Consider the following 501,040-nt stretch of genomic DNA (forward strand, 5'->3'; position numbering starts at 1 on the left):
TCACGAATGAATGTGAAATGTCAACTTTTTTGTTAGACATTTCCAAACAATATGGTGTTATTTTATTTTGTACTGAGAATGACACTGTTCCCGCTTGAACTCGAGCCCACAGTCTTTATATCAAAAGGAGTTTAATTTCCCAGTTTTAAACCGTCATATTTCTAATATTTCTAATAATAATATATACGAGAACGACTATTTAAGTGGGCTGTATCTGCATTGTCTTGGGAGTTTGAGTCATTTTATATATTTAAATTAAACAGAGTTATTTTTAAATCAGCATGGCGCGTAAACGTGGTGCAATTAAATCAACAAGAAACAACGTATTTAAATGCCAATGAAGCATAATCAAAATCCACTCAAAATGATTATAATACTATGAAGACACTGTAAAATGCAAGAAAAATTGTTTTGCAATTTGCATTTTTTACCGCGTTTGTTGTGATTATGCTGATCATTCATTTACTATTTAGTTCGGGTAGATGGTCGCTTATTTGAAGACAAATTACAGTGTGAGTATACAGTTAAATCCACTCCGACTTTATTACCCGGCTTCAGCTGAAAAGCCGATAAACTGTAATTGTCGCAGATTGCTGTGACCGTCAGGGTACAATACGGACATGCTCACTTCAATGAAAAATGTGATTAAACACTCCATCAAATAAATTTGTTTTCAAAATCCTACAAATAAATTCAAAGTGCGTCTCTGACATATTTAAAGATACAACTTGTGGATTAATGTCACTGCCACAGAAATATACATTTTTTTCATTTGTTCTTGACAAAAAAAGAAAAGAAAATACACTCCCATATATTTTCAGATATTTACTAGAAGCAATATACAACTAGAAAATACTATACAAAACGTGTTTAGAACAAATACCGTACTCACCTTTACATAGGCATTGGGTAATGATATGCTATGCTACTCTACTACATTTTCCAATTTCCGGCTTTGCAGCAACAGGTTTAATACGAATAGTTAGAAATGGGCTCTTTCGCACCAGTAGTTCGCATTAAATATATGGCCAGACTGTAATGTAGTTTTTCCTCAATAAAGACAATAACCATCATCTTTTCCACAATTCATGAGCGTGGATGACAACAGAACAAAAACAATGTAATATCACTGCGATGTGTCCGACTAAAACAGACAGTATTAAAACGACGAAACTATCAGTGTTCAAGAATAAAGTGCCACAGTTTTTTTTTTTTATTAAATATATACATTGGAAATTGTAGAGAATTGCTGGCCACGATTTCTTTAAGAGACGCTCATTTGTCAGTGTAGTTTTAATGTTTTGTATAATAGATGCTTCCCCAGCAATTATTATTATTATTATTGTTATTATTATTATTATTATTACCACCATGAAAATGCGGTGTATAATTAAAACTATATCTTAGTTGAATGTCCTTACCAACAATTAAGATTGCACCAATTAACTTAAACTGGATTTAACGTTCAGTTCCAACTGGGGCAAAATAAATATAGATGTTGATCAGTGTCTACATTTTCGAGTCTTTTCGCCTACAGCCTCTGTAGTTCTCCTGCAGTGAGCGATGTCCTGCTCATTCAATGACATTAGTGTGGCCATTTATACCCGTGGTTTGTACGGAGTCCGGAGGTTGCAACAGGTCTGGGGAGTTGCACGGGGGGCTACCAGGTGCACTGTGTTCGCTGTCTGTATCGCTTCCTCTCTTGCCTCCGCTGCCGCTGGAGCCTGACCCTGCAGATCCCCCGGCACTGTGAGTTTTTACGTGTTTACTAAGGTGATCGCTGCGCATAAACCGCTTATTGCACACCGGACATGCAAATCTTTTCTCACCGGTATGCGTACGTAAATGTCGCTGCAGCTCATCGGATCGCGTGAACCTCTTGCCACAAAACAGCCAATTGCAAACGAAAGGTCTCTCTCCAGTATGCCATCGCAGGTGTGCCTTGAGATGCGAAGTTTTACCGTACACTTTTCCGCAGCCCGGGATATGACAGCTGTGAAGCCCTTTCCTACGCAGACTGGCTCCGGCTGGTCCTAGTCTCTCTGCCTCCTGGCAGTTAGGGCAGTCGCAAGTGGCTCTGCCTGAATACCGCCGGGACGACGACCGAGGAGATCCTGCTAAAGATGCTGCTGGCCCTCCGGTCAGCATGGTCCCGCCCGCTCCTGCTAAAGGCGAAGGGCTAGAGTCTGGGTAGGATGATAACACGGGCTTGAACCCGTCCATCAAGTGTTGACCGGCGGTCAGAAGGTGAGGAGAAGCGCTAGAACTAAAAGCCGAGTGGCTCAGACCGGAATAATCTGAACTGTAGCCTCCCAAAGGAGAGTGCAACGAAGTCTGAAGTCCCCCGGAATGCAACGATGTCTGCAACGCGGCTCCGTTTGGGTTCTGGACATCAATCCAGCCAGCTCCCACGTCCCACCACGCAGGAGTGGCGGTGGTACCAACATCTCCTGTAGGTATGCCAGGGTGAGAAGATTTAAACCACGACTCATAGGGATGTGCGACACTCATTCTCGGATAGATACCCTGTAAACTGTCCACTGATGTATGCACTTTGGAAATGAACACCGGTTGGTGGCTGGGATCTTGGGACGTGTTGGAAACAGAAGCTTGGAAAACCGAGTAGTCGTTTCCGAAGTGTGAATTCGAAGAATTGCCAGACGTCAGGGAAAAGGCACTTGATCCCGTGGAGCCGTTTGTCCCAAAGGATTCCGATAGTCCTGTCCCGTTTCTGGAAACTCCAGATACGCCGAAACTCGTCAGGCTGGACCCGACGTTGCAGCTACTAGCGGTGGCTCTTTTCCAAGGGTGGAAACCTTTACCAAAAGATGATGTATTATCCGATATAGAAGAAGGTGAGGGACTCGGGCTTCCGATCTTGTTGCAGGTAGCCGCTAGCATGGCTAAAGGAGTCGATCCTAATCTCGGCTCCTCCTAAAAAGAGATTTTAAAAAGAATTACTAAATGAGGAAGCACGATAACCCGCCTTCTCGTTTTAAAATAAATCCATATATAGAGTTTTAAATATGCAATTGTTCTATCCCATCAGCCTACAATTAGTGCCTTCGTACCGTTTAAGATCAGCATAGAACAATTCACTGAGTATATTTCGTAAAACTAACATGTTCACTCGCTTTACATCACAGTATACATTTTTGCATGCGAATGACGTACCTTTAGATCGCGATGAACAAGAAACGCAAAAGTTAAAATACGGCGAAATGGTACAGGTTTAAGAGGATTCTATAATGGAATAACATAAACGTCCTGGGTGCATCTGCAGATAGATGACAGAAAGTGCAAATCCCGTTTCTTTCTGATGGAAGTACTTTCCTTGACCAATTTGCTAAAAACATAACCAACGGACTGACTTTCCCACTCGTACCAAAGCAATTTCAATCCTTTCCGCAGGACAATTACACAACTAATTAAACCGGCAAGAAAATCCTTAGACTCACCCCTAGAAGTGAAGTTGCCATCACAAAAAAGCGCCCTCCTCAGAGGATCTTTTTATATTTATAAATCAGAGCACTGTTTTTTTAGAGGTGTGCAATACAATGATGTATTCCGCCCATTTCACCACAATTGTAGGTCCTCTCCGACTTTGAAGTGCCGCTGGGACGCAGCCGGCCAATCAGAGCACCGGCACCTCCAGCTTTCCACATTCTAACGTGAGGTCATCAATAGACTTCAGGCACCACCCCCCCCCTCACCCGCGCTTCCGCAGTGAAAGAACAAAACGGACACGATAACGTTATAATGTGGACGTAGTAATAAAAAGATTATAACTACGAGAGAATAAACCCGAGCAATTAAGGTCATATTGACCATAGTATTTGTTTTATATCCACCCGCGACACTCGGGGCAGGAATTTAAGTTTCCAATAGCTGAAGAAATAGTATGCAGGTCTGTGATTTGTGTTCCACAAATCAAATGAGTAAAATGAGTATGAAAAGTTAAAAAGGTAAAAGTACATTAAAGGAATGTACATATTCACATATTATTATTCAGCTATTTTAAAACGTTTTCAGCCGACTAGTTTGACTGCTCTTTTAAAATAATTCTTAAGGAAAAATGCCATAACCAACGAATATAAAAATAAGTTTTGTTTTCAGGAACTACTATTAAAAGATTAAAGGCTATGTTTGGATAAAAAAAATTCTAATTCTAATATTTATTAGAAGCTGACTGTGCTGCATATTCACAAATTTGAGCAACTTATGTATAGTTAATGTAGGCCTGCAGCCTATATTGTATATAAACTGAGCTGTAGCAACTAGTGCGTGTTTATTTGCACTCGCTGCTGAGTGATTTCGGCATGTTGAGAGGGCGTATCTGCCCGACCCTGGGGTGTAGGGAGGGTTAGGGTTAGAACGAGCAGCGTGTCCCGAATATAACCGTTTGTTTCATACGGAACATTATCTCTGACAGCTTTGTATTATGAATTAAATTATTAAAATAAATGTAATTTAAACATACATTTCTGAGTTAAACCCCCCACGCACTTGGATTTTGTTTAATGTGAATGCAGAGTTCTTATAAATGCAAAATGATATGCGAGCGTGTTTGTATACGTTTGACATAGTCCGCCCTATATTTTACTTGAGCGCTGGCATGTTGCTCCAGTAATGTTTAATTCCATTAGCATGCAGTGTGCACAAACTGCATGAATTTAATTTGAATTTCAAATTTAATAAAGCCCGTGGTTTTAATCATTTGCAGTTTTATTTGTTTGGTATTAATATGCTTATTGACCGAGTCTGTTGACCAGCTTGGCCATCGCAGGACAAGGAAAAGTTAATTAAAGCGACCGCGGAATATTCATCATATCATCTGCATAGCCTGTACCTTCTATACTTTATTACGCACTGTGATGGATGGCCAGTCAGGTTATTCTCCTTGTTTCTTCAATTTCGACAATAGATCTTGGGAAAATACGCGATGAAAGGTCAATCCACGCCGTGCTCAAATTTCGCAAAATAAAGAAGTCGAGATAATGACAGCGACTCTCAAGAACTTGATACATACAAACATGTATTGCTTGTTTAGTTATGTAGTAGTAGTAATAATAATAATAATAATTGTCATTATTATTATTATTATTATTATTCATGATTTTCTTTCTTTTCATAATGTATAACTTACAATACCAGTAAAATATATTTCGCACGAGTATTGCATATTTCACTATCATTTCTGTACTCATAGTTTGCCATTATTATATCAACCAACTTATATTTTGACAGTATTATTGTATATATTAGTAACAGATATTTGACAGTCTATAACACCCCCGAAAGTCACGTCACCGCAAACCTATGGAGTTGTAAATCGGAATGCTCTCGTCTTCGAAATCTGTCATGGAAATATCACGTTTGTTTACATAAACTTTTCATAGCATATGCCATTCAGAAAGCATAATACGATTTTTATATTCAAAATTGTGAGACGTTAAGTCTCTCCGTTGATCTACAATTTCTTGATAATGTAGCTTAAAGCAGTTATATTAAAGTGCACCTAACTTCTTTAAAGTTTACCCCTGCATCAGAAGATTATTAACGGCAAAAGAAAAAAACTTAACTGGTAACAGGCGGTCGGTATAAATATGTGTAGTGGCTGTTTTCGTGATTATTTCATGCATATACGTACCGTATTGTCCGATAAGCATTACCGGTAAAGTTTCACCATGTCCAGAAGAGAAAGTAGATTGCTTCAACAATCTTTCAAAAATGCACGAGAGACTTCTAAGACACCAAAATAAGAAAAAGAGAAATAAATACGGGAGTACGGATATTACAATGGGAAATGGGAGTAACCGAGAAGACAGTCATTCAGTACCGTCTTAATCAGATTATATGTTCCGCACAGGTTTGGCAACGCGCGAAGTGAAGGAGGTGGTTATTTACCTATAAATCCACCGGTCCGTGGTCATCGTACCGTGCGCTTAGAGAGACCCTTGCCGCTACATTCTTCTGTTTGTTAAACATGCATCTTATTCCACTATAGAAGCTGCGGGGATTCTATATGTAAAATATATACGGCAGAAATAGTCTTAAACGTGTCTGACATAGTTACCTTTGAGGTTTACCTGGAGACAAGCCTATACACTTTAATGCCTAATGTCGCTGAAGTACTCAATTCCCTATTGCAAATATATTACACAATTTCAACTGACGCAATTTATTTCAAAGATCGGTTTCGCGACACAAATATATGTGTATATGTATACATATCCCTCATTTTTGTTTGCATTTTGAAATTTGAGCAAACTCCCACTGTAATAAATATTCCATATTCAAAAGGTGGCGCCCGGGTCGAGCTTTTCATTCTGGCCTAACTGTAAAGCGCAGAACAGATGTCACAATTTAAATCTGTCTTCTCATACGCATGAAATTGCCGTCGCGAAATCAATCTTAAAACCTCTTCTACTTGTTACAATAAATAAAAGAGTTATTCAGCACCACTAAGTAGGAACAAAATGAGTTTAATATCGCGTGCTTTCGAGTAATCCTCCCTAGAGTAAAGAGAAGAAACTGCACCATGAAATTGATCGGGAAGACATAAGCTACGTGTGTCCGTGCGTGCGTGTTTGCGTGTGTCTGCGCGTGAATTTTATGTAATTTAGCATCAAAATGCCTTCTGCAACGTAAACTGCGTGTAATTAACTGCCACCACAATTAGCCGAGTAACGTATAGAAATCAGAATGCCCACTGTACCATGAAATAATGCACATCGCTGTAAAAGAACAGAAACGAGTACTTCTGCGTTCCCACCGTACGGCACGTCACATACACAGGCGTAAAATTCCGCAGGCGGGGATATATCTGCTGTCATATATTGAGCAGAAAAAATCATGGAAGGCATTTATTGTAACACAGAGTGTTACATCAGACATTTTGCGAGATTAATTTTAAAATATTACAGATCACAGTGTGTAACATTCAGTATTTAGGCCTAGAATTTAACAGATTAATCTGAAATACAGTGCATCTAATGTAGAGTTGCGGAAAATGTGAGTTATTTTATGTATGTTTCATTTACTTAAGCACATAAGTTAATATGCTGGACTTAATGACACAATAACCCATTTAAGTGCGCATTTTTTTTTAAATGTCTAGGACCTTCTAGAGCACAGCATTTACATGTGACCGAGTTTATCTGTAACAAACGCTTCGTCATTTCTACACTTAATCGGAAAGTGCCATGTCACGTGTTTGTATTCAGACTACCATAAGGTAAGGGAGGGTAAGAGCTTTTATATAATAAGTTTTATAAAATACGTTTTTGGAGGAACTGGGATAAATTAATTGTAGAATTTAAATGAGCTATTTTCTCGTATATTGAAAATTCATAGTTATTTGTTTCACAAAATACTTATAAAATCTTGATGCACAGCTAGTTCATTAAGTTCCCCTCACAGCCAAAAAAAATATAAATTGAGCAAAGGAGGCTATTTGGACGTTTATGAAATAATTTCATATAACAGTAATTTATTGCTTCATAGTTATTTGTACAGTGACTTACCTGATAACATTTTGTTTGTTTCTGCTATTATTACTTAACAGATGTCCAGTCGCTCCCTGGGGTCAATGCTATCTGTCAGCCTAAATGACTGACCTATAGTCTCTATTGTACAAATGTTTCTCCATGTGCAAGCTGGTCAGGAATCAGCCCCGAAACATTGAAGGACTGGTCTTACAGTTGATCATCCGTGAGCCAAACAGTCTGTCACATTATAAAAAATATCATGTCCTTTCTAATAATTCCAACTAATCATCGGAGCACGTAATATGAAAGACAGCGCGTGAGCAACAATTCTAAATCATAGTTAAACTTAATGCATCTTCTCCTTTAGTCACACCCATCCAGCTGGATAAGACTCTGAACAGCGATTCATTGTTGTTGCTTTCATTTTCTCCCCAAAATGGAGAGTTAAATTTGTATAGTTTATAGAATAGGATTAATTACTTTACAAGCGATACATTCCTAAGAAAGATCATCAGTTCCGGGGATTTGCTTCTATCGGAACTAACTTTGATCTGATGGACAGTCAATCCTTGATTTATTTGGTTGTCATTTTTGTGAATTATGTCTATACTATTGCGTATAAAGAAGACTTTTATGTTTTCTATGGAGGAAAAAACATGGTTTGATTTTTTATTATGGTTTATAATAACACAACTGCCACGTGACAGTGACAATTTTTACTTTCACGATCAATATGTCGTATGGACAAATTCCCCAAAGTTTACTAGCCCATTGGTAAGAAAAGCAAAATTTTCCAGACTCCAACCAAAATTTTGCGCTGTGAAACGCTTCATGTCGGTAGAGCAGGTGCTCACTGCCCTACGCATATCACAGGGTCATTCACTGGTAGAGGTGGTGTATGTTATTTTTAAAATTATACAGGCTGAGTGACGTTTGGTCCAGGAAGGTTAATTTAGCTGCTTGGGTTTTACTGCGCCAGAGTGCAGCACTTCCAGCACAGCAAGCGGGGCGGTTGGATGCGGCGGTGCGCTCGTGCCGCAGTTCTGTCCGTTCACCGGGAGGTCGGAGGTAGCAGATGTCCGTCTGTGGGGCGAAGTGTGAGCGGAGCCAGTAGAGGTAGCACTACAGACACGGGGGCCCAAATGGTGTGACAAAGGATGTGCAGGAAGCGTCTCTCTGCCTGGCTGAGCCCCGCGAGGGCTGCTGGTCTGCCAGCGTGGGGGGGGTGGGGGCTGGGGTGGTTGCGGGGGGGGGGGGGAGGGGGGGGGGGTGAAGGATGACCAGTGGCTACATTTGTGATCACTGATGTACGCCAAATGCAAACATGAGCGGATATATATACACAAATGCAGTACAAATTGACTACTAATATTAACTGTCTTAAGAAGCAGCACTCAGAGGATGTAAAGAAGTTAATATTCTGTGTTTTATATATATAATACTTTTTTTTTCATCGTAATCAGCAGCACTCTTCTGACCAAGGAAATTAAACATGTTTGATTCAACAATTACACTAACACATATTTGCACCAGTTATGCCTCTTTACGTTTCAAAGTTCGCAAATGTAGGAAAATACACATTATAAATGATATTATACATGCTTCAATAGAACTTTATTAATTATGTTCAAATCAAATAATCATTCTTGTTAAGTTAGGCCAAGAGCATTGTGACTTGTTAAGCTAAGGGCTTAGTTATTTACTTTACTCTAAAATGTCTGGAACATGGCGTTTAGATGTATGAGGAATAAAGTTCCTAAAAGTTTCAGAAAAACACAAAGTAAATGTAGGTGACTGTAATAAATGTTTGTAACAGGCTGGTATTATAACAGAACCGAGTCAAAGAAAGACCTTCACGTCATTTTCAGTGGTGTTCTGACTTGATAACCAAAGGCATTGTCAGTATTTGAACCATATATAAGCGAGCCGATTAACAGGACACATCATTTGACCAATTTGAATTTAGAAAAGTCCTCTTGACATGTCAAACTGCTGGAGTGTTTTTTTTTAGTATAGTTTTTATACGAGCCAAATGTTGGCCCCTTCTTGGGGTTTTTGAAGTACAATGTGAGAATGCCCGAGGATGGGTGTGCGCCATGACTTACAATGAAGCAAAGCGTCAGACCATAAACACTGACATAAATGTCTGTTTAGAAAAAATGGCCAGTTAACAATCTTTTGACTGCCCACTCCTCTGAGCCTTTGTTGGGGATCGATCAGGCAGCTGCTACCGGGGTTGTCAGACTGGAGGGCTGCCCTTCTGGCTTGTAAATCAACCTTCTCTTAGAAGACCTATCCCCCCACCCCCACTCATCAACAAAAACACTGAGAAAAGTTTCGATAACATGAATACGTGGATAATCAGTATTCACTGTACAACAAGTATCAAATTGCAAATTGTTCTTGAGAACTACCGATTACTTGTGAATGGTGAAATGTTACTAGGGGTGCTAGATAACCAATTGTATTTTTAAAAATTCAACTAGACTTAGTCTTTTCCAGTGTTCAGTAGTAAAATATTTAAATGCTTGTCAGAGTTAACAATCAAAGACCTCGTTGTGACTGTACTTACACGTTAACTGCAGCCTTTGTTTGACGAAATCATTCTTACACACCGCAGGCATCACTCTTTCATTATTTTTCAAAATCTAGATTTTGTGGTTTCTTAAAAAAACTAAAAAGACTTATTGTTTGTGCAGACTGAAGGAACTATGCCAAAACAGCACAATGGGGGAAATCTCGAACTACATTTTGAACTTCTGAACATAAATGCAATGTAAAGATGATATTGGTATTATTACTGTCATACAGCAATTCAAATATCGTTAAATACAGTTAAGTAATAAATACTCACTTTGTAGTAATATGCTTTATTGGACGTTTTGTATAGTTTTTCTTTGTCAAAAAGGGAAAAATGAAAATATATTTTAATATCTTTTACCAGCGATGATTATGTTTTGTTTTAAAGGTACATAGGAAGTCCTAAATGAATGAATACATTCGTAGGCTATGCGCACAAAAAGCTAAACTACTATAGATGAAATGAAGTAAACTGGTAATGATAATGTGAAGTCTGTTTTTTATTCGCATAAAATGCAAACTGAGTGTGTGTTATTAGCACATTTATTATAACATTGAATTTATTTCGGGTATGGGACCCTGGATCGGCGAATTTTTCCACACTACACAGCCTCGCGCGCTTGCGTGAGTGCGTGCGTGCGCGCGCTTGTATGTATGCGCACTATTTTTTCTGCTTCGGTAAGTTAAAACGATGACGGCTGCTGTGTCCGTTCCTGTGCATTTACGTGGGCGTCAGTCTGAAGGTTAACGGCGAGCTCAAACACGTCCGCCGCGGCTTTACTCCTGCGCCTCCTGTCTCGTGCTTTTCATCGACACGCGCGCACACAGCCGTTAAGCCCCGCAGTCTGCCAGAATGGCAGGTTCTAAGGCAAATAAATGAAGCGACCACATAAAGTTAAGTACTCGGGATTACTCTGTTTTTTGAACCTCTTGTAATTATCCTCTTGAAGGCATTTTGTCCGTCCAGGATAATAGTGGAAGTTGGTGTCCGCCTGTCAGCACTAAAGTGTCGGTGGAGGGAGTTAACGGGAGGAGAATGAGTACTGAATGGTGGCTTTCATTGTTATTCAGACTGTACACAGGCAATGGAAGGAAAATGTTATAACACCTTAGATGATAACAATCTTGACTTTATTTTGCACGTTATAGTGCTTTTGTATAAAGGAAGACCTGTAATAATTATATTCCCAACGATGCATTAATGCTCGCTCTTTTGTTTTCTGGATTTCAACCTAAAATACTTACCTTTCTTCAAGCTATCTTGTTGATGATGTACACGGGTAGCAACCTCCTGGAAACTGTAAATGAAAAATCTGCAACAGAAAAAAAAGCAATTAAACTTTTAATCTACAATTTCCCAGGGGGGAAGGTTATCTTCTTCAGTGATACTTTTAAAAATGATTTAATCATAGAATGGATAGTTGTCCTTGTCCTTTACATCATCTGACAACTGTTTTTAATCAGACGGCATCCTTTTTCTAGAAGAATATTTATGCAGAATTGTTAGAAGGAGCTGGCTGCTATCGGAATAAATCATGCCGACAGTGTCTGGGTCTGCAGCCATTGATGCCGTCATACTAATGCCACAAGAGCCTTGCATTTGTACCCGTAATTACATTCAGTCATTAGCATGGTACCTATTACATCAATAGGTTCTTACAAATGCTTAATTAACGTTGGACTGTTACTGTTGATGTTTTATATACGCAGAAATCAGGCGATGTTCTCTACGGCACTTTGATCGACATCAAACTTTTATCCAAAGCCTTCAGTGTTCATTGAAAGCGTAAGTCCCACGTTTGTGGCAGAGTGCGGAGGCTTTCTGCTCTTTTCTAGGTGAGAATACAGGTGCAGCACAAAGCCAGCTTCGCAGTTTAATCACCGCATCCCCAGCAAAGTATTGACAGTTGTCCTGCGGAGGCCATTAGAGTTCTTGTCCAAGGTTAAATGAAATTGCAGTTTATCAGCAAAGCATTGAGAAAATAAGGCAACATGCTCAGGACCGTTGATTAATGTGGAGCGCGATCATCACCGGGGGGGTTCATTAAGCTATACATCAACATGGTAATTTAACATGTCATCATGCCTGCTGTCTCCTGTTCCTGCTCGTCGTGGGGGTGTGTGTGACACCCCTCCGTGGTCACTCTCATCACCCCCACATGGAGATGGTGTCAGAAGTAGCATCAACATTCACTCCAATCCCCATGTATCTACATCCTGCCCTATATCTAGACCTTTGTTTAGTCATTCATGAAATGTGATAAAAGAGATCAAATGAAATTGTTTGAACTTTACCCTGCAAACATGCCAGGTTTATATTATTGTAGGTTTTTGTTCTACTTTTAATTTTTGAGATATGACAGATATACATCATCATGCAGTGTATTGAACACATAGATAGATAGATAGATAGATAGATAGATAGATAGATAGATAGATAGATAGATAGATAGATAGATAGATAGATAGACAAACAGACAAAATATAGCACTTAGTTTATTGACCATTTAAATGTAATATATAACTGCTATTTTGTCTGACATGTTCTGATCTGGATGTGTATTGAGTTTTGCAGATTAAATATGCTAGTAAATTTTTTCTTTTTTGCTTCCTGTGGGAATCACAAAGAAATAATTCTGCTTCCTCATCTCTTTGGTCTTTAACCTTCTGCCAGTTTTTCCTGATTGATTTCCTGTTTCTTTTTATCTCCTTCCCAATCGCCGCCGACATCCGGCCTCCTAATCACGCTGCCTTTTGATCACTCGCGGCTCTGCGGAATCAGACCTGCATAAATTAAGGCATGCAAATAACGGCCAGCTACTGGTGTCGTTTATTATCAAGGATTTGTTTACTGAAGGATAATTGATAGTGCCTGGGGGGCTGGGGGACACTGTGGGGGGGGGGGGGGGGCAGTGAGGAGCGAGGGATGAATCACAGCCAGAGAGTCACTTGATAAGGAGCTGAAAGTCGCCCGTAATTAAGCTGGGCACTGGAGACCAATTGTTTATGGAATGATTTTGCTGTAGCTAATTGACACTAATTGTTTAATCTGATTTTCGTCCTCTCCACATGATGGCCGGCGTGTGAACAGCGCACCGCATTTCAGAAGTGACGTACAGTTAATGGGATGCAATCTCACGTTTTCACATTCACTTAACCCTTTGTGTAATGCAGTTAAACACGTTCAGGAGGAGCTGGTGGACCTGAAAAAAATGACGGCCTGTTAGTGCAATCAGTCTTCAGTAAATGACATAGAAGGCCACCCTGTTACATATATGTAAACAAATATTTTCAAAGGAGTAGCTGAAGGGTTTCAGATGATCCAAAATAGGATGTAAGTTAATCATTCAAAGACATAATAGTCTTCATTGTAATTACCTAGTTAACAACCTGTGACCAAAGGAATGTCACATTAATTATGTCAGCGTTTTAATTACATAGCCAAGAAACTTCCATTCATTTGTTAGAATTAAGTGATCAGTGTTAACACACCACAGCACGCAACAACGAAACGTGTCCTTCGCATTTAACCCATGTGTGACATCGTGACACAGCATGGGGCAGCTAATTCAGCGCCCGGGGAGCAGGGCTTGGGGGCGCTACCTTGCTCAGGGTACCTCAGTGGCACCTTGCTGGTCGGGATTCGAATCTGCAGTCTTTCAATTACAAGTGCGCTTCCCTAGCCATCAAGCTGCCACTACCCACGTTATATTATATGCCCACATTATAGGTATAGACAAGCTTTTTGGAGTATGAATATATGACCATTTTTACAAATCACGATTGATATTGATCAACAATGAGTAATTAAAAGTAATTACAAACGAATTCTGCACTACATATTATTTAAAACGCGTAGGTGTCACTGGCCCACTGATAATCACGGCTCACTGATGATGGTGATAAGAATGATGCAGGCAGATGCTGATTTTTGTCAACTGGAGATTTATTCACTATTTTAGGCTAAACTGTTGACATTGGTCACCATGTTATTTATGTAAATGTGAATGTGGGAGAGAAAGGAGTGGCTGTTTTGGGGGAGAGGGACCAGGGACAAACCAGAAGCTCACCTCTGTGAAGTTCATCGAAAGTTAATTGCTTAAAGGTTAATTATTCACTTGCTGTCATTTAGTGTGTGTGAGTGGGATGAAACGGGCTCTCGTCAGTTATTATGGACGGAGAGCTTTTCAGCTGTGATTGGAGATCGGCATTCCTGTTACAAGCCAAGCTTGTAATAAACTCCCAACGATGTCTCCTGTGCTGTGTGGATCCACTGTTCAGGTACAAACCCAGCATTTCTTCTCTTGCTTGAGTCCTTCGGGTTTTGCATGGTTTGCTGCCACCACCAACTTGGCCCCAGTTGCACAATAGAAAAAAAAATAAGATGTGTACAGCAAGTAAGCAAAGCACACATCTGTCTGTGAAAGCGAATTAGACGACTGTGAGGATTGGGTTGTGCCGTCGTAAGTAAGAAACAGAGGAGGATTTTAACCTGCACTGAACAGAGATGAATAACCTCTGCAATGCTTTCTATTTGTTCCCTTAAAATAAGGCAATGAGTTTAAAAAATCATCTCTTTTCCCAGAGCCGCCTTATTCCTTGTATTGTGGCATTAAACCAACAGAGTGACTTATTGCACAAGCCATCGATCTGACCCCGCCCTCCGGAGCCGGTTGATTTTCAGATGTTGCCACATTTATATGGGATAGTCCAAGGAGGAGCTACCTGGCGCTCCATATGGGTTTCTTTCCATAGTGTAAAGACAGGTGTGCCCTGTGCAAAACAGCATCCTTTCTTTTTCCTGGTACCATGTGCTTCCTGGCATAAGCCTTTCTGGAAAATGGATGGATTCACATGGGATTAAATAAGGACAAAAACATTCAATGCTCAGATTGCCTGATAACTCAGTTCGTGGTAAAAGAGCTTGTCTGAGTTTTGTCCTCATAAAGTAACTGGCTACCTTTACAAAGACAATCGATATTGTGTTTCAAACATTTTGTCTGACGGTCCACAAAACTTCAGCTTCATCTCAGTGTCGAGTGCCTCTGGTCGGCCTGTGTCACTGAGACTGTACTAGCCCTTGATATAATTTCAGTCGGCATTTATTTTCTCATGTCTGTTTTGAGTGAAGTTTTCTGATTTATGATAGAAAGCTGTCTTCACTTTGTACTGATAATTGGATGCTATTGAAAGGATGAGTTTTATTGATTTTATTGTCGGGCATCATTGAACCATGCCTTCCACAGTGAGTAGGTTTCTGCAGGGACGGGATCAATGCATTTGAGTTTTCTCTACTGGTTTTTATTTACTAGATTCATCATTGATCGAAACAAACAATCACTTAGGGCATTTTTGTCAGTTTGTTACAACGTTTCATTAGCTCAATGCAACGCACTTCAGTACGTTCAATGCTTTGGGTAATGTGATTCCCATAATAACACAATGAAACTAAGGTGTCGACCCAGGGGTAGCTAAAGCCGTGATTGGAAGAAAAAAAAATCCAGAATAGCATGTGTCTGAGATGGAACAAATCAATGGTAAATGATCAGAAAAGCAAAATACTGTATGCAAATACTGAATTGGGCATCGATATCTGTGGGCTGGGAACAGTGACCCCACATGTAGTCCTGAAGACCACTCCATGCCTGGGCAGAGAGCACCAAATAGACAGAGGTGCTGGGTAGGTATCTACCTACCAACTATAACTCCTTACCCAGGGCAGCAGTGAGTTTGGAACCTTTTGATTTGCTCAAAATAAATGAGTAAATTCTACCTGTTCACTCAAAAGGGTTCATATGTTGGCTAATTCATTTTAGTATATTTTAATGATATCTTGGTATTTTCAATTATCAACCACTGACTCAAAGAAATCAAGATACGATTCTTGCTAAGCAAATTAAAATGCTGTACCCTAAGCTGTGATACGACCAGGAAGAAGAACATATCTCCTCTTCCCTATTTTTGTTTGTGCTTTCAGCAAAAGTTCACACACCCAATTTGGAATTCTGATTTGGACTTTTAATCTTAACTAAAGATACCAGTTTTACTCCCGTTAAGGCAATACTTCACCTTCAGATGGATAACCTGAGGAATGTGCCTTGGGGAGGCTGCCTGCCTTTTACTATTAATATTACAATCTAACACGAGTGCTTCAGATGCTGTGGGTTAGCCAACCTTTGTCTGGGTTATTTCTTTCTGTGTTGGGAGAAAGGTCAGTGTCCTATCCTACTGGGAGGCTCTTGATTGAATTTAATCAGGATATACTTGTTATTCTGGGTGGTGAGTTTTTTTTTTTATTTGCTGGACGATAAGTTAATTTCCCTAGTGACCTTTGTGCAATAAAATACTATTATCTGTTCCGGGAGGAACTGAAAGGAAGCAAATTAGCTTTCTCAGCTATGTGTTGTCACTAAGGTGATCAGTGTGTATACATTTATTTTCTTTAATTAGATTAACAGTTCAGGGCAGAGATTGTCTGAGGAAGGTAAGGTGGCAGAAATGTCCTCTTTTGTGTTTTTAACATTCAACGAAACTTAGCACTGGACTCAATTTCGCACAATTTAGATAAGAAATTTAATTTACAAAAAGTCCTTATAAAAAGCACACAGCTACACACAGAAAACCCACGCATGAGTAGGTTGAGCATGTGAGGCTAGTATATTTCGATTTTTCTTATTTTTAAATATATTAACTATAGCCATGTTTTAACGTAGGTTAATTTTCAAGCTATCTAACCTCCACGGCACTTGTGGGAAATACCTCCATTAAATAAGTTCCAAAGGCCTCCCAAGCTCATGCTATTTTGTCCAAACTGAAAGGGAAGCTAATAGCTAAAGTGGTCGACTTGGACATTTCTCAAATCTAGGCACGAACATCTGCCATCCAATACTCTGGAATGTGTGACTGCACTTACACCTGCGTAATCCTTCCTGTTGACGATGAAATTAATTTGTCAGCAGAGCTGCAGATAACTTCGGTGTTCAGTTTCGAACCAAACGCAGAACACTGCTGAGAGTTCCTTTTTCACGTTTTATGTTCCAATGCTACATGCTTCCCCCAAGTGCCTCTCACGTTCTCCTCAATGAGAGACAGACCGAAATGTGTGTGTAAATTAAGACTACGCAAAGGAGCCGAGGAAACAGCTCGAATGAAAGCGTGACGGCTACCGATCGACAGCGCGGGCCCCCTTCTTCGTTATCCTCCTGGTGCTGGTGATTAATAGAGCTCTGACTCACCATTTACAAAATCGTATCCACCTGCCGTACCTTGTGGGGTCTGCATTTCGGGTTCCCTGTGGGGCTACCCCGACTGCGAGGTCAGTGCTTGGAGGAACGCGCTGAATGCGATGCACTGCTGCCCACAGGAATCTCCTTTATCATTAGCCCATTGTCCGTTTGCTCCTCGACTGGTCCGTCAGCCCATTCAGGCATTGTCACGGCCACCTATATTATATCCTGTGTAGGCAGGACATTCATGTATTTTTTTTTTTAATCCATTGTCATTCACATGCTGCTGAGAGCCCGGCTCGGGATGTGAGAGCACCGGCCCCTTTCTGCTCCTCACAGGCTCAGCAGGGAACTTCCTTTTTTATGTCACTGAAACTCCTGTATGTGTAATCCGTGGGGCTGGGGGAGAGCAGGCTGGCGAGGGGCTCGGGGCCTTCCCAGTGAGTCGGCTCCCTCTTCCCTCTCAGTCTGCACACATGGCACAGACGACGACAGGCAAACACAGAACATTGACAACACCAATCTGAAGTCTGCCTGCCTGTGCTGTCTAACCATTAGCCTGAATTTACCTCAGTACTTTATGTAAAGCTGTACTGCCCAGTTATGTCCTGAGGAGGGTTCCCCCTTGAATATAGTTCCTCCCAGGGGATATCCCTACCTTCCCTTGTGGCCATAGCCTCAGTCTTTCTCCCTGGAGACCTGGAGCCCGAGTGCTTTGTGACAATGCTACATGCTAAAGCCGCTACTGAAATGACTAACTGAAACGAGTGTTTCATTTGTTATTGGAATTCTCAGTAGCATCAGGTGTAGTTTAGTCTAAAACGAAGGTTCTTAAAGGTTGCCTTCAAATTTAACGGTTAACTGGCTTTTATTTGTTTAATACGTCAGATCAGGCTGCCACTCGACATCATTCAGCAGGCAGGTAAACACACTTCATCCACGTGACGCTCGGTAGGTGCCACAGCGCTGCACTCGGAATGTCAGGAGGTGGACACAGAGGTGTAGGGACAGGACAGGCAAGGCAGGCAATAGCCTGGGGCTCAGTGAGCTGGGGGGGGTCCCTGAGGGCAGCAATTACATGGTACATTACAGCAAAATCTGCTTTATTTGTGTACCCTGTTTTTCACAGTAAACTGAAAATAAAGGAACTGTATTTATTAAATACTATTTGTTGATATTATTAATTTAGACTTCATGCTAAAATAGTAGTCATACATTTTACCGTGTTTTGCGAACTTGACCTGATATCAGACGTATCTTTTGAGTTATTATTATTTTTTCCCCAGAATTCTCAAGGCACAAATGCTATATAATGTATGGTGGGTCTGTCCAACTGCACCGTGTGCGAGGCACGCTGGTCAGTCAGGTGATCAGTGAATGTCTGCCGTGGAGGAGGAAGGTTGGCGCTGTGATACCAACGCGGATGGTACCGGTCAGGCTGGCGGCTGATGTTAGGAATGTCGGAGGCCTGCTGCGATAATCTCATTAAGCGTGACTCTGCTGGCCTCCTTGCTGGGGCAACAGGGATGGACAGTTACGGTGTCCCACAGAAACCATCGCTCTGCCCCGAAAAGCAGCCCGAACAAGAGCAGCAGCATTATAAGGCTGTTTTAGTGACAGAACAATCCGCAGGTGCCTCTGAATCCGAAGCCACTCCTTTTAACCTTGAAGTAACCAATTTAAAAATGCACACTTACAGAAAATAATACTCAAAAGGGATTTAAATCTCAATAAAAAAACTATGTTGGCTTTTGATACAAAAAGACATGATAATTAGATGAGCAGTGCACAGTGAAGCACTGCACAGTGAAGCACTACACAGTGAAGCACTACACAATGAAGTACTGCACAGTGAAGCACTACACAGTGAAGTGGTGCACAGCTTAACTCTTCATTAAAAATGGAAAATATTGTAAAACAAAGTTGCACATCCAGATCAACACTCATCATTTTGACCACTGGATTGCTTAAAAAATGGGTTAATTTTTATAACTGGATCATACCCCATGGTTGCATGAAATTGTCTTGACTAAAATGATATTTGGCACTTAGGTTCTGGTATTTGGTTTGGTTTAAGTAAAAAATGCTGCTATTTCACAGTTTGTTTGCAAAGAGCGCTTTTTGACGTCTTTGTTGGTGAATCGACGCAAGCCTGAAGAGAGAATTGTCGATGGAGCAATTTTCCATCCATCCATCCATTTTCCAAACCGCTTATCCTACTGGATCGCGGGGGGTCCGGAGCCTATCCCGAATTTACATTTATTCAAGGTCTTGAAATCTGATTTCATAAACTTAGTTGTCAGTCATTGGTTGCTAGGTGTGGCAGTGGAAATTAATAATCTATTATGAAAGACAATCCTCTGTCAAGTGTGTTCAAGTGTGCTCAGACCTCTCTTCAGATAAGAGCTTGTTAAAGTTCTTAATACTCCAGCCGAGTGGAATTTCATGCAGAACTCGGTACAGCTAGCGATGAGTTATTCGTAACACCTAGACACTCCAGAAGTATAAACCCCATCGGGCTGTGCCCCCAGGGTTTTCTGCGTCGAAACAAGAAACGTTTGCAGTAACTTAATAACAGAGTGGGGAAGGTCCTGGCAGAGGCCAGCCACTTCGTGCCTGGGGGGCACATCCTGGGTCATTATCTTCATCCTGTAGTGGAGCTTGTCATTTTGAGAATTTTCAGACAAATGTTGCCGTAACGTCTGTTCTGATTATAATGTATGACGGGTCGTTTTCCTTTTTTTCCCCAAGGACAGCACTCAAGATTTACAAGATTTATTGCGGTGTTTGTGCCAGTCAGGCTCAAATTTAAACCTTTACACACGTGCTGTGAGATGCTTTTTGCCAGAAGCATTTGGTCCTAGCAAAAGCATTTGGGCCTAACAGGACAAGGTCTTAGTATGCATACTTTCGACAGACATCAAAAATGTACATATTGTTTGTTCATTTGACTTTAATTTGGGTTTTGGTTTTGCCGTGCAATACTTTTCTTGCCGCCTGTTTTTCATTCCCTGGCTCAGAAAAGATGATGCATCTAAATGAAAGTGTCTGAACGAACGTGTTCAAAAGAAAAGCAGCTAGATGGTATTTAAATTGCTGTCCGGACCACCCCTCTTCCCAGCTTATTCACTTTCCTCTCCGTTTTATCTCCCAGTTCATCGAGGGCTGGACAGTCTTCTAGGGATTCCCGATCTTGAGGAAAAGTCATATTGGGTGGAAAAATCATCCGGGGCAAAGTGTGACATGTCATGAAAGGTGAAGACTAGCCGGCTATCAGCCATGTATCTGTTTGTCTGATAAAGTCTTCACTGGGCTCTCCATGCAGCAACATCCCATCATAAATAAAAAGAAGAGACAGAGGCCTTTGTCACTGTTTATCTGGCCAGCTTTTCTTCCTCGCCCTTGATTTCCTCTTCAGAAAATTGATGCACCCTTAAATGGAAGCGGGCGACTTGACAGGTAATGGTTAGCGTGATAACTGCTCAGATTTCATCACACACCACTTCTTTTCTTTCTTTTTTTTTATCTGCGGGTGCAATTGAAGGAACTTTCAGCCAGATTACCTGTCATCCAGAGCATCAGATAAAAGCGGCAAGCCGGAGAGAGCCGCTGCTACTCCCGGTGGCGATGCGGAGTAAAAGGGGTCTGGCGAGAGGCTCGGAACGCGTGAGGTACATGGGGAGCTGGGTTTTCATCTTGCCTGATACTGCTGAGAAATGTCATCATCCTTCAGCCATGTTTATGCATGTGGGTGCCGATCGCATCAAATTAAATAAAACGCAAATGAACAGAGTACGCTGCCTGTTCCTTTTGCTAACCCCAGTGAGACCTTCCAGATTAACTTTACCTGCCTGACTGCATTGTACCAACTATAAAGTTTGGTGGAGGAGGCCTAATGGTATGGGGTTGTTTTTCAGCGGCTGGGCTCGGCCCCATAGTTCCAGCGAAGGAAACTCTTAATGCTTCGACATGCCAAGATACTGGGGACAATTCTAGGATTCAAACTTTGTGGGTACATTTTGGGGAAGGCGTTTTTCTGTTCAGCTTGCTGTTCAAGCAAGGTACATAAAGACAAAGTTGGGTGAGTTTGGTGTGGATAAACTTGACTGGCCCACATAGATCCCTGACCTCATCCCAATCAAACACCTTTAGAATGAACTAGAATAGAGATTGTGAGCCAGGCCTTCACATCTAACATCACTGCCTGACCTCACAAATGCTTTTCTGGATGAATAAGCAAAAATTCCCACAGCCACACTCCAGAATCTTGTGTAAAGCGCCCAGAAGAGTGGTAGCTGTTATAGCTGCAAAGTGGGGACCAACTTCGCATTCATGCCTATGGATATAGAATAGGATGTCATAAAAGTTCCTGTGGGTGTAATGGCCTGGTGTCCCAATACTTTTGTCTATATAGGGTATATAGTCACATGCCATATAAAGACGTTTCGTTCAACAACTGATGACGGTTTTGCCATAAGATTATAATAGGACTCAAAAATTCCTCTTGCCTAGCAACATCATAACGTCACAGCACTGCACATTCCTCATGTTTTTGCAGTGATGCTGCTGTAAACAAACCCACTGTGCTGCCGATCGTATATACAGTATAGTACAGTATATACAATTATGTACTATACATAATGCATGATAATAAACATGTTACTTGTTTATGCATTTACTATACTGGGTTTTTTATCATCATTTAAGAAAGTACTTCTTCTACTCTAAAAATAGTTTACCGTGTCCTAGTTGTGTAGTAGCTATACCATCTACTGTAGGTTTGTGTAAGCACACTATGCTGTAGCTACTTGTAGGTTAGCACACTATGCTGTAGGCACTTGTAGGTAAGCAGACTATGCTGTAGGTACTTGTAGGTAAGCAGACTATGCTGTAGCTACTTGTAGGTTAGCACACTATGCTGTAGCTACTTGTAGGTTAGCACACTATGCTGTAGGTACTTGTAGGTAAGCAGACTATGCTGTAGGTACTTGTAGGTAAGCAGACTATGCTGTAGGTACTTGTAGGTAAGCAGACTATGCTGTAGGTACTTGTAGGTTAATACACTATGCTGTAGGTACTTGTAGGTTAGCACACTATGCTGTAGGTACTTGTAGGTAAGCAGACTATGCTGTAGGTACTTGTAGGTAAGCAGACTATGCTGTAGGTACTTGTAGGTTAATACACTATGCTGTAGGTACTTGTAGGTTAGCACACTATGCTGTAGGTACTTGTAGGTTAGCACACTATGCTGTAGGTACTTGTAGGTTAGCACACTATGCTGTAGGTACTTGTAGGTAAGCACACTATGCTGTAGGCACTTGTAGGTTAGCACACTATGCTGTAGGTAAGCACACTAACAGCGGAATCACCTAACAACGCATTTCTCAGTACACATCATTGTTGTTATGCGATGCATGACTGTATTGATTCTGGTAAGTAAAACTGAACTGTACATACTGTATATACACACACACACACACACACACACACACACATACACATTTCCACTTCATTATTGTTACAACCAAGGTATGCAGGAGGTCGTCATCTTGGGATTAGTTTTCCCCATAGAAATGAATGGAGAGCCCCGACAAAGATATAATTACTTGTGTGTGTGTGTGTGTGTGTGTGTGTGTGTGTGTGTGTATAGCACATTTAAAACATCTGTTGTGCCAAATTACTGTATGAACCATAAGAAAGTGAAATCCTTATACTAGCTGCAGTAAAGATCACAAATCGAAAGCTTAAACATTAAGGAAATGGCACTTTGCCCAAATGATCAGAGCGCAGGAATGACTGAGGGTCTTTGTTTGATTATTTGCTTTATGTTAACATTATTATTATACATGTTGAAGGGGAGTGTTTGAAAACAGGGGCTTCTATTCAGGCACATTTTCGAGACACCAGAGTGCCGGGTGTTTCCTTCCCGTCTGAGAACCGCGTGACCACATCTAACAGGGCACAGTTTTCTTGCAAATGTGTGGCCTTTTTTTACAGCTATTAATGTATTATAGACACTCTGTTAGCGTTACATAAAACGTCACATTTCAGACGGCGAGCGTCTCAGCTGAGGGAAACAGCTGCAGGGGCCTGACAATGCATTAAGTATCTGCTCCTTTTAGATAGTTAAATTGTGCATGAAATGTTGCTGGCACTGCGTCCTCCCAGGCTGCACTGATTAGGGAACATCTGTTACATTGGGAGGAATCCGTGTCGTTCCTAATTAGCTGTCAGGCGGAGGCGCGTCCTGCCTGATGGCACCGCGATCTGCCACAGGTTCCTCTCCCCGTCCTGTCACCTGTCTGTCCCCCTCCCCCAAGCCCCCCCCCCCCCCCCCCCAAACTCCCTCTCCCAGCAATCAGTTGTAATTAAAGGCCAAGCTGCATGTGGAAGGCTGGTGTCATCACTGCACCCATCTGTATAGCCCCTCATCCTCGTTGCCCCTTACCCTGGGACAGCGGCTGCTCCCTGAACGAGCCCCGAAATTGCTCAGTACTGCCACCATGTGCCCCTTGACCCATACCTGCTCTAATATTCAAGCCCCAAACATTCGCACCTCTGAAAGAAAGGGAGAATGTCCTTGATACCTTACACTCCCAAAATAACCTGCCTTCCATAAGTATAATTTACTGTGCTTTTCCCACAAGATGGACTGTCAAAAACCATCCTTCCCAGGGCGTATTGCTGCCTTGTGCCATATTCTGCCTGGGATGCTGCCCCCCCACTTTCCATATCCTTCAGAAATATGGAAGCTGGAAGATGAATGGATAGATAGATTGTCAGAAGCTACCATTTTCTGATGTACTTGTATGGAATGTGCAGTTGTTTGTTTACTGTTGTGTTCAGTGAATCTCCATCAGGGTTAAAGGAAGGAAGTATAATGAGCTGTGATACAGTGAGATAAATTACTGGTCATCATTAGTAATTTTTAGGCAGGAAATTGTCCATGCAGTATGAGGACTGTTTTTTTAAACAGGTTACATAAATCTAAATTAAATTGAGCAAATGCAGGGAGTGGAAGTGATTGTCCGCTTTATGTTCTCAGAGGGTGACCATATTTTGGTTTGCAAAAAGAGAGGAGTGGGGCAGGACAAAGAAAGAAGCCCCATGTGTGCCCCCAGAAAGTATTCTGACTGTAGAAAGCAAATGTCAACATGAAACACTGAAATCCTGGACATTTCAGGCAATTCTAGGTCCCAAAAGTAAGGACACGTCCGGGAAAAACAGAGCGTATGCTCACGCTAATTTCTCAAGTCTTGCAACAAATTAGCATTGTGATGAATTAGCAGTTAGCACTGCGCAATCTTAGTGTGGCGAGTGGTGGTGAGAGAAATACTGCCAAATAGTACCAAACAATGGTACCAATAGCCATACGTTAGTCCGACTACGCCACCCCAGGTATTACACCCAGAGAAAGTTAAATCGCCCTATCCCCGGGCAAAGGCACACTGGTCCGTTCACCAGAAACAGCGGAGAGACGTTGTTCCAAACACACACACTTTTATTACACAATAAAACCATAAAAAGAGTAATCAGTCGATCCCAGCACCGTAAGCTTGGAACACCGCCGCGTACCAGCAGCCACTTCCTGCCGATCTAAGGCTGGGCACCGGGACCTAGAACAGCCAGAGTCGGGCGGGCACAAGCGAGGAGGGAAAAAGATGTAACCACAAACCAAACAAAATCACGCAAAACCCAAAGGAAACACTGCAGTCTAAAAGAAACAAATAAAATACAAAACCATTACATTAATACACAATAAAAATCCCATTCAAAACAGAACAAATGTAACACAAACATAATACAATCAAAACAAAAACACAAACCCTTAGGAAGCGGGGGACCAGTCAGACTCTCCAACCCCCGCTCGCACTCATGTGGGCACGCACACCCCCCTGCCCCCAGCTATGGACCCGCTTGCGACTCACCCTGCTATAGGCTAGACAGAGTATGGACAAACCGGAAGCGCAAAGCGCGAAACGGTGCAAATGTCACTAGGCAGCAGCAATAAGGCAAAATAAAGCTGAGTCGCCGCTAGGCAGAGCAGGGCGCAGTCGCCGCTAGGCAGAGCAGGGCGCAGTCGCCGCTAGGCAGAGCAGGGCGCAGTCGCCGCTAGGCAGAGCAGGGCACAGCCGCCGCTAGGCAGAGCAGCAGTAGTTCCACGCGAGATGAAGCAGCTGTCAACCCCACGCCACAACACACGGGACCCGGGCTGAACACACCAAGGTAAAATGTCCGCAGACGAACAGGAGATCCAGCAATTAAGGTGACCGCCGCCAAGGAGCCTAGAACATTGGTGCCAGGGTAACCCTTATAGTCTGAGCGCCCTCTCCGATTGGCCACTCCCCTCCAGAACTTAATTAGGCACACACCTCATTTCCTTCTCCTGCTACAGTCTACCCCCCATCTCTTTATCGTCGCCCCGACGATAACACAAGCCAACAAAAGAACCCACTACATCCAGGGCCTAAACAAAGCAATCATGGCATTAGATGCAGTATCTGCAGAGCGCACAGCCCCGTGTACCTCCCCCAAAGACCTAGGCAAGCGATGGATATTAGAATGCCGGCCAGCAGTAGATCGTACTGTCCGCCGAAGGGCCACCCCACCAAGATCTACATTACCAACTAGTGGGTCCACTGAGGAAGCGGATGGTTGCCTGGTTAGGGTCGAATCCACTGGACGAGCGTGAACAGGCTCCACCTCACCCGGTATCCGAGTCACCTGTGGAATAGCTACCGAACCCAAAGCTGGAACTGACGAGATCACAGTTGGACTGTGATCTTCCAGCCCTAAACACAACAGATCACCAGCCACTGAATCCTCCTCCTCTGACTGTGGCGAGTCCATTGGTGGTGGAAAACTAACCACCACACCCGTAGGAAGGTCCCTTCCAACCACCGCCTTCAGTAGATTGCGATGAACTCGCCTTACCTTAGACTGACCATGCAGGGGGGCCACAGTATACACGGAGCCGCCAGAATCAGGTACCTGTAAGATTTTGTACATTACCGAACCCCACAAATCCTGAATTTTATGCCGACCCTTGGCACTGGTCTCCCGCAACAGCACGCACTGACCCTCAGCCAGAGGAACCTCCCGGACATGCTGATCGTAATTCCTTTTCCGACGGGCTGCAGCCACCCTTAACCGTTCTCTCACACCGTCAACCACAACCTGTAATCGGGCCTGATGTTCCTTGACCCACTCATGAACACATCCCCTACCGGGATCCTGAACTCTACCAAGCAGAAAATCCACTGGGAGCCGAGGCTCCTGGCCAAACATCAAGAAAAAGGGGGACTCACCGGTGGCCTGATGGGGAGTTGTATTATAGCAGTACACTAACTGCGGCAAACAGGAATGCCAGTCCCGCTTGCGAGACACCGGCAGCGCGCGAAGTAAATTATGAAGCGTCCTATTGAACCTTTCACACTGTCCATTCCCCGCCGGATGGTATGGGGTAGTGCGAGAACGTTCAATGCCATAAAGATCACAAAGCTGCCGGATCAACAAGCTCTCAAAATTTCGGCCTTGGTCGGAATGAATCCGAGCTGGAACCTCATTCTTGTAAAACCATTCCGAAACCAAAACCTGCGCTACGGTCGAGGCACGTTGATCTCGAGTGGGAATGGCCAGGGTGTACTTACTAAAGATGTCTGTCATCACCAAAACATTTTCTAGGCCATTACAAGCAGGCTCCAATACGGTATAATCTATTGCCAAGATTTCGTTAGGCTTTGATGCCAAAAGATGCCCCATGTAGCTATGAGCCACCGGCTGATTGTCCTTCGCAACTTGGCATCTCTCACACATCTGACACCAACCAGCCACCTCTGAAGACATACTGGGCCAATAACACCGTGAACGCAAAAGCCCCAAGGTCCGCTCTACCCCCTGGTGGCCATGCTCCTGATGGAGCTGTGTCAAGACCTCCTCCTTCAATGCAGCTGGTAGCAGCAGCTGAAATTCAACCTCTCCCCCATCAGGGTGAAAGATCTGCCGATACAAAATTCCGTCCCTCTCCACCAACCGACCCCATTGCCGCAACACCACCAATACACGCTGGGAAAGCTGTTTCCGCTCCTCAAAATTGGGGCGCTGCTTCCGCCTCCAAAACACCAAGACCTCCTTCAAAGTGGGGTCAGCTTGCTGAAGAGCACGGATGTCAGCCAGAGAATGCCCTGGCAAGACTGTAATTGCCGCTTGAGTCCCTGGAACCTGATGGGACTGCAAAGCGTGCCGTAAGGGCCCAGGGAGTAAAGTGCCAGGGACCATACCTTCCATTCCCTGAGCACTAGATGGATGCTGACGTGACAAAGCATCTGCATTTGTATTACTCTTCCCTGACCGATACTTGATCTCGAAGTCAAAAACCGCAAGCTGAGCAGCCCACCGTTGCTCCGTCGCTCCAAGTTTTGCAGTGGACAAATGACTCAATGGGTTGTTATCGGTGTAGACAACACACTTCTGCCCCAACAGGTACTCCCGAAACTTTTCGGTCATAGCCCATTTCAATGCCAAAAACTCCAGTTTCATAGAACTGTAGTTTTGCATGTTACGCTCAGTCGGCCTCAACCCTCGACTGGCAAAAGCTATAGGTCTGACCCTATTGTCCTGTTCCTGTGAAAGTACTGCTCCCAGGCCGCCATAACTGGCATCAACCTCCAGAATAAATGGCTGTGAAAAATCTGCATAAGCAAGCACCGGCGCGGTAGTGAGCTTGGTCTTAAGAGCTTCAAAGCTATCACGACATTCTGCAGTCCAGCTCTCAATCAGACCCTGTCCTCCCTTCCCCTTGGTCTTTGAGCCACTAAGCTCTCCAACCAGCCTATGTAGGGGGGCAGCCAACTTGGCAAAACCCTCTACAAAACGCCTATAGTAACTAGCAAAACCCAGGAAAGAGCGCAGCCCTGATACAGTACTGGGAAGCGGCCACCTAGCCACTACTTCTACCTTGGCTGGATCCGTAGAGACCCCCTCCTTAGAGATCACATGGCCAAGGTAGCGTGCCTCAGACTGAAGGAAAGCACATTTGCTCAGTTTGACCTTGAGACCCTCCTGCTGGAGACGGTTCAACACTACCTCCAACCTCTCCAGATGCTGCTCTACGGTGGAGGAAAACACCACGATATCGTCCAGATATAGCAATAAAGACTGGCCCTGTTGGTCACCAAACATCCTCTGCATCAACCGCTGAAACGTGCTCGGAGCATTACATAAACCAAATGGCATACGATTGAATTCAAACAGCCCAAAGGGCGTACAGAATGCTGTCTTTGGACGATCCTGCTCTGCCACCATTACTTGATTATAGCCACTAGCCAGATCTAGAGTAGAAAACCAGCGGGCCCCAGTAAGGGCATCAAGAGACTCCTCAATCCGAGGCAGGGGAAAAGCATCCTTTCTGGTCTTACTATTCAACTGCCTATAGTCTACGCACAAGCGCAAACTGCCATCCTTTTTCCGGACCAGAACAATAGGGGAAGCATAGGGACTACTGCTTTCCGTAATCACCTGAGCTTCCAAAAGCTGATTAATATGCCCTTTCACCAGCTCGTACTCTGAAGGTGGTATGCGCCTATAGCGCTGCCTAACTGGGACCTCATCCAGTAGTGGAATCTCATGCATAATCAGATCTGTACAACCCAAATCCCCCTCGTCAACTGAAAACACTGACACGAATTTTCTTAGCAGGGTTTTTACTAGGATCTGTGTCTCAACCGGGAGCGAGGACAGGTCCAGAGCCTCCACTGGATCCATAGTGGCTGTGGTCGCAGCCTGAAATGCCGTAGTGGGTACCCCCGGAGGCACCTCCGTGACTCCAGCAGGGAGGCTCACCACGCTAACTGCACCTAATGTACCTAAAAAGGTACGAGGGTAAAGAAGCACATCAGTGGCCCCTACATTGATGACAGAAATGTACACTGTGCCCCGCAGCACCTGAACCAATGCCGGGGAAGCAAGAAGCCCAGCAGGCAAACCAGCCTCTGGAGGTTCAAACATTACAGTGCTACCAGAAAGCTGCTCCGAGCATGTTGCGGCCACCAACTTCATGGTCCCACCTGGAACGCGACAGGCCCTCCCACCCCGGACCTTGGCCCTACCCGAAACCGGAGGAGCCAACTCCTGAGCATGACACTGACATAATGCCTGCACCACTGGTTCAGGGACCTGAAACGAGCCAGGTTGTTCAAACAACAACGCACCATGCTGGGAAAACAACTCTCGATAACACCTCCTAATCACATTCATACCCAGTATACCTGGAAATTGAGATGGTAAACTGCCAGGGGGATCCCTGACCACAAGTATCCCACAGCCCAGCATCCACTTTCCACACAGGTTAACATCTAGCTCCAGATAACCAATATATGGAATAGCTAGTCCATTGGCAGCTCGAAGCTCCAACCAACGGCAATCCTGTAGTCGCTCATGACCCAAAGGCACAAAATATTGCTGAAAGAAGCTCTGAGTGATAGTAGACACCATTGATCCAGTGTCAACCAAACAGGGCACCCTTACGCCACTCATGTCTACCTCCAAGTGGGGGCAGGATGACATTAACCGGGAGGCATTCCCCAAATTACTTGAGCCAGAAACAATCCCCACAGAACTTTGGCCCCCCAGTTCAGTGGGCACTAGTTTTCCGACGGCTGCACCGGATGGGGCTGACTATTGGGCTGTGAGGATATCCTCTGCCGGGGCAAGTTACCAGAGCGAATGCGCAAACCATCACACTCCCTAGCGAAGTGACCGGGCTGCTGACAACGCCGACATATTACTGGATCCTTCTGGGGTGCACGATCACGCTGACTGGAATTCTGCAACCGAGCCACACTCTGGGTGAGCTGAGACAACTGCTTCTGCTGACACGTCAGTAACGCTCTCACTTCCTCCATTGCAGTCAAATGGGATGAATTACCAGCACCCTGGGGACCACCATGAACCCCATACTGAACACCAAGCACTGCTGGCACGGAACTACTCCGTCCGTGTGCAGCACGGGACAAACCCTCACGCTCCCACCTGATAGCCTCCCCTCGGACATCCAACAACGTAGCCATAGGCTGCCGGCGCACTAATTGTTTCAATTCACGGCGCAAAGCACCATCTAGTACGTGTTCAATAAATTGATCCCGCAGCAACAAATCTGCATTCTCCATATCGGCCGGTGCACGCTGTTTTACAGCCTCCATAAGGCCCATTAAAGCCAAGGAAAACTCCTGAAGAGACTCCCCGTCCTCTTGCCTTCTAGCAAAGAAAGCTTGCTGTAAAGACACATAGGATTCAGTACACCCGTACAGTTCCTTTAGAACTGCTATTATCTTTACTGGGTCTGTTCTGTCCTGAGGACGGTACTTTATCTCCTCCTTTGCCTCGCCCTCCAAATGGTCAAACAAGAAGAATGCCTGATCTGCCATGGACAAATGACGTGCCCTCATACTGGCCTCCACTTCCTCCAGCCACTCCATTAACCCTATTCCTGTTCTCCCTCTAAAAATGGGGCATTTCCTATCCCTAGGGACGAGAACCAAACGTTCGACTACAGGGGTACCCCTACTGGGTACAGTAAAGTGACTGGGGTTAACACTAGCACTAGGCCCTGGGGCAACAGAAACCGGCTCCTGGCGCAGCCTATCATTCTCAGCTTGCAGTTGTAAAACAAGCTCCCTCAATTCCTGTAACTCCTCCGCCATACCTATAATTTAACCAAGGCTGGGCTAATCCAGTATGATGGTAGCGCTCAAATTATTACAGCTACGCGAACCCGTATCTTGGGCAAACCTTCACCAAGCCACCCAAAACGATCCACAAGGAACAAACTGCTGCTCTGCCTCTCCAAACTGACGACACCCTAAAAAAACAAAAATTACAGAAACTCAATTAAAAGGAACACACGTCTCCGCTGAAAGATGATCCTGCCGACTACGCCAAGATGTGGCGAGTGGTGGTGAGAGAAATACTGCCAAATAGTACCAAACAATGGTACCAATAGCCATACGTTAGTCCGACTACGCCACCCCAGGTATTACACCCAGAGAAAGTTAAATCGCCCTATCCCCGGGCAAAGGCACACTGGTCCGTTCACCAGAAACAGCGGAGAGACGTTGTTCCAAACACACACACTTTTATTACACAATAAAACCATAAAAAGAGTAATCAGTCGATCCCAGCACCGTAAGCTTGGAGCACCGCCGCGTACCAGCAGCCACTTCCTGCCGATCTAAGGCTGGGCACCGGGACCTAGAACAGCCAGAGTCGGGCGGGCACAAGCGAGGAGGGAAAAAGATGTAACCGCAAACCAAACAAAATCACGCAAAACCCAAAGGAAACACTGCAGTCTAAAAGAAACAAATAAAATACAAAACCATTACATTAATACACAATAAAAATCCCATTCAAAACAGAACAAATGTAACAACACAAACATAATACAATCAAAACAAAAACACAAACCCTTAGGAAGCGGGGGACCAGTCAGACTCTCCAACCCCCGCTCGCACTCATGTGGGCACGCACACCCCCCTGCCCCCAGCTATGGACCCGCTTGCGACTCACCCTGCTATAGGCTAGACAGAGTATGGACAAACCGGAAGCGCAAAGCGCGAAACGGTGCAAATGTCACTAGGCAGCAGCAATAAGGCAAAATAAAGCTGAGCCGCCGCTAGGCAGAGCAGGGCGCAGTCGCCGCTAGGCAGAGCAGGGCGCAGTTGCCGCTAGGCAGAGCAGCAGTAGTTCCACGCGAGATGAAGCAGCTGTCAACCCCACGCCACAACACACGGGACCCGGGCTGAACACACCAAGGTAAAATGTCCGCAGACGAACAGGAGATCCAGCAATTAAGGTGACCGCCGCCAAGGAGCCTAGAACATTGGTGCCAGGGTAACCCTTATAGTCTGAGCGCCCTCTCCGATTGGCCACTCCCCTCCAGAACTTAATTAGGCACACACCTCATTTCCTTCTCCTGCTACATTAGGTAGCAGCCGCACGGTGCATACAGCATCAGAAGCAAGCATATGACTCAAAGCCATCATGACAGATCTGCTAGTTGGCACTGTCAGCCTGTTCTCACTCCCTCCGCTAACCATGCTACTGCTCACTGGAGGCGAAGCACTGCTCATCGCTACTCTGCTATCGGCTACTGCTCACTGGAGGCGAAGCACTGCTCATCGCTACTCTGCTATCGGCTACTGCTCACTGGAGGTGAAGCACTGCTCATCGCTACTCTGCTATCGGCTACTGCTCACTGGAGGCGAAGCACAGCTCAACGCTACTCTGCTATCGGCTACTGCTCACTGGAGGCGAAGCACTGCTCATCGCTACTCTGCTATCGGCTACTGCTCACTGGAGGCGAAGCACAGCTCATCGCTACTCTGCTATCTGCTACTGCTCACTGGAGGCAAAGCACATCTCATCGCTACTCTGCTATCGGCTACTGCTCACTGGAGGCGAAGCACAGCTCATCGCTACTCTGCTATCGGCTACTGCCGAGGCCAAAACTGCTTATTTTGCATGCAGCTTGATGCTCACGCATTCAAAAGAGAAAATCTCTTATATAGAAACATGTTTTGATATTGTTTGCATACATGTTCACTTGGATTTTTTTCGTTAAACTCTTTTTCAGTTTGGGATATTATGAACGTAGATTCAGTGGGGGTTTGTATGGCTGGGCCTATTTCACAAACTTTGTTTGGTGTAATTTTTAAGCACCGAAATTATAAATTCATGGTTTTTAGCATACAATTAGATCATTTCACATCCATGAAGGAAAATTGGCGGAGAAGGAATGGAAATGATCACACTCCTGAAAATGATAACGCTTGGAATTTGTGTCTTCCTCTTCTGTTCATGGATTTAATGCATCCGCATGTCCAGACTGGACATAGGTATCTTGATATTTTGATGTCACGGTCAATGTACTAAATGCATTTAATTTCTCCGCCCGCCATTCGATTTACTGCAGAGGCGTCTGGTGCTGCAGCATGACCACATCTGGTGCCCGCTTAAGACAGACCAGAGACATGAAAGTAAAACGTATTTCTTGATTGTAGGGAATGTCATGATTCTACGGAGAGAAAATCACGAGCAGGAGGGGGAAAAAATACTTTTGCGGGAGAGAATGACAGGTCTGCGACTCAGAGAATGTCACAGCAATTGTGGACCCATCAGCCACTGCGGATGGAGGGTGATTGCCTCGGGTCTCGCAAGGAGTCCGTCTGCGAGGACATTTCCCGTCCGCATCCATCGCTGGCTGAACCTTTGCCGCTGACATTTAGTGTTGTTTTTTTTCAGCACTTATGCTAATTGTTGTAATTTTCCTGATGAAGCACCATTCTGGTACCTTCATGCAGCCAAGATAGTTTTACATTTTCTATGTGGTCCTTGGTGCCATTTGGTCTGTATAGTGTCAGCTCAGTGTGCTACTGAAAGCCGGCAAAATTGCGGGCAAATTGCATCAGATTGCCAACATTGTGAAAAGGTAAATTGCTTGCAAATCTATTTAAACCACTGGCCTGTTTTCATCAGCCGCGGTACTTGGTATTCACGATGCCTTAATTGGCGACCTTTTCTTTTGTTTAGAGCTTTATGGTGTGATGGAAAGCGATCCTTACCAAACCAATTACCCCCTTTTTACCCACCGCTACATTATTGCTGTGATTGCAAAGGCAAGTCCTTTGTAAATGAGCTTTCTGATTTTAATGATTTAAAAAAGAAAACAACAGATTAAAAAAAGTGTAACATATCTAGTATGATGTTAAGTGTTGTATTAGGTTGTCAGAAAGGCCACTGTTTTGAAGCCATTCTATGCCTGTCTGCTACTACTGTCAGTATTTGCATTAGCTGCCTTTATCATGTGAGTGACCAATTAGGGATGGACTGAGAAAATATTATGTCACCTGGTCAATAGCAAAGAACAAGAGGTATCAATATTGACAATAATATTCAATCATTATTATTAGGATGTCCTTGTAGAAGACCCACCGACTCATTGTTGGTTGTTAAAATGCCTTTTTATGGGAACAAACCCTGCATATAAGTACATAAGAGTAAAAACAAATTTTGTTAACCATCAGTGCAAAAAAGTGACCTAAAATTGCATGGAAAGTTATATTACGGAAAATAACCGATGGTTTATTATGAAACATGTGTCAGTGTTCAGATAAAAAATGACGTGATAGAAGCAACAACAAGCCCATAATCATTACTAGTTTAAACTTAAATAGAATCCATTGTTAGGTATGACAGTGTATTGAATAGCTTGTCAAACATGCTGGACACATGAATCCATTGGGTTCAGTTGCCTAAGTATTTATCTTAGACAAAAGCTAATTATGTATTAACATACCAATAATCAATAACGGATTACTAGAGGAAAATACAAAAGCGTTTGTTCTTGTTGCAAACTTTATAAAACTTTCTGTTCCTTTTCCACCAAAAATGAAGTGAATTGAAAATGCTCACATGTAGTTGGATGCTGCAGTGGCTTAGAGGTTGGGCATGTGGTCCCCGATCCATGGGGTTCTGTGTGTTTATCCATCGGTGTGTTTGCGAGTGCAGGGATATGCCCATTACTGACTATGGAAGATGAATAATATGCTTAATTCTCCGTATGCAAAATGCTGTCTTGTACAATGAAATAAAATGAATGAAATGAAATTAAATGAAAATGGTAGAGAGAGATGATTGTAATACAATCAACACACCTGTATTACAATGGTAGCCTGAATGTGAAAATGGTCCAAAACCACACTGAATAAATGCTAATTATTCCCTCTCTACTTACAGTTTTTGCCCGTTGCTTGAACACGTTTTGCAAAACTTGGCTCATCATGTCAAAACTCTACACACAAGCAAATAAGACACGACACTGGGAAATAAACCATTCACATCTATGTCAAATTGAAACTCTGCTATCAAAACCTAACAATCCTTTGTCAAAATGTCGCTCTAATGACAAAATGAAACCCACTTGCATCATATGAATACACTTACAAATCAGCAGCAACACACTACTCTACTTTATATAAAACACGGCAGGCTTTTGTTTGCACTGTTTTTATTCAGTTCCACAGAAGGCACGTTTTCAGAACACCCAAAAAATGAAATACTAAATACTGTACATTACAGTTGTGTACTTTACAGTACAGTAAATTCAGTTAAAGCAACAATAAAACAAATAATACACTATTGTAAACACAGAGAAACGCAATTGTGCATAAGTGGACTTATGGATCCTGCCGTCTGTTGGGGTCTGGCCACAGGATCTCATCAACATCACAAGCAATGTCTTCTCTTGCTAAGCATCGGGGAAAATATCCCCTTGTGTGCCGAATCCATCCATGGATTGACCTTACCTCAATGTCTCCGCAGGCCTGTTCCATTGCCTGCAGAAGAGGCGTGCGGGCATGTGGTTGGCGGTCATATACGCGCCATCTCCAAGCAGAAAAAAACTCTTCTATAGGGTTGAGAAATGGCGAGTAAGGGGGCAAATACACAACTTCAAATTGATCATGGTTGGTGAACCAGTTCCGGACGATAGCAGCCTAATGGAAACTGACATTATCCCAGACAACAACAAACCTGAGCTGCTCTGGTCTGTCTTGTACAACTGCATCATGAAGTGCATCTAGAAATGTGATTATGTGTTGCGCATTATATGGACCCAGTTTGGAATGATGGTGCAGTAGCCCTCGGAGGCTTATGGCGGCACACAATGTGATATTTCCCCCGCGCTGCCCCGGGACGTGCACAATCGCCCTTTGGCCAAGTATATTACGTCCCCGTCGTCTACTTTTGCTAAGGTTGAATCCAGCCTCGTCAACGTAAATAAATTCATGAGGCTCAGCAGCTCCATCCATGTCCAAGATTCTCTGCAACAAAAAATACATATTGTGGATGGCATTACTCAAAACACACAACTACACTACTACACATACAGAACCGCCCCACCCCACAGGTACCTGTGAGGCTTTCCGAATATATCTATGTGGTACTGATCAAATGGTACATATTCAGCTGTTACTGGACTGCACCCATTCTGTATTGTAAATGTAAAGGACTGTTACACTTACCTGTACATATTCATGTCGAAGTCCTTTGACCCTGACACTGTTCCTCTCAATTGGGACCCTGTACAGTTGCTTCATGGTCATGTTGTGCTTTACCAGGATGCGTCTGATAGTGGTAATGCTTACTCGATTTATGTTGTTGAATACCTGCCTATCTTGAAGTATTTGTTGCTGTAGCTGATGGAGACGGATTGCATTGTTTGCTCTCACTAGGTTCATAATGGCGAGTTCCTGCTGTTGTGTGAACAGGTGCTGCCATCCACCCCCAGTAGGTCTTCTAGCCATTCTGTAGAAAAATGCAACCACAATTTGTTATTGGTTTGCTTTTACAGTACTGTATATACTGTACTTTACTGTGTATACCATACATAGTACTGTATATACTGTACTTTACTGTGTATACCATACATAGTACTGTATATGCTGTACTTTACTGTGTATACCATACATAGTACTGTATATACTGTACTTTACTGTGTATACCATACAAAGTACTGTATATACTGTACTTTACTGTGTATACCATACATAGTACTGTATATACTGTACTTTACTGTGTATACCATACATAGTACTGAAACATCTCAACACGTTATCGTCGTATGTTTCACAAAACTACTACTTTTGTTCAAAAAGGAGCATTAGTCACCCCGAAATACAGTACATGTGATACAGCAATGTGATATGGTACAGTATTGTAAATACTCTAGATACAGTCTGCGTAGAGTAGAGAGTTGAAGACATACCTGTTTTCCAGTCGGAATGTCCTTATTATAGATGAAACTGTGAAACGGCTTAGATTAGGGTGGACTCTCTGCCCAGCTTCCCTCATAGTAAGGCCATGGTTTATAACATGGTCTACCAAAGTTGCTCTTATGTCATCAGAAATAATGGTCCTTGCATGGCCTCTTCGACCACTTCCTCCTCTCTCTCTCTCTCTGTCTTCCTCTTCCTCTACTTCTGCCTCTAGCTCTGCCTCTGCCTCTAGCTCTCCCTGCTTCCATGCTTGCAAACTTCTCAAAATGGCTTAAGTGAGGTGTTTTTGTAGCTGGCTGATTGGTATTCCATTTTGTAAGTCAGTATTTTCAGGTGTGTGTCTAAGTATTTTCAATTGCTCAATGTGTTTTGTATTTTGAATAGATGTGTTTTCCCATTGGTACCCTGAGATTTCATTTTTGAATGAAGTGTCTTATGTATGACATAGTGTGTAGTGTGCAGGAGTAAGTGTGTTGTAGAAGGGAGTGAGTGTGTTGCAGAATTGCAACTAAAGTGCTAAGCAGCACTTTTGTTTAAGGTATGGTTACACTTTGTTTAAGGTATAGTAACAACAACTTCAAGTTACGTTACTTTGGTTTAAGCATTTGTCTATAGTGTTCAAGCACCTGATTCTGAAACCAGGCTCAGAATACCAAACGAGAAGCATTCGCATCACCGTCCTCCTCCTCCAGCATCACGGATGTAAGCAGCATCCGAAGCTCCTGACGGAACAAACCCATAATTAGGGTAGACGGCCTGGGCGCAAGGTAATGGGGTGGGATAATGTGCCTGACTGCTGCCAGGTAGCCCCCTGTGCCCTGACATTCCCCGCCTGGGGGGAGGTTCTGAGGGCAGCTTGGCCCCGCCATTTCCTGGGCGACACAAGCCGGCCCACGATGCCTTGCTGTGGCTGTACAGGGATACAGATCTCCACCCCTGTTTATCACCTGGTACTTTTGACACAGGGCTTCGGTTCTGTGTGCCGTGTTCTGTGTGCTGTATGCTGTGTTCTGTGTGCTGAATGCCGTGTTCTGTGTGCTGTGTTCTGTATGTTGTGTTCTGTGTGCTGTGTTCTGTGTGCTGTGTTCTGTATGCTGTGTTCTGTGTGCTGTGTTCTGTGTGCTGTATGCTGTGTGCTGTGTGCTGTGTTCTGTATGCTGTGTTCTGTGTGCTGTGTGCTGTGTTCTGTATGCTGTGTTCTGTGTCCTGTGTTCTGTGTTCTGTGTGCTGTGTGCTGCGTTCTGTGTGCTGTGTGCTGTATGCTGTGTTCTGTGTGCTGTATGCTGTGTTCTGTATGTTTTGTTCTGTGTTCTGTGTGCTGTATGCTGTGTTCTGTGTGCTGTGTGCTGTATGCTGTGTTCTGTATGTTTTGTTCTGTGTTCTGTGTGCTGTGTGTTCCTTCTCGAGGCTTTCAGAGACACCTCATGTAAGTCATTAGCGTAGCTCATAAATGCAGCACATCGTTACTACGCAGGCCAACGCAGCGGGGCTCAGAGAATCCAGGGTGTTCCCTTGTGTCATGATCTATGTTTCCTGCAATAGGGTCCAGACTAACTGTGATCTTCGACTGCATTCATGGATGGGTCATTATTACGGGAGTGTATCTCTTAACGAGGCCTCTCCGTGCATTAAATCGAACCCAGTCTGCTTTTATTCCGTGTCTGGAAGCGGGAGTGACTGATTTGTGCTTTTGTATAGTGTAGGGTTTGGTAAGTCATCATCTACGGCCTGGGGTGACTCAGGCCTATACCTGTTCAGACTAGCTGTGCAGGAAGGTGTTACCAAGGCTAACAACACTATAATTAAAAGTAAAGTAATATAAAATAAGGAATATGCCGTCTTTCAGTTACTTGTGGTTCTAGTCTGTGTTATGTGCCAGGTATGTCATGTTTGTAGCAACTCTAGAGATTGATATCGGTGCTTTTGGGCCAATTGTAAACCCAACTACTCCCCTCATTTCCTATGACTGACTAATATTATCGGATAATATTGACAGAATCTATGTTGTTTTAGATGTACGACATCATATGAGCTATAATCATCGCAGCGATCACTGTTCCGATGCATGGCCTGTGCAGGGTCCCAGAGACAAACTTTCTCATCCCATCCACTGTCCTCGACTGGCTGACGTGTGAATCTGGAGACGAGGCAGGATGACCTGCTCTTAGGAGCCGAAACAGTTCTGGCCTCTGTGCTTTTTCAACCAGGGGTTAACTAAGCATCCTGGAACAGAAATCCATCACAAAGAAGACAAGGGTCCCTGTATGCCTGCGAATCCCCCCCCCCCCCCCCCCCCGACAGATTAGTTTATTTTTGCTTGCGCTTGAATTGGTGCCTGAGTGATGTGTCCCGCACATTAACCCCTTAGTTCCCGCGCTACCAGTGGCATCCGGGGATGCCCTGAATATGGCCTGAGTCAGGAGCCTGGGGCTGATTGATCTCCGCGTGTGAAATCGATAAGGGGGTGCTGTCATTTTCCTAAAGGATGAGCCATGCAAGGCAAATAAAATGAGAGTCCCTGGACCAGGCGGGGGCCCCGTTAATTCAATGTGGTGCAGGATCTCTGATGGACTCGCGGCCGGTTTGTGTTACAGCACGTGCTTCATCTGCAGCCAGTCTTCATTCCTGACTGATCTGCTTCATCGTTTGCAGAAATATATCACACTGATGGTGAATGAGCTTCTCACCCATGGTCTCATAATATAAAGCAACTGTTCTCATTTGCCCCAAGTTGTTAAAGACTGACATGCTTTTGCCCTGCAGTGAGATATTACACTAGGATTCATTCCCCTTTATTCTCCTTCCGTGTCTATTTGTCTTCCTTGAATGTATTGTTTTCCCAGTTAAACACTCCCATTTAGCCTTGTAATTTTTATACATCACAGATTGCTCTGCTTATGAAAAGAGCAAAACCCGCCCCCTGGGCTATATTGGATCGGCATGTAGGAATATGATGTAACTATCTTCACTCCATTGGATGGTTTTATACCATGTGATTGTAACATGAGCCGGCAGCAATTCATTGGCTGATTCTTCATCATGTGATCTCCAGCCATAGTGAGGTGTGGGGTGCACACACAGGTGAATATGTCTACATGTTCATGCCGGCCTGCATTCGGCCTTAATGACCTCCACCGTCATTTGGGTGACATCAGGGCTCTCTGAAGGAAGCTCTTAGAGCCTTTCCTTGGAAAATTACTTTTTCCTTTTTGCCTCAAGCCACCAAGGGGAAGCTGGGTGATTGTTATCTCAATGGCGGTCATTAGGTGGTTTGGCTGTGAGCGACTCCCGAGTCCGGCCAAGCCTCGCCCTGTCTCGCTGCTTCCTGAGGTGATCGGCGAAGCTGAAGAGAGCCCTTCACCCAGGCTCCGTCAGCTGATACAGACGGTCCCATTCAGATGGTAGTTTTTATACACCTGAGGTCAGGTCAGGTCACAGGAAACATGAGCAGGACTCTACTGTTGCTTTACGTCTGTCCCCGAAGATCAAAGAAGCTCTCTGGCTAAGTAACGTGTAGGAGCCATGGCAGCATCCCAAGAGGACTTACATGAGTGATGCCACTGCAGCACATCTCGCCTGCTGTGAAAGTACAGCGGCACCGGGTCACCACTACGGAAGACGAGTTATTCAACGCGACACCTCCATGACCATCCATCTCCCAGCCATTTAACTGCTACTGGGCCCCAAGGTACTCTTATGATTTCATGAGCAGTTGTTATTAAACCAGCCTTTAACATGTAAATGTTAAAATAAAAGTTTTCCTAAGCTATGATACTAAACAGCATTAATCCATTTACAGCTTCAATAAATCCCTGTTAATTAGTACACGGTCCATCGACACACACACACACACACGTTGGAATACCTATCTAAATGGGAACCTTCCATTCATTTCTACGACAAAAACCCTCATCCCAATCACGACGCACTGAACCTCTACCCATCCGTAACCTTAACCATAAGTAACCAACCAAAATACAGACTTTTGGCATTTTTACTTTTTTTTTTACTGATTTTTATAAAATTGAGCTTATCCAAGCTTAACGTTTCAGTGTTTCAGGATTTACCGCACTTTGGGGACATTCTGATGCACAAATGTGATCTTTGGACACCCCCCCCACCCCCAACATAGTTCTCTTTTTATTTTTATTGTGCTTTTGATGTTTATTCCCAGAATGCAATGCTCAGTCCAAACGCCTTACCGCAGGGAGGCGCCCAGCATGGCCAATCTGCTTGGACATGCACTTCTAATGTTCTTTGTCTGTGTCTCCTTAAACCCACAATAAATTTGCAGGTTTATATAATCTTTCTTTGGAAATCAATGGCAATTTAATTATGGAATATTGATGAGAATTTATTGAAGCCAAAGCGATGACTCTGGTAATGACTTCTGCGTTTCTGCAGCAGCCTCCAGGAATGTATCTATAATTAAAATACTTCGATACTAATACTAATAGTTCTCAAAATGCTTTTCTTGGGTGGCCTGTGTTTTGGAGCATCAGTGAGATCACCCCCCCCAGCGAAAGCAGGTCAGCTACAGACCTCAACTGTAAACTTACAGCACAATCCTGCCGCATTGGTCACTGAAACCACTCACACAGCATTTCACTGCAAAGGGCTTCATCATTCATGACAATTAATAACATTAACTGAAAAAAAATACTTTAAGTATTAATAATACCAGCCCTTTAGCGCTTAATGGTAGTAATTTGTTTGCTATTATAAGTTAACATGAATTTGTTTTATGGACTGCACATTTTAATAATCGGTAAATTGTTGCTAGTGGAACAGGACTATTTTACCAAAACACAGGACTGGGTATTTTCAGTAGCTGGGGGACGGGGGGAGGGTCATTTGTAAGTAAAATACTCTTTTAATTCCTTTTGAATACACAGGATATCAAATGAAATCAGTGGAGTGACAGGACCGCCACTCAGCTATTGGGCCAGGCGTGATGTGTAAAATTGGCCAACAAGAGATCTGGGCTGGCACCCAGAGAGCCCTTGTGACATAACCCCCCTCACCACCCGCCCTCACCCAGCGTGCCGCTCTGGGGTCACTGTTCCCAGCGGGGGCGGCTGTAAGGACTGCCGCAGGGTGACAGGGCTCCAGCTGGGCGATTTATTGCCCCTCCAAAATCACCTGCCCCGTCTATTCATAATAACATCCCACCACCAAATATTCATGAAGCCGCCCGTCGGGGGGGGGTATTGCAGGGGGGCTTCTGCAGGTGGCTATCACATCCGTAATTGCCCCGTACTTCCCTCTGCAGCATAAAATTGTTTTCATTATGTGTCATGAACACAGAGCCAAGCGAAGTCCCCTTGGATGCTCTCCCAAGGGTGGGACATAGGAGGCGCACTCCACTTAACCAGGCGCTCGGCTGGTTAAAAGGAGAAAGATAAAAGAGAGGAGCGCAGGAGGAGGCGGAGGAGGTAAGGCAGAAGGGGGAAAAAAGAGAGGAAGCTCGTCATTAACTGTGTTTTAACGACGCTGCACAAGCTCAAGCAAGGAACGAGGAGGAAGACCAGGGAAGATTATGTGAAACGTCTCAGTTACGAGGGGGGATTTCGGCCGCCTTTAGCCGCCCCCACTCTGCTCGGGGGGCTTCCGCCGTCACAGGAGGCAGGGAGGCAGCAAGTGAGAGAGAAAGAGAGACGTTTCCACCTGAGTGCAGTTCCCATGGTGTGCCGTGCAGGAGAGTAAGCAGGTCTTAGCAATAAACTCTGCCATTGTCAGGCAATAATGGTCAGTCAGGCCCCCCCATTTGGATTCAAGGGTGTCTTTTTCTCTCCTTTCCCCCCCCCACACTGCACTAATCACAGCCCTACTTTGTTTAATTGCAGCAAAAGGAAGAAAATGTGTTTAAAAGTCACCCTGCACCCCCTCCCCCGAGCCACGTTAAACTCCTCCCCTGCTCCCGCCATCCCCCCTCCCCATTCCTTTTTCTTAATGAATTGCAGAGTTACAAAGACACAACAAACAGGGCCTTATAATAAATAAGGGCAGAGGGGCGGAGACAAGACGGTACGGTCTGTGGTTATTGGTGCATAGTGCGCTGAGAGATGCTTCCATTGGCCAGTGGCATCAAGCGGGGACATAAGCAACACAAGTGGGGACCCAGAAGTGTTTTGATGCCGCACAGGCTGTTGATGCATGGTGGGTGTGTGGGGGGGGGGACCCAGGTCAATGGGAGAATAAAAACTTTTTTACAAGCACAGTTAGCGGCCAGTAGCCTGCTGGGCCTCTAGCTCGTTATAACACCCCTGTTAAATGCACGTCAAATCCGCCATAATGGCCACAAATTCGCTCGCTCTGTTTTTCTGGAACGTTAAGGTGAGATGCTTTGTATGCAGTGACTCCGGGGTCACAGGCTCGGAGGGGGGCCGTGGCGGGCTGCGGTTCATCAATCACTTCAGCTCATTTCGAAGGTTGAATGACTCGGCCTACGTACCCACGGGCCGGTCTTGTTTTTTTGAACGGGAGCTTTTCTTATTCATTAGATTGGATACCGGGGCTTCTACAGATCGCCCTCCTCCGTGAACGGGGGTGGCTGCTGTGGTCTGGTCCCATTTCCCCTGGATTCTGCACTGGGCAACAACATTAAGTCTGTCATTTTTCTGGAAGTGAATATCGTCCCTGTTAGAAAATCACTGGCTGCACTGTGGGTCTTGAAATTCCCACTCTGCGGTCCATCAGCCGGTGTTGTCAGGGTGGGAGCCCTCTGGTCCCACCTCCCGGGTCCTTTCCCCTTTGACCTCCAGGCACTGCTGATCGCCCTGCCTTTCCCCCTCTCTGTCCTTCACCCTTGTGTGTTTGCCTTCCTTCCTGGGCCACTGCATAGCTTATGGGGTTGAGTGTGAGGCTTAGACGTCATGGGGTCTGTGGGCCTGGGTTTGAGGCTGGCTTAGGCCAGACTCCTCTGTCATTTTGTGTTTATTGTTTTGTTCCCTTAGCCCTTTCTCTTTTCCATGTAGAGTTTTCCTGTTCTAGGTTTGTCTTCCTTCTGCTTTGGTTGTACTTTTGCTTTCTCGCTTCTTTTTCCAGTGGAGTATGTCTCTCAGTTCTCAGGTTTAGGTCTTGTTGCTTGGTTTCTGTGCCTATTAGTTGTTATTCGTTCCACCTCTTGCCCTTTGTGTCAGTGTTTGTTGATTGGTTAGGGTTAGGGTTAGGATTAGGATTAGGGTTAGGGTTAGGGTTAGGATTAGGGTTAGGGTAAGAATTAGGGTTAGGATTAGGATTAGGGTTAGGGTTAGGATTGGGGTTAGGGTTAGAATTAGGGTTAGGATTAGGATTAGGGTTAGGGTTACAGTTAGGGTTAGGATTAGGGTTAGGGTTAGAATTAGGGTTAGGATTAGGATTAGGGTTGATTGCCTTACACCTGTTCCTTGTTTGCCCCAGTTACAACAAAATTAAGCATTTAAGCATTATATAACAAACACTTGAATATTACTGTATTTCTACAAAAAGGATTACTGGAAGTGTCATCAAATAGATAATATAAACTGCTATGATGGTATAGTACAAAAAGAGTAATACTATTTCAAAATAATTTTACATCATTGAAACAAAGACTGTAACATAAAATTGTTAGACTGAAGAGTTTCATTCCCCAGGTGACCAGCATGTTGAACCTGCGGTTTTTCTGCCTTGTATCCAGTGAATTAAATCAGTTTTTAATTGACTTGACATATTTTCTGCACTTCCCATATTTAGACAGCATATAATACACAACAACTACACAGCAGTCCTCGAGGAGCACGTTAAGAAAGACTGCTTTACAATATACAGTATCTACCAAGGTCAGAACGAAAAGGCATTTAGTTTATGATTTCCTTCCCAAGTATATATACTGTAGATGTAAACAAGCACTGTAAAATCTGAAGTGGGTTGGTTATTCCCTGCCTTGCACCCATAACTTCTGGGATAGATTTCGGGAACTAGAAAATATATGATATCTATGCAAATAGACAGACAGACGGACACCGACAGAAAGCACAGCTTTTGGGGTTGAGGGTCACATTTAAATGGTTCACACAAACTTTTTGGTTTCCACATTCCACTGTTCAAACTTTGGCGTGCACTGGTGCTGTCATGAAACTGAAGATACGATATTTAAGTTTTTCGAAGCTCACATTATTGACAATGAATTCTGACAAATTAGTCTGAGCCCAGTCTGGTGTCTCAGTTAACAGCAAACAGATTAGTGGGGGTTACCTGCAGTACAGAAGGTGTGGCTGAAGGGGCAGGTTAGGGACGCCCTCAAGGGGATGCGAGGGGAGGGGCGGGGAGGGCGCTGTGACTCTGGGGAGGGTTTAGGAGTGTCGGTATACAAATCCCCCCCCTCTAAATGTCATTCCACCTGACCCAGGCAGGCCACTTAACCTTGGTGTGCAAACTGGTCACCCACTTTTAAATAAAGGCTCTACATAAGTCTGAATATGCGTGATTACGCCTGATGCCATCCAATCAACTTCTGACTTAAAAACAAATCACCCCGAATTCTCCATTCAATCACATGCCAGTCGGAACGAAAAATATCACTGCTGTTCAAATGATTTTTGAAACGTGTTTTAATCAGCATTATCACACAAAATAAACATATCATTTAAATACCATTTAAACACGTAAACCATTTGCAGTTTCCTTGTATTGCACCGCCAGGGTTTTTGCCAGCAGAAGAAATTTCCAACATCAGTAATGTAAAGGTTAAGCTGGTTACTTTACACACATTTATTAGAAAATAAGAGTTGAAACATGTCTGAATATGGCGTCCGTGTCCCACACTGTCCCCAGACTTCCTGGCCCCGCTGACAGGGTGGTGGCGAGCCCCTGAATGTCGCATTATACCCCTGGTGCTTGCTTCGCCCTCCCCCGAAAGACTGTTTAAATGGTTTGGTTTATTATTGGCAGAAGAGGCTAAAGGCTTCTGTCAGCCTCTTTCGGGGAGAGACAGGGGCCTTTTCGCGAGGCCTTTAGCGGACAGCTGTCCGCGGCGCTGCCCGACTTTTCATATGGATATGTATGGTAATGGAGGGTGATGGAGTGGAGATGAAGCCCCCAGCCCCCTGAACGTGGGTGCCGCGTCTCCTCGCCGCACTTGCAAAGGGCCCCCCCCACAAAAGGAGCAGTAAAAGGGGGCCAGAGTGCCGCGTCCCTTCGCACTTTTGTGTCCCTGAATTAGTTCTGCAAGCAATGAAAGTGATCTTTTCTGTGCGACAGGGGACGTCTGCCGATGGTAGGGGGAGCTCATTAGTACAGGCACTGTTAGGGCCCATAATTGACTGATGCAGAACCCCCCCCCCCCCCCCCCCCCCAGTCTGTCACAACATGCCGGGCACCACTGGCTGCACAGAAAACACTTTTCCTTAAAACAGATCCTTATACTTTTATCTGCACTGGTGCTACCTCTCTCCTTTCACACCACCCTCGCCCCCCCCCCCCCCCCTACCGCCCCCAGGAGCTTGTAAATTGCACATCTCTGTGTTTTTCTTCCCTTTTTTTCACCTTTTGAGCTGCATTTCCTGTTTTATTGAGACCGGGGCCTGGAGGGGAGAAAAGATCGGAGGGCTTTCATTCATGACCCTTAAAGAGTGATTCTAGGGTTTAAATAATTTAATTAACACATAGTTAATATGACTGACGGCTCTTTTGTCGCCCCTGAGTAGAAAGCGGGCTTTATTGGCACATTTCACAGGGCCGCCGTCGTGTTCCACTTGGCGTTGAGCGGCGCATGTAATAAACACCATACGTATTAAATATGTGACTCAATACTGCTGCTGTGTGTCACAGTCTCTCTGAACAGTAGCGAATTCACACACATGTCAAGGAATTACAGCACAGGTCCTAAGCCCTGCACTTAGCATGACGTGCCGCTTCAAGCCTGAGGAACATTAGCTTACTAAATGTTCACTTCATACAGGTATATACACAGATTAACCATGATCCAGATGCAAGATAAATGTATGAGTGGATACATGGATTCACACCTACATTTACACATACACACACAAATATGTATACACAAATATAAACAGAGCAGTGTCATGTCTTTACAGCCATGTGTATAAACAGTAAGATATACAGGAAAGAACACACGTGACGTGCATGTGTGCATGTGCATATACATACGAAGCCTACATATAAACATTTTCCGTACCTGCTCTACATCTAGAGGAGCTTCAGAAATCTGCTGCACCTCATCGTTACCTCTGCGATCGTTGTGTCCATCCGATTCGCGCATGTACCTGAGGACTGTTCCCAAGCAAGAGGGCAGCCTAACTGCCTCATTGTTCAATTGGCTGGAAAATGCTGCTTTAATTCTTATGTTAATTGAAACGGACTGATATATTCCGCGTGCGCACTGGCGAAATGACTGCAAAATAATTTCAATTTATGTCTGATCAGTTACTTCTAAAATTGACACCGCGTTTTATTTTGAATAACTTTCAAATGCAGATAATCGGGTAATTAAATATTACTCGAATAAGCATATCTCAATAGTCTGATCATTTTATCTACAGTAATTACTACAGTCCCGTGCAGTGTGGATTCTTGCATGTTCCCATAATATATGAGATATAAATCACAATCGCTCTATTAAAAATTCTGCTTAACATTTTTGCAAGGTGTTATTGCTAGACTCCGCAGTTATGCAACAAAAGTAATGTAAAACTGAGTGACGATAAAAATGATCTTCGGGGCGCGGAAGCAGAAGGGGGTTAGCGCGCCAATTCGCCGCACATTTGATTTTGTCAAGCAGCTAAATGGGCTATTCTCCATGGTCCCGTCGCTCACTCACAACTATAGAAATTAGCCCTGCGTTTCTGCGCTCTCACACATGGATGCACACACTTGCATGGACACAAGGAAGGAAAAAAATCCTTTCTTCTGTCAGCATTCCTGGCCAACAATGGCTAGATTAGTGGACGTGAGGGCCTCCTCTGGGGCATGCATTGAGGCACAGAATGCCCACGGCAGGAACAGCTGGTTGGGGTTAATGGCCACTGAACTCCTCAGTCGGGCTCTTTCTCTATTGTGTGTTCCACTCATGGGAAGGAGGGAGGCCAGTGACAGCCTGTGGGATGCAGGGGACCCCCCCGTACAGCTTTTTTTTTTTTTTTGGGTGGGGGGGGTCATCTATGAGAGTCACACCAAATGCCCCTGCTGTGGGACAGGGGCAATCTGTACTGTCACCAGTAAATATTCACCTCCCACTAAGAACGTGTAGAAAGTGGCAGGGGACACACTGTACATGACCCCCCCCTGCCGGGAGGTCAGACGCTAGCGATGGATGGGGGTGCGGCGCAGATCGCGTAATTACTCGGTGGTTATTGCGTGGCGTTGCATTGCAGGTGAGTGGTGGCATTTAAAAAAAAAAAAAAAAAAACATTTTCTCCTTTAACTTGCATTATTAGCATTATTTTCTTTATTTTAATTTAAATCTTTGTTGTGGATCCATGCTCTCACATCCGTTTAATGGAAAACATTTCACAAGGCTGTGTGGGTGAATGAACACACACATTAGCGAATGGTTTAACCGGTATCCCATGATATTTACGAATATTTACACACAGATACTGTATACAGTCACAGGACACGTGATATTCTGGAAAGACACAGCTAATTACATGTATGTTTAAAGACATATAATAGTGACTGAGCACTGGAGAGTGTAGGGTCAGATTGGAAAGGCCCACTGAAACCTGTTTCACGATGCGTGTTACATGTCTGGCCCAGTCTCACATAGGCACGTGATCAATGGGGGCCGTCATTTGGCCTTGTGGGTTATGAATCTGGGCCGTTTCCACATTGTTATCGATTCAAACCCTGTGGTCAGCAGAGTAATCGTATCACCGTTAGACCCCAACTCCTCCCGGTGCCCAGACTAACCCTGGGCTTTGACTCCAAAAATGTCTCTCAAGGAGATCGGATGTTTGCGAACCAACAAATATCCTTTACAAATGGTAACGGACAAAGTTACCTTATCAAGAGAGGCATCCCTTACCATGGGGGGAGCCTCCCCTCCTATGGTCATGCCTGGTGGGGAGGGGCCGGTCCCTTTACTCTGCCGTGATTGGGTGCCAGCAGGGCATCAGCACCACACCGCTAAGGCGAGCTGAGCTCCGATCGTCCCTCACCCACCCTACCCTGGCTCCCCCTCCCCACTGCAGCCCACCCCCCGTGGCCCTTGATACCCACGCTCATTAGACGCTTGATTATGATGCTGCTCCGGTGTAATGTTTAATCGAGTCTGACACCTGATTTGCCCCGTTACAAATCCCGTCATGCAAATGGGGCCATTTGTGCGGCGTGATATGGAGAGATGGGCTCCGAAATGAAAGATTAGCTGAGAGACGAGGCTCCGGGGACGGCTGCCCTGTGCCCCGCGCTGTGATTACAGAGAGGAGGACAGGCATGTTTACACTGCTCTCCCGCACACGGGAGGAGAAGGTTAAATGAATGTGCGCCCACCCGCCCCCTCTCAGATTAGGGGTGGAAGGGAAGCGTGCATCTGAGTAAATATCTAATTTCCCCCCCAGAAATCAGAAAGATTATTTAAAACATGCAGACTCCAGACAAATCAAAAGATTTGTAGCCTTATGCTGTCATTTGTCCAGTGAATTTGGATGTTTGTCACTCATTGTCCAGGTCTGTGATGTACCTGCAATGTATTAAATGTCTAGAGAATACATAATACATAATAGCACATCGCACTTATATTAAAATGATTAGAACATTTTTAACAAGACAATTGCAACAGTGTGAATCAAGACATTTTAAAATACATTTGTTATCATTGCGGGAAGTACACGTATCCATTTTTTATATTTCGCTGTCGCGCTTAGTTAAGTTTCCTTCGTTCCAGCAGGACTTTAACAGGCTCAGGCACCAAAGGAGCTCGTTTCCCATGTCCTGCTTCCTTATCCCTCCATTTTGCCGGCTCCCCTTACCGGTGCTGATAACCACAGTGTATCTTCCCGGTTTGCTTTCGCCTGCCTGTGTTGACTCTCTGGCGAGAGAGAATTCGACTCGCATTGTCCCTGTCCTCCCAAACACGCTTACAGTATACTTTTCATTTCCTCTTCCTGGCCAGGTCGCCTTTGTCTTCCACTTACAGGAGGCTCCGGTCAGCTGGGTTAATCTGAAACACAAACTCACTGAGGTCCACCACATCCCTGTCTTTTCATCACCTCCGTGGGCCTCTTCTCTTTGTTAACAATCACATCCTACCACCTGTCAACGTTTGACTGCCACTATTGCCCCTCTGATGCCTCCCTTCTACTGCCTCCCTTTGATTGTTTCACTTACTAAGTGCCCCAGCGTACATTTTTCCTTCCATTTATCAAGGATTCTCATTTTCTTGTTCTGTCTGAACATATTTTCTGTAGTTTATTTAATCTTTCCCTTAATGGAATCTGTCCCATATTGTCTTTCTGGAGTTTCACCTGTGCCGATGATACCCGATGCGTCATCTGATATCCTATAAATTTGTCCAGGGGAAGGTGAACTTTTTTAGAATGATGACATCATCATTTGCATCGTCGCCGCTCACGAGCCCAAGTATCTGCGGACAGCCATACTGCACCTGAGAGGGACGTCTGGGCGAAACCTGCCTGTTAACCTGTCACACCTGAGGAAAAAACACCGGTACTCAACCAGTGAATCATTCTTCTGTTTTTTTCCCAACCCCTCCCTCCATCCTGTAAAGAGAGGGGGATGACAGAGACAGGGACCGGAGGATGGGCAGAGTAATTTCGGAGAAGTGTCTTAGTCCTACTGGCGCCAGTCCTCTGCTTGTAATGTTCCTGGAGCAAACATCCTGGCCGTGTCGTGCTTGGGATTCCGGATTCCGCAGAACTGCCTATAAATTATGCCCGAATCACCACAGGGGCAAGTATGGAAAGTCCACCGACAGAAAGTCAGAGCTATGAATGCGGGGAATCCTTAACTAGTGCCATGTCAGGCATGGAGTGAGCAATGAAGCTGGAATGCTGAGGGAAAATGCAACACTGAAGGCCTGATCATTTAAAAGGTCTGTTTATTATCTGTGAATGGGATCATTTTAATGGAATGGGATCAGTTTAATAGTTTGCTTCGCATGATAAGAAAGCAAAATGTGTTTTCTGTCACAGATCACATTTGGAAATCCTTTCAGTGTGAACATTGCCAATCAAAGAATGCATTTTCGTTTGACTTTAACTGAAGTTTCTCCCAAGTCAGCTTCTAAAATTCAAATAAAAACGATAGTTAGTAAGAATCCCTACCTGAGCTGGATGCTACACACATCCCAGCATGCACATGCACAGACGTTTCTGATGAGCTTTACCACATAATAGTTACATTTTAATACCTGTCTTCAGCACACTGTCTACTTCCCTAGGAGCTGGTTTATCCCACAGCCAGCAGTCAGGAAAGTAGAGGTTGACCATGGATATAAAATGATTTAATTTTGCTTATTTGACAGTAGTGTTTCTGGTAATATGTAAGAAACCATAGCAACTGAAAGCGAGTTCCTTTTATGTTAAATTTAAATGTAACAGTTTCCCAAAATCACTTGGAGAAATGTAAAATTATGGATTAGTTGTCAGGTGTGGCAGCCATTATTGATGGCAGAAGAATGTCAAAGTGGCCCAAGACCTGGATCTAAAGATCAGAATTTATTACCCAGAATCTCCCAAACAATTTTATCAAAAGCTTACTCCAGTGCGACATTTTTTCTGCCATAAATCATTGAGCGAGGATCTATCAGCGGACAGTAGTCTGAGATAAATGACCAAGTGGAGGAGAGGTCAGCGTGAGTTTTTTCGCTCCCCGCACCCATGCGCTTGGCAGACCTATTTGTTTAAGTGTATGGATGGTCCTTTTACTGACCTGCGGTGTTTTTAATTTCTGTGACACGCCTTAGAGAGGAGAGACAAACAAGCAAAAAAAAACTCAACGTTTAAGCTTTTCTGGCAAAAGGGAAGCTAGAGGTAATGTATTGATTGTTAAAACACTCTAGATGCTGCCTGGCAATATATTAAAGTCAGTGAAGGAAACGTATAAAATTATTAAGGGAAACATAGCAGTGATCCACTGAATGCTGTGTTTCATGATGACAGAAAGTATTCAGATTGTATAAGATTAAGGATTATATGGTCCGTGCTAAAGATAAGAATTGGTTCCGGGCGGATGTTCACACCTGTAATTTAAACTGTAATTCAAATTAATTGCAATTACTTTAATTAATTGTAATTGAACAATAAATTATAATTTGAACTGCAATTTAAATTGCTTTTAATTGTAATTTGAATTTGCCGTATAACAAGCGGGTTGAGCCCTTTGATTAATATTACAGTACCTATAGCGTGTATAGCGACATAGAAGGTAAGGATTAAGTAGTAGGATTAAGAAGTACCAGGTGATGAAGCATAAACTAATAATTATTGTAATTAAAATTTGTTTGTTTGTTTGCCCACTTTAAGCCCGACGTTCGTTTTGATGTGAGATTTGCTGCTAAAAGGCACAACCACACATGCTACGGAACATGGACTGATGATGAATGAAATCGTCAGCATGGTTATTGCCTGCTGGTGGCAGACAGCACAGACTCCCACCTGGAGCCTTATTCCCTTCCTGCACATGGAACCGGGCTGCAGATATATAAATGCTAAGCCACACTTGTTTGAATCTGTCAGGCACATGGAAGGTGCCCATCCACCATCTTGTCATTGCATTCGGCACTAAGGTCTGGGGCCTTTTAAACAACAGGGGTCCTGGATTAACGCTGAAATGACACAATCTGGGAGATCTGTATTTCCCCCTGACACGTCACCTATGTTTAATCAGGACGGGGGGGGGGGGGGATCATTCATCAGGTGCTGTGGCACAGGAAGCCACCGGATTGTAAATGATTCTCAGCCGTAAAGAGCAGGCGGGAAGGAGCATGAACCAAACTCGCGGCACGTTTGTGACACTGAGCTAAACAAAGGGATCCTCGCTGTCGATCTACTCCGGCACTTCATTCGTCCAGTCGTTCATTTCTTCATCTGTTTATTAATCCGCTTGGAGTTTCCTTGCATGAATTGCACTGGCGTGAAGCCACACATACGCTCACACAGCCCAGTATGCCACTGTCATGGTGGATTTTATTCCCCCATTCTATTCATATTTGACACCTTCTGGACTAAAGGAGATTTTGAATATGCTCAATCCCTGCAATGTCCTGGAGTCTCATGTTCTACATTTGATTACGTCACAGAGAAATGCCACCACAGGTACCACTACACTGTATATATAAATATCATAAGATCAATATGATATGATATGATAAGATCACAATATCAATAACAAGCCTGTAAAATAAATAAATTACATAGCCGTGCGATGAACACCATGTGCACTTTCTGACGATTGTGACTTTTTACTAAAGATGAAATACTGCCATTCTTCTTTGCCTACTGACAGCATTTGACATCTAATTGTCCAATTAAAGATGTTTTATGAGTCATCTCTCATTCTCAATAGAAGATCTTTGCAAGAGTAAATGTATAGTAGGATCGGGCACTTATTCTGTGCGAGCATTGGGACTATCTGTCGATTTCCCATCCTGTTCTTGTAATACAGGGAGATGAGGCTCGAACTAACCATGTGCCATTGGATTGTATGACAAGAAAATCAACCAAGTTCACATTCACTGACAATAATCCACTTAAGTCCTTTTAAAACATTAACCATTCCATTGACGGTGGAGTACATATATCTTCCTATTTGAGGTGCTGAGGGTCTCGCTATTTTGCTTTAGGTTTATTTTGTAAAGCAGTTTCTGAGAAAAAGTATTTTTTCATGCTCCTGAAATAATCGATTTTTCGATGTTTTTCATTGGACAGCAACAATATATTATTATGGTATATTATAGCTATACTATAAAATGATATTGTCATCATCATTATAACTTGTAAAGAAGCTATATCATGTGCTACATTGTAGCCACACTATAGAGGTTCTACAGATGACATTTTCTATATTAAAGGAAGTTCTCGTGTTGACCAATGAATACCCTCATTGTCCAGGAATTGTAATTGTCATACCGTTTAAGTGAAGTGTTATGAAAAAGTTTTTTGTAAAATTGTACTTTGGTGCTTTTTTTCACTCCAAGCACTTTCCTTAACACCAATTAAAATTATATTAAAGAGCTACTGGCACGCTTGAAGTTACGATGACTGTCGTTTATAACTCCGGCAGAGGATAAAGGGTAAACTGCCCTCGGTTAAGCACTACAGCAAACATCGGAGTCAGAGATACTCGACGATAAAGCCAGACAGATGCATCCACAGACGTCAGGGACGCTCCCTCCACGGACCTGCCGGGTGCCGAAGCTACAAGCCAATTCTTGTCCTAGCTATAAGATTTTTACGGCTTCAGCTACGCAGTGCTTAGGGCTCCGTAAATTTCCCTTTGTAAAGTTCCCTGAGGAACACTGAACAGTGTTGTCTTTATAGTTCCTGTTTAGGCCAAGTAATAGAGACCCTGTGTTTATTTATCTATTTTAATTATGTCTGATATCTCACTATATCACTATATTAGCACAATAAGCTGAGTCACACATGGACATATTACGCTTATGTGCGGGACGCTATGGTGCCCTGGTTCCAAGCATGTTCTTCACTGGCCCATTGGCGTCTCTGGGAAAGACTGTTTTCACACAGATATTATGTTTTAATGATGAGGTGCTTGTGCAGCCGTGCCTGCTGATGCAATGCATGGTTAGAGCACAAGTGGCTCTTCCCAGTTTACGATAATCCTGCTGCGGTAATTTGGATCACAACTATGAGCTTCCATTAAAAGTGCTTTCAGCTCACTAACATGGAGCTAGAATACTTTAAGGCTTATATAGGAGTGCACTGCCCCTGAGTGGACGCAGAACTCTCACAATAAAGGCCTCTTCCCCTCATATACAGATATCCGTCGACTTATATCTGGCCTACATTCAGGAAATGAGGATCTAAGTCAATCTGGACATCTAGCAATCATAGGGGAGAGGTCAAATATACTGTACGTACTGTGTGCTTTTATCTCAGGAAAAAATTAACATTAACAAGAGTACCCATCTGTTTATCATTGCTGTCAACTACATATATGTATTATAAGTATCAAAGGTTATATATGTACTGTGTTCCATTATGCAGATGGCAGTGTAATTGCTTTGTTTCGGTTCTTGATGCCACTCTGCCTGCTTCGGACCAATCGCAGTAAATTTTACTAATGCTTTTATGGTACCTTGGCCGTAAGTACAATCGGATGTCACTCAGTTGGACATAAGTCGATGGATATCTGTATATAGAGGAATTCTTCTTCTCTTGCTGGTGCCTTGTTGGATGGCTAGAACATACCCTTGGTTCCCGATGTTCTCCTCATTGGCATCACAGCCAATCTTTCTCTTTGTCAAATGTCACCACCAGTTCAATTAATTAATTAACTTAATTAGTTAAATAATTCAATGAGGTATTGATTAGTCAAATGTGCTGCTGGTTGTCGAGTCAACAATTACAGGAGTATATTGGATGGTCAGTACACATACCGGGGAGACTTTGGAAGAGCTTTTCAATGGTCAGATATAATATCATAGTTTTGTAAAGATAATTTAAATATAATTTTCTTTGGCAGCCTAAGACATTTCCACGGTACTGTAAATGTATTGCATTTTTGACCCAGCAGAAATTGCCTACCTCACATTTGTTATCCTACTGTTGCCCATTTCATACAGCACAGCAAGTGTCTGGGTCCCTGAGCTACGGAGTCATATCAAGCTCAGCCCAATGGTAGTAAAATGAGTCCCTGGTGTGCACCAGGCAGATGTGACATTGTAAATGGTCAAGGTTAAACATTTGGAATTAAAAAAAAATGACTGCAAGATTGATTAAGCACACAAGGCCTCTAGGAAAGATTGTGGGGGTGACATGACTTATCGGTGATGGGATTCGCAGGTTTGCCTTGATACTCATGTGGAGGTCAGCTTCATTGAGCATGCGGACACACAATTGGGCATCTCCTAGCCCAGCTAACAAAATCAAATAGCAGGATTTATCATTATTTTAGTAAAATGATCTGGTTTTGCACATTTTTCTCTTACCATTCATTTGTGCATATCTTTTTATTAGCACAGGCTAATAACCATTTAGCATTCACCATTTCATGCCATTACGAAGGGCCATCGAATCAGAAAACTAAGAAATTCTTCTTGTTGTTAGATCAGGTTTCCAATCATGGACACAAGAAAACACTGATTACTCAAAGTACGGCAGACATATTGGAGAGTGCATCAGTGTGACGTAGCTGAGCTGTGAAGTATGTAAAACACAAGGTTTCGTTTCACCGGGTCTCGCTTTCTTTTCATTGAAATATTATTTCAGTGTTTCTCGAGTCCCCTTGTAGCTGCCGAATGTTAACTTTTGTGTCTGTTCCCATTTAAGAAGAATCACAGACGAGCATACTTATATGTAGACATTCCCGATTGCCAGCCATGTTGTTATTCACCACAAAGCGTTAAATTACAAGCTACTGCTGTTTATATGCAGGACTTTTTGGTGCAAGTTGCTAAGCAACTAGGAATTTGATCTTTCTGTGTATTGTGTGTTTTTTCTCTCTTTTGAACATGCAGTCGTGCGTCTGCCTCCCTGGTTATTATGGTGGTGGGGCAGTGTTGTTAAAAGAGCTTGTGCTCCGGAGTTAAGGGACAAGAATCTGAAGTGCTACTGATTGGACCTCAACACACCTGTCAGAAACAGTCCCTGTGGTCCAGGCTAATTTCTACTCCATGGCATCCTTGTAGCACCATATAAGGTCATTTGGGAGGAAGATGTTTGAAAGTGCATAAATAAGTTAATAGTTCGTTTGAAAGAGAGACTGCTGAAATGTAGTTCATTGTTGTCTTGCCATAGTTGAAAAGTAGTTTCCAAAAAGTTGGGTTGGGTTTCATTTTCAGACGATTTATAATGTTGTCATATGTCAAACAAAAGCCCAGAGAATGTTGCTCACGATGCATATTATTTAAGGTACCTGAAAGCTCTTCCTTTCCATAAAGGCTTTAAATTCCCACTGTCAGATTTGTGCTGGGCTTTTATTTACATCTGTACCTCCGCCCGTTCAGTTTCAAGACGGCATTTTAAGTCAACATAATGGGCCCTCAATTACCTGCTCATGAGTAATTATCCCATTGTTTCCACTGGCATGGTACTAATTGCTACTAATTATGTCTAGTAATTTAAAGAATAGCGAACCCGTTCAAACAATTTTCAGCTCAGTTTAAACGTAAGTTGTTGCGAAAATTTGTCTTACAAAGAAATACAAAGAAATGACTCAAGCAGGAAAAGTGTATCATGGAGTTATGAGAACAGAACATGTTCTGTGATGTTTCAAAGCAGAATTACCTGATCGTAATAAATTACTGTAAAAATCCTGCCCTTTGCTTTTTGTCATGAAACTGACAAGCAATTGCTGTGGTAACCTCAATAATGCGTTTATTTAAAGAATAATGAAAAAAGACGCTTTTTTATGGTATCGGAGATGTTCCATCAAGAACAAATCTGTTCATGCACAGCGGATACTATTAATGTTGTTTGCTCCAATTTCTAAAGTCTCAAAATCTGCAAAGCCTTTTCAACGGGATTATAATGCTAAATGGGCTAACAAAATGTAGGCTTGTATCTGCTGGATGGCAGTGAAAGGATTTCAAACCAGTCCTACTAAGGTTATGAAAGTGATGGTATTTGACCTGCCAGTGGCACTGTGGCCAACGGGAATCAGATTGTGCTGTAACTCCTGAGACTTGAGTCAGACTTCTATAGGATTCAAGGAGACGCTTCAAGGAGAAACTTCCCTCAAAGCTTAATAACTGCGATTTTTCAGAAATAGAGAAACGCTGCATGATTCTGAACAGAAATGAGGTCAGTATTACTAGTTCAGTAAAGTGGATTCTTTTCAAACACAGGTTGGCCAAACCTTTAGAAAAAATGTGTGTGTTCGTGTGTGTGTGTCTGTGCATATATATATATATATATATATATATATATATATATATATATATATATATATATATATATATATATGTAAATATAAATGTGCTATAAATAGGCTCTGATGTTTTTATGGATTATTAATGTGAAACAACTATGAAACACAGTTTATAGGTCCACATATTACAATGGTAACACTGAGGAAATAAGGAATTGAACATGAAACCTAAAAGCCCATTAACTTACCATGGTTTGCACTGTCCTTTGTTTTAGGTACTTTGACAAGGTAATACTGTTTTAAAGGCCATCATTTTTCACCTCTTGTTGCAGATCCATAATTCTCTCCCCTCCTGCCATCTCTGGCAATTTTTGTCTTTTTCAAAACTGCACAGATCTGAGTGGAATTTGGCACCCAAACTTGAAAGATTAGAACCTTTGACATTGGTATCTGTAAGAATAAAGTTTGTCACGTAAACTTTACGGTCTGCAGCAGTCAAAGAAATCACACTGCTAACCAGATAACCAAGATGACTCCAAATATCATGCAATTGCACATCAACCAGTGGTCCAGTAATTCATTGCTGGCATTGTGTAGTCATTAAAACGATGTCAATTGCCTTACGACAATGACAATCACAATTCAACCATGTTTTAGGTTCCGAAAAACCCGCCTTAACTTCAGTGTTAAATTCACACTCATTCCTTCATGCAAAACACACAGATAAAGTTTCTTTCAGATCAGCCATAAGGCAGCTTTGTTTGTCCCAAAAGCTGTTAAAGGTTTGCTTTTTTGTTATTGTTTTTTTGTGATATTTTTTATCAAAAGTGAATTTGGCATAGTTAAAGAACTGCATATTTTATGGGTGTGATTCAGGTGAAATACTGTTTCTTGGACTGGTAGCCCATTCCGGGTGTCCCTTGCTTGTTGCCCACTTGTCTTATGGTGTGGGGTGACCAAAACATGTATCGATAAGTGGGTGATTATGGATGTAAATCAGCCGAGACACAACGATGGTTCGGTAAAACCCAGCTGGCATTTACCACACTGTCAGGATCACAGACTTCAAAATGTCAGACGACCTGCATCATCCTGCTAAAGCTGGCCTTAGCGTGTCTGAGTACTCTGACGAACTAGAAGCTGAAAGTATATTTGACTGCCATGTCACTCCGGTGCAAAATGTATTTTCAGTATAGAATAAATTAACCTGTCGTTTCTGGCAGTAAGTGCAGACCAGTGCTTTCCTTGTACTGTAACATTTGAAGTGACAATTTCCTGGCTCAGGCCTGGTTGACAGTTTAGTGTGACATATTTTCACAGAGTTTACGTTAGCTTCAGAAAGGACAATTGCCCTTTAGTCACACAGCAACTAGAGCCTTTCCTGCCCAGAGTGGCGGTGTGCATCCAAATGTATTCTGTGCACATATGGTGATGAGAGACGGACACTGCGCAGTCACTCACCAAGACGGACACTGCGCATTCACTCACCCAGACGGACACTGCGCATTCACTCACCAAGACGGCCACTGCGCATTCACTCACCAAGACGGACACTGTCTATTCACTCACCAAGACGGACACTGCGCATTCACTCACCAAGACGGACACTGCGCAGTCACTCACCAAGACGGCTGCTGTGCATTTCACTCGCCCATTATGACACTGGCTGGATTTGAAAGAAAGGGGAAAAAACTGATACCTTTGTGTCTGAAGGAAGAGGAAATGAGAGAATGGTCGCTACAACGTCAAAATAACGTTTTTATGACGTTGTGTGGGACATTTGGTCCCCATAATGTAATATAAACCTAATCCACACACACACTCATTTGTGTGTGTGTGTGTGTGTGTGTGTGTGTGTATATATATATATATAAACTTTCATAATTTCCCCATAGTATTAAGCAGCTGGGTATGAAGAATATGGAAATCACCTGTAACTGGTGTTATGCTGGCAATGAGAAAATTACATACAACTAACTGGTAGCACCTTCCTGCAGTAAAAAAGGAAGCGGAGGATGAAAGTTTAAATCTTCGTGCCTGGAGGGATGCGTTCCGGGGGCGTGTTCAAACACGCCTGAGCGGAACATTTCCTGAGATTTATAACCCCGTAATGGAAGTTACTGCATTTTTCCCCCCAAAGGTAAAACAAAAAAACACCATGTCAGTCAAACATAATTTGTTGCTGTGTTTTATAGCTTTATGTTATATTGTCAGTCATTCGGCTCTCAAATCAATTTTCAGTGCAGTTCAGCGGCTGCTGCCCCAAATGGTATTTACACACACGGAGAGGCGAACAAGCACTAAGGGGATTTTTCCCCGAATCTTACAGCTCATCCACAGGCTGCCTTTCTTACGGCTCCCTCTCTAGGACAGATGGTCTCCCTGAAGTGTGATCACAGCAACTTGGCATTTTACATTACAGCGATTCAGAGGAGACTCCCCCAACATTTTATCAGTGCTGTGTAATTAGCCATTTTTTTTGCATCTCAATGGACACTTAACTTTTCTTGTGTCCACTTATCCTGATACATGTGAAGTGTCGCACTGATAAGGGAATCAGAGGTGGGGCATATTAATTTGGAGAGGGAGGCCCTGTCATTGTGTACCCTCAAACACATCTTAGTCCGCTAATTTCCAGGTTTGTTAGGCGTGGTTGAGCAGGCAAATCTGCAAACTGTTTTGGATTCTGGCCCCCAGGACTGGACCTGGGCAAATCTGCGGTACTTACTGTGCCTGTAGGAAGCCTCAAATTACCACTAATATGCTGAATACAAATGAAATCAAAGGCATCTTTTGCTGGGAAATAATCATGTCAGTCCCAGTTACCAAGTCAGATATAGTCAGGTGGCTTTCTTTGAAGTGTTTTTGGTGAAACTGAGCATGTTTCTACATTAGACATGCAGAATATCCTGCGAAACTGCAGGGATCCTAACAGTGCATCCATGCATTTTGTAGGTAGTGTGTATCACTGCCTGACACGTGGGCTCAAAAATTTATTAAAAATGTTCAGCCCTGCAAATCAGCCAGACCTTAATCCCAAGCAATTTTAAATGCAATAATTACTAAAGCTTCCACAGATGTTCCTCAGAAGGTTAAGCATCTGAAACTTGCAGTTTTAAATATGATCGCCACGTCAGTGCTGCATTCTCTCAGCGTTGGCAGAATGACGAATGGTTCAGAGAGCATTTCAGACAGGAAAAGGGTAAGGAGAAGTACGGAAAGCATACAATTGAGTGTCAAATTAATAATCACAATAAAGGTCAACAATTATAATCCATTTCGCATTAGAAATCGAAGTATTCGCAACGATTTACAAAGGTCACTGATGGCTTAAATGAAGGCGATGCATCACTATAATCTGGTGCCTTGAATAAAGTCAATGGATGAACAGTCAATGCATCAGACTGGAGCCGTTCAAGGACCCACTTTTCATAGTTTTCAATTTATGCAAAAGCATTCTGGGAAAAAAGTTTCAAAACACAACGTTGCAGCTGATGAGTTTCGGGTTGTTATATTTGTCCTTAACAAAGACAAATTACGTGTGTGTTTAGTATGTTAATGTTCAGTGAATTTTGTTATTAAATTGCCCCTTTTCTACATGTTGCAGCATTTGCTAAGATTTGTTTGAGTCATAAGCAGAACTAGGAGGGACATAATATCTGAACGGTGTGAAACTATTCTTTTACAATATAGCTTCAGGCTTCTGCCAGGAACTCTGCGGAACCTCGTAGCCCGATAGAGACTGAGGCCACTGGAGCAGACGTCGCTCTCTTCTCTTGTTCACAGCACACATTAGACCAGAGCACCGTTGTCCTAAAAGCCTCCCTTCTGCGAGCCAGAAATCCGTAGGATGCAGATGACCGAAACATTAAGTCTGTCTTCTAATGCAGCAAGTGGGACCAGGCCAGGCCCACGAAAATGCCAGCACTATTAGGGAGCTGCCAAAGGCTTTTACGTTTGGAACCAGTCACCCAGAAAAATATCAGCGGTCAGTGTTCCTTGGCCTGTCGTTTTACATGCATCTATTTGTTGAGGAAATGAGGGCGAATCGGCAGACTCCTGTGCATAGATGTCCATTTCCTGTTCCCGGCAGGGATCAGCAACCCAGACAATGTGCACCATCCAATGACGGTACCTCTGTTCATTTTTATTGATTAATGGTGTTTACAGTCAACTTCGAACCCTTAGTTTGTCCAGCATTTTACAGCCCCCTTTGCCTCAGAATACAGAACAGATCATACGATCTGAAGAATTGTCTTCCAAATGGTGTCTTCTTAATGCTGATGAATATTCTGTTTTAAAACCTTTAAATCTTTAAAACAGTCCATTCTGAGATATGACAGCAATTTTTCCAGTTGTTGGAATTAAGCTGTCCTCCAAGAACAACAGAGATGTTGAAGGACATCACATATAATCCTGAATCAGAACGTTTGTGTATGTGCGTGTGTGTGTGTGTAATATATATATATATATATATATATATATATATATATATATATAGAGAGAGAGAGAGAGAGAGAGAGAAATTTATTTAAAAATGTCCATTCACCCAACCATTTTCCAAATACTTATCTTGTGGAGGGTGTGTGTGTGTGTGTATATATATATATATATATATATATATATATATATATATGAAAGGATGAAAGGACATTTTTGTAGAATTTTTTACATTTAAATTTGAAATTTCAAAAAAATACACTGTCGGCTGGCAGAGGGTGACAGTGTACCAAAATGCATACAGTGCATTGCTTATTTGCTTATTTGCTTAGTTGCTTATTTCATGTTTGTTTGAATCTAAGGTTCAGTACTTATAAGTCCTATGTTTGCTGTTTGTGTTAAGTTGCGGCATACATTTTACATGCTGTCATTTTCACTGGACCTCGCATGAAGCGACGAGCTTTGAAAGCCAGCAGCCCTGAGCGGCGAGCTGTGTGTAATCACCGTCTAATAGCTTCTGAGCTGACCTGCTGGCCTAGACATCACCGAAGCTCCATCTCACTTACTCCCTGTACCTGCTGCTTTCTCCCTAATTGCAGGCATGTTCCTCTGACCCTCCTCTGTCTCGCGGGCGTCAAAGCAGGCTACAGACGTTAAGCTATTAGGGCAAGACAGGACCACTTCAAATCGCTTTCTGATAGCGATTTGGGAAAATGGAAATCAGAGAAGTGCTTTGCAAAAGTCATACATCTGAATGGCAAATTATGTCTTATTGTGAACTATTCAAATGCAGTTTTGTTTGCGTTAACCCCTGTATTTTTCAGGATCGATCTGTTTCTTACTCAGTAGTCTAAACAATAAATCATGAATACTGTCCCGGTGTGATTTTACCTGAGTAAGCCTTGTAGATAAGTCATGCTTCATTAAACTACACGGGTTTGACCCTAAAGCTTGGGAATGCATTACAATTTTAAAAGGAAAAGGACCAAGCACATCCTGCTTTCCACATGACACTTAATACCGCAGAGAAATGTGCAATGCTGCTCGGGTCCACCTGCCTACTGTACACCAGCACACCATAGTCTCCTCCAAAACCTTCTCCAGACCCACCACCCAAAAATCTATTCTTCAACTCTTCACGACTATCTAGGCTCAAAGGAGAAGGGAGAAGGCACAGGCATGGGAAAGGATGGCAGAGCTGGGAGATCATTCTGTGTGTACTTTATTCTAAGTGCTGCACAGCCACAAATTCACCACATGTAATGACCGGCGGCCAAAATGGCTTCTAACATCTCTGAGTCTTTAGCCCTCTCTATTTTCTTTCTCTTTAAGCTCCATGCAGGTCTGATCCTGCCAGGGGCCAATTAACAAGCCGTGCCTTCGCCTGCAGCTTAAAGACGCCTAATGGTCCGGCATCTACCTGAGAGGTGCAGAGAGCTATCCGTCCGACTTTAATTTGAGAGAAGGGACCCTTTGAAGCTTTTACCATTAAACGGGGCTTCATTGTGGCCAATGGTCGTTTGATCTTAAAATAATTTACTTAATGATCTCACCGCGGGAGCGAGCGGTGCTGCTCGATTAGTCTGCGCCGTTTAATGGACCCAGGAAGAAAAGAGCGGAGATGGAGAGCGAGGGAGCATGATGTGGAGGCGACATGCCGCCGCTATACGAAGCCGGTAAAATTTCACACCATAATCCAGGATCGTGATTGCAGCGAATACCTGTGGAGACCATTACGACCTAAAAAACATAAAAGCATTATATTACTATTGAAAATAAATAAATAAAATCAATAACCAATTTAGGCTTTTCACCAACTCGTGTTTTACGGACTGTTTTCTCAGGAGTGCCCGCAAGTGAAATACCTGCGTGAACAGGAACCCGGGTCAAGGTCCGACTCGGTAACTGTCCGACGATAAATGTCTAATCTTGGTAAATACAGAGCGAAGTGAATCAGTGACTGCAGCTTGTCTGCTTTCTTGTTACAGCCCCCCCCCCCCCCCCCCATCACACACACACACACACACACACACACACACATCGGAATCTCTCCCGGCTGGCTTCTGTAATCCTGTAAATTTATTACTATAATGAGAGAGGGGAATAGCAAGCATGCCGCTTAAATAATGCTCCCGAAAAGGGTCAAAGAGTTAAGGGAGCGGAATTTACGGGCAGGATTCCCCTTGATTATTTTGCATTGTACAGGCGTCAATGAAAAGCAATTTGGTTTAGCGGAGAAGTTTATACTTCATTTCGTTTAACATGTCAAATGGAATGTTAAGAGCGATTTAAAAAAATGTGTTAAAGGCGAATGGGGCGTAAAACCTGCTGTTTAAAACTCTGCCAACAGCAAAAATAAAATCACTCCTTCAGCCTGGGACCATGTCCAGTAATATGTTGCTTTCTGGTTTTCTGCCTCGCATCTATGCAGTGTGACGGAGGTGAGGCCGTTGAACAAGGGGAGAGATATCACGCTCCAATATATTTGGCTCATAAGCTCACAATATAGCATGTCCGCCTTTTCTTTACATGTAGCTATCATTCCTCCATTTCCCCATAGAAACTCTCTCACCACAGCAACCTAAACCCCTTCAACAAATCTGTTGTTGTCTAAACAATGAAACTGATTCAAATAAGATAAGGTGAAATAAGATAAAAAATAAATATTACTTTGAAAAAAGGAAAAACATGTTTGTTGTTATTTATTATCAGTTAGTTGTAGAAATGCAATGAAACACGTGCTCGCGTACCTCTCTGCAGACGTTAACAACATATAACGCGGCAGAACACTAAACAGCAATAACAGCGAACAGTAACAAACGAACATACAATAAATACAATATACAAATTATATGTCATTATCATCCATCCATTTTCCAAACCGCTTATCCTACCGGGCTGCGGGTATCATTATCATATATAAATAAAATATTTAACTACTTTAACTTTAGAATCATACAAAAATAAAATCTAAATTATGTGTGCGATATGACATTAAAAATGTAAATCTACATTCTAATTCTAAACTGAAGGAAAAAGGTAGGTAGATAGGAGGGGCCGCGTGGTTTCAGATGATATGTATCTACAACGATTCAGGCTCTTCAGATGAGACAAACCAGCAGTACTAGCCGGGGGCCATGCAGAACTACAGTGACCAGTGCTGTTAAAGGCAGGAGGGGAGAGCAGTAATGCATCTATTACTGCGTCGTCAGACAGGTGTGCTGCATTTTGCAGCCTGGCCTCTACGACGGCAATCTATCACTACAGAGGAGACGGAGCTGAGGCGTCCTGAGAAAAGTGAGGAACTGAGAGAATGCTGTCAATATCCTTAATGGCACAAGCACATATCTGCCATTGATCTGAATATCAAAATGAAAACAAAGCAGTGTATTCCCTATAGCCATAAAACTCCAGACAGGAAAGAAACCCATTTTGTATGAAAGGCCACATATATAATGCCATTATATTAAACCGTCCAACTTTTTTGTGTAGAAAATCTCTATAGAAATCTCAGTGGCTCTATTAGGGCCCCATTGACGGGGTCCCCATCTTAAAGACCATGTGAAACTGCAAAATCTACCATGATCCACCCATTCTATTGTGCTGGTGCAGAAAGGCCAATTGAAGGTGAAAGGTTACCGATCACAGTGACTTTTCTGGGGGAAATTCAAGACAATACCCCTAAAATCTAGTCTATTGTATGCACCTGCCTTTAAAGAAATTATATGTATGTATGTATGTGTATGATGTGTTTGTGTATATATATATATATATATATATATATATATATATATATATGTATATTTATACATGCATACATTATACATTTAAAGGAACATAAGCAACAGTATTTCCTCAGAAATTAGGCGTCCTGTCATTGTTGCCTGCTGACAAAGTTTGATCAAGCGAGACACTGAGAGAGGTCCTGTTTTGTTTCAGGTAAAACATTTCCTTGATTAATTCACTAGACTTGGCTGTAAAAGTTTTTTTTATTATTATTAAAAAATAGTCTTAATACCAGGTTTGTAATAACCGTTTTGTTACACAACAACAAAAGTTTGAGTTCCTGCGTTGTGACTCATGAAAAACTCATTATGATTGGAATGCCTGTCATATAATAACTTTCATTGTTAGTCTGTAATTACTGAAAATTGTCATCATGCATTGTACTATGGTTTGTATTTCTGTAGTGCTACAAGCTCAGAATAACCATGTATTTGTAGACGGTTTCCTAGTTTTGTCATTATACAGTTAGAAACAAAGAGAGGATTTTAATCTTTCATTCAGAAAGCACATCTGCCTTTTTTTCCAGAGGAAAATTACTTTGTCTTTGACCTTCAGAGAAGATCTACCACCACCCAACAACAAACCTTTCTTTCTGGTTTAAATCGTGTGTGTGAGTGTGTGTGTGTATGTGTGTGTTCATCTTCCTAAATTCACCACGTTTCCTCTCTGTTTTGAGAGATTTCTTTTCCATTGGTTGGATTCAGATAAATATGAATGTAAACCTAGATAATTACTTATATATAATATTAAATGTAATAATTTGTTGTAATAAATATTAGAATAAACTGCCATAATGTAATAAAATACTAAAGATGGATAAGAAATAATTCTTACAATACTTTGACAAACACTGCCACACAAAGCAGTCTCTTTAATAAACATAATTTAGTAATTGCGTTACAGATCTCACGTGTCATTCTGAAGTTTTATTTCGGCTTTGGCAGGAATAACAGTTTTTATGCATCATCTTTTTCTAAGATATGTTTTTACATAGGAAAAATACTCTGTAACACTAAGCTAACACTTAACGAAACACCATTTTTGATGGTCAATTAAATATAATAATTGACTTATGTAAAATGGAAGCCTTTGTACTATGTTCTTTGTTACAGAAATCCAGATACCCAGCGGGGTAGCCAGTACAGAACTGGCTCTATTCAGCAGTGAATTTGTACAAAACTGCTCCCATTTGAACCTGACCCGACACGCTGCTGGGAGCGCAGTCATACAGCGGGTCGGCGTTGCGCTGCGCCGCCTTCACCTGGAGGAACACGCCGCGGAATGTTTACTGCACTTCGTCACTGACATTCCAAGACATTATGATCTATGGCGAAAGATTATTTAATTTAGACAATTCAGAGCTCTCCATTATCATCCTACCGTTACTTGATGCGATACAAGCAAAAGATTTATTTCTAAACTTACTAAAGCAACACTTTGAATATAACACATTTTGTCCTTTGTAGTTCACATGCTAGTTCGGCTATATTTTCTTCATCTTAACTTGCAGTAGAGCAGTGAATAACCGGAAATACGATGATCATGTTTTAAAATCAACATGTTAAATTCTTTGAAATGAAGCTGAACTGGCGTAAAAAATACATTATTCATTGTGCAGTAAACGTCATTGAATATTTTCAGAATTCCTTATATTGAGCAATACTGAACAATATTAAAATGTGCAAGACCATACTGTATATAAAAAAATACCATGCTATGAAAACACAAGATGCGAGATTGTAGTGATTCAATGTAGTGATTCGACTCAAACGTATTAGAGCCCTGTGGGCGTTTATAAATCGGCAGACGGATCTCTAGTGTCCAGCAATCTACATGCATAATTCCGCACATAACCATGTACGTATTAAGACCTCTACACGTCTCGTCGACACTTTCAATCTCCCACAGCACTGAGCTATAGACCGCAGAGATATAAATCACTGTCTGTGAGCAGAATGTCCCGATGAGCGCGAGGACTACAGTGCTGATGCTGTTACTAAATCACAACAGTACACTCACAGGCATAACATGCACTGTCCCAAATCTCACAAAACACACTCCAGTGTGATTATTAAGTTACTGTAGCCTGTTAATTGCTGACTTCTCTTAATAAACTATTACACAAATCCAGACTGTTTGCACACCAGTGTGATCTGAATGCAGCTTCATATAATCTAATGGCAACATAACTCACAGAAAGTCCAGAAATTTTTCATTAATACGACAGACGCAATGTCGATAACTTGTTATATTTCACCGCTATATAATAAATTACTTTATTCATTAACGGACATGCATCCAAATATATTTACTGCATTTCTTTCACTTGCATTTGTTAACAAATTTCAGGTCAACATTGATTGTCTTTCATAGATACCTTATTGATATGCCTCAGGTATATAATGGTGATTACAAACGGGAGCTGATGAATGGTGCTTACGGGGACCCCTTAAGGAGCACAGCTGAAATGCAGCTGGACATTGGCGAGGCTCTTACTGGGAGTTTTAAACATTGACACCGCTAAAGCCAGACTGAGCTACTGAATGCGGTTTTACGGTCATGTCTGGAATACTGTGAATTCTAGTGTGTATATATGAACACCACTGTACAGGAAATGACGCTCATTTCTATCTATTTACCGTTTTCCCTTTGAATTTCTGAATAACAAAAAACGTTAATTTTCTTTTTCCTTAATGGGCCGAATTTAACCGGTGTATGTGTGCGCGGGGCTAATTTAAAAAACAGTTAAAATACTTCGTAGATTTATTGTCACATTATAATGTAGAATAAGCTGAAGAGCATATATGCATGTATGGTCTTCATCAATGCTGTGTCTCCTTCGTTACTCCCCAGTCATGCTCTTCCCTCCGCTTCACCAGCTTCCTAACGCACCGGTGAGAAAGATGGAAAAAACTGCCGCAGACACACGGAGAAAACTTTCATACTAAACCAGGAATGCTGTTTTACGTCTTTTTTTATTTCATGAACTTTAAAAACTCTTCCATGGCATTAACCTTGGAGTTTTTAAAAGTCAGATTAAACCAGACAAAATTACTTAGAGCAGGACTATTGGACTATTGGAAGTGCCTTTTTAGACCTTTTGTAGACAACGTCGTGCAGAGGTGGAACAAACAATTCATGATATAGGACGTAACAAACATGAGCCTATGTTATACCTATCTTTGTTCAACAACATTTGACTACAAACATTCGACTGGTTGACGGCCAAGGGTTTGTTCACCCAGATGATTGTTGGAAACGACTACTTCCGTACTAAAGGACGGTTTGCCCTCTTTAGATAATCGGTGGCTTTTTTAATAAAAATTCGTGAGAAACTCTTGAAATCACCTACGCGATGCATATATTTCAATTTTTTTTTATTAAACATAGAAAGATCAAAGATGTGTACGAAGGACATTTACTGGTTTGACAAGTAACAAGCATTCACGTCCGCACACTACTGACGATGCTTTGTACTCGAAAAGGAAACTGAGGGCCACAAACCGAACATTAATGTGTTTTTATCATAACTAAATATAAGATTTAGGGCTTAAGAAAAAACATAAGAAAATGTGATCAAAGTATTACGGTAACAACCTCTACTGTGGTTTTAGCAGTAACTCGATTACAAAATTAATTCATGTTGAATTAATTGTTATGAGATCCGGAGTAAAGAATTTTAATATAATTCAGGTACGTTTTTTGGAATTGAGCACATATCTGCGTTATAGCACTAGAGGGCAGTGTTGCCGCACCTTTACCCCCCACTTATCGGTCTTATTTATAATTTAGGCATATAAATGCCTTTCCTACTTCCCAAGACGAAATCCTTTTACACCATAGCATTTAAAGTTACATTTAGGCGACGCTACATCACATTTCTTTGACAATACAACATGACACACTTCTATTGCAGGATTTAATGAAAACTTGTAAAGCTTATGTAATAAAGCAGAAACCGTTCTAATATCCCCGGAATACAGAGGCCTTTTTTACACCTCTGTGCGATTTATATAAACATTTTATTATAAACTGTAATAGTAAATATAATAGACTTTTCCGGCATCACCAATTTATTGTCGTCATTACATGAAACGCTGTGTCGCTGCCCGGAGCCGTTCGGCAGTTCAGTGGGTACAGCCTCCCCATAACCCCACCAGGAACGGGGGCTCGAATCCTGCTCTCGCCAGGACCCCCGATCGCGCCCGCGCCTTTTCTCTGTAGAGTTTTCCTACTCCCGTCCTGTGCGTTACCGCCAGTAATCCAAAAATATGCGTATGTGTCTGTGCAGCATAGCGTACGGTAAGCCATAGAAAAGGAGGCGATGCATTATTAATACGAGTATACAATATAAACAGAATGAGACATAGGCCATAATTATATTTTGAGGAGACTCGTCCCCCCAGTATTCGGATGTGCGGGATGCATAGGCACAAGAGCTATAAAACCCATCTCCTCATTTTCTAAATAAGGTTGATACTCCAACCCCAGGTGGAAAGATATCAGGTATTACATGTCTGGCTTCTCCCTTACCATCCTTTACTTCTGCTAGGCTGCAGAAAACCGAGTATTTCTATTGAGGTGTCAGACGAACATTGATTTCCTTACATTGATCCAGGGTTATTGTTCTTCAAATAAAGAAAACTTTGTGGTGGATTGAAAAAGGAGTATATAAGCAAACTATATAAACAAAGTAGATATAAAAATACACAGTTACTGACAGTCTTGCAGGTCAAGGTATATATACATATATGTATATATGTTTAAATACAGACACACTCACACACACACAGAGGGTTCATTTCATCAGGTACTCCAGGGTAGTACCAGGCAGGCCCCCCTTAGCCTCCTGAGCCACTTCAGACCATGAGGAGTTCTGCATGTAGATAAGCCTTTCATCACATCACTGTTGTATGAGCTGTTATCTTTGCACTTGTGGCCTTCCTGTCGGCTTCTACTAACTAACTTCCCTGGGGGTGCTGAGAGAGAAACAAGGGGGAACATCAGTAATATGCTAATCAAGGTGCAAGTTGTCAGTGGTAAAAGGGTGGGGGTGGGAGTGTTATTGGTAAAATTCACTGATTGTGGATTGGGGGTCAGGCAGCCAGATTTATGATGTGTTATTATAGATCATAGTATCTTAACCAAAACGGCGATATAAATGGTTTGGAGTGGACATTTGCTCTGTGTGTTTTATTATTAAAATACAGTTTAGATTAGCTGGCCGACCCCTGCAGTGTAGGGCCCAGGGTTCTCTCAATTAATAGGTGTTTTCATCCAGAAACTGCATAACTGGAAATTATTTTTTTATTGCTCCACTCCCTGTAAACTAAAATAAATTGCAGTGCATGAAAATCCCGGGAGGGTGGCTATTGCCGGCATCAGCAATCACGCCATGCTGAAATTCACTGACCTGCGTCGAGGCTTAGCTGCACGGTAAGCCGGCCTCCTGGTCATGTTTGTGTTCAGTCACAGCCACACGATTCACATCAGGTACAATGGCTATTGGATGTATATACAGCCATGGAAGAAATTAAGAGAAAACAGCACAAGTTTTTGTTTCACGCATTTCTCAATTTACGCATTCTGTGTATATATATATATATATATATATACACACACAGACTTTGTTTGCCAACTGCAGCCTGGCTCTTCCCAGTTTCTCATATTAATGAAGGGCTTTTTCCTTGCTTTATGGGACTGCAGTCCTGCTTCTAACAATCCGAAACAATCTGATACGAACTGTCCTAGCAGTGCACTTCACACCTGCACTTAATGACTCCCGTTCCATTTGAAGGTCACTTTATGTCATTCTACGATTCATGAGGAACTGCCGGGTAAGTTATCGGTCACCTCTGGCATTACAGAGTTGCTTCTGCCCTCTACCTGGCTGGTTTCTGGTCACTGCCAGTGTCTCCTGCTTCACCTTATTCTTGTTTATTGTTGTCTTAGAAAGCAGTTCTCCTCTCAGTGTGACCTTCTGCCAGCAGAACCAGGAACAAACCAGGATTTAAAAACGCAGATTTGTTTGAAAATATAGAGTGAGTGGTATTATAATTTTTTCCAGAGGTATGCATGTCTCATCTAAGTTTGACAATTTTCTATCGTTTTCTCCAAACCAAGGACAGATTACGGAGGTCTAGATCCTATACAGTGACTTGTCAAGTAGTTTTTATTTTCATTTGCATCCCATTAAAGGTTGCAAAGCCATTTCTATTCATAGCCCATATTTTCCGTTTAATGCTGGATCCAGGCCAGGACTGCAGGTTTTCCTGTAATATTGAGTTGGAGGTGTGGTGGCTCTGCAGGAAGTGACATCACTGCACGCCTCCATGATGTGCAATGGATGGATGGAACTGAAACGTACCAGAGAACCAGCAACGTGGCACATCAGCCTCGGCGCGAGGACTTCCCACGTTTTTAAGAAGTTTTAGAATGACATAAAGACAGAATGCTTGTCAGTTTCTAATGCAGCATGTTCAGGTTGTATTAATAATTGGAAATATATCATATTAATTAATAGGTTGGTTTTGTAAAGAACTGGGATTATTAGGTGAATTAAAAATAGTTCATTTATGAAATTGTTTAGATATAACTGACCTCTAAATTGTACTAAATTGAAAAGAATATGTATTTTTATTAAAATTACGATACTAATTGTTCCACTAATTATAGTTACTATAGTCTTACCACTAAATTGAAAATGGGTAAAATGCGGATAAGAACAATGACATAGAGGGTGATTTACAGAGTATGTCAAAAAGGTTTATGGGCACACAGGATAATAGTAATGTGAGAGTCCAGACTGAAATGGCACGGAAAAAGCGCCCGGTGCATATTTTACCGGTGCGGTATGGTGGCTCAGGGTGTCGCCTGATACCGCCTGGATTTGGGTTTAAATCCTACTTCTGCTCGGTGTGCAGGGAGTTTGCATGGCTTTTGTCCCACAGGCTAAAGACGTGCAGGTAGGACAACTGCTATCTCTAAATTGTTCGTGGTCTGTCGGCATGTGCACTCCCCCCCCCCCCCCCCAGCCAGGCTGAGAGGCTGGAAGATGGATGGATGGATGGCACTAGCTGCACAAATTTTGCACTAGCTGGATATAGTATAGTGCTTGGTGACCGAGAGTGTAACTCTGTGGGTTACACCTCTGTGACTGGAAGGTCACCACTTTCAGTCCTGTAGCTGTCAGAGTGACTATATCACTGTTGGGTCCTTGAGCAAGGCCCGTAACTCTGAGAACTGCTGCAGGCTAGCCAAACACATGGTTTCACTCTTACCCTTGTGTCTGTCTCATACGTACTTGCAAAAAGGCAAATAAAGTATCATTACTATTATTTTTATGAAATGTTTGGTATAATATGTTCACTAAATTCTTCTATCCATGAAACTGCTATCTGCCAGAAATGTCTCTTTAGGATAGATACAAATATTATTAATGTACTTGACACAGTTCACAGTGAAATCTAGAAGGTCAAAAGAATTTTTTTTAGAATGGAACATCCGTTTGTCCTCATATGCTCCAATCTAGAATAACCCACCACTTCCTGTTTAATAATTACGAAACATTGTGTTCGGAAGGATATTTAAGAATATCTGATATGTGTTGGAATTCAAATATTAGGTTAAATGACATTCCCTGGACTCAAGTCACGGAACTTCAAGTATTCGATTTCCATTGGAAATGAACTGCACCAGCTGCAACAAATATCTAAAGATATATTTTCTCTGTGGTGCCCAAACATGGATAATTTAGGGTAATCGAGTAAATCACGTTATGCACAAAATGGATTGAAAATACCTGAAGTGAAACCCAAAGAAAGCATGTAGACTCTCCACGTGATACAGATGAAGTCAAATCTAACAATGAAAAATACAAACGACATGTTCACGTCTCCACTAGGGCTCCACATGTGTGCATTTGGTATGTTCTCCCCGTATCATTGTGGAGTTTCCTCTGATTCAGAGTCTAAGAACACGGTACGGCTACTCAGAGTTACCAAATCGCCACTATGACTGGCGTGAGTGAATGGTGCAGGAGTGAATGTCGTGTGAGTGAATGATGCGTGAGTGACTGGGATGTGACTGGCGTGTGAGTGAATGATGCGTGAGTGAATGTCGTGTGAGTGAATGATGCGTGAGTGAATGTCGTGTGAGTGAATGGTGTGTGAGTGACTGGCGTGTGAGTGACTGGTGCGTGAGTGACTGGGATGTGACTGGCGTGTGAGTGAATGGTGCGTAAGTGAATGGCGTGCGAGTGAATGGTGCGTAAGTGAATGGCGTGTGAGTGAATGATGCATGAGTGACTGGCGTGTGAGTGACTGGTGCGTGAGTGACTGACATGTGAGTGAATGGTGCGTGAGTGACTGACATGTGAGTGAATGGTGCGTGAGTGACTGGGATGTGACTGGCGTGTGAGTGAATGGTGCGTAAGTGAATGGCGTGTGAGTGAATGATGTGTGAGTGAATGTCGTGTGAGTGACTGGTGCGCGAGTGATTGGAGTGTGAGTGACTGACATGTGATTGACTGGCGCGTGAGTGACTGGCGTGTGAGTGACTGGTGCATGAGTGACTGGTGTGTGAGTGACTGGTGCGTGAGTGATTGGCGTGTGAGTGAATGGTGCGTGAGTGACTGGTGCGTGAGTGATTGGCGTGTGAGTGACTGGCGTGTGAGTGAATGGTGCGTGAGTGTGCCCAGTGACCCTGAATAGGACAAAAGGTGACAGAAAATAGATTTATGGATATTAAAAATAAATTAATAAACTCCTTAACGTCTACTAACTTTTTAAAAAGTCATATATACAAAATCAGATTTCATCTCATAATTTCCCTTAGTAATGTAATTGAGCTGTTATTATTGCACAAAAGTCTGGGGTAAATTGTTCTTAAATATTATTTATTCCTAAAAGCTTTAGGATGAACCTTTCGTTTAACTTAAGATCATAGTCTAACCGCATACCTTGCATTTGACAAATAAACAAGGTACTAATGGTCAAGTGTAATATTTCAGTTATCATAACAGCTTATGCGCACATAATTACAGTCAGAAGGTTTTTTTCCGCGCTAAAGCGTTGTGCAGCGACAAGGCTGAACTTAAAACGAAAAAGAAACACCGCCCTTGCTCCCTTACTTCACATTTGCCCAGCCCTCAGGACATAGAAATGCCGCCCTTTCTTTACTCCTCAACCTAACCTGACTGCCAATCTCCGCCCACTCTTTGCGTTGCATCACGGGAACAGAAGTCCTTTGTAGTCCGTGCTCATCCAGAATTCGAAACCTCACCAAATACAACTCCCATATCAACGTTCGCAGATAAAAACGCCCTTTTATCCAATCTGAATATGGGGGAGGGACGTCCGACTGACACAACTGTAGGGGCTTTTCTGTTTTTATACAGATTACTTTAAATTCAGTGACATCTGTGTGTCCGCGGAGCTGTGTATTGCTCATACCGTTAATTGTACGGATGAGACAGTAACCGTAGAAATTATACGTGTAAAGTCGACATTTTATTATTTTCTATTCTTATAGCGGGCCTTTTAGTGGGTGTCCATGCATAAAGCCAGCCTGCGATGCTGTTGTAGCTGGGTCTGCACGCGAAGGCACTAGCTATCTGAGATGACATTCGCTCGTGCAGTACACCCGCGTGCGAGGATTAGCCGCGAGTAACTGGACCGTGCAGGAGGCGCGCGCCAGCTGGGATGCGACGGGGTCGCGCAGAGTTTTCGGCAGCATCACTCCGGGGTTTGACTGCACCGCGTTTGGTACCGCCCTTCCTGACAGGAGGGACCTTCGGCAGAAAGAGGAATCTGATTATAGCGGCCGAAGGAGCTACGCCACAGCCCGGCAGCAGCCATTCGTGGAAAAATAGGCCGTCCTTCTCCTGGCTTCAGCCAGCCTCTGATTCCATATCGTCCGGCCTTTTTTTCTTGAACAACTCCTCTCCGTTTTTTTCTCATTAATGCGGGATGAGTGGTACGTTAGCGATCTAGCTACCCTCCTCCCATCCGTCTCCACCCCTCCATCTTTCTGCATACCCACTATTTACTATTGTCATATATAATCGTGCTTGAGTTTATTTCTTTAGATGCACTTGTTGGTTTTTGGGGGCTCGAAAGGCACACCACCTTTCGGTGCGCTAGCTTGGCACTTGGTAGAATCTTAGGCTATTTTTGCTCAGCTGGCTGGTCTTTAAGCGATAATTCCAGGAGTGATATTGATTTCTGGCTAAGTTTTCAATTTTTTCCCTTTTACGACTTTGACAGTTAGATGTTGTAACTATTAATGTAGATGAAACATTATTTCTTTTCCAGATCAAAAGAAGGAAACGATGGCGACAGAGGGAGGGAAAGCATCTGGTGGTGATTATGGTAATAAAGGCAAAACTTCTGGATCACAGGTAGTTAACGCGGAGTATCAGAGATTGCACTTCTTTCACCCATGCAGCTGAAACACTTCCTGCTTTTATGTTACGAACGATAATGGCAGCACGATTGTGGCCAGAATGAAGAAATAAAGCATTAATGGCTGGAGTTCCTTTTGTTAACACTAGAAACCTGTTACAGATAAGAGCGAATCATACCCAAAGTCCATGTGTTATATTGCATATAGAATAACTGCTGCCATAACCTCAATAAACGTCACCGATTACTTTTAACAGCGTTCTCTATGCAAGTTATCTAGAGCACTGAGACTTACTCTGATAAATATATGAATATTTATCCAGGTCGAGTTTTATACGTGACATATGTTTCATCATACCCAGTTATTTAAAGTGAAGACTGTCATTCTCGCACAGAAATTTTATTCACGCCCACTCCTGAACCAGAAAGCCCGCCCACATTTGTTTTCTGTTTCTCTTGCCTCGATAGGACGCGCAGCCGTCTCCCTTAGCGCTGCTTGCCGCCACATGCAGCAAAATAGGCGGCGTGCCCGGTGACGGCCAGGCCGCGAGCCAGCAGCAGATAATCATCGACCCGAGCCAGGGATTTGTGCAGTTTCAGAACCAGCCTCAGCCACTTGAGTTGGTCACCTCTCCGATTGTGGGGAATGGGTGGCAGATAGTCGCGGCGGCGCCTAAAGATAATAGCGCCCAGTCTGGACTGGTAGGTGCGACCGTCACCGATAACAGCAATGACGGCGCCTCGACCCGGAAGGCTAAACCAGTCGGACCGAATAATGCGACCATCGGACAGCAGCAGCAACTGCAGGTCATCCAGATGCAAAACGTGTCCAATCCTTCAGGAAGCATCCAGTATCAGGTGATTCCGCAGATTCAGACTGTAGACGGCCAGATGCAGATAAATCCGGTGAGCACCGCTGCCCTCAGCGTGCAGTCTGATCAGATTCAGCTCATTCCCGGCGCAAGTAACCAGGCAATAATTGCCACAGCGAACCGGGCAGGTTCAGCTAACTTTGTTTCTCAGAATGTGCCAAACCAGGTGATCCCTGTACAAATTCGGCCGGGCGTTTCTTTCCCTCTTCAGCTTCAGACAATCCCGGGTGCCCAAGCTCAACTGATGACCACGTTGCCGATTAACATCGGTGGGGTTACCCTGGCTTTGCCGGTTATCAACAACGTGGCCACAGGAGGAGGGCCAGTCCAACTAATCCAGCCTGCCGACTCTGGGATCTCTAACGGGAGCCAGCTGATTTCCACACCTATATCCACATCTGGGTCCACAGTAGCGGAATCCCCCACCACATCCAGTTCTACTGCAGGCTTATCCAGAGGTGATTCCCTGGCTGGGACCATGACCGATGGAGGGCAGCTAAACTTGACACCGTCCTCTATGGATAGTGCTGCAGAGTCGCTGGATGCGCAGGCATCTGAGTGTGAAACCTCAAGTTTGAATCAAATCCAGACAAATGGGCTGCCTCCTGTACCGGACCAGACGGGCCAGATACAGCAGGTACAGATTGTGGGGCAGCCCGTCCTGCAGCAGATCCAGATCCACCAGCCCCTCCAGGGGCTCCAGCAGCAGGCGATACAGTTGCAGCCAGGGCAGACCATACAGACACTGCAGCAGCAGCCCTTGCAGAATGTCCAGCTGCAGGCTGTGCAGAGTCCGGCACAGGTGTTCATCCGGGCGCCGACCCTGACTGCCTCAGGGCAAATAAGCTGGCAGACGGTGCAGGTACAGAACCTGCAGGGCCTGCACAATATTCAGGTGCAGAATGCTGGCGTGCCACAGCAGCTGACCCTGGCCCCAGTGACGACCAACACGGGCGGTACGGCGTTCGCCCAGATTGCGCCGCTCACCCTTGGCGGGGCGCCCATCACCTTAAACACGGCGCAGCTTACCTCCGTGCCAAACATCCCCTTGAACATCGCTAATCTTGGAGCGGCTGGAGTGCAAGTTCAGGGAGTCCCGGTAACGATTACGGGCTTGCCAGGTAAGTTTATCGTTTATGTCCGCTTCATGTGCTCTTTGCAAATGATATTTAAATATCATATAATGCAAAGTCAGTCATAGTGAAAGTAAAGTTTTACTCACTGCAGACTACATAGAACTGCCAGATATTTGGTTTACTTTTACCTGAGTTATTTGAAAATGCAGTATTCACAGGTAGGATGCATAATTTCATGCATGCCTATTGATATAGTAACTTATTATAGAATGTAATGCAGTTTATATGTTTCTGTTATGGTGCAAGTTATTTATACCAGTCTTAGAACGGCCTTTGAGAGCATGACATACAGGAGCCTCAGAAAGTCGTCAGGGTTTCCAGGTTCTGAAACCAGGTTCCATCCATCCTGAGGAGGTGCGGAATCCTGCACAGTGCTTTTGCTTTCCTTTTGCTGCCACTGCTGCCGTTCACTGAGTAATGAATGGCATCACATTGAATTATTAGGTCTTTAATGCTTCACACATCCGGACCATCAAGGCCATTTCAACGCTTGTCATGCCAGTCAGGAATTATGACTTTTTTCAGTCTAAAAATTATCTCTGCAATGTGCAGTTCTAGAAAAAACTGTACAGCAGCAACATGGTAAATTATACTTTTTTTTTTGTAAACTGCCACCTGGTTCTTCCCTGTTTCTCATTACTGAAGGGCTCCTTCCTTTCTTTATGGGACTTCAGTCCTGCTTCTAGGAGCCTGATATGAACTGCACCAGCAGTGCACTTCACACTTAATGTTTCCCATTCCTTTCGAAGGTCACTTGAGGTCATCCTCTGATTTATGACATGCTGTCAGATAAGTTGTCAGTCACCTCTGGCATTATAAAGTTGCTTCTGCCCTCTACCTGGCTGGTTTTTGGTTATTGCCAGTGTCTCCTGCTTCACCTTATTCTTGTTTACTGTTGTCTTGGAAGCTTTGAGCCTGGAAGCAGCCTGCCTCCCAGTGTAGACGTCTGCCAGCAGAACCAGGGTTAAACCAGAATTGAACAGTGCAGATTCCCAAAAAATATGGAATGGTCTCTTAATTTTTTCCAGAGCTGTATTTTCAGCCAATATTAAGCCCATGTTGTGATGATTTACCAGTTAGATTGCAGTAGACAGTGCTGTGTTTAAGGTTTGGCATTCAAAGGAAATGATGTTTGAATGATCTTCAGTTTTGATATTATTTTTGTATAAGTACGTTAGCTTAACCACTTCAGCATCTCTCCTAAATTAATCCCAATATTTGCAACCAACCATTTTTTGACTCGACCACTAGCCCACCTCACATGGCTAATCAGTAGCTCACTAAGTTTTTACACTAATTAAATTAATTAAATAAATGAGCTTCAGATACATTGAATGGCTGAGGTGCCCCTGAGGAGGTGATTGGGAGCTGATATAATGTCGGTAACATTTTTTGTGTTTTTTGTTCTAAGCAAATATATACTTAGTACCCAGATAAACAGCTTTAAGCATTTCCTTGTTTTAATAAAATGTGAACATTTGAACCTGCGAGGGTGCGCCCAGCTTTCAGAATTAGTGTGATGTTGTACTCGCAGCCACGCCTTCAGCTGTTTGGTGGTTGTGGTTAGGTGCTATTAGGTGTGATGTTGTACAAAAATGCAACAAAGAGTGATAGTAAAGCTTCTGTTTGTTACAGAGGTGACAAAGTTCAAAACACAAAAAAAGAAAGAAAATCACAAAATTAAAGAAAATGAAGAAAAAACGCAAGTTATTGAAAAATCGCAAAAAAGATCTCACAGCTAGTGATTTAAATAATTTAAAAAGTCATACTAAACCAATTTTGCCAACATGTCAAGTGTTGGGTAGCTTAACGACTCATTTTGTGATGAAGTGGTTGAGTTTGCCCCCCATTTATAGTCTGTATCAGTTTATCCTGGAGAAATCAGAATCCCACAAAGCTGCCCAGCACGTTATTTTCTTCCTTTTAACTTGCTAGCCGGATATAGTTATTGCCTCCTGTTACCCCTCCCATGCATAGCACTGCTAGCTGAACTCTATTCATCATAAAAGTTAAGGTTAACTGTCCTGCATGATAAGCAAACAAGGTAAACTAGGGGATCCCCCCCCCCCCCCCACAAACCACGACCTGAAGCATGTCTGTTTTGAACTAGTCAGCTGGATTTAAAGTGCAAGACACAACACACCAGGAAAACGTAAAAGCATCAGGGAAAACCCTAAGTGGAACGTCAAGGAAATCCAAAAACACAATCAGTTCTCCCATCAAACACTTCGGTCAACAAAGTGCTTAAAGAATGACTCACTTTTGAGTTACACGTATGGAGCGAAGATGTTAGTTTGCTCCTGACAGTCAGTCACAGTGGCCCTGCGTGTAGCAGAGCTGTTTCTTCCTCTCTGTCGTAAGATCCAGTCTCTTTTATCCCAGCGTGTTTTTTACCTCAGTGCTGATGCATTGCCATTCAGCACACTTTTTAAGATCGACTTTTTAAGATCTTTGCACAAAGAGAGAGTGTGTGTGTGTGTGTGTATATGTGTAGATTATGTTTATATGGCATTGCAGGGACTAAATGTCCCCAACAGTGTAATAAAAACCTCTTATATTAGACCTTGTGGGGACAATTTTTCAGGTCCCTACAAAGGTATGTGAATGCAATCAAAAAACTAAAAATGCCAAAAGTCTCATATTTTGTTTGGTTACTTATGGTTACGGTTAGGGCTGGGTAGGGCTTAAGGTCGCCATGTTGGGATTAGAGTTTTCCCCATAGAAATGAATGGAGAGTCCCCACAATGATATAATTACAAACCTCTGTGTATATTTATAAATAGCACACACTGTGCCTCTACCTCACACTGTTCAAAATTCCTCTTCTTGGTTTTCCAGTTACAGTTGCAACCAAAAAAACCTGATTTGATTATTATATAAGCACACAGCTCATTTGCATTGACCATTTATGGTTATTTGTGGGCGGCAACTGGGCAGGATGTCAGACTTATGCACATTTACCAGATGGTTCTTGATAAATGATGCGCAGGACTGGTATTTTATTATTATGCTTTGGTATTTTTGACAGATTTAAATGTTTTTAAGTCGTATTCATTTATTCTCTTTTTTGTTTTGGGAGGCTTCCTATTTTAAATGGAGCCTCAATTATAAATATATAAATCGTATTATATATATTGAAATAGATGGGTAGTTTTTACATGGTTTTTGTATCGTGTTTGAATTGGCAATTTGGATGCATGACAGTTGGACATGCGACACTTTTGTGTGCTCATACACAAATGGCGGAAATGTGTAGATACAAACTGAAAATTACATAGCTTTCATGTGTAGGATAATACTCTGGTATGATTGTCCTCTTCGTGGCTGAGAGATGTTGTAGTTGTTGAACTTTAAGATGCAACAGCTGATTTTTGACCCTTTGCATTCCAGGTCAACAGCAAGGTCAGGATGGTATGAAAGTGCAGCCCACCCCAGTGACTGTTGCCATGGGAAACCTTGCTAATGCAGCCTTGAGCGGCGTCAGTCCCGACCAGATAGCCCAAGTGCAGCTGCAACAGAACCAGAGCATCTCGGATCAGGAGGGCCAGCCCAGCAAGAGGCTCCGACGGGTGGCTTGCTCGTGCCCGAACTGCCGGGATGGAGAGGGGAGGCAAGTGCAGCCCACTTTCACCTTAGCTTCTGAAACATGTGTAGGGTTCTGCGGGAGGAGGGCTAAGTTACAGACAAGGCAACGTAGTACTGAATGTGTCTTTTCAAGCAAACAGGCTCTATCTTCAATTTCAGTCCTCCGAAATTAATTATAGGTACATATGTGGGTTTATGATGTTGATTATGTTATTCTAAGCAGTGGTTTGAATATGGTTTAGCATTAAGCTATTTACCCTAGTAAACCTGCCTTCACAACGTCGATCTCTGTGCTGAGACACTAGCTTATAAATCTGCAGGAAATGTGGCTTCTCTCAGTGGTTAGACGCCCAGGGCGTGGGGAGCCCTGCTGGAATGTCGGTGTCGGGCTTCACTCACCACGGTGTCCCTCGTCAGGAACAGCAGCGAGCCGGGCAAGAAGAAGCAGCACGTGTGTCACATCGAGGGCTGTGGGAAGGTCTACGGCAAGACGTCGCACCTCCGGGCGCACCTGCGCTGGCACACGGGCGAGCGGCCCTTCGTCTGCAACTGGATCTTCTGCGGGAAGAGGTTCACCAGGAGCGACGAGCTGCAGCGACATCGGCGGACGCACACGGGTACGAGAAGCGGACACACCAGCTTCCCTATGACCAGTCGCTCCTGGTAAATTGAATGTTGACACTGTCGTCTTCCACTCTTGCTCGCAGGTGAGAAAAGGTTTGAATGTCCGGAATGTTCCAAGAGGTTCATGAGGAGCGATCACCTGTCTAAGCACATCAAGACCCACCAGAACAAGAAAGGGGGTGCAGCGCTGGCCATCGTCACCACCGAGGACATGGAGGAGACCGTCAATGAGGTGCTGGGGTCCCCGACGATGGTGGCCTCCGTGTCCCTCTCCCAGGATTCCGACCCCGCCACGCCGAACACTGCCAATAACGTGGAGGATTTTTAGCCACCTTCGCCACCCCAGAAGCGGGTCCTGCTTCACCATTTTGCACGTAGTTGTCACGAGCCTTTCAGGATTTGGAAGTGAACGGAAGGAAAAAGACACCAATGCACATTAGAGAAGATAAATTATTAAACTTAAAAGTATGAAAATAATATACAATAGCAAAAAAAGAGATGTTTATATGATGCGCTGGATAAGCACAAAGAGAATGGTTAAGTGTACAGAGCTACCCTGCTAAGAAAAGTCATTTTGTAGGTAAACGGAACCTTTTTCTATGCACCGAATGTATTTCTGCGTTTCACTACAAATGTTAAAACATGAGATATATTATGTAGGGGTCATATTATGAGATGGATCTCGCCATTAATCAGGTAAAATGCTACAGGTGCAGAGTGAGTGTTTGATCGATACGGGACAGTTGAAGGCCTGAAAGGTGCTAAACATGGTTTGTGGGTAAATGGGGTTTTGACCATAATTTTGGGGCCTGAGGCAAGACTCTGACCAACCCTCTGCAGGTTCTAGAAATGACTGCATTGTGCCACATGCAGGGGGGGCCCCTCCAGATGCACATATACCACCTGCGTCGTCTGCCTAGGGCCGGCCCTGCGGGTAGCGACATGGGCGTTTGGTGCATCTGTCCTTTCTGTTTTCACACAGTCATCAGGAACCTTACGTTAGTGTTCAGAAAGTGTACATAACAACGGATCTTGGAGAATTATGATTTTACGGTAAACCTATGATTTTCCTTATGGCACATCAGCTAGTATGATAAATTTACGACGGGAATTGAGAAAACTCTTCGGGCGAGAGTTGAGGAGAACTTGTTTCATTTTATAGAAAGTAAAAATTTTGAGTTTTAAGTTCATTAAAAGCACACATTACCTTGTTAGATGTGTGGAGAGAAGGCATCTCACAAATACTGTTTTTTTTTCCATATCATTGTACTACTTGATGCATTTTGTGGGTGATATAAAGACAATCTTGAAAACATGTTTACATTAGTAGAAATTATGTTCTTTTGTTATATGAAAATAAGCATTGCTCTGTTGAGCCGAATAAAAGGTGTGTGCAACTTATGTAACATATCTGGGCACTTCCATATACATACGTATATGTAATTATTTACGTCTATTGTGAACTTTTTGATGACGTCATATGTACTACAATGCCTTAATATATACCGCATACAGATATCAATCATGCCCCCTTACATGTAGGAGGGAGCCTTTCATAGCTAATTATACACCTGCGAAGTAGCTGCTGTATCTCCTAAGCCATGGTAATCAGCGTCCGGTTCGACAGAAGCTGCAGTTACATCTGAGGGAATAGGTGTGCAATAACGTACTGTATGTCGAACTCAGCCTTTTGTATGTCCTTCTCATTCCTTTTAATTCCCATTGCAATATGGATGCCACTTGTCTTGCTTGGTTGTAGAGCAGACCATTCAGCCACTTTGATATCGCGATAAATCACTCCTGTATTGATCTTGGCCGACAGGTTTTCTTTCAGTCTTGTTGATAACTGGGAAGCAGTAGATGACTGTATGTTGCTAATTTATTGTTTACGATTAACCTTTTTTAATCTGGTCCTTTGCCTTGACATTTTAGTGTGTGATAAACATGGAATTTACGAGACTGCAGCATGTTTCATTTCTTATTGTAATTTATCGGTTTTAAATCTCGTGGTACTTTTGTACGTGTGGCCACAGCATCCCAATTTATCAGGCTTTTTCTTACACATGTTGGAACTTTAATAATAATTGAAACCAAAATAATTCAGATGGCTTTGGTAACATTTTGTGTGACAGTTAATATTTTCTAGTGACATCTCATTTGTAAATCTTTTTCTAAAAACAAACAACAAAAAACTTTTCTTTTCCACCACGATGTTTAATATGTATCTTTTGCTAAAAAGCCTCAAAGGCTTCAATTTATTGACGTTTTTAAAACAAAAAATTTGTACAAAAGTGTTTTGTGAATGAAAAAATAAAAACGTTTCCTGCATCACTTGCAAGTGACTAAATTAATAAATACTGGATTGTTTTGTCTTCTCTTTTGTTTGGTGATATATTTTAATAGTAGTGTAAACACACAATTCCATTCCCCCATTTCCCAGTCAGTTCTCTTGCTTAGGGTTGCTGTGTCGTGATGGGGGGGCTTAACCCAAAATCACATATAAAAAAACTGTCAGTCATTGTTCCCTTCTGTAGAGAAAATTTAAAAAACACTTTTACGCATAATTTTTGGGAGGAATTATACATTTTTTGTGCATATTCTTGGAACATTTAGGACATTTTGATTTGCACTTGTTTACAGTTTTAAACCCCAGGTTTTAAATACTTTGCTCACAATCGAAACCCTGCTGAAAACACATTTTAAGTACCGAACGAATTTCACTGGCGTTGAAGAAGCACGGTACTGTGAGCGGCGAATTATGGTATCATTATTATAATTTTCGCTGCAACTCAAACTAATATTATAAAAGAGATTTATTGCTCCAGATGTTACTTCAAATCAAGTGAAACACTTTGTAGGGCATTTAAAAATACATCTTATATTTGTGTTGTGTTTTCATTTATCTGTTTTTAAAAAGTATAAAATAAATATTGCCGTATATAAATTCCTGTCGCATATTAAGATAGATCATTGATTAAAACTAGTGTTGAAGAGGGTTATAAGCCTTATTCGGTTTGAAGGAGACTCCCTAGTGTGGACTAGCGGGCTGTTCTGGCTGGTGCGGGCGCGCGGCCCCCCAGTACGCCAACATCAAGATTTACGAGTTACTGTCGTTGCCCTGGTAACCAGACGCTGCACCGCCCCCAATTTTTTAAAACAAGTTAAATTTTGCTTCTTTCCAAGGAAACGCGTTGTCCGTGCATATCCTTTAACGGGGTCAACGTCAACGCCAAATAACGGGACTCCGCTGCAATAGTGCTTTGCATGCAGGGTAGATTTAAATCTGAACTATAGCATACATGAATACGGAGGAGTGTTTCAAGAAACGTAAGCAACAAATGTCCGACGAGGAGGAAAGCGTTCCTTCGTTTGCCGAAGACGAAAGAGTCCGCTTTATTGGAAATAAAATATGCCAGTTTCTAAGGATAAAACCGGAAACGTGGGATAATTACCTAGCCTTGGAGAACAGTCAAAAAGTTCTTCAAGACTTTTTTGAGAAGAACTCAAAGATTTTGATTTTCAGCATCCAGTCGAGTGGTGTTTTAACTTCATGTGAACAGGTAAGTTAGACATCACTCAGTATCGGCTTTGTATATATATATATATATACTTTTTTAAGTCCTTAAGGTTTTTTTTCTGTTTATTTCAGAATTTAAATCAGACACGTTGCAGTCGCGCCATGTTTTGTCATTTGACTTCCATCCATCCATCATCTTCCGCTTAATCCGAGGTTGTTGACTTGTTGCTTGTTAATAGCTGCGCTTTCAGACCAAAGTACTACGATGTATGATCTTTTAGGCATCTGCTGCTGTCAACGGGGTTTATGTACAGAAGAAGGAAGACGTCACCCTTCTTCCTGTGAAATACAGAGAACACTTGTCGTTTGGTGTAGTGTCACTGTACTTGCTGGAACAGTTGTTGCATGCGGTGGATCAGGTAATTAAATTCGCAATATCGCGTTTGTACGTTTAGTGTAACGACATTGTGAAAACTCATTTGCCATTAACAACGTAGGCAACCAAGTAATACAACCCCAGTTCCAAAAAAGTTGGGATGTTGTGCAAATTATAAATAAAAACAGATTGCAATGATATTGAAATCTCATATACCCATATTTAATTCAAAATAGAACATAGAAAACGTATTAAATGTTTAAACTGAGAAAAGGAAAAAATAAGGCAATTTTGAATGTCATGGCAGCTACACGTCTCAAAAAAGTTGGGACAAGGTCATGTTTACCACTGTGTGGCAATCCGTCTTCTTTTAACAACAGTCTGCAAACGTCTGGGGACTGAGGAGATCAGTTGCTCGAGTTTTGTGCCAGGAATGTTGTTCCATTCTTATCCAATACAAAGTTTTAGTTGCTGATAATTTTCATATTATGATGCGCCAGATGTTCTCAATGGCTGGAAGATCTGGACCGCTGGCGGGTCAGTTCAGTACCCGGACCCTTCCTCTACGAAGCCATGATGTTGTAATCGATGCAGTGTGTGGTTTGGCATTGTCATGTTGGAAAATGCAAGGTCTTCTCTGAAAGAGACGGTGTCTGGATGGGAGCACATGTCACTGTAGAACCTGGATATACCTTTCAGCATTGATGGTGCCTTTCCAGATATACAGGCTGCCCCTGCCGTATGTACTAATGCACCCCCACACCATCAGAGATGCTGACCTTTGAACTGAACGATGACGACATGCCGGGAGGCCCTTCTCCTCTTCAGTCCGGATGACACGGCATCCCCGGTCTCCAAAAAGAATTTCAAATTTAGATTCGTCTGACAACAGAACAATTCTCCACTTAGCCATAGTCCATTTAAAATGAGCTTTGGTCCAGAGAAGATGTTAGTGATTCTGGATCATGTTCAAATACAGCTTCTTCTTTGAATGATGGAGTTTTAACTGCGGATGGTACGGTGAACTGTGTTCACTGACAGTGTTTTCTGGAAATATTCCTGAGCCCATTTAGTGATTCCGTTAGAGAATCGTGCCTATCTGTGAGGCAGTGCCACCAAAGGGCCCGAAGATCACGGGCATCCAGTACGGTTTTTCTGCCTTGTCCCTCACGCACAGAGATTTCTCCAGATTCTTGGAATCTTTTGATTATATTATGTACTGTAGATGTTTTTGTACCACTAACTTTTACGCCTCTTATTGGCCCCAATGTGTTGCTTTTATGAAATTCAATATGAGTCAATATTTTTCACGAAATAGAAAAATGTCTCACTTTCAACATTCGATATGTTTTATTGTGAATTAAATATGGGTTTATGAGGTTTTCATGTCATTGCATTCTGTTTATATTTACAATTTGCACAACGTCCCAACTTTGTATTAGATTTTGCATTTGCTACAATATTTATTTGATAACAGCAGTATCACTATTGCACATAGTCTTGTTTGATGACAAAAAGGAATCAGCCTACTCTAAAATAATTTCTTTTGAAGTAATAATGGCAATCTCAAAAACTAAACTAATTAACAAATTTTGATACTAAAATTGTTCCCCAAAAGCTTAATTTTGGGTGAAAGCATAAACCACAGATTTAGCTCACTGAAGGACGATTCATGCTAGCAGGAGCGTTTTGATGATTTTTCTCCGTTGCAAATCTGGCTTCTGCTTTATCCAAGGTTTTTGTACCAGTGCTGACAAACAAGAAGAATCACAGGACATGGCCGCGTGTCGTATCTCAAGATATCAGTCAGCATGCGGAGAGCTTGCAGAGCAAGGTGTCCATCTTGAGGGGCCTGTGCTCAGGAAAAACCCACCTTCCGATTCCCACGGTGACAACCGAGATTGAAAGTCATTCATATTCTGGATTCAATGCGTAAGAACATCAGCTGACTGACGTATGTTGTTTACATTCAGCGCAAGGTGTCCTTCTTAATAACAAGGTACCGTTAAAAGAATCTCTATTTTAAAACATATCGCAGGCAAGATGGACATAACAGGACAGTGATGTATGTCATTGAGTCCATGGTCATCGACTGGACCCATCAGATCCGAGATGTTTTGAAAGAAGATTCCGGGACACTTCTCCAGAAGGGTTCTGACCTGGGGCCGAATGCTGAATATGAATTCTGGAAATCTAGGAAGGAAAATATGCAAAGTATTTATGAACAGGTGCGTCAATCTGTGCACAAAATTATAGACGATATATCAATTACAACTTTGTCAGGTGAGTTGAACCTATTTTCTGCGTTAGCTTCAGAGCCCCGTTGTCCAGAAGATGGTGGAGATTTTGGAAGCATCTGAGAGCAGTTACCTTCCAACTTTCAAAACAACATTAATGGATGTATTTAATGGTAAGTAAGCAATTAATGGCTCAGTTTCACTCTTACAACAAAACATGGTTGATTAGCAGTTCTGATACTGATTGAGGCACAGTGGGAAAGTGAGAGGCATTCTGATGTCACACCTACCTGAACCTGCTGGATGAATAAGGCAGGACGTTTCCCAAGGAGGCACCTATCATAGATATAACGACAGCAACATTTCGAGAAACGGATCTCTCTCACTTTTGTTTTTTTTTTTTTACTTTTTTAATGGCAAATGTTATTGGGCCGACTAAAGCTCAACATACTTATTTAAAGGTGTTTCAGCTTCATTTAGTTGATGTTCAGTTACTCAGCTATTTTTACTACGTTGTCCGTTTTGTCTTAACTTGTACGAATTTGTGACATATATGAATTCCTTCGCTTTCTCAAGCATGGTTTTGGACAGTGACCGAATAAACGCAGAGGCTAAATGTCGAGTTCAGCTGAATCTCTGAGTCATTCCACGCTCCTGCTTTATCTTCAAGCTCTTCAGGAGGCCAGAGACGTAGAGCTGCACCTGCGCCCTCTGGTCCGGCTGCTGTCTCAGCTGCAGGAGAAGCAGTTCCCTCAGAAGCAGCGACTTGTTGGCCCTCTCCTCCATGTGCTTGGCCTGGTCTGGTCTCACTGCAAGGCCCTGCGATCGCCGCCTCGCATTGTGCTGCTGCTGCAGGAGCTCTGCAGCCTCTTCATCGAGCAGGTGACTCAGGCTCGTCCCTACAGCCACTTCAGTGAGAAGGATCCTCTTATAGGTCGAAGTGCAGGATCAGATACCATGCATCATTTTCTATAAACACTTATTTGGTGTGGGTTCATGGTGAGCCTGGAGTCTGTCCCAGAAACAGTGGGCGGGGGACACTTAAAATTAAAAAAATATAAGTGTTCCATTAGCAGGATTTTTGTTTTGGGGGGTGGGGTGAAATGTAAAATTTTGATATAAACAGTCCTTGAATCGTTCCTCCCCCAAGGCTACTGAGTACCTCTCACCAAGGGACCTTCTGAAGGTGGACACTGAGGAAGCCCTGGAGAAGATCCATGTGGTGGTGGCTTGCTTCACGCACTTTAAGGAGACCTTCCGGACACAGAGGGAGAAGGTTTGCCAGCCCTGGGATTTTCCCTGCACTCTGGTGTTCCTGCGTTTTAACCCTTTCCTTCTCCGCCTGCGGCAGCTGCAGGTGAGGGAGCTGGCTCTTGGAAATCGATTTACTCTGAAATTTTTTTGCTCTGTCCTCAGAACATTTTTGTGTAAATAAAACTCCCACAAGCGCCATAATTGCATTTTCTACAGAAGGATATTTTTATAATTAACATTCGGGTGCAAAACATCATGCTTTTTTTTTTTTTTCCAGGACCTATTTATCACCATGTTAGAGTTTGAGAAGCTGGAGAAGCTGGAGTTTGGGGGCACCGGGGGCAAAGGCTACAGTGAGCAGGTTGCTTCCATTTACGTCGAATTCCAGGAGCATTGCAAGGTGTTGAAGAACAGTGAATGCAGCCCCCAATGTCTCAGTGCTAAGGTAATGACACATATGGCAGGCATTATGAATATGTTTGCTTTACAGTAAATTATCTAGCTATTGGTTCACCATCAGATTTATATAGAACTCACAACTCAGCAATGAGGTAAGCTGGTCTGCACTGCCACTAAACCATAGCTGCTGTCCTATTGTGCGCAGTCCTGTTTTTTTCATAATCCATATGACCTAAAGTTACCTCTCCTTTACTCATATTATTCTCTTGAGAAAACAAAAAACAGGAGACAGACTTATAATGTCCTGAAAATTAACGTGCAATTGAAGAGTAAGGACTGGCATGTCACTGAAAGCCCCACCCTGGCTTAAAGCTGTAGAGCTCTTAAATTCTTGTCATCCGTTGAATTGTGTTTCACTTTTCATTGCTGATTTTAAGGCACCAATAGTCTTTGAGCACTGACTGTGCTGGTCTTCGTCAAAGGAAATACATGGCAAACTATGATCTGCATGCACAGATAGGATGTCTCTGTGACAGGGAGGGCAGTTTGTAGCCAGTAGAGGAAAACATCTTGTTGTAGGCAACTTGTTACTCAGTACGTAAGTCTGAAACTGAGATACTGTTAATGTTTATCATATCCCCAAACATTTCTGATGAGAAATGTCACAAAACAGGGACCTTCACGGTTTAGTAACTTAAGATCTTTCTGTTTAAAACTGATGATAAGCTCAGTCACTCCGAAAAAAGCCATCCAAGAATGTCGGCAAGTGGTCTAACCAGAAGAGAGATGCTGTATGAGTTTTTTTTTTCATATTGTACTCAAAGTAGATTCAGTGTTGAAAAATATTTTTTTCTGTAGCAGCTCAGCTGAGTGAAACTTAAACTTGGAAAAAAAGCCCTTTCTCAGTGTGTCAGTGAGCTGGCAGGGGCATCAGAGTGTACATGAAGTCAGGTAGAAGTTTTTCTGCAGTGACGGTGTCTAATCGACGTTTGAGTGAAACGTTTGAAGGCTCTGGAGCTGTTCTTGGATTCCATACTTGCAAGGCGATTGGACTTTGGATTTTGATAAATTCAGTGTAAAATTGCCAGTTTCTGTGTCCTTCAGTAGCTAGAGTGTGTTTTCCATTCCGCCAGGAATTTGAAGGTCGTTATGATGATTTCAAAGAAAAAGTCTTGGACTTTGAATCTCGTCTTGCCACAGTCATGTGTCTGGCATTTAATGATTGTTCTGGTTTGGAATCAGCTTTGAAGGTAAGAAATTGGTCTTTTTCATAATTATTTAATCATTTTATTCCATTCTCTCGCCGGTAAAGCAATTTATTTTAACTGCATATAAATGTCACTATTCATCTGACTATAGTCCATTTTTTATGATATGTAATATTCTATATACTAATGTACCCTTATTAAAAAGTCATATACATATTTTTTTGTCTGTGATAGCATGCAGATGCTGTTTTGCTAAGACAATTTGTCACTAAATAGATACACCATCTTTCAGCAAGATCTGAACAAATGCAAAGTTTCAATTTTTGATATATTTTTGTAAGTATATTAACCATCACTCACAGGTTCTACAGCAATATCCTGGGCCTGGAAATGCCAATGTGTGCTCATCAACACGAAATAACCCTTATTGTGGCAAATTATTAATGTCACTTATGAATTATAGACAATGATGGAGTTAATAAGTGTGGTTTTTCATTTGCATTAAGTTACTGGCCGCGTGTGGCCCCTTCCTGGAAAGACCAGTTATAAAGGAAATCTTCCGTCCCAATCTCTCACTGGTGCTTCAGCTGTTTGGCCAGGAGTTAGAGAAATGTCGGCAGCTGCATGTCACACACCTTCATCAGGTAACCAAGTACAAAGGATCATCTGATCTGTCATTAAATACGGGCAATAAGACTTGATAAGATATGCATTCTCCTGTACAAGAGTTAAGAAAAAACACAGACAGGTTAAGGAGGAGAAATATATAAATATAATAGACTGAGTTTTTTTGACTCTAAAATTTCATTTTAATTCTCTGTGTTCCTAATAATAAATAACTACGTTTTCATTTGTGTTTCTTTGTTTGCCGCAAGTTACTATTAAAAACGTGTTTGCAACTTGAAGGGAAAATGTGCTGTTTTTGTTCTGCAGATGAGGAGTGGAATGGGGTCAGTGAGTAAGAACATGCCTTTGATGTCAGGATCCTTAAAATGGGCGAAGATGCTGAGAGAGAGACTGGAGACGCCTTGGGCTGCGATCATGTTTATCCAGGAATTGTGAGTTCTGCTGCTGATGGGGACTGTGTACTTTATAATGGTCTAATTTCAAAGTCATCACGTGATATCTAGTTAATAAAACTTCCATGCTTGAAGCAACTCATTAGTGGGGAAATACTCTTTTCACTTTTTAGCTTGCATGATATAAAGAGTCTGCTGTTGGTGTAGTGTTTAAATGTTGAAACATCAAGGATAGTGTCATGACCTGAGAGACGAAGTACTCAAAGGCAGGCGTCTGGCGAACAAAGCGGGATTTATTCTGGGGGGTCGAAAGAGGGACAGGGAAATCAGCAGGAGCACAGGGGGTTAAAATGGGAAGACTAGTATCGGGAAGTATACAGTCAAGAAGGGGACTGACTTCAGTGACTGGGTCGGGGCACACGAGACAAACAGGTACTTAAATACAAAGAGTAATGAGAGGTAACAAGCAGCAGGCTCATGAGGGCCGCGTCAGAGAGGAGACAGGGGGGTCAGGCAGACATGACTGGCAGGACCACAGTGCACGTCGATTAATGAGCACCTGAGACCCCGTACTGTTTGGTAGGCAAGTGCTTGAATGATTAATGCGGCTTTTTCTTTAGCGCCATGGATGATGCTGACATGAAGGCGATCTGCCAGAGATACTCTGAGCTGCAGGCTGTGTTAGATCAGTATGAAGGGGATGTCCACACTGATTGGTGCCGCGGTCTGGATCAAGTCTGCCGCTTCAGCTTAGACCAGAATCTCATCAGGAGACATAAAACCACTGGCCTGCTTTCTGTCAACTTCAGTTCAAAGGTATATTTATATTTAAATCCATACTTTCTTTAGTTGTGCTTATGTATAAAATTTACTGTAATGTTACACATGCATAATTAATCTGAATCCTTTAAGGCTCATTAAAATATTAGTGCACTGTTATGTGCTCTCAGGTTATTACATCATATTCACCTTTTTTCATTCTAGCTGTTAGCAGTCCTGAGAGATGTGAAGTTCCTGCTACTGCAGGAATATGCCAAAGTTCCCAGTGTTGCACTGGCCATCTTCAAGAAGAAAGACACCTTAATTACAGTAAGTCTTTCAGTAGCACCTAGCAAACATTGTTTTTGAATTAAATCCCCATGTCCTACGATAAGAAGCTCAAAATCATATGTCAGTGCTAGTATTTCTTTTTATTTGCATTTCCTGTCTTGTATGTAATGTTTATTGATTATAGTTTATTTCTGTTATTATTGCTGTCTTGTGGTACAGCTGGTGCTAACTCTGTTCCAGCATGTCAGAGGCAGGTTACATTGATCCCTATTGAAACATCAGGCTTTCTTTGCTATTAACGCTCTGAAAAGGAAACAGCGTCAGGCTTTTTAAAGCTGTGTGTAGTAGTTTAAAACGTCTGCTTGTTGCAGTCTGTAAGTGGATAGCTTGCTGCACGTTTTATTGCACATTTATCGCATCTTTTCAGCACATCGGTACTCTGAAGCTTCTTGTCCAGGCTTACAACAACATAAAGCAGATTGCGCTGGAGGTGGAGGTGCCCCTAGTGGCTGCGCAGCTCCCGCGCATCGACGCGCAGCTGCTCAGGCTGCAGACGGAGTTCACCTGGCAGCACCACAACTGTTGGGATTATGTCTCTGCTCTGAAAGACACCGTTCAAAACCTGGAGCTCCGGATTCAGAAGACCAAGGAAAATGTGGAATTCATCCAGACAGTGATAAAGGGATGGAGTGAGCATCCCCTTTTCTGCAGGAAGGACAACAAGAAAGATGCACTGCTTCAGCTGGAGGACAGAGCTGAACGACTGGCTAAGCGTTACGGTGGCATTCAGAGAGATGGACAACTTATCCACAAGCTTATAGATGTAACAGCACCTTTCACTACGCAGCTGTCATGTTACTGATACAAATATGTGCTTTAATACCAAGATCATTCTATAAAATATTTAGAAAGATTTTAATTGACAAAATAAAACAAAATTCTAAATTCTACACACTATCATTCTCATTGCAAAGTTATAATGCTGACTGGTAAAGTTTCCTTCGTTGGATTTTGCAGGAAAACTGTTCCCTGTTCCATGCTGATCCTGCGTCGGATGCATGGCATGCGTATCTCGAATACCTAGATGCGATGGTGATGGACGGTTTCTTCAGCGCCATCATGCACTCACTGGAGTTCTTTGTGGACAGCACCAATAGCCAGTCCAGGGAGGCTCCTCTTTTAGAGGCACACATGTCACTCAATGCCCCCCTGATCATCTGCAGACCTTCTCTTGACCGAGAAGAGAGGGATGGCTTGCATAACCTGATGGAGGACCTGATTGGGGACATTTTCAAGATGTCTGCTCAGGTGGAGAGAGTTGCATCTCACCTTCATTTGGAGAACTATCAGGTATGATCAGAGATTCCGTTTATGCAGAGAACTTTGAGTTAATGATGGTAGAAAGATGGGTGAAAGTATTCCATCCATGAAATTGAGACCATCAACATGCCATACCTTACTATTATTTGAAATGCATCCACTTTTCATTTTCTCGTTTTAAGGAGGAGAGAATAAGATATGCAGTGAACAGATATTGTTGTGTCCCATTTTTCATGCATATAACTGCTCTTTCACATTTTCCGGCCCTCAAAGTGTGACATGGACAGCATGTTCAACCTCACAGAGCTACAGCAGGAAATCATGGCGCGAGTCGATGCTGCCACTGGGAAAGCCCTGCGGTACCAGCGTGCCTTTGACTCTTACGCCCACCTGTGGCTGAATGACAAGGCCACCTTCATGAGGCACTTCCTGCTGTATGGCAACATCTGCACCACAGAAGGTGTCGAGGCTTGTAGGCCAAGCCCACCAACCACTGAGCAGTTCAAGGAGCAGGTGAATAACGAGCAATATTTTGGTTCTGAATCATCTCTTTTGTTTTTCGGCCGGCAGATTTATGCATTTAATTCTGGATTTTCATCTTTTAAGAAAGCTGCCCTAAACTGAGAATATTGTCAAAAATGACAGTCATGTTTAATGAAACGTTTGCTCTTTTTTAGATTGACATTTTTGAAAACATGTATGTGCACATAAGCCAAATTGAAGACTTTAAAGTATTTGACAGATGGTTTAAAGTGGACATCAAGCCTTTCAAGATTAGCCTCTTAAACACCATTAAACAGTGGAGCTGGATGCTGAAGGAACACCTCTTGGCACAGGTCACTGACAGGTGAAGTCCATGCTATCAATTGCTGCTTTTTCAACAAACGTCACAAGGCTTCAGGTTTTATTATATAAATTCTTTTGAGTTGGGTACTATTATAAACACTATTATAATGTCCCCGCAACCCAGGAGGATAAGCGGTTTCCAAAATGGATGGATGGATGTTATAATGTTCATCTGCAAAGAATTTTGCTGTGCTTGTATCACACATTAGCTGGTGTATATAACTCTATGAAATCTACACTGTCATCCTCCAAAACGAGCTTAAGCATTAATGTAGTGTGACATTTGTCTGTTTTTTCTCAGCCTGAATGAGCTGGATGAGTTTGTCAGGATGACTGAGAAGGGGCTTAAGTGTCCCCTGACTGAGGGTGACTACAGTCATCTGGTAGAGGTGACTGGCTTGCTGCTCTCTGTGAAGGAACGTCAGGTGACGACCGACCGTCTCTTTGAGCCTCTGAAGGACATCGTTACCCTACTGGAAGGGTATGACCAGACGGTCCCTGGTCATGTTTATACACACCTGGAGGTGAGATGCAAACGATGAGAAGGCTAAGCTGTAATTAAGTAGAGGAAAGGGGGAACCTATCACTGAATTGTTCTGTTGCCCTTAAACATCCTACATTTATTCAGTTTGGCATCCAATTATACTCGAAAAAGTGTTACAGACCTGTCAAATTAATAGCATATATTGTTTTGATCCGCAAAGACGATTCAGTTTTATGGCCATGCAAAAAGAGAGTGCTGAGTAATACATTCAGTGAAATGTCCAAGGCACAAGATGACATGAAGTACAATTTAAATTCAACGTGGATTTACTGTCAAGTGAAGCACATAAACATAAAGAAATGCAAGCGGTTATAGTGAAGGCGGGCAGCCAATGAAGCACCGTCACGCTGTGTTTTAATAGGAGCTTCCGGAAAGGTGGAACCACACCAAGAAGCTGGCAGTGCTGGTGAAGCACAAGGTTGCTCCTCTCCAGACAGTCGAGGTGTCCGTCATACGCAGGAAATATGTCGCGTTTGAGGTGAGACCTCCAGCATTTCTTCTGAAGTGGACACTGTTAATTCAGCGGTAATAATAAGGAATTTTTCTTACCCATCAGATGAAGCAGAAGGAGTTCACAGTGATTTTCAGGAAAGAAGCCCCATTTCACTATAACACAATAAAACCATATGCTAAGCTCGACACAGTAAGATGAAGCGATTTTCTGTTATCCTCTATGCTGTATTTATTCCGCTCATTACTCTGCTTTAATGTAAATGATAAATGATTAAATCGACTCATTAAAATTTAAAATGAAGAGATTCTTTACACTTGTTATACAATACTTCTGTACTACTTCTTATAATACTACTATGTATGTGTGTCACTATTGTAGGTGCGTGTGACAATATTACATAACTACGAGTGTTATGCTTTATTAGCATCAATAGAAATATGTTATGAGCCATATAATAATCTTGTCTGCAGACAGTAGATTTCAGAAGAATTTTAATGGTGCATAAATGCTTTATAGTGGCTCAAAGAAGCATAATAATGATCTATTTGGCTGGGAAAAGGTGCCTAAGGTTCTTGTGGAAATCATGCCCTCAGGCTCAGCAGCAAATCAGCGCACTGGAGGGCGAGCTGACAGCCCTACGGGACTCCGGCAAACTGTTCGAAGCGAGTATCCCGGAGAATCGGCAACTCAGGCTCTTCCGGAGAGACGTCACGCTGCTCAAATTGCTGTGGGACATCGTGATCTATGTTCAGGTGAGCGCCTAGCGTGAGCCAGCTAGCTTCTCACCCTCGCTGTCCTATCTGAGACATCGGCATACGTCTTACATGCTATTAATATTTGCTTTTTTTCCCCCTGTTGTATCATCAGTGGCAATTTTGAGTAAGATGAACTACTAGTTAAAGGAAACGTAGCACTTACTCACCTCCCAAACATTCATCCAGTGTCACGAGTTAAATTCCAAAAAACTGTTTTGTATTATAGTGCTGCGTAGAGAGCTGGACTAAGACCCACTGGAGAGAGATCAGTGTTGAGCACATGGATGGGGAATTAAAGAGATTTAAAGGGGTAAGGTAACCCCTTTAAGCGCCACCTTCCTCGACACCCCGTAGTAAAGGTGGCTGTCCTGCAGATTGGGGGTCTTGTTTGATCGGCTTTCTTGTCTGATCAGGAAATGCAGGAGCTGGACAAAGAGGTTCGCAGCTGGGATGTTTATAGAGGACTGGATACAGAAATTAACAATCTTGCGACTTCACTGCGGGCAGTGACCGAACTGCAGAACCCGGCCATGCGAGATCGTCACTGGTCCCAGTTGGTCAGGACTACTGGTGTAAGGGGATGGTTGCTGTTCCTTAACAAAAGAGAGGAGAGCATCACTTTAATTCGCTTGTGTTTTCACATAAACGTTTATATTCTCAGAATGGACATCGAGCGGAACACAGAAGACTATAAACGTAGATGTTTGCCCAAAGCCATCTTCTTGACAATTATTGAATTTTATGAAGTTAAATGTGCAGTGGTTCTGTCTGGCGACAGAATAAGTGTTTATGTGCACCTTGCAATTGTAAAAAACTTGTAAAGTTGTAAAGTCAATGAAATGAAAGTAAATGAACTTGTACGTCAAACGGCCTTGACTGTAGCTGTGTCCGGCCCATGCAGGTGACTTTCACCATGACAGAAAGCACAACCTTGGGGGACCTTGTGGCCCTGCGGCTGTACAGGGTGGAGGATGAGGTTCACCGTGTTGTGGACAAGGCCGTCAAGGAAATGGCTATCGAGAAGGTCTTGTACAATGCTCATGCGTTTCCCTTCCCTATAATGAGAATATTTTCCTACCAGCGTAGTAAAGTTGTTAGATGTTGTTATTTGCATTCTTACAATTTATTTGTTTCCCCTTGGTCTATCTGTTAATTATCTCCAAAAACAGTCCTTCTACACTTTTTTTTTTTTAGGTTTTATCAGAAATCAGTCAGACATGGACAAGGATGGAATTCACCTATGAGATTCGCGATTGCACATCCATCCCACTTCTGAAACCTGACGACGACCTCATAGGCATTCTAGAGGATAATCAGGTGCAGTTAATAATAATATTGATATTTAACACCGTCTTTGAAAAGGGATTATCTACTTCTTCGTATTTCGCAGTTTAATCATTCACCATCTGCTATACTGTAATTACTTTATAATGACTTCATGCTGAATATCCTCCTTTATTTCATGCAAAATGATAAATTGCATATAAAAAGTATTTTCACCCACCTCTAACATCAGACCATCTCTAACACTGAAGACAAAGGGGAGCAGAGCGCTGGGCTGCTTTTCTCTACCCATTGAACAGATCTGACTTAAGCGGCTGTATTGAGTCCTCAGATTTATAGCGTTTTGTGGCTGACTGTACATTGTTCTCGCGCTGCCTCTGTCAGGATAATGCATCCGTTCAGGGGGCGGAGAAGCTCGGCATGATGCCAGACGCATGCTGGATGCATCTACACATTTTCACTTGATGTGACATTTGGTGTCTTTAATCCTAAAGAAACTTTGTGCTTAGAATGATAAATGCAAATGTTATCCTTTTGTCCAATGATTAATATGTCCATGGTGAAAGTGCAGAATTGCATCCGTCCTGCTCGGGATGTCAGGAGTTCCTGGAGCCTGTACCCGGTACCACAGCTCACGAGGCTAAGGGGCGCCGTAGGCTGGAAATCCCCTATAGTGTAGAAATTAGAAACTTTAATATTATTAGGCTGCTTTCTAATAAGTAAGGCTTCATTATAGAAAAATACAAATTTAACTAAATTTCGCAAGTGTAGCTTTGAGTTTGAATATGCAATTTTCAGTATGCAATTTTAAATGACTTTAGTCGTCAGTGCGTATATATTTTCGGACAATATGCACATATATATGTGCAATCCTACGTTTGCAGTATCTCCTGTCTTCTCATGTCACCACAGCATCTGTCTTCCCCTCTCGCAGGTGCAGCTGCAGCTCATCCTGCAGAGCACACATGTGGAACACTTCCTGTCTGCGGTGTCCGACTGGCAGGGCCGACTCACGGTGGCCGACGCCGTGCTGCGCGTGTGGCTGGAGGTGCAGCGCACCTGGGCCCACCTGGAGAGGATCTTCATGGGCTCGGAGGACATCAGCCAGCAGCTTCCTCTCCACACCCGCAGGTTCCAGGACATCGATGCAGACTTTAAGGTGCCCAGCCTCCATCTTGGTTTATAATGTCGTGGCTGTTTCCCCTCGCTGCAGATGAGTCTGCGGTTTTACGCGATCAGGAAAGATTTCTTTATACACTGAACAAAAATATAAACGCAACACTTTTGTTTTTGCTCCCATTTTTCATGAGATGGACTTAAAGATCTACAATTCATTCCAGATACACAATATTACCATTTCTCTCAAACATTTCTCACAAATCAGTCTAAATGTGTGATAGTGAGCACTTCTGCTTTGCTGAGATAATCCATCCCACCTCACAGGTGTGCCACATCAAGATGCTGATCTGACATCATGGGTAGTGCACAGGTGTACCTTATACTGCCCACAATAAAAGGCCACCCTGGAATGTGCAGTTTTGTCTCACAGCAAAATGCCACAGATGCCACAAGCATTGAGGGAGCGTGCAATTGGCATGCGGACAGCAGGAATGTCAACCAGATCTGTTGCTCGTGCATTGAATGTTCATTTCTCAACCATAAGCCGTCTCCAAAGGCGTTTCAGAGAATATGGCAGTACATCCAACCGGCCTCACAACCGCAGACCACGTGTAACCACACCAGCCCAGGACCTCCACATCCAGCAGGTTCACCTCCAAGATCGTCTGAGACCAGCCACTCAGACAGATAATGCACGGCCCCATGTTGCAAGGATCTGTACACAGTTCTTGGAAGCTGAAAATGTCCCAGTTCTTGCATGGCCAGCATACTCACCGGACATGTCACCCGTTGAGCATGTTTGGGATGTGCTTGACCGGCGTATACGACAGCGTGTACCAGTTCCCACTAATATCCAACAACTTCGCACAGCCATTGAAGAGGAGTGGACCAACATTCCACAGGCCACAATTGACAATCTGATAAACTCTATGCGAAGAAGATGTGTTGCATTGCATGAGGCAAATGGTGGTCACACCAGATACTGACCGGTTCTGAGTCCCCAGACCCCCAATAAAGCAAAAAACTGCACATTCCAGGGTGGCCTTTTATTGTGGGCAGTATAAGGTACACCTGTGCACTACCCATGATGTCAGATCAGCATCTTGATGTGGCACACCTGTGAGGTGGGATGGATTATCTCAGCAAAGCAGAAGTGCTCACTATCACACATTTAGACTGATTTGTGAGAAATGTTTGAGAGAAATGGTAATATTGTGTATCTGGAATGAATTGTAGATCTTTAAGTCCATCTCATGAAAAATGGGAGCAGAAACAAGAGTGTTGCGTTTATATTTTTTGTTCAGTATAGTAACATCTTTTTCACACAACTCCATAAATTTTATGGTTGATGGTAATACCTGTAATATGCAGAGCTATTAAAATCTGTTGATTTTGAAATATTTCAGCTATGCAGCTTATTTATAACAATGCTGCGGTTTTGTGTTTTTGCAGAAGCTGATGTTTGAAAGCGTTAAAACCAAGAATGTGATAGAGGTCACCAGCAAGCACCTTTTCTACGATACTCTGGAGGACCTCAAGACTCGGTCTGTGAAGTTTCCCTATTTCCAAAAAGTAACGTTGGCGGTAATAAGATTATTTGGCATCTGATGTGGAAATGTGAATGATTTCTTTCCTTGTGATTCCTCCACAGATTGGCGCTGTGTGAAAAAGCATTGGCTCAGTATCTGGAGACAAAGCGGCTGTTATTTCCCAGGTTTTATTTCATGTCATCGGCAGATTTGTTGGACATATTATCCAAAGGAGGCCGACCTGAAGAGGTGTGTTACGGTGTGGCACAGACAAGGCACAGACAAGGCACCGTGTCTCATTTTCGTTACCCCTCTGTTGCGTTTCGCCTCTTCTCTGTTGTGTTGGGTGACAGTTCTGGTGATTTTTTTTTTCCTGCAGGTGACACGACACCTACCGAAATTGTTTGACAATATAGCTGGGCTGCAGTTTCTGCGGCAACAGAAATCCGAAAGGACAAACATAGCACAAGGGATGCTCAGCAAGGAAGAGGAGTATGTTCCATTCCAGAATCCCTGCCATTGCAGTGGAGCGGTAAGATAAGTAGCAGAGAGTCATGTATTCTGATATTCAAGATCATGATTAAGATTACTTGTTTGGGCTCACACCTCTGGGGCCATGTTTCGGGTCTCCATGTGTGGATTTTTCATGTCCTCCTCCTGTCGTCGTGGGGTTTCCTCCGGGTACTCCAGTTTCTCCCCACAGTCGAAAAACACGCTGAGGTGAATTGGAGTTGCTTAATTACTCATTGGTGTGTGTGTGTGTGAATGGTGTATGTGAGTGTGTCCTGCAATGGGTTCGAGCCCCATCCTGGGTTGTTCCCTTCCTTCTACCCATAGCCTCCAGGACAGCCTCTGGACCACTCATAACCCTGAATAGGTCAAGTGGTTACAGAAAGTGGGTAGATGGATTGCTTATTTGGGTGAAGGTGGTTCTCTGTATTTCAAGAGGGAACGTCCTGCTGGAAATGAGGTCGCCGGTACCCTGGTTTAAAAAGCCATGATGTCACACAGGTGGAGGTGTGGCTGAGCCGCCTGGAGGACTCCATGCGGGAGACGCTACGACAGCATGCGGCCGAGGCTGTGGCCAGCTATGAGGAGAAGCCGAGGGAGCAGTGGGTGCTGGAGCAGCCCGCCCAGGTGGCCCTCCTCGGCTCGCAGATCTGGTGGAGCACGGATGTAGGGATAGCATTTGAGAAGGTGGAGGAAGGCTTCGAGTCCGCCCTTAAAGATTACCATAAGAAGCAGGTAACGGTGCAAGGATCATGCAAATCGCGATTAGAATGACAGCAGCAAAGATAACCACACCGGAAGGAAACACAGTCTTTCTTTATCGCTTTGTTATTGACTTGTGAATGTCGCTCTTGCTTTTGTTAAGCGGATTGCCTGAGACTGAAGGCACAGTTGGCTCTTCTGGATACTTCTTGGTCGCCTAAGCTAATGACTGACTTAGTGTCAAGTCCTTCATACCGAAGAGCCAAACCTCAGGACTGTGAGGGCTCACTAGCGGCAGGCAGAATGTGGACAAGATCAACCACCAGGGATCTAAACATGCTTTGTGCTGCATCACTTTGTCCGCTCTCTCTCTCTTTAGATCATCCAGCTCAACTCACTGATCACCATGTTGTTAGGGGAGCTGTTGCCAGGCGACCGGCAGAAGATAAGGACTATATGCACAGTAGATGTCCATGCCAGGGATGTTGTGTCCAGGCTTCTCACCCAAAAGGTGTCTGGTCTTACATTCACTCATGTGTTTTTCATAATAGTTCTATACTTTGATGGAACCGCATAGTAGCTGAGATATATATAGTTAGATATATAGGTAATAAGTTGTGGGGGCCGGGGGACAAAGAAGGATTTTCATTAGGTATCAGAACTCTAGCTGATGCTCTCTCAATTAAGGGAAAAGCATTATTATAATTTAATTTATTTTATACAGTACTGTGCAAAATTCCAAAGGAATATCGAAAGCTGTGTGTCTGGGTAGCCAGTGTAGAGTCACAGTTTAACGATAAAACACGGCAAACGAAGAGTGACTAAGACTTTTTCATTCCCTCTCTTTAAAAAGTTACTGATATCTTGTTGGATGGATTGAACAACACTGCTTCACTTTCCCAGGCCTCCCCTAGAGGAGGCCCCCGTCATTCCAGGAGTTTATTCAAATTCACCATCAGCTCAGCTATTTCATCAATTTAATTAGTTAATTAACTCAGTGAGGTATTGAATTGCCAAGCAGGTTGTGTCAGAGGTTCAGGTTGAGTCAAAGAATATTTTGGCGTATTGGATATTTGCTGCAAATACTGGGGTGACATTAGGAGAGGTTTAGAACTGGGTGACACACTTAGACAGACATAACATCACAATCTTACATGAACATGAAAATCATTTGATCATTGTTTTGTTTGACTACCTAAGACCTTCACACGGTTCTGTATATTCATTCATTCATTCATTCATTCATTCATTCATTCATTCATTCGTTCATTCGCCCACACATTATGAGATGGTTTGACTGTAATAGACATGCATAACTAGCTAAGCCCTAGGATTTCTTTATTTAATCCTGCTTGAAAAATGCGTCCTCTTCTGTACGACCAGGTGACCAATGCTCAGACGTTCTCCTGGTTCTACCAACTTCGTCACCGCTGGGACGAAGAGCTGAGGCACTGCTTTGCCAACATCTGCGACGCCCAGTTCTTATATTCCTACGAATACCTGGGAAACGCGCCTCGATTGGTCATAACACCCCTCACGGACAGGTGTCTGACCTTTAACCTTCTACCAGTCACTCCAGCTCCTGTAAAAGTCACCATGACGATGTCTGACTGTTTTTCTTCCATCTTGTGCTTCCACTGTAAAGAACAGTTTTTAATGTAGGGTGACGAGGATGAATCCATGTCGAGGGGGGGGACATTATGAGCTACTTCAGGTTTTTACAAACGACCTTAAAACCGAATGGCCCCTGTGTTTGGCTAATTGGTTCAGTTCTCCTTGTGCTTTGACTGGTCTGCTTCCTTGTTTGAAAGATTCATCCGGCTGTTTCACATTGACAGTAGTGGCACATGCAGGATCACATGTAGGAGACTGACCAATCGGCACACAGCAAGACCTCAGTTCCCAAAATCATGGTACTTTTGATTGAAATGGTTGAAATGGTCGTTTACAAACCCTGTCGTAGCTCATAGTGTCCCTCCTGACGTGGACTAGCTGGTCACCTTAAATGGTGACACGTGGGCATTTTGCACAGGTGTTACATCACACTGACTCAGTCCCTGCACCTGACAATGAGTGGAGCACCGACGGGGCCAGCAGGAACCGGGAAGACGGAGACCACCAAGGACCTTGGCAAGGCCCTGGGCGTCATGGTCTATGTCTTTAACTGCTCTGAGCAGATGGACTACAAGGTGAGATGCCCCAGAAGAAATGGACGCTGTCAGGTGTGAGCGCCATAATACTCAGGCATCATTCGATTTGGCCATGTGTCGGAAGGGTACCTTTCCCAGAAGCCTCAGCTGTCATAATCGTCACTTTCTCGGGGCATGTTTATAGCCGTGCTCACCATATGGAGCGGTGTCCCAGAAAAGCTAATTACAGTATTAAGCGGGTGTAATGAGCCAGCACAGGGGCCCGGAGGGGGCCGTCGGAGGCACGAGCTTCCTGTTAATGAGGAAATGTCTGAACTACCAGTCTATAGGGAACATATACAAAGGCCTCGCCCAGACGGGGGCGTGGGGCTGCTTTGACGAGTTCAACCGCATCCCCGCGGAGGTGCTGTCTGTCGTCGCGGTGCAGGTGAAGACCATACAGGACGCCCTTCGCAAAAAGAAGAAGAGGTGAGGTCTGCTTCATGCGTGGTTGACTCAGGTTTGGTTCCTGTGTCAGTATTGAATTTGTACTATAAAAATATGAATCTTCTGAAGTCCTCTCCAGCTTCAGATTTTACCCATAGCCATGTACCGGATCATTTGCTGTAAGATTGATGGATTTTCAAATTTTCACTCTGTCTCAGGTACCTTGAAGGCAAATTATATTGCCAGTTTCCTGCCCAGATTTATGAGTTTGGTACTATGCCCGAGATCGAGTGCCAGTTTTAAGTGTGTTGACAGTGGGTAGCATGCGAGTACCTGACAAGTCTGACGTTTTTTTTCTTCTTGTGCCCATAACTGCCCCTGCCTGGTGGATTTTTGCCAATCATCTGCCACCCCTTCAAAATGGCAGCTCCTTAGTTTTTCGTATCGGACTTTCAAGCTCCCAAGCCTGAAGTTGTGAGGCAGTATGATTTATGTATGATACATGTAATATGCAGTAGGAATATGTAATGGTACTGGCTGCCACAGCATTCGTAATTACAAATGTTGCCATAGTACCATTTATACAGACGCTCCTCTACTTATGAACTTTCAACTTACGAACTTTCGGACATACGAACGAAGAGCACTGTAAGTCCAAACTGTGTTCACTGGGCTCCCGTTTCCTGTCCGCAACATCAATTTTTTTTTCTGCGCGCCAATTCCGCCCAGTACGACTTCTGGCCGCTACTCCCGCCGCGCAGCAGTGTAGCGTGCGAACTCCCAGCATCCTAGGTCTTTGTAATTGCGTATACCCTTAAAATGATGTTGAATAACGACTTACGAACATTTCAAGTTACGAACAGCTCGTTTGTAAGTAGAGGAGCGTCTATACATGTTGCCTTGGTGTCATATTACATTATATTGATTGGCATCAACTGAAAGGTTGAGTACACTTAAAAAAAATTAACAAATGGGACAGTTATATTGTTCTTGTGTTTCTGCATTAAATCTTTCCAGGTTTCTTTTCTTGGAGGAGGAAATCCCTTTGAAGCCGTCTGTCGGTATCTTCATCACCATGAATCCAGGATATGCTGGTCGCACAGAACTGCCTGAGAACCTCAAGGCCCTTTTCAGGTTGGGTTCTCGTGATTTTCTCAGACGAGCTTAATGTGTAAACGCAGCGGCTGTGTGACTGTCTCTCTCGCTCAGACCCTGCGCCATGGTGGTTCCGGAACTCGAGCTCATCTGTGAGATAATGCTGGTGGCTGAGGGCTTCCAGACAGCTCGGGTGCTCGCGAGAAAGTTCATCAGACTTTACAAGCTTTGCCAAGAACTACTATCTAAACAGGTACAGATCATGAACATCAAAGACAAATATTGCAAATTACTAATAATACCCATGTAGTTGAGGTACCTCCTGATTAATGATAATGTTCATTATAGTACTTTCTGTAACAAAACACCAGGAATACTGACAACATGAGTATGCTACTGCATTTATAATATCCCCATGTTCTCTTAAAGTCCTCTGCCTTAGATTTGAAGGATCTGTTGAGGAGTATCTTTTGTAACATTGTATTATACCATGAATTTCAATTCAGATCGCAATGCGCACATTTGCAGACTGCTTTCCAGATGGGGCAGGCCGGTATTAATATCAGCGTCGCGTGTCATGGACGTGCAATTCTTACATTACAAAGGTCGCGATAGTCATTTGGGTTGAAATCATGCTTTTAAACTCCTCTTTACTATTCAGACATTATAACATGGGGGGGGGGTTATGTTTTGCTAAAAATGTTATTCTAGAATTTGAAACATAACTTAGCAAGCTTTGCAATTTTAGCGATTGTTCCTTCTCACCATTATCTAGTATATATTACAAAATGATTATTTTCATCCTTGCTATTTAAATCACTCTTAGATGCATCATTGAGAAATTTATTTTCAACTCTTCAATTGCTTTTATAAATATTGTAATATTTGTCACTAAAGAATCATTACGTTATTTGAAATTTTTCCAATATCATTCAACCAAACAAAAAACTTTTTTATTTCTTGTCAAGCCAAAGTACCAAATGAGTATCCCAGCTGGTTTGGTACTTAGATACTGGACTGGAAATCAATGGAAGAAGGAGAGTACTGATTTTTTATTAAAGTTTGTTGCCTGTTGCAGTGGAAAAGCGTCAAACACTGCAGTCTTACCGGCCTGAGAATGGCTTGGTTTCCGTATCTGTTAGTATGCCCTCTCTGTGCTCCTGATTCCATGAGATTTCACGGTGATTTATCACCACAGAGGTCGGCCGGCTTTTGTCTGACACCAGGTAGCATAGTGTTTCAGCTCATACTTCCAAGGCAGGTGAGAAACTTTGAAATTCAGAAATTGTTCGTGTTTCCCCACATTTTTGTGTATAATATGTTTTACCACAATGAAAGTGTGATCTGCTGCTGAAAGACTCACTGAAAATGCAAGATTCGTATGCAAAGGGCAGGATAGGAAACTCATTATTATGAACTTTTCTTCATTCTTAGGATCATTACGATTGGGGTCTGCGGGCCATAAAATCAGTCCTGATGGTAGCAGGTTTGCTCAAGAGAGAAGACAAAACCAGACCAGAAACTCAGGTGAATGATCTTGGATCAATGCAGTTGCGATGATAATTATTTTGTCATGAAGCAGATGTACTGACTGTCAAAAAAAAAATCCCAGAGGAGTTTGACATTGTTGTCCTTCCTCCTTGGCCAGGTCTTAATGTGTGCCCTGAGAGACTCCAATCTGCCTAAGATTGTCACGGATGATGCACCCATCTTCATGGGCTTCATTGCTGACCTCTTCCCTGCTGTGGCGGTTGAGCGGAAGCGGGACCTTGAGTTTGAGAAGATGGTTATTCAGGCTAGTCTGGACCTTTGTCTACAACCTGAAGAGACCTTTGTCCTCAAGGTGAGAGATCATCTCCATGTTAGCATGGCCTCCCATGTTTTACACACTCAGACGAATTTCTTCTACTCTAAACGGTGGACGAGAATTTCTATTGCGCTCAGTTAGATAGAGAAATCCTCTTCATCACCGAAACAAACACGTACACCTGCACATACCGTAGTATCCTCTCTACTCCTCGCAGAGAATGTGCAATGACAGAAGCATCCTCATCAAACAATAATATACATGAGTTTAAAAGAAACGACTTTTGATGTGATATTCTAAATCTGAAGACTTGCTGTTAAAATTTTGTTGAAAAATTCACGTACGCTGCATAATAAGCCCGACATAACTCTGTTACGCCAACATCAGCCTGTGTTAATGAGTTTTACCCTGGGTTAACACTTCTGTCAGACGTTCATTGTATACTAATGAGGGGCAGTGTTACTCTTCGGTCCCTGTGTCCCTGGCCCTCTATCTGGCTGCCCTCCAGGTCACCGCACCCCCACATGCCGCTCTCCCGGGCTCCTCAGCAGCACTGCCCTCGTTAAAATTCTGTGAGCTCCAACGCCAGACCGGTGAGCCGGGAAGACAGAGCCGCTAATCATGCGTCACGTTGAACCACTGCCCGCTCACCGCACTGTCCCGCGTCGGGTCGCGCAGCCTCTGCTCTGCCCGCTTTGAAGTTCGCATCAATTAGAATAGGGAAGATGAAGCTTCTGCCAGGAATCCCACTGCACTGCCAATAGGTGCCAAGATCACTTTCGAAATCCCCTTCAGGTGTGCTACTGTAATGAAGGTCTTCTGTGGAATTCTTTTTCCAAAGATTTTTTTTTTTAGTCCAAAAATGCTAAACTTGCCAAATTAGGAATTTGATCGCTGTACTTATTGACAAATTTTAATTGAACGATGTTAAAGTATGATAGGAGAGAAAAAAGAGAGAGGGAGAAAGAAGAAAGAGAAAGTATGATAGGAGAGAAAAAAAGAGAGGGGGAGAAAGAAGAAAGAGAAAGTATGATAGGAGAGAAAAAAAGAGAGGGGGAGAAAGAAGAAAGACAAAGTATGATAGGAGAGAAAAAAGAGAGGGGGAGAAAGAAGAAAGAGAAAGTATGATAGGAGAGAAAAAAAGAGAGGGGGAGAAAGAAGAAAGACAAAGTATGATAGGAGAGAAAAAAAGAGAGGGGGAGAAAGAAGAAAGACAAAGTATGATAGGAGAGAAAAAAAGAGAGGGGGAGAAAGAAGAAAGACAAAGTATGATAGGAGAGAAAAAAGAGAGGGGGAGAAAGAAGAAAGAAAAGTATGATAGGAGAGAAAAAAGAGAGGGGGAGAAAGAAGAAAGAGAAAGTATGATAGGAGAGAAAAAAAGAGAGGGGGAGAAAGAAGAAAGAGAAAGTATGATAGGAGAGAAAAAAAGAGGGGGAGAAAGAAGAAAGAAAAGTATGATAGGAGAGAAAAAAGAGAGGGGGAGAAAGAAGAAAGACAAAGTATGATAGGAGAGAAAAAAGAGAGGGGGAGAAAGAAGAAAGAGAAAGTATGATAGGAGAGAAAAAAGAGAGGGGGAGAAAGAAGAAAGAGAAAGTATGATAGGAGAGAAAAAAAGAGAGGGGGAGAAAGAAGAAAGACAAAGTATGATAGGAGAGAAAAAAGAGAGGGGGAGAAAGAAGAAAGACAAAGTATGATAGGAGAGAAAAAAAGAGAGAGGGAGAAAGAAGAAAGAGAAAGTATGATAGGAGGTCTTTATGAAGTGTGTCCAGTTAATGCTGTGCTTTCCTAATTCCTAATCATGGCGTCCTTGGTGAAGCAGCCTCTTCCTTACAAGGTCCCCTTCTCCTGTCAGCACCTCTGTTGGGGTTGATCCAAATGTCCTCGCGCTGTCAGTGTCATGTCAGGCTGACCTAATGTTAACCTAATGATGGAACGTATCTTAAAACATGACACTGGTCCACCTTTCCATCTCTACATTAGGTGGTACAGTTGGAGGAGCTTCTAGCTGTGCATCACTCAGTATTTGTGGTCGGAAATGCTGGGACAGGAAAAAGCAAGGTAGTGAGTGTGTCTGTGTGTGTGTGTGCGTGTGTGTGTGTGTGGGTGTGTGTGTGCGTGTGTCTGTGTGTGTGTATGTGTGTGTGGGTGTCTGTGTGTGTGTATGTGTGTGTGTATGTGTGTCTGTGTGTGTGTGCGTGCGTGTGTGTGTGTCTGTGTGTGTATGTGTGTGTGGGTGTGTGTGTGCGTGTGTCTGTGTGTGTGTATGTGTGTGTGGGTGTCTGTGTGTGTGTATGTGTGTGTGTATGTGTGTCTGTGTGTGTGTGTGCGTGCGTGCGTGTGTGTGTGTCTGTGTGTGTGTGTGTATGTGTGTGTGGGTGTGTGTCTGTGTGTGTGTCTGTGTGTGTGTATGTGTGTGTCTGTGTGTGTGTGTGGGTGTCTGTGTATGTGTGTGTGTGTGTGTCTGTCTGTCAGCTGATTTCAACACCTCAATTGATGTTACATTTGCTTGTTTGATTCCTTTTGTTTGACTAGATATTGAGAACCTTGCATAAGACCTACATTAATTTGCAAAGGAAGCCAGTGTGGGATGACCTAAATCCAAAAGTCCTGAGCACGGATGAGCTGTTTGGCCTGATCGACCCCGTCACCCGAGAGTGGAAAGATGGTGGGCTGATCCATAAGTCACTGGCCATTCACTTCTGCCATTGTTTTTGTTATGCATAGATTTTGCTGGGATTTGAGATTTCAGAAAAATATTTTTGCCATTGTTGCTGCTGTAACATTCTAATCTACCCTGCTTTGATTAACGTATAAAATCCTTCCATCAGGCTGTCACGACTGATTTGCTTGTTTGTTGCAATGTATTGTTTTGTTTGTTTAATCCTAAGAAGCCTTAATTCTCCGTGTAAGGTCTCCTGTCCTGTCTGATGAGAGAACAGGCCAACATCTCACACCCAAGGCCCAAGTGGATCGTCCTGGATGGGGACATCGATCCCATGTGGATTGAGTCGCTAAACACCGTGATGGATGATAACAAGGTGACAGGATGCCACATTTGTACTTTGTTACTGACGGCGTGCTCGGCCTAGTAAGGGTTGGCGTTGTGACAGAAATGAAGGAAGAGTGGCATATGTCAGTCTGTCCTGGAGAATTATAAATCACAGGTTAACACAAATAAAATTTAAAAGCAAAACGGTCACGAAAAGTCTGTTTTGCATTTTCATTTTGGAGTATTATATAAATTTCAAGTGCATTTGAGTGTTTTGTGGGATTGTAACATCCCCCCCCCACCCCCCTTGTGCTTTGAAGGTCCTTACTCTGGCCAGCAATGAGCGTGTCCCCCTCACCCCTTCCATGAGGCTGGTGTTTGAGGTCGCCCACCTGAGGGTGGCCACGCCTGCCACGGTCTCGCGAGCTGGAGTCCTCTACGTCAACCCCCAGGACCTGGGCTGGAGCCCGTGAGTCACTGCGGTTGTGCTACACATCGGCATCGCTGTAGCTTTGGCTGATTCCGAAAACCCAAATGTCTCGGGCTTCATTCCGAAATCTCATGATCACTGGGAACTTTAGGCTGTTTGGTTTTTTGTATACAGCATATTCTTTGCTGGGAGTGAAACTGAACATTAACCACCTGATTGACCGCTTATCAATAACCCCTAATTTTCAGTTTGACTGCAAAATGACTGCAAAATGACTGCAAAATGACTGCAAAATGATACACATGCAGGATTCATGCAAACTCACATTGTGTTATATTATAGCTGAAAGAGAACAGTATGATTTTCTGCATATATTATGCGGAATGCCACAGCAGCGTGTTCCAGGTTATGAACAATAACAGCGAAAATAGAATTACTGTAGTTTAAACTGAGCCAGTATTCAAGGCAAGCGTTTGACTTTAAACAAAACTTTTAGCCCTTCGTTTGTATAATAAACATTCATCTCTGGCAGTGATGCTTTGATTTGAGAAGCTGGATGCTTAAGACACCTTATTTATTTTATCTCTAGTGAAAAAGAAGGGAAAAAACATTCTTAAGTGGCTTAAACGTGTTGTGCCTTAAGCAGGTTATTCTCATGAAAAAATAAAGGCAGTTTATAACTTAAATAAGACACATCAATCAAGCATCAGCTATATCCACTGTAATACTCTGTACTATGGATAAGTGCTTGAGAAGGGGATCATTGGTTTAAGTTGTTAATTACATCACGATCTTGCAGAAGATGATCGCAAAGTCGGGCAGCAGTGATGGTTGTTATTAAAGTCAGAATGTTGGCTTCATTTTCATTTTTGTGTCTGACAGATATGTGGTTAGCTGGATTGACTCTAGGACCCACCAATCAGAGAAGGCCAACCTGACTATTCTGTTTGACAAGTACATTCCACGCTGCCTGGAGGTGCTGAAGGGTGCTTATAGGACAGTTACCCTGGTTTCTGAAAACAGCATGGTGCAGGTAAATGGTGGGATGGCTCAGAAGGTAAAGCAGACCACTGGTCCCACAGCTATATGATTACACCTCAGATCGCTGAATGAAAGATTCTGTTAAACACTTTCACACAGAACGTATCTAAGCTTTAACAACCAAGTATGAGTTATGTAAGTTTCACTGATCAAGAGCCTGCGTTATAATGCACTACAGTACATACTGATGGCAATGTGCACACACACGCGAGAGTTTGTAGATGCCTTCTGTTACTTTCTACTGATGAACCAATGTCGTCTTTTCTGTCCCTGATGTATCTCTGTGTGCACATCTACCTCACAGACTCTGTGTGCCCTGCTGGACTGTCTCCTGACCCCAGATAACGTGCCCCCCGACTCACCACGAGAGCTTTATGAGATGTACTTCACCTTCGCCAGTGCCTGGGCCTTCGGTGGAGCCCTCTGCCAGGACCAGGTATCCCGGCCCGCCGAGGGCTGCCTTATGGTGTCACCTGTAATCTGAGAAAAGCTTTATTTTAACACAGTGCAGGTGCCATTTCGACATTCACAAAAGCAATATAGTCCCTGGAAATATGAAGAACGCAATGCAGCAGCATTAGCTTCAGCCGTACAGGCAGCTCTACCTGCCTCAGTCCAATGGGCAGTCGCATACTGTAGATCTACTAGCCTCAGTTTTATGGGCAGTTGTGTACTGTAGATCTATTAGCCTCAGTTCTATGGGCAGTTGTGTACTGTAGATCTACTAGCCTCAGTCCAATGGGCAGTTGTGTACTGTAGATCTATTAGCCTCAGTTCTATGGGCAGTTGTGTACTGTAGATCTATTAGCCTCAGTTCTATGGGCAGTTGTGTACTGTAGATCTATTAGCCTCAGTTCTATGGGCAGTTGTGTACTGTAGATCTACTAAACCGTAACAGAGAGCGCCATAAAGGCAAATCGATGATGTATGAAATGATGTATCCCAGGAGTCAGTCATGATTGTGTTTTTCCTTAAACTTTTCATGGAGCAGCTCCATGACTATCGGGCAGAGTTCAGCCAGTGGTGGACCAAGGAAATGAAGTCTGTCAAGTTCCCGGCCCAGGGGTCTGTCTTTGACTATTACATAGAGCCGGTGACCAAGAAGTTTGTACCTTGGAATGACAAAGTACCCAAGTTCGAAATGGAGGCCAAAGCACCATTGCAGGTAGGTAATTCAGACATTTATACCATATTTCTTATGATGGAGTGTAAACTGATTGCAGTATATTCTACCTGGACATTTTTTTTTAAATCTCAGGTAAAATGAGAACAATAAATGCTGCTTATTAATAATAATTTTCCTGTTCTAAAAATAGCTGCAAATGTTACTGTGAAGCTTATATGACCAATGATGGCCAAGGATGATTGATTATATATTCATGTGCAATGTGGTGCTTATGTGCAGGATGTTTTAGTCCATACCGTGGAGACTGTGCGCTTGGGATACTTCATGGACCTGCTGCTCAGCAGGGCTCAGCCCTTGATGCTGGTGGGGAATGCAGGAGTGGGGAAGACCGCTATGGTGGGGGCCAAGATGGATGATCTGTCTGAGAGCTACATGGTGGCCAAAGTGGCCTTTAACTACTACACCACGTCGGCCATGCTGCAGAGTACGTCTTCCGACAGGGCGTGGTTTTCTTTACCCCTCAGGGATACTGGTTCTCCTCCCACTGTACTGGGAACGACACATTCAAACATGAACGCCAACGTCTTCCCACAGTCTGAAGAATAATGCTGATATTTTCGTATCTCAGAGGTACTGGAGAAGCCGCTGGAGAAGAAGGCGGGCAGAAGATACGGCCCCCCCGGAAAACGGAAGCTGATCTACGTCATCGATGACATGAATATGCCTGCAGTGGACAGCTATGGGACAGTGCAGCCACATTCGCTTATGCGACAGCACCTGGATTACGGCCACTGGTAATCATGTGACCTTTCACACTGAAGTGAAGGGGTAATGGGGGGGAGGGGGGGGCCCAAAAAAGAATACGGGGTGAAAAATCAAATCTTTATTCATGCTACTTAACTAAAGCACGTTTTCCTTCCTGTAAAGTTACATAGCAGTAGATAAGCTAATAATACATTCTCTATAATAATACAAATGTTTGTTCTTCTAAAATGTGAACCTGCTGTGCTGTTCATTGCTGCTACTTGCTTTAGGTATGACAGACATAAGCTGTCGCTCAAAGAGGTCCGCAGTTGTCAGTATGTGGCCTGCATGAACCCATCCTTTGGCAACTTTACAGTCAACCCAAGACTCCAGGTGCTAATCTATTTTAATGTTTCTTTACAGTCGACTCATACCAATCATGACCTCATATACAGAGATTATTAACGTTTTTACACATTTTTTTTCTGGAGGTGTCCTATAAGATATGCTCACAGCAGATTTTATATTTGTATTATGGAGTCGTTATGTAAGACTGATTAAGCATTTTCGGTAATCCTTTATGTCCCCAGAGACATTTTTCAGTGTTTGCGGTGAATTTTCCGTCTTCCGATGCTCTGGAGCACATCTATGGTCAGATCCTAGCTGTCCACTTTCAGCAGTTCTCCTTCAGCCCAGCCGTTCTGGCTGTGGGCGCCCAAGTGGTTCAGGCTGCCATCTGGCTCCATCACAGGATGGTTCAGAACTTCCTACCCACTGCTGTCAAATTCCACTACACCTTTAACCTCCGTGACCTCTCCAACACCTTTCAGGTATTTTCCTACAGGGTCGTAGTGTTTTTGTCTACTCACATTGATTTTGTGCTTGATGAACACCTTTTATTACTGACTACATTGATTGTTGTGCTTTTAGGGACTGCTCCTCTCTACGGCAGACTCTCTGAAGTGCAGAACAGACTTGGTGCAGCTCTGGCTCCATGAGTCTTCCAGGGTGTACTCCGACAAGCTTCTGGAGTCCCGAGACCAGGAGCTGTTCCGGCAGCTTCTGTCAGAGGCAGCTCACAAGCATTTCGAGGTCAGCCGCAGAACTCCTGCTTCAGAAAAGCATCGAATGAGTGAACAAGAAGCTTAGGCGATGAAGGAATCACGGCAATAACATCCTGCCCAATTCTACTTTTTAACAAAAATGACTGGTATTTATCTGAGGACATTTGGTTGATTCCCTCCAAATCAGAAATGTCAAAAATTACACAGCTACCGATACTGATACAGATTCTGATACAAGAGCTTACGTCTTCAATATTTTAATATAATGAATATATGATATAAATATTTATATATCATTCATATTTTAAACTAGTAAAAGCAAATGAAAAAATATATGCCAAAAAATCTTTAATTGGCTACTATAAACATACATAACGCCCTGTTCCGCCTTCTTGGTACATCGTGTTTTAAGCGTTTCTGAGACGTTCGCAGTTCTATTTGAATATCTTCCAAGCGAGGACACGCAAGTGGCCAAATGCTTAAAATGCCGTGTAATGTTTCTCTCCCTGGCCACAGCATCGCTTACTCTTCCTCGCTGAATGTGAGACCGTTCCCGGGACGCAGAACACCCCGTACCAGCCACTCACAAATCCTCCGGTGCTCTCTTCGTGTTACTCGCGTTCTCTCTCACACCTGCGTGCGCTTGGTTTCGGGGATTTTCCACTCAACGCTACCCCGCCTCTCGAAATTTTGTTTTTACAAAGATTTCAAATCACTGCGCTGCCCGTCGTTGTTAAAAGCATAAAATGCTTCCCGATCGTCAGCCCCTTATCTTCCCCCGGCTACAGAGGGTACTGTAAGCACATGACATCACAGCAGGCAGACGTTCACACACCGAGCAGCAAACAACTGAGTGACAGCATTAGTGTTTAGCTCGAATGGTGCAAAAAAAAAAAAAAAAAACACCTACAATGGGAAAGAGGTGTAATGCGATTGATCGTACAAATCGATTTAACGAGAAAGAGGAGCCATCTGTTTAGAGGCTGCCGAAAACTGAATAAGTATCGGATGTGGGTCGGTCACATACGGCCTGACCTGAACTTCCCACCTCTGACTTTTACGTGCTTGAGTAGGATAGTATAACCAAAGTAGCTACCAGTAGATGTTTCCGCAATGTTCCTCACACACTGACTGGCTTGTTTTGAGCTGCCTGATGGTTGGTGTGTTGTTAGGGGCCAGAGGACGACATCGTGCTCAGAGAGCCACTTATCTACTGCCACTTCAGCCAAGGGCCGGGGAAGAATCACTACATGCCTGTTAGGGACTGGACCTCCCTCAGGAGCATCTTGACAGATGCACTTGAGAGCTACAATGAGCTGCATGCGGCGATGGACCTGGTTCTGTTTGAGGATGCCATGCAGCATGTGTGAGTCCAGTGCTGCTCTCCAAGCACATGCGAGATGAAAGCCTGTGGTTCAGAAGGTGTCGTCCGTGTCCCTCACAGGCAGATGCTTCAAACCCATTAAGCCTTAAGCAGCTATAGGAGTGCAAGTGGTAATTCTGCATGCTGGTTTGAAGCACCTGAATGTCCTGAGGAGCCAGGGCCAGCAATAGCATATATTCGTAGCATGTACTGGTTTGCATGTCTTTTAGGTCATGATGAAAAACTGAATGTGCTGTAAGTGGAGTCTGTGAATGGAGATCTTCACACTGCTTTTCTTGGTGAGGCTCGTGGTGTCAGCATGCCAGGCAGGTCAGCCTGGGGCCTCCTTCCGAGCCCGTGGAGATATGCTCCCCCCAGCTGCTCCTGGGTCTTTCCCTGAGCCTCCGCTCCGCAGGAGGTGCCCAGAGCAGATCAGCTGGGAGTCAACCAGTCTCCTCTTTATAAGATGCCTGAAGCGACTCCTGCTGACTCCTCTCGATCTAAAGGAGCGACCACTCCATTCTGATGTCCTTCCAGATCTCCGACCTCCTCATCCTAAAATGAAAAGTTAACGTCTTGCTGTATTTAAATGCTGCTCTGTTGGCAGGTGCCGGATCAGCCGCGTCCTGGAGAGCCCCGGGGGGCACGCCCTGCTGGTGGGTGTTGGAGGCAGCGGCAAGCAGAGCTTGGCTCGCCTTGCAGCTTATCTGTCTTCCTTCAGCGTGTTTCAAGTCACCGTGCACAAGGGCTACAGCTTACAGAACCTGAAGGTAACTATCTGCCCCTTCTGGCTCCACCCCATAAATAAGTGTCATCAGATGAAGGACTTGGGTAGATGCTGCGTTTCCACATTTAGCTAAAGATAATAAACAAAACTTCATCCTCTTTTCGAAAAGTACTTCAGAATCGTTAAGGACTCCTTCTGAAAAAAATTAAGTTAAATATCTATCACATAAAAAAGATTCATTGAAAACTAGGGATGGATCCGAATCAGAAATCAGGTCCAAGTGCAGGTGATAAGTCTAAGAGGGAAACTGACCAAATACTGATAATGCTGTTACACACCTGTCATGTGACTATTGCTGCATGTTACTGGAATATTTTTTCATTTTAAAACCTACTGCTCAATTTCAGTTACCCAGAGTCCCAGATTATTTTTTGCAGTGTGTGTGTGTGTGTGTGTGTGTGTGTGTATGTGTGTGTGGCTTATGTTTATATTACATTGTGGGGACCAAATATACAGCTCTAGGAAAACTTCAGAGACCACTCTATATTATCTATTTTTTTATCTGAATTTAAGTCTAGGTGTAATTGTGATTTTGATGGCAGACGTCTACACTGGGAGGCAGGCTGCTTCCAGGCTCAAAGCTTCTAAGACAGCAGTAAACAAGAATAAGGTGAAGCAGGAGACACTGGCAATAACCAAAAACCAGCCAGGTAGAGGGCAGAAGCAACTTTATAATGCCAGAGGTGACTGACAACTTATCTGACAGCACGTCATAAATCAGAGGATGACCTCAAGTGACCTTTGAAAGGAATGGGAAACATTAAGTGGTGTGAAGTGTGTGTGTGTGTGTGTGTGTGTGTGTGTGTGGGTGTGTCACAAAACTAGGTCACATCAGTTCTTATTAAATTGATCTAAAGCATATCCAATCATAATCTAATTACATTTTTTGTTTCATTTTTAAACCAGATCAAATCGTATGAAATTGTTACATGTTTAACGCGATCATTTTGTATCATTGACCATCTATCTTGACGAGTATGAGATGGAGATATAGCTCTAGTGAATATGGTACATGACAATTTAATGGAAAATGCGGAAAGAATGTGACTGGAGTGACTATTAATTTCTCTTTTGTATTTTTGCATAATTTCACATTTATTACTGGTGCAATGAAAATGACATTATTATGTCTCTGTCATACTGAATCCACGAAGTCTAGATTGTAGTGTCATTTAACGTGCTACAGGTCAGGTCTGCAATTCTCCGCCTGATTAATTAGCACAGATCAGAGTTTCTTTTAGACAGTGTTGCCCACACCAGTTGAATCTTATCTTCTTGCAGGATGTTGATCTCTCTCGGGTCTGTTAATCTTTCACTGACTGCTGAGGATGGTGATGTCATCTATGCGAGTGAAGGACTTAGGTTACACCTCATGAGTGTCCTGTTTCAGTGGCAACTTCACTAACCAGTTAACCATTATCTATTTTATTAGTGAAGGAATGATTCCTCAAAACCTCAACATTTATGCATATATTATGCAGACTAAATCATAAAAAGACATCATTGTCTGCGTCATCACTTAAGTCCACTTCGGTTAAGGTCAACAAGGACAGTATGGTGATTGTGCTCCATTCCGTTATTCAGACAGATCTGGCCAGTTTGTATATCAAAACTGGCAGCAAGAACATCCCAACAGTTCTGCTACTGACAGACACTCAGATCCCAGACGAACATTTCCTGGTGCCCGTCAGTGACCTTCTGGCCTCAGGTAGGTACCCTCTGGAATTCTCTACGTCTTGCCTTATTAACCCTATGTTGGTCGGATGTTGAGTAGCTGTAGATGTAGGTATATTGTCTCTGTGAGGAAGACACATTAAGACCCAGGACTCTGGGATTGATTAACGACTTCCTCTCATCATTGGTCTGTTTGCCTTTTGTTTACTTATGTGCCCATTGCACTGCAGTCCCCGGTTCCACTCTCGCCATAACCCTAAGCGGGGTCTGGGCACTGCTACCTCACTTCTCCTTCTTCTTCACCTCTACGACTCTTCATGTGACCTAACTCATCTTCTGGAATGTCTGTCATGCGTTCCGTCTTGAATTCCAGTCTCTATTGTTAAACTTCCACAATCTTCTAAAGACATTTTCCTTTAAACAAGATGCCTGCAATCACCACTGTACACCCAGCTATTATTTATTTCAATACCCTTAACCTCTGTGTTTGTTTATCTTGATTGAACGATAACTGTTTGTTTTTTTATCATCATACCTTTTTCTGATGAAAGACATAATAATGGTGTTAATTTGGGTTTAATTCTGGACTTCAACAAGCACTGCTTAAACAGAAGAATTGATTCTAATGTAATACAGCTGGTTTGCAGGGCTTCTAAGCATCAGTGTCATGACAGTCAGGAACTCTTTTATAATTGGTACCTTGCTGAATGCTCTTAATGAACTTAAATTATTGTCTACAAAAAAGAATGATGACATTGTTCTGGAGCTCTTTGCTCTCTTAGATTTTCATGGCCAGGCTTGAAATGTTAATTTACAAAACCAGTCACTTATATCACCGACATTCAGGGCCATGTAAAAAAAATAAACTGGCAAGCTGATAGCAAATCTTAATTTCAAATGAGTGTGTAATATTCCCATAAGCGATGAGCCTTCGGCAATGCTGGGAGCAGAACAGAGAGACTTTCTGCTCTTGCTATACCAGCACAGAAAGGGCATTTAGTGGATTCGGGCAGTAACATCCAGTGTTAAAGAACAAAAAGGGGACTAAAAGCTGAGTAGACCTGATGTTTACGCAGAGACTTTCAAAATCTGCCCACTTTATTTATTAGTCTGACCATTTCCCCCGCCTGCCTGCCCAGGTCAGCTTCCCGACCTGTTCAGTGATGAGGAGCTGGGTCAGATCTTGGCAGCAGTTAAGAGTGAGGTTCGGGGACTGGGTCTGCTGGACTCCAGGGAGAACTGCTGGAGCTTCTTCATTGACCGGGTCCATCGTCAGCTCAAGGTTGGTGTTACTTGTCTCATGATCAGACCTGGAGTAAGGATTACTATATACTTTGCTTACTGTTTAATATTAAAAGGGCACTTGATCAAAGCTGCATTGTTTGAAGAATACAGTGAAGCAGAAAGCTAAATACCCCCGCACTGAAAGCTAAATACCCCCGCACTGTAGAATGAGAGGGATAATTCTGTAGTGTGGGCTTCACTGAAACCACATGCCACAGCCTCTCTAAAAAGACCGTATCTATTGCAAAATTACGGGTTCTTCCACACAACAATCCTGGGCAGCACTGCACTTCATCATGCCTCATCTATCAAGTGTGTGTTCAGTGTGAGAGCGTTTAAGCCAAATTCCTCACTTCCAGGCATATAGCGCCCCTTATTGGAGAGATATTTTAGTGACTGATAACTAATTTTGATATTTCCTCCACTGAATATGTGACTGATGTGATGTCATTTTTGTTGTAATAACTATTTGTATAAAGAATTTGTTTTATTATTTGTAGGTGGCAGAATTTTACATCTACTGATGGGTCCGGTTTTCATGTCTTTGGAGATACAATTATGATCCATGTTAATTCATGATAAGATTATGTCAGATAAATGACCCCGGATGGGGAAGGATTAAAGATGGAGGGTGCAGTTAACAGATGCTTCATTCTTTCTACCACTAGGTGGTGCTGTGTTTTTCCCCAGTGGGCAGCAGACTCAGAGTCCGGGCCCGGCGTTTCCCCACCCTTTTCAGCTGCACGACTATCGACTGGTTCCACGAGTGGCCCCCCGCAGCCCTACAGTCCGTCAGCCGAAGGTTTCTGCAGGAGATGGACGGAATTGAGGTGAGGTCTACAAGTGTGTCATTCCTCTCTGTCCCACTTACAACACTGCCCCCTACTGTCAGTTCTGCATCTGTCTCATCTCATGGCCCTGAGTTTCTTAATGTTACAATTATAATTCTTTATGTTTTCCAGAATATTCTTCCACCGGTTTATGTTTGACGATTTTTCACAGTATTTCGCAAACAAGCTGAAAGCCCGTTACTTCACTGATACTTTTAATTAATACAATGCAGATGAATTAAATTTCTTACTAGATTTCTCATAATTAGTTCTCCCCTAACAAAGAAACAAATGAGCAATTAGATGCACATTAAGTTCGGTGACAGAACGAGTCTCTCTCTCTGTTATTATTTACTCTTTGGCAGTGGAACGATCACTAGCCAGGATCATTTATGCTAATAAAACAAGTAATTAACAACAGTGAGACGACCCTCTTAGGTGGCACAGCTGTTTGAGGCAGGAAGCGTTGTCTGCTGGTGACCTTCTCTGAGGAGAAGTGACAGGCTGGGGGGCGGGCCCTTTCCAGAGCCTGGTTGACATACGACCAGCTGCTGCCTGGCTAAGAGATCCCTCCGTTTGCCAGGGTGGGAGTCAGCGCGAGCTCTGCTGTTTGGACCGTGAATAGGTGCTCAGGATGCAGATATGTCACAGTTGTGGTGCAGCGTGAGCACTGAATGAGTACATTATATTTACCTAAAAACAGATTCGGTTGACTGAGCCCACATATATAGGAACGCCATGGAGAGTCGGTATTCCGGTATTTAATTCCCAGATGAAGTAAAGCTTTCTGAAGCCCAACAGGAGCGGCACGGTGTCGGCACACAGAAAGTGCCAGAACAATGAGCATCGTTATCATCTTGTTCATCTCATATATGACAGTAGAGAAAGTTTGTGGAATTAAATGCAACAGTCACCTCACCATATGTCTCTCTTTCCATTGCCTAATGTGTTATTTTCACTCTTTTTAAATGTGCATTATGTTGTGCTTTGATTCCTGCCTGTGTAAATAATTCATTTATGTAGTAATCGATACCTAGTAGATGGGGACAAAATAAACTGCTTTGTAGCAGAAATGCACACAATGAGTAACGTGACAAATCTGTAGTCATTCTTCTCCACGGGAGTGAGGAGACTGAGGTGTGACGTAGAAAGTGATCCTGCTTTGAAGTCCGTGTGTCACTGGCTCAAATGTATTATTTTTGCAGTGGTTTCAAAGCATAATCATTTCTGGTTGCACCACCTAAACTTCCGATTGAGTAAGTCTGGCCGGACTGAGTAAAATGGGAAAACTTGCAGATGAATTCTGAATTTATGAAGATAATATTTCAGAAGCCATCAGCTTTGAGTGTTAAACTCGGTGCAATCCGGCCTGTTCCATGGGCCTTCCCGGCTTTTACAGCCACACATCCAGGAATCCATCAGTCGTTTCATGGCCTACGCTCACACCAGCGTCAACCAGGCGAGTGAAAAATACCGCCGCAATGAGAAGAGGTACAATTACACCACCCCCAAGAGCTTTCTTCAGCAAATCACACTGTACCGGAACCTTCTGGGCAAGAAGAGAGAAGAGCTTGCATGTCAGATGGAGAGAGTAGTCAACGGTTTGCAGAAGCTGCAGACCACTGCCTCGCAGGTACTACAATTTCTAGGATTGCCAACACACTACGTTCTATGCATATTGTGATTTTTCTTTCTAATGCAGCTGAAAGTTAGTCATTAGCTTTTCTACTCCCACAGTTGTAATTTCTGAGCCTGTGAGTCTAGGACTAAATGAAAATTCAGGTGACAGCAGCAGATTTGTCATTTCTTGTGAACATATGGGCACCTCTGGCACAGTGAATTTGCATTTTTCAAAAACCCCTGCATTGCAGGTGGACAATCTCAAGGCCAAACTGAGCTCACAGGAAGTAGAGCTGAACTTGAAGAATCGAGATGCAGAAGCTCTAATCGGAAAGATTGGCTGCCAGACAGAGATTGCGAGCAGCAAAAGGCAGATTGTGGATGAAGAAGAACGGAAGGTGGACTAGTTTGTTTGTAAACAACAGCTTGACTCCTAGGTGCCTGTGCTTCTGTGGCCCCTAACCTAGTGTTGGATTTTGAGAGGTTAACTACAATGTGTCTTTGATACGTAAAACCTTCATTGTTTATTGACTGTAGGCTTCAGCTATAAAAGCTGTTCACGAGAGAATGACCCGGTTTGTGTCCTGAGGTAACTCTGTTCCCTTGATGGCAGGTCACAGCCATGCAAGCAGAGGTGTCACTAAAACGAAAGGACTGTGAAGCAGATCTGGCCAAGGCTGAACCTTCCTTAGAGGCCGCCACAGCTGCCCTGGACACCCTGAACAAGGTACCCCAGCGGCCACTTTTGCAACGGCAGGAAACGGCACAAAATTACCACTGGCAGCATGTCGGCCTTCTTCGCCTGAGTGCTGCTTAATTGATCCCCGAAGGTAAACCTGACAGAGCTGAAGTCGTTTCCCAACCCACCAGCGGCTGTGAGCAATGTGGTGGGTGCCGTTATGGTGCTGCTGGCCCCCCCCGGCCGCGTGCCCAGAGACCGCAGCTGGAAGGCGGCCCGCGTCTTCATGGGAAAGGTAGCCTGTCATCGGGTCGCTCACGGCATCCTCATGCATACTGAGCTTTTCTTTAGCCTTGATGGTGTGTTTTGATGCCTCATTTGAGATTCTATCATATAATTTCATTTAATAAAATTTGGCAGTACACATAGTTACATTTAAAAATGTACATACTGAACGTAAATCTTATTTTATTTTAAAGATTATACTTCCTAATGCAGAGGACAGCAGAAATGCTGATGTAGCACTTGTTTAAACCCTGGCAGGCAGATGACTTCCTGCAGGCTTTGATGGGTTATGACAAAGAGCACATTCCAGAAGCGTGCCTGAAGGTGGTCAAAGAGGAGTACCTGAGCAAGCCCGAGTTTCACCCGGACCTGGTCCGCACCAAGTCCTTCGCGGCCGCTGGACTCTGTGCCTGGACCATTAACATTGTTCGCTACTATGAGGTGGGACCCTAACCCACGTTTGTGGATGGTTGCTGGAAAATATGGGGAAACGCTTTACATTATCTACACCTTCATAATGCCTTTATAATGCATTCATAGAACATTCAGTGTACCATTATAATGCATTCATAGAACATTCAGTGCACCTTCATAATGCATTCACAGAACATTCATCAGCAGCATGTAAGCATAACAACCTAATGAATAGCAAATATTAAATGCATATTAAAGCTTTTAAGGTATGTTAGGATGTTAAGGTATCCTTACATGCTGCTTATGAATGTTCTCTGAATGCATTATGAATGAGCGCTGAATGTTCTGTGAATAATTAATGCATTATGAAGATGTACTGAATGTTAAATGAATAAATAATGAATGTATTTTCAAGGTGCGATTAATGTAAGGCAAAATGCTTTAGACGAAAAATATATCTCATGGGACAGACATTATGTATATATTACTATGAAAATGATCTTTTACCTAAAGTATAGATTGATATTCACACTGTCATTTTCATAATAAGTAATCAAATTAAAACAAATTAAATAGATTATATATAGAGAATTGAACTTTTTAATGATATTCCATTTCATATTTAATCATTTGCTCTGATCAACTCAGGAGGGTAACGTGTATTAATTCAGCGTGGTCCTCCTGGCTCATTTTCCTCTGCCGTGATGCCTGTAGGTATACTGTGAAGTTGCACCGAAGAGGCAGGCCTTATCCCAGGCCAACAGCGAGCTTGACGTGGCCACGGGGAAGCTCACCACCATCCGCAAGAAGCTGCTCGTAAGTGGCTTTCCACCCCAGGAACACATGCGGACATTAAAATGTGCAAAATATTTCACGCACCTCAAAGCTGATCTTTAAATAAATTCTACTAGATTCAAAGCTATATATACACACAGCATGTAGAGCGCAGTTATAAATGTCCTTTGAAATGAAACAGCCCCCGACCTGCTGACCATTCGGCATTATCTTTCTGCGGTGCATCTGCAAATTTGGACCTCGGCTAGGATTTGGATGCCAACCTCCGAAGCCTCACAGCTCGGTTTGAGAAAGCCTCAGCAGAGAAGCTGCACTGCCAGGAGGAAGTACGGCGCAGCAGCCGCGCCATTGAGCTCGCCAACCGGCTGGTCCAGGGCCTCCAGGTACGAGGGAGAGCGGCGCCCGCTTCATTGGCCGAGCAGCCGGTCAAATGCCTGGAGATGAGTGGAGGTGGGGGTGACAGGACCTCGTCGCTGTGGCCGGCTGGCCGACGGGAGGAGGGCGCTGGGTTTACAGAGGCGTGGGCGGAACTAGCACCTTTAGGAAGGCATGAGGGAAGATGGCGACCGGCGAGAGGGAGGCAGGGAAGGAAGTAGTGAGCCTCAGCCAATGCATCATTGAACTGGATAACCTGCTGGTCAGGATCCAGGTGGAAAATGATAGTTTAGGGCAGGACGTGCCGGGGGGGGGGGTGGGGGGGGTTCATCAGCATTTGTTCTTGCCAACAGGCTGGTAAAAGGGGAGAAAAGTGACAGAATGACCACAGAGTGATATATGAAAATTTAAGACTGGGCTCTCGTGCTGCGTTTTCCAGCTCGTACACCTCTGCTCCGGTGTCCGACACTGACTGAACGGCAAATGCATCACAGCCATTTTTATACGCGTATGATAAATGTGTGGGCAAATATTAATATTAATATGATTGCAGCCATTAAATCGGCAGCGAAACTGATAAAATCACAGGCATTTCAAAATGAAGTTGACATTTATATATCCAGTATAAATAAAGTTTTTCAGACTGGTGTTAATTTTGACATAAATTTCATGCGGATGACCAATCTGTACCAGAATTAGAAAAAAAATGTTAACAAACAACATAAAAGGGTAGGAATGTATGAGTGTAATACATTTTTAAACAGTGAAGCTTTAAGCTCGCTTGCTTGCGAACATTAGAGTAGGGAAGCAGAGGATTTAAACATATCAAGATAAATGAATTGTCTTCATGCCATTGACCTGGATGCAACGGCGTTTAGACTAATAAATCAGACAGTCTATATTTAATCATTAACTTACTTCAAAACCTCAACAGCTGTTGGAAATTAAAAACGGTTCACCCCAGACTGAGTGATATTACAGGCAATCCATAATACATTAGGGAAAAATGATAGTGATTTTTAACTGTCTCGGAATTTATTACACGTTTTCCAGATCTAGGGCCCTTGTAAGGCATTACTATGCATGATTTATTGTTTGAAAGGGATCAGAGTAACATTATTGAAGTTAAAACTGGATGCTAAATTGATTCTGAAATTTTACTTTAACTTTTATAAAGCTAGTCCTGGTGAGTTTGCACTTGTATACATCCTCCTTCTTACCTCCAGTCCTAGTGACCAGGCCTTGTCTTTTCCCATATTTGGATGTGTGCCACTGGTACGTAGTACTGAACATTAAAACATTATTTGACTCATTAACTAGCAATAGTATGAAGCACATTAATGGTGCAATTTTTTCTTGCATTTTGTCTAGTGAGAGCTTTTGTCCGGCAAGGTTTTGTGAGTTTTTTTTTCAGCTGTGTCATTATAGAACATATTTGGTGTGAATTTGATGTTCTAAAACACAAGATAAGTGAAATCCATCTTTAATTGCTCTCTTTTAGGCTTTTTAGACAAGTATGTCGTAGAACTTCTCCCAGGAGGGAGTCGTTAGCAGTATAAGGCGTGTTTGCTAAGAGGGTGTTTTGCATCTAAAACACCTGCCTTTTACACGGATTTGCACCAAAAGTGAGAACTGTGACTCCATTTACACATTTCATAAGGTCGTCTCCACGCATTGTTGAGTTGAGAACTATTGAATTTTAATGTATTTAAATGTGTAAACTGTTGTAAGGCGAAGCCCTTGTCTTAATAAGAATGAATGTCATGCTGTTAAGAAGTTTTGTGAAGAGAAAATTAAGGTAAGTGTGCATAATCTGTATTTTATATTGCACTCTAACCGTGATCAGTTTTAACAATAAAACTAAAATATCCATCACTCATAGTTATCCAGACACCAAAAATACATAATATTGTAAATTCATCTAATTTTAAATAAAACATTAGTATCAAAACAAACAAATGTTGTCCAGTGTGCAATGCATTTCTCCCATTTCTATAAATAGGTTAACTGATTTTTTTTGTGATTAATATAAAAAATAAATAAAATAAATAAAAACCACATTTCCGATGTTCTACTAAAATATTTGAAGAACTTTCATCTTTAATCTAAACTCTGAATAGTGAAGTTGTACACATTAATTGCAATTGTTATAGAACACAGTAGCCTAATCATTTTGTAGAGCATTTTCATGTAATGACTATAAGGAGGTGACAGGTCAATGTGGTCAATTTTCGTCCCAAGTAGGTTTTCCCGAATTATCATAGATGGACTCTAAAATGTGCTTAAACATTTAGTGGCCGATCTACAGATGTTCTTCAGAACCACAGCCAAAGGTCACCTTTGTACTACAGGTGTGGTGGTTGTGAGAACCTTTCTCAATTAAGTAGTAGCTTTATTAAAATCAATAGCTTCATAAATATTTCTAAATATCTGATTTATTTGATATAAACAACTAATGGCTGTGATATGTCCTGATGACTAGCTGGCCCCAGTTGTAGTTGGAGGGCACTGAGCAGTCTGTGTGTATTTCTTGCAGTCAGAGAACGCTCGCTGGACGAAGGCTGTGGAGCAGTTTGAGGCCCAGCAGAAAACCCTCTGCGGAGACGTGCTCCTGTCCTCCGCGTTTGTCTCCTACCTCGGCTACTTCACCAGACCGTATCGCCAGGAACTCCTACAAAACTCATGGATCCCGTTCCTCACATCCTTGAAGGTACAGTCCGCGTTCTGTTGCACATCTAACACTTTGAGAAGTATTTTCATCATTAGTTGTAAGCCTTCCATATTTAAGCATTTATTACGGGAATTTGAATTCTAATATTGTTTCAGTAGCAGAGGTAACAGTAAAATTTCCTTTACGTTAACCTGGATTTTGAGAGAGTTGTGTATCACCTTCATGCCATTTTGAAACCAGGTTTGGTATTGGTATTCATATTGCTCAATCCTTCTGACTTTGACTAACATATTATCCTGATGATCAGCTTTTAATTTCTGCCTAAGTGCTTGAGTAGATCTGTCACATAGACAGTTGGGTTCCTCAGGGTTTGTGGTACCTCCTGTTTACTCTTCCTGCTCCAGGATCCCATCCCCCTAACAGACGGCCTGGACCCCATCCTCATACTCATGGACGATGCCACCATGGCAGCCTGGAGCAGTGAGGGGCTGCCAAGCGACAGGATGTCCTTGGAGAATGCTGCCATCCTGGCAAACTGCGAGCGCTGGCCACTCATGATCGATCCACAACAGCAGGGAATCAAATGGGTCCGCAACTGGAGTGGACCCGACCTGAGAGTGGTGCAACTGGGCCAAAAGGGGTGAGATTTTTTTAGACCTGTAGGGATGTTTAATGTTTTATTCTTTTCTTTTTTCTTTTATGTCAAACATAGCATTTAGCTGGATACTTGGAAACTCTCATATGTCAACATTTAGTTAATGTCTCACAAACAGCTGTAGTGATATAAATCAAATTTAAATGTAGATCATCTGAAACCTAATAAACACAATCTTTTTTTTTTTTTACTATTATGGAAATTTATATGTGGTAAATGTGTAGATGTTTTTTGCAAGATGCCAATTGGAAGTATATAACATCTGTACGTAGGATAAGCAATGTTTAGGAAATCCAATGACATTTCTGAGCAACTGATCCCTTGTTTTGGATCTACTTGATTGTTTCAAGATACTTGGACACTATTGAACAAGCTTTGGCCACCGGAGCAAAAGTCCTGATTGAGAACTTGGGGGAGATGATTGATCCAATTCTTGATCCTCTACTGGCAAGAAATACAATTAAGAAAGGAAGGTATGTTGCCGTGGTTACATTTTGTCGGCGTTCCATTGGACTTTATTGACCTTTTTGCAAACATAAAAATGCTGCAGGCACTCAGTGGCGCGTGGAATATGCTGCTCGTGTTATTCGTATGGAAAAGAATGTTCGTTTTGTCTCGTGAGTCCTGTTTCAAGTAATTACTGACTTAAAGCAGTTTATAAAAGAATAAGTTACTAATGTGTTCAGATAGCAGTTAGACTGAAATTCTAGGCATGTAGGGAATATATTATACCTCAAAACATTAGTGCTGTGTAATTTGGCTTCATGGGGCTACAGTGAAAACTCTTCTTTTGGAATTAGGAAATTGAAACAAAACAGAGAGAATTTTTGAATTGGTCGATAGATTTCTGGTTTGAATTATTAATCTTGCACATTATATTGCTTCTACTCAAGATCTGTTTGCATCTGGTCCAATAAGTAAGAAACGAGACACAGAAAGTTAACGCTGGCTCCGATATTCCTACTATAATGTAAAACTTGCATTTGAGTCGGTGCACAAGAATGAGTATGAAATATGTGAATGGACATGTTCTCTGGAGCTCGGTCTCCTGAACTCTGACAGGCTGCTGTGGAACATTGACAGCAATACTGCTCCTTCTACTGTAGCTGACCATCACACTTGCTCCTTGCAGTGATGAATATGGCCGGCCGGGGTAGCCATGATGGATTCGCTGTGGCCCAGCAGCTGAAGTTCATTAATAATTGGAATGTTGTAGCGTGTGAAGTAATGAATACTAATTATTCCTTTCGTGTCGGGCGGCGCCCTGCAAGCCAATCCATCAGCTGTGACTTTAATTTGGTAGAGTAATGATTCTATCAATAGTACATTAATTCCATCTTTTGAAGATATAGAGTTGAACCAGACTGGACCACAAATGCCCGTGTTAAAATAAAAAGGCGGAACAAATGGGCACATTGGCTGACAGCCACGGGGTGATTTAACAGGAGGAAAATGGCAGAGTTCGTATGCTTAGTAGTGCTTTAATTGAAATGCGGATGTAAATAAATATTGGCTACTGGGAAGATTATTTCCCAAGTTTTATTTAAGAGACGCCATTGATTTTTTTAAACACTAGCTGTTTCCTGGCTTGCCAGTGCAGTTCGGCTAAATGGTTATGAAGACGCCTATAAGTTGCTTATAGGCTTGATGTTGTGTAAAAGGATGATCAGCTGATATTCTGTGCTGGACAGATTTCAGAGTATATGTGTCTGTGTTTGTGTGTGAACACAAAGGTACATCCGATTTGCCGGTAAGGAGTGCGAGTACAACAGAGGTTTCCGGCTGCTTCTCCACACCAAGCTGGCAGCTCCCCACTATTCCCCAGAGCTTCAGGCTCACGTCACCCTCGTCAACCTCACGGTGACTCAGGCCGGCCTGGAGGATCAGCTGCTGAGGAAGGTGGTCGCCCAGGAGAGACCCGACCTGGAGATGCAGAAGGTAACTTCGCAAGTGGAATCTCCCCTTTCTTTGTCCGCAGTATTTCGTTTCCCCTTCAAAGAAATTGTGCTGGTCTCTGTTGCAGTGGTTTCAGTGGTTTGGCTTTTTTTTCCAGCATAAAAATATCTTCCAGTGCTGTGAATGACACTCAGTTTGCTGCCGATTGTTCTTGTACACAGTGGGCAGTCACCATGCAGCAGAATCACTTCAAGATTCAACTGAAGCAGCTGGAGGATGAGCTGTTGACCCGCATCTCAGCCGCTGAGGGTAGTTTCCTGGATGATACCGCCCTGGTGGAGAAGCTTGAGGACACTAAGCAGACCGTGACAAAAATCGAGCACAAGGTAAAAGGCGGCCAAGTTTGCAAAGGTTACAGGGCAAGAGGTTTTAGCTACTACGCACCACAGACATGACGGAGCCTAACCGCTTCTTGTTGCTCGGAGCAGAATTCGGTGCTTGAAGTAAATTTGAGAATGAAATGCAAGGAGGATACATTTAAATTGAGGTCCTATCAGAATGTGAATCAGAAAGCGTCCATGGATTTTCATCTAAGGCCATACCGGTTGTGATGCAATGAATGTTTGCAAAAAACGAACTTCCTCTGCGACAACCATTGGAGCAGCATGACTGACCGGTACTGACCCGCTTCCCGACTGCCTGTCGGCTGCACACAGGTGGCGGAAGCCAAAGAGAATGAGACAGAGATCAACGCGACCCGGGAGCTGTACCGCCCAGCCGCTGAGAGGGCGTCGCTCCTCTTCTTCATCATCAAAAGCCTTCATTGCATCAACCCAATGTACCAGTTCTCTCTCAAGGTGAGCTTCTTACCACTTCATTTGCAAGGGGTGACAGTTCTTATGGTACTGTGTGGTCATGGACAAAAAAACTACTTTTAGCAAGATAATTAAAAGAAACTACCAAATGACCGAAATTTCACTTATTATAGTTTGTTTGACAGATACTGTGACTGGACAAAGTAACGGAAACACCATATGAAAATGAAATTACAGACATACAAACACAGCTATGAAACTGGGATATATTAGGCAAAATGACAATTACTATTCTGTGCTCAGGCTAAAACAGGCCTGACAATCAACACTTTGATTTGTGTCTTCAAGGCAACATGAGGCACCTAAGACATTTCCAAAGAGCCCAAATAGGTAGAGATAGCAGATCATAAAAATTGCTAAACAATTTAATGTGTCAAATCATGAAAGCCAAATATGGGTGAATTTTACTGACAAAGGGGGACTGTCAAAAGTCAAAGCCCATTAACAAGGATAGGCAGCCATTAATGGGATTGTCACTCCCACAAAAGTACAGCCTCAAAAACGATCAGACAGCTGAATCTGCAACAGTGACGCATTCTCAGCATAAGCTATATAGCTTTATAGCAGGACCGTTCAGGAACCACATGTATACAAGGCCAGAGCAGAAAGAAAGGTGACTGGATGTAAGCAACACAAACCCTGGAGCCCTGAGCAAAGGATAAAGTAGCGAAGGGTGGCTCACCCTAACCCCTTTACTATAAATAAATTGATTTACTTTATTGATCTCGAGGGACAATTCAGTTTCACACAGCAGCAAATTGACAAAAAGAAAGTGCTGATGTAAACAAAGGCAGATGGATTTATATCCGGGTGAGTTCACATTTGGAGGAAGCTGAAGGAGGCCTTCAGCCCACATCTGTCACTGACTGTTAAACATGGTGGGGGTCCATGCAGCCACCCCCGTGGGAGTCATCAGGTCCAATGCTCGCTCGGTGTGGTGCTGTAACAGCTGAGGGAGAGCAGACCATCTACAGGACCAGGTGTTCCTACACGATCACGTCCCTGTACGCTTCTCAAAAAATGTGAGCATTTTCACAAACACCAGGATAAAGCCAGACACCTTCCCCTAAACATCACTGAACGGTTATGGGAAGTGCTGTGAAGTACATTTCCATGTCATTCATCCCTTAAGACAGCCTTCCAGGGGGGGCAAAGCTAAGGAAAAGCGGGGGCCCAGGGCCTTAGGGGGTGTTTCAGTATCAATATAAAGCTTTTTGTCATACATTGTTCTACCCCTGATATGTGTTCAGACCTTTTCATGTATTTCCGGACTTGGTACAGTCACTATTATCAAGTTATTATTAAGTTGTTGTAAGTCGGTAATATTGGGAATCTAAGAATATAGGTAAGAAATGTAGTAGATGAATCCCTCTGGTCTAGGAGCATTTTCCTCTTATCCTGGCAGAATTGCTTTTCCGTTCATGTGACCAGATGGAATCAGTCAGTGTGGAGACCTATGGACAGTGGGGTATTTGGCTTTGAAGAATTATCTGCCGGAAAATTAGTCATTAAATTGGCAATTCATAGATGTCACACTGAGACTGAGTAACACAGGTACTGTGACTGGAGTGCCTTCCGTTAGCATTCTGCGTGGTCGACACTGCTCTGGGCTTCGTTTCAGACCTTTAACGGAGTGTTCCTCAAGGCCATCGAGCAAGCGGAGAGGGCCGAGGAGGTGGCAGAGAGAGTGGTCAACCTCACGGAGGCCATCACCTACTCCGTCTTCCTTTATACCAGTCGAGGCTTGTTCGAGAGGGACAAACTGACCTTCCTGTCACACATGACGTTCCAGGTGAGAGGCTGAGCACCTCCCTCTGGCCGCGCGCGGTCTTGCGTCACCCCCATCAGTCACTGCACTTTCCGGATTCAACATTAACTTTATTTAAAACATTCCATAACACTTTCTGTCCCATCTATTGTTAATTCTTCAAGCTACTTATGGTTCATTCCCCGTCTCTTCACAAGCGTTGGCATCTACAGTAGGCGTGTCCTACAGGAATAATGGAACTATAGCTCATGCCACATCTTCTTCCCTTTCTGTATTAAAGGTCCTTTTCCACGTGCATATGCATGCAAGATCTGTCATTGTGGAATGAGAAAGACGGACTAGTTTAATTGTAGTAGTAGTAGTTTAATTTAATAGTGGTCCTTGTAGTAGTAGTTTAATTGTTGCAGCATGCTTATCTCCTCTTCAGTTCATTTTGTTGCGTTTAATTATGCTTATGTAAATCCAAGAAAATATGACCTAATGATTAAAAATTGTACAGTATAATTTTTATACAAAATCACAGTTTTAACCTCATTGCTTTTCTCCCTGCCTTGCTTGACTCTTTTGCCTCTAGATTCTCCTAAAGAGTGGCTCCATCGATGCCCAGATGCTGGACTTCCTGTTGAGCTTCCCTGTGGAGTCTAGTTCTACCTCTCCAGTAAATTTTCTCTCTCCACAGGCTTGGGGGAGCATTAAGGTAAGCTGCTTCATAAAATATCTGATATACTCGCTGACTTCTTTTAACCTTTCGGACAGTATGCACCTACAGGTGTGTTTTTATATGCCCAGACTATAGCCAGCCTGGATGAATTCCGAGGGCTCGATAGAGATGTGGAAGGCTCTGCGAAGCCGTGGAGGAAGCTGGTCGATTCAGAGTGGCCTGAGAAGGAGAGATTTCCCCATGACTGGAAGACTAAGACTCGTGTGCAGAAGCTCATCATTCTCCGAGCCCTACGGCCGGATAGGATGACCTACGCTCTCAGGTAAAGTTCTCTTGGTCAGAGTGCCTTAACATCGGACCACTCGTGTGCGATATGATTCCTGTTTACTGGTGATGCTGAGCATGGTTGAAAGTGGCTGTTGTTATCAAGGTCGTTTGGATCATGCTGTGGTGGTGTTGTTTTTTTTTTGTGGTTCTGTTATGGTAGGAACTTTGTAGAAGAGAGCCTCGGATCCCGATATGTGAATGCGCCACTTACAGAATTTGAGAAGTCCTTTGAGGAGACCAGTCCTGCCTGTCCAGTGTTGTTTATCCTGTCACCTGGGGTCAACCCACTCAAAGACGTAGAGACCCTTGGTTTGTAAAAGACCGCATGTTTTAAAAACCTATATTATTACACCCTATGAATGAGGTCAGTATGGGAATCAATTAGTTGACTGAATTGTTTATTTTGTATTACACACTGAATGGCTCTGTCTACATCATAATGTCCTCATTGGAATCTCTCTAAATCAGGGGTCACCAACCTTTGTGAAACTTCACGGGTCCTGAGCCATACGAAGGGCTGCCAGTTTAAGTTTAGCTCCTAAATGTATCTAAACTTCATGTATAATAAGAAATGCATAAATATAAAATACATGTTTTAAATGTGTTTTTTTTAGATATTGTCATTTCCAAATCTATATAAATGCAAATGTGATTAAAGAAGAATATCAACAGGATAAAATAAAATTTTAGACGCTGCTCACTAGTGAGCTATTTTTAGAACAGGTCCGTGGGTGACTCGTGATCCTTGGGGGCATCCTGGTGCCCACGGGTGACTCATGTGGTCTTTGGGGGCATCCTGGTGCCCGCGGGTGACTCATGTGGTCTTTGGGGGCATCTTGGTGCCCGCGGGTGACTCATGTGTTCCTTGGGGGCATCCTGGTGCCCGCGGGTGACTCCTGTGGGCCTTGGGGGCATCCTGGTGCCCGCGGGTGACTCATGTGGTCCTTGGGGGCATCCTGGTGCCCGCGGGTGACTCATGTGGGCCTTGGGGGCATCCTGGTGCCCGCGGGTGACTCATGTGGTCCTTGGGGGCATCCTGGTGCCCGCGGGTGACTCATGTGGTCCTTGAGGGCATCCTGGTGCCCGCGGGTGACTCATGCGGTCCTTGAGGGCATCCTGGTGCCCGCAGACACCATGTTAGTGACCCCTGCTCTAAATGATTTACTGTCGAGTAGGACAATTATATGTGACAGTAAAAAGGTCCCTCAGAAAATAAGCATCTCTGAGCTAATCCTTAATTAATATTCTGTGTTCCAGGACAGAAGATGGGATATACCATTGACCATGGGAGGCTGCACAGCCTGTCTCTGGGACAAGGTCAGGAGGAGATCGCAGGGCGGATCCTGGAGAGCGCATCCAGAGATGGTCACTGGGTAATTCTTCAGGTATTGCAAAATCCTTAATTCTGAAAAGATAATTAGAGCTTTGGGATGGCGACCTGTGAAGACACATACAGAAAGTGCAACACTGCATGCGGATTTTGCATAGCTGGTACTTAGCATCAAGGCAGGTTTGAGCTGAACAGCAAAGTGATTATATTCTTTGGGCTTCTTGTGTTAGAACATTCACTTGGTGCCTCACTGGCTCAGCACTCTAGAGGAACTTCTAGAAAAGACTGGGGAAGGGAGTCACCCAGACTACAGAGTCTTCATTAGCGCCGAGCCAGCAGGAACCCCAGAAGAACACATCATCCCTCAAGGCATCCTGGAGAATGCCATCAAGATTACAAACGAACCGCCTTCAGGCTTGCAGGCTAACCTGCATGCAGCTCTCTGCAGCTTCAGCCAGGTGGGACTGAGACACACTGGGACCCATAAGACGGCCTGGGTATAAAACACCAGGCGGAGTGCAGAGATACGCCAGAACCCTTAAGCACGTGTGCAGAATGTCCACGCGCTTCTTCGGTCACTCTCTGCTTTTCCATTTTCATGCAGGAGACGCTAGAGATGTGCTCACGGGAGCGAGAGTTCAGTGGGATCCTCTTCTCGCTCTGCTTCTTCCATGCCTGTGTCACTGAGAGACGAAAATTTGGCCCCCTGGGGTGGAATCATGCTTACCCTTTCAGCACAGGAGATCTCACCATCTCTGCAAACGTGCTCTGCAACTGCCTGGAAGTCAACTCTAAGGTGCGGTGTGCACGCGTTCATGTGGTGGCGATGGCATGCCATCATACTGAAATTATCGCACAGACATTAATGAAAAATTCACACTCTTCCTTTCCATGACAAACAGGCAAATTTAGTTCTTAATCATGACAAATTTTTCCAAAAAATAACAAAAATTAAAATACAAGAGTGGCGTCATCACATTTTCAGATTCGTCATGCAAGATTGTGGTGTCTATTTATCCAATCTAATATAATTCCGAGCATATCAAATTATTTTGCCATAGCATTTTTTCCCCAAAAATAAATGCCCTTCATTTTATTAACTAAACATCAACCTGTACGATCATATACGCAGAATTCATTAGGTAGGCAATGAAGCATTGCGCAAAATATAATTGCCTACAGCCCATGTGACAGTGCACGGCACAGCGTAAGTGATCACTGCAATTAGTAGTGCTGATGGAAGCAATTTGTAGAACAATACAGGTACAAATGGTTGTAAACTTGTAGGATTTGTCATTTCTGGGGTGTGTATTTCACTGCTTTATGGCCACAGATCGGTTAGCCTTAGATTGGAGGCTCTCTTTGATCTTTGACCATCAACTTACAATGAGGCAAGTAGGCGGATTCATTTTTTCACAGGTAAAATTTCTTATCCGAAAAGCCTGACATGTTTCCTATATTTATGTAGCTGCTTGTTGTTTGTAATGAGGGTGTGATTTTAGCTTGAGATTATAATTTATTTTTAAACTCATCAAGATTATAGGGATGTATAGAAAACTCGTGGTTGCAGCCAAGCCAGGGTCCACTCAGTCAAACAGATACACCTGAAATATAATCTGATGAAATATCAATGCAGATTTTACAGGCTTCCACATCTATGCAGTGTAAGATGGCCCGGGTGCCTGAGTCTTCTCAAGGAGGCATAGCAGGTGGACGTCTGTACTGACTGCGGCTGGCCTGCCTGCTCACCCATAGGTGCCCTGGGAAGACCTTCACTACCTCTTTGGGGAGATCATGTATGGAGGACACATCACTGACGACTGGGACAGAAGACTGTGTCACACCTACCTGCAAGAGTACATGCAGCCCAGCATGGTAACTATATACCCAACCAGCTGGTACCAAATACTTTATCTGTTTTGCTTATATTAAGCATTTTATTTGTCCATCGGCATTTCGGAGCCGTGCCAAACTCTTTGGCATGTTTAATGGCAAAATTTTACTGTACTTCTATGGCCAATGAACTGTGTCGTATGTTCATAGTCAACGATTCTGAAAGGTAACTGCTGCCACCTAGTGGCCAGACCATGGATTGACATGGAGAATTAACAGTAAAGATTTCGACGTATTGTAGGGCCCAGCTCTGTGCACGAGTTTATGTTACCGCATGCTTTAGTTATGTCATGGTCACTTTAATTTACGCTCAGTTCAAGAACGTAAGATTCAGATGGGTTGGTAATACCAACATGGTACCAGTTAAAGCATTTAAGTGCAATAGTTACATGTAGTCGAAAGTGTGCTGGTTCGATTTCCTGACCAGCAAAATACCACTGAGGTACCCTGAGCAAGGTAGCGCCCCCAAGCACTGCTCCCCTGGTGCTGAATTAGCTGCCCCCTGCTGTGTCACGATGACACATAAGGGTTAAATGCAGAGGACACATTTTGTCGTCGGGTGCTGTGGTCTGTCAACAATGACAGCTAGTCACTTTCAAACGTTTCTTATGATAGTCTGCCATTGTGGAGTCGGCTTCAGATTGCCAGAAATAAGCATAAATACAAGTCTTCATTTCCCCCCCAGTTTGAAGGGGAGCTGTCTCTCTGCCCTGGGTTTTTGGCCCCTCCCAACCTGGACTACAGTGATTACCACAACTACGTGGACAAGCACCTCCCTGCAGAAAATCCCACCCTGTATAGCTTACACTGGAATGCTGAGACCGAGTTCCTGACCAGCACATCCAACGCCCTCTTCAGGACACTGAAGGAACTACAGCCCGGAGACCGTGCCCTAGGTGACACTGCAGGACAGAGTGAAGACGACAAGGTTGGGAGCTTCGTAGGCAAATACCCGCAATTTGCCACATTACTCTAGGTTCAAGCTTTTGAGGTTCTACTTTACAATAAGGTTGAAAAATGGTAGTAACTAATTAAGAAGAAAACTGTGGTATAACATGTTTATAATTGTCTATTAATGATTTACAAAGTGTTACAACCTAATGAATAACCTGCTTATGAGCCATTCATTATCCTTTTATAAGGGTAGCCTTATTGTAAAGTGGCACCGCTTTCGAATCGTCCACTGCATGGTCTCATTAATTTTATTCAAATTCAAGTGGGCAGTTTCCATTCGTCCCGTTCTACACCTGCTAATCGAATGCAAGACGCCAGGCCATCACAAGCATGGAATCACAAATGCAAAAGCACGCTGAGAAGCAGGGAAGACACATTCCTGAAGATTCAGATACAACACTGCCCAATAGGAATAGTTATAGTAACGATAATGACAACCATGCAAGCTGTGAACTTGTAAACGTCAGTGTGAGGAATGGTCAACCAACGAGCTATACTCCCTAAACAATTATCCTGCTGATATAAAAGTTGCAGTATCAGATACTGTAGGCTACTAATTTTGTCTTCTGTCCAGGTGAAAAGTATCCTGGATGATATTTTGGAGAAGCTCCCAGAGGAATTCAACATGTTAGAAATAATGGCAAAATCTACAGAAGAGAGTCCCTATGTCTCAGTGTGTCTCCAGGAATGCGAACAAATGAATCTGTTGATTGGTGAAATATCCAGATCTTTGAGGGAGCTAGACATGGGACTGAAAGTGAGTTGAAAAGCCATAGTTTCTGTCTCCCGTTTGGCAATTTGCTGAAATCTTTAGTTTCGGGCACTGATTGCTTTTCCTTAAGTGCACATTAAAGTGGATATAAGATGAAATGTCTTCAAATGTCAGGAAATGTCTTCAGTTATCCATATGTGCCCCTTCCCAGGGACAGCTGACTGTCTCACCAAAAATGGAGGCCCTACAGTTGCCATTATGCTGCAATAATGTCCCAGAATCCTGGACCAAACTGGCCTACCCCTCCACATCGACTCTCGCCCAATGGTAAATCACTCACGGCAGTTTCCCACAACACGGACACGCATCAGTTAAAATATCCACTTTGATTGTAAAAACTTGACAGAATTTTCCCCAAAACAGACAAACACAATCTATCATCCACCAGGTTCAAGGATCTCTTGTCCCGATGTCAAGAGCTGGACATCTGGACGCAGGACCTGACTCTCCCTCCAGTCGTGTGGCTTTCAGGGTTCTTCAACCCTCAGTCCTTCCTTACAGGTCAGCCCCACTTTGTCACGTCTTTGCGACGTCCTCTCACACAACAGTGTTTCTGATTTGGCGTTCCTGATGATTTGGGGCCGCATTTTGAATGCGATGCCGTGACCTGCACGTCCTGCCACTCACCTCACTTTCTCTGCAGCCGTAATGCAGAGCATCGCCCGCAAGAATGCATGGCCTCTGGAAACAGTGCGTCTAACCGTGGACGTGACAAAGAAATTTAAGGACGACTATGGACACCCTCCACGAGAAGGTGCTTACATACATGGCCTTTACATGGAAGGTAAGAGGAGCATATGAAATCATCATACTGAAGGCCACGTCTTTCACCATATAAGTAGTTCAGTAATTATCAGACTGTACTGCAGACATTCACCACTTAAACTCACCCTTTAACTCACAGAGCATTAGACACACCTAGAGCCTGCTTCCATGACAGTTTTGAGAATGGTGGCTGTGGTCTCTGCAGGTGCACGGTGGGATATGCAGAACGCCATGGTAACAGACGCCCTTCCCAAGGAGCTGGCCCCCCAGATGCCGGTCCTGTACCTCCGGGCTGCCCTGTGCGATCAGCCAGACTCAGGCAACACCTATGAGTGCCCCCTGTATAAGACCAAGCTCCGTGGGCCAACCTACGTCTGGACCTTCCCCCTCAGGACCAGAGACCCGTCCTCAAAGTGGATCCTGGCCGGTGCAGCATTATTGCTGTCCGTGTGAGATCTCCACACCCCAAATTAGGATAGCTCTGCTCAGACTGCAGCTGCTTTCCCCCGATGACGCGCGTGTCGTGCTTATCTCCCAGCCCAGCCGTTCACTTTAACCTGGCAGCGCTGCAGAAATGCTGACATTTCTGGGCAGATGTGCACATGGGCTGGAGACGCAGAAAAACAGTCCATGGTGTGTAATCACTGTGAGAGTCCACAGTCTCCAGATTAGCAATCTAGAGTTTAGAGTTTACAATTTAGAGTTTCCATGGCAGGAACCCATAAAACATGTTTAAATAAATAGGTAAATTCAGTGCCTGAGTTAAGTTAGTTTTACAGCAGGCACAAGCACCTATTCAAAATAGTAGCATTCCATGATGGAAAAGACTTTGAACACGATTTCTACAGAAGAACATTTATTTTAAATGGAACGAAACTATCCTCTTTTTTCAAACAGTCCTCAAGTAATTACAGTAAGAGTGAACAACACTAACTGACTAAAAATTTCACTTTACACGGGGATGCAAGCAACGATAAACCTGCAGGCCTAAAGGAGCTTGGAGCACAAACGAAAATTATAACATAAAATATAAATATGCAGGCATAGTAAAATACAAGCAGAAAGAATGAAGACACAGTCGATGTAGATTTAACATTCTTTCTGAAGGCTGGGAAGAGAAGGGGAGAGACCATCATGTCACAAGCACTGTGATACTCTGTTACTTTATTAATAAAGTAATTATTAAAGGTAATTTAGTAAATTGGGGAGGTCATGTATGGAGTAAATTTAGTAATTATTAAAGGATTACATTAAGGAACACTCATTATCAATTTAATGCATTTAAAAGTGTACAATGTACAAGAATATATATTCATTAAAACCACGGATTTTAAACTACAAGTGTAGTATTGTTGTAATGAGTAATTAAAGTAGCACGATTCGGTAGTGATTCTGAATTGCTACTCTGGTACCTTCTGACAGTCTGCTCACTTGTCCAAGTAGTCCTTCGCAGGGGTGTGGCCTTGGAACTTGGCCAAGTGGATGAGAATGCCAGTTATTCTCCAAAGGCTTCTCCCGGACATGTCGTCTTCGTTTCACCGGGAGCCTGAAGGCTATGCGCATGCCAGTCCTCTTTACACGGGTGAAGGAGTCTTCACCATGATCCCTATCTTCCTGAAATGTACTAGCTCCTCTGGCTGGCAAGGAACCGTAACATTACCCAGGGTTAAGGTTGAACCAAACAGTTCCTTCTTTATGCAAAGATTGAGAAGAACACAACAATTAAGTAGTGAGACCTACAGCAGCAAATTAGTTCTAATAAAAACAAATAAGCATTGGCTATGAAACTGACCATGGTATTGTCACCTGCCTTAATGTTATCTTCGGCGAAGTCTTTAAATTCTTCATCCTCACAGTCAGAATCTTCAGTGAAAATGTGAACTAGTTCCTCAGTGAGGTCTTGAGACTGGAAGCACATGCCCTGTAGAACAGTACAGCCTGACTTGTCCATTTCTGTAACCCTGAGCATCCAAATACAGGGAGCCTGTTACAGGCTACAGGATGAAGATGAAGCTGGTTTTCAATGTTAGGCTGAGCTTTGTTTTTTTCTAAACAGAATGCATTGTTTAAATATGCTGATGTGCATTAGTGCTAATAATGGAAATTCTTTCAAATGTTACATTTTAACAGCTTTGAGGGAACAGACCAAGTGGTATATCAAACATTTTATGATTTTAATTTTAATTGTTTTTATCCTAAAACTGAAAGTTGCTCTGGATGAATATATTTGCATTTGCCAAACTTCCCAGTGAAATGTTCTGATAGTGTAATTAATACACGAAGACGAGCCCGTTACAAAGTCCGTCTCTATAACCGGGAAGGGGGGACGAATCGCCTAACCGGCTCTGCACATGCTCAGTTTAGTGCTTATTTCGCACGTGAAGGAGAAGTGGTCTGTGATACTCAGATTTGTAAAGACGAATTGTGAGGTACGGTCTTTTGACTTTATTTTCGTGATAGCACTGCAAACTTTGTACTTACATTATTCAGACTTAAATCGTTTTGTTATATGCCAATGTAAATATCTTTTATACAAGCTTTGAGTGATAATATCGTTGCTCTTTGCTGCAAGGTAAACTTATTCACGGCTGCCAGTCTGGGATAGTTGTAACGGTGATTCTCCAGCTGCCCACCAGGCCGCTTTTCAAGCCCAGGAAACTTCTGCATTGTGTGTGTGGAACATTTCAAAGTCAAAGTAAAATTAGGAGAAATGCATAGTCTGTCCAAGGCGAAGCCCCCGAGGCCTGTACGCCAGCAGGAGTGTAATACACCTGTCAGTACTGTGATTCTAATTGATAATCACACACACACACAGGCAGGCAGATTTACGCAGTATTATTCAGTTATTAAAACTGGTGCACAGTACGGTGACAGTTACACATTTTGTTTGGTTGTATTATGATATTTGATTTTAGTTGTGATTAACGTACATTGTACACATACGCATACATAACCACAAATTTCGTTGAAAAAAAAAGATTTTTGACGTACTCGGTTGTGTTACAACTATCCCTGAGTTTGGGCTAAATTGTAACATCTCACTCCATATGTTTGAGGCTAAACCATTCATTGTTTATTTGTAATACTTTGCTGTTTAACAGAAGACACTTGCAGGTAGTTTGAATCAAATTTTCAATGTGAAAAAGAGATACAGGCAAGATGTATAAAACCTAACAATTATCCCTGATCTCTCCTTCAAATTTATGTTCAAATATAAGCATATACAGTGTTTATTGTTTAAATGGATTCAATGATGTAGTTATGAAGCTATATTTAATGTATCCAAATTTACTAATGAAGGAGGAGGGATATTGTTGAGGAATATTGTATTTTTTTCATCCTAATTGTTTTGTTGGAAGACAGAGTATTGATTTTGAGAATTAGACAAATACCCTTCAATATAATGTGTATTTTGGATGAAGAAGGTAAAAAGGCTGGAAATGGTTTCTGTATGAAGAGCAGTACATTATGTGTAATATACGGAATACAGCCAGGGCACCCTGGAGATTTTGAACACAGTGGATATTGACTTTCAAATATGGTTCACTTGACCTTGGCCTTTGTTTCCCCGCTGAATACTGATTGAGTCGTATAATTCATTGTACACAGTGTGAGACGCCCCTTCGGAGCGCAGAACAGCACGATCTTCAGAGAGACAGGAACCTTTGTGTTTCAGGAGAAAGCAGCATCGTATTTATACAGGCAGTACTTCAGTAATCAGTTATATCAACTCATACACATACAGTACACAAACCCAGTTTTCACATGCCTTATAAAGTACAAACACAGCATATCGTGAGTGTAGAGAACGAGGAAATTGTGTATTAAGATACAAAACAGCAGCCCCTAAGCATTTTTTAGAGGACATTAACCAGGACTGGCAGCTCTCCCGCATCTAGCCTCGCGCTTTTTGAATCGCGCTCACGCAAGAAGTCTTATTCCAGTATAAAGCTAAAATGAGCTACAACAGAAGCGTTGGGTAGTTCGCAAGCCCTACAGACTATTTACAAGGTAATAAAACTGTTGCATCTTTGGGATGTTCCTCAGAGTCCATTTCTGTACTTTTAAAAGGTACAAGTACAAGGGTACAGCCCCAGTGACAAACAATTCATTTGTACCCCTTTTTCTGAGATTGTAGCAGCATAGCAAACTGGCACCTTTTTTCTGACCATAATGCTAGCAATTAGCTGATTTTGAAAGCTATGCATTAAAATTCAATATTTTACATTACATCCATTCACTGTCCAGGCCACGGGGGCAGCAGCCTGGGCAGGCTTGCTCAGATCGCCGGCTTCTCAGCCACTTCTTGCAGCTCCTATTGCAGCCAGGAGATATATAATCTCTCCAGTGTGTCCTGGATCTGCCTCGGGGCCTCCTCCCAATAGGGCACGCTTGAAGGACCTCCATTTCTTACATTACACATCATTCATATTTGTATATATCATCAATTATTGATTAAACAGTAACACGCACATTCTCCATATTAATTGAAATTTCTTGCTTACGGAGCAAGTACGGAGCAAGCACCGTACAATCAGAGCAGGCCATACACTCTGTATAATCCAAAGCGGAGCATTAATGCTTATACGTATGAATATCAGAAATAAACATTAGGTTATGATTACACAGTGGGTGATGTAAGCCCCAATTGTCACATGTCAGGCTGGAGATAGGCGAGTCTCCTTGCCCCCTTTAACCACATGTGATTGCCCCAGATGAGTATCCTTTTCCACACAAATAACAGCTTATTGCCCCCTCGAACCGGAATCTAAGCACATCTCAAACTGTGCGGAGCACCTGCAACTGGAAGGCCGGGCCTCCCCCTCCCCGCATCGTCGAGAGCGGAGCAGCGGCATCCTTCCAGCAAGCTCTGCTTCCTGTCGTTAGCATGCCGCTGTGCCGGGTCAGTCATTAGGCGACAGGGAAATGATAGGGTGTGCGGCAACTCGGGGAGGAAATCACAGAGCGAAGCCGCTAAGTTCCCCCGCCACGGTGCCCATGGTCGCACTGGCTCACCGCGGGCGGAACCAAAACTCCCTGTCCAGCTGCTGAGACTGTTGTCATGCCTTGTTGGGAGGGACCATTTCATGCCACGCGGAGTTAACCTTATAAACGCTGTATGCGATAATGGCTGTGAAAGGGTTCATTCTAGTGTACAGAACTGATAGTTCTTTAAAATGGCTTGGGACAGTATACTACGAAGGATCCATTACAATAATTTTCAAGATGCTGCCTGATGATAAATCAAGCCATAACTGTAAAACTTTATCTATTTAGTTATCCTTGACATTCATGCTTGGCCATTACACTGACGTATTTAGGTACGGGCAACATGGGCAGCTGTCTAGGGCAGCATTTTGTCGGGGGTGGCACTGGGCACACGCAGAAAGAAAGAAAAATCGGAATGGTGATTATTATTGGCACGTCCTGTCAATAATATGTCAGTGTGTGAGTCAGTTAAGCTTGTCGGATTCTGGTTTGTGGGCTGTAGGCATGCTGGTCAGATGGGGAGCCAGACTGACATGAGCTAAAGACGCATTTTTCTGGTTTGTGCGAAATCGCTAAGAATAAAATAAAGCCAGTCTGTACAACACCAAGCTGAACTGGTTTAGACTCGTGGAGGATTGGAGGATGCGTGATGCACTGATGCTCAAATGCCAAATTAACACACATAGGAAAGAAAAGAAAGCGTTAGGGTAACAGTGTGATTCTCTCTTTAAATTTTATTTATATACTACAATGTGTTTCTATTTGTCTTTGTTACTACTTTCTGATATTTATGAATATTAGTTTTAAAAATAGGTTTATATTTATAGCTTCAAATGAAATGTCTTAATAAAAATGGCATTGCGGAATTAAAACAATAGTCTAATTTAACCTTCGATATAAATCTGCTTCAGAGAAAAACAAAGTCATAGTTTGTCAGACAACACGATCACCTCATTGACATAAATGTTCCTTGATGAGCAGGTTTAAGCTGATATCAGATCTGGAGGTGAAAACCGTAAACATCCATCTGGCTTTCAAAAATAAGGCAGCTTCAACTGTAAATATATATATATATATATATATATATATATATATATATATATATGTGTGTGTGTGTGTTACTCTTGGATAACACGGCTCAATTTAAACCTCAGTTTAAGCTTCACAAACATTTACATATCTGCTAATCCTCCAGGAAATTCCTTTCTAATACCATTGTAGGAGTTATAGGTGCAATATGCCGACAACCTTGTTTATTTCAGGTGGCCCAGCTATATTCTGAAAACAGGACACTGAGTTTCTGAAGTAGGTAAATTGAAACAACAAATTGTTGTAAATGGCCCTGATGGCCCTTTGCCCTGAGAGACAGAAAATGCTCTCTGGATATGAAATCTGCTTCATTGCATGTCCTTCGCCTGCCTGTGTGATTCACCTGCAGGAAATGCGGTCAAGAGCGGCGATTCCTTCAGATTGCGAATGCCCAAGCAAACAAAGGGTTCATTGTTTCCACAGACACCTTAACACAGAAATCCAGCACGGTTGCTTTTGTGATGCAGACGGACAGGTAGAACTGGACCAGATCTGGATGCGTACTGGAAAGAGACTTTCACTAGGCTTTGTCATTTCCCCAATCTGGCAGTTTCGGGACGAACAGTCAGCTGACCCGGTCTGGAGTGTTGACTCCACCTGTTTTTTGGTTATGACAAAAGGTATTAATTGACATTTCACGATATTTTCTCGCCCCTAGCAAACTCGGAAAAGTCTTTATAACGGTCTTTAATCCTTTTACGGTGAACATGTCGTCACTTTGATTTTTTTTGTGCCGCTGTCATATTTAAATTTACATGCCCTCTATGTTTCGTTAACTATGCCCTGCTCTGGTTCACATAAATGCTGAAAAGTAAACCTTATCGCTAGAAACCTGTTTGTCTGTTCTCTGTTCCGTAACCTGACTTTTTCCGCCATTTTATATTGAACGACTGTCCCAAAAGTGAATTTAAGACTCTTACAAATTAAATAGGAGGAGCGTAATACGTATACATCCACTAGATGTCAGTGTTGTTCTATATATGGTACTGTGCAAAAGTTGTAAGCGGTTTAAAATGATGTTCAAATGATCTTCATATTGGCACAAACTATATCATGTCTGTCAAAGTGTCAGCTTAGCCACTTCAAAATCTCTCCTAGAATCACCCCAGTATTTGCAATGACCAACCAATATAGCCATGTAATATTTGACTTGACCCGTCATAGCAAATCAATACCTCAGTTTCTTAAATTAATTAAATTGAATAATTAATTGAGCGGGATGTGAAATGTAAGGCATACATGGAAGGGCTGGGGTGCCCCTGAGGAGAGGCTTGGGAACTGAAGCGGCGTCCATCTAACCGTCCAAAAAGATATCAGGAACTTTTTAGTTTTTGCTGTGGTCACTTTTAATTGTCTTTTATGTTCTAATGTTAAATTGTATCTTTTGTTCTGAGCACATATGCACTTACTACTTAGATAAATAGGTTTAAACATTTCCTTCGACCGCCTAAGATTTTGCACAATGCTGTAGATAAATAACGGCGATGAAGTGACTAGTCATTGTTGACATACGACAGCAATAAAAATGTGTGTCCTCTGAATTTAACCCATATGTGACATCATAACATAGTAGGGGGCAGTTAGTTCAGCTCCCAAGGGGCGGCACCTTTCCCAGGGTACGTCAGTGGTGCCCTGCTGGCTGGGAATTTGAATCGGCAATCTTTGAATTACGACCACGCTTCCCGAACCATCAGGCCAACACTGCCCACATATGTAGGTGTGGAAGAGAATGTTCATGTGAGAGGACTTCAACATTATGCGCCATAATAATGTCAATGATCCATTTCTCTGTATATATTTCTACATTGTTAGTGGACTGCAGTTTAACATGAATCACAAGCAAATTTCTATTATATTGTACATGTATTAGCCTTCGCTGTTGTCCACAGTGACATACAGGACAGGCAAAGAGAACGTTACTAGCATACAGCAGTACATGAGTCAGCTAGGCAGAAGTGCAGCTAAGGATTCGGCATCAGGCAGTAGTTGGAGGGGTAGATGAGGTATTTTCTGGAAAAGATGCATTTTGAGTCATTTCTGCAAGGTTGTGATGGCTTCTGATGACTGGGTGTGGATGGCTAGCTTGCTCTGCTCTGCCACCAAGCTAGCAAAACGATGTGAGACTTTTCACACAGCGTGGAAATCTCCAGGCCGCACTGGCTTGCTGAAAAAGAAGGGCGGACAGAATGTAGTGCTTGATGAGTGACTTGATGGAGATGGATGCCAGCACCCAGGATTGAACTTAATGCGAGTGCATGTAGGGAGCCAATGAAGAGGGACAAGGTGGAGTGTAACATGAGAGCGTTTTGGCAGATTGAGTACCACATGTGCTCCTCCATTTTGAATCTTCTGTAACAGTTTAATTGCATAGGCTTATAGGTCTGTCTGCACAGAGTTCCGGTAATTTAGTCATGAGATGACAAGAACCTGGCATAGAAGCTGAACTGCGTATGCTGACAAATAAGACCTAATCTTCCTGATATTATGCAGAGTGACTCTACAAGACTAGGACATAGCTGCTATGTGGAGATTCCAATGGTTCACTGAGCCACAGAAAGGTACAGCGGGATGAGAACAAATGGCCAAGATCCAGCTCCTAATGTAACTACAACAGTTAGGAGAGAAGGCATAGTGAAGGCATAGTGAAGGCATTGAGAAGGCATAGAGAAGGCATAGTGAAGGCATAGTGCGAGTGTCCAGCTTTGAAGCCAGATTGGAGAGGGACTGGAGTTTGTCCACGAGAAGGTAAAAAACATCAGTCATCAGCCATCAGTGACCATGGACACTCTTTATCCTCACAAGGATACTGGATTCTACATGTATTTTCTGGACATCAGGTCCCTGTACAAATGGAGAAAAGAGGATGGAACCAAGGACTGAGCCTTGGGGTACAGCAGATGTTTCCTGATGTGACCTAAACAATTCTGTAGCCCAAGACACTTTAAATAATGTCTGAAAGGTCAAACCATCTGAGCTCTGGTGACAGAGATGGTGGACAGGAGATTCCACTGCAGCTTAGCTGTAAGTAAGAGTTCTAGTTAAAAATAAGTCAACGTGAATTTTCTTGGGTTATCCTGGCTGTATATTTGAAGTGTAAAATAAGATATCTACCGCACATTGCAGTTAGAGTGCCATGGTGCTTAAGCATGCACTGCACACACCCTGTTCTTAAAGCAGTTTTTTTGCATTACTTGTTTAACCTTTATGGACAGAATTTTTAGGCTGTAGCCAGCAGGCAGAGGGGGCCTGGTCTGGTGACCTCAGGATCGCGTCCTTGCTTTTTGCAGATGACCTGGTCCTGTTGGCTTCATAGGGCTGTGACCTCAGCGCGCGCTGGGGCGGTTTGCGCTTGAGTGTGAAGAGGCTGGCTCCATGATCAGAACCTCCAAGTTTGAGGTCATGGTTCTCAAACGGAAAAGGGTGGATTGCCCCATACAGATTATAAAAAAAATAAAAAATTCTATTCAGGAGGGTGGAACACACATTATAGTTTATCCTTCATATACTAGAATAAACTACGAGGCCCGGAAGGGGACATGGGAGGGAAAAATAAAAGATAAACATTTGCAAGATCTTGCAAAACATTAATAACTGCTGTGTCCGTTTGAAATACAAAAGACGGAATTGTAGCCTATTTATATTAGTAGTTTTTACTCTAGTAACTGAACAGACTGAAATGGAATGGAACCATGCAATACATTACTAAAATCTTTATTTTTTCATAACATTTTCAAAATACTGCAAAAATATATACAATTCAGAGGGAAAATGCAAAAGCAAAAACTCACATGCTGTGAGTGCACTGCCTTCTGCCCCTCAGTTTTAAATAAATGGCCAGTTTCACACTTTGGGGGCTTATTTCCAGTTAGAATATTTTTGCAAAGCATTTTCTATCCATGCAAAGGGGTACAAATGGTCTGTCTATGAGTCAGCAACCCATGTCATACTGACCATTTCGAACACACCATCTACACAAAACAATCACACAAATGACCTGGATGGCTCTGTTCATCTCGACTGTCAGTGTCTAACGATAATGTACGATCGGGAGCCAATGTATTCATAACGTCAGTAAAAAAAAAAAAAACAACAGTGATCATCATTCACACACAAATAAATAACATCAAATAAATATGTAATATTGCCTCATAGTTAATTTGCAACATTTTTAGAAAGCTGTTTTGTGTTTTTATAAATCACAACATTTTGTGCATGTGGATGGACGTATGGCCACGCACCACACGCTCACATTTGGCTTTCAAACACAGCAGTGCTATCCAGGTATATGACCTTGATTCATTTAATTTTTTTTACCTTGCACGAATGTCAGTAAAAAGTGTAACTTTAAACAATGTCAAAGAACATGTAACTGAAACAACCCTTACAAAAAAAATTATAAAACGGAACAGAGATGCTGAAAATAGCCGTCCTGAAACATTTAAAGGGAGGTATGTTAACGTATCAGCCAGTGGTGACGTATCAGCCAGTGGTGACGTATCATGCCAGACCAAGGTCCCTTGGCTTCTGCTGCAGTTTGTATACCCACCCCACCACCTTTGAACAAAAAATGTCCAAATACAATTTTTTTTGGTGATTTCCCTTAAATTTCACCTGGAAATGACATCAGCAGTTCCCAAACTTCCTTTCCTCAATAGTGTGATGTGAAATTACCCGTGAAAATGACCACAGAGCAGGTGCAGTACAGTACAGTACGCAAACACGCCGTCCTGAGTGTATCAGGTGTGCATCCCGCATCTCCAGGTTAGTCCCACTTCTGCCTTATAATGTTGAAGAGCTGACTGGATGGCCTACGTACGATTCGGTACCATTTAAAAAAAATTTTAAATCTAAAAACATGAAATGCAGTTTTTCAGGCCGTAAAGCTATGGCACAGTATTAATAGGTCGACAGCAAATCTTCTGCAGTTTAGCACGGATTTTGGTAACAGTGTTAACGTTTTTACATTTTTATTCCATTAGGACTTTGCACATGATGTCGGCGCATCATTATTTTGTAAAGCAGTCTAAGTTCGATATTATCAGATGAATTAATTTTAAAATTTGGCACTGACAAATGGTAAACAATTATGTGTGCATATAATACATGGTAGAAATGAGATGCGGACGGATGCCCAGAGAGAATAATATCTCATCTATCAAACTGATCATTTTCCTTATATTCCCTATTTGAATTTCTGTGAGGTCCCTGGGTCAAATGGAGGGCTGCGGATTGGCTGCGGGGATCCCCACACACTGGCTGTTTGTGTGCATTCTGACAGTCCAGCAAAGATTAATGGCTGCTTATTTTTGGAGTCCAACACAGACTCGCAATACACAGCGACAAAAGGTTGCAAAAGGCTGCAGCTGCGACCGCATTCATTAAATGCGTATATACTGAAAACAGAGGCAAGAAACCAGAGTTGTAGTTAAGGGACTCATCTCGGTCCTGGCAATGACAATGATAATACTGTTAAAATGCTATAATACTGCTCCTCTGTGAAGTATCTTCACATTACTGAGCTATATGGCCACCAGACCGTCACTGGATGGCTTATGAAAACGAACTGCATGTGCACAATGTCACTGGCAAAAACACAAGTTCTTCTTTGCATTTTAAAATCCCTCCAGTCTTGAATCACTGCGTGATCTTTCAGTGCGTTTGTGTTCCTTAAAGTGTAGCTTCCCTTTTATTCTCTTCAGATTAACAAACATTCCTATATGTTCATACCTAATGTTCCCTTCAGGAGGGTTAGGGTCCTGGGTGTCCTTTGTTTTGCTCGGGTTCTCTGTCACTATGGACTCTGTCTCCCCCTAGTGGTCAGAATTTGAGTTGGCGTTTGTGCACACATGACCTTGCAGGTGGTCCGTTTTCTGCCTCGATCCGCTTCCATGACTTCTGTATCAATGCACGCGGAGTTGCTGCGATTCCCATCCCTACATCCGGGGCTCTAATCTGTGGGACAGCTCGAAAAGAGTCTGCTGATTGTCGATGATGTGAAGGTAATTAATATAGCTTCTCGTTTCTGCGTTATCCTTTGGGGACACTTCATTTCCTGAAAAGAACCAAAGGGACATACCACTTTTAGCATGCATTGCCAGCAAAGTAACCAATGGCCACCCAAAAAGTACACATTTGATGGGAACTTCCACTTACAGGGGACAAGTACAATTCACCAGTCTGATAAAGTGAATTCTACAACTTTTATCCATTGTTGCTGCAGCCTTGTTCATAATGCATTGCCTCAATGCCAGGATAAACGGTGAAACAGGTGGCTTTTGGGCGTGATTATGCTAAGTTTTGTACAGCTGTGATTGCATTAGTACTGAAAAAGAAGAATCCCTCATCGAGGTGGCTGCAGTGCTTTGCTCCATGCTGGTCGTTTACAGCATTTCATTATGGAGCACTGGGATGACGCTCCCTGTCATTTGTAGCTCACAAACTCTAAAACTACATGCTGAAATCACAGCATATACAAATATATGCATATATATGAAATATAAACAGTACATTTTTTTCCACCTGAAAATTATTCACCACGTTAGTTTCTGTTATTTTCCGATCCAAAATGCAATGCGTACTGACCCGTGTGGTCCATCTGACAGTGTCGGATAAGACGGACGGCATCGGCAATCATGTGCTGGAAGAAGATCAGAGATGCTGTTATGGCCACAACGCCATTTGTGTTGTGATCACATGGCTAGCTGAGCGACTCGATCTCTCATGAATAAGCAATTTTTTCTGATCTGATGTAAGACTTTCTTTAGTCCAGGCAGAGAAGAGAACCAGACGATGTGGGGCTGGGTGGACGGAGTATAGACCGCTTGTGGTTACAGATTTATTAACCTGGCTCAGAGAAGAAAAATAAAACGCAGAACGGAAGTAAAGACAGAAATGAAATGGGCTTTGGGAAGGTCTGCAAATGTGTTACAGCGCTGTTTCTCAACCCAGTTCCTTGGGACTCTCAGACAATCCACATTTCTCTCCCTCCCAGCTCCCAACACCTGAAGCAAACAAGCAAGAACAAACCAAACGATCAAGGTGAGCTAAACGATCAAGAACACTGAACACCTGCTGCTGGGTGCTAGAAGGGAATAAAAATGTCTGGGGGGGTCCTCGAAGATTTGGATTGAGAACCAGGATCGGGAGCAAGGTCTGTGCAGGGAGCTAAAACTGAGGTCGCAGTAAAGGTCAAAATCTGACTCCACCCACCAGGGGATAGCCATGCCTCCCGTGTCTGACGCCCATCATTTACTCACCAGTTTTTCAAAATTAACCAAGTTATCAAGGAACGTTTTGTTGCCCTCATGAATAAAGGTGATATCTATAAAAGAAAGATTGCAATTAATTTTTATGGCATAAACAACACTTTACCAAGCAGACACCACCAGTCTTGCATTTAGTAACCCAGTCCATATTCTAATAGGGCTCTGCCACTTATGAATGAATGAGAAACGACCAGATGGCTTCTGTAACACAGTCTGTTGTTTGCAGCATTGTCCTTCATGGTTGGCATCATTCTGAGACATTACCCTTCAGAAGAAGAGGCATGAAGGGGATCTTGGGCGGCTTCATTTTCTTGAATATATCCCTGTAGACTTTGTGGTTGAGGGATGGGTCCTGGAGAGACACAAGCAGTGAGGGATTGGTTCTTCCTATAAATATACATATCCTGAGAACTATCCACATCTTAACAAGGTCTTGCAAGAAGATGTAGGATTTATCGTCTTTAAACGCAAAGTACAACACCCGCTCAAAAAACAAGTGTGTTTTGTGGGAGAGGAACCAGTGAGAAGCCTGCATTACTTACCGTCAGCATTTCCAGTTCGGAAAACAGCTTCCTGAATTTGCATGGAACTTTCTTGAGGGAAAAGGGAAGAAGGGAAATAAAGAAGACCAGTCTTTTAATTCTGCCGACGGTACCAGTAAGACCTTCACGGTGCATCCGCCGTCCTTGGCGGCCTCCTTTGGCTACGACAGCGATGCCTATTTACCTCCCAAGTCAAACTCAGTCGACTGACCGCTGCTGTGTTGAGGCCCATGATGATGGCGAAGAAAGAGTTCAGGTTTCTTTGTGCTTTGCAGCTGCGGGGAGACAAAATCGTAACCCTTCGAGGGCAGATTCTATAACCCCTACGCACCATAACACATTCACAACAATCTTTGAAAACACGTCTGTGTCGGGAACGAAATACCCCCGATTCTCAATGCTCAAAAGATACATGGCTCAAAGCCCCTCCCTCCCTTCACTAAGGATGAAAGAAACCCAATGAAAAGGAGCATGAACCGAAGAGTACAAATGACGGCGTGTTAAAGCCACGGCACGAGCCTGAGGGGCTTCACTAGTCATTTGGGTGACAGATTACTCCAGCACAGTGCTTAAGGGGAACAGATGGAATGGTGTGGCCCCTTGCAACCACACTGGCCATATGGCCCTAACCACACATGATGAGAAGTATGGTGCCCTCATCCAAACATCTGCTTCGACTTTATTACTTAGTGGATTCCAACAAGGATACCAACACATGCGGCTACCTGCTATTTGAACATAAGGTTTCAAATGCCATAGACCAATTCCCTTGTAGAAGAGTAAGGTTGGTAAGGCCACCGGAATTAAAACACAGATCTGTCAAAGACATTTTGCCAGTGCAATCTGCCAGCGTTTCATGCAAAAAAAAAAGCCAAACCATCACTAATCTAATAATTATTAGGTGCTGTCAATTCAGTGGTGTCTCCTGTTGATAACAGCATTCCTCCACAATGTCTTCTGTCTTAGTCTCCCAGTTACATGTTCATTATTGTAATGACTAGTATAACAGTCTGTTATTTGTAGGGCAATAACTAAAGATAGGGCCTTAAGCAATGACAAACGTGCCTCCATATTTGAGTTTATAGCATAATTATGGCATTATTAACAATAGTTCAGATAGAAAGAGTGTCTTACTGGGCTGCGATTTTGATGAACTTTTTAAGCAGCTGGACACGCTTGGCAGGGTTGGAGCAGAGCAGCACCTCTGTCATCACCCATAGCTGCACCTCGTTGCAGCGTTGCAGCAGCATCTCCAGCGCAGCCGTGCGGCCGCTGCTCCCCTGCCGGCTGATCGTGTAGTAAATGGGCTCCTGCTGCAATTCGGGGCGCACAGGAGTCCGAATGGCGCTACACACGTACCATTAAAAGCCCGGTAATAAACCTGCGAGCCAGGTGAACCCAGCAGGTTGCGACATGGCCATTCATAGCATTACCTCACGCACGGATGTGAAGAGGCTCCAGTCGAAATTAGTCAGGGAAGCGGCCACATCCCATGTGTTCATGCCAAGCAGACGGACAGACCTCTGGTGGAGATCCGCGTTGTCCGTAAAGGGATTCTGACGATGGGCGGCACAAAACAAGTAACAGGTGGGGAGTAGGAAAAGCCACGTAAAACAATCATCATTGTTCTCTTTGATAAATACACCGAAAGCAATAGGAAACCGACTTGCTAACGTGTACCTAGGCTATAAGTATTATAGTACAAGAAGAAGGAGTATTACAGTGTTAGGTGGTGTTATAAATATTTTCACAGCATCGTTTAAAGTGAAGGTAGAGCAGATATGAAAGTATGTCTCCTACACCTGGCGGTCCGACCCGATCAAAGCCAAAGCTGCCTTCGCACCCGGGCTGCTCACAAATAAGCCTCCGACTTCAGTTATTAAAAAATTCAGCTTTGAAAAATGGGTCCCTACTTATATTTAGACAGTGCCTGACATATTTTACGTCATGAAAGTAAACTGGGAAATCAGGGTAATAGAGAATTAGAGAACGAGAGGCAGGACAAAGGAGAACAGATGTCCTGAAGGCAAAAGTTTGTGTCAACAGCTAGAAAACAGGCTAATGCTTTATGGCAATGACTAGAAAGCATACAGTGCTCCTTGTGCTACATGAAAGGCATCAACGTCTATTAGATATTGAGTGATACCATTATTTGGCTTAGGTCCTTCCTGCAGATGAGGAGTCTCCTTTGTATGGATGGGGACTCTGAGTAGATGTTGTCATGGGGCTGAAGAACGAGCTTTTCTACAAAGACAAGCAAAAACACAGAAAAGGCAAAACAGATTTTTTTCCCTCCTTTCAGGTAATTGGTCAGGTTGTTCAGTCACTGAGTTAGTCTGCCGCACATACAGGCCGTCCTTACACAATAACTGCTTATCCAATTATGGGCTGTTGTGAATGCGAGCCAAGTCTTGAGACGGCGTAGACGTCAAAGAGCAGAGTGCATTAATAGGATTATGGCAGTAATTCTGAGGCTCTGCCATTTTGTTTCATGGGGTTTCATAGGATTTCCTAGATGAATACAGGCACCAGCTGTTCATTTCAATATACCCATGGCATGCTAAGAGGACGTCGGCGGGCGGGTGGCAGAGCAGAGGGTGACATTGACAGGCAACCTGATAAAGTGTGACCATCAACCACGGAAACGTTAGGTGATGAGTACATCCATTCAGCTGTGTGACCAGTGACTTAGCAGCAGTCCTACAGGGCTAAGCCTGACTTTCTCTCAGGCTTGGAAACCCCACACAGGCCGAGACAGACTGTGACGTCTGTGACCGGTTTCTCATGTGACACCAAAATGGCTGAAATCCATCTCATCTCCAGTACCTACTTAAAGTCTTTATTCCTGCTTCCCGTCCCCAGGTCATGCGGTGTGACCTTATTCTCGGAGCAAGTCATACGCGCCCACTCTTAGACTTGGAAAAGGACCATCTAGTACTTAAACCGTAAGATTAAAAGATTTATGTCCATGCATTCATTTATCCTCCAGCTCCAAAGCACAAGGACAGTTTTGGAGAAGGAAGTGAATTTCATGTTATAATTGGTCATGGTTTACATTAACAACACCTTCATAGTTCATTATGCATTCACAGAACATTCAGTGCACCTTCATAATGCATTCATGGAACATTCATAAGCAGCATGCATGTACACCTTAACATTATAGTTGAATTCATAGAATAATCAATTGTTGGTTATCATATAATGCTTGTTATTAATGTGTAATGTTATTAAGATTTGCTAGGATGTTAAGGTACACATACTGTACATACAGCTTATGAATGTTTTATTGATGGATTATGAAGGTGTACTTTATGTTCTGTGAATGCATTATAAAGGCATTATGAAGGTGCAGTTTATGCAAATTATTTTATAGGTGGTGTCCATCTGCACCAGGTGTCCAATACTCTCCTTTTTTAAATTTTTATGATGACAGCTGTTGAAGAACTTGTTTGATAAATGCCGTATGACCTGTGAGGAAGCATGAAACACAAGATGGGCTTCATGACTGATTCTCTGTAAAAAAAGATCCTCTGACCCTCACATGAAATGGCAGCGGGGCAGTTACCTCCAGCACAGGTCTCTGCCGCCAACAGCAGGCCGTCCTCCGTGCACTCCATCCTCCCAGCTGTGATGCTGAGTAGCTCCTGGGCTTCCACCGCCGTGTAGGTCTTGATGCTCAGGTAGGAGTCCGCAGTCACGTACACATGGCAGAACACTGACGAGGGACAAGCGGGGTAATCGAGGGTCGATTTGGTCAATCCCTTTCCTCGAACTACAACTGGCCACATTTCCGCAATAGGAATTTAGCGCACAGCTAAGTGCAGCTTCAGAGTTCGTCGTCTCATCCAGACACCGCAATCAATGTAAACCAACAGCCAGGCCAAAGTCAGCCATGCAATGGAATTTATTCCACTATGAGGCACCTGGGCCTCCCATTCAGCATCACATTTGTAAAGCCCAAAGCCTCACGGCTGAAATGAGCCTAATGGTGTGATTTTGCTGCTAACGCGCCAGTACGGCCGTCTGGCGAGATTCCAGGCCCCTGACTCTCCAGGTGATTAGGCCTCCGTCACTCACCTATTGTGTGGTGAAAATTCGCACTCAGCTACCCTGAACTGTGAAGGGCAAATTCTGCGGGGAGCTGCTACACTTAACACACACAATGGAATCCTGGGAATTCACAGATTTTAAGATACAACCTCTGCTGAGGCAGGATTTAAGTCAAGCTAAACAGAAATATGTACAACGCGAAAATGAAAATAATTTAATGTCGGCGTGAATATAAATCAGGATCCCAAGAAAAGAAACACACTTTTTCATAAGGGCCCTTTAATTTTACCTAATAATTACCATATACTTTCTAAAATATGTCCTTAGCCTTTAATTTAATCTGATAATTACCATATGCTTTCTAAAACATGTCTTCAGCCTCTAGTTTTTCAGAAGAGTTACCCTATACTTTATAAAAGACGTCCCCTAAGGTAACAGCACGTGTTCTCTGCTCACCTTCTTTCTCTCTTTGTGTTCCTTTTGACTGGAGCCAGTTCTCTTTCAAACTCGATTGATGAAAGAGGGCTTTATTCTGTAAGGAGAAAAGTATGAATGCTTGTATACCGTTCAGTTATTTAACTTCTGTAAGGAGCATTCCAGCCAAGACTCCTGCGGGAAACGTTCACAAACTGACATGTTTTACTCTGGAAAAGGAATCTGACATATGCCAAGACCAAAAGCTTCACGCAAGCATAAAACCAAATACATTAAACTCTCACAAAAACGTCAGCAGTGATCAGTAACAGGTGTGGACTGGAATGTAGCGTAAAATACCCAGTTATGCAGGTGCAAAGGGAAAGAACATGGATTTATGTAGGTTTAACTCACTCTCCATAACAGTACTGAGTAGCAGGAAATCTGACAGCAAATGAGATTTTACTGTTACCTTTCGGTGTGGCGAGTATTCGTCCACTGTACTGTGGGATGAAAAGGCAGCCAGATTACAATCACGAGTAGCGATGCAATGCAACCATTTAAAAGAGTAAATAAACTAAATTATTTATAGCACAGCAGACTTGAATTCTCCATTATATGATGCCATCACCCCTGCAGGGAGGACATGTATGCATTAAGGCTGGCTTCCTCCACAGGGAATGATGATGTCATTTCCGTCTCAACCAATCGCACAAAAGTTCCAATCAGCAATAACAGGAAATGGGAGGGTGGATCTTCCATCCTCGATGGAAGACTATACCAGTACATGGCATAAAGCTTTTCAATTCTCTTGCCAATATTAAAGAGAGAAATCAGAGAAGGAGACACATCCTCCCATTCATTAGATTTTCAAAAAATGTTAGAATTTTAATTTATGATCATGTATGACCTGAAATCACAAACTCAAAGGGCACTAAAAGTGCGGAATGCTTATAAATTTCAGGAACTCTTCAGAAGTGGTGATTTTGCCGAGCTGAGGTCCACCCGTCCGTCCTCTGTGAGGACTGGCTGTCCCTGCAGACCTCGGTCCTGCCCCCCCACCCCCAAGATCCGTCCCCTACAGGCCCCTGCATGTGGGAGGCGGTTTGACCTTCACGTCAGCATGCAGCTCTGACTGTACACCGGGCCCGTTATCTGAACGGTCCCAGGGACGATATAAAAATGGGCCCGGTGTGTGTATCATTTAAACAACATCTTGGCGCGTCCTTAACATGACTTTAGCCTCCAGGCGGCCGATGCCAACGCGTTTCTCACAGCACTAACTGTACAGGATTATGCTGATGACACCACATTATAAAGCTTCCTGATGCACAAGAATGGAGAAGAATCATGATTCAGAGGGATATGGACACCTTGTCCTGGAATTTAACCCCCCCCCTTCCCCCCATGCTACAGCACTATATATGCTTGCTTTATATTCAGGCCATATTTCATAACTTTGGCATCATATCTCTTTGGCTCATAAAACTGTTTAAATAAACCCTTAATTTCATCATGGACAGATACTATCTGAACAGTGAAGTCTATGCACCACCTTCGTTCATGGTTCCTGGAACCGTCTATATGAATATACACATAGACAGCAAGTAACTGCAGAGTTGGATAGTTCAGGTCCAGAGAGAAAAAAAATCAGACCAAGAGTTTCTTTCAACCAATCAGATGAGCATGAAGAGTCAAAGTCACATGGTACTCAGCTGGACAAGTCTTGTCTGGACAAATTTGTAGACCTGAGCTAATCCACCTCTGAATAACCACAATGTCTATTTGTCTTTTCACATTTTAAAGGGAATGCAAATTTAGCCCCCGATGTGTTTGCATACATGCTTTTTCCTGTTGGACATCGCCACGCCGCACTTGTGATTTGCATCGACCTGTAGATCTTCCGCCAGACACACAAATGTTAAGGATGCGTGGTGGTCAGACACAGCATCCACAGAAATAGCAAATAGAAAGGGCACTCACTGCCTGCGGCCCATGCACAGAAGCTTCTGGAATTCTTTGAAATCCTTCTCCAGGGCGGGGTACTCATAGAGGTCATCCAAGACGTATCGATATAGGGTCTGTGGAAAACAAGCCCGATTCATAACATACTTCAGACATAGTCCTATTGGAGGTAATAAGAATGACATATCAGAGAGCAAAAGTCCAGACCGGGATTTTGTTTCAACCAACCAGGTGAGTCCTCTGTGACTCTGTGACTCTGTGACTGTGACTCTATGCTCAACTGATCGGTTGAAAAAAAGTCCCTGTCTGGACTTTTACTCTCTGGACCTGAATTACCCAAAGAGACTACAAAACTCCAAAATATATAAAGTACAGAATACTATATAAAATACAAATTATATGAAACTACACAGCACACCAGTGAATACCGCATCTGGGCAATAAGAATGCACAGCTGTTTAAAGGACTAGTGCAGTGAAGAAGGAGAGCTCCTTTAGAGGTTCCTCTGCGATGCAGCTCCACAAATACGCCCCCCTTTTCACTGGGTCCGTCCCACCTCCCCCGCATCCTACCTTCATGAAGAGCTTGACGTGCTCCTCCTCGCGCAGGAAGTCCCTGTACAGAGAGCTCCACTGGGACACCAGACGCAGGACTTTGCGTTTCCTGTGCAGAGCCTCCTTCCCCTCCTCCTTCCTGTACTCCACCTCCTTCCCCCTGTATCTCTTTGCACAATAGGTGAGGATGAGGAGTTAAGGCTTAGCCATAATCCAGATGTGCTGCGCCCCTCCCTTCCTTACACTAAGGAAGAAAGGTCTGACGACACACTGAGCCCCTCCGCTCCTCGGTATGTGTGCACCGTGAGCTTTTATACGATACAGCGACACGCCCTGACCTCCCAGCTAGACGCACACGCACCGCCGTAGCCTGGAAACCGGCTCCGACAGCAACGTCAAGCATAATGCGACTGACAATGACTGCTTTTACAACTGGAGCTGCCACCATAGAAGATAAAATAGCCGCCAGGGAGCGTATTAATTGCTGGAGAGTCGCATGCGGTAAACCAGGATTTCATATTCAAAGAGATGATTATAACTGCGAGGGCAGAAAATTCACATGAAACCATTTAAGAAGCCAGGGGAACATTCTAGAAGGTCCCTGGGTATTAATACTGAAGACCAAATACATGAAACAGCACAGAGCCAACTGCTTGTTCTTTTAAATCCAGAATTAATATATAAAATATAAGAAAAACCCACAGTTAACCTGCAGCTATGACGCAGAAGTATCATTCAGGTCTCTCTTTGTAATGTATTCTCTCTTTGTCTATGAAAGGCTGCGCGTCCCAGACACCCAGGCTCTGCTGAATAACACTGAGTAAAGAATGAAATATCGAATGTCTGGCTACAGGCGATCCTCTGTCAGCCGTGAGGACGCATCACGGCGAAAGCAGCATTAGTCTCAGGAAGGATATTGTCCCAGCAGCGCCTGACAGAGATCACTCGTGGACATGAACACGAGGTAGGTCAGCAGGAAGTCGTCCAGGAGCATCTCTGGAAGCGAGCGAGCGAGAGAGAGAGAGAGAGAGAGATCTGGGGTGAGACGGCAGCTGGAGCAGCGTGACACTGGCAGAAGTGCTTCTCTTTCTGATGTCACCTGCTCTGCAGGACTAATGGCATCGCTTACCGCCATCATGGAGCCAGAGCACACAGTACAATTACAGTACTACAGGGCTACTTTTTACATTTACATTTTAGGTTATTTTATCATCCTGCAAGTAAATTATTATTCAAGTAAAAAACAAATACGTCCCAAAAAAGAAAACAATATGACACACACAATGAGAAAAATGTATTCTGAATGTCAGGCAGCCTGCTGGTGGTAAATCGTTTGACGGCACCACAATCTGTCACACTTCCTACCATCTGCTTGCTTCATAGCAAATTACAAACATTTATGACAAGATTATTTCACTCAAAATTGAGAATTGCAAGGTGAAGACATATCTTCAAAATAAGATACGTTTTACTGAAGTATTTTAAACTTATCCTGAAAAACAATGAAATGACTAATGTTACTACGCAGGAACACAAATTTCGAGGAGCACTTTATATTCGGGGTCTGGATGATCAGTGATCTGACTGAATATGTATCTCAATAATTTCTATTCTGTAATATTAATAGTAAGCTAGAGTCATGCTGATATTACTAGGATTAGAAAAAAAAATAAACTTTGGACCCAGCAAGAGGGAAGATTAGCTCAGCTCTAGTCTGGACACGTGAACAAACAGTCTCAGCATCAATTACCAAGAATAACAGCACTGAGCAATGATTTCAAATGTTTTTAGAATGATTTCAGTAGAAACATTAACCACCTATATTCAAGGCAATACTTGTTACTGAACATTTCTCAGACATTCTCTTAAGCTTTATAATTAATACTTTTGTTTTATAGATAGAGCTCAAAAGTTAATTTCACACATTTTCTGATTTTGCAAATAACAAGTGACCTTCAGGGTGTCCTTAGGTCATGTGCCCCCCAGGCTGCTTCATTTGTGGTGTTTATAGACCAGAACCTTGGCTCAAGCGATTTTAAGTTCAGATTCCTATTCTAAATTTACGTATTTTACTAAGTGGGAATACTATATAGAAATGATTTTCTTTTTTAAAAGATCTTCCTTCTTAGGAACAAAGTATGATTGTATGTCTGTTGCAAACAAAAAAATATATATATTTCATTGTGATATGCATCATGAAATATTTTATATACATAAAAAGAAAAATTTTAATTGAAAATTTCTTAAAATGACACCACAGAAAGCTGTTACTATTTTCAGCTCTTCCGCCGTATAGAGAGGCAGCCTCACGATTCATACTGTCCTGGCCTGGTCTTGGAGAGGTGGTCTAACTACCCTAAAGTTGCCGTTCAATACAGATGTATCCCTTTACAGACACTCAGTTCCACTGGACAGTGACACTGTCATTATAAGCAGTAGTGTGCAGCCTCAAAGCCTCAAATCTTATTAGTGACAGTGTTTCACTGCTCCTCCGAGAACACAGAGCGTTCCCTTTAATTTGACACGCATGGCCCCCGGCTCTGTGAAATCATCATGTTAATCTGTACTATTCAGCTGCACCTTCATCACCTCCCAGCTCAGGCGCGTTGCCTACAGTGAGACCCCTGCCGACTGTGGACGGGTTTCCCAGAAAACCGGCCTCTTTTAACCTCCCCTTCTGCTCAACATAGATCAAGCAGCTTAGGCGTAGAATTATTAAGTTAAATTTGATCAGGAATACACTGTATTAGTACTTGATTAACTGGAAGTTGAACCGGAGCCCAGTATTAACCAATTTGTTTGTATTTTGGATGCTGCTCTGAGGAAACACTTCTCAGGTCTGTGTCAGTCCGTTTGCCGGCTGAGGGAGGGGGGGCTTCCTCTGAATGAAGGGGTAAGGGGGGCGCTTCTGCAGGCACTCGCAGAGATGAACGACTGATATGCAAATGCGTTATTAAGTTGTCATTACCCTGCCACCCGCCTCCCCCCGCGAGCTGCACACACACACAGTTTAGGAAAATGTGTTTTCTAAAAAAAACCTTCCTGACAAATTGATAGGTATGATGAGATTACGGAGACCTTGGCCTGAGTGATGTGTGTCCTGACCTGATCACTGGCCTCCATCATGTTCTGACCTGGATCCGTTACTTGAGACAGGTTCGCATTTAGGAAAGTGACTGATAAATTTTGCTATGACACATTAAAATTTTTTTGCTTCTCTGCTAAAACTAGATCAAATTACGGTTTGATTTTTTTTTGCCCTTTGTTTTCCCCGGCTTTGCTGGTATGCGCTCACCGATCCCACACAGGCCCTATCCATTAGCTTGCCTATCCATAACCACGCTTGGCTCGGCCCAGTGACGGGTGGGGAAATGAGCCAGGCCCGTCTGGCAGATTGTTTGGTTTTCGGGTCAATAGGACACCTTACGGCTGGTGACTGGCCCTAAACCCGGTGCAGGAGGCCAGGTCCTAAAGAAGAAACGAAAGATGCTGACCTGCCGTAGAGTGACCCCCCCGGGATGCTTCATTTAATAGAAAGGAAAACTGAAACCGAAAGCAATTTTAAATACGCAGAATCACACACCATGTCATTACCAACATTTCTTACCCTCTGTATTTAATCACTGTTCAATTACACATAGAGATTTAGCTGCACTTTTTCAATATTATGTTAAGATTTTATCAGGAAGCTACTGATTTTGTGCTTGATTGCCCCCAGTGTAAGCCTGTGACCTTACAAAATGGGCCATCTGCATCAATTTGTTATGCTGCCATTGGCTCCCCTGAGGCTCCTCTGTGTGTGTGCGGGGGGTTTGCAGGAGAGTCAGGTGATCCTGATTGTTGGGGTTAATGAAGTGAACACGCCCCTTGTTCCCTGTGTGTATTTCATTTGGGATGTTTTCTTTGTCTCTGCCCGCATCCCAGAGCTCATAATGGCAACAAACTGGTCCTCCTTTCCCTTTTCCCAGGCAAAAAATACAGATTATTTCACTGCCAAGTCATTATTCCATATCAGGATTCTTGCTTTGACGTTCCTGCCTGTTCCCTGATCCTGCTCAATCCTTAAACCAGGAAGATCCATGAGAAGCAGTTGATGTTGCATCATGCCAAGCCCCCCAGCGACACTATCGCAGTGTGCCTTTCCTATTAACGGTCTACCGCACTCGCATCCCCAGCGACGCTCGCAGTGGTTTCTTTAAGATCAATAGAAACCTTCCCAGTTGTAAATGGGAAAAGCAAGGAGGTGTGACGCCCAGAAGCCACATGCAGCCCCTCTCTGTGACCACCGCCTCCCCGAGGAGGCTGTGTGACGTCTCAGTGGTTCTGGCCCGTCACGGTCCTCCTACCACACACAGGCACCCTGACATTCAGCTACTCCTGAGGTCCAAACTGAGTGCCATTTCAGACACTGGAATGTAGATGCTACCTTATATTCAAGAATATATGAAACATATTTGATTATGAAACATCATTTCCTTTCTGAGTGATAATAACTGATCATTTAACATTTATCATTTCACACGAGTCAAAGTACAGAATGCGTGGGAATTTTTATTGCTTATAGTTATGAATAATCTCTCATGAATGAAAATCCTGAATGGCTGCTCTACAGATAAACACAGCATAGGAAACAAAGTGAAAAAATCTCTCTAATTAACGTTTCAACACAAAGCGAAACAAATGAGCAGGTCTAATATTATTATTATTTTTGCGATTAAACAAAAGATTTCCTGCATGAAAAATGCTTGGTGCCAGGCGGTTCATATTGACTGGTGGAGGGTTTATCTGTGGAGTACAGTTTTGACAAACTGATACTAAAGAAAGGTCTCCTTGCCAAACTGTCAGCAAGACTCCAAACACTAATAACTGGAAGACACTTGAAACTGGAGCCGTAAAGAACGCAGTGACTGGGCTCCTGGCTGCACATTTACACATTTATTAACATGCAGCTAAATCGCATTACTGCAGCGGCGTTTCCCACTTCTGCAGTAGATTTGTGTGTTGAGCACAATCACAGAAAAGCAAGATGCCTGATTTGCCTGATGTAATGTTTGTTAAAGAGACTATTAATCTTGCACTTGAATTCGCACAATTTAATGAACCCTTCCTGTAGACGCTTCAGTACAATTTAATAGATAAACTGGATATAAATCTCACTCTATATGAGACTTTTCCAAAAAGCAAACTGATAAGCCTGAGATGAAAACCCATTAAAGACGAATCACATGATGCAATCAAGCTTGTCACCTGCGCTGCTCTGGTATGTGGGGAGTCTGACGGCAGGCTTAGGCGTTTCAGGAGAGCGTGGGGGGTGGGGGGTGGGCTGAGAGAGTGCAGGATGGTGGTACGCCTTACAGCTGCAGGATGCGGTCTGGCCCAGTAGGGGACGCTACATGAGCGGGAGGGATGGGTTCTGCATACAAAAGCCAGTGGGCCAGCAGCTGCCTTAAAGAGAGCTAGGGGGCGCTCTGCACTGTCCCCTCCACGCTGCTGTCCCTCCCCCATTACCCATCATACCTGTACCTGCGCACATGTGCATTAGCACGTGCAGGAATACATTACAGCTATTCTGATGCATATTGACATTTATCTATCCGCCTATCCATCCATTCATCCATCCATCCATCCATCCATCCATAACCGCTATATATTCAGTGCATGGTTGTACTGTACTTAGCTGGCAGCCTATCCCAGGCAGCACAGGATGCAGGGTGGAGGGCAGCCCTAGCTGATTTACTTAAAGAATGCTTACATCCTTCTCAGACCTACAGTTCTTCATAAATCCTCTTCGGTTGTTCATGCCCATTGCAGACACGGTGATTCCCCCCTCATACACATTAGCTTACGCTCTGTCAGCCACGGGCCGCTTCTCTCGCCCGAGAGTCCGGCTTCAGCACTGATGTCATGCTAATAATTCAGTCGTGTGAGGAGTGCAGCCTCCCCAGTTCCTCCCACCCTCCCCGCCTCCTCCCACCCTGCCCGTCTCCCACTGCTCCTCCGGTCACCCCTGAGTGCCTCCATCTCCATCCCAGAGCACAAACGCCGACCCAAACTGCATGTCAGATATGTCCACATGGGACTGGGTGGTCCGATCATCCTCGTGCTACAAAGACCTGCGGTAGCCTTTACCAACGAGAGGTGGCGATATGACATCCAATCCCCTCGCTCGACACAGCTGAGTTAGGGCCACGCGCATGACAGCCAATGCAAAACCCCGGCATGAAAACGACACACCTCCCCACACGTCCCCGTGTCACCTGCCACCGTACTGTGCCCACGCAGACCGGAGGACCCTGTTCGTGTTTAACGACTTTCAGTTTCGGTTCAGGATTCACGATCCAGCACCGAGGCGGGAGCCGTCTAGCTATATCCGCGCATCTCGAAGCCTCTGCGTGCAGATGGGAAGTTACCCGCGGATCACGTGGGGCGGAACGCGGACCAGGGCGGCCCTTCCCATTCTTACCGGCCTCCTTGCCCTGCGTCGCCTCCTGGTGGCCGTCCAGCTGCAGGTCACTCAGCAGGTGTTCCAAGATCTTCTCGGGCGTCCCAGACACCACCACGTACCTGTCAGACACAGGAGAGGAAGAGTCGGTGGAGTCTTCCTCAGCGGGGGACAGTGAGTGGCTGCTGCTCCACTCCTCCGCCTCCGTTTCATCTTCTTCATCGATGTATCGGAAGTAGGGCACGTCGAAGGTGGGCACCGACACCCCCTCGGCGCTGCTCCCGCTGGCGCTGTCCTCTGAGCCTTCGTCATCCTCCTCCTCTTCAACCAGGGTTGCGGGTGGCATCCTGTCCTCCAGCTGCAGATCCAGGGATCGTAGCCTCTGGCTGCCCATCGTCTACCGTTCCTGCGCTTGCAGTGTGGCTGATGGCTGGCGCTGTCACTGCCGCATGCTTTCCAGAGAACATCCACCCCCCCACCCCCCACACACACCCCAAGCCTCCTGCCCCCAGGTCCGGTCCCCCCCTGGTTCACTGCCTCTACTGCATTACGGAGGAAGAGGCTCTCCCTCTCTCCCCACCTGCCCCCCCAGCCTGTCCAAGGAAGCCTCTCTTCTCTCGGTCTGACAGCTGGAATGCCCCCCTCCCTCACCCGGCATCCACGGGAGCCCCCGCTCGAGCCGAAAAGCCGTCTGTGTGTGTCCGGGGTGCTGCAGTAACCGGGTCTAAGCGAGCGTGTGTCTGCCGCTTAGCGCATGCCTCTCGGCGAGGGAGAGAGAACGAGCGGGCGAGAGAGGGAGAGACAGACCAAGAGTGAGTGAGAGAGAGAGAGAGAGAGAAATGCTAACCTCTTGTCTACCTCCTCTCGTCTCCCCCTCCCCAAGGAAGGTGGGGGCAGCTGTTTCGACAGCACTCGCTGGAGCAGCAGTACATCCCGGTGCCGTCCCGACTGTATGACTCGGGCTGCCTCATCACCGGGACCCTGGGTAGGGGGTGGGGTAGGGTGGGGGGGGGGTTGGAGGCACACAATCAGAATTCAGATAACTGGTACCTGCTCTCCGATCTCTGTTACAGTCCATTCTTCATCATCCCTAACTATCATTGCTCGATTTGCGAACAGCCGTCATGCACTTGGACAGATACAATTTACTCCTTTCATCTTGACATCTTACACTTGAAAAGCTCGCCCGTGTGCCCTGGGGGTCGGGGGGGTGGCACTAAGGCTGTCTCGGCTTGCTTGCTGAGGCAGGGACAGAAGGGGGCAGATAAGATAAGCCCTTACGTCCTTACGGATCCTTACGTCCTGCCTCCCCCAGTCCCAGCCGGCTTCTCTTGGCACAACCACGGCATCTAACATCCACCCCCCCCCCCCCCCACCCCACCAATCCCCAGGTCCTCGTCCCTCGTCTTTGATCTACTGAGCGTTTAGCACTGCTTGGCCACAGCAAACCCACTCATTTTCGATCAGTGTCATTGTCATTTCAGAAATAATATGCTTCCATTGTATGGGCCCTGATTGACTTTTAACAATGATGGGCCTCAGACAGGCGATTCTGTCTAATTTCACGATTTCCATAAGAAGCCCCCAGCCCTCAGTTTTTCCTACTGAATTCTTCTAAGGGGAAGAGTCCTGCCCCCCCAAAGTCTCCGCCCCCAAGCCATCAGCCTACGATACACAGCGTATCTCTTACCATGGAGACCCGCCCTCCCGTGGTGCTTCCCTTCCCCGATCATATACGGCAGAACCGGACAAACGGGCCGGGACGCCACCAGAGCCGCTGTGGCCGCCACAAGCGCCGCTTTCCGCTTCAGTGAACGCACGATGCGATTCGGCGAACCAGTTCTAAACGGCTCAGTGGCTCTCAGAATACATCCGACTTCTGACGATCGTGTCAACAGCCCCCGGTGCAGCCCTTCTGACTACATTAGCATCAGTAATTAATTCACGGCATTGCATAATATATACAGAAACATCAGCATGTGACAATGATGTACGAATACCCTGCGATTACACCCGGGAGCCAAAAGCTTGGTCATGAAAACCTTAACAATGATGCAGACAGGCAGCTTTAGTCGAGAGGGAAACCTGCAACTGCCAGAAGACGGGATTAAAGAAAGGGAAGTCATGTTTGTACAGGCTGAAGGCAGGGCTCCCGGATTAATGCCTCTCATGTCAGGCTGAAGGCAGGGCTCCCGGATTAATGCCTCTCATGTCAGGCTGAAGGCAGGGCTCCCGGATTAATGCCTCTCATGTCAGGCCGAAGGCAGGGCTCCCGGATTAATGCCTCTCATGTCAGGCTGAAGGCAGGGCTCCCGGATTAATGCCTCTCATGTCAGGCTGAAGGCAGGGCTCCCGGATTAATGCCTCTCATGTCAGGCCGAAGGCAGGGCTCCCGGATTAATGCCTCTCATGTCAGGCTGAAGGCAGGGCTCCCGGATTAATGCCTCTCATGTCAGGCTGAAGGCAGGGCTCCCGGATTAATGCCTCTCATGTCAGGCTGAAGGCAGGGCTCCCGGATTAATGCCTCTCATGTCAGGCCGAAGGCAGGGCTCCCGGATTAATGCCTCTCATGTCAGGCTGAAGGCAGGGCTCCCGGATTAATGCCTCTCATGTCAGGCTGAAGGCAGGGCTCCCGGAATAATGCCTCTCATGTCAGGCTGAAGGCAGGGCTCCCGGATTAATGCCTCTCATGTCAGGCTGAAGGCAGGGCTCCCGGATTAATTCCTCTCATTTTGCTTCTGCCGCAAAAAATACAGGAGAATATGCAGGTGAGATGGAAGGAGGCAGAGCGGCTACAAGACATACTCCATGTTTGGATTCCATCTCTGCAAAGGAAGGTCAGAGGTCATGAAAGCCAAAATGTATGGAAACATCGTCTGAATAGAAACATCTTTTGGCGTCAGTGGAGTTTATCCGTCCTCACAAGCCACCGCGTGTGTTGGTGTTCAGTGCAGTTCGACATTTTAATAATTACATTTCTTGGAGCTCTTGACTAAATGAACAGTTTAAAATCAAGTTAAGAATTACTTTATTTTTCCAGTGCTTAAGCCAGAATAATGAGAATAATTGACAAATAACTACACGTATCATTGGTTTAGTCCCTAACTATAAGGGAAATTAATTATATTAACATTAACATTAATTATATTAATCAATGCTTACTTATTCATAGCTTACTATTGATAATTTAAATACAATTACAAAATCTGAGCTATTTTGTTTCATGTTATTTCATTAGCAGACGTGTAAAAGTCGTGTGGTTAGTATGTTTTTTTTTTTACATTAATGCAATTAAAGATTGTAATAAATCTGTATCCCTTAGCATAATTTAAATTGGGCGATGCATTAAATAAATGCTTTAATGATGCCAAATTAATTAAGAGCCCAGCTGGAAAGCAGACACTCCTACCCACGAAACTGGAAGCCAATCATTTGCGTGCTGTACCCATCCGATAAAAAAGCCTCTGCTGGTTTGGGTGTCGCAGGGGTTTTTCCTGATGAACGATGTTATTACAGTCCATGCATTAAATGGCCCATTTTCCAGATGTGTTGGTGCTATTGGTTCTCAACAGAAAACAACACAGTGTGTTTTTCCACAGAACAGGGCAGCGGAACACCGTGGGCAGGACGCCAGCCCAGAAGGAACCCACGCAACACCAGGAGAACCTGCGAACCCCACCCACACAGTGGTGGGGGCAGAATGTGAAGCCTCAGCCCTATAAGAGTGTGGCTGTGATCACTGTATGCAAATGTTTTTTTCTTTTCCATTCGCTTTGCCCTGTGAGTGAAAACTCCACCCAGAACAATGTTATTGCCGCCTGCCGCTTGAGGTCCAGCCGCAGTGACTGTGTGCGGCCCAGCAGAATGGGGTCCACCGAGCAGATCATGTAATATAAATGTAAATCATTATGGTTACTGTGCTGCAAATTCTCCCTGGGGCTGCTTCCCGCCCAGAAGGGGAATCTGAAGCCGGTTGAGGGGGAGTACAAGGGGGGGTTGAGGGGGAGTACAAGGCGCAACAGTAAATCCAAGGTGCACGACCCAAACAAGGTCTGATCACGGTGCGTTCTGTGTTGCAATCGCACCAACTTCTTTCAGGCAACAAGATTCTTTTGATGTGTTTTGGTGAAACGGGGAAATTGCTCAGCGCGCTTATTGTATAACAGAACTATCATTCTAGGGTTGATCGACCTGGGTGTAATTTCTACTTACTCTGAATATTTCGTCCCGCTGCTAATATCCTTTACTTGAAATATCACCCTGCCCCAAAGCTGCTAACCAACCAGCAGTCCATCAGTTTTCAGCAAACATTTCAGTTAATTCCCAAAACAAATGACAAATGACTTCAACCACTTCTCAGAAGATTGATGGTGGATGAAGGGCATTTTTTTCCCTGTTGCATTTGTGTCATTACACAAGGTTACTCTGGTAACGAGGGGGGGCTGGTTACCTTGGACCACAGCTTCCGAATGATCTTAAGTGCCTTTGCAGTATTTGCGAAGTAGAGGATCTGCTAAAAGGATCCTTACGTCTCACTGAACCAGATCCTCGCTGAAATTTCAGGCCTGGGTTACAGATGTTTTCATTCATTACTGATCCCACTTCTGCAGAAGTTATACAGAATTTCTGCTGTCAAAGGTATTATATATGTTCTTGCTTTTTAATACCCATAACAGAACAATGAAAGGATAATTCCAACAATTCCCAAATATTCATTTTATGTTTTTTCCCCACTAAAAGCTGTAATGCTGCTTTTCAATTTAATCATTCTGACATTCTTTCTAATAGTATGAAAAAACGTAGGAAAACAGCATCGGCAGTAATGGGAGGCTTCGATTCACGCAGCGTTAATCCCAAACTGTCAGGCTTGTCTGCAGATCTCAGCCCCAGTTAATTATGTGGCCCCATTTCTCTTATCGCACGGTACCTCACCTCCATCCGTGCTATTAAATAGTTTAAATCAACCATCCTGCCTTAATTGTCCGGCTGGCTGGAACGAGCTCGGACACACACTTCAGGAGAATGTGCATGCGCTAGCAGACACTGCCCAGCGGGGGCAGCGCCTCCTTGGAGCCTTGGCTTTATGCTCTAAGTTAATTAGCATGCACAGCTGCTGGGTTAGTTGGTACGCAAAGGTGCTCTGCACATTAAAATATTAATAGAATAATGAAGAGAAGCTGAAACCCACAATTGCCCCGATATTTATATATTTTTATAAGACAAGTGTCTGTTCAGCAGTTCTGCATTAGCCTAAAACAAACGTCATCTATCAATTAAGTCTGACTCTCTTTACAAGTAAATCAAGGACCTTCGTGCTGCGTATCGCATGCTTACTGCCATGGTCTGCATCCCCTACAGGCAATCAGTCAGGCTCCTTCAGGTCGGTCCCAGGAAGCAGCGACTCGCATTTATCACAACCCCAGGCTCTAGGTCACACTTAGGGCTACATCCATTTTCACCATGGACTTCTCATGAATTTAGACCCCAAATGCCTCCACAGTATCGCGGTCAGCATGGTGCCCCTGTGATTAAACTGAGTGAGAAGAGCGTCCATCGATTGGACAAGCCAGCGTGTGGGGTCTCTTAGCACAGTAGTTCCCATCCAGGTCCTCCAGGACCACCAGACACTCCATGTTTTTGCTCCCAGCTCCTTGCCCTCTCTACTCTTCATACATTAACATACACAATAGCTGACAATATATCGTGACCCTAAAGATAGTTCCAGAAGATGGATGGATGGATGGATCTTGACAATATAATAATAGTGACACATTCAACCCAAGAACAAGGATGGTCATAGTCCTATAATAAGGACATCAGAAATGACATTTATTACTACAAGAGACGGGCTGTTGTGAATGATGTTATCATCAGTGATGCAATATTGAGGGCGTCTGTATGGGGGAGGAAACTGGACAGGACTGGGTGTGACTGCTCCACAGAAGCAAAGGTCAACAAGCCCCAAGTATTCAAATGAAGATTTGGTCATAGATTTGGCCTAATGAGGCTCGTTAAAAAATGAAACCTGCCTTCCGACAGGCCTTCCTGCCATTGTGGCCACTCCCAGCTGCTCGCATTTGGCCGGAAAGGGGACAGCCGCCCCTCCCCCTGGCTCCGTCAACCAATCAGAGGCATCTCACACCGAGCGCCACTCAACTGAGCCTCAAAACAGGCACAGACAGTCTGAACCGTAGGCTCAGATCACAGCGTCTGCTCTGAATGCAAAAGGATGAGGTTCGTGTGCGGGAAACAACATGTTGGCAAGCTAAAAATAGAGAAAATGAAAAATAAACTGTTTTGGGAGATGCAGAAGAGAGGATCGTGTTTGGGAACTTTTTGAATGAAACAGCATTCTGCCCAGTATTACTATGCAGTTATATGTAGCTGAATCGTAAGAATCCCGAGGATTAGACACACCATCCTAAAGGTTTCTAATCTAAATGGATCTAAAATAAACTATGATGAAAATGACCAGACCTATTAGACTAAAAGAGAAACACCCCCCTTTTCCCGAAATTTCCCAGCGCAGGCTTATGTGTGACAATCGGTTATCACTGTTTTTGCAAAATTTTCTCTCGCATCCTCTAAAAGCTGCCCGCTTCCGAAGACCTGTCTCTACATTCGCCTGCGTCAAGATGATTAACTGACACTTAAAATCCTACATTTAAGCTTGGCTCCCCTCATTTTCATACTCCATAAACATGTGCCTGAGTTATATCCGATTGTCAGGAAATTGAAAAATATGCATTTCCCCGGGCGATCGCGACACAGCAACTAACGATGATGAATAGGTGTCTGAAATCTGCATTATACGCCGGAAGGCGAACACAACTGCAATTATAATCCATTCTAATATAATATGCCCCCGAGCTAAGTCAGCTTAAACTGTCGACTTTAATTAACGACGACTCTAAGACATAAAACAGGCCGATGGCTGAACCCAATAAAGCCCGCAGCATCTTCATAGACCCCCAACACCCTGGACGGTAAAGAGCCAATCATGGCACCGCAGCCGGAGGGAAGGAGAAAATAAATTAGAACGTCATTTACCTCGGCATGCTGACCCGGCACCTTCGGACTCCGGTTCTGCGGGAAAGGGCATCGGTCCTGAGCCAGCCTCTGGGCCTCCTCCAGCCGGGATGCGCCCTCCTTGTCCCGCAGCGCGCACACCCCCCCCGGCTGCAGGGCAGGGGTCAGAGAGAAGACAAACTTCAATCCACAGTCCCAGGCCATGCCAGTAAAACCAGGCAGCCGCTGGAGGAGGGAGGAGGTAGCCGATGAGCTCCGATTCTGATGCCGTCCTCTGTGGTGAGTGCCGGGCGCGGGGGTGAGTGGTGCTGCACCTTAGCTGCCCCTCTCTCCTCCTCACTCCCTACACATGCTGCCGTCCACGGGTGCAGAGACCGTGGGGAGGCACTGAGCAGAGAAGCTGGTCGAAAGTCTGTCTGCGTTTCTGTGAGCTAGCATGAGGCTACTCGGCACTCCCCCAAGCTGTGCGAGGTGCCGGAGGGGGGGGCAGGGGGTGGGGTTGGCAGGGACAGTGAGGAAAGGAAGGTGCTTTGGTGGGGAGGGGGGGGCAGGAAACATCTGACTACCGTTCAGGCCTTGTCAAGGGAGTCTCACGACCTCCTGGGATCGGGGCCTGTCAGATTGAGGATCTGAGATGGGAAAGTAGGGTGGTATGGGGGGCTGATTGGGTCTGCCAGACTGCCAGCAGCGGGGGGGGGGCAGTGATCAGGGTGCATTCTGGGAGCCTGATTATATACTCTTATCAGGGGTCATTTACAGAATGGTGGGAAAAGGAAAGAGATAAGCTACAGCAGTGTGGGGAGGGAGGGGGGCAGAGGCTGCCTGCTTTGAGGCTGTTTGGGCGCCTGGCAGGGCTGCAAGTCCCCGCGTGGCAGAAAGCCATCCAGCTGTGCCACACATTAAGACAATACATTTATTGCTTTTCTGGCCCAAAGGTCAGGCTGGGAAAGTCTAACTTCCTATGGAAAGTGGCCTTTCACAAAGGGAATGAACCTCCAGACGATTTCTGTACACGAGAATTTATATCACACACACCCAGAACGGGGTACAAACCCTGGAGCGTCCGGAAAAACACACACATGCCTAAAAATTATGAGACACCCGTCTCCCCATCTATACTGGGAGTAAAGTCAAAGAGGATTTTCGGCATAGTGGCTCAGCAGAACACAATGTGACAGTCCAGTGTCGTGACGCTCATGTTGGTACAGTCCGTGTGACAGTCCAGTGTCGTGACGCTCATGTTGGTACAGTCCGTGTGACAGTCCAGTGTCGTGACGCTCATGTTGGTACAGTCCGTGTGACAGCCCAGTGTCGTGACGCTCATGTTGGTACAGTCCGTGTGACAGCCCAGTGTCGTGACGCTCATGTTGGTACAGTCCGTGTGACAGTCCAGTGTCGTGACACTCATGTTGGTACAGTCCGTGTGACAGCCCAGTGTCGTGACGCTCATGTTGGTACAGTCCGTGTGACAGTCCAGTGTCGTGACGCTCATGTTGGTACAGTCCGTGTGACAGTCCAGTGTCGTGACGCTCATGTTGGTACAGTCCGTGTGACAGTCCAGTGTCGTGACGCTCATGTTGGTACAGTCCGTGTGACAGCCCAGTGTCGTGACGCTCATGTTGGTACAGTCCGTGTGACAGCCCAGTGTCGTGACGCTCATGTTGGTACAGTCCGTGTGACAGTCCAGTGTCGTGACACTCATGTTGGTACAGTCCGTGTGACAGCCCAGTGTCGTGACGCTCATGTTGGTACAGTCCGTGTGACAGCCCAGTGTCGTGACGCTCATGTTGGTACAGTCCGTGTGACAGTCCAGTGTCGTGACGCTCATGTTGGTACAGTCCGTGTGACAGCCCAGTGTCGTGACACTCATGTTGGTACAGTCCGTGTGACAGTCCAGTGTCGTGACGCTCATGTTGGTACAGTCCGTGTGACAGCCCAGTGTCGTGACGCTCATGTTGGTACAGTCCGTGTGACAGTCCAGTGTCGTGACACTCATGTTGGTACAGTCCGTGTGACAGCCCAGTGTCGTGACGCTCATGTTGGTACAGTCCGTGTGACAGCCCAGTGTCGTGACACTCATGTTGGTACAGTCCGTGTGACAGCCCAGTGTCGTGACGCTCATGTTGGTACAGTCCGTGTGACAGCCCAGTGTCGTGACGCTCATGTTGGTACAGTCCGTGTGACAGTCCAGTGTCGTGACACTCATGTTGGTACAGTCCGTGTGACAGTCCAGTGTCGTGACACTCATGTTGGTACAGTCCGTGTGACAGCCCAGTGTCATGACACTCATGTTGGTACAGTCCGTGTGACAGTCCAGTGTCGTGACACTCATGTTGGTTCAGTCCGTGTGACAGCCCAGTGTCGTGACGCTCATGTTGGTACAGTCCGTGTGACAGCCCAGTGTCGTGACGCTCATGTTGGTACAGTCCGTGTGACAGCCCAGTGTCGTGACGCTCATGTTGGTACAGTCCGTGTGACAGCCCAGTGTCGTGACGCTCATGTTGGTACAGTCCGTGACAGTGACAACCCCACATCCCCATAGAATAAACAGAACCAGAGAAAGACTTTTTCTGTTACTTTCAGTGAACTAAAAAAGATGAAGTCTATCACAGGTTCCGTTATTACAGCTCAACGACGCAACAGAAGTTGGCATCTTTTTCTGATGTTGACAATTGTGTGACCTCCAGTGACCTCCAGTCTTTCAAGAAAATGGAGGCTTCTGCTTACTTATGATTCCAACTTAAAATATGGAAAAACCTCCCATGATTGTGTGGGAGACCACGTGCAGGACGTGTGAATGTGTCACATTTGGATTCGGTATGATCGCTCCCTCACCGTGCTCTCCGCGGGGCTCTCTGTCGCGCTTGCTGCCTCCTCGGCTGGCCCCGAGCCTCCCTCCCCTGCCCCTGCAGTCAGACAGAGGGGGGGGGGGACTTACGGTAATGTGCTGGGAACTGCCCCCCCCTCCCAGCAGTGAGGCGAACAGGGAGCTGTTGTTTTAACACAGGATGCTCAGTAAAGTATCAAAGGTATGGTCACATGGTCACATGGTCTGGGTATTCAAGGCTCCCAAAGTAATATACTGTAGTATAGTACATCCTGGATTCCATACTAAAATGACATGTTTACCCATGCACACACAGTCAGGTGCTGGACTAACTCACAGACTTCATGACACATACACTATACAGTGTAAACAACTTGTAAACCATATCAAACAAGCAAACAGCACATGTCTAAGGTGCCCTGAATTCAGAGGCTTCAGTGGAGGTGACTGCAGGCAAGTCCAAAGTCAGCAAACGGTGCCCGGAATGTTCTTCCTGCAGCGACCTGGCCTTTCACACAGATGAGATACCCGCCTGGGTTTGCGATGAATGGGTCGTCCGGCTGACCCCCCCACGGCGCCTCAAGGGCAGGCTGACCCAGAGGCAAACGATCCTAATGGTGGGTTTGGCATCAGACCTCCCCCTCCCCAGGATCCAGATCGGCGCCTTAATCACCAGCGGTGTTTGATTGCTCAGCAATGTGGTCGCCTCCCTGCCCACGAGCTAGAGGCTCCGCGAAACGAATTAGGCGGAAAAGAGCTGATTAACAAGACAGGGCGCTCCAATTAAGCGGAGATGTAAATAAAATAAGAATCATGGGCTGTCTTGATGTCAGAAACATCCCCGGCCAGCTGATAAGCTCATCAGCACCATCGAATAATTGGTGTTTTGGGAATCATGGGACATTTACATAAGTTACGGAGTGACACAAAGGGAGCAGGACCTCGAACGCCTCATCTGCATACATGTCATGTTACATGATTAAACGCTTATGAATATTCAAATGAGCCACACGAAAACCACAGAGGAGTCATACGATACACACTGTTCTGATTGGAGACTGAGCAGGGGGAGGAGTCAGTGATGAATGAAATACTCACTCGTCCTTTGTGCTTTCTTTGCGAGGGCGAGGACGAGTTCATTCTGTACCTGCAGGAGATATAAGTAAGTCTGAGATTAGGGTTAGGGTTAGTAAATCTGGGGTTAGGGTTAGTAAATCTGGGGTTAGGGTTAGGGTTAGTAAGTCTGGGGTTAGGGTTAGTAAGTCTGAGATTAGGGTTAGGGTTAGTAAGTCTGGGGTTAGGGTTAGTAAGTCTGGGGTTAGGGTTAGGGTTAGTAAATCTGGGGTTAGGGTTAGTAAATCTGAGATTAGTCGTTCACTCTGTAATTCTCTGTAGGCTTTGAATTACTTAAAATTAAATTATTGAATTATTTAAAACTTAAATTAGTGTTTTATACTGTATATTATAATCATAAACAATTTCAATACTACGACATTAGTTTCTACAAGGCTAATCTGATTAATTATTTGATTGCACAAGCAATTCAGAGTATGTTTAAAAGTCTTATGCTCCAGAACAATCTTCAGAAAACCCCTTTAACTTGCATGGTGGTTAGGGATTTGCAGTGGGAGTCAGAAGGTTGCCGTTTCAAATCCTGTGAATGCCAGGAGTGATTCTACTCTGCTGGGTCCCTGAGCAAGACTCTAAACCAGCCTATTTCCTCCATCCTGGATCTTCCAATTTACAGGGAAAATTTGGGATTGGTGGTGGGATTGGCACTAAACAAAACCTCAGACTATTCCACTTGGCCTAGTGTGGTGCTGAGGTGTCACCTGCCGCGCGGCTGCACTCAGGCTCTCGTCCCTGAGGTGTTTCACCGTGTGGTGGGTGAGTGCATGCTCCTCACCTTCTCTCATGGAACACAGCATACATCCACAAAAAGGTGATGGAAAGAAGCCGTTCACATTTAATCTGAACACCCAAATTGCCGGAATCTGATGCCCTTACCCCCCACCCCCGCCCCGGATCATGCGCCTCGCGGGACAAAGGGCCCTAGGTGGCATGGTGGGTCTCGCCCCCTCCCTCTGCAGGCTTCGTGTCACAGATACAGTGTCTTTGCACACCATCTAAGCGGCGGGGAGAGATTCAAGAGGGATTGTCTTTGCAGAGAAGCTGAGGACTTGTGGCAACTGGCTGGAAACGCTGACATCAGGGATACAAATGGCTGTAATATTTCATATATCAATAGGAATGAACGGCGCGCTTGAGCTGAACGGTCACCACGGGGCTCGTAACATCCTGATATAAGGGAATGTAACTCGCTTGTCTAACAGAAGCCCTGCATTGTGTTTATATGGTCAGTGTCCAGATGACAAATAGAGCACCTCTAAGGTAGGGGGGGCCCTGAGGGCAAAGGAGCTGCCACCAGCTTTAGCTAGGAATATGAGACCCAGACCTGGGGGTGAAGGGGCTTCTTATGGTGTAGCCGGATCGGTGAGGTTATCAGTAAGCGTCTGTGCAAATTCAGAGCCTGTGTGTCACCGCAATCTGTCTATAAGGACGTCAACGGAAACGTCCCTGCTGGTAATGCGACGATAAGATGTTCCCAGAAGCCGGCCGCTCGAAACGGACGTGCAGCAGCTCTGAAAAACATGTCGCTCTTTAAAATTCACCTCACGGGGCCAGCGTGAACAGCTGTGACTTTACGGCGAGAGGGAGTGCGCGATTAGCGCTGAGTCCGCAGAGTTTCCGAGGAGCGCACCGGTGATAAATCTGTGATTTACACGGCAACGCATGTGGCCTACTGTGGCTGAAGGGTGAGCTCTACTGAGGGACATCACTCTGGCACAGTTAGGGGTCCTGTGACTCAGTGAGGCTGAGGATATAACCAACCATCTGGCCAAAGTAACCATAAACCACGTACTACCATTACATTAGCACAACTCAGAATCCACAAACTCCTCAGGACAGACGGGTCATGGACAAACTCAGGAGACAGCTACGTGGTTTGGACCTTGGACATTCCACAGGAAACTGGCATCATTTCCACGAGATATGGGTTTAATTCCCTCAGCTTAAGGTGGATTTCATCCAGGCCACTCAATAGACCAACCCACAAATGGCGAAAGTGATGAATCTGGAGGACAGTGGAAGATCTTGTGTGAGCGTGGATGGGAGAGCAGGGTATAAACCAGGCATATGTGCTGTGAGACAGCTTTATGCGTAGGAGGTGAGTATTAAGAGAATCCATCCCTGGCAAAGATGCACGCATCAGCACAAAGCTAATTAGACCGGAAATCTGCCCTGAGTGAAAACAGAAAGGGAAGCATTTAACAACGACGGCACACATGCAGGGATGGAATTTGCAGCAATTAAAAGTCTGTCTCTTAAGCATGATCACAGACAACGTACTGTGCAGTCAGATAACGCTGCAATGAAGCATGGAAAAAGGCAACAGCTTGTTCTGCAGTGCTCCTTCCTGGTGGATGTCAAATACATACAAACTAAGGAGATCACTCGGATGTATGTAAGACACGCGTGGCCTACGACCCAGAACTGCGTGCTTCAAGCGTGTAATTTCCGAAATGCGTAATGAAGGTGAGCTTTTCCATGATTAATGTCCTGTGGCACTTCAGCGTGAAGGTTAACCTCAGTCAAACGGGTAGATCTCCGAACTTTAAACACGTCACAGGCTTCCCTGTGCCCATCTACCACCCCCCTCCCCCAACATCCCACGAGTACCGTTACCGTGGAAGTGAGCCGCTCCAAAGCCTCCATCTGCAGGCTCCTGCTAGGAAGCTCCTCCCACTCTGGGACTTTGTCCTCAGGTCTAGAAGAGGAGAGCACAGAGAACATAGACAGGCAGGTCATCCAGCACCCATCTGCCGCACGGGACCGATCCGGACCCTGGACATCATGCACTTGTCTTTGTTCCTTGGTAACGGAGTATGTGGAAGTTGCCCCCGAATGCCAAGAAACCCATTATTTTACCATTTACACCAGAGATTTATTTTAAAATGTAGAAGAAAAGACCTTCAAGTCCCATTTTATAACCACCAGATATATTTTTAGACCAACAGTTAGCTCAAGATAAAATAATAATAAGTTTAAAAATACTTAAAAATATCTATCTTTCAGAAACATTAAAAAAGACCAGAGTTTGTCCTCGTCTGTATAATACACTGGCATCACCACAGGCTGCCTTTCTTGAGCCTGAAACTCATTGCTAACTCTGAGTAACTTCTTTACGCTCTGAATGAACTCTGTCATGCACAAATCAGGGTTTCCTCTCTATGACTAAGAGGAGAGGTGTGGTGTCATACTGTATACTGGTGCTAACCTATTTTCAAGGCAGGGAAAGAGAATGCAGCACTACTGAACGCATGGAGAGTGACACTACTGAACGCATGGAGAGTGACACTACTGAACGCATGGAGAGTGACACCACTGAACGCATGGAGAGTGACACTACTGAACGCATGGAACGCAACACTACTGAACGCATGGAGTGCACGCCAAAGATCACTGATCAAACATACTTTTGTATTTTGTACATATGTGCTTAATCACCCTTGCATTTTCACTAAACACACAAAATATTCTTAGAAACAAAACATTTACGACATCAACAAAGGGACTGCTTAGCAAAACTGACCAAACCACAGTGAGCCGTTCATCTGCTCAGTCATACTGACACCTGATGGTTGACAACAGTATTGCAACTACATTAACCTTGGTGTGTTTGCATGGAAGGAGACAATCAGGAGACAAATACATGCATATTCTCCTCGACCAGTAGGCTGGACATGAGCTGAGGTCTCCCAACAAATTTATTCATATTTTTAAAAGCAAAATCCTGGAAAATACTGGGTGGGACAAACACCACTGTTTTGAGTATTGGCTGAGATGTGCCCCCCCCTCCCCCCAATGAGTCCCCCATGTTAGTAACAACTCATTTACAGCATGGCAGCATAGTGTCCCATGCTATAGCCTGAATAATACTACTAATTATACTTAAAATGGTGACATAACTGTTAGAAACAGCAATTATGTAGCACAACCAAGATAAGTTTGAACTGCAACAAATGCTATTTAACACTGCATTTCCAGTAAAGCCAGTATTTTATCTGATATGTTAACTGTAAGTGATATTTTAAGTTCATAGTAATTCTGTAAGTTCTACGTGATCTAACCCCTTAACCTACACAATGTATATTTATTACTCTACAATCCAGGTTATTTTTGTACTACATGTAAAAGACTGTTGCACAGTATTACAAATATAACACTGAATGAATTAGGACATTTATAAAAAGTATGACAGAAAGCAGCTTTCTCATCAATTGTTAATTTCCTTTCAAATTGTCTGAGGTCTTACATTTCAACATGACATCTGATCCAAATAAACAGCAGAGTAGCTTAGTGTAAACTGCTTAGTGTACACTGCTTAGTATATTCTGTTTAGTGTACACTGCTTAGTGTATACTGTTTAGTGTACACTGCTTAGTGTACACTGCTTAGTGTATACTGTTTAGTGTACGCTGCTTAGTGTACACTGCTTAGTGTATACTGTTTAGTGTACACTGCTTAGTGTACACTGCTTAGTGTACACTGCTTAGTGTATACCGTTTAGTGTACACTGCTTAGTGTACACTGCTTAGTGTATACCGTTTTGTGTACACTGCTTAGTGTACACTGCTTAGTGTATACTACTAGAGACTGGCACTGACAGAGATGGGGATACGGTTCCTGCCTTGGCTCTGGGTGGAGTTTGTCTGCTCTCCCTGAGTTTTTTATGGGTCTCCCGCAGCCTAAGAACATGCAGTCAGGTTCATTGGTTTCCCGAAATTGACGACTCTCTCTCACGCTCACTGTGTGTGTGTGTGTGTGTGTGTGTGTGTGGGCACGCGCTGTGACAGACTAGTATCCCTGTGCTGTGAGTCTGTTTTCCTAACATGAAGGCTCACAGAAACTACATCCATGTGCACTGCACCACCTCCCGCCTCCACCTTTTATAGCTAGCCATTCCTCTGCTCAGAGTTCTGTCTCCGCTTACTGTTTGACCTTACATGACTCACAGTTTACACTTCCCATCTGGGGCCAACGTGAGAGAGATAGTTCCTTAATATTCAAATGTTTGCCGAGATCTGCACACAGCTGTTAATTTGCCATCCAGCTATCTGTTACATTAAAATGTCAGCAGATTTAGTATTTACCTAAGCATGCGTGCGACAAAACACTGGCCTTCTATCTCAAGCCTGTTGCAGTCTTCATCACAAGCTTTCTCCTTGTGTATGTAAATCATATTCAAAGCAAACCAAAATTTCTGTGAGCTTCTAGCAATCAAAGGTTTGTAGGATGACAACCCTAACCAGTCACCTTGGCTCTCCGGCGCAGTGCTGACCTTTCTCCATTTTGGTTGGATGAGGCATCATGCAAAGTATAAGTCAGTGGCCACTGTATGAGAGCTCCGGCCCACGCCGCCCAGGTCATTTGGCAGACGCGTCACTTCAGGTTACTTACTCAGTGGCGCCCCCAGCCTGCAGCTGGGTGCTCGGGACCAGCTGCAGCAGCAGTCCCACCCCGCTCAGCCACACGTTCTCGTCCTGGAAGCTGCAGTCCTGTGCTTCACACTCCTCAAAGGAGAACTGGTAGTATGTGTGGGAGTCCTCGAACGTGACCCTGTGGTCCACTGAAAAGACAGGCATCTTTTGAGTGATTTCAGCAGGTCGATTTCAGCTCATTGGACATTCGATCTCGACTGTAGCGTAAAAAATCCTGGAAAGTCTAGTAGCTAGTCCCAAACAAAAAATCAGGATCGATGGCCCAAAGGCTCGAAGTTGGCAGCGTCATCATCATAACTGGTTCTAGCCCAGATCCGGAGGAAGTGGGTCAGGCCACGCTGACAGCTTGGGGGTGAGGAAGCACACATATCCTTGGCAGAATGTTCTAGCTCACACACAACGGAAGGCTAATACACAAGGGCTGAGAGAACATCAGCCACGCTAATAAAAAGCGAGCGATGAACAATGGCGATTTATGCGCGGGACACCAGTGCTACAGAAGGGAAATACGACCAAGCGACGGGTCCAGATGAAGCTGCCTTGGAGAGCCATGCTTCTGTCATACTGTGAACCTGCATAACAGAGACATCTGCTCTGCATGTACACGCTCCATGGAAACGGGAAGCAAACACAGCGACCGGCTTCAGGCTACGGCACAGAGGCGGCGCTCTGACAAACGGCCGCCAACACCTGAGTGGAGCGGAACGGGAGTGAGGGGGCGACCTCACCGGACAGCAGGACGCCCAGCTCCATGACGACCTGCCACACGCACGCTGCCGTCGGCCGGCCCGGCACCAGCTCGCACTGATCCACAAGCCACTGCACCAGCTCCACGCCAACATAGCTCCTCCTGCAAAAATTGGGGGGTTGTGTCAGTCAGTGTCGGCTCCAGGTTATTTTACGGGTTGGATCATTAACTGAGACACCTACATCTATAAAAGCACCAAGTGCTCAAACGTGGGAAAAGTCAGGATCCGTGTATATTCATGCAATTCTGGGAACTATTGAAATTTTTGTTGCATCACACGTGTCTCAGCCCAACACCATTCAGGGCCAATATGATTTTGAGGGGCTGGTGCCAACCCCTCCCCCCCCCCCCCCCGGTAGCACTGCCAATGACGTCGATCCACTTAAGAAGACGCATGAACACACTTGTCTAAAGCTGCTCACCCAAAGGCAAATGTTAAGTTAGACTCAGTGATTACAAACGCAGCTTGACATTGCAAATAGACATATTTTTGATATACAGGACCAGTCAAAAGTTGGGACGCGCCGAACCGCCTACAAATGGGTTTTGCGTGTGGTGAACTTTTCTTTGATTGTGTGGTGATGCAAGAGTTCCAGTTTTAGGAAGTCTTCATTGGTACCAATCAAAAGTCACCTGTGAAGGAGAGTGATGGTGTGGCATCACATGACCTGGCTACCTGACCTGCACATAGCAGAAATGATTGGAGGAGTCTCAGCATATGTGGGACCTCCTTCAGGAAAAGCCTCCCAGGAGGCCACCTCATGGAACTGGCATACAGGAGACAGCGGGTCAGCCAGTCCCTGGGGCAATTGGGATTAAGGGCCTCGCTCAAGGGCCCACTGGTGGCATCACTCTACCAACCATGGGATTTGACCTGGCAACCTTCTGAGTCTCAACCAACAGCGCCCCCCCCCCCCAACAATTTTTTTTTTGTTTAATACCTTGTAACATAAGATAATTCCATATAATAATAATAATAATTGATCGTTTTATTAATCCCCGTGGGGAAATCGTCTTTTTACACCTCCTTCACCTTGCTCTTGGTAGAGTAAGTTGTCTGTGAAGGGCAGCCACCTGTAGCAGTGCCCAGGGAGCTGGGGGTTAAGGGCCTTGGGGCGCCCAGGGAGCTGGGGGTTAAGGGCCTTGGGGCGCCCAGGGAGCTGGGGGTTAAGGGCCTTGTGGCACCCAGAGAGCTGGGGGTTAAGGGCCTTGGGGCGCCCAGGGAGCTGGGGGTTAAGGGCCTTGGGGCGCCTAGGGAGCTGGGGGTTAAGGGCCTTGGGGCGCCTAGGGAGCTGGGGGTTAAGGGCCTTGGGGCGCCCAGGGAGCTGGGGGTTAAGGGCCTTGGGGCGCCTAGGGAGCTGGGGGTTAAGGGCCTTGGGGCGCCTAGGGAGCTGGGGGTTAAGGGCCTTGGGGCGCCCAGGGAGCTGGGGGTTAAGGGCCTTGTGGCACCCAGAGAGCTGGGGGTTAAGGGCCTTGGGGCGCCCAGGGAGCTGGGGGTTAAGGGCCTTGGGGCGCCTAGGGAGCTGGGGGTTAAGGGCCATGGGGCGCCCAGGGAGCTGGGGGTTAAGGGCCTTGGGGCGCCCAGGGAGCTGGGGGTTAAGGGCCTTGTGGCACCCAGAGAGCTGGGGGTTAAGGGCCTTGGGGCGCCCAGGGAGCTGGGGGTTAAGGGCCTTGGGGCGCCTAGGGAGCTGGGGGTTAAGGGCCATGGGGCGCCCAGGGAGCTGGGGGTTAAGGGCTATGGGGCGCCCAGGGAGCTGGGGGTTAAGGGCCTTGTGGCACCCAGGGAGCTGGGGGTTAAGGGCCTTGTGGCGCCCAGGGAGCTGGGGGTTAAGGGCCTTGGGGCGCCCAGGGAGCTGGGGGTTAAGGGCCATGGGGCGCTCCCAGGGAGCTGGGGGTTAAGGGCCTTGCTCAAGGACCCGCAGATGTGCTGATGCTGGGTTTGAACCAACGACCTTCTGATTACAGGCACACAGGCTTAATATATGTTATTGTATAGTTTAAATGTCTTTGTAATTAATCTAAAATGTAGAGAATTGTACAAATAAACCTTTGTACGGGTAGGCGTGTCCAAACTTTTGCCTGATACTGTGGAAATCCATGTTTAGGCTTCATGAAACAATTGTGTTTTACAATTGTAGAATATGCTGAATATGCCATTTGTTTAATATGGAATTCCTAACACTCTTTATATAAAAGAGGCTCTGTTTTATGAATTAAAAATGAGACCCAAGGAATTACAGCACTGAAGTAAAATCACACACATTACAGCTGCAAATGTATTCCTCAGTTACCAGTTTAAACCCTGAGAAAGGGGCGGTGTCTCTGCACTAATCCCAGGCAGCCAAAACCATGATCGCGGAACAGTGATGCAACCTGCGTTACCTCAGGATCCTGGCGAACTGGATTCGATCTTTAACGGGATAAGGGCCATGTGACAGGAAGGCATTCCTCAAGGCACGCCCAGCGCAGGGCAAACTCTCCCAGCAACCCTGCATGGAACACGGCCGAAAGCGTCACCCCACCTGAAAGCGTCACCCCGCCCCGAAGAGTCACCCCACCCCCGCCCACACTCACAATGTTTAAACTGCACACAGACTGGGTATTTACTGTGGACAAATACCATAACATTTAAATACAAGCAAAACACTTGAGTCAGACGCACACGATTCACCTGTTAATATGGCCAGGCAGTCAACTACATAACTCCATGTTGGGACAAAGTTCCATTCTGACGTGTGTAGAATCTAATGTACCTGAAGGGTTATTACTGGTCAACAGGCTGTCTAAATTATTTACTGATATTACTATACAAGTAAATACTTGTATATTATATTGCGGGTCAGATATTCTGATGGCAATTTTTGCTTCTGAATAAGTGAAAAAGTCATAGTTAAAGTCATAAACTGAGGCACTTCACAAGCGGTGAGAGAGTTCAGAAACATACACATACGCTGCCGATCGCCATTTCATTCAAACGCACCCAAATGAAAGGAGAAGCGACTGGACTTACCTTATGTTTACACAAGGCCGGGCTGGGATCCTCAATGGCGTTTGGCTGAAGGTAGGAAAAGAATGAGTCAAACACGAGACACATCATCACTGAAACTGCATTCCTCATCTCCAGAACCGAGCGTCTATCCTCCAAATATAACAGGACGCCACGCTGCTTGGAGCAGATGTCTGGCCCAATTCGTATGCAGCCTTGTGACAGAAGACTGGATTGGCGTTGATATGACGATGAGTCCATGGACATGAACCCATGTTTTATAGCACAAATTTAAGTCATAGCAACACAGGAGAGCAGAAAAGAGAGACCAACCCTAATTTTATTGCGGAAATAAGTATTTTCATTAGTCCGGGACAACTGAAGGAGCCAGGACTGAACTCTATTCTTGAGCAAGATCGAGAAAAGACGATTATGATAATGAACCCTTGGCATGAAAGGGCTGTCAAGACAAATGGCCATAACATCACTCCTATCTTAGGTCAAGCGAGTTTGAAGTTGCCAGGTCATAAGTAAGGTCTAGTGCAGCTGTCAGAGAGGATTTATTGTCTCAAAGTGTGCAGCGCCAACCGGCATTTCACCGGCATGTCTGTTAGTACGCATCTTACAAAAAGACTAGGTTCCATCCAGAGCACTACAAAGTACACGATTTAAAACTATTTAGCATAATAAGTTGTATCTGAAAATATTTTAGAAATGATGGGGATGGATGTATGAGTTAAATAACTATGGCAGGCACTGAAGCTTTCATCCTTCGCTCATCTGCCAGCTTTCAGGGTCAGGTGACACCGTGAACGACGCGGGCTGCCGGCGACCCTGGGCTCACGGCACGGTGACACGCAAGACTCTCAGGAGACGGTGTGCGCCTTCGTGTGACGAGGTGTTTCCAAGTTAGCAGGTATCCGGAGCAAAACGAAAATGCTACAGCGGTCTGATCAGGCAGCAAGGCGGGTCCAGGCAGCTCTGCAGGCTTAGGGTTCCCCCTCCTACTTGAAATTCATGAAGTTCCTCAACAAAACTTTCTACTGAAAGTACTTGCTGCCTTTTGCGTATGTGAGCATGTAGGTCTCATTCCAATCTGAAATTCCCTCCACGACAGGGGTGTGACACAAAATCAAGGATAGCTGACTAGGATAGAACTAGGCCACGTCTTCAATTTCAACTTACTGGTTACTGAATGGACAGCATTATCCATCATAAATCTAGATGTTCTACAGTACTCATTTACTCTAATTCATTTGTTTCCCTGGTTCAAATCCTCCCCCAATGTAATGTAATAATGAGTCTCTCAATGTTTGTTTCAAAAACATGGGCTGTAATTCAGAGTTATATTACAATTTTTCTCAAGTGCTTTGGCACATTTCATGAAGCAAGCTTAACACTCGAGACTATAAGAGCATTTCTCAAAACAATTCCTGCACGCAGCATGACAATAAGGTTAAGTTGCGGACTTAACCCAAAACAATTAACTTGTGTTTCAAAAGCAAATCATTCTATCAATGAATGAGTCAGTGCCACCAATATGAAAAGAACAATAGTTTTAGCCAAGACAGTGAAAATGCTTTGATATACTGTCAGTATGTCCGTGTTAATCTGCTCCTGAGCTCCACAATTCTGAATAATAATTGTTTCCTACTTTCTCGTTGTCACTGACTGATCTTTTTTCTTTGACAAACTGATGCTTTGGTTTCAACATTGCAAGGCTCTGCGTTACAGTACGCAAAGAGAACGCACTCGCATGCACATGCAACTTCTCTGAATTTCAAGACGAAGGACAACAGCAAACAAAAAAGTCACGTGGCACATCAGCAAAACAGCAAAATTGCAATACAAGAACACCAAAATGTACTGTGAAAAATACAACAATGTTCCATAACTGCAATTTATAGATTATGTTTGTTTTACTGTTATGAAACTATTTTCTGGTGAACTATTTTGCATGTGGTGACTAACATGGTGATCACTTGCATATACCGGTTTGGGAGCAAAATGGGAAAGAACATAATCTAACCCTAACCCTAATCCTAACCCTAACCCTAATCCTAACCCTAATCCTAATCCTAACCCTAACAACAATTTTAAATGATGCCAAATTATGACATTTGTACAAGACATTTGTTTCACACATGAACTAAAACAATTGGAAATTTGTGTGAAGCAATGAGAAATGATATTCTGCTGTGCAGGAGTGACATCATGCTGTGGGCATTACTCTGTTCTGCAAATGTTACCTGTCATTTGAGAAATGTGCCAAAGCTATTGAGAAAAACTGTAAAATGCATCATTTACAGTTTTTCTCCACTGCTTTGGAACATTTCTCAAATGACAATGCAGTGATTCAGCATTGTTGCCACCAGGGTCAGGGCCAATCCAGAATGCATCATCAATTCCAACCCAAATCAGGAAATGAAATTTGAATTCAGATCCAGTTCTGTTCCCCATAGTTTCTTTTTCCATTCACAGCTCCAGTTTCATTAGCTGATTTGTACTGGAATTGCTGAATGCATTCAGGAATGCCACCAACTCCGATTCCCACAGAACATTTAGATGTTGCTGTGTTGTGTGACTATTTTGTTTGCTATTGTACTGTGTCTTTAGATCTGTCTGAGAATGTTACATGTGCATGCAAGTGCTTTCTGTTGCCAGTGAACTTTACATACTGTAATGTAGAGCCTTGCCAAGGTGAAAGTCTGACAAGAATCAGTTTGTTTATGGTCAGTGACGGCGAGAGAGTGGGAATGACTGCCATTCAGAAGGTTGGAGCTCAGCAGCAGACTCACGTTGACATTTTGACAATATATCTAAGCATTTTGACTCTCATGGTTAAAACGATGCAGATTGAACTTTCGATTTTGTCACTTACTGCTTCATTGGTGGAATTATTTGCTTTTGAAACATGAGTTAATTGTTTTGGGAAAGTTACAGGCTTTTACAGTTAAATCGTACTTTTGTGCTATATGCATGAACTGCTTTGTGAAATGCTCTTATAGTCTTGAGAACGTTAAGTATGTTCCTTGAAATGTGCCAAAGCACTCGAGACAAACTGCTAATGTTTTGGGTGAGTTACAGCATTATGCATTATTTTGCAACTAAACCACAGTGTTGTGCTATTTGCATGAACTACTTTGTGAAATGCTCTTATAGTCTGGAGAATGTTCAGTATGTTTCATGAAATGTTGCAAAGCAATCGAGAAAAACTATAAGTGTTTCTGAACAGCATCCTGGAGTCGCTATTTGACCATTTGCCTTGTAAAGAGCGAAACCATGCTGTGTATTTTCAGGTGTGGCAAAGCCGTGCAGGGGACCCCAGGAAGCTCACTCTGTGTCAGGACCCATGTCATGTTGAACAGCCGCCATAAATCCGGCCTCCTAAGCGTGCACGGACTCTTCGCCTTCGACATGTGTGTACTTGAACAACGTGTGGCTTTAACTTGATTGTATTTCACTCGAGGTTGATGTTAGACCTGCTGTCAACGCTTTTCATCCCCTAGAGAGGTAGAAGGCAATTCACTTACAGCTTGAGGGCTGTAACATTTTTTGTAGATACATCGGATGACACCTGGATGAATATTCTGCCCTGAAATTTTGCAGCAAAAAAAAAAACTTCAAAATATTATTGATTCTCTACATCTCTACATTTCCTTTATAGTATTTATTACTATAAGAAACATGGTTTGACTGCCACAATGGCTTTTTCAAACAATTATATAAATTATTCTAAAGGTGATTTGAAAGCTCACATAATCCTGCATTACCTGTGGATAAATGTTCCACACATTGTAAAGAAAGAAAAATGTGACGACGACTGAAGGCGCCTCTGATAAAATGACCTGAAATTAAGCTGCAGGATTTGCCAGTTCGTTAATAAGCTGAGATTTTAAATCAATTTGAATGCATCCCGCTGTCTGAGAGTCTGAGAGGTGGTACCGAGTGTCCATCCATCCATAAACGCTTAGCCGGTGCCTGGCCACAGTGAGGCTGGAGCCCATCGCAGGACCCAGGAAGGCGCAAAGCACAGGAAGCCAGTCCATCAGGAACACACACTTTAGAGAAACCAGTTCACCTGAACCACCAGTCTTTCAGTTGTGGGAGGATATTCCCAGAAGTAACTGATGGAAACTCATGGAGGTCAACATGCAAATACCAAGCCTATAGAAATACATACATACATACATACATACATACATACATACATACATACATACATACAGACAGACAGACAGACAGACAGACAGACAGACAGACAGACAGACAAAATTATTTTGGTCCCACCTTCTATGAATGCCACGTCTATAAGAATATATGAACACATTATACTGCATTTATAAATATTTATTTAAAAAGGCATTAACACATTACAGTATAACCATGTGCATTATGGGGATGCATTCATGAATTCCAACCCAAATCAGGAAATGGAATTGAATTTGTGAAGCTTTCATGTATATCACACTATAGATGCCTTCATAATTATTCTTAATTCTTCTACCGACAATTATAGCGCATTATAGATGCATTATAGACTATATCTATATAATTATATAGATATAATTATACTCATTGGAGTTTATGAAGCATTATAATCTACGCTACAATGCATTATGACTGTCAGTAGAACATGATGTAATGCTTTAATCCCTATGCAGACCATCGTAATGTATTATGGAAATATCTTTAATGTATTATAGATCAGAGCTTTATTTCAAGTCTTACCATTATTTTTTCAAGACACCTTTATGTTTCTCCAGTGTCCATGTATTTATGCTGCGCGATATCTGAATATCTTCTTCTGATTAAACTCTTGTTTTCTTAGGCTCTGCTTAGAAGATGAAGGGTTGGTACCACGCACTCACATGTCAGGGCAAAAAAATAGCGCTTCCCTTTGAAGAGCCAAAACATAAATCAGAGATCAAGGAGACCAAGAATGAATGGACGTGCCATCTCATTCAAAGCCCATTTCTCCAGGAGAAACACACGATATATTTAAACGAGTCCGCTGTTTTCTGGGTGGGACCTACTGCTTAAAGCAAACAAATAAGTAATCCCACACTAAACGTAATCATACGTTGTTCCCATATAACAATTAAATACAGCTTTTCCAATGCTGTCTTTCCTTTGACGTGTATATCGATAATTACAAAGACGCGCATCCGGATTTAAAATAAGTTACTCAGTCACTGAAATTACGTTTTGCCAACGTATGCGTTTAGGTCGTGTCTTTTCTGAATACGAGTTTAGTGCTTGATGGACTTTGTGGATTCACTTAACCCGTTTGTTGAGTTTATAATGGACCTACTGCTATAAGAAAATGTCATCACATTGTCGTTTAATGTAAACCACCACATATACAACACATACACCTATATAAATACACACACACACACACACACACACACACACACACACATACGTAAATGCATATATAGATATATATCCGATACATTTGCATGTGGCCACTGCAGGACTTCAAACGCTACAGAAAGTAACTCATCTCCGCCTTTCTATCCACGGTGAGCAATCTTTCATAGAGAATTTGATACGCGAATATGATCCACCGCCACGTTGAATCACTCTGTCCAAGGCGCAGCCGACCTCTTTCATTCAACCATTTTGAAACACCTTCTGAAATATACCAAGGTATGGAAGTTTTATATTCGGCTACTGTCACGCTAGGTCACCCTACCGTATTGTTGTGGGAGTCGGTGACTTAGTTAACTTATATCCAGCAAAACCTAAGTCTTAAAAATCATGCGATAACAATGCATTCCCTCCTGGTTACTGGTATTTGTTCGTTTCGAATATAAAGACAAGAATTAAACTACGGAGACAGCGCACGTGCGGTAACTTATATAACATATACATATGTCACATACTACTGATCGGCAATAAATTACACGAAGCTTGTTTTACAGACCACATTAGATAGCACTGGGTGACTTACAGTCTCCACACTTTTCTTCCGCAAATGCAGTCCCTGTTTTAACAGTCCCGGTATATCTCGGATCCTCTGCTTCAGATGAGCTTGATCCTTCACTTGTTTGCCCCATCGCCAGTTCTTCAAGAGCCCGTCTTGTGGCGAGCAAAGCAGCCCGTCTTCCTCCATCTCCACACATCACGTTCATGGACATGCACTTGGAGCAGACATCCTCGTAGTGTTTTAACCGGGGGGGTGGGGGGGGGTGGCTTCTGATGGACGAGCTGGTGTATCACGCAATGCTGCTCCACCCACCTTTTTTGCATGTACGATTATCTGTAGGGTGTATTATATTACACACATGTGCAGTAGACCTTCATTGTTGCTGTTCTTTTCCCTTGCGATTTACGGTGGTCTATACTGTGTGCGATATCGCCCACGTGCTGACGGTCGACTTGCACGCTGCATTGTCTCAGGCGCTGGTCGTGGTTTTACTTTGACTGTCACGTATTTTTACCAAAATACGTATTTTTATTTTTCACCAAAAAGGAATGCTTTTAAAACGCATTACTATTACACGTTAAGATCTGTGGATACTTACACAGGTTACGTTCGGGGTCCAGTTTGGTTTCCTATTGGTGTTAAGCGTTAAACGGCGTCTCGTGAACGTCCAAGTCAACAGAATTTCGAAAGCTTGCGAATGGGTGAAATAATATAGCAAAACAGTAAATACATCACCTGTTCTCAAAACCAATCATTATATCGATTGCCAGTGGCCCAGCATCTGTGGTAGCCTACATTGTGTCCATTTGCCTGGGTGTTATCTGTGGACTGAGTAGGAGCATTCTGTACCCTGTAGGAGACCACAGATGCTTCATTGTGCATCTCAGGCTGCACTGTTCCTCTATAGACCAATCCTGTCAGACATTTAAGTCTAACTGTGCAGCCAGTTGGCCCGGGACATTCTAGTTGATTTTTGGGATCTTGCATTTTTTGGTGTCTTATTTGTCACTGTTTAATCTGTGATATCCTTGCATCCTTTCCAGGGTGATCCCTAACCCTGTGCCCTGGACTTTCTGGAGTGAGCTGCAGGCTAATTACTCTGACACTGCACTGGATAGATATTATTAATCACTGGAAATATCATTGTGTTTGAGATTAAGTCATTATGCCTCATGTCCAGCAAAATGCAAAACACACAACTGGGATATAGTTCCAGCGCTTGCTCTGTCATACTGTATATCACCATGAACCACAAAATGACTCACAAAAACCACTGAATTCTGGATCCCCCATCACATTACAAGAGCCGTGTGAAACATTTGTGTTTGACAAGTGTTTGACTGAATCACTGGACTCTAAAATACAAATGGCAGCAGATAGCACAAAGCGACTGGTAACTGCAGCCTCTTCTCGCGGCTTTTACAGAAGTGTTCCCGTAACTGTCTTCATGCCTCATCTCCATTTTGCTCCTGTTGATAATGCATCCAGTCCCTATTTCCCCATTGGTCAGGTGGTCTCAGCACCACGGTCAGAATCACAAGGCGAGGGACAAAGGAATTGGGAGCAGGAGTGGAGCTGAAACAAACTGGGGTTTATTAAATGGGAAAACAAAGGCTAGAAACAAACAGGATAACAAAGATCAAAACAGAAGGCTGGGAGCATGGAAAGGCACAGGTGAGGGCTAGACGTCAAGGACTGGGAAGCACTTTGATACAAGACTGACGAAGGAACAAACAAGAGGCAGCAGAGAGTGATTCACACGGAAGGTATGGCAACGATTGCCAGGTGAGCTCCTCAGGGCCACCCTAGGTAGGAAGAGGGAGGGTCAGATGGGCAGGGGGGGTAGCGGGTGACAGTCAGAGCCATGGGTCATAATGTCCTCCACATTCCGTACAGACTCTGCATCTCCTAAGTGCACGAGGAAGCCTCCGTCACTTTTTTCTGTCATCCCTAACATGCTCAGCCGTTTCTCTCAGCACTGCCCCATTTTAACGCATGGTCGCATTTAAAGCATTCCACACCGCATGGTCGCATTTAAAGCATTCCACACCGCAGGGAGCACATGAGGAGACTTGAAGGTGAAAGCGTCTAAGGTAGCTTGACATCAAATGCGAATGTTTATTTGTCTTGTGCTTCTGCCAGGGACCCTGTATCACAAAGTGCAACTAAAATCACATGTGCCACCCTGGCCAAGATGGGCCTCTTTGAAGTCAGGGTGCTGCCATGCACAGCCCACATTAAACTGGCATGGTCATTTACTACATCATGTACTAACAGATACCCACCAGTACCTCGTCCAACTGGAATCTGTCACATTCAATCACTATGCACATTCAACTTCTAATAACTATCATTAGCTTTTCTGAGTCTCTAATTTCAATAAAATTCCCCTTCAGTAAAGCTTTCAGCACTTCCAGAAAACTAAATTATTTAATCTTGAAAGTTCATTCAGGGTTAAAATAAGCAGATACCCCGGCTGTCTCTCGCCTGCAGGTTCTGTATCATGATGTATTTGACTCTTAGAATAATTTAAAATATATTCAAAGTTTGGAATTAATTACCTGTAAGTTACATTTGTTGCTTTTTGTTCTGATGGGAAATCCATTAAATGCAATGGAGTGAGTGTGTGTTAGCAGGAGAAAGAATGCAGAGATGGTAGGGGTGGGGGACATTGGGGGGGCTCGGAGTGGTAGGGGTGGGGGACATTGTGGGAGCTCGGAGTGGTAGGGGTGGGGGACATTGGGGGGGCTCGGAGTGGTAGGGGTGGGGGACATTGGGGGGGCTCGGAGTGGTAGGGGTGGGGGACATTGGAGGGGCTCGGAGTGGTAGGGGTGGGGGACATTGGGGGGGCTCGGAGTGGTAGGGGTGGGGGACATTGGGGGGGCTCGGAGTGGTAGGGGTGGGGGACATTGGGGGGGCTCGGAGTGGTAGGGGTGGGGGACATTGGGGGGGCTCGGAGTGGTAGGGGTGGGGGACATTGGGGGCTCGGAGTGGTAGGGGTGGGGACATTGGGGGGGCTCGGAGTGGTAGGGGTGGGGGACATTGGGGGGGCTCGGAGTGGTAGGGGTGGGGACATTGGGGGCTCGGAGTGGTAGGGGTGGGGGACATTGGGGGCTCGGAGTGGTAGGGGTGGGGGACATTGGGGGGGCTCGGAGTGGTAGGGGTGGGGGACATTGGGGGGGCTCGGAGTGGTAGGGGTGGGGACATTGGGGGCTCGGAGTGGTAGGGGTGGGGGACATTGGGGGGGCTCGGAGTGGTAGGGGTGGGGGACATTGGGGGGGCTCGGAGTGGTAGGGGTGGGGGACATTGGGGGCTCGGAGTGGTAGGGGTGGGGACATTGGGGGGGCTCGGAGTGGTAGGGGTGGGGGACATTGTGGGAGCTCGGAGTGGTAGGGGTGGGGGACATTGGGGGGGCTCGGAGTGGTAGGGGTGGGGGACATTGGGGGCTCGGAGTGGTAGGGGTGGGGACATTGGGGGGGCTCGGAGTGGTAGGGGTGGGGACATTGGGGGGGCTCGGAGTGGTAGGGGTGGGGGACATTGGGGGGGCTCGGAGTGGTAGGGGTGGGGGACATTGGGGGCTCGGAGTGGTAGGGGTGGGGGACATTGGGGGGGCTCGGAGTGGTAGGGGTGGGGGACATTGGGGGGGCTCGGAGTGGTAGGGGTGGGGGACATTGGGGGGGCTCGGAGTGGTAGGGGTGGGGACATTGGGGGCTCGGAGTGGTAGGGGTGGGGGACATTGGGGGGGCTCGGAGTGGTAGGGGTGGGGGACATTGGGGGGGCTCGGAGTGGTAGGGGTGGGGGACATTGGGGGCTCGGAGAAGATGACTTTCGCAGATTGGCTTTGTCTCTCTTTACTGTGAGGCTGTTCCCCAGAGCTGGGGGTGGGGATATGCATGGTTTGAAGACAGGTTTAGGGTATTAAGGACCCCCCCCCCACCACAAGAGAATCCCCTTTCATCTCTTCCTTGTGCTGACACTTGGAAATATGAACTTTTCATACTCATCATTAAAGTGACACTGACTACAGTATATGCCTTTTAATTTACATTCATCCAAAGTGAAAATTTTGTTTTAGGTAACTTTATGTTTTCCTTTATGTTTAAGGGTTTGTAGATCCTTTGATACGACATTTTGATGCAACCCTACATTCATTTCACAGTCTCAGTGCAAATAATAGGGTCCAGAACCTCTGCTACCCTGATTAGAACGAGCAGTTACAGAAAATGCACGGATGGATACTTTCAAGTAGTCATCTATTTTTTTTATACTGAATAATCTGATTTCAGTTGCCACCTAGTGGACATTGAAAAAACAGCTAGCGTTAGCAAAATCTATTTCAGGGGCGGCCAATCTTATCCGCAAAGGGTCAGTGTGTTTGCTGCTTTTTGAGGTAACCTGTAGGTCAGCTACTCAAACCCAGGTGCGAGGACTCTTCAGCCAATCAGTCCTCTAATTAGCAGTCTAATTAGGGAGGCCCTTGGAATCGTCTTAATTTCCCCCCCTTTATGGCGTTCCTGAGGTTTCACCGGGAAAAAGCATCGTACAGTAAGTTTTGAAATACACCCATACATTACTGATTATTTTACTGATTTATATTTTTTGAATCACAGATAAAACGTGATTTATTTAGTTTCCTTACCAGCTGATATCAAAATTGGCTCCCAGAAATCAGACAATATATGAAATGTGTAAAAATACTTACAGCAGAGCTATCACATGAAAATTATTCGCACAAATGATAAAACACCTACATCACTCATCTATCTTCTCTGTATTCAGAGTAAAATTGTAGCCAGCTTGGGTCATAGTAGATAACATTACATTAGCTGAAACATTCTGAATGATAGAAAAATAAGTAATGCAACACTACAGGAAATACTGTAAGGTCTAAATGAATTTCTGAACATTTTATTGCCACTAAAAAGGTAACATTCAGATATGAAAATGTTATTTGAAGGTGATTTAACTGGATATTGTACAAAATGTGTCTGTGAAAACAACCAAAATACCGTTACAGTCTGCGATTCAGACAGAAATATGTTAATGCTGTGTGAAAATGACTAGTCATGAGATTAACAAAGGCGTATCTACGTTTAATGTGAGGTTAAAAAGCAAATCCAGAATTCTTTTTCAAAACAGACTATCATGTATTGAGGTAAAGTGGTTTCTACATGAATTATCATGATGTTACACAACAAACTATTCAAACCAGTTTGGTTATTTTTATGCATCATCAACCGGATCTAATGCTATGTGGATTAAGATACGTGGAAGCGTGGATTTCAAGCACCTGCCACAAAATTTAAATAAAACATTAGAATCACACCGATTCTGTGTGAGAGAAAATCTTGATAATTAAAGCTTATTCTGTAATGTTCATACCTCCTGAATGCAGAGATACTTTTCCTTTACATTGCTTTCTTTGTGTCTTGGGGAACTTGGTGCATTGTGCTGCCTGCCGATTCATCCACCAAGAGATTCAAGATCTGTTTCCCTGCTCGCCACTTCAAATTTCCATATTTCTTTCAACAGTACAAGAAAAATCTGACAGTATGTTCCCTTGAAATCACTCCGCAGTTTTGCTGAGTCTTTCCAAGCTGTTGGCTCAGTAAGAAGCTCGCCTCTTGTTTTTTTCTATACTTAGTTGAACTTCTCAGTAACTAATATTTCATTGCCACTGCATCCATAGCTTCCATCACAAGTCCCTGGTCCTCCAGCCCCCACTGATGATCCCATTGTTAAAATGCACCATGGGCAGAGAGAGTAACACGTTTCTAGAGTGTGGAGATCCCAGGATGTGTGTGAAATGCTGTGCTATCAGTCTATATCTTACATGCAGCCTTGTGGTTTCTAGAATGCAGGAGTCCGGTAGGTCTGGTTGGTTCCACATTGACTGATTTGATCGGATTTCTTTCGATCTGTCCTGGGCTGAGCTTCCTCCACGTCACTGCGATTGAGGGTATGACAGACAGGCAGCGATGTACTGAAGGAAAGTGCTACTTGACCCATGCTGCTATATTTTCATTGTGTACAATAATTGATACCATCCTGCTGCTAGGTGGTTATACATTATGCTGGTAATATTTAAATATGTGTACAGAATGTACCTCAGTATCCCATCGTCCTATATTGTTATTTTGTGTCACTGTTTAGTATTGTTTTTGTTCATTTTGCACATTGTATTTTATTATATGTTGATGTATGTTGTATTGCCGTCCATGGAGAAATATTGTCTCATCCCACTATGTATGTGTACACAGCTGTTGTCAGTAAAGTAACGTTGAACCTTGAACCCTGACAATGTGGATGCAGTGAGGAGATGAAGCTGTCAGTATGGCAGCAGGACCCGGGCAGCCTTCGATGCCAATCCGTGCGGGCGTACGTAAAGTACATGGCGTGACCAGCAGTGATGAAGAGCACTGAGATGACGACTAGGATGCCGAAGTGGTGATGAAGTAGAGAAGATCCATCAGGTAGATCATAGAGCTCTGTACTCCAGTGACCACGCCTCGCTCTGATTCGCTTATGCTCTCCAGCTGTGTGACCGTCAGGCCGAAAGACCAGAGACCTGCAGATCGAACACGGGGAGGCAGCTGCAGAAATGGCCTGGAAATCGCTGTCAATCGTTTTCATTACATTGAAGCCTCTAAACCAGGATTATCTACAAAAAAACATCACGTCCCACTAGGGCCTTTTAAAAGGTCTTTATCATTTGAAGAAATTGAAATATTATACAGTTACTACAAACCGAGACTATTGTTACGCAGAAGCCTAAGTCCATTATGTGCAACCGACTGTGAAAGGTGAACCCGGCAACATTCGGCTGCCGTCTCGAGGAAGGAAAATGGTGAGTAGACAATAATACAAAACATATTTTTATTCATTTACCTACCCACAGAAATGCCAGCAGCAAAAAAGTAATCTAAATTAAAATATTAATATTTACATTAGACAGCATGACAGGCTTATAAGCATGAAATAACTTCAAACAAACGACAGCCAATCAAATGCAGGCTGAGCTTTTTGGGTGTCTGTGAGTTATTATATTGCCACATTCTTTTTGTGATTCACACATTATTTCATTACTTTGCTGGCTACTAGTTTCAGTCGTTCTAACTAGCTGAGTTAAAGTACGGCAGTCTGCCCCTAGTGGCAGATCCCTTATTCTATGTTAAGCGACAAAGGTCATTACATAAAACAAAAATGATAAAACGTGCGTTAGACGACTCATACATAAATGTGTGGATTTTTTCATCAGAAGCGCAGAACCGGCAACAAGACCACAAAGGCAGCCAGCATCTTCCAAAAGCGTTTGACAACATGGGAGGCATTAAGTCCACTTTAGGTTCCACCATTTCAATCAAATCAGCCATTTCTATTTACAAAACATGAACTGCAGAACTGACAACCCTATTCCCACTGCAGTGCAGGATAAACAAAGAAATGAACAACCCAGAAACTATTTTATTTCTCAGTCGATGACATCATTCATAGTACAAACCTGCTGTCAAACAATCTTAGAAATAGGGGAATGATTCCCTGTTTGGTGATGTCACCATTCGGGATTCCAAACAAGAACGTTATTGGTGTAATGAAAACAAGCCAAACCTTTCGTGCATAACATCTGCTATTTACAGCTGTTTTTCAGTGTTTGCCTGAATGTTATGTCAAATGATACATTCAGCAAATAAAGAAAATGAAGGTGGAATTATTCATTAGTAAGTGACCATAAGTATCATACAGAATAAGCTGGTCAATTGAATTTTAATAAACATAATGATGGAATACATGATCAGGAATGGATGGTAATATGAATAATGTAGTCTTAGAAATAAAAATATAAAATGATTTAGACATGTGTAGTTGTTTAATTTCAAGTTTTTATTGCGTAATATCATTCAGGGGTTCTCCGTAGGTATCTGCAATCACAAACCTGAACTATGTCACCACTGTGTAAACAGAAGGACATCGACCTGTTTGCAAAAACCATGATTTTCACAAACTTCACCAAATAATCCACCATATCATTATTCACATACGACGCAGAGGTCCTCAGATTCACGCCACCTTGCTGGGCTGATTTCTTACTCTAAAATAACGTTTATTTTGTATCCTGCACAATTATCACTGTCGTCACGGAATCCACTTAGAATGAGCAGCTGCTGAAGACCACGCCAAAGATCTATAAAGATCTGCGAAAATCCATTCAGGCACGTCTACCTGTAGAATGGGTAACACCTTCCTACCTCTTACAGAGAAGCTGAAAAAGGTGATATTTTGTGGCTAATGCTTACCACAGATGATCAGTCAGTATTATCTTACGGAAATACAACTGTTTTCCCGGTGAACATCAAAAGTGCAGATGTCTAATCATAGGTGGAATATTAATCTTTGTGTAATCAGACATCCTGGGTTTTCAGTAATTTTAGCGCACAGATGAAAGGGAAATAAAAATATGACTGAGCTTGTGTCCCAGTAGTCATCTTGCCTGGAATCAAAATCTTGTTATATTTCCATTTTTACTACAGAAATCTGTGTATCTGGGATGTATCCTTCGTTGTCATAGGGATTACTGTCCAGCCGGCCCAGCAGCCACTTCTTCAGGAAGAGGATGAACTTGTAGAGTGCCACCAGCGGGATGGGGAGGCAGGGCATGCTGGCCAGCAGCACGCAGATGGCAAACACCCATCTGGGATACGGAAGCACCTGCTCCAGCGGGAAGTCCACCTGCGTGTGAAGAAAGGGATGGTGGGTAAGGAACCGAAAGCGGGCGTGTCGTCGAGATGCTGCAGATAGCATAGTCACACTGTGTCCTAATACTTGCTGTGAAATGCGTGATCCCACAATACTGTAAAATGAATGGATGAGGATGAGTCCAGTACCTAAAATATTGTATTCAATTTACTATTCTGTAATTTAAGGCACTGCATCAGTTTATTTAATATGTTGAATTGCTTTCACATGTTGGCACTGGTATTATCTTTTTAAAGAATTCCCCCTTTTCATTAAAGTACCTGTCAAGTGTTTGTGGACACAATGAGATTTTCTCCATTTGCATGTTACTCACTGAACACGTGCTAACAAATAAATTTACAGCATGTTCACCGTTTGAGGACCTTTAGTAGCAAGAAAATGGCAGACCTTTGATCCACCAAAGTTATATATTTTCGTCTATAGCTGTTCACTTGAATAAAGCATCTACAATTTATGAAAAAACATGGAAAAGTAGTAAAAACATGTGGTGTGCAAAACCTTCTGACTGGTAGCGCATCTTATTATATTTTGTCTTGACTTATCTACTATGACAAATAAATGCATGAAACTGCATGGGTTTTCATAGTGAAGAACTGTCACAGCCTTTGCTCTACGGCGTAGTGCCCCCCCCCCCCCCCCCGTGACAAACTTACATAGTTTGGGTTCCAGGCAGCGTAAGTCGGCTGTTCCTCGGCCTGGATCACCACGTAAGCCACGAAGACAACCAGCAGCATGAGGGGGCTGATAACCCTCCAGTTGGCTTGCCAGTAAAGGTTAGGCCTTCGACCCGTCATGTACTCGATGTCTTCACTGAACCTAACACCACAAACGAACAATATAATGCTTCCAGCTGAAGTATGTTCCGGATTTGCTCATTTGATGTGGCATTAGTGATGGCAGAACGCCCACGTGTCATAAATTTAATCTGATGATAAACAACGGAATTAACCCAAAAGTGTTTTACGCTAGATGGTGTTAGGTAGCGATGGTCAAAGAAAGCTTCATGAACCAACAGATGGCGCTCTTAGCTTTAGAGCGTGCTTTGAGCCCTTTTTTCAACAGACAACACCATCTAGTGGTGACAGAAAATACAGCAAACGGTTCATGCAGCTTCATTTGGCCATCACTAAGTGTTAGGGATTCACTTATCCTCTAGAGGGCAGTGCACCTCATTGCTGATTCTGTCTGTAGTAGACATGACTTCTGTCACTAAGCAGCCAGGGGAAATACAGCACTATGCTACCTCCTTCCTTGTTCAGAAATGTTATGCTTCTTCAAGATCTACATATTGTTAAGACTCCTTGCTGTAGCCTATGAGGAGTTCCTGCTCCTTCCCACAGTACCTTGTCTCTTGCTCATGTTGCTCTTCCCCTAACTTTGTCATCCCTCTTCTAACTTGTCATTGCTCTGTTTGTATTCATGTAAAGTTCCATTGGCACACATTAACCTGACAGTGTCTAATCACTGACAACACGAGAACACTTACTTGTTAATTCCATAGATGTATGTCACTGCGGTGATCTCAAAGAAGGCAATGATGAGCAAAGGCAAGGAACCGACGTAGCCATTGAAAATCTCTAGCCAATAGTTTCCTGAGCCCATTGTAAATATTAGGGCCAAAACAAATGAGACCATACACATCATCCCTATGGGGAGAAAGAATTGTTGTAAGCAGATGGGTGTAGCATTAGTTAATTAGCTCATACTAATATATTCATTCTGATCAAAGTCAGTACGGGAAATACATTACATTTGATTTTTGTGCATTAGAGTCAGCCTGGCATTAATTTTGCTTGTATACCTGTAAATATCTCTTTAGGAATACATCTGGGCACCATTTTCATGTCCAGCAGGGGTGTGAGGACACCCTCCAGGTTCCCAAACATGGAGGACAGACCCAGGCTGAAGAGCATGATGAAGAAGAGCACAGCCCACACCTGGGAGCCCGGCATCTTGATCACTGCCTCGGTGAACACTATAAAAGCCAAACCGGTGCCCGAGGCACTCTGGGTAGGGAGGAAAGGGTCAACAATCTCATATGTGCACATAGATACAGACCTGTGCAAAAGTCTGAGGCAGGCAAAGAAAATGATGTTCTGATTATCCTATTGTTGGTGTAAAACTATGATATTATGCCTGTCAAAGTGTCAGTTTAGCCATTTCAGAACCTCTGCTAAAATCATCCTAGTATTTGCAGCGACCGTCCAGTGCAGCCATGTATTTTTTGACTTGCCCACTAGCTCACCTCATACAGCCAGTCAATCTCTCACTGACTTTTTAAACCAATATATTTAACTTTTTAATTGAGCTGTTGGTGAAATTTAACAAAATCATGGAATGGCTGAGGTGCCCTTGAGGAGAAGTTTGGGAACTGAAGCGGTGTTCATCTAGCCATCCAACTAGATATCAGTAACTTTTTAGAAAACAGAAGAAATGATTACTAGTTTTTATTGTGTTACTCTTAATTTGCACATGTTCTAATGTTAAATTGTGTTTAAGCCAAAGTACACTTGCTACCCAGATAAACAGCTTTAAACATTTCTTTGGACTGCCTAAGACTTTTGCACAGTGCTGTATATAGAGCAACACGCACCGTCAGGTGATACATTCACAGGCACCAAAGGCATGGCCCCATGTTCAAAAAAATTCTAAAAATGGCAGAAAGTTATTCAAATCGATATATATCAATATCCATCCATCCATCCATTTTCCAAACCGCTTATCCTACTGGGTCACGGGGGGTCCGGAGCCTATCCCAGAAGCAATGGGCATGAGGCAGGGAACAACCCAGGATGGGGGGCCAGCCCATCGCAGGGCACACTCACACACCATTCACTCACACATGCACACCTAGGGGCAATTTAGCAAGTCCAATTAGCCTCAGCATGTTTTTGGACTGTGGGGGGAAACCGGAGTACCCGGAGGAAACCCCACGACGACATGGGGAGAACATGCAAACTCCACACACATGTGACCCAGACTCGAACCCAGGTCCCAGGCACCACCATGCCGCCCCATATATATCACTATATCAATATGAATATGTGAAATGCCAGCCTAATATTTGAATGTCTCAAACAATCCACTCATGTGAGACATGCTTGCTGATTAAATTTCTCTGAGGATGAAGTAGTAGGTTAAAAATGACCTGGTCAAGAAAAGTTTGAAGATTGCATTCTTTCAGGTGAAGGTCGGCCACTTGAACGGGATGTGATTCATTCAGGTGGACAAGCCAGCTGTCATAGTTCTCCAGAGTAATGTTCTGATCTCCAATGTTAAACGTATTCATCAGGGACAGAATGTTCCTGAAAACCATAATCTGTGTATTATTCAAATAAACTTGATTCACCTCACCAGGAATTTCAGGAGAAAAAAATATTTAACTATTGTGACACAAACGTAATTTGACTGTTACGCATTTTTATCATTATATTCATGAGTTTGCGTAATGACAGTTGGGACTGCATTCCTTTAGGTGAAACAGCCTGTAAGAATTAAAATCAAACTATTGCCAATGCTTCAGTAATTTAAACAAAGTATACTTTTTATAGAAACATCAGCAAATATGAGGCACTAATTACTAATGTAGCACTAATTACTACAACAGTATTGTGCATCTTTTCGGAATAAACTATATATTCTAACTACCAGTAATACACTTGGGTTTCATTCATCTAAAGAATCCTGTTAGATCTTTAACTGTAATATTATTATTACATAAAATCTCTAAAAAAAAATAAAAGCTCACCCATTGAGGCAATCCTCAAAGTTACTCTTGGCCTTAAAACCAAGAATCGCAAATATGGGAATTGAAGCATAGATGGAGGTGGCACTATTTACACAGCCCACGATCAGAGCATCTCGTTCACAGTTGTTTCTGAAAGACAGGACCTGGCATTAACCATGACTGAGAGACACTGATTTTTATATTACAACAGTTGAGTCAAACACTCAAACGATGTCTGTGACTCAACCCCGGAAACATGGTTGAGTGGCTGGATATTTTGCCTCTAAAATGGATGTTTAGAAAAGATGCTGCTTTGATTATTTTCCCTGTGGATCTGGCTTACTTCTGAGGGTTGTAGCTGGAGAAGGCAATGAGCCCCCCAAACGCCAAGGAGAGGGAGAAGAATATCTGTGTTGCAGCATCCAGCCAAACTTTGGGATTCTTCAGGATTTCCCACTGCGGTGAAAAGAGGCCCAGTTCTCAGGTGTCGCTTATACATGAAATATTTACTGAACTCCCATTAAGAATCTATCCCAGGATTGTGTTCCTTGCATACAACAGTTGCGTGTTATTGATCCGCCCAAAGGGAAAACTTTGCCTACCCCATCATGCTCTCCTAGACACAAGTGAGAGCAACCTCAATGGCGAAGGGCAGCCACCTGCACTGGCAGCCATGGAGCTGGGGGGTTAAAGGCCTTGCTCAAGGGCCCACCCTTGACTCAATGAAGTGACTATTCGGCTGAGACTAGGCTTGAACTGACAACATTCTAATCACAGATACAGAATCTTAGCCCACTGAATCATATATGATGACAGACATTAATGGAGACTTCCTTACAATGGCTAGAAGTCTGTGAAAAGCCAAATGGACTGGTCTGCTATGTTGGACAGTGGATGTGGGGGATCCTGAACATCCCCATATGAGAGAGACAATGTGTTTGCCAGCTCCCCCGTAGAATTCAGTTAAGGGTCACAATTCAGTGATACCCCCTGGTCAACAACTTCTACTGCAGCCACATCCACTCCCATCAACAACTGTCCACCAGGGGATCCCCACAACCACTGATGCAATTCGGACACCGGCACAGACCTGAGGCGTGAAGAGGTACTGCAGGCCTGCGGTGGCCCCCGGCAGAGTCAGCGCCCTGATGAGGAAGATGGTGAGCACGAGGTAGGGGAAGGTGGCCGTGACGTACACCGCCTGCGCAGACACAGCAGAACAACAAGACTGTCTGTTTCCTGAGCCAAAGGCTGCAAACGAACCTCGCGGGAAGCAAGCTGGGACTCCAAAGGAAATCAGAGAGCTGCTAAAAACGCTACACTGATTGTTCTAAAAAGAGGCTAAATGTGCCCATGGTTGAGTCACAATCGAATCATACAGAGTCTATGAATAATATTAGCTACTGAGAACCCTTGCCTACCTTGCCTATAGTCTCAATACCGCGAATGAAGCAAATGTAGACAATACTCCAGGCTGTAGCCAGACATATCACAAGCCACCACTGCAGAGAGCCGCTGGTCTCGATGTTGGGGGTGATGTTCAGTGTCTCCCGGTACCAGAAGTAGTTGACAGGTGTGCTCATCTCGCATTCCTTCACGTATGCTGAAAGACGGCGGCTGAATTTTAAATATGCATCACTGCCTTCAGTATAAAGAGACAAGAGGCAGAGTGATGACCTTAAAAGGAGGTTGATCGTATCTTGGAATCCCTGAAGGGTTTACCTGTGAGGTTGCTTAGGACAGGACAGTCCCTCCACGGAAGTGGGTCTTGAAAGGAGTTGAAGAAGTACCACAGGACCCAGGCCAGAATGGTGTTGTAGAACAATCCCACCAAGAAAGACACTATCATGGAAGCCATGCCTGTGGGGAGTTATAGCTTCTTGAAGCATCGGAGGAGTATGTAACCAAGCAGACCACCCTATACAGTGACAATGCATACAAGCCGCAGCCTGAAGCCTCTCACTGGCAGCACAATGCAGAGGCAGACCACCCTATACAGTGACAATGCATACAAGCCGCAGCCAGAAGCCTCTCACTGGCAGCACAATGCAGAGGCAGACCACCCTATACAGTGACAATGCATACAAGCCGCAGCCTGAAGCCTCTCACAGGCAGCACAATGCAGAAGCAGACCACCCTATACAGTGACAATGCATACAAGCCGCAGCCGGAAGCCTCTCACTGGCAGCACAATGCAGAGGCAGACTACCCTATACAGTGACAATGCATACAAGCCGCAGCCAGAAGCTTCTCACTGGCAGCACAATGCAAAAGCAGACCACCCTATACAGTGACAATGCATACAAGCCGCAGCCTGAAGCCTCTCACAGGCAGCACAATGCAAAAGCAGACCACCCTATACAGTGACAATGCATACAAGCCGCAGCTTGAAGCCTCTCACTGGCAGCACAATGCAGGCAGACCACCCTATACAGTGACAATGCATACAAGCCACAGCTTGAAGCCTCTCACTGGCAGCACAATGCAGAGGCAGACCACCCTATACAGTGACAATGCATACAAGCCGCAGCCAGAAGCCTCTCACTGGCAGCACAATGCAGAGGCAGACCACCCTATACAGTGACAATGCATACAAGCCGCAGCCTGCAGCCTCTCACTGGCAGCACAAGGCAGGAGTACACACTGGATGGAGAATCCATCACAGGCACACATGTCAGAAAAAAGTACCCGGAACCCTCAAGGGTCTGCCAATTGTACCCTAGCTGTAACTAGATGTAACGTACAGAAATGGACTCTGAGGAACCATTGGGGTACATTATTGTTGTTTGTACCTTGGGAAACAAAACTGTACCAGGGCTGTAAGACAGTGCACTATGAGTAATTTATATCTTTGAACTATGGATCAGAACTGACATGTCCAACAAGATATCCTGGTCAGGGTTGTAGGAATAACATTAATAACATTATATATGTATTATACAATATGTATACCAGAAATGTAAGAAATATGCGATATGACGGTTGAGTCGGCGTACCTACGCCTCCGAGGTAGGGGGAGATAGAGTACCAGACCCCAATGCTGCCCGTGCGGAGCCGCTGTCCTATGGCCAGCTCCAGGTGGAGAAGCGGAAGTCCTTCGAAGACCAGCGCGATCAGGTAAGGGATGAGGAAGGCGCCTGTAAGGGGAGCCGCGTGTAGCGCATGGTGTTATTCGGTCACGTTACTGAGATTGCAGGTACATTCTGCTATCATTTTAAACAAACGTTTCGCTGAGGGTGTATATATGGGTAAACCTCCGCAGAATATTGCTGAAGCGTTTGTTTCTCCACTCCGCTCAGCTGTCTATGTTATCTCAGTCCCGGCCACGCCTATTAGATAAAAAAGAACTGTATGTTCGTGTCCTTTCAGTTGTCCGCGTTTTTCACGGTAGTTATGGAACAGATTATTCCTTCTGTTTTGATTGCGCGGAACATTTTAATAACGATTGTTTCTGCGGTTTATGTGTGCAGAACAAGTACGTTGGGGCTACGATTTACAGCAAAATCACGCTTAATAGTTGACGTGTGCTTACGGGTAACCATAGTTACAGAATAGATACACGGGAATAAAACTGAATTGCTATTTGTGTTTCGATTAAACTACCCAGCTAACATTAAGTAACGTACAGGTGGGCATTGGTTCTTTATCGGAATGGTTACGCTGACGTCATTTTCCGAAGTAGGCAATTTTACTAGGGAAGGAATAAATGATAGCGGCAAAAAAATCCCAACTTGTGGACACCTTCAGTTCGTAAAAGGGGAGCCGGTTTGTAAAAATCAATGCAAAGAAACCCTAAGAACTACGGGAAAGCCGGGAAAAGCTTGGCTAAAAGCTGTCAATCGAAAGGAATTAAACGACGGTGCTGTCAAGATGTGGCACATTCTTAGCATGTCGTTACGGGCAGAGCGGGGCAGTAGTTCAGTTAAATGTATTTAAAATGCGTATTTATTAACTTTCGAGTACTTGGTAATTTGCATTTTGCGGAAACAAATCAGATGTCATTTGTAACAAAATACTTTGAGAGATTGTATTTTAAAATACACAATAAAATGTCATTTTAAGAACCTTCATCACCAGGCTTACAGTCTTTGAACTATATCGTATCACCATCTTTGGCAGTAATCTAATGAACGAAGCAGCTTTGGAGATCGTCCATATTCCCTTAACGTAAAGTATGTAGTAAAATTGCCATATATTGCTGACTGAATGTCAGTGTAGAACAGTAAAATACAGCGATTAGCAAACTGCAGTGCCGTGCCCTACAACTTGTGAATTAACTTGCTATTCTGCTATAGCTGGTAACATCCAAATTAATTTCAACAGGTATGCACAAGCAGTGGCATCCTGTGGTTTGTCATATGTGGAAATCAGCGATAAATCAGGCTATCTACTTTTGTTCCTAAGCACAAAATGAAATTTCTATCGGCTAAACATAGGAGTTTTTATAGCCTGTATAAAACTGGTGAACTGGACGCTGCTTACAGTATGGATCACGTACACCATTGGTCCCGTTTTTATTTTTTTTGAGTGTATATCTAAAAAAAAACAATGATTAAAGCCTTTATTCATAAAGTATGCTCCATTCATTTTATTTTGATTTAATTTGTTTTGGTGCACGTGCTTGCTCCGTTGACCTGTACATCTTAATTCTTCAAGACTACATCACACTTCTCTGTTTTACACTTAGCTATGTGTCTGTGGGTGGCCACTTCAGTCACTCATCTAAAAGGCCATATGAATCGGCTCATTGATTCTCACCTCTGCCACCTGCACAAATGAATAGGCTATGCTCTGTCGCATGTGTGAACAGCATGCACAGGCCACTGCATGCATCCATATAAGCTGTTAATGCATCATTTGCATTGCATTCTCCTGCTAGCTTTGAATTTACATAAGTTTCGGTCAGATTCATATGTCCGGGTTCAGTGATTTTACTTTTAATGTATCTTACAAAGTACCTTTTAATAATAACATAATGTTTACATATGCAATGATGACGGAAACTAAAATCAACACAAGCTTCCAGATTTTGCCATCAGTGTTGACTGTCAGGGTTGTAAAACATTACTGAGCTTCATTAAATTCAGAGCCCCCTTGGAATATTAAGTATTGCCAGGAGTGGGTGTATGGTGGACTTTACGCCAAAACAAACCACAAAACCAACAAGCACCCATTTGAACATTAAGCCACATGAGCTGAACTAAGCTTAGCATCTTCAGGTCTCCTTAGCAAGTAATTTTGGCAGGACCACTCTGAAATGCATCAGCCGTACAGAGGAGCGTTGCCTGTGGGTGGTGCTTAATGGGGGTGGGAAAATGTGACACGGGAGGGTGTACTGACTGCTTACGATATAATATCTTAATGCAGAATTAAAAAAAATCTGACACTCTTTCTAGAGTAAGAAGTATTATAAGAGGTGTTGGAAGGGCCTGGATCCCCTGGGAGAATCGGGGGGCCGACACCTTGTCAGGGCCCTCAAAGTCTAACCACACCCATTCAAGCAAAACCTACCAGGGTGAACCCTAGATTGAAATGGCCAATCCTAGCGGGGGCCCAAGGTGACATTTTGCCGGGGGGGGGGGGGGGAGGGGGGGGCGGCGGAATTTCTATCTACGCCCATGATTATATTGCTGTAGTATATGGTATGAGTTAGTGCAAAGTCATATGTATCAGTAAAACTTGTATTTTCATAGATTTTTATTTTATTTTTGAAGGCAGCTAGAAGTAGAAGGTGAGGCAGTAACGTTTAAGTCCACATATGATATGGGAAGAACATGCAACCCAGACTGTTCTGTTTGATCCTGACAGCCCAAAGAAGGCTAGATTCAAAAGTAAGGTTATACATTTTATTTTCCTTTTCCCAAGCATAATAAAAAAGTGTAAATGTGGTAAATGTGCTTTAATAGTTTATGGCATCTTGTTGCTCATTTCTCATATAAAGGCTTGCTTTATTGATACCAAGGTACAATTTAGTAAAGAAGAATATTTGACCTGACAAACTGTTAATCTGTTGCTATGAAATCTTATTTACATTAAATGATAATCAACTGGTCAAGCAATTTAATTGGTTTTTGTATTAACTGTAAGTTGTAGTAAATAACCAGCTGGCTAGTTGTGAGAGACATTGAATTTTACTAGGAATTTTTCTTGCTTTCCCTCAAAATATGAATCAAAATCTGCTGAGAGATATATTTGATGTTTTTATCTTCCTTAAAAAAATGAGAGACAAACCCATGCACCGTTTGGATGGGAGTCTAATTCTACCAGCATTTGCCTTGCTTTCCATGCAGGGTGCATTAAGGGGACATTCTTCCCACTCACCTCCTCCGTAGACTTGGCACAGGTACGGAAACCTCCAGACGTTGCCCAGTCCCACAGCAAATCCAATACAAGTGAGCAGGTACTGGATCTTATTGTCCCACTTGGGCCGCTCTTCCTCAGCCTTGGTCATGTCTGTGGGGTCGCCTGGCTTTTCTGTGCTCGTGATGATGACGATGTTCAGATCACACACAGGTGCTTATTAGTCTCCTTGTGGGCTCCTGTGATTCCGTTTGAAGGAGTCTCTGAACTGTCTCCAACCTTGAAATACCTGCTGATTATTTCCTTTCGTCTGAATGGGGTGGAGTCTCAGACCTACATCTCAAGGTCTCTGCTGTAGAGTCCCCCTAGAGGAGGATCGGAGTATTTCAGCAGGAAGGAAATGATGAACGGAACCAATTATTTGATTAGACAGTCGGTATTGTTTCCTCAGCAAAGCTTAATGTATAAATAATTTGTAATTATTATGAAATAGCAAACCAGTATGATTCTATGAATGGTGGGAAAAAAGTGCACAAATTGTTTCACCAGTATGATTTTGAATGTCATTTAACAAGACTTTCAACAAGGTTTTAAAAATGTAATGTGAATACAGTTATTATATACATTTTTAAATGTATATATCTTACCGTATGGCTTATGATACTTTTATACATTTATTCATGTTATTTTTTTACTGGGGAAATTCAGATTTAGCATCTATGTCCAAGGGATGTAACCCTACAACCTTCAGGTTTGGTGTAGCTTGAGTAAAACAACTGCTGTCATGTGATCGACTCGCGTTAGCAACCACGGTTACTTAGCTGAATAGACTGTGCTACTCAATGATGCGATGTTGAAAAGTAATAATGAAGGAGACCGTTTATTTTGATAAGTAATGAGGCAGCGATCGCTACTGAGACGTGTCGATGACTTAGAAACACGTCATGTGCCATTACCCTCTTCCCTAAAAGTCACCGGCCGGAGGACTCCGCTAATCCTAAGTAACGATGCGGAGAAGGCTTGATGCTGGAAGTCCGTCTTTCAGGAATCCAAGCTAACATTGAAGTACCGTCCGAGGAAAGAGTATGCAATCGCTGAACTGATGAGCCGGTGTGGTAGGACAGCACAGTAGATGCTGATCTGAGAAGTGAAATCGTCATGCTGTTCGAACATAACTCTTAGCAGACATTGGGTTGAATGGCTCATTACTGTCAAGGCGCAAGTGCAGCTAGGCTGAGCTTCCAGTGAATGTCCAGGTACAAATGCAGCTAGACTGAGCTTCCAGTGAATGTCCAGGTACAAATGCAGCTAGGCTGAGCTTCCAGTGAATGTCCAGGTACAAGTGCAGCTAGGCTGAGCTTCCAGTGAATGTCCGGGTACAAATGCAGCTAGGCTGAGTTTCCAGTGAATGCCCAGGTACAAATGCAAACAGCACTGGAACAAGAGCTGCACAGCATCTTCCAGTACAGCAATAAACTGATAATGCTATTCAATAACCATAAGAGCAACATTAAAAGTGTTCATGGAACATGGAGTGGTGTTTCTTACAGGGTATAGGGGTAACAGGGTAGGGCTCTTGGGACATGTATTAGAAAACAAGCTGAATGTCATTATTTTGCCTGCACACCTTGTGTGTCTACCGTAGGATTTCCACGTTAGTTTGTGGGCCAGTGTCCCTGCCGTTCGACATCAAGCCAATGAGTGTCTTTGGCTTCTCCAGCCTCAGCATCTCGCCAGTCGTGATGGCAGTTTATTTACTCAGGTTTACTTATTTAAGCCTCCACCTAACAGAGACAGTTAGCCATTTCAGTTACACCTGTACATAGATCAGTATGTGGCAATGATTAACCTCCATCCATGCCTCCTATGTCCAGAAAGCCTACAGCCTATCCCAGGCAACAAGGCTCTGGATGGGATGAACAGCCGGTCTATCTCCAAGCACCCAATAGGCAATTCAGACACGCCAGGACCCCTACCTGCATGCTTTTGGGCTGGGGGAGGAAGCCTGTGCGTAGTCGGTGGTGGGAATTAAATCCACCACCAGGAAGGTGTTAGGCCACTGCTATTGATTGAACCAACAATGATTAACAGCCAGATAATATTGTTGACACGTGAAATGGCAAAGATTTACTGCATGTCACTCATTGGACATAGATGCTTTAATATTTTTTTCCATATACCAAATGTAACCAAAATAGGATTTTTTAATAGTCAAGTTGTTTTGCAGTGTATTTATTTAATTGTAGTAATATAGAGCAGTGTTGTATAAACATTTTTCTCCCATATGTCTGATTTCATTTGGACCATATTCTTTGCTTCCATTGAGATGTTATACAGTGGAAACCCCCAACACTACATTTTAATACCTGCAGCCCAAAGACCATTGATGCCCAGTTGGCATTCAGATCAATGTTAAGCACTTTTTAACAACAATGAGGAAATGATCTAGTGTGGCAGGTTATAGGGCAAAGTTTGACCAGAGTCTAGGTCAGAAAAAAATAACAGGGAGTTTCAAAGACACAAACAGGCTTCATAAGCCAAAGCTGGATGAGGCCTCTTCAAGAAAAACATTAAAAAGCCCTAAAACTAAAAAGGAGCCACAATTCAACACTGAAGAACACAATCCAGGTTAAGGTGCTTCCCTTCCCATGCATGTCACCTTTTAATCTATCCAACTGACCTATTAAATACCCCTAACATGCCACAAGATGGTCCAGTCAAGGTCACTGGGTCTCATTAACACAGACATCTGCAGGCACCAGGCAGATCAAACCCAACATCTACTGTCCCTCAAAAGACGCTCACAGGCAGTGGTAAGAACACGCTGCCACCCAGCTGAATGACGTAAACCAACCAAAAGGTAACATGTCACTGGTTTGTAAGCCTGAAAGTCAAGTGACCCCTTACACTACCTTATTGCTTAATACCTCAATGGGTCAGATACCTGTGTCTGGAGGGGTCTGGGTTTGAATCTCATGGCTGGCAGAGCAGTCCTGTCAGCTTTGGGTCCTTCAGCAGGGCCCTTAGCCCCAACAGCTGCAGAGACCCTGGACACCAGCTGATCCTGCTCCAAGCTGTTCTCCTTGGAGCATCTGCTAAATGTCGGTGTGACTGATTTAAAATATTTTTTTCTGACTTTTTTAGATTGTTTTAGAATGTCAGTATATTGTCAGCATTTTAGTGTGTGTGTGTGTGTGTCAGTGACAATTCTGTTCATTTTATTGCAGACCTGCTTGCTTTGATTTACCCCTCTGGGGACAAAGAATTGAATTGAATTGAATCAGTCCAGCAAGAAAATACATACGAGATATCCATGCTGTTCAATACTGTATGCATACAGCTCAGCACGTTGACTCCTAATCCCTACTCTTGTCTCCAAACACAGCACACCCTCAGTATACACTTCACTCGACATTCCCTGTTCACTGTCAGCCGAATCCCTTTCCCCAAGGAGCCTGGCAGGAACAGCACTGCTATACCCCTTATTTTAAGGATGGAGAACAAACCGGTGCTATTTCATGGGCAGGAGTCCAGTTCTGTGGCTGTAGCTGTGAGGTGGACAAGACAGGAGCGGAGAGAACAATCATCACTGTAGCATTTGGGTGGCGGTTAATGTCGCCATATGGCAAAAAAGCTGCACGAGATTCACAGAATGAGTGTTTCATACCAACAGTCTTGTACACTGGCTTTTGTAAAGGCTACAATGGTCTGATTGATTAAACAAGAGCATCTGAAATTAACGCCGGGAAGTTTTTCCAGTTTCAAATGGATTCCAGCTGGAAAATGAAGCATTTTGGAAACACTGTTTATTCTACCACTTCTGTACACCTCAATTTTCGCTTCCGGTTCTCACTGTAAAAATGATTCGCCTAAACACTAGCTGGCAGTGACTACTGTCCTAGTTTACTGCTGGGTATTAATTTAACTCCAGTTAATTGGCATTCAGTAAAGGAAGGTCCTTTCTGGGACTTGATCTAACTTCCCCTTTTGAGCTCAGATTCAGATCTTTCATCTCCTCACTCTGCAGCATCCTGATAAATAGTAGAGGGGCAGTTTACGTAAATGATTTCTCTGCAAGAATCAGATTTATTTTGTGAATGATGAACAGTTGCCTCCTGGGAAGAATTGCGAGCTTGTTACTGATAAGCTGCCCAGGACACAAAGCTCCTAGCTCTTAGCCACAAGCTAAACTGTGTACGCAAGAAATGTGAGATAAGAGAGCGGCGCACATAAGAAGCGCTGACGCGTGTGCAGTGCGTGATACAGCGAGCACAAGTGCAGGATCTCAGGACGTGAGCAGCTCGGAACGAGCCGCGGATTTCATACCGTTCTGCCAAATTATACTCGCAAGATAATACTGTAGAAATGCAGCAGCAAGAGACTTGGGGGGAGAAATGCTGACCCCCCCCCCCCCCGCAAATGCTATCTCCAAAAAAGAACTAAGTAAAGATGCTGTCAGTCCCGGCATCTTCTCTTGCCACATGTGTATGTATCATAACAAATATGCTAATGTGTTAGCAGGGCGAATGCTAATTCAGTGATAATTCCTGATAATGATTCTGAAATAGAAAACTCATCTCCTGCTCATTTTGTGTTTTGTTAAGGGCTGATTGATATTTGAGGAACGCTGTGTGTTGTTTTGGGGCAGAAATGTAAGGAGCACTGTCGTCTTCTCCTCTCTGAAGATCAGATGGTCCTCTGTATTCTCGGTAAGCTGTATAATCTTATAGCATGTCCATCCATCCAAGGACCCATCATCCATCTGCAGGAGTGCACACAAGGCAGGTCAGGTGAGTTATGGAAGACAACTTGCTGACTCCCCCCCCCCCCAAAGGTCTTCTAGCTGTAACATGTGATATTATAAATCAGCAATCCTAGTGCTAGCTTCTAGAGAAACCTCCACAGAGTAAGCGGAGTACAAGGAAATGTTGGATGGATGTACAGGTTGAAGGAGAACATCTTCATGCCTGACTATTGTTTCATTTTTAAAGTGTCATTGTGAGTCTGGAAAATTGAGATGGTCATTGGGATATCATCACTGTTTTAGCGAAAACCAGACTGACACCGATCTGTTTTGAGGTTAGGGTGACTCTGAGGGCTGAGGATGCACAAGGCGGAGTTGCCGTGGGAACTCCGAGGGCTGAGGATGCACAAGGCGGAGTTGCCGTGGGAACTCCGAGGGCTGAGGATGCACAAGGCGGAGTTGCCGTGGGAACAGTCAGCTTGTGATTGTTTTCACACTCGGCGACGAATCCAGTCTTTTAGTTTGGCTCATGGTAAACAACACGCTGCTGATAAGCTGGGATGACGAATTTCTGTGTAACAAACAGACACATGGAAATTCTGCTGTGACGGTGCAGCTGTACAGAGTTCAGCCCATGAGTGTTTAATTGTGCTGGTCACCTGCAGACTGTCGAATTTCCTTCTCAAATAATGCAAAGAAGAACACAGGCTTTATATAACCATATGTGGCACAGAAATGCAGAAAGTACCCATGTGCAATTTAGCAAACAAAGTGTATATACACCGAATAGCAAGAATGTTACTGCCACTCCCAATGTGAAGCGAATGATGTTGACTGTCCAGTAAAGACATGGTCTGGGGTACATTAGACAGAAAGCTGACACTGGGTGCTTGTAGCCTACATGTTGAATGCAGAAGAAGTGGGCAGGATAAAGATCTGAGTGACTTTGAGAAGGACCAGATCATTATGGCCAGATGACTGGGTCAGAGCATCTCCAAAGTGGAAGGCTTGTAGGACGCTCATGGTCGGCCGTGGTGAGTATCTACTGAGAAGGGAACAACTATGATCTACCACCAGGGTGTTGGGCAGCCAGGGCTCATCAATGAGGGATGTGAAGGTTATAGTATCTGGTTCAAACCAAGAGAAGGGCTGCTGTGGCACAAATGGCAGGTAATGTTGGTGGTGATCACAGCACCCAGGGCATGGACCTGTTACATATCAGACTCCCCAGCTGCAGACAAACCTGGGAGCCAGACCTTGGAGCAGTGGAAGGTCACCTGGTCTGATGAATCCCATTTTCTGTTGCATCATGGGTACAATGGGGTACATGCTGAACACCAGTGGGAATGCATCAAATTTCAAAAGAAGTATTTAAGACTTCCTTATTTTTCCTGATTACGAAAGTAGGAAAAAATGTATAATTTTACTGACTTCTATATCAATATCAATATTTAATAGTGAAGGTGAATGTTACTTTGAAATATATTTTCAGTGCCGAATAGCACTTATATAGAGTATAATGTTACATTCAGTTTTGATTACATAATACTACATACATGACATTTGAAAGGTAATCTTGCCATTTTTATGTAATCACTGAACTACAAGATAAAATTCCCATAATGTAAACCTCTCTGAACTTCCTCAAGTGCCTAATTTGCTGATCCCACAAGTGTAAAATGTGAACAAGGCATATTGTACAGACTTAGTGGCGTGAGTTGATAAGATTTTGTGCCGACTGAGATACAGCTCTGTCTACATGCACACTCTGAGCCATTGTGCTAATTGCCTTGTTAAAATATGTCCTAATATGCAGTGTTGTTTGCCCGACGATATCAAGATTATATTGAGGTAGGCAGCAAAATCTGGTTTTATATTGAATCACATGGTGTTGGTCACTCCCTCTAAAGGTTACTAGGTTCTAGAAGATTTGCTACTAGAAGCAGAAAGGTCAGGCATCTGTAATATATGCAAGTTTTACTATATATGCTTACCTTCGTCAAATGTTACCCTATTACAGCTGTGTGATATATGATGAGATGATTTGAATGGTTATATTATAGATAGTTCTAGCTGAATACAGTCACTAGCCAGCACCATTGAAATGTCATGGAGACATTTCACCATGCTCTTGTGGAGGTTCTTCATGAGCTGGTCCCCCAGCGTGAGGCACGCCTCCTTGTGGTCCCACACCCTGGCCTCAGCCTCCTACAGCTTGCGGTGCTTCTAGGCCAGCTGGGCTTCCAAACCGCAAGAGGGCTCCTCCTGGCCGAGCGGCACTGCCTCCTGGCCTCAGAATGCCAGCCAGAGGCTGCCCAAGAGCTGACCTTCCTCACTTGATGACATCACTGTCTCCGACATGCGTCCAGTGGGCCGATGGGAAGAGCTTCAGGGTGCAATGGGGCAGGACGGGGGTCTGGTGGGCAGGCAGGGGCGGCTCCAGGATGCGCTGCACGGATCCAAGGCTCCCCCACAGAATGGAGCGGCACCTTCTTGGCTCCGTGGTTCTCTGCCTGTTTGCTGGAAGCTCTGATGCAGGTTTCTGGGCAATAATGCGTCCTGTGCACGTTCCTCCCGCAGCACCAGCAGACAATCTTCACATCCCTCGCTGTCTTCACGTGAGATGTACTGTACCACTGCTGCCTGCAGGTCTTCCAGGCTGGCCCGGAATGCCAGAAGTACATCCAAGAATGCTTTCTTCAATTCTGCTAGTAAGGCTGGTTCGAGCTTCTCACTTTATAATGCCGTTGTTATGCCCAGCACATAAAGACAATGCAGGGGCTACTGAAAACGCCAAAGCGATTTGTTTTTGTTTTTGTTTTGTTTTTAAAAAGGGGGGGGGGACTCCCTTATTAATTTCTGAACAGGCCCTAACACAGACCGCCACAGCACACCAAACTCTACATAGCATGGAAACACTGGGAGGTCAGATGGTGGACCATCAGGTACACACACACTGGGTAATTTACACGATGCTAAAGACACGCGAGGATTGGGCAGGGTGCACATAGGACACGGGCCAACATACACGCTACAATCGGGAAGTACAACAAGAGTATTTACAATAAGAGCATCGACAATATATACACGCCCGCAAGTTTGCCGGGATGTGCAGATCTCACCGGTAATACAGTATTTTAATTTAGTTTGCAGTCACCTGAGAATCTTTATAATCCCATAACTTGGAATCATGTAAATGCCAGTATTTCCGTACTTCCTCGGTCAAACTCTATTTGAATTCGCGACCTACATTAGTTTTCAGTCTCACCTGAGAGGATACATCCATCCATCCATTATCTAAACCGCTTATCCTACTGGGTCGTGGGGGGTCCGGAGCCTATCCCGGTAGTAATGGGCACGCGGCGAGAGGATACAAAAGGTGTTTATATACCATCGTTATGTAGCTCCTAAATACTTCCCCCTAGTGGTGTACAGATGGCATCGCAGCTGAAAGGGAGCCAAGCCAAAACCCTTAAGCACGGCACTGATCCTCATGGAATTTTAAGAATTGTGTTTTAATTGCCACGTGACTAACCACTCAAAACGGTCAGTGATTTGGAGTCCAAATCGGTACTCCTGTAGGAAAACATTGTTTCCCAGAAGGACCATGTACCAATAATATTGACTCCGTCAAGAAATAATGTTTCTCTTTTATAACCGGTTTTAAACTTTTCGTTTATATTAATAGTCCTCATTATAAATCTTAAGAGAATCCTGGATAAAAACGCGCCTTCGTTAAAAAATGGTATTTCAAGATACGTTTTTTGCTGAAGTCGAACACTGAAGGAGTGCCGAAGAGAAGAAAATTTAACAGGCAGTTAGAAGGCAATTTGTTGGGATGTTTCTTAATACATCCATCCATCCGTTCATCCATCTTCCTGTACAGTCTCGCGGGGAACCTGGACCCCTGGACTTGATTTCAGCAAGCAAAAGACCTAGGGCAGGGAACATTGGACGAGATGTCAGTCCATCACAGGGCACACATTACGCACAACCACACACCATGTAATAAATGTGATTTTTCTACAACAGCAATACAAATTACATTTATACACAATTTCACAATATTGCTGCCGTTAGTTTGCCCTGCACCGTTGCCTTGTATAGTTTCATAGTATTTCCATTATTTCAGAACTACAAAAAGCTCAAGAATTTGAAACATCCATCGATGTATATCAAAATACGCCGAAAATACAAATATACCGACATTATTTAATGGGTTGACTTTTTACCAATTGCAAAACTGCAGTTGGAACATGTTTTATACGATGTTGGCTGCAGTACCGTATTTGGTTGCAGTATTGTGGCTCTTCGCTCATAATTGACATATTATTACTAAGTCTGAATTTTAAGAAAGTGTTTTGATGTCACGTTAACTGCTAAATTTGGAGATTTGACCAAGATTTCCGTTTAGCATATTCGGGATTTTTGCTTTTCTATTATTTGAACTGTTTTCCCTCAGTATGGTTTTATTTAACACTGCCTTGCGGTAACGTATAAATCTTCCGATTAATATGGATTCACGGTCTGCGTCGGTCTGCTCCTTGAGACAAGCTGTGTTGCTAATGACAACCATCTTAGCATATTGGGGCAATAGCAACCGTGGGGTGCGCGTTTCGAGGGAGGTGGCAACAAAGCTTCCATCACTGTGAAAGTTAGCTCTTGATACTTTGCATTCACTAGGCGGTAATCCCTGTTGTGTGTACTTGTCGGGGTTACTTTGGAAACCGAGATTTTTTTAAACAATAGGTTGTATTATCTCACAGTAGCCGCTATTTAGTCTTTGAGCTAAATCTTTGTCTAGGCGGGCAATTTGTCATGTGACAAAATCTGATCAGCATGTTTGGTCGTTCTTTGCATCGCAGCTTTCGAAAAATGAACAAGACGTTATTATTTAATAATATTCTTAACATGTTTTTATTAATGGATTTTTTAACAGAAAAAACTATTGATCTTCTTTGCATAAACTCCGAGCTCGAATAAAAGAAATTATGCGTATACCTCATTCGTTTTAAGCCTAAAGGTGTATTTAAATAAACCCGAATACTCGTACATTGGATGTCCATTTTAATAAAGCAATTAAAACTTTGATATTTAATCACTGGCGTTATAAAAAAAAGCCGTTCTGTTTCTTTTGGGTTATGCTTACGATATCCACTAGGTGTCGTAAGATCGCCTGGAATGGCAGCACCGCTTCCCCGAGTTTTGCGGCTGATGGGGTGGGTAGGTGGGGGGGAGTTCCTGGTCCCCCCTCGAGTTTTCTGCAGACGCCGAGCTTGGCAGTCAACTCCCGGCTGCAGTTGCAGCACCTTGTCGGCTCCGTAATGTCCTTGAACGCTACAGTCCTTCACGACTCAACACAGAGAGATATTTATAAACGAGCATTAGGAATTTTAACTGGGACAGTAAAAATTAACTGAAAGGACGAAGAAATCCCGGATCTCAAGATGCTCTGTTATAATTAATCGTGGCTGTATTTTTTCTAGTCTACGCAACTTATCTATGAAGCAAACACCGCACTGGGTCGCGGGATAAGTATACTGAAGAGGAACTGCAGCAGCTTAACTTTGCAAGCTGTTGTTACATCATTATCAGACACGCAACCGGGAGCTCGCAAGCGAAGGATCATCTTTTTTATCCAGCCGGCTCTTGCATGGCTACACCATGGCTACCTTTATATGCAGGGTTCAGTTTTTAGATGACACCGATCCATTCAACAGCACTAATTTTCCGGAACCAACAAGACCACCGCTCTATACGTTTAGGGAGGATATTGCGCTAATAAATCAAATAGCCGGAGTCCACAGGATTCTTAAAGCCCCACACAAGGTATGATGCACGTTAATTACTGGCTAATTGGGTATTTAGCCTCATTGCATCGTTTGTAATTCGGCATGATATTGTGCAGAACTATGTAAATGCAGAGGGGCAATGAGAAGGGGGAACAGATTTGAGTCTGCATGTTAAATTCAGGTTGTACGCTGAGTGATGCGGATACTTCAAAGCCTCACCGATGAACATTTGTTGCCCTCGACAAACTTTGATTGCTTGTCGACACCCAGGGTCACACACATTCTTTTAATGATGTAAAGTCATCGTTCAATATTCGTGCTCGTAGATGAAATTTTCTTCCCAAATTTGCATGTTAGTTTCTTTTTTTTTAAAGTGACTTGACACGATTGATCCGTTTGAACGGAGTGATTATTTTTCTTTTAAAGTAAGCAGTTATACAACAGTGATATACTTAAGTTTAATTTCTAATGGTTGGTTAACAAATTAGTCACCCGTTAGATCCAGTTAGCATCCACTATGTGCCGATGGCGAGGTCCCAGTCTGTCCGGCGCAGGCTACTTCTGGCGTCGCTTGTGGGAGCTGAGAGGGGGGATCAGCGGTTCCCACTGACCGGCAGGCAGGCAGCCGAGACCCGGGACCCAGGGCGCTCAGGAAAGCGGGCTGAAAGTAATAGACGCAGTTAGCACAGATAAGCGCAGTGCCTGGCTGGCATCAGTGAAGCTGCCAGTGGAATAAAACTGAAGCATTTTAGTGCATTTAGTGATCAGTATGAGATGGCAGTTTAATAATAATAATAATAATAATAATAATTATTATTATTATTATTATCGTTTGTTTCCACTCCTGTGCACAAATAGTTTTGTTCAGACTTGTCCCCTGAGATCCGACACTTTACTTTTGCATAAATTAATTGGTCTGCCTGAGGGATTTGTGAAAACATTCCTTATTCGAAGCTAAGTTTTCTATAGATAATTTTATGATGAGTTTATGATGTGTTTACAGTTGCAGATTGAGGCAGCGCGCATACGTGCATGTCAGTCAGCAGTCATATACTATGTCAATGTCTATTTTTTCTTTGAGTGACACGTGGAATTGAAGTAACCATGTCATTTAAAATGATGAAAAGATGATCCCCCGAATTTGGATGAAAAACAATGCATGTTTATCAAGAATTATACAAAAGGAGTTATATTTATTAATCGTTTTAAGATACTGACACGAAGCAGTCGTTTGCGAATTGTGTTCTTCTGAGTTAATTGTGCCGGTAATATCGACAACATCCACTGTATGACCGAAAGTAACTGCGGTGACCTGCCCAGAGCCAAGCGAATGTCATTGGTCAGCGGCTTTAATTCAAGCGGGAACTGCAGGATTAGCCCTCAACGCGGATTATAATACACCCCGTTAGATTCCCTTGAATACTTACACATCTGCTGTTTGTCTGCCTGCAATGAAACGCCGTAGCTGTATCGGAATTATCCTTGCATATGAGCATTCATCTGCTTCATATCACGATTAGATATACTAATTAGTGTTTTTTTAGTTCAGATTTGAATCTTCGGGAATCCCTGGGAGACCATTGGAGCCTAATTGTCACTCAGAGAGAATGGGCACCTCCACTCCTTCAGCACCTCTTAATTACTTAATTGAAGGTTATTTGGCTTGTAATTTAGTCAGATGTTGAGTCAAATGTAAAGACATTTGATGGGCAGGTAATTAATAAGCCCACGGGCCCTGTGGCCCTTGGGTCCACACTACAGATTAGAGACCCCTGTCAGAAACCCCCCAAAACAAACAAGCACATTAGAAACCGAAGCTTCTTCCCATCTACACCCTGAATATTGTTTGGATCATCAAAGGTTTCTGGTGGAAGTCGAGAGGTGTTTCCTTATTTGCGTTATTATGCATCCAAAATGGCATTTAGCAACAGGCTGCAGTTATGATTGGTGGGTTGAATGTCTGCTGGCTCTTTGCCAAAATGTTCCCATGACTGTGACATCAGCCCCAAATGTAGATTCATCTGATGTAAGTGAATGCTGTTTGATTATTGTACCCCCATATGCGGCGGGACGGTATTATTGGCCTGAGGGGAATAGACTCACATCCTAAAGCAAACGGGAAACCCCATCCAGCAATTCTGTTAATTATACACTGGCCAAGTAGGGGGTAGGAAGTTCTTTTGACGCAATCAAACTGTTTGTCATATGTGTCCTTTATGTGTCTTGGGACTGTCTTCACTGGTTCTCACTCTTGATTAGTGCTTCATGTTCTTGCTGATTGTTCTGTCTTTCTGATAAACTTTTTGTTTTTAAGAAATCTGCTTAGCAGGTCACAGTGTTGCCTGTCTGAGCTTTGGTCCACCAACCCGGCCTGGACCTCAGTGTAATGCTGCTGCTGATCATCAATAAATGCTTCACGCTAAAAGCTTAAATCCCCGAGGCAATCGTGGGTGGTTTGAGAAGGACGGTGACAACTGCTGTAAGTCCCACGTGTCACAGAGTTTGAGGTTCTGCTCACGCTGGGTTCTCCGCTGTGGCCTGCGGGAGCTTTGGGGAAAATGCTGGAAACGGAAATTGTTTTGAATGGTTGAGGCTGACAGCTAGCTTTATCTGTGCCATGTGACCTCCCTACCTACCACCTGCCAGCTTTCCTTAAATGGATTAAATCAAACTAGCTTTCTTACCAAACTGCTCTTAGTCTTCATGTTTTCCCCTCTGGGAAGGTTTATGGCCACTTGAGCACAGAGAAAATGTGCAAACGGTGTTTTTCATAACATTCCTGCATGATCCTGTCAGATAATCAATCACTGCCTAAACCTGAACCTTTTTCAAAGGCTGCCTAAAAAGCTTGTTGGGCTGTAAGATGTTTGCTTTTTAGAGAGACGTTGCAGTAAGTAAGTAAGGTCAGAGCTCAAACGTCAGCAGTTGGGGAGATGCAGCTCTTCTCAGAAAAGCACGTCAAGCATTTATTTTAGGTGGCTGGAAAGTCACGCAGGTCCTAATTGAAAGTTAAATAGCGCTTTTTTCCATCTGTCAGATCGAAGGGTTTCCAAATCCCTCTCAGCACCCCTTAGCCTACAAGTCACGCAATCCTCAGGATGCTGTGGACGACCACAAGGGTCTGGCTCTCGTTTACAGTCGGACCAGCTCCGGCGTAGAGGAGATGGGAGACGGGAGCCGGCAGAAACAAACAGAGAGAGACGCACGCAGCCTTCACCGCCTGCTCGAGATCCACGCCCCAGACCGTTTGTAATTAGGCGGTGGTCTTGGGGAACCGCAAAACGGACGTGAAGCGCCCGAGGAAAGCCTTTCGATGCCATGATAAGGAATGCTGCTCGCCGGATGTCATCAGTCTAAAACGGCTCGTGGTGACTTCAGCACCAGCGCAGACAAGGAATTGATCATGCAGCATTAACGAATCTGTCCAGATATTCCTTTGTTCATCCAAAACTCTCTGTCCATTGTCATGTATCTTTTTCTAACTGACGTAACAAATAAACTAGACCGATTAGTGTTATGGACTTATTCACCTTGTCTCAGATGGTCTTCAAGCTCTTTTCATGGGGGATGTGGGGATGGGGGGTGGGTCTTGACAGTCTGCTAAGTTGGCACCTCCTCACAAGATGGTCAGTAGTGGTTTGACCGGTGCTGCTTCTTGCGTCCATCTTCTCTCCTCAGCCCAAGTGAGCATGCTGCCTTTGTGACTAATGGATAACTCAGATAGACAGAAATAGCCTTTTGCTCAAACGTGAGGTATCCGAGCTGGGCTGTGGGGCTCCGCGACAGGGAATGGGCGAAGAGCTTTCCCCTAACCTCCGTGCAAACTGTGAAGTAATGCTCACGAATCTCACTGCACCATGTCGTAGTCTGTAGTCTCCAGTGGTTGGTAATGGGCTCATTTGTAAACAGGCCTGGTTTTCCATTCTCGTATTTGTTTTGTAAATTAGCTCGGTTTTCCGTCTAGGTGTATGTGTTTTGTAAACCATGATGTTTTGATTTTTTTTTTTTTTTTTTTTCGTTTATTGGTCCATGAAACATATTCACTGGCAGCTTGTGATTTGATGTGGTGCAGTACCATGAAACTCCCACAATCCAAATTACAGCTCTGTCTGCTTCGGCCACTATGACCCGCACGCTCCTTATTGACGCTCCAGGCTCTCTTTCCCTTTTCCTTCCCTTGGCTGCCTGTCACAATCCTTCTTTTTGGAAACTCTGCGTTTCTTTTCTTTTTTTGCATGCGCATTACTTTAGAGAAATTACAGGGGCCTGTAATTAGGAGTTAGGCTAAATGCTGTAAAATATAGGTCAGTTCCCCTTCGCGGTGGTGGATGGGGATTACGTCCACATTGTTCTGCTGAGCCGAGCCTCCACCACTTAGCCGGCTGCTCGGCTCTGGTGCCGGGACCCCTTAAGGCTGAGGAAAGGCCTGCCTCCTGGATCGTTCTTTTCTGTTAGGAGTTGGGGGGGGGGGGGGGTGACACAGCTGTGGTCCCCTCCACGTGGCCAGTGACTCCCCAGTGCATGCACTGTACTTTTGGCTGCAAAGACTCTTTCAGGATTTTTGCCATGGCTGAAATATACTGTGCGTTGGTTGCCGTCTCATGTCGCTCTCGGCCTTGATTCTGCCTCATACCACTTGCACCAGACAGCCAGCTCCAAAGGATTAATTCTGTAGAAGCTAGAATAGGCCAGCTTCTATTCAGTCAGGGTTACTGTGATCTGGAACCTGCTGTAGAGTAGCTTGCATACTGGGCGGACATTAGTAACACTCAAAGATCTCCCACTTGTTTTATACAGGACCTGGATAATCAGTAGGACCTTCTCCTCTGTGGTCAAAGGAAGCAGCCAAGTGCAGCGTGAATCCTTTTGGCCGTGGCCTCCGGGGCTGATGCAAGGCCTGCACCCGTAACCGTCAAGCATTCGCACGGGCTAACTGCTGTTTATGCGGGCCTCACAGCTGTGGTAACCCCGCTTGAACCCATAATCCCATGCTGTCACGTCACTGTCACCGGGCCGGGATTGGTGGATGGCTGCAGCTCTGGCCCTTAGGGAAAGATCAGCACTTTTGGGATCCTCAGTAATTACCAGTTAGCTCTTGGGTTCAGGTCCCTTTTCACGTTTCCGTTCCTGTTGCTGCAAAACGGCTCATGTTTGTTTTTTATTCTTTTGAAGGAAACCAAATCCAAGATCTTTTTCTGTCCTTAAAGGCCGCGGCTGCGGAAGGTTCTAGAACGACACATAAACTTTTTTTTCTTTCATGTTTTCATTTTTCTTTTTATGGCGGGTCTCACAGAAACCTTGTCGAGACTGTCGTCTGGTAGCCATCGGCCCGCGTCTGTGGAAGTCGTTAAAGGCGTCAGTCGTTAGCAAGGAAGCCCGTGGCAGCCATGCTCTCGCGTGGCAGCTCTATCATAAAAACCTGGTCCTGGGTAGGGTGTGTGTGTGTGTGTGTGTGTGTGTGTGTGTGTGTGTGTGTGTGTGTGTGTGTGTGTGTGTGTGTGTGTGTGTGTGTGTGTGGTCCAGGTATACCTTACCTTGTGGGGACCAAATACCTGTTGCTTTTTTTTACCATAAGGGAAAAACTCTATTTTATAAAAATCCATAACTGCAATGAAAAAACTAAAAATTAAAAAAAAAAAAAAATTAATTGGCATTAGCATTTTTCCCATAGAAATGAATGAGCGGTCCCCAAAAAGATATAATTTCACGACTGTGTGTGTGTGTGTGTGATGCACAGCACCTGGCAGGCACCTTGCTGGACGCCCCATTACAGCCTCAGACATGAAACCAAAGGACCCCAGGGCAATGACCTCCACATCATAGCTCCCCCTCCTGCCCCTTAATTAGAGTCTGAGTTACCTGAATATACGCTCCATGATGAAAAGACACGGGTCAGTGAGAGGAGGCGGGGTTCTGTAAACCTCCGACTGTGTCAGTCGGACCTGCCAGCTTATTGGATTGCAGGATAACACAAACAGGGGAGGGGTATAATAACTTGTATGAGTTTATTTTTAATAGAATCTGCTTCAATGTCATTGCTGGCATCTGTTTTTTCGGGGGGGGGGGGGGGGGGGGCAGTGATGATAGTGCATTCGTGATAGTGCTGATGGTGCTTGAGCGACTGCAGTGGATGAACCAAAAAAGAAACTGCTGGATGGGTGATAGGGAGTTGCCCCCCCCCCCTCTTTCCTGTGACCCCCCCCCCCCCCCGTTCTGCACCTTGCCGAGACACGCGAGCCGTTGGCCTTTAAATTTAGCCCGGCTATCTTTGGCCTCGCGTCTGAATTCTCCGTCAGTCGGTGAAACCCCCCTTCTTAAATAAGGCCGGGCGGGGCTGGGGGGGCCCGCAGGGCTGGGGGGGCCCACAGGGCTGGGCGGGGGCCCGCAGATCTTACTTTTCCCAAGGCTGGCCGCTCACTCCTTTGTGCCGCTGGGCGAGGAAGCCCTGCCCTGAGGCGTCTCGGGTTTCCCTGCAGAATCGGCTCATTCACCCGCACCTGCCGGCAGCTCTGAATGGGGAGAGGATCTCAGCACCTTCGCTCCTCAGCACCGCTGGACATCCTGTGCCAAGCCCCATTTATTCAGTATCTGAACCTCCTGTGCAACTACAGACCTGTTTTTTTCCTTTATGCGACCATCCATCCATCTGTCCAAACATTCGTCCATTCATACAACCATCCATCCATCCATCCATCCATCCTTTATTAAATGATTAAATATGAAATAACCAACATATTAAATAAAAACTTCAGTCATAAATAAATTCATTAAAAGTGCCAGCTAAACACACCCCTCAGCCAAACGTGACCCTTCATGTCTCCTCTCCCTCCTTCAGTGGTGCGGGTCCGAATTCGAGCTGTGAGTAACCTTAGAGACCTGGGCAGGATAAGCTCAGTAATAGGGATGTTGACGCGAAGGCAGGAATCATGTCGTTTCATTTCCCAGTAAGAATAAGCAACGCGGGCCGTCTGGCCAGTGTTATTCCGGCTTCCCATGTGCTACATTCCGGCATTACGCAGCTCTGGGGCTCTGTGGCACTCCCAAAGACAAATGAAGTGGGTTTGGAGATCAAAGCACCTCATTCTATAATGACTTTACCGGTCAGCAGGTTCCATTCCCCCCCCCCCCCCCTTTTCTGTAAGTTGTAGGGGGTGGGTCTTCACACGGGCTGCACATGATGGTGAGTCGAGCAGGTCTTTCTCTTCCAGAACCAATCTAACAGACTCTGGAGTTTCTCCTGCCTTGTTTGTTTCCTTCGAAATTCTCTCCCACGATTCCTGCTAAAGAACAAATTAATTACAATTAAAGTCATATTAATTATGTTTGTATCAAAATGTGAAGAGTCCGGAAAGGGTAGTTGTCATGAAAAATGTGTATTTTGTGCTGTTTTTCCAATTAAACATTTTTGGTTTTTGACCAGTGAAATATAATGGATGATATATTTTTATGCTGCTTTGTTAACTGTATGTTTAGGATTTTTTTTTTTTTTTGGATGAAACTACCATGAATCAGATTTAGCAATACAATGTGTATTGCTTCCAGAAGCTTCTGGAATGACTGTAAGCTCCCTAATGCTGCTGGGGAATCCACTAGGATGCTGTGTGCTGTGTTCTGCAGGTGCGGCTTCGCTTGGCCCAGCAGGGGGATAAACCTCCGAGGCTGACAATGAGGGCGGCAGACACTTTTCTGGAAAATTGGGAGCAGTTTTCCATGGAGAAAAAAAAAGTCTGTCCAGATAATTTGGCCGAACGTTTGGGTTTGGGTTAGGGTTAGGGTTTGGGTTTGGGTTTGGGTTTGAGTTAGGGTTAGGGTTAGGGTTAGGGTTAGGGTTAGGGGAATGGCCAGATAACAAGGGTTTGCTAGCGGGTAACAAGAAGACATAATTTATAGGGAAATAATATAAACATGTAAATATTTCCATTTGTGTAGATTTTTGGATTTGCATGTTTCTGAAATCTTACTGATTCCTGTGACACGCTTGGGCTGTTCCCAGGCAACCGTATGGGAATTTTTTCTTCCAGGGGGGTCGCGGGGGCTACAGATAGGAGCTTTCCTGCTATTCGGTAATTTCAGGTCTCCGGATGACAACAGTACCCCCCCCCCCCCATCCCATGCAGGCGATTTAGTTAGTTGTTTTTTGGAGAATCTGAAGTGTGTTTTTCCTGTGAGTGTTGAGGCACATGCCTGAGAAGGTCTCCCAGCTTTGGTCAGCTGGCTGCCCTGAAATTTTCAATTCCAGCACAGTCATTTACATGTACATGTAAATAGTCTGTAGGGTTTGCAAACTACCCTTTTGATGTAGATGATTTTAGGTTTATAGTGGAATGATATATATTTGCCGTAAGATTTCTTGCGTGGGCGTGAGAGTCTGAAAGCGTGAGTGTCACGCCAGGTGCGTGAGAGTCTGCAGCCCTGCCTGAGAACAGGAGGCTGGCTGGTAGATGAATCGGTTATCCCGCTGTTCTGACTCCTCGGATTCTGTCTTCATCGTTCTCTCTCTCTCTCTCTCTCTCCCTCTCTCTCTCTTTCTGTCTGTGCCTGCCTCTTCCTTTGTTTTCTCCATTTGAGCCCAAAGTGGGCCATTTAGTGCCAGTGGTTAAACATACTGAATGGGTAGCATTGGGCCCAGCCCATGCAGACTCGGCCGCCTTTGCTCTGCTCCTTTCTCTGCCTTTCCTCCCCTTCTCCCAGCAGGGCTCTTTTGAATCAAACTACCAATTTGTAAGAGTCCCTGAAACACTGTTAAATTTATATTCTCCCACTCTCTGTGTCCCTCGTCAGATGGCTTAGTCAGTGCCCTAGTGCCTGTGGACGGAGGCCCTTCACGGTCACATCCATAGGTCCCCAGTTGGGTATCAAAGATAGTTGCCTCCCCAGCACACTGATGGTTGGTCTTGTTTTGGTTTTTTCCATGTGTGTAATGGGAGTGTTAGGCCTGGTTGTTGTAGTCGTCGTGCTCGATGCAGGAGATACACAAGCGGACTCAGTCGCTGTTACTCCCGAACTTTCACCCCCAGGACTGAACTCGGCAGACCTGTGATGCTGTGTGAGATGGACTCTGACAGATCTTACAGCCTTTTCTGGATCATACTTAAATGTGTCTAAAGGAAACATCGCAGTTTTATTTGTAATCTGTATTTCTGCCTTTCGTTGGGCAGGAGAATGCCTGATTTCTTTAGTTTTTTACATTCTGGAAAACTACCATGATGTAACTTTCTTGGGAAAATGTGCAATTTCAAATTCAAGATTGATCGATTGTTTGATGGTGCTTTTTTCCACCGCCAGTCACCAGGCTGGCGGACCGTTGCTCAAATCACTGAGAATACATGAGCTATTAAAATTTCTCCACCTGCATCACATATGTGTAAACTTATCTTAATTACGCATAATATACAAATTAAGAAGTAAAAATAAACTATAAAAAGCAGAGTCGTGTGCTATCCTGGGCAGTATTCCCGTACACACCTAACTGATGAATTATACTTTAATGACATTGTGTTGTGTTTACATTTGAATTCTGTGCTGTTCTTGCGCCCTTTTTTGCGCTTCCTGTTCGCCGAGCCGTGACGTGTCCCCCTGCTCTTCGCAGCTCGATGACTGCGCTCTCCAGCTCTCTCACAGTGGCAACTACCTGGATCTGGAATCCAGCCTGGCGGAGCAGCGAGAAGAACTGGAGGGATTTCAGGAGGACGGTGGCGGGTAAGAATCCATTAGCTCCGCCTGGCGGCCTCCAGGCTCCCATAGCGCCCTCCGCACTAAAGGGGACAGACACTGAAGCGAGAGGCTGAGGTGGGATGGGTGCGTGTGCGTGTGCGTGTGCGTGTGAGAGACCGGGAGCGGGTCCTCTGCCTGTGGCTGATGTCTGACCACCAGACGAGCAGCCATTGTGGGCGAAACGCAGAGGAGCGCCGCCCAGAAGGACAGCTTTGGAAATATTTGTAGGCAGAAACAATTTAGCCCTTATTCTGAACAAGGCAAAAATTCTACCTCCATCTGATTTCCTTCCGATACAGGATTCATGCTCGCAGTTTTCGTTCATATTGAGAGTATGTACCAGCACTCTTCAAAGCCGTGCTTTCAGTTCTCTCAGGAAGTTAGTTTTAAGATTCCTGATTCTGATTGGTCAGAGGCTTCTCAGCTGGCTCACAGGTGAAGGAAGGCAGGAAGATCAGCAATGCTTGGACCATGAGGACCGCGGTTTGAATAGTCCTGGTATTTACAGTGGTATATATGGTATGTATATAATCATTAAATCCATTCATCTTCAGACTGCTGAGGGTAACACATTAAATATAATACACTATATGATAATTATATTATCTGGCTCTGATGCTGGAGGGAACATCACAGGGTCCAAAAACAACGGAGACATGCAAGGGGGGACAGATGTGAATTCTGTGAGGCAGGGCCCCTTGCCCCCCCGATTCAGATGTTTAGTCGCTCTGTCTGTGAATTTGTAGACCAGTCACCCCTGATAAACAAGCCTATCAGGCTGCCCCTTGTATCAGCCATGTTTTTGGGGTAGCTAACCACTTCTGAAACATTGATATTTATCATAACACGTTACATTTATTTAGCAGAAGCTTTTCTGCGAAGCAACACAAACATGAGGATCTGAGAGCAGATTCAGAGAGCAGTATCAAAGAACAGGAGTGTCAGCTCGTGTCAGAAAACGTCAGCCAGTGTCAGAGAGCAGTGTCAGAGAGCAGTGTCAGAGAGCAGTGTCAGAGAGCAGTGTCAGAGAGCAGTGTCAGCCAGCGTCTGAGAGCAGGTTCAGACAGTGTCAGAGAGCAGTGTCAGAGAGCAGTGTCAGAGAGCAGTGTCAGAGAGCAGTGTCAGAGAGCAGTGTCAGCCAGCGTCTGAGAGCAGGTTCAGAGAGCAGTATCAAAGAACAGGAGTGTCAGCTCGTGTCAGAAAACGTCAGCCAGTGTCAGAGAGCAGTGTCAGAGAGCAGTGTCAGCCAGCGTCTGAGAGCAGGTTCAGACAGTGTCAAACAGCAGTGTTGGAGAACAGTGTCAGAGAGCAGTATCAGAGAGCAGTATCAGCCAGTATCCCTGGTGTCTTTTGTGGGGGTCTCCCCAAAGTACCCCAGTTTCCTCCCACAGCCCAAAGTGATGCAGTTAGGTGTACTGGCATTTATAACTAGCCTAACCCTAACCCTATGCTGGACATTCAGTGGTTCGTGGATCAAAATATTCCCAATTTTTGTAAGCCCAGAAATAAACTCTGGTTGACATAGCAGGATAGTGATCAGCTGAACAATACTAGGTTGCAGTTTAGCAGTAATCAACGTATGTTGATTCTCAAAACACATACTAACCCCAATTCCTGTACCAGGAACAGTATTTGTTGCCCATTATTTCAGATGGGGAAGGCAGAGAACCTGCTTTTAATTTTTTTTTCCATCGGTCATGAGCCATAAAAACAATACGCTGCGAACATTCATCAGTTGTGATTTGGGGGAAAATTCGCGTTCAGTTTCTAAGGAAAACCTTACGGGAATTTTAACGTCTTTTCGTATGTGCGTGGGCTGTATGTCTTAGCTGTCCGTGAAGACGATGGCCCTCCGTTTGCCAGCATGGGGTAGCGACACGGAAACCAGAGTCTGCCTGAGTAGATTGTGATGCTGCCCCCCCCCGCTCCCTTTGAGGTCACGTGGGATCACTGGGCCGGCCGACACCCGCGTGTGTAATTTTAGACATGGGATACCGGGCTGCTCCCCATCCATATTGTTTCCATTATAAAGAGGTCAGATAACTGCTTCTGTGTCAAACTCGAGGAGAAGTGTGAATGTCGCTCTGGAGTGTGCTGCTCCGAGACACAGGCTTCCTGTTCCAGCTGGAGCTGCCTGGTCCGAGCAGAATCTCGGAGGGCCGGGAACGCCAGAGTCTCCCTGGTGCCAACTGACTGGGCTCGCCGCAAATGTTTGTCATTAAATTCGTACAGAGCGGGAGAAAAAAAGAGGAGGAATGAAGGAGTCTGGTCTTATTGGTAATAACGGGGTAATACCGTCTGCAGCATTTTAACGATACGGACGCGCCGAGGCTCACAGTCCCTGGAGGTTTTCTTTGTTTGGTTTTTTTACTGAGGCCATAAACTGTGTTGGACGCTGAGTCAGAGACGCCCGCTTCGCTCCACTTCGCCTGCCACCAGATATTCGGCCAGTTGCGTCACGCAGCCCCGTCTGCCGACTGAATGACCTTCGTCGGTATGAAGGTCTCTGAATATTTGCCTCCCTTTGATTGATAACTTGGCCTTTTTTAGGGCTCCGCCGGTGCTTATTAAGCTGAAGTTTCGGTTTGATTTCCCAGCATGCTCTGTTTTAATTAGCGTCTCTGTGCTGGATTCATCAGATTCCTCAGGGAAAATAAAAGGAAAATAGAATGACTCCATACAAACACATATTCAGGTAAAAAAAAATTATGTCTCTGGGTCAAAACCTGGGCTCTTACATTCTATTGGCTAGGCAGCAAAAGTGTCTTTTTTACAATAGATCATATCTGGTCTTCTTATGAGTTATACTGAGTGTCGTTTCAGAGTGTTTGTAAGATTCCTGAGTATAATTTTAACAGATGCTTTGTCATTTTGCGTAATTGGCCGGTGTCAAGGCCGGTTTGCGATGACGGGGGCTACGTTGGCTGATCCACAGCCTCGCGTTGGCTTCGTGTCAGGAATGCTGGCTTTTCTGCTGTTTCTGCCCTCACACTCCTGCGCTCCCAGCCCGCTGAGTGCTGCCTGGGGTAAGTCCTGCCTGATCTGTAGGCTGGAGAAGGACCCAGAAGACCCTCAGGATTGTCTGTGAAATTTCCCAGCCCCGTAAGCGGGAGGTGGAAGCCTGTCGGTATCCCTAGAATTCTCTGGTTCCCAGGTGTCTCCTGCGGAGCTGGTGAGCGCTGGAGAAAAGATTCACTTTTTTCAAAGCGCAGTCCATTTTTTTAAATATATTTTTGAGATGAATACACATATAGCCTAAAATCCGGCTTCTGGTTCATCCACTTCCGTCACCCGCTGGTCCTATGCAGGGTCACAGGGGTCCGGAGTTTATCCCTGAGGATACGGGCGCAGGGCAGGGAACCACCCTGGACAGGGCGCCAACCCATTGCTGGGCACTCACACATTCACAACTTGGCAACTCCAGTTCACCGTAGCTTGTTTTTGAAAGCCGGAGAACTGGGAAGAAACTCCATGACGACAGAACATGCAGACTCCACACACGGAGCCCTGGATCCCAGAAGTATGAGGCAACAGTGTTAACCAGAATCAGAACCAGAATCAGAACCAGAACCAGAATGAGAATCAGAATCAGATGCTTTATTGTCATTGATGTTTCCAGAGCAACAAAACTTAAAAGTGCTTCCCCTCCAGTGTCACAACATCAAAACAATAGACAAATTAGTAACAATAAAGCAAAATAAATTCAATAAATAAACAGACCAGCACGATAAAGCAGTCATACCCTATAGTTTCAACATATTGCACGTTTCACCTATTGCAATTGTGAATAGCAGCATTAAAGTTATGCAATGGACCAACTGGGTTGTGAACATGAGACTGTATCATAAACATGAAGGTGCACTGGATCGCTAGTGCACCACTGCACCACCAGTGCACCACTGTACCACCATGTATCCACTGTTCTCCTGTTTTGTGCTTCTTCATCATATGTTGCTGGGAACCAAAGCTCACGCGGGCGTCATGTAATCCAACTTATAATAAATTTCCAAAGTCGGCATGGATTTTCTTGAAAATGTGTCACGTGGATTGAGTGAGTTTTAGAAGTTTGTTCTTCAGTCATTGTATTGTTTTCGTGCGGCATTCATAGGGCGACGCATCCTGCCTGCGTTTGGGTCCGTTGGATGAGGATGGACAGCCTCCTTTTTCCTCCTCGAACGTTTAACCCGGCGCCGAGTTGGTAACTTTCTACGCTGCGCAAACGTATGACGTAAACAGTGCTGTGTTCGCTTGCGGACGGGAGTCGGATTACAGCGATTCCGTGTCCACTAGTGCCTAATTGTGTTGGTAATTCAATTCTCCCATCTGCACAAGTAGTCTGTAGAGGTATATATCCTAGGCAGGGGAAGGCTGCCTCACTCCCGAGACCCCTAAACCAAAAGGCCGCGTGATATTGCTGATGTTAATCTAGTTTCAGGGGTTAAAACATAATAGTAATTTTAAAAAGTTTAGCGGGTTATCCTCAGTGAGAGGGCTTTAATAGCTGCCGGCTGTAGGGGGGACATTAGCCCTACAGTGTACCGTGACGCTCCCTGGGGGCTGGAAGCCGTGCTTCCAGCATGCTGTCCGTTGAGTTTTACTGCCCCTTCACAGAGGTATAGAATGGCTCTCTCTTATGGAGTGACCCTACTTATGAGGCTTCTGAGAATCAAGCAGCTCCAGTCTTGGACGAAATCCACCCCACATCTTCACTGTACATTAAAACAAGATCTCCTGGCAGCGTAATTGTTACTATATACCACAGACTTACTGAAGTTTTTTCTTTTTTAATTATAGAGGTAATCCAAAAAATTATGAGCGAGTCTGATTTATACTCTGTGTTGGAGGCCTTGGATTCTCTCCTGTATACATACAGCAAATTAAATTAAAGTTTATGCTGGGGCCATGCGCTATATCAGGGATAGGGTTGCTAGTGGACTGAGCAGGACCTCAACAAACGGTGCCTTAAATTGCCGGAATGGAGGATTAGGTTCCATTCCGTCACATGGCAACATGGAACGGCCTTTCAGTTTAAGGTTTCGTCAGCGTGGTGTGACCGACCGTTTTCGTGGTTATGTAGGAACCACGTGTCTCGGCAGATTGTAAGGTGCCGGGTGAATCGCACCATGACTGCAGAGTGTTCTCGGACCCGCGGGTCTGAGAGGACACTAGCATGGGTGACTTTGCGTGTCATGAGGATGTCATGGGACCAATTGCATGATGTGGTCTTTGCAGGGGCCGCATGATCATGCCTGGGAATCAAAGCCCTCCTCTCCTCTTTGTTGACTGGTAGGGGGGGATTGGCTGGGGAGGTTGTTCCCCTTTATTGGGACAAACATCACCACTGCAGGTTACGACACAGTGAATGTGGGTCAATTCAGCCCCGTAGAATTCTCACAGCCTCCTTTTGGTGTCGTTAAGTATACCTTTATGGGTCAGAGTTAATTAGCTATTCTTTGTATGCCAGACATGAACTGTTATCTAAAGCCACTTAGCATAGCAAGTGTCGGTGAACCAGCTGGGTAATCGCCGTAAGCCTGGCTGCCTACACAAGCCTAGGACACCCAGCCCACTCTTAGGCAGCTATTCCGCTTGGTTCCTAGCAGGGTCATTGGTCATCTTTTCTCATGCTGGTGGTCAGAAATGGAAGCTAGGTGCCCTCTTTCGTTGGGATCGGCCCAAGTTTATTTTTGAGTTCAGTCATTGCTCACCGTAGAGCTTCAGAATTCCTGTCTGAAATGTATAAATACCAGTGAGTAGAATGGAAGAAGAATGTTAACAAGTTTCCTGGGATAAGGGATCATTTCTTCCAGTCATCTCTCTCCTTCTCTGCCCTTCCCTCTCTTTATTTCTACGTCCCGCACTCTCTCTTTCTCTCGTTAGCTCTGCTACCAGTCTTAGCCTGCCTGTGGCTGCTGATCTAAGAGCGTCTACGAAGCCCCTCATAGGGATGTAACACTTGGAAACAGCCCCTCTGAGTGGGTTTGCGGCCATGAGCCCAGGACCTGCCTCAACAAAGACCACTGCTGGGCTTCCCCTCCTCCTTTATTCTCTGCTCGTTCTCAACGAAGATCCAAAGTTAACAAACCACAATTTGGGTCTTAGCTAAATGAAAAAATAGATTACTGGCTTAAAAACAGTCCACGACACTCCAAACTGTGTACTGTCAGGCACATAATTGCGTAATAAGATTATCGTTTTCACTGTAGGACTGTAAACAAAATCACATATCCCATTGTTATTCATTTGCTTTGCAAACAAAATCTGTTTTGTTGTATTTTTTCTATATGAAAGCGTATAAGAAAATGTATGTGATAAGGCATGTTGCTGTGTCTTGCAGGAGAGGCAAGAAGCACAGTATCGTCCTGCGGACGCAGCTTTCGGTCAGAGTTCACGCCTGCATCGGTAAGTTTGCGTTAACTTCGCCAACGTACAGTAGAAGATGTTTGTTTGGTGTGGGGGAATGAGTCCCACAGAGAGCAGTCTGATGGGCCGTAGTTCGTACCTGTGTAGGTGTAACGTTAAAGCATCGCTTATCACTTGCATCGAGATTGATGCAGGTCTGATGGTTTTCTCTCGCTATATGGAAAATACAAAGGGTATCGTCGCAATTCCGGACTGCCAGGTTTCCATTGGTGAGCCCCAGCAGAAACACTGGGAGTCTATTGCATATTTTGCGAGGTGTTCGTCAGTGTGAAATGCAGCCTGTAGCGGGTTGGACGCAGGGTCAGACTGTTGGAGGACAGACGCACATATACACACACGCTCACTCAACACAGTGGAGGTCACACGGCACCCATGGAGGACGCCCCCTACAGGCATGTGCGGGTATGACCGCTTTGGCCTCAGACAGCCTTTGGATGGCACTAGTTATTTTACGTGTTTTTCGTATATTCCTCAAATGTGAAGTAGGGATACTTACTGGTGAGCTAGCTAAGATTGTTTTGTTTAGCAGGATCTCTGAAAATGACCTTTTCTTAATAATAACACTCAATAAGAAAAATGAACTGTACTGCATCATCTGGTCTGACAGAACAAATATGCATTTATTATGGATGCATGTAATGAGCTGAAGATTTCAATCTTCCTTCTGCCTCCGCACACTTAGCCACCTGCGGAATCCCCGCCGCTTTGGGCTCAGATGACCGTCGGCTAGTTCAGAAGTGTTTTATATGTCAGCATCTGTTGCTGCTCGCTAGGTGTGGGCGTTTCCGCAGTGCCTCAAAGGAGGGGCGTTTACCTACGGCTACAGACCGCAGCGTACGCTGCCAAAAGCTGGGGAATCTCAGCGGTTTTATCCCGCTTTTTGGTATATACGACACCTACCATGTCACTGAAACGTACTGACATATCGCCTGCTGTGAAACAAAGCAGCACATGTTATTAAATGTAAAAATGTAAGCAACGAAAATTGCTGGAAGGTTGATACAACAATGTGTATGTAATACTAAGATCTATGTTTAAACTTCAGTGTATAAATATGAACTTTATACCAGTGTTCCCTAATTCTGGTGCTGGAAGGCCTGTTTGCACATCTCTCTGCTTAGTCACATCTACTATACCTGGTAATTAGCTGAGTCAGATACTGCAAACCGTGTTGGATTCTGGCCTCCAGACCTGGAATTGGGGAATCCTGCGTGATCATCTATTCGCCGTAGAAAGTCTTGTTTTCCTGCCCAGGTCATTTGTAATTCTGCAGTCTGTGGACCCAACCTGGACCTCAGCTCATGCTTTCAGATCTCTGGTTATTCTATATATGGTGTGGGCCGAGCTATGAGGGGGAGCGGGGGGGGGGGGGGGGGGGGGTACTTCTCCAATGCAAATAATTACATTTAGCGGTTTTCCATCTGTTGCAGGCCAGTGGTTTCCATTAAATCTCAGTCTAGCTTATTAGATTGCGCAAAAACTTGATCTCCGAGCTACGGAAGGAATTATCCTCTTTACGTTCAACCAAAACAAAACAACACCCGCGAGTGCTTTCGGACGGGCCGGCAATGACTTGCAGGCTGCATGACCACAGAATGGGACTAACCACAGCAGAGCAGCTAATGTGAAGTGTACGACACAGGAAGTGAGAGCTCCTTTGAAAGGCTGCTCTGTTAGGCGTTATCAGCGGCCGCCTCGCCGTAGCGTGCAAAGAGGTGTCTGGCCCTCCAGCTGCCGCCGCTCGATCCTGTGGCAGGGCGGACGGGGGGAAATAGGGTGCATCTTTTTCCAATGTGTTTTATCTTTCCCGCCATTTGCATGGTTTCCTGCAGGTAATTTGGTTCCTCCTCCAGCTCAAGGACCTTCCTCTCGTGCTGATTGGTAAATGGCCTTCAGGCTGCCCTCATGTGAGTCTGTTTGTTTGTGACACTGGCTGCTCCTTAGCTTCCCCTCCTTATACAAAACTACATTTCCTGACAGTCATTACAGCGTCTCTAGCTGAGCCGGTTCATTTACCTTTATTTTTTACATTTTTAGCAAAAGTAATCAAACAAGTAGTAGGAGAGTTAATATTTATCTTAATCTTTTATCTTAAATTCAATAGTACGACTAATGTTTAACAGCTGGAAACTGAGCCACTGCACTTTTCCTGGTTCTGATCCTCTTTTTACATTCACTAGCATAAGGTACTTTAGCTGAGCTGAAGCTGCAGCCACTACATTGGATGAAACTGTTGCTGTTAGTTTTCTCAGTCAACAGCAAGAAGGACAATAATAACAATCTGCAACTTTTTTACATGCTTGCTTGGTATTATATGGTTAGATTGTGGCGGAAATGTTGAAGATCTTATTAAAAGGCTACAAAGAAGAACACCAGCAATAAGCTGTCAGTAGTATTATGGCTATTGAGCGAGGGCTTTACCGACACATGGTGCCTGCGCCAGGGTCCTTCCGCTGCTGCAGTGGCACTAGGATCTCCTGTCACTTCAAAGGGCCTTGGGGTTGACCCCATGTCGGCGGGATGCATACATCAGGAAGCAGCCATTATGCTGTGATCTTTCACTGACAACCAAGCCTGTTCTTTCACAAGGCCGGATTCTGTGCAGGCCTTCCTCTTCAGTGGGTGGGTCATTAAAGAGTGACATTCCACCTCAGTGCCCCCCTCCTCTTCACCTTCCCCCCCCCCCCCCCCCCGGTCCCCCTCCCACCACAGATCGTCTTGGGGCCCCCTAGCCTCTTGTCCCCAGCATTTTTGCCACAGAGTCGGGCTATTGCTGAACCGGCATGAAAGTGTGTGAGAGAGCTGGGGGGGCGTGGGGGGGTTTACTTCTGAGTATTGTACCATGAAGCAGCTTTGCGCACCCGAGTGACAGGGGGGAGAGAGATGAGCCGTTCTAATTGGATAATGACTCGCTCCTCATGTTGACAGACAGCTGCTTCCTGTCTGGGTGCTGGGTGACCGTTAGCGGAGCAGATAAGAGCCGCCAGGGCCGGCCGGCGCGTTACCTCAGCCATTTGTCCCGAATTCTGGGCGGGAAACCATTCAGCACTTCGGCCTTTTCACGGTTTTGTCTTCTGTAAAAGTTTTAGCAGATGGACCCCGTAGGCAGATCTGCTCACAGAGGCAGCTCCCATTTTCATTGCCGATTGCGGGATGGTATCAGCATATTTTTCAGCTCATTTATCAGGCGTTTGGCGCAAAACTGTTAGAAAAACAGCAAAATATGGAACCATCCTTATGCATGTCACACGATAGAGCTTCCCATCTGCCTGCGTTCCCTCCTTAACCCTCAGGACCGACATCGCACTGCACGGTAACACACACAGCATTTACTAATAAACAGGTGGCTGTTTCACTCAGGAGGTGGAGGTTCCAGGGGATTTCACGCTTAATAAGAAATGCACTGTGCTGGATGTCTCCACACTGTACGACTGGGAATTGTAGGAGTCAAAAGTAGGTCACTGGAACAAGGAAGAAAAAAAATCAGTATTATTCTGTTTGGAAAGTATGTTTTTTCCATTACATATTTTTCTGCTATTTACTGTAAATAGATCTTTGCTTTTTGGATTGTATTAGTGTATATTCTGAGGCCACTTTACCTTTTATTATTATTTACTTTTAAATTTGGGAAATTGAATGATGGATTAATGGTTTAATGAGTTGTTTGCCTTGAATGGCTTTCATTAGCAGTCCATGGGTTCAGGGTTGCTCTCGGTCTTGGACCTTGGGGTAAAATCCCATAATAGACGAGAGGTTTCCCCCGGCGTTTCCTCACATCTGAGGCCGTGTAACTTAAGGAGACTAAGCTTCGCCGCTCCGAAAAGAAAAGGAAAGAAAGGCTGTTAGCAGGTACCGGAGCCCCCAGAAGCCCCCAGAATGTTAATCCCTTTACGGAGCTGCCGGGGGTCCGGCTGCTTGGGGTTGCTGTGTGTACAGAGCCAGGTCTTCCCACAGACCCCTGTCAATAGCACTTAGCTTCAGGCGATGAGAGGGAGTTTGCCGACGGCGAGAGAGATGTAAAACAGAGGAATGAGCCGTGGCAGATAAGATGTGCTATGAATATCGAAACAGCAGATTTCTAGCTTTCAGGACCAAAATGGTTATTGTGCAACTGGGGATTCACCTGCCCACGCAGATTCAATGGACAGTTCCAGATACAGCCAACTGCGATCCACCAGAAGCCGTAACACACCAGTGTCGACTTACCAGGGCGGTAAACCCTGCATTTGCTAACCAGTCCTGATGAATTAAGCTGTGACTGTGAAGCCGTTCTGCCATCAGCCTGTATGTCTGCAGACAAGGGAGGTTCCATGTAAAGAAGGTGTCTGGTTGGGCTGCAAGCCTGCGGAGTTCTTGCTCTTTCTTGCGCTAAAGTTCAGCATTTTCGTAGTTTACATTTAGCTACTTTCGCACTATATGCCATGTTGGTTCTTTTTTCTGTATAAGACGGAAACATTCATCTTCATCAAATGCTTGATTGTCAAAGGGGGGGGGGTCTGTCTGCTACTTTGGCTTTCTGTAAACTATGGGATTTTGACAGAGGCTAATCTAGGTTTGCTAATTATGGTCATTAACACACTCAAACATATGGCTGCGGTCAACTGCAATACAAGGGCCCTCAGTTAGACTCCCGCACATAACAGAACGTCAGCAAGACTGAACGCCTGTACTAGCTGGGTAAATGCTTTATTAAACGGCTCTCCTACCCTGAGTTCTGTGATTCATCGTAATCATGGCGTCTGGGGGGATTCATCAACACTGTTTTAAAACAAAGCCAAATCGATGACTATCCTCATCAAGCAGAAAACCTATGTACTGCCTGCAGGGAGAAATGACTTACAGTGAGTTTAGATCAGCAGTACAGCATGCTAGGTGACCTGTGATTTAGAGAAAATGGGGGTGTCGTTGTCCATAGTTTACGGTAAAAATGCCAAAAACTAAGCGATAATTATTCTCCACAGAAACGAATGCAGTCCGTCCTTCAGTCGCCCGCTGTAATCACCAGCTCCTCAAAGATAAACAGTTCTAATGCTTCCACCAACAATCCAGCAAAGTTCAGGCGCTGAACCAGGATTATGGCCCAACACCATTAACATAACTCTAAACACAGACTTTGATCATTCGCTCCCTGAATTATTGTCTCTTGCTCCAGCTTCAAGGTACAGCTTCAGATTATACTGAAGTAGGAGAGGGTATATGCTTCACTTTATGTTATTCAAGCAAGGATCTTGAAATGCTTTCTGTGTTTATTGAGCATTGCCCAGTTTCTTATATGTTCTGGACTGAAGTTGCTGAGTAAACAGCAGGCACAAGGTCTGTTAGGGCCGGACATGAACATTGCTAACAGCTATTGCCTTTGCACTGAGTATAACATAGTAGCACTTAGATATGAGATTGCTGGGAATAATATGTTTGAGTTCTGCTGACCAGCTTCCTGATCCATGGGAGGTGAGAATAAAAATTGAATTTCAGGACTTGCATTTCCTGTAAACAGATCCAGCTCATGGAAAATTAATCGCACTCTCGTTGATTCAGCCTTGTTGACAGATCATTGGAGATCACCTACTAAATGTCACTGGACACCCCTTTAAGGATATGCCGAGATATTCAGTCGCCCCCAAAAAAACCACGGTCACTGTAGAGTTTGGGACACGACACTACATTTACGTGACATGAGCGATGACAGCACACGACGCTTTCATGCGTGAGGGACAACCTCTTACTAAGATGTTGAAGGTCAGTGAGTAATGGGAGTAATGGGAACCAAGTTATGGAAAGGTACCTCTATTAATTAAACTGCAACTGGACCAGTCAGGATATCTAACTCATTTTGGGCCTTGATTTATAACTCTTCAATGTCTTCCCGATACATCACTTTGCTCTATGGCTTGCAAGCCAAAATGTCTGCCATGATGAATGGATATTGTACAACGTAAATTACTTTTGGTTCCTGTTGTCTTCTCAGGCTAGATTCGCTGTATTTAACATGTAACTGAGACGGGACTCACACTGAGCACATTTGCACCTGGTGTAAAGGGAAATTGCTATGAATGTCCATCTTCTGGAGATGCTTCCTGAACAGTTATTAGACAGCTTAGGCTTTTGAATATTTTGTACAAGGCCTTTGTATAATTCTGCTGACTTTATAACAGGTGAGAGTTTAGGTTTAGTTTCCGTCTTTCTTATTTGAACATTGATGAGGCTTGTGTACACCCTACATGCATGAGACCAGCATTTGATTAACGTTACGCAAGGAAATTGTTTTAAAAGGAAGAGGGCTGTTAACCAAACAAAAAGTTCTGGAAGACCTCTGCCTTGCTTGAACCATTGAGGATACTTACTTGCACAGTCGAGAATACTTACTAGTACCATTGAGAATACTTCTATCTTTGTAAATGAGTGATGCTGAGCATCTGCAATGAGTTACTACAACTCGAGTGTATTTTTCCGATGGATTAGCTGAACGGCGTGCAGAAAGCCGGTCCCACGGTGTCAGGTCACCATTAATATTTACGCTCCTGTGTTTGTGTGTCATGTCAGTGCAGTAAATAAGAGTTACAGGAGCACCTGCGGCATTGGTCTTCCCTGCTGGCAGCTCTCCGGCGTTTCCACAAACTCGGCCAGAACTTTCCCTGAGGCCCAAGCTACACACACAAGTCCACACGTACGCACCGAAGACCCAAGGGCGTACACAGGGCACTGATGCTTACATGCAGGCACACACGGTGTTGCTTAAACGCCTTTTATGGATCCTTTTACAGGGGCCTTACTGGCAGGTTTAGTCGTCTGTCAATAAGCCTTCCTCAGTTCAGCCGTACTCTTTTTTTTTGTTATAGAACATGGAACAGTTCTTACCCGTCGTCTCGGGTGAAGGAGGCCAGATTTGAAGAATTTAAGAGAACGCGGTTGCTGTTTAACTCATTAGTTTGTACTTTTGTAGTCTTTTTACTTAGCACTTTTACAGGGGACAGTCAGTCAGTTATATCGACTGCTGTCAGCGACAGGTTCGTGGTGTTACTTCGTTCACACTGCCCTGGCTAAGAGCCTCTTGACAGAAATCAAACGTTGAAAGTTTGCTTCAGTGTTAAAAACATTAAATTTGGCTGTAAAGGCACAATATAGCATAGGTATGCTTAGGTGAATATTTGTTGCATCTAATCTGTGAAAGTAATGCCCTTGTTTGGGGGTCATGGACTCACGAATGATGTGGCTGTACCACTCATTGGACATCGAAACCCCAAACTCTCCATCATGTCAGGAGAGGAGAAACATCTTTTTCCTGCAGGACGTTCTTGGGATGGGGGATATTTTTAGCTGGGCGCCTCCATGCGATGAGAGCAGCGACAGACTTTTTTCACCTCTCTCTGGTGAGTGGACTTGAGGCTCTTTCCACGGTTGCCTCTGGCTACCTGGATGTAACCTATGGAGACGAGTCCATTGAGGAGGGTCATTCTATCCAGCCAGTCGTCCACCGAGAGAGGTATCAGTTTCCCTGTAGACTAGGGCTCTTCTGGATCTTCTCCCCATCACGGTACTGTGGATTTCTAAACATGATGGAGGTCAGAAAGCCAACCATTACGACTGCGTGTTAATTACTGTAAAACATTATTTTGATGTACATGACCCCAGATTCATATTGGAAGCTTCCTGCCAAGCCTGTTGTTAGGGCTGTTCTGTTTGCATCCTGTTTGGACATTAAATCATTCTCTCAGCTGTGCAACCTGCCATAAGATCAAGTACGGACGCAAAATGGTTTAGGGGGCTTCCCCAGGACTGAAATTTGCCCCCAGAACAGGGGAGCAAAGCTATTGGCGAGGTTGTCGACTCTCACGCATCTGGCCTGACACTCACTCATTCAAACTCTCATGCCCAGGCAAGAAAACTTACGGCAAATCTATATTATTCCATTATGCACCTAAAATTATCTACATTAAAAGCGCTGGGATAGTTTTCAAACCCTACAGACTTACATACATGTAAATGACTGTTAAGACTTGTCTTGAATTGAAAATTTCACGCCAGCCAGTGGACCAAAGTTGGCAACTGTAACGGTGTTAGGCCAGGGTGTGGAAACCCCAGGGTGTGGAAACCCCAGGGTGTGGAAACCTCAGGGTGTGGAAACCCCAGGGTGTGGAAACCTCAGGGTGTGGAAACCCCAGGGTCTGGAAACCCCAGGGTCTGGAAACCCCTGGGTGTGGAAACCCCAGGGTGTGGAAACCTCAGGGTGTGGAAACCCCAGGGTGTGGAAACCCCAGGGTGTGGAAACCCCATGCAAGTACAGGGATCTTGACTGGGAATAAATTTCCTTGCTTGTCTGATACTAGGATGATTCTGCTGGTAGCATCCATGACCTCCTATTAACAGTCAGTGATAGAAGTTTTCTCAATGGAACAAGTAAGTATCCTCAACAGTACAAGCAAATATCTTCAACGGTACACGTAAGTATCCTCAATGGTACAAGCAAATATCCTCAACGGTACAAGTAAGTATCCTCAATGGTACAAGTAAGTATTCTCAATGGTGCAAGCAAGTAGCCTCAACGATACAAGTAAGTATCCTCAATGGTACAAGTAAGTATCCTCAATGGTACAAGTAAGTATCCTGAACAGCGCAAGCAAGTATACTTAATGGTACAACAATACATACGGTACCCCTACATAGTTTCAGGTGGGACCAACCCTTTTGCTTCCAGAACTGATTTAAGGGTTGATGAGCCGTGCCTTTGGGATTTTCCTTTTTACGTACAGCTGTTGAACTGAGCTATTCCTTTTGCACTTACGGGCCATTCCGATGCTTAGCCACACAGTAAGTGAACCTCTTGTTCCCATCGGTAAGTGTCTGTTTGCTGTATGCAGACACAGTTCGCTCAGAGTAGCAGGCTATTTGTGTTAACGAGCAGGTGTACCTATTCAAATCGGCCTCAGAGTGTACTCTGAGATACTTGAAAGCACACACAGCTGTTCTAGAGTGACAGGATGCATGCCAAAACAGGTCAACACATATGAACATGTTTCATTATATACCAGGCAACATTTCTGCATTTTACTGCTGATATAAATATCAAAGAGCATTTTCTGTAAGAATAAAAGGCTGTATTTTTAGACATTCTGCTTTCTTAACTGGTCGCCTGGCTGCTGCAGCACATCGGGTACTGTCGCAGTGGTTATCCTGGCCTCAAGAGATTGTTTATAATCTTTTGTTAACCTGCAATTTTACACTGAACTGTTATATGTTTTGCACAAGCCGTTTTATACAATATGCTTCAGTTTACATTTATATTCCAGGATTAGTATCCATGGAGAATACACTGCACGGCATGATGGGTAAATGGTGGTTTTTTTGGAAAGTGATGGACGTATTTTGCAGCAAACACCACATATTGCAAGTGCAGCCTTGCCCGCCACCATCTATCCCGCTGCATTAACGTGCAAATTGCAAGTACAGCCTCACTCACCACCATCTATCCCGCTGCATTAACGCGCAAATTGCAAGTACAGCCTCACTCACCACCATCTATCCCGCTGCATTAACGCGCAAATCGCAAGTGCAGCCTCACTCGCCACCATCTATCCCGCTGCATTAACGCGCAAATCGCAAGTACAGCCTCACTCGCCACCATCTATCCTGCTGCATTAACGCGCAAATCGTAAGTACAGCCTCACTCGCCACCATCTATCCCGCTGCATTAACGCGCAAATCGCAAGTGCAGCCTCACTCGCCACCATCTATCCCGCTGCATTAACGCGCAAATCGCAAGTGCAGCCTCACTCGCCACCATCTATCCCGCTGCATTAACGCGCAAATTGCAAGTGCAGCCTCACTCGCCACCATGTATCCCGCTGCATTAACGCACAAATCGCAAGTGCAGCCTAGTCCGGCACCATCTGTCTCGCTGCATTAGCCCACAGATTACAAATGAAGTGGTTCTGCACAGAAGTTGAATTTCACATTTATGGTCCCCTGCCACAAACGTAGCCAGTGACTTTAATTATTTATTAAATCAGTAATCACCCCGCTTCTTCTGTCGCCACCCTAGTGGGAGCCCAAGGGAGCGGCGGCCCAAAACTCACATGCCGATCTGCAGCTGTGCCTCCCATAAGTGGAAGCCCCCTAAGCCGTTTTGGTTCGTACTTGATCTTGTGGCAGGTTGCACAGCTGAGAGAATGATTTAATGTCCAAACAGAATGCGTGTGCCGCATGTGTGAAACCGATGCATTTTTTAAAAAGCTGCTTTCATGCTACAGGTGTTCCTATAAAGTAACGAACAAATCTCATCGAACTTGTTTGAAATCGTTCTGCTAATGTGATGTCGCCCGAGATACTGGGCTTCTTTCATCAAAGTCCCTGCAAAGTGGTTTTTTTGCAGAGTAAAAGCTTTTAAACTAGTGCTTTTCGGGGCTATTTGGATCGTCTTCTTATTACATTAGTAACGGGGTTATTTAGCATTTTGACTTGTAAGTTTTCGGACCTTGTGCGATGTATGGAGCGAGTCCTAAATGATGACCTGCAGCATGTTTAATTTGTTTTTAAAAAGATATATAAAAACACTCTGGGGTCAGATGAAAGTCTGGAGCCCTGCGAGCGACCCCCTCTCGGCCCACCCGCGATCGTGAAGCGGGAGGGGATTAGGGGATCTTTGTGAGAGGGTGTCTCTAAAGGAGATGATGGGGGTCACGGATATAAAAAGAACAGAGAGGCTGTTCTCTGTGAACAGCGGCCAAGCGGCGCACTCAGCCGGCACCACACCCGGCTCCGATCACGCTCTGATCGCTTCATTTCGAGCTTCCAGCAGAGCCCCGGTGTCAAATCGGGGGGTGGGGGGGCTGCATATCTCTGCAACCCCACTGGTCCACGGCGTATAACAGCTGGACACAACCACCGCTGCGATTCGTCCCTTCTCATCTCATGGTCCGTCATTGTATTTTTTTAATAAATCTGTTTCCTCTAATCTGAGTGACCATTCCCACTGAAGAGAGACTGATTTGTTCTTTTCTTTTTTTTGGGGTATAATTTCATGCACCGAGTATTTTGTAGACTTAACCGTTTTTGCCGACTTTGAGAACTTCCTGCAGGGCGAATGTGTGAATCCTTCTACGGGGGCAGAATAGCAGTTCCCCTTTGCTTTCTTTTCAAGCAGACAGTTATTACATTAAGATGCCCTCTCTTAGAGTCATGCCAGTGAAGGGGCCCGCAAACATGGTACGGTGGGGGCACAGGGGGCTCCCAGTTCCTTCACTCTTCCCAGGATTGGGAAAAGCCCCCCATGACCCTGACTGGGAGAAGTGTTTAGAAGACAGATGGGTGGGTGATTTTTAAACCGCCCCGTCTAATGGTAAATCCTTCCAGTTTTGCATTTTACGGGGGCTGGCCTTCATTCCTCAGTTACTGGGAGGGTGGGGGGTTCCTCCAACTTCACCTCGCTTCACCTCTTGATGCATGGTCTCATTTCAGCTGCTTGAGTTGTGCAGTCTTACATGTCCAACTGGCATGTACCCAGGTAGTAAAACTATGGGTTTGAAAAAATTTGTTCCATTTGCAATCATGCATAATCACCCATACGGGGCATATCTGTCGTGCTGTTGTGGTGCCGGACCCCTGTCCTGAAATTAAATTCTGGGTATGGGTGTCACGCCCACACGGGCGGACACCCCCAGCTGCAGCTCATTGCGAATAACAGAGCTAGGGATAAAACCTGCGAGTGCTCACCAGTCCGAGGCGAAGTATTGCGCTGATGTCTCGAAGCCTTACTGAGCACTCTATTGTCCATCGTCTTACCCTGCTCCCGAGCCCTGCCTGTTTGCCTCGTGTTCTCCCCTTACCTCTCTCTCTCTCCCGTTCCAGACCCATTCCCGTACCTGACCCGACTGCCCTGCCTGTCCCGGCTCATCTTGTTCCCGATACCCTGTGTGTTCCTGTCTCGTCCCTCCTTGTAGGATTGTCCCCCCGGCTAACGAACCCCTTGCCTGTTTTTCTTACCTGCCTCTCGCCTGTCCCTTCTGGTGCCTCTGTTTGGTTGTTCAGAATAAAGCGCTTAGCAGCTTGCATATTGGGATGCTGGTCTTTCTGCCCCGTTTACCGTGACAATGGGCTTGGACTCAAAAGCAGGCCAAGATTTGGACATGTTTGTAAACGTCACCTCTTTCTGAAAAGTGCAGCCTGTGGTGGAGTTGTCACGCTCATCCTGTCTGACAGGGGGCACTCTCTAGATGCAGGCTTGACCTTATTTATAAGCAGAGGTGTGGTAGAATGCAGGTTTCTGTAATCTATCAGTGGTCTGTGTTTTTCCCCAGCCGTACCTCTAGGCAGTCGTCTACAGCCACATTAAATGGCTGCACGAGTGCCGGTCAGAGGTCGCGACCCGGTATGCCGGCTATGCCAGGCCGCGCGCCGGTATCTGCTCTATCTGTAACGAGGTCCGGGTGTCACTCTCATCCTCTCTAATTTCAGCGAGTCATGGTCTTGCCTGTTGTGTAAGTGGTGTGTTGTGTGATTTGTCCATAGCCTACTTGACAGGACCTTGAGGGTCGGCAATGGAAAACACAACAAACCGTATGTGAGGAACAGTCAAGATCAAAGAGCAGGACCCCATATAGGGTCGCACAGGGTCTGTTGCTTTCACCTGGAGTGATAAACACTGGGGGTGTCAAACGCCGGCTGACTAGAGGTGAGGCGCAGCACAGTTCCCTGCCTCTGGGGGAAGCGGCACCACAGCTAAGCTTGTTGTTTTAGCTGATTCGCCTGGTGGGTTTACATGGGGGATCATGTCGGGGGTCCATTTAAGCCCACCCCTCCCACCTCTTGTCTCTCCCGCATCGAGTCAGACAGCCAGGAATCTTCCGGGAGGTCACCCCTAGTGCAGCATCATCATGCTTGTGTTGATTTCATGATAATGATGATAAATATGAGGATGATCAACATCACCTATGTGTATCTTTCTCTTTCACCGGAAGTGAACACCCCCCACTACCCCCAACCCCCCCCCCCACCACACACACACACACACACACACACATCATGCATCCTGTTACTCATGACCCTACACCACGTAACACTCAGCCAAGCGGTGAGTCCAGGTATGGTTTTTGAAGACGTTTTTATTTGCATGAGTTATATTTCAGAGCCTGGGAATTTCATTGGCTAAATGTAGCACAACACAGCAGAGGGAAAAAAAAAAAGATTGTTGGCTTGCAGTGTGAGTGTTAACTTTCCCCCTCCGTTAGTCTGTGGCCCTAACCTCCAGATGGCCAAAACGGTTACAGACCCAAAATGGGAAAAGTCCAAAGTGAAGCTTCGAGTACACGCCTGCCTGAGGGAAGGCCTCTCACACTGTGCTGTGTGAGGGACAGGCGGATACGTCCGCGGTTAATGGCCGGGGAAAGGTCAGGGAATCGTCCTCACAAACCAGGATATAAGCAGAACCTGCCTAGAGTGTGTGTGAGCAGCTGACCCCATTAAATAAGCTGAGTAATGAATGCAGGGACACTAAATGGATAATCAGCTATAAGTGAGAAGTGCTATTCTGGTGTTTAGGGCTAGACGGCCATTACGGAGGCCCTAGAGGTGACACCGGTTAGCCTGCGTGGGAAGGCTAGGTAAACGGGGCTAGGGATTGGGGGGACGTGTACCCCGCAATAATTACATTTAAATTATTTTGTTGTGTGTGTGTCCCCCCAGGTATCAAACCACATCCCATACTCTTGGTGGTTTACGGCGGATGTGCATGTTGCTGTTTGGTTACTATTGCTCAGTCATGCTGTGTTTTCCCTACTTGGGCCTGTACATTGTTTGCTGAGCGAATACGATGAGAATTTAAGCTTAAGCTTTAAACCTCCTGTGCTCAGGGTAATGTGGGCAGAGAGAAGGCCTGCCCTCTAAGAATGGCTGGGCAGCTGGAGGATGGTGCTGCTCTTCTGGGTCCTTCTGGGCTCTTCTCCGGTCATAGACAAGCACCTTTCTAGTCTGGAGGCTTCTCAATATTTTAGCTGAAATGTCAGATTGTTTTGCGTGTTTTTATGGTTTAAGATTTTAATACACAGAGTTTCTTGTTAGTTCCGGTGCTGCTCCAGTGCTGCTCCCACTTGTATAAGGACTTTCACTGGAAGCTCAGCCTAACTGCAGTGACGTCTAGTCGACTCCTTGACAGCACATATGTTTGCAATGTACTACTTGCCTCACTTGCACATCACTTTGGACAAAGGCATCCACTAAATGTGTAAATGCGTGAGGCATCTCCTGGGATTCTTTGAGGTCCTTCATCCTCGCCACGGACCAGCGTCTCTGTCCGGCTACTTCTCAGCCATGTTGGCATGCAGGCTGCCTGCAGCATTAGCCGTGTCATTCTGATTGGCCAGGTCATCCATGTGAGGTGTCTGTTTGCAGCTGCAGGCCAGTGACTCTGTAGTTCATTTCGAGGAGGTTACTTGTTGTGGTCAGTGCTTACAATTTGGTTCCGTTGAAGGAGCACTAGTCAGCGTGGAGCGGGGAGCCGATGCCTCTATCGCATTCCTGTGCTCTCTGTCTGCGATCCAGTCCTTCAGTTTCAGCGGTGAATGACTTTTTTACACCTACGTGGTGGCTGTGCTAAGGGTTAGGTAGGGAGAGGAACTCCCTGAGAAGGCTGTCAGACTGCATTGCGTCAGTAATAAACAAAGAGAAGCTCAGGGCGACCTTGTGGCCTTTCGTGTCAGACATCGTAACAGCCACAGTAATGTAGAAACTGCTTAGTATTCTGGCTCAAAGTAAGTTACCACTGGAAGCTCTCTGTGCCCAGGGTGTCTTAGCTGACGTTGTCCGTCGTCCGACCAATTTAGACTTGACTCCCTTAAATTTTTTCTCCTGGGAAAGCTTTGCTTTCAGAGTCCAGAAAGTCAACAGTAAACGTCTAATACCATTGAAGGCAACTTTCCAAAGCTCACTCAGTCCACGGGATATTCTAGAACATGTAGGTGTACTTAATGAGTTTTGGAAATTTAATGGAAGTTCTTCATTGGATTACATGAGGACTGTGAGTTTTGGTTCCCAACACTGTAACATATGATGAGGAATTTTGACCGTAGGTCACTGGCGGTCACCTCGTAAGCAAAGGAAATGGTTCACAGTCTTGCTGGTTCTCCCTGCAGTGTTTCCGTGGGTCTTTCTCTGAAGCTCTGGCATCACTCTGAAGGTTTGTGAGGCATCACAGAGTAAACGGCAAACATGCTGAAGGAGTCTTACAGCGTAAAGCTCCTCTTTGCAGCTGTCTCTTCTCCTCAGACCTTCCATTGTAGCACACTCTTCTGGGCTTTGTTTAAACAAGCCAAGTGTTGCTTTCTCTCCTCTGCCAGGATCAATAGGGGGTCTAACCCCTCTCCTTGCCTCACTGTAGCACCTGGTGACCCCTTGGGGCTGTCCGCCGTGATCGTGTGACATCCGCCCTCAAAGAGCGAGTTTATCCTCTCTCGCTTCCAATCGACAGCTCAGCGGGATCCCGGCCAGCCCCCCTGCAGGGGTCCCGACCAGCCCACCGCTGGGGTCCCGGCCAGCCCCTCAAAAGGAGGACCTAGAAAAACTGTCCTGTAAAATTAGGAACAGATTTTTCCAGGCTATTCCATTTATTTTTAGTTTATCTTGTAAAATTCCTGGAAAATGAAGCTTTCCCAAAGAAGCATGATGATGTACAAACGCACGGCATTCTGTCAGAGTTTTAGTAGAGGTGAAGCATTAGTGTCGACTTTTGATTGGGCAATAAGTGGGTAGTATCATACTTCTGGTCGCTCTCCTTTGGACACACACACACACACACACACACACACACAGCTGTCACACAGTACCCTGTCTCTTTCATCTGGCAGCCCATTCATGTCGTACCCAGTGATTCCGGTGTTCAGTGAGGGCAGGGGGCAGGTCTCGGGGTGGACCACAGATGAAAGTGGGGTGGACGGGGCAGTGGGGGGGAGCTGCATCGGCTTTTGTCTCCTGGACTCCGCTGTCACTTTTGAGCTGACCTGTGGAGGTCTCTCGGTGGCCCCAGTGGCTTCTGGGAAGTGGGGTTTGTGCCTGTCACTGGAGTGATTAATGGCGCTTTGTGTTTACAGTGGCTGGGGCTGGGTGCATTCACAGGCTGGGGTGTATTGATGTAATTGGCAGCTCTCTGTTGGATCTGTCTGCCCCTTATATTACATTTGTGTTGCTGTGAAGTGATTCAAAGCCGTATATTGGGGGATGTAAGTTATCAAGTTTTCCATTTTTACCTACAGATTTAAATCAATAGTTTATTAGTTAGTTTATAGTTATTATACTTAGTTTATTATTATTATAATACATATATATATATGCTTCATTATCTGTGGATATTTACATTTATTTATCTGATATACTTTAAAGTGGTAGACAATTTTTCACGTTTACATAACTTTAGTCCCACGTTAAAGCAGAGTGCTGGTCCTCTCAAGCTGCTTTTGACTGATGTCAGAAAGGGCTTTACAGTATAGATATCTCTCCGACTGCAGGGTCAAAGGGCCACGCTGAGAGAGTCAGGCTTCCAGTCAGACATTTGCTGTCAGCTAATCTCTGTTGGGACAGACCTAGAGCGTGAGAGAGGCCCAAGGTAAACGCTGCCTCAGAGCCACTGGGTCTTCTCCCTGCCCCTCCCCCAAACCACCCTCAGACCTGCCGGATCCCCTCCCTGTGCCCAACCATCTTGGTCCCCCAAACCACCCTCAGACCTGCCGGATTCCCTCCCTGTGCCCAACCATCTTGGTCCCCCAAACCACCCTCAGACCTGCCGGATCCCCTCCCTGTGCCCAACCATCTTGGTCCCCCAAACCACCCTCAGACCTGCTGGATCCCCTCCCTGTGCCCAACCATCTTGGTCCCCCAAACCACCCTTAGACCTGCCGGATTCCCTCCCTGTGCCCAACCATCTTGGTCCCCCAAACCACCCTCAGACCTGCCGGATTCCCTCCCTGTGCCCAACCATCTTGGTCCCCCGTAACCACCCTCAGACCTGCCGGATCCTCTCCCTGTGCCCAACCATCTTGGTCCCCCGTAACCACCCTCAGACCTGCCGGATCCTCTCCCTGCACCCGACCTCCTGGGATTGTCCTGCGTGACACCGGCAGTGCGCCCCTTCTCGCTGTCCCCATGATTGAGAGCCGTCCCCCTGGCGTTCGGGCCGGACCGTCAGCAGGGGCATTGTGGGGCACGGCGGCCTTTGTGGCCAAGGAGCCCTTTGGGGAAGGAGGGGGCACCGGGCACAGTCAGGCTCCTGTCGTCTCAGATAAAAGGCCGGCTGATTGATGGAATCTGCTCGACTGAATGGAGCGCTTGACATATTGCGAAAAGAGAGTCAGTCGTTTGCATCTGAAGAAACAAACTATAGAATGAACTTTTATGCAACTTTTACTGCATGTATTTCAGCTAGTATTTGACATTCTGCTTTAGGAGCCTGAGAATCTTTTATGGGCTGGATTAGCAAGCTTCCCTGTGTCGCTTTGGTTCTGACGCCTTTCACAGGCCGCTTTGTATTCCCTGTCATAACTCTGCCTGCTTCTATAGAATATTAAAACTCATATATTCCAGGGGGACAGGTGGGCAGCTTTTCAGTAACAGGACAGGTCAAAAGAAGAGGAATGTCTCCCTACGCGGAGTACAGGCAAGCTCAGCTCACTCCGATTCCCCAGCTTCTCAGACATATTTTTTTCTAATTCTTTTTTTCCTGGAAACCACATTTTACCAGGCGTTATGAGAAAGACCTGAATCTTCAGAACAGGCAGATCAGCTGAATCCTGGGAAAATGCAAAACCTCTTGTACTTTGTTTGGTTACTTATGGTTTTGGTTAAGGTTAGGGCTGAGTAGGGGTTAAGGTTAGGGCTTAGTTGGGGTTAAGGTTAGGGCTGAGTAGGGGTTAAGGTTGTCATAGTTGGGATTAGGGTTTTTCTCATACAAATTAATTGGCAGTCCTCAGAAGGATATGTATACTAATATGTGTGTGTGTGTGTGTGTATGTGTGTGTGTGTGTGTGTGTGTGTGTGTGTGTGTGTGTCACTTGACAGAAAGATGAGAATGTTCTGAGACCACAAGCCGCAGTCAGCGAAGAAGCCAGTGAGTTTTTTCTGTCTTTCTGACTCTTTGCTGAGCCTCACAGCCTCATCTACAGTGAGTCTGCTGGTCATGGACCTCGATTTCCTTCCTGAGAGTCAGAGATGGAGTGAGACAAACAGTGTTTCTGCTCATGTTCGGAGCTCCCTTATGCTTTCGGGGGTCTGAACGGACCTACCCAGCCACTCCACCTAACTCAGAACAGCCGTAGTCGGGAGGGCAGAGCGAATGAGTGCAGTAGATGATGGACCACACTGGGTTGTGTTTACGCGGAAAAAGGTAACCAAAGTCGGTGGCCTGTGGTTGGTTGGGTCCTTCAGCAGGAGGTGAGGAATCTGCTTCATCCTGGAAATTTTCTCTCTCATTCTCTCTGCACTGCATTTTATGACTTCTGTAATGCAGACATAATGACCTCCTGAGGTCCTGAAGGAAGGGGATTGTTTTTATTGGGTTTTTTTTTTTTTTTTGCAAGTTGCATCATGCATGACAAATTAGAGCTCTGCTGAAATGGAAAGTTATGCAGCTATTTTCTTCAAGAGCACGGATGTTTGCCCGGTGCAGGCAGACGCAGGACTCCTGTGCTGCAGAAGGGCCGTGCACCACTGATCCCGCCTACCTGTACTTCTGAGCGCTGTGGTTCCATTCTGAAGGTCCCAGAATGCACCGCTCCCTTCCCTCTGAACCGAGGGGGAAGTCCTCAGACTGCACTCTCCTCCGAGGGACGTGTCTAAAAATACGAGCCTCCAAATCTGAATGTGTTCTTAATGGGTTAATCCGTCTCTCACTTGATTAGACGTCACGTGAAGTGCAGGGCATCACCTGTAGCGTTGGAGCGTTTAATATGTTTTCTTTTCACTCCATCCAATAAATCAGTTTTTATCTGGAAGGCCCTCAAGCAGCACCGTGAAGCGTGTGTGTAACCCTATAAGTTTCATCTCTCTGACATTTTAATAGATGTCACAAAAACTATACTCCAGATTAAAAGGCAGAAACACTGTAATTACGATACCGTTCGAGAAAAAAAAAAAGCTTGCGTTCACATTTTTTTCCCAGTATCCTCCACTGGCGTTTCTGGGTTGGATTCCGCACAAGCTGTAAATTAGTCTGAGTTTACGGCATGGTCGACTAGGCGGTTTATAGTCCAGCTAGGGCCAGCAGTAGGCATCGACCTCACACCGATGTCCTGTCCTGGAAGCTATCTGCCAGCAATCTCTGGAGTCTAGATCAAAGCCGTGACCCCAGCGGGGTTAAGTGGGGGGGGGGGCAGACTCAAGCAGCAGACGAGCTAGAAAATCTGCCAATGCAGTGAGGGAGGCGGTGGCGGGGAGGGTGGTGGTGGTGGCGACGAGGGAGGCGAGGGCGGCGGTGGCGGCGAGGGAGGCGGTGGCGGCGAGGGAGGCGAGGTTGGCGGTGGCGGCGAGGTTGGCGGTGGCGGCGAGGGCGGTGGTGGCGGCGAGGGTGGCCAGGTTGGCGGTGGCGGCGAGGGCGGCGGTGGCAGCGAGGGAGGCGAGGTTGGCGGTGGCGGCGAGGTTGGCGGTGGCGGCGAGGGAGGCGGGGGGCGGCGAGGGAGGCGAGGTTGGCGGTGGCGGCGAGGTTGGCGGTGGCGGCGAGGGCGGTGGTGGCGGCGAGGGTGGCGAGGTTGGCGGTGGCGGCGAGGGCGGCGGTGGCAGCGAGGGAGGCGAGGTTGGCGGTGGCGGCGAGGTTGGCGGTGGCGGCGAGGGAGGCGGGGGGCGGCGAGGGAGGCGTTGGCGGTGGCAGCGAGGGCGGCGGTGGCGGCGAGGGAGGCGAGGTTGGCGGTGGCGGCGAGGTTGGCGGGTGGCGGCGAGGGAGGCGGTGGCGGCGAGGGAGGCGGTGGCGGCGAGGGCGGCGGTGGCGGCGAGGGCGGCAAGGGTGGCGAGGTTGGCGGTGGCGGCGAGGGCGGCGGTGGCAGCGAGGGAGGCGGTGGCGGCGAGGGAGGCGGTGGCGGCGAGGTTGGCGGTGGCGGCGAGGGCGGCAAGGGTGGCGAGGTTGGCGGTGGCGGCGGTGGCAGCGAGGGAGGCGAGGTTGGCGGTGGCGGCGAGGTTGGCGGTGGCGGCGAGGGCGGCGGTGGCGGCGAGGGTGGCCAGGTTGGCGGTGGCGGCGAGGGCGGCGGTGGCAGCGAGGGAGGCGAGGTTGGCGGTGGCGGCGAGGTTGGCGGTGGCGGCGAGGGAGGCGGGGGCGGCGAGGGAGGCGAGGTTGGCGGTGGCGGCGAGGTTGGCGGTGGCGGCGAGGGCGGTGGTGGCGGCGAGGGTGGCGAGGTTGGCGGTGGCGGCGAGGGCGGCGGTGGCAGCGAGGGAGGCGAGGTTGGCGGTGGCGGCGAGGTTGGCGGTGGCGGCGAGGGAGGCGGGGGCGGCGAGGGAGGCGTTGGCGGTGGCAGCGAGGGCGGCGGTGGCGGCGAGGGAGGCGAGGTTGGCGGTGGCGGCGAGGTTGGCGGTGGCGGCGAGGGAGGCGGTGGCGGCGAGGGCGGCGGTGGCGGCGAGGGCGGCAAGGGTGGCGAGGTTGGCGGTGGCGGCGAGGGCGGCGGTGGCAGCGAGGGAGGCGAGGTTGGCGGTGGCGGCGAGGGAGGCGGTGGCGGCGAGGGAGGCGAGGGCGGCGAGGTTGGCGGTGGCGGCGAGGGCGGCGGTGGCAGCGAGGGAGGCGAGGTTGGCGGTGGCGGCGAGGGAGGCGAGGTTGGCGGTGGCGGCGAGGGAGGCGAGGTTGGCGGTGGCGGCGAGGGAGGCGGTGGCGGCGAGGGAGGCGGTGGCGCTCCCTCTCACGCTGTTGCCGTGGTTCCATCTTTCTGTTTACACATAATGGTTTTCTTTATCACGAATTCTGCCGCCATAAAAACACTCATTATTATTCAGCGTTTCGTGTCAGAGGGGAGGAAAAGCATTCGGGCACAGTGCTGGTCAGTGACAAGGCCAAGGCTGCAGATTGGATGCTCGCTTGCAGTCAGAACCACAAGATAAATAGCTCTGCTTTAGGATGCCTGGCAATTGACAAGGGCCCTTGAATATTTTTGTATGCATATCTTTGTGGGGACAGTCCATTCATTTCTATGGGCAAAACCCTAATCCCAACATGAGGACCTTAACCCCTACCCAACCCTAACCTTATCCAAAAGTAACAGATTTTCATAAAAAATGGACCATATGACATCAAAATAACAGGTTTTAATCACATTGTGGAGACATTTGCTCCCTAGAATGTAATATATACATAACCCACATGCAAACACGCACATACGTATAAGCAGGTACATGCATATGACTGAGAACCGAACGAGCGCCGCACGGCCGTAGAAAGATACCAGGTGCGGCAGAAGAACACAGACCGCTTAAACAGTTCAATATGCTATTTATTATTTATTTTCTTCTTGAAATATCAGTAATAAATTGACAGGGATTATAAGACTTCAACTGTGGCATCATTTATCGAAGTTCCCCCAGAACAAAGACTGAATGGACTGGGCTTGGGCATAGAACCCCGGGCTGAAAATGAGCCCCTCTCCATGGCGGTGGAGAACATAGTGCCGTCTTCCTGAAACCATCTGTATAGCTTTCCTCTCCATCACACTCTTTTGAGTTGTACCGCCCCCCCCCCCCCCATGTTGAGACCCTGGGGCGTTCAGACGTGTGGATGGCGGTACTGGATTTCACACGGCTCTTCTATCAAGAATCCTGTGATGGGGGTGTACATCCGGCAGACTTCCGGCTCGTCGGATGGGCGCGGGATGTCTCCTGCCCCCTCCCCCTACGGCCACGGTGCTCTCGGGGGGGGGGATGCGTCCTCTTTTCACAGTGTCCCTCAGCGGTTTTCATCTATAGGCAACCCTGGCCCGACAAGGGAGGGGCCAGCCTGTGATGGAGCTGTTTGACTTGGCCTGAGGGGGGGGGTCGTTTACAGCACACCACAGCTGCTTTGGCTGATTTTCTGACATACCCTCCCTTCTCTTTTGTTGTCCTGAACAAACTGCTGTTGGGTGGGGTGTTGGGGCTCGTGACATTACCAACATTTTGACTGGCAGGAACCGGGCCAAATACCACCATAGGCCTCCGTTCACTGGCAGGGTGGGGGGTGTGGTGAGGGGTATGTCTTAAGGTGCACTCAGGGTGCTTCGTTGCTACTTCTCATGCTTGGTCATTTTCAGGGAATGACGATCTTAAGCTCCATCCCCAGCAAGCATGAGTGGAAACGAAGTAGCTAGAAAGTCATGTGACAGGAAGTGAACTAACACAAACTCCTGGGCATGGTATTACAACCACTTACGCCACAGCATCCCTGTCATGTGACAGGAAGTGAAATAACACAAATAAACTTGCAGGAAATTTGCAGTCAGGGTAATCTGCCCAATGAGCGAGCTTCCTCGACAAGGTTAGCTATCTGTGTGTATTTTTTGTCTTGTGTGTGCTTTAGAAATGGTGCCGACCCCCACATTTGTGCTGCACGACCCCCCCTGCCCAATACCTGCTAGTTCAGATTAATATAGAGTTTCGTTGGAGAGCCCAGGCCCAGCAAGGTGCCTCCTTAAACCCTCTTTTAACAATGGCGCTGATGCAATTATGAGGGCGGATCCTTTCTAATATGCAGCCAGACGCCGGAATGAATGCAGTAAAGCTTCCTTGTCTCGTTGGGCTGCTAGTGTATGATTATTCAACTTCCTCGGGGAGGGGGGCTGTGCCTCCCCTCACCTCTCTCTGATCTAAAGACACTGTCCTAGAGGGTTGCACTCTTTCCTGCTTTTTCATTCCAACTGAGCCGTTAATTAATTAGCCCTGGCGGGCTGTTGATTGAGCAAATCACTATTCAGGTCATGCCAAGATGAATGTTAGTTTAAGGTCATTAGTTTAGTCCTCTGTTGTCCTGGCAGTCAACACAATATGGGTAATTAACTGCATTACTGAAACGTATAATCACCTGACTGACGTACTTACTGTAAGTGCCAAGGAGTAACGATATGGTTACTCATATAGTTTATTCATTTCTGTGATTTAAATAAACGAATGGTTTTCTTTTCAAGATTTTCACATTTCTGAGTGCATGCTGTATATAAAACTCGATCACTACATTGCAGTCAATGCATTTAGAAATACTTTAGTTTTGTAAGTGAGATTTGCAATTCTCCTCCTGAAGAGGGCTGCATGGGAATGGGGATATCAGTGATACCGCGGATATCCACGGTAATCCACGGGAATGAGGAATCAGTGATACCGCGAATAACCACGGTAATTCAAAGGAATGGGAAATCAGCGATACCGCGGATATCCACGGTAATTCACAGGAATGAGGAATCAGCGATTCCGCAAATATTCATGGTAATCAACGGGAATGAGGAATCAGCGATACCGCGAATATCCACGGTAATCCACGGGAATGAGGAATCAGCGATACCGCAGATATCCACGATAATTCTCAGGAATGGGGAATCAGCGATACCGTGAATATCCACGGTAATTCTCAGGACTGGGGAATCAGCGATACCGCGGATAAGTTGACCAAGAGAGTATCTGTAGGTATGATTTCAGTCACAAGTGCCATGCCTGTAGAATGATGGAATTCTGACAAGTTGCCTGTCAGATTAGGTGCACATCGCAGATTTGCTGGAATAGGCCCAGGTCTTTCTCCCTCCTGCTGAGAGAGGGACAACAGTTTTAGAAAGAAGCATAGAGGAAATTTAAAATAATGACCACCCTTTGCTCCCGCCGCAATCTACTGCCGTCAGTTGAAAAGGATTATGGGAAATGGTTACATAATGATGCCGGCCTCACACAATGGTTGGCTCGCATGGTATGGATATTTGTACATGGGAAATTTGTGTTCTGTCTTCCGTAACGGAAAACCTCTCGTGCTGCAAGCAATTATTGCATTCAAGTGGCCTTTGGATTATAGCTTTATGTGCACTTTCAAATATTTAGATTAGGGACCAGCATAGTCACAATACTGTAGAGCACTAAGTGACCACTGACCATTATAATGATACACATATCTGCTCATTTTCAACAGTTTAATCAGGAAAATATGAGGATTACGTTACAGCAATAAACAATGAACAGATGCGATGAGCAAAACAACATCTAAATACATTTTTGGCATATGTCAGAACAATGAATGCACGAAATAAACATGGATTATATAAAGAACCCAAAATAGAATACAGATATTTAACGGAACTGGTACTAAATTAACCTAATGCAGCAAACAGCAGAGGCCTCTGAAAAAAACAGGTTTCAGGCCCTGTGTTCAGATAAAGCTGCGGTGCCTCATGTTCAGTGTCACCCTTGTGTTTAGGCACGTAGAGCTGTAGCATAATAATGTTGTGGGCTACAGGTGTGCTTGTGATGTATGCCTGTGATCAGAAGGTTGCCAGTTCGAATCCCAGGTTCGAGTTATTTCACCTTTGCCTTCGGACCCCTGGGCAAGACCAGAGATTGACTGACCCCCACCTTCCCAATTGTGCATTGCTTTGGATAAAAAAAAGCTAAATAAATAAAATGTAAATACGTAGCTGAAAGTTGGCTTTAGTCTTTTGTCGCATCCACCTTTCTAAGCCCCGTGTGCCTTCCGGAAGGTAAGCTGCCTTCTCAACACCACTGATGCACATCCAGCCGTCCTGGAAGATAAAACTCAGAGAGACGTAGTAAATCATCCATCAAACATAATGAAACCAGACTGTCAAGCTCACGGGCGACGTATTTCCAAATATTCACTTAAGTCTGAGTGCGTGAAGAGTTGGGCTAGATGTGGTGTTTCTGCTTAAATGAGTAATTGCTCACTGTTCATAGTGACTTACTGTAGGAGTCAGTGGGGGCACGGGGGAGCGGGGGGGGGGCACAGTGTGAGCGGTAATACGATTCCATGGCCGTTAGCCGATGCCCAGCGAGGTCACCTCTCTCCTGTGTCCCGCATTGTGTACGGCCATTTTCCAAGAGTTACATCGGGATGTGATTTTGAATTCTGCCAAAATCATGAGAATGAAGAGCGAAGCTAAAGACATTAGGGGTGGTCAGGCCTTGTAAGCAAAATTTTACATTAACAGCCGTATATTAGCTGAGCTCGTACTATATTAGCTCATGCTGTGTGTAGCATTTATTTCATATATATATATATATATATATATATATATATATATATATATATATATATATATATATATAATCAGCTGGCTTAGCCTCAGGTGCCACATTTTTCCTTTTCCATTAAGGGGGTGGGGGGGTGGTAGTGATGGTAAAAGTTATTGGGTGTAGAGTGTTTTTTTAATGCTTTTTTTAAAACTACATACTACGATCCACTAAATATGGTCACGACCTACCTGAGAAACCGGGACTTACATGGGGGCGGGGCCACATCTGAAAGCTGATTGGCCCCTGGAGTTCCCCTTCCACTCTCAGTCACTGATGTAAAACACATATAATTATAAGGTTGCCCCCTCTGTATGAATTAGGGCCCCTCTTAGTGCTTTAACCTGATGCAAAGTGTGATATTAGCAGCTATGCTGAGGAGAGAGAGAGGAGACAGGAACCTCTGGCATAACTGGAGACGGGTAATGGCCAGATGGGGAGAGGGATGCAGTGGGGATGCAGTGGGGATGGATGAAAGGTCTCGCTCGTATAAATGAAAAAGTACTTCACGAAATTTCTGTGTTTGTGAACAAAAAAAATCAAAAAGGAGAGGGTCTGAGTCACAATGGCACGGCCCCCCCTGGGAGAGCACAGACTCTCTCATGACATTTATCACTGTAAGGTCGAGTGGCACGCCTCAGATGACGTCAGCGCGTTCTCACGCTTATGCACGGTGTTACGGTGCGGAGCCGTGGGCCCCCAGCATGTGGGGTGACCGCGGCCCCAGTGGAGCTCTGGGTGATGACTCAGCCTTTCCTCTGGGGGAACCACTGCGTCTCACAGCTCTCCAGCTACTTGCGGTGCTGCATTTTAAACAGGGTCGCTGCGCTTTCTGCCCTGTATACATCCTCCAGCTCTAGGGTGACACACGGCCCACTGTGGTGGTGGTGGGGGGGCGGATGCCTGTGCTGTGACTGGTATCCTCAGAAATACCTCGAACCAACCGCAAGCCGATCACTAAGGGGGCCGGTAGCTGTACTGCCTGTCAGTGTAATCTGTGTCAGTCCTGCACCCTGTAATCATCACATTAGAGCCTGCTTCTGTGATAATCGAACGTGCCAGACCGGCGTTCCTGAAATGACCACTGGGGAGTCCGTCTCCCAGTAAATTGGGTCACCTATGCATCGGGCTCACGGTCAATTCAAGCGATGCATCATGTTCATTGCAAATCAGCAGGCGTTTGCTGTTCTTTCATGCAGAGACCAAACAGACAAGGTGGAAGATCATTATATTGCTGTTCATTGATTTCCTCATCGATTAATCGATTTGTTCATTCATCGATTAATTGATACATTCCTTTATCATCATTCATTCACCTTTCAGTCATTCATTCATTCAGTCATCTTTATAGCTTGTCCTATGCAGGGTCACTGGGGGCCCAGAGCCTATCCTGGAAGCAATGGGGACAAGACAGGGAATAACTCAGGATGGGGGGGCAGCCCATCGCAGGGTATATTGCACTGTCATAATAAAGTGGAATCTATAAAGATTAGAAAATATCTTTCTAAGCAGTCTTGTCTTACACTGCGATGGACTGGTATCCCATCCTTTTTGTACCCCATCCTTGTGCCTTACGCTGCCTGGGATAGGCTCCAGATCCCCCCCCCACCCACCCACCTCTGTCACTCTGAGCAGGATCAGCTGCTGGAACATTATTGTCTTTTTCTTGTTTCCCCCCTTTAGCAAAAGTAAATTAAGTACGTGGTCTGGAAATATTCTCGCTAATTATCAGGGCTGCTAATACCTAAGCGCTTACTGGAGAGTTGATGTTGATTTATAGTCTCGCTTAAGAGTAAGTTCTGTAAATGTGCCAGAGCGTTAAATTGCACAGCACACAGAGAAGGAAAAATTACTCAGAGGAGTATTTCGCTAATGAAAATGAATCATCTGACCACACATGATTGTATTCAAATGGGGGGGGGGTGTTTTTTCCACTGACGCTTAGCTTTAATGGAGAGGTGGCTCTGCCTTGTGCTAATGTGCTAATGTGCTAATGCTGACTGGTGGTGATATCCAGGTCCACACCTGTGTGAGGGGATCTCAGGTCAGTATGGTGAACAGATGCGTGTGACACGGGGCCCGGCCAGTGAACGGCACACATTGTGGGATAGTAGTGGAATTTTCCCGGGGTCACAGGGATCGAGGAAGAACCGGGCTGACATGCCGGAAAATATGGTAAAGAGGACCCATCTGGCAGGGATTGATAAGGACAGCAAGCATGGGGAGGCAGCTGAAATGGTAAATGATGCTTAATTTGCCGTTTGCACAAGTCCATCGGAATGCTTCTTCTCTGCATGTCCCAGACACACACAGCCATTTGTCCCGTGCCAGTCCAACCCCCAACACGTGACAGGATTCGAACCAGCAACCTCCCAGTCTCAGGGATAGATTCCACACACCACCTTTTGAAATGCCACAACGGAAGTGCTGTGGATTGAACCCCGGATGGAACCCTGACCTTCACGCATGCTCTCCATCCCTGAGCTGCCTCTTCCCTGCCGAGTAACTCAGGCAGCCCTTCACTGCGGTACAGCCTGGCTAGCATGAGGATGTCAGAACTCACCAGTATATACAGAGAGCAGGTGGAAGGCATCATCTAGGATAAGTCTAGTCACCTCAATCTCCCTGTCGAAGGTGGTTGATGGCCTGGCTTTCGACTGACAACAGGTAAGATTAAAGGATTCGAAAAGAGACCTTGTTGTGGTCAAAGTGAATGCTAGCATCTGTGTGTATGATGCCTGCAAATGATTATAAAATAGCGACCCTGAAATGAGACATTATGGAGCATATTTATTGGATGACATGTCTCTGTTCATTGAGGAGATCTGTTATACAATATGAAGCTATGCTTGGACAGGAGCCTCTTGGTAAGAGTGTGATATTCTGGGGTCTTTGAGTCACTTTAGTGGATTTCTTGTAACCCCCGCCCTCAGGACTCTCCAGATTTGAGTTCAAGCGGAGCAGAGCCTTGTGGGTGCATGTGAAGCGTAGTGTGAAGGTTCTGGTGCTGTAATGTCCAATTCAGAGGCTGTTTGCCAGGATTGTCGGGGAGAAGGAGTGTAACGGCTGGCAGGGGTGAAGTTCGAGATTGAAACTACGGGGCCGATACTATAGAATGACATTCTTGTTTGGCAATCTGGTTCTGATCCGGAGTGTCTAGCACACTGACATGCTCTAGGAATAACCTCATTCTTCAGAAGCTGCAGGAATTCTTACCGGTTGGGTTGGCAGTCGTTGGTGGTTGCCTGCGTTCTGTAATTGGCATCGTTTGGGCCAGTTTCCACGTTAGTGCTGTATGTAAGTTCCAAAATGTAGTCAATGTAGTTTTTGTACCTACCCACTCTTCTGCTGACATCATGACAGTGGTTCAGTTTTGTAGTGGAAATCATTGTAATTTAATAACTAGTAATCAAATTGAGTCACTCAGAATATGGAGATGATGTGGAGCGTGTAAAGTTCAGCTCTGCCGCCCGGTAAACAGCCGGGGCTGGACAGTATGGGCTCTTTTGGCAGGTTTGACATGCTGGACTCTGTTGCGATTTGAATGTCAATGAAGGATAGTGCCCTTTGCATTCAGAAACTCAAAGCACATGTCTGATGACAGACATATAATAGGGCTGTTTATCCCAATATTGGATAGGCTTTGCTCTCATGTCATCTCATGTGCAATAATTTCAAATACAGCCTTACTGCTATAGCGAGATTATATCCACTGCCCCTTACTTGGCTCTAACGGACATTATGTTGGTCTGGGAAAGACCAGAACTTAGTCAGACCATGTTCAGCTTTAGCATGGCCTTAGCATGCTAAGCTGTAGAGAAAAAAAAACTGTTTGACTTTGATCATTTACAATGTTTGTCTTTTCAAGGATCTCAATGGCATGTTTACACAGACCAGACAGGGCCATTATCAGGGCTGCTCAATGGATACATATGTTGCCAGTGTGGTCAGTGGGAGGGGCTTATGATATAGCCAATGAAGAGGAATAATGCTTGTATAGCTGACAGTTGATTGTATAGCGTTTTGCTGCTCCAGGCATATCTCATTTGGTGAAAGATGTGGCTCAGGCCTACAAAATAGCCTGTGCTCAGATCGAGCTGTTATACCAAATTGCAGTTCGTTTCTCCTCAGCTTAAAACAGGCAGAGCAGATGCAACTGGAAAGATCAAAACAGAGATGAGAGGTTAAGTTGCTGATCTAACGGTGTATCCAGCAGAATCACACCAAGATGCACCCAGAGAGGAGCAGTAACATTCCATTACTCTTACATGCCAAACAAACATCAGTTCAGGATTCTGCCAGTGTTTGTTTTGTTTATTAAACAAACGTGCGCTTTTTTTCCCTCCCAGCTTTTTAGTTCAGTAGTATGCAAATTTGAGCCGTCTGTTACAGGCCGGCATTGTTCTTAATCCAAGAACATCCCAGCAGTGGCCGTTACGTTTATTCTGGCCCACAATCGCTGCCCTTTCTCTTTTTGATCACGCAATATTTCAAATAAATAGGAGTTTGTGTTTTTCCCACGAGTCATTCGTGTGTTTCTCAAAGGCTTTACGAGGGAGCCTCTGAGCTCGTTACGGGGTCCAGCTGGGCCCGCTGCGGCCCGCAGTCTGGCCGCCAGCGGACGCTCCCTGCATTGGCCGCGAGAGACGCCGGCACAGGAGTGGCTGTGGGAGCGGTATGGCTTATCTGGAGCAAGACACCTCTGCTCTGACGGCACTCCGACACGCCATGACCGTCTTCCCCAGTGCGGGTACGCCGAGGCGCATCCAGAAAGTGAGTCTGCTTGCAAAAATGCCTCCTAGCACGAGATGAGCCACAGGTCGCTATCCAGCTTACCTTTGATTTTTCCAGACAGCCCTGAATGTCCTCCAGGGGTCAAACGTTCGAGCAGGCCTTGCCAGGTATGGCGGGATATTTCGGAAAAGGATGATGCAGGGACTCACGAACGTCGACGTGATAAGGGAAAGTGAGTCATCTGCGTTCATTTCCAGGCCATCAGTCATCGTACAGTAGTCTGCAGCCTTTTTATTTAATTTTTTTCCTATACCTCCCCCCGCCCCCCCACTCCCCCAGCCTTCGTCTCAGGGCTTTAGACGCCTGAAGTTTTGACATTGTGTCGTGATTGAGCTTAACCACAACCAGGTGTGTCTGACAGGCTCGGGGGCGGGGGTGAACCGGGCTGATGAGTGGGTGTACGTGGGGGCAGGCTGCTTCAGAAACCCCAGATGGGTTTTTTTTTTTTAAATTCAGCTGAACGCAGTCAGATCGACAGTAGGGCGTCGCTGGGTCCTAGGTTCCGTAGCGACTGTACATGCGTCTGAAAAGGCACGTGTGACGTGACCGTGCAGGGTCTGTGTGTACGTGTTGCAAATTCGGGGTAATAATCCTAAATCCAGGCTCCCACACTGCCAGGAGCATCACTAGAGATTTATGAAAAGAGTGGCGAAAGTCCCCCTAAAACAGCCCTGCACTCTGCCACGACTCGCAGACAAGAAACAATAGAGGGATCGAGCAGATTAATGTGCCAAACGTCTTCATGTGCTTCTCAGACCTTCCCTAGGTGTCCCTCCATCCTGAGAGCTGTTATCTTCATTCTTACTCTCCCAAAATGGCATTTTTTCCCTTTTTCCACTTTGCCTTCTATCGCTGCTTCGCTTTTCCCCATTTCGCCCGTTTAGTTCCCCCTCCCCCACATCTCCAGATCCCCTGTAAGGGGGAAATGGGAGGTTTTTCCAACAGCTGAGTCTCGGAAAAGTCTCTCCCCCTCCATTCTTAAAGTGCCGGACTCCTGATCTGCCGTGAAGCTTGTGATTGTTTCCCTGCCTGATAAACTGCACCAGTGAAAGTGTGACAGAGACCGGCGTGCGGATAGCAAGCGTCACGGTGTCCGGACACTAAACCCCATTGTTAATCAGCTCCACATTGCGTTCATCTCAGGTACAAAGGTCTTAGGCATCAAATAGAATAGTAGTAGTAAAACACACACAATTTAACATTAAGATATGGGAGTTAATAGTACAATATTAATTAAAAAACAAAAAATCAAAAATTTCTTGTTCTCCAAAAAGTCTTATTAGATAGCTAGAAGACACCAGTTTGTTTCCCAAAGCTCTCCTCAGGGGCATCTCAGCCATTCCATGAGGTATAGATTAGCCATAGGAGGTGTGCTAGTGGTTGAGTCAAAAAATACTCTAGGAGTACTATAGGATCTCTAAGGAGCAGCCTGGTGGTCTGTGTGGGGTCTATGTGGGTCTATGTGGTGTCTATGTGGGTTCTATGTGTGGTCTATGTGGGGTCTATGTGTGGTCTATGTGGAGCCTATGTGTGGTCTATGTGGGGTCTATGTGAGTCTATATGGGGTCTATGTGGGATCTATGTGTGGTCTATGTGTGGTCTATGTGGGTCTATATGGTTCTATGTGGGTCTATGTGTGGTCTATGTGTGGTCTATGTGTGGTCTATGTGGGTCTATATGGGGTCTATGTGTGGTCTATGTGGGGTCTATGTGTGGTCTATGTGGGTCTATATGGGGTCTATGTGGGTCTATGTGTGGTCTGTGTGGGTGTATGTGGGGTCTATGTGTGGTCTATGTGGGGTCTATGTGGGTCTATGTGGGGCACATCACAGGAATCCAGTGTTTCTGACCCACGGAGCCTCAGAAACCTTGTGCTGCTTTGTGCTCCACAGTAAAGTGATGTATGTCGCCCGAAGGGTCTGAGTACCAAAGGCGGGAGCAGAGCCCCGTGTCAGGCCTGCCTTGCTGCCCCTTTCACTCCACTCTCTGCTCCAAGGTCTGCAAGCAAGCTTAAGCACCTAGATTGTTTAACCAGCCACATGCTTTCATTTATAAGGGGACTGTGCAGGCCACACATGTGCTGACACTTTGGCTGAGCTGAGAGTTGAGCCACACAGAGGCGCTCTCCCATGCCGGGCGTCTCTTAAAGGGGAGTCTCTCCCGTAAATGGGCTGACACTTTGGCTGAGCTGAGAGTTGAGCCACACAGAGGCGCTCTCCCATGCCGGGCGTCTCTTAAAGGGGAGTCTCTCCCGTAAATGTGCTGACACTTTGGCTGAGCTGAGAGTTGAGCCACACAGAGGCGCTCTCCCATGCCGGGCGTCTCTTAAAGGGGAGTCTCTCCCGTAAATGTGCTGACACTTTGGCTGAGCTGAGAGTTGAGCCACACAGAGGCGCTCTCCCATGCCGGGCGTCTCTTAAAGGGGAGTCTCTCCCGTAAATGTGCTGACACTTTGGCTGAGCTGAGAGTTGAGCCACACAGAGGCGCTCTCCCATCTCTTAAAGGGGAGTCTCTCCCGTAATTGTGCTGACACTTTGGCTGAGCTGAGAGTTGAGCCACACAGAGGCGCTCTCCCATGCCGGGCGTCTCTTAAAGGGGAGTCTCTCCCGTAAATGTGCTGATACTTTGGCTGAGCTGAGAGTTGAGCCACACAGAGGCGCTCTCCCATGCCGGGCGTCTCTTAAAGGGGAGTCTCTCCCGTAAATGGGCTGACACTTTGGCTGAGCTGAGAGTTGAGCCACACAGAGGCGCTCTCCCATGCCGGGCGTCTCTTAAAGGGGAGTCTCTCCCGTAAATGTGCTGACACTTTGGCTGAGCTGAGAGTTGAGCCACACAGAGGCGCTCTCCCATGCCGAGTGTCTCTTAAAGGGGAGTCTCTCCCGTAAATGTGCTGATACTTTGGCTGAGCTGAGAGTTGAGCCACACAGAGGCGCTCTCCCATGCCGGGCGTCTCTTAAAGGGGAGTCTCTCCCGTAAATTGGCTGACACTTTGGCTGAGCTGAGAGTTGAGCCACACAGAGGCGCTCTCCCATGCCGGGCGTCTCTTAAAGGGGAGTCTCTCCCGTAAATGGGCTGACACTTTGGCTGAGCTGAGAGTTGAGCCACACAGAGGCGCTCTCCCATGCCGGGCGTCTCTTAAAGGGGAGTCTCTCCCGTAAATGTGCTGACACTTTGGCTGAGCTGAGAGTTGAGCCACACAGAGGCGCTCTCCCATGCCGGGCGTCTCTTAAAGGGGAGTCTCTCCCGTAAATGTGCTGACACTTTGGCTGAGCTGAGAGTTGAGCCACACAGAGGCGCTCTCCCATGCCGAGTGTCTCTTAAAGGGGAGTCTCTCCCGTAAATGTGCTGATACTTTGGCTGAGCTGAGAGTTGAGCCACACAGAGGCGCTCTCCCATGCCGGGCGTCTCTTAAAGGGGAGTCTCTCCCGTAAATGTGCTGACACTTTGGCTGAGCTGAGAGTTGAGCCACACAGAGGCGCTCTCCCATGCCGGGCGTCTCTTAAAGGGGAGTCTCTCCCGTAAATGTGCTGACACTTTGGCTGAGCTGAGAGTTGAGCCACACAGAGGCGCTCTCCCATGCCGGGCGTCTCTTAAAGGGGAGTCTCTCCCGTAAATTGGCTGACACTTTGGCTGAGCTGAGAGTTGAGCCACACAGAGGCGCTCTCCCATGCCGGGCGTCTCTTAAAGGGGAGTCTCTCCCGTAAATGTGCTGACACTTTGGCTGAGCTGAGAGTTGAGCCACACAGAGGCGCTCTCCCATCTCTTAAAGGGGAGTCTCTCCCGTAATTGTGCTGACACTTTGGCTGAGCTGAGAGTTGAGCCACACAGAGGCGCTCTCCCATGCCGGGCGTCTCTTAAAGGGGAGTCTCTCCCGTAAATGTGCTGATACTTTGGCTGAGCTGAGAGTTGAGCCACACAGAGGCGCTCTCCCATGCCGGGCGTCTCTTAAAGGGGAGTCTCTCCCGTAAATGTGCTGACACTTTGGCTGAGCTGAGAGTTGAGCCACACAGAGGCGCTCTCCCATGCCGGGCGTCTCTTAAAGGGGAGTCTCTCCCGTAAATTGGCTGACACTTTGGCTGAGCTGAGAGTTGAGCCACACAGAGGCGCTCTCCCATGCCGGGCGTCTCTTAAAGGGGAGTCTCTCCCGTAAATGTGCTGACACTTTGGCTGAGCTGAGAGTTGAGCCACACAGAGGCGCTCTCCCATGCCGGGCGTCTCTTAAAGGGGAGTCTCTCCCGTAAATGTGCTGACACTTTGGCTGAGCTGAGAGTTGAGCCACACAGAGGCGCTCTCCCATGCCGAGTGTCTCTTGAAGGGGAGTCTCTCCCGTAAATGTGCTGACACTTTGGCTGAGCTGAGAGTTGAGCAACACAGAGGCGCTCTCCCATGCCGGGCGTCTCTTAAAGGGGAGTCTCTCCCGTAAATTGGCTGACACTTTGGCTGAGCTGAGAGTTGAGCCACACAGAGGCGCTCTCCCATGCCGGGCGTCTCTTAAAGGGGAGTCTCTCCCGTAAATGTGCTGACACTTTGGCTGAGCTGAGAGTTGAGCCACACAGAGGCGCTCTCCCATGCCGAGTGTCTCTTGAAGGGGAGTCTCTCCCGTAAATGCGCTGACACTTTGGCTGAGCTGAGAGTTGAGCCACACAGAGGCGCTCTCCCATGCCGGGCGTCTCTTAAAGGGGAGTCTCTCCCGTAAATTGGCTGACACTTTGGCTGAGCTGAGAGTTGAGCCACACAGAGGCGCTCTCCCATGCCGGGCGTCTCTTAAAGGGGAGTCTCTCCGATAAATCCTAATCTGTTTCAGAAGCCCCTGGAGATCGAAATTTGTGTGTCTTGCTCTTTGGCATTTTCATAACCACGGCCATAACACCTGCCATTTTTGTTTCCCAACGAGCCAGAAAGCCACCCTCAAGTCAAGTCCCATCCTTAATATTGCAAAGAGTGATGCTGCCCTTAATGAGCTGATAGCCCCCTGCTCACTGGCTTATGTCAGTTCTTTTGTGTCAAAACCTGCATTTAAGAATGGGGGGGGGCAGACATGATGGCATGTTTTTTTCAGTGATCCGCATGCTTTTCATCTTTGCCAAATGTGCCTGAAACAGAGGTTTGAGGTGCAGCTTGTAATGATCCTCAAGGCCTCTAATTGGTATGATGATATCTTGCTCTACAGCAGCATCTGTCAGTCACCTCGAGAGCCTGAGAGGAGGGGAGAGGATGCCCACCGCCTGTCTCCTGCCCCCCCCTTTCCCACTCGGCTCAACCCCCCCCACCCTAATCCCCCCCCCCCCCCAATCATACTGGTATGCGGGGCTACCTTTGAATGGTCACCTGTCCTTCTGTCTGCTGATGTGATGTCAGCATCGGGCCCCCGTCCGAAGCCTCAGTGAGCAGGGCTGTGCAAGGAAGGTCAAGTCGTCACCCTTTATGTTCACAGTCCGCAGCTTGCTGTCCGATTATAAAGATTCACCAAGATGCTGAGGATCTGACACATACCCTGGAGAGGAGCAGGCGATCGTCATGGTTCTCTGATCCCTTCATCCATGTGAAAAAGACTTGTTTGTTTACACCACCTTACCCCCCCCCCCTCCCGATGCCCTCAGGGCAGGTGGATGAGTGAATGATTTCTGTGGGTCGCAGACCACGAGCGGCTTCGCTCATAAGCTCGTACACACTGTGTCCTCCTCGCACGAAGACCACGTTCTAGAGGCTCACTGAGCTGAGGGCTTGCTGCTCGGTAGTGGCACCATCGGAGCTCGTCTTCCTTCCTGCGTTCTTATCCTCTTAAATTTCGCAGCCTGAAGCCTTTATAGACCCTCCAGACTTGCAGCTGTCAGTGCATGTATATATAATTTATCCAGTGTAGTCATTTTGAGGTTTCGTGTATTTAACCGTCTGTCGGAGGATGCAGGGTGTCATGTTAACCCATGCTGGCTTGAGCCGCAGGTCCGATGCGCAGTATGTGGGGGACGTGACCCATCCTTGGCCCTTGACCCTCGGTAACCTCTGCCGCTGGGTCGGCTGTGTACACGTACCTGGTGTCTGTTGCCGCAGGGTGAGCTGGATGATCCCCACGTACTTAAGGGGGTTATTTACAGTATGTACTGCAGAATATATGAGAGAGTATTGGTACGGCCAGTAAGAGTAGTACAAAGGGTGATGCTTCTTGACTCTGAGTTGCAGATTTGCGCCTGGTCCCTTAGTCATGCTTGGCCTGTTCTGGGTGAATCGGTGACCCTCCAGTTCTCTGACCACATAGATCTCCTAAGAAGGAATAGAGTCCCACTTATCAGCACCACCCCACTTCCCAAAATGCATTGGAAATATCTAAAAGTCTGATTGGCCTAGTTGTTACAAAGAAAATCTGTATGTTTTAAGCTGGCCTGCTGCGTGAGCGTTTCTCTCTCTTTCTCTCTTATTTTTTTATTTCCTTTTTGGATTTTATTGAGCATTTCGGCTCTGTCGTGTCTCTGCTCAGGCTCGTAAAAGTAATCTCAGAAAGAAATTCCCTTCTCGACCATCTTTAGTATTAGCATTTTTTTATGGTTCTTGAGGAAGCATTTCTCCTCCGGACTGTATTTGCACAGGACACAGTTGAAGGAGGGAGAGAATTATTGGAGTTCATGTATCTTATACAGTGACTGCCATTATTTTCAGGATACATGGCTTCCTGAAAATTTACTATAATGCATTTTATGACTATAATTTCAGGTGTTCAGGGGGGGTAATGGCTTGATAAGCTCTGACTCTTTTTATGTTCCTATTAAATAAACATATATTAGTTTAAAATAGCATGTTTTGGACTGAAAATGCATATAAGCCAATGTGAGCTGTTACATTAAGTATGCATCGTTACAGTCACCTTATTTTTCAAACTAAGTAGTTTTTTATTCATTAATTACTAAGTAGTTGTTTATTCATAAAAATGAAATTAATTGACTTGACATTCTGGCCTTTAGCTTGAGGAATGTTGTGGATTTATGTGTGGATTAATATTATATTATACCTTCCTGAGGAAGGTAGCTCTCAGTTGTGGAAGGATATTGCCATTGTACAGTGACGGAAAATGAGATCTGGCTGAAAGCATGATGCGTGCGGCAGCCAATAGGAGATCTGGCTGAAAGCGTGACGCGTGCGCCAGCCAATAGGAAATCTGGCTGAGAGATGAAGCGTGCGCCAGCCAATAAGAGACCTGGCTGAGAGATGAACCATGGGTTAGCTGAAGCTCGAATGCTCACTTTTAACAGGAGGTCGTAGGATTCCAGCTAATAGATTTAACCACAGGATACTCCAAAAGCCGGACAAAGGTTTGACAGTGACCTGCAGGCAGCCTCGGGAATCCAGGAAGTTGAATCCTGAGGGAGTCTCACAGTCTCAGTGCCTCCGTTGAAAGCCAAGTCAAATATATTCACTGCAGGTGACACAGAAGTAGCAGGCAGATGGATTATACATAATCCGCAGATACAGCTACCAGAAACACTACCAGGTGGCTCTTTATGACTTCGACATGCACACAAATTTCATTTGAGACTGTACTGTTTATTCTAGACCTAAGAATGGAATGCAAGTTTAGTAGCTCGGTTGCGGTTTGGTCTCATCTGGGGCTAAACTTACATGGGTGTAATTATAGTAGCAACTCTGTCATAAATCAAATTGCATAAATATTAGGATTATATATGTTGAGTGCTCGATTTCAAACTTACTACATTACATTGTTAGAAAACAAACTTTTCCTGATTGTTGTATTATGATATGGAAACCACAGTCTTTTTTTTACTTTTGTTTAATATAAAACAGTTTGAGATAATGAGGACCAACAGCTTCTGATCTGTATATTTTGCATAATTTAAGTAGGGCTGTCAAACGATTAATTTTTTTTTTTTGTTAATCATGATTATTCAAGATTTTATAGTATGTATATTCAGTATAGAAATGTATTCATTTCAAACAGAAGTCTCAAAATAAAGACAAAAATAAATCATGTTTCACTTCACTATGTCACCTTCACGCGCTTTTTCTGAGTTTATCACGTTACTCTCAAAGCAGAAGGTGAATATTTAGGGACAAAAAAAAAACCTAAATCTAAATTTAAAACCTATTTGGCAAATGGCTCTAAAAACAGAAGCCATTGTAAATGCACTTACTAACTGGGAATATTTTCATTTTAAGATACTAAAATCTCTTTCAAAATTCATATAAAACTTGAATCAATAATAAAATGATTTAATAAAGAACACAAATCTGATCTTGCCTTCCCCTCTATCAGCGTCCCTGTGACTGTGTGTTTTGATTTTTAGCTTGAATTCTGGGATTGATTTTAGCTTTGAATTCTGGGATTGAATTTAGCTTTGAATTGTGCGCTCTGTCATTGTTTATAACCAGGAAAAAATACTATAGGCTGCTATTAAAAATCTGTGCTCATTCTATTCTCCTGCATTATGTCTTTGAAATAAGTGCTTAATTGTATTAAAATAAACGTGTAATTGTATTAACTTTGACCACCCTAATAGAAACCAGTGCTGCTCTCCTTCCTCACAGGATCTGTCATGCACTTTTGGCTCTTTGCGTCTGTTTGCTGCTGTTTGAGATTGGAGGCAGCATTGCATTAAGTTGTCAGTGATCAGTATTACTCAGATGTACAATACTGGCTTTATTTTTCTGAAGCACAGGGCTGAATGAAATGTTGGAGCAGCTACTAAGATCCTAAAGGTCGCCTTCGCCAAATTTGTGAATTTGAACACTGTGCTCCTTGTTGTTCCAAATCTGCCATCCAGGGCAGATCTGGCCCAAAGTACTGGTGCTTAATCTAAAGGACGGGGACACATGGTGCTTAATCTAAAGGATGGAGACACCTGGTGCTTAATCTAAAGGACAGAGACACATGGTGCTCAATCTAAAGGACGGGGATACATGGTGCTCAATCTAAAGGACGGGGATACATGGTGCTCAATCTAAAGGATGGAGACACCTGGTGCTTAATCTAAAGGACGGGGACACATGGTGCTCAATCTAAAGGATGGAGACACCTGGTGCTTAATCTAAAGGACGGGGACACATGGTGCTCAATCTAAAGGACAGGGACACATGGTGCTCAATCTAAAGGACGGGGACACATGGTGCTTAATCTAAAGGATGGAGACACATGGTTCTTAATCTAAAGGATGGAGACACATGGTTCTTAATCTAAAGGACGGGGACACATGGTGCTCAATCTAAAGGATGGAGACACATGGTGCTTAAAGACCACTTTGCCCAACTACCACAAATAGTTTGTGGACGGAGCTTGGAAGCAGCGACGGAGGGGTCTGCTCTCCCTGAATGTTTACTATGACTGGTTAGTGTGAAGAACATCTTGACTGTGGTAACGTGGAGTCACTGGGAGCGCCGTCTCAGTGCAGAGGGCTTATGCGTACCTTAGAAGCTCTATTTCGACAATCTAATGCAAAGTGTAAAGCACAAAGCGGAACTAACAGTTATGTCCGTGTCCAAATCCATTTTCTTATTTTGACGGCGGTCGTCCCGACTCTTAATTATTCAGAGGCCTTTTCTGAGCAATCAGAAGGGCACGGCAGATTGCTGTTACAATGGTACATTGATGGAAACGAACGTGCCTCTGCGCGAAGTGAAAATGCATGAGCACATCTTCTACAGTACGGGAGCAGCACTGCTCCACCCGAGCCGTCGGAGGGGAAGCGGACGTGGGGTGACGTAGCGGTGACGTAGCGTGACGTAGCGTGACGTAGCGGTGACGTAGCGGTGAGTGTGGCCTCGTTTTCTGGCATCACCGGATAATCCGCGGCATGCCGAAAGCAGCATGATGATGTCAGAAGACTGGGAAACGTGCTGCTGAACTAGAGCCGTGGCTGAGAACGGGGACATAATTATGCATGTTTTTATTTTCATTTTGGGTCTGCAGTTCGCATAATAAGATGGGCAAGGTGAAGTCTGAAGTTCAGAGTTCAATCTTGTTAAAGACAGGTGATGTGATGGAGTGTCCTTCCTGTCCTATCACAGGATGTAATGGTACAGTGAAAGACTCATAATGGATGTGTGTGACTGTGCGTGTGTGTGCTCCTAATTCCAGCCCCCGGCCATTTGATGAACACCAGGCAAACCCCAGTCACTTCATGATCTGTTGGCTTGCAAGGTCTCCATTCTTCTCCTCCTTCGGTTACTGCTGCACATCATGCTGTTCATCACACTTCCTGCTGAGAGGTGCCCTATCTTCCTGCCTCCTACCTCAGTAACGCTACCTGAAGCACTTTTCTTCAGACTGCTTCTGAAATTCATCTCATATCCCATATTGCTCACTCCAGAAGCAGGTTTAGGGGAACCATTTCCTGGAGATAAACAGATGAACTGTACAGGAAAGGCAGATTTTTGACGTGGCACTCTGTGATGTTAAACGGAGGCATGGGGGGGCCTACACTCTGTAAGGTACGGCCTACCAGAAGATTGAAATCAGGCCTCTTAGTGAAAGCGGGGCTAAGTTGCCCATAGCGGAACCTTATTTTTCATTCTGTTGCGTGGGGGTGACTTTTGTAACAGGGCCAGACCCACAGGGTCTCCTACTGCTCGATAGATGGATGTCATTCTAAGTACCTAGCCTGTCCCCAGCCAAGCGGCCCCAACGCTATCGGGCCCCAGAAAGTCATGGGCCGTTAACTGGAGGGCCACACAGCTAGCCCGGTTGGGGCCTGGCTCTCCGTGAGACGATTCACTGTGGAAGGCAGGGGTATAAATCGGGGTTCACTCATCAGCCAACATCACGGGCTGTTTAGTAGGCTAAGTTAGCCAATCAGATAAAGAGTATCAAGGAGGAAATGGTAACCCCTCCTCTCTACAGGACGTACCGTACAGCATAATTGGTTTGGGACGTTAAAACTTATACTTCTATAGCTACATAATTTTATATCGGCCCACTTATACCATTTCCTTTCTTGTCTGCCTTCTGTCACCTGGGAAAAATTTATTTCATGCAGGGCACACTTTGTTTCTGTTGGGGTGATTCTGACATCATAAATCTCGAGGTGGAGAGAAAGACACATTCGCTCGCAGGATGTTTGCATTCCCCTCTGTGCTGGGTTGGCAACACTGGCCATTAAATCACATGTTGGGTAGATTTTCTACTAGGGACTGTGTTCACATGCCTGACCAGTCTGACCCACATTTTTCCCCTGGTTGAAAGTGTACATGCCAGTAAAGTTAACAGAGGAAATCGTAACAGCTATATTTAACCAATGTATCAATCAGACTTATTTTGCATAGCTCCTTTTCAAAGGCAAGGTCTTCACAAAGCACTTTTCAGGGACTTTGCCGTAATGCATCCAGAGGGAATAACACAAGAAATGCCTGTATAGTGAAAAATGAAAAGCTTTTCCTTACCCCTTCAAAGAGGACAATTGAGTTCTCCAGTGCTTATAATACTCAGTGCCATACAGCTGCAGGAATGTGCAACTGTATCCATCCTATTTGTTTCAGCACACGGACCTCACTCGAACTTTGTAGCTACATTATTTCATAGCATTTTTACCCGTTGAACCCTCAAAATCTGCACCCTTGCTAGCAGCATTTTAGTGCCAGTTGTCTCTTGAGAATGAGGTTTCCGGCCGCTGCATGAAGTTTATTGCTACCGACGCTGCTAAGCAGTGCAGCATGTACAGTACGAGTGGCTCCTTGATTTCATTTTCATTGGATATGGGTAAAGGCCACATGTGACAAATTTACAGTTGTGTTTGATCCCTTGGATGCTCCTTCTGCATTGTTTCCAAAGCAAGCATGTAAGATTGCTGACTCACTTTCCCATCTTGCTTAGTTTAAAAAAAAATGCTTTGATCAGTGAATTATTACATTAAGACAGCAACGTGAAAGCATCTCTTTTATCTACACGAACCCAAAAGGTCTTTGCGTATTTACATATTAAACTCCAAACCACATCAGATTCCTCTTGTCTTTAGCCTCTCTTCCGCTGAACCACTCTAGATCTCAATCGCTCAGCCGCTGTCACAGGCTGGATGCTTTCCTCTCAGGTGGAAATAATTACACAGGAACATTATTCAAGTAGAAGTTTCGGTGATGATAGCTGGCCAACCTCATTAGGCAAGACGTCAGCCTAAATCGGCTTTTTTGCAGGATGCCGGACACATGTTGGTTTCCTCTGTGTGGGGACTAATTCAATATGTTTCCTCGTGTTTGATTTAGACGGTCCGTTTCTGTCTTGGGCGCCGCTGTTGAGTTTTCCCAATCAAAATCGTAAAGCATCTGCGACCTAGAAGTCCACAACTCAAATCCTTACCCACTCCTGTGCATCACCTGCCTGAGTTTATCAGCTGTGTAAATCACACCAGAGTCGGCAGTAGGCCGTCCGTGATGTATGTCACCATTGGTCACACCGGGCAGGGATGTGGAGTGCCACATCATCATCGACAATTTTCTTTCTGCTGAGGTCACGGAATGAGACCTTTATACTAATATTTTTTGCTAGCCGACAAAATGGATGGAGCATAAGCCAGAAATAAAATACAGTGAGTTTGTTTTTTAGTCGTATTTGTGAGAGTCCCTTTGTGAGACTGTAAGCTGTATGCCTGTGTGACGATGTGTGGTGCTACGGTTTCCCTCCAACACTCGAGCGGCATTGTGTGTTTTCACAGGCCAGCAGTGGGCTTTACATAAGGGTCTGTGAAGAGGGAGAAGTTGAGGTCAACGGGACCCCTGTAGCAGCGAGCACAGAACCTACAGTGTACAGCACAACTCGAGCTGCAGTCATGGCGTTTCCGAAAACTATCGAAAAACTATAGATTAGTAAAACTTCAGAACAAATACAGGATAACAAAAAAATAAATAAAAATCCAGTAATGTGTGTTCGTGTGACCAATTTTAATCATCTGTGATGCATTTTCATAATTTTTAACCCACAAATTTAACAACAAAGTGAAATGAAAGCAGAGACCAAGCTGAATCAGCTCATCTGTGCTGCTGTTATGGAAAAACATGATGATGACTCATTAATACTCCATGACAGTAATCAATTAACTGGTCCTTAGAAACGAGAATGACAAGATATGAAAAGATCATTACTATCTCATTACTATTTTTTTATGGGACTATATATTTGTGTAAACGACATTCGTTGCATATAAGAAGGGGTTTATGGGATTCTGTTAGTCATAAAACAGATTACTGGGATCAACAGATGTGTCTCTCTCAGCATCGAGCGGTAGGGCAGAGAGTTCTGACGCGACTTCGTGTCCTCATGGGAGAGCTGCTAAAGATCTGCACCTTCATTTGAGATGGAAGCTGTATTCATCATTTTGAGCTTCTCATCAGTGAAAAAAATGAGGGCCATGCGCGAGTCTGTAAACATTTAACACGCTCTATGATTAAAACAGAACAGTGCACTTAGAGGTGTCTGCGAATGATGTGGTATCAGAGCAGGTACGAGCATTGCGAATGTAACACAGGCACCATGGCAACCATGAGGCAGGAACAGGAAGTGCAGACACCATGAGGCAGGAACAGGAAGTGCAGACAGCATGAGGCAGGAACAGGAAGTGCAGACACCATGAGGCAGGAACAGGAAGTGCAGACACCATGAGGCAGGAACAGGAAGTGCAGACACCATGAGGCAGGAACAGGAAGTGCAGACACCATGAGGCCCTCAAGGTAAACTGCGGGCTTCCTGCTGGACACTGTCCCAGTGACGGAGCCCACTGCCTGTGCAGCCCTGCCTCACGCTCACTAATCGAAACCGCTTTTCTGCTACTCCAGCCATCTGTCTCCCATCAGGCCCGAATTAAGTGGCAGGAACAAATTAATTAGACTGTGTATGTATACAGACGAAGGCGCACACACACACGCGCACTTATGCTCACTATTATCGTGTGGCCAGTATTTCCCCGGTAAGAAGGCATGTTTGTCACAGAGTGGGCTGGTCACATTTTCAAGTTATTATCAGAGGTTATTTTTAAACATCTTTTAGCTCTTTCTGTCGGATGTCCTCACGTTTTAGATTGGGGGTGATTTCACTGTTTCCTGAAATTCCGCATAGTAATTCCCACTTGCTCGTTTTAATCCAGTTTAGCCGACCTACTATCCTGTGCATGTTCTCAGCGAATATGTCCAGCTTTTAAAAACATGCTGTTTTTGTTGTTTATTTGCTAGTTACTTTTATGTCAGTGGGCTTGGTCTGGGGAAAGGATGAAGAGAGGTGCTTGTGGTGCTGAAGCAGGGTCTGGTCCATAGCAGGGTTTGCATTTTCAATGGTTCTGTCAGCTAAGAAACTAGGCTGGTTGGCAGCGTTTGCTGATGCCAGATTCCGCCACAGTTCCTTCTGTTGGACCTAGCAGTCTCTTTAACCAAGCAATCGCAAGGTCAGGTGCAGATCAACGCAGGCCTGGCTCCTCGTGTCTCGCCCCAACATCACACTTTGCTTTGAGAAAGAGGAGCAGAGTCCATCCCCCCCTCCCGCCCAGCCACTTAACTTCCTGAAAGCAGTAAAATCCCCCCCCCACCCAATGTAGTCCAAGGAGGCATGTTAAGTCCTTTTCCAAAGCACCCCCCGCCCCACTCTGTGCCGCATTAATTGCACCATCTAAGAGGTGCATGTGCATTTGTAGGACTATTCAGAGGCAGACTTAGTATTAATTTCACAACTATTAAACTAACAGCTAAAATGTGGGAAAACACCCGACATATAGTGAACTATAGAGCGCTGGTGATGTCTGTCGGGATCACTGACAGGAGCAGACAGGCAGGGCTGACTGGATAGGAGAGGAGCATGTTGTCCGGCTCATGCGGCCTCAGTCATTAGTACCCCGGTGGCACTGAGCAGGCACAGGCCACGGCAGTCAGCCGCACTGTGGCCTCCAAGCCTCTAGAGGCTCACTGCCTTGGAGGTTCCTGCAGCCCATGATGAGTGAGAAAGAGACTTTCCCATTGACTTGCATAATTCATAATATTGTGATACAGCAGAAGTAGTTCTCCAGGTGCTTCAAGGGTGACTGACTGCAGAGGATGGTGATGCAGCAGCAGAATTCTGCAGGATCCCAGGATGTGGCCGCAGACTAACAGGGACTGATTTCAAACTGATCGCTGATTCGTTTTGCTGAGCTTTCCTGTATCAAAGCAAATTAAAGATTATTAAGCAGATGCACAACAATACAGCTGACGGCGGTAGATGTAGGCAAATGAGGTTTCCTGAGAGCTCCCAAGAGTAAGTAGAAATATGCAAAGAAAATAAGTAAAATCAGCAAATCAGCTACTGAGTAGGTTGTGTGTATATGTGTGTGTCTGTGTGTGTGACCCTGTAAACCAAAATGGGGGTTTAAACATAGTATGTACTGTTCTTTCTGGATGAGGGGGTAATCCTATTCTATTGGCTGCCGAAATCCCCAGGGATTTGGGTCCAGGATCCCAGCAAAGTGGTCATGTTTCAATGCATGAGCCCCTGTGAGACCCCCCACCAGTCTGGTGCAGGGTACCACACCCGCAAACACAGCAGAGGGAAGGTGAGGTCCCCCTGGTGGTGGAGGGCTGACCCGGTGTCCCAGCTATTTTGGTTGGACACATTTCTCCTCTCACTTCTCCCTGAGCTGAGGTTTGGGGGAGGCGAGATGCCGAAGCCGGCCGATGAAAACGTCGTGTTATTTGTACCCAGCAGGGGAGTAACGTCTACTTCTATTTTAGGCCGATGTCTGTCCGCTGACAAGAAGTGACATTACACTGTTAATGACCTCCATTATCTCGGGCCGCTTTGAAGAAAAAGATGTGCCGAAGTAAATATTTTCCTTCGTGTTCCCGAAATCGAGGTCACGGTTGACTGAGTCACACTTGCAACTTTTCATGTTTTATCATCGTTGCCGTCTGCTGGCGCTGGATTTTGGCACCATCGGGGAACAGCGCCCCCCCCTCCCCCGTCGCCCCGCCCCACCCTCCCCGGCACGGCCATCACTACATCACTACCGTCTCCTGGCCTCCTTCCCAGCTTCTATTTCCAGTCACCGGTGAAAGATTCACATTAAGAGGCCACTTTGATTAGCGTGACGAATTTAGCCCTCGGCAGAGCTGCAGCTCCTAGTCTCGTAATTGGCGGCCTTTACTTCGCGCTGTCAGTCACTCCTGCTGCTGCCCAATGGGAGCCAGAGAATTAGCGTATGACAAATGGGTTAAACCTGTTGGCAGTTGATGATCCCACCCACCGTGGGGGGAGGCGTGAAAGCAGGTCAGATGAAGCGAGTGGCATGAGGTTTGAACCGGCCTGCAGTGCATGAGTGATGCATGTGTACAGCACATGAGCAGATGTTTACAGATTAATTAACACGAGCCAAAAGCATGTGCATCTACACCATAAAATGTATGCATCTTTCTTTTGGGTAGCTCAGTGGGCAGTTACCTCACACCCCCAGGACTGGGGGTTCGCGTCCTGCCCCCGTTCTGTGCGTCTCGTGCATTTCCTTCAGATTCTTTAATTCCTTTAATTCCGAAAACTTGTGTTTCGGCTTAACTGGTGTCTGAATTTCCCACAGAGTGTGATTGTGTCTGAGCCAGTGATGGACTGACATCCCATTGATGGAACTACCCAGCCTCCCACCCCTGCTGGCCTCATGTAGGATAAGCAGTTAGATGAAAGCTGGATGAATATTTTCATTATTATATTTTACTTCTTATACCACCAGACTAATCTGTTTCTGTAGGATATTCCATTAGAATTCTAACTCACAACAACAAATGTGGCACATCATTGATTCCGGAACATGTCCTGTTCAAGTTTTACCAGGAGAAGTCATCTTGTGGTGAAGTGGGTGGGCCTCGGGGCGAGTGGTTCCGACCCCCCGCTGTGCCAGGGCAATGCCCCTAAAGCACCTACCCACACCAGCTGGTACAAAACACAAGTCAAAACACTTCCCATGCAGGGAGGTGCTCCGGTGCATGGATATCGGCCTGGCAGGACACACCCGCTTCGGCAGATGTGCTCCGTTTGTGGAGGGCAAGAACTGACATCTTTACGGCGGTGGGGGCCGCAGCCGGAGCTGAAGAGCGGGGGCCTTCTGCGTAAACAGCACTTAAACGGTGCTGCAGACACGTACCACTGACGGCTCTGTGGCGGATTCAGAGAGATAATGAAAGGCTGCTGGTCCAGGCAGCACTGATGTCAGGGAGGCGAAGAAGATAGACCGGCCTGGGATCTCGCTCCAGCGCAATATCACGCGCCGACTTCGATAGCTGACCTCAGGAACCGTGGGAAAGTCAGTACTGGAGTAGGATTTCCAGTGGAGATGTGTTGATTTTCCATGCGTGGCAAAGTGAATGGCCTAAGAGATATGGAGATTGTACGGTGAGATTTTCTAGACTCCTGGTCAAGGTGGATTGTGCCGACCTGGACTGAAGTGTCTGAGTGACCCGGCACCTCCGTAGTTCCGGAGGAAACATGTTTCATTCAGCATGGTCATGGTATGAAAACCAGTTTGAACTAAAGTGGGCCGACATTTCCCAGTTAGGTTTCCCAAATGAGCCGATCAGATAATCCTAGAAAAAATGGCAATGGTGAAATGAACTGAGCTTAGTGCGACATCTGGAGGAAGTGACCCCCGGTGACTCCCCCACATGGCCGCACTTGGCAACCTCACGGCTCAGCTGTTCATAAATACATGAATGCTCCAAAGAAAAGAAGCCCTATTCACACCAGGGAGAGTCTGGGACGTAATCCACTAAGCCTTGTGGCGTTGTCCTGATCTCCTCCGTCAGGAAGGACTTTTTACATTTGCATTACATTTACATGCATTTATTTGGCAGCCGCTTTTGTCCAAGGAGACGAATAAGTGAGGCGGACAGTATATTACAAGCATACAGCTGTCACAGAGCCAGCTAGGCATGAGTTCTGCTGCTAGGCTGAGTGAGAGACCAGTAACAAGTGTGAGTTAGGGTTGGAGCAAGAGCTACACAACGCAGTAGAGAAACACCTCAAGAACCTAACAGAAGAGCTTTTCAAGTCAAAAACACCGTAATGACTAGATTGTAATGAGTCAAGTGACGAAACACAAGTGCACCGATTGTTGGCAAGAATGCACAATCGTAGGATAGGGTTGCGCATCCATAACATGGCTGAAACATGTGGTTGCACGGTTGTGCTGAGATTGGCTGCCAAGCGTGTCTGTAGATCAGCCAGTCTGGAAGGTCTCCACAACGGGAGGGATCTGGGACTGCAGCCTATATCAATGATATAGTGAAACAGGACTGTTATTGTGTGCCGCTGTAATACCAGTGAGCATTACCTCAGGGGAGCATTCTGAGTATTAATCCATCCGTCTTCTAACCCAGTGTTTCCCAATCCGGTCCTCGTGAACCCACAGACAGTCCATGTTTTTGCTCCCTCCCAGCTTCTGCTAGGGAGCTGGGATGGAGCAAAAATGTGGACCGACTGTAGGTCACCAAGGACCAGCTTGGGAAACACTGACAGGAGGCCTGGAAGCTGTTCCAGGCGGAGCAGGGCACAAGGCTGGGTACATCCCAAACAGGATGCTAATACTCTCAGGATTAATGCACAAGAACTGTCAATTTGTATTAGGAAGTGCATTTGTAGTTACATTATTGCAATAATTGTGATAAAAAATAATTGTATTATTGTGTAAAATGTCTTGGATGCATTGGGGTCCCATCCTGGGTTGTTCACTGCCTTGTGCCCATAGCTTCCGGGATAGGCTCTGAACGCCCTGCAACCCTGAATAGGACAAGTGGTTACAGAAAATGGATGGATGGATGGATGGATATCTTTGATGCCTAACGAATTGCTGGAACCATATCAGATAAAATCCCAACATCTCCATTCTCACCGGATTGGCTTGGGGGCTGAGTGCATTCTGAGTGGTGTGATCATGGGTCATGGCAGACGTATCGGCCAGCTCACCCCGGCGGTCTCCCCTCTGTGCCCATTAAGGGAAATGGGCCGTTTAAGTGGTGGTGGGTGGGGGGTGGGGGTGTCTATCCATGCAAACAAATGGATTTTGGACAAATGTTTTTGCTTGCTTTGCTAAGGGGCGTGTCCATGTCCCCTTCACTACCCAGCCTCTTGACATTCCATTCCCTGAAGCAATGAGTCGCGAGTCAATCCAGACTGAAGAATCCACTGAGGATGTTTATTAACAGATCAATGATCCTCCCCCAGTGAGTCGGGGGCCGACGGCACTGAAGCACCAAGTTTATGGGGAAGCACCTTGCACCCGAATCGCGCCTGATGCATTTCTCAGGAATACCATGGTTGCCGGGAGGCACTGAGTTCAGGATGAGGGTTCCCTGTAGTTTGTGCAGTATTTCTAAAGTAACAAATGGTGGCCCATGCAGAAAAAAGGGTTAAAGTGAGCAGCGAGTGGATGGGAAATGCTGTGTTTTTAAGCATGGTCTCAACACGCTTCTGCTGATATGGACCAAACCCACATCCACAGACAGCCGCATCGTACGCAGATCTTTAACCCCAACATATACACACTGTTTTGGCCAAATGCCACCTGAAGCACTCTGGGGCTCCCCGGCATTCAGTGTCTGTTTTTCAGGTCAGCTGTGGGTTGAGTGTTTCGGTGATGAGTCGGCCTGAGAGGCAGACATGAATGAGAGCACATGTGTCCTGGTGTCGACATGCGGCATTTACAAAAAAAAATTCTAAGTTGTCTTAATTTCTGCATGTCTTGGCCACCCATGAGAAGGCTGATTGAGATTTACAGTCTTCTTTTTCCATCGAGGGGCGGTGGCTCCCGGACAGTGAGACCTCCTGATAGACACACATTCCTTTTTTATAATTTTTTCACAGGGGGCTTCTTGTGTCAGTGGGGCTCACGGTGTCGACGCTCCAGACAGGCTGGCTACCCCTCCTGAAGAATCCGCGTTCTTGTCCACGCTGCTGGCATGGAATCTCCACCCGTCAGCTGTCGGGCATTTGTTATTCTGAAGGGAAAAAAATTACTCTAGTACTTTGTTGAATTTCTTTCCTTTCGCATTCTCTTGCACATACATCTGCACATATCCGCACAAATGTGTGCTCACATTACCCTCAGTGGGTACACTGTGTCGACCAGAGACTTGTAGCTGGCTGTGAATGTAGGCAGGAACTCCAATGCATGGCAGCAACGCAGAAATGAGTTTAGTGTGTGGGATATACGGGACTGCCATTTTCCTCTAGATTTTAGCATAATCCAGAATTGCAACTCTCTGAACCTGGCATTACGTGCAGGGGGTACCTGTGCTCTGTGCTGCCCGGGATAGGCTACTGGCCCTCCTGTGGCCCAGGGTAAGGGATTGGAAGATGGATGGATGGATGGATGGATGGATCTTTGGTTTATTTCATGCTCTCTTGATTTAGGAATAAGATCCTTCCAAAACACCCTCACACCTCACAGGTAGAGAAAACTCAGACTCTTTGCTCAGAGTCCCCCTCCCCAACTGAGTCGTATGGTTCGGAGGTCCGGGGGCAGGATAGAATGAAGTTCACCACGAGTGAAGGTGCCTGCTTGACAGATGCTGGAGACAGCGGCACTGCTGCCTGTGACACCCTTGGGGACAGCAGACGTCACCGTGAGAAGGAGAAAAGGATAGAGAGAGAGAGAGAGAGGGAGGACTGGGTGACGTGTGTATATCTGTACGGTGTGAGATTCTTGTGGAAAGTCCCCATTGTCACTTTGATGCCGGTGGTGAAGGAAGGGAGCTCAACATTGCCACATGCTGGCAGGTAAAAGGAATTACAGCAAGTCGGCGAGAGGTGTGGACGCTGCAACATGTGGCATCCAACTCAGCCTGACTACGCGTTTGCGTGTGTGTATGTGTCTGGGTATATATCACATTGTGGGGACCAAATGTATGCATGTGTTGCTGGTACCACATTTTGGGCAGCTAGTGCTGGTTCATTTACATTAAATTAATTAGTGCAGTTGAGTGCTTAAAATGCAGTGTTTATATGAGGAACAGAGCTGGGAACCGCGGCAGCCTACAGACAAGCAATCAGCTCGTTAATGTGCAGGAAGCTGTAATATACAGATTTACAAGATTGAGTAAACAGTGAAAAAACAGGAGCAAGCAGCTATGCCAGTGTGATGCGGTTTGAGGGGGGGGAGTGATCCGCCCGCGTTCTCCTGGGGGGTTAATGACCGCCGTCGGTAAAGCAGGCAAGAATAGGGGGCAGTGTCCAAAGTGAAGGGGCTTTGGGGGATCAAAGTACCCCCAGAAGAGGTCAGGGACCCCCCAGAAGACAGAAAAAATGCATCCGGGGGTCCTCCTTAAATGACCATCTTACAGAATTCAATGTCGCCCTGATACACGCCCCCCCCCCCCCCCCCCCCGACCCCCCCAAGACTCTTTTGTAGTTGACAGTGGCTGAAAGTCCCCCTCCCCTGTCACTCACTGTTACAAATCATATCACTGGCTAATGATGGTTGCGGGGGGGCTTGTTCCTGAGGGCAGCACTGACTGAAGGGTGTCAGATTCACAATTCATGGAGCTCTGTTAAAAGGCCTTTTCACTGTGACCACTAAAGGCATGAGTGACGTCCGGGAAGCAGACTGTCTGATCGATCGCGGTGGGGAGCGCAGCGTCAGCAGGACCCCGAACACGCTGACGCGTGACGGATGGCCCTCACCTCCTCCGCTTGACGGCGACCCCGCTCTCAGTTCTGCTCCATCATTGTCCTTCTTTGCGCTCAGATATCTAATTTCCCAGCTGCAGCATAATGGATATTGCCAAGGATTGATTGCGCCCATCAAAAACACACTAGTCACAAGAAAATTAAAGGCACAGATAAGTTATAATAAATGTCTTCCGTTATCCTCACGTTTGTTTTCCAGCCTGGTGAGTTTCCGTCAGAGTGATGCTGATGTTGGAGCTGCCAGTCAGCCTGTATCTTAATGTCGTGACCTATGAACCTCACTGGGCATCTCTGTCTCCTCCTCCACAGAGAAGCTGTACAGCTCCAGCGGACGAGAGCTCCGGAGGGCCCTGTTCTCTCTCAAGCAGATCTTCCAGGTAACCAAAATCACTAACAAAAATGGTTGAGGAGATGAGCGTGGACAGTCCGGCACACACACACATACATAGACCTGTACACATATCTTTGTGGGGACCATCCATTCATTTCTGTGGACAAAACTCTAATCCCAACATGACGACCTTAAACCCTACGCAGCCCTAACCAAACAAAATACATGTCTTTTGGCAGTTTTTTAATTGCAGTCACAGATTTTTATAAAGTTTAGTTCCTGCTTGTGGGGACTGAAAAAATGTCCCCCCCAGCATCAACGTAACACGTTTTTAACACGTTTTTATCACATTGTGGGGACATTGAGAGAAGCCAATGACCCCCCCCATTAGGTAGACGTGTGTATGTTTTGTGATTTTCTTGCATATCACACTGTCTTAGCTGCTTGGCGTTTGGTGTGTCGGACACTGTAAGAGCTGAAGTGTTTTATCACTTAACCAGAATCTGCATAATTCATTTAGAAACTACGGCATCCTCCCCTTCAGAGGAAAACAGAGAAATGGTCCCACTCCCCCCCCCAAAAAAAAAAATGTATAAGTAAAGCATTTTCCATCCCCCCCCCAGCCCCCAGCAGAGTTGTGCACCGGAGCACAGTGAACAATCTGGCTGGTTTAAATTTAAATTTATTATGCTGTTGACAGGTGGGGGGGAGCACAAGTGCTTTTGTCCTTAAGTGGGGGGGGGGGGCACATGGAATCCTGGGAGATGGGGCAGAAGTTAACCAAACTGCACTGAGTGAAAAGAACTGGCAGGAGCGATTCTTCAGGGAGGTTTTCTTTTTATGATGGGGAGCATAAGAGAGGCATAACTCATACAGGGGGGCCAACTTTATCATTAGCCAATGATATGTGTCGAATCAGTGAGTGACACGGGAGAGGGCACACTGGGGGCAGTGCCCCTGTGGCCCCACCCCTTTATACACCCCCCCGGGACTGGGCCACTCGCCAAGACCGGGAAACACGGCCCGTCACTCACAGTGATGCTTATATTCCACAAGAGAAGACGGTTATTTGGAAGAAACGAAACAGACTGTATTAGTGTTTGACATTGTTGCTGTCTGTTCTTTTAGAGGATTTGGGTCGGTCCTCAGTTGGATGTACTTTGTGTTAAAAGTTAAGGAATTTGTGTGGTTATATGACACCTAAACCGTGTGTTTTGAATCTCGCCTGCTTCTAAGGAGGAACCTCTGAACAGTGCTCATTTGGGCTGTAGTTATATTTGCTGATGCATTTTATTGTGTTATAGTGATGTTATAGAGAATACAATAATGAAACGATACCTGCCTTATCACGCTGAGCTAATTTTATCCTGTTATTTGTACTTATTTTTAACCAGATTCAGTCCAGCAGATTCCTTCACGTTAATAACAGTTTTAAACATCCAAATTAAAGTTGTGTTACTAAGAGTTTTAAGAGTTGCTGGGCAAAATCTCATACCTAAGTGCTAATCAAAAGAAATGGTCAGTGAGTATGTCCAAGCTCAAATTATCCACTTCTAAAGTTGTTATTTTGTGATTAAAGGTGCTTAATGGGTTGGACGAACAGCTTTATAAGCAGGTACAGCAAAAGGCCTTTGCCTGGGCGTTGGGCCCCTGTCTGTAACCATGAATCAAGCTGGGACACTGATTGCTCTTAACACTTCTTTTACCGCTGATTTAATGAGCTACTAATGTCAGGGAGCAACAGGCTCATAGTAACCAGCACTATTCACAACAAAACACAGCGGTTGCTACAGACACAGGAAATTAGCTTTTTGGAGCATGCTGGGTAATTTATCTCCAGTAAGGCCAATGAGCAGTCCTCCTCTGGCCAATGAGAGTATTTCCTTACTAGAATAAACTCGTGAATAGTTTGCTCCCAAATTTACACTTTTAATGTTCTGTGTGGAACTATATAGCCAAGTGACAATTTTATTCAGAATTTTGAATCGGGTTCTTCCATATTTTCTTATTAATAATTAGCTACAGAGATCCTGAGTGCCTTCCAGCCGTGACTAGTATAGTATCCAGCGTGTATTTTGTTTTTTTTTTTATAGCGATAATGATCAGAAAATGAATACTGTGAATAGCACGCATTATAATACTACAATACGGCTATAAAATGTTTCTTTTTTAAAATATCATGTAATAATAAACAGATATCCCTTTGTGAAATAAAAATATTAAACCAGTCTTGCATCTACATGCGGTCTAACGTACAACTAATCAGTGCAGTGAGGGTTTAACTCACGCAATATTGTTGTAACCTTATCTTTAACTTAAAAATAATCAGCTTATTTTTCCTGTTTGTAAATGCGTTTAATTTTCCAGAACAGCCCTTTTTTATTTAATTGATGCTCTTGATTGCGCATGGTGCGGGTCTCTCTGATGTGGTGGAGTTAATGCATGCAGTAAACAGTCGACTTCCCCGGCTTGGAGTGCGGAACAGGGACACAGCCCCCGGCAGCCTAAAACGTGAACTGCATAGGCCCCCACTAGTGCCTGGTGCGTCCCGCATGAATATAGCAACATCTGTTTACTTTGTTCAGAGGGAAACTGCCGCATTTTACATGGAGGGAGGGGTCGAGAGTGCATTTAAGTAACATCCTCCAGCAACCCGCCACTGGAAAATATGGAAAATATCTGGTGAAATAATGGACCAGAGTGACCTATAATAATGAGAGATGATCATTGAAGCAGAGTTCTAATATAGACGTGTTCAACATCTAGAAACAATTGTGTATTGATATATGAGTCCCTTGCAGAGGAATTACCTTTATAATAATGTAATAGTCACCATATATTAAAACAGTACAGCAATATAACCAGCTATGCTAAGCAGATATTAATTATGTATAAGAGCCAGTCACAGGTCTCCAGACGTCGACAGATAGAGGGAGCTCAGACTCTGACAGCCAGACGATTACTGTACGCTCTGGGATACATGTGGGTTTCGATCAAAGCCCTACACAGCCTGGAAAGGTGCTTTATCAGATGGTACACTAAGATGACGCTGAACCAAACTGGGCAGTGCCTGTCCCAGTCAGAGGCAGCCAGGGCAGGTTAGGCAGGGAAGGGCTTCCAGGTCGAGCTCTGAGGCTCGAGGTCCACAAAATTTGACCTGAAGTGGTGGCCATCGCCATCAGTGGATGGATGGGAGGGCGACGTGTCCAATGACTCAGGGTTCACCTTAAAGTACTCAGGGTTCACCTTAAAGTACTCAGGGTTCACCTTAAAATACTCAGGGTTCACCTTAAAATACTCAGGGTTCACCTTAAAGTACTCAAGGTTCACCTTAAAGTACTCAGGGTTCACCTTAAAGTACTCAGGGTTCACCTTAAAATACTCAGGGTTCACCTTAAAGTACTCAGGGTTCACCTTAAAATACTCAGGGTTCACCTTAAAGTACTCAGGGTTCACCTTAAAATACTCAGGGTTCACCTTAAAGTACTCAGGGTTCACCTTAAAGTACTCAGGGTTCACCTTAAAATACTCTAAAGTACACTGCACCACCATGCCAAGATTTCATGTTCTGTTTCATAGAAATGAATGGAAAGTCCCCATAAAGACATGAATACAATCATGCAATGCAATGTAAATATGCACATGCAAAGTAGTCTGACTGTAGAAAGCAAATTAAAATGAAACAATGCAAAATCTCACATTTCAAGCAATTTTTGGTCCGAAAGAAGAGGGCCTCTGGTCACCATAATATAACATTATATACCTTCTCCCTCTTCTATTTTATTCTCTCTTCCATCGCTTTTCACTCCTTCCTATCTCTTTCCTCCCCTCGTGTGATGGGGTCACTCAGTATGAACCAGCGCTTAAGCTCTTCCTTCTCTCTTTCAGGATGACAAGGACCTGGTCCATGAGTTCATTGTGGCTGAGGGACTGGCTTGCCTGATCAAGGTGGGAGCAGAGGCTGACCAGAACTACCAGAACTACATCCTCAGAGGTACTGTCCATTCGCCGTAGAAAAACCTTTGCTGCTCACTGCCCTTTTGCGTGACAGGGGCAGTTTCTCTAAACGTAGCAATCTGCAGAATTAAAAGAAGGGGGGGGGGGGGGGGGGGACACCGGTTTAACAGCTAGCATTTTCTGCAATGTGGGCCTCATTATCCTAGGAGTTGGATAAAGGAGATTTGCAGATAATTCACATAATGCCTTTTGCTTCCTGAATAATTCAGTGTGTACCGTTACATCATGCTGAGGTAGGATGGCATTAGGTCCCGTGTGTCTCCTGCCGTGTGCCCTGCCGTGTGCCCTGCCGTGTCTCCTGCCGTGTCTCCTGCCGTACGCCCTGCCGTGTCTCCTGCCGTGTGCCCTACCGTGTCTCCTGCCGTGTCTCCTGCCGTGTGCCCTGCCGTGTCTCCTGCCGTGTCTCCTGCCGTACGCCCTGCCGTGTCTCCTGCCGTGTGCCCTACCGTGTCTCCTGCCGTGTCTCCTGCCGTGTGCCCTGCCGTGTCTCCTGCCGTGTGTCCTGCCGTGTCTCCTGCCGTGTGCCCTGCCGTGTCTCCTGCCGTGTCTCCTGCTGTACGCCCTGCCGTGTCTCCTGCCGTGTGCCCTACCGTGTCTCCTGCCGTGTCTCCTGCCGTGTCTCCTGCCGTGTGCCCTGCTGTGTCTCCTGCCGTGTCTCCTGCCGTACGCCCTGCCGTGTCTCCTGCCGTGTGCCCTACCGTGTCTCCTGCCATGTCTCCTGCCGTACGCCCTGCCGTGTCTCCTGCCGTGTGCCCTGCCGTGTCTCCTGCCGTGTCTCCTGTCGTGTCTCCTGCCGTGTGTCCTGCCGTGTTTCCTGCCGTGTGCCCTGCCGTGTCTCCTGCCATGTCTCCTGCCGTACGCCCTGCCGTGTCTCCTGCCGTGTGCCCTGCCGTGTCTCCTGCCGTACGCCCTGCCGTGTCTCCTGCCGTGTCTCCTGCCGTGTCTCCTGCCGTACGCCCTGCCGTGTCTCCTGCCGTGTGCCCTGCCGTGTCTCCTGCCGTGTCTCCTGCCGTACGCCCTGCCGTGTGCCCTGCCGTGTGCCCTGCCGTGTTTCCTGTCGTGTCTCCTGCCGTGTCTCCTGCCGTGTGCCCTGCCGTGTCTCCTGCCGTGTGCCCTGCCGTGTCTCCTGCCGTGTCTCCTGCCGTACGCCCTGCCGTGTCTCCTGCCGTACGCCCTGCAGTGTGCCCTGCCGTGTCTCCTGCCGTGTGCCCTGCCGTGTCTCCTGCCGTGTCTCCTGCCGTACGCCCTGCCGTGTGCCCTGCCGTGTCTCCTGCCGTGTGCCCTGCCGTATCTCCTGCCGTGTCTCCTGCCGTGTGCCCTGCCGTGTCTCCTGCCGTGTCTCCTGCCGTGTGCCCTGCCGTGTCTCCGGTCGTGTCTCCTGCCGTGTCTCCTGCCGTGTCTCCTGCCATGTGCCCTGCCGTGTCTCCTGTCGTATCTCCTGCCGTGTCTCCTGCCATGTGCCCTGCCGTGTCTCCTGCCATGTGCCCTGCCGTGTCTCCTGTCGTGTCTCCTGCCGTGTCTCCTGCCATGTGCCCTGCCGTGTCTCCTGCCGTGTCTCCTGCCATGTGCCCTGCCGTGTCTCCTGCCATGTGCCCTGCCGTGTCTCCTGCCGTGTCTCCTGCCGTGTGCCCTGCCGTGTCTCCTGCCATGTCTCCTGCCGTGTGCCCTGCCGTGTCTCCAGTCGTGTCTCCTGCCGAGTCTCCTGCCATGTGCCCTGCCGTGTCTCCTGCCGTGTCTCCTGCCGTGTCTCCTGTCGTGTCTCCTGCCGTGTCTCCTGCCGTGTCTCCTGCCATGTGCCCTGCCGTGTCTCCTGCCGTGTGTCCTGCCGTGTCTCCTGCTGTGTCTCCTGCCGTGTCTCCTGCCATGTGCCCTGCACTTCCTGTGGTGGCTCCATACTCACCGCGACTTTGCATTGAATAAACAGTCATGCAGAATGCATGTATGGTGGTAATTTTGTTGTTCTGTTTTATAACAGAACAATATATATGAATGTTTGGTTAAGACTGTAACTTCGCCACCCGAGTTTCTGCAGTTTATATCTGTTCTGCGCCTTTTCCTCTGACAGGCCAAATACATGAGATTAGATTTATTGGTATCTCTGAATTAACCATGGTGTATGGACTGGGAACTCAACCTTTTGCTGTTGTCCTCCCCCTGCGCACACACACACACACACGCACACACACACGCACACACACACACAGACACACACACGCACACACACACACGCACACACACACGCACACACACACACAGACACACACACGCACACACACACACAGACACACACACATACACAGACACACACGCACACACACACACGCACACACACACACAGACACACACACGCACACACACACACGCACACACACACGCACACACACACACAGACACACACACGCACACACACACACAGACACACACACACACAGACACACACACATACACAGACACACACGCACACACGCACACACACACACAGACACACACACGCACACACACACACACACAGACACACACACACACAGACACACACACGCACACATGCACGCACACACACACACACGCACACACACACACAGACACACACACATACACTTCCCACTCTTTTTGCCGCAGATGAGTTCAGGTTGCATCCTGGGACTGTCATGGCCCCCTTGCCTATGAAACACACCATGTGTTCCTCTCTCTTAAATGTCCCTTTTGTTTAAGCTCCTAATCTCCTCCTTTGCTTTAGAGCTACACTTCATAAATAAGTGCCTGGATTTCAGTAAAACTAAAAACAAACAACAAAAAGCGTAAAATTGATATGGAGAGTCACACATTCATTCACAGGCTTCACACTCTGACTCTTCTGACATTTGCACGCGCTCTGGTACATACATTCTGCTGCACTGCATCAGGCAAGAATGTGGCAAAAGTTAAACAAGCACAGTGATCAGTTCATTTATACCTCCCCCCCCCCCTTGCCTCTCGCTGCCTTTTGCTCTTGATGTTCTTGTAGGGTCCCTTGGTGTCAGCATGAAATGTGGGGGGGGGGGGGGGCTTGATAGACACATTAGAGGCTCACTGCCATTTCACAGGCGACTGTGACAAGGTAGGTCATGCACACTTAGCCACCTCATATAAATGCTGGCAGGACGTTGCAGATCATAAAGTGGATTTGCGTCCCCCCCCCCTTTCTGTCATACTCACTCTCTCCTCTGTAACGAGCAACTGAAGTTTAATGAAGAGAGAATCACACGTTACACATAATTACTGATAATTACTGATGTTTATAGAATAAACTGGCTTACTGGTCACCCCCTGAACAGCTCCGGATTGTTATTATACTGCTATAAAGACCTCGATTCAGGACAACTGCAAACCCCGTAAATAAACCAATAGGCAGCCAGCATTTGTATTACAGAAGGAGGACAGCACAAAGATTTCTAGAAGGGTGTAAAATGTTGCATTGAATTCAGAAAAGATTAAATTGAAAAAGTTGTTTTTTTTCATTTATATTCTTTTAATTTCGTTTTGAATGTTCAAACTGATGCACATTGTGGCTGAGGAGAGTGATTTCATGGATCTGTGATCGTCAACTGTCTTTAATCTGTGATCGTCGACTGTAATCTGTGATCGTCGACTGTCTGTAATCTGTGATCGTCGACTGTCTGTAATCTGTGATCGTCGAATGTCTGTGATTGGGATAAAGTCAGGGTTAATTTATGGAAGCCCTAAGACAGACAGAGACAATTCCAGAAGTTTAAAAGGTAAAAGGGATGCAGACAGTCAGAAAAAAAGAAAGACAGACAGATAGATGGACAGACAGATGGACAGACAGACAGGTCGGCAGATTAGATAGATAGATAGATCGATAGATAGATAGATAGATAGATAGATAGATAGATAGATAGATAGATCGATAGATAGATAGATAGATCGATAGATAGATAGATAGAAAGATAGATAGATAGATAGATAGATAGATAGATAGATTGATTGATTGATTGATTTTCTTTTGAATCGCACCCCCCAGCTCCTTCCTTCCCTGCCCCCTCATCCCCCCTCGCTGCCCTTACAGTCACAGCGTGAGTCTGGCACAGATGGATCCCAGCGCAGTCTCTCTCGCACCCAGGTGTCAGCGCTGAGTCATGAGCCGCTGGGGGGGGTGGATCTTATTACTCAGGTGGCGTGAATGCAGCCTGAAGTGGCGCTGGCAGCAAGGCCCGCCAGGCTCAGAGCTTCTCCGCATGCGCAGGGCGGCCTCGCTCTGGGCCGGGGCCGCTGTGCCGCCTGCGGGGGGTAAAGGGGTAACGCAAGGTTCAGGGTGCTCTCCAGAAAATCGGCTTCTTTTGGGAACCATAAGATTCCCTTAGATCTCAACGCAGGTTCACTGGCTTTCTGGGCAGTTAGGAGCAGTTCACAGAATGAGCCATTTTTATTGTGCCCAGCTGTAGGACATTAGCCAAACATCTCCATCCCAGCTTCATAGCTACAGGATCCTACTGTAAAAACACACTGATGGATAATATTTCCTCCTGCAGCCAAACTGTAGAACAAAGTGAGTCTGGGGTCTGCGAATACCTCACTGCTGTGTTCTGTAAATACGGTGTGTGTACCTGTCATCCATTCATCCGAGCTGCTCTTTAAAATCTCATTACCCACAACCGGTGCACTGTTTTTCAGCACCAGAGAAAAAAATTCTAGGTTTCTGGGAAATCGCTGTCTGTCTAAACCTCCAGCAGGGGTCGGTTATCCAGGGGTTCAGCAGCAAAGTCCATCCATCTGGGAAATGTTCAGTTCTGGCCGCATCACGCTGTCCCTCCTACGGGGGCGATAGAAATTTTGTACTCACTTTGAAAAAGTAGAGTTTAATCCAGACAAGGCCTGATGTTCACCGTTATCAGCTGTCTTTCAAGTTGACAATCAACTGTGAAGCAAGTGTTTATGGGAACCGGGCCCTGCGTTCAGGTTCTCTAAACCAGCATCAGGTTCTCCATCACGAGCAGTGGGAAGATGAGCGATGATGAACGGCAATCTCGGCGATGGCCAGTGATGCCTGCATGTTTCTCTGGTTTGTCTCTGGATGCTATGGCCAGTGTTTCCCAAACCAGTCAGCGGGGTCCCCCAAGCAATCCACATTTGGGCTTCCTCCCAGCTGATAGCCCAGCCCAGTATTCGCTGTTCTTGATTGCTTTATTGTTAAAGTGTGCTGGGGGTTGGGAGAGAGCAAAAACATGGACTGTCTGCAGAGTCCCCAAGAACTGAGTTGGGAAACACCACTCTGGGCAACCTACTATTTCTACATCTATATTCCATCTTCTTTTCATAATGCAATGAGGGTGGTGATATGTGACTCTGTGATCGGTAGGTCACCAGTTTGAATCCCGTTCTCGACAAAATAGTCACATGTCAACTGGGCCTCTTGAGCAAAGCCCTTAATTCCCCAAAATGTTTCAGGGGCCTTGGATAAATGGCCTGACCCTGTGCTCCGATGCAAGAATTCACTCTCAACTCCATATGTGTGTATATCTTGCAAAGGAGAGCATGATTGGACATGTGAAAAGAAGCTTTCCAATGTACCAGTACTTGTACTGCGCAAGTGGCAAATGAACCATCATTTCAGTTTCTTCCATTGATTCAACAACCTCTAAAGCCGAAGTCAGGATAAGCTAATTTATTCCTCGAAGCAGGTTTATGGCGTTTTGCTGTCAGCTCCAGTTCCCCTTGCCCTCTCTTTTGCCTCTCCCCCATCCTCCGGGCCCGGCGAGTCGCCCCGCTACCGACGTGAGATATCCTGCTTTTAATTATACGCTTGTTACGTTTCAGACATGAGTTAGACCACCGCGACTTCCTCGCAGAGGCTCTGTTTTGGAGATGAGCTCTGTGGGAGATGGGAACGGCAAAGGATATTTAATTTCATTTTCCATTTCGGAGCTGTGAAACGTCCTGCGGTCAGGTGGCATTCCCAGGAATGAGGGTTCTTCCTCTCTTAGACATATGCCTTATGGGAGTGTTGCACACAGCGAAATGGGCTTCGCACACAGTGTGTGCAGGTGTGTTTATGTGTATATGAACAATAAACACTTTGTCTGGATGATTTTTTGTTTTTGTTTATCTGATTCATGTCGGGATTATGTGCTGCTTTTCTTGTCTCACTCTTAAAGTATTGGTTTAAAACTTCAGGCATAGATGATACTGAGGAGTGCTGTTACTCCCAGAGATCCCCTTGGCTTAGAGTAGGAAGCGTGAGCAATTACACATTTAATATTAATTTTTCAGTGGCTTTGCTCTATTTGCTCATCTGCAGAGATTTTCAGGGCTTGGGGGGGTTTGGCAGTCCTGCTTGAAAAGATCTCTGCCTGGCTGAGTTACGGACTGTCGGTGCCCGGTGGGGGGGGCCACGCACGGCACACACGCTGCGTAAACATTTCCACCCCGTGTGCGTGTGTGTGTGTGTGTGCGTGGCAGCCTCCCTGCGCACGAGGCTCTCCCATGGTTCCCTCTGAACGAGAGAACAGGAAGAGGAGGCTTCTTTTCAACCCTGTGCTGTTTCTCCAGTTCAGCGTGGCCAGATCCGATCCGCTCTGCTCTTCTCTGAGCCAGGGGGAATCTCCGGGAGAGATGTGACTCCCCTCGCAGAATGTGACATCCTGCCTCCATAATGAGGTCCCCCAGGGTCACACACATACTCTCTGTTCCATCTCCTGCAACACTCACGATGGCGCCCGTTAGCCCTTTGTGTGAAGCCCCGCAGTCGGACTGTTTGCTCCTCTCATGCCTTCGGAAGTGTCTGTCCTGGGCTTCAACCCAACAGGCACTTGGCTTCTGTTTCAATACAGAATGACGGACTCCCGTGTGGAGTCTGACAATCTTTTATGCGATTGCTGACAGCGAGGCTCTTTGATCATGGATGTTCTTGATAATATAAAAACGGACTTCTGGACTCCAACGTATTCACATGAGAACCTCCCGATGGACCGGGGAGATCTTGAGGTCGGGCGGAAATGCAGTCAGCTTCGCCATACGACTGTGTCAAATGATATGGAATTCATATTATCGTGGCCTCAGTGAGCCACGAGCTGCTGGAAGAGTAAAATACAGCCTCTCGTCTGCTCTTTAATTTATAGAATGTTGACATTATTACTTGATCTTCTTTTGAGTGGCGGGAACCTGTGTCCACATTAGTTAAAGGGGAATTCCTTCAGAATGTCTTCTTTTATGGTTAGGTTACTCCAGCATCTAGAGTTCTACAAATATTTCCATGACACTGAAGGGTCACACATTACAGGTGCTCCTTGACTCACGATGGGGTTACGCTCCGATGAACTCATCGTAGATTGAAAAGATCCTAAGTCAAAACGGATTGTGATGTGATGCACTTGAAAAGAAACATTAGAAAACTATGCAAGTAGACGCAATTATAAATTGCATTACGAATTATAATGCTAGTCAGAACAAAAGGTGTTACATTGATGTCACCTGGAGAAATTTTTGGGAAACAAAGTGTCACATTAGCTGTGTAGGTTTGTTTGTTTTTTTCTTGACTGGTAAGACAGCAATTGATGATGAACAAGATGCACTTGATCCCTTTTTGTCTGCATGGTTCCCCGTAACATTGCTCCCTTCCGGTCTCTGGTGCCTTTTGTCTTCACTGACATTCTACCCCATCCATAACGTCCAATTGCAGCAGACCAGTTGAAGTACCTCGTATAATAACACTGTTCCACTGGGATTATGGCTTAAGCAGTTTAGGAGTTCTGAGCTCTAACCACTGTTGCACAAAGCTGTCCATCATGCCTACATCACCTAAGGTTCTTATTATTGCAATGAAGAGTCAAGTTCCTGATAAGATAATCGCCCCAGGAGTGTTTTTGCTTCCAAGAGAAGACCATACTTTTGCACCCTTTGTTGCCACAGGCCTGCTGAACTCGATCTCTAGGGTTGCTTTCTTTTCAGGAATAAAGTCAATTGAACTTTAGGAAACGTATCCGGTCTTTGGTCTTGATTATCCTGGGCTGGGTATTCTCTAGGCGTGCGCTTTCTGGGGTCCTCGCTCTGTTTCCACCTTAGCTGGAGAGTCTGTGCTCTCCCACAGTTCCCTCCTGTTAATCGCATTGCCAGACATAACAGTGACCCCCCCCCCCCAGAACCAAGGCCAGGCTTACTCTCTGCACACTTCTCCCATTCAGACAATATGCCATTCCTGCGGATTGATTTTACTGACTGATGAAAAGCATATTGGGCAGGTTCCTCACAGTTTTGTCCTTTGCGGATCTGGATATCGGCACAAGCCTGTACTGGCTTTTTCCAGCTTTCAAAAAGATTTCAAAATTGCATGCATAGTAAGAGCTACTTTAGCGCATTAAGAATCCTACATTAGCCTGTAATTTCCAGAATTGCGCACTGAACTAGTCCACTGTAGGGCCTTGAAACAGGTGAATGCAAAAAAAAACACATGAGTGAAATGGGAAAGCAGATACGTTCTATACAGCAGCTCCCTGCACATGAGGATCTCCACCCACCTGGCCTTTGTTTTGGCCTGACAGGGATATTAACTGCACTCCGGATCAATGTAATGAAATCTGCTTTTTAACCATTTGTGGTTGTTATGAAAATATTGATTTTATGTCCGGAATGTTTTTACAAGATGGCCGATCTCTGTAGTTAATGCAGGTTTAACTTTGTGACACTTGGTAGTTTCCCAGCTGAGTCTTATTTCCAATATAGAAGTCATGGGCATTTACTGTTGATGTACTTCTCTTTTAAATTTAGGACATCAATGGGATTTGCACTTTGCGAGCAACAAGAATGCTTGAATTCTCTGTGGCCCTGCTGTACTACAGCGGAATACTATCCAGAGTGGATCCAGGACTGTAATCGAGTGTAAAATAGTTTGCTGTGAGGTTGGCTGGGACCTTCCCTGAATCTCTCGTCCCATTTGCCGTTTTCTGTTGCTTTGCATATTCCTGTTGGTCCATTGGAGCGGCTTCCTTTGGTTTCTTATCCAAATCCACGCTACCCCCGCATTCCCGCCTGCCGTCACTGGAGAACAGTTCTGGTCCACAAGCTTGGAATCTGACAGTTGTATTATTTATGTGTTTAATGTTGATTTACTTACTGCACATTAGAAAGTTCCTTGTGGGACCGTCGTCATACCTTACAGCAACATCCCAGATACGGTGTCTCACGGCCTCCATCGCCAAAGGCTTCGGCGTTTGTTTTGTACCTGTTGTCTTCCTTTACCCCTTCAGTGCATGTGGCCCATGTAGGACAGGAGGGATCTTCTGCCCGGAGGCAGGACCGGTACCCGGTACCTGGGCCCACAAAGGTTATTGAAGATAAAACGACGGGGTGAATGTGGAAGAAAAGCACAGAAAACAGCCAAAAGGAGGAGCTTCTTGTTACTGCATTCAGTCTTGGGCTCTCGCCATGTTTGAGGAGACAATTGTGAACCTTTTTCCAGGCAGTTTTGCGTCATTGTTGTGTTATAGTCGAGTCTTAGACCAGACGGGGTGAGCATTCCGCTGAGCCATAATACTATGATAGGGGAGTCTTTGGAGAGCAGTTTGCTTTATTTCCTGATGGGATGGTGTGTAAACCAGGTTAGGATCAGTGTCCGTAGGGTCTTGGATACAAATCCCATGACTGGCAGAGCAGCCACGTCCCAATCATGCCCTTGAGTGAGGCTCTTAGGTCAGTCTCTCCCAGGGAAACCCGCTGAAGCTGCCCTCCAACCCCTTGCTTTCCTCACTTTTACATCACATTCATCTACTTTATGAACTTAAATGAGTAAAACCCATGATCACAGCAAATTTTGCTCTATGATATACAGTACAAGTCAAGAGTTTGGACACACCCACCTATAAAAAGGTTTATTTATACGCTTTATACTTATTCTCTGCATTTTAAAATAATTATAAAGACATCAAAACTAAAAAATAACATATGGAATTATCCATTTACCAAAAAAAGTATTAAGCAAACAAAAATTGAGTTGGTACTCAGAAGGTTGCTGGTTCGAATCCCAGGTTCAGCAGAGTGATCCCACATTGGACCCATGAAGAAAGCCTTTAGCCCCAATTACTCCAGGCACTGGCTGACCTCACTGTCTCCTCTACGCCAGTTCCATGAGGTGGCCTCCTGGGAGGTTTTTCCAGCTGTCCTGAAGGAGGTCCCACATATGCTGGGCTCTCATTGGCCACTTTTCCTCCACTATCTGGTCGGACTCCTCCATCTGTACTGTTTTTAGGTCAGGTGACCAGGTCATGTGACGCGACACGCTGTCGTGCTTGGCGTGTCAAAACGTTTAACAGGTGCTGTATCAACATCCGTAAACTGAAAGTAATATTTCATGTGCATGTGATGTATTTGGGTTTTTCTTCTCCCTTCCAAGCTCCCTTCTTTTCCGGAATCCTCCTAAATATGCGGGTATGGAGGCGGCTGATACTCGATGCCGACATGCAGTAGCCATCCCAGTGTTGCTTCGCACGAGATTCTCCCGTCAGCCCCAAGATGGTCACTGTGGGTACAGTGATCTGATGCTGCTCTTCAGCCATTGTTCTCCTCGGCGTGAAATTCTTGCCTTGGCAGCGGGCGTCTGACATGCTCTCAGATGTTCACGGAGAACAGTTCTCGAGCCACGAGAATTGCGAGTCACGTCCATCAGACCTTCGCTCTTTCTGGAAAGTTCTCAGTGGAGCGTAAAAGGCTCGCCTGACAGGCAGCATTTCCGTGGAGGTGTGAGGAAAGAAATGGTGAGCAGACATGAAGGAGAAGCTGAGTAGGAGAACAAAATAAATGTGTAGATGCCAGCAGTCATGCTGAGTGCCGTCTCTCAGCCCTATGAGCTTCATGCTCTGTTGGTAGATGTGTAGTTCCTGCTCCAGTACTGCTTACACATGTACCTGGGCTTTCACTGGAAGCTCAGCTTAGATACACTGATGCCCAGTGGATTCCTGGACAACATATATGTTTGCAGTGTGCTGCTTACCTCATGTGGGTGTCGCATTGGACAGAAGCTTCTGCTAAATATCTAAATGTAATGCTGCAGTTCGGGGGGGCGTGAGGCTTCCCTTAGGCCCCTGCTGAGTGTGAGCCCCCGCCCCCAGTGCCGGTCTCTCTCCATCACTGGCACAGTTTACTGCATCTCGGCTTTCCGTTTATATTGCGAGGCCCCATAATGTCACGCGATTATGGTTCTCCGACGGCCCGTTTGCGGGGGGGGGGCAGCCGAACAGCCGGGCGTCCCGCTTTGCTCCCTTCTGCCTTTTTTTTTTATTGCGTTTCCATGTAAAAACATTTCTAAGATAAATCTTCCAGCCGCATAACGACCCGAGTCCTGCTGTTTTCTGAGTCAATACTTCCCTTTCCTCGCATGACTCCGCGTCCTTCTGCGCTTCTCCTTCCCTGAGCTCGCCCTGTGCTCTGACTCATAGGGTGAAAGGAGGTCTCACATTGTTCTCTTTTTTTTTATTTTTGTTTGAATCTCCAGCTAAACTCCTGGCTGCCTCCCCAGTGCAGTGCCCCCCCCCCCACCTACCTCCCCGGTGGTTGTAACTTCACCGCCCTTGTGGCGAGCCGCTTTGGCTCACTGACCTGTCTGTAATGCTCCTGCATGTCCGAAAGCGGCCCAGCGGTGGAGGTAGCGGACCCCCGCTCTTCTTGATTTACAGAGCACCCCTTCGGTGTGGGATGAGGGGAAGCATTAGCGCTCTACTGATTAGCGCTGCAAGTGAGGGAGAGCTAGCAGGGAGCCCCCCAGTGGGCGTGTGCCATTCTAACACAGCTCCAAAGGATTGGCTTTCCCCCTGCAGGCTGGGGGTTCGATTCCTGCCCATGTAGTACTGTGTGTTTTTGTGGTTTTCCTCCTGCAGTCCAAAGACATGCAGTTTAGGTGGATCTGTAGGTGTCTGTAAATTGCCTTTATTGTATGTACATGAATTATATTTATATTACATTGTGGGAACCAAAAACCTGTTATTTTGATATTGTGGGGACCATTTTTCATGTCCCCACAAAGATCTGTGAATGCAATCAAAAAAACTAAAAATACCAAAAGTCAAATATTTACTTAGGGTTTGGTTAGTTAAGGTTAGGGCTGGGTAGGGGTTAAGGTCGTTGTGTTGGGATTAGAGTTTTCCCCATATAAATGAATGGAGAGTCCCCACAAAGATATAATTACAAAACTATGTGTGTGTGTGTGTGTGTGTGTGTGTGTGTGTGTATGTGTGTGTGTGTGTGTGTGTGTGTGTGTGTGTGTGTGTGTGTGTGTGTGTGTGTGTGTGTGTGTGTGTGCGTGCGCGCACACGCTCTGTGATGGACTGCCATCACATTCAGGGTATCCTCTGTGCCTTGTGCTCTGTGGATGCTGTCAGTCTTTCCCAGTCCTGTCCCTTGAGTTAAAAATACACAGAGCTGCCAAGCATTTACACAGAGCTGCCATGCGCTTACACAGAGCTCCCAAGCGCTTACACAGAGCTGCCATGTGCTTACACAGAGCTCCCATGCGCTTACACAGAGCTCCCAAGCACTTACACAGAGCTGCCATGCACTTACACAGAGCTCCCATGCGCTTACACAGAGCTGCCATGCGCTTACACAGAGCTCCCATGCGCTTACACAGAGCTCCCATGCGCTTACACAGAGGTCCCACACGCTTACACAGAGGTCCCATGCACTTACACAGAGCTCCCATGCGCTTACACAGAGCTCCCAAGCGCTTACACAGAGGTCCGACACGCTTACACAGAGCTCCCAAGCGCTTACACAGAGGTCCCACATGCTTACACAGAGCTCCCATGCGCTTACACAGAGCTCCCATGCGCTTACACAGAGCTCCCATGCGCTTACACAGAGGTCCCACACACTTACACAGAGGTCCCATGCACTTACACAGAGCTCCCATGCGCTTACACAGAGCTCCCATGCGCTTACACAGAGCTGCCATGCGCTTACACAGAGCTCCCAAGCGCTTACACAGAGCTCCCAAGCGCTTACACAGAGCTCCCACACACTTACACAGAGCTCCCACACACTTACACAGAGCTCCCATGCGCTGAATGGGCACGAATGTGGGTTTCACAGACTTTTATGAGCATCTTTGTTAGAAACATCCAGCAGTGTACGAGAAGGCCAGGCTCTGTGTGAGCGCCGCGGTCCTGCCAAGCCTCCCTCATTTGGTATCGCTCTGCACATTGCAGACTGCTGACCGAAGGAGAGCTCTAATGCAGAACAGAGGCAGATACGGGCCGTGACTCGCGCTCTGTAAAGTATAAAGGTCTGGCCGGCCTGCCAAATTCTTCCAGAACATATGTAGTGGGTTGACGTACGGTTACAGAGCTTGGCTGACCCAGTTTTCATTCAGTGTTCAGTATAAATGAAAAGTGTGTGTTGGGCTGGGGAGGAAGGCAGTGGGCAGCATGGTGCTGCAGTGGTTAGCACTGCTGCCTCGTGCCTCTAGGACCAGGGTTCGAGTCTCCGCCATGGCTCCCTGTGTGTGGCATTTGCATGTTCCTGCTGTGTTATCATGGGATTTTCTCCAGGTGCCAAAGTTTCCAACTATAGTCCACAAATGATTTGGAGTTATCATAGGTGTGACTGGTGTGTGAGTGTGATAGGTGTGACTGGTGTGTGAGTGTGATAGGTGTGACTGGTGTGTGAGTGTGATAGGTGTGACTGGTGTGTGAGTGTGAGGTCCTCTGTGCTGTAGGATGGTGACATTTCTTCTGAACGAGCACAGTGATCATACCTGTGATCATACATTCGTACATAATGATGTTGCTCCTCTGGAAAGCCTTGCAGTGGTGAGAGGTTCCTCGTGGTTCTGGGTATGTGATCCCCCTTAGCTACGCATCTCACCTCCCCATCCGATTCCCTAAAACGAAAATAATCAAGCATGTCAAACACATCTGTAACGTTTTTGTAGGCACCGGTCTGTGATGAAAGTTCTGTAAACATGCAGTGGGCGATCCATGCCTTCCATCACCCCATCACACACGCCAGTACTGTATATTGTAGGGACTAAATTTCTGTGCCTTGCTGGAAATGTTACTTTCCTGAGAAATATCACACTGACAGTAAGTAAGAGGACACTAAATGGTAACAGAGCGAGACCGAAGTGTGCCAACACAATAATTAGCTTCTTCGTAGCTTTTTCTGTCCACCACTTGCTTTCCTACATTTCCTCTCTGTGATGCTCTCTCTCGATCAGTTAGCCCTGAATCTCGAAGGAAGCTCTCTTCTACACACAGACGTTCCGAGTTTCCCACCTCCTGATAAACACACCAGAACCATCCTTTTTGTGCTTTTGTGGTTTTTCCTCCTCGGGGTTTAGTGCCCAAGCTTACGGCCATAAACCGCCTTGCTTCAGCAGAAACGATGCAGCCACTTAGCAGAAGGTTCTCTCAAGGTCAGAACATGCAGGTCCTTCCTGTTATCCGTCCCGGACTCATTAAGGAGCATCCGATTAGATTAGGAGAGCACCCCTCTGTGATCAGCAAAAACGGGAGGAGTCTTTTGCTTGCCCCCTCCCTTAAAAAGTATAAAACATACTGTTAGATATAGCAGAGTTCATATACATTATTAGCACACCAGCTCCATCGATGAAGGGGGTCCACACATTCCAGCACGCAGCGTCCAAATGGACACTGGCTCCATCAATGAAGGGGGTCCACACATTCCAGCACGCAGCGTCCAAATGGACACTGGCTCCATCAATGAAGGGGGTCCACACATTCCAGCACGCAGTGTCCAAATGGACACCAGCTCCATCAATGCCGCCATTTGCTGTGGCCATTTGGGTAGTAAATTCTTCACGCTGGATTACTGCATGTTGCTCCCCTCTCTGGTTGCAGATTTCAGGCTCTGGGAACACCAAGGTATGGGGGGGGGGGCAGGGGGCAGACACACAGGGAGGTAATTACATCTAATAATCCTGGTTACAGCTCCTGCTCCGCGCTCAGGTAACCCCACCCCCACATGTCCTGTGACGGTTCATTCTCAAGACATCCAGGTGCTTAAACACTAACAGAGACCCAGACTTAGGCTGGAAGGTGGCAGTGATCTGTGAGCATTACCAGTTTGCTGTATGTGTTACGCTGATTTGACAGGAGCAGCTCAGCTTGGACTGAGCAGACTTTGATGTTGAATCACAAGTTGCTCTCTTTGTTCTTAGTGAGATGAGGCAGGTGGGGTTTCGCAGGTTTCCTGTAGGTGATTTTTCTGTGTCTTTTATGAGGATGAATGTGGATTTTTCACATCACTCTACTTTATCTAATACGGTGTAGGAATGCCTGCTAATTTAAAAAGCCACTCCACTCAGCACTGTCGCCATAACAGGCGACTGAAACGCCGGATCCAGTTCTGGTACAGTGCGCTGCAGGCAGGCCGCGCTCCCCGACGAGCACGAGGCCCGCGAGGAATGCCGACTTTGACGTGTTTTGAGTAATTAGGCCCGACTGATACAGGACAGCGAGGCAGTTACGCTGAGCACCGGCGTGCAGCACAAGCCGCACCTGGAAGCACCGGCCGCGTGGATGATTACAGAACACCCCGCCCCAGGCTGTAGAAGAAGCGATCAGTGGTTGGGGTGAAGGAGGAACAGCAGCCCCTAGAGGCTTCCACGTAGTCCCACGGTCCAGGCTGTGTTCCCACGTCCTAGCGAACTGGCAGGGGCCAGTGTCGGGCAGGCCAGTCAGTGAGATAAGACAGTTTCCGGTATATTCTGGAACCAGTGCCAGTGAAATGGGGACCTGTATCACCACCCCATACTGACCATAAGGCTGCTTTTCCCATCTGAAGTTTAACATATTAGAAGGGACACTCAGTGAAGCTCAGCAGGAAGAGCAGGTCTTCCAGTGGCTGCCCGAATGCACTGACCGTCACCTCGCTGGGGTATTGTGTGACAGCGCTGGGCGTGTCACCGGGACCTGCTGCCAGCCGCTGATAAATGACCTCCAGCGTTTATTTTCTCAAGACTGTCCCGCGAAGCAGCTTTCTGCTGCGAGTGGGTGTTGGCCTGATCAGAAGGTCAAAATATTATCCAAAGATTTAGGAAATTCACTCACTAAATATATAGCATGAGTTATAGCTTCTGCTGAACACATATTTTACATTCTTAGTAAAATACCGACTATGAATCCAGGGATTATTATCCCTAATAAGGGAGATCCTTTAATTCTTTTAATAAATCAGAATAGTAAAAATGCAGCGATAAACGTGAACTAAATTAAATAAATAAACGTAATTGTGAACCTGGAATTCCTGAACCTGAAAAAAATCCAGCAGTAATTTGCCGACATAAAATCACATCTTGTAAAATCAGTTTGAGGTTTTAATGCGTGTGCAGCAGGGCCTGTAAATGCTCCAAGCAACACACATGCCTGATTGGTGGCTGACAATTTCCGTGGATGGGAGAGGGTTCAAACTCGTTATTTTGCTACCTGTGTACATGTCTGCCACCAGCCATAACACATTATTTCTACATTCATATTGAATCTGGTTCCCGTTAGACTGTGCGCTGTGAAGGTTAGCAGTGAAGGTCCCGTTTGCTCTCCCCCTCCTTAGTACTACACCATGACTGTGGCTTGAACCTCGTTAATTAGACTCTATAAAATTTACTGCAGCGTGGCATACAGTTAGGAACTTGTAAAGTTCCCCCATGATTGTACCACAAATATGGTAATATTCCTAATTCTTACCATTTTCTTGCCCTATACGAGAAAATGCAAATAAGCGCTGGGTCATTACTGAAAAATAAAAAAGTGCTACAATCCCTTGGGAAACATTTAAAAATGCTATTAAAGTGTGTTTACCCTGAAGTTGCGCTTGCTTCCGCTATTAAAAACAATGCTTGTTGTTAAAAATAAGAAAGAATAAACAAGAAAGTGGGTGAGTAATTACTACTTTGGTTTTGTGCAAACCAGGAACGGCTGCAGCAGCAGCGGACAGATGAACTCATGAGTAAAGTCACAGGTAGCCTGGAAGCTGCTTCAATGTTGCAGAGCAGTGTCTCCCAACCCAGTCCTCTGGGAATGCCTGACATCCGTATTTTTGCTCTCTCCCACCTCCCAACACACTCGTGCCAGATATTTGCTGTTCTTCATTGGCTAGGAGCTGGGAGGGAACAAAAATGTGCACTGTCTGGGGGCCCTGGAGGACTGGGTTGGGACACATCGCTGTAGAGACATTACTGATTTGGTCTGCATTAAACCTCATGTTATTAAACCTCATGTTATGTTATGTTATGTTATGACTGCAGACCCGTTATGCAGGGTGTTTCTCAACACCGAGGACGCGAAGATCATACTTGTGTTCTTGGCAAGAGCTCACTGTCTGTGTGCTAACTTGACTCCAAAGAACGATCTTGGGGTGCAATGAATCATGAGATTGGTCTTGTTCAGCAAGGATGAAACCAATGCATCCCTCTGGGGGGGGGGGGGGGGGGCAAGAACAACATCTGGGGATTTTTACCATCTTCTGTACTTAGTATTGGAACTGGTCTCCGCAAATGGAAGGTGACGTAAAATAGGTACATGAGAACACAAGAACGGTCAAGTCCGCATACTGAGAAACACGCAGAGAGAAAGTAGTTTTGGAAGATGGATGGATGGATTGATGGATGATTTTTCATATATATGATTGGATCTGAATACTTCATTAAAGTTTAAATCATTAAAAGGTTCTTCTTTGCTCAGTCAGAATGTGAAATGCTATTTCCGACTTGTGCTTAATTTTAATGGACTTTTAAAAAATGCCAAACTAATGTGCTTAGTGTTAGTTTAGAATTCAGTGCCTTCAGGTTATTTGAGACATTACAAATAAAACAAAGGAAAGGGACTTTGCAGAATTACTGCCATGTTCAGTTAAATATGAATACATTTAAAGTTCAGACGTTAGCATTGCTATGACGAGCACCTAACTGTATTTTACTTACAGTAAATGTATTTTCTCAAGAGTCTCCTCTACAGGCACTTGTGCCTCGTACCGTACTGGCAAAAATTGTGGAAACACTTTAAATTTTTAGAGATTACACAACTTTATTCCAGTTTATCCAGTTGCTTATTTAATTGCCCAATGTATGATATTTGTAAACAGTTTTTGATTGTTTATAAACATTGCCACCCATATTCGTGTTCATTTTTAAAGCATAATGCCAAAAATGCTGGATGTTTCCACAATTTCGCCACTAGTGTAGATCTGTCTATAGATCTGTGTCCTCATATAAATCCACCAGAATGAACACGTCACCTGCATTAGTCAGACTTTCCTGCACACATTGTGACGTAAAGGTGTCATTTTGCAGACAGTCACCCACAAAGATAAGTAATGAAACTACAGGCCTACAGAACCAAATGGTGCATGTTGTGTTTTCTGAACTGGTCGGCAGATGTTAAACCCCGCCCATTTGTCATTCCCTCATGGTAGAATCTCTTGGCACTTATTTTGGGCTACCGGGTTTATCCTCTTACAGATGGATGCTGTCGGGACTAGAGTGCGGCGCTGGTGGGATCTCGTCCCGTTAAGCAGCCAGGCTGAAGCAGTGTTTTCCTTTGCTTCTGTTCACGCTCGGCTGGGTGAGGCGTGTGTTTGTGACCCATTTGGCCTCAGCCGCTTTTGGTCAGTCCGCCTGGCGGGTGTCCTCAGCGAAAACACAAACTCTGCTGACCCTGTGGCTGCTTGAGCCATCTGACTCTTCCTGTTTGCGATTGGGCGTGTGGGCGGCCCTTAGCAATACTAACAATCTCATTGGGTAGACCATCTCGTTGTGCTTAATTGAAGTCTCTCGAGACAAGTATTCTTATTCTAGGTGAAACATCTCATTGGGTAGAATGTCTCCTTGTGATAACGGAGACCTGTCATTGGATAGCGCTTCACCTCATGCTTAAGTGAGGCCTTTCTTTGGATAGACTGTCTCCTTTTCTCAAGAGGAGGCCTCATGTCATTTTAAATGGATTTTTCTCCCTCTTTCTTCTCTGTATCAGATTGCAGCCTCTTCCCTCAGCAATAATAGCCGCACGACAGATTTCATTAAACCGTCGTCTCAGTTATAGTAACATAAAGGCAATGATTGCATTTTAATTAAGGGGAACAGCCACTTCAGAGTTCTGGCCGCCAAAGCGTCGAGATGTAGGCGATAAGACACTTTTAGCCCGAGGTGAGTGACTGTTTCAGCACCACTTAGCAAGTCATGCATTTACGTCCGTGACCGCTGATGGTCAGCGACGGCGCTGTTTGCCGACATCATCGGGAAAAGCGTGTTCATCTTCCCGCCAGGAAAAGCCACCAACGTTGACACAGAGGTGGGGAGTGCAGGAATTTCAGGAATGTCTGCCGGGCTGCACAACATGCAAGGAAGGAGAAGAATGTACATTATACACACGCTTTCATATGTGTGTGTGTGTGTGTGTGTGTGTGTGTGTGTGTGAGTGTGTGTATGTGTGTCTGTCTGTCTGTATCTGTCCTTCTGTGTGTGCATATGTGTATCTGTCTGTCTGTCTGTCTGTGTGTGTGTGTGTCTGTGTGTGTGTCTGTCCGTCTGTGTGTGTGTGTGTGTGTGTGAGTGTCTGTCTGTGTGTGTGTGAGTGTCTGTCTGTCTGTCTGTCTGTCTGTCTGTATGCATGTTTCACAGCAGAAGAAACAATAGTCGCAACTCTTGCACGTTCCCATGCATACTGTGCACCAGTAGTGAGTCTGCACAGCTTCACATACTATGTGCCATCATGTAAAAGGGAGTGGAGACTCAGATCTCCTCAGTGCAGTAATGCAGCAGTCAGACAGTAGCCGCCCATCGGTGGCTCCTGTTTCTCTCACATTGTCCCCCATGGTTTCCCACATCCGTCACCCAAGTCCTTTAGAGAAAGTAAAGCGTTACATACCCCCCCCGAATGCATTCCTGAAGCACAGCTATCAGGCGCGGGGTAACCTGAAGGGACGTCTGCTAAGCACTGAAGGCAACAAAGCTAAATAAGGACGGTAACTTCATGACCAGCCATGCTGACACACTTTGCACAAGGGCACCATTGGAGGACGAGAAAAAGACAAATATGCAATGAAGCAGCACCCTGTAGGGTTGGGGGTTATTCACTGCAGATGGGAGGAGGGAGGGGCCAGTGGCACAGGTGGAGGACCAGGGACTGTAGATGTGACCCCATCAGCGAGGCCCAGCTCCCCTGGATGTGGCTTAAATATGGCCAGTTTTTCCCCACTGACTTTGGTCAGATGTGCAGCTCTGATCCACATCTCTCTGATCCACATCTCTCCAGCCTTCTCTCGCTCACTCTCCCTTTTGCTCGGCTCCCTTGCTTTTCGCCCGGATATCTCCCTCCGCGACATTCCTTAATCCGTGCTTTGGGGACATCTGCAGTCGGAATCGCACAGCTGGGATTCATTGGAGTTGAAAGGAGCACCAGCACAGTCCGGTCGGATCTGGTTACTATTGTTTTCATGCGATGAGGTGGGGGGGGGTTGGGTTGGGGGGGGATATCCACTGTCTGCATGTTTTGATTAAATTGCCATTAATCCACATCTGGGGCTCAACGGGACAGGAATGAGTTTATTTTTTAGTCGTTTCACATATAGATGTGTCTGTATACACATCCAGTCTCATCGAAGGTGAAACGCTGTCAGCTTCGCTTATCCTGCCGGTTTGATGTGCTTTTAAGTAAATGTGATTTAGGATAAAGCGGCAAACCCAGACCGACATGTGCGCATCAACATCTGTGGAATTATTATTGCTCTGTCTTGTCAGCTCGTTGTTTTCCTGTATCCACACTGGGTGGCACATTTCAGCTCTAAGAGGCTTCCTCAGGGCTTGCATGGGAAAATGGGGGTAGCATAGCGCCCCCTGCTGGCGGTCCTTCTTTGGCATGACCCTAGAGGGCATAGTGATCGTGGCAGGCCTGGCTAGAAGTCGATGTATGTTGTTGGTTGCGGATGCAGATACACAGAGAGGAGGAGAGTCTCACAGTGTGTGTCTCTCCCTCGTACAGCCACACACACTCATGTCCCCAGAAAGCCCACAAACAGACGTGCACTTGGTGAGACGGTGAACGGATGTCAGCGTAAACAAGTCTCTTGTTTTTCCCTGCTTGTTTTACAGCCCTGGGGCAGATCATGCTCTACGTGGATGGGATGCATGGGGTCATAGGTCACAACGAGACCATCCAGTGGCTCTACACACTCGTCGGCTCCAAGGTACAAGTAGGATGCCAGCATGCATCCACTCGCATGGCCTGGCCACTTTCTATGCTCACATTTTGCATATCGCACATATTTCGTAGCTTATTTATACAGCTGAGTCCTTACTGGAATAATTTAGGTAAATCAGCCGACTCTCAGACAGAAGAATGGGACCGAAAGATTCCCTGGTCACAGTCCAGCTCCCCAACTCTTGTTCCATACGGCAGCCTGGATCAGACGCTCCCATAGCTTGTAAAATGCCTGCCGTACCTCGCCATGTGTACCTGGCGCACGTGTGGATCCAGCGGGCACCTCCACGAGGTGCCCAGCGAACGCATGTCAGCCCTTTTTATTCTAGATTCTTCCGCTGCTCTTAAGCTTGAATAGAAAGAAAGGAAAAAAATACGACAACAAAGGTAAGGCCTCAAAATGTGATCCAGGCTGTCAGGAGTGATTGCAGATGTAGCACAAATGGGAAAGAAAAAAGAGCATGAGGTAAGCTGCCACTGCGTGGCACTGTAAACGCAGGGCTTTACTTACGCAGTGCTGTTGAATGTACTCCCCCATGATTTAAGTATGTTGCAATGAGATGCTCCTCGAAGTATCTTACCCATGTACCCCGCAGTCAGACACATTGCACTGTGCAACAACGGCTACTTCTCTCACTCTCTCTTCAGAATTACCAGATAAATCGTTTTTTTTTTTTGCTAAAGAACTTTAGTACGCGTGTTCAGCAAAAAAGACAGACTCTGTTTCTCATCCTTCCACTCATCACTTTCTGAAACATTTGGGCACATTGTTTGAGCGCAGTGAGCGATAGTGGCATTGCAGTGCATGACTAATGGAAGCATCTCATTGGCTGGGGGACCAAAGCCTTTAGAGTGAGGCATTGTGGGTAAAGTAGCTAGGAGCTGATATGGTCTCCTGAAACACAAATGCTATTCAGACAAAATGTGAGTTCAGTTTGATAAAACCCTTTTGTAAGGAGCCTGGAAGAGAGAGTTGTTGCTTTTTCTGCAGTGAAGGAAACTAGTGCCATCGCCTGGGAGATCCTACGATGCCTTTGAAGGGAGACCTGTCTTATATGGGCAACATGTGCCTAACACACGTACAACCGCACTCAAGCTTTCTCTTCCCTGCAGTGACTGTGATTTATCGCTGGTCTTATGCTGCTGCCAAGCATCCTTTGTAATGTGTTTCTGTGGGACTGTATCGGTGCCTGTTAAGTCTTTACTGTGCTCCCAGAAACAATCTGTTGATACCCAATGAAGGACATACAGATAAAGGTTAACCGCCCTGAAAGTTTACGATTATGCGTTATGTTGTCTGCTGTTGCTGAGTCCATGTGATCTCAGTGTCCCCAGAAGAGTCCTCGACGTCATTCAGAGATGCTACGCTCGGCACTAAACTGGTCATTAGGCAGAGCAGGGGACACGTAGCTCTGGGTAATATAGGCACCTTGAGAACATAATGGAAGATGCTGCTCCAGGAGCAGGGTTATGCTTGTGCTGCTTCCCAAAACAAGCAGTCAAATAAACATCCCTTGAAGGTCCCTTTGGATCCATTTGGGGTTTCCCTGATGTGTAGGACACGTGTCACACGCAGGAATCCTGACTGACGTTAATGTGAGTCATCGCTCCTTATGCTTCACCTTCCAGATCTGCACTTTAAAGGGAAATTGGTCGTGAACTTTTGGTCGTAGTGGATAAGAGAAGCTTAAAAACGAATAAAAAAAGAAAAAAACAGAACACCCCCCCCCACACACACACACACATCAAAGATATATAGAGATTCCAGTGTGGAACAACTCCAGGGTTCCAGTGGCATCATGTGACCCCGCGCCCCCCAGTGCCCCGTATCGGGTCAGGTTCATAGGAAGCGCTGCATGGACCCCAAGCACTACCCCCCTGTAGAGATTAAACTCGTTTTCCCCTCTTGCTCTGCAGTTCCGCTTGGTGGTGAAGACAGCCCTCAAACTGCTGCTGGTGTTTGTGGAGTACATCGAGTCCAATGCGGCCCTGCTGGTGGAGGCTGTCAGTGCCGTGGACACCAAGCGAGGTAAGGAGGAAATCTGAAAACTGCGGCTGGTGGCCCCCCCACCCCCCAGTCACTGCAAAGCTTCAGGTGAATTCACTCTCAGGTTGGTCAAGGCAGGTGAAGTGAAGTGGGGCTTCATTAAGGCAGAAAGAAAGAAAGAAAGAAAGAAGGAAGGAAGGAAGGAAGGAAGGAAGGGAGGAAGGACAGATGTTAGTTAACAACATTGACACATTGTAAAATGAACAATTATGGTATGTTTAGAATGGGAATTGATGCAAACAGCAGAGGAAATGCGTGGCATGTGGGAGTAAATGGTAAATAATAAATGCTGAGTGCTGGGAAAAGTGACAATAAGGGTGCAGATGGCAATGTGGTGAACAATGGAGACGCGGAATGGAGCTGTGACTGCGCAGTTTGTCCTTTAATACCACGACATCCGCCCATACAGACGACCGGAATCCTGTTTCTGGGATGGTTGTGTTGTCATCGCAGGGTTCACCATGGACAATCAGTCATTAATTGAGGCCCCTGACAGCAAGGCAGCATGCAGAAGAGAAGGAGACAGTTTTTAAAAAGTTAAAGCACGGTGGAATCTGAAAAATATGGCGAACTGGACCACAGAGGCTATTTTTGGTTGTTTTAAGCGTAGCTTTTAGTAGACACTGCCCCATTAAAGGCCGAGCTACATTCCTACAGCATTGGTATGGAATTTGACGACAGTTTAAAGGATTATAGATCATGTACAGCTGGACTCCTATTACAAAGAAGCTTGGAAGTGTTTCAGGTTTTTTTGGTCCTCGCCTCCATTGTGAGTGCGGTGCTTATTGGAAAAGACTGTAGTTCGCTCCCCTGGTCAGATTCAGTTACTCGCGAGGATGAGGGCCCGTGTTGCGCTCTCTCTGTGGAGATGGGGGCCGGTCCGCCTCCTCTCTCCCCAGGCGCTCTCTCTGTGGAGATGGGGGCCGGTCCGCCTCCTCTCTCCTCAGGCGCTCTCTCTGTGGAGATGGGGGCCGGTCCGCCTCCTCTCTCCTCAGGCGCTCTCTCTGTGGAGATGGGGGCCGGTCCGCCTCCTCTCTCCTCGGGCGCTCTCTCTGTGGAGATGGGGGCCGGTCCGCCTCCTCTCTCCCCGGGCGCTCTCTCTGTGGAGATGGGGGCCGGTCCGCCTCCTCTCTCCTCGGGCGCTCTCTCTGTGGAGATGAGGGCTGGTCCGCCTCCTCTCTCCTCAGGCGCTCTCTCTGTGGAGATGAGGGCCGGTCTGCCTCCTCTCTCCCCAGGCGCTCTCTCTGTGGAGTTGGGGGCCGGTCCGCCTCCTCTCTCCCCAGGCGCTCTCTCTATGGAGTTGAGGGCCGGTCCGCCTCCTCTCTCCTCAGGCGCTCTCTCTGTGGAGATGAGGGCCGGTCCGCCTCCTCTCTCCTCAGGCGCTCTCTCTGTGGAGATGAGGGCCGGTCCGCCTCCTCTCTCCCCAGGCGCTCTCTCTGTGGAGTTGGGGGCCGGTCCGCCTCCTCTCTCCCCAGGCGCTCTCTCTGTGGAGTTGAGGGCCGGTCCGCCTCCTCTCTCCTCAGGCGCTCTCTCTGTGGAGATGAGGGCCGGTCCGCCTCCTCTCTCCTCAGGCGCTCTCTCTGTGGAGATGAGGGCCGGTCCGCCTCCTCTCTCCCCAGGCGCTCTCTCTGTGGAGTTGGGGGCCGGTCCGCCTCCTCTCTCCCCAGGCGCTCTCTCTGTGGAGTTGAGGGCCGGTCCGCCTCCTCTCTCCTCAGGCGCTCTCTCTGTGGAGATGAGGGCTGGTCCGCCTCCTCTCTCCCCAGGCGCTCTCTGTGGAGTTGGGGGCCGGTCCGCCTCCTCTCTCCCCAGGCGCTCTCTCTGTGGAGATGGGGGCCGGTCCGCCTCCTCTTTCCCCGGGCGCTCTCTCTGTGGAGGTGAGGGCTGGTCCGCCTCCTCTCTCCTCAGGCACTCTCTTCCCAGCATTTTTGCGAGGAGAAAAACACTCGATACTTTGGCTCTCAGAGAGCACCAGACAGGTCCTGACCCCAAAAGAGCAGACGGTTGTCGTCCCGCTGGGAACAGGAGGCCGGTGGGCAGGTGTTGTAGCCGCCTGCTGCTGTCTCACTGCTCCATGTGTCACATGGCGTTCCTCTGGGCCGCTGGATTATGGATTAACCCGCATGATCTGGATGTTGCTTAGGCTGCAAGATGTGGTCGAATGCCATGGAGATCCTGGATGAGAAGGATGGAATGGATACGGAGCTGTTGGTGTTCACCATGACACTGATCAACAAGGTGAGCATATTCCCACAGTGTTCACCACAGGCCCACTCACTGATCCTTGATGTTCAGACCACATTTTGATGTTGTGAACATAATTTTTGTCATGAATGGTGAAACCAGGGAGGTCCATCTTCTCTGAGAACCTTGTGAGAAGAATGGTTCTGCTTCAGGCCCCTGGGTCCGTATTTGAGTCTGTTTGTGCTTGCCCTCCCCATTCAGGTTAGGTGAGTTGATGTCCCCAAGTTAAAAATATGCATGTCGTATGCAGGGTGTTGTGTTCCCTGTGCTTCCTGGGCTGAGATTCAGACTGGCCATAGTCACTTACCGGGCGAATGATTATGGCACATAGCCAGAGAGATAACAGCCTACTGTATATATCAGTGTTCCCCAGTCCGATCCTCAGGGACCCACAGCTATTCCACATTTTTGCTCCCTCTGAGCTCCCTGCCAGACAGCCCGACTATCTTGGAGGGAGCAAAAACGTGGACTGTCTGTGGGTCCCCGAGGACCGGATTGGGAAACAGTGTATCAGCTGGACAAATTCAGCAGATGCCTGTCATTTATCTTTGTCTATGGGGACTAAAAGTAATGTAGTGCTACTGGAACCGGACATGCAGCTCGATTCTGGTTCCAGGTGGAAGTGTCACTGAACTTCGGAGTATATCCTTAACTTGAACTTCTTTATCAAAATACCTCATATGCTATGACTATGCATATCCATGGGGTGAAATCACCATTTGCTTGACTAGGAAATATACTGTTATAGTATAAATAAAATAACATTAGTTCAGGTATAGCATGTCTGCTTGTCTTACAGAGCTGGAGCTGTTCATTGTCAATTTTCCTGGAGGGATTCTTACTCTCAGCCTACCCCAGATTCGCATTCCGTTTGTCTGATTCAAAAAACATACTGGCGAGCAGTCGTTAGAGTGAAATTGTTTATGACTTATGAAAAAATAAAATAAAATGGCCAGATCAATCATTTGGAATATTTTCCGCTGCTAGTGAATTTAATCATCGAGTGGCAATATGAAAAAAACAAAACAATCCTGGTCTGATTTTTTCCCCGGAGTGGTTTTATACAGCTAAAACTCGTAAAGTAGTAAAGTACAATTTTTCTATGGCAAGCTTAGCATTTTTCTGATATATTGATGTTTGCAGTTTGCCGAGTTTGAAATCCCGTCTGTTTAAATTAAATGTGCTATAACTGTGTAGAATATGATGTAAAATACACGATGGCAGAGCCAAATATGCATTCTGTGAACAAAATTCTGAAATTATTCGGAAATGCTCCCAGCCTAATCCAATTTCTGACTTTCTAAGTCAGATTGTCTGACTCTCTGGCTTTTTGTTTTTACATTTTTATTTATTTAAGCAAATGCTTTTATCCATAGCGATTTACTTTTTTTTTTTTTTTTAAATCTGGGTTCAAATAGTCGGTGGAGCAACTTGGGGTTAAGGGCCTTGCGGTGAAATCATTTAGATATGGTGGGATTCGAACTGCCCACCTCCGGATCACAGGCACAACATGGTAAACTGCAGAACCACATGCTGCCCCCGTTTTACAGCTTGTCTTGGATAAACTGCCTTATTGCCTCACTGACACTGACAGACAGAGGGCGCTGCAAGCTAATGGGCATTTTCTGGTTCTTCTGTGTTAGACGCTGGCCGGGCTGCCAGATCAGGACTCCTTTTACGACGTGGTGGACTGCCTGGAGGAGCAGGGCATGGAGAGTCTGGCCCAGAGACACCTCAGTCGCAAGGGCACCGACCTGGACCTTGTGGAGCAGTTCAACATCTATGAGGTTGGTGCGCAGATCTCTCCCTTAGACCCAGCGGATGCCTGGGACTCCAATTCAGAAACACCCTGCATTCGGTGACAGTCACGTGTCAGGTGCCTCAGTCTTTGCAAGCATAAACCTAGATGATAAAAATACGGTGTGGAGAAAAGTAAGGAAGTTGGGGCTGGATGGGGACGGGGGGGTAACCACATCCAGGGATTGTCAGAGGACCATGGAGACCCTGGCAGATTCAGGGGGGCAGCACTTTATAGGGGCCCCACCCTACTCAGCAAAACCAACCGTGGGGGAGGCCAGAATTTCTGCATCTCTCTCCTGTATGGTGCCCTGAATCGATCGGTCATGCTGCCCCACCCCAGACGACGTTGAGACACGAGGATGGGGACGATGACGGCCAGCCGCCGCCCACGGGGTGGAAGGACCGACGGCGCGCCAGTCTGGGAGGGAGCTGCGAGAGGCGGGGCCTGGAGAGGCGGCGTAGCCGGAGGCACTCTGTCCACAGTGGGCGGGGCCACGCCTCTGCCCCCGCCTCGCCCAGCACCCCACACTGCCACGCCCACACGGGTCACTTCCTGCCGTTTTCTGGACAAAGGGTTGAGGACGTATCAGAGAGGTAAGACAGCCAATGGGCTTTACCTCGCTCTGTCTCAGTGGTAGTGCTTATGCTTCGTTAGGAAACGCGTGATTCTGGGTGCTAATCCAAAACAGACCATCTAACTTGGGACACCTGAGCCTGATTTAAATACAATCCAGGTGGAACGTCCAATTATGGCAGGGTTTTCTGCCCGGGTGGAGTGCCGCTAATTTGACTTGTATTTCATTTATATAGGGCTGTACATATTTTTAATGCTATCCTTGTTTTCCTGGGTTTAAAGACACGGACCAGAACTGGGTTGGAGTTTAGAACGAGGTGATCGTTTCGTCTGGGGTTTTAGTCCTGTCTGCCCCGCACATCCATCCCAGAAGCAATTATATCTGTCTGACTCTGCAAAACCACAGGCATTGTCCCCCAGATGCAATCGTATGGTATTTCCCATCATGTCAGGGAAGCTGCTCCCAGCGGCTTATTAGAGGGGTTGTGTCGTCGAAGGCCAACATGGAGCCTCACCCGGGCAGAGGCAGTAACAATCAACAGAGCCTGGGGGTATAGATTTGGGCGGGGATGGTGGAGAAATCTACCAATGTGATGGGGTTTGGCAGGGGCAGGGGGTCCAGGGCTGTTTTGGTCGCTGCCACTATTGAAACCAAAACTACACCTTTGATGGAGCCAGAAAACCAATGAAAGAAAACGTGAGAAACTTTCCTGGCGTCAGGAGAACTTCATGCCCCCATCATATTACAGAGCAGCACTTGCCGCACCTTCACTCGCCAATATCTCTCACACACAGTTTGCTTATGCAGCAGGTGCAGACATCTAGTGCTGGACTTTGCCATGATTAAAATCAATAGTCCTCTATATTTAAAAAAATGTGATCAAAATCAAATTAACAGAATCTGTATAATTAGTTTTGCTTGTTCTTCACAAATCCATACTGACCATGGATTCAGAACCAAGATTAAAAAGTGATGGTTGCATTGCGTTGTTGCGTAACGACTGCCGAAAGATGACACAGGGAATGCAGACCCTAACGATTTTCCAAAGACTTGGAAGTCAGGGCTGACAGTTTGATTAATTCCTCTTCCCTGGCTGCTAGTTAACGTCTTGGAGTCGACGTTCCGTGGCAGAAGGATACCCAGGAAAGTAGCCAGCTACGAAAGATGTGCCCTAATATCTAATGCTTCCACGCGTGTGAAATCCTGACATGTATGATGAAGTGCAAATATGGCGTGCATAAAAGCCAAGTTTTATATTAAAGTTTTACATTTCATAAATTTTATTCCTAGTCAACTGTAACTCCTAATGTCCTGAATTCCTTCCATACATTATGTGCTGAAGATGTTTCATTCTCCCTCTAATTTGTTTTTGTCTTGACATTAAAGAAGCCCACAGATTTGTTTGCATGTATCGGTGTAGATCAATCTGGTTTCTCTTCACTACACTGAAATTTTGAGTGAGAGGCCCGGAGTAGCACCTCATTTTAAGTGTAGCACCTCATTTTAGCAGGCTTCTCTGAACCGGAGGTTCTCCACACCTACAGTACATACATGCCTACATACATGAACTACAAAATGAAGCTTCATGAACCATTTGCTGTATTTTTTGATCCCACTAGATGGCGCTCTTGGTTTACTTTGGGGCGTGGTTTGTGCTTTTTGTTGTACAGAGCTCCATCTAGTGGGGTCAAAAAAAAACAGCAAATGTTTCATAAAGCGTCATTTTGTCCAACACTAGATCTTACACAGAACCAACCAAGTCATGAGATGCTGGAGAGGGAAGACAAATTATCTCTGCTTGGGTTTTCTTTGGGCAAGAAAGAACAAAACATGTTTTGGAGAAAGTGGGACAGGTGGAATGATGAAATAATCTCAGCCATGGAAGCCTCAGCGACAGAGTACTCCCTGGACCCTGGGGGGAGGGGGTTTCATGTTCCTTCAAGATTTATGATTGAATTTTGAAGCATTTATCAGCATCGTTTTGAACTCACCTGCGTCTCATGGTCTGTTTCGTTTCTGTGGATCAGCCAGTTTTGGGTCGTCCTTGGTTTTAACAAATATGGGCGCTCATGATCATTGCCGAGACTCAGCAAAGGGTACCACAGCTCCCATACTGACCCAGTGACATGTGATATGTACAATAATGACAAATCGCCCCTCTGGGATGCCAGTTCTGTATCCATGGTATCATGTTACCTTGGATTCCAACTTTTAATGTTTATCTCTTAAGTGGAACTCTCCAGAATTCCCTTCTTACTATGGGCTTCTAACAGCTTACTTATAGCGTACATGTCATGGTTGTAGCTTTTCTCTTTTGAACTTGGTTTGCTGAAAAACAAAAAAACTCAACATTAAGGGGCCACTTTAGGATTTCAGTTTCTGATGCAGTGACATGCTAGTCTTACAAGACACAACAAATGGCGTGTGCAGAGGGAGAAACCAACATTAACACGACATGAAAAACACCTTTAACTTTGAAATAACTTAATCAGAAACACAAATTAAAAGGTAAAGGTTAAGAACCAGTCAGCAGTACGTGTTCAGCTATAAAGCAGTCAGCAGGTTGATGTGTGTCTTCTGGACAACATGAAGTAACTGACGACTAAAAGAGAGCAGTCAGTCAGCACCTACTTTGCAGTTTATGTTCATTTTCTGTATTAATGTTGCTTTGTCCACTTCCTGTATGCCCCCCATTCACATGTTTAAGGTTTATGGGTGTAGCAAAGCAGGAAATTGCAGGATATCTGTTGAGATAATGAAGTGGCTCAAAACATTTTCTGTCAGGGATATACATGTATATTGTATTGACTGTGTTACTGCCGTGCGGTTTTGTGGATATTGTGGCTGCTCTGTAAGAGAGCATGCAGTCACAAAGGACTTTCAGAGATAATTACATGGTCCGGCATTACACTGCTGAATGTAGTGCTTTATTTTAGCAAAGCACTTTAGTGTAATGTGTTATGTATCTTTTCTTATGATTTATTTTATTACTTGCTTCATATTGTTGCCGGACATTTTTAAGGTTAGGGGTTTGAATCCCGTCTCTGCTCTGTTTGCCCCCCCACCTCCCCCCAGACTCTTGAAGACATGCAGTTAGGCTAATTGGCATCTCTGTACTACCCTCTGTGAGTGGCCTGCCATGGACTGGCATCCCATCCGCATTGCAGTTTGCAGCAAACAAAACATCTTTTACAAACTATTGTTTACTGGTTTGCTGGCTCTTAAAATATGCAGTATTCATTAGTTGAGACGTGAATGACGTTTCGCGAAAATATAAGGGAGGTCCTGGGAGGACGTGTTGTGAAGCAAGCAGAGAGTCGAATGCGTTTCTACAAGCCATGTCATTAGGACGCACTGCGCCTGTGGTTTCAATAAACTGGCTGCCACTGTCACAGAATGGAGTGTTGACCTTGCTCAGTCGCTCGGAGATCCTGCACAGGATGCCGATGAATTAATTGCATCAAATGAGGTAGATGAATGGGCTTTTTGTGATGACTGGGTGAATAGGTAACGAGTTTGCATGCCACACTGAGTTCCCTCTACAGTCATCCAAAGTGTGTTCACTTTTGAGGTCTTTGTCAGGACGCTGCAGGCCCTGGAGCTGCTGTCAGGCGATAAAGTGATACATTAAGTTTGTAACTGCTCACAATAGTGGTGTGGGATTCACGCAGCATCGACTCAGGGGCGAGTCATGCATGACTCTGCGAGGTCCGCAGTCTGCATTCACTCTTATTGCCCCATTCTCCATGGGTGGCCATTCTCTGTTCCTTCCGGGCTATACTTTGTTTTGCTCAAACAATGTACGTTCAGAATGCCCTGTGTAAACAGAAAGCTTGTTCTCACTAGTTTATTTTGCAGACAGGCAACTGTTGAAATTGTGGAGGACTGGTTGCCCAGTTTAATCTCAGGAGCATGTTAATCTCAGAAACACCTGTCTTGCTCTCTGCAAGAGAGAAACACTCGTTGTCACACTGTACAGCAGGGCTTTTCAGACATGGACCTCGACTCCGACCCCCAGCCTTGTTGCCAGTTGTCTGCCAGGTGATAATTACTGACTCTGATTGGCCACAGAGGCTTCACACCTGCTGGGAAATGAGCAGGGCTCACACCTTGAGGTCTGTGGTTCGAATAGCCCTGCTCTTCAGGCACAAGGCCAGCTGAATAAAGACATTACCAGTTATGCGTTTCAGCATTAAACATCATTCAGGTTGTAATGACGGAATCCTCCCTTTGGTGTGATAGATCTCACATCATGTTCTGGCAGATGCTTGGACTGTATGTCTCCTTATGCCACAGATATGTACCGTAAACTTTTGCGCCATTTAGACTGAACCAGTGCTTGGGAAAAATTCATTTTTTAAAAGGAAATGACGGTATCAGTATGCATGTACTGGTGTCTGACCTGGAGTGGCCCCACAGCTTTGGGCCCCATCAAAGCCTGCCGGCAGCACTGTACAGTAAAGACCATTACAGCTTATTTATAATTGTCTATTACTGATTTACAAAATCTTACAACCCAGTTAATAACCATATTATAAAGCATTCATAAACCCTTTATAAGGGTAGTCGTATTGTAAAGTGTCACCAGCATATCATATTGGGCACCCAGCACAGACTAACCCATTATATTCCAAATTCCTTAGGGTCCTCGTCCCCCCCGGTGTGTGATGTTATGAACATGCACATGCTCACTGTTGTCTTGATTGGTGTCTCTTGTTTGCTCCTTGTGTGCTGCTCATTTCTGCTTCGTGTTTGCACGGTCCCTCCTTCCTGTCTCTCTCTCCGCCCCTCGTTCATCCTTCCTTTCACCACAGAGAGGAGGAATGTAAGGCGGATGAGGAACTGACTCATCAGCTGGCCCAGAGATGGCTCTTCTGCTCTCCTCTTGCTTGTCGCCTGTCTCCCTCTGGTCCGTCTCTCCTCAGAGTGTCTGTTGGACTTCTGGACGGCTGCCTTATGTCCATTAGGGAAGGCAACTTTCATTGTTTTCTAAACCGAAAGTCTGGTGGGCGCACAGTTGGTAATGTCATTACACAGAGACCTGGCCTGTGCATCTATACACACTGCATGCTGCCTGTTTGGGTGATTTAAGACGCCTGTATAAAACCCCGGGCACGCTGAAATGCAAAACAGCTGTTCCGGCTGTTTTTATATTTGTTTGCATAGTTGAAAAGTTACTGACTATTGGCAGCATAACTGCGTGAACTTTACCAGTGTATATTCCAGTGCTGAATCTCAATTAGAGGTGCGTTTGGTTTAAGGGTTGGGGGGGGGCAGGGTGGTGGGGGGGGGGGGGGGGGCGGTGGGCATGTTGAAGGGGCTCAGCCACAATGTAAAGCCTGTTAGGTCAAGAATTTTAGTCTCTCTAAATGTCAACAATGCTGGTGACTCATGGGCAGTGGCTTTTCAAAGAGAGACAGACGTTCCCACCACCGGCTTCTGGAGAGGACAACCCAGAACATACACCTTCTCTACCAAGCTTTGTGACATTGGCCACCATATCCATCACTGGTTTGACTCATATTTGTGCATTAAACCCGTCCCTTGTGCATCACAGTTAGTTTCTGGGAAAGATATGGAGGTTCCCAAGCTTCTTAATGGTCATTTAGCATGAAATCTGTGAAATCTGCAGGGTCAGTCTGCATTATAATGAACGTGGAGGACTTTGTGTGCTTTATGAGTTTATTATTACTGAGAGATTACACGTTATGAATTTCATCTTGGAGGGGGCATGGTGCCTCTGTGGGATATGATGTCTCCTGAGACCTCCCAGGTTGGGTCTTTGAATCCTGTCTCCACTCTGTGTGTGGGGGGCATGCTATTCCATGTATACCCAGTACAGACCTCAGGCTTGCTTCATTGAACCCTACACAGGCCACAGGCCTGCCTCATTGTGTCCAGCACAAGTTTCAGACCTGCTTCATTGAACCCAAAACAGACTTCAGGCATCACTGTGCCTAGCACAGACTTCAGACCTACCTCATTGTACCTTACACAGGCCTCAGACCTGCCTCATTGTACCCTACACAGGTTTCAGGCCTGCGTCATTGTACCCAGTGCAGGCTTCCGGCATCACTGTACCCAGCACAGGCTTCAGGCATCACTGTGCCTAGCACAGACTTCAGGCCTGCCTCATTGTACCCAGTGCAGGCTTCACAGTCCACCAGGTCTATACCTTTCTGTTCCTCTCTACCTCTGCTCTCATGAATGTGTGTTTGTAGCATTCCTCCTTCCATCATTTTTCCTGTTCTCTTTCCATTTCAGTGATACATTGTTCAGGGTCTCAGCAATGAACATCATAACCAAGTCTGTTAGCTCATGCCTGCTCGGTAACTGCACAGCCGAAAGCGATTCCGAATTACCTGCTACCCAAAAAGAGGAAGTGAGTCACGAGGAACGTTCAGTGACCGGCGCTTGCTTCTTGGGGTCCATCTTTCCTGGACCTCTTCCTCCTGCCATCTCCTCTCCACCCCCTACACCAGCACCTCTCCCCGGGCATCATCAGACCCCCTCCTGTGGCCTCCCCATGATCCCAGTGTCTGGCTCCTCCTCTCAAGGCTCCTCTACATTCACCACCCCCTCCAGCTCCCCCTCCCCCACCCTGAAGCACCTGTACTACGTCCCGCACTCCCCTTTCCACCTCTTCCTCTACAACTTCAGTGAGGTAGAGGTGTCGGATGAATCCAATGAGCCTTAGACAGGCGGAGTGGGTGGGTCGTACCGCAGGTAGTGGCCTGAATCTAGAGAACAAGCATGAACCGCTTTCTCTGCAATTGACGCAATCAGAATGACAAGCTGTGAGCGCTGATCCGGGGCCACAGCCCCCCGTCGCTGATCCGGGGCCACAGCCCCCCGTCGCTGATCCGGGGCCACAGTCACCCATCGCTGAACTGGGGCCACCACCCCCGTCACTGAGCCGGGGCCACAGCCCCCCGTCGCTGATCCGGGGCCACAACCTCCCGTCGCTGATCCGGGGCCACCGCCCCTCGTTGCTGATCCGGGGCCACAGCCCCCCGTCGCTGATCCGGGGCCACAACCTCCCGTCGCTGATCCGGGGCCACCGCCCCTCGTTGCTGATCCGGGGCCACAGCCCCCCGTCGCTGATCCGGGGCCACAACCTCCCGTCGCTGATCCGGGGCCACCGCCCCTCGTTGCTGATCCGGGGCCACAGCCCCCCTTCGCTGAGCATTTATTCCCCATTAGCGCAGCTTGAGTTGTAGCATCATGCTAACTGTAGCCCCGGTACCTCCGTCCCCCGCCTCGGCGAGCCGCTTTGTTTAACATGCGCCCTTTGTATTTCTTAAGGAATGCGCTTGTCTTTCAGGAGCAGACAATTGGCCGGACCAAGCCTTCCATGCACATCTTGCAACTTTTCTCATGCAAATCGCACATCTGCCTCATTGTTTCGTGACAATATGTAAAGTTTTCCACAGTGCTTCTGTCTTTACGAACACGAGGCGAAAACGAGGCGACAGCTCTTCCTGTTGGTCGATAAATGAGCAGAATTCTGATTTCCCCATTTCTAAGGCTCTAAGGAAGCACTCTGCTCCCATTTCCCACGCTGTCTCCATGGCTGTTATTTCACGCACGCGAATGTTCGGCTTTTTTTTAATGTAACAGCCAACAAAAAGAAAATATCCTAATTCTTATGTTATTATATTCTAGTAGTGCTTATTCACGGCCCATTAAACTTTCGCCATTTGCTCCAACGCCTCCAGTTTAAAACCTCATATCTGCTCTGCTATTACCCAAACAACAGTTTATAGTCTGATGATTACATTTAAAAGCCCCTCAATTTATTGTTTTTGACAAGGGGATATAAACGCTTCCAAGCCCCCCCCGTCCATGCTATGACCACTTCCTTACCTGTAATTTTCAGCATAAATCTAACAGAATGTTGTTGTTTTTGTATAAAACGACCAAACCTTCAGTGTGGAGCCGACAGGAGGCATGTTGCTGCGGGACACGCTGCTCTGTTACAGCTGGTTTTAGTTTAGTTTCAGCTGGTTTTAGTTTAGTTTCAGCTGGTTTAAGTTTAGTTACAGCTGGTTTTAGTTTAGTTACAGCTGGTTTTAGTTTAGTTACAGTTGGTTTTAGTTTAGTTACAGCTGGTTTTAGTTTAGTTTCAGCTGGTTTTAGTTTAGTTACAGTTGGTTTAAGTTTTGTTACAGCTGGTTTTAGTTTAGTTACAGCTGGTTTTAGTTTAGTTACAGCTGGTTTTAGTTTAGTTACAGCTGGTTTTAGTTTAGTTACAGCTGGTTTTAGTTTAGTATACCGTCTGCTTGACCACTATGGTTAATTATGCAATTCATATAAGATTACTGTTGAATTTAAATGCATGTGCACTTCTCTGTCCTTGCAGTTGGACAAATGTGTATTATTCACAAAATTGCCCAAGTCCTTCTAGAGCTTTCTGTGGCTCTGGCAGGTAAGCCCATGTGTTGAGTTTGCATACCAGTGCCTGGGCACCTGTTACAGGTGATTATAGAAGCAGTGTCACTTTGATTCACCAAACATTTTCACAGGAATATAGATGAAATTTCTGCTGGTAGTTTGGTATTCGTGCTGTATTAGCTTACATACATACATGCAGGTACACATATAAATTTCGATTAATAATGTGTTTCACAGATAAATGAATAGCATGTGAGACTGTGAGAATATAGACAATTGCTGTGCAGGGTTTATATTACTGTAAAAGCCTGACATCTGTACTGGGAACTGTGTGATGTGGAAATGTATGGAAAAGTAAGTAAGCGATGTCCTATGAAGGAGAAGGAAAGATGTAGTGCACTGTGGGATAGTGACTGAGTCTTCGGTAGGAAGTGGGTAAATGGGTAGTATGTGACTCAGCAGGTTAGGACGCTGTGCCTGTCATCAGAAGGTTGCTGGATTGAATCCTGTGTCAGAGTGACTTCTCTGTTGGGCCCTTGAGCAAAGTTCTTAACCCCAAATTGCTCCAGGAACTGGACTGTCTGACCTTGCTTTCGAGGGTTTGCTGCTCTGGATGATAATGTCTTCTTTATAAATAAATAAAATAAATAAAATGTAATTGTTGGGTGCTGTTCTGTATTGAGCCATTCTGGGAGAGAGAGATGGCTTGATAAGGCAGTGGCTATAGCTTGGATGAAGGAACTGTCCAGATGGTGTTTAGTATTTGTCGCTAGCACCCCGAGCTGTCATCTCATGACTGGGAGGGGTCAGCACCGATCTCTTCGGCTCACGTTGTTGCTCTAGACTTGAGCAGGTCAGCAGCTGATGGAAGGTGGCAGCTGACGACCTCTCCTGTGGGTCGGCTTGCTTGCCGGGGCTGGAGCTGGGAGTGGGTGAGGGCAGCAGAGCCGTGCTAGCAGGGCCTGGCAGAGGGTGATCTCCACCAGCTGTCAGAACAAGTCCAAGTGGGCTAGTTCATTCTGCAGAGGTCGGCACCCCAGACAGAAACAGTCTGAAATGGCTGAGCGTTAAGTTTTTTGTCTTCAGAAAGTCGGGAAGGAAACTGTACATTTGCATCCAGACACCAGAATCTACGGCCGATGAACTCCGAATCCCCTGACATTCTCTTAGCCGAAATCCATGTTGCACTAACATACAGCAGTACAAACCCTACTTGACTGGTAAGGATTGAATGTGAAAGGAAGTTTGGTCTTGGTCTCAGTAGCAGTGTTTAACTGCACAGCACTGACGGAGTGTTAATCATTGTTGGATCTTGGAATCACCCTGTCACACTGTGACGCCAGTGGGCGTAGGAGCTGCCCGGTTTGCACACCTCATACACTCGATAACCCTGTCACACTGTGACGCCAGTGGGCGTAGGAGCTGCCCAGTTTGCACACCTCATACACTCGATAACCCTGTCACACTGTGACGCCAGTGGGCGTAAGAGCTGCCCGGTTTGCACACCTCATACACTCGATAACCCTGTCACACTGTGACACCAGTGAGCGCACGAGCTGCCCCGTTTGCACACCTCATACACTCGATAACCCTGTCACACTGTGACGCCAGTGGGCGTAGGAGCTGCCTGGTTTGCACACCTCATACACTGGATAACCCTGTCACACTCTGACACCAGTGAGCGCACGAGCTGCCCCGTTTGCACACCTCATACACTCGATAACCCTGTCACACTGTGACGCCAGTGAGCGCACGAGCTGCCCGGTTTGCACACCTCATACACCCGCTATCTGCTTCCTATTTGTCCCGTTTTCTTATATTCAGAAATTGTTACATTCAAGGCTTTTAGAATTTTCAGTTTTTATCAACAATTATTACATAATTTATTTATCTGCTATTTGAGGTGTTACTATTGTGTTCTGTGTTAATTTGTGTTCAGTGGAAGGACCATCAAGGTAAGATTTTCATTGCATGGTGGAACTGATCGTGTACATGATAAATAAACTTGAATTTTGAATCGTGATTTGAAATTGCATGTTTAAGATGCACATTTAACTGCATTATCTTGACTATATAACCATAATGTGTCCCATCCACATTCCTCCCCTTGTTGTCATAGGAACAGTCCATACATGGGCCGATCCTACTCTAGCATTAGTGCCCCCTCTACCCCCTCCAGTCGCTATGGTGCCACGGTCTCTCCTTCAGCAGACTCCAGGTGAGAAGGAAGAGCTGTTAAGTGTCGGCCTTTCTGAGGACCTGCGTCCTGATGTTTGGTCAGTTTGGCTCCACTGAGATGTTCGATTACTTTAAATGGCCCTCTAATGGCGAGTACGTCAATGTGTGAAGGTAATATGGACTTTTCCAGAGCCAGTGGATCAGAATGTGATGTGGTTCTGTGATGGATCCCAGTTTGAATCTGCCAGCAGAGCTCTGAGACTGGAATAATAAAATAGCCAGTTACATGGATGTGTGGCTCTTCACAGCGGTCCTACTGCTAAGTTCTGAACCTGCAGTACTGCCTTCCAACCAAATAATCAAGTTTTAATTGCTGTCATAAAGCCTGACCCAGATATGCAGGCCTATTGTCAGACTTTCCAGCTCATAGGGTCACTTCCTAAAATTGCACAACACTAAACGTCTAATAATGCCAATTGTGTTTGTAATGTCTAGCTCCTCTCCTGCTGCGGGCATTTCCCGACCACCCCTGGGGGGTTTGCTGACCTCGTCGTACCGGCAGCACCAGGAATCTCTGGCTTCGGAGCGCGAGAGGCGGAGGATCGAGAGGGAGGAGCGGCTGCTGAGAATTGAGCGTGAGGAGAGGAGTCGTTTCAGGTGAGTACCAGTGGACCTCGGGTCTCCAGGGAACACGTGCTACCAGAATGAAGGAGTCATAGCACCAGGAACCCTGTGATACCACTTTGAGAGTATGAGCACATTTTCTTTGTCTGCATACTTTTCTTCTGCCCACTCTGTCCTCGGACTTACCCGTGTTAAGATGATGTGGTCAGTGAGGCCAACAAATACTTCATTTGTCAGAAAAAAAACCTCGAGCCGCAAACATTTGTGACAGTGTAGGAGTTCCATTATAGTCTGCAGAATTAGGCATTCAAAGGGCTTACCACACAAAGAGCCAGGTTCCCTGCCTGCCTGCCTGTCTGCCTGTGTATCTGCCTGCCTGCCTGCCTGCCTGTGTATCTGCCTGCCTGCCTGCCTGTGTGTCTGCCTGCCTGCCTGCCTGCTTGCCTGCGTGCCTGCCTGCCTCACTGCCTGCGTGCCTGCCTGCCTCACTGCCTGTCTGCGTGTGTGCCTGCGTGTGTGCCTGCATGCCAGTCTGCGTGCGTGCCTGCCTGTGTGCCTGCCTGCCTGCGTGCATGCCTGTCTGCGTGCCTGCCTGCATGCCTGTCTGGGTGCGTGCCTGTGTGCATGCGTGCCTGCCTGCCTCACTGCCTGAGTGCGTGCCTGCCTGCCTCACTGCCTGCGTGCATGCCTGCCTGCCTGTGTGCCTGCCTGCCTGCGTGCGTGCCTGTCTTCGTGCGTGCCTGCCTGCGTGCGTGCCTGCATGCGTGCGTGCGTGCCTGTCTGCATGTGTGCCTGCGTGCCTGTCTGCCTGCGTGCCTGCCTGCCTGCGTGCCTGCCTGCCTGCGTGCCATCCATGAGAAATGCCTGAGTTTGTTTGTAGACTCATATGAATTGAATTGTTCTCTCTTATTATGGTCAGTGGAGAAAAGGAGACCTCTGGCAGGAGATGCCTTACTTTGAGTACTTACCATATAAATACCCACACTGCCACAGCGCCCATCTAAAAGTCGTGATTACATCCAACTGCTTCATTCCAGAGCTTCCCTGCTCAACTTCCATTGGGTTTAACAGGGAATAATTAGGCTGTTTATGTTATATGTGGGGGCGGCATGGTGGTTTCCTGGGCACCGGTACGCATGTCACTCTTAGCGAGTTCATCGCTACACAGGCAGCTATCAGCTGCTTCGGTCTCCTTTTGCTTTCATGAAGTTTAAATGAGTCACCTGCTTCCTCCAAACAAGCTTTACAAATAAGTTGATCCTCCCCCATATTAAACCAGGGCTGTTCAAATCAGGGTCCTTAAAGGCCGAGCCCTGCTGATTTCCCAGCCTTACTTTACCCATGAAGCAGGTGTGAAGCCTCTGTGGCCAATCAGAATCAGTAACTATTAAGCTAACTATCTGGGAGACAACAGATAGCATGGCCTGGATTTGGAATCAAGTGCCAGATTTGAAGAGCCTTGTATCAAACCATCAAACTCAGTTACAAGAGCAGAAGGCCATGTGTTACTCGATTATGATTATGATTATGATTACGGTTGTGATTATGATTATGATTACGGTTGTGATTACGATTATGATTATGATTATTTCTGGACGTGTTATTATTTTGTCTTTTGTTGTTTGATTACAGCCGGGACTATGTTGACAAAAGGGAGGAGGTCAGACAAGCCCGTGAGGAGAGGCAGGTGCATTTTTCTATCTATTACACTCCACATTCAATTATTTCAGTTGGTACAGCAAAGTGAAAATTGTCAGCATACATTCAGATGTGGGCACGCTGTTCAGTTTTTGCATCGTTGTTCATGGCTACAGATTCAGCATGGCCCCCGCGCTAAATTAATTTGGTTAATTAAATATGTACTCTCCCGATTTCACATATACATAAGTAGGTTAAAAAAACTGTGAGCTTATGAATGCATGTGCTATGAATCAAAAGATGCCAATTGTCAACCCATACCTGCAGCTCACAGCTGTTTTCCTGGAACAGATAACAGGTGCTGGGTCTTTTAAGGCAATGGAATGGAAGTTCTTGATAATTTATGGTTCTGACAGTTTTTCGGCGTCTGTAGCATATGAAGACATTCAGCATAAACATGACAAGGTGTGTAATTGGCTTTGCAAGTGAACGCGGATAAGGATAGATTTTTTGTGCATGATCTAAAATACCTCTATGTTATTGTGAGTTTCTCTTTATCTTATTGAGAGAATACCTTGTCTGTGATCTTATAATATTTCAGTGGGGTTTTATAATATTTCAGCTTGCAATTAGCTTCTAAAGTAAATTTCCAAAATGAACACCTGAAATGGGACGATATGCCTGACGAGAGACATACTTCGTATCCGACCTGGTTTCAAGTTTATGTACCAGAGCGCAAATGCAAGAAACAGAAAACTGCAGCTACCTTTTCGGACACAAAGTTTTTATTAATCCTTTGGCCTTTAAAATCTGTGCTGGAGTTTGAGGTTCACTGGGATTTGGGCTACGCCACTTGTGGGGGTGAACAGAAAAGCAGGATGAACCACCATTTCAGTGGGGTGGCACCGGCTTAAACGTCAAAAACACTGGGTGGAGTTTGTGGAGAAGGAACAAAAAGGGCATCAGTTGTTCGTTATAATTGTGAGATGTTAGGAGATCGGTTGAGGGTAACTATCTGATGTAGATGATGGCGGTCCGTGGTGTAGATGGCACAGTGTGAAGCGTTATGGCCGATTTTCTTATAATCTGCTCCTCAGGACCTCCAGCTGCTCCACATTTTTGCCTCCTCCCAGCTCCCAATACGGATATAAATCAGAACATCAAGCGATGAACAATAGCATAATAATAATAACATGGCGGTGAAATTAATATCTACTAAGGTGTTTCCTAACAAGGATACTCTTCAGGTTTATATTGTCAGATAATTAAGCAGGCGATCCATCTTTTATCCTCCTTCTGCCCGTGTGAGGCGTTCTGTGTCTCCTAAGCGAGCCTTAGCTTCCAGCTAGAGAACCGTCTCCTGCCTCTGCAGGTACAAGCAGGTGGAGAAGCTGGCAGCAGCGGAGTACGAGAAGGAACGTCAGCAGACGCCCCCCCGGGGCCGCAGCGAGCTCACCCTGTCACTGAGTCCACGCCGCCCCAGCCCCAGCTCGGCGTCCATCTGTGCGACCCTGTCATCCGTGGAGCCCCGGCTGGAAGTCGCGGCACGCTCGCCCTCAGCCTCCTCAGTGCCCTCAGCGCCCTCAGCCTCCTCAGCGCCCTCAGCCTCCTCAGCGCCCTCAGCCTCCTCAGCGCCTTCAGCGCGCTCGCCCTCAGGTCAAGGTGTGCATCGAGCGTTCATTTTCTGTCATAGCATTATGACTGCCCTCCCAAGCTGTCGAGGGTCAGATGTGCTATAAATTATCCATGAGGGTTTTCTCAATTGTTCAAGAAGTTTAAACCTTAACAAAAATAATGCTCAATCATGGGCTTAGGAACCAGAAGGAATGGGGGGGTGGCCCCCTAGTACTTAATTTAGCTTCAGTCACCCCCCCCCCAAAAAACAAAATACAGACCTTTGAATTTAAGGTAAGTTATGCATCGCCCTCCCCCCGACATTATCAACCTCTCTCCTCTGCCATTATGCCCAATCATTCATTGTGACATTCTTTCAGACACTATCCTCTGCATTAATTAAATACACTTATGTTTTTTTTGCATGCACTTGGTTCCTCGTTACAGAATAAATATTACTCATGTGATTAGTCTTTTATAAATGCAGACCTTACGCCAAGCCTGTCAGCCAGGCTTCTCAGATATGATGTTTCACTCCTCTGTGTCGCGACGTCCAACTTCCAGTTCAGCATATTTCATATTTTTGTCGTACTGTTTCCACTAAAGATGTCTGGATATAACAACCTCTTTAAGTAAAGGGACAGTTGCAGCAAGACCCTTTTAGCTGAAGGATGTCAGATATGCGTTTTTCTTTAAATGGACTGAAGTTTTTTGTAAATCTGCAGGATGTACTGAGATGCTTTAAAATTCAGTAGGGTTGGGCTGTGCCTTATAAAACACTCTTTCCTCTCTTCCTCTTCCTCTGTCTTCATCTCTGGTACGGTAGTTAGGGAAAATGCTGAAAGCTTTACTCATCCTGTTTGTTCTCTTTGGGCCCTTCATACACCTTTGTAACTCATACGTTTGACTTGGGTTAGCAGAAGGTTCCGGTCTAAGACAGAAATGAAAACCTATGGCCGTGTCATTGAGGGAGACAGGAGTGTGTTAGAGATCGCTTCACCCGTCATCCTGCCACTCACGCACGCCGGTTTGGTCATTAGCACTGTGTGAGTGCCGTCGGCAGGAAAGGGTCACACCACATTTCACGGCAGTGTTTGCCATCGTCATTCATCCGCACAGCAGCACAGAAGCAGATGCCTGCACAAGACATGAGCTTTACCCTTTTCCAGCATGACAGACAATCTGTGAGGAGTCATAATGAAAGTATTGAGTAGTCTAAGGGAAAAAAACACACATAAATAGATAAACATGAGTGTTTGCTTTGGCTTGTCTCAGGGCAAAGCCTAGTAATTTGATGACAACGTGGAAAATTTCAGGATCTGGATGTGTGACAGAGGAAAGCCACCTCCCTGATCCATCCCTGACTGCTGAGCTAGTCAGGCGGCAGTTAGTGTGCACTTTCCACCCAAAATCTGAGGCTTAATGCAGCCAGCATCCCCAAACTTCTCTGATCTCCTCCACTGAAGAATAAGTGGGAGAAGGACAGGGTGCCCCTCTGGACTGCAGAAACCGACGAAATAAGTTCACAAGATGTGTGCACGTTTTCCCAGGGAGACATTTCCGTCAAGCATTGCAGGACATCGTAATTACAGGCTTAGCTTTCAGAAGAGAAGATCCATTGCTACTATAAAATATGATAATTAAAAAGTTATAATAATCACCTGAATGATCAGTTGCATGGAAAGTGTACAAGAAGTGGTTATACTTTCGTTTAATCATTTAAAAAATTCTGATGTTCTTTCTTAGTCCGCGATGGACACCATGCATTAAACCACGAGTCCATAACTGGTGCGGAACCTGAGGCAGAGGTGGCAGGATCTTCTTCGGAGTCGGTGGAGGAGGAGGTACCAGACAAAAGTGATGTCGGGTGGAAGGTGAAGCAGAAAGTACAAGAGGGAAAGCCGTTGGTGAAGAAAGAGGAGGAAGAAAGAGATGAGGAAGACGAGAGGTGCGTACGAGCGATGGAGCCGAGTGCGGAGGTAGAGGGGGGGCAAGAGCAGGGAGCAGAGCAGGACAGCGAGGACGCCTCCCCTTTGAGCGAGAAGGAGAGGCAGAACGAGGACCTCAATGAGAAGGACAACTGCTCAGCGTCCAGCATCTCATCAGCCAGCAGCACTTTGGAGAGGGAGGAGCGGGAGGAGAAACCCACCAGTGACACGGAAACAGGTGGGGGGGCTGCTCCGTCCTGCGGGGGTCACTGGTGTGGAGACTGATCTCTCGTTCATTGCAAATGAAGTCAACATCGCAGGTAGCCTTTAGCTGAGGGCTAGTTATGGCTTTTGTGATTTAATGAGGATTTAAATTACACTCATTCATAATTATAGTTTATGTATTTATGTATTTTTTGAATTTATATATTTCTTTAATGCATATGAATTATTGATGAAAGTTAAATAATAATTTTCTATGATATGAACTTAATTTTATGTGTTTCTTTGCAATTCCAGAGACGTGGTCACAGTGCATTAAGGATGCAGACGTGAATGAACAATGTAGTAAGATCCTCAATAGCAAACTCTTTATGTCGGACATGCTTTATTCCCAAAACAAACCTGCTATGGAGAATGAGGAGAAGGACGGTGAAAAGGGCCGAGAACGGAAGGTGTGTGAAGGTCAGGACCCGTCCGTGACAAGCCTGGCCAGCAGGATCTCTACGCTGGAGGCCAACCGGCAAGCTTCCGAGGAGAACGTGAAGAAGATGGATGTGGAGCATCTGGACAACCAGGGCAGTGTCCGGGCTGTGGCTGAGAAGTTTGGCGATTTGGTGAAGGGGCTGGTGTCCCCACCAGAACCTGAGGTACCGGAGAAACAGCCAGCGCACCCAGACCGGACTATACACTCCGCTTCACCGCTTCCTGCTAAGAAGGAGTCCGATTACATCTGGGACCAGCTGATGGCAAGTCCGCGAGAGCTCCGCATCAAAGACATGGATTTCACCGATCTGGTGGAGGAGGACGACCTGGACATCCTGGATGTGGGTAACATGGGGTCTGCTGACCTGAGAGACTCGGTTCCACCCCCACCCCCACCTCCCTGTCTCAACTCCTTGCCGCCCCCACCTCCCTTGTTGGGGTGTCCTCCACCACCTCCAGTCCCGGGCATGATGCCTCCACCCCCACCCTTTTCTTCATCAGTGCCACCCCCACAGCTCCACCTCAGATCCCTGCAGCTGGGCCTGGGTGAGCCCCCCGCATTTGTAAAGAAAAAGAAGACTATCCGCTTATTCTGGAATGAGGTCCGACCTGTGGATTGGCAGCACCGCAAGCACTCACTGTGGTCCAAATTGGACCCCGTCAAGGTTGACACGTCTAAACTGGAGCACCTCTTTGAATCTAAGTCCAAGGAACTACCTGTCACCAAGGTAAGGATATACGGATTTAAAAATCAGCCTGTTAGGATCACACCGGTCCTCTAATGAAATTTAGCAGCAGTGAAATTTGATTATTGGTGAATTTTCTTTTATTGATCTCTTTGGAGATGTTTGCATTGAGTGGCTGAGAATTACAGCTGATGGGTTAATGTGCAACCACTCTGCAAAAATAATATGGGAACAGGATTTATTTGGTCAGTGAGCATTAGTGCCACCTAGTGGTCTATGCTTTTTATTGGGGCGGTTGAGTGGGCCCTAAAATAAGCGCTTGCCAGTCCGAAATATGTTTATTTTTTTGGGATCGGTTTGCTTGCATGGAGTGGTTTGTTTTTCGTTGAAGAAAGCTAACCCTAAGCCAGCTGTTAGCATGATTAGAATGAAAAGCGCTGATAACATTAATTACTGTGGCCTGTTTAATCTCAGGCATTATATCCACAAACAACTGTAAACCATGGAATGCGTTCTGTCGGTTTTTAAATAATTGTTCTGTTGTTTTGGACATAATAGCATTCAGCTAAAAGGCTGGATTTCAGGGGACTACGTCCACGAACATTCTGTGTGCATTGTATCACTCCTGACAATATTTAACCAATCTGAGCCAAATTTATCTCCCGCTCTATACAAATGCAGAAAGTTATAAACATGCGATATGAAATGTAGGTCAAGTCCATCCCACATCAGAAAATGTAAGTGTGATGGAAATGAAAACGTATGGATTACAGATAAGACTGTGTGCCTTGGCTTAAAAGCGCTTTTAGTCACTCAGAAACTGTGTATAAATCAGTGAAAACATATTAATTTCATGGAACCCGCACAGGTCCAGTTCACATTTGTCTTTTCAGTTTTGATATTTAGTGCCATGATTCTTTGGAGAACGAAGGTCAGCACATGACCTGCTAACACCTACGTGGGGTTTATATACTGTAGGCTGATAGATATTTTTCTTTCTTGCATACACTGTGTGGTATATTTCAGCTTTTGAAATAAAGGTTTGTTGTATTCGGATGCTTGACATTCTCCATAAATGCTAATTATTCTAACAGGACTAAAAACTTAAAACTAAAAAGCAGATTGTAATTATCGTACATATCATAGCGTATGTCACACCTCATTCTTCCTTTGTCTGCGTAAATTAGCGCGCAGTTCGTCTTTAGAGATGGTGAATTGCTCAGGAAAAAGGGAAACGTTTTGAAACATCTGGTGAAGTAATACATTAACATCCGTATGGAAATTATTTTCAAGTCCATTACTCACTCATGTAGTCGTGCTCATGACAATGCGCCAATGCGGATAACCAGTACCATGCGATGACATATCAGCAATATTGTTAACGAAATAGACAGGGCCACGAAATGGCTGTAGTGTGGAAGCACTTCGGAAAACATGGTGAACTGCAAGCACCGTTCTCTGCTGAAATAGCAAGAGGAGGTACAAATCAAGTTCATGTTACACAAGTAATCTGATTAAATCTGGTCCGCTGATCCATTGATTACCACAGAGACTAAAAAAAAACAGTGATCAGCACTGCAGTTTAGCAGCAGAGTAGCGGGAGGAAACCCCACAACAACACGAGGAGACCACCCTGTACCGGGGACATGCAGCAGACATGGGCCCTGGTCCCAGAGGTGTGAGGCAACAGTGCTAACCACTGCACCACCATGCCGCGCCCCTCACCCTAACCACTGCACCACCATGCCGCCCCCCTCACCCTAACCACTGCACCACCATGCCGCCCCCCTCACCCTAACCACTGCACCACCATGCCGTCCCCCTCACCCTAACCACTGCACCACCATGCCGCCCCCCTCACCCTAACCACTGCACCGCCATGCCGCCCCCCTCACCCTAACCACTGCACCACCATGCCGTCCCCCTCACCCTAACCACTGCACCGCCATGCCGCCCCCTCATCCTAACCACTGCACCCCCTCATCCTAACCACTGCACCACAATGCCGCCCCCCTCACCCTAACCACTGCACCGCCATGCCGCCCCCCTCACCCTAACCACTGCACCGCCATGCCGCCCCCCTCACCCTAACCACTGCACCGCCATGCCGCCCCCCTCACCCTAACCACTGCACCGCCATGCCGCCCCCCTCACCCTAACCACTGCACCGCCATGCCGCACCCCTCACCCTAACCACTGCACCGCCATGCCGCCCCCCTCACCCTAACCACTGCACCGCCATGCCGCCCCCCTCACCCTAACCACTGCACCGCCATGCCGCCCCCCTCACCCTAACCACTGCACCGCCATGCCGCCCCCCTCACCCTAACCACTGCACCCCCTCATCCTAACCACTGCACCACAATGCCGCCCCCCTCACCCTAACCACTGCACCGCCATGCCGCCCCCCTCACCCTAACCACTGCACCGCCATGCCGCCCCCTCATCCTAACCACTGCACCGCCATGCCGCCCCCTCACCCTAACCACTGCACCGCCATGCCGCCCCCCTCACCCTAACCACTGCACCACCATGCCGCCCCCCTCACCCTAAGCACTGCACCGCCATGCCGCCCCCCCCTCACCCTAAGCACTGCACCGCCATGCCGCCCCCCCTCACCCTAACCACTGCACCGCCATGCCGCCCCCCTCACCCTAACCACTGCACCACCATGCCGCCCCCCCTCACCCTAAGCACTGCACCGCCATGCCGCCCTCCTCACCCTAACCACTGCACCGCCATGCTGCCTCCTCACCTTAACCACTGCACCGCCATGCCGCCCCCCTCACCCTAACCACTGCACCGCCATGCCGCCCCCCTCACCCTAACCACTGCACCGCCATGCCGCCCCCCTCACCCTAACCACTGCACCGCCATGCCGCCCCCCTCACCCTAACCACTGCACCGCAATGCCGCCCTCCTCACCCTAACCACTGCACCGCCATGCCGCCCCCCTCACCCTAACCACTGCACCACAATGCCGCCCCCCTCACCCTAACCACTGCACCACAATGCCGCCCCCCTCACCCTAACCACTGCACCGCCATGCCGCCCCCCTCACCCTAACCACTGCACCACAATGCCGCCCCCCTCACCCTAACCACTGCACCACAATGCCGCCCCCCTCACCCTAACCACTGCACCGCCATGCCGCCCCCCTCACCCTAACCACTGCACCGCCATGCCGCCCCCCTCACCCTAACCACTGCACCGCCATGCCGCCCCCCCTCACCCTAACCACTGCACCGCCATGCCGCCCCCCTCACCCTAACCACTGCACCACCATGCCACCCCTGTGTCACTCGGGGTGTGACACATCATCCACTGCCTTCCACGTTGTCATGTTTTAAAACAGCTCAGCCCCATGGGTGAAGGAGCAAGCCTGCATCTGCTCGGGGAGTCACCCAGACTCCATTCATGTGTGTGCAGCCTAAAGCACCATGGGAAGGACAAGTCACCCTGGCAACCGTGTGCGGTTCAAGGGAAAATGTATCTTTACCACTCAGCTGCTGGGAGTTTTAAGGATACATGTAATCTGTCCTTGTCTGCAAATACTTCATACAAAATGAATATAACACATCTTATAGGGGGGTGGCTCTCTAGCTCAGCCGGTAACATTTCAGCTGGCATCCCGTACAGGGTGTCCTCTGCCACGTGTGCTGTGATTTCTGGGATGGGCTCCAGGTCTCCTCTGCACCGTGGGCAGGATAAGCGATTGTGGGAGATGGTTGTAAATTGTATCGAGAAGCATAATATTTATGTTTTGGGATTCTGATAGACAGAAAGCATGCACGCATACTGGAGTCCAGCTGTTCAGCTATGGTGGAAAACGCTGCTTTTTAATGCAAAACACGGAGACCTCTACGATTTGCCCGCCATTCCAAAGCAGCCGCTGTCGGTTTTGACCAGCTCTCAATCCCAGAATGCACTACGTTCCCGCTTCTGAAAGGTGACCATGCAGTTTCTCAGGTGCCTGTTGGTATCCGGGTGGGAGCGTTTATGGTAATTACAGTTTTTAGTGAGACAGGAGGGCTTCTGACATGGACCACATCAAAAGCAGGATTCTCCACCTGTGTTTCTCTATGGGTATGTCTGACTTAGCCCTCGAAAATTCCGTCGTCGCTAAGCTATGTGATTAATTAAACAGTATGAAACATAGTCTGCATCCATTTGCTTTGTGATCTTTGCAAGATGTAGGATTGTGGAGCATCAAAGCTTCCTGGGGGGTAAATAAATTAAGGAAATAAACCAGAGGTGGTGAGCATCTGTCTGTGGGTGCAAGTGACAATAGTCATGGGGGGGTGTCTGTAGACCAGACGACCGTCACACCATATAAAGTACGCCTCCTAGCCAGCACACAGCATCTTCACTGTTCAGCCTTGCTCCTCCAGAATATGAGGTGGGTCTGTTTCAGCTTTGACATTCTGTGTTTGGCTCAGGTGGACTGAGAGAAGACACTTTCCAAACAAACACAACTTCACTGGCCGCACATAAACAGTGTATTTTTGTGTGTTTATCTGAAAATAGTTTGCAGAGAAGAGAGACACAGGAAGTTGTTTGCTTTTCAGGCTTTTGTTTTGTTCTTCGGTTATTGTTCTTTTTACTCCGTTGTGTTATACGTTTGTTTAGTCTGCGACGGGGTCGTTTCTGGCCCCTTTTCTCATTTTTGTCTGTCTGCTGTTATTGTTTCATTATTGCCGCTATGATGCTCTGTAGCTTAATGTTGAGTCACGTGGGGGTGGATCTCAGTCCTTAGGGGGGAGGTTTTTTTTGACAGGATCCCTATGACTGATATTCGTCCTGAAACCCCACACATGCACATACACACATACACACACACACACTCACATACAAACACATATACACACACTCACATATAAATACACACACATACAAATACACACACACTCACATACACACATACACACATATACACACACACTCACATATAAACACAAACATACACACATACAAATACACACACATACAAATACACACACACACACACACACACACACATACAAATACACACACACACACACACACACACATACAAATACACACACACACTCACATATAAACACAAACATACACACATACAAATACACACACACACACACAGACACACACACACACTCACATACACACACACACACACAGACACACACACACACTCCTAATAAACCTTGCAGCTGGATCTTCCTCTTTTCCAGCTCACAACTTAACAAACTCACAGGACGTTTTTGACACGTCTCTCTATTTTTTATATTTTTAATGGTTCCAGTTCAACCCCCAATTCACCCCCCCCCCCCCCACAGTTCCCTGTTTTTTGTTCCCTCACCTGCACCCCCCCCCCCACTCCACAATTCCTTCACGCCTAGCAGTTTGAATGTCTCTGCCCTAGACGGCCCCAGTTCTCAGTGCTGTTTGCCCCCCTCGCTGATTATGAGGGCCCCCCCGCTGATGAGATTCCCCCCAGCCGTTCACTGCGTGTCCTGTCTCCAGTGGCCGATTCTCACCCAGGGCTGCAATAGCTCTCCATGCCCACTTGACCCCATTTCTCACGACCCCAGAAATCGGCGGCGGACGGCAAGCGTCAGGAGATCATTGTCTTGGACTCAAAGCGGAGCAATGCCATCAACATCGGGCTCACCGTGCTGCCCCCCCCACGCACCATCAAGACGGCCATCCTGAACTTCGACGAGTATGCTTTGAACAAGGAGGGCATTGAGGTGAGGGCCCCGTGTGGCATCTCTGGGGGGCCACTTCAGCATTCCTCCTAACATAGTCCATTGAGAAGAAGTGTGCTTGAACCCATTCAGGCTGTTTTTATGGTGATTCATTGTGTGATGAACACGTCAGTCATGATACCTAGAGTGTAGTTTATCCTTCTGAAAAAAGTACCATCTCAATGGAGCATCTCGGAGCATTTGTTATATTTACAGTTGAGCATTGAGCAGCCAAAACCATTTATAAGGATGTTTTATATTCATAATTATGTCAGTCCAAGATTAATAACTTTCTAAGGGGAGATACCTGACTCCTTAACACCACATTTCACAGTTATACCAGTGCAAAAGGCAAAATAAATCATATCATGTTTTATTATAGACTTAAATCAGCACATGGTTTCTGATTACCCAGTGCTTTTTGTGCTCTGTGCTCTCTCTCTCTAAATGGGATCTCGCCCATCCTGGCCCAGTCCTCTAAACGCTCCCTTCCCCCAGCTTCCCCACCTTCCCCACACAGCGGAGCCATCACACAAGGCCGGGACAGTATAAACAACACGCTGGCCTTGATCGCTTCACCTTTAATTTTCTATCACAGATGTGCTGAGATCATTTTTATTTAACCGTTTAGATCATTGAAATTCCAAGCTGCACTTTATTTCCTAATGTCTTAGATTTGTTTTTGCTGATTAATTTGATCCACCTTGCAGCTTGTAACAGCTGATTACCTGTGAGGTCGGACTTTGTACAGACAGATGTCAGATTTCCTGCTCTCCCCTTCTCCTTGTTCCATGTGCACATTACCTCCCTCCCTCTCTCTCTCCTCCATGTAGAAAATTCTGACCATGATCCCCACAGAGGAGGAGAAGCAGAAGATCCAGGAGGCCCAGCTGGCCAACCCGGAGGTCCCGCTGGGCAGCGCTGAGCAGTTCCTCCTCACCCTGTCCTCCATCAGCGAGCTCTCCGCCCGCCTGCAGCTCTGGGCCTTCAAGATGGACTACGAGGTCATGGAGAAGGTGGGAGTCTCCCGAAATGTGCTCCCTATCCGCAGTCCCTCTCACACACGCACTGTCGTTGTCATGGAACACTGGAAACTGGAAACTTCCATAGGGAAATTGACTTCATCAAACAGTAGGTTGAGTGTCCTGTGGGGGGGCGAGATGAAGGGGGCCGAACTGAAGGAGCTTGTGTGTTCTCCTGCCAGGATGGACCCCTCACATTCTTAGAAATTTTCATTTAAAATGGCTAAATATTTATTCTTAAAATCCCTGGCAGGAGCCACTACTAAGAGCATGATTACTCCGGGATGCAGACTCCTGAGAGGCGTATTTTAGTAGTTTACAGGGAATAACACTCTGTAATTAGAGCCATATTTATTTGCTCTTTAATATAGCAATGATCACTGAAGCCAGAACTTTACCTCAAAGAGAGCAGCTGCAGCACACCTGTCACACAGTGCTTATCCCACACAGAGAGTCCTCGTCCTCCCTCACCCCCCCCTGCCGTCCACCCCATCCCACAGGAAGTAGCTGAGCCACTGCAGGACCTGAAGGAAGGGATGGATCAACTGGAGAAGAACAAGACACTGCGACACATCCTGTCCACACTGCTGGCCATCGGGAACTTCCTCAACGGAACCAACGTGGGTGACAAGGGTGGGGTGGGGTGGATGGGGGGGTGAGGGAGGCTGGGCTAGGCGGGAGGCGCAGAAGGCCGGGTCAGGGCAGGGAGGCGCAGAAGGAGGCCAGCTGCCGAGGTTAGCAGGCTGCTTTGAGTGACATAACGAGCTCATTAGCAGCAGAGAGGTTACATCTGAAGACTGGGTCGTGCTCCATCCATCTTTATTACCCTTATCCAGTATGGGGGCGCAGACTGGATTGAATTGTGTGTTTAATTTCAGAATGGAGTGAGTGAGGCAGCCGGCAGAAGAGACCTTGGCAAAGTGGGTGGGAAGATTTGTGTTATAACAAGTGGGACTTTGTCATTCCATCTATGCGGGGGGGTGAAGCTTCACAGGATAACGCTCCCCCAGAACCAAGGCATAAACTACAAACATGTGTGCGGCATGACCCCCCCCCGCCATGTAGTATAATGTGTATTTTAAGTATAATCAACACAGAGAATTACAGAGCAGAAAAATTATTGAGTGTGTGACTAAATTAACTGTAAATCGTAATGGCAAAAAGTAGAAATAAAATTCAATTAACAATAAATAATACAGTGGCTGGTGCCACTGGGGGAGGGAACCAAGTCCTTTCAGAAGGGGGGGCAGAAGAGAGTTGGGGGGAGAAGCTGTCCCAGCGTCTGGCAGATTCATTTCTTGTGTTTTTCCTCAATTTTTTTGCTTCGGTGTTTATCTTCAGGCGAAGGGCTTTGAGCTGAGCTACCTAGAGAAGGTCCCGGAAGTGAAGGACACAGTGCACAAGCAGTCCCTGCTGCATCACGCCTGCGCCATCGTGGCAGAGAACTTCCCCGACAGCTCCGACCTCTACTCCGAGATCGGGGCCATCACGCGGTCAGCAAAGGTGCGACACGCCGCATAACCGGGGAAGCAGGCCGACGCCTGGCATTACAGTCTCCTTTTTATAATGCATGTAACTCACTATCAGCCACTGGAATCACTGTGTTTATTATTTAATTCATTTTGTTTGCCGTAAGTTTTGGAGTCACATTCCTCTAACCCTGTTCTTCTCATTGAATATATTTAGTTCGCGATTTTAATCATCACAAGGTTTTTCAGGAATTAGTTAGTTGCTTTGTCGCAGTATTCACTGTATACCTAAACAGCAGTGTAATTAGAAATTGTGGTCACATATTAATGGTAATGCTTTCCATTTACCGATATGATAAATGGAGATTAACCCGATTATCCACAGGAATCTACTTCTACATTCTCTGCATAAAACTGCATTCCTTTGGCGTAATATATTTTAGTTCGTTTACCGTGCAGAGCCTGTTTCTGCTCCACATACTGACAGCCTCATCCATTAACAGTAATACTTTTTAAAGTATATCTATCAAGCTTTATTGCTCTTTACCAGATTTCCCAATCCGGACCTCAGGGACCCACAGTCGGTCCATGTTTTTACTCCCTCTGAGCTTTCTACCAGATTGTTCACATTTGTGTTCCCTCTCAGCTCGTAAGGAAACACCTTAGTAGATATTAATTTGACAGTCGTGTTATTATTGTTGTGGAATTGTTCATTGATTGGTGTTCTGTTTCATGTCCCTGCCGGCAGCTGGGAGGGAGCAAAAATGTGGACTGTCTGGGTCTCCAAGGACTGGATTGGGAAACACTGCTCTTTACAGTCCTCCCCAGTTGTCCCCCCAGCCACATCCTTTGCAGCACTATATTAGACTTGGCAACCTGCACTGTGCTTCCCATACTGCTGCGGATTCTCCCTGCTGCGTTACGCTCCCCTGACGCGCTGCTGATAGCTTCTTAGAAGGTGCTGATGTAACAGCCAGAGGAATTCCAGGCAGACTGACCTCGCTGCCTCCATCCAAGAATGCTGGTCCTGCTTAATCGTGGTTGACTGGTGATAGAACCCAGGCTCAAACCAGGTTTGACCTACAGACCCCCCCCCCCCGCACGAGGGACGGTCACTCTCCCAAGCTGAGCTCCTTGGGTCGTGCACGCATTGGATGTTCTTCCATACTGTCACATGGCAGTGTGAGTTTGACCACTGAGGATGTGTTTTCCTTTTCTTCAGGTGGACTTTGACCAGCTGCAGGAGAGCCTCGTTCAGATGGAGAGGCGGTGCAAGGCATCATGGGACCACCTGAAACTTATCACTAAGCATGAGATGAAGCCAGCACTGAAACAGAAGATGTCGGAGTTCCTTAAGGACTGCGGCGAGAGAATAATCATCTTGAAAATTGTACATCGTAGAATAATCAACCGGTATGCTTTAGATTTCACGGTTCTTCCATAATCATACTGATAAATATCACGGTATCTGTGAAAGCTGAAGAGCATCCTTGCTGTTTTTATGTGGCTGTTCATGTCATTTCTGCGCGCAGGTTCCACACGTTCTTGCTGTTCCTGGGCTACCCTGCCTATGCAGTGCGCGAGGTGAGCGTTCACCGCTTCAGCAAGACCGTGAGCGAGTTCGCCCTCGAGTACCGAACCACACGGGACCGCGTGCTGCAGCAGAAGCAGAAGAGGGCCAGCCACCGGGAGAGGAACAAGACCCGGGGCAAGATGATCACGGAAGTGAGTCTCAACCCTCAGACACATTGGTGGCCATTCGATCTGGGCCCTGAGGACAATGATGTGTACAGGGATGGGACCGCAGGCGCATTGAAAGCTGAAAGCTGATTGGCTCTTTGAGTGCCCCCTTCCCTGTCGCTCACTGATTCAGAACATTTCATTGGCTAATGATGCTCCCCACCTGAAAAAATCCGAGAATCATCCCTAATGGTGAAAACACTCTTGCTCATTTACTAGTCCTGCTGCAGATTTGGGTGAGATTGTGAGTCCAGGCATGTCTGGCTAAACCTTACGCCCTCGTCACAGCACTCTCGCTGAGAGCGCATCGCTTGATTCTCGCCGCAGGTTCGCTGGGAAGGATGCTGCATTATTTATACACCTCAGACTCACGGTCTATGTTGACGCCTCGCTTTGTCTACCTCACGCAGCATTTCCATTCTCATGACCTTGCAGCGAATAAACATCCTTCAGTCACAGTCCACAATCCAGTGGCCCTGCATTTCCATTCCTGGTCTCCTTACACAAAGTGAAATGGGAGCGGATCACGAAGCGGCTGTTGGGGTCAGTCGCCGTGGGGACGCGGATGTGACCCCCCGACACACATGGTGTTACTCAGCACACAGCTCATATTTGTTTTGCCGCTGCTTTTGGGGGGATTTTTTTCTCTATTTGAAGCAGGAACTGGTTCAGTTTTTCTGGGGGGAGAGAAACCCATAAAGGAAACCCATAAAGACCCCAAAAATAAGCAGGACAGAAGAACAGAGTGTAAATCTCTGGGCTGTAAGTCTCATGACTTCATCTTCCTTGGCTTTAGTTGTCTATTTGTCGCAGTGAGACTGATGAGTTGGATGTTTGGTCTATAAAAACGATGCAACTATCCAACTAGGGCATGAGTTCTAATTATTTGACCCCCCCCCATGTGTTAAACATGGGCTCATGGGCCTAACTCATCCACCACCTCGACTCATGGGGGGGGTGAGGAGAGGCCCCCTGGCCAAGGAAAGCGATTTGGCCCATCTGTGTCTGGCTTCTGAATCTTCAGCTCTTCTCCTGCTCCGCTGTGGGATTATTGTCAGGGTGGGGAGAGAGAATGAAGGAGGGAGTTATTCATGCACACGGCGACATAAATCTAAGTAGCGCTGACAACAACATGGTAACTTAGCAACAGCACTAACACCGTAGAATCACCAGGACACAGCTGATGACATAGCTGGTATATTCCTGCTTCTGAAGTACCTTTTAATTCATTATTACATTGCAGCTAAAGTATCTCCCTGTATCAGTGGTACCACAACAGAAATAGCTTGTTAGCTGAGCAGAATGAAGCATCAAATCGTTCACCTGACACTTTGTGACTCAGATGACTATAACTTTCTCCCCTGATTGCCAAGTGAATGCAGATGACAGAACCAACAGCAATCAGCCCCAACTCCTTACAGGAGTTACAAGGCCAGCTTGCTCCAAGGTCCTCCTGGGATGGAAGCTCCCTGCCGGATGATGGCTGAGTGGCTCAGCAGGCTGAGTCTCTGTGCCTGTGATCAGAGAATAGCTTGGTTGAGCCTGGGTCACGTGTCCGTGGGCCATTGAGCAAAGGCCTTGACCCCCAGGGGCAGATAAAATAAAGCAAATAAAGGATCTATTTTTAGCCTCTCCGTCAGAGCAGAGTGGCAGTCTTCACTCACGCACAATATGGACAAAAGTAGGTGGATGTCCCTTTTAATTAGAATAATATCCTAATTAAGGCATGCCTATTGCTAATACAGGTATGTAATTAAGCACATGCAATCTTTTGCAACAAACTTCAGCAGTAGATTGGGTGGTTGTGTGTGGGGGGGTAGTGACATTTCATTTGGCACCATCATTAGATGGCATCATTAGAGGCTATTATAGCAGCAATGGGCCAACTAGCTTCATAGCCCCTGGTTTTGGAGAGAGATGCTGGGCGAGCTGGTGCCTGGGTTGAGCCTGGGTCATGCTAGGTCATGCTCATGGCTGTGTGTAGAAGCTTGGAGAGGTGCTCTGAAGGGCAATATGCCATCGCAGCAGTGAGCTCTGTCCCTGCATCAGGCACCGCTTCCAGCTCTGCTCCAGCTCCACAATTAAAGTCCCTCCCCCAGCCAGCAGAGGGCGGCCTCCACACTGCAGCGTGTTTGGCTTGGCTGCCTGCTCTGACGGTACATGGGGACCCTAATTCAATCACTGTGTGAAATTCCAAACCTCTGGATGTCCCCACTTGCGGACCAACGAACTCTCTGAGACCTGACCCACCCTATATACATATAAAAGCAGGTTACAGCCTGTGAAATAAGTGCTTTGTGAAGTAGACAGTATATATGCAATATTGTTTGCCATCACTTCTTAACATCAAGCCAGGATCTGATACGAAGTTTTTATTTTTCTCAAATGCTCACCGTGTGCCTCCTTCGACTTTTTAATATCCTGTACAGTCCTCTTAAAGAAAACCAACAAACAGTCTGTAGAAACACGGAATTGTATTTGACTCACATTGAGGGACAGACATGTGGTTTGTTCTTTATTGTCTAGTACAGTGGGTGGGAAAGGAGGCTGGAGCTGGACTTGCTGGGGAGACGGTCTACTTTCCCTCCCCCATGTAGCCTTCTCTCTTTTTAATATTAACGCCTAACTATTTCGCAGACAATTTTATGCACAGCAACACACGGCTGAGGAGGCAGGGTCAGCCAGTCTCTGGATCAGTTACGGTCGAGGGTTTTGCTCAAGGGCCTCGTGGCGTGGCGATCAGTATGGTGACCTTCCTAACACGCCTCTTTTCATGTAGCACTCTGTTCCTCTTGTCCTTCACTCCTTATTCTTTGTCTTCTCTAGAGCGATGATGAAGAGGACACTGAGGTATGCGTGTGAGTTCGAGTGCACAGGACGACGTTTGATATGCATGCAGAGTGGTCTGGGTGTGTGTGCTGAGCAAATATATGATCCTGAATGCAAACTGAAGTTTTCTGTGGTAACTAACACGAAAATCCCCTCTATCCCCAAATGCTAAGCATGAGGTGCTGCGTTTGATTAAAAAAATACTCACAGCTGTATAAATTACGGGTGACTATAACTATCATGGAATTCGGAATATAAAGTCGTGAAGGGAAATATTGTGTCACTGCGTTCCATTATGACACTGGATAATGACACTGTTTGTCTGGACCTTTTGATGTGTTATGTTGTTTGTTTAAAAAGGAAATGTCATGAACTGTCCTTGAAATTCCTTGTGCCAGGAGTATAATATATCCAGTAGATGGCACCGTAGAGCCTTCAAATGATTATGCTTAGTGAGCACTGCATTGGAAGGTCTATAACGTGTAAATACTCAGTTATTTTTAACAGACAAAAGAAAATCCATTCTTTAAAACATGAGCACATAGTTTTTTTAGTCATGCACTAATTAGGCAGAAATGTCAGGGATACTGAACAGTTTAACAACCTAAGTCGTTTAATATTGTGATTAATCTTCTAGCCAGCAAGTGAGCTGGTCACTGATCAGTTTCTGTCTGTGCTTTCTGGCCTCTCCCCATGTGCAGGACGGTAAATTCTGCACGACCTCGGCAACTGCCCCCGAAACCCAGCCCCAGGGCCTTCAGTACGCCGAGGACGCGAAGGAGCACGAGCACATGAAGGCAGTACTGAAGAGCAGCCTGCAGGGCGGCGACTGCGAGGCGTCTCTCCTCCCGGGGCTCCGGACACGTACCCGAGCCTCCAGAGGTGAGTCCGTCGGACACACTGCTCACACGTTTGCTGACAGTCACCTCCTGCGCTGTGGTTATTCCTGCTGTCTTTAGATAGTCACATCTCCTCAAAAATCCATTATCTAAGGAGCAAGATGAATCACATTTTCTCAGAAACAACTTTTACCAAATCAACCTAAAACAAGAAAATGAGGCACCCTAACACCGCAAATAGAAACCTTTAAGGGTCCCCCCCCCCCCCCCCCCCCAGAAATCTTTACACAGCTGTCACTGAACAGTTTAATGTTTCTAATAGACTTACATGAATTGTTGGCAGCGAATGTGGACTGCTTTAATTTTCCTGTCATTCTTATCATACAATCCAATGGCACATGGTTAGTTCGAGCCTCATCTCCCTGTATTACAAGCATACGGTACATTATCAACAGTTTAATGTTCTATAGACCTAATCAGTGCTCTATCCTGTTGTACCTTTACCAGCACACAAAGCTCTTCTAATGAGACAGATAGATGAATTCATAAAACATCTTTTCATTCGTCAATTAGATGTCAAACCCTATCAGTAGACATAAGGGAATTGGGCAAATTCCATAAAAAAAAATCAAAAAGTGGAAATGCGCAGTTTTTATCAGACAGTGAAGATATATTTGGTATAATCAGGCTGTAATGAGCATCTTACTCCCACACTAAGATTATGAACACCCCCACCCCCCCAAACACCCCCGCCCCGCAGGCCGAATGGGCTCCTGGTCAGTTTCGAACGACGATAACCCAGTCGTCACGGAGGACGCGGCGGATGAGATCATGGAGCAAATCGTGAGGTCCGCCACGCAGGGCCCGAGCCAGCGCACGCAGCCCCGCGAGAGGAGGCGTTCCCGTGCCAACCGGAAATCGCGTAAGGGGGGGGGGGGGATGCATAGTACACAAGGCAGCCAATTAAGTCCTCCGATGTGCTCATTAGGGTTATCAGACATTGTCCAACTGCTGGTGGAAATTTGGCGAACGACGTGTCTAAGGCATTTTTTCCACTGACTGCAGCATTTATAGGGAGATTGATCCTATTAGCCGTTATTATCCCATAAGCTGCAGTAAGAGCGCAGTGTAATGATGTAACCGTCCTTTGTCTCTGCAGTGAGAAGGACACTGAAGGGGGGCCTGACTCCAGAGGAAGCACAAGCGCTGGGTCTCATCAGCAATTCGGAGATGCGGGTCTGAGGGGGAGGAGCAAGTACCTAATCATCCGGGGAAGGCCCACTCATTGGCCCTTTGCCCTACGCCCCGCCCCAACCTCCTGGAAGCCGCCTCCCCCCCCCCGCACCCCTGTCACCGCTCACTGCCTCTGAAGCTGAGGCCTTTTTAGCGAGCTGTGCCCCCCGGCCCCATTCCTTCAGGGGTGAAAAAGGAGACTGTGAAATCACTCTCTGGTTAAATGGGCTGAAATGAAGCTGTGAAACAGCCTATTAGAGATACGTCTTTATTTTTCTACTCACGTTATTTACTTTGCCGATTCCCCAGCGTCTGGGGGACGACTATAATTTCTCCCTGTAGCTGGATTGTTGTTGGAGTAACTGAGGTAATGTACTATTCTCAAGGGTACTAAGACACTCAGGTGGAAAGGCCAGTGTTCGAGCGAGTGGCACACACAAGGCCCATGCCGGAGGGCATGTCACCATATTGGGGTTTGTTAAGTTCCGTTAGGCTGGGTGTCAATAACTGAAGTGTTTACAGTATTTACCTGAGGTCATTCCTAGACGAGCACCGAGTCTGGAAATAAGGAACCGTTCTGTTGATTCTTGCTTGAACATTGAAAATAATACTTTAATCTGGGGAGCAAACACCCCCTGAGATGGTGTCTGTGGATCAGTCAGGTCAGCCCCCAGTGTGCTGGCTGTATGTTGTACTTCCCTGTTGTGTCTTCTAATGAGTGTAATAATATTTCACACCAAATCAAGTGCTTTATGTTAGTCCTGCCTGGGATATGAATCAGGAGGAAGCTCTCTGACCCCTAGCAACACAGAAGTCCACCCTGAACTTAAAGCACACCTGAGACCTGCATCTCAACTCTATTACAGTGTTTTCTTTTTTTCTAATAGAGAAATAGTTAGTATGTGTGCATATTACTGTTATGTTTTAAGGTGGAAGCTTATCTCCTCTTTCGGAAACTGTGAGAAAGGGCTATTTGCAGAAAAAAAGGTTGTTTGAAAAGGGATTTGTTAAGGAACAATTTTACATGGCAAGAGGGGCTCGGAAAGTCAGGCTGTTTTTGTTGACGCTTTTTACTACAGTTTTAGATGCAAAAGGTATGTTAGAAAGTGACAGGAATGTTAGAAAAGCACAACATGTAAGTGAAAGACTGTTTCAGACGTGAATCACGCGGCCTGTAGCTAATGTGTAGGTTATTCTGGGCGTGGAGAGTTCGCCCCCCCCCCCCCCCCCCCCGTGGTCAAATCCGCAGAGTATGACTGAGATTAAGGAGCTTTGTCTCATGAAAGCTGCACACGGGTGACATTCTGACTGAGATCCGTCACAGTGACGTGTAACGAAAACATGCACCTCCATGCGTTACGTGACACATAGCGGGCGTGTAACGAAAACATGCACCTCCATGCGTTACGTGACACATAGCGGCCGTGTAACGAAAACATGCACCTCCATGCGTTACGTGACACATAGCGGGCGTGTAACGAAAACATGCACCTCCATGCGTTACGTGACACATAGCGGCCGTGTAACGAAAACACTTCTGCGTGGAGAAAATGCTGAACAAAAAAAAAGGTTTCATCTGCTGTTCGTTATGTGGAATACGTTGTGTTTATTTTTTATTGAACTTTCTCATTGTCTGTTGTTTTTTTCCCATTTATTTTGTTTTGTTTAAATCTAAACAGGTATGGAGCTGAAACGTGGGTTTTACTACATGGGGGGGTTTCACTTTGAGCAAAGGCTTGAATTTGGTCACCTCATACTGCGTTGCCATGAAATACATGAGTGTATGAATGAAAACCAAGATGTTGCGGGAGATGGATTCATTTCTGATGGTACTCAAGCAGTGTCCTCCACCCTATACAAGTTATTAGGTGTTAGACATTTGATAGTGAACTTGGAGAACTGTGACCCAGACCCAGCTTGGATAGTGGGGGTGACGTCATCCTTGCTGACAAAGGACAAACTACCGCCGTCAAGCGGAGATCGAGAGGGTTTCTGAGCAGCCAGCTGAAAGGCTGCTCTCGGGCCCAAGAACGACCGGGAGGTTCATGCAGTCCTTAAGTATTCAAACATCAGGAAAGATTTTTTTAAAAACAGAAATGAACTGTGTCCATTGAAGGGCTTCAGACAAACGAGTGCCTTTCAGAGTGAACTTTCTGTATTTATTCAGTCGCATTTCAGGGAGAAACTCAAGCGGATGTAACGTCGCGTGACGAGACAGCTGCTGCTCTTACATTCAGTAGTTGAAACCCTGGAGTCAGATGCTGTCAGAGAAGCTGACCGCCCCCAAGTCATGTAACAGCCGTGACCATCTTCAATCCCCCCCACACCCTCAGTTATACGATACATTGTTACACCGCTGTAGTGTTTTGGTCAAGAAACAAAACCTCAAATTAGCCTTTTGACAAGAATAGTTCTGCCAAACATTTTGAATGATTATCACAAAGATTTGTTCACAACTTGGACCCGAACTACATTTCGACATGTAGCTTGATTCAAATGGCACTACGAGTCGTTCTTTCTGACTTGTTTGTTGAAAGTAAAAAAAATAACTGTAGTATGTACAATACAGCACCTTATCTACTGGTCGTAGCATGAGATTTCTATTGAAAATGATAGTATGGATATTAGAAAAAGTTGAATCTGTAAAGTTATAGAAAATATATAAAAACAAAAGGATACACACTGTACAAATATGTAAATGTTACAACGTTGTGTTTTTCTTGTTCATGTTTCTGTAGCATAGTGTATTATAGGCTAATTCAGTAGCAGTTTCATTCTGTGAATTGTAATTTAAGAAAAGCCTGCATGGTTAAACATGATTATCTACAGGGGCAAACCAGTGAAAAAGGGAAGGTCGTCGACGCGTGATGTCAGTGTTCAGTGAACATCTGCTTGGATTAAGTTCTTGCATCGCTTTCACTCCTCACAGACTTGAAGTGAACTTTAGAAAAATGTCAAGACTCACCGCCTACAGCTCCGGCGAAGCAGCAAAAATAAACGATTAAAAAAGGGAAGCTGATCTCAGCACACAGCAAGTCCGTGCCATGTCAAGGCGGCGCAGGGGGTGGGCGAGGATCCGACGTAACAGTCAGGCTGTTCTGCTTATATATGCACCACATAGCAGTATGTATACAATAAAAATCTCGCAATAAAAATCTGTAATAAACCAGTAAAATAGCCCCTTGTGTGTTCTGCATAATTATTAAATATCACCACATATGAAACCTCACATTCAGTGCACTGCAGCAATGGTTGGGAGATCCGGTCTCTAATTCATTTACTGATTATGTCATGAGATTATATGCATATTATTAGACATTATGGATTTTTTTTGCCTATATTTATCTCTTAAGTTTAACATTTTCATATGAAGCATTAGCCACAGGGTCTGCTGTGCGTTACCGTGACGATGACATCATAACCAGCTCATTCAGCTTCTCACTATTAATAACAAACTGGGCACCAATTCACAAATTGTGTGGAAAAATTAAAGTAAATCTGTGATCAAATTAGGGCTGTCAGATGATGAATTAAATCACAATTAATGGCATAAACAGTGATAAATCGCATTTTCAATCAGGCATATTAAATTTGTTGAAAATTAGCTCGAAGGTACTTAGAAACAATCTTGCACTGAGATAGACTCAGAGCGAACTTAAGTTCTGACGGAATAACAAGACACAGGTGTGACTAAGACCAAGCGAATTACCTAGAGGTAATACACAAAATTAACAAATAATCGAGGAATAAATAACCCACAAACTGCATATGAAAAGGTGTTTAACGTTCAATAAAGCAATAAGTGATCATCTAATGAACCAAGCTGGCGGCAAAGACCAGGAAAAGACAGAAGGTTATAAAGCAAATTAGCAGCAGCCCGCTGCTGACCTTTGACCTTAAGTTAAATTTATGCAGATTATTCATTTTTAACAAAAAAACTAGGCTAACTTGAAAGGAAGTACGGGGTGAATTCCAAAGTTTTAAGAAAGGCTGTATGAACAGATGGAAATAAGAAAGCAGAGGACATTGTATTAAAAGAGGAGATGTCAAATTATTATTTTTTTATTGCACACCTTCTTATGTATTCAGTAGGCAGATGAAAACACTATTTAATCCCGACCGCAAGATCAACCCCACCCTACCCACTCGGAAAATGTTACGGGGGCCAGTGGACGTAACCACACCTTTGTGGGATGCAGTTTGAGGAACCCCGACATATACAATCATAAAATTGTAAATTTAAAAACTGTTTGGCAAAAATAGAAGCCTGACTACCATTGAAAGTGCACTTAATTTCTGGAGAGATGCCCTTTTTAGAATAGTAGCTTTCAATAAAATAAAACAAATATTGCAAATTACAATATATTTATCTTATTCATGCTTCCGCCTGGCATTCGCTTGAAATGAAATTAACGGAGTAACAGAGATTCCTCGACATTCTCCTCCATTCTCCTGCTGAATGTTTCCATTTTAGCTGTGAATTCTAGGATTTTGTGCAACATCAGAGCTGAGGCTCTTGCAATGTTTACAACCAGGCAGGAATATTAAATGTCTCCATTAAAAATCTTTTCTCATACTATGTAACCGTTTGGCTGTCAAAACACCGCATGCGTTAACGCAACTGAAGAAATCACAGACAATGGCTTTAAAATAAATGCATTAATATTAACTTAAACGTGTTAAGTTTCTCAGCCCTAGAAGTACTGTAAATCTTAAAATCTAACGCTGTTCAGTGCTGTCCATTCTAGCAAACCTTCTTTAGTATCAATTCAATAAAATGAGAATTTAAAAAAGAATGTTTATTTCACAAAGATTACACTATAGTGCCAAATAATATTGATTTGTAAAAAGTGATTTTCATATACTTCATCAAAGTACATAACATGCAGTATCTACGGGTTCCTCTGTCCACTGTCCCCTTTGTATTCATGAAAGGATTTTAATGTCCTGATGCTAGCCCTGGGTCACGGGGTCATACCCTCTCAGAAACGCTACTCCTGACAGCAGTTATCAGCCTGATTTAACGTCACATTTAACCGCAGGCCCACGGGGATGTGGTCAGTCAAGCCGGCTAGGTGGGTGACAAAGGAATACTCCTCCACCTCCTGTCAGAGGGAGACAGCACAGATTAATGCTTCCCAAACCGCTCCTTTTGCACTATTCCACCACCAAACAGTCTGATTAAGCTCATAAACATAAAATCGGCTGCCATGTCATTCATGCAGGATATGGATGAGGTTGATGGTCTGGTTGGGAAGTTACATACGGTGTGGCAGTGCCTGCTGAGAGTGCTCTCCCGATACAGGATGTAGTCAATGCGCCTGCCCACCCAGGGGCACCCGCTCTCAGGGTAGACAAGGGTACAACCATCCAGAGGCACAGGGGCGGCGACATACTGCCTGCGCAGTTCTTCCCACTCCAAGGTCCTGTTGGAAGGGGGTGGAGGGATGGGGGGGGGGGGGTTGATGTGATACCTTGATAACACTCCAGACCAGGGAATGTGGAAACAAGGAAGGTTTGAAACAAGAAATTTTGCAAGAATTCAGAAACTTTGTTGAAGAAGCAAACTGCAGTCTTTGTGGTGTCTTACTTCTGAAGGTTTTCCGGGGTCCTCACTTCATCGTCGTATAGGGTCGGCTGTTCTAGCAGAGTGCCTGCATTAAAAGAAATAATATGAATAGGAATTTCATTCTTGGTTTATAAAGGGATATTGTGGGAACATCTAATTATTTATATGGGATGGAAAAGATGTGGCTACATCAATGACTGAGGCTACACCCGACTAAATATACAAAGAACCAGTCAAAAGAAGGCCTGCTTGAAAACGAAAGTGACAGAAAGAAAACTACTGACCTGGTCTGGCCCGTGTCCAGACCCCAGTCCCATAAAAGTTGTGTGAGGTGAAGTGAACAGACGACTCAACGCAAAGAAACCCGCAGGAAGCCTGCATCTTTCCAAACTGCTATAGAACTGGGAAGACGTAACAACCGGAAGAAACCAGGCCAAACCCGTGCTGTGAAGTTGCTGTGAGTCCAGGCAGATTAGAGTCAAGTTAGAGCCAAATTTTAATTTTTTAAATCCTGATTTAGCACCTTACCCTAACCCTAACCTAACCCTAACCTAACCCTAACCCTGCCTTTTTTCGGTATATGGTTTGCACATCACTTCTGCTTCAAATGCTGTTGTTTTAAAACAACATAAGGAAACGTGACTTGACTTCTGTACACTATGATGTCCATCCATCCATACATGCATGTTTTAAACACATTTTTCTGCAGCCGGCATATTGAGCGAACAGCTGCAATATTTTGTTACCGAGAACTCAAAGGATTTCTTCCCTATTTTGTCATTCCTGACGCACAAGTCGATCCAGAGTCATGGGCATTAAATCTGAACTTGTCTCTGAGCACAGGAAACTCTATCCAGACAACGCAAAGCCCACTATCGTCCACGGACAGGCACGTCCACCAGTGCCAGTGAATGAGCACCGTACGCCACTGAATAACATAAGAATAACTGTACTAATAGTCCTACTGCTTCAGTTAACACTGGAGCAAACAGACAAACTCTCGTGAATATAGTTATCAGATATCATCTCATATTCCAACTGTATTAGATTACCTGAACTACAAAGGAATTTTGAAGAAATATATCAAATATCTGCATTGTATTTCTTTTCAATAAAGAAAGGGGTGTCTGTGTTTTGTTGAAATAATAAACACTGAATTTTTGCAGGAATATTTAGGTGCTGCGTGTGAATATTATATAAATTTCATGGTATCTGAGCAGACCTTAAAATCAGTCAGAACAAACCGATTTCTTGGACAAATTATTTATCCAGTAATTAGAGCTACGGATTTTAAAGTTCCAAAATAGGAAGAATCCCAACCTTGTAGTTTATATATGCATTAAATATGCATGTTTCAGAACTTTGAATTTCAATCAGGTACCCAGAGAGATACCCACCAATAGCCCAAGGCTTCTCTTTGCCGGGTCCCGCTCTGCACGGGTCTCTGTAATCATCGAACACACTGTGCTTCTGCTCCAGGGCATCATCTGAACAAGGACACACATCCACAGTACATGAAGTCATCATCTAAAGTGCATCACTGCATGCCAGTGCAGTGCAGTGCCAGTCACTTCCAGGACTGCATTAAGAAGCATGGACTGTCTGCAGGAACGCAAACTCTATACAGAGGAGTTCAAGGCTGAAGATACTGGTGTGCGAGTTATTCTCTGCATTTACACCTGCAGCTGGAAACACACACAGTGAAAGATGAGAGGATGGAGGGCAAACCACATACTGGGAGAGCAGTTGTCAAAGTTAAAGTCCCCACAGAGGATGTCGAAGGCCACCTCCTCGCCAGCCTGCCGGGTCTTCGCCTGGAACTCCCTGATCCACGCGGTCAGCATGTCCATTTGTTCGTACCTAATGGTCCCATCACCTGCGGGAAACTCGCAAAAGCACCCAGCCAGTAAATAAGGCAGCATGGACCCCTCAGCATGTAACGCTCGGCACAGAACACATTGACAATGACAGGTAAAAAAAAAAAAACGCTACCTTCTGGGGCATGGAGATGCGTGCAGTTAACATATCCAACTACGTTCTTCTGTCTTTGATTCTGACCAATCAGCACCTGGGGAAAAATACACACATACTAGGTCTTGGAGATCAAGCTTTATGCAAATAAAATGTGAATTTGAAAAACATATACATAATTAATAGCAAAAATCCATGTTTGAATTTTTGAAAGTTTATGCAAGCTACTATTGGTCATCTAGCATGCTTCTCCTCACTTTGGTTCCGCTTATGTCTGATAGTCCTTCCTGCTTAACGCAGAGTAAGGGATCTACCACTAGGGGCAGACTTCTGCAGATTTACCCAGCTAGCCAGAATGGCTGCAAAGGGCCAGCAGGGAAATGTGAAATAGTGTGTGAAGCACAAGAGGAGTGTGATGATATAATAACCCCCCCAACAAATTAAATTTAAATACATAGATTTAAAAATAGGGTGGTTAGCAGTTCAAGTCTCTGCCAGGGTTCTGCGTGTGGAGCTCGCATCCTCTCCCATGTCGTCGTGGGGTTTCCTCAGGTACTCCAGTTTCCCCCCCACAGTCCAAAAACATGTCGAGGTTATTTGGAGTTACCAAATTGCCCATAGATATGTGTGTGTGTGTGTGTGTGTGTGTACGTGTGCGTATCTGTGTGTGTGTGTGTGTGTGTGTGTGTGTGTGTGTGTGCGTGTACGTGTGCGTATCTGTGTGTGTGTGTGTGTGTGTGTGTGTGTGTGCGTGTACGTGTGCGTATCTGTGTGTGTGTGTGTGTGCGTATCTGTGTGTGTGTGTGTGTGTGTGTGTGCGTGTACGTGTGCGTATGTCTGTGTGTGTGTGTGTGTGCGTGTACGTGTGCGTGTGCGTATGTCTGTGTGTGTGTGTGTGTGTGTGCGTGTACGTGTGCGTATCTGTGTGTGTGTGTGTGTGTGTGTGTGTGTGTGTGTGTGTGTGTGTGTGTGTGTGTGTGTGCCCTGTGATGGGTTGGCATCCTGCCTTGGGCCCATAGGCTCTGGACTAGGACAAATAGTTACAGAAGATGAATGAATAGATTTCAAAATAACAGAATAACATCAAAATATGCTACAGTATACCGTGGTATGATATCTGGCAGTATGAAAAATTACACTACACATAGCCTGAACTAAAGTCAGCATATGATTGCAGGATTAGTTTAGGTTTTACGCTACTTTATGCACATAAGCCGGTGTAGCCGTCTAATGTCAATCTTTTGATATTATAATTTCACAACTTAGATGACGTTTTTTTTTCCTGCTGGCATTTCTGTCCTGTTGGGAGCTAAATAAATAAAAAGGTGTTATTGTTACATTATTGCCTCCTCGTCATTTTCTTCACTTGACAGTAGTGGGGTAATGTTATAGGGTTCACCTTTCACGGTTAGCTACACACAGCGGCGTTTAGGCTACTGATCGATGGCGGCATGACTGTGAGTAGCAAAATAAATCCGGCAAGTTTAAACCTGCAAAATGCCGAAGAAATACTGCCAAAATAAGCTTTTTGGATATTAAGAACTCCTTACATCAAACAATATTTTTTATAAAAACATAGGGTTCTGTGTAAAGGTCTCAGACGGTGATAGAAAATGATGTTTACATGATGTTCATGTTCTCTGCGTTATTATGTCTGTCGAGGTGCATCAGCTTAGCCATTTCGAAGTTTCCCCTAATTAATGTCACCCCAGGATTTGCAACAGCCATGTACCCCTGTAATGGCTGGGGGGCCCCTGAGGGGAGGTTTGGGGTCTGAAGCAGCGTCCATCTAACCGTCCAACAGATATCAGTGACTTTACGGAGAACTGAGGAAATTCTTTTTCGTTTTTACTGTGTTACTGTTAATTTGCATACGTTCTAAATAGGGGTGCAATTTCAAATCCACGATTTGGTTCAGACCTCAGTTTTTGGACCACGGGTTGGTTCATACCTCGTTTTTTTTTGGGGGGGGGGTAAGAAAAGACGGGGTAAAATGTCTTAATTTTCTAAACCGCCAATAATTTGGAATAGTATAATCCAACAAGGCGCCTGCCATCCCTATACTCCCTCTACTAAAACCTGAGTCCATAGCGTCTGCAATCTGAGGTCTATTATCTATGATAATAGCTATTATCTTGAGCTAATAAAACTAGTTTAGCTTTTGCCGCAGGTGTGATCACTCATGTTGGGGGCAGGGAGGGGTGTCATGGTTCCGTCTTCCAGAACCGCGATACGAGATTGGGAACAGTTCTATCATGGTTTCAGTCTCCATTTCAGAGCTGTTGAACCATTAGTTCAAATGTCAAAATGTGTTTTCTTCTGAGCAAACACACACTTACTACCCCGATAAAAAGCTTTAAACATTTTCTTTGTCTGCCTAAGATTTTGCGTAGATTTTGCACTTTTCATAGACTCAGCTCCTCAGAACATGCTTCTCCGTAGAACGAATGAAGACCCTCACCTTGGCGATGAGCAGCCCTTTGGCTGCCAATGCGTCCTCCCCCCGGCCGTTGGGGAAGCAGAAGTACTGGGCCTCCAGGAACGGGTACCGACTGGCCAGGAACAGGCCACTGTTGAAGAACTTGAATGCGGTACAGCAGCCTGGCGGCCAGCAAGCATAGACGCCCACGTCGGAGAGGATGTGCCCGAAGACGGGACTCAGCGTCTCGGACAGCTTCGCGGCCGCCTGCTTGTCGAACACCTCCTCAAGACACAGGAAGTCAACGTGGGCGGGAAACCAAGCGGACACCTCCCAGGGCACGTCGCTGGGCAGGCCGCCTGCCTGCAGAGCTGGCTTTGCATGGCCCTCTGCCTGGTTGCCGTTATCCATGTCCGTGAGCGAATGGAAACCGTCCACATTCTCTCCAAGCATGGTGACCGCTGCCTCCCCAGAGTTGCTTCCCGAGATGCCGTCCAAGGCCACGTCCTCGCCCGTGCCCCCCGCCAGCGGAGACTGCATCTGGACGTCGACAGCCCCATAACAGGAGGGGGTTGGCTGGCTAAGCAGGGTGTCTGAAGGGCCGAGGCCGTGGGAGATGATCGGTGAGTCCACCACGATGCGGATGCGGGGCCGGCTGACGGCCTGTAGGATGCGCCGCCCGATTATAGCCGCCCGGAGCTCTGTGTTTGCCAGGTTGTTGAATCGTGCCAGGCTGTCAGGCAGGAGGCACAGGTTGGCCGTGACGAACATGAAGGTGCCCCTGTCGTCCCTCTGTAGCCACCCCGAGCGCCCCTCCCCATCCTCAACCTCCGTTTTCCGCCGGTAGTAGGAGAATGGCCTACGGATTCTCTGGAGGGGCACCCAGACCAAAAACCCAAGAAGGGCGAAAGGAGCAAAGATCAGGAACAGGACCAGGAAGAGGATGACGCTGAAGACCACCTTCAATGGGTGGAGGTAGCACTCCATCTCCGCCCGCTGAGCCCGCTCCAGGGTGGTGGAACGGCAGGCTGCAATGAGACGGTCCAGGGCCCAAAAGCAGGGCAGGATGAGCCCCCAGGCCACAGCATGAAGCCCCTGCGCCAAGCCGTTGGGGAAAGGGGACTCCCGCAAAGCCATGGCTCACCTCCACACAGTGGCAGCTGAAGGCCGCCGAATCAGCTGTCCCTCCCTATGCTCATCGCAGCTAAGCCACCAACGCAGCACTGCCACCAACGCAGCACCGCCACTGCAAACCTGACAATCATAACAAGAAAAACACATTTTACATCCCTTCATTTCTCCATCCTGTCTTAAAATGTATACAAATGGACGGTCAACTATTAATATGCCTGGAGATTAAATTATACAAGAAGTTAAAAATACATTCCACATTTCAGGAAAGCAAACAGCCAACCAGAACTGGGTCCACATCGTTTACATTTATTTATAGTTAGCAGACGCTTATGTCCAAAGTGACGTACAACTAATAGCAAATAGCACATTACAAACACAGGCCTACGTGACAACAGCTAGGCATGAGTGCAGCAGGCTGAGCTTCCAGTGAAAGCCCAGGTACAAATGAAAGCAGTACTGGAGTAAGAGCTACACACCATCGTCCAAGAAAGCAAGAACCTGGTAAGGCCATTCAAGGACCAGGAGAACATTAGTCGCTATTTTAAAAAAACGCCCAAATTATTATCGTCTTTGAAAAAGACACATGGTGGTTCTGAGGGCAACGCCGTGGTCTGCAGTTCCGTCCCGACTCAGTGTGCAAACGTCCTCGTGGGTTTCTGCTGTGTGGCTATTATTGGAGCAAATTCATTTGCAAACGTGTGTGGAGAGCTATATGACTGCATCTCCGCCCATGTGCGCCTAATCAGATTTTTAAATGTGTATCTATAAATGTTGGCGGACATTTACAAGTATGTACAGGAATCTGTAAATGTGTATTCAGGGTCTGTGTGTACCAACAGACTTCTCAATGTGTAAAAACAAAAATCTAAATGCATATTTCTTCACATCAGTATTTTGTATTTTATTTTGTTACTAAACTGCCTTCCAAAGGTCTGAGCCCTGTCATGGACTACAATTCCATCTAGCCTGCCTTGTGCTTCCTTGGGTTGTGGCTCAACAGGCTCTCAGCCATCCTCTACTGGACAAGCAGCTCGGTAGGATGGAGAGGTAATATGCAGCTCGGTAGGATGGATAGGTAATATGCAGCTCGGTAGGATGGAGAGGTAATATGCAGCTCGGTAGGATGGAGAGGTAATATGCAGCTCGGTAGGATGGAGAGGTAATATGCAGCCCGGTAGGATGGAGAGGTAATATGCAGCTCGGTAGGATGGATAGGTAATATGCAGCTCGGTAGGATGGATAGGTAATATGCAGCTCGGTAGGATGGATAGGTAATATGCAGCTCGGTAGGATGGATAGGTAATATGCAGCTCGGTAGGATGGATAGGTAATATGCAGCTCGGTAGGATGGATAGGTAATATGCAGCTCAGTAGGATGGAGAGGTAATATGCAGCTCGGTAGGATAGATAGGTAATATGCAGCTCGGTAAATTAATTCACGACAAAAGCCAAGAAAGCCAAATATTACACCACTTCATCCAGGTAGGGCTATGTGTGCAGGAGGAAGCAATTAAGAAGATTAACCTTTTGCGGGACTGAACAAGCCAGCTGTACGAATAGCAAACATCTGCAGCACTTGTTCCTGAGTTGGCTCCTTGACAGCTGTGAATGGCCCCAGTGGGCAGGAACCAGGGGTAAATAGCACCTGGAGGTGAAAACCGGAGCAACGGTGGGTAGAGACCAGCACACAGCAGAGGCAGGAAGACGCTGGGAGGGGGAGAGCACATGGCAGCAGCGCTGGGCACAGAGGACAAGCCGTAAAGAGGCAGAGGCAAGGTGGGATTGGAGTTTATCAGCCCATCAGGAGGGGGACGTTCCCCACGATGAATTTAATATTTTTCCGGCCCATGAAGCCCTTGTCCCATCGATCCGAGCTGAGCCAATGCTACTCTGACGTACAGAGGCTGGTTTTGTTGAGTAAAACATCATATTAATGGCAGGGTAGCTCAGGTGGTGGGGCTGTGCAAATCCCACCTTGGGTGGATTTTCGACATTCTCCTATTACACAGTTCATCCCCCCCGATCCCCCAGGTCCAAAGACATGCAGTCTGGCCATAGCGTGGGCCTGGGCAGTATTAAGGTAATATGGCATATTGCATACAGCATACACACATTCTGTAAAATATATCATGCACCTCCGCAAATCTTATCATGTGGAATACAGGAATAGCATTGCTTTCGAAAATGTCAGCAAAATACAGTGTATCTCGGAACAATGTTTGGAAGGTATGACAGCATGAAAAATTAGATACCATCCAAGCCTATCATAGTGTGTTATTTCTGATGGCATGGCAGCCTGTCCAGACCCGCACTGTGCCCTGTACTTCCTATAATAGGCTCCCTGCAACCTGTAATGCAGGAGTAGGCAATCCTGATCCCGGAGTCCCGGTATCCAGCAGGTTTTCCATCCTACCTGGTCTCTGATCAAGCACAACAGATCTCAGGCAGACAGAAACTCATAAGGTAGGATAGAAAACCTGCTGGATACCGGCCCTCCAGGATCAGGGCTGCCTACCTCTGCCGAATAAGATGGGTTCTTATGGAAAACAGATAAACAGGAAATAACTAGAAGGGTTTCATTACAGTCTGGGCAGGAGGAGATGGTGGTAAGATCAACAGTTACGTACAGAGGAGTGTCAGGAGAGAATTCAGTAACATATGGCTCATTCCATTTGAATGAGACCATTTTGAATTCTGCAAAAAAAAAGGAAAATAAACACAGAAAGGGGTTTTCATGACTAGTGATTTAAAGAGAAAGAAAAACCTCATTTAGGTCTTGGAACCCTACCAAAAAAAACTGTTCTCTCTGACTGAGGTCTAGGCCTCCACCCTGCGGGGAAGCCAGGACTGCATTAATAAGCCCAGCAAAATCACACAGGACGCTAAGTAAACCGCTTAGAGCTTCACAGCAGGCACACCAAAAAGGTGCTGCTTAATGAAGCAACACACCAGCAATACGGAAGCAGGGGTCGGGAGGCCTATTCCAAATGCCCAGATCGCCCACATCTTTAGCTTTTGAAAGTTAGAGAGTAAAATCAACAGCCTAATGGGCATGAGCCACCCGAACGGCACGCCACCTTATACACCGTGCATTTACGGAAACTTCGCCAAATGCACAATTTATAATATACCTTCGCATGTTATCTAACAAAGAACATTACTGGGGGGAGAATTTACCATCGCCCTAGTTCCTATACTGATAAAAATGAACCTTCCAAAGGAAACATTTAATAAATTGCTTATGACATCTAAACTGTGGTGCATATTACATTTACAATATAATCCGGTAATGATTCAGTCTTGCAATATGTGGGTAGAGAAACCTAAGAGATACATCGTTAACGTAAGCGGGTTAGCGCCGGCGGAGTCACAAAGAGCCGAAGTACAACAGAAATGACTAGTACTGCGGGACTGGTAACCGCACCCGCAGATTACAGGTAACTAATCCCGCCCTCCGCTATTTAAAGGCGAAAGCGATTCACTGACTGGACCGGCGGTTTGTACGCTGGTGTCGTAAATGGGTGAACTAGCTAAGTAACGAAACGCCAGCACCCTTAACCGGTTACCGGTTTCGTTTTTGTACAACTGACTATTCGGGTAACGCTACTTCGGAGTTATATTACTCCTTAATTAGCGCCTGTGTTTAAACTAAGTACCAGGTACACAAAGTTAAAAAGCTCACTTTCGGTTCATATAAGCAAATCGACCACAGGCTTCGAACCCTTAAGGAGCAGTTCGGAGGGTCGGGCTTCCCCAAAGATGCGACTTAACTCGCTGGCCATCTAATGTCCGCTTACGCGAAACACAGACACCAACCGGTTTGATTTTCTTAAAGCATTAAATACGGAGAACACATCAAACGGCCACTTCCCCAAATGCACATGTTACTGCTCCTATGATCTAACTCGCAAACTATCCCACGTCTCGCGCTGTAGCCTTAGTAGCTATCGCTAACTAGCTATACCTGCAGGCTTACCTGGGTACATTCCGCCGCAACGACTGAAACTCCTTGGATGATCTTTGTCCAAGTCGCAATATACAAGACTCATTTAAGCGGCATAGATGTATTAACATCATTTACATCTGCCATACAATTCTGTTAAAATTCCTTCATTATTATTGTCATTTAGGACGTGCGCTCGTCCCATTTCATACAGCCAGGCATAAGCGCCGATGTTAACATTCGCTCCTCCCACCGGTCTGTACACCCGGGGTGCATTTGCACAGCACGGCACACCTTACACCTGTTGCAATGTCTTTTGCATGTTACAAAGCACTTGCCTTTGTAACAAAATAAAGCTAAAAGAACAAAAGTTCCCAAAAAATGAATTAAGCCTGTTTTATATACCCTGTAGCGCCAGGATTCGCTCTCTACCAGGAAGTAGGAAACTTAATAATGAAGATTTAAATGAGAGTCGTCGGACGTTCCCAAATATATACATTTTATATATATATATATATATATATATATCTTCAGATCGCCTTTAGTTTTGATTATGGTGTCCTCATAACATTGCTTCTACGTGCTTATGCGACATCTCGACATTTTTCTTTCATCCAGATTTGCATTCATTTCTCATCAAGATCTTGTATTGCTGATAGATGAGTTCAAGCACTCCGTAAAGTCTTCTTCAGCGTATCTCAAAGGCTTTCAGTGGGGTTAAGGTCAAAACTCTGGTGGCCAGTTCATGTGTGAGAATGATTCCTCATGCTCTCTGAGCCACTCTGTGACAGCTCAAGGCCAGTGTATCTTGGCATCATCGTCCTGGAATATGTCCATGCCATTAGGTAAGACAAAATCCATTGCTGGGATAGCCTGGCCGTTCAGTAACGCTGCTGAGCTGTGATAATGATCCAGTCACTGGTTCTTAAGTACTTCCCGAATTAAACGTAAACGGTGACCTTTTTTGGCCAGCCAGTGTAAAATGCCCTCGATAGCAATCTTGCAGCAATGCGGATCTGCTATGCCTGAGCACAGAAGGAAGGGGAATGGCCGTGACGTGGCACGTTCTTTCGTTTGCATTGGTCAAAAACAAGAAGCTGGGAAGCTGCCGGCAGCGTCATACTCGTCCCCATTCGTCTGGATCTACACACACAAATACACACCTGGATGATCTCAGGGAAGGTGCGCACGGTGAACCCATACAGGCGGACCTGTTCCTGGAATAGGACACAATTCTGCGGTCCGGAACGCCGCCTCTCCCAGCAGACACTCCAGGTTCTTAGAAGTGAAGTCTACGAGTTAAGTAGAAAATAACAGATGTACGTTACACCTGGATTTTGTTTACAGCAGACTGCGATGTTAATCATAATATTTTAATGATTCAATATCACTGGATAAATAATAAAAACTGACGTTTGAATGAATCGATATTGTCATTGCCAATGAAAAAAACAAAAGAAACATCAAAATGAAGTTATGTGTTTTGAGTTATAATAATTACACAGGGGCGGCATGGTGGTGCAGTGGTTAGAATTGTTGCCTCACACCTCTGGGACCCGGGTTGGAGTCTCCGCCTGGGTTACGTGTGTGTGGAGTTTGCATGTTCTCCCCATGTCGTCGTGGGGTTTCCTCCGGGTGCTCCGGTTTCCCCCCACGGTGCAAAAACATGCTGAGGCTAATTGGAGTTGCTTAATTGCCCGTAGGTGTGCCTGTGTGAGTGAATGGTGTGTGAGTGTGCATTGCGATGGGCTGCCCCCCCCCATGCTGGGTTGTTCCCTACCTCGTGCCCATTGCTTCCGGGATAGGCTCCGGACCTCCCGCGACCCAGTAGGATATAGCGGTTTGGAAAATGGATGGATGGATAATTACACATTCTTGATCTAATTTCAGTCATTTTAGCAAAATGTGTTTTATGTACACCTGTTGATACAGTTACTTCCAATCTATATGTTTCAGAGGAATACCGTAAAAAAGCAGGATGCACACGTAAACATGCATGTGCAAGGTGCCAAATTGATTACCTTTGGTGTAACGAGATGAGCGTTTCCTGTGAGGTCTTCATGCTGAACGTTTCTCCTGTGAACGGAGCCCTGGAAAAAGATTTTGAAAGTGTTTTACTGTTCGTCTAAACAGGTGGAAATTGTTTTGTCACTGAAAGCACTAAAAGGTCTCTGAGTAGGGATAGGTTATGTATGATTTATGCTGTCATCAGAAGTATACTTTTTAAAAAGCTGATGAAAACAAGTTATTCAAAATTATTGTAATAAGAAGACAATGGGACCAGGGTTCTGTGACACATATCAGCTTGACTGGACCGTAGATAAATCCATCCATCCATCATCTTCCGCTTAATCCGAGGTCAGGTCGCGGGGGCAGCAGTCTCAGCAGGGAGGCCCAGACTTCCCTCTCCCCGGCCACTTCATCCAGCTCCTCTGGGGGGGTCCCAGGGCATGTTCATAGAGTGTGAACACTGTGTATGACACCGAGTGTCTAAATCGCTATTAATTAAATGTGATGCAGCTTCCTGGGATATGGGGGGGGGGGGGGTATGGGGAGAGTTGTGACATTTCCCTGTCGATGTACACAAAGCGATGAGGTCATGTGCAGGGGTCTGCTAGTGTTATACCATCCATCCACCCACTCATCCACCCACCCATCCACCCATCCATCCATCCATCCATCCATCCACCCACCCACCCATCCATCCATCCACCCACTCATCCACCCATCCATCCATCCATCCATCCATCCACCCACCCACCCATCCATCCATCCATCCACCCACCCACCCATCCATCCATCCATCCATCCACTCATCCATCCATCCATCCACCCACCCACTCATCCATCCATCCATCCACCCACCCACTCATCCATCCATCCATCCATCCACTCATCCATCCATCCATCCACCCACCCACTCATCCATCCATCCATCCACCCACTCATCCATCCATCCATCCACCCACCCACTCATCCATCCATCCATCCACCCACCCACTCATCCATCCATCCATCCATCCACTCATCCATCCATCCATCCACCCACCCACTCATCCATCCATCCATCCATCCACTCATCCATCCATCCATCCACCCACCCACTCATCCATCCATCCATCCACCCACTCATCCATCCATCCATCCACCCACCCACTCATCCATCCATCCACCCACCCATCCACCCACCCACCCATCCATCCATCCATCCATCCATCCTCTGTACCTGCTTGTCACATGCAGGGTCATGGGGGTCCTGAGCCCATCCCAGAAGCTACTCCATAGCAGCCAAAGCAGCCCCCACTAACAGCGGATTGGGGGCCCAGCTTTGGGGGGGGTCACCCCCCCAGCAGCTTGCCCCCTGACCCCAGGCGTTGCGGCTCCACACATCAGCCACCCGCCTGACGCCCAGCACCTCTGATCACTTCTGACTGCCTTCCAAAGGCTGGTGCGCTTCACCCCACGCAAAGACATTATTGGGTAAATCAAATGCCGCAGAATGTTCTGCTCTTAAGCACGTTCTGACCTTAGAATCGCTCTGGAATACAAACCTAAACTGCTCTGGAAAACCTCCGATGAATTTCAGCCTGAATATAGATTGGAAAGCCAAAGACAGTCCCGTTATATATTTAATTTCCATGGCATATACTTGGATTAATTCAAAATATCAAAAGTAATTTTAAGTGTACAATTTATTTCAAAGTTGTACCATTTCTATCTGCACTATTTATGACCACAGACTATAAAAATTCTAAATTTCTACAAAATAGTTCTGTATTCTTGTGGGAGGGGTTTCTCTTGCCTATTAAACAGCTTGAGATATCAACTGTTATGGACTAACTGTATTTTATACAAACAGAAAAAAATATGTAACTAAAATAATTTTGTTAGCCTGCAAGAACATGATTCAGACACAAGTTCATCAAAACAGCTGGATGCTTCTATTATCAGTTATGGTACCCAAAACAAACTTATCCCTGACACCCAGCATACAGTGGTCAAAATAACAAATTAAGACACCATTTATTAATAAACATAACAGCATCATCTGAAGATGGCATGCTCATTTCCACCACCAGGGGTCAATAGAGAGGAGGTGAGGCCTAATCGTGAACAACAGAGTAAAAGCAACTCACCATTCAAAACAGTTGAAACAGGCACAAAACACACCGATGCAGAAACATGCAGGAGCGGAAACACAAAGTAATACGGCAGAACAAAGCCAAGGGGGAGAGCAAGGGAGCATACCAAGCGTCACACTGTGTAACTTGATGTGATGAAGAGCAGCCCTGCCCCCTGCTGGTGGGATGGTAAAAGCTGCAGATGCAGCTGTTTTTTATTGACAGCCCCCTTCTCCCACATTAAATATCTCCGGACACTGGTTTGTCGAAGCTGGTCACACTGTCATGTTCTTAGGGTAGATCTTATGCAGCCTGGGTACAGGTCCCTCCCGCAAGGTTTGGAATGCAAAGGAGGGTATCTCTGCATTTTTTTAGATGCCTCTCGGACAGGACATGGGACAAGATCACGATGTTCTGGTGAGATGGCCCACCTCAGCCGCACAGCCTCGGTGTGGCGTTCCGGGTCGACAGGTGTCTGGGCTGCGCCCTGCAAAGCCTTTATTGGATCATTTCTTTAGGAAGCCCACCCCCCCACCCCAAGGGCCACCTGTCCACTCCACTGCCATTCAGGCTGTAAGGCTGGGTGGGGGGGGGGGGGCGGGGCAGCTGGCACATACGACAGCTGCCCCCCCTCCCCCTCTGTCCTCCCGACTGCACACAGCACGTTCCTGTTATTCCAGCAGGTATCTGCGCACATGTCAAGAGGGAGTAGAGGATTATGGGTGTCGGAGAGCATCTCACGCACTCACATCTGTCTGCCTGTTAGAAAGGGGTGGGGTTACAGGGAGGGTGGCCACTTCCACCTGTTCTTCATTCTGACACCCCTGTACATTATTGTGCTTTGCTTTTGTTTTGACAGTAACCGCAGATCGGACCCCCCCCCCCCCACCACCACCCCTTTGGCGCCCAGCCTGAAACGCCCACACAGCTGTGACATGCTTACCTGTGCAGTATTCATGATTTTTTTGCAATCCTCACCAAAGCACAGTTTCACATGTTCGTTTATCTGGAAATGTGTTCATTCGGCCCCAATTCCTGTGTTCTTCGGAAAATACAATCCCAAAACAAAGCGACTGTCCTCTCCAAACTCGCTGTCTTACATGGTTTGGTTCACCAGCCCTGTGGGAAGTTTTTTGACAAATTTTCATTAAAAAGAAAACATCCATGGCAGATGTTTATGCTGCATGTAACAGTCATATGATAGACACACAACGCGATGAAAAGGCAAATGAAATATAGCATATCGGGTATAATTATAAATTATAAGTATAATTTTATAACAAAAAATCAGCCAGCGTAAAACCCCCCCTAAAGGCCTGAACGCGTCTGTCTGAGGCAGCCCGATATCGCCGCTTCACAGAAACACCCCACTTTCGAAACTCCAAAAATAGCAGCTTATCTCAGGGCAGAATGGGGCAGAGATGAGTTGGATGTAGTGACTTTGGTCATAAGAGCTCCCTGCTTTCGAGTGAGGGAGGGGGGCGGTGCAGGTGACGCAGGAAATGCACTGGAAGAATCTGGCCGCACGCGAGTAGGATTAGCGCTGTGCCGTCGTAAATACAAGGAATGGGCAAGAGCAAAAAAAAGTGAATGAAGAAAATCTCTCAGCCACACACACGTCGGACATGAGAGCAGCAGGAGGGACCATCTCACTGGTATGACTTGGGTGGGGGCTGGGGGTGTCATCAACCTGCAAAATCAAAAGCCATTAGCCAGCTCTGATTTCTTGGAGCAAATCAAAAGTAAAAGGAGTTTCCTCCAGGCTTGATCCTTCCCTGTGAACAACGCAGACAAAAGGACAAATGTGACTGTATTTTCCATGTTTTGGAAAACACTGAATCATTAAATGGTATTTCCCCATTGTGTCCATACATTCTTTCCTGTTTTCTTATAATAATAATAATAATACTAATAATACACCTCATGTGAGGCCACATTTGGAATCGCCTCAAAGTTTCAGTCCACCATGGTATTCTGAGCGTATGGTAACGCATCCCAATGCATCAGTACATAAAAATACATAATTGAGGATAAAACAGAGAAAAAACAGTAAGAAAGCAAGGCCATTAATATGCTTCACAAAACAATCAGCCTTGAAAACACTTTAAAAAGCATTAATGAAGCCAATTGACTTATTCCATATGATTCATGCTGACTCGGATAACCGTTGGAAAGTGGAGGGACGGACTTGCATCACAACGGCGACACTGAAAAAAGATTTCTTCATTAGTATTGTGCAATGTTGCGCTGAGCTCATCACAGCACTACAAAATGACAGTTACGGAGGGTGTCGGGCGGCCGTACAGACATAATCTCATCCTATCATATTACAACGCCGTTCTCACTGCGGCGCTAGATGCTCGGAGAGAGCCACACTATTTCAGGCCAGCCCGGAACATTCTGGGTGGGGCAGAGTGGCAGGCCGCAGAGCAAACACGCGACACCCCGGGGGCAATGGGCTCGTTTATCGTACGAAGAAAAAGAGTAAGAGAAACAAAACGACACACTGGTGATTTTTTTTAGTCCTTCACTCCGGCTACATTCTATTAAAAACACACTTCATGCTGCAACATTTACCAGCTTATTTTCATACTGAGGTCAAAGAAGGTTGAGTAAATTAAAGAAAACAAGCACTGAAAACTAGAGTTTTTAAAACGATGAAAAGAAAGAAAATAAGCATCAAAATCTAGAGTATGCTTAGAAAATAGATCTACAAAAAAAATTTAAAAACAGAATATGGGAAAACAGAACATTTAGAATTTAAAAATGCATAAAAAACATCTGACAAACAGTTAACCACTGAAATATTGCTTTGTTGATGGTGTCTGAGCTGTTTAACATGTTCATGGGGGTGTGGTATAAATATGTCTCATGAATGGAACTCATTCCTTACTGAACATGTTGCCTTCGACCTTGTGTGTTACTGACAGCGTTAAACTACCCAACATTGATGCCTGTTCATGTAGGCTTTGATTAAAGAACGAATGTTGCATTTATATAGTGCTGTTCAAGACACCCACATGAGCGATGGGGAGCCACCTCACCCACCACCACCATGCAGCCCCCCCCTGGATGATGTCACGGCAACCATTATGAACCAGTAGGTTTACCACACAGCAGCCAAGGTGATGAAGGGAGATAATTCATCAATCAGATCCCCACAGACCACAGGATGGGTTAACCTGCTGGGCGCAGTGTCCTCATCACTGCACTTGGGCACTGGGATCCCCACAGACCACAGGATGGGTTAACCTGCTGGCCACAGTGTCCTCATCACTGCACTGGGGCACTGGGCAGGTAATGACAGCAGTCTGTAGAGACAGGGACATCATTTGGTTGCAGTGAAAATGGTGGGATGAACCGCATCTGGGGGGATCGGTTGAAGGGGATACCCAACACACCGAGGGCCGTCCCCACCTACCGAAAACAAGGAACAAGGGATCATCACGTGGATAAGAACAAAGCGAACGACAAGGAGCAGCACCGGGAAGTACGTCCACCGGTGTTTCCCACAACCACCAATTCACACACAGACGAGACCAATCCTCTGACAGTTCTCTTAAAATAACATTGTATTTATTTTTTGTATCTTTATTTCTGCAACAAACAGTTCAAGTATTACAAAAAGTCCTGACAGTGTACAATAAACGTAAAAAGTTAACAGAAGCACAGCTTTACAAAACTGGGTAAAGCGCATGTGGTACATGGAGTCTCGACACGTCTTTCGTTTTCAACGTGATTTTCTGATTGACAATGAGAGACAGCCATACAGTTCCAATTTAAATTTGCATCGTAAACAAATCTTAGCTATGAATTCGGTTTGACATTGTCCGTTATAAAACTTATGGACTTAATTTGACAGGAAAAGTAAATGTACGTTTTACAGTAGCACAAGTACCTCACAACGTTGCTCTTTGACCTCAACTTTAGATAAAGTGTTTCACTCAGCACTTGTCAGCAACCAGCACTCATTATCATTATCAATGTGGTACATTAATCAAGCAAAATACTTCTAATATCTGCATATATTCAGACACGCTTTATGTCAGTTAAATGGATAAAAGCCATTTAGGGAGAAATTGTTAAAATAAATTAGTCTTCTTAAATAGCACTTTAATAATTACTACAAGGCACAATAATAAATAGATTAATGTTCAGTTTCACATTTCCTCCATTTCTCCTGTTCACCCTGCGACAAACAGGTGGAACTTATACACAGGAAGGTGCCCCCATGGCGAGATGCTCCCCCCCATCTTCTCCTGGGCACCATCTTAAGCATTTGCCTGGACCACAGCTGGAATAGGGTGAGGAATGGGAGCCGGGCAGCTCAATCACCAAAGTGGACCGTGTGTCACTGCCTGTGAGGCCGAGAGACGGACACCCCCCAGTCCACTGATCTATGTGTGTGTTTATAGATCCAAACGCGTCATTTGGTTTCAGACATTTCTTACAAAGGGTCCTCAGGTTCTCCTGAAGTCAAGCTTTGCATAGATTAAGCACAAGAGTAGTAGTTCCGTCAGCAGAAACGAACAGCAATGTTCATCCCTTCCTGTGTTGTTGCATCCATTTATGCAATTCCCCGGATGCACCGGGCAGTTTAAAAATTACTGAAAAATACCCAATAATCTGAACACACCGACAGCAGTAAAAGAGGATTTTCAGACATGATAAATACCAAACAGAGCCTGCCAACATAATCATCCGTGTCTAACTGTTAAAGCTCTCACGCCTAGAAGCACATTCTAACTACAGCCTTTCTTTCTCTTCCCTATACAAATGAATAATTTATCATACAAAACAATGTCAGTAATAATGTAAAGGACTTATTTTTCATAGTTTCCAAGTCCTTCCTGGGTCACTGCTGTATATTTTAGAGATTCTCCCAGTCAACACGAGTCCCTCCAGATTGTGTCACAGTGTAACGCAGATGCCAGACCCTTCTGACACCCTCTGCTGGTCACCCACAGCTACTGCATGTGGTCAGCCTGCAGCGTCTGGGGCTGGTACTGGGCAAACGCCATGGAGGCCGGACCTGGGGTGGTGGCAGCAGTGGCCAGGGGCTGCTGGGAGGCGAACCCGTAACCGGCAGCGGTGAACCCAACCGGTGCAGGGGAGGCAGCGTAGGGGTACTGCTCGTACGCGGCTCCCGCCATGGCCGCGGCAGCGGCGGCGGAGTACTGCGCATAGGCACCGGCGTAGTCGAGGAACGACGAGGTGGCGGAGGGCGTGGCTGTGCCCGCTGCCGCAGCCTGGATGTGGGGAATCACCACGCTGGGCTGCACCAAGGCCTGCGGGTAAACGTAGTGAGTGGGCACCCTGCGGGACAGAGAGAGGCTGTCAGACCGGCCGCATCCCTCCGAGAAACACATCAGCTGTCACTGTCCCAGCTAGAGTATCGCGCTAATGAACAGGGCCTGGCTTTGGACCGGACCGTCACAGCAGGGGGCAGAATTTACCAAGTTGTCCCCCTTTTGATAACAGTCAAGCACCCAAAATCACTACTTACAGAGAACACCCCCCAAAAATTTTTACTGTGTAGCAATGCCCCCCCCCCCCCGCCCCCCGCCATGAGACCATTCCTCCATTCCTCTACCCCTGCATGTGACCCTTCCCTCTACTGCAAATTATTTTGGATGAAAAAGTGAGATACATGAGCAAACTTTAAAGATGAGCAGGAGAATCTGTGCTGAGCAGACGATAGACAGTCTTCAGTGCCTTCCTGTTAGTAACCTTAAAATTCACATTCATAAAGAAAATGGTGCATGTATTTCCCAAACAGATATTTTCAGGAAATAAACACACATGCAACCAGACGCCTCCATTTCATTTCCTCTCACACAGTTCAATGTTCTCACTTTAAACGTAATGCCAAAGTGCCCCTGGACAAATCAGGAGGCATCCTGGGGGGGGCAGGCGGCGTGCCGGGGGGGAGCGAGGGCTGCCATTTTGGCAGGCCTCCCCTTCTTTTATTTACAGCAGGCCCCTTTACAGCTGTCTGGCGGGCCGGTAAGGGAGCACATGTTCGGGCTGTGAAGTCAACACTATCCGCGAGGCTGCTCCCTGCCACACACACACACACACACACGCACGCCCCAGGGCCCTCTCATCCTGCACAGACCCACTGACCACAGGAACCGCTACCCAGCCATTTTAGCCTCCCCCTGCTCAGCCAAACTGGACCTGCATTAACCACATAAGCACAGGCCCAGTGGGCTTTCTGTCCTGCAGTGCCACAGCAATCGTTTCCATTTTGTGCCGGTTTTACTTCCTACTGTGAAGCATCTCCTTTCAACTTCCTCCTTCCTCTGCCCTCCCCCACTTCCTCTATCAATAGCTCTACTGACAGTCGCCAGCAGCCGCTATGCTAGCAGGGCAAAGAACTGCAGTCAGCATATCAATCCATCACTTTAACTGCATGTTTCTAGCAGATCTCAACATGCTTTCCTTTGGCTATTCTTAAAAAAGAAAGAGAGAAAGAAAGAAAGAAAGAGAGAGAGAGACTGGCAGCCTGTTTTCAAGGAGACACACAAGATAACACAATGATTTTCAGCTCCAGCTATAACAGCAGTGGACTTTACCCCTTGTATTCCTGGGAGGAGTTTAAGTCTGGTTAAAAATACTCCTGTCACTGTGCTTCTCTCCCCAGCTATGAGGTTTGTTGCCGAATATAAACATATTTTCTCTGGCGTGACCCCAACCATTTTTGGCACCTCAAGTTCAGGGCTAAGTATAGGTGCTTTTCGAACCGAACAAACAGACGAATTAGCGTCGCGATACAGGTACCGTGCAGGCTATTAATATTTGACAGCACACCTGTTATTGCAAGGCTTCTCAGAATCCATCCATTATTAATCAGCTCAGTATCACCCTTCAGATATTAGGTGCTGCACATTACAACAGGTTCCATTAGTATGAAAGGAGATCCCAGGGGTCTGAAGGAACCCCAGCTTATGAAAATGCTTTCATTTCATTCATTCATACCAGCGTTGGGAGAAGTGAGCCACTCGTAAAAAGCAGCTTGATGACATAATGTTTTCCACAAATCCACGATTAACACATCATGTTGTAACGTGACGCAATGCACTGCTGAATGTGGCAATTGAGCCGCGCCGACTTGCTGCAAGCGGTTCCTCCACAAAGGGAGGCGGAGCCACAAGGCAAGGACCCTGTGCCTGTATATCTCAGAGAGGGGTGCCCTGTGCCTGTATATCTCAGAGAGGGGTGTCCCGTGCCTGTATATCTCAGAGAGGGGTGTCCCGTGCCTGTATATCTCAGAGAGGGGTGTCCCGTGCCTGTATATCTCAGAGAGGGGTGTCCCGTGCCTGTATATCTCAGAGAGGGGTGTCCCGTGCCTGTATATCTCAGAGAGGGGTGTCCCGTGCCTGTATATCTCAGAGAGGGGTGTCCCGTGCCTGTATATCTCAGAGAGGGGTGTCCCGTGCCTGTATATCTCAGAGAGGGGTGTCCCGTGCCTGTATATCTCAGAGAGGGGTGTCCCGTGCCTGTATATCTCAGAGAGGGGTGTCCCGTGCCTGTATATCTCAGAGAGGGGTGTCCCGTGCCTGTATATCTCAGAGAGGGGTGTCCCGTGCCTGTATATCTCAGAGAGGGGTGTCCCGTGCCTGTATATCTCAGAGAGGGGTGTCCCGTGCCTGTATATCTCAGAGAGGGGTGTCCCGTGCCTGTATATCTCAGAGAGGGGTGTCCCTTGCCTGTATATCTCAGAGAGGGGTGTCCCGTGCCTGTATATCTCAGAGAGGGGTGTCCCGTGCCTGTATATCTCAGAGAGGGGTGTCCCGTGCCTGTATATCTCAGAGAGGGGTGCCCCGTGCCTGTATATCTCAGAGAGGGGTGCCCCGTGCCTGTATATCTCAGAGAGGGGTGCCCCGTGCCTGTATATCTCAGAGAGGGGTGCCCCGTGCCTGTATATCTCAGAGAGGGGTGCCCCGTGCCTGTATATCTCAGAGAGGGGTGCCCCGTGCCTGTATATCTCAGAGAGGGGTGCCCTGTGCCTGTATATCTCAGAGAGGGGTGCCCTGTGCCTGTATATCTCAGAGAGGGGTGTCCTGTGCCTGTATATCTCAGAGAGGGGTGTCCTGTGCCTGTATATCTCACAGAGGGGTGTCCTGTGCCTGTATATCTCACAGAGGGGTGGCAATGGCAGGCAGCCTGTCTATGTGGACCCACCGGCCCATCCAGGCTTGCCTCTTTCCCACAATCCTTTCCCATGATTCCCATCGTCTTCCCTCCTCTCATCTCACCCCCCCCCCCCATCTTGCACTGATCCCATTATAACCCCAAACCCCTGGTATTTTAGCTTTACACTGTTGTCTACTGCTATGCACATACTGTACATATGTACACCATGCTTATTCTTCCAGATATATACATTTTTATTAGGGATGCAAAATTCTGGGAATTTTACCCATTAATTCCCATATATTTCCATAAATTCTCATGGAAAGTTTCCAACTTGGAATATTTCCAAAATCCCATGGAATGTAAAGTTTCCCGAAACTGTCTGCTCCTTTGCACCCCTAAAATGTATATCTCCACTTTCATATTCACATATCAATATTCATACTTATACTTATTTCGCTTAAGTGTTTGTCTTGCATCTTGTCGTCTTGTCGCCTTGTATTAAATTACCCGGCCCGCAGATTAACACACAGGTGTAAGCATCTCATTGTACTCAGTACTTGTACCAGTACAAATAACAATAAACCTTTTCAATCCTTTGAATCTTGCTCCCAAGGTACATGTTAAATTTCCCACTTTATCAAACAATACACACTGTGTGTAACAAGTCACATACAAGTAATGTGCTTTTTCTCCAACAAACCTCTTAGATAAACAATTCAAACTTGAACAAATGGTTTTACTATGATTTACTATGGAAACCCGCAAAAGTAACTTACTGGAATGATGGTGTGGCAAGAGAATGGAAAGAGAAACTTTACAAGCGACACTGACATGGCGAGGGAATTGGGGGGGGGGGGGGGGGGGCACTAACAGGCCTGTCTCCATCTGCCCAAGACGGAGCTGAGGGTTTATCTCCTCGAAAGTGTTCGACGGCAATCAACAGGCAATCAAGATGACCTTCAGGGCTTATACTCCCTACAGTGGGGCCCCAAAGAACAGGGGGGGCCTCATCATTAATACGACCCCCAAAGACAGAACTGAGAGTCAGCCAACAATCATCAGGATGGGGGGGGTCATTTTTGGGGAGTCACAAGATACAGAAATAACCAAACCACAGAAAGTACCTGCTGAATACTGAACATACACAGTGCAGCTTAACACAGCTGAACACATCTTAACACAGCTGAACACATCTTAACACAGCTGAACACAGCTGAACACCACTCACCCATATGTCCTTGGGATGAAACTCGAATGGATTCGTGGAACAGCAAAGGAGAATCCTGGATACAAACAAAAAAACGCAAGACATACCTTACTAACAATGTATCTTAATGTTGTTCTGCTTTTAAATTTACATAAAGCACCGAAGATGGGCTACAGGTCTGAGAGGAAGATGGATGGGTCCAGTGGAAGGTGGATGGATGGATGGATGTCATGCAAAACTCTTAACTCAGGTTTAAATTACATGTATCATGTCATTTTTCACAAGGCTAATCAAATTCAGCATACGGTGATTTCAGCACATCTAACACTCTGAGCAGTTTGCGAGCCTTTAAATGGCACGACTGGCCAAACTTCTCTGAGGACATCCTCACCCGACTGAAGGACTCTGGGCTTGGCCCCCAGGTAGGCCAGGTTAACGTTGGCCTTCCTGCCGTCAATAATGGGGTTGGGATCCTTGCAGGCCCTCTCTGCTGAAGCTCGGTCTGCCATTGTAACCTTGGGCCACGGAGAGAATGAGTGTAAATACACGAGGATGATGCACGTGCAAGCAGAAGCACATTCTTTAGAGTCCAAACAAGGTCAGGTTCAGTATTCCTAATACTAACAGGGTAAAGGCATATGGTAAATGGGAGCACCGGGTCGGCAATTAATAAGTAATAACTCAGCTTAGTTTGTGAGTCTTAGCTATCCTTGATGCGTGAAATCGGTCTACAGTCGCCATAAAAATGCACACAAGAATACAGAAAGTTTTGTTGAGTGTTAGTGTTCTTTAAAACTGGAAGGCTTAATTCCCGATTAACTCTTTCCTTAATCTATTTCAAGAATATACCAAGAATACATGAATTATTCTGCAGATCGGACCAACACTTTGAGGCCATTCACCGTCACCAGTGTAAAGCATTCATTAATCGGTTTAGCCGAAATGATCTTTCATATTCAGTAAGAATTTTCCCCTTATCATGTCAAAAAAGCAGAGGTTATGGTTAAAGAAATAAACTTCAAATAATTACTTACAAATCCATAACCCCTGGACTTTCCCGTCTGCCTGTCAGTGATCACAACAGCCTCCTCGATATCCCCGAAAACTTCAAAGTACTTCCTCAGGCTGGAGTCCGTAGTGTGATATGGAAGACCCCCAACAAATATCTTCGTGTAGGTCGTGTCCTTCTGCGTTGTATGCATCTTTACTGCCAAAGGCAATGAACAATATATAGTGCAATATCTGCGTTTAATTACAGATCCGATTTATACTAAACGTGTAATGCTTGTCTAACCGCGACCGCATACAAAAGCCTGCATAAGTAAATAAACTGTATAAACAAAATAATAAATAAATAAATAAATAAATAAAAACTACGTCGCTACTAAGGGAGTTGTTGAGGTAGGTCTGTCGAGAGAGGAGAAATTGAACAAGGTACAGGGTATAAACGAAAGTATCGGAAAGTTTGATCGCACTGACTGCAATAGTAGACTGGGCAGTTGAGCGTTCAGGGCGCTCGCATTAACCCCACCCAGAGGGAGGGAGGGACCGGCCGGGCAGGGCGGCTCTGCCCACCCGCTCCTCCGGTACCCTCCCCCGCATCGTGTACGGCCCTTCGTGTTATTTTTGTAGTCGTTTCTAATTATCACCACGAAGACCTTTCGAATACGCAAAACTAGTGGTGCCATTTAAATCACCCGGAATCGATTCCTTTCCTTTAGCAATTGCAAAAGGCTTCTTCGTAAATTTAGACTTTAACTTTTTAAAACGGAATTTAGGTCACTAACTCCAGACACTGGTTTCGTTAAAGATAGAAAAGGACTGCGGTTATAAAGTACGTGACGCAGCTTCGGGACTCGATCCTTTATTGCCAGTATGTATAGACATGCCAGAATTGTTTGTGGTCAGCTGATAAACATGTATTACAGGACAAAACTGCAATACGTACATAGAAACACTTCACAGAACATACATGTGTAAAACTAAAGATGCAACAGAATAGATGAACGGAAGACAATTTTACGGAACACACAGTGCAAGACGTATAACGTTAAAACAATAACACCAGAGTACCATGTGCAAAAACGGATGCAGGTGTGAGGAAAGCTAGTATGGACAATGTGCAAGTGATCCAGCAAAGCAAAAAGGCTGTAAAATGACAGCTAGTGCAATTAGACCACAGAGGTAAAATATCAGGCAAGGGAAGAGGGTATTTGTCCCTGGCTGATTAGATTTCATCTGGATTTCTAAGGTACTTGGTGAGATAATGTAGGAGTTGTTTGGCTCCAGGAAAGAAGTTGTAGGAATTGCATGAGAGCCTGATTTTCTCAACTGAGCAGGACCTCACAGTAGCAGAACTGGGTTTGAGGAGGAGTCATTGGTTGGTATGAGCCAGGTGGGAGGTGAGAAATAGTGATTGTTTGTCAAACCAACAGTGACCTGGTTGGCCAAGGTAGGTGAGAGTGAGGCTTGGTGTCTCCTCTGTTTGAAGCTGGTAATTTCCTGCAAAGAGCTCCAGATGGCCCACTGTTGGTATTGGGGAGCCCCCTCTCTAGTCTGTTCTTGTAGGCATCTTTGGAGACATTCATTGCTTGGTTGAACTCCTGTTTTGCAATCCTGCATTCTTCCTTGTTACTGATTTTGTTGGCGTGATCCTTTGCAAGTCTGAAAACTCTCAGCTTCTTGATGAACCACAGCTTGCCTTTATTGTATCTGACTATAATCTTTTTTTGAGGCACACATCTTCACAGAAGGAAATGTACAATGTAATAGTGCCAGCATATTCATCCAAGCTGCTACAACAGTCCCTTAGTTCCCCAACAGCCTCAGGAATCCACAGCTGACTGATAGTCTGACAGTTGATAGAAGCACGATCATGGTCTGGTCTGAGTGTCCATGTGGTGCACGGGGGTCATGCTGGAATATACCTTTAATGTTGGTGTAGAAGTCATCTAGAGATCTGTCCTCCCACATGGGGCAGCTGATCAGTTGGTTGTACTTAGATCATGTTTTAAGTTGCTGTGGTTAAAGGCCCGCTTGATAAAAATAACAGTACTTGGGAAATTATTTCCAGATCATGAATGTGATCAGTTACCAGTCTCTATGCACTCTGAGCACTTGCCCTGGGAGGAATGTAAACTCCAACCAAAATAATAGAATAGGCAAAGTAAAAGGGCTTGCAATACATGAAAATGGCTTCCAAGTCAGCAGAAGAAACACAGAAAATGTTGAAAACACTGCAACATCATCTGTTGTTTACAAATGTGCACAGGCCGCCTCCATGTGACTTACCGCACACGTGCACAGGCCGCCTCCATGTGACTTACCGCACACGCGTACAGGCCGCCACCATGTGATTTACCGCACACGTGCACAGGCCGCCACCATGTGATTTACCGCACACCTGCACAGGCCGCCACCATGTGATTTACCGCACACGTGCACAGGCCGCCTCCATGTGATTTACGGCACACGTGCACAGGCCGCCTCCATGTGACTTACCGCACACGTGCACAGGCCGCCTCCATGTGACTTACCGCACAGGTGCACAGGCCGCCTCCATGTGACTTACCGCACACGTGCACAGGCCGCCTCCATGTGACTTACCGCACAGGTGCACAGGCCGCCTCCATGTGACTTACCGCACACGTGCACAGGCCGCCTCCATGTGACTTACCGCACACGTGCACAGGCCGCCTCCATGTGACTTACCGCACAGGTGCACAGGCCGCCTCCATGTGACTTACCGCACACGTGCACAGGCCGCCTCCATGTGACTTACCGCACACGTGCACAGGCCGCCTCCATGTGACTTACCGCACACGTGCACAGGTCGCCTCCATGTGATTTACGGCACACGTGCACAGGCCGCCTCCATGTGACTTACCGCACACGTGCACAGGCCGCCTCCATGTGACTTACCGCACACGTGCACAGGCCGCCTCCATGTGACTTACCGCACACGTGCACAGGTCGCCTCCATGTGATTTACCGCACACGTGCACAGGCCGCCTCCATGTGACTTACCGCACACGTGCACAGGCCGCCGCCATGTGATTTACCGCACACGTGCACAGGCCGCCGCCATGTGACTTACCGCACAGTGTGTTGTTGCAATCCACAATCCACTCAGAGCATTAGGCGTCCAGGCATCTGAGCATCATTGTCCGGTATGTCCAAGTTAAGCCAAGTTTCCATAAAGCAGAATACAGAAGTACTAACATAGTCCATATTAGTCCTAAAACATAGTACTAGTTGTTGGTGAGAGCGGACATTTGAGAGACAGATTGCCGACATTCTGTCTTCAGCGGACTGGAGTACCATCTCGTCAGCCCTGTACCTGCCGAGGAAGCACATCTCCCAGTGGGCATCCTCACTCTCGGATATGTCGGTGGATACTCGCACCCATTGATGTCAAACATCAAAACTGGCATCCCTCATTTCTGTTAAGCATTAAAATCGGATGCTGTCGGTATCTCCAGTGCAACCCAAGCCAACCTTTCTATGTCATCTTTATTGTCTTTCATTAGCACAGTATCACAAGCCCCACATTCATATACTGATATTCCGACCACTAATCCAGTACAGGGTCCCAGGGCTGAGCTGGGCCTGGTCTAGAGACCACAGGCCAATGGTGCGGCTTGCAGTCTTTTTTGGGATAGGTTTCAAGCTCACTGTAACCCTGCACTCATTAAGTTCTTTAAAGATTGATAAATGCATAGTAAGTTATTTAAACCAGCTACTCTGGTATTACATGACTTAACACCAACGGCAGTCACTCAGCAAGTTCTTCACAGCTGTCAGAAACATATTTCCCTAAGCTTTGATAAGATATATATCACCAAACTATGTAGCTTATTTACGCGTTACCTTAAAACATAAATGTAGACATAGGCCCAGTGATGAAAAAGGCTGCAAATGAATATACAGAGCACATGTCCAAGTGTACTGACTGTTGGCTTTTCCCAAAAGGCCAGCATGGTCTACCTGCTCTCCAGACTGGCTCCAAGCAGCCCTAACTTTGTCTAGAAATATCAGAGTAAAAAATTAGATATTTTTCCAAGCCCAAGATGAAAGATGAATCTCCATTCCAGCAGAGGGTGCCCTGAGACAACATTAACTTCAGCTCTAAAAATTCTGTTTATGCACAAAAGGAAATCTTGATATTATACAAAATTCTTTAAGTAAAGACTATATAACTAAAATATCAGGCATATCATCAAGATTGTCTTTATACTTGTACCAACCCAAGGAGGATGGGCTTATATATATACAATTATTTATATATATATATATATATATATATATATATATATATATATATATATATATATATATATACACACACACACACACACACACAATTGAATTTAATTGAACATTATTCAAATGCTATAGGACTCCTCCAAACCTTCTATTTTCTCAAAAGATCCAACACATTCTACACAATATGTACGTGCAACAGCACGCTCATCAATTCACGGTGGTGGTCTAGCGCCACCTGCTGTTCCAGCAGCTACACCTACTGCCAGAGGTGGACATTTCAGGTCCAGGGAGTAAAAACTATGATTTTGTTTCAACCAATCAGTTGAGCATAAATATTCACAGTCACAAAGTACTCAATTGGTTGGTTGGAACAAAATCATGGTCTGGATTTTTACTTTTGGGACCTGAATTGTCCACGGCACATCTCACCCCACTTCTCTGGGACAGGGGAGGAGAAGATAAAGGTATAGCCTGAATGTACCAGACAGGAGCGATGGAGTGAACGAGAAACACAGCTTGTCTAACGCAATACAATCAATGAGCCTGAGCAAATCATGTGACCAAACCCTCACTGCTAATACTGATGTTCATCTAAATGTTGGGCTCCAGCCTGGGTTCAGGGTTTCTGATCACAGGTCAGCTGTCCCTCCTTAAAGTAAGAACAGGAAAATTTTAATGAGCTGAAGTAGCAGAGTTAAACAAAATAAGAAAATCAAACATGAGTGGATATGGGTAACCGATTGCTAAAGCCATATGCCGGATACCGTACAAGGTCAGGGTCTGTGTGTCCTTGAGGGCCGCAGCTTGTTTTGACAACCAAACATAAATTGTGCGGTGAAGCAGAACAGAAGATTCTACCCCTTGTTGGATGTGTAACATTAACAAAGTGTCCTCTGACATAATGACAACATATGAGGACTAAAAGCAATTATTACTCTAGCCAGCTCACACATTCTGTTGCCACTGTTATTGAAGAACTACGCTTACTTCGATTTCTCAAGTACGTGAGGCAGTACAGGCAGTCCCCAGGGTAAGAACATCCAACTTACAAACAACTCCTACTTAAGAACAAACTACCATATGGGCTATTTAAAAAATTCAGGATAGATACCTTGGCTTGTTACAGTAAAGGCATAGATACATGGGCTCAGCAGTCCCTCAGCTCGAGGTGCAGTACAGTACTGTCTGCACTTACTTCAAATGTTAAGCTACTACATGATAATCATTCTTATTATGTGCTGTGCTAATATTTTTCCAACTTCCCTACAAATTTGAGTTAAAGACAAACTTAGGGAATGGATCCGTTTCATAACCTAAGGATTTGCGCAACAAATTTTGTCCTGGTTGTGGTGAGGATCTCACATACAAGTGCGCATAGACATGAAAGAAGACACGATGAGGTGATCTTAAGGTACGCAAACGAGTGAATAAAATAGTATGAGAAAGAATATACTTATATTTGCAAGTAGCGACACAGAATTACATGATGCTGGGAAGTGAGGATGGTCCTGTGAAGGAGAAGGGGAGCGGCCGAGCGGCCGAGTGCGGTGAAGGGGAGCGGCCGAGTGGGGTGAAGGAGAAGGGGAGCGGCCGAGTGGGGTGAAGGAGAAGGGGAGCGGCCGAGTGGGGTGAAGGAGAAGGGGAGCGGCCGAGTGGGGGGAAGGAGAAGGGGAGGGGCCGAGTGGGGTGAAGGGGAGCGGCCGAGTGGGGTGAAGGAGAAGGGGAGCGGCCGAGTGGGGTGAAGGAGAAGGGGAGCGGCCGAGTGGGGTGAAGGATAAGGGGAGCGGCCGAGTGGGGTGAAGGATAAGGGGAGCGGCCGAGTGCGGTGAAGGAGAAGGGGAGCGGCCGAGTGCGGTGAAGGAGAAGGGGAGCGGCCGAGTGGGGTGAAGGAGAAGGGGAGGGGCCGAGTGGGGTGAAGGAGAAGGGGAGCGGCCGAGTGCGGTGAAGGAGAAGGGGAGCGGCCGAGTGGGGTGAAGGAGAAGGGGAGCGGCCGAGTGGGGTGAAGGGGAAGGGGAGCGGCCGAGTGGGGTGAAGGATAAGGGGAGCGGCCGAGTGGGGTGAAGGATAAGGGGAGCGGCCGAGTGGGGTGAAGGATAAGGGGAGCGGCCGAGTGGGGTGAAGGATAAGGGGAGCGGCCGAGTGGGGTGAAGGATAAGGGGAGCGGCCGAGTGGGGTGAAGGGGAAGGGGAGCGGCCGAGTGGGGTGAAGGAGAAGGGGAGCGGCCGAGTGGGGTGAAGGAGAAGGGGAGCGGCCGAGTGGGGTGAAGGGGAGGGGCCGAGTGGGGTGAAGGGGAGGGGCCGAGTGGGGTGAAGGAGAAGGGGAGCGGCCGAGTGGGGTGAAGGAGAAGGGGAGCGGCCGAGTGGGGTGAAGGAGAAGGGGAGCGGCCGAGTGCGGTGAAGGAGAAGGGGAGCGGCCGAGTGGGGTGAAGGAGAAGGGGAGCGGCCGAGTGGGGTGAAGGAGAAGGGGAGCGGCCGAGTGGGGTGAAGGAGAAGGGGAGCGGCCGAGTGCGGTGAAGGAGAAGGGGAGCGGCCGAGTGCGGTGAAGGAGAAGGGGAGCGGCCGAGTGCGGTGAAGGAGAAGGGGAGCGGCCGAGTGCGGTGAAGGAGAAGGGGAGCGGCCGAGTGCGGTGAAGGAGAAGGGGAGCGGCTGAGTGCGGTGGGTGCAGAGTAAGAGGCAGGTAAAGTGCAGGGTGCAGATCACGGACTCTTCAGCATGGAGGAACTGAGAAAAGTGACCTGAACACAACAGCTACAGCCTGGAGGAAGAAACCCCCCAGGTGGCCTTGAATTTCAGTTCCTGGCCCCCTGACCCTTCTTGAGGAGGGGGTTTGCTGAAAAGGGATCACTAACAAACATTTCCGTTCTGAGAGTGTTAAATTCCAGGTTACGGTGGCTGCAGCAGGACACAAGATAGCTCCCTTCCTCCCTGAAGGCCGACTCCTCATTGTTGGAGTTGAGGGTGGTGTCAGCTGTTAATCTGTGAAGTTTCACGGATGCATCCTTTGAAGAGCAGTCATTAGTATGTAGGGGGTGAAGCCAGTGAGGAGCAAACACATCCCTGGGCAACTCCGATCCCCTTAAAGATGGCGTCTGAGGTGAAATGACCCATGCAGACCTTTGCTTCAGGTTTGCCAGGAAGTCATGGACCCACTGGCTTCGAATCCTTCAGCAGGCCTGATGTACGTGTGGGAAACACCTCATTAACACGCCAAACATGAAACAGGCAGACGTATTTTGAAAAGATGTAGAAAGTAAATAAAAAGGAAAAATTTGAGGAGGAAAATCGAGCGATATTTGGACATATGGCAAAAAGCGCGAACCTTCCGGTGACCAGCATTCTAGCATCATCATTCTTCTGTACTGACGTAATACTTTAATGGCCGCTCATCACCGTGGTCTCATTAAGTACCACAGACACCCAGAGGTCGTCTCCTTAGCAGAGTGCCGCACCGTCAAATGGTTGCGATTCAAAGAACATTCAGTCATATGCAAACTCATAAGTAAGACGGTGCATTTGGTAAGAGCATACATATCACAGAAATGCCTATGCACATACATTTGCCACTTTAATTTTATTTTTAAATAATACTCCACAAATTTGAACACTGTTATGCAACCATAGCACTGTACATTGATTTTCCTGTGACATTTTCATTCAGTGAATTATGAATGGCTGCTGACCACTGCGTCCCACAGCACAGATGTACCTGGATGTCCTCAGGTGTTAGCAGATGTGTCTGGAACTACAGAGTATCATTAGCAGACGTATTAGCAACACATCCAGTGGTGAACGCAGTGGAATAGCAGTGTACATTAGACAAGCGACCGGCTGAATTAAAACATACCAACAATCGAAGTGTACGGAACAGAATCAGTGCTGCAGATGTGAGGTGCACCTGAGTGAGGAGACTGGAGATTTGCCCAAACCTCAAGTCCACATCGTAGGGTTGTCATTGCCGGGGGGAGTTGGGGTCAGAGCTGGCTGAGAAGATTTTCACCGCATGGTCGCCACTGTCTAAGACGACCAGCATGTTCTGAGAAGTGACCGCCAGTCCTTGGGGACACAGCAGACCCTGGCTGACCAGGGGTATGAGGGATGGCGAACCGTGGGACGTCCCCAAACTCCAAATCGACGCCTGTTCCACATCTGCCACGATCACATTCCCATGCATGTCGAAAGCCACAGCGGAGATGCGAAGCCGCAGCGGAGATGGGAGGCTGAGGCCGAAGCTGTCGATCCTGGAGAGGAGAACGAGCTCCCCGCTGAACAGGCTGAATCGCACAGGCCTGCGGCTCCTCCGCCCCTCCGCCAGATCCCCCATGTGCTCCACCACCATCACCTTCCCTGTAGCTGGACAGCAAGCCACCGATCTGGGACACTGCAGGTCAGCACAAGCCACCCGGTTGAGCAGAGTCCGGCTGCGGGCGAAGTCCACTGCTAACTGGGAGAGCGTGTCTGCTTCGGCATCCGTCACCAGCATGCGGCCGCCCCCGTCTACAGTCACGCCCCACGGCAGCCGGAAGGAATCCCGCACTGCCACCACGAGGCGTCCCTCTGGCGTGAACACCTTCACAGCACCGTCTCCGCCGTCAGTCACCACTACGTGCCCGTCAGGCCCCACTGCCACATCCAGGGGGTGGAGTATCTCCTCAGCCTGCTTTCTGGAGCCTGATTTCTGACCGAACTTCTGCAGCTCCTCGCCCCGGGCTCTGAAAAGTACCACTCGTTGTTGGCCGTCGTGCACCACCACAATGGCCCCCGCCGCCTCAGAGATGGCGACCCCAGTGGGGTTCAGCAGCTTTCCCCACCCCCCGAAGGCAGAGTGTAGGCGCAGGGCCCCCGCAGCCAGGCCCCCTGGTCTGGAGGCATCTCTGCTCACAGGGAGGTTGGGGGGGAGCCTCGAGCTCCTGTGCAGCAGCTCCGAGAGCTCGGCCAGGGGAAGGCAATCCGACGTGTGGCACACGCTGCAGGCCTTCCTGCAGAAGGGGCACTCCAGGCTCCGCAGGACGGGGTTAGAGAGGGCGGCGACGCAGGCTGCACACAGAACATGGCCGCAGAGGAGACTGCGGGGCCTCCGCTCCGTCCGCTGCACGCTGAAGCTCTCGAAGCACACCTTGCACTCCAGCAGAGCGACACGGATCTCGTCCAGCACCCCCTCCGCTCCTGGGCGCCTGCAGCCGGGGGGAGGGCGCCCCAAGGACATGCCGGAGATTTCGTCACAGCATTGCCTCTTACACAGCTGCTGTTAAATGTGGCTGTTAGTGGAAAAGTGAGAGAGACAGAGAGGAAATGAAAGAATGAAGAGTGATGGAAAAAGGGAGAGAGAGAGAGAATGAAAGGAGAAACGCAGCAGAGAGAATATTTACAGTCCACTCACCATGAGTAGGCCCAGCAGTCACATGACTGTAATGCTGTCATCTGAATTACTCTGGTGCCACCTACAGGCAGAAACTGGAAGGAAAAAAAACATCTACACAGACATCTATACATGTATTCATGATCCTATCCAAGATAAGCAGTTGTACGATGGGTTATTTAACTGATAGACAAGATTGACTTCAAGTAGGAAATTTGGGATTTTTTTATTAGCACTTTAAAAATGATCGCTGTGACAGATATCACCTCCAGGAGGTCAGAGGTTAACCGATGGTGTTATGAGTTTGACATATTCAGAGATGTCAGTCTGTTGCTATGCTGACAATGTATCACAATGTAACGTAATAAAAAAGGGAGTCTGGAAAAAAGCACTCAGTCTAGAAATATCTTTATGACCTAAATACAGTACAGTAGTCCATTGTTATAACATTTATAACCCATTTAATGTTTAAAATTTAAAATTTCATTAAATGTAAGTTCACCACAAAAGTATCATATCATTAGTGTCCATTTGGTTAATACAATGTTATTACCAATTTCCATGTAAATTACAGGAAGATCATCCCATTGGTTAGGAAAAAAAATCATCCAAAACAGGTTTATTATTAAAGCATCTTAAAGTGCAACCAAAATCTACAACATACAAAACCCAACATGCTTAAGAAAAAAGTTTCTCAAGGCGTAGACAGATTGTGCAAATGTCACCAGGACTGTCAGTCTGATTTATGTGATTAAATGTTTCAGGACGTGATGCTCAGCGATTTCCAGGAAGATTAACATCACTGTCAAATCTCAAGACCCCTATCAGCTACGAGAGAAGCAGTACAGACGAGTGAATGTCAATCAAGTACCAGAGATGAATGATAACATCCATCAGGGCAAAGAAGCAATAGTGAGAGGAGGCCCATTTTAGGAAGGTAACTTAAGGACTTATAATGAAAACCTATAAGAGAAACACAAACACGCAGAACCTGAAACACATGCAGGTTCTGTTAGTACAACTTCATAAACAAGCACCACAATGTTACAAACATAAGTCACAGATCAAACGACTTAAAAAGTACCGAAACTGTGTTTCACTCAGGGTTTTCCAAGCTGCCCATTTAAAATCTTGATATTCTATACATATTTTCAAATGTTCAGTGCTCTATGTTCAAATCATAAACGCCGGTATTACAAATACCTTACAAGATACTATGGTGATAAATACTGCCACTGGGACAAGACCAACAAATAAGCACAGCGTCTATAGTATAGGTGGAGCTTGCATGCAAATTCACAGTAGTAATTCGCTCTCTGATTGGCTTCTTGGGTTTTGCAGTCCAAGTGAAGAACTGCTATCCTGCAACATACAGAGACTCTCACAGGTTGGCAGTGGGTCACGCGGTACAATGAAAACAGCAGTTTGTCCAAAAATGACCAGACGGCATCAGACCGGGTATCATCTTCCACCAACCATCTACATTCTCTCCCCTCTGCTCTGCTTTGCTCACAGACTGTGCAGAGATCCTGTATAGTGATCAATTCTCTGCCTGATTCCCAGTCACCACCAACAATGGTGGAGGTAGTGGTGTTGGGGGGGTCAAACCAGTCTTCCCTTCCGCCTGTCTTGCCCATTGCTCGCCTTGTTCTTGCCCACGCTCCTCCTCTGCTTGGATGAGCGAAGGGCAGCCCCCCCTGAATCTTCTCCTGAGGGGGGGTAGAAGAGTGCACTTAGTAACACTTGCCTTTCAAGTACAATTAATTGAGAAAAAAAAACAGTTGTTAGACAAGGTACTTTGCCCCTTAATATAAGGAGAGACAATTTACCTTCTGGATGTGTCAGGCCATGTAATTCGTCACACTTTGTTTATATCCAACAAGCTTTTTCAGCTACAGAATACCTCTGTACCTTTGATCTTTTTAGGCCAACAGTCTTTCGAATCTCTGTCGTAGGGATCCTCACATTCCGAATGGTTCTGAAAAAGAGGGATGTACACAAACATGACACGTTTGTCTAGTGGTCTCTCCATCACTCTTTTCTCCAAACCAAAAAACCCACTGATGCTCTACATACTGCCCTGCACATCGTGCATTCTGAGATTTCACCATGTATACTGCCTGGGAACAGAGCCAGTGATTTGGGGAGGGGTTTGCCTGGGGAAGGGGCATCCCACGCTCACCTTGTGATGCGTCTCGAACCTCTCCGCGTACCACACCATCCCGTAGAGGCAGAGGAATGTGATGAAGGCCTTAAGATAGAGACACATCAAACAATGCAGGCAAAGAACTTCTGGACCATCCTAGGGACCAGTCTTCTCGGTTTTCAAGGAGTGGATGGTTTAGCAACTTCTATAAGCATCCAAACTCTACATCCTGTATTTAGCCTATAAAGATCTTCATGTTCATTCATGTTCGTGTGTGAGGAGCACAGAGAAGAGATCTATCCATCATAAATGCTCCACAGCTGTTTCTCTGGCACCAATCCATCACAGGGTCCACTCACACTCAGACACAAACTGAAACTGCCCCCCCAAAAGAGGTGACAATAGGAATCCCCCCCCCCACCCCCACCCCAAACCTGGAGCCATGGATCCAGGATCTTACCAGGCACAGGAGCCAGAGGATGACGTAGAGGACCTGAGTCTTGGAGAAGAGGTCCTGGCCGAATTTAACGCAGGCCAGGGCTTCCAGGAAGGCGATAGCCCTGTGTCAAGAGGGAATCGGCACCACAGGAAGGTCCTGTTTTAGCAAAACGCCCAGAACCCCGTGCGTCACAGAGGTGTAACCCCCCCCCCCCCCCAGCTCCCCCACATGCCAGGATGGAAGCGGAAAAGGCTAAAAGGATATTTCCGGGAAAGAAGATGTGTCACATCGGGAAGTTTGACAGTGGCCCACAGTAATTAAATTAAACCTTTCGCAGTTTAGTTAGTGGGTAGAGAGAAATACCAGCCTGATACTGAACATCTGACTAGAAAGCTGCTTCGGGTTCATCTGCAGCTGGCTGGAAGCTGGACTTCATGCACACAGTTAATATACTACAGTTCTCTGTGCTCAGCGTAGACTGAGGTTCAGCCCATGATCCTAAGCATCTAACTGGGACACATTTGTTTACGGGAAGAATCCTAACAGGAAATGCAACTATGTGATGCAGCAAGAAAATGTTTTAAAATCTTTTTATATAATCCACAGCGAATAATCACTTACCCGAAGACCCAGCACTGCGTCCCGACCCTTCTGCACTGCGTATCGGTGAGATAAGCATAATACTGCCTAAAGTAAAACAGGAACAATTCCAGTTCAAAACATGAGGCTGGTTTTCAATACAAACAGCTTTTATTAAACAGCACTTGAGATTAAATGAACAGGCGATTAATGCATGAGTGTATAAACAGAATGTAAATCTCAAACTGGAAAGGGATGAAGAATGTGCTGCTCCGGTGTGGTTTGTCACTGCGTGAGACGACATTATTCAATGAGTCCTGAGAAAAGTGCCGCATTTCTGTAAACATTTCGCTATAGATTGGAATAAAGCTTTATTTTCTGAGTGAAGTGGTTTGTCCGTGAAAATCATTGTTTTTTCCCTTTGTGAAGACAACTATTAAAAAGTACCACCACTCTGTCTGTGTGTGTGTGTGTGTGTGTGTGCGCGCGCGCATCGCTGTGTATCGCTGTGTGTGTGTGTATGTGTGCATGTGTCCAACGTGTTTGGGAGCAGATAAGAATTAGTGGTTAGCGGAGAAAATAAAGCAGTAATATTACCGTACGGTGGGGGCCGTGATAATACCGACGAACAGGATCCGACACCAGCTGAGGGGGTGGGAAGCCTGAAATACGAAGATGTGCTTCAGGAAGAATGTGTTGAGCTCCGTCAGCTGAGGAGAGAGGAGAGGAACAGCGAAACCTTTAAGAATGGTGCTGACTGGGGCTCCTTCTGCAATGGCAGGCTAACAAAAGTCTGCTAAATGCTAAGTTGCTTACATCTGCGATACTCAACCCAGTCCCCAGAGACCCCCCAGACACTCCACATTTTTGCTCCCTCCCAGCCCTCAGCATACCTGTACCAGGAATTCACTGCTCTTGACTGCTTGATAGATTGGTTCAAGTAAGCTGGGAGTTGAGAGGGAGCAAAAACGTGGACTATCTGAGGGTCTGAAGGGCTTTGAGGAGAAACACTGGCGTAGAATATAAATTCACCTGCCAGAGAATCATGAAGAGGTAGACGCCCGCCACCCTCTGAAAGGACGACTTGGGGTCAAACCAGCGCACGTAGGTCCAGCTGGCAGGCGTGAACTGCAGCGCGGCTCGCTTGATCTTCCCCGTGGTGCTATGTATGTCCCTGTAGGACAGAAAAGCACCTATGGGCAACCACATACAAAGAAGGACACCTGCACCTTCAATGACAGAACACCAGGGACATAACTCTGATACGCCACACAGCCACTGGGGGGCGCTTTCAGAGACTGGGTGGGTGGTCACCAAGACTACCGAAAAGCACTCAGAAAACGGCAGACCTACTTGATGCTGGCCCAGTGGTACGCCCGCATCTCCAGGAAGTGGCAGACGGTCATGCCCAGCCAGATACCTCCCCCGTTGCACAGGAGGATGTCCAGGATCACCTGATCCCACCAACACTCAGCAAAGTTGGGCAGAAGATGCATGAAGAACAGCTGGAAGTATGGGGGGGGGGGGTCGTTTGCTTTAGCTTGACGGCCATCTGATCAGACCCTGTCGACCGAAAGCCAACTCACTGGGCGCTATGGTGCTGCCCCCCTGCCCATCACCACTAGCACACACAGGCGGGCGCATAGCCAGTGTTGGGTTATTCAGGTCCTGAGAGTAAAAGTCCAGACCAGGATTTTATTTCAGCCAACCACTTGAATACTCTGTGACTATGACTCTTTATGCTCAGCTGGTTGGTTGAAACAAAATCTTGGTCTGGATTTTTACTCTCTGGACCTGAATTAGCCAGCAGCAGTGGGATACCATCTGTCTGATGTACCTATACGTATCGCAATACCGTTTCACACTCACACATGTACCACCCAGATTAAATATGACATTTTTTTGTCTTTGACTAATACTTCCATTTCTATTATAGCACCAGTCGCCGCTTTTCATCCCACTGCAGGTTACAGTCTGACCCTAACTCTAACCTAACCCTAACCCTAACCTAACCCTGACCCTAACCCTAACCCTTGCACATGACCAATCCTTGAATCCTTGAAGCCCAGCACCACAGGGCTTACAGCCCCCTCTACGGTCGGCTTACGGCACAGAGCACCTCGGGTCGCTCAGGTGACTCATCCCCCCCATCACTCTCCCCTCCCTAACGTCTGACGCCCCCGACATATCAGCTGGGCTCGACCCGCAGACACAGCCCCCAGAGGCTTCTCTCCACTTTGCGTCTGCATGCTAATTCAGAAACGTTTACTTTACACATAAGTAACAGACACAGAGCAACACCCCAGTGAGTATCATGACACATTCAGTCCAGCTAAGATGTGCACGTTGATATACCGTAAAGAGGTTCAAATTACACACATTAAACTGTTTAGGAAATTGTTTAAACATCTTAACATGAAAACTCATTATGTTAATAAAGCCTAGGATTGCTTGGTAAGATCGGCTGATCCATACAATCCAAACACCGCCGTCTTCCATAGGTGTGCAGGTGTTGGTGGTTTGAGGCGGCCCAACAAGGCTGCAGCTCGCCGGTGCCTTCGCCGGCGCTACGCGACCCGGTACTGCTGCCCGCCGCCTCGCAGCTGAACCGCCGTACCTCCGTCAGCTCCCAGGTGATGCTGATGGTCCAGCAGAGTCCGTAGCTGCGGATGAGCAGCGCCTTCATGGCCCAGCCCCAGAAGTGCCCGAAGGCGAAGATGTCGAAGTGGCTGAGGATGCGCTCCCAGGTGATGACGTGACAGTTCACCGCATACTCCTGCAGAGAGGAGGGGGTAAAAGGAGCAAGAACCGGCAGTGAAAATCCCCACGCCGGGACCGGCAGTGAAAATCCCCACGCCGGGACCGGCAGTGAAAATCCCCACGCCGGGACCGGCAGTGAAAATCCCACCCCCCCGGGTCACTCAGGTTACCATGACTTCGACTTCACGGGTGGCGTAGCGAAGATCAGGATCCAGCCAGTACATCAGGCTCTTCACCTGTTCCCAGTTCAGGAAGATGATGAAGACCAGAAAGAGGAAGTACAGAACACTGAGACCTGCGGGAGAAATCAGATTCAGAAGTTTGTACATAAAAGGAATTTCCTCTGGTTCCTTCTCTGATTTCAAAGTACTTACACAGAACAGACCTACAGCAAGGAGCATATATCCCAGATGTACAGAAACACACACAACAATGTAGTACAGGATGTACAGTAAGGACTTGAGCCGAGGGAACATCGTGCAGAATGGTAATTGCAAAAATGACAAACAGAAAGCTGCAGTCAGACAGGGTAACAGACATCATTTCCAATGTGGGTAACAATGAAAATTCTCTTACTAATCAGCACTAGATATTATAATTTGTCGGTTGGTCAATAAAAGAATTTACTTCTGACCAGAGGTGGAGGTTTCAGGTCCAGAGAGTATAAACCCAAAGCAAGACTTTGTTTCAACCAACTAGCTGGGAGTAAAGAGTCACAGTCACAGAGTCAAAGAGTCACAGAGTCACAGAGTGCTGTAAAATGTAAATCACACACTAAGGCTATTTAATGTGCCGTTATTTATTACATGTATTATAAAACAAGAATTTATTTTTGTAAAGTAATAGGTGATAGATTACTAGTTATCCTCTTAAAAAAGTATTAAATAATGTAGCTATTTTGATGACTTCAAAGTTTGATTACTTTTCTAACAAATGTTTTAAACTGCAATAAAGCTGACATGTTCCAGCGGCTTTGCTGCATTGTCTGGAAATGTGCTGCAAGAAGGCATTTCTGCACAGTAAAAAGATGCAAAGCAACAAAATGTGTGTGATATTCTACATATAAGCTTTTTACTGAAAAGAATATTCAGATGTAACCCCTTTGTAATCACCAACACTAACAACAGTAACTGTAGTTTAATTACATATTTCTTCTCTGTAACCATAACTGGTTACAATTACATTTATTTTTGTAACTACTGCAGTTACTCCCCAAAAGGCGAGTACATTTTGAAATGAAACGGTTAACATTGCTGTGCTGGTTTGCAAGCTGCCTCCAATCTTTTCCATTGATAATGCTGCTTTACTTAAAGCATTTACAATCTACACTCAGTATTATTCACATCTTATTTCGAATAAATTATGCGTATATATAGGCTGATAAAATACGATGTGAAAAGGTAGTTTTCTGTTTCGAAATAAGCAATGAAAATAAGAATAATCATGTTACTGATTCGCGATTTAAATATTGTGTTAAATGATTGTGATCATTATGTTACCTATTATTAAGCAGCGCCAGAGGAGGTGCCGATTAGCGCTACACCTGTAAGGGGGTTCGAGAGACGCACACCAGAAAGCTCAGGGAATTCCCTGCCGTTGAAGCTAGACAGTCAATTAATACAATTGTTATTATCCCTTAGCTTAACTTTTAAAAGTAAACTAAAATCAGCAACATGATTTCCATGGTTATAAACAGCGACTCACCGAAAACCATGCGCCATATCACTGGATGTGGCCTCGTGAACGGACCTGAAATGGACACACCGTTACGGCGTATAATTCCCATTATAAAATTCCCTGAGTTACAATATGGCGCATCCAGTCCAAATCCATACAATTTCCCCAAGTGAAAGGAGCTGATGTCGTGCATCAGTTATTCGTACTTACTGCCCACTTGGGATTAGTAAAAGTTTCATACCGTTGGGGAAGGCAAGGACACCAATGATGAGAAAGAAGAAGATGACCAACAGGAGGCCCACCCTTAAGTTGCTGTCCGGATCCGTGTCGTTCCTGTTAGAGGAACAACCACCAGGTACAGCTGTTACCTGTGTCAGGTTTGCAAGGGTGTAAAACAGTCAAATACAAAGTTAAACACACATACAAGTTGTAAACTTTGTTGCACTTTCTAGCTCTATTTAAAAATGCAGAACGTAAACTTCTGTCTGCATTTAACTGAAAAGATAGAATGGAAATGGCACTTAATCGCTTGGGTACAGTCGGCATCGTGAAAGGAGTTTACTGCAATATCTGCGAGTCTACTTTCCATGTTTTGACAGGAGGGTCTGCGGGATTTCCATTACATTCTCTCCTACATGTAATTTAGTGGCATTTTATTATTTGGTGACTAACATGAGTATTAAATGCACTCGGGCGGTGTGACAAAGACAACAGTGAACAAGATAGTTAGAAAATGGAGGCCAGGAATCACAGTCTTTTAACACGTCAGTGTTACTTGCAACCTTGTGCGATTACGCCCCAAAATATTCCGAGTGCAGTACTGAACGATTAACTGAATATTAAACAAAAATCTGGCGCCAGTATGATATCATTAAGGTGGGCGTGTCCCCATAGGGAAGCAAGCACGAAGCGTGGGAATATTCCAGTTTGCAAATTAAGAAAAACTGCCACAGGAGGTCCTGAAAATGACAGGCGCCTCAGGGGTTTAACGGCGATCTGTTTTCACACCAATCCCTTCTGCAAATAAGATCCGTAACCTGGACATTTATGACTGAAGGAAACATGAGTTTGCTGCTAATCGGCGAAACACGCGACCATGACAAACATTCTCCAGCAGTAAATTGCTGCAAGTTAGTGGCGCCTGCAAGACGCGAACTGCATGGTCGCTCACCTCGCAAATGCGAAGTACATCAAGCTGATCACGGTGCAAGTGAGCAACGTGATCGTGTGAGGCTTGTAGAAGAACTCGATGGTAATATCCTCCACTTGTTGCTCGTTGATCATGCGGAAATGAAGCCTGTAACTGACATCATCTTTGCTCAAGGTCTGGGTCGCCATAACTCCAGCTAAATGCTACCGGATAATGTTTTTGTTTCGGGTTAATCCACGTCTATCCGCGATCACTGAGTTAACCAGCGGCTGGTTAGTGAAATGATCAGAAGGCTATTTAACTGCGACAAATGAGTTGATGCATGCGAAATAAAAAGTGCGTCGTCCTGAGTTATGCGTGCTCCCCGCAACAAAACCCGTATTTGTAAAGGTGCTCGTATATATTTATATCCAAGTCATGAGCAAGGTCAACTCTGATAGTATGACTCGGAATAACGACCGACTCTTTTCTGGAATTCCGCACTGGATCCGAGGAGTGAAACTTGATCGGGGTCACGTGTGCAGCGCGGGCCGAGGCACCAGTCCAGGGAAATGGGGGATATTTAGGCAAACAGGGAATTAAAGCGTTTCCTGATCCATAGTACTTATATTCCCACTTAAATGAAAAATGCAACTCAAGTAAGTTAGGTTTCTTCAGACATGTACTTGGCTTTCGTAGTAGAATAAATCTTTTGTGATACTGCTTGGGCTAGATTTATATTTAAAGAGCATTAAAATATTTTATTTTGTTTCCTACTTTTGTTGGCCTAATCACTCCGAAGCACGGCCATCTAACGTTACTCTTTGTTAGAGTGATTTAGTGTAGGTAGTGGTCTCACACCTTCTCCTTCTTCCACCGACCGAACTGTTATTCCTGCTTCTTGTCCCTTCGGCTAAAAATCACATTATTTGTCCTTGATCTCCTGTTTGTCCTCAGCAATACAGCGTATTCCCTAGTGCGCTGCATGCTATAGTCCCCACTAGGTGTCATTGTTTTTTAAGTGAACATTTCATCATTATATATGCACGTTCCAATCGCTAATGTAGTGCGGGAACCAATAGGACAGGGTTCTGACTTTTACAAAGAAACCAATCTGGGGTTGGGGGGCGAAGATATTATTAATCATCATTTCACGCCTATTCTGCAGCGCGTCCGGACAGAACAGCTTATCGGCCGAGATAATGAAATAAGCAGCATGTAAATAATCATAGTAAGTAGTACGTCGATTTCTGTGTTATGCCGGCAAATTGCAGGCCTAACTCGTGGTTGAGGCATTGGCAGGGGTGCAGCAGGTTGCCTGTCCTTCACAATTCATACATATTTTCAACAGTACAGCCAATTAGAGAGGTCATTCCACATAATTGAATATCTTTTGATTGTTGAAGAAAACCTGAGTGACAGGGAAACGCCCGGACTCCACTCATATAAAGGCGGGACAGGTTTCACACCCCCACCGCTGGAGATGTTGGGAAACAGTGCTATCTACTGTATGGATTCACCATCTCCGCATTGTGAGTGATAAATGATGTCAGTTTTGGCATAATGTACGACACCAGTGCCCTCTACTGGACATTACTAGTCAAGGTTGTTTTATGCACAAGTAGGCCTAGGCACTGGCCCTGCTCCTTCAGTAAGGGTTAATATATTATACTTTTTACACCCCCCAAGGGGAGGTGAAGAATTGGGGGGGGCGTTGGCTCCTCAGAGTTCCTTTTTAAAATTTAAAATGCACAGCTTGGAGGACATTAGCCCACCTATACCATGGACACCAAACTGACGTTTGTACTTGAAGACATTTTTTTTTCCATGTTTGTGAACCAAAAATGCATTTATTCCAGGACTACTGTTGAAACGTGGGGGACATTAGAGGGTTATGCGGCAGACCGTGGCATTACAGAATTTTTGGGGACCCCCTCCGGCAAATTTCTTCTGTAGAATTAATGATTGTGATGGTACATTCATTTAAAGAAGTTTCAATTAGCAAATCACTTGGGGGGGGGGTCCTGGAGGCTGTCCCGGGCAGCGCACAGCAGAGGTGCATCCTGGGTGGGATGCCAGTCCATTTCCTGACATCTAAACACATGCACAGTTTCTCAGCGGCTGTTCTCTCCCATCTTACATTACTAGCATGTGCGGGTTGCCAAATATGTACTCGTGGTAAAAAAAAATTTTTTCCAACCGCAGTAGTTTTTGTTTGTGCGACTGAGTTGTCATATATAGCAAGCGTGGAAACATGCTTATTTTTTTCCATCACTATTTGATTATGAACTCAAAATAATGGGCCTAATGGTTTTTCTTAGCATTTCCTGCTGACTCCGTGGTTGAAATGTAAAAGCAGCGACAGGAGTTACTTCCCCTTTAAGCAACAGCTATTTTTTCAAAGGACAGTTGAATCCACCACAAATAGTTTAGCGACAGTTAAACGAGTGACACAGCGTTCTGTCAGTGAAAAGAAGAATTCTCTAATGTTCATACGCCAGGGGGTCAGGCCCCCCAGTCGACGCTGACCCCTTTTTTCCTTATTTGGAAGTTTTTGAGTCCCCCCGCCATTATCTTCTGCCATTCATTATTTCTTTCACTCTCCCCATTTCCCTTGTTTCAGCATTTTGAGTATTAATCATTCTGAAACTGGAACTCTCAGCATCTTAGCATCTAGGATGAAGGGAAATGCAAGGGAATAGACTTGGTTTCAACAGGGGTATGGGCCAAATCAGCCCCCTGCCCCCCCAAACACACACATACTCCTACAGTTTGATAGGGACGTGTCCCTACTGTCCACACCGAAATCTCTGCTCTTAGAAAAATATTAAAGGGATGCAGTACAGCACCAGACACTGCAAAGTGCTGCTCCGTTTGCCTCTGTGAGAGCAGGAAGGGAAAGACGCCCGGAACAGAACTTAGACTGATTGCTTTATTCGGCTTTACAAATGGCTCACATATTTATTGATTGCATTGTGCCCGAATGTATAAAATTGTTTCAAACAATCCTGTTATTTTTCGCAATGAATAATAAAAATGTAACACATGGTGAAAATAAAATCAATCATGCAAACATTTTGCAGCAAACATTTTTTCAATCTAAAGAAAAAAACATAAAAAATATTTCATATATATATACAATGAGGACCAGAGAGCATTAATTGAAGAGGAAATGATAATAATCACCACTTTTATTTTTAAAAATATATTGCTGACATCATAGAGCACATCGTCAATACAGGACAATGTGTCTCACACAGGATACAAAATTAAAGATGAAAATATATGTAAATATTTTGAGTTTTCCCTGCAAGAACATACTTATTTGGCCTGCAAATATTTATTTATATACATTGAAATGTTTTTTAGAAACTAAATTTTCCTGAAATGGGAACTTCTGCAGGTTTTACATGCCTGTTGTTCTTGTTGTGACATTGCAGTAAAAAATTCATATGGCAAATATTTGTTTTTCAGGTGTGAGAGTTAAAACCCTTCCGTATGAAAAGCCAACAATCTCTAATTTTCAGAACACTTGTCTATTCCTGACTGAAGGTCTTAACTCCGCCTTGTAGAAGCCATCAGAAGAAGAAACAGACGATAAACTTCAGAGGACGACCACTGTCTCACGGACAAAACTTTCCAATGGACAAGAATCCAGTCACTGTTGGATTCAGACGTACTTTAAGTTGATCAAAGGCTGAAAATGAATGAAGAAAAATAAAATTATATTGACTAACTTTTATAATTCTAGTGACATGATTAATATGCATTTTAAGTCTTTAGGCAACCTAATAATTATTATTACATATAGATATACACACAGAGACACAAATATATGTATATTGCACATTATATACATTTTTTTCGTACCAGGGTGTTGAATTGGGTCCTGCATACTGCTTTACTCTCAAAGTAAATTAAAACTGTCGCCACAAGCATCTCCAGTGAAAGCTGAATTGCAATAATCACATTGATCCCTCTCGTAGTCTGTAAAGAGTCAAGTGTGGAAGGTTTTTTTTAACAGAAAATAATTTATAATACATACAAATCCATTCCATGTTGAATATAAATGCATCTTACAGACCTACTCAAGTCTATCAAACCACTTGTATGATGAATTAAAATTGCTATAGACATCTGACTGCACAGTATTAATAAAATAGGCCTGCATCCATTTACATAAACACTCATCCAGTACAGGGTTGTGATGAGAAACAAAATTACTTGTAATAAAATTACAGAAGCCTCTATATATCATGAAAGAAACTGTAATACTTTTGACAATATTACTCCCCCTCATAGCCTTAATGCTGAACTTATCTGCTAAAATTACTAAATAATGAATCTGAACATCTATGGGCTAGTAGACTTACACCAGAATACCATGGTGGATGATGCAAGCTCACAAAAGTTATGCACAAACCCAGAGCAGTCAGAGCCCAGAATAAGCTGATGATGTTCAGGGTGAAGGAAGTTTTGGTCTGTTATGAAAAGCAAACACAGCTACAGGTGAGTTACAGGTAAGCAGCACACATTTGTTGACCCAGTGGAAGTGTGAATGTATCATGCCAGACCTGAGAGTTGTCATTATACACTGTCAGATAAAAATGTCAACATGTACCTTTGAGGGTACAATTACTCTTCACTGGTGCTGTACCCTCAAGGGTCTGCCAACTGTACCCTAGCTGTAAGTAAATGCACCTTCTAGCCTAAGGTACAACGAAATGGACTCTGAAGAATTTTTTTGACCATCAGCGGTACATTAATGTTGTTTGTACCTTGGGGAACAAACCTACACCCAGTGTGTACCCTTTATTCTGAAGGTGTAGGTATCTGCTACTTCTGTTTTGTCGTGAAACATTAACAGATGTGTATTAACATGCGATGGAAAGACGTCGTTTGAAACTTACCACGCACATGTTCGGCGAGTGTCCAGCGGCAAAAGATATTATGCCGGAAGCTAAAAACTACAAAATATAATAAATAAAAATTAAGTAATAAATTTAGTAATTGGAAGTGTTTTTTCCAGCTGATAGCATCTGAAGTTTAAGTTTCTAGATCTCGCTCTATGAGAGCTGATTTAACACAATAATCAGATTAAGTTTACATACACCATATAATACTGAGAAAGCACGTCACTTTGCCAGATGAGTAAAGGATACATTACCATAACGCTGGGCATCGTATATATCAGGATACCTGGTACTTCGTCTATCTGCACCAAGCCAAGAGTAATAATAAGCAGCCCTGTGATAATCTGTGTAGTCTGAAGAAACAAGCCGAGAAATGAAATTTATTATTTCTGTTGTTGTAAACGGAACAACAACAGTAATTATATTAATAGTAATAATAATAATAATAATCATTATTATAATTGCTAGCATTATTATTGTTATTATTATTGATTTTATTATTACTATTGTTATTATTATTATTATTGTTATTATTATTATTGTTATTATAAAGAAGACGCACCCCTAGCGCTTTGGGCTGTCCTTTACGAAAGGCCTTGTATGAATCTTTAAACACACAGTGAAACTTTTCCGGCGTCAAGGTCTCTGACTGCCCGCGGTCACCCTTGACCAGCGGTATCGTGATGACAATACAGTCGTCGCATGTAAATGTGTCCATTACAGTAACTGTCTGAAAAGAAAAGGTTTCATAGGCTATTTAATAATATTAAGTATAATACTTAAATCTGACAAGACACATTCTGACCGTCTTCCAACTTATTCACAGCATGAAATGCAATGCATCGCTTTTATCACAATTTCGTACTAAAATATTAAATTGTTCAGATATTTCGATATTTTATCTGGGTTGGCTGGAGATGTGTGGGTCGTTTTTAGCTTCGGAATTGATATTTATCCGGTTTGATTTTATTTATTTAAATATATCGTTTCTTGAATAACAAAACTCAGCTATTTTTTCTCTATTAAATAAAACATTCTTATTAATAACAGGCCTATTGATTTTTTAAAAAGAAGTTTATGAATCTGTCTTACCTGGTGACTTCAGCTGCACAGGATTATACTGCGCTGTGGTTTGGTGACTGATAAGTCGCGATGACAAAAAGACCAGACCAAGGGGACAAACCACACAGACCCTCCCCTATAGACTGCGCTGCGGCGCTTCACTGACGACGATTCGGGCGAAGCGAAGAAAGCAGAGGCGGAAAAGTACCAGGTACTACATGCGATTAAAAGTTTTCACAAAAACACCACTTTATTGCTTTTGTTAAATTAACAAAAAATGCGTTGAGTAAAGAAAACTAATGGCTCAAGTGATAGGAGCAGCTACTGCTGCACATCAGGGCCACTAACTGGATCAGCCTCAGTCGTGAGTAAATTTTCGGTGTCGCCACCGTGACTTATCAGCAAATCCAAAGACATGCATGTAAGAGGCATTACTGAATTACAGTTAACATGGATGCCAGTCCATCTTCGTGTCTTACACCTGATCTGAGATCTAGACAACTGGGCTGAGTCGTCCGTGATCTAGAAGGTTTTTTTTCGAATACAACCAGTTCTTTAAAGGAGCGATAAATTTTAAACAAATAATATGTGATAGAACACCCATCCATCCTTTTTCCAAACCGCTTATCCTACTGGGTCGTGGGGGGTCCGGAGCCTATCCCGGAAGCAATGGGCACGAGGCAGGGAACAACCCAGGATGGGGGGGCAATTATATAATTGTCCTATAATTGTTGTTGTTTTTTTTTTTTTGTATATCCATAGTATATAATTTTCAATAAAACGTATATTTGGTTTCGCTGTACATTTACTTGTGATGTAAATACGCATTATTTGTCAGGGAGTACTCTAGTTTTCATGGCGTATAACTACACTTCCCTTTCCTGCCTGTTTTAACATCCCGGCTGCTGAAAATGAGCTTTGAACTAATTAACGTCAAGGGGCCGCCACAGCACTTTTGCAGAAAAAAAACGGCTTTTAGCAGTAATTTATGTACGCTTAAAATAGTCGTTTTACAATTGGTGATGATTTGTGCATACCGCTGTAAATAAGAAATAAGACTCCTGGACTCTGTGATGAGCTCCGAAAATGAACAGTTTTACAAACTGCAACACTGGAGGAATGCCAAAAGCACGCGAGAGTTTCGGGAAATCTGGCACCTATAGTGTTTTTGATGTGATGTATGATCCACTCACAACCCACAACCACACCGTACCTCCTTCTCGGAAGTTTAGTTACTGAAAAAGAACATTTGCGGCGATAGACACCCGCCTCCCCAACCACATGATCAGGTTACGGACGTGTAGCGAAGAGGGTTGATGGTAGATCTTTATTCATCTGTGACAGAAAGAAGGAAAAAAACGGGTGAGTAAGGATATAATATGTAAATAAAAATAATTTGATTAATAGAAAAGTAATTTAAGTAATGCGAAAGCCGAAAACGAATCTATTACATAAAACCCTTAGGTAGGCTAATATTATGAATTATAACAGCCTTCATTATATTTCAAGTAATCGTTATTGGACTGGGCTATATATAGATATCTGGAAACTAATTTCTGAGCGTAATATTATCTGATAGAAATAGGTAGAAGCATAAAAATACATTAATATATTACGTTTATTAATAATTTACCAACTATGTAGAACTAGGAATTTGGTGCTATTAGAGTTTTATTAATATGCAATCAATCATTCTTCATTCTGCTTCTGCTGACAACGCGATTTAAATGCTCATTTATAGGACATAAATAAGACGGAAATGAAGAGAAACAACGTTTTTACTACCACAAATTACACAAATGAACCTAAACTATAAATCTGAGTGAGCGATGCTAAATTTTATCAATTTCAAAGTGAAGTTTAATTAATATTGAACTTTGCCCCGAAATGCGTGGGAATAATTAAAACAGAATAAAGACTCACTTGTTAATTGTACTGAAAATAACGGAACCTGTATTTTTGCGCGGAGTCCTAAACGAAAACGTTTACATCCACACTGAGCTATAATGTATGCGCTACTAAATGGCATGCAGCACATATACCACGTGTATCCACTATTCAGTAAATGTAAAACACGTAAAACCATGTGCAATATTCATTTCAAGATATCATAACTTATTTGTTTTTATAATAATCACGGGACAGTACAGTGGAATCCGCTCCAGGGAGTACCTCAAATTTGTTGTTGTTGTTGTTATGGCTCGAGCCCCCCGTCACCTTGCTCAGATTAGAAGATGGATGGATGGATGGATGAATGGATGGATGGATGGAGGGAAGGATGGATGATACAGGGTACTGGCATCCCGTCCAGGGTCTTGTGCCTAATAAGGTTCACCGAGACAAAGTGAAATTTGCTGCTGAAGTTCGCCGGCGTTGCGCATAATGCTATATTATTTGATAAATCGGCGTCTACACAAAAGATGGTCGCCTGTATGTCGCCTAATGGATTTACCGATGCCGCTTACTACGGATATAAGCTTACTGCGAAAAACGTACTGAATAAGCAGATACGCTTGTTTGACCCGAACAACCGTCAGATAAAAATCAATGGATTTCCTCAGGGAAAAGAAGAGGCTAATCACCATCCATGGCCGCGTCTGAAATTGTAGAAGAGTCTGAGGCGACAGAGCCACTGTTTAAGCAATACAAAGCAAATGAGGTCCTCGAGATCAAGAAGCCTCGTTTGCACAAGCTGCTAGAGAAACAGCCCATGTCTATGGGGGTAAGATTATCACTTTGGTTCACTGATTATTATAAATACTCTGTTTCTTTTTCGTTATATATATTTTTTTTAATTCATTTTATCGTGACTCGTTCCAAAACAATCAAATGAATTGTTACCCTAAGCATTGCTGCAGTTAATTCTATTTGGAAACCGATTCAGACATTTTGTGAGGTTCTCCAACTGATAAAGGGTTCAGTAAAGGTTGAAAAGCTGAAACCGACTGAAAGCTTTTATTTGGTAAAATTCCCAGTGGAATATAAATCCGAATTAATAAGGGAAATATGCCAATTTTTACAAGTCAGCATAGGGAGTATCCACGTGGTGGGCGAGGAAATGTACCGATTATCAGGTATAACATGGGAAAGGAGTCCCGGACTGGACATCGCTGTCCTGACGTCAGGCGTCTAAAACCTGGAGCTGTTTATTCAATTTAGAAAGTAAAAACAAGTATGAAATTAACTATGTAAATTGGGCAGCCTCTAATGCTAATCTGTACTTGGTGGAGGCTTATATAGAGATTTGTAATATGTTTTCTGTTATGATTTGATTTTATGTCTCCCATATATGACATGTAAAATTGTCACTAGGCTTTTCAGACAATATGCGGGATCACGATATTTGGACTTGGGATTGTAACAGCTACTTCGGAAGAGGTGACTCTGGGAATCCTGCTCAGAGTGCCAATTCTCACCGGGATTCTGGTAGGATGCACGTTTCAATTCACCGCCACCTTTTTAACGTGTGACGGAGCCCTGGAGGGGACACTGACAGTTTTCTTTAAAAAAAAAAAATAAAGCAAAATTATTTCGTTCCCACAATATAGGCTACTAAATTGTGTGCTTAATTTAGCTCAATATACCCAAGAAATACTAAATTGAGCCCACGAAATCCCACGAATTTATTAAGTTGTACATAAGGTTTAGTTATTTGTGCTCAGAAAGCCAGATAGAGTACTAGAGTTTGGAACTCCGTTCAATTCATCCGCACTTTTGCTGAGGGGCAAATACTACGGTATTATGGTAACAAATAGATTCGCTGATATATCTGTACAGCAACAAGGTGGCTCCCATTCTAATTTCAGAATGTTTTATATCTGACAAATAAGCACACAGAGCGTCAAAGTTCTTTGGTGGAAATTAGGGTTTAAGGTCACGATTACCTATGTACTGTAATAAATACAAGTGTATAGGCTACCGCTGAACCCATTTCGATCTGATGATGAAAATGTGTTCCATTACAACTTGGTCATATTCTGCTAGATTTGCTGCATGTCCACACAAAGTATCAAACTAATATATATGGTAGAAATGAGTGGTTATGTTAATCTAATTCTTAATGCTGCCAATGGTAAAACCCAAAATGTGCACATTACCGAGCCTTTATAATAATACACACCGTCTCTAATTCCAGGTTTATTCTCCTGTATTTTTTAATGAACAAAAACTACGCTTTGTGGTCATTAAGTTACCATTTCCATAATTAAATATTAGGTACTTTTTATGGATTTGCCTTAAAAAAATCAGAAAAATTATGTAACACTTTACTTGACGGGACATAAATATTAATAACTGAGTTACTAGTGAAGTACAGATCTGTGGAGGAGGAAATTTGGCATAATCATAAATGAATAAACCAAGAGTAAAGTTTATTTAAATTAATTACATTTTCTGTTCCATTGATTTATAGAAAAAAAATGATTTTCTAATGAAAGATTTTTGGGAAAATAGATTTAATTTTTTATTCCAAAGGTTTTTTATTTTATTAATTAATTAATCAATTTATTTCAAATATTTTTTTATTTTATTTTACATTCATCTATATGTAAATGAGGTGGGCAGCTCTAGCCCTTTTTCTAACGCACTATTGGCCAGGGGACTTTGCTAATCTGCGCTCCATTACCTTGGCCTTGCTCGCTGGCGTTCATGTTGGGGACGCTGCATTCACACTGCACCACTGTCCGGGTCTTCAGATCGCAATACCGTTCACATGTATGATCCCATTTATGCACAAAAAAAAATATTTTGAATAAAAAAATTCAATACATTTATTTTTCTATAATTCGTTGGAATGAAACATTAAATAAATTTGTTTTACTATTTATTTATTGTTTAACGATTTATTTATTTATGATTATGTCACATTTCGTTCTCCAAACAAATCATGAATAAATATAGTCCCTGCTTGAGATAAATGATTCATCACGATCCATTAATGAACAGGAGATCCGTAGTTCTCTTGTTTGTTAATTTCTTTTTCCTTCTCTACCTTCCTCAGTAGTTCACTAAGTCTTATAGAATTCTAACAGATGTAGTATAACCAATACAGTAATTGCTTGAGAGAAAACATGCGTCACGATTCATTAAGAATTAACATGAGATCAATATGTGACTAAGGCTTAGTCTTCGGTTAATTAATGCGTGAGTAATACCATAATACTATATTATTTGTGCCCCGTCAGGTAAAATGTTACCCGATTTATTTACAACTAGTATTCGCGCACTTTAAACTATGTAAGGATGCCTTGACCGCAGTTTCAAGATTCCAGCTCCTTGTTTCGCGGGCCAAACATTCACAACATGGTCACAACTTAATTAATTCGAGAGGTCGAAACAGCAAATTGAGAGCACAGACAAAAGTACTTTTTATATTTTACAAAGTTTTAGGGATTTCGTGACCTCGATTTAGTATTGTATGTGTATTGTGATCTTAAATATCAAAATATACAGTCAGGTCCATAAATATTGGGACATCGACACAATTCTAATCTTTTTGGCTCTATACACCACCTCAATGGATTTGAAATGGAATGAACAAGATGTGCTTTAACTGCAGACTTTCAGCTTTAATTTGAGGGTATTTACATACAAATCAGGTGAACAGTGTAGGAATTACAGCAGTTTGTATATCTGCCACCCACTTTTTAAGGGACCAAAAGTAACGGGACAAATTAACAATCATAAATCAAACTTTCACTTTTTAATACTTGGTTGCAAATCCTTTGCAATCAATTACAGCCTGAAGTCCGGAATGCACAGGCATCATCAAACGCTGGGTTACATCCCTAGTGATGCTCTGCCAGGCCTCTACTGCAACTCTCTTCTGTTCCTGCTTGTTCTTGGGGCATTTCCCCTTCAGTTTTGTCTTCAGTAAGTGAAATACACACTCAATCGGATTCAGGTCAGGTGATTGACTTGGCCATTGCATAATATTCCACTTCTTTGCCTTAAAAAACTCTTTGGTTGCTTTCGCAGTATGCTTCTGGTCATTGTCCATCTGCACTATGAAGCACCGTCCAATGAGTTCTGAAGCATTTGGCTGAATATGAGCAGATAATATTGCCCGAAACACTTCAGAATTCATACTGCTGCTTTTGTCAGCAGGCACATCATCAATAAATACAAGGGAACCAGTTCCAGTGGCAGCCATACATGCCCACGCCATGACACTAACACCACCGTGCTTCACTGATGAGGTGGTATGTTTTGGATCGTGAGCAGTTCCTTTCCTTCTCCATACTCTTCTCTTCCCATCACTCTGGTACAAGTTGATCCTTGTCTCATCTGTCCATAGGATGTTGTTCCAGAACTGTAAAGGCTTTTTTAGATGTTGTTTGGCAAACTCTAATAAGACCTTCCTGTTTTTGAGGCTCACCAATGGTTTACATATTTAGTTGAACCCTCTGTATTCATTCTGGTGAAGTCTTCTCTTGATTGTTGACCTTGACACACATACACCTACTTCCTGGAGAGTGTTCTTGATCTGGCCAACTGTTCTGAAGGGGTTTTTCTTCACCAGGGAAAGATTTCTTCGGTCATCCACCACAGTTGTTTTCCGTGGTCTTGCAACTCTTTTGGTGTTGCTGAGCTCACCGGTGCGATCTTTCTTTTTAAGAATGTTCCAAACAGTTGATTTGGCTACACCTAATGTATTTGCTATCTCTCTGATGGGTTTGTTTTTATTTTTCAGCCTAATGACGGCTTGCTTCACTGATAGTGATAGGTCTTTGCATCTCATATTGAGAGTTGACAGCAACGGATTCCAAATGCAAATAGCACACTTGAAATGAACTCTAGACCTTTTATCTGCTCCTCGTAAATTAGATAATGAGGGAATGACACACACTTGGCCATGGAACAGCTGAGCAGCCAATTGTCCCATTACTTTTGGTCCCTTAAAAAGCGAGTGGCAGATATACAAATTGCTGTAATTCCTACACCGTTCACCTGATTTGTATGTAAGTACCCTCAAATTAAAGCTGAAAGTCTGCAGTTAAAGCACATCTTGTTCGTTTCACTTCAAATCCATTGTGGTGGTGTATAGAGCCAAAAAGATTAGAATTGTGCCGATGTCCCAATATTTAAGGACCTGACTGTACGAGTATGTAACTATAGAAACATAACATATGGTGTAATGTCCTGTTGAGAAATTTCCTGTTGAGAGAATCAGCGGTTGACCAACGTGTCTGTTTCTTCCACCCCCCAGTTTTTCTTTTCTGGCTTATTGTCTTTCCTGCTGTACAAATTCCCTGCATTCCTCCACGTGAGTATGTCGATATTTGTTATTGAAATTTAAGTAAACGTCATTAAAATTCTTTGGCTGAGGTAATTTTGCTTAATGAGTTCGAACTCGCTGCTCCATACCTGCCAGCATTAGGTTGCGATAAACAGGGAAAGGTTTCGGGAGTACAGTGGGAGGACGGCTGGATAATTAGGAGACACTCGGGGAAATCCGAAGTGTTGGCAGGTATACTGGTTTCAGAATTCAAGTGTAAAGGACTCCTGTGCACAATCCTACTTTAAATCAAATAAAATCAATATAATGGTTCAGCGCAAATGCACAGAAGCCATGCAGGAGACGACAAATGATTACCAAGGATTCCTCAAGTAGTATCAATACTTCAGAGGCTAACAAAATCAGAGATAGAGTGACACCTTTGTAATTCACAAAGTTACTGCTTATCTGAATGCAAAGTTACTCTAACATGAATAGTACAGATAGTATATTAATCATACCTCATCAGTGAAAACTATCCCACATGACAAAATTAAAGGTTTATTATCAGCACCCCCTGATCATCCTCGAGTGCTGCATCCACATGGCCTCCAGCATTGTGGCAGACCCCTCCCATCTGGCAGACGGTACAGGAGCATCTAAGCGTCCTCCACCAGGTTCTACAATAGCTTCTTCCCTAAAGGTGATGGAGCTCTAAACTCTACTGGCCCCATTAAAATCCTTGCTTACCACACTGCCCAACGCTTGATAGGTTCAGATCAGGACTCAGGGCCGGCCATGTCATCACTTTGATCTTCTCAGCTCTTACATAAAAATGACTGGCTGATTGGGTGATGCTCTCTGGGAAGGAGCCGCTTGGTGCTGATGGAGGTTATGATCCCAGCATTCATCTTGCCATGTAACCGTGTGAGACCTGACTCCTGCGGCAGAGAACATACCGCACACCGTAACTCACCGTTCCTCACACACTTTTGGTGGAGTCTCTCCCCAATTTAATGCCGCACATGATGTTTCTCATCTGAACTAATTAAACTGGCTTTCATCACTGAAATGAAATTTGCGCGAGTTCTCTGTCCACACAACATGCTCCTCATCAAAACATTAGTCTGGCCTTTGTATTCTTCTTGGTCACTGCTTACGGCTTTCAGTCCATATTGTCATAGATGGCAAGACCCTGTCAAGATATATTCTTGCCCTGTCCAGGGCTGATTTGGGGAGCCGTTCCATCTGTGGTTTTGAAATGATCGCTTACTGAGAATCTCCCTATCGTCCTGATCTATTGCACAATCATCTTACGTGAGTGACCTGCCTTTTATGGCACTTAAATTAACTTTGTAAATTAACGGCCTTCACCTGAACAACCTGCTGTTCACAGGGTTTCGTCACCTGGGAGAGGCCCACCATCTTGCAAAATGCCTGCCAATCTTGCCAAATAGATTAGGGTTGCCAGGTATACCAAGTAATTTCAGAGTATAACCAAAAACTGAAGTATAGCAACTCTAATTGTGATTGCAGAATTTTAATAATAGATACTTTTATTAATCCCTGAGGAGAAACCGCCTTTATGCCTCCTTCAACCTGCTCTTAGTAAGCTATCCATGAAGGCAGCCACCTGTTGGGGGCCCAGAGAGCTGGGGGTTAAGGGCCTTGCTGAAGGACCCATGTAATTTGGAATTCAGATAAGTTGTAACTTTGTAAACTACAAAAATGTCACTTCTTTAATTTTGATCCACTGTATAATAATAATACATGCAAACAACGGACACTTAGCTCTGCATAATGCAAACTGCTTTCATTTGGTGTGCTGCAATTCATCATGGTCATTAGTGGTACTTCAGTGTGAAAGCAAGCCATATATTTTCAAGCAAATCGTGAAACTTGAATCTAATGTAAAAAAAAAACTCTGGAAGTACAACTGATGGTATTTGATTTCTGGAGGCAAACACTTGTATGTGTATGTATGTGTATTGGGGAGGCGTATGTGTAGAGTCGTTGAGGAATGTTTAAACTAGGGACTGGGGGGGCAGGGAGGTTAGTTAACTATGTCAGTGGGGGGAAACGGAAAGCCCCAAATAATCATATTGTAAGTGGGCACCGTAATAGGCCTACCCTTTGTTGTCTGTATTTAAACGCCAGAAGTATTAGGAATAAAATTCATGATTTAGAGGCTTTTATCTCATCGGACTCTTATGATATTATAGGAATAACTGAAACGTGGTTGAGTGAAAAGGATGGACAAGAATATAATATGGATGGTTACACGTTGTTCCGTAAGGATCGTATAGGGAAAAAGGGAGGTGGTGTTGCAGTATATGTAAAGGAAAACTTGCAGGCAAGGGAACTTACTGATATAAATAAAACTACGGAAGCAATATGGGTAAAATTAGATGCTAAAAACTCAAATAGCCTAATTGTCGGTGTTTGTTACAGAACACCTAATATAGCTGCTGAGGAAAGCAGATTGTTATACAGTGAGATTAGGACTATGAGCAATAAAAATGATGTGGTAGTTATGGGTGATTTTAATCTACCAGGAATGCAGTGGGACATTGTCACTGGCTCTTCAGAAAATGAACTGGAGATGGTGGAATTAGTACAGGATTGTTTTTTTACTCAGTTTGTTAACACCCCTACCAGGGGAGATGCCATTCTTGATCTTGTTCTCTCTAATAACCAGGACAGGATTGGTAAATTAGACGTTTTAGAACCACTTGACAGTAGCGATCATAACATGGTCAAATTTGAGGTTAAGTTTAGTGTTCGAAGAGCTAAGTCCAAATCAAAAATATATAATGTTAGGAAGGCTGACTTTAAGTGTATGAGACTAAAACTAGAAACTGTGAACTGGATGGAGTTAAATAACAAAACTGTTGAAGAGGCCTGGGAATTTTTTAAAAGCACATTATTGCAAGTGCAAGAGGACTTCATACCTGTTTCCAGCAAGAATAAATCTAGGAAATTGCAACCTAGGTGGTTTACTAGGGATATAAAGCATAAAGTAAGGAGGAAAAGGGCTTTGTTCCAGCAATGGAAATTAACTGATGATGACAGAATTAAGCAGGAATATCTAAGTCTACAGGCTGAGTTAAAAAATGATATTAGACGAGCTAAAAGAAATGTCGAAAGGATGGTTGCATTGGAAGCTAAGGATGACGTTAAAAGTTTCTTCCAGTATTTTAACTCTAAAAGAGCTCTAAAACCTGAAATTACTAATCTGCAGGATAGTAAGGGTCTTATAATAGTAAACGACATTGATATAGCAAATGAGTTCAATGATAGTTTTGCACGGGTATTCACTGTTGAGGACCTTAGTAATTTACCAGTTATTACCTATCCAGCATTGTCTATAGCTAATATATATATAACTGAAGCAGATGTTTTGCAAAGCCTAGCTAAGCTCAAAATAAATAAATCACAGGGCCCTGATGGCATCTTACCTATAGTGTTAAAAGAGATGAGGGATATTATTTGCCGACCCTTAACTTTACTGTTTCAAAAATCCTTATCTGAAGGTGTGGTACCTTCTGATTGGAAGCACGCCTTCATAACGCCTATTTTCAAAAAAGGGGATAGAAGTAATTTGTCTAACTATAGGCCAATCAGTCTAACTTGTATAACTGGTAAAGTTATGGAGGCTATAATCAAAGAGAAAATGATAGATTACCTGGACTCCAATAACATTTTGCGGGATAGCCAGCATGGATTTAGGAGAGGTAGATCCTGTTTAACAAATCTGTTGGAGTTTTTTGAGGAAGCTACTCAGGAAGTTGATGATAAGAAGGCCTATGATGTCATCTACTTAGATTTCCAAAAGGCTTTTGATGTTGTCCCCCACAAGAGGCTCCTACTTAAACTCAAAGCGACTGGTATTTTAGGTACCGTAGCGACCTGGATTGATAACTGGTTAACAGATAGGAAACAGCGAGTAGTTATAAGAGGCACAATGTCACAGTGGGCTTGCGTTCATAGTGGGGTACCGCAGGGTTCGATTTTAGGACCACTATTGTTCCTAATTTACATAAATGATATGGATACCAATATATACAGTAAACTGGTGAAATTTGCAGATGACACCAAGGTGGGTGGTGTAGCAGATACTGAATTAGTGGCTCAGCAGCTACAGCGGGATCTTGATTTAATTAGTGACTGGGCCGATACCTGGCAGATGAAATTTAACGTCGATAAATGTAAGGTACTCCATCTAGGGAGCAGAAATATAAAGTACAGGTATTTCATGGGTGTCACTGAAATAAAGGTAGCTGATCATGAGAAAGACCTTGGTGTGTATGTTGATGCTTCCATGTCCCATTCTCGCCAGTGTGGGGAAGCAATAAAAAAGGCCAATAGGATGTTGGGGTATATCTCCAGGTGTGTGGAGTTTAAGTCAAGGGAGGTAATGCTAAGATTATACAATTCCTTGGTGAGACCTCACCTAGAATATTGTGTGCAGGTTTGGTCACCATATCTTAAAAAGGACATTGTGGCCTTAGAAAAGGTGCAGCGTAGGGCCACAAAAATGATTCCTGGTCTTAGAGGAATGTCATACGAGGAACGGTTACTTGAGCTAAATCTGTTCAGTCTCAAGCAAAGGAGATTGAGGGGGGACATGATCCAGGTATATAAGATTCTAACAGGTTTGGATGCTGTTCAACCAAATAGTTACTTCAGCATTAGTTTAAATACACGAACTCGTGGCCATAGGTGGAAATTAGCGGGAGAACATTTCAAGCTGGATTTAAGGAAGCACTTCTTTACGCAGCGTGTAGTCAGAGTATGGAATAGCCTTCCTGATAATGTAGTGCAAGCTGAATCCTTGGGTTCCTTTAAATCAGAGCTAGATAAGATTTTAACGACTCTGAGCTATTAGTTTAGTTCTCCCCAAGCGAGCTTGATGGGCCGAATGGCCTCCTCTCGTTTGTATAGTTCTTATGTTCTTATGTTCTTATGTACTTAGCAAGAATAATGGATTTTTTTGGGTCGTTTCTCCCAGGTCTCCTATGTTGTTAATGTGGGCAGTTTTCTGGTTGCTGGGATTGGAGTCATACTGCTGTCTGTTGATATTTACTTCTGGAATTCAAGAAAGGTAATTTTCAAACTTACATTTACTGTCCTTCATCAGATCACAAAAAAGAAAACAGAGCTTCAGAGCAACTTTAGCGAAACCCTGAAAATACCTCAAAGAGAACAGAATAGCCCTTCTTTTCATTTACTTATCCTGTTCAGGGTGAGGGGGGGGAGCCTGGAGCCTACCCAGGCAGCACAAGGCACAAGGCTGGGGTACACACTGGATAGGATGCCAGTTCATCACTGGGCCCACACTTTCTGTGTTTGGACTGTAGGTGGAACCCTGTGGGAAATATCCATATTACTGGAACTCCTGGGACCGCCCCCTGAGTTGTAATTATAAGGTAATGGTACTGACTGAGGGGCGGCATGGTCTCCACCTGGGTCACATGTGTGTGGAGTTTGCATGTTCTCCCCATGTCGTCGTGGGGTTTCCTCCGGGTACTCCGGTTTCCCCCCACAATCCAAAGACATGCTGAGGCTAATTGGACTTGCTAAATTGCCCGTAGGTGTGCATGTGTGAGTGAATGGTGTGTGACTGTGCCCTGCGATGGGCTGGCCCCCCATCCTGGGTTGTTCCCAGCCTCGTGCCCATTGCTTCCGGGATAGGCTCCGGACCCCCCGCGACCCAGCAGGATAAGCGGTTTGGAAAATGGATGGATGGATGGATGGATGGATGGGTACTGACTGAGCTGCCCCCAGTGCCACACTCACAGTGAATAATACTATTTCATTAAAGTAATAATACATATAAACAGCTAAAATATGAGCATGTAAGAGTGACAACTGAGATTCAGTCTATGTTTTGGAAATATACATTTTAAAAATCCATCACTCTCTCGTAATCAGTAGTGCACACGTTCACGTGCATTTCACAATCATGCCTGCTTGCACTGGAAGTTCGTGCTGTGACATACGTGAGCTGGCCTCTTCCACAGGGGGTCATGCGTGTGCAAGCGATCATCCTGGGCGTGACGCTGGCGGAGATGATGGTCACTGCTGTTCTTCTGTACCTGCTGCACGTGGAGCGCAACAGGGAGAAAGACAGCGGCCTGCAGTAGCCGCAGAGGCTTGAGGCCGTCTTCGGGGCCAAACCCACCGCTCTCTTCTGATGGAATGTTCACATTTACAGTCTTGCAGGCCTTCACTGCTAATGCTTTGTGATTCTCCCAGGGCGTCTGTTCCAATGAGCAGATTTTGCTCCAAGAAGAAGTGAAAATGTACAGATCATGGATGATTCACTTCTTGTGTTCAGTTTAGCTGCTCAGGAAATCTGTTAAAATGCATTTTGATGTTGTCAAATACAAGATGCTTCCTCCTTTAGTGAAAAACTATTTATGCTTAGAGAATGGGATCTAATAATGAAATCATTTGTGACTTGAAATGTAAAACATTTGTTCAGATTTTTAAAAAATATATATATTTTTTTGCCATGTGTTGTTTCACTGGTTCTTTCATGAGCTCAACTTCCATTGTGTTAAATTTACTGTCATTGCACACTTTGGAACAATGGATCTTGCTGTACGCATCAAATGAATGTTTATACATATAAATAATATTGTGATAAAAAATAAACTTTTATATATATATATATATATATATATATATATATATATATATACACAAAACTTGACAGCAGTACGTTCACAAAAACATTTTTTCGCTTTGGGCCGTTTATTTGCCCGTACGTCACACATCCTTTTCAAAGTGATCTTTGGCTAACGTTCACGCCTGCTGTGGTCGCCACTAGAATGCACAAGTGTGAACTGAAAACGAGAAGCAGCACGCTCTCTCACGAGCCCCAGGCTGCAGCTTCCCCTTTCAGGCCGTGAGACGACTCGATGTGCAGAGAAGCAGGAGAGCACGCAGACCGCCGGCATGTGCAGAGAAGCAGGAGAGCATGCAGACCGCCGGCATGTGCAGAGAAGGGGGAGAGCACGCAGACCGCAGCCGGTTCCAGAGCACGCAGACCGCAGCCGGCTCGAGAGCACGCAGACCGCCCGCGGGCACTCCAGGGCGCCTCACTTCAAACCGCCTGCTTATTTTTTTCTAATTCAGTCATTATTTTTATATTATTTTCAATATTCATTTGACATCTAGTTTAGTTTTAGTTCCTTTTGAGTGTGACTTCTTATTTAAAAGATATTATTCTATTTAGTATTTATATATTTTAGTTCCAGGTTAAGTTTTAATAATTTTATTTCTAGGGATAGCCTGAAAGTTAGACTTGTTTTATGGGTCTGATCTTTAGAGAATCATACCTGAATATGTAGTGTACAGTGCATTGTGTACTAATGTCCTTAAAAAGGGCGAAGTATGATCCAGGTAACATTAATGGTTATCTGAAGACAATGTGTTGGATTGTATTTCCTCAGATTATTTCCAACAATTAGTAAAAACAAACAAATCATTACTTTAGCTTAGTATTAAAAATCGCATAATGCTTTTGTTTAGCTGTAGTGAGATGTTTGTATTTTATTTGCAAAATTTTTTTCTTATAGTTTATAATTCATTAACGACGATAAGCCTTTCAAAGGGTGTTGCTAGACATAAAGCTCTACGGGGGCACTCCCCCCCACTACTCAAACCACAATTTTGACCTTCAGTGCCTGCTGTGTGTATAAAATGTGCTATACTGTTGCATTAACCTTCCGCAGTCAAAATAAGATCATCAGTATTATTTAAAAACTTTCTTTAGTCCTGTCATATTATCGTTGGTACTCATACACGGATGGCAATGTCTGCGTCACAGTATACGGACCCGGACCGTAACGTGCAAATCGATATTGGGGTCTGTGCCCCAGTAAAAGGGGTCCAGCGGCACCCAGCATAGACTCTGGACCCCCGAGACCCTGCATAGGGAGGGAGAATGACCATGCTTCCGACTCATATTCGCTAGCGGCAGGTGGCTACTGACCATGCTTCCGACTCATATTCGCTAGCGGCAGGTGGCTACTGACCATGCTTCCGACTCAGATTCGCTAGCGGCAGGTGGCTACTGACCATGCTTCCGACTCAGATTCGCTAGCGGGAGGTGGCTACTGACCATGCTTCCGACTCAGATTCGCTAGCGGGAGGCGGCTAAATCTCGGTCCCATCTGCTCCCCTCTGCACTGGCAGAATGAATGAATAAACGCCGAACGGATCAGGTCCAGCTGGGTCTCACTGTCATGCTCATCATAACCATGTTTTCAGCTACAGATCAGGGCCTGTGAAATGGAACGGGAACCTGCCCAGCGCCGCCTAGCAGCTCCTATCCGAAAGAAAGGGCAGCATTCACGCTCCTTCTGTTTTAATCGCGTTTAATACTACGTACAGCCAAGCAATGTCATTACTACCGCTAAACATTGCACAATACAGCGAAAATAGTTCCTCTGAACCGGAAGAACTCTTCACTGATGACTAAAGGTGATACGCATCTTGTTATCGTTGCTCTTTTATTCCTTGTAAACGAAATAAAACAAGCTCATCTACATTATAAACAGTATTACAGCACTAGTCAGCTAATCCAATATACATTTCTTAACGTACCAGCATTTATCTCTTTTTTTAGTACTGCATAGACATTAGACTTTTCATTTATAATACATAATTATCATATATGCCCCCCAAAAAGTAATTCCTGACGAAATAAGAGTCACGGCAGGGTGAAGTTCAGTGCTCCCGTGAGTCGCGTATTCCATGGCTTCACAGCTAGAGAAAACAGACAACGGGGTATCAAAAGGTAGCACACCACACAGAAACATTATCCTCTTAATTCCCGACCTCAAAATTACGACAAAAAACAACTATCCTAAAATCTCGCTCGTGGGAGTTTTACTTACACAAAAATGTTCTGAGGGCAGAAGGAAAAATTATTGGGTCATCTGATAGGTTGGTTTCACCTCCTCTAGTTGTTTGGACCCACCTCCTCTACAATCTGATTGGTTATCTCTCTGAACCAATCATATTTCCTCCAGCCCTCAGAACAGTGTTGTGTCAAACTCCCATGAGCTAGAATCTTTGCTACAATAAGTCAATACTTAATATAGTAATAGTAATCTTAAGATTAGCTTTTCTCTCATTAACACGCCATTAACAACTTTTAAATGAATAACAATCATATGTCATAAACAGTAGATATTAACATGACAAAACTATATATATAACAAAAGGAACCCAATCATGCATTGAGTTTACAGAAGATAAACTCACAATTATATGATCATGTCCAGGTATAAGTAATATTATAATTATATAAGTTATAATATATAAGTGGCTTATCTCACGTAAGAGAACATATTTATGGGACAGAATTACACAATATCTTCAAGTATTCAGATAGGACTGAAGGAACAATGACTTCCGAGACAAAACAAAGGAATCCCTAGTCAACTCAACCCTGACTGCACAAACCAACAATCAACAAGGTTCAAGAATGATCAGATTTTGCTTAAAAAACATACACACCGATGCACACATATTAGTAGGAACAGGTGGAAGAGGAGCATTTTGGCTTAATGGAGATCAGAACCGACCAGAACAATCTGTCTGATGAGTCCAGATACTTACTGAGCTGCCTCTTTGAGTCAGACGGCTGTCGAGAGGCCTATTGTTATATGAGATGTATCGTTCTGGTAAAAAAAAACAGAACAGAATATGGTCAGATGGACCAATGAGAGCTTTAGCTTTCCACAGAGAGACGGGATTGGGCCGAGGGGCCGTCAGGAAGCAATTCAGCGCAACTCGGGACGCTGTTCTGTTTCCAATTACGCGGCAGGTAGCAGCCGGCACTCGGATTGCTGTTGCCAGTTCAAGCGCTGGTACCGTGTCAGCTGGCCACCAGGGGGCAGCAGAGAGGCAGGAGGAGACACTTACCGCCATAATGAAGTTGTTGCTCTGCTGCTGGAGGCCCTGGTCCTTCTGAAACAGGGCCCGCGGAGGCCCCTGCCGTGGGGAGGATGAGGATGAACATGGGAGGGAGGTGGTGTCGCTGGAGAAGGTATCCATGGGAGCACTGGGGCCGGCCGGGAGCGTGAGGCCATTGAGCCCCGTCACACTGTCGCTGGACGTGCCCTGGGAGGACGTCTCGGAGCTCTCAGTGACTGGGACGCAACACACAAACGAGGAAGAAACAGAGAGAGAAAGATGAAGGTGTAACATGCAGCTCTCCTGTGGAGCCGCTCCTGTGTCTCACTGGTCACACACCCATGGAGGGCTGGCTGCCGCTGTCCTGCTCCAGCTCGTCCTCCTCGATGCAGTCGTACGGCCAGTGCCCGAAGGAGGACGTCCCGGGGAGCGGGTGGGCGGGGGAGGGGTAGAGGTGCAGGTTGAGGGAGCCCAGCAGGGAAGACGAGGACTGGCTGCTGGAGGAGGAGGTGCTGCTGTTGGAGATGGTGGAGTGCGGCCTCTTGAAGGGGGTGGAGTGGTCGAACGTGGACACGGCGACGGAGGCTCGGCTCCGGGACTCTGAAACACGTACAGGATGAGTTAGGGGCTAAAAGACAGCATGACAGGGACAGAGAATTCCGGCATTCCTGTGCTGATGGCCACAGACCTTCATTAAATCCTTTCGTTATCGCTGTAAAATAGCCCTTAGTGCAGCTCAGACTGTCTGCTGGCCCCCGAGGACCAGAGCGGGAGACACCGTCGCGTTTTTCCTCTGCAATAATAACTTGTCAGACCTTTTCAACTTCACTACAGCCGTAGTCTGCATGGTGCTCAATTAGATCCTGATATTTACATGCGGGTGGGACACCTGGAAATCAAACAAGTCCTGGCACCCACATCGCCCCCCCCCCCGCCGGAGACAAACAGTGAATCAGGGAGCCGACCACTCCCTCCTTTGGGCTGCGAAATTCTCCACACTGTCTGGTTCTCTTTGAGTCCGCCCACGTGTCTCCAGGTAATTAAGCTGTAAAGGCCGCAAACCGCAACCTCCGACTATTCAGAATCAGTCAGACATTCGGGTATCAGAGATCAGTATTTTGGCTCGGTAGCTGAACACTGGAGACACTGCGCACAGTGATGCGGGTAGAGATTCGTCATTGTTATGGAAACGGAGGGAAAGCTCAGAGCTTAAAATGAGCTGCTGATTACCAGGTAACTATCGATAATAACAGCCAGAGCCGCAGTATACCTGAGCCCTTCATGATGTAGTCGATGGCTCGGTCGCTGATGGCGGCCTCGCTGGGTTTTATGTCCATATAAGGCTTGTTTCCGATCCCCATGGACACCATCTCTTGCATCCGCAGCTCTGAAGATGAAAACAAAGCTACAATAACTAAGAAGTTTGTTTTTAATGTAGCATGTGAGTCCGCACTATCAAACCAGCATGGTTTGAGGCCCTAAATTGACTTAAATTTGGTCGGTGTGGAATGTTAGGGTGATCCTAGCCTCTTTCTAACGATCCCCAACAGCTATGAGACTCTCACCTCGGTTTCGCAAAGCCTGCCTCCACAGGATCTTGCCGATGATGGAGGTCCAAGCGGCCTTCGCTTCTGCCGAGCTGGCCTGTAAGATGAAGGTGTCCTGGGATTTCCGCCGCCGGAACCAAATCTCGAACCGTAGGCCGCTGTCCCCGACGTTCTCTGTCATGCCAATCTCAGCTGTCTGAGGGGACAGGATGGACACTCAGGGGACAGGATGGACACTCAGTGGACAGGATGGACATACATTTCTCTTATTTCGTCTGTAATACTTCTGAGACAAAAGGAAAGGCTTCAAAAATGACTAGAATACCATTTCTGGGCATTACTGTGCCTGAAATCACAGTACAAGTGGAATGTTAATTTAATCCATCACTAAGACCTCTATCCTATTGAGACAGAGGGATACAAATAACCAAACGTATGTTGGGTTGGTTAGAAACATAACGGGTCTCAGCAGCTGCATCTATAGTATGAGAAACGTGAGCAAACACGTGACGTCCTCTACAGGGGACACAAACGAGTGGCTGAGTCGCAGGAGGCTATACCTTGTAGGACTGCTTGTAGATGTAGATATCATAACCACCATCGATCTTCTTGGTTTTGCTGAAGAGGATGAGGTCCTCGAACAGGAAGACACGGCGGAGGTACTTCCTGCGCCCGCACCAGACTATGAATTCGTCCTGACTTCGGAGCTGCCCCTGCTCCTTCAGGTTCACCTGCCGGTGGAGGTGGAGGTTCACGCCATGGAGGACAATGAAGGCTGAGGGACGCGTGCGATTTGTGCTCTACAGTAATTTAATATTAAAAACCACTTTGAAAACAATTCTGGCTGATAAACTGGCTTAGAAAGTTGGATAAGAATACTTGGCTTTTTTTCGGAGTGGATTTCACATCTATCCTGATCCTGAATGCTGTCATTGTCATTGTGCCACCCAGGGCGCTGTAAAGGGGGGGGGGGCAGATTGGACTATTCCAAAGGCTCCTGAGCGACAGGGGTCCTAAAAAATGTGGACATAATATAACTGGCCTGGGCTGGGCGCACAATATATGCTTTCATGGGACCCAAGATCTCTAATGACAGCCCTGGTCTAAGGTGGCCCCCCCGAGTGCCTCCACCCTGCCCCCGTGCTCACGTCACATCCACGGATGGCGTCCATAGCCAGCAGGTCGTTGCCGTGCCGCAGCTGGAACTTGACCATCTCCTCGGCGGTGCGCAGGTCGCTCAGCTCCTGCTCCTGCGAGTGGCCGCACTCCTTGATCAGGTCCTTCAGCAGCAGGGCGTACTTGCTCATGCGCTGGATGGGCTTCAGCAGGTAGGAGGCCAGGTCCATCTTGTCCCCCAGCTCCAGCTGCTTGTTCTGGGGAGCAGGGCAGGCGGTCAGTGAACAAGCCCAGAAAGGAGCCCAAGTCCCACCAAAGTGCGACAGGGACGGACGGCCGCCTACCTTGAAGAAACCATTACCATGGCTGGCCAGCAATGCGTCCGACTGGGGCTTGTTCTTGCTGTAGAGGGCGTACATCCCGAACTGATCCTCCTGCCAAGAGCGACAGACCGCTGATACAGTCCGTTTTACCCTAAACCCTCAGCCACGAGTTTGATTCATTAGTAATTTGATGCTTTGATTCATTAGTAATATGTCATTATTTACCATTAGCCTGTCAATTCACAGCAAGTGGTACTAGAAGCTCACTGCTACTGAACACGGAACAAGACAATGCGTTCAGATGTCTGCCTTTTCTCACAACACATTTCACATGAACACCATGAAGCAGTTAAAATGGCAGGTCTTGTGACCCTAATGGTCTTCATGTGGTCTGGATGTAACAGCCTTCAGTGAGGTACTTAGCTCAAATTTATCCAGTTACGTGCTGTGGAAAACTAGTCATTAAGTGTAAACTGGTATGAATACATTTCCCATATTCTGTTTACTCCTATCACTGCAGTATAGCACAGCATAGCCTAGCCTAGCATGGCATAGCAATACTTGGCAGAGCATAGTGTGGTATAAGATAAGAGGGGCTCACATGCCGCAGGAAGCAGCTGCTGATGGACAGGGGTGAGTGGGCACAGTGCTCCAGCTCCGTAAGGAAGTACTGGCTGTGAAAGTCGCACAGCTTCTCCAAGTTGCCGAAGATGATGCTGCGCTTTCCGCGCAGGTCCTGCGGCAGGTCCGGCCGCTCCATCTCGGGGAAGTAGCTGTCAATGATGTAGCTGAGCGATCGCACATACTCCCTCTCGGTAGCGATCATCTCGTCCATGATGTGCTGGACTTTGCTATCAAAAACAGACGACCACACGAACCTCTGTAATTTCTTAAGCAAAGTACTGACAACTATATTTGTACTGGCACTTGTTTTTTGGGCCTGCACTGGGAAGGAAAGTCATTGCCAGTCTGATTGAGACATTGTTCTTAAAATGACAACGCTAAATTACAAAGCATCCAACTGTTTTTAGCCATATATTCAGGCAGAGATTGAATATCTTTCAAAAAACACATGAAAATTAACTGTTACATAAATGCAAATTACAGGAAACACAGAACATTCCAGGGGCTATTTCTGCATCCACGGAAGCTACGCAGCCACAGAAGAAAACCAGTGTAACCAGGACTTTCAGGCCTCGTGTCGAGGACACACACCGTAGGCGGATCAGAGACACCAGGTCACAAACATGGATGTTTTCTAACCTTCGCATGAGAACGACATGCGACTCAAACCCCTAACCTAGAGGCAGGAGGCAACAGTGCTACCCAGTAAATAAGAAGGTCACCCGTTCCCAGTAATATGGGTAAGTGGGCTAGGTGCTGTGCCTGCGATCGGAAGGTCACTGCTTCAAATCCCTGGGTCAGCATAATGACATCATCACTGGGCTACAGTGACCACCTAATCCATGTCGAGGGGGGGACATTATGAGCTACTTCAGGTTTTACAAACTACCTTAAAACCGAAAGACCCCTGTGTTTGGCTAATTGGTTCAGTTCTCCTTGTGCTTTGACTGGTTTGTTTCCTTGATTGAAAGACTCATCCGGCTGTTTCACATTAACATTAGTGACACATGCATGATTAGAGGAGACTGACCAATCAGCACACAGCAAGAACTCAGTGCCAAGTTGTTTTAATAGAAATGGTAGTTCACAAACCCTGTCCTGGCTCATAGTGCCCCCCCCCCAATGGATTAGGTGGTCACGCTACGGCGGCCCTCCCGCTCCAATTACCCCATTGACTGGCTGACCTTACTTCTCAAAAAGCGATGCTGCTCTATATGAAAGAGTCAATGCTAAAGAATCCCTACTTGCTCTGCTTTCGAGGGTCCTCCTCCTGGTGCATGCAGCTGACCCCAGGGGGGGAGGACATGCTGCGGCTGCGGCCCAGTGGGGGGCTCTTGACATCGGGCCGCTGCAGCCTCTTGTCGGCGCACACGTTGTGGGCCACCTCCAGCCCCTTGATGTAGACACCGGTGTAGCCGTGCGGGCTGTCCCGTGTGGACAGGTCATAGCTCATCGTCTTCTTCATGATCTTCTTCAGCGGTTGCTTGCGGTGCCGCGTGGCGTGAGAGACCACCGGCTCAGACTGGCAGGAGGCAGACGAGTCCACGGTGCAGTCGCTGTCTGTGTCGTCGAACACAGACGGGCACAGACCCAGCGCGTCGCTCCCAGGTGAGCCGGGGGAAACCGGAGAGAGGGCCGAGGACAAGGTGGACTGGCTCTTGGAGAAAGGGCCCGGAGATGGGGCCTTGGTGTCCTCGTGGTCCAAGGCAGACATTGCTCTGGATTCTGAAGGTGCCATGCTGGGCAGCAAGCAGGTGGCCACACCTGAGGGCTCACCGGTCTCCACAGGGTGTTTCGGACCTGCCATGGCTTTGGACAGGACCTCCTCCAACTCCTGCCGCGTCTTCTGGCACTTCTGCCAGATGTTGTTCCATTGACTGAGCTCACGCTCACTGCTGAGGTTCAGCACCATCGCATTGAGGGAGCTGAAGTTCTCCGGGGAGAACTTGGAGGCCTCGTGGTGGTAGTCCTGCAGCACCTGCACCACCGCTGAAGGATATGGGGCGCTGCTGCTCTCCATGCTCAGATGCTGGAAGTAGTTCTGGCAGTGCTCCATCCACTGATCAACCTGTAAGGGATTATGTATTAGACCTAGTAATGAACATATTTTACTCTTGTAGGAATAAAAGAAAATTGCCATTGTTCCTTATTGAAGGCTGAAGTACTTTATTCAAAAGGAATCCTTTCTTAAACACTGCAGAAGAAATGGCAAGGTTACACGGAAATGCAGAATCACGCAAAAGTCTTAAGAGTTCCAGACGTTCGACATGCCCACCGAGTCGTAGAACTCGTACAGGCTGAGCAGGACGTCAAGTTCAGCTTTGCGCCTTTCGATGCGACCCGATACGGTGCCAAGGTACTGCTTTAAGTCCAGCAGGGATGAGCTGGGCACGGAGGGGGAATCTCTGATCAGCTGTTGACCGTGCTTTTGGTGTTGCTGTGGTAGAAGATGAGACATTGCACCTGTGTCCGGAAACCTTCAAGTTCTCATGTTTACATCATGTTCTCATTAGTAGACACATGTAAGAGTACAGGCAGGTGTCGGGGAACACTTGGCCTAAATGCAGCTACAGGATAAATAGACACATTTACAAACAAATCCAGTGACGATAAATAAGAGCGCAGCCACAAATGAGCTCAGCAAGGCTTATTTTTTCTACAATTTTCAAAGTGGGGTCATACTCTTGTTTTGATATAAGTATGAAGGTTCTGGGAACCAAGGACGTGTCAGTGTTTGGTACTCTGTGTGGCAGGAAGAACATGAAGAGTGCTACTGGAGATCAGGGGGGGGAGGCGATTTACCGCTGCCTCCTCGAGGAAGGAGCCCATCTCCTGCTTCATCTGTCGGAGGTCATTGAGCGACAGGTTGACGGAGTCCAGGGAGGTGAGGTGCTTCTCCCCCTCAACGCTGAACCATAGTCTGATCTGGAGAGTGACGGTTAGATCTGTTTTTACATTCCTATTTATACAATAAATACATCCACCCAACTTCCATCCGCTTATTGAGTACAGGGCGATGGTGTTTGGCAGGAGCCTGGCCGGGCAGCCTAGGGGACGACCTCAGAGGGGGTGCTAGCTCTGAGGCAGGGTCATGTTGGCCATGAACCCCCCAACCCTGGAGGCGTGTGGAAACAATGATATCCAACAAGTCGCACTTCAGTGAGTAATGGGTACAAATTTTATACATACAGTACTAGTCAAAATTCTGGACATACCTGCTTTTAATGCATTTTATGTCTGTTTTAGATGTTATTAACCTCATAGTAACAGGCTTTGAGGCGATGAAGTGATACATATCAAATGCTGAAACGACCAAGGAAGTGTTCAGCATCTCAGCATTTTCTCAGATTTTAGACTTAGTCCAAACGCTCCCTTTGATCTGATGACGACCATTACGGAATCTCGGCACACTTCCGAGCAGCTTCCCGATGCGGCTACCTGGAATGGCCACACTGAGTTTCTCAGTGGTGAAAAACAGATGATTTTTGGCAGGTGTGCCCAGACTGGTACAGCATGTATGCAGATATATAACCATGGCCATACTTGGTCGCTCCCCTCTTCGAACTTGCGGACCTCCAGGAGGCTCTCCAGCTGTTTCAGGGACTTGTTAGAGAGGATCACCAGTTTGTGGACCTCCTCATCTACTTGGTTGTACAGCATGTTCACCATGTCCACTGCATCCCTAATGTAAGGCGGTAAAAGAGTGTTTAAGGCCTTTTAATTCATCTAAGATATTCAGATTATTTCACTCCAGAGGTGGTCACCTTCATCTCCTGCCTGTTCTCCAGAGGCAGCTCAGTACCTGTAGCTGTCGTTTTCGCTGGCCTCCTCCTTCCTGATGCGGGCCAGCACGGTTCCGCCCTCCAGTCGGAGCCGGTTGAGGTGCGTGTCGTCCAGCACACTCTTCATCAAGCTCCTCTGACGCTCAATGATCTCCGCCACGTCCTACAGGAAAGGCCCTCAATCGGTTACTTCCATGTTTTATTTTTTCGGGCAGCAGTTACAGGTATTAAACATTGTAAAAACTGAGAGCTGTAACAGAAATACTAACAGAAGTGATAAGTATCTGTAGTTCATCTCCTAACCGCACTTACAGCATTTTTCACATTTCGTTTTATCTGGGTTAGTGTGTGAGACTTTGGCTCTCACGGGAACACCACCACGCACTGCCCCACCGCCCGGGTAACCTGTTTCCATGGTGACCCACCTTTGAAGTGTGCAGTTTGCCACTGGCATTGAGGGTGGCGATGGAGCCCCGGAGGGAGGAGACAGCCGACCTGCAGCTGCCGGCAAATGGTTCGATTTTCTGCGGGTTCCACACAGTGTGGTTAGAATAAGGAAGCCGTTCACAGCCCCTTAAAAGGGCCACAACTGAGCTTTCATGTGACGTCTCTGGTCACTGGGCACCCCTACCCTTCTAAACTGGAGCCAGTGACTGTGGTCGTACGTGAAGCTGCCCTCCAGGTCCCGGGTGAGCTGGCTGGGGTCCACGTGCTTCTGCAGAGCCTTCAGAGAGGTCAGCAGCTCGTACTGCGGGGGAGGGGGGGGGACATCACACACAACACTCACTAACTACTCATCTAGGACTTACGAGGTCGAGTCCCGGCTTGAGTTCAAACTCAGGGTGATCACAGTTTATAAATAAAAGTCAGAGAATGGAAAGGATTGAAATTATAACACAAAAACCACTGTAATTACTACTGTAATTAGTGTAATTGTAATTGCTACTGTGACTACTGTAAATGCCCACCAACAGGGCAGAGCAGATTTGGCCCAGCACTTGCCAGAGCAGTAACTGAAATTTGATTAATCTAGTTGTCATTTCTCATCTTCAATACCATTCTGAAAGAGGAGGGGGCCCCCTGGTGGCCACTGAGCCCTATGCAGCTGCTTAGAGGGCTTATGCCTTGATGAGCCCTATCCCTAGTGTGGGCCCGGGGTACCAGCTCATGGTCATTCCCTGACTAAGGACGCCTCATTTCAGGAGGGCCCCAGAACTTCATGCTGGCACAGCTCACACATTGACCACACCAGCGCCTCGTGAAGCGACGCGTCGTTCTCCTGTCGACACGCCCCACCGTGTCACTAAGGGTGAGGCTTCCGGGAATAAAGCACCTTAAACCCCGGCTGAATGAGCTAAGGCACATTCACAGGAGCCCGTCTGAACAGCAGCCAGACATCTACAGCATGACGCCCTCGTTACCTGAACCAGGAGGTCCCTCTCCAGCTTGGATGCGGCTTCCTTGTCCACGAGAAACAGGACCAAGTAAAGTGCATTAGGCATCAATGCCTGGAATGGAGAGAGAATGGACCGGAGGGTCACTGCATGGAACCGGGAAGCGTGTTAGTGAGTTCTGAGAATACAAAAAGGAACTGTACAGTTTTGTGCATTTATTGAGAGGAAATGGGAAATAAACAAGATGCAGTAATATTTAAAACTGTAATCATTAGTGCCCCACACAAAGCTGGTGTAGCCACAGAGAAGGGATCCTCTTCTCCCCTCCAGCCAGAGTCGATGAGCCCTGGTCAGCTACACCCGGCCTGCGGCCTCACAGACACTCCAGGGAAGACTCTCAGAGGCAGAAATTTACAGGAAATGCAATGAAACAGTAGGCAGGGGGTCAGAGCTGGGGGGGGGGGGGGCATGGACACCCTGGCTGATTCAGGAGGCCCAGCACTTTATAGGGGCTCCTATATACAAAAAGAACCATCATTTATACGCTCGGGAAACTTCATTCCATCGTTCCATCTATGATTCTCCCTCCCCCTGCTGTTCTGCAAACTCTATCAGGGACCCGCATTTCTTCAGGTTGAAAATAGCAACCTTAGTAGGGGGGATAAGGGGATATTTTTTAGGGGGTCCAGAATTCCTAGCTACACCCCAAGGGTCCTGGACGGGACTGACTCTCGGGACGGGACTGACTCTCGGGACGGGACTGACTCTCGGGACGGGACAGCTGGCGAGGATAGGGAGGCCTCTGCTAGCCAGCTCTTTACCTGGATTTCGGACAGGGACGAGAGCAGAGTGGGGCTGGGCTGCTGCCTGCGAGTGTCCACCAGGAAGGTCAGACCCTGCTCCCTCCAGTCCCTCCTGAAAACGCATCAGCAGCCGAGTTAGACAGCGTCTCCCCACTCAGAGATCCGCCAGAGCAGCTAAAACCTACAGCTTCTTCACACGACATTCGCTGATGATTCACATTCACATGATGAGTAAGTCCAAGTGTACAATCCCCAGGCACTGACTCACAGTGTGTCTACTACAGGTATGTCATGTGAGCTCGCTGCTTACCGGAGCGTGGTGTAGTAGTAGCCAATCAGAGAGGCCATTTCTTTGGCTGTGAATGCCTCCCGTGTCCAGACTGCGTTGCGAGAGCACACCTGTAACAGCGCTCGCCCGCTGCGGTCCCGGTTACCTATGGCGACGAAACGGTAAATTCAGCTGCTGGGATAATGTGGTCACCTGCCAGTCCCCAAACAAAACAGAAGATCACCTACAGCTTCACACTTTTACTGCATTATCAGGGCATTAGCTGCATGCCAATACTAATGGCATATAAATATTAGAACTCGTGGCCATAAGTGGAAATTAGCGGAAGAACATTTTAAAACGAATTTGAGGAAGCACGTCTTTACACAGTATGGAATAGTCTTCCTGCTGGTGTAGCACAAGCTAAAACCCTGGGTTCCTTTAAATCAGAGCTAGATAAGATTTTAACAACTCTGAGCTGTTAGGTAAGTTCTCCCCAAACGAGCTTCATGGGTCGAATGGCCTCCTCTCGTTTGTAAATTTCTTATGTTCTTATGAAAAATGAATCACTAAAGCCAATGTTATCCGATTATCTAATTTCAAAAAAATTTTACGAAACAGAGGGAAATCTGGCCCCTATCGTGATATCGCCATGAGACATGCGCCCTTTTCTCACGTACCCGGTAGGACGACAGCCCCCGATGACAGTAACTCCTGATTGACCTCTGACACCAGCCTGGGCAGATGCAGAGTGTCGTCAGCAGCGGGTGCCGTCGGGAGCACAAACTGCTGCTTAGGGGACGTGGCAGCTGACTTGGGAGACTGGGGCGGGACCCCGGTATGGCTGTCCCGTCGGTGCTCGGTGTCAGAGGCAGACCCGTGAGGCCCTGTGGGGGGGGGGGCAAGAAGACGGCAAGCCAGCCTTGTAATTAACGCCGAAGAGGCCACCAGCTGCCTCCTCACCTGCACTGAGCCCCGCGACTTCAAAAAGCCCCCAGGAGCTTCTCTTGAAAGACACTTTGTTTGTTTGGCTTAGCTGCGCTTTCAGACGCGGGGAGCAGCCACACCGTGGAAAGACCTGCCTACCCCAAAGACCCCAGGATGAAAGGCCACACATCCCAAACGAACCCAGCACCAAGAGAGGAGCACTCACCACATGCCAAACCCTAACCTGCTTCCTGCTCTCCAAAACCCCCAGAAGGAAACACATGTAAGCCTAAATCATTCTCAGTGTAAGAGACAACATATTTCATGGACCTCACCCATCTCCCCCTTTTGGTTTCCGTAGGTAAGACCTCATCCCGGCTCTCGGGTACGGCGTTATTCCCAGGTAGGAGAGCCCTGAATTATCCCGAGTCGTCGCTTCTCCGCTCGCCAGCACTAGCTGCTCCGGCGGAGGCGGGAAATGGCGGTGATGATGTTACGCCGCATGCCACCCTCCCACAGCTGGAACTCCAACACCCCAGGGCCTGCTTGATTGACTACTCACACTCCCAGCTGCAACAGCTTTCTCCCAGAACCCCCCCCCCCGCCCCCGGGGATGATTGCTGTCAAGCCTAGTAATGTAAATCGTGCCCCAGCCAACAGCGCCTGGGGGGTTGAAAAGAGCCAGCGAGTGCAGCCTACAGTGTAAGGAACCATGTAACAAAGTAAAAACCCTGGGGGCGAGGGATAGTCCACTGAATCATTCAAAAGCTTAACACTCCTTTCCAGACACTGACACACCTTATACCCCAATCCAGTGCATTTCAGCAAGTGAGACTACCTCTGAAACGATGGGTTTACTGTGCTTTCAGAAAGCAATTTGACCACTTTTTCCAGTTGTTCATGCTGTAGACATTCCAAAATCGATACAACTGATTCTTTTTTCTGTCAGTTGACACACAATACCCCATAATGACAAAAAAAAAATTCAGCAAATGTATTAAAAAATAAAACTGAAATCTCTCTTTAACAAAGGGATCCAGACCCTGCATTCATTAATTTGTAGGAGCATCTTTAACAGCTGCAGGTCTTCCAAGCTAGACTTCTACCGGTGTTGCACACCTGGATTCCCGCCATTCCTCCCATTCTTTCCGGCAGAACTGCTCAAGTTCTGTCAGGTTGTACTGGGAATGTCGGTGACCCACAATATTCTCCCTGCAGATATATTATTCTGTTCTACTCCAAGATTTAACTTGGCCAGTCACCGATTTCCAGAGACGTGTCCAGAGGCCATTCGCACACTTGGCTGTGTGCTTCAGATGCCGGAGAATGGATTTTCACAGTAGTCCAAAGCTGACTGCTCCCTGAAGAAGGTTTTCTTTGTGGACCGTCTTTGACTATGTTCATCTTTCCCTCAAGCTCTCAGTGTGATAGTTGTCGTCAGGCACATGTCTTTCCTTTAGGAATGGCTTTAGTGCAGACACTCTACACGTAAAGAGCTGATTGGCAGAGTATTGCAGAGATGGTTGTCCCTTCCGGAAGGTTCTCTCATCCTTACTCATATCTGTTACAGTGGACATTGAGTTCCTGGCCAACTCCCTGACCACGTCCTGGTCTAAATGACCAACTTTAGGAAGGGTCCTGTTAGCTCCAAACTTCTTCAGCAATCAAGGCCTACAGGCTCCTGGAAACCTTCAGTGTCTTGTTTGTTTTTATACCTTTTTCTACTTCAATGTGATGACACAACCTTATGTCAAAGGTGAAATGTAGGACCTTGTAAAGATAAAGCCTTTCGAAATCTTATCCAGTCAAGTGACTCCGAATTCCATTTTGGGTGCCACAGTAAATGCTAGATTTCCGTTTCTTATTTTTCATAAATTTGCACTTAATCATTATAGAGTATTGTGATTCAATTGATTAGAAAAGAAATCATTTCAATTCATATTGAAAAAAGGCATAGAAAATAGATAATAAAATGTAAATGTCTAACATCCATAGGGAGCTGGGGGAAAAAGCCAAATAGAAGTTGACAAAAAGACTGGCCAGATGAGGTTAAAGATTAACAAACATAAATAGCTTCATTCTGATGTAATTACATTACTCAAGCTGCAAAACACATTATTATAAGAAGGTGCAACTTCATGCGAGTTGTCCTGACTAAGTGGCACCATCCCATCGCAGTAGCACTTTCTGTGGCTCTGTTGAAACCCTGCATTCATGCAGGTTTCAATGCAGCTACTAAGAAACTGGCTAGCTTGGATTGGGTTGAGCTGGGTTGGAGAGGGATGGCATGGATTGAGTTGGGCTGGGATGGGATGGCTTGGACTGAGTTGAGTTGAGATGGGGTGGCATGGATTGAGCTGAGTTGAGATGGGATGGCTTAGATTGAGTTGAGTTGAGATGAGATGGCATGGATTGAGCTGAGTTGAGATGGGATGGCTTGGATTGAGTTGAGCTGAGATGGGATGGTATGGATTGAGTTTAGTTGAGTTGAGATGGGATGGCATGGATTGAGTTGAGGTGAGATGGGATGGTATGGCTTGGGTTGAGTTGAGATGGGATGGTATGGCTTGGGTTGAGTTAGGTTGGTGAATTAGCCAGCATCATGTAGCCATCCAACACAAAACAAAGTGGTAACCCAGAATAAAGCAACTACAGATCAAAGGGCAATTCCATCATCAGTCAAAGTCATTGTACCTTTAAATAAAACCCAAGACCGTTTTCCCCACTGTCCTTGAATTTCAGGTAGGAATGGCGCCTATGCGGAGGGACAGCCGTGGTTCTGAACCCCCCCCCACGGCGTCCTCCCCTGCCTCGCCCCGCTACAATAAGACACATTGTCTTGTGATGCAAACAATCCTGCTGGGACCCAAGTGCCCCCTCCCCCTCCTCAGAAGCACTAGCTAATGCCAGGTGCTTTGTGACATGGGGTCCTGCAGGTCTGTAACCGGACCTCCTGTGAATAAAAGCCCATGATTCCCAAAGGCTCCTGTAAACATCTTTTCTGTGCAGCATCACGCTGAAAACTCCATAGCAGATATGATTGTGTAAGTTAGGAACATACAAGGATGTGTGTGTGTGTGAATAAGTATGTGAGAGAAATATATATTGGAACATATTGATACAAGAATTAGCTACAGAAAATATGTGGAATATTTTAAATGATAACTAGTAAATACACTATGCGGGGGAGGGTCTTGGGGTTGGGGGCGGAGTCAATGTGTTTCCGTGAAAAACACCTTTTTTCGTTTTTAGTAGGCAGAGACCCTAAGCCAAACCGCAGCAGGGTTCCCCAGCAGGCAGCTGACAGCCACACCGAAAGCTCAGGCCATGAGCCCCGCTGGAGTAAAGCAGTCGCCCTCCCGCACCAAGCCCCATGGAATGAGTCAGACTGAGGCAGAGCTTCCTGGGCAGGGTGGCAGCCAGCACCCCCGGGGGCCAAAACAAATAGCATCATAACTGGTATTCGCTCAGCCGCAGCTCATAAACTCTGCAATCTAGATGTCCCCGTTGCGCTTCATATCTGAAGGGCACGGTTACTGGTGCCGAGCCTTTCTCTGCACCGCCACAACCCCCAATGTTTGTAATCATACACTTGAGCAATATGTGTCTGTGACTAAAGCTGTTTTTTTTCACATCACTGACAAAAAACTAAACTCCAAATCCTAGTACCTGAAGCAAAAAGTAGCTTCTGTCTGTCAGTGATGTTGACTAAACTGCTTCACTATTCTCCACTTTAACTGACTCTAAAATTTCTTATTGTTGTGCATCTACAGGGTCACTGGGAGCCTGAGTGGTTGATAGATGAATGGACTGATGGATGAAAGGATTCATGGATGGATGGTTCACCTGTTATTGCTGATTGCAATACTAAGAGCTGAAACACATTCTCATATGCTGCTTTCATTCTGAGTGATGAGTTTTGAATTGAACTGTAAGATGACAAATGCTATCGAATCGCTAATGCTATTGGGATGGAGCTCTCTACATTTTAACACCTGAAACCAAATGACAAAAACAGCCTAATCAAATTAGCAGCACTCCATTGGCTTAAAGACGAGGTGAGCTGGGTCAGACCAACAGACAACTCCACAGCAAGCAGACGACATTCACCTGAATCATCCTTAACGGAGCGGCTCTCAGTGCTTTGAAACGTCACCTCCAAGTCCAGTTTCCTGAACTTCAGGGCATATCCGTTCACGTTCTTCTTCAGAGGGCTGCTGTCCGACCCTCCAGAGGAGGAGCGTGCCCTGTGACCTTTTGCCAGCGATGACTTGTTTGTCCGCTCAAGAGACTTAGACCGCCTCTCTAACCTCCCGAGTTCAGAATTCTTAAGTCCTCGCTGAATGGGCACAACTGGCGTGTGTAACCGAGACTCCTGGCCCCCTAGCCATGTCTGGGAGGCAATCCTTTGGCCAGGGCGGTCTCTCTGACTGCTGCGGACACCCGAGTCTCCACTGGAGGAAGGCGGGCTGTCATCTTTGGGGACAGAGGCAGTGCCCTGCTCTGAGACTTCCTCCAGGATGGACTCGGAGCTGGACCCAAGATTCATAGGGTTCTGCAGGGCCTCCATGTAGGACTTACGGAAAAGTCTTCGGGTCTCAAAGGACGCCGAGTCACGGGGATGGCGACGGCGGGGACTGGGGTTACTGAGGTCCGTGCTGAAAGACAAGGTCCGATGTCCACCGCTGCCCCTATCCTTGGACCCTCGGTCTTCGCCCTTCCCCGAACCACCCTCGAGGATAACTGAGGATGACTGGCTCATTCTCGAGCCAAGACATTTATATTCCGAAGTGGCAAAGCCTCTGGCATACCCTCGGTCCTCTGCAGCCCCCGGCATTATGGCGAGGTCGGCCCCGGCTTCTGAGTGGCGCCTCAGCGGGCTGGGCTCCGACATGGTGGACTCGGCCCCCTGCGAGTGGAGGGAGTCGCGGGAGCTGCGCCGGCTGTCCAGGGTGCTGGTGGAGCCACTGGCACTGCAGGCACTGAGCTGGCCCCGGAGTGCAGGGCCACAGCGCGCCTGCATGATGGCGTCAGTGGTGCTGCGGACAAACAGTGGGCTGATGACGTTGGTCCACGGCGTGCGGTACACGACCGTGCCAGTGGTGAGCAGGCAGTTTTGCAGCGGGTGAAGGTTTCGCTCGCGGGTCACATGCTGCAGGAAGTCACCGGTGAAGATGCTACCATACATGCTCTCCGGCACGGGGATCTCGGCGATCGCCTGGCCACTCGCCGACAGGCATTTTATCACCAGCTTGACGTTCTTGCGACCCTGAGGAACCGCCTGGAGGTAAAAGTCGCCCTGTCTGAGCCGGACCTTGTGCAGCGGAGCAAGCTGTAGCACCACCTTCTCGTGGATGCACAGCGGCCAGCCCTCGTGATAGAGCAGCAGGCCCCGGAAACGAACCTGCAAGATACAAGAACAGCTGGTGAGCTACAGGTGAGTCATGCATATGGACTGGCACCTTGTTTTGGAATAACGCAGCCCGGAGGAAGGATCACCCCACTGATCACGTCTACCGACAGCTCCACATTCCACGCCCACGATGTTTGTCTGCCGTTTTCCAAGCCCCATTTATTCCTCGTTGTTAGCCAGTCCCGTCGTAAAGCCCATATCAACAGCGGCCCCTGTGATCCATTTTCCATGTTTTCTTATACAGGCCATATAACAGGATGGGGTCATGGCCTACTGGCCCAAGTGAGGGTGGTGTAAGAGCAGCCTGACGGAGACACCCGCTACCCAGAAGCACTGAGACATGCACCCAGCATGCACCGCATCTGCGAGATGCCGACATGCAGCACAAAGGATGCCCTGAGGGTGGAACTTGAATAAACTAAGGTAACTAATACATATATATGACGTTTACATTTACTTATCTGGCAGATGCTTTTGTACAAAGTGACAGTACTGAACAAGCACACGACTTGTATTTGGGTATAAGTGCTGTCAAGCTAAGCTCCCAATGACTGAGACGTACAAGACAGTTGCGGGATAAGAGGTATGTGAACATCCTGAACCTCATAAACCTTAGGAGGTTCATATATGAGCCACTGAGGATTAGTTGTAGGGATTGACTATATTACCAATATTGAAAATGATTCTACGGCTGTATTTCTGGTTTTATTTAGGACCCACTTCCTGATGTTCTGGCTACTCCAAGCTGTTTTTCCAGATGATATGGCAGGACCTCGGTGTCGTGGGGCTGAGCTGCCCTGTGGAATTATGGGAGGGGAGGGTTATCTCGCAAGGCTGAATACAGAGGAATAATATTACCCGGCTTAACCTGCAGAGCCCTGGCCCAGAGCGATTGGGGCTCCCGTGAAACGAATATTGGATGTCAGCATCCCTCTTTAGCGGTACATAGTTTTCTTTCTCCCCTCGCAGGTTGAGAAGCTTGTTTCTCGGGCCATTTCCCGGACAATGCTGTGCTCTGTCTTGGCCTGGCTTCCACTCATGACGGCGCTCTTCTCCCCACTGGAGATGCATCTCCCACCCCTCAGTCCCTCTTCAGTAAGATTTTAATTCTTTGCTGGCAGGGACGATTGCCATCGCACTTCCCCAGTCTGACCTCCCTGTCTCCACAGACCCTTCTCTGTGTTTTACCCCAGATCGACCGCCCCCACTCACACAAGTCTCCTGCTGGATGCGCTGCAGGATTCTCTTGGCAGGCAGCAAGAAGTCCACCAGGCAACGCAGGCCGTCGCTGCGGTACTGCCTCTCCACCACGCTGAAGAGCTGCCAGAGGACTGTGGCGGCGGTGGCGCTGAAGGGGGGGTACAGGGCCGAGAGGGTGCTCTGGATACAGCTGTCCAGGGACTCAGAGTCCTATGGGATGGAAGGGGGAGGGCTGGTGAGATGGGGAACCCTAAGCCCAACCCTAATCTTAAACCTAACCCTAATCTTAAACTTATCCCTAAGCCTAACCCACTCCATTAATATTATTGCTAATATATAATGGATGATAAATATCATCTAATTATTCATTCATACACCGTGACAATAGGACAGACCGATTTCAGCTAGCAGAAGCCAGTTGGTGAACAGTAGGGGAAGCAGGGATAAGCTTTTCACATTAAATAATGAACATTAAAGCAAATGTGTAATAATAATTATGCTCTCATTACAATTCCTGATATTAAAATCAGCCTGCAGATATTGCAGATATTGGTATGAGAATGAATGCCCCCAGGACGTGTTTTGGCTGCACACCATTCCGAGCTGCTCCGCCAGGCCCCCCATGAGCCAGGATGGCGGCCCAGATGCACCCAGTCAGTTCATGGGCGTGTTTAATAAGAGTAGAGTTACATTAGAAAGCTTCGCAGCTCCCATCTGGCTCTCCTTTGACACACAGGGACATGTATCTACTGAGAGTGGGGCTCAGGGTATGAGGGCAGAGCTGGCCATTAATGTGGTGCCCCCGGACCATTTTGGGGGACCAGGAGGGGGGGCTTAATTTAGCGGCCCAATTGAGATGCGGATGCTCTGCTGTGGTTCAGGCTTGAGTCGGTGACCTTGTGACCTGCTGAGCCATATATTGGCTCCCCCCTTATGTTCCATCCTCCCACCCACCAGTGTGGTCCTGAGCCTCGACAGACCAAATGTAACGAGCACCGAAGGAGCTACGAAGTGCAGCATTCAAGACGAGCCAAGCATCACCATCACCAACGAACCAACGATTGCTCTGGACACGCTACTACAGTGTCTGCTAATTCAACGAAGCTAGAAAGGGCGCAACAGCTGGTCCAGCACATGGGAAGATGGAGTATGTTTCCGTAGCGATTGCAAGGGCCTTGCAGGTACGCATCCACAACCCAGGAGGTGATTCTCCAGGCCTGGGACGGCACCCGTAGACAGCATGTTTCACGAACCCCACTACCTCCCCCCTCGCCACACACAGGATGTCAGGAGGTCACAGGAAATGTCCTCGCGGTTTGCCGTTCCGCGCTCAGGAGGGGAAACACCTGTTGGTATGATGTCACGGGTGGTGGACACAAAAACAAGGGCTGGAAAATCCTGGGAGTATCTCGTGTCTCCACTCCAGCACCCCATTGTGTCCACAGTGGGGAGAGATTATTTTTTTTTCCTGCCATGGGGAATGTCGTAATGCAATCCTGGAATGACACCGGTTCCGCTAGCAGCAGAAACACGCCGGCCAGAGAGCGGGGGCCACACAGGTTGTGCCAAAACAGCCACTGCGGTTTCACAAAGATCTGTAGCATCACCTCCAACCACAGAGGAGTCTGCGGATGCGCTGAGGCAGGGGTCCGTGCCCTGGGCCCCCGCATAGCGCTTCCACGCCCTCTGCCCTCTCCCGCCAAACCCCACCACTGATCAGCCAGTCCATTGTCAGCCTGACACACGGTCAGCTCCACGGGTGTCCTTTCCACAGGAAATGACATCACGGGGCCAAAAGAGCTGAGACACGGAGTGGAAAATGCCTTCCTGTCTGTCCGCCATGCTGGCAGCTAGGGCCGCAGGGAGTGTTTTGTAGTAACAAAAGGGGTGAATGTGTCACCACCCAGCGACATGGTGATGATGATGGTCGTTTCCCCTGCTGGCTGTGTAGCGGCGCTGTCCTGCCCCCCCTCCCCTCCACTAAAAATTAGGGGCGTGTCACTGGGCAGCTAGTGAGCTGGAGCGAGAGACACATAACAAAAGGGGGTGAGGTCATCGAGAGGCGCCGCGCTAAACACCAGCAGCTGAGGACCATGTCCAAGGCCGTATCCAAGAGAAGAATCACCACACAAGTACATAAGGGTTAGGCTGAGAGAACCGCAGTGCAGGAATCGCATTACACACATTACTTAGCAGATGCTTTTATCCAAAGTGACGTGCAATTGAGACAGCAGGGTTAGACGGTCCCTGAACGAATCGGAGGGTTAGGAGCCTCACTCAATGGCCCAAGCAAAACCAGTGTGACAACCCTGAGATTTGAACCAGTGACCTTCCATACACAGGCACAGCCTGAGCTACACAACCCCCCCCTGAGCAGGTCTGACTGCCAACTGAGCTTTGGCTGGAAATGTACCTTGAAACCAGAACTTGAATCTTAATCACAAGCCACAAACACAGCAGGAACCAACACGTTCTGTCACCAAAAAAAGGCTATTTGTGGATACAGGCTATTAGCTATAAATATCAAACGAGCTTTTGGTTCAGTAAAATGCCCCTGTTTGGCTGCTGAATTTCCTGCGGCCGTAGTGAGCCCATGGCGTGACCCAAGGCTTGTAATTAATGCTCTGTGAGCTTTGAGTTCTAGAAGCACCACTGTTGCTGTGTCCTTCAGCAAAACACAGGGTGTTCAGGAGACCTAAACAGGTACCTGTTAGCAAAAGCGGGCAAACACGGCCTGGGGGTCAGCGTGGATTTGACGGGGCATGACTGGTAAGTCATGTGACCGTGGACAAGTTGATGTATTCATAAACAGTGGAAAAGCAGTTAAAAGGCATTCACAGAAAACTCTCCTCTAATGACTTTCCCTTGCGAAAATTCAACATATGTCGGCGCATGAAGTTGGCCTAAGAAGATTTGGTAACACTTTCTATGAAGCCCCCTTTTTTAATGCATCACACATACCTTCATAATGCATTATAATGCATTCATAAAGTATTATAAACATGGTTATAAATATTAATGAAAAGGCATAACACATTTATTGACATGTTTATTACGCATTAGGAATGCTCTATAAAGCTCTTATTTATAATGCACTATAAATACCTTGCAATATAATGGATTATAACAGTCAGTAATCGAACTCCGGATGCTTTATACTGCATTAAGAAGGAATTTATAGTGTTTCATGAGTGGTTAGTTTTGAGCGGCTGTGACCATCTCACACATTGGAGTACATAAAAACATTAGGCCCCCCCCCCGGTCATCCCAGCAGCTGCACATGACAGAACCTGTCTCTCAGAAAAACCAGTAGCCTTGTTGGGATCGGCCAAATTCCAGGCAGAAAAATCCATGTGGGAGAGAACAGACACGCTGGAAGCTCGGCTGAAGTAGCACTGGCGGTTAACCTACGGGGGTCAGCTGGTATGATGTTTCTCCACGGCTCCAAATTATGCTTCTGAAATAGCTGTCCGACACACTGTAAATAGCTACGGTCGCACTGGGTGGGGTGGGGGGGAGCGACGGTCGCATTTACTGGGTCAGGGACACAATGGATCCGCGCACCAGGCCTCCAGTGGAGCATGAAGCTGCTCGGGGGGTGGGGGGGTGTCTCTGTCACACACAGACACACAGGCACAGCTGAACAAAGTGCACAGGATGTCACTCGCCCCACCAACAGGTGGCATCAACACAACTACAATGACATGAAAAACTGCCCATATGCTGTATTTACACCCCCCTCCTCCCCAATAAAAAGAGTCCCTACTTATCACCACAGGAAAGATGGAGGACTGGTGTGTGTGTGGAGGCGTGCGGGGGAGGGACTTCTTTTGTGTGAAGTCTGGAGCTGGGAATCAGGCTAGCTGAATGGAGTGCTTTGTGATGCCGCTGTACTGTAGCTGGTCCGGGGCGGGGGCTGGGGGCTGGGGGCTGGGGGCTGGGGGCTGGGGGCGGCCCCTTAACCTAGATGCTGGTGCCAGGTCTGGAGTGGGCTGATGTGTACCGTCTACCGGCCAGGTGCCTCCGGCATTGATCACTCCCGGATACAAAGGTGATGCCGCCATTCAGAGATCAGCAGAACCTGAACAGTCCGGGCACTGGAACCGGACAGAGCAGCATGCGGAACACAGATAGGAACAGCGTCCGGAACCAATGCTGGAGCAGAGACCCGTACCAACTAGATGGGACTTAAAGCTGTGGAAGCTGTTCGGATCACTTTTCTTCCCTGCAATTAAGGTCCAGAGATCCAGAGATCCACTGGATCTACTACTCACCTAACAGATGGTCACACGCACATATAAAATGAGCCAAAAACCAAATTAACTGAATTCCCGTTTGTGAAACTCAGACCAGGTATTGCGGCAGACCTTACAGAACAACATGTGCCTAATTACAAAATAATTATTATAGAAATCATCACCGCGTCATTGTTCATTGTGCCTAACAAAGGACCGCAGTGATGGTTTGGTTCTAGGTGGTTATGGAATGCAGGTTCTAGGTCAGATACTCAGTAATACTCCATCATTTATTGTGACGGGTAAAAATGCTCGCTTTCACTTCCCCAGAGTACATTTTCCATAAAAAAGATTAATTTCCTATGGAAGTGTGGCACTTTGTTTTACAGGATGTGGGGCAGGAAGCATGGAAAATGCTTCCCAGCAACTGGAGACAGGCCCCAGTTAGGAAGCCGCTTTCCGGAACCTGGCCGTCGTAGCAGCGTCTCACCAGCCCAAAGAGTTTGATAGTAAATGTGGCGAATGTGCAGAGACGCCGAAATGGACGCCATGTGTTCTGACACACGGCTGAGCCGCCCGCCTGGGGTGACCCTTTCAGATGCCAGTCATCCATTTCTTTTGTCTTCCTCCTATTTGTGTCAGTGGGAGTCTTATTCTCCACCGTTTTCATGACCACCTCCCACTGCACAGCGCACCAAAGCACAGGGCTCTGCGTTTTAGCGAAGGGGGTGGGGTCGACGCTGTGGTTCTGGCTGGTAGGCCTTGCTTAAACGTAACAATGTTTTTACTTCTGCAGAAATGTGGGTAAACAAGAGTCAGGCCGTCACGCTCCAGGGTATCGGGAGAAACGACGGTTTGCAGGTGGGAGTGCATCCCAACTTTTAACGATGTGGATGAGAATGGCCCTCGGGAAACGTTCTACAGCAGAGAACACTATGAGATAAGTTCTGTTAAATACAAAGCATGCACCAAGAAAAGAGAAATTAAATAAAATTACCAAGAAAATCCTCCAAATTCAGACTGATCTGAACTGAAAATCCCCCTTTGAAAGTATGGCCCATCAATGAAGATGAAAACAGATCTAGACTAAATAAACAAAGACAGTAACTAGAAATTCATAATATTTTCGTCTGAAGAGAGTTGCTGTGTCTAGACAATGACTGAAGCTTCTCCAAGCAAAGCTGAGAGCACAACAGCCCCGAACCACCTGGGCATTCGGGAGTCAGCAGGTGCGGGTGCAAGACAAGCAGACCTCACCGGACTAGGGATCTGAGGAGAACAACTTCAAACCACTCCATCATCCTCACCGGCGCTGTGTTTGAAGACCAGATTCCTCCTGCCAACTGTCCCCCCCCCCACCATAACTGAACTTGCCCCGACAGAAACCCGGACAGCTGAAGGCTAGCACTTAAAAACAGGGTGTCGAGGCTACGTGCCTACATGCATAATTTAGGGCTGAGCCAAGGATTGCAGGCCAGGCACTTTTCACAGAGACACATAGATGAACTCGTTATTTTCCAGAGAAGTTTTCTATAACAGTATGAAAGTGATGTACTTAAGCCTAATTGCACATCTGTTGTGCTAATAGACTAAATATTTCCATATTTCACACGTAAATATACACTAACATTAAAGTCTGTGATATATTAAATTACCCCAAACATGATCCTTTTTGGGGGGTCTGCACCTGAAAGTGTCATAGCGAATCCATATGACCCCCTCCCCCCCAGGTCGACTCCCCTCTGCCTTACCTTAATACTCAGGTAGTTGTCACAGCTACGGGATTTTGCCCTGGGGTGCATGTTGCCGAGTGACGCCCTTCAACAGCCCCAAACAGCTGGACCAGAGAATGAAAACTTCCAAACCAACAGGCACCCCGACCTCCCCTGCCCCCCCCACCCCCCAATCCCAGGAAAGTCAGTGACGGAGAGCCGGGCAGTGCAGCCGATTCCCAAGAGCGCGGAGCATGATCCGCAGTCCCACAGCCTCCCCCGCTGCTGCCTGCCGCTGGTCTGCCTTTCTCTCCCGGCGGATGGGAGGCTGGATCGTGCTGCAGGAGGGAGTGAGAGCTTCCCGCCGCCCACCCCAGCTTCCCCCCCCCCCTCCGCCACTACACAAGTCTCTCCCAGCTCCACTGATGGCCCTAATGTAACTTCCTTCACCATTCAACAAACTCACAACCTGACCCACGCACAACAATGACACCCACCCCCCCTCGCTTGCCCCCATCATTTCCCTCCTCCTCCGCCCTGCAGGGGTATGGCACTCACTGAGCCCCCCCCACTCCCCCCATACAAACCCACCTTCCCACCCCCTGACAGTCACTCATTGTATGGACAAAACAAATGGACTTGGGTTTCAGCTTATTCTGCTGGATTTCAAAAAGCAGTAAAGGAAAGATTCCAGAACGGGGGAGTCGAAGACATGGGGGGGGGGCATCCACACGCTGCAGACACACACCGACCCCTGACCATCTGTGGTATACATGCCAAATCTGAGTCATGCAAGTTTGATTAATTACAACAATACAAGGCAAACCTGACCAATTTGTAAACAAAAAACATTTCAGTAGCTTCTTCCTCAACAGACAAAATTTAATGAGCAGGGAGAAAAACAAATGGTTAGGAGAACTTAAATTCTCTAATCCACATTCCCGTAGTTTCCTCTTAGGAATGAGTGTCCTCTGAGTTTACTCTTAGTTTGGTCACTTAATCAACAAAAAAAAAATACTGAAACTACTCATGCATTGAAAAATATCCATGACTCCACATTCTCTGTATATGCAAGGAAAACAAACACAGCAAAAGGTTCTCGTTCTGCTTCCGAACTTTAGGATTAAGTGCCCAGGTGAACTAGCATAGTTCTCTTTAAAGCTGTATCATATGAAAATATCCTGCGTAAACAGAGATGGAGGGGGAATCCCAGTGACTCCTCTGACCCGCGAAGCGCTGAAGGGCTGAAGGTCTGACCTGCGTCTGTTCTGAACACACAAATCGTCTTCCAGTCCCCGCTGAGGCGGTACAATCCATTCGAGCTCAGCGGCTTAGAAATCTACGTTTTACTGCACCGGGCTCAAGGGACTAAAAATGAAACCAACAGATACGACGATGCATTTTTTTATGTTTATTCCTGATCTTCTGATGCTGGCCTACTTGGTGAAATAAATGTGATCCCTGAATGTTTTTAAAAACAATGAAGATAAGAAATTCTGTGATTCTCATTGGCTGGTTCCCACTCTCTGTCCAATAGGGGTTACAGACACACAGAACTGCATGCTGGTTTGTATATTTCAGCCCGATATCCTCGTATTCCACCCTCTCACTCTCCCTTGGTCTCATCCAGATATATAATTCTTTGCTAATGTTCCACTGGCGGCCCAAACCCCGCCATCGTCATCCTCCACCTTCATAAACACGCCACAAAAGAGTAGCTGATCTCCTCAGAGATGTACTGCTGCCCACCAGAGGCCGTTAGTCACACTGCAAGCACCAACCATGTAGGAGAGTTAGTGCGTTACTCAGCACAGGTGGGCAATGACACTGCCCACCCCCAGGGGGAGCTCACTCTGAGGTCGAGCATCTGGCTGATCACTGGTTGACCTGTGTCAGTTGTGGCAGAAGCTGAGGTCAGAACAGAACTCCAGTTAAAAAGCGCCAGTTATGTAAAAGATTGATTACAACTGGGGTGTCAAAAAAAGAACAAAATTACAGTCAAGAAGTGATGCTCTCATCCTTTAACAAACTCAGTAGCAACTGGTCAACAGACACAAAAATTCAAAATTGAAAATTTTTATATAGTTTAGTATTTGATTTAGTATATCAATTTATTTTTACTAGTTGGAGGCAGTGTGAGGCTCAGCAGGTCAGGCTGCTGTGCATGTGATCGGAATGTCACAGGTTCAGATCCCAGGCTCAGCAGGTCAGGCTGCTCTGCGTGTGATTGGAATGTCACAGGGTCAGATCCCAGGATCAGCAGGTCAGGCTGCTGTGCATGTGATCGGAATGTCACAGGTTCAGATCCCAGGCTCAGCAGGTCAGGCTGCTGTGCATGTGATCGGAATGTCACAGGTTCAGATCCCAGACTCAGCAGAGTGATGCCACTGTTGGGTCCTATCAAGGTCTTATCTTCAGTTGCTCCAGGAACTGGCCGATCCTGCTTTCTCTGAAACATACACTGCCTTGTATAAAGGTCCCTCCTAAGGAAATGTAAAAATTTCCAACCATTATACTTCTGATCTCCACACACCATCTATTAATTACAAGGTTAAAGGTATGCATGTATTCATTTTGGAAATGATAATGCCTATGAAAATGCCTGTGACAAAGGGCCAGTGGCTGGACAAGTAGCCCCTTAAGCAGCATGCGTTCAGACGCCAGTCATGTAGCCCTGCCTTGTTGCTTTGGAGCTTCCTGTTTCAGCCCGTTTCCTGTTTTCAGCTTCCTGTTTCCTGTTTTCAGCTTCCTGTTTCCTGTTTTCAGCTTCCTGTTTCCTGGCGTTCTCCTGTGGCTGGTCCACTTCTACGTTACCGGTGGAGATGCAATGTGTTGGTGACGCCTCTCATGGTTGCACCCAAGACTAAACTACGTTATGGATGGAATTCCAAAGTCACCCCCTGCCCCACCAACAGAAAGTACCTTCCCAAGCGAATGACCAGGGATCCTCCAGTGTCACTGCACATCTCACAGGCCAGTTTACATGGCACTTCACGTGGCTTCACACGCCCTGAAGCTGCAATTTGGCCACTGAAATCGCAGTGTGGAAAAAGACATCCGTTATAAATATTCTGTAGCTGTAGTTAACGAATCTCCTGCCACAAGAGTGTGATGCCAATTGCAGAAAATGCACAAAACGCCAATGAGGGCAAATCGTTCTTCTCCAAAGGCAACAACGCAAACAGAGGAAATGGGCAGTAAACCTGCATGTCATGGTTTACAAGTAATTAACCGAATGAAGACACTTCACAAAACAAATTCTGGTACATTTTAAGCCCTAATAACCATCCGTCCATCCATCTTTCAACCACATACTGTATCTTGAACGGGGTCGTGGGGGCCTGGGGCCTATTTCATGCAGCAAAGAGCATGAGAACCCGCAACATATTTAGTGGAAATCGTTAAGCGTTCTTCATCATCAACTTCCACAAATGCAGTTATTTTTATCTCCATCAGATAATACTGATGCGGTCTTGCAGAAACAGATCGTCAACATCATAAGTGCACGAGTCCCTAGATCCCTGGGATTAACCCTAACCCTAGATCCCTGGGATTAACCCTAACCCTAGATCCCTGGGATTAAGCTCAGGCGGTTTCTAGAAGTTACCCAGCAGGGTGACTTATTTTGCACTTGGGTGAGTGTTGCTGTTTTCGCTGGTCTATTTATAGGATCCTTTGAGATAAATGAGCTTCATGATCTTCATCGCAGCCCTTTAACTCTTATCTGTCACACAGGCCTGCTTGGTGCCTCACAAAACAAGACCAGACTCTTAAGTTCAGCCTGACTAATGACGGATAACGATAAGTCAATAACTCCCCAGTAAAAAGTTGATGGAAATGACAAGAGGCAGCAAAATGTACCGCAAAAATTGACATGGAAAAAAAAACAGAATTAATATATTAATATCCTTCCGTCCATCTTCTACCTGCTTGTGCTGGTCTCGGGTGCAGGAGGACCTGGCTTCTGTCCCAGGCCGCAGAGGGCACAAGGCCGGGGTGATCCCCCAGCAGGATCTGTCCCAGGCCGCAGAGGGCACAGGGCCGGGGTGATCCCCCAGCAGGATCTGTCCCAGGCCGCAGAGGGCACAGGGCCGGGGTGATCCCCCAGCAGGATCCGTCCCAGGCCGCAGAGGGCACAGGGACGGGGTGATCCCCCAGCAGGATCCGTCCCAGGCCGCAGAGGGCACAAGGCCGGGGTGATCCCCCAGCAGGATCCGTCCCAGGCCGCAAATGGCACAGGGACGGGGTGATCCCCCAGCAGGATCCGTCCCAGGCTGCAGAGGGCACAAGGCCGGGGTGATCCCCCAGCAGGATCCGTCCCAGGCCGCAGAGGGCACAAGGCCGGGGTGATCCCCCAGCAGGATCCGTCCCAGGCCGCAGAGGGCACAAGGCCGGGGTGATCCCCCAGCAGGATCTGTCCCAGGCCGCAGATGGCACAGGGACGGGGTGATCCCCCAGCAGGATCTGTCCCAGGCCGCACAGGGCACAGGGATGGGATGATCCCCCAGCAGGATCTGTCCCAGGCCACAGATGGCACAGGGACGGGGTGATCCCCCAGCAGGATCTGTCCCAGGCCACAGATGGCACAGGGACGGGGTGATCCCCCAGCAGGATCTGTCCCAGGCCGCACAGGGCACAAGGACGGGGTGATCCCCCAGCAGGATCTGTCCCAGGCCGCACAGGGCATAAGGCCGGGGTGATCCCCCAGCAGGATCTGTCCCAGGCCGCAGAGGGCACAGGGCCGGGGTGATCCCCCAGCAGGATCCGTCCCAGGCCGCAGAGGGCACAGGGACGGGGTGATCCCCCAGCAGGATCCGTCCCAGGCCGCAGAGGGCACAAGGCCGGGGTGATCCCCCAGCAGGATCCGTCCCAGGCCGCAAATGGCACAGGGACGGGGTGATCCCCCAGCAGGATCCGTCCCAGGCCGCAGAGGGCACAAGGCCGGGGTGATCCCCCAGCAGGATCCGTCCCAGGCCGCAGAGGGCACAAGGCCGGGGTGATCCCCCAGCAGGATCCGTCCCAGGCCGCAGAGGGCACAAGGCCGGGGTGATCCCCCAGCAGGATCTGTCCCAGGCCGCAGATGGCACAGGGACGGGGTGATCCCCCAGCAGGATCTGTCCCAGGCCGCACAAGGCACAGGGATGGGATGATCCCCCAGCAGGATCTGTCCCAGGCCACAGATGGCACAGGGACGGGGTGATCCCCCAGCAGGATCTGTCCCAGGCCACAGATGGCACAGGGACGGGGTGATCCCCCAGCAGGATCTGTCCCAGGCCGCACAGGGCACAAGGACGGGGTGATCCCCCAGCAGGATCTGTCCCAGGCCGCACAGGGCATAAGGCCGGGGTGATCCCCCAGCAGGATCTGTCCCAGGCCGCAGAGGGCACAAGGCTGGGGTGATCCCCCAGCAGGATCTGTCCCAGGCCGCAGAGGGCACAAGGCCAGGGTGATCCCCCAGCAGGATCTGTCCCAGGCCGCACAGGGCACAAGACCGGGATGATCCCCCAGCAGGATGTCAGAGCATAGGAATACGTCACATCAAATTTAGGTGTCAGTGGGAAATATTTGATGATTTGGAGATTAAAGTTAATAAAAAAATATCAATAAATCAGTTAATCAGGTACTGACAATAATTAAAATAAATCCTAAAAATGAAATGTTTCTTTTCAAAAATCATAAGATTATTTCAATTGTCCTGAAAAGAATTCCAAAATAACTAATCGTTTAATAATTACAATTCTACCTTACATGTAGCTATTTACATAAATCAGTTGTGTTCAGTTGTTTTTCCCAAAACAGGCCTCTTACAATAACACTGTTTTCGTGGGTTTCTGGTAAACTGCGCTGCTGAGATCCTAAGATACGCATATGTGGCTCCTTAGGGGGCTCAGCATCTGATAAGGATGCTGGACTGTTCTCTGGGGGATGGCAGAACATAGGGCTATATCACATTATTACAGGGTGTTTATCATATTTGTTGATTTATATGCCGGATAACGTCATACAGGTCATGGAGTCCCACACGCCCCCCGGATTAGTACCCATTAGGTTCCGGCAATCTGTCACGTTACAGACGGGATCATCATAATAAAGGGTTCTCAGCCAATCACAGGCGGCCATCATGATGACATTAACAGCAAGGTTAAGTTTACTCAAGTACCAGGGGACTTACATCTCCTGGATGGATGAACTACGGAACAAAAACACACAAGTACATCTGTTCTCACATGACTTTGGAATTCCTCCAGGTCGTCACATAATTACAAGTTCAGGCTCATTTGGGCTCTTCCTTGTAATTACATCGAGGAGTTTTACCAACGATAGACTGTCCAACAATTACAGCTTCCCGCAAGTCTACACAACTATGTCCAGATATATACCCCACTGGGAATAGCGTCACGGAACATAAAATACACTAACCCTGGATCCAATGGAAAGACACATATCACAGCTAGTTCTTACCTGTAGATCTCAGTGTCATGCCTACATTTGCAGGAATAGCCCCATCTTAATTAATCCTGAAACACAAAGTACTGCTTCACGACCAATTGTTGCTCTATAGAAACATTTATTTGAAGTTGATGTTAAACTGCTACTTAGCTAACTGGGTTTTCTATTGATCTTTCGGTCATCAGTATAAGGAACCAGCGGGAACGCAAATGCAGACAATGGATGTCGTCCTGGGATCAGCCAATCGGAGGGTCTTTCATATTTACACAGGGGTCTCTCAGCAGGGTCTGCGCCCTCCTAACACACACATGCACCCACAAACACAGAGACATAAATGTTCACCCCACTGTGGAATGTTACACCTCAGTCCTACCCCAGTTAACGACACAACATGCAGGCCACCCCTAGTCTCATGCCCCATTTTCCGCTCCTCACTCCGTCTGCCTCGTGCAAAGCGGACCCCCGCGTCGGAATCCACCCCCGCGTCGGAATCCACCTGCATCGGTCAATGCAAGAACTTTGACATTCATGTTATCATATTGTTGTCAATTTTTGCTGCTCTGTTCTTCCACTGTCCACTTTCTGTTGTGAGGATGCAAATTTCCCACTTGTGGGACCAACAAAGCAGTATCTTATCTTGTCTTGTAGTATTTTATCTTATAATTATCCATTTCAAATTCACTCCACTTTAATGGTAGAATCTCCGAAAACGTTCCATTGATGGGACTGTGTTCACATTTTTCACCAAGAAGACTTTTACAGCCATTGTAGCTCTTGACTGGATCAGACCTGCCGCTGAATACCAATAATTTCTTAAGAAAAATATCTCACTTATAATTCCTGCCCTATCAGAGTACAGTGGCTGACAAAAGATCTTTATACATTTTTGCAGTAACTGTGAGTAGTTTCTTCATTTTGGTACCAAAAACATTTAAATCCATTCCAGTTTTGCTTACAAATTTACCTTTTTGAAACAACGAACACTTTTCTTCGCTGCTCCAAGGAAGAAAACAACACAGGGATGGACAAGGAAACACGAGACACATCCAAGACGCCTCCGATGATCAACACCGGCGGTTTTTGCTGAAAAATGCTTTCGCCATTTTCTGATATAAAGAAACACTCCAAAAACCCTCCACCAATAACCAACTAAAATCACTGACTTCTACAGAAAACACTGACCCCGGTCCATTGACAGCTGAAGTGCTAAAACAATTAAATTCAACCAACAGCCCAAGTCACACCCCCAGCCTTTCTAAGCACATGCTCAATCAGCACCCGTTTATTTCACAATTAATAAATAAGTTCATTTACTCACGGGTCTGATCCCAGTGCATGGATCTCCAAGCCTCCAATGAGTCAGGAGCCGCACAGCCGCTGCTGGAGCCACCCACGGAGAGCGAGTTATCCTGTGTCACCACGAACATCCAGCCCAGGCTTAAGAACACACAGCGAGGGACAGGCGAAGGCCTCCAAGGCCCTCCCACCCGGGAATGCGGCCGGCAGCCGGCAGCAGCGTAGAGCTGCACATGTCCGCTAATGAGACACCTGGGAATATCTCCCGGAGAGGGTCTGGGGGGGCAGTGCCGGTTCCCTCTGCTGCTTCACACTGTCACCGAGATGACGGGATGCCGCCCCCCTCCCCCCTCCACCCCCGCTGAGAACATCCCGCCCACACGTGGGTAATGGGGCAGGCCGCCGGTCACAGCCCGGTTGATGTTTAACTCCACTTTCACTGTGTGGCGTTGGGGACCGGCTCCTCAGACGCCCTCCCTTCCAAACCCAGCTTCCCTCTGCCCTCTCTACTTCACATTTACCCTGTAATCAGCTCGCTAAATTATCCAAACATCTTTGCCAAAGTCCAGCCCAAACATGCTCCTCTGACGGTTTCACAACTGGTCCTGTTAATTCCGGAAAGTATAATCCCAAAGCCGGTCCTGGCCCAGGCGCGGGCGGAATCACGTACAGTCGCCACGCGGTTATTCTCCCGGCGTCAGACTTCGGGAACAACGTCTTACCTTAACTTCTCGGGTCACTCATTACCTTCACTCCGGGTCTCCTGCACGCTGAAGCTCCCAGTCCGGAAGCCGCGAGGTCCCCCCCCCAGATCGCGGCCTCATTGTGGGATACATCAAGGAGCACGTGACACCTGTCATTCCTCCTGAAAACATTCCCTGCCCCCCACCGCGAGGATGTCTCAGACCCAGAGCCTTGGGAACACAAAGGACATTATCCTCCCACCCCACATACTCCCCACCCCCCCCCCAGTGGCTGCACAGGTGGCCAAGAAGGGGTGGGGTGTGTGTGTGTGTGTGGGGGGGGGGGGGTTAGGTTACTGGGACGCACACAGCAGGGCTTCATCTATACAGACTTCAGCTGAGCTCGAGCTTTAATGCATCGTCACACCAGACCCAGTGGACTCAACTGTCACTAATGCTGCCTGAATGCTCATGTAACCAGGAGACTCAAACGCTGGAGAAACAGGCAAACACTTGTGTCCCTTTTAAATCGACGGGTGATTTCACGTTTATGAACGTAACCTTTCTCCTCATACAGTATAAGCGATACATTTTGGGATAATTACAGAGCCATTATAGAGCAGGTTCACAACAGCCCCCATCACCCCTTTTAACCGGACCAGTGATCATCACCACGAGAACTGTGGAAATGGCGTGTTCTGCCACGTACAGCCCCATGTACCCGGGAAGCACATCTACAAAAAAACACCCTGAGATTTACATGAAAGGGCTCCGAGCTTCATGCATGACAATCGGTTGCTTAGGGTTAAGATCCCAGCTGCGGTGTTTGTCAGGGAAATGGCCGCTGTTATCAGGAGATTAGTTCTGGTGAAATAATCTCAGTGCTGTTTAAAGGCTGTGACTCAGAAAGCTGCAGGTCAGCACAAATAGGTTTGAGTTCGAAATGTAAATGTTAAGGTCTACGTTTCATTTACCTTGAAAATGACTTAACGTCTAGGTCTCAGAAGACAGGCTAAAGCGTGGCTATCGTTTACAAGCTTAATCTGTTAATGCTAAATATACTGCTGATGCTAAATATACTGTTAATGCTAATATACACATAAAAAAAATGCTGTGAGAGACGCTTTTTAGTGTCCACGTCCGGCAGCGCACAGTGGCGTTCAAAAGCCCTGCAAGTTTTTGAAAAGCTAGAGGGTATTTTCTTCAAAATTCGCCGCCCACACATAGATGCAGATGCAGACATCGAAACCATCATTCATCTCTTAAAAAAAAACAACAGGCAGCTATAATTTAGCACTTAAGCAGTGACTTCTAATGATGTCACACCAAAACAACAAAAGCCAAATAACGTGACTAAAACAGGCTCTGTTGTTACCTGCAGAGCTATTTCCTTTATTTTCTATCTCTCTCGGAACGTGCAAAAGCAGAAAGCAGACGCCGAGCAGAACCGTAGCAGACGGCTCCACAAAGACTGCAGAGAAATGCTCAGCCAAACTCAAGAAGAGGGCGAGGATTCTCTCGAGTTCCATCGGGCTCTTCGCTCTACCTGTCCGTCATGGCGGCTCTCAGACCTGTACCCATTCTGCGGCTGAACCACCCACATGATTCCTTTCATGAAAGGAAGAGAGCGATCGATTTAGTCTGCTCCATTATTCTGTCTACCCAGAACGGCCCCCCGTCCCCAAAGGCAGGAACCCAAGAAGTTCCCTCAGCCGAGCCACTTTATGTTCGGCAGGTAACCAAGGTTCCAAGCCCAGACTGGAAAGGCTTCAGTCCCTCTCAGCCTCGCCAGTTCTCTCTAACCCAGCCCAGTCACCGAGGGCACGGGGTCCTGCTGCCCATCACCCATTACTGAGGCATGGCTTTTGCATGTGGGCCCCTCCCCCCACGCCTAGTAGACATAGTGGCCCTTCGGTTCGGCCGCAGAACATATTTCCATATCAGCTCACTCCCCCCCAAACAGCCAGCCTTCAAGCTCCACCATAAGATCGGCTACATCATCAAGTGGTACCATCCTATTCCACACAAAACTCACACCATGCAAAAGTCTTAGGTGCTCAAAGATTATGCATCAATTATCTTAAAGTTGCTGTAAAGTTATGAACCCTGTCAAAGTACGTTAGCTTGGCTATTTCCATGGCGACTCACACACACCCATGTATATTTTAGACTCAACCACAAGCACACCTTGTTTGGCTAATCAATACCTCATTGACTTTTAACACAGATTTAATTAATTAAGCAAGTAAGTAACCTGGTTGTGAAACTTAAATACATGGAATGGCTGGGGTGCCCCAGAGGAAATGTAACCACCCAACTAGATATCAGTAACTTTACGGAGAACACGGGAATTTCTTGTTAGTTTTTGTCGTGTTGCTTTTAAACTTCACACGTTCTAATGTTACATTGTTTTTTGTTTTGAGCACAAACATACTCACTATTAATCGGAAATTATTAAATGAATTAAACTAATAAAATACCATGTCAGATATTTTATGTACGTTTTTTCAGTGTCTGTACGAAGCAGTCTGCTCTCAGAACAGCCTCTATGGCCAGGGCAGGTTGGTGCTCTTCACTTATCTGAAGGTCGTCAAGATTAAAGGCTACGCTACGTTACAGCTCCGCTTTCTCTACTTCTCAGAGAATGTTCTCTTTATTTTTCTGTCATCAACACTGGTGGGACATACTACCAATGCAGACACTCACGCTATATATTGTGTCTAACATGCTAAGAGTATTTACTGCACCATTGTCTTCCAGATAGTAATACAGCACTGATTCCACAGAATAAAGCAAAATAAAGGAAACCCAAGCTAACGTAACGCGACAGCTGTTGAGTAGCATCATCCGCAAACCAACAATGAGACTGAGTGATACGAGAAGCCTGGAGGATAAAATTCGACGGTATGTGGTGAGACAAGCCGCAGGGAATCGTGAAAATGCTTTTTTTAGTTAACACACAAAGCCAAAGCCTTAAGGGAAAATGTAACTCAAAAGTCATTCCGACCACAGCAGCCTCAGAGTCCAACCAAACCTTGAGTTCCTCAAAACTCTACAAAAAAAGAAGAAACAGTTGTTGAGAACGATTTTGCTGGGAATCTGGCCTCAGTACTGATACTGCTGAGGCTGCAGCGAGATGTAGATAGAAAGTCCTCACTCCCCTGCAGGAGAGCAGATGTCAGTTTGCATTGTGACACAGATTACAGGAATGGCTGTGCAAACACCCTCAGGTGTGCATTCCACACCAGGCGGGGGCGGGGGGGCACCTTTCAATCAATAAAAATGCCGCTTTCTTGTCTTTACCCTGAACGTGTGAGGTTACATGGGAGAAACTCTTGAAAGACAACCGCAAGAGGAGCTGGGGACACGCAAGAATCCGACGCCTGATTTCAGGCTACAGAAATGTCATTACTGATTACCCGCTGCCGACTGTGTGGAGTGATTTAATGGACCACCGTGCCCGAATTTCACTAGGGGAGACACAGGAAGACAAACTGATCGCGATGCCTCGATGCACACCTGGTCCCAGCAAACTCTTTCATTTGTGAAGGTAAGGGGTCAAATTAGAGGCTGACATTAAACTGGCTTATTTTGGCCAAATCGCCAGGGGCGCAGAAACCTTTATGGCACATCAATCACCAGCTGAAAAGCCACATTTCGTTCCATTCTGCTTTCAGTTATTGTATTTGTCTGTTACTATGTTTAACCTGCAGGTTTCAAGGCCCTTTGGGACAAATGAGATGAAAAGTGTCGATTTTGTGATTATTTTACAGCAATGTGCTGAGATTACGTGCGACTGAAGATAAGACAATAGTTTGCTCACGGGCAGACTTTTCCTTCAAAGTATAAATTTAAAAACAAACATTGTTGTCTGGGTCGACATTTTCTGGTTCACATCACGCTGCGGATTATCCATTCAAAACATCGGAAATGTACATAGAAATCCACATTGACCCCGCTGAACTTAAACTCTGACCCTGTCAAAGAGAAAAGGAGAGAACCAAAAATCACAGCCTGTTGGCTTAAGGTGGGTCCTCAGAAAAGGGTGATGAGAAACTAACTACAGGCTTAACTCCCACTGCTTTCCACAGCTCGACCTGAGTGGGTTTTCCCACAATGCCTCTGGCTTCTTTCAGAGCCCATCACCACAGAAAGTATAGATGCTTTGCGAATGTTCATTGTTATTGAGCTAATACATTAAGTACAGATAGGAATTTGAAAAATATATGGTTTCCATCTAATGAAAGGTCTCACACCCTTATACTCATGCAGAAAATGGACAGGATACTGTGTGACCATCCAAACCTCCCTCTATCTCTCCCTCAGAGCACATGTGCAGCGAGACAGTCTGGGTGAGGCTCTTCCTGTCTCCATTATGCTAATTACTCACTTCTCCAGAGGACGGCCATATCTATACGATTGTCTCACCGCAGCAGGGAAACGGACGCCATCGGGTGACGTCCAGCACTGTGCCACGCAACTGATCATGATCTATTGCGCAAATTCGGGTCGTCTAACGCAAAAAAAAGTCCGTAAGCACAACCGATAAACCGGCTTAAATATAATTCATGACTGTATGTTCACCGAAACCGACCTGACGACATCCGGCATGTTTCTGAAAACGTTCCCGGTGACTTCCAGCATTTTAGGTAACTGCTCACACCGTGTCCAGGTGAAATTGAAAAGATTCTGTTAAAAAACTGCTATGTCAGATCTGAAATGAAATATTTAATTCAACAAAGAATTAAAAAATAAAAAAAGAGGAAAAAAAGTTTCAGGACTTGGGGGGAAAAAAGGGTCTCGATTGTATTTTTTTCAATATAGGTGTAAACAGTGCACAATTAATCAAAAACCATAAGGAATGAAAAATGAAATATTTGATGTGATCTTGGTATTTATAATCCTGCTTGTTGACTAAATATGTGAATCTCAGACAAACAACTGAGTTGTTTTTTAAGTTGTTATCAGTTTAATGATTCCTTCCTGTTTAAAGACATTTAAAGATTCCTGGAATTATCATCCTTTTCAAAGCTGTTGAGTCTGGAGCAAATATTTTTTGTGCTCAAACAGATTCCTTCCAAACTACACCAGGTCCCCTGACAAATCTATTAGCAGATATAAATAATCGAGTGGATACTGTACAACCCAGAAATCAGCTTCATGGTCAGTAGATAAAACGGTGCCCCTAGTGGTAAAAGATGGAATATATTTCTTGAATTGAAAATATTTTGGTACAAAGCACCACTTTTTGACTTCACTGTTTGCCAGGAAATGTTATGTTGGGGAAAGCAGTGCAACTGCGGGGACCTTGGTTTGCCTTATTTTTTTCTTTTTCTTGGAAAAATTCTTCTTGGGGGGGTTAGTGCTTGGGAAAACGACTAAGACAAAACATGGATGGCAAACCTTTTCATAATAGCTGGCTGTATGTAGGCTTCATAAACCCCCTGCTTCTCACAATGTGACACCAAAATGTGCCCCAAACTCTCAGCCTCTCAAAGCTGCCCTGATGCATCACACATTGAGGTTCCTCTCATTTAAAACTACAACAGTGGTTTGAGGACTACAAAAGCCTGCCATGATGGATGCTCCCCTTTCAAAAACATCTTGTCTGCCCTTGATAACCCAATAGTGGTTATGTGGTGTTATGATGCTGTCACATTAGGTTAGCCTGAGTTTAGGACGATGCTGCAATAAACACTTTTGACATGTTAGACACGATATGATATGTGTGGATTTGCAGTAAATTCCTGCAGTGTCATTAACACTGTTAAAATTAAATTAATATTCTCTTTAGATTGTTTTGTTGTAAAGTGTACAAGGTTTTACCTATGTTATAGTTTGTTTTACACCCCAATCATCTTTTAATTTTTAATTTGTAAACTGAACTACGAATAATTAAAACGCATTCAACCTATCACAAGGCTGGACAGATGTTCAGCATATTTATTAAGCTGGGATGTTAGAAGTGTGAGTTAAATGGCTACATAGCTGCTATTAGCTAATAATATTAGCACACCAAATTTTTTACCATGCAAAAGGCTACATTCAACCATGTTTTTAACGGACTTGTTTAATGAATAAAAACATTTACATGGTCCAGAAATTTCTGGCAATTTGACACTTTACAGGGCCCACCCAAAAATTTTACCCCGATCTGATATATCGGCTGACACAACACCGACAGTAAATTGTTTCTTGGGAGTCTCCTGAATCCAAATAGTGAAAATGCCATCACTGCACTTTATGGTCACCAGGAGCCAGGAAAACAGAAGGATTCACTCAGAACATTGTTCAGCGTGTTTATGATCTGACAGGTCTACATACATTCCAAAAGAGTTATTGGATGAGACAAATCACACCGCGACGGGGGTGTTCCTCAGCAGCTACATCTGTTTATGGATATTACAAACACACTCCCTGAAGCCAGTCGGCTGCAATCCAATCCCTGCCGGCTCTCTCATTTTTATACAAACTCAGGCATATTCCACGTCATAGTTTGTAACAGCTTAAGAGCTACAGCACATTAACACACCGTTTAAAATAAATCTACAAATAAATCAAAACTTACAATAAACCCAGAATGTGGCATTTAGGCTCACAAGACCCAATGACGTCTTCTTTTTAAGGTACAGTTCTAAAAAAACTTCATCTACAATTGTTTCTAAAGTTAAAACCAAACTGAAACCGAACTGAACTCATCGTGTTAAAGACGTAACTGTCTTTTCTGTCAATCCGCTCTTTGTATTTATACCAACGTTTTGGTTTATTTGTTTGATTAATTCTACTGCAACTGGAGAGCTTGACTACAGCTGGCCAGAGCCAAAGTGGAATCAGGACTGGACTGTGAGTTATCCAACATTTTGACGATCCTCGCCGTGAATCGGCTTACCCCCATTAGTATGCAGGTTACAGACATGGGGAGCGGAGTCCTGGGAGTGGGATTTTCAGAGCAGCCATCATCTCACTGCCTGCGCTCTCCATCTCCACTGGCCGCCCATTGCTAGGCAACCAGAGCAAGAGGCAGGGAATTCCAGAAGAGCCCTACTTTCATTTGGGCCTTTTCTGCGGTTTTGCTTTTTTTCTTACTTTAGTTAGAGGCTGTATGGACTCAGAAATTTACAGTTAGTGATCTGTTTTGCTGTTTGTAAATAAATCTTAAACTTCGTCTGGGTCCTGTATCACAAAGCTGGAATTATGCGTTAGCAAGACAAATATGTCGGATTTAAGGTAGAACGGGCTAAATGTACGTGAGCGGTAGAGGAAGACGATATAAACTTGGGTACCTTAAATCTGACAAATTATCTAGCTAACAAACAAAAGTTATTTCCTGATACAGGCACCTGGTCTATTGCTGACATATCAATGTGCTTATTTACGGAGGCAAAATTTAAAAACTTTACTGCTTTATTGTTATATTTTGCGTCTAAATAATAGATTTTTCTTTTTATTCAATAGAGGCTAAAATATCACGACATAATAGTGATCATCGCCCCAGATGTTACAGCAAAGGTGTGTCCAGCAGCATTACCTTTTGTTCTTTGTCTCTTTCGAAATCTACCCAGTGTCAGAGTCACACCCAACCCCAGTGGCCCCTCAAGGCCAAACGACGTGTGGGGGAAAAGTCAAAACACTTTGTTCTGGGTCACAAGGAGATATAAAGACCCCGTGGCCTCCTAGTACCTCCACCCCCTCCCAAAATGTCCCTCCACGTCTGCCCAAGGATGGCATCTTCTGTAACATCAGAGCCCGAAAACACGGCCGATACTTCCTGCCCCGGAACAGCTACATAAACAAAAGGAGCTAATGAACGCATCTGCTCTGCAAGCCACCATCTTCACGTGCAGCTGCCGCCGCGCTTATCGGAGCCTCTATCAGCGACGTTCTCCGCACTGTCATCAGGAAAACATGGTCCAGCTGAAGGAGACTGAATCGGGTCATGCTTACCTACCATTACTGAACAGACGCGGAAGGGTCCTTATCACCACTACATTCAGGATGACTGTACCTCCACATTCCTCTGGGAATCGTCCAACATAAACTTTGCCTGCAGTTCAAAAACATTCCGTCCCAGAATCCTGTGCAACCAAAAATCAAACTACAGATATACGCCTGAGGTAAAGTCGTCACCGAAACAGAGGCAACTTCACACAAAGGTGCTTCCAGTTACGGCAGTACAGCCCAAACTCATGTCTGTCTGCACCAAATGACTAATGCTGAGGAGAAAACTACCTGCATAAAGGTCAATGACACCAACTTGTGCCCTGGGGGGGGAAACGCCAATCTGCAGCACTCTCATCATGCCAGCTGACGATGGCTGTCGTTAACAGATTACGGTCAAGGAAACATAGCAATTCAGCAGGAGAAACTGAGGAATAATAAAATTTATTAGAAATTCATTGTCAAGCAAACATAAGTCTGTCTGTCCATCCATCCACCCAAAATTAATCAATTTGTCTAATATCCATCTTTCGAGGGTGGTGTTAGTCTGGCACCTCTTGGCAGCTTCATACTGCCAAATAAGATCGACTCACAATTTAATACCAACTTCTTTTATCAGTATAAACACAATATGACCACAATACGCAAACGCTGTTATAAGTATTTTTCCCATCACATTCAGTAACTGCCAATATTCTCAGTTTATTTCCGATAATAATGTGCCCAGTGACAGACATGGGAAGAGCATCCCCTGGCTTTGTGTAGCCTCCCAGTCACAGAATTAGTCAACCATTTTCTTTCCAGACCGAATTCAAGAAGCTTGGAGCTTAATCAAGTGGAAATTGGAAGTGGGGTGGGGGGAGTTGTGGGGACAGGCTGAGGTTGGGGCTGTGTGTAGAATGAAGCAATTGTTTGAGACAGAATTCATCTGGAGACCGTCTTTGATGTGATTCTAAGGAGAAGCTTTTTTCAAAGAAACCCCATAAACATTTACTGTGGCAATGAATTGCAACCAATTCCGATACAAACAGCTCCAGCGGACTCTGGTTTGGCAAAATGTGCGACCTTAAGACGTTTATTAGCACTTGCAGAAAAGCAATTTCTGGTTATTTTTCTGTCTGTTCTTGGAAAATTAACATAGAAAGTTAAAAACAAACAACTTTAAAGTTTCCAAACAGGCTGTTATCACGGGTTGATTTCTGGAGACCGTTATTTTCCATCCTTCTGTTTCCTTAGCTTTCCGTTTTTTATTATTAAAGCGTTTTTCAATGGCGATTCATATTCAAAATGCAGTCGTCTGCTCTCCCGCATCCAGTGCTAACTGAGCCCCCACCGAGCCTATTGTGTAGTTAAGCTTTTCTCATGCACTTCTTGCAGCAAAGTAACTGTGTTGGAGCGCTGCAAGGGGAACAAACGTGCTTTCCCCCCGCGATAATAGTTCGGTTTTACGGTGTAAAGGCCTGGCAGTGGTAGCCATAGATCGAAAGGCTATTTAAGGTGTACATGTGCGGAAACCACGTGAAAAGTGGCACTTTCTGCAGCGCATAAAGCTGGACTCGACCACCGGGCGCATGTGGCTCTTCTGCACCGCGTAAACTTTCCCACCCCTGCTGACTCATTTGCAATGTGGTACCATCTCCCCATTATCGGACAATACAATGCAAAACTCACACTTAAAGGGCAACCTCAGCTATCCGCAGTGCAGGCATATTACACACAGAAAGTGCCACCGCTGGTGTTTTTTGCAGGATCTGAATCTGAAACGCAGGTCCCCGACGCCGCTTACCTCCGATGAGCCGCCGGCAGGTGCGCTGGGACTGTCACATCCTTCCCGGTAACACAAGCCCTGCCTCGGCCACAGGCTGGCCGACTTGTTTTTTGGGGGGCGATCGGATTATGGCCTCAAGCTCTTCGAGCCTCCGGCGCTGCTCGTAGTCAGCTGATGGACAGAGAAAGGAGGAGGCGAAAGTTTGCGGCGCTGCACGCCTCCCAGCCACCGACAGACTCCGCACGGAGATTCACCGCTTGTCAGGACCGGGGGAGGTTCTCGCAGCCGCACAAACTGGATATATTTGCATTTATTCGACCCTCCTCTCTTCTTTCATAGCTTCCATTGTTTGTCCCGGCTGGGTTCTTATTTGACCCCGGATAAATCCCCAATGGCCAGCGCCGAAAGCGGGAGCTCGGGGGTAGCTGGGGCTCACATGGCACGCGGGGACGATAAATCACTCGGTTAAAAGGGATTCATTGCAAACGCTGCGGACAGAACCGAGGAGCTGCGCATATGGGAATCACACACAGCATGTTAACCTTAAAGGGAGGTACAGCATATCAATAAAGACATATTCTGCACATTTGATTATTTAACACGACTATTGCATGGCTACTTCTAAATTGTTTAGGAAATCGTAAACGTCAGGGACAGGATTATAAAATAGTCGACAATATTATACTAAACATTTGTAAATGATTAAGGAGAGTGTTATTCAATTCATTTAATTATTACGTGGAAGATCAAGAAACAATGGCTCAGTGAGTGCACTTCTGCACAAAACGCACCCCCCTGGTGTTTACTTGTCATGGTCCAGAGCCATAAAAGACGGAATACAGTGCGAAGTGTTTTCTAGCAGCTTTACGCAGAGCAATGTAAAAAAATAGCCTAAATTTTATTTATAAAAAAAATCGATACACAATCTTCACACCAACTGTACATGTTTGGCTGTACATGTTTGATTCCAGCTACTCGACATGTAAGATTTCCTCTGTAATACTCTATGCCCGCGCATTTGCCAACCGCTTATCCAGTACATGGTCTCAGCCTGCCCGAAGTTAAGCCAGGGAACACAGACCACCAGTGCAAACCGAGGGAGAACATGTTAACTGGGGCTGGTGATCAAATCCCCAACGCCGAGGCTGTGACACGACTGCTAACAACCATGCCCATGTAGCACCTGCAAATAAAACACTTCTTGCTTACAAATACAAAGATCAAGCAACAGACAGCTGTGTTAAAAGGCCCTACATATCCCGGACTTCTTCAGTTTTTGCTAGCACTCTTATAATGGCGTTTTGCATATTACCCTACATGCAGTAAATCAGTAACATGGATGCCGCTTGACCAAACCTCAAGTCGCCTTTAAGTGCTGCGGTGCAATTACATGAATTTATAAGGTGCTCTGTAGGGTGGAATCATATGCAGTTTCATTGTTGAAAATATACAGCTCGGGAAAAAAATTAGACTGCTCTATATTATAATTTTTTTAAATCTGAATTTTTAAATCTAGGTTTAATTGTGGTTTTGATGGCAGACGTCTACACTGAGAGGCAGGCTGCTTCCAGGCTCAAAGCTTCTAAGACAGCAGTAAACAAGAATAAGGTGAAGCAGGAGACACTGGCAATAACCAAAAACCAGCCAGGTAGAGGGCAGAAGCAACTCTATAATGCCAGAGATGACCGATAACTTATCCGGCAGTTTCTCATGAATCGTAGAATGACATAAAGTGACCTTCAAATGGAATGGGAAACATTAAGTGCAGGTGTGAAGTGCACTGCTGGGGTTAGGGTTAGGGCTGTTAGGAATGAAGGTGACATTTATCTAGCGTTTCTCACAACACACAAAGTGCTTCACTGGCTCCAATGGGGAGCCACATCAACCAAGCCAAAGTGATGAAGGGGGAGGAGAGAATTTACCAATTAAATATAGAGGATGATTAAGAGGCCAGATCTGATTGGACCACAGTGGGTAATGCAGCCAGGACATCGGGGTACCACCTATTCAAAAGATGCCTTGGGATTGTTTTGACCTGAGAGAGTGAGGACCTGAGAGAGTGAGGACCTGAGAGAGTGAGGACCTCAGAGAGTCAGGACCTGAGAGAGTCAGGACCTCAGAGAGTGAGGACCTCAGAGAGTCAGGACCTGAGAGAGTCAGGACCTCAGAGAGTGAGGACCTCAGAGAGTGAGGACCTGAGAGAGTCAGGACCTGAGAGAGTGAGGACCTCAGAGAGTCGGGACCTGAGAGAGTCGGGACCTGAGAGAGTGAGGACCTGAGAGAGTCGGGACCTGAGAGAGTGAGGACCTCAGAGAGTCGGGACCTGAGAGAGTGAGGACCTCAGAGAGTCGGGACCTGAGAGAGTGAGGACCTGAGAGAGTCGGGACCTCAGAGAGTGAGGACCTGAGAGAGTCGGGACCTGAGAGAGTCAGGACCTCAGAGAGAGTCGGGACCTGAGAGAGTGAGGACCTGAGAGAGTGAGGACCTCAGAGAGAGTCAGGACCTGAGAGAGTGAGGACCTGATAGAGTCAGGACCTCAGAGAGAGTGAGGACCTGAGAGAGTCAGGACCTCAGAGAGTCAGGACCTGATAGAGTCAGGACCTCAGAGAGAGTGAGGACCTGAGAGAGTCAGGACCTCAGAGAGAGTCAGGACCTGAGAGAGTGAGGACCTGAGAGAGTGAGGACCTCAGAGAGTGAGGACCTCAGAGAGTCAGAACCTGAGAGAGTCAGGACCTCAGAGAGAGTGAGGACCTGAGAGAGTCAGGACCTCAGAGAGAGTCAGGACCTCAGAGAGTCAGGACCTGAGAGAGTCAGGACCTGAGAGAGTCAGGACCTCAGAGAGAGTCAGGACCTTTAATGCTTTTTGTCTGTTACTGTACTACTGTAGTCGTATACTCTAGCCACAGAGGAATGTGATACAGGGACCCAATGACACATAAACCATGTAAAGTAACGTTTTTATTAAAATATATAAAAGAGTATATGTGTATAGAAGCAACAATAAATATGCATATACAATATAATTATTTTATAATTATATGAATAGGAAAGGTATTCAAATTCAAATGACAGTAGTGATTTAAAATACATAATATATTTAAAAACACACACATGTAGAGGAAAGGCCCCACGCCCACAGCAGAGCTGACAGCAGGTAGGAAACCACATTTTCAGCGAAGCTTAAAGAGCTGAAATCACAGCTGAGGGAGGGACTGTGATACAGACGTCAGCTCCCTGGATTCGCTCTATTTAATGGGTAATATCCACATGAATAGGACTGCAAGGGAGCCTGCTACCCATCTGTAGGGGTGCCGTAAAGGGGGGGGGGGGGACGTTAGGATGATATCAAGGGCCCCTGAGTGACAATTTGGAACATAATTGGATTGGGCTGGGTTGGGTGGGGGGCTCTCTAGCCACACCACTGCTCATCTGGTCATGTGACTGGCTGGGGCTACAATAGGAAACTTAAGAAAAACCCTGGAATTCATATCGAGAGAACGGCCCTTTGTGGGATAATAGCTGTTTTTCCTGCTTGCCAGCATACCGTGTGTGTGTCAGCAGCTGCAGGGTATCGGCACAAGTGGGGTGAGATATCTGAGAAGATGGAGCAGCTAACCAGCCGCATGTGAAGCCCCGCCCTCTTTATTCATGACTGGTGGTAGTGGTGGTAGTGGTGGTGATGGTGGTGCTCATGGTGATGGTGGTGCTCATGCCGCTGGACGACGGGCACCACAAACCCAGGGCTGCCAGGATGGGCGGGCGCATGTTCCCGCTCCAAGCCCGGGGGGACGCCAGAGGGGGCCGGCTGCTGCTGAAATGTGGGGTAGGGGGCCCTGGGCGGGGAGAGAGTGTCCCTGGCTCTCACCCGGAGCCGCCTGCTGGAGCTGTGATACATCGGATGCTGGGGGTGGGCTGGGGGTGCAGGGGTCTGGGCAGGGAGGGGGTACACATCCTGAGCACCCAGCCCCGCCTGGGAGCCAGCCAGCGGCCTGCCGGATCTGTTACCTCCGATCGCACCCCCTGGGATTCCGCCCACACCCTTCAATGTGCCTTTAGGTGACTTCAGAAACTGGGCTCCCCTCCCACGTGTTTCCATAAAAGCGCAGTTCTCCCCTAGGACCTGCGAGCGGCGCTGGTGGGCTACGTGGGCCTCGGACTCCTGGGAGCGAGCTCGGCTCTGCCACACAGTCCCCCCCCGCCCTTGGGCTTCCTGATGAGGCTGCAGAAGGGCACCCCCTGGTGGACAGAGGAGGACAGAAAGGTCGGTCATATTTCTCCTAATCATTTTACCATATTTTTTAACTTTCAATTTTATGTCAGATTTGCCATTTAACGTACTTAAAGTCTCTCAGCCCAGGCGAGTAAATAAATGCCACCACGGTATACCGACTAGCAGACACTCACTGAATTTGCATAAATTTGGGTATTTTGCATCTTATGCAAGTGTTTCACAAAGTACATGATTCAGAACAATTCATCATTAACGTCCAGAAAACTCTGCCAGGAATCTGCCAAGACTGGAGAGATGAAGACTGAGATGCAGCTAGATCCCCATACTCCTCACTGCATTTCAACAACAAGTCAGAAGAAAACAAACCAGACAGCATCTGCAGAGGTCAATAGTCTGCCCCCTAATGGAGGAGACAGACATCACAGCACCATAATGCCCCCTAATGGAGGAGACAGACATCACAGCACCATAATGCCCCCTAATGGAGGAGACAGACATCACAGCACCATAATGCCCCCTAATGGAGGAGACAGACATCACAGCACCATAATGCCCCCTAATGGAGGAGACAGACATCATAGCACCATAATGCCCCCTAATGGAGGAGACCGACATCACAGCACCATAATGCAGATACCGATTTAATGTTATGCAAGTCACACTTCCTGCCAAAGCTGTGATATTCACCACTTTCAAATCTTGAGGTGTAATTTTCTATCCCAGCCAGGTCCAGGTAGTGATTCCTTCTCTCCGTGTTCTCGTCAACACAGTAATGGTTTCTCTCGGCACGCAGAGAAGCGTCATTGTTCTGCCTCCTGGAGGGGGATGAGAGAGGAGGGCTGTGCTTTACCAGGATCCCATGTGTATGCAGTATGCAGCTGAAGGGTACAGGCGCACGTATGGGGAGAAATGTCATGGCCACCAGGGGGTGCCTTTAGGGAGTTATGTTTAAGAAGGGTGATCATGCACAGGTACAGTCAATTACAGAGTACAGAGTACAGGTTCTGTTGAAGAATTGCAAAGGAATTTACTGAGGTATAATAAATAATGACTGATAATAAGATGACCTCTCCTACGTCACAGTAAGGTAATATTACTTAAGATGTCTGATCACATGACAATCAAGGTCTACTGAAGGGCACAAAAGTGTTGGCATTTACACTAAAAACACTGACTGGTCAGTCGACAGAGAGAGGCTGGACTCAGCTGTGCTCACCTGAAGTGCGTCGAAGGTCTTCTGTCCACACAGCGCCCCTCTTCCTGATGATCAGGCTCGGGTCGGCTGCACCTCGAGTCCCTCTCTAAGGAGTCAGAAGGACACCATCAGCCTGGAGGCTCATCTTCTAAGGCCATTCCAAGGTCATTGTGTTACACACAACAGGATTACGTCAGAGATTTACAAAGCCGATGCCATACAAATATATAGTACATAATATACAAAAGATGTAAACAATACTACAAACAAGTATATAGTTAAGCTATAAAAGAGAGATAATACACGTTGTGCATTACTGTGGATATTTAGCAAAAACACACCCGTGATACTCCAGTAACTGGAGTTTTCACTGCTGAATTTTCTGTTTAAGATAAAATCTTCAGCAGTTAGTGTATATTTACAGTATATTTGGCTGTTGGTGGTTTTTATCTAGAGAGACATGGAATATAATTTTACAATATTTAACAGTACTTCAGTCGCTAATTTTACCGTGCACTTGTAGTTACTAAAAGGGTGTAAACTCCACTTTCCTAACTATTAGATTTCCGAGACCCAAAATACATACGTGTAAGTTTGGAACCAGAGGCAGGTCGCCTTCGCCCCCACCCACGTCGCTCACCTGACCCCCCTGTGAGGCCCTCCCGCCTACGCTCGCTGGGCCCTGGGGTTACGGTCAGCTTCACCCGCAGGCTTCTGCCCTTACTGCTGGATGAGTGATTCACTGAGGCATCCACCACGTCATATATGGTGTGCATGAGACCGGACATGTCCTGCCAGAACGAGGGAGATGCAGGGATGGGGGGGGGGGGGCACAGTTTAAAATAATGGGACAGATGTTTGCGGTAATCGCTCATTTTAATTGCGACGGGCTTTTTGTGAGAGAACTGCTGTAAAGCTACACCTCTTTGGTCACTTTGCCATTGTTGTCAAAGTCATAAAGGGTGAAGATCCACTCCTGACGGTTATCTTCCTCCACAGACACGGCGCATTCCAGGTCCTGTCACCATAGCAACAATGTCACTTATTAAAACAACCACTGGAGGCCAGTATTGGCCTGAAATTCACCCCGTCCAGACAACTCTGACACAAACAAAACACGGAGAGGTAACTTTTATTATGCAGCATTTTCACAAATGTATTTAATGATATTCAGCAAAGACATGACCTGTAGCATATTTAGTTTTCCAATTTTCATCATATGTGTTTGTAGGGGACAACAAAAAAACCTTTACCCTCTCTTTCTATTCTGGGAACAGGATTTCAACCACAGTTTCTCAGTTACAGGCCTCTTGGAAACCCTGTGATTCAGGGGTATCTAGTAACCGACTTGTAATTGGAAAAATAAACTGCAGGAGTATGGCTGACATAGCAGCCAGGCCAAGGAAGGCGGTGTTCCCAGGGCAGGCTCACTACCACTGCGAAGGACGAAACAACAGGCTCTTTGGTTCAGCCCAAAATGAAGAATATTATCCCCTTAAACTTCACCAGAAACAAACCGTTCACTCCCCCATTAACAAATGAAATAATCAGACCTATGCGAAGGTACATTCCCACACAAAACGTCCCACAGAATTCCTCACAGAGATGAATGAAATACAAAACACAGGCTTCACTCCCAGTGATGTAACACCGTGTGCGAGTAGCGTGCCACAAAAAGGAATCAATCCTTCCTTTGTTGCACCTTCTTGTCTTACTTCACAGCGAAATCAGACATTACCCTTGTTATCATTTCTTACTGAACAGAAGAATTAATGGAAAGGTGTGTAGCTAGAAATACCAGGCTCTTGATAACATAAAATGTCACCTCAGGTCCTCCTGCCCAATTTTACCAGTAATCTTACTTCATCAAGGACCCCTGTAATGTTCTGGGCCTCCTGAATCTACCAGCCCAGCTGAGAGTGTCTTGAAGGAGGGGACATAAGAGTGACCCTTGAAGAAGGGGACATGAGGGTGACCCTTGTTGAAGGGGACATAAGAGTGACCCTTGTTGACGGGGACATGAGAGTGACCCTTGAAGAAGGGGACATGAGAGTGACCCTTGTTGACGGGGACATGAGGGTGACCCTTGTTGAACTGGACATGAGGGTGACCCTTGTTGAAGGGGACATAAGAGTGACCCTTGTTGACGGGGACATAAGAGTGACCCTTGAAGAAGGGGACATGAGGGTGACCCTTGTTGAACGGGACATGAGGGTGACCCTTGAAGAAGGGGACATGAGAGTGACCCTTGTTGAAGGGGACATAAGAGTGACCCTTGTTGACGGGGACATGAGAGTGACCCTTGAAGAAGGGGACATGAGGGTGACCCTTGTTGAACGGGACATGAGGGTGACCCTTGAAGAAGGGGACATAAGAGTGACCCTTGTTGACGGGGACATAAGAGTGACCCTTGAAGAAGGGGACATGAGGGTGACCCTTGTTGAACGGGACATGAGGGTGACCCTTGTTGAAGGGGACATGAGAGTGACCCTTGTTGACGGGGACATGAGAGTGACCCTTGAAGAAGGGGACATGAGGGTGACCCTTGTTGAAGGGGACATAAGAGTGACCCTTGTTGACGGGGACATAAGAGTGACCCTTGAAGAAGGGGACATGAGGGTGACCCTTGTTGAAGGGGACATGAGGGTGACCCTTGTTGAAGGGGACATAAGAGTGACCCTTGTTGAAGGGGACATGAGAGTGACCCTTGAAGGAGGGGACATAAGAGTGACCCTTGTTGAAGGGGACATAAGAGTGACCCTTGAAGGAGGGGACATAAGAGTGACCCTTGTTGAAGGGGACATAAGAGTGACCCTTGTTGAAGGGGACATGAGAGTGACCCTTGTTGAAGGGGACATCAGGGTGACGCTCACCTCCATGGTGACACACTTCTTGCCGTGGTCTTTTGCCGCGTCTCGTTCCCCATTCCCGAAGCTCCCCCCACCTTCCGACTTCTCCGGGGCCAATGTCACTGGGAGACAGACGACACGCGTGTTAAAGTCAGACCCGCAACACGCTACTTACAAATATATCAGATTGTTTTTTAATAAAAGGGGCACTTTATTGGCCAGGGACTGGTTAAGTATTAAGAAGCGTTTAATTTAATGCCTCTATTTACCCTCCAGGGGACCGTGATTGTCTAGAAACTGCCCATCACTCGGTTCGCTGCCTGGTATCTCCTGGAGAGAGAGAAGGAGACAGAAGGGGAGATGTGTGTGAATCTGCAAAAGACCCTGGAAAACAAAGAGTTCGACACGAAGCATTTCCTACTCATGCAGGGCCAGCGGACGAGAGGGTGGGTGGCCCGGCTGTACAGCAAACACTGCCGACATTCGCCCGCCTGCCGACAAACAGCGGCCAGCCCGGCACCCGCCCGCCCGCCGACATACACCCGCCCACCGGCACCCGCCCGCCCGCCGACATACACCCGCCCGCCGACATACACCCGGTCACCGACACCCGCCCACTGACACCCGCCCACCGACACCCGCCCGCCCGCCGACATACACCCGGTCACCGACACCCGCCCACTGACACCCGCCCGCCCGCCGACATACACCCGGTCACCGACACCCGCCCACCGACACCCGCCCGCCCGCCGACATACACCCGCCCGCCGACATACACCCGCCCACCGACACCCGCCCACCGACATCCGCCCGCCCGTCACAGTTTTGCTGTCTGGGTTAGGAAATCGCCATCACAGGTCCAAGATCAGGACCAGGAAGCATCCAAAAAAGGCCAGATGCACTCCGCCCCCACCCACCCACACACCCCCCCAAAGAGGGTTTGGCAGACTTGCCCATGACTGGAATGACTTTGCAGGGGAATTTGGCCATCCCTGCAGCTGGGGGGCTGCAGCAAACGCGGGGGGAGGCTTGATACTGTGATCTGTTGTGTGAGGCTCTGCTATTTCAATCTTCAGAGCTTCAGCAGCTCGGGTAAAGGCAGCCTGTTCCGGGCGACTTCCAGGGCAGCGTGAGTATCTGAGGTGAAAGGCTGCTCTGTTCATGTTATCGTCTAATGGGAGCACTGGGCATGATGGGCCTCAGATCTGCACCAGTACACAAGCAGCCAGCTTTTTCTGAAGAGGGCAAATAAAACCAAGAGAAAATCAGACACTCACCATGTTCTTCAGAATGTGAGCCTCTCTTAAGGTGTCCTTCAAATATATCAAATAATCAACCAAGGAAGGGCACAAAGATTAACTCTGGGGGCAACAGAGGGGCTTGGATACCCCCCATCACTTTATAGGCACTCCAAAAGCTACTGTTGCACCCCCCCCCCATCTCCCCCACTTGCGTAAATCTACGCAAGACCCGGCTGGCCAAAATCTGTCTAGCATGGAACCTGCATTTCTTCAGATTGAAAGCTAAATGTCTACCCGCTTAAGCAAGGGGGGCCAAGGTGACATTTTGTCTGGGGCCCCAGAAGTTCTAGCTAATGGCCCTGATTAACTCACATGCAGAATACGGCAAGGTGTCGTACAAATTGTGCTGGACGCTTAAAATCCTCAGTGAGGCTAATTCTGTTTTTTCATGCTATTTTACGTTCTAATTCTCTGTTAATAGTATTTAATGCAGCAGAAGCAGTCACCCATACATCCATTTTCTGTACCCGCTCGTCATGTGCAGGGTCACAGGGTCACAGGGTCACACGGTCACAGGGTCACAGGGTCCGCAGCCGCTAGGGTTGCAAGGCAGATAATAACCCAGGATGGGGCACAAACCCACCACAAGGCACACGTACACCCCACAAGGCACACTTACACCCCAAAGGGCACACTTACACCACAAAGGGCACACTTACACCCCAAAGGGCACACTTACACCCCACAAGGCACACTTACACCACAAAGGGCACACTTACACCCCAAAGGGCACACTTACACCCCACAAGGCACACTTACACCACAAAGGGCACACTTACACCCCAAAGGGCACACTTACACCCCACAGGGCACACTTACACCCCAAAGGGCACACTTACACCCCAAAGGGCACACTTATACCCCAAAAGGCACACTTACACCCCACAAAGCACACTTACACCACAAAGGGCACACTTACACCCCACAAGGCACACTTACACCCCAAAGGGCACACTTACACTCCACAAGGCACACTTACACCCCAAAGGGCACACTTACACCCCAAAGGGCACACTTATACCCCACAAGGCACACTTACACCCCACAAAACACACTTACACCCCACAAGGCACACTTACACCCCACAAGGCACACTTACACCACAAAGGGCACACTTACACCCCAAAGGGCACACTTACACCCCACAGGGCACACTTACACCCCAAAGGGCACACTTACACCCCAAAGGGCACACTTATACCCCAAAAGGCACACTTACACCCCACAAAGCACACTTACACCACAAAGGGCACACTTACACCCCACAAGGCACACTTACACCCCAAAGGGCACACTTACACTCCACAAGGCACACTTACACCCCAAAGGGCACACTTACACCCCAAAGGGCACACTTATACCCCACAAGGCACACTTACACCCCACAAAACACACTTACACCCCACAAGGCACACTTACACCCCACAAGACACGCTTACACCCCACAAGACACACTTACACCCCACAAGGCACACTTACACCCCACAAGGCACACTTACACCCCAAAGGGCACACTTACACCCCAAAGAGCACACTTACACCCCACAAGGCACACTTATACCCCACAAGACACACTTACACCCCACAAGGCACACTTACACCCCACAAGGTACACTTACACCCCAAAGGGCACACGTACACCCTACAAGGCACACTTACACCCCAAAGGGCACACTTACACCCCACAAGGCACACTTACACCCCACAAAACACACTTACACCCCACAAGGCACACTTATACCCCACAAGACACGCTTACACCCCACAAGACACGCTTACACCCCACAAGGCACACTTACACCCCCACAAGGCACACTTACACCCCACAAGGCACACTTACACACCAGTCACACACAGTCACACCGGTAACAGCCATGTTACATAAATATATTTTACCTGGGATGAATCAAACTTTGGCCTCAAACGCTAATAGCCGGTAGCCTTTGAGACCCAAATGAGAAAGCATGGAACTCTAAAGGTATCGGGTTAAATTGACTATAAAGGCTTAGTGAGTACAAAGAAATGAGAAACTGCCCGTCTGGTTAATTATTTGTGGAACTGGGATGAACTGGGATGAACTGGGATGAACTGGCACAGGGCATATTTTCATTCCCTCAAAATCTCGTCACCGCATCTCCGGAAAATTCCGCAAACTGCCTCAAAAGTGCACAAGGCATCACGTGTGATTCCTCTGCGTTATTAATCGGCCAGCTTTCCTGGCTTTGGCCTGGACGCTCGCTTTAGAGAGCTCTGCTGATGGACAAAGCACCAGACACATGTGCAGCATTCAGCGGCTGCATCTCCGTCAGCAGCTTCCCCTTCTGTGTTCATGACAAGCTGCGGATCTGAGGAGCAGAACTGTGTTTATGTAGGGATGTCAGAAAGCTGGGATTCTCAGCGATGCATCACACAATTTGTAAAGCATGAGTCTTAACCCTGTCAAACTTTGCCTTCAGCACTGCCTGAGACGCAGGATCTGGGTTCCCGGGGGTCAGCATCACTGGTGAAGGACAGGCTAGAGTAATCAACCATCTTCCAGAGCTGCGTAACACTGGAGGGGTGCCAGTCCAGCTCGGAAATGAGTCTCCAAGCTCTGCAGTGCAAAAAGAGATGAGCAGTGTTGCTAGACCCTCATTTCCCCATCACTGTGATGACATTTCAGCAGCAGACACCTTCATCATCACCCTCACACTGCTTCTCAGTGGAAGGTCACACAAAATCTCTTTTTCTATGGCCACAACTTCCAGTTCATTCCGGGGGATCCCTAGACGTTCCCAGCTGGAAGATAAAATCCCTCCAGCGTGTAATGGATCTTCTTCCCAGAGCATCTTTCCCAATGGGAGGTACTTGGGAACAGCTCCCCTTGGCGACCACCAGGTGGCGACCTTATAAGAAGCCAGAACCACTTCAGCTGAGTCCTCTTTATCCAAAGGTGCAGAGCCTGACCCACACAACCAAAAAGCTTACGCCTTACTCAGTTACTCTGCCGAATATTAAATTCTCCTGGAGAATGTTATGTTTGGCTCCCTGCTCATGTTTAAAACAGAAGCACATTTCCGTCTGGTACATTTTACGCTTTTTCAATGGGTTTTAAGCCGACCACGAACTTGAGTTCTGCTAGATTTTCGAGAAGAGCTGATGCTAGTGGCCTTTGTGGAATAAGACAGGCTCTCGGACCCATCGGACGCCTCTCAAGAAGCCGCAGACACACGTCTTGCCCCGTCCTGAGCCATGTGCCGTTTCCTGGTAGGAGAGGGAGGCTTGAGGCTGCCGCATGGAGGGACAGCAGGCCTCTTTTCCGCTGGATGGCGTCCATGTTGGCTGAACAAACACGAGACAGGCTCACCAGGCCCCGCTAGATTAGGGTTCGGAGATCCAGCATCGTTGCCGCTTGACAGACCGCAGCCACGCCAGCTTGGTAAATGCACACAGCGGAGAAACTTCCTGGCCTGTAATGACTGGCGATGCGTCGCCTGGCTCCAGACACCGGCCAGCGGTTATGCTCACGCTGCTTATTCTTTTCAATTTGCCATTCGGCCTGCTTGTTCTCACTGCCGCAGAAAACGGACTTTAAACACTCCGTCCTGCCCAGTGCTCCTAAATCGGGTCAGAAAAGCAAATTGATGGTTTTGGAAATGCGCTTTCTTCACAGGACGATAATTTTCCTTTTCACATATGATAACTTGTCATATTTTTGTCCTCTGAAAACCATATGGACATTTTCAATAGTCTATTCAAACATCACTGGCTTTCTAAAGCGCTGTTGTAAGGGCTGGTTTATGCTTAATGCCGACTCCGATGTGCCACAGAGCATGAAGCTGTTGTGTAGCATTTATACACAGCAGGTCGCATGTGAAAACAGTGCTGAGCAGGAGGGGGGGCACACACAGCAGGAGGGGGGGCACAGACGAGGGCGTGTACCAATCAACAATGTAAATGACACAGACATCGCAGCTGTCCTGTGACACGATCGTGCTCGATCACTCACTGACCAGGAGAAACGTAGCAGGAAGTCAGAAAGGAGACAATGGTGTATAAGCACCTTCTAAGCACCTTCTCTACCATCTCTGATCAGACTGCAAACAAACATGGCCAGTGGATGTGGAGTCACAGAAAGCGTGACTGAGGAAGTCCAGAAATACCCACATTTTTATGATTCCGCACTATGGGGTTATAAAGACTCCCAGATGACTGCAAACTAAAATAAAATGCATGTCTGTAACTAAACACCATGTACCTATGTCCTCGTATACTGCAAGTATATAATGCAGAGTTAGTTTGAAATAGTTATTCTTAATATAATACTGGTACCACACTTCATAAACATGACCTAAGAACAGTTTTGCTCTACAGTGCCACCCCAGGCCAGGGGTCAAAGTACACAATGGTGTAAGAAGTGATAACATCCAGGAACCCGGACGGTCCGGCAGTACTGGGCGCTGGGGCGTGGCCACATCTGCGGTAAGTCTAACCCAGCCCCAAGAATATGAACTATAATTGTCTGTGATTTCTTTTCCAGAAGTGTTTTAGTCTATTTCTTGTTATTCCCAGCAGCACCAACAGGTTCCCATGCTTAAAAATGTTCAGCGTTTTCTTGGGACTTGGTGCTGAGCCGTCAGGGCGCGAGGAGCGGATGGGATCAGACATGGCGTGGAGATTGACAAACAGCAGGAATCACGCTCCGCTGTTCCCTGGCAGGGTACGACGTGGTTGGGGAGGGTGGGAGCGGGCAGGCACTTCTGCTCAGGGCGCAGCCATTGCAGGCGTGTTTTTAAGTCTTCAGCCAACAGCAACAAGCAAATGCACTCTGTAGTTCAGGGCAGAGCACAGGGCATCATGGGAATGGAGGTGAGACAGGAGAACACAGATCTGGGCCAAGTATCAACAGGGCTGTAATGAGCTCTCAGTACCCTGTCAACCTCTGACACTAAACAAGCAAAAGCCTGTTTTTGCTTAATGGATTTACAGGCCTCCGATATTTTACTATCAATAAAAACAGCAGCATAATCTGCGTCTAATAATGTCTGTTACTCAATGTCAAGAAATCGTTGTGATGGTTTGGTGCCCATCTTCAGTCATTCCCTGTCCCCGTCATTATTGGGACAGACTCCGGACCACCAGGACCCTGTATAGCAGCAGCCACTACGGCGTCCTGTCCAGCCCCACGCAGAGAACGCCATGCCCTGCAGCCCTCCCATACGACTCCCATTCACTTCTTTTGGAAAATTTAAACTTTGAGAAAGCAAGACTCAAACTGGCCGAACGCTCACAGAATACTGATAGATAGATACTACAGTAATGCTGCTTTTACTCTGGGCCAGTATCATGAAGCCGGGTTTCTTGGTGCTGAATAACTTGTAGCATTTGGTGTCTGGGTTAAACATAAGTGAATGAAGATAAAGTCCATTTAAACTGGGAAACAGTAAATCCTGCCCTGAGATAAGACCCGAGCAGCTTATATACTGTTACCCACAACTACTTACACACAAATGGCGTAACAACAACAAACAGGCACCATGTAAACAGCACTTATGTAGACAAGAAAGGGTATCGCAACTGCTGGCCATGGTGACGGAGACTGGGAATGCGGGGTGAGAAGGGCATCGCGCAGGGGGGGTGTCAGTCACAGCTGGCGGGGGGGGGCTGACCTCCAGGCAGGCGTGAAAAGCCCCCCTGCACACGCCCGCTGGATGGGGGGAGAGCTGCCCGTGGGAAGGGACCAGAGCCGCTGAAGCTTGGGAGATTTGTTCCACATTCCGGAATCCTTTCAAAAGCGCAGCGGCTCGGGAATGTGGGGGGGGGGGGGGGGGGGGGGGGGGCACGGAGGTAGCAGCGACATGGACCTAGTTATGGGGTCAGAGGGCACACAGCTGTGGCGGCACCAGCAGGACAGAAAAAAAGGGAAAGAACGGTAATGCAAAGACCACACAGCAAGGAGACAACAGCTGTGTGGAAAATCTGTTAAAAACCCAGAAAGGGAAGTTAGCATTTGAACAAAATATCATTTAAGTGGATCAGAGAACATTCACCTCCCAATGGTTCCCATTTTGCAGGGATATAGATATAGATATAAATACAGATAGCGACATAGACATAGACAGCGATATAGGTTTCCTGATGGGGCAGTAAAAGACACCATAGCTACAACCTGGGCAGGTCAGCAGTGAGTGAGGGCAGCCGGCCAATAGCAGGGAATCATCAGCAGTGGCACGGGAGTGCCGGAACATGCCACAGATACCAGCGACGCGTGGGCTGGTCCACGTCGCATCCAGTCGCCCCAGTTAAGTTGAACAAACCACCATGTGTCAGCTTCAGGGGGAAAAGGCTTCATTTTAAACAGGGAGTGTTTGGGGAGAGCAGGGCCAGGTGTAAAATAAGCCCAATGCAATAAAACCCAGCACAAAGCACAGAAATGGCACAGGATTTCGAGTCTGAAATCCTGCACGTGAACCTCATCGTTTTTTTCCACAGAAAAAGCAGAATTTGTGCCAATGCTATTGGCAGCCACCTGTCAGAGCTGCTCATGAAGGCATTCCTCTCGTTCAGGAGCAGGCCAGGCTGTCTGTCAAAGCCTCGTTTACAGCCCCAGTGTGCCCCCCAGCACAGACACACACCCCCAGTGCCGAAGGCATTCCTCTCGTTCAGGAGCAGGCCAGGCTGTCTGTCAAAGCCTCGTTTACAGCCCCAGCGTGCCCCCCAGCGCAGACACACACCCCCAGTGCCGAAGGCATTCTTGACGGTGGTGTAAGAACAAGCTTACTTCCAAGATGTGAAGTTCCTCACGGATGTGATGTCTGGCCGGGGTCACTGGAAGGTCAGCTGCAAAGCCCTTTCCCCGGACATCCCATCGCGGGGCGCAAAAAAAACGAAAGAAATCCCCCAGTTATGAGGGCAGAAGGACACTGGAAGCTCAGAGCCGCCGATGACACGTCAACACGTCCTTTGGTCGAATTTCACAAAAAAAGCGCAATGTACCAGCCATGGGTGAGTGACTAAGGCGATGCACCTCTATGCAAATCACAAGACGCGGCCAGAAGGAGTGAGGAGCCGAGAAGGGAAGTGGGGATGAGACCGCCGCCACTTCGCAGTGGACTTGGAGTTCACTGTGGTGCCGAGCAGACATTCCTGTGGTGCTATGATCAGGCAGGAGGAGAGCGCAGTGACTGTGGCCAGTGAAAGGAAAGACCAACCAAAGCTGGGGGTCCTTTCGGCAATAACATCATTTCCGTAACTGCTCCATGCATAGGACTTGGATAGGTCCATCCATCCATTTTCCAACCCGCTTATACTACTGGGTCACAAGCCTATCCGGAAACAACCCAGGAGGGGGTCCAGCCCATCGCAGGGCATCACACACCAGTCACTCACACATGCACTCCTATGGGCAATTTAGTAACTCAATCAGCCTCAGCATGTTTTTGCACTGTGGGGGGAAACCGGAGTACCCAGAGGAAACCCCACGACGACATGGGGAGAACATGCGAACTGCATGGGGGTACCCGGGTCCCAGAGGTGTGAGGCTACAGTGCTAACCACTGCACCACCAAGCCGCCCCACTTGGATAGTTCACACTGCATATTAACAGCGATGCATAAAAAGGAATTAAAGTTTATTTTGAGACTGACATTTTACGCTTGCAGTTATTTGATTATGTTAATCATTTCTGTCTCAGTTTGGCATCTCTTGAAGTTTCCTGTTATTTCAAATGAGTCTGGAAATGTAAAATTAATACATTGAACTAATTGTAACTGATTGTTGTGTGACGACTTCCACCCTTTCTTAACGCTGCAGTATGTGTCCTCGGGCTGTGATGATCCGGTACGATATTTTGACTCCACGATGGGTACTCTAATTCCATTCTGTTTTTCACTTTCAGTACATTATTCACTAAATCACATGAGGTATTCAACACTTTTTTATAAAAGTATGTTTTTAAGTTAGGCTAGGCTATGATCAGGTTAGGTGTTCTGTATTAAAATGCATTTTCACTTTACGATATTTCTGCCTTAGGATAGGTTTATCAGAACTCCATTGTAACCCAGGGAGAGTCTGTCCAACAGAATGTTTCACACCACACCCTATATCCATCCATCGGTCAGTCCATCCCTACCTCTTAGCCAGTCCTGGATCACAATGGACCCTGTATCCAGCAGGTGTATAGCTGAGCCTTTACACTCGCACACATGCATACGAACACGGCGAGTCACACGCACAGAGCGACCACATTCCGTCATGTCAGCAAAGGGCCAAGGGCCCCCTGGGCCTCCTCAGCTCAGCCGCTGGCTATTCTCAAGGGCTTTGGAGGATTTCACTGCATTTTCATCTGAGCAACTCCAGATTCAGCTCCAGAAAAGGAAAAAGAGAAGAGAAATAACATTCTTGCTTAATATGTGGGGCTCCTCATTGAAAGGGCAGATATTTTAAACTTACCAGCACAATATGAGCTCTTGTATACTTTTCATTTCCTTTTGAAGGAACCCAATAAATGGAAATCCTCTAATCTGCCTTCAAAGTGGACTGAGCCCAGAGAAACGAAAAACATAAAAAAGGAGAAGAGGCCACTGATCACAGGAATGAGGTCGGGGGGGGCAGGAGGGGGGCAGCTCTCCTAACAGCGGCACTTTGGATTGGGCTCCCATCCTGATGGGACCTGTCCTGGGCGGATGGACGGAACGACCAGACGGAAACAGCCTCCCACAGACTGCTAAGCAAACAACCGACAGCAATGGGACAGACAGGAGTCCATTCTGCCTCTGACATCTTTACCCAGGCTGCACTGCCGTATTGCAGTTTCCCAATCCGGTCCTCAGGGTCCCACAGTCAGTCCATGTTTTTGCTGGAAGCTGGGAGGGAGCACAAACGTGAACTGACCGTGGGTTCCCGCGAACTGGATTGGGAAACACTTCCATATTGGTAAAAAATCATAAAAAAAAAAAAAAAAAACAAATACGAATTTTTATATTTGAGGATCAGAGGAATTAAATCGGCACCCATGCAGGAACCAGACGGGGATAAAATTGCAGCTTTAAAGAGACCCCTGGAGAGCTACTGTTGGACCTTAGACAGGACAACTAAGCAGAAACGCTCCATTAAAAACTCCAATTTTATTCAGGCAAACCACGGACTACACAGCAAAACAGTAATAAGTATAAATAACGAATGAGATTCGGTAAGTATGACAGGGTCGCCCGGGGAGAGCGTGGGGGTGACGGCATGCATGCAACGCACCCCCGCCATGGCCTCAGCACTCTGAGCCGCCGGCAAAGTCCACTATGCGCTTTGAAGCCACTCCTAATCGCTTTCAGATGTGGGTGCATTTCCCCGGGTCAAATTCACATGGGTGAGGGAGGGGGCGGAGGTTCGCTGTATTGAAGGACCCGCCGGGGGGGGGGGGGGGAGGGGGTGGATGCTGATCTCTTCACTGCCGTTGACGGACAGCAAGGTGGAGGATTACGTAATCTCCTGTCACTGAAGACAGCGCACATAACACACCACTCCTGTTATTTTATGTTAGCAAGTACTGAAGCATCAATCATGTGATCATCCTTTGATAGCACAACTCTGCTTGGTTAGGTCAGCGGTACGTTACATTGTAAATTAGCTCATATTAGGCTGCACTTTTAGATGTTATATTTATTTATAATATACAGTTTTATTTTTATTACATTAATATTGACAGATAGACTGGCATCCCTTTGGTTCATGTCCCATGTTTCTCGGGATAGGATACAGACTCACACTGTGACTTTGTACAGGATAAAGAAATGGATGGATGGATGGATGGATGGATGGATGGGTTGGTGTATGTGGAATTGCCAAGACTCTGGTCTCCTTTCATAGACTAAATATACATGGTTTAGGTGAAAGGGCATTCCTGCAAAATTCCAGTGAAATTCCCATTTCTTGTGACTGGCACCCATCAAGGATGTACCATGTACCATATACCATGTACCATATACCATGTATCATGTACCATATACCATGTACCATATACCATGTACCATATACCATGTACTATATACCATGTACCATATACCATGTATCATGTACCATATACCATGTATCATGTACCATATACCATGTACTATATACCATGTATCATGTACCATATACCATGTACCATATACCATGTATCATGTACCATATACCATGTGCCATATACCATGTACCATATACCATGTACCATGTCCTCTGACATGGCCCTTAACCTGTGTGCCGCAACCCTTAATTAGCATTTCATCTTTACTTCATGTTGAGCCACAGATCTGTCTGACAACCACTAACAACCAGACTCCTAATTCCTTTTTCTGTTATTATCACTATTACTTGTTTGAAAAAGGAAGAAAATGATCCATTAGATGATTGTTTTAAACAGTATAAGAATGTGAGTGTTTTAGGGAGCACAGTGTGATGTGTTCCACATGATGTGTTCCACAGATGTCCAGCAGGCCCACAACAAAACAAAACAGCCGGTCGACCATGCAGCCCCCCCCTCTCGTTCTCCTGTTTGTTATTCCTGTGTGCCGACGGACAGCACGGCCGTGGGCTCCCTTCCGCATCCTGGGAGGCACATGGAGAGCAGAGGCTCCGTGAGGCCCTCAGACATGCACCTGCGGGCCCATCTCGGAGTATCAGCCCATTGGAGACACTGCAGTGTTCGTCACCTAGGCAACGTGAACTGAACCTAATTAGTCCAGCAACATCGATAAATCTTTAGCTGATTCCTCACAGTTATGTTTAAAATCACATCGCCTAAACAACCTCAACTACTAAGACCAACAAAAACCGTCTCAGAATCAACAACTGAACTGTAGGTTTTGGGGTCATTTCTCTACTTTCTACTGTCTTCTCCGCAAAGACAGATATGATAAAGATGGTCCTGTCAAAGCTGCAGGCTGGTCCAGAGCGAAGGCCCGTTCATCACGAAGCTTCACAAATTGTAAACCCTTAGAGAAAGAAAACATCCACAAAAACTACTTTCATTAACAAAGTTTATGCATGAGGCCGTATCCAAAGACGAGGAAATCTTGTTTGATTTCACACAATTAGTTAACATGTAAGTCGATATTTGCTCAACTTGTTAAAATAATGACACTTATTGAACTTTTTCATTTTATGGAGACCAGCGGTGTACTCCAATAACAAATTAGATTTTCTTTCCTTGTACCTTAAATTCTACTACCTCATTAAGAAAAAGGTGTAAATGTACTTAGTATTTCTATTAGGAAACACAAACAGACATTCAATAAGCACAGGACAGGGTTATATGTGCGAGTATGTATGGAAAGAATGTGTCATGTCGTGTTTTTAAGCTTTCAAAGAAAACATCAATCTTAATAAAAACATTTAGGCTTTTTAAAAAAACATATTAAAAGTTATTCCAGGCTAGTCCAATGCCAGCAAATCAGGCAAAATATCACATAAAAAGGCTATCATTAAAACCAAAGGGGACATTAACAAAACTGAACATTTCTTTCGGAAAGATCTCTAGTCCCATTAATTGAAGACGTGTGTGTGTGTGTGTGTGTGGATTATGTTTATAACTACATTGTGGGTACCAAATGCTCCCTACAATCTGATAAAAAAAACCTGTTATTTTGACGTCTTTCAGGTCCCCACAAAGATCTGTGACTGCAATCAAAAAACTAAAAATGCCAAAAATCTCGTATTTTTTTGGTTACTTAGGGTTAGGGTAGGGGGTGGGTGGGGGTTAAGATATTCATGTTGGGATTAGAGTTTTCCGCATTACATTTTGAAGGCCACTTCATCAAGGCTTTGCAAAAGATCTTAAGATACTCCAGAAAAACACTAATAATCCCTGAATATTGATCATATGCTTATTATATGCTTACATGTCGAAACAAGCATTCATGTATAAACCGGCAAATGGTACTAACAACTTAATACAACTTCAGGTTAATAGTTACAAGCAGCTTAACAAAATGACATGGGACCTTCCCTGTAGTCAGAAGGTCCAGCTGGCAGGGAACTGAAGGCCACAGCAGCGGAACCAGGGATCATGTGGAAACCTACCTTACACCCTAAAATGCAGCAAGTTCTGAGCACCTCTGTGCTTTGCTTGGCTGGGCCTCAAGGCCAGATCAAAGGCGAAAAGAGCAGAGTTCTGCAGCCCGCGCCAAGAAACGTCCAGGGCGAGACCTGGCCTCCGACTGGGGTATTTTCTTTCCTACAAGGAGCAGCAGAGAGCCTGAGCCCCCCCCCCCCCCCCCCCCCCGAGCTGAGCCGGTGGTGCGGGCCATTTAAACACCATCATCCAGGACTGCCGGGGGTCCCTGCTGATTTACCAGCCCCCCGTGCGACCGCTTTAATTGTTATTGCCGTTGTAAATGGGTGGGAAGTGTATTAATCTCACTCATATTTTCCAGACCTCCGAATGTTTCGTGCATCATCGCTGCAGCCAAATACAACCAAAGAAAGTCCACTATTTCAGGCGGTAGGAGTTGAGTGAGACACCATACTTCTCAAGGCCATTCTGCACAAATGCCGACTGTCTTCATAAGCCACCGTGGGAATTCCCACTACTGTACGCGCAAGATGAAAGGCGTGGAACAGGGATGCACTGTCCGGAGTGTAACCCGGGAGGCAGAGGACACAAGGATGGGGACATCGCGGATGAGATGCCAGGCCATGATGATACACACACACACACACACACACACACAGACAAACACATACATACAAACACACACACACCACACACACACACACACACATACAAACACACATACATACAAACACACACACACCACACACAAACACACACACCACACACACACATACAAACACACACACACATACAAACACATACATACAAACAAACACACACCACACACACACATACAAACACACACACACAAACACACATACATACAAACACACACACACCACACACACACACACACACACATACAAACACACACATACAAACACATACATACAAACAAACACACACCACACACACACATACAAACACACACACACAAACACACATACATACAAACACACACACACCACACACACACACACACACATACATACAAACACACACACACCGCACAAACACACACACACACAGACAAACACTCACACACAAACACAAACACACACACACACACACACACAGAAACACATACTCACACACCATGGGCAATTTTCCAGGTGCAAATTCACTTTACCGTATGTGTTGAAGCAGTGGGAGGGAAAGAGAGAGCCTAGGGAAAGCTGCCCGGACATGCAAGCTCCACGCACATGAAGCCGGGGGTGGGATTCACTCCCCCAGCCCCAGAGGCGTCAGGCCCACCTTTCTTCATAACAAACGTAACATATCTAATAACACAGAACCACACGATAGTTTCCACGTCTAAGACGGCCACCTGGACTACAACTCTCTACTATGACCGTCAGGCTGCCTATTACTACAGTTTTAAGAGACGTGCTAAAAGACAGCTACACCCCCCTGAAATAACATGTGCTGGGGAGGGGCTTCTGCCAAAAGTGAGCAAACAGCTTCAGTGGGCAGTAAAAAATATCCCCGTGTAAATAAACACACAACCTGGCTGCCAGAATTTAAAACGCTGTTTCCAAGACACAGGTCATGCAGATCACAGACAGGAAGGTGGACGCACTCAGACACACATGTGCAGACACACACACTCAGACACACATGTGCAGACACACGCGCGCAGACACACACACGCAGACACACATGTGCAGACACACGCGCGCAGACACACATGTGCAGACACATACACTCAGACACACATGTGCAGACACACACACTCAGACACACATGTGCAGATGCAGGCGCGCAGACACACACACGCAGACACACATGTGCAGACACACGCGCGCAGACACACACACGCAGACACACACGCGCAGACACACACGCGCAGACACACACGCAGACACACATGTGCAGACACAGGTGCGCATTCACATACACTCAGACACACATGTGCAGACACACACACGCAGACACACATGTGCAGACACACGCGCACAGACACACACACGCAGACACACATGTGCAGACACACACGCGCAGACACACACGCAGACACACATGTGCAGACACACACGCGCAGACACACACGCAGACACACATGTGCAGACACAGGTGAGCAGACACATACACTCAGACACACATGTGCAGACACACGCGCGCAGACACACATGTGCAGACACACGCGCGCAGACACACACGCAGACACACGTGTGCAGACAGACACCTGGGGTGGAAACGGCGGTATCGTATTTCAAAGTGCTTGAGGCGCTGGCAGCGAGCGCGGAGGTCCGCCGTCCCGAGGCAGCATGGGAGGGTGGAGGGTGTACACCTACCAAGGGCAGAGGAGATCAGAAGGCAGCCAGGTTTCACCTTTATGGGGGAGGGGGACTTTAAAACCTCATATGAGGAAAAAAATCTCAGGCTCAAAAAAGGGGGGGTGACTAATCCAGCGCTTTGTGCCGCCTGTCCAAAGGCCAAAGTTAAAGCACCTTCACCTCCCAGGCTGCGAAGATTCAGGGTTACCCAACACCTCCTTCCATGTCCCTCACATCCCAGGCATATCAGCGCAAGAAAACCCCCCCCCCCCATGCCATTTCCACCAGGGCCCCTCTCCCCCCTCCAAACCAGGAGCAGATGTGCGCCGCAGCAGCTCTGAAAGACCCCGCTGTTCTGGATGCCCGCCACATGCCTTGGAGTTGGAAATGAAGAATCACAGAGCTCTTCTTGTGAAGCCAGTCTCGAGTTAAGACAGAAAAGAAGAGGAAAGAAAGGAAAAGAAAAGAAAAGAAAGGAAAAGAAAAGAAGGAAAAGAAAAGAAGGAAAAGTAACGAACAGAAATAAACAGCCGTCTCTGTGTCCCTTCAAAAGAAGCTCAGACACATTTGCACGCCTCCCCCCCAGCCCGGAAGAGACCATAATATCACACTTAAACACAAGGCCAGCACTCTCATTACATCTCACTCCGTAAGTTAAACTTCAGAGGGGAAGAATAAATAGCGAGGAGCAGCAGAGACGTCTGGAAGGTGACACTGTGTAGGTGGCAGATGCTCTCCACGCTGCTCTTATGTCCAAACTGACAAACAGAGCCCAAAGGAAGCCTTAACCGCACTTCATGTGCTTGTGGCTAAATTTCTAGAAAGTTGTACTACTTTTCTTCCAGAGCTGACAGAGGGATGTCTTTGTATTTGATGACTATTCACGCAACCCGAGAGTTTGAAGTTCAGCTGAATTTCCATGTTTTAAAGTATCAAAGAGTGAACATCTACACAGCCTCACCATCTGACGTTTGCAATGCATTTATTACTAAAAATGGCTCCCCTAAAATCCAGCTTTATCATCCATTTCCTGTCCTAAAGCTGCATCCCTCACCCAAAGAATAAGACCAGACGGAGTGTCTTTCCTACTCTTGCGCCATAACTCCATGTTTTTACAGTCCTCGGGAACGAGCAGTGACTCCACTGATACCAGAGACCCTTCATAGCTTTCCACTTCGCCTTTGAAGTGAGTGCCAGACAGCTTCGGGGTCCCACTCCACCTTGGCCTGCCTGACGACACCGGGGTGGGCGGGGGGGGGGGACCCTACCTCTTCCACCGACATATGGCTTCAGCGTACTCCACCTAGTATGTGTCTCAAAAACACAGCATTGCCTCTTGTCAGAAATTTACCTGAATAATGAGACAGAGAGCTTAAAGCCAGGCTACCAATCTCCGAGAGACGTGGACGTCGAGGAGCATTTCAGCTGGCTAGGTATGTTTCAGCCGCCTTGGCTGAACTGTCTCTCCACTGCAGGAAATGAAACCCTGGAACCCCGGCCTGCATATTTCTTACAATGGTGACAGGCTCATTTTAAACCTTCAGTCCACGTGTCACATTTCTTTTACAACAATGCAAAATTCTTACTCTTTTAAAGATCCCATAACAATTCATAAACGTGTTGCTCCTTTTTAATACACATTAAGAAAGCGGAAAAAACTAAGAAATCACATTTTAAAAATATTTTTATTTAAAAATTTTAGAGCAGTGGTCACTATCGTGACGACCGCGAGCTACGAGCCCCCATCGGCTTATTTTCCTAGAAGTCGTGCTTTTTACTGTAATAAGCTCAGAGACTCCTGTCTTGCAGCATAATAGCTAAGTCTCTGCAGTCACATGACCAAAGATATCAAGAGAGACAAGACAAGCGTTACTTTAAATTAGCCAGCTGCCATACTGTGAACACCACTTCCGAGTGGAAAGAACCACGACAGGTAAAATCCTTGGGTAGTTAAACCACAAAGGTTCATTGGTCACTCTATGGAAGTACTCCTGCCTTTGTAGTATGAGCAAGACGACACAGACAAAATCACAATATATCCAGCAATGGTATTTTCCAAATCGATATCAGGTTTTTCCGGGCGCAGTTCGGCCCAGGTGCAGCCGACTGAACTGCAGATGTGCTTCTTACACTCCACATTCAGCTGTACAGCTGATGCATTCCTCCAAAGCGGTATTTATATCTGCCGTTACCGTTTGACATTTCACTGGAAAAGACCTGACTGGATTATTCTTACAGCAGGGCACCTACATGTCAGTGCCCGCCCCCCCCCCCCCCTCCTGCCAGGTTACTTATTCAGACCGAAGAAAAGTCCTGCACGTCTGTTAACCGTTTCATCGGTTTGCTTCAAGCTTAAATAGAAAAGGGCTCTGATCTGCAGCTTCGGTTAGATGCCATTCCTAGGCCTGAGAACAGCAGGCTGTAGGAGCCTTTATAAACAACTATTAAAGCCTCTGAATTAAATTCATTCAGCTGCAAATTAAGAACGAATGCTGACATAGATGATCCATCCTGAGCTGATGTCAGCCTTTTACTCCAGTGCTTGCTCTTTAGTAAGAAGGACCTGGAACATTTTGTAAACATTCCTGTTCAGGAAATGTACCTAAAATGTTAAAAAACAGAAAAGGTGAGACCATGTGTGAAAAAACCCATATAAATAAAATAAAAACAGTCAAACAAAGAGCAATAACACACACGGCCTCTTGCAGGTATCCCTCTCACACGCTTTATTTTCTTTTACTTTTTTAATTCTGCCTCGACCGCTGTGCAGCTGCACTCCATTATACGTTCCTCTGCTGGGAGATGTGGGGGGGGCATGGCTTTTCTATGGAGGCCAAGCCCAAAATGCACAGCGCATGCCTTCCCTCTGCCTCCCCCTGAAACACACGCTCCGTTTGCGTATTTCACGGCGACATCTGTTTCTTGCAGCCGTTAGTCAGCAGTGGGCTGCATGGATAGAGGAAATGGGGATCCTTCTCACTGAGAGAGAGCTGTCGTGGTCTTCAGGAGAGCCAAGGATAGGGGATTAGGGGAAGGTCACACGTACTACACAGACTTCACAATTAGATATGAAGACTGCGTGAGGTAGACTGAGGCCTAACCAAGAAGCACAGATATACCCTGCTGGCCTCCTAAAGAACAACCTCCTGGCTGGCAGAAGCTGTGAGAAGGCCCTTCCAATTTGTCTATTTTGCTAAATGCTAAAAACACGTAACTGCTTGACCATCTTCAGCTGGTTGGTGTTGGGAAATTTACTGACAAATGTAATCCATTACAGACAGGGGTGGAAAGTTCTGGTCCAGAAAGTAAAAGTCCAGACCAAGGTTTTGTTTCAACCAACCAGTCGAGTATAAAGAGTCACAGTGACAGAGGACTCAACTGGTTGGTTGAAACAAAACCTCGGTCTGGACTTCTACTTTCTGGACCTGAACTTTCCACCCCTGCCTTTAATGGGTTACTTTTGTCAGTATCTTCCCCAAGACTGCTGCTGGTCTTCAGACACTCCCTGGTTTCACCAATATACTGCAGATTTTCCAAACTAGCTAATCGGGGCAACAGTGACGAGATAAACAAAAGACACTACAGGTGTCTTTACTATTCAGAGATACCATCAACTTTTATAGCTGTTTTCCATGTCAAGGCATCAGTCTGACCTTTATCTCAACAGGATGCTACTGCCAAGCAAGGACATAGTTTGGTTTCGACATTGAAAAGGACTAAATCAGTGCCGAACTCCCCCAACCCCCCCAAAAGCACACGGTCCTCCCACATTATTGGTCGGAATATGTCCCTCCCATCTATAACAAAACCTAGGCCCTTGCTGCCTACTGTCCTAATTCAATTTAAGCACAAGTAATCAGTCTGAAAGTTACATTATCAAATGGATTATTTTTAAAAGACCCCATTTGTCAATCTTGGTGTGTGTATGAGTGGAGGTTTGGCTACAGAAAAAAAAGAATCAAAGCAAGGTCTCCGATTAAATTAAAAGTGCAACCCCCCCTCTATCACCAAGCTACAAAGATTGCACTGATGGTGGTCTTCCTCAGGGGGACACCAAAGGACTTCTGGCGTGAAGAAAATTGCTTTTTAATTGACTGTCGCTGGGTGGGTAATAGCTCTGATACGGGCCCCCTCCCCCATGTCTGGGGGACCCTGTTTCTCTTCACAGAGACCCTTGTAACTTTTCTTCATCATTACGCCTTCAGCCCAGATCTTTCAGCACCACACTCAAATTAGAGTGATGTAATATTATGTCACAAATACTTGCCCCGTGGGAGCACAAGCTATTTTTGAGGGGAAGCACTACGCCCAGTGATTCCGCCAGCAGCCATGACATCAGTCCTCATATCCAGTGTCCGTCCAGAGCCAAAGCCTCATATCCAGTGTCTCACCAGCTGAGGTCTGCACGAGCTGGATTAGCAAAGAGTTCCTCAGGGGCCGATAGCTGTCAGAGAAACAGGGGCTATTCCCCATAAAGCAACAGCGGCTGGCTGTCTGTCCCACCGCCAATCAGCGCCTCCAGCCAGCGCCTCCAGCCAGCGCCACGACCCAGCGCCTCCAGCCAGCGCCACCACCCAGCGCCGCCGACCAACACCTCCACCAAGGGCCGCCAACCAGCGCCTCCACCAAGGGCCGCCAACCAGCGCTTCCACCCAGCCCCGCCAACCAGTGCCGCCAACCAGCGCCTCCACCCAGCGCCGCCAACCAGCCCCGCCGACCAGCGCCTCCAACCAGCGCCTCCAACCAGCGCCTCCACCCAGTGCCGCCACCCAGCGCCTCCAACCAGCGCCGCCAACCAGCGCCTCCACCCAGCGCCTCCAACCAGTGCCGCCAACCAGCGCCTCCACCCAGTGCCGCCAACCAGCGCCGCCAACCAGCGCCTCCACCAAGGGCCGCCAACCAGCGCCTCCAACCAGCGCCTCCACCAAGGGCCTCCAACCAGCGCCTCCAGCCAGCGCCTCCACCCAGCGCCGCCAACCAGTGCCTCCAGCCAGCGCCTCCACCCAGCGCCGCCAACCAGCGCCACCAACCAGCGCCCCCACCCAGTGCCTCCAATCAGCGCCTCCAGCCAGCGCCTCAACCCAGCGCCGCCAACCAGCAGCACCAGCCAATATACTTTACAGTCACAAACCTTTGGGCTGCATCTCTATTGCACATTGGGACTTTCCTCTATAGCCTTTACATAATGACTGACGGTCCCCCCATCCATTTTCTAGAAACCTTAATCAGGACCTTATCCCAGGAGCTAGTGACATCCCACTGCAGGGCACACACACTGTTCACACACATATTCACACCTGCAGACAATCTGGAAACTCCAGTTCACCTTAGAGTGTTTTTGGACTGTGTGAGGAAGCCCCATAAGAGCAGGAGTGTAGGAAGACCATGCTAACCACAGCACCCCCTAACTGACTGTTTACGTAAAATTCAGGCATTACTAATTAATCGAGGAACTACTCAAACTGATATTATGAGACGTTCCAGCACTGGCGCAATTTATTTATGGAGAGACATACCCGAGTCGAACTAACAGTGCAAATGGCACTGAGGCATGAATCTGACTGACCCTCTAAGCCGGGGGACACCGACCTTTCGTTTAGAAGATTAAACCTCTGGCAGTGGTGATGTCGGTTCAAGACGTGGCAAGTTACCTGGACAGACATTTGCTGTTACTGCTCGTATGAGAGGTGAATATTTCCTGATTACTGGTGCCAGAGCCTCGGTGCTACAGGCCATTTCGCCCTGCTGGGAAGCATGACGAATGACGCGGCGGCGCGGCTCTCACACCCGGCACGTGCATTCTGTTGCCAAAGGATAATTTTATTTATTAATCCATTTGTTTATTTATGTAAGAATGAGTCATTCTTTTGGCACATATAACCAGTGGGACGCTGGGGCTGAATTTATGACAGTTCTAAAGAAGAAACATATGTATCGCTTTTCCAGCTTGAAGACAAAAGCAACTGCTGTTATTGAAAGCAGTTATTGGAAGCATACATTGTCGTAAATTATTTCCATTTGCAACGACGTGTAAGAATAAATGATCTCTCTTTTAAAGAAATGGCTCTTTTCAGCAATCGAGTATGCTAAACTTTTAAAATTGGTATTGCTGTAGCTGCTCGTATAATTTATCGCAGCTGTGGAGCCAGGAAAACGAACTACAGTAGAAGTGGCAAGAAATTTCCGGTTAAAAGCAACTGTTTTCGTTCCAAGCGTTAGGTAGATGAATGAATGACAAATGTGTGCAGATCACTCTTTCATCTTACTTTCCTTAGAAACGGGTCAGCCTTAAAGTGTTTAAAGTTTAGCAATGCATTTAAGCCTTTGGAGTTGATATGAACACCACCCCCTGCCGTGAATAATTAACACACATTTACTTCTAAACATTTACTAAAACGAACAAGGGCTTAACCTATTACTAGTACCTCAACTTTTCACTGTTATTAAATAGTCCTGTACAGAAAATAAGCCCCGTGTACCACAATTTACATACACAGTGGTTTAACAAATCATTTAAGTCACTGAACCAACCTCTTAATCGCGAACCATCTAGTGGCCCATCAGAATTAACCCAAGTCAGCCTCCCCAGGCATTCTCGGGTTATAATAAGTGCAATTTCTATTGCTTATTTTAAGCAGTGTTGCCTGCAATTGTATTCGTTGCATTCAGAAAATTAAGTAGCATACACAAATCGATTTTTAAATAGTAAGTGATACGGGCAAAAACACAATAAGGATTCCGTGTTCATGCAGGCATTGCCACTGAATTGCGCGGAAACGTTATTAAATCTTGTCCCCTACAGAGTGCCTTCTTACCTGCGCATCTTTTATTTTACGCTCTGCAGCACCGAAGCGCTCGAATTCTTCTATCCCCCTACGGGAGGCGCTTATGACCAAACTGTCTCCTGCAAAACAGCAAAGTCAGTGTAAGCAAAATAGAATAAATGTCATGTCATGCATACATCAGAGCTTAAAAGAAAAGACGATACTCACCTTCAGGGTTTTCTCTACGTTTGCAAGCTAGATTTTAATTGCAAAAAAAAAGAAAATACAAGAAATAATTTACAACCTGCACTTTCATTTAATATGAATACTCGTATTAAAAGTACTTTGTTTTAACTCCACATTATTGCTTACCGTGTTTTGATTGAAGTTTGCCCATTTTATTTCACAGGAAAGGTTCTTGTTAAGTTAGAACTCCATAGAGCAATCGTTCAGCGATGTAGATGTAACTTAATCGACATGATTAGATTATGTCCATTGCTCAAAGCGCAAATTTGTATGGAAATATGCTCTGTTTTTTACAGAGCGATCACGTGCATTGTTATTTCTCAGTGGTGGGGTCACTTTCTGCTAAACGGGTCACTTTGCGCTGAAATCACACGGAGCGAAAGGGAGCTGCCCCACCACTGACTGCGCCTGAACGAGCAACAGTTTAAAGTCGAGAACACGCTCGCAAACCCACAGTGTTAATGGCGTCCTCTATTGGCTGCACTTTTTATTTCGTTTTGTGCCGACCCAGAGCGGTCTTAACTGGATCCAATTTGATGACAAACTGACAAGACAGAGAACAGAGCTCAAGCCCCCGCCAAGGACATAGGTTTATTCTTGAACAGATGGTGTAGTAAGTAAATCCTCTCCGTTGAGGTATAAGTTGAAACTGATGGAGCTCCCTTACTGACGTGGCGTGATCATAAACGTTTATAACAAATTTTTATAATTAGCCTGTGATAAATATTTATTATGCTATACTGATAGCATAATAAAAAATATAAATCAGTTTAGGTAAAGACATTTAATAAAGTATTATTAGTTTCACTAGGTAAACAACAACAACAACATAAACAAACCAGAAAGATCTACATGAGCAGTCAGTATTTGCTGAGAATGTCTGGCTCAAGCGTCTGTGTGACATGAATTCAAGTCACACCTCCGGAAAATCCTCTCCTGAGTGCCAAGTAAGGTTGGGGACATTGAGCCTGAATGGACCATGTTCTGGGCTTAAGTCACTGCTGCAGCTGCAAAGAGCTTCAGCCAGAAGGAAGTCGATGCCTGTCCTGGCGGTGAGCCTAGGACCCGCTGGTGGACACCTGTGCCGAGGGAAGTCGTTAAGCTGAAGGCAGCGGCCTTTAGACCCCTGTTTGTACCGAGGTCTCCCGAGACAGCTGAAAGGTACCGACAGGCCAGAAAGGCTGCAGCGAAAGGCAGCCAGGGAGGCAAAAGCTTGTGCGTGGGAGGAGTTCGGAGAGGCGGGGAGAGAGTATCGGGTCTCCCCCAAAGATGTCTTGCCAAACCATTCAAAGCCTTGGTTAGGGGACGCAAGACATTACGGACGCTGTGCTCAGCCAGGGTGGGGAAGTGATGACCAGCTCTGGGGATATTGTGGAGTGGTAGAAAAAATACTTTGAGGACCTTAACCCTACCGACATCCCGGCTCAGCAGGAGGCAGTGTGGAAATTTCTGGTGGTTCATAGTCTGTCACCGCATATAGTCATTATGGGAGTCAGAGGCTTTCACAGCTTAAAGTAGTGTTCTCCAATTCTGGTTCGGCGGGGACAGTTTGCAAATTTCCCTGCTGAGACACACCTTCTAAACCTACTGATTTACAAACTTTGTTGGATTTTGACCCTTCAGGACTAGAATCAGGTAGATAGCTGCGTAAGGTAGAGGAATTCCGTGAAGAGATGTTGAAAGCATTGAATGTTGCAGGGGTGACATGGCTGTAAAATGTA

General features: G+C 45.8%; 15 protein-coding genes and 4 long non-coding RNA genes across 34 annotated transcripts; 6 read left to right on the plus strand and 13 right to left on the minus strand.

Moving 5' to 3' along the window:
- Window positions 1–580: 580 nt before the first annotated feature.
- sp8b (sp8 transcription factor b) lies at window positions 581–3,568 on the minus strand. Of its 3 annotated transcripts, XM_049025414.1 has the most exons (3): window positions 3,459–3,568; window positions 1,830–2,934; window positions 581–1,730 (listed from the first exon to the last, which is right to left on the minus strand). In XM_049025414.1, the coding sequence occupies exons 1-3, from the start codon at window positions 3,477–3,479 to the stop codon at window positions 1,573–1,575; spliced, it is 1,284 nt and encodes a 427-aa protein (XP_048881371.1). In that variant the 5' UTR covers window positions 3,480–3,568; the 3' UTR covers window positions 581–1,572. The 3 variants fall into 3 exon arrangements, with proteins under 3 accessions (XP_048881371.1, XP_048881369.1, XP_048881370.1); XM_049025412.1 differs by having other exon boundaries at window positions 581–2,934; XM_049025413.1 differs by lacking the exon at window positions 3,459–3,568 and adding an exon at window positions 3,175–3,385 and having other exon boundaries at window positions 581–2,934.
- A 25,634-nt stretch (window positions 3,569–29,202) lies between these two features.
- LOC125748791 (uncharacterized) lies at window positions 29,203–32,073 on the minus strand. Its single transcript, XM_049025418.1, has 2 exons — window positions 31,859–32,073; window positions 29,203–31,543 (listed from the first exon to the last, which is right to left on the minus strand). Exon 2 carries the CDS (start codon window positions 30,994–30,996, stop codon window positions 29,938–29,940), a length of 1,059 nt encoding a protein of 352 aa, XP_048881375.1. The 5' UTR covers window positions 30,997–31,543; window positions 31,859–32,073; the 3' UTR covers window positions 29,203–29,937.
- Window positions 32,074–75,700: 43,627 nt separating this feature from the next.
- Window positions 75,701–85,339, plus strand: LOC125748783 (transcription factor Sp4-like). 3 transcript variants are annotated; one of them, XM_049025402.1, is made up of 7 exons: window positions 75,701–76,320; window positions 76,659–76,744; window positions 77,217–77,654; window positions 77,832–78,741; window positions 82,147–82,366; window positions 82,759–82,958; window positions 83,049–85,339. In XM_049025402.1, the coding sequence occupies exons 1-7, from the start codon at window positions 76,314–76,316 to the stop codon at window positions 83,291–83,293; spliced, it is 2,106 nt and encodes a 701-aa protein (XP_048881359.1). In that variant the 5' UTR covers window positions 75,701–76,313; the 3' UTR covers window positions 83,294–85,339. The 3 variants fall into 3 exon arrangements, with proteins under 3 accessions (XP_048881359.1, XP_048881361.1, XP_048881358.1); XM_049025404.1 differs by having other exon boundaries at window positions 77,217–77,606; XM_049025401.1 differs by having other exon boundaries at window positions 77,217–78,741.
- A 3,321-nt stretch (window positions 85,340–88,660) lies between these two features.
- On the plus strand, window positions 88,661–141,974 carry LOC125748777 (dynein axonemal heavy chain 11). 2 transcript variants are annotated; one of them, XM_049025344.1, is made up of 81 exons: window positions 88,661–88,790; window positions 88,897–89,086; window positions 89,169–89,268; window positions 89,766–89,977; window positions 90,246–90,452; window positions 90,627–90,794; window positions 91,882–91,998; window positions 92,463–92,600; window positions 92,890–93,014; window positions 93,596–93,791; window positions 93,960–94,064; window positions 94,453–94,848; window positions 95,043–95,375; window positions 95,619–95,858; window positions 96,023–96,192; window positions 96,493–96,715; window positions 97,097–97,213; window positions 97,292–97,378; window positions 97,783–97,941; window positions 98,171–98,254; window positions 98,358–98,516; window positions 98,846–98,968; window positions 99,139–99,261; window positions 100,163–100,387; window positions 101,800–101,891; window positions 101,999–102,125; window positions 102,256–102,408; window positions 102,888–103,121; window positions 103,468–103,599; window positions 104,472–104,632; window positions 105,121–105,277; window positions 105,561–105,706; window positions 106,682–106,798; window positions 106,874–107,012; window positions 108,194–108,286; window positions 108,408–108,602; window positions 110,547–110,624; window positions 111,099–111,231; window positions 111,477–111,604; window positions 111,876–112,024; window positions 112,868–113,018; window positions 113,331–113,462; window positions 114,018–114,191; window positions 114,432–114,636; window positions 114,781–114,946; window positions 115,187–115,289; window positions 115,487–115,726; window positions 115,827–115,988; window positions 117,133–117,326; window positions 117,931–118,093; window positions 119,695–119,818; window positions 120,924–121,066; window positions 121,737–121,898; window positions 123,298–123,531; window positions 123,770–123,916; window positions 124,132–124,245; window positions 124,349–124,492; window positions 124,741–124,923; window positions 125,611–125,712; window positions 125,940–126,074; window positions 128,603–128,776; window positions 129,142–129,377; window positions 129,743–129,865; window positions 131,126–131,330; window positions 131,510–131,674; window positions 132,005–132,145; window positions 133,785–133,955; window positions 134,506–134,628; window positions 134,721–134,914; window positions 135,080–135,228; window positions 136,177–136,304; window positions 136,480–136,707; window positions 136,854–137,045; window positions 138,005–138,124; window positions 138,828–139,070; window positions 139,671–139,853; window positions 140,020–140,135; window positions 140,257–140,369; window positions 140,512–140,652; window positions 140,839–141,314; window positions 141,349–141,974. In XM_049025344.1, exons 2-80 carry the CDS (start codon window positions 88,922–88,924, stop codon window positions 141,084–141,086), a joined length of 12,777 nt encoding a protein of 4,258 aa, XP_048881301.1. In that variant the 5' UTR covers window positions 88,661–88,790; window positions 88,897–88,921; the 3' UTR covers window positions 141,087–141,314; window positions 141,349–141,974. The 2 variants fall into 2 exon arrangements, with proteins under 2 accessions (XP_048881301.1, XP_048881302.1); XM_049025345.1 differs by lacking the exons at window positions 88,661–88,790; window positions 88,897–89,086; window positions 89,169–89,268; ... (45 more) ...; window positions 117,133–117,326; window positions 117,931–118,093 and adding an exon at window positions 118,770–118,793 and having other exon boundaries at window positions 140,839–141,974.
- On the minus strand, window positions 141,613–142,839 carry LOC125748795 (uncharacterized). The gene is made up of 3 exons (XR_007399672.1): window positions 142,426–142,839; window positions 142,046–142,270; window positions 141,613–141,741 (listed from the first exon to the last, which is right to left on the minus strand). It is a non-coding gene; the product is annotated as an uncharacterized LOC125748795 (long non-coding RNA).
- A 7,567-nt stretch (window positions 142,840–150,406) lies between these two features.
- Window positions 150,407–194,274, minus strand: LOC125748782 (rap guanine nucleotide exchange factor 5-like). The gene is made up of 26 exons (XM_049025400.1): window positions 194,059–194,274; window positions 188,124–188,168; window positions 187,496–187,602; window positions 185,094–185,215; window positions 184,325–184,493; window positions 181,550–181,631; window positions 178,901–178,949; window positions 177,811–177,881; window positions 174,997–175,125; window positions 168,794–168,927; window positions 167,968–168,068; window positions 162,422–162,500; window positions 161,523–161,685; window positions 160,969–161,066; window positions 159,458–159,488; window positions 159,028–159,103; window positions 158,087–158,236; window positions 156,665–156,762; window positions 155,952–156,074; window positions 155,653–155,831; window positions 154,703–154,793; window positions 154,519–154,569; window positions 154,241–154,328; window positions 153,968–154,032; window positions 153,294–153,348; window positions 150,407–152,763 (listed from the first exon to the last, which is right to left on the minus strand). Exons 1-26 carry the CDS (start codon window positions 194,218–194,220, stop codon window positions 152,645–152,647), a joined length of 2,637 nt encoding a protein of 878 aa, XP_048881357.1. The 5' UTR covers window positions 194,221–194,274; the 3' UTR covers window positions 150,407–152,644.
- On the plus strand, window positions 175,188–192,627 carry LOC125748797 (uncharacterized). Its single transcript, XR_007399673.1, has 3 exons — window positions 175,188–175,254; window positions 188,887–189,015; window positions 191,399–192,627. It is a non-coding gene; the product is annotated as an uncharacterized LOC125748797 (long non-coding RNA).
- A 7,620-nt stretch (window positions 194,275–201,894) lies between the features above and the next one.
- Window positions 201,895–213,100, minus strand: LOC125748784 (sodium-dependent neutral amino acid transporter B(0)AT3-like). The gene is made up of 12 exons (XM_049025405.1): window positions 212,837–213,100; window positions 209,512–209,652; window positions 208,238–208,375; window positions 207,937–208,118; window positions 207,606–207,716; window positions 206,859–206,971; window positions 206,537–206,665; window positions 205,937–206,093; window positions 204,590–204,794; window positions 204,275–204,434; window positions 203,442–203,604; window positions 201,895–202,761 (listed from the first exon to the last, which is right to left on the minus strand). Exons 1-12 carry the CDS (start codon window positions 212,964–212,966, stop codon window positions 202,540–202,542), a joined length of 1,851 nt encoding a protein of 616 aa, XP_048881362.1. The 5' UTR covers window positions 212,967–213,100; the 3' UTR covers window positions 201,895–202,539.
- LOC125748799 (uncharacterized) lies at window positions 209,611–212,972 on the plus strand. Its single transcript, XR_007399675.1, has 3 exons — window positions 209,611–209,632; window positions 212,230–212,346; window positions 212,806–212,972. It is a non-coding gene; the product is annotated as an uncharacterized LOC125748799 (long non-coding RNA).
- A 6,716-nt stretch (window positions 213,101–219,816) lies between the features above and the next one.
- On the minus strand, window positions 219,817–227,015 carry LOC125748798 (uncharacterized). The gene is made up of 3 exons (XR_007399674.1): window positions 226,882–227,015; window positions 223,844–224,012; window positions 219,817–221,494 (listed from the first exon to the last, which is right to left on the minus strand). It is a non-coding gene; the product is annotated as an uncharacterized LOC125748798 (long non-coding RNA).
- LOC125748779 (FH1/FH2 domain-containing protein 3-like) lies at window positions 222,812–359,110 on the plus strand. 2 transcript variants are annotated; one of them, XM_049025347.1, is made up of 26 exons: window positions 222,812–223,388; window positions 232,941–233,050; window positions 239,403–239,467; window positions 291,408–291,475; window positions 295,318–295,423; window positions 316,532–316,626; window positions 318,558–318,669; window positions 320,828–320,922; window positions 322,572–322,715; window positions 323,069–323,322; window positions 333,817–333,915; window positions 334,371–334,532; window positions 336,132–336,182; window positions 337,510–337,799; window positions 339,498–339,917; window positions 340,199–341,112; window positions 346,644–346,802; window positions 347,633–347,815; window positions 348,322–348,441; window positions 349,163–349,324; window positions 350,513–350,703; window positions 350,823–351,015; window positions 353,857–353,880; window positions 354,561–354,741; window positions 355,459–355,620; window positions 355,858–359,110. In XM_049025347.1, exons 1-26 carry the CDS (start codon window positions 223,224–223,226, stop codon window positions 355,938–355,940), a joined length of 4,608 nt encoding a protein of 1,535 aa, XP_048881304.1. In that variant the 5' UTR covers window positions 222,812–223,223; the 3' UTR covers window positions 355,941–359,110. The 2 variants fall into 2 exon arrangements, with proteins under 2 accessions (XP_048881304.1, XP_048881305.1); XM_049025348.1 differs by lacking the exon at window positions 353,857–353,880.
- Window positions 359,111–359,977: 867 nt separating this feature from the next.
- On the minus strand, window positions 359,978–372,855 carry smpd5 (sphingomyelin phosphodiesterase 5). 5 transcript variants are annotated; one of them, XM_049025407.1, is made up of 10 exons: window positions 372,748–372,855; window positions 372,131–372,259; window positions 367,035–367,144; window positions 365,933–366,623; window positions 363,493–363,568; window positions 363,236–363,376; window positions 362,898–362,987; window positions 361,522–361,585; window positions 361,198–361,357; window positions 359,978–361,036 (listed from the first exon to the last, which is right to left on the minus strand). In XM_049025407.1, the coding sequence occupies exons 1-10, from the start codon at window positions 372,838–372,840 to the stop codon at window positions 360,923–360,925; spliced, it is 1,668 nt and encodes a 555-aa protein (XP_048881364.1). In that variant the 5' UTR covers window positions 372,841–372,855; the 3' UTR covers window positions 359,978–360,922. The 5 variants fall into 5 exon arrangements, with proteins under 5 accessions (XP_048881364.1, XP_048881365.1, XP_048881366.1 ...); XM_049025408.1 differs by lacking the exons at window positions 372,131–372,259; window positions 372,748–372,855 and adding exons at window positions 368,549–368,669; window positions 371,001–371,233; XM_049025409.1 differs by lacking the exons at window positions 372,131–372,259; window positions 372,748–372,855 and adding an exon at window positions 371,001–371,220 and having other exon boundaries at window positions 365,933–366,918.
- A 5,787-nt stretch (window positions 372,856–378,642) lies between these two features.
- On the minus strand, window positions 378,643–385,943 carry LOC125748792 (RNA-binding protein 24-like). Its single transcript, XM_049025419.1, has 4 exons — window positions 385,472–385,943; window positions 384,829–384,952; window positions 384,459–384,513; window positions 378,643–380,404 (listed from the first exon to the last, which is right to left on the minus strand). The coding sequence occupies exons 1-4, from the start codon at window positions 385,637–385,639 to the stop codon at window positions 380,056–380,058; spliced, it is 696 nt and encodes a 231-aa protein (XP_048881376.1). The 5' UTR covers window positions 385,640–385,943; the 3' UTR covers window positions 378,643–380,055.
- A 7,306-nt stretch (window positions 385,944–393,249) lies between these two features.
- On the minus strand, window positions 393,250–395,215 carry LOC125748790 (E3 ubiquitin-protein ligase NHLRC1-like). 2 transcript variants are annotated; one of them, XM_049025415.1, is made up of 2 exons: window positions 395,079–395,215; window positions 393,250–394,872 (listed from the first exon to the last, which is right to left on the minus strand). In XM_049025415.1, the coding sequence occupies exons 1-2, from the start codon at window positions 395,189–395,191 to the stop codon at window positions 393,651–393,653; spliced, it is 1,335 nt and encodes a 444-aa protein (XP_048881372.1). In that variant the 5' UTR covers window positions 395,192–395,215; the 3' UTR covers window positions 393,250–393,650. The 2 variants fall into 2 exon arrangements, with proteins under 2 accessions (XP_048881372.1, XP_048881374.1); XM_049025417.1 differs by having other exon boundaries at window positions 393,250–394,956; window positions 395,079–395,207.
- A 49-nt stretch (window positions 395,216–395,264) lies between these two features.
- Window positions 395,265–404,780, minus strand: LOC125748787 (phosphatidylserine synthase 1-like). Of its 2 annotated transcripts, none has more exons than XR_007399671.1 (13): window positions 403,830–404,780; window positions 402,900–402,991; window positions 402,686–402,730; window positions 401,152–401,276; window positions 400,839–400,997; window positions 399,575–399,726; window positions 399,254–399,395; window positions 398,819–398,931; window positions 398,264–398,329; window positions 397,664–397,763; window positions 397,240–397,308; window positions 396,887–397,035; window positions 395,265–396,766 (listed from the first exon to the last, which is right to left on the minus strand). XR_007399671.1 is itself a non-coding variant. In XM_049025411.1 (13 exons), exons 1-13 carry the CDS (start codon window positions 403,994–403,996, stop codon window positions 396,660–396,662), a joined length of 1,404 nt encoding a protein of 467 aa, XP_048881368.1. In that variant the 5' UTR covers window positions 403,997–404,779; the 3' UTR covers window positions 395,265–396,659. The 2 variants fall into 2 exon arrangements, 1 of the variants encoding a protein (XP_048881368.1); XM_049025411.1 differs by having other exon boundaries at window positions 396,969–397,035; window positions 403,830–404,779.
- A 1,921-nt stretch (window positions 404,781–406,701) lies between these two features.
- On the minus strand, window positions 406,702–409,930 carry LOC125748794 (membrane-spanning 4-domains subfamily A member 15). Its single transcript, XM_049025423.1, has 7 exons — window positions 409,793–409,930; window positions 409,263–409,430; window positions 408,955–409,053; window positions 408,698–408,754; window positions 408,161–408,268; window positions 407,658–407,774; window positions 406,702–407,484 (listed from the first exon to the last, which is right to left on the minus strand). Exons 2-7 carry the CDS (start codon window positions 409,416–409,418, stop codon window positions 407,458–407,460), a joined length of 564 nt encoding a protein of 187 aa, XP_048881380.1. The 5' UTR covers window positions 409,419–409,430; window positions 409,793–409,930; the 3' UTR covers window positions 406,702–407,457.
- Window positions 409,873–423,496, plus strand: si:ch211-269k10.4 (uncharacterized protein LOC100150242 homolog). 3 transcript variants are annotated; one of them, XM_049025421.1, is made up of 7 exons: window positions 409,873–409,973; window positions 412,324–412,484; window positions 413,075–413,188; window positions 416,970–417,026; window positions 421,990–422,082; window positions 422,339–422,407; window positions 423,002–423,496. In XM_049025421.1, the coding sequence occupies exons 2-7, from the start codon at window positions 412,350–412,352 to the stop codon at window positions 423,122–423,124; spliced, it is 591 nt and encodes a 196-aa protein (XP_048881378.1). In that variant the 5' UTR covers window positions 409,873–409,973; window positions 412,324–412,349; the 3' UTR covers window positions 423,125–423,496. The 3 variants fall into 3 exon arrangements, with proteins under 3 accessions (XP_048881378.1, XP_048881377.1, XP_048881379.1); XM_049025420.1 differs by lacking the exon at window positions 409,873–409,973 and adding an exon at window positions 411,005–411,124; XM_049025422.1 differs by lacking the exons at window positions 409,873–409,973; window positions 422,339–422,407 and adding an exon at window positions 411,005–411,124.
- A 1,987-nt stretch (window positions 423,497–425,483) lies between these two features.
- zgc:158766 (uncharacterized protein LOC100009641 homolog) lies at window positions 425,484–450,428 on the minus strand. Its single transcript, XM_049025346.1, has 24 exons — window positions 450,295–450,428; window positions 444,321–444,518; window positions 441,806–443,099; window positions 437,449–437,655; window positions 436,811–436,934; window positions 436,519–436,612; window positions 435,725–435,811; window positions 434,935–435,051; window positions 434,729–434,827; window positions 434,324–434,466; window positions 434,065–434,203; window positions 433,324–433,446; window positions 432,797–432,958; window positions 431,766–432,589; window positions 430,499–430,748; window positions 429,919–430,008; window positions 429,607–429,831; window positions 429,019–429,189; window positions 428,477–428,654; window positions 428,182–428,298; window positions 427,251–427,511; window positions 426,921–427,147; window positions 426,615–426,676; window positions 425,484–425,756 (listed from the first exon to the last, which is right to left on the minus strand). Exons 1-23 carry the CDS (start codon window positions 450,343–450,345, stop codon window positions 426,632–426,634), a joined length of 5,226 nt encoding a protein of 1,741 aa, XP_048881303.1. The 5' UTR covers window positions 450,346–450,428; the 3' UTR covers window positions 425,484–425,756; window positions 426,615–426,631.
- A 20,924-nt stretch (window positions 450,429–471,352) lies between these two features.
- nkd2b (NKD inhibitor of WNT signaling pathway 2b) lies at window positions 471,353–499,746 on the minus strand. 2 transcript variants are annotated; one of them, XM_049026919.1, is made up of 10 exons: window positions 499,446–499,746; window positions 499,302–499,328; window positions 499,125–499,213; window positions 476,935–476,995; window positions 476,690–476,787; window positions 474,739–474,834; window positions 474,457–474,607; window positions 473,838–473,922; window positions 473,309–473,436; window positions 471,353–472,626 (listed from the first exon to the last, which is right to left on the minus strand). In XM_049026919.1, exons 1-10 carry the CDS (start codon window positions 499,468–499,470, stop codon window positions 472,037–472,039), a joined length of 1,350 nt encoding a protein of 449 aa, XP_048882876.1. In that variant the 5' UTR covers window positions 499,471–499,746; the 3' UTR covers window positions 471,353–472,036. The 2 variants fall into 2 exon arrangements, with proteins under 2 accessions (XP_048882876.1, XP_048882877.1); XM_049026920.1 differs by lacking the exon at window positions 474,739–474,834.
- Window positions 499,747–501,040: the final 1,294 nt, after the last annotated feature.

The sequence above is a fragment of the Brienomyrus brachyistius genome, chromosome 9 (genome assembly GCF_023856365.1).
Source record: "Brienomyrus brachyistius isolate T26 chromosome 9, BBRACH_0.4, whole genome shotgun sequence".
Lineage (NCBI taxonomy): Eukaryota > Metazoa > Chordata > Actinopteri > Osteoglossiformes > Mormyridae > Brienomyrus > Brienomyrus brachyistius.

Excerpts from the sequence above, each read along its gene's own strand:
- LOC125748783 (XM_049025401.1), top strand. Across the intron at positions 76,745-77,216 it reads GCAAAACTTCTGGATCACAG|GACGCGCAGCCGTCTCCCTT; the intron begins GTAGTTAACGCG and ends TTGCCTCGATAG. Across the intron at positions 82,367-82,758 it reads TGCCGGGATGGAGAGGGGAG|GAACAGCAGCGAGCCGGGCA; the intron begins GCAAGTGCAGCC and ends GTCCCTCGTCAG.
- LOC125748784 (XM_049025405.1), bottom strand. The coding sequence starts at position 212,966 with ATGACCAAGGCTGAGGAAGAGCGGCCCAAGTGGGACAATAAGATCCAG. Across the intron at positions 209,653-212,836 it reads GTGCCAAGTCTACGGAGGAG|GCGCCTTCCTCATCCCTTAC; the intron begins GTGAGTGGGAAG and ends CTCCCCTTACAG. Across the intron at positions 204,435-204,589 it reads TCCTAAAGAGATATTTACAG|GGATGATGTGTATGGTCTCA; the intron begins GTATACAAGCAA and ends TTCTCCCCATAG.
- LOC125748777 (XM_049025344.1), top strand. The coding sequence starts at position 88,922 with ATGTATGTCATTGAGTCCATGGTCATCGACTGGACCCATCAGATCCGA. Across the intron at positions 94,849-95,042 it reads TTATCCACAAGCTTATAGAT|GAAAACTGTTCCCTGTTCCA; the intron begins GTAACAGCACCT and ends TGGATTTTGCAG. Across the intron at positions 115,727-115,826 it reads ACCTCTCCAACACCTTTCAG|GGACTGCTCCTCTCTACGGC; the intron begins GTATTTTCCTAC and ends TTGTGCTTTTAG.
- LOC125748791 (XM_049025418.1), bottom strand. The coding sequence starts at position 30,996 with ATGGCGGAGGAGTTACAGGAATTGAGGGAGCTTGTTTTACAACTGCAA.
- si:ch211-269k10.4 (XM_049025421.1), top strand. The coding sequence starts at position 412,350 with ATGGCCGCGTCTGAAATTGTAGAAGAGTCTGAGGCGACAGAGCCACTG. Across the intron at positions 412,485-413,074 it reads AACAGCCCATGTCTATGGGG|GCTTTTCAGACAATATGCGG; the intron begins GTAAGATTATCA and ends AATTGTCACTAG. Across the intron at positions 422,083-422,338 it reads ACTTCTGGAATTCAAGAAAG|GTGGAACCCTGTGGGAAATA; the intron begins GTAATTTTCAAA and ends TTTGGACTGTAG.
- LOC125748779 (XM_049025347.1), top strand. The coding sequence starts at position 223,224 with ATGGCTACCTTTATATGCAGGGTTCAGTTTTTAGATGACACCGATCCA. Across the intron at positions 354,742-355,458 it reads ACGTACCCGAGCCTCCAGAG|GCCGAATGGGCTCCTGGTCA; the intron begins GTGAGTCCGTCG and ends CCCGCCCCGCAG. Across the intron at positions 355,621-355,857 it reads CCGTGCCAACCGGAAATCGC|TGAGAAGGACACTGAAGGGG; the intron begins GTAAGGGGGGGG and ends TTGTCTCTGCAG.
- zgc:158766 (XM_049025346.1), bottom strand. The coding sequence starts at position 450,345 with ATGCACCCCAGGGCAAAATCCCGTAGCTGTGACAACTACCTGAGTATT. Across the intron at positions 443,100-444,320 it reads GCATCCAGCAGGAGACTTGT|GTTCGTTTCCGGGGCCTGCT; the intron begins GTGAGTGGGGGC and ends TGTATCTTGCAG. Across the intron at positions 435,052-435,724 it reads AGAGGGACCTCCTGGTTCAG|TACGAGCTGCTGACCTCTCT; the intron begins GTAACGAGGGCG and ends CCTCCCCCGCAG.
- LOC125748782 (XM_049025400.1), bottom strand. The coding sequence starts at position 194,220 with ATGGAGGAAGACGGGCTGCTTTGCTCGCCACAAGACGGGCTCTTGAAG. Across the intron at positions 177,882-178,900 it reads AAAGAAAGCACAAAGGACGA|GGGCAGGGGAGGGAGGCTCG; the intron begins GTGAGTATTTCA and ends GTCTGACTGCAG. Across the intron at positions 152,764-153,293 it reads CTGTCAGATGGACCACACGG|GAAATGAAGTGTCCCCAAAG; the intron begins GTCAGTACGCAT and ends GGTTCTTTTCAG.
- LOC125748794 (XM_049025423.1), bottom strand. The coding sequence starts at position 409,418 with ATGGACACATTTACATGCGACGACTGTATTGTCATCACGATACCGCTG. Across the intron at positions 409,054-409,262 it reads GACAGCCCAAAGCGCTAGGG|ACTACACAGATTATCACAGG; the intron begins GTGCGTCTTCTT and ends TTGTTTCTTCAG. Across the intron at positions 407,775-408,160 it reads ATCCACCATGGTATTCTGGT|ACTACGAGAGGGATCAATGT; the intron begins GTAAGTCTACTA and ends GACTCTTTACAG.
- LOC125748792 (XM_049025419.1), bottom strand. The coding sequence starts at position 385,639 with ATGCATACAACGCAGAAGGACACGACCTACACGAAGATATTTGTTGGG. Across the intron at positions 384,953-385,471 it reads AGTCCAGGGGTTATGGATTT|GTTACAATGGCAGACCGAGC; the intron begins GTAAGTAATTAT and ends CCGTGGCCCAAG. Across the intron at positions 380,405-384,458 it reads TTCATCCCAAGGACATATGG|GGTGCCCACTCACTACGTTT; the intron begins GTGAGTGGTGTT and ends TCTGTCCCGCAG.
- sp8b (XM_049025412.1), bottom strand. The coding sequence starts at position 3,479 with ATGGCAACTTCACTTCTAGGG. Across the intron at positions 2,935-3,458 it reads TGGCAACTTCACTTCTAGGG|GAGGAGCCGAGATTAGGATC; the intron begins GTGAGTCTAAGG and ends ATCTCTTTTTAG.
- LOC125748790 (XM_049025415.1), bottom strand. The coding sequence starts at position 395,191 with ATGTATAGATGTCTGTGTAGATGTTTTTTTTCCTTCCAGTTTCTGCCT. Across the intron at positions 394,873-395,078 it reads GACTGCTGGGCCTACTCATG|GCGCCCAGGAGCGGAGGGGG; the intron begins GTGAGTGGACTG and ends CCCCGGCTGCAG.
- nkd2b (XM_049026919.1), bottom strand. The coding sequence starts at position 499,470 with ATGGGCAAACTTCAATCAAAACACG. Across the intron at positions 499,329-499,445 it reads CAAACTTCAATCAAAACACG|CTTGCAAACGTAGAGAAAAC; the intron begins GTAAGCAATAAT and ends ATTAAAATCTAG. Across the intron at positions 474,835-476,689 it reads AGAAGTGTGTCACCATGGAG|GACCTGGAATGCGCCGTGTC; the intron begins GTGAGCGTCACC and ends CTATGGTGACAG.
- smpd5 (XM_049025406.1), bottom strand. The coding sequence starts at position 367,027 with ATGGCTTTGCGGGAGTCCCCTTTCCCCAACGGCTTGGCGCAGGGGCTT. Across the intron at positions 363,377-363,492 it reads GCATCTCCATGCCCCAGAAG|GTGATGGGACCATTAGGTAC; the intron begins GTAGCGTTTTTT and ends AGTTTCCCGCAG. Across the intron at positions 361,358-361,521 it reads ACCCCGGAAAACCTTCAGAA|GACCTTGGAGTGGGAAGAAC; the intron begins GTAAGACACCAC and ends CCCTTCCAACAG.
- LOC125748787 (XM_049025411.1), bottom strand. The coding sequence starts at position 403,996 with ATGGCGACCCAGACCTTGAGCAAAGATGATGTCAGTTACAGGCTTCAT. Across the intron at positions 402,992-403,829 it reads ATGTACTTCGCATTTGCGAG|GAACGACACGGATCCGGACA; the intron begins GTGAGCGACCAT and ends TTCCTCTAACAG. Across the intron at positions 396,767-396,968 it reads TTGGCCTAAAAAGATCAAAG|GAGAAGATTCAGGGGGGGCT; the intron begins GTACAGAGGTAT and ends ACCCCCCCTCAG.